Raw genomic sequence first — 493,010 nt, 5'->3', positions numbered from 1 at the left:
AAACATGTAAATACTTTAACAATTAAATGATATAACTATGAGCATGTAGAGATAATCAAATGTCTAAAACAAATAGATAAGCAATAATATCAACAATAAAGAGCCTTTGCAAGAATTGAAATAACAAGACCAGTGCCAAATAAGTAACTTGCAAAAGGTAAATGCTTAAAGAAGGAAAGTGGACTTGTAAAGTAAGAACATGAAATGTAAAATTGCACTTGAAATGTAAAGTGTCTTCACATGAAATATATTTGAAGGAAAAGTTGCACCAATGAAGTGAAAGATATTCCAAGATACTTAAACAAGCTCTAAGTACTTCAAGATAAATAATGTGAACATTAAAAAATGATCCAAGTACAAGAATATAGATGTTTGCAAAAGTAAATGCACAATACTTGCAAAATATGAAATGCTACTTGAAAGTAAATGATACTTGTAAATGAAACTTGATCTTCAAGATAGCATGAACATGAATGTATTGCAAGGAAAGTAAAATAATGTAGAGATGCTCTTGGTTTATTTTGTTGGACCTACTCTAGCCTATTCTAAGGTGAGACTTCCTCTTTAAGCCTTTACCCTTGTAAGGATAGGGATGGTAGTAAGGGGCTTCAAGTGGAGAAGCTTAGCTTCATTAATGAGTATCCACCTAGTCCCTCAAATCTACCCACGTGCCGACACTCCAACGCTGGACAAGTCGAACCTGAACTGCTCGATCACATGTTTACCTTTCTCACAAACTTGGGAAAAGAGTATTGAGGAAGGGGTCCTAGTCTCTATACAATCAACTTATGTTGGAGGTAAATTTTAGTGAGCAAAATGACATTTGCAATTGCTTGAGATTGTGAAGTAAAGTTGCTAATTGCAAATGAAACAAGTTGAGTGAATATGTAAGCAAATCTAAACCAAATGCAAATTGGAAATTAGATTCTTTACTGCATGTAAGTGAAACTGCACAAGCATATAAGAGACGATTGCATGGAAATTAAATTAGATTGTTGTAGCAAGTGAATGAAACTAACAAACTAGATGACACTAAACTAAATTGCAAGAGGACATTTGCGCGGAAATAAAGTTAAATTTAACATACAAAGTGAGCAACTAGCAAATAGTGATAGCTAAAAGAAATGAAGTACAAGATGACCACTTAGCTCAAAACTAATGAAATGAGCATGAGATTAGAAATTGCATGTAAGGAGCAACTTGCATGGGAATGGAGTGAAACTAGATGCTAAATGAGATGAAGCATAAAATGGACAATTAACTCAAGATATGTAAATGAAGAAGTAACGTACAATGATAGCCAAAATCAAATATCTCAAAAGGAAATGCACATTAGTAAATTTAGAGCATGACAATTAGCATGAAATCAAAGGAAATGAAAACTAAACTAACGCAAGAAATGAAAGGGATGAGATCACAACAATCACACAAATATTTCCTTCTCTCAAAGAGAGAAGGATGGGATGCCAAGGGGAAATCCCCAAGCTCCCAAAGAAAAATGGGCTCTTTTATTATTAGCTAATGATGTGATGGCCCTCTTATAGAGATGAAGGTTTTTCTTGGGAAGAGCCTACAATATTCTTGATGTTCAAGGATACTCTTTCCCAAAAGAAGTTACAAATGAGAAGATGAAGAAATCTATGTGAGAAATTATTACAAAGAAAAGGCTTGAAAGCCTTGATTGAATCATGAGAGACAAGAGCTCAATTCCTCAAGTATGAGGCTTTAAAAGAAGATAAGAAATAGTAAGAAGAGGGTATAGGTCTTGGAAGTTTCAAATGTGGGAAGGACTCCCAAGTTGTGCAATTTGTCTCTATCCTTCTTCAATTTGAATTGTCTTCAAAACCACCTATAAAACAACAAGAAGGCAAGTTAGTTTGAAAGAGAAGTGAAGCTGAAAATGTACAAGAGGAATCAAGTGCATAATATGGGAAGAATTTATGGTTTAGATGCTAATCAAAATCTACTTATAATACAATGAATTCCTCACTAGAACAAATCATTGAAGCCGCTCTAATGAGTGAAAGTTGGGGATTAAACCCAACATTTAGCCTTCAATGCTAGATTAAAACAATACTAGCACAATTAAAAGTAACTAATTGAATTTGAGTTTCAGATTTGATGGAAGGAAGAACATAAAGCTTACAGAAACCTCCTTATCAATTGTCAAATGATGTCTTTGGAAAATGCTAGCTTGGGTGACTGGTGAGATCCTTGAGGTCTTTAGAGATGGATGGTCCAACCACAGACGTCCCCACTCTTCAAATGGACTTGGTAGCATGCCTTTGAACACAAGGAATGCTTGCAAAACCAATTGTTAGTGCAAAAGGAGTCTTGTCATATGAAGTTCAAGTTGAATTTGTTGTTCAACTGAGAATAACAAATTACAACAAGAGCTTAGGATATGGCAATCTTAAAGGAGATTGCAAATAGTTACAAACCTCCCCTCTCTACACAATAATGCCCTTAGGAAATGAACAAATCAAGTATCTTAAGCAAGATAAATTCAATGGAAAGTAATCATAGCATGAAGAACAACATCAATGGAACATTTTACTTCATCCTCAAGCAATAGCATCATAAGACCAAGTAGTATCCCCCAAAGACTTTACTTTATAAGTTCAATAGAAATTCCAACATAGTAATAATAAGCATCTAGCTTCCAACCATGGGAAAATGGGAGGTCTCATGGTGGATTTATACAAAAATGTGAAAAGATTCCAATGGAGAAACCCAATGACAAGTGGAGCAAGTGTGACAATCTCAATGCCAAGTCGAATTGCATGAGAGAGAGCCAATGCCGAGTGTGGTTCAAAATTTGGTAGGTGTCTTCCATCTAGTTGTGTGTATTTCCTTGTCAAACTAGTGCAAGTTTCCTTGGCTACCATGTGTAGATGAGAGTAGGTGATAGAGAGGCAAACTCCCATCGAATTCTCCACCAACAAGCCATGAATTCTTGTGATAGCCTTCAATTTATAGAAAGAGAGGGGTGGAGATCTTAAGAAATTGATGATCCCAATGAGAGGGATGAGCTCCCAAGTATCAAGAGTGAGAATCCTAAGGCAACTTGAGCTGATCCAAGTTTGGCAGCATATCTATCCAAGTGTGGTAGCACAACATAGAGACGAGGCTGTGTATGAGAGTGAGTTGCCAAGGGTGTGAGTCCAAGGGACAAGTGCAAGTGGCCTTGCCACATGCCACCCTTGACCAGTCCTTCATTTCGACCTCAACCTAAGTTTTAAATCAGTTGCCAAATTTGTGAGCATAAATGAGGAAGAGCTTGACCTCCACGTGGACAACAAACTCAACCTTGTGGGCCAGCTAACTCAACCATTGAACTCGGCCTCATAACTTGAAGGAACTCCACCCTTAACTCACTCTTCTTGCCTAGTCACTCCACTTCAAGTGGTTGTAACCCCCTCAATTGACTGAAAACACGCTTTTAATATGTTACTAGTTATTAAATAACTGATTTTTTTTGTCTTTTTTTTCTCACTTTTTGAGTAAAAGTAATTTTGCATGAGGAAAAATTGATATTTTGTGCTCTTAAGGATGAAAATCAAGTAATTACATGCCACACAACATTTCCTAGTGCCACTTTTTTATCTGTTACATCAAATTTAATTAAAAATTCTCGTCCTATGGGAAATTTTTTAACTATTAAAAATTCCTAGAAAAACCCAATTCAATTTTGTGAGACTTTGGATAATGCCGAGCATGGTAATATACATTGACCCTAGACTTTGAAAGCACAATCAAGGCTCGGTTACTAATTGCACTCCAACTTTGGAGGATGTCAGTGAAAAAAACTCAATTAGTTATTTACTGCTAAGAAGCGAAAATAGTTAATTAAGTAAAAAAACGCTCTAGAGTGACATTCTTACTAACTAGGTCCTAAGGGTCTAATTCTGTGACATAAGTTCACCACGCTAGTTTCATTTTATACAATTTCCCCATGGGGGTACGAATTTTGCATGGAGAAAGAAGATAGAAGAAAAGAGAGAGAAGAAGGGGCAAATTTTGCGCTGTTGGACTTGTGAGCTTTGAAAATTTTGATAGGTGCCTTGTATAGTGGGCCATGGCGTCTTCATTCTTGCTAGGTACAACTTAACAGGTAATAGTTTCCACCACCAAGTCTGATCCACTCTCATTCTTTCAGAAATCAAATGGAGATATCCTATTTTGGGTGTATAATCACCAAACGAAGAGTGATTTCAAACCAATTCATCATCCCTCTCTGTTAAGTGACTATGAGAATGACGAAGAGCCGCAATGTTAGGCCCTCTAGACCTTAGCAAATTCGTCATTTATTCCTATCTATTTACTTGACAACCATCCCTGGGCCCAAATATCTGTGGTTGCCTGATCCGCTACTAGATTAAGAGTGGTATATCCATTTCTATTTAGGGAATCCACCAACCCTTAAGGGAGTTTGTAATTAACCCCACAACTGAACCAAGGGTCAGTTCCAATTCTGACTTTTTGACCATTGCCAATTCTCCAAGATAGTCCATCTTTGAACAGAGGGAAGGAGACTAGTGCTGCTTTCCAAATAACATACATATTAGAATATCATCTAGTCAGATTTCTGACCCATTTGTCAATTGTCCCGGGATAGATGTACTTCAGGTGTACCACCATGGTCCACAAGCTCTTTGTAGAGACAACCCTCCCACCAACTTTAACTGCGAGGGATTTGGCGAAATGAGGAAGTTTCTTTAGGCCCTAACCCTCCCATGCTTTTGAGTTGCTATTTGATCCCATTTAACCCTTGGCATAACGAATCGATCTCGAGAGCCGACCCACACAAATCTTAGGAAAACTTTACCCAATTTCTCCAAGATTCCTTTGAGAATCCATGATAGTGCCATCTGGAAACTGGAATGTGTTTGTCCGGGAGAGGCATCTCACACTCCAGATTTGAAGATGTTTTTCCAATTTTGCAATAAGCCAGAACCAATCCTCTTTCTCATAGGAGTTTGGTTTTAAATGGAAACCTAGGTATTTTAGTCCTTCATCAACATGAATGGGATTGAGAGGAAAGACAACCTGCACATGAAAAACCCCCATGCTTTACAATAAGTGAATAAAAGAGTCAATTTTGAGGAATTGATCTACATACCCATTGCTTTTCGAAAAAGAGATAGAGTTTGTTGAAGGAAATCAATATCTCTTCGAGTCCCATCACAGAAGAGGATGATGTCATCGACCAAAAGTAGATGCGTTTAATTTAGGTTCTCAGCCATTGCCACATGCCTAAACAACCCTCTTTGTTTCCCATTAGCCAATATCTTGCTAAGCCCTTTTGCCACTGTTAAAATTGGCAACTAGGGCGAAATTCCACCTTGGGACACGCATTTGATGGAAATGATGATTGCATTAAATTCCTCTTTTTGAGAGGACCAAAATTGATATAAAGATCAACACATTTGGACAAGCAGAAGTATGATTTTGAATTTATGCCCACACGTGCAAATTGTTCAGATCAACCACATCAAAATGTAGGCTCAAAAAGCCTAATGGATGTGTCCCTTCACCCTTAGTGAATTGTATAAATACAAGTGACCTCACGCCTCATTTGGCATCATCATCACTCACACATTCTTCTCTCTCCTTCTCTCTTTGGTTTGCACAACTATGGGGAAGCTTCTCTCTCTCACACGTGTGGCAAGAACGACGAGTTTTTTGGGCTGAATTGCAGGACCGAAATTTCAAGTAGCAGACCAAGTTTCACCAATGTTGACCAAGGGTTTGTTGACCAACTTTGACTGCGATTTTTGGAGGATATTTTCTGTCTCTTTAGGCCGCATTTTTGGGCACATAAATTGAGGGAATCTAGGCAGTTTGATCATTGACTTCAGGGTTGATTGCAGTTTGACCACAAAAAATTACAACTTTTTTCTCTCTCCTTTGACCGAGCTGTTTTGGGCCGGCTTTGACCTCTTGATTAGGCCGAGTTTGACTGGGGAAGGCCAAGTTATTTTGAGGGTGATTTATTGCTAATTTGACTAGTGTTGACTTTCTGGTTAGGCCTAAAGTTTGACTGCAGAAATTGACAAGACTGTTTTGACTTTGAATTGGGCAAGTCAATTTGACTTTTGTACTCTCTCTCTCTGCTGGACTTTTGATATAATAATAAGAAGAATTGGTCAAAGGGTTTCCCCACATTGGGGTTTTTCCCTAGCCTCCACCAAATATGGTGTCCTCTTGGCTTGGCTTGTCTTTTGCATATTGTTTGATGTTCTATCTACTTTTACTGCCAATGTGATTAATGGTTAGTGCGATTGCTATTGGAAATCTAAATTGAAATTGCTAATGGGCCGCTTAAGGAACGTTGAAGTAATTGTGCTAACCATAAAACATACTATTGTTAACTAAAATTAACATGGTATTAGAGCCCAGGTAAAGACAAAGCCCAAGCAAGAGAGAAAAGCAATCACCAAGGAAGATTTATTAGACAAGTTTCAATGGATTCTTCATCTTACTTCATCACTGAGGACAAGCTCATTGACAAATTTGACTATCATGCATGGAAGATGACTTTGGACTCGAATTTGGAGGAGCATGAAGTATTGGACTATGTGCAAGGAAAAGTAGTGGAACCTGCTTCAAATGCACCTGCTGCTACAAAGAGAAAATACAAGAAAGGTGAGGTCAAAGCTAAAAGAATTATCATTGATTCCAGTCAAAAGCATTTGGTTGCCTATATTTCTGATTTGGAAACATCTAAGGTGATGTATGATAAGCTGGTTGAGAATTGTTGCTTGGAGACAATGCCACCTACCCTGTGAAAGGGATATGTATTGTCACTCTTCACTTAAATCTAGGTCAAACCCTTCATCTACAAGAAGTATTGTATGTACCCAATTTGAAGAAGAACCTAGTGCCTATTTTTGCGATGAAAGATAAAGGCTTCAAGGTAGCATTCATTGTACGTATTTGGCAAAGAAACTCTAAAGATGCATTTACACTTGGATTTAGGGTTGATGGTCTCTATCAAGTTGGAGGAAGCCCCTTGGGAGCCTTGACTTGTGATACTTCTCTTCAATTTGAATTACGACACCGGAGATTTGCGCACCTTCATTACAAAGCCTTACTTGGGGTAAGGAAGATGGTCACAGGTATGCTCGAGTTCAACATGAATCATGAAGGAGTTTGTCAGGGTTGTGTAGCTGCGAAACTTACAAGGGGAGCATTGCCTTCTAGTGAAAGTCAAACTACCGACATTCTTCAATTGGTCCATTCTGACCTATCTGGTATGTTGCCCGTAACATCATTGGGAGGATACTTATACTATGCAATTTTTGTGGATGATTTATCTTGCAAAACATGGATCTATTTCTTGAAGAAGAAGGATGAAGTGTTCAGATGGTTTTGCCCTTTCAAAACCTTGGTGGAGAATCAAAGAGGGAAGAAGATCAAAATATTGAGGACCGACAATGGAACTGGATATGAATCAAATGAATTCAATGACTTTTGCAAAGAGGCTCGTATTAAGAGGGAGACCACCACTCCATACACTCCGGAGCCTAATGGAGTTGCCGAAAGGAAGAATCGAACAATCATAGAAGCCACCCGTGCCATGCTTCATGACCAAGGTCTACTGAAGTTCTTATGGGGAGAAGCTGCCAACACTGCCGTATATGTTCAAAATAGGAGCCCACATCAAGCATTGGATTTCAAGACACTCGAAGAAGTTTTCACTGGTAAGAAACCTGATGTTTCTCATTTTAGAATATTTGGATGTCCCGTGTATTTTCATGTGCCTAAAGAGAAAATAAACAAGTTAGAAGCATCTGGGAAGAAAGGAACATTTGTGGGCTACAATGAAAATTTGAAGGCATATAGAATCTATGTGACTGGTCGAAGAGAAGTGGAAATAACTTATAAGCCATGATGTCACTTTCGATGAAGATTTTGTCCTTTGGAAAGCCAGAGATCTCCCTATCCCAAGGAAGGACAATGATGATGTTGCAGGAAAATAGGATGAGTCTCCGACAGATGAATCCATGCCCGTTGAGGGACTGATGGATCCCATTGATCCACCTCCTGGTGATTCCTCTACGTCAAGGAAAAGGCCTTTGTGGCTCAAAGACACTCTCGAAGATGCTGAAAGACATATTGCTCCAAGAGGGACATTTCGTGAAAGTAAGAAGCCGAACAAGTATCAAGGGTACTTAGCTGCTATGAGTACTATTGTTCAATATGAGCCATGTACGTTCGAAGAGGCCATGAAACACCAAGTATGGAAGGATGCGATGAATGAGGAGTACAAATCAATCATGAAGAATGATGTTTGGGATGTGGTTCTTAGACCCAATGACAAGTCTGTGGTCAACAAAATCAAACATGGAGATGATGGGAGTGATGAAAAATACAAGGCCAGGTTCATTGCTTGAGGCTTCTCTCAAAAGGGAGTGGACTATGATGAGATATTTGCACCAATTGCCCGATATACCAATATTTGATCTATTATTGCTCTCGTTGCCTCTCAAGGATGGAGCCTACACCAAATGGATGTTAAGGCTGCTTTTTGGCATGACTCACTTAAGGAGGAAGTCTACATAGAACAACTTGAGGGGTTCAAAGTACAAGATCGAAGGACACATGTGTGCAGGTTGAAGAAAGCCTTCTATGGGTTGAAGCATGCCCGCAAGGCTTGGTATGAGAGGATTGATAGCTATCTTATGAAGTTGGGATTTACAAGGAACGAAGTTGACCCTAACCTATGTTCCAAGGTTGAAAAAGACATGCCTCTCATTTTGGTTTGTTATGTGGATGATCTCTTTCTGACAGGTGCAAACCCTCTCATTTATCAATACAAGAGGGAGTTGGCTTCCGAGTTCGAGATGAAGGACCTAGGTTTGATGCACTATTTCTTAGGCCTGGAGGTCTGGTAAAAGCCAAGTGAAATTTTCCTTTCTCAAGGAAAATACATTATGACGCTGCTTGAGAGATGTGGGATGGTGCATTGCAAGTCTGTGTCTACTCCGATGGAACTCAACTTCAAGAAACTATGTGGTAGTGCTGCTGGGCACGCATTGGCAAACCCTTCTGAATATAGACAACTTGTATGGGCCTTGATGTTCTTGGTAAAATCCCGTCCAGACATATGCTTCGCTATGAATACGTTGAGTCAATTTATGGTCAAGCCTCATCACATACATTAGATTGCTGCTAAGAATCTCCTGAGATATTTTCGTGGCACAATCAACGATGGACTGAGATACACTACTAGAAATTTGAGGCTACGTGGATATTCTGATGCTGACTGGGCTGACAGTGTGCTGGATCGAAAGAGCACATTAGGATGTTGCTTCTCATTGGGGTCTGCTTCAATTTCATGGATGAGCAGGAAGCAAAAATCAATTGCTTTAAGCACCACTGATGCTGAATACATTGCAACTAGTATGGCTTGTTGTGAAGCTGTTTGTTTGAGAAAGCTCTTTAGTGAGCTATTTGAGCATGTGCTAGATACCACTGTGATCTTCTGTGACAACCAGAGTGGGATTCGCCTTTCATCCGTGTTCCATGACCGCTCCAAGCACATTAATATCAGGTACCACTTTATCTGGGAGCAATAAGGCTCCAACGCATCAGGAGTCAGGACTGATGAGTAGGTCGTAGACATCCTCACGAAGCCCTTAGGGAAGGTCAAATTCTTAGCCTTCCGAGAGAGTCTTGGAGTCGTGGAAAGACCCTCCAATGAGGGTCCCGCTTGAGTTGGACATTGAGCTCTGGGAGCTCCTGGGGGCTTGGGGTACTTCTTGGAGCTATGACCGACCATAGGGTGGTGCGCTATGTACTGGGTGAGTGGTTCACCTTCCCTTGTGATACCCCATGATGGTTGACATGTGTGTAGGGTGAGTGGTTCACCTTCCCCTACGGTTGATGACTCATGTGTGTAGGGTGAGTGGTTCGCCTTCTCCTACGATTGACATATGCATAGGATGAGTGGTCCACCTTCTCCTATGGCATATGAGCAAGATGAGTGGTTCACCTTCTCTTGCTGATGTATCCTACCCATGTAGTCCGAGACTCATGGGAAGTACCTCTCATCTGGCCAATGAATTGGGAAAAGTGGATAGGGACCATAACATTACAGATGGACGCATCGTGTACTGTCGTACTCCCTATGTCTAGGATGCATGGTGTTCAACAACTTGATTTGGGATTAAGTCTGATTGAGGTTCTACCTCTGGACTGACTTTTGTCAGTGGAGAGTGGTAAGGTCTTGTGACTCACTCTTGATCTATTCTTCTTCATTATTACATCATGGTTCAACAGAGCAGAGATGAGATGACAGATGTTTCATGACGACAGGATGGCATGATGATCGATGACGACAAATGGATTGGCAAGTGGAATTCTCCCTAGTTGAGAGGGAGTGTTAAAATTGGCAACTAGGGCCAAATTCCACCTTGGGACAACTCATTTGATGGAGATGATGATTGCATTAAATTCCTCTTTTCGAGAGGACCAAAATTGATATAAAGATCATCTCATTTGGACAAGCGGAAGTGTGATTTTGAATTTATGCCCACACATGTGCAAATTGTTTAGGTCGGCCACATCAACATGTAGGCTCAAGAAGCCCAATGGATGTGTCTCTTCACCCACAACGAATTGTATAAATACAAGTGACCTCACACCTCATTTGGCATCATCATCACTCACACATTCTTCTCTCTCCTTCTCTCATTGGTTTGTACAGCTATTGGGCAACTTCTCTCTCTCACACGTGTGGCAAGAAGAATTTAGTTTTTTGGGTTGAATTGCAGGACCAAAATTTCAAGCAGCAGACCAAGTTTGACCAACGTCGGCAAAGGGGCTGTTTACTAGATTTGATTGCTATTTTTGGAGGATCTTTTCCGTCTTTTTAGGCCGCATTTCTAGGCACATAAATTGAGGGAATCTAGGTAGTTTGACCAACGTTGACTGCAGTTTGACCGCAAAAAATACAACAATTTTTCTCTCTCCTTTGACCGAGCTGTTTTGGGCTGACTTTGACCCCCTGATCAAGCTGAGTTTGACTGGGGAAGACCGAGCTGTTTTGAGGATGATTTATTGCTAATTTGACCAGTGTTGACTTTTTGGTTAGGACTGAAGTTTGACTGTAGAAATTGACAAGATTGTTTTGATTTTGAATTTGGCAAGTCAATTTGACTTTTGTACTCTCTCTTTGTTGAACTTTTGATATAATAATAAGAAGAATTGATCAAAGGGTTTTCCCCACACTGGGGTTTTTCCCTGGCATCTGCCAAATTTGGTGTCCTCTTGTCTTGGCTTGTCTTCTGCATATTGTTTGATGTTCTATCTACTTTTACTGTCAATGTGATTAATGGTTAATGTGATTGCTACTGGAAATCTAAATTGGAATTGCTTTTGGGTTGCTTAAGGAAAATTGAAGTAATTGTGCTAAGCATAGAACATACCATTGTTAACTAAATTTAACAACAACCAAAAGGAACATAAGAGGCAAAAGGGAGTGTTGAGAATTCAATAGGGCAAAGTATATAACAATTCTCTTTACTTGATAACTGTTTGTGTTACCTTTTTACTTATTATTTTTGATCTTTATTATTCCAATGTGCAATACATCAAACATCTACCAAAACAGAAAGAACAATGACACAATATATAGGCTGCAAGCCAGGGCCAAAACCTGTCCTCTTGAGGGTAAAACTCATAAATCTCTTCTTATCTTTTAGATCTTTCAATTGACGAATACTGTGACCTAGACTCAAACAAATACCTTCCAAGATCAAGTCTTCCTTGGCCTTCTGTTGCAATACTTCGACCTCCCAGTAAATCTGAAATTCTGCTGCCCAGCAACTGCTGCTTCTTCTCAAGGAGATTTTGATCTCCCTCTAACTGCTCTCCCCTTGCCTTTGCTTGCCTTGCTATGGATCCTAGGGCTAGTATGAAACCTTAAGAGACCTTCACTTGCCTTCCAACACTTCTTGCTTCCAAAATCGAACCTCTAGCCTTCCCTAGTGCAGAAACCCTAACTGCGCAATCCCAGAAGAATAGAGAGAGACCCAAACACTTCGACTTCCCTTCTTTGCACTTCCTTCTTTGACCTTCTGTTGCTCCCTTCTTCACATAAGAGATGAGTGAATGAATGATCCAAATGGAGCACAAGTTCCTCTTATATATAGGCTCCTTTAAGGGTGGACATTGCTCTTCATGCAGGCCGACTTGACAACTTTTTAGGCTGACTTGATCTTGGAGGTATTTTGACACTATAAAGACAAAATAATTTTCCCTTTACAATATAACATGTGCCCATAGGGTCTTCCATATATGACAATGACTCTTACACCTAGGACAAACCTTAGAAGCACTCAATGGGTGCTTGACCTATAAAATAAAATAACTTGAGCATGAAACCCATGCTTCAAAAATAAAAATAATTTCTTTTTCATTTTACATTTACAAGAATACATTTCATACTAATGAAGACCGAACCTAGTTACACATTTTTCAACATTTCCTCTTAACTAGGGAGGTATTCATAAGAGGTACATGGTAATTCTTAATTTGAAGAGATCTCATAAGAAGAGTCATATTGGTAACCCATCTGTCTAGCATCATAATAACCAACATTGTCATATAGCAAGGCCTTGACTAACAACTCTCTCTCTCCACAAGATCAGAGCACAATGCTAGCGAGACTAATGATGTATAGACACCATCATCATTGTCTCTCCAAGGTACATATCCCACCCGGGTGTTCACAGTGTATGACCTCCCATTGGACTATTCCTATCTTGGGTAGCTAATCCTCAAAGAATATCGGTCCACGACTACTATTGTCTTGAATGCCCTACCACATTCTCGAAGAGTATCAAATGCTAGATGTCCACCCAATCCTCCCTTCTTTCTTCCCAAGTGAAGACAAGAGTGTTGTGTGACTATGTCTATTTCTCCCTCTCAATTAGGGAGGACAATTCCACCAAACCAAGCTTGTCCTTTAAGTATACAAGCTTCTTGTTTGGAAGTGATTTCGTCAATATGTCAGCTACCTGCTCATCAGTGGAGATATACCGTAGCTACACCACATCATTTTGAACGAGCCCTCGTATATAGCGATACTTTTTGTTGATATGCTTTGTCTTCCCATGAAACACTGGGTCCTCAGACAAATGAATACAACTAGTGTTATCACAATGTATCACTATAGGGTTCATCAGTCCTTCAAACAAGTCAGATAGCAGCTTCCTTAACCAAACTGCTTCCCTGCTGACTTCACATGCTGCAACATACTCAACTTCAACACTACTTAATGCAACAATGTCTTGTTTTTTGCTTATCCATGAGACCATAGAGGATCCTAAGCTGAAACATCCTCTTGTAGTGCTTCTCCCATCTTGTTCACTGCCTCCCCAGTCGGAATCTGTATAACCAGTTAGTTGAACATCATTCCTTCTATCATACTTCAAGCAGTAGTTGATGGTTCCTCGTAGATATCTCAGAATATGTTTTGTTGCTATCCAATGGTCATGCTTTGGCTCCACTTGGAACTGACTGAGTACATTTACTGCAAAACATATGTCCAGTCTAGTATTCACTAAGTACATTAGTGAGCCAATGAGTTGTCTGTATCTGGAAGGATCCACAGGGCTTGATTCAGAACTTCTTAGTTTCTTCAAGTTAGTGATCATTGGAGTGGTCATTTATTTACAGTCCATCATGTCGAACTTCTTCAATATCTCGATCACATACTTTCCTTGACCTAAATAGACTTCATTAGGTTCTTGCCAAACTTCCAGTCCCAAATAGTAATGCATCAGCCCAAGGTCCTTCATGTCAAATTCTGCTGCCAATTGCTTCTTACATTCTTCAATTCGACCTTCTACACCTGTCAAGAGAAGATCATCTACATACAGAAGAATGATTACAGGTTCATTGTTTACAACCTTGATGTAGAGGTTTGAGTTAGCAGAGCTTTTTGTGAAGCCTAATCTTTGTAGGTATGCATCCATCCTAACATACCATGCCCTTGGTGCTTGCTTGAGGCCATATAGTGCCTTCTTCAATCTGCAAACATATGCCTTCCTGTCCTTTGCTTCAAATCCCAAGGGTTGTTCTATATAGACTTCTTCATCTATTGTGCCATTCAGAAATGCAGTCTTGACATCCATTTGGTGGATGTTCCATCCCATTGATGCTGCCAGAGAGACTAATGATCGAATTGTAGTATATCTTGCTGTTGGAGCAAATGTTTCTTCATAGTCGATGCCTTCGAGTTGAGAGAAACCTCTGGCCACAAATCTTGCTTTATATTTATGTATATTTCCATCAGCGACATGCTTGATCTTATAGATCCGTTTAGAAGTAACCACAAATTTGTCTTCGATCTCCCAGACTCCATTCTTCATTATAGATTGGTTTTCTTCATTCATGGCATCTTTCCATTCTCATGTTGTATAGCCTCCTCAAATGTTGATGGTTCTGCTTCTATTATCTTTGTCATGTATGCACCATACCCAAAATATCTCTTGGGTCTTTTACTTTCTCTAAATGATCCTTGAGCTGCCCCATGACCTTCTACATCAATTAGTGTAAACTTCAACTAGTTAGGTCATTTCCTTGTTCCTTGAACAACCACAAGTTGAACAGGTTCACTAGGTCCTTCCTCCTCATGGTGGGATCCTTCTTCTTCCTTGTCAGCGTCTTCCTCAAAGATGGGAAGTTCTTCGTCATCAGAATCTATAGAAAAGTCTTTTGATTTCTTGAATGCTATACTTTCATTAAATATGACATCACGACTAACTTCAACGTGATGCCTATCTTTCATGTAGATTTTATAGGCTTTAGATGAGTTACTATATTCGACAAATGCACCTTTCACACCGGAAGGGTCCAACTTCTTTCTTTTGTCTTTAGGTATATGTATGTACACATGACACCCAAAGATTCGGAGATGATTCACGGATGGTTTCTTCCCAGTGAACACTTCTTCTAGAGTCTTGTTGTTTAAAGATCTGTGAGGGCATCAATTTTGTATGTAGACTGCTATCATTGTTGCCTCTGCCCACAGAAACTTCAGTAGATCTTGATCGTGTATTAATGCTTTTACACTTTCTTCAATGGATCAGTTCTTTCGTTTTGCAACTCCATTTTGTTCGGGATTATATTGAATTATCAGCTCCCAGATTCCTTTCAGAATGCTATGATCTCTTTGGATGTATAATCTCCTCCATTGTCAGATCTTAGTATCTTGATTCTTCTTTCTGTAAGGTTTTCTACTTCTGCTTTGAATTCTTGAAATTTAATAAATACTTCATCCTTGGTCTTCATTAAGTAAACCCAGGTCTTTCTTGAATGATCTTTTATGAATGTGACATAATAAATATGACCTCCAAGTGATTTGGGAGACATAGGGCCACATACTTCAGAGTGAATGAGATCCAAGATTTCTTTTGATCGCGAAGCACTGCTTACAAATGGTTTCTTGGTATTCTTGCCTAGTGCACATCCTTTGCAGACACCTTCATAATCCTCCTTTAGATTTGGTATTCCATCTACTATGGAATTTAGAGTTGGTAGAATCTTGAAATGTAAATGACCGAACCTTTGGTGCCAAAGTTCACATGGACTAATCTCAATTTGGACTAGGGCATGATTCACTCGAGACATTAATCTGTAGAGCCTTCCTTCTCAGATGCCAATTACTTTTGCTTGATCTATACTTGTGCCTTCACCCATACAACTACTTTCCCATCAATGAAAGCTACCCTATCTCCTTTATCTTCTAAGCTTGAAATAGAAAGAAGATTTTTGTGCAAATCTGGAATGAATAGAATGTTGTTGAGGTGGATGTTGCTTTGCTTCCATCTTCAAGCTTTATTGATGATGATCCAATGGCTTTCACTAGATAGCTTTTGTTGTCTCCATGTTCCATAGAGTATGCAAATTTTCCTTTTGACAAGGTCTTCAATTGGTGGGAATGACTAATCATGTGCCTTGATGCATCGCTATCGATCACCCAAATGTCTTCGTCTTGGAATGTCCCAGAGAGAGTCGAGAAGAGTCCTTCGTCCTTTTCTTTGAGTGTTACCTTCTCTGAAGAGAATACGAGGCTCCATACTTCTTTGATGCCTTTCTTGAGATGGCTTGCAATCCTTTTGATGTCCTTCTTCATTGTAGAGGAGATCTTCATGATGCCCTTAGAGAACCAAAGCTTTGAAACCATGTTGAGAATTCAATAGGGCAAAGTATATAACAATTCTCTTTACTTGATAACTGTTTGTGTTACCTTTTTACTTATTAGCTTTGATTTTTATTATTCCAATGTGTGCAATACATCAAACAGCTAGCAGAACAGAAAGAACAATGACACAATATATAGGCTGCAATCCAGGGCCAAAACCCGTCCTCTTGAGGGGAAAACCTTGAAATCTCTTCTTATCTTTCAGATCTTTCAATTGACGAATACCATGACCTAGACTCAGACAAATACCTTCCAAGATCAAGTCTTCCTCGGCCTCCTGTTGCAATACTTCGACCTCCCAGTAAATCTGAAATTTTGTTGCTCAACAACTGCTTCTTCTTCTTAAGGAGACTTTGATCTCCCTCTAATTGCTCTCCCCTTGACTTCACTTGCCTTGCTATGGATCCCTAGGGCTAGTAGGAAACCCTAAGAGACATTCGCTTGCCTTCCTACACTTCTTGCTTCCAAAATCGAACCTTTAGCCTTCCCCAGTGCAGAAACCCTAATTGCGCAATCCCAGAAGAATAGAGAGAGACCCAAACACTTCGACTTCCCTTCTTTGCACTTCCTACTTTGACCTTCTGCTGCTCCCTTCTTCGCATAAGAGATGAGTGAATGAATGATCCAAATGGAGGACGAGTTCCTCTTATATATAGGCTCCTTCAAGGGTGGACGTTGCTCTTCATGTAGGCCGACTTGATCTTGGAGGTATTTTGACACTTTAAAGACAAAATATTTTTTTCTTAACAATATACAATGTGCCCATAGGGTCTTACATATATGACAATGACCCTTACACAAACTGTAGAAGCACTCAATGGGTGCTTGACCTACAAAATAAAATAACTTGAGCATGAAACCCATGCTTCAATAATAAAAATAATTTCATTTTCATTTTACATTTACAAGAATACATTTCATACTAATGAAGACCGAACCTAGTTACACATTTTTCAACCGGGAACAACCCTGCTTGAGTTCCCTTTGAGCATGGAAAAAAGGGGATGTAGATCCATTAATTAGCACCGCAAAGGAGACCGAGGTGAGGCAGATAATTCAAGGGATGAATTGTAACACCCACAATGTCAACCCTTGTTTTTTTAATGTTAAATGATGACTGTGTAATGCCAACATGGTGACCATGGTTGGTTGAGATATGATATGCAATCATAAAATAATTAAATATGAAATGCTGGCCTAAGGAGGGGGGGGGACACATGGACTAGATTTTGAGGGGGAGTGGAGAAGTGGAAGAATGGTGTTTGCTAACATAATAGAAAGCACCACCACCTAATAGCTGGAAAGGAACGACTGGGCAGAGGAAATGCCCATGTTTTTCTTGTTTCCACGACATGAGTGAATGGACGCTGGGCAGTCTTGTACGAGACAAGGGTGCCTTAAGGGAAAAGGGTGAATTCCTTGAGTAAGCATCCCCTTAGACTTTGGATCTAGCTCGAAGGCGGGGGGTGGGGGTGGGGGGGGTTTAGCTACAAGAAAGATTGTGGTGTAGTTGGCCTATGGTTGGGTGAAGAGTTGAAGCCCCTACCGTAGTTGAGTGATTCACGTTAATCCTATAAGTGTATTTACTTTACAAATATTTGTACCATGTATTTATGAATAATGTCTTTTATGTGTTATGAAAATGTATGGATTGATTCAGCCTGTGAAATGTTGAGATCTCTGTAATATGTATGTTGAATACTTTGTTTTATCTGCTATCACAACTATATTGAAGCTTATAGATCTTTGTGTTTGTTGTTCATATTATGAGTTACAAAGCTAAATACATGAATAATCTTGGTTGCCTAAATGTGTTCAGTTATACTATTATAATGTGTGATTTCAATGAGTTCATGGAGGTAGCATAGTATGTGCATGCCTTGTGAGAATATGGCTGTTGGAGCCATTTCTCAAGCTTTAATTAACATCTGATATATGGCAATGCCTCGCTGATGTTAGGTCTTGTTCCTGTTGATGTCTTTGTACATAGGTCCTTGATCCCGTCGCCAATTATCGTTCACCAATAGCAGCCTCTTAATTGGGCCTTCATACAATAAGTGTTGAGAATTGCAATTTTGGGCAGTTGCCCCTTGTTCATTTGTTGATAAGGAATGCAACTTGCTATGACTTACAGTCTGCAACTTCGAGCTCTCAAGGTTAAGTTCAAAGGGCACATAGTCGAAATGAGATAGGAACAGGTTGGCATAAGCGTGGATGGGACCTCGCTAGGATGACATATGCATGGGAAGGACCCACTAGGTTCCTTTCCCCGTGGTTGGTTGTATGAGCTTTAACTAAGGTTAAGTGTGGGATTAGCCTAATCCCTGACAGTGCTTGAGAGTTAAGTATTAGGGATTAGTCTTAATCCTTGGCTGCATGACCCCGAGCTTGCATAAAGTTCAATTGCTAGAATGGGTTGAGGATATGGCATTGATGACTTGGAACTGATGATGTGGCACAAGTGACGTGGCCGAGTTGATGGCGCGGCGCATTGTCTGTGGGACACGTAGCATGCAGAATCGACCTTTTGGGTGGCCAAGTGGCTTGTTTTTGGATGATTTGTGGCTCCAACAAAGGACACCATGTGGCAGGCTGACATCACCATGATGACAAAATGACATCAAAAAGATGTGGTGGAGGAAAGATGATGTGGTAGAGGCTGATTGGTTGATAATGATGAGAGCTAAGATGGCTTAGTGACATGGCACTATCTTGTTGGTCAAACTTTAATTGGGCATAACTTTCAATTTGAGAGTCAGATTGAGTTAAATTTTATATCACTAGAAATCTCTCGACGAGCTAAACACAATGGTGGCTTTTATGTTGAGTTTTGACAATGTTGGAAAAAATAGGATCTTTGTAAACCTCACCTTCATAATAGACCTTGGAGGTTGGGTTAAGTCAATGAGTAACACCTCCCGTAGCTTGATATATTATAAGGGGGTGGGAGGAAGTGTTACATGGAGGGCACCTCAAAACCAAGACGTGTCAGGAGGAGGTGGAGATAAAGCCAACTTACCCAATCATAAGCTTTTGAGAGCTCAATCTTCAGAACCATCCCTTTCAATTTCTTGAATTTTAGGCTGTGTAATCCTTCCCGCACTACACCAATAGCCTCATGGATTTGGCGACCTTCTAGGAAGCCAAACTGTTCCTTAGAGATTGCCTTGAAGAGGAAAGGTTTGAGTTAGCGGGCAATCACCTTGACAATTATTTTGTAAATACAATTATAGTGAGAGATCAGCCTGAAATCATTCAAAGTGAGAGGATTATTTGTCTTAGGTATCAATGCAATGGAGTTGGTATTGAAAGAGGCCAATACTCAACCCTCCAATCTTGATTACTCCACTACTCTCAGGATATCACTTCCAAGAGTTTCATAAAGGAACTAATCATAATTTGTGTTGATCATCCTTCAAATTAATTATTTTCCTTCTTTTTACTCCTTTTTCCTAGACGTCTAGGGTCAACGACTAGGGTTTCATGTAGAAAATTGCATAAAAGTGAATTTGAATTTGATGTGCATGGCTCATAAAGTAGGAGTTGCACCAATAAATTACATAAAACAAAATCTAAAATTATTTCCTGTTAAAACCCTCCTATCTAGGGCTGATATCATCCTTAGTTCATTGTTTATGCATGTTTTCAGCCATAAAATTCCTTTAATAAACCCCAATCCTTGGTGTCTATTGGAGGGCCTTACTCCCTGATTATCCCTTCAAAGGCCTCTTCTTTGGTTGCTATATGACATCATGTACCCCATCATTGCAAAACGACAAAACCCTAACTTATAGGAGCCATCCTTTTGGTTTAGGAAGAGTACTTAAAACTTGTCATAGAACATTTATGCCTTCTAGGCTCCACCGGTACTTTATCCCACCTTATAGACATCATATCTATCACCTTGAGCCTTAGTATTTGAATATCCTTTAGGTGACTCACGAAAGTCTCCTTTGTGGTCAGATATCATCATATCACTAAAGAGTAGGAGAAGGTTGCTGAGGTGACAGTGGCAACCCTTTTTCTTGTTGCCAAAAGGTCATGTTCTGCCTAGCAGGGTTTTGCACTAGGCTTGCATGATTTTGTGCTAATAGGAACATTTGCTCTAAATAGGCTCTTAAGCATTAGAGTGGGATTTTTTTCGGGAATGTTGTTTATGTGTTGCTTTGGAGATTGTGCCCTTTTCCAAGTGCAGTGCTCACACTACCTTGGAGTCTCTAGTGTTGGAAATGTTAAAATTTGGGTACCAGAGGACAAGTGGTTCCCTAAGGCTTTGATCTTTGGCCTAGGGAAAAGTGTCCAAATTTATTTTTTACTTTTCTCCTAAAGTGACTTTATAAGTGGTAAAGTCAATTTAATTTAAAAGTGACTTTATAAGTGGTAAAGTTACATTCTAATTTAAAAGTGACTTTATAAGTGGTAAAGTTACATTCTACTTTAAAGGTGACTTTATTAAAGTGAATGAAGAATTAGAAAGTGAAAAAGTGACTATGGAAATAAAAGGCTAAGTGGGTGAGTTAAAAAATAGAAAGTGAGAATTAAATGCACATTTATTCTCATCCCTAGATCTAAATGAATCTCAGCCATTAGATCTTAGGGTAACCCAAAAGGTCATTTAGAGAATAAAAGGAGAAGAGAAGAGGAAAAGATCAATTCATTCTTTCATGAGCATTTGAGAGAAAGAGAAGAGAGAGCAAGGAGAGAATTTTTGAGCAGTGAGGAAGTGAAGGAGAGCAACAAGAAGACATTTTAGCAAATCTGGGCAGCAACATTTATTGGCACGCATCCCAAGGAAAAACCGTACAACACGAGAAAGGCACCGAAATCTTGGGGTAGCCAAACAGGTGGAGGAGTATGACAATGTGGCATTGTTAGCAAGAGGCAAGAAGGGCAGAGCAAAGAAGCAAGCTCCCAACAGTGAAGGCAAAAGCAAAGGTAAAGGCAAGCAACAGAACAAGGAGAAGGACTATTCCAAAGTCAAATGTTGGAATTGTCAAAACTTGGGACACTATGCTGTTGTGTGTCCGGAGAAGAAGAACAAGAAAGGGAAAGACAAACCCATGGCAGCTTCTGCAGAGATAGAGAGCTTCTTAAAGAGATTTGATTAGGAGTTTGGGTTCATAGCTTGTGAGGCCACTAGTGCAAGATCACCTGCCATACAGGTTCAGAGGGAGTGTGCCTTCCCCGCTACTAGCATAGCATCTTCTAGCATTTGGTATGTTGATAGTGGCGCTTATCGCCACATGACAGGAGTCAAAGAGTACTTCTCAGAGCTTTCAGAGGGTGATACTGATATGGAGGTAGTACTTGGTGATGACAGCATTGTTAGAGCAGTCGGTGTGGGGACATTGACATTTGATAGGGGACCCAAACCTCCCTTGAAAGTGTCAGATGTTCTATATGTGCCTGGAATGAAGAAGAACCTGATATCCGTCTCAGCACTTGAGGATAGAGGGTATGATGTGTTGTTTAGGAGAGGGCAGGTGCTTATATATCCTAGGGGAACTCCAGCTTCTTCAGCTAGAGAGATTGGTGTGCGCCATGCCAAGGTGTACAAGTTCTCATTCCAGCCCTTGATGGCATTGAGTAGTAGCACCCGAGACAGGACCGACAACAGATCTAGCAGTTCAGAGTTGTGTGAGATTTGGCACCGCAGGATGGGGCACATGTATCATGGGGCCTTGAGTACATTGCGGGAGATCACCACTGGTGTGCCAGATTTCAGTTCTGATCACCTTGATGTATGCAGAGGATGTGCTATGGGGAAGTTTGCCAGATCCCCTTTTCCCAGCAGTGTCAGTAGAGCGACAGGGATCCTTGACTTGATACGTATCGATGTGAGTGGTTGGATGTCTCATGTATCATTGAGTGGCTATGAGTACTATGTTTTATTCATTGATGACCACTCCAGGAAGACCTGGATTTATTTCTTGAAGACCAAGAGTGAGGTCTTCAAGCGGTTTCAAGAGTTCAAAGCTCTTGTGGAGACCTAGACAGGTAGGAAGATCAAGGTCCTCATGTCGGACAATGGAGGGGAGTATAACCTTGGTGAGTTTGTTGATTTTTGTGCTGAGGCAGGCATTAGGAGGGAGTTCACAGTTCCTTACTACCCCCAACAGAATGGGGTTGTAGAGAGGAAGAACAGATCCATTGCAGGGGCTGCCAAAGCCATGCTTCATGATCAGGGGTTACCTTTATTTTTGTGGGCAGAGGCCTGCAACACTACTGTGTACTTGCAAAACAGGAGTCCACATCATGCCTTGGGGAATGTGACTCCAGAGGAGGCTTTTTTTGGGAAGAAGCCTGATGTTGGGCACTTTTGTATCTTTGGGTGCCTTATATATTCCTATGTCCCCAAGGAGAACAGGACCAAGCTAGAGCCCACTGTAGACAAGGGCATCTTTGTGGGTTATAGCGAGACCTCGAAAGCTTATCGGATTTATATTCCTGCGCAAAGGAAAGTGGTTGTCAGGCGAGATGTGAAGTTTGAGGAGGAGAGAGCTTTCAGGAGGTCACAAGAGTTAGAGTATCCAGAGTCACCATACCCTCAGGAGTAGTTGAGTCAGTCACAGGGATCCAGTGGTCAGGGATCAGAAAATACGTCGATTACAGTGTCAGGTCCATCAGTGAGCAGTGGCTCTTAGAGTCAGGTGGGTGGTTTTTCGGGCAGCATGCAGGGCAGTCCGCAGAGCAGTTCACAGGGTAGTCCACTAATGGACAATTCGCACGGTACTTCAACATCTACAAGCACAGGTTTAGGCATGAGGTCAGTTGACAGGCCTTCAGGAGTTTAGGCTTCTGATGATGATGAGGATTCTTTCACTTTGGTGGGAGAAGTATGCTTAGGGAAGAGGAAGCCCAAGTGTCTTCAAGAGACCTTGTGCGAGGCCACATCAGTTGCTGGGCCAAAGAGACATTTTAGAGAGAGTAAACCACCTGAGCAGTTCTGTAGTTACATGGCATTGGTAACAAGCATTGTTGACTCCGAGCTTTCTAGTTATGAGGAGGCAGCCAGCTAGCAGGTCTGGAGAGAGGCCATGATGGAGGAGTATTCTTCTATTATGAAGAACGATGTTTGGGAGGTAGTGCTGAGGCTTGAAGGTAAATCAGTTGTTACTTCCAGATGGCTCTACAAGATAAAGCATGCTGCAAATGGCAGCATCGAGAAGTTCAAGGCTCGATTTGTGGCGAGAGGGTTCTCACAGGTAGAGGGAGTTGACTATGAGGAGACCTTCGCTCCCGTAGCTCGGTATACATCTATTCGCTCCATTATATCGATTGCAGCAGAGATGGATTGGAAGATCCACCAGATGGATGTGAAGACCGCATTTCTCAATGGCTTCATTTAGGAGGAGGTTTATATTGAGCAGCCGCAGGGCTTTGAGGTGAATGGGAAGGAGTCCCATGTATGCAGATTGAAAAAGGCACTCTATGGCCTGAAGTAAGCTCCTAGAGCTTGGTACTCGAGGATTGATACATACTTGCAGCAGTTGGGTTTCACAAAGAGTGAGGCTGATCTGAACCTATACTTCATTGTGGTGGGTGAGGAGCCTCTCATTCTGGTGTTGTATGTTGATGACTTGATCATCACTGGTGCAGAGAGACTCATTGAGGGCTGTAAGAGAGATTTTGCTTCAGAGTTGAGATGAAGGATATCGGCTCAATGCATTATTTTCTGGGATTGGAGGTGTGACAGGAGGAGGGGCATTTATTCCTAGGACAAGGGAATTACATTGTGGATATTCTTAGCAAATTTCACATAGAGGACTGCAAACCCATGTCTACACCTATGATCACTAACTGGAAGAAGCTTCACGCTTCTGATTCTGAGTTGGTGGATCCTACTCTATACAAATAGTTGATTGGTTGTTTGATGTATTTGGTCAACACTCGACCAGATATATGTTTTGTAGTTAACACTATGAGTCAGTTCATGTGTGAGCCCAGGAGAGTGCACTGGGTGGCTACAAAACACATTCTTCATTACTTGCAGGGGACAATGGATTTTGGTCTGGATTATAGATAGGGTGATGGAGTGAGACTGGCAGGGTACACGGATTCAGATTGGGCAGGTTGTGCTTCAGATAGGAAGAGTACTTCCGGTTGTTGTTTTGGGTTGGGTTCGGCAGTTGTGTCGTGGATCAGTCGGAAACAATAGTCAGTTGCATTGAGTTCAGCTGAGGCAGAGTATATGGCTGCTAGTTTGGCTAGTTGTGAGGCCACATGGCTTCGTAAGATGTTGTTTGGTCTATTTGGTCAGGCATTGAGACCTTCAATAATTCACTGTGATAATTAGAGTTGCAGAAAACTCACGGAGAATCCAGTTTTTCATGACAGGTCAAAGCATATTGAGATCAAGTATCACTTCATTAGAGACTATGTCCAAAAGGGAGCTGTCAAGCTTGAGTACATTTCCACAAATGAGTAGGTAGCGGACATTTTCACCAAAGCCTTACCACGGAGCAAGCATGTATACTTCAGAGACAAGATGGGAGTGGTGAGGAACACTTTCCTCGGTAAGAGGGAGTGTTAAAATTTGGGTACCAGAGGACAAGTGGTTCCCTAAGGCTTTGATCTTTGGCCTAGGGAAAAGTGTCCAAATTTATTTTTTTACTTTTCTCCTAAAGTGACTTTATAAGTGGTAAAGTCAATTTAATTTAAAAGTGACTTTATAAGTGGTAAAGTTACATTGTAATTTAAAAGTGACTTTATAAGTGGTAAAGTTGCATTCTACTTTAAAGGTGACTTTATTAAAGTGAATGAAGAATTAGAAAGTGAAAAAGTGACTATGGAAATAAAAGGCTAAGTGGGTGAGTTAAAAAATAGAAAGTGAGAATTAAATGCACATTTATTCTCATCCCTAGATCTAAATGAATCTCAACCATTAGATCTTAGGGTAACCCAAAAGATCATTTAGAGAATAAAAGGAGAAGAGAAGATGAAAATATCAATTCATTCTTTCATGAGCATTTGAGAGAAAGATAAGAGAGAGCAAGGAGAGAATTTCTGAGCAGTGAGGAAGTGAAGGAGAGCAACAAGAAGACATTTTAGCAAATTTGGGCAGCAACATTTATTGACATGCATCCCAAGGAAAAACCGTACAGCAGGAGAAAGGCACAGAAATCGAGGAAGAGGGAGAACAAGTTTTGGGCACATTTTTTGAGGCTGGCCGTACATCATTTAATGTTGTTTTATTGCTGTAACAAATTTCTGTTTTGGCTGTTTGCTAATTGGCACGATTTTCGAGGTGGAGTTCAAGCATGGAAATCAAGATAAGTTGTAATTTGTGATTGCTGGAATTTTTACTGTGTATTTCATTTTCTCTGTAAAGTCATTTTCAGAAATAAAGAGGAGCTCTCAAACTGGTTTTCCCCAAGAGTTGTAGGGGGTTTTTCCAGGGTCACATTGAGCAAAATCACTGTGTTATTTTCTGTTTGTGGCTGTCATAATTTTTCTGTGTTTTATTTCTGCAATTTCAGCAGTTGTGAAGTCTCTAAATTTGTGTTTTCAGAAAAATATTATCATTTCCAGATTTTAGAATTTTTATCATGCTTGGATTTAAAACTAAATGCATGGAGTGATAAGGAAAACTGATAACCTGAGTGGGGGTTGAAATTTCTTCGGAAAAGGGTACCAGGGAGGCGTTTCCTAGTGTTATTTGCCTAAGCCTAGGAACACAAAGTGAACCCACCTATTTAGTGTGACTTTATGTGGTTATTAAAGTCATGTGACTTTTTAGTCACTTTATGAGGTACTAAAGGTACATTGTACTTTATAATATTAAAATGAATTTATATTTTTAAAGTGACTTTATGAGAAAAAGTTACATGGTACAAAAAGTTAATAAAGTGACTAGGGAGGCTCATTAATGAATGGGGAGACATAAGAGGGGGTCAATGGGAGATTAGATCTCCACCCTTGATCAAGAGAAGCTGAGATCTAATCTCAGCCCTTGATGCTAGGGATAAGGCTTCTTAACATTATGGAGACGAAAAAGGGGAAAAAGGCAAAGAGATCATTTATTCTTCAAGTGAAGTGTTGGAGAAGAGAAGTAGAGAGGAAGAGAAGGAGAAGGAGGCTGAGTAGGGTAAACAGCAACTGGAGAAGGGAACAACAGCGCATTTCCCAAGGAGAACAGAGGCATGAATTTCAAGGTATCAGTCCAACAGCTGGCACACATACTCAGCATGCTTTTTTAAGGGCAGTGCTGCTACAGCAGCTTGAATGCCAAGGAGACTCTGACCTGGAAATCTGAGTAAACTGTGTCCGATTTTCAAGGAAAGTGTCAGTGCATTTATTGCAAGGAGACTGACATGAAAATCAAGAATCCTGTGTGAATTTCGAGGCAGTTTGGCATGTTTTCCAAGGGAGGTGGGCACGGTTTTCTAAAGGCTGTCTGTACATGAAATCCGAGGCAGAGGTGGTCTGGACAGTGGCACAGAGTCAAGATCCAAGGTCTGAACAGTGCCAAAGGTTTCAAGGACAGTGGCATGGAATTCTAGGAGGCTTGTCCAAATTCCAAGGGGAGAGAGAAGTACCACTGTGTTGTATTAAATGCTGTATTTTCTATGAGAAGCAAAATAAAAAGCCTCCTTCAAACTGGTTTTCCCTTCCAGGGTCTGTGATTGACCAAATATCAGTGTCCAAAATTTATGTGTATGCTTGTGTGATTTTTTATCGGCAGAAAGTGAAAGTCAAAAAGTAGTGGTAGCATCTAGTGTTTTATTTGAAGATATATTCAAGTTCAAATATCAGAAATTAACCATGGGATGTGGGCATTAAACTGAATGTGCAAAACAAATTAAAACCGGGTAGTGCTACAGGACACAATTTCTACATCGAGACCTTTGTTGGTGTCCATTCCTTCTCAGGGAAATCATTCCATGCTTTTGTTGTTTGGTTGAGGTTATTCTAAATGTCAAAGGATGATATGCTTTCCAGAGATTTAGCCAGATGGTTTTCAGTATTGCTTTACTTTTGTGATCTATTCAGATGTTGAATCTTGATTTTGATTGTGTTTTGCCTAGAATTGACATCATCTACTGGAAAATGAGCTTAGATAGATTAGTACCTGTCTATTGTCAAACTGTTGTTCTTTAACCAGCTATTACAGTTTTATAGATCTATTTAGATTGTTCAATTTTTTTGCTGTTTGTAAGTCTCTTATGATCTGTAACAGTTGGGTTCATAACATTAAGTTGACTCATAGGCTATGTATGTATTTAAAAAGTTTAAGGTCATGATTTTTTGAAGCTAGCTGTCTGTGTTTGTTCTATACAGGTATCTCTGAGTATAAACAGAGGCTTCCCCTTTTCAAATGAAAGTTAGGTGATGGATGCTGGGAATCAAACTTCCGTTCTGTTGAGTAGCTTATGTATACATTTAAATTGTCATCAATGAGATTATGACATTTTCCACACTTGTAAATATTGCTATATGTGCTCACCTATTTAAGTAATTATTTGTGTCCACACATACCCTGTTTCATGCTCATTACTTTAAAGTTGCAACCACTTGGTAAATTTATGGTCAACAGCCATCGACATTGAACCAAAGTCCTGGTATAACCTTCTTTACCATCTTCCCTTCTACTCAATGGCTTGCTAATTTATGATGATTCTCCTTGCATTCTGGTTTCTTTCCTTCCAATGTTTTGATATTCCATTTAGCACATTAGAGAGCAGATTCTCATTTTGAATATTGTGAATTTCCAGCACCCTTTATCTTTGTATATGCAACATGATTGTTCATGTGCACTTTTAATTATTTATATTTGGCAAGAGTTGTTAAATGATCTCATTTGCACAATTTGATTTACTGTTCAGGAGCTACGTAATTATATGATAGAATATGGAGGAGGATTTGAGAATTATTTTTCCAGAGATCGGGTTACACACATTATTTGTAGTAATCTTCCTGACAGCAAGATAAAAAATCTAAGGTAAGGTTAATGCTAGTATCTGCATACTGTCAAATTGCATATTGTAATCATAGGGAGCTTCTGGTACACATTGGTAAAATTTGGGTCATGTGTCCTTGCTAATTAATTATATTGAATTGCATTAGATTAAAGGTCTATGCAATAGGTCTCTAAGTAGCATTTTTAGAAGTATTGTCCAATATGCCATGGTTTTTAGGGTACTGATTGAATTTTTTATTGTGTACACAGGTCTTTCAGCAGGGGACTACCGGTTGTGAAACCACAATGGATAGTTGATAGTATTGCTGCCAACAAAATTTTACCTGGTAGGATGTGTAACTTCAATAATTTGTTTCCTTTTTTTCTTTAATTGCTTCTTTTGGAAGTTAAAGACAGATCAGAAGCAAGGTCAGAGTTCTTCAAACTCAGTGTTTCTCTGCAAAGTACATCCTAGCTTGCTATTGCATAGAATAGTTGTTAAACTTGGCAACTAGGGCCAAATTCCACCTTAGGACAGCTCATATGATGGAGATGTTTATTGCATTGGATTCCTCTTTCGGAGAGGTACAATTTTGATATAGAGATCATCTCATTTTGACAAGCAGAAATGGAATTATGAAATTATTTCTCATATGGACAAATTGTCAAGGTCAGCTCTAGTCAAATGTAGGCTCATGAAGCCCAATAGATGTGTCTCTTCACCTTCAACGAATTGTATAAATAAGAGAGACCTTTTCCTCATTTGGACATTATCTTATCACATATTCTTCTCTCTTTTGATTGGGTCATACAACATTGGAGGCATCTCTTCGTCTTTGCATGTGTGGCAGCTCCCTCTCTCTCTCTACTTCGCACGTGTGGCAGGAGGCCGAGTTTTTCTGGGTGAAACAGGTCGCAGATTTCAGGGCATTGACCAGTGTTGACTTTGGGTGATTTGACCAGCGTTGACCTCGATTTTTGTGCCAGAAGTTTGATTTTAGGAGGCCACATTTATTGGCACAGAAATCGAGGTGTTTGGGGACAGTTTGACTAGCGTTGACTTTAGGTTGTTTTCTGTTTTGACCGCAGAAAATTACAGCAGACTTTCTCTCTCCTTTGACTAGGTTTGACCAAAGAATTTGAGCTGATTTGAAGGCCGAATTGGACTGCTGTTTGGAGGATGTTTTGGGGCAGCTTTGACCACCATTGACTTTCTGGTTAGGGCTGATTTGACTGCTGATTTGGCAGATCTGTTTTGGGCTTGTATTTGTACTCTCTCTCTGCTGAACTATTGAAGAATAATAAGAAGATTTGATCAAAGGGTTTCCCCACATTGCGGTTTGTCCCTAGCATCCGCCACATCTTGTGTCCTCTTGTCTTGGCTTGTCTTATGCATATGATTTTATGTTCTATTTGCATTTATTGTCAATGTTTATAAGTTAATGTGATTGCTACTGGATATAATTGGAATTTGTCATTGGGCTGCTAAAGGAACATTGAAGTAAATTGTCTTAAGCATAGAACATACCATTGTTATTTAAAATTAACATGGTATCAGAGCTGAGGTGAAGACAAAGTCCAAGCAAAAGTGAAAGCAAAGCAATCACTAAAGGAAGTTGTTGGACAAGGACTTGGAATTAGTCCCAATGATGACTACATCTTTCTTCAAATCCAAGGACAAGCTTAAGGACAAGTTTGACTATCATGCATGGAAGATGACTTTGGATTTGACTTTGGAAGAAAATGATGCCATGGACTATGTCAAAGGAAGAATAACCAAGTCTCCTTCAAGTGTATCCGCTGCTGTTCAAACCAAGTACAAGAATGGTGAGGTAAAAACTAAGAAGATTATCATTGATTCTATTCATAAGCCTTTGGTTGCATATATTTCTGATTTGGAAACATCTAAGGAGAGGTATGAAAGGTTGGTTGAGATTTCAAACTCAAAGTAAACAATGCAAATCAAATTCTTTTTCTCAAGAACAAGTTGAAAGACATCAAGATGGATAGAAGAGAATCCATCCAATCTTACTTCATGAGGATCACCGAGATCAAGAATGATCTACTATCTATTGGAGAAGTCACTGGTGATCGTGAATTCTCTCTTATAGCACTTGGGGGCCTTACAAGAGATTGGGATGTGTTCAACACCACCATTCTCAACAATGACAGGATTCCGAGATTTGAGGAACTATTGGCCAGATGCACTCAAGAAGAAATAAGGATGATGGAGCGAGACAAGCCCTCAAATGGAAACAATCCTACTGCCTTCTCCGCTCATTCTAGAAGAAGGAACAATGCTGGTCCAAGGAATCAAGGACAAGGATTCAAGCCAAGATTCAAAGAAGGAAGAAAAGGAAGGTGTTTCAATTCTAACAAGTTTGACCACTTCGCTATAGCGTGTCCTCACAAGAAGGATACTCTAAGAGATGATGACAACAATAACAACAACAACTTCAAGGGCAATGGCAATGGAAGGAATAACAAGTTCAATAACAAAGGGAAGAGGAATGCTCCTGAAATTGAGGTGGTTGTCCTCCCAAGAAATCGAGAAACTCCAGGTATGATGAAGTTAATGTTGCAAAGCAAAATGAATTTTATCTTATTTCTGCCCTCAACACTGCCTCTGCTTCAGATACATTGGATCATTTGCTGATTGATAGTGGTGCCTCAAGGCACTTCCCTCAGTATAAAGAAGCTCTCTCAAACTTGGTTGAGAGAAAGACAAATATGGAGATCATACTTGGGGATAATGCCACTTATCCCGTGAAAGGAATTGGGACCGTTACTCTTCACTGAAATCAAGGTCAAACCCTTCACCTACAAGAAGTGCTATATGTACCTGACTTGAAAAAGAACTTGGTTTCTATTTCTGCGATGGAAGACAAAGGTTTTAAGGTGTCATTCATTGATGGGAAGGTTTATCTTTGGCAAAGTAATCCAAGAGATGCATTCATTCTAGGATTCAGGGTTGAAGGTCTTTATTAGGTTGGAGGTCCGTTGGGAGCAGTGATCTATGACACCTATCTTCAATCCAAATTATGGCATTGAAGATTTGCTCACCTTCATTTCAAAGCCTTACCTGATGTAAGGAAGATGGTCATAGGGATGCCCGAATTTAACTTGAATCATGAAGGTGTTTGTCAGGGATGTGAAGCTGGAAAACATACAAGGGGACCATTCCCCTCAAGTGAGACTCTAACCACTGATATACTTCAATTGGTCCATTCTGATCTATCAGGTATGATGCTCGTTACATCTTTGGGTGGATATTTGTATTATGCTATTTTTGTGGATGACTTCTCTCGCAAGACATGGATCTATTTCTTAAAGAAGAAGAACAAAGCATTCAAATGGTTTCTCTCCTTCAAAGCCTTGGTCGATTATCAAACATGGAAGAAAGGAACATTTGTGGGCTACAGTGAAACTTCGAAGGCATATGGAATCTATGTGCCTGGTCAAAGGGAAGTGGAATTAAGTCATGATGTCACTTTCGATGAAGATTTTGCACTTAGAAAGATTCAAGATCTTCCTATTCCAAGGAAGACCAATGATGATGCTGATGCAGAAAAGTAAGATGAATATCCGTCCGATGAACATGCCGATGTTGAAGGTCCGATGGATCCCATTGATCCGCCTCCTAGTGAGCCCTCTACTACAAGGAGGAAGCCTTTGTGGCTCAAAGATACTCTTGAAGATGCCGAGAAACACATTGCACCGAGGGGGACATTTCGTGAAAGTAGGAAGCCAAATAGGTACGAAGGGTACTTAGTTTTCATGAGTACCATTGTACAATCTGAGTCTTGTACATTCGAAGAAGCCGTGAAGCAATAGGTTTGGAAGGATGCGATGAACGAGGAGTATGAGTCGATCATGAAGAATGATGTATGGGATGTGGTTCCTAGACCCAAGGATAAGTCTGTGGTCACTTCGAAATGGCTCTACAAGATCAAACATGGAGCTGGTGGGAGTGCTGAGAAATTCACGGCCAGATTTGTAGCTTGGGGCTTCTCTCAAAAGGAAGGAGTAGGCTTTGATGAGATATTTGCACCAGTTGCTTGATATACCATGATCCGTTTGATCATAGCCCTTGTTGCCTCGCAAGGATGGAACCTTCATCAGATGGATGTCAAAATTGCCTTCTTGCATGGTTCGCTTAAGGAAGAAGTATATGCGAAACAACCCGAGGGGTTCGAAGTTCAAGATCGTGAGACACATGCATGCAGGTTGAAGAAAGCCCTTTATGGGTTGAAGCAAGCCCCTAGGACTTGGTATGAGAGGATTGATAACTATCTTATGAAGCTGGGATTTACAAGAAGGGATGTTGACCCGAACCTATACTTCAAGGTTGAGAAGGACATTCCTCTCATTCTAGGCCTTTATGTGGATGATCTCTTTTTGACAGGTGACGACCCTCTCATTCATCAATGCAAGTGGGTGTAGGCTTCTGAGTTCGAGATGAAGGACTCAAGACTGATGCATTATTTCCTAGGGTTGGAGGTCTGGCAAAAGCCAGGTGAGATTTTCCTTTCTTAGGAAAAATATATTGTGAAGCTACTTGAGAGATGTGGAATGGTGGATTGCAAGTCTGTGACTACTCGATGGAACTCAACTTTAAGAAGCTATGTGGAAGTGCTGCTGGGCCCAAATTGGCGAACTTTACGGAGTATCATCAACTTGTGGGAGCACTAATGTTCTTGGTCAATTCCCGTCCTAACATATGCTTTGCTGTGAACACGTTGATGTTGATTTGTGGTAGCATTGGATGTGCTCTAGCCATGAAAATTGGTGGAGAGGCTTAGGCACATAAGATCTCCAAGATCCATAAATGGTTTGGGGAAATTCCACCCGGTTGGAGAGACATTAAAATAATTAATATTTTTAATGGGGTTTCTAAGTCTAAATTTAGGAAAATTAAAATATTAATGGGTATTAATATAAAACTGGGTGAGAATGTTATAAATGACATGGATCAAGCCAAATCTAATCTTAGCCGTTGATTAGAGACTTAATCTCGGCTGTTGAAGACTCATCAGGAAAAGCATAAGAGGAGGCTTGAGGGTCAGTTGGAGATACACCAAGTTGATCAGTCAATTCAATTTTTTGGAGTGGGGTTTGTTGAGAAAATTCGAACTAGTGGTCTGTTGCAGCGAGGGGCAGTGAGTACATCGCAGAGAGGCAGGGATAATGCCAGAGGGTCAGCGCAAAGACCGAAGAGGTTGACGTAGAGGTAGCTAGAGCTACGCAGAGGCTGCGAGCTACGCAAAGGCAGTTGGGGACTGCGTAGAGGCTGAGGGGCCTATGTGGGTGACACAGAAGGCCAGAGAGCTGATGCGAGAGTCAGGAGGCTGACATAGAGGCTTCAGGAGCTATGCTGAAGCTAGCAGGACGTAGGGCCAAGAGGAAATGCTAGAAGGATTTTCGTGGGGCAGACTAGAGCTGAGAGGTTGAATATCTCTCTCCGTGAAGAGGTATTACTGCCATGTAACAATCTCTGTTGGGTGAGCCATTTCGGCACCTTAGTTGTACTCAAGAATCTGCGTAATAATAAAACCCTCAGAACTGCTGCAACGATTTTCCCACATTGGGTTTTTTCGCGAACGATTGTCCAAAAATAACTGTGTCCCTTGTGTGTTTGTTTCAGTATTTCAGTTGATGATATGTATATGAGTTAAGGATGCATTTGTGTTTATTTCAGTATTTATATTTATAAATAACTTGTTAATGGAATAGACAAGTAGGAGAAATAAACTAGATAATGCAGTAGGGGTTTCTAACATGTCAGAGTTAGAAATTTCAATAGTTGAGTCAATATATAGTCGAGCCTCATCACATTCATTGGATTGCTGCCAAGAATTTCTTGAGATATCTCCGGGGCACTATCCAATATGGACTGAGATACACTGCTAGGGATTTGAGGCTACATGGATATTCAAATGCTGACTGGGCTAGTAGTATGGTGGATCGTAAGAGCACGTCTGGGTGCTGCTTCTATATCTTAGATGAGCAGGAAGCAAAAATCGGTTGAACTAAACATCGCCGAGGTTGAATACATTGCTGCAAGCATGGCCTGTTGTGAAGCAGTCTAGTTGAGGAAGCTCTTCAGTGAGCTATTTGAGCATGGGATAGATACGACCGTGATCTTCTGCGACAACCAGAGTGGGATTCATTTATCAGAGAATCAGAGAAATTAGCATTAGTACTACTAATTTCATTGGTTAATGAAAAATATGTAATACAAAGCTTTACGGTATTGTAATGATTGGTGTTCTGCTTTCTATCATAACTACAACTTATATAAGTAATACAAAGATGTATGTAATATTGATAAGCATTGCTTACTTGTAATTGATGTTCCTATACATGATGCAATGGTAAAGTAAGTCCATTGCTCTGTTTAATTGTTTCTATTATTATAAACACACAGCTTATGTACACTTGTCATAGCTATCATATCTGCAACGTCTCATATTAGTGTAACCTTAAGCATCACAAGTATACCTTATCTCTATGACTAATTAGGCATCATTATACAACTCTAAGTGCATCCTTATTGTCAATGTACTGCCATTTCCATATGTTGAATACGGAGAATACATAAGTGTTTTATATAGAGAATTTGTTTACCTGTAAACACTAAGACCAGTATAGAGATACAAGTTCAATGAGCTAGTATGGGTAATGTAAGCACTATCACTCTGATACGCTCGTTCTCGTATGGAACCTCATCATGCTGTATTATTCAGTAACCTCCATGTCTATTCTATATATTGAATTACTACTATGTTTCTATTATAGCTAGTATGGGCTTCATGCTGATCATTGTCATGACGTATATATCAATGGTATTTACCTTCTTACTTATGTTATAGCTTGTTGTAAGCTATGGTTGATTATGAATACACGCGGTATCAACTTGATAAGAGTATATAGCTCGTCTCACCGAAGTAGGTATGTGATTCATTATGGTAATTACTATGTATCAAATCACGTAAGCTGATATCACTAGCTCTTCTAGTAATGGTTAAAGTATTGATTACTATGAATACGTACATATCTCTCCATGGTGTTATAACTAGGATCACTTAAAGCTTATTATATCCATACTCAACTCATGTCAAGTAGTACTATGATCCCCATATTAGCCAGTATGGTACCACATTGATATCAGGAACCACTTTATCCAGGATATGGTACAATGGGGAGAAGTTAGGCTCCAACACATTAGGACAGATGAGCAGGTTGTAGACATTTTCACGAAGCCTCTTGGGAAGGTTAAATTCTTAACCTTGCGAGAGAGACTTGGAGTCGTGGAACGACCCTCTTATGAGGGTCCTGTATGAGTTGGACACAGAGCTCTAGGAGTTCCTGGGGGCATGGGGTACTTCTTATTGCTAGCCATGAGTGACCACAGGGTGAGTGGTTCACCTTCTGCTAGTAGTGCGCTGGATATAGGGTGAGTGGTTCACCTTCCACCTTCTGCTAGTAATGTGCTGGATATAGGGTGAGTGGTTCACCTTCCCCTACCCGGACACATGCATGCAGGATGAGTGGGTCACCTTCCCCTACGGTTGACATATGCATAGGATGAGTGGTTCACCTTCTCCTATGGCATATGAACAGGATGAGTGGTTCACCTTCTCTTCCTGATGCCCTGACACACATCCTACCCATGGAGTCCGAGACTCATGGGAAGTATCTCTCATATGGCCAATGAGTTGGGAAAAGTTGGTTAGGGACCATAGCATTACCGATGGACGCATCATGTATTGCCGTACTCCCTATGACTAGGATGCATGGTGTTCAACAACTTGATCTGGGATCAGGGATCGACTTTAGTCAGTGGAGAGTGGTATGATACACTTTCGATCACTTCTTATTCATTATTTCTTTCAAGTTCAGCAGAGCAGAGCGGTGATGGCATGATGGTACAGGATGGCATGATGATGGATTGGTAGGTGGAATTCTCCTTAGTTGAGAGAGAGTTTTAAAATTGGCAACTAGGGCCAAATTCCACCTTAGGACAACTCATATGATGGAGATGATTATTGCATTAGATTCCTCTTTCAGAGAGGTACAATTTTGACATAAATATCATCTCATTTTGACAAGAAAAAATGGAATTATGAATTTATTTCTCTTATGGACAAATTATCAAGGTCGGCTCGAGTCAAATGTAGGCTCATGAAGCCCAATAGATGTGTCTCTTCACCCTCAACAAAGTGCATAAATAAGAGAGACCTTTTCCCCATTTGGACATCATCTCATCACATCTTCTTCTCTCTCTTAATCAAGTCGTACAACATTGGAGGCATCTCTTCTTCTTTGCACGTGTGGCAACTCCCTCTCTCTCTGCTTCGCATGTGTGGCAGGAGGCCGAGTTTTTCTGGGTGAAACAAGTTGTAGATTTCAGGGCATTGAGTAATGTTGACTTTGGGTGATTTGACCAACGTTGACCTCGATTTTTGTGACAAAAGTTCGATATTTGATTGCTAATTTGGCAGATCTGTTTTGGGCTTGTATTTGTGCTCTCTCTCTTTGCTGAACTATTGAAGAATAATAAGAAGATTTGATCAAAGGGTTTCCCCACATTGGGGTTTGTCCCTAGCACCCGCCACATCTTGTGTCCTCTTGTCTTATGCATATGATTTTATGTTATATCTGCATTTAGTGTCAATGTTTATAAGTTAATGTGATTGCTACTAGATATAATTGGAATTTGTCATTGGGCTACTAAAGGAACATTGAAGTAAATTGTCTTAATCATAGAACATACCATTGTTATCTAGTTAAGGCACTTTGTAAGGCTTTCAAATGTACAACTAGTTCGTGATGATCCAAACCAAGAGCATTAATATAAGATAATTTTATTAATGTCCAACAAATAACTACAAAATTAGGTCAATGGGATTGAAGAAGAGTACAATCAGTCTGAGTATGATGCGGGAGTGTGCTACTAGAAAATGCCGAAAGTACCACAAATAAAGAAAGAAACAAGCGATGGTGTTGGCATATACAGTCCATGTCAATAAACAAAAAATTTGTGTCTGCTCGAAAAAAAATGAGTGAGATAGGAAGATCAAGTGATGGAACTATGTTATGAAGAAAGTTCATAATAGCAGGTTAAACACTCTAAAAGACTTGGAATATGAAGATATCTGTTGAGGATACAATAATATATAAAATGTATTGAATAAGAATATGATATGATGAGAATGTTACAAATGAGGCCCGCTTATATATTTAGGTAGGTTCCTCTTCATGTATGGTCATGTCCCATTAGATATGCTTTTTCAGTACTAATTACTAATTAATGATCACTAATTAGTCATTACTATATTTACATTATTTTTTATATAAATTATATTCATAACATTGCTTTCCTCTTCAATGAGCTTTGTCCTCAAAGCTTATTACTAACAAGGTGTATCATCTGTTCTTTGTCTTTGTAATCTATTCATACCTTTGGAATTCTTCGAGTTGTCATCTTTGTTGATACAAGAGGATAAAGTCCTTTGAGTGATAAATAAATTGTCGAACTGAGAAATGATCTAACCATCCTAAATCAATCCTCTGTGGAACTTTGCAATTACTTGGTAGCTGGGATAAATTGTTATCGTCAGACTGGATTGTGCTTATATCATTATTCTTCGGAGCATAAGTTTGTTGTTTTTATTCTAAGTGATACAAATATGTAGATCGTTTGGAATATCTGTTCTTGTGATTTAGATGTAGATAAGGAGTTCTTCTGGTTTGAGTTTCCCTTATCGTGTGTGTGGCAATTTCTTGATTTTCTTCAAGTACTATTGTTGTTAGGTTGTCTATTGAATCATCACTTGGAATTTCTATCATTTGAACTGCAACATCTGAATATGTCTCCAGTTCCATTGGATTTGGATTTGTTTGAACTGTGAAATTAATGGAGTTTGTGTTTGTTCCATTTTCTTCTAGTTGGATTGCTCCATCCGAAGATTTTGACGCTTCTTTTGCGACAAGTTCTTCGAATTCACTCTTCAATGATTTCTTATCATCCTTAAGTTTCTTAATCTGATTAAGCAGATTTTGGTTATGATTTTTTAAACTTGAAAGTTCTTCGTTTTCTAGATTGTCGACTTTATTCTTAGTGTCCTTTTCATATTTTAATTTTTTGATTTGTTCTAATAACCATTGATTAAAGGTTTTTAAACGTAAATTTTCTTCCTCCTTTTCTGATAGATTATTGTTGAATTTCTTCTTGAGACATTCATTTTCTTCTAGTTTTTTCGTTGTATCTTTGGACTTTTTTAACCTTCTCAAATAATTTTTATTATGGTCCCATAGACACCAAATTTCTCTGTTACTTTTGGTTATATTTTATAAAATCGATCTTCGAGATCTTTATATTTTTTTTCGATGCTTCATTTTTTCGCTGAAGTTTTGCGAGTTCTTCCTTTAATCTTTTAATTTTTGTGTATGCGGATTACCTTGATATTCTTCCAAAGTAAACAATTTCGTACATGTTGGGCAAAGTATTGTGCAATTTTTAAAAATCCATGAATACTCATATTCTGTTCGACAAAACAGGTACCTGGGCCAAAACATAGAATTATGTATGGAATCCATAATTCCTTCATTCATCTTCAAATTAGATTCTATTTACATTTTTCAATAATTTTGTCAAACAATACTTTGTTTATGAAACTTATATATTCTTCGCGTGAGTGACCACTTCTTCAAAATATAATAAAGTCCCTTTTTTCTTTCGTAATATATATATAAAGTTAATGAATTAAAATTAATCTTTGACACTGTGTAGGGACACGACTATACTATTTGGCACACCACTGTTTGATCACCCAAGCGACGAATTTTATTATTATTATTTTTGCGTTTTCGAATCGCTGGATCGACTTAATCAGTTGTATGAGGGCGAGAATGGATTGTTGATAAGGAAAAATAGGGAGTGGTAACAACTGGCAGGTGCAAATCAACAATAATGACGGTTGCAGGTGTACAATGACAATGGTAGGGTGTATGGAGATGGGACGAGTATAGACGACACATTGGGCTATTGGCGGCTAATTGGACACAACGATGACGAGATGTGAAAAGGGAGAAGGTGACCGTCAAGCGATCGATTGGTAGGGAGCGAGGTGACCAACAATTTGGTATGCGGTAGCAGTGGCAACAACAAGTAGTGGCTATGTAAAATGCGGTGATGGTTGAAAACTGGAACTGCCGCTGAAAGTCCATGACAATGAGGACTTGTTGGAATGAAGGGCAGGTTGAAAAATTTGCTTGGCGGTTGATGGTTCGACGTTTGTGCAGTTTTGGTTGCACGACAACAACTGTATCTATGTGCAATGGTTGCACGCAACATGATGTATGCTATGTAGACACGACAAAGTAAGGTGGAGGCTTATGCGTGCTCTGGCGAGGATGATTCAGCTGCTCTAGACGACAGCCTGCTGGGCGGCGACGATGGTTGTAGAGATGGTCGCAGGCCAATTTATTTATTTATTTTTTTGACTTTTTATTTTATTTTATTTGCCTTTCATATATATATGTATGATTTTTTTTTTTTTTACTTTTGCTTTTTATATTTTTTCTGACCTTTATTTTTTTGTGACTTTTTATTTCGACTATATATAAAGATTTCTTTTTTAATAATATTTTTTTATATAATTTTTTTGAATATATATATATATATATATATATTTTCTTTTTTAATCTTGACCTCTTTTATTTTATATATATATATATATATATTTCTAATATATAATCTATATTTCTTTTCTTGTATTTTGATTTTTTTCCTTTTTAAAAAAGAAAATCTTTCCTCTTTCTATTTTTTTTTAATGGCCAAAGATATCTCCAAAATTGTGTAGCGAAACACTTTGATGACAAATTGATGGCCAAAGGCCGGATCACACTAGCTTTGTGTAGCGGTTGAGCAACCAGAGGATTGAATAACTCCGATACCAATGTTACGAACAAAGTCTGCAATAGCAGGTTAAACACTCCAAAAGACTTGGAATATGAAGATATCCATCGAGGATACAATAATATATAAAATGTATTGAATACGAATATGATATGATGAGAATGTTACAAATGAGGCCTGCTTATATATCTATGCAGGTGCCTCTTCATGGATGGTCATGTTCCATTAGACATGTTTCTTTAGTAATAATTACTAATTAATGATCACTAATTAATTATTACTATATTTACATTATTTTATATATAAATTATATTCGTAACAAGCTAAAAATGTTAAGGGCTCCTAAATCTGATGACTGATGGCAAGGGAGGTGAACAAGGCACTGGAAGTCACTGTTGAATTCAACCCTATGCCCTAGCCCTAGTGGCTTCTTGAAGGGCTGAAATTGAGTGAGAGAGGAAATAATGAAGTTTTAATAGTTTTTGACCATCTGTGTAGAAACCAGTGCCTACTACTTGTGTGATGGGGTCCACGGGAAATTTTTTATGGATATATCAAACCTTGGAAAGGAGTAAAGGGCGAAACCCCAAGTTTCCACTTTCAAGACCAAACCACATTAAGTGCGTGCCATATTTAAGTGAATTAACAAATCACTTAAGTGAACCGTACATCATTAAATAGACATAAAAATACAACCACTAATGTCATTGGATGCCACATGTGTGGTTCAACCCTCCATTGTGACAGAAATAAGCTTGGAAATGCATAAAGGAGGAGAGCGTTGAAGCATGTGACACGTGGCATCTGTGGGGGGCCCATGTGGATACAACTAGCCCATCTATCCCTTGGAGAGTGTGACCAATACTTGGAAACTAGGCTGCTTGGAAGTGAGAGTGGGGAGTGACAAATTTTAGAAGCTTTCAGGTTGGGAGCGAATTTTATGTAATATGTATTTTTATATATTTTGATGCATGTATGTCAACAAAAGCATGTAGAATGTTGAATTAGTTATAAAAGACATAAAAACATGGATTAAACTACATAACATCAATCATCTGGTAGACATGGGATCATCAACATAGGATCCCACTACATGGGATCATCAACATGAGCTACATAAACATCATCTGGATTAGAGTCTAAGGACTCCTCAGATTCCTCTGCAACCTCAGTAGTAGTAGTAGTGGCAACAAAACTAGACATCAAAACTACAAATCACTGATCAACATGATCACCCATGAAATTCATCATTGATTAAACACTACTAGAAATGGGATCATCAACAAGAGCTACTTAAACATTATTTAGCTGAAAGTCTTTATACTTGGATTGCTCAACCTAATAATATGGTAGAAACTGAAATTTTTTAACTTGCCTAACCAATGATTTTGGTTTGAGTGAAGAGTTCATCTCCTCAACCTTATAATATGGTAGAAAATGCTTAGCATGCCTAACCAATAATTTTCCTTTGCGTGAAGGAACATTTTAGTTAAGGCCACGGTAGAGGAGTTCAACAAGTAATACCACCATCAATGACACCGACATCAAGGTACTTAAAAGGCTTCATGCTCTTGACTAGAGAAAATGCCAATCTCATACCCTCACACATGACAAAATCAATTGGAAACATTGCATTCTCCTAAATCGTGAAATCCTGAAAACCATTAAGTCCGTTGGATTTTGAATGATATCTAAGGGTCTAGTTTCTCCATCTGGAATCCAATGAGGTCGAAACCACTCTCAAACATCTTGAGTCATTACATGGTAATGTTAAAAATTTAAGTAAAAGAATGAAAATGAAAGGTAAAGGAAATGCCACTTTTACTTTAAGAATTTAATGTATTAATTGCCAACGTTGTTAGGGTTGAGAATCTTAACCACCTGTGAAAGCGCTCTAGGGAGGGAGCGACTTTTTTTTGGCGGGAGTGACTAGGCAACGAATTTTTTTATTCACTCCCAAACAAGAGCGAATTGAGAGTGTGCTCCCGAGGTCGCTCCCCTAGCGCTTCTAAGTGGAGCACGCTTTAGAGCGGATTCGGGTGGGTGGGGATCACTACCCTCAACCTTGCTTGGATAAACACGATATGCCTCAAAAACTATGAGATTTCCTTGGGGAGTGTGAAATTAGATGAACATGAGTAGAATCGCTTCAAAGGGCTCACAACCAAAGTGTGAAAAATACATAAGAATAGAGAGGCTCCATATGGGAATAATAGGTGTGCTAAACCATAGGTGTGAAAATTATTACAAAGTGTAATCACCTTTTACATAGCAATAAAGTGAGTGATTAACTAGGGCTCTCGTAAATCGTGTGTCTTAGTAGATCCATCTGAAGATGCTCGAATACCTACCCAGGACTTAAATGCTCGACATGATGGGAATTACCACCACGACGAGATAGTTGGTTGGAGCAATAAACCCAATCACCTTGAGAATGGGGTCTAAAGGGCTTGCCATCACATTCCACCACAGGGGATCTAGGCTGCCAACTAGCTAATACTTGTACATCATGTCATCCCACACGACCATTTGCATAGAAATCGTCACACTTTGGGCTCATTAGCATGGTCACATTTTGTGAAAAAATGTAAGGTATACTACATGGATTTGAGGTGTAGTAGGTACGCTATCTCTTGAATTGCTAGCTTGTTTGGAACAAACTTAGTTACTAAATGTGGGCGTTTGGTAGTTCAAACATTCTTTTATATGTATTGCACACTATTACATACCATCCTTTGTAGTGCTTATTGCATGCATTGCTTCTTCTATCATGTTAGGGGTTGGTTTGCAAAAGATTATAATGTATAAGTATCCATCTGTGAGAACGGCGTGGATGAATAACTGACTAAAAGCAGGGCTCCTTGTAGCCATTTTTGGAAATATAACAAGCAAATAACACACTAAAAGCAAGAAAAATTGAAGTGTTGAATTTTTTTTTTTCCCAAGGCCATTGGTTCAGACTTGAAGTTGTGAGAATCAAAACATAATGGCACTGTAGGTTCGCCAATGGCAATAACTAGACGACTTATTGTGACCAATGTTGCAAGCACTGTTCCCCCGCCCTCGGTTCAAGAGACAGATTTGCATCACAGAGGAATTTGTGGGCGATCCTCGGGCGGAACCGTAGTTCTGAAAATAAGAAATGTGGTTCCTAGACTTTTGTAACCGTGACAGTTTTGAACTGCGGTTCCGCAAGCTTGAGCTGCAATTCCAATATGGTTATGCAATCTGAACCACAATTCTAACACAATTACGTAGGCTTAAACGATGGTTCCGCCATGGTTCCGAAAATTGCTCACACGGTTTCGCGGGGATTTTTTTTGGGGGGGGGGGTTTGAATAATTATGCAAGGAACTATGCTTACAAGACACTCCCAAGGTGCTCCCTAGATGCCCCCTAATGGTAATGTTTTCATCCTTTTACTTAAATTTTTAATATTACCATGAAATGACTCAAGATGTTTTAGAGTGGTTCCAATCGCATCATACTTCATATGGAGAAAATAGAATTTTATATCCAATTCAAAATTCAACAGACTAAACAGTTTTCAAGATTTCAGGATCAATGGAATTGTGGCATTTTATTAGATTATATCATGTATGAGGGTGTGTGATTGGCATTTAATTAACAACACCAAGCCCTACATGTACCCTAGTGTTGGTGGTGTTGATTTTTGAACTCCTTTGTCATGGCGTTAGCAAAAATGTACCTTCACTCAAGTCAAAATCATTGATCAGGCTATGATAAATTTTTTCTACCATTTTATAATTCTTGGATTAGGCCGTTTGATCAAATTTGGGCAATGTTGACTAATATCCCTAGAGAATCAAAGTAGAGGCAAATGCTAGACAAGAAGAGAGGAATCTAGATTCTAGATGGTTGATGCTTGAATAATTAATCATTAATGTACTATGGATGTGATTTCTATCTTGATTTGTGTAAAATATGCATGCTTTGATATATTCTACAACTAATTTGGCACTCTCGATGCATTTTTTGAATATGCAATGATATATATGCTGCTGGGATGCTTCGCTTTTGATAATAAAAAGTTGGTGCCAAAAGAAACTCGATAATAAGCTTAGGTGGATGCCTCACTATACAATCTCATACATAATTGGTCTTGGCAAGGTACAAAATATCAATGTTGCGAACATCGCGATCAGGATTAAATCCGCGAGGGGAAAAAATCGGAAAAATCAAGAAAAAATCGGGAAAAAATTGGCAAATACAAAAATATTCATTTTTTTTTCAATTTTTTTCATATCTAAAGCATCTTCAACATAAAATAAATACATTGACACATAAATATGATAAAAGAACTAATATATAAGATGTGTAATATCATTTCTAGTGCTACATAACACATAACAATGAATCACGTCCTGAATAGTAAGTCCTGACTCCTGAGTCCCAACTCAGCCTCAAAATATCAACAAAAATTATAATAATGTATCTCATATCATGAGTCATAATGTCATATACAATGAAATGAACCAAATAACTAATACTACTGATTTTCTCTGCCCCTCTTGCGAGAAAATGCAATAGCTTTCCCTCTAGATGTAGATGCCGGTGGAGTTGGCAGTGGACTTTGCTGTGCTCTAGAAGTTGAAGAACTAGGAGCTACAGGAGGTAGACCACGTCCTCTACTGGTGACAGGGGTAGCCTGGGTAGGTGGTGTCACCTCCTCCTCCTGTTGCTCCTCCTCCTCCCCCTCTACCCCCTCCACTACCTCCTGCTCTAACCAATCATCGACAGACTCCATGAGAGGCCTCTCGGCCTCAACCCTCCATGCAACAGTGGTGTCAATCCCATCCAATGAGATGGCCTTCTTATCAAGTGTCCTCTCAAGTTGCCTCACCCACAATCGAAGATTGTAGTAGACATAGACCATGTCATTAAGTTGTTGGGACTCCAACCTGTACAAAGGTCATAAAATAATAATTATAAAAAAATATTATTTGATGAATACAAAAAATTAATTGGAAATTTGCAATGTTTTAAGTTTTAACTTTAAACTATTGCGCTTCTTGGTGTTTATTTTTTCAAATACACTCCAGTTGCGCTCACATCTACAACAAAATTACAAATAAGATAAACACAAGAAGACAAATGAAATTTGAAAGTTGAAGCAAAGTATGAAGCTATGAACTTGAAGAGACATTGAAATTTGAAACAAACTAAAAAATAACTTGGCATTTTAGTCTTCTTATCAACCACAACCATTTCAAAGCTAAATGTGCCACTTTCCACCCTGTATATCTCCATTTCTTTGGAGGTTTTTGCACGTTCTGCTAGATATGGCACCATCCTCTGAACACAGGTGAAGAATCCATCCATGACCTCAGCATCAAATAAGAACCCACAGGGGTAAGCAAATGCGAGGTTCAGGCAGATCCCTGCAACATGAATGAGACGATGGAGTGTGTTGTTCCATCGTTCATCAATCACTGCCCATAGGAGGAGTTGTTTTTGAAACCCCTCATCTCCCTTATCATCATAGTAGGTCCGAATGGATTATTTGACCCTGTCTTGGCCTCATACAAGTAGCCCATTGCAGGCTTGTCACCATCAACTAATCGAAGAACCTTTACCAAAGGTTCAGTAACGTTGCACATCTCCTGCACTCCTACTCAGAAGCTTTCCTGGTATGAAACTAATCTGCATATGGCCTCTCCCTCTGGTTTGCAGCTAAATGCCAAAGCACGCCACTGATCTGAAAGAAACATTCTCTTCACATCCCACATAGAATTCAAGAGGGATTGAAGAGATATGAAATTGTTGGAAAACTGTGTAATGGCGCGGCGCACCAACTCCTTGTTGTTGAATGTTCTCATCAAATGAAGCACATATGCATGATTATATGTAAATTTTGTAATTTTTTTTGATGAGTCAACAATATCTTTGACAAAAAGAATTTTTCCTATGCCCTCCAACATCAAATCAATGCAATGTGAAGCACAAGGTGTCCAAAATAAAGTAGGACATAAGCATCTTGCCACCAACAACATAATTTGCAGCATCCATTATGACTTGGACAACATGTTCTGGACCCACCACCAAAATAAACACATCCAACAAATCACATAATAATTTTGCATTTTTGATATCTGCAAATGCATCAACAGATTTCATAAACATTGTCCCCTTGGAACAATTAACCAAGAAGTTTATAAAGCTTCTCCCTTTTGATCGGTCCAACCATCTGACATCACAGTGCATCCTGTGTGTGCCCATGATTCCCTAAACTCCTCCAATCTTTTGGTACAATCAACCTTTTAATATTGAAGAATGCTGCCTGTAAAGTCATCATAAGAAGGGACTTTGTACCCTGGGCCAACAATTGCAATAACATCAACAACAGGCTGGAAAAATGGATTATTCCTTGCAACGCTGAAAGGAATATCACTCCAAAGAAGAAACTTGCCCAACAACTTGTCAGTTTCTTCTTTCTCCCTTTTTTTTAAGTATTGAAAAGATAGATGGTTGTGAACCAGCCGTGGTTCTAGGAACAAAATATGATGAGGCAGCTACAGGGTTGGTTGTAGATATTGATGCTGAAGTAGAACCAGTGCCACTCTCATATTCACCTCCTAACACTCTATTCCCTGCTAGTTGACTCCTCAGAGTTGACTTGGGTTGTTTGGTTTGCTCTATTTCTTCCAGAGATCTAAGGGCTCTTCGGATGATTTCTGAATTTGTATTGGTGCAAGGCCCTACCTCATGTCCAAGGATTTGTGCAAGATGATACTTCAATCTATACACCCCCCCTGTCATGTGATGCCCACACAACTTGCAAGACAAGTTTGATGTGTCAAACACTCTATCAGGTTCAGCGAATTCCCACAGAGGGTCCAATTTCCTTGGCATGTTTGTAACTTGGTTGAACTCTTGAGTTTTAATGTAAGATGAAGTGTGAAGTTGAACCTAGGGCATAAGAAGAATTGCAAGTAAAAAAAATAAAGATAAAATTTACATAGAACACATTGAATTTTGACCAACAAAAATCCCTCAAATCAATGAAACAATAATAGGAAAAATGCACATTCAAACCCAAACAAAATGATGCAAAAAAATAGAGCTCAAGAAGTTTGATCTGTCAAACCTTCCATCAAGTTCACCAAATTCCCACAGAGGGTTCAATTTCCTTGGCATGTTTATAACTTGCTTGAGCTCTTGAGTTTTAATGTAAGATGAAGTTTGAAGTTGAACTTAGGGCATAAGAAGAATTGTAAGTTAAAAAAATAAAAATAAAATTTACATACAACACATTGAATTTTTGACGAAGAAAAAACCTCAAATCAATGCAACAATAATAGAAAAAATTCATTTTCAAACCCAAACAAAATGATGCAAAAAAATAGAGCATAAGAAGAAATTAAACTAATAAATCTAACAATCAAGTTTCTGTATTTTTGACCAAAATGAACCTTCTCCACTCTATGCAACAAGAATGGAAAAAAACACAATCAAATCTACTAAAAAATCATTGATAATCAATGGGTTATAGAAACCCAAGCAAAAACAAGAAAAAAAGAAGAAGCCAAATTTGGTGCCCATACCTGGAAACCATGCTATGCCGAAGAAATTTGGTCCAAACTCAAATTTGTCTTGCTTGGGATGCCAAAATCTTCCGTTTTTCTCCTCTGCCCTTGTAGTCGACTTCCTCTCCTCAACTCTCAAACAAGCCCGCTGTTTGAGAAAAATGACAAACAAAAACCCAAAAATCGCTTTAAAAATGCGTTGTTCGGAGCACCCGCAATTTTTTTGAAAAAATCGTGATTTTTTGAAAATAAAAAAATTGCCGAAAAAATTGGCGATTAAATCGTCCTGGTGAAAAAATCGCGATGTTCTCAACACTGCAAAATATATCAAAGGTGAGATGTAATGATTGAAACCTTGAAAAAAATTGCTATACGATTGATAAAAGAGATGAATATACGGGAACTGTTACCCACCAAAAGTGGGTGATCCCTAGGAATTTTTTTCTTCTATTCATCCCTTTAGTTGTCAGCCAACAACCCTTGAGAGTCAACCAACAACCCTTGAGAGGCACCTTGTAGCTGTTGAAATATGTAACTAGGTTCGGTCTTCATAATGATATGTGTAATTATGATATTATGTAATTTATGTAAAGAAGAAAAATAGAATTATTTTGTCATACTTGAGTCATGGGTTTCATGCTCAAGGAATTTTATTTTATAGATGAAGCGCGTATTGAGAGCTATTAGGATTGGTCATCGAGTCATAAAGTCTATTGAGTCAATGTCAAGTATTGAAGACCCATTTGAGCATGTTACACATTATAAAAGGAGAAGTTATTTGTGTCACAAACCCTCCAAGATCTTGTCACAAGCACCCCTCATGTTGGCCTTCAAAAGAGATGAAGATCATTTGGCCTTCAAAAGAGATGAAGATCATTCTAAACAAGCATGTCGACCTAGTCACAAGGTGAAGTCTTCTTATTTTGATGGACAATCCACTATATATAGTGAGGACTCGACCTCCATTAGTACACAATTTGATCAAGCATTTGAATTCGAAGAAGTGCGAGAATCACATAAGAGCCTCTCTCTAAGCGAAGAAGGAAAAACAAAAATCTGAATTGTTTTGGGTCTGTTTTAGGGCTAATATCTCTCACACGTGTGAGAAGTGGTATCATTTGCTGCAGAAGAAGCCAAAATTGTCACAGTCATCTTAGGAAGCCGAATTAAGGAAGAGAACAAGGCAATAATACAAGCCGAATTGAAGTGGAAAAAGTCTCCATCCAAGCGAAGGGAACAAGGGTACAAAAATTGGTGGTGATCCTTCTCGCGTGCTGCAACTAGGGTTTTTGAAGAGATCGAGAGTTGCAGGTTTGAACCAAGAAGCCGAAATCTAAAGGATAGCCGAGACAGAAGGGGAAGCAAGCAGTTTGACCATCGTTGACTCAAGGAAGAAGAAATCAAACGAAGAAGTCTTGTGACTTGGTCTTGGAGAGGTTGATATGTCAAGGGTCTTGGTCTTGGTATTCGTCAATTGAAGTTTCTATAAGAAGAAGAATTCGTTTGGGTTTTCCTCTCAAGTTGGAGAGGTTTTGGCCCTGGATGATCGCCTACATCTTGTGTCTCTTGTCTCATTATTGTTTATGGTTTGGTAACTATTTGACGAAGAAGAACACTATAGTAATCTAACTCAAAGAAGAACCTAATCTAAAGAAGTATTCATAAGCAGTTATCATCAAAGAGAAATCACCTATTTGTAGGAATTTACAGGGTAAGTTTCTTAGATAGAACACCAAGGGACACTGCGCACAAACAGATCACATATCAATACACCAATATTCTTGACGTTTTTAAAACCTTCAAAGAGGGAAACAGTCCACGGCCTGAGCCAACGCGGCCACTTAAGGCAATTTATTAATAAAAGAAAGAAAATTTACATAAGCTTCTCTCATGAAAGGTCACCCTACAAATGACCCTCCATGCTCTTTAAATAGAGATCATGGACCAATCGGGTGTTAAGCCACGGATCAAGTGTCTGTAATACCGAGGAGAGAATGAACCATTGGATCACTTAATGTCTACAACATATCGTGACTGTCGAATTGTAAGTTACAAAAGTACATAGTAAAGAAACACACTTTACCTAACTCGACACTAGACCAAGTTATACTTAACTATTTCCTATGTGTCGGAATATCCCAACATCCCTCCTTAAAAACAACTTGGGATAGGATTGAAGGATGTACAAATATGACACAATAGGAGAAGGAAGGAGGCATTAGAGCCTATCCCCCCTTAGTGACAACTTCCTAAACTCCAACCATAAATCAAAGTTTAGTAAACTTCGCCTTTGTGGGAGCCTTTGTAAAGATGTCTGCAACTTGATCATCGGTTGAACAATATTGCACTTCAAGAACATGGTCATGAATGAGCTTTCTGATGAAGTGCATGCGTAGTTCAATGTGTTTGCTATGTTGATGTTGGACTGGATCTTTGCATAGTTGAATGGCACTTTGATTATCACACCAAAGTGTAGTCGAATGTTGCTGCTGAAAGCCAAACTCTACTGGGATTTGACGAAGCTACAGGGCTTCCTTACTAGCTTCTACGACACCACGATACTTTGCTTCTGCTGAAGAAAGATAAATGTCACTTTGTTTCTTACAAGCCCATGTAATAGGTCCAAAACCAAGAGTGAACATATAACCCGCTGTAGACTTTCGATCATCAAGGTCACCAACCCAATCGGAGTGAAACCAACCAATAGAGGAGATGCTTCTGCACTGTAATGAATCCCAAACTGAATTGTACCTCGAACATAACGAAGTATTCTTTTCGCTGCTTCACAATGACTTTCATGTGAGTTTTGCATAAACCGAGCAGTAAGGCCAACAACAAAGGAAAGGTCAGGACGGGTATGGGTCAGATACAAAAGTTTTCCTACAAGTTGACGGTATAAGGTAGCATCAGCTTCAGGGGAGGTACAAGTGACTGAAAGTTTGACTCCAGACTGAAAGGGAGAAGGGGCCTGCTTACAGTCTTCCATGTGAAAGTGGCGTAGAAGATCACAGGCATACTTGGACTGGGAAAGGGAAATACCTTCCTTGGATTGCAAGACTTGAAGACCAAGAAAATAATGCAAGTGTCCTAAGTCTTTCATTTCAAACTGCTTTTTAAGGCTAGACTTCACATGGTTTATAAGGTTGGGATCACTACCAGTAAGGATAAGATCATCAACATAAAGAACAAGAATGATAAGAGACTTATCCACTTTCTTGGTGTAGACAATATTGTCAGAATAACACCTAGAAAAGCCCGTATCTAAAAGAAAGCTATCCATTTTGGCATACCAAGCCAGAGGGGCTTGCTTGAGACCATAAAGGGATTTCTTAAGCTGACATACAAGGCTGGAGTTTGTTTGTATAAAGCCAGGAGGTTGTTCCATATAGATTTCTTCATGCAAGTCCCCTTGCAAGAAGGCATATTTAACATCCATCTGATGGACTTCCTATTTCAAAGAGGCAGCAAGGGAAAGAACGAGACGGATAGAGTTCATTTTGGCAACAAGGGAGAAAGTTTTAGTATAGTCAATGCCTTCAACTTGTGAAAAACCCTTAGCAACAAGATGAGCTTTATGTTTATCAACTTTTCCATCTGGTACAAAGATCCCAGTATTATTTGCTATTAATGAACGATATTCTTCATTCATAGCCGCGTCCCAATTTGGATGGCCTGAAGCTTCTGCAAAGGTGTCAAGATCATAATTCGTTGAAGCTTGAGCCAGTAAGGAAGAGGCTTTATCGAACTGAGAATGTGTATGTCGCTGATTTGTAGGATTACTTGCAAGAGCACCAACTGCATCCCGAATAGCATAGACCCATTTTGGAAGTTGAGGAGCTGAAGGAGGATCTTGAGAAGGTGGGGGAGGATTGTCATCCTGGCTGTCATCATCTGAAGGAGAAATATTTTCAGAAGTAGAAGGGATAGAGAGAGGTGGCACATCCGCCGAAATTGGCTCGTAAGCTAATATATTTTCAACAAACTTTACATCCCTTCTAATAATAACATTTTTGGACTTAAGTGGAATAAGTCTATATCCTTTGACATCTTCAGAATATCCAACAAAAATACATTTTTCACTCTTAGGTTCTAAAGATTTATGTTTCTCATCTGGAATATGGGCCCATGTTTCACTTCCAAAATCACGAAAGTGACTTACATCTGGTTTAATTGAGCTTCATGCTTCTTCTGGAGTGATATTCTTTAAATCCTTAGTAGGGGTGCAGTTTACTATGTAATTTGCACAGTTAATTGCTTCTAGCCAAAAATTAAGACTAAGTCCTTTAGATTGAAGCATACAACTAGCCATTTCCTTTAAGGTGTGATTCTTCCTTTCAACTACACCATTTTGTTGTGGAGTATATGGAACAATATGTTGCTTTTGAATTCCATGCTCAGTGCAAAAGTTGTTGAATTTGTTGTTAACATATTCTCCGCCATTATTAGATCTTAGCTTAAGAATTTGATGTCCAGATTGTTTCTCAACAAAGGCCTTAAAGGCCAAGAACATCTTAAATACTTCACTCTTGAGTTTTAAGAAGTATACCCAAGTGTGTCTGGAGAAATCATCAATGAAAATTAAGAAATACTTGTAGCCGGAGAATGAAACAATTGGAAGTGGACCACATAAATCACTATGCACAAGTTGTAAAGGGGTTGAGGCATGCCAAGAGGCACGTTTTTCAAACTATCCCGATGTTGTTTTCCGAGTACACATCTGGAACAAACAACATCTCTGCAAGATACCATAGGAAGACTTGTCACCATATTTTATTTACATAGATTTCGAAGGGAGCGATAGTTTAAGTGACCAAATCTCTCATGCCAAAGTTTGCTCACTTCATCATTATGAGCAACAAATATCGAGGGAAGAGTTGATGACCCAAAGTTGTTAAATTTATACAACCTTGTGGAATCATCAGCAATGCCAGTAGCTAAAATCTATCTAGGGTCTCTTAGGTCCTTAATTACAACATCGTGAGGTGAAAACTCAATGGTTTTACCTTTATCTGAATGAGTTATCTGATATACAGAGAGAAGGTTGCAGGATAAGGTTGAAACACATAATACATCATTAAATTGACCATTGTCTAGATGAACAGTTCCAGTCCCTACAACATTGAGAGATCTATCATCACCAACATATATATTTTTGGTGTTACAATCATTTAAAGAAGAAAACATGGCTTTGTTTTTGGTCATGTGATAAGAAGCTCCAGAATCAATGAGCCACTTATGAGAATGAGAGGAAGAAGATACATTTAGTGCATAACCAGACCGGGATGCTGGACAACCACATGTAGAAAGTGCTATTCTTGAAGATGAAGTTGAAGTTGAAGAGTGCTCCAAATGGATGTTATGCTTCTTCATTGCTGCTTCCAAGGCTTCCATCTTCTTAAAGCATTTGGATTCTAAGTGGCCATCTCGATTACAAAAGTTGCAATGTCTATCAATCTTCTTCCTTTAGTTTTTATTTGCCTTACCATGATTTTTCATTTTGAGACTGAAATTGCTTAGGATCCTTGTTTGGTTTAGGACCATTCTTTTTAGGATACTGCTTCTTAGGGTTCTTTGTTAGAAGAGTTTCCAAGATTAAGAAGACTAAGATGTAAGAGTTTTTCTTGTTCTCTTATTAAATAATCACAAAAGGCATCAAAAGAGGGGGACTTGTAGTCTTGTCCTTGAGAAATAAAGGCTTCTCTAGTAGAATGGAAGGTGGAAACAAACACAGAGTAGGCTAGTCCCAACTTAGTAAGAATGTAATAGATAAGGCTACCATCTTCTTTCTTAACCTAAACACCTTCCAAGAGAAGAAATCTTCAATGGAAGAAAAATTATTTGGGTCCAACATAAGCAACTCATTTTCGAGTTGATGGGCTCTAATTTCATTTTTAATTCCAAAAATTTATTGAGCTATTTCATTGCTTCATTAGGGGTATCAAGTTTTGTGATATGGAATTTAAGGTTTGGAGAAATAGACATCCATATCAACCCACGTGATTGATCTTGCCTATTTCCCCATTTGGCCGCCTTATCTTCATCTTTAGGTTTAGTTTCTTGGCCTGAGACTATTCTGTAAAGACCTTTACTTCTAAGTAAATCCACAATGTAGGACCATCATTGGAAGTAGTTGGTACTGTCAAGAATAACTTGGCATGGACATTCCATTTTAACAGAAACTGAAGCTGTAGATGCTGAAAATAAGTGTTCCAATGGAAAGATCTCGAAAAATTAGGCCGATTAAAAAAAAACGGCTTCTAGATGAAGAAGTTATGGCTTTTTGAAGAAAAGTTATTGAAGATGTCGACGAAGTGCGTGAATGATAATGTTATATTTAAAAGAAAATCCATCCTCCCCCACCGCCCCCCCCCCCCCAAACGTAATCTAATTAGCTCAATTTTTTTTTTTTTTTAATAATGTGACCCACTTTTATAAATAAGTGAAAGTCACTTTTACAATGGTACTTTATGAGCAGCTACCCACTAAATTGCAACTTAAATAAAAAATAAAGAGACTTTAGAATTATAAGTGACTCACTTTTTATAATGGGTGAGAACACTTTTACATAAAGTAACTTTAAAACATAAGTTACATGTGCTCTCTGAAAAAGTAACTCAACAAAAAGAAAGACTTGAACTCAAGACCTCTATTCTTATAAAGTAACTTTGGACCAAGTTAGCTAGTTTAAAAGGTAATTTTTAGAAAAGAGGAATGTTTTTTTTTTTAATATTTTTATTTTTATTTTTATTTTTATTTTTATTTTTAATGTCACTGGAGCTTTGGGGTGCGTGTTTACTTGAAAAAGCCCTTTTTGCCTACAAAACAAAAAACCACACAACTCAACACAGACATACAAAAAAAAACAAACCTTATGGGTTGAAGTTAGTTTTCGTCGGAAACTAAATATTTTTCTTTATGTTTTTGATTTTCCGAGATCATATTAAAGCGCGACAATAAGAGCATACACATGAGAAAAATCTTTCCTTTCTATTTCTGATTTGCTTAGATCGCACAGAGTCGCGGGGCAAAGAGCATACACAGAAATGAAAGGTCTAGATCCGGTAATAAAAAAACAGACAGATAAATAAACTGAAATAAAGAGAGATAAATAACTAAAACTGCAAATAAAGACTATGTACCTCCAGATCTTAAAAATGACGTAGCTAGGGCTACCGGAAACCTTTTCGCGTGAAACGAAAGGTGTTCCTCACTGGAACAGATGCTCCTAACACAATAGAGCAGCCTTCTTGGATCGAAAGTGGTCAGAAACAGTAGATCTAGAAAACGACAGTCGGATGCAGTTGTACCGACTTCCGAATTGGATCACCAATGGATGTGGCCCTCAAATAGCTCAAATACCATGTAGGAATTTACAAGGTAAGTTCTTCAGATAGAACAACAAAGGATACTGCTCACAAACAGATCACAGATCAATACACTAGTATTCTTGACGTGGTTAAAACTCTCAAAGAGGGAAACAAACCATGGCTTGAGCCAACGCGGCCACTTCAGGTAATTTATTAATAAAAGAAAGAAAATATACATAAGCTTCTCTCATGAACGTCACCTTACAAAGGACCCTCCATGCGACCAATCGAGTGTTAAGCCACGGATCAAGTGTCGCTAATACCGAGGAGAGAATGAACCGTCGGATCACTTAATGTCTAGAACATATTGTGACCGTCGAATTGTAAGTTACAAAAGTACATAGTAAAGAAACACACTTTACCTAACTCTACACTAGACCAAGTTATACTTAACTATTTCCTATGTGTCGGAATATCCTAACACTATTCCCTATGCCCTAGATTTATCAATAGAAGCCAATGTGACGTTCCATTCATATCTCCGCCACCTACAACAGTCGTATAACTCTCTTCAGCCTAGCACCAAAAGCTTCTGGGAGTACCTCCCGAGCTACCCAATTTTATCAGAAATTTGTGGGGAGGAGAGGTCGCAGCCTTTTTCTCTGGCCAATGCCTGTGATGATATGGGACAGTTGACAGAAATAGGCCAATATCCTTGAAACCTTGGGAAGACCCAATGGCGGAAAAATAAAACTCTAGATAGCAGCTCCAAAAGGCCCAAAAAACAATAACAAAACCTCAAACTCAGTTGCTATAAACCCTAAATAACATGTTTAATGTGTGAAGCTCAAAATGTGTTGTAATAGTGCCTGGTATGAAGATTGCTGAGTAAAAGCCTTGCAATAAGCTGTTGTCATGGTGCCCTAGCTGTGTATGTGGATGCCCAAGATGTGTTGGTGGGTGCTGTTGATGTGTCAGTGTGTCGTCCTTTCAGTCTGTTTGTTGCTTGCATTGTTGAAGGAGAGAAATTCAAAGAAATGAGAGAAGATGCCAACAAATAACAGTAATATTCTGGATAAAACTCTATCTGGAGGTTTAGTCAGGATTTAACATGGTTACAGCTAACCTAAATGCTTTTAAATATGAAATCATGGTCTTGTATAATGGAGTCTTGATCAACGAACTATGCATTTTCTGGTTGCTTAGAACTTACGTGAATTTTGTTTCTCTACTTTTAACATATTTATGGCTTTAGGCAAAAGGTAGCTCCCTCCAAAACTATTCTTGCAAATCTCATTGGTTTGTTAAGGCATAATATATTAAGCAAGCACACTTACATGTCTGTCCTTCACCTCTATGTTCCTGTACAAGAAATTAATTGAATTGGATTTTGACTACATATGACAATCAAGAAGTTGATTTGAGACCATGCATGGCATTAGCTTGTCCTTAGATTCTGTCAGAGTCTCTATGGTGCAACACCCAACATTTTTTCGCTCATCATTGTAATATTTTGTTAGATTTTTTTTATAAACAATAGTATAAATTATGTGATTATGTCTGACTTGCATTTTTTTTGCAGTGGCAACCTACCAGCTTGAACGTCTTGCAAATGACTGTCCACAACAGCAAAGGCTTTCTGCCTTTTTTACTGTCAAGTCTAATCCTCTCCCTGATGGCGATATGGGGATTGAAAACATGTCTGCTTCCATATCCTGCAATCAAGGGTCCTCGTTGAATGGTCCTGAGGAAATGGTTGAAAGAAAAAAGAATTATGACTGCATGCCACAGGCACAGTTTTTTCAAGAAAACTCGAGTGCGTTATGTGGTGCACAAGAGATGCATGGTCGTGAAGAAAATTGCATTGAAGAAAGTTCCCAAATGTTAAATAGTGCACACCAAATGCCTAGTTCATTGAATTTGAAGGAAGAGTGCCATCTAACTGATCACAGGGATGTATGCAGTGAAAATGAGATTACAAGATGCCATATTTTGAAGCTCGCAAACACTGAGAGTACCAGTAATTCAGTGAACAAGGCCTGCAAGGAAATATCACAACCATGGCCCTCAAGAAGTATTCATACCTTACATTCAACGATGGGAGATGGCAATTTTGTTGAAAATTATTTCAAGGTGAGTTAAAGAAAAATGTATAAATATGCATCATTCTTTTGTTTCTGTGGTATTTGTTTGTTGTGTTGTTTCTCCAACGTTTGTATCTGTTTAACAATTTGTTTGTTGCGTTGTTTCTCAAATGTTTGTATCTATTTAACGAGGGATATATTACTACCTTCAGTTATCTTGTTATCACTTGCATTGAACATGTGTGCAACTGATTGATTGTCTGACTAGGTTATGTTCAGTTAGTCAATTAGCGTACACTTTCATAATTGATTACCCCTCATGCATAAGTTATATAATCAACACTGTATTCATTGTGACAGTTTGCAGTACGATCCATATTGCGTTGGATAATTAGAATGTCTACCACAACAAAAGCTCTTACCATTCATGGTGCAGGAGTTTATATATATATATGTAATTTTTTTGATGGGAAAAAAGTTTATATTTAATTTTTCAAAGATGAAATCAAAATATACATTTGTCTGCCCATTACAACCTTCTCTTGGTCTTCAGACTTTCTTTCCAAGCATTTGGAACTCTATCTCAGAATCATACTTGTCGGATATCTATGTATTGCAATCATTGAATGCCATACAAGGCCTTCCTTTTTTACACCAAAGTATGACAAATACAGATCAGAAAAACCTCTTTAGGCCAAAATGCCATTCTACTAAAACCTAAAAACCATGAACTGACAAAAGTCAACATTTTTGAGCATGCCAATACAAAGACTGAATGGAAGCTAAGAGCAGTTCACCATCTTTGAAATCTTGTTCAGAGAGTGTCCCCTCCTGCAAGATAGGAACTTAAGATAGACAGTGTGCTCAGACCAAAGATTATAAGTATGTGCAAAGGTAATTTCTGTGAATTTCTAATTTACATCAAATACCCTATTCATAATTGGAGCAAATAGCAAGCTTTCAATCCAAGCTGCTTATAAATTGGTAAAGCAGCTTGGAATCACCCAACACTGGTAAACTGTCAATGCCAAAGTGCTCTGAAATGTTCTGTCTTCAGGAGAGGCTGAGTTGACCAAGCTGAGGTTCTGTGTTGAGAGGAAGCTTGTTTGTATCTGCTGGAGAGGCTACTGAGTTATTGTTTTCTGTCTGAAGTGAAGGAGAGGCTGCTGAAATTTTGTATTGAGGAGGGCCAAATCCCTAGAGCAGGGCTGAAAGGCCACAGATCTGTGGGCAGATGATAATTTTTGAGTTAACATGTTCTTTGCTTAGGTCAGTTACTTCATAAATCCATTACTTCATTATTAATTCCATTAATCCAATAGCAATCACATTAACCATTATCATATAAGATATGACAGTAACTGATGAAAGAACATCAAAGATAAATGCAGAAGACAAGCCAAGACAAGAGGACACCATGATTTAGGCTTAAAGCCAGGGCAAAACCCCACAAAGGGGAAAACCCACAGATCTTTTCTTCTTGATAATATCAAATGTTCAGAGAGAGAGAAATCCATAAGTACAATGATACATTAGTCAAAGTCAATAGATTGACTTGCCATAGATGATCCCAATCCACTGTCCAAAAGTCAAAGTCACATCTGCAGAAGTCAACAGCAGTCAAAGCTGCCCTAACCAGTCAGCAGTCAACAGCCCAGTCAAATCATCCCAATCTATTTGGTCAAAGGAGAGAGAAATTCGCTCTCTCTAGGCAGTCAAAATGCAGTCAATGTGGGCTTCAAAAGTCTAATTAAAAATTGGTCAACAGTCTGCGGTCAAACCCGCCTCAGACCTGTGGTCAACACAGGGCAAACACCTCAGTTTGCCTCGGTTCCTGTGCCCACAAGTGCGGCCTGGCTGGCAAAGTAATAATCCATCAAAATCACAGCCAAACAGTTGGTCAAAGTGCCTGGTCAATGGTGGTCAACACTGCTCTGTGCACTGGAAATGGCAACTGCAGATACTGCAGAAAAATTGCAGAAAATCGCAGGAAATTCGTCCTCCAAAAATTTGCACGTGTGAGAGAGAGATAGCTGCCCAAAGAAAGTCGAATCCATCATGAGAGGAAAGAGAAAATCATGTGCGTTATGATGCCCAAATGGAGTGAACTCATCTTATATTTATACAAGTCAATGTGGGTCAAGTGTCATGTCCCTTGGGCTTCATGAGCCTACATGACTGTGGGGCTGACGTTGACCAAAACCAACATTGTGGGCTTGACTTCAAAAATACATTTCTGCTTGTCAGAATCCATTGTGCCTTAGGTCAAAATTGGTCCTCTTGAGAAGAGGAATTCAATGTGAGAATGATAAATGATGAATTTTAATTTTAAATCAATTTAGAATCTAGAATGATGAATGATGAATTTAATTTTTAAATCAATGTAGATTCGAGAATGGTGAATAATAAATACTGAATATGGATCAAAGTATTTCATTAATGAATCTCATGGTTTATGGATGAATCACATATGTATTAGTAAGGATGATGAGTATGGATCAATGTATTTCATTATTTAATTCAATTATGTATGCATCATTCTATTTATGCTTTCATTATTGAATATGAATTTGAAATATATATATATATTAAAAAGGAAAAAAAATTATATACCCTGACGTCCCCCTGTCCCCTCTAAATTTCCTTAAAATTTGAGGGTACTCCCAGACGTCCTCCTTGTGCGTCTCCTCACACCTGCGTCTCCCCGTCCCGGAGACTTGGTGGAACATTGGTTTCATATGTGAGCTAGAGTTTCCCATGAACCATCTAGGGTTCTTATTCAAATCAAACCCTCCATCCTTAAAAGAAATAAAAATAAATGCATTGCATGTACCTGGAGAGATACCATACCTCTGATTTTATGTTCATATAGGCTGCTACAAGGGTCTGCTCCAAAGTGCCTTGCACTTATTATATCTGCCAGACTTTCAAGGGTACTATAACCCTTATCCAAAGGTGCCAACATAAAGGAGTTGCATACTTTTCTTGGATGAACTTCCTTTGGTTCAATTGCTAGACAAAAATAGGATCACATGGAGGGCTGCCACTAAACCTTCTCAACAAAATCACATCAGCTACTAGATAATGAGCAACTTAGTCAACAATATGACATTATGGAGGTCTTTTACTATTCTTCAAAAATCATTTTCAAATTGATGTCTAAAGGGACCATCCTTTCTCATAATTGCTTCCTCTATTTTCATTGACTTTAGGGCACCTTATATGTGTTGATTTTGGGTAGCATCGGATGTGCTCTAGCCATGAAATTTTGTGGAGAGGCTAAGGCACATGAGATCTCCAAGACCCATAAATCGTTTGGAGAAATTCCACCCGGATGAAGAGATATTAAAACAATTAATATTTTTATTGGGTTCCTAAGTCCAAACTTAGGAAAATAAAATATTAATGTGTATTAATATAAAATGGGTGAGAAAGTTCTAAGTAACGAGGATCAATCCAATTCTAATCTTAGCCGTTTATTAGGGACTTAATCTGAACCGTTGAATCGTCAATAGGAAAAGTATAAGAGGAGGCTTGAGGGTCAGTTGGAGACACATCGGAGAGAGATCAAGAATTCAATTTTCTGGGGCTGGGTTTGCGGAGGAAATCGAGTTAGAGATTAGTTGCAGTGAGGGGTAATTTAGCAAGGGATTTCGATCCAAGGCTGAAGAATACATATCAGAGAGGCAACAAAGAGCTGGAAGAGGTAGCGTAGAGCCTAGGAGGGCTGATGCAGAGGTTAAGGAAGCCAGCGCAGAGGATGCAGAAGCCGTAGAGGTAAAGACAGAGGACGCAAAGGTTGACGCAAAATTCGCAGAGGCTGATGTAGACAATGCAGAGGACTGTAGAGGTTGACGCTGGGTTGAAGAGGCTGCGCTGAGGAGGTTTTGTGGGGCAGACTGAGAGCAGATCAACTGGGAGAGGGTGACACAGTTCCAGAGGAGTGCTTGGAACAACTTTCGCTGTCCAACACAAGGAACAGTTGGAGTGATTGTGGGGTTGATCATCCGATTGCTGATTTGCTGGAATATCTGTCTCTAGATAGAAGTATTACTGTCGAGGATATTCTCTGAAGGGTGAGCCATTTCTGGCACCCTAGTTGTATTCAGAAATCTACTTAATAATAAAACCCTCATATGTGCTGCACCGGTTTTCCCAAATTGGGTTTTGCCGGGGACGATTGTCCAAAAATAACAGTGTCCCTTGTGTTGTCTTAGTTTATTTCAGCTGTTGATCTGTATATTTGTGAAGGCTGCAATTATGTTTACTTCAATGTTTATGTTATTAAATAACTTGTTAATGTAAAGAACAAGTAGGAGATAGTAAACCAAATATTGCAGTAGGGGTTTATGATGTGTTAGATTCAGAAATTTTCACAATATGACGGCTTCAATGACATGAATATATATTCCTTATTGATTTGCAAGTTGGCTTCAATGGAACTGGCTTATAACCTAAGAAACCAGATTCGTCCAAAACCCTTGACGAATCGCGAATCGCTCGAATCCGACACTATTCTCTGCGGATTCGTGTCAAGATTTCAGGGCACGTCGTGTCCTCTTGTGACACGTCATGTCCAGTAACGGGTCGCGAATTTCCAATCGTGTCTCGAATTTTATGATGAGTCTTGGTTTGCAAATTCGTTTCGAGGGCTCGGAACTGCTGCTAGGTTAAAGGGGGGCGTGTATCTCTCAGTTGACGGCTCATTCAGTCATTCTGCAAGTCAGTTGGCAATTGCAAAGGATTGCTTTGTTGCAGCGAGGAGCGGACCGCTCAACGTCCACAGTCCAGTTTAAACTTCAAGTTCTGACTCTCTGAGGTAAGTAGTCCACGGTCCACCAGATTGAGATCTCAGATAACGCATTTCTTTGTATCAGGCTATCAGCGGTGCCGGTTATAAAATTATAATTTATGATGAAATTTGAGTGCGTTGAACGGTTGAAACTTGAACCACATTTATGTTACAGTTTACAACTTACAAAGTTACATACGATCTTGCTATCTAAAGAATCCAAAGTCCATCGCACAGGGATCTTCTTTTACATAGATAACAATCCAAAGTCCAGGCACAAGCATTGTTATGAGACAGAATACCAGGCATCGTTATGAGACCGAGTACCAGAAGTGAAAGGAAACTTATGCCAAGTATAGAGAAATCTGAAATAGAGATTCTCATTACTGTTAAAAAAATATCTCAAACCCCTCACAAATGCTAAACCGTAAACGCTTTGGCATGGCAAAAATAGTTGGCTCTTGTCAGTAATGTAGCTTTAGAACCCTCTCTATTTAATTCTCCAGAATTTTACTAAAAACATCTGTAGACTCAGCTGTCGTACTTGCTATAGCCTATCACTCATTATTATTAATAATAACTTCTGTTACCTGTATTTACTATTAATATGAATTCTGGGTTAAATTGATTGTTGACATAGTCACAATTTCTGTGATATCAATCTCAACATTGTCTGTGTATAGAGCTTATCTCACAGTATATCGATCTACCTCCTTGCTATATTAATAATTTAAAAATTAATATGTATATTAATATCATTGATATGAATATCACAAGTTACAACAGGTCTCAGTATATATACATGTTTGTGTGTAATTAATAAGTGATATTGTTAGGCCCCTATACTACTAGTGTAACCCCTTATTGTTATTAGTACAACCCACTTATTATATTGATGTACCCATGTAGTGCCCATATTGTTACTATTGTGCCACATAGAAGCCCACTATTGTTACTGTTGTGCCCTAGAATATTATTGTTATGTAGGCTTTGATTGTATTGGGACCACTTAGACTCCTATATATAGAAAGGAGGTATTTTCATTTGTATCATCCAAGAATTGTTCATTTATGTAATGTAAAGGAGGTTGCCCCCTCGAAGAGGCTGAATTCTAAGGCGTTGATATATCTTCTATATCTTTTCTTGAGCTGGTTTCATAACATTTGGTATCGGAGCTTTGGATTCTAGGGTTTCGCTGCTCCAAACAGGCCATCGTGGAATTTTCGCTATAACTTTTTTTCTGTGACGTTTCAGAAGTCGCAAACAAAACCCATTTGAGAAGAATTGACGCTGAACCTTGGGTCCGAATTTCAGAGATTTTTACGCGATATTTTCGGAGATATGATCTGAGGAAGTTGGTCTTTTGGCAGACTCCTGAATTACACTCAAAACAGGTGACTTGGGGAAAATCGTCATAACTTTCTTTCTGAGCATCGGATTGAAATTTCGTAACAAGGTACAGAAAGAGGACGGACTGTAGTTTCTGTTTATATATTTTTTAGAGTCAAAGGTTGAAACAGTGACATGTGGCACTTCATACAAGTTTGCTCTACTGAACTAGTCTATAATCAGGTCACTGCGGGAGATTGTGCATAACTCTTTCTTGGAGAATCCAATTTGGATCAGAATTGTGGCATTGGAAAGAGGACACAGAGGGATACTACAGGTTACAATTTCAGAACTTAAAGATCCGAAAGTACAGAGTTACAGTCGTTTCAAGGTAGAGCTCCTAAAATCAAGAAAAAGCAAGATGAGGAAGTTTGATGGCAAGGATCCGGTAAATTGGATACTTCAGATGGAGCAATATTTTGATATACATGGTGTACAATTGTTACAAAAGGTATGTATTGCATCTTCATATTTAGAACTAGATCAATTTTTATGGTACAAAGGGCTTTGTTCTCGTAAAAAACTTGTTACGTGGTCAATTTTCACGGAGGAAATGATAGCACATTATGAGGATATAAAGAGCAACACCTTCTTTAGAGCAACACCACAACAATTGGAAAGAGCAAAAGGGCTTTGTGACATAATGGAAAGCAAAATTATGGAAACCAGGAAGAATACCCCTCACAACTATAAAGATGGAAGTGTTGTTTCTCCCAGCCTTCCACAACCTACAAGGGTTACACCACAACAATTGGAAGAAAAAAGAGAAAAAGGGCTTTGTTACAATTGTGATAGCAAATGCACTAAAGGTCATAGGTGTGCTGAGAAGAAATTATTTTACATAGAATATGAAGAGGAGGAAGAAAAGGATCAAGAAACATCAAAAGAAGAGGATATACGTCAGGACACCACCCCAGAGAAAGAAGAAATGAATCAAACCATATCTTGTAAAGCATTGGCAAGAATAACCACTCCTCGAACTCTCAAGATAGAAGGACATATCAAGAAGAAAAAGGTGCAAGAAGTGAAATATCACATTGAGAAAGAGGAAATGAATCCAACCATATCTTGTAATTCAATGGATGAAATTACCACTCCTCAAACTATCAAGATAGAAGGACACATCAAGAAGAAAAATGTTCAAGAAGTGAAAGATCATATCGAGCGTCAAGAAATGAATCCGACCATATCTTGTAAAGGATTGGAAGAAATTACCACTCCTCAAACTCTAAAGATAGAAGGACATATGAAGAAGAAAAATGTTCAAGCAGTGAAAGATCACATCGAGCATCAACAACAAGTTCTCCAACTTTTAAAGGATAACACCACTTCAGTGCAAAATCAAATGAAACAACAGGTAGATCAACATCATAATGGAAAATGTTTTGATGTAGGCGATTGGGTATTTTTACGGCTACATCTAAAGCAAGCTATTTATGAGAAGGAAATTTTGGCAATACTACATGCACTTAAAAAATGGCGACCTTACCGAATGGGAAGACTCTTCAAGGATGAGGATGTGGAAGCATTGTTTTGTGCTATTTCTATTATCCATCCAGATTGGATAAACAAAGCAAGGGATGAATGGAAGAAGGACGAAGAAGTATGGCCATTTATTCAAAAGTTGCAAAAGGTCCCAATTCAAACAATATTGCCAGAAATTGAAGAAGAAGGAAAAATCATATTGGAACTTGGAGCAGTCATAGAAACAAGAACCCAACAGCTACGAAATCGATCAATTTCAGAGTATCTCATCAAGTACAAGAACTTAACCGCTGAAGATTCCACATGGAAGGACAAGAATCTTATACAGAAGCATCAAGAACTACTCAAGCGTTGAGGACAACGCTTTTTGAAGGAGAGGGGCATGTTAGGCCCCTATACTACTAGTGTAACCCCTTATTGTTATTAGTACAACCCACTTATTATATTGATGTACCCATGTAGTGCCCATATTGTTACTATTGTGCCACATAGAAGCCCACTATAGTTACTGTTGTGCCCTAGAATATTATTGTTATGTAGGCTTTGATTGTATTGGGACCACTTAGACTCCTATATATAGAAAGGAGGTATTTTCATTTGTATCATCCAAGAATTGTTCATTTATGTAATGTAAAGGAGGTTGCCCCCTCGAAGAGGCTGAATTCTAAGGCGTTGATCTATCTTCTATATCTTTTCTTGAGCTGGTTTCATAACAGATATTAATATATATTAGTGCCGTGGTCATCTCTGAGTTTACTTGAGAAGCAAAATTGCAATTTTATTGAATGGCAGATGTTTGTACAAGCCATAAGTTCACCTGCTTGAAAATTATAAAATCTATTAAAATAACTTATAAATATTAAATATTAAACACACTGCTGTAGCCTGTAGGTGCTCTTTCCTCAGTTGCACATAATCTATGCAATAAATTGGTAATGGTAACAAATTACAATTCAAATTAGTGTTGATTCTTGTTCATTTCTTTTGCATTTTTAAATTTTTACAGCAGTTTGTTCATTTTTTTTACAGGTTGAGGTAACATGGCTCAATCAAAGGCAGCAAGGAAGGGCAAGAATGTCATGGGTAGAGATGCCCTTCCTCCCCCAATATCATCAGAGTCTGCTGCAAGTAATGTTGAGGGAAGAGGACTTAAAGACAATGATAAATATCCATTGTGTAAATATGTCACAAGAGAGGATGGGCCAAACAACAAGGGAAAGGGAGGAGGCAATGTGCAATGGAAATGCAACTTTTGTAACATTTCTTTCAAAAGCACATATTACCGTGTGAAATCACATTTGTTGGCTATACCTGGTTGTGGGATTGGATCTTGTAAAGCTATTACTTCGCAAAAGAGAAAAGAATTGGAAAAGGAGGCCAATGTTGGTATGGAACATGTGGCACTGGCTTCAAAATCAAAAGCACCCAAGGGCAAGAATGAAGACCCCCTTCCATTTTTGAGGAAAGCCACCACCAAATTTCCATTTGAGAGTTCTACTTCTACTGAGGGACAAGCATTAAAAAGAAGATCACTTGGTCCAATGGACAGGATTTTCCAAAAAGAGAGACGGGAAGAGCTTGATCTCACCATTGCCTTCTTCTTCTATCAAAACTTCATATCATTTAATGTTGCACGTTCACCTTTATTTGTTGAGATGTGCTGAGCTCTAACTCAAGGGGCTCCAACAGGGTATGTGCCTCCTGGGTCAGAGAAGCTGAGAACCACATTGTTGACGAAGGCAAAAAAAGAGGTGCAAAAAATGCTCGAGCCTATTATGGCATCCTGGCCAACATATGGGGTTAGCATTGTTTCTGATGGATGGACAGATCCAGCACGACACCCAATCATCAACTTCATGGTGTCTTCCTTGAATGGTCCAGTTTTCCTGAAAGCAGTGGATACACTTGGCGAATACAAGGATGCACAATTTATGGGTGAGTTATTTATTAGAGTTGTTGAAGAGGTAGGTGTTGATTCTTGTGTGCAAATCATTACAGATAATGCACCTGTTTGCAAGGCGGCTAGCATGATTGTGGAAGCTAAATATGCACAAGTGTTTTGGACACCTTGCATTGTCCATTCATTGAACTTAGCACTGAAATCCATTGCTTTTGATGTGCTTTGGATTGGAAGCATTATTGAGGATGCAAGACATATCCGTAACTTTGTGCAAAATCATACAAATGCCCTCACTATCTACAAGGAGTACAACAATCTATCATTGTTGAAGATTGCTGATACACGATTTGCATCTTCATTCATGATGTTGAAGAGGTTGAGGGAGGTCAAGACTGCTCTTGGGTCCATGGTTATTTCTGAGTTTTGGTATTTTTGGAGAAAGACAGATCAGGCAGCCTCTAAAAGAGTGAAGGACACGGTACTAGATGATGCTTGGTGGGAGAGGGTAGATCTAATTATTCGGATCATGGACCCTATCATCTCTTTGCTTCGAGTTGCAGATACAGACAAACCCATCCTAGGAGAGGTTTATGAGGGATGGGATTCCATGATTGAGTCTGTGAGGAGCATTATTCTACAGAGTGAGTGCCCCCAGTATGAGACATCACTAGAGGCCTTCTGCGATACCATACATGATATTCTTGTCCGCAGATGGGACAAGAATTGTACACCTTTACATTGTTTGGCTCACTCATTGAACCCCAAATACTACAGCCATGAGTGGCTGAATGGTGGACCTTCCCGCAGATTCCCTCCTCACATGGATGGTGAAATCTCACAGGGGAGGAAAGAGGCATTGAGGCAGATTTATCAGGATAGTGCATTGCTTGCTGAGGTGGAGGACGCCTTTGCAGAGTTTTCCACTGGCACTGGTCGATTTGGAGGTTATGATGTGATTAGAGACAGGGGGCTTAAGAAGCCCTACTCTTGGTGGGCAAATCATGGGGCAACAAACCCTCCTCTTCAGCAGTTAGCCATGAGGCTCCTCTCTCAGGTGACTTCATCCTCTTGTTGCGAGAGGAATTGGAGCACATATGGGAATTTGCATACTTTGAAGAAGAGCAGGCTTGAGCAGTCCAGGGTAGAGACAATGGTGTATGTGCACACCAACCTTCGTCTTATTTACAGGCAGAGGGAAGAGTGGTTGAGGGGAAAGACAAAGATGTGGGATGTCTTTCCTGATGATATGGGTCTGGACACCACTGTTGAGTTGGCATTGGCCAACATGGATCTCGGTGATCCAGTGCTAGACCCTATTAGTTTTGATGACTTAGGTTTTGTTTGGTTTCAGTTGAATGGTTTGACCACTGTATTGATTGATTTTGATTTCATGTTTTGACTTGGTTTGATTGGGAAAATTATGATTTTTAGAGGCCGAGTTGTCTGGCACAAAGATCAAGGCAATCTAGGTTGTTTGACTTGCGTTGACTGCATATTTTGGCCAAAGTTGACTTGCCTATTACAGTGCAGGCAAAAATGGCAGTGTTGTTTATAACACTAGTCACCGTTTTTATTTGGAGCTTTGTTGTACAAAATCAAAACCACGACCCTTTTTCTTCACGGAAAAGATCTAGATATTTGACTGGTTTATCAAACGTAATTTTTTTGTTTTGATAGTTTCATTACCCAACGAAGCCACGTTACAAAGATGTTTATATTGTTCATAACTCGTTCATGCCATGGAATTGATACCTACAATGAATTTCTTTTTGCAATGAGTCTTTATTAAATGATTTTTTACAATGTTTTTCTTTTCAATAGTATAGTTTAAAAAAAAAAAAAAATCAAAATTGTAGAAGAAATTGTTTTATAATCATACGACTGTATCATTGAGGAAGCTGCTAGAGGTCAATGGTGGTAAAAACGTCAGAATTTTTTTTTCTAACTCTGTTGTTTTTTTTGGTTAACTCTTTTTTTCTTCTTTTTATAATAGTGGCCAAAGGCCTTATATACATACATATATATGTTTTATTTATTTTTTCAATGGCCAAAGGCCATGTTGACCACACTTTGTTAACAATCCAAGAAAGCACAAGTGGAGAAATTTTTTCAAAGATCAAAGCCATCAGCTAACACAAATTTCATCATTGTAAACCCAAGTTTTGCAATGTCTGTCGTAAATGATGCTAGTATAACCATTTATGTAACAACACCTAGGTAGGCCTCCGATTTTGGCAAAGGATTTCATCCTAGGAAGTTTTTTTAACCTCCCCGAATTATGTGTGTTTGTAAACATGCATAATCAGTAGAGTTTTCTTCCAGCTTAAACCGTAAAGCTAGGGTGGAATCCATTTATTGAGTCTGATGTAAAAGTATGTTTATGAATAATTTTAGTGCATTGTCCCTCATAATTAGAACACCATGGCTAAATTATTTTATTATAAACATACTTGGTATCATACTAGATCATATTGTGTCACAAAATTGGGTAATATCTTGATGGTTTATGTCTAACGAGAGCTAATTATTTTATTTTGTAAATATTGTAAATATTTGTAAATTAAATCTAACCCTTGTTTTAATTTTGTAGCACTTTAAATTTTTAAATTTTTTGTATATGGGGGACACCACTAGCTCTCATTCTAGTGGTGGACAAAAGTGAGTGATGAATAAATAAAAATTAAAACAAAACATTACCTATTCCTTCTTTGAAAAAAAATCCCTCTTTTATGATTTTCCTCTTATAATTAATTCGCAACATTTTAGCGTAATTATCAGAAGTATGGTATTGGCAAAATATCGGTGAGGGTCCTGAAAACATCTTATCGGCAATATCAGGGAAAACATCGGCAAAATATCGGAAAAAACCGTCAATCATAAAAATTCAATTTTTTATTTTTATTATTTTATTTTCATTTTATTTTTGTTTTTATTTTTATTTTTTATTTTTTATCTTTTATTTATTATTTATTTATTTATTTATTTTTTTTCAGATTTTTAAACATATAAAGCAATAATGATATTTAGCCAATATTTTGCCGAGATTTTCAAAATATTGTGATATATTAATAACAAAAAAATTATTTTACTTTCCATATTATATATATATATTTATTTATTTATTTATAGTAACCATATTTTGTATATATTGGGGTTTTGGGAAATTTTTCATTCATTTGTGTAGGTGAATCCTTAAGCCATCAAGAGGAATCAATTTTTTCTATAGAAGCTAGCCTTAGGGCTAGGGTTTGAAGGGTTTATCTCATTCAAGCAAGACATCTAGCCCTTTTTTGAGCAAATCGTTGGGGTTTTTGAGGCTGATCTGGGCTTGAAGGGAAGATCAATATTCTAGCCTTCATCCCAGCTCAACGTTTAGCCAAGAAAGGAAGACGCTGGCCCTACAAAGTGATATTTTTGACATTTGTGGCTAATTTTTGTGATTGCAGGGTTCCGATTTTTTTTAAAGGCCTCTAAGACCTAGCCGCTGCCCTTTCCAGCCTTGCTGTGGTCTCCTTTGCCCTCTTCAATGAGCCGCTAGCCCTATTTTCCCTTGCTGCAGGCCTAGAAGGGCCTTAACCTTGGACGATGACCCTTATAGGGCCTCCTCCTAGCCCTCGCTGACCTTATTGGGCCTCTTTTGTCCCTGCCTCAGGCCATTAGGCCTCTTTTCCTTAGGCTGCTGGCTTATCTCTCCTTGTCGTGGCCTTGAAAGTCCTCTAACCCTTGACAACAGGGCTCTCTTTTGCCTAGCTGCAGCTTCGTTAAAACTTGAAGCCCTAGCTGTGACCCTAATCTACCCTCTTTCCCTTCATTGCTTGCCTTTCTAGCTTTATCATTCCCGTTTCCTAGCCTTCAAGCCTCGTCGTTGGCCTTATTAGCCCTTCTCTAGCCCTCATCTCTGTCATCTCTTTGTTGGCATTGATATTTGTCTCTAATAATTGGTTTTGCAGGTGTTTCAAGTATTTTTGGGGAGCTAACTTTGTTTTTGCAGGAAGGCATTCTCATTGGAAACCTAGTCACTCACCTACAAGGTCATTTGGCCACTTGGTTTGCCTCTCTATCCCTCACTCTCATCACTGTTTTCATATATAATTCTGAAGCATGCTATTACAGTGGTAGGTTAATGACATAAACACATCTCAAATAATCCTAAATTCATCAATCTTTCACTTAAGGCTATAAACATTGGTCTTGTGGTTCATTGGTTGCATATAAGTGAAATTTTGGAAGACTACAGTGAAAATTCAAGCCTAATATAATCACCTACAGCCATCATAAGTCACCCACAGCAGTGACAAAAGCACATAATAGTGGCATAAAAATTAACTTGCAATCATGTTTCATCATTGGTAAATCATTGGCATTGGTTGGGCTTGCATTTCTTGGCTTTTTTTGCATTTTTGGAGGACTATCACATGCATCATAAGGTCTGATCATAAGCATAACAGTGGTGAAAAAATTAATCAACCATCATCCCATCTCATTGATAAGGCATTTGCATTGTTGGGTTAGTTCATTCCTTTGTGTATCTTGTGTTTTGAAGAGGTGTGTTGTGATCTCTTCTTGGCTGCCATCTCTTGCATCCGTTTCACTTTGCACTCATACATTCACTGTTTGCATCTTCATCTAACTAAGAACATAAGTGCTCTAAAGGATAATTGGCAATTGTTGGTTGCTATTAACAAGCACTCTTCATGTGTCATTGATTAGCAAATTGGTAAATTATATGCTCTCTTTCTTTCATTGATAGCTAGTATTATTGTGACATTGGTTTTCAAAGAAATTCTTTCTTGTCATTGCTATCACATTGTTAAAGAAGTGGACTATTGGATAATTGGTTACATTGTCTCTTGTGGACATATTGGAATAAGCACTTCATGTGGATTTACTTTGATATACTAACTTCTTGTTTCTTGCAAGTGAGCTTCACATCCAAGTTTATAATCTTGCTAATCAAGTCACTCTTAAAGCACCTAATTGACTACCATATTGTGATAAGAGTAATTTTGGCATCTAAGTAATCTCAAGAAATTGCTAATTGTGTTCATTGTCTAATTGGCACTCTAGCATTGTTGAAAGAAGCATTGGACTTGTGTATTTATTGTCATTTCATGAGCAATTGTCCATTGTGATATTGGTAATCTTGATAACATTTTTTGGCGCCATCTATTTGGTTCATTGAGCACTTTCTTTTGGTGAAGATTGTCATTGTAAATTGTTAAGTATTTCTCTTCATTGCTCTAAATTGAGTCTACTTAAAACATTTAACAACTTCACCTAAAGATAATCATTCATCTTGTACTTACATTTCAGGATTAGCTCTGCATTAATTAACTTACCTCCAAGCATAATATTGGTTGAAAGACTCTAAGAACACCTTTTTCATCTAGCTTGCAGAATCGAGACACTCTTTTGTGGTTAACATAGTGACCTTGCAGTCATCAGAGCCACAATCTCTACAATGCCAGAGGCATCTGGTGGTTAGAATTCCATGGGAGGTATCATTAATATAGCCTTTGCTATCTTTCCCTGGGCTTCTCACCACAACCTACACTAGAGACTAGTTTCAAAATAACTGAGAGGAAGGACTCACATAGGTAGGGATTTAACTTAAAATTAACCATGATCTTGCACTTCACTTAGATCTAAGTGTTGTATTTCATATAGGATAGTGTGCATCCTAATCAACAACTATTCATTCGGTAGCTCGGTAACCAATCTATAGTAAGCAAGTAATTTTGACTCCTTAAGGCATTGGTCTTTCAAGTAATTTAATCTATTTGTGCTAATAATTAATCTTGCTAAAACATCATTTACAAGGGTTCTAGGCCATTCGGTTGTGTCTCTTGGACTAGTTGGTTCCCGACAAGTCTTTCATCCACACATTCCATAGGGACTAACCCCCCTTAGCCTGCTGTTGGGAGACAACTAGAAAGGAGAGAGCAAGGATCCGAGTGACAGCTCCTGCCCTAAGTTGTTGCATTCACCTATATAATTTGGGAGACAACAGGCCAAAATGGAGAACCTCCAAATACTTGTGTAGCGAAAAGCTTCGATCACAACATCAACGAAGTTGACAAAGAGTTGATGACTAACTCTATGTAGCGGTTGAGTGGCTAGAGGATTGAAGTGACCAAACAACTCTGATATCAAATGTTACGAACAAAGTTTGTTTATGCTCTGATACCAATTGTTACAAAGTTCATATACGAAACAAAATATTTAGAATATCTGAAATATAAGAATGCCCATCATGGGACGAGTAATATATTTATATAAGAATGCTTGAATACAAGTGATATGGCGAGATGGTTACAAATAAGAGCCTGCTTATATACCTAGGCAGGTGCCCTTTCATGAATGCTCATGTCCTTGGAGAAATACCTCTTAAACAACTAATTATTATTTAATTAATTATTATTATGATTATTTGTTGGAAAAAATATTATTGTGCTAGGATATTTCGACACATAGGAAATAATTAAGTATAACTTGGTCTAGTGTATAGTTAGGTAAAGTGTATTTCTTTAGTATGTACTTTTTGTAACTTACAATCCGACGGTCACGATATGTTCTAAACATGAAGTGATCTGACGATTCATTCTCTTGTCGGTATTACCGATACTTGATCCGTGGCTTAACACCCGATTGGTCCATGATGTCTATTTAAAGAGCATGGAGAGTCATTTGTCTGTAACCATTTATGAGAGAAGCTTATGTAAATTTTCTTTCTTTTCCATTAATATTATTGCCTAAAGTGATCGTGTTGGCTCAGGCCGTGGACTGTTTCCATTTTTGAGGTTTTTAACCACGTCAAGAATACTAGTGTATTGATCTGTGATCTATTTGTGAGCGGTGTCTTTTAGTGTTCAATCTAAGGAACTTACCTTGTAAATTCCTACATAGTATCAGAGCCATTCGAGGGCCGCATCCGTTGGTGATCCAAATTCGAAACCGGTACAACTGCATCCTATTGTCGTTTCCCAGATCTACTGTTTCTGACCGCTTTGAAGCTGAGCATTTGTTCCAATGAGCAACCCCTTTCGTTTCACGCGAAAAGGTTTTCGGTAGCCCTAGCTACGTCATTTTTTAGATCTGGAGGTATATAGTCTTTATTTGCAGTTATAGTTATTTATCTCTCTGTTTATTTCGATTTATAATCATCTATAATTTTTTTATTATCGGATCTGTACTTTTCATTTCTGCGTATGCTCTTTGCCCCGCGACTCTATGCGATTTGGGCAAACAAGAAACAAAAAGAAAGGATTTTTCTCATGTGTATGCTCTTTTCCGTTGCGCCTTAGTGTGATCTCGGAAAATTAAAAACATTGAGGAAAATATCTAGTTTCTGGGGGACTAACCCTAAATCTAACTTTAAGCCATAAGGCTTGCATACTTTTGCTTGTTTGTTTGGTTTGTGTGGTTGTTTTTTTGTTTTTGTAGGCAAAAGGAGTTTTTCAAGCAAGTAGGCATCTCAAAGCTCTGGCGACCAAAAAAAAAAACCCTGATCCTTTCCAACAATTATTAAATCTTTTAACTAGTTCACTTGGTCAAAAGTTATTTTATGAGAATAGAGGTCTTGGGTTCAAGTCTTTCCTTTTGTTGAGTTACTTTTCAAAAAGCACATGTAACTTAGGTTTTAAAGTTACTTTATGTAAAAGTGTTCTCACCCATTAAAAAAAGTGAGTCTTATAATTTTAACGTCACTTTATTTTTTATTCAAGTTACAATTTAGTGGATAGTTCATAAAGTAACATTGTAAAAGTGACTTTCACTTATTTATAAAAGTGAGTCACATAACATATTTTTTTTTTAAAGTGAGCTATTGGATTAGAGCTGTTTTTTTGAATCGGCCTAATTTTTCGAGATATTTTCATTGGAACACTTAGTTCCAACATCTACAACTTCAGTTTATTTTAGAATCGAAAGTCCATGCTTAGTTATTCTTAACAGCACCAACTACTTCCAATGGTGGTCCTACATGGTGGATTTACTTAGAAGTAAAAATCTTTATAGAATAGCCTCAGCCCAAGAGTCTAAACCTAAAGATGAAAATAAGCTAGCCAAATGGGAAAATAAGCAAGATCAAGCACGTGGGTTGATAGGGATGTCTATTTCTTCAAACTTTAGATTCCATATCGCAGAAATTGATACCCCCGTTGAAGCAACAAAAAAGCTCAGTACTGTTTTTGGAATTAAAAATGAAATTAGAGCCCATCAACTCGAAAATGAGTTGCTTACTTTGGACCCCAACGATTTTTCTTCGAAGATTTTTCGTCCAAGTTCAAGACCCTTAGTCTTCTCTTGGAAGGTGTTGAGGTTAAGAAGGAAGATGGTAGTCTTATTTATTCCATTCTTACTAAGTTAGGACCAACCTACTCTGTGCTTGTTTCCACCTTCCATTCCACTAGAGAAGCCTTTATTTCTCACGAAAAAGACTACAAGTCTCCTTCTTTTGATGCTTTTTATGATTCTTTAATAAGAGAACAAGAAAAACTCTTACATCTTGGTCTTCTTAATATTGGAAACTCTTCTAAGAAAGCCTTAGCAGCCCAACAACAACCAAGTTCAAAGAATCTTAAGAAGCAACATCTTAAAAAAAAATGGTCCTAAACCAAACAAGGGTCCTAAGCAATTTCAGTTTCAAAATGAAAAATCAACTCAACCAAACAATAAGACAAATAAAAACAAAGGGAAGAAGACTGATAGACATTGCAACTTTTGTAATTGTGATGGCCACTTAGAATCCAAATGCTTTAAGAAGATGGAAGCATTGGAAGCATCAATGAAGAAACATAAGATCCATTTGGAGCGCTCTTAAACTTCAACTTCATCTTTATGAATAACACTTTTTTCTGTGGTGGTCAAGCATCTCGGTCTGGTTATGCACTAAATGTATCTTCTTCTTCTCATTCTCATGAGTGGCTCATTGATTCTAGAGCTTCTTATCACATGGCAAAAAACAAAGCCATGTTTTCTTCTTTAAATGATTGTAACACCAAAAATATATATGTTGGTGATGATAGATCTCTTAGTGTTGTAGAGTCTGGAACTATTCATCTAGACAATGGTCAATTTAATGATGTATTATGTGTTCCTACCTTATCTTGCAACCTTCTATCTGTATATCAGATAATTCATTTGGGTGAAGGTAAAATCGTTGAATTTTCACCTCATGATGTTGTAATTAAGAACCTAAGAGATCTTAGACAAATTTTAGCTACTGACATTACTGATGATTGTACAAAGTTGTATAAGTTTGACAACTTTGGATCATCAACTCTTCCCTCGGTATTTGTTGCTAATAATGATGAAGTAAGCAAACTTTGGCATGAGCGATTTGGTCACTTAATAAACTATCACTCCCTTCAAAATCTTTGTAAAGAAAATATGGTGACAGGCCTTCCTATGGTATCTTGCAGAGATGGTGTTTGTTCTGGATGTGTACTTAGAAAACATCATTGGGATAGTTTTGAAAAACGCGCCTCTTGGCACGCCTCAGCCCCTTTACAACTTGTGCATAGTGATTCATGTGGTCGACTTCCGGTTGTTTCATTCTTTGGTTACAAGTATTTCTTAACTTTCATTGATGATTTCTCTAGACGCACTCAGGTATACTTCTTAAAACTCAAGAGTGAAGTCTTTAACATGTTCTTGGCCTTTAAGGCCTTTGTTGAGAATCAGTTTGGACATCAAATTCTTAAGCTAAGAGCTAATAATGGCGGAGAGTATGTTAACAACAAATTCATCAACTTTTGCACCAAGCATGGAATTCAATTGCAACATACTATTCCATATACTCCACAGCAAAATGGTGTAGCTGAAAGGAAGAATCACACGAAATGGTTAATTGTATGCTTCAATTTAAAGGACTTAGTCTTAATTTTTGGGCAAAAACAATTAATTGTGCAAATCACATAGTAAATCACACTCCTACTAAGGTTTTAAAGAATCTCACTCCAGAAGAAGCATGAAGCTCAGTTAAACTAGATGTAAGTCACTTTCGTGTTTTTGGAAGTGAAGCAAGGGCCCATATTCTAGATGAGAAACATAAAGCCTTAGAACCTAAGAGTGAAAAATGTATTTTTGTTGGATATTCTGAAGATGTCAAAGGATATAGACTTCTTCAACCTAACTCAAAAAATATAATCATTAGAAGAGATGTAAAGTTTGATGAAAATATATCGGCCTACGAGCCTAGTTTGACGGATGTGCCACCTATCTCTGTTTCTTCTACTTCTGAAAATATTCCTTCTTCAGATGATGACAACGAGGATGACAATCCTCCCCCACCTTCTCGGGATCTTCCTTCAACTCCTCAGCTTCCAAAATGGGTCCGCGCTACCTGGGATGCAACAGGTGCTCTTGCAGGTGATGTACAAATCCACGTCGTGCACGTTCTCAATTCGATAGAGCCTCTTCTTTACTGGCTCAAGTTTCAACGAATTATGATCCTAACACCTTTGCAGAAGCTTCATGCCATCCAGATTGGGATGCAGCTATGAATGAAGAATATCGTCATTATTGGCAAATGATACATGGAACTTTGTTCCTCTTCCAAAAGGACGAAAACTTGTTAGATGCAAATGGGTTTACAGAACGAAGTTTGGACCAGATGATAAAGTTGATAAACATAAAGCTCGTCTTGTTGCTAAGGGTTTTTCACAAGTTGAAGGCATTGACTATACTGAAGCCTTCTCCCCTGTTGCAAAAATGAACTCTATTTGCCTTGTTCTTTCCCTTGCTGCCTCTTTCAAATGGGAAATCCATCAGATGGATGTTAAATCCGCCTTTTTGCATGGGGAATTGCATGAATAAATCTATATGGAACAACCTTCTGGCTTTATACAAAAAGACTCAAGCCTTGTATGTCGCCTTAAGAAATCCCTTTATGGTCTCAAGCAATCCTCTCGGGCTTGGTATGCCAAAATGGATAGCTTTCTTTTAGATGCTGAGTTTTCTAGGTGTCATTCTGAGAATACTGTCTACACGAAGAAAGTGGGTAAGTCCTTAATCATTCTTTTTCTTTACGTTGATCATCTTATCCTTACTAGTAGTGATCCTAACCTTATAAACCATGTGAAGCCTAGCCCTAAAAAGAAGTTTGAAATGACAGACTTAGGACACTTGCATTATTTTCTTGGTCTTCAAGTCTTGTAATCCAAAGAAGGTATTTCCCTTTCTCAGTCCAAGTATGCCTGTGATCTTCTACACCACTTTCACATGGAATACTATAAGCCAACCCCTTCTCCCTTTCACGCTGGAGTCAAACTTTCAGTCACTTGTACTTCCCCTGAAGTTGATGGTACCTTATACCGTCAACTTGTTGGAAAAATTTTGTATCTGACCCATACTGGTGGTAACCTTTCCTTTGTTGTTGGCCTTGTTGCTCGGTTTATGCACAAACCACATGAAAGTCATTGGAAAGTAGCTAAAAGAATACTTTGTTATGTTCGAGGTACAATTCAATTTGGGATTCATTACAGTGCAGGAGCATCTCCTCTATTGGTTGGTTTCAATGATTTTGATTGCGCTGATGACCCTGATTTTCGGAAGTCTATTGCAGGCTATGTCTTCACTCTTGGTTCTGGACCTATTACACGGGCTTGCAAGAAACACAGTGCCATTTCTCCTTTTTTTTTCAATAGAAGCAAAGTATCGTGGCACCGTTGAAGCTAGTAAGGAAGCCCTGTGGCTTCGTCAGATCTTGTCAGAGTTTGGTTTTCAACAGTAGCATTCGACTACACTTTGGTGTGATAATCAAAGTTCCATTGAACTATGCAAAGATCCAGTGTAACATCAACGCAACAAACACATTGAACTACACATGCACTTTATCAAAAAGCTCATTCATGACCATGTTCTTGGAGTGCAATATTGTTCAACTGATGATCAAGTTGCAGAGATCTTTACAAAGGCTCTCACGGAGGTGAAGTTTACTAAACTTCGATTTATGGTTGGAGTTCAGGAAGTTGTCATTATGGGGGATAGGCTCTAATGCTTCCTTCCTTCTCCTATTGTGTCATCTTTGTAGATCCTTCAATCCTATCCCAAGTTGTTCTTAAGAGGGGATGTTAGGATATTCCGACACATAGGAAATAATGAAGTATAACTTGGTCTAGTGTATAGTTAGGTAAAGTGTGTTATTATTTATTTATATTATTTTTATATATTTTATTCGTAACACCCTCTCACTATTTCCAACATAGGTTTGGTAAGTTTTAAATTATTCTTTATTCTTTATATTTATTAGATAGATAGGTTAATATTTTATATTATAATGTTATAAAGTATTTTGTATATTATATGCTGTAAAGTATTATATATAATGTTATAAGCATTTTGTATATGATATGTTCTAAAGTATTATATATAATATATATTTGATATACAAGATTATATAAATATTTTAAATGTTATTTATGATCTATAAATTAGAAATATATAACATATTATAAAATATTTATATTTAGAAAATATATAAAGGACGAATTTAATGGCGAACCTTATTCCAATTTCATTGAAAATTCCAATTCTAATTGAATTTTATCCTTGTCAAATTCGAACTCGAGCCCTAAAGATGTAACATAGGTTATTGCATGAGATTGGCAGATATTGAATGGATTCACATGCTTCTTGTTTCCTTTTTATTTGAGCTGACAGTTTTATTTTTTAATTTTATCACAAATAATAGAAAATCCACTTTTACTTGCAGCTAATAATCATTTTTTTTAATAGAGTGCTAACAGTTGTACTTGATGGTTGTATACTTCATTTTTAACTGGTTTAATATTTTTAATTCTATGAATACAGAATTCAAGGTTGCACTTCATAGGGACCTGGAAGAATCGGTATCGTAAGAGATTTGCAGGAAAACCATTTGGGGACATACCCCAATGTTCTGGAGTTGATACCATGTTTGTTTCTGGTAGTCGTGTTATTGTTCACATTGATATGGTAATTATCATTCTTTTATAGAATTTGAAGACTATATAGCTCTGCTGTGGTTTGTTCTGAATACGGCTAATTAGATCTATCAGCATATGTGAAAATTCATATAATGGAATTATTATTGGCTTGGTTCTCTTGAAGGATAACTGACAAGCTATTTTATGTTATTTCATATGGATTAATATTTCAATTTCTAGCTTTTCCTTAAGACTTTTCTTGAGCCATTGTCTTCTGTTCCCAGGATTGCTTCTTTGTATCAGTTGTGACCAAGAATCGTCCGGAACTAGATGGGAAACCTGTAGCTGTATGCCACTCTGATAATCCTGAAGGAACTGCTGAAATCTCTTCTGCAAACTATCCTGCTCGAGGCTATGGTTTGATCACTTCGCCTGTATATTAGTTCAAGATAAATAGTTTCTGCATTGCTATTTTTCTCACATTCAAGGATAAGAGTTTCAGTTTCTTTACATCAACATAATTGGACTTTTCTGCACATACAGGCATCAGGGCAGGAATGTTCGTTAGGGATGCAAAGGCTTTGTGCCCACATCTTGTTATTCTTCCTTACGATTTTGGAGCATATGAAGAGGTAATTTATCATCTGATATCTTTAGTTTCGTCTCCATAGGGTGTTTAATAGGTAGGTTTCATTGATCAGTTTTCCATTCATGTATCAAACAAAGTAGATACAGAACTGAGTCTAGCATTGTAGTTCTTCTTGAGAGTGGTGTTCCCTTTGAATAGTGCAATTCTCTATCACATCAAATGTTATCTATTTCTGTCTTTGCAGGTTGCTGATCAATTCTATGACATTCTGCACAAGCACTGTAACAAAATACAAGTACGTGTTTGGTTGTCGGTCCCTACCGGCTTTAATCCTACTTTTCATGGCTTGACATTTACAGTTGCATAGAATAAGCAAAGGTAATAATGAAGTGCAGGTATTAAGCTGTGACGAGGCATATTTAGATATGACTGGTTCAGGTGATCCTGATCACACTGTATCAGCTATCAGAAGCGAGGTATTTGATGTGACAAAATGCACTGCAAGTGCTGGGATTGCTGGAAATTTACTGATGGCTCGAATGGCTACGAAGAAAGCTAAGCCCAATGGTCAATATCATATTCATTCCAACGAGGTAAATGTTGATAATTCAAATTTCCAGCAATTTGATGCTTTCATTCATGTGCTATGGACTCTAAAAGGTGTACTGGCACTTTGTTATGCTTGCATTATGGAGAAATATTCTTTGAAGGCAAACAATTGTGCATTGTTATTTGCCAGTTCATATCTGAAAGATCACACGCTGAGACTGATACATGTACTCCACCTTTCATCATTCATGTTGTCAAACTTTCTAATCTTACTCTTTTGTACACATGATGGTTGATGAAGTGAAACAAAGTTCCTTCTCTAAATTAATTACTCCAAAAGACTTGGAATGTCAAGATATCCATGAGGATACAAATAATATATATTAAATATGAAAATGAATGAATGAATTACAAATGAGAACGGAAGGCTTGCTTATATACCAAGCAAGTGTCTCTTCATGAAGAGTAATGTCCTATTAGACATGCCACTTCAACCTAATTACTAGCTTAACTAACTATTATTTATGATTATTATCTTTTACATTATATTTATATTATTTATATATTTTATTCGTTACATTGCCTTCTTCCTCAAACAACTTTGTCCTCAAAGCTTGTCGATGAAAAAGGCTTGATCTCTTTTTCTGCTTCGATAGTATTTCTGTCTCAGAATAGTCATCCTTGTCGATACAAGTTGATAAGATCTTCTTAGTGACAAACAAAATTGTCGTACTGAGAAGGGATCAGACCATCCTAGATTAATCTTTTGTATAGTATTCTGATCACTGGAATTTTGTAACGACTTGTTAGCATAACACTGGACTGATGTTACATCACTATTCTCTGGAACATCAATTTGTTGTTTCTGGTTTGAATGGTACCGATACGTAGCATGGTTGATTGGTCTACTCTCGTGATTGAGATGTCGATATGGAGTTTTTATATTTTCTTCTGGTGAAGATGTTGTTGAATTGGTTATGGAACATTCACTTGGGATGTCCATTGTCTGAACTGCAACATCTAAGTGTGTCGTTTCTTCAACTGACTTGTCTTCTTGAGTTGTCATATTCAATGGATTGGTATTTGTTCCCTTATTTTCAACTTGAACTGTTGTGACTAGAGATTTCGATACTTCTTCTTGAGTGACGTGTTCCAACTTATCTTTTAATGCTTTCTTATCCTCCTTAAGTTTCTTAATTTGATTGAGCAGACTTTGATTATGGTTTCTCAGACGTAAAAGTTCATTGGTTTTTGATTCATCAACCTTATTTTCAGTGTTTTGAATTTTAAGTTTTTCATTTTTTAGATCTTCGATTTGTTCTAATAAATTTTTATTAAGGTTCTTTAAACACAAAGTTTCCTCTTCTTGTTCTGATAAATGCTGCTTGAGTTCTTTCTTTGAGATTTTAGTCTTCTTCACTTGTGCCAGTAATTTTTCGACGTGGTCCTTGAGACGAGAAATTTCTTCGTCCTTTTCCATTATTTCTTTGTAATGTATATCCACAAGATTTTTATGTTCGCATTCTAACACTTCCTTGCTTTGTTGAATTTTGGCTATTTTGTCATTCTCTTGATCTTTTAGCTGCACTTTCTCGATAAACTGGATAACATCATTCTGTGGAAGTGATGATGGATATAGAGAATCGAAGAAGGAATCCATTCTCTTTCTCTCCTCAGCCCGTCGCTCCATTCTTGTAATTAATTGTTTTATATCTCTTGCGATTGATTGTCTTTGTTCCTTACTCATGGATTCCATATTTTTTCTTTTTCTTCACTTCTTTTATCTTCCTTTTTTTTCAACAATTTTTTTTTTTTTTTATATGATATATTCTCTCTCCTTTTTTTTAACTCTCTTTTTATATAATTTTTTTTTAATATATATATTCTTTCAATCTATAAAATATATTTCCACTTCTCTCTTATAAAAATCTAATATATATATATATATTTCAAATATTCTCTTCTTCTTCTTCTTTTTTTTTTCACTCTTTTAATAAATTTTTTATATAATAATAATTTTTTTTAATATATATATATTTATAAATTATATATATTATATAATTTTAATTTATATATATTATAAAATTATAATTATATAAAATTTATATATACTTTTTTGAGACCCGCTTTTCCTTTTATATGTAACTATATAAGGCTTATATAGTATCCCTTTTTTTTTAATTATAATAATATTTTTTTTCTCAGAAAATTTGGATGAGACGTAACTCTTGGTACGGTCACAATCTTTAGATTTGAACGATTAAAATTATTTAGATCACACCTTTTTTCTCCAATGTTATCAAAATATCTTTTGCTTTTAAAATACCATGGGCAATTACCATGGGTTGTTTCTAAAACCTCGGTTAACGTTCTCCACATAAAATGTAAAACTTACCACTGGCTTCTAAAACCACGGGCAATTACCATTGGTTTCTAAAACCACGGGCTTCTCCACGTAATTTTTTTTTAAATATACTTGAAAAGGTTCCCGCTTATCTTTATTATGCACTTTTATCAATAATGTAAAATCTTTTTATATATATATATATATATATATTTTTTTTTTTTTTTTCACTTTTTTGTTTGTTTGTTCAGAATATATTATTTCCTTTCCTCTTTTTTTTTTTTTATATACCCTTCTTCTTTATTCTTTATTAATCTTTTTTTTAAATAATGGCCAAAGACCTAAAAAATGGAGAATCTCCCAATATGTAGTGAAACGCTTCAATTATGACAGCAACGAGGTTGATGATAGGTTGATAGCTAAAGGCCTGGTGATCAGCCAACGTGGCTCCGATACCAAATGAAGTGAAACAAAGTTCCTTTTGTAAATTAATTACTCCAAAAGACTTGGAATGTCAAGATATCCATGAGGATACAAATAATATATATTAAATATGAAAATGAATGAATGAATTACAAATGAGAACGAAAGGCTTGCTTATATACCAAGCAGGTGTCTCTTCATGAAGAGTCATGTCCTATTAGACATGCCTCTTCAACCTAATTACTAGCTTAACTAATATTATTTATGATTATTATCTTTTACATTATATTTATATTATTTATATATTTTATTCGTTACAGTTGATGAAGACCATTTCACTCACTTATGAAAATTCAGTTTTTCATCTTAATAGACTGTTGGAGGCTATCGTTTGTCGATCTAATGCTAGGTCCTTCAATATGTACAAAATCTCCATTCAGCGACTGCTTTACTGTTACCGACCAAAATGGGTAACCCCATAGGATAATTTTTTTCTCCTACATTGACAGCCATCTAGCAGGAAGCCAGCCAGCTGCCAGCTTCCTCTAATATTTACTTCTTGATGATGATATTGTAATGTCTCTTTCTTGGAATCTTCGGGATGCAATTCTGAATTAGGGTTTCAATGAACATATGACAGAATTGTGTTGCATAATAGTGTAATCATATCCATCAAGATGGTAAGACAATAATGATCTTTAATTAAATGCACAAATAGCATAATAAGATACTCAAACAACCATAATCAATCACTCTAATTTAGGGCTAATTTGATCAATAAACAACAGATCCATTATGCAGCAAAAAGTTCTACAGATTCCCCAATAGGGATATCACATCAATTAGTTTCTGTGATTACAAATGAAACTATCCACGGTTCTGTTACTCAACAACTGGTCACACAAAGTTCCCTAATTTTTGGGTCAACTGATACTGTTCAGATTTGCTGTTGGACTGTGTTATATGCCTAATGCACCATTTCCATACCTCTGAATGACCTTGGCTGCCTCAGCTTCAATCAGCTGCACCTTTGAAACCCTGAACGTGGCCCTCATAGACCACCCGCTGCCCAGAACTCAACCTTATGCTGTACAGGAGACACAAAAACATGTTCTTATGTGGCCTCAGTCCAGCCGCTACCCCTCTGCTGCTTCAGATAATGGTCCGCTGCCTTGAGGGGGTTGATTCCAGCCCATGCTGCCACAAACAATTAAAATACCAATTTTTGCTCGCGTCAAAGATAGTTCACTGCCACTGAGGTGTTAGTCCAACTGTTGCTGCCTCAATTGCTAAGTTCGCAGCTTTTGCTTGCCTCAGAAAATGACTTGCTGCTTCAGAATGATCAGTCCAACCCTTGTTGCCTCAGAAATGAAGATTCCAGCCTTGGCTTTGCCTTGGAAAGATGATCCTCCAATCAGAATTTGGCCCTGTAAACAGAAAGGTAGAAGGATTGGCTAGGATGGAATCTTTCACCACCGAAACCAATCAGAAAAAGGGGTCTTAAAAACCCTTCAAGAGCCTTAGGTCAAAAATTATAAATAGCGAAAATCCATGATGATCATAATGAATCTCCTCTCTCCTTTTTATAGATTCTCTTTGGGGTTTTCAATTTCGAGTGTCTAACAAGTTTCCCTCCATTTGCCCCAAATTTGACTTTTATTGCAAGTTTCTGTCCATTTGCCCCAAATTAAGTATTTGATCTAATGTTACGCAAGTAACATTAAATAATGGTTTCCCTCTTTTTAATTAACTATAGCCTACAGGGTTAAATAGGCTACTACATCTCCCCTTGGACAATTTAATTTGAAGAGGACCTTACAGATTTGTTATGTGCCTCCGCGATTTGTATCAGCCACATACACCTCACCATCCAACATTTCCTCTTGGATGAACGTGGGCTACTATTCAAAAGGTACTTTGATCATTTTGTAATCGGGTGCTTATACTTGTTTGTTTAGGCATTTAGTATGGATAAAGGGGTCATCTGGAAGATTGACCAATCTTGGTTTGTTTTCTTACCTTACTAAGGTAGTTGATCATTAGACCTAGTCCAGTGGGACCTCCCTTAAGGCCTTAGGGTTATAGGAAAGGCGCTACTTAGAAAATTTGGATTGAGATGGCATGTTCATTATCCGCTATATCATACTTGATGCTTTCCATCACACATTACAAGCCCTATATACCACATCCATTCTTTGGGTCTATCTTGTCATTGGTTCATTGTTATTTGACACCCATATGTCCACACTCCTTGAGTAGGGCTGGAAAACATTGCCTTGGAGGTTGATGTTGCTAAAACAATGAAAAGCATATCATGGCTACAACAAAAGAAAAAGAAGAAAATCAAAATGCAAAAGATTGCTGGGACATAAGTTAGCATGTGGGTAAAAGCCTAGCATGAGCTCTACCCTCGTCATTAGCCATCATTCAGTTCTTGAGCACATGATGCCCCTTAGGGCCTTAACATAAAAAATCATGTCCTAATCTTGGTGAGCGATGAACTGTCTCTCTTTAATGGGTAACACAAAATGCTACCATCATGAAGAGCAAGGTCTAACCCTTGAGCTATGCATTGTAATACAAAACATTATCAAGAAGTAGAAGGCGCCCTAGAGGTGTGGAAAAAGAAGGCATGAGCAGGGAATGCATGCCTCCACGATTCTTCCCTACTTTACATTCATACACTCAGGAGTTAGGATGTGGACTCCCCATTAGTTGGGCCCTTTTGGCTATGGCACTTGGCCATAAAGCTTTTTCCCCTCCATTTTCACACATTTACCTTAACACCTATTGATTGAGTGGTTGACCTTAGAAATGCCACCTCCCCTTGTTGGCAGTACCTAATAGGGTTGACCATTAGCCACCTCTATCAAGGTAGGGAACACCTTTATGGGACTTGGTCTAGTTAGATATCAGAAGGTGATCCTTGTTTAAAGTATTAATATACCCTTAGTATTCAATTTTGGTCCACTTAGATGCATATATGGTCTTAGTTTCTGATGGTTGATTGTTTTCACTTGAGTTCATGTTGCTTTTGTCAGGTGGTTTACAGTAGCCTAGGCCTTGAGGGTACACACTCCACAGGTACCCAAGCCTCTTCAAAGATATAGATGGCTTAGCAAATGCAATGTTGAGAGATTTCAGCCTCCTGATGACTTGAGCAAATGTTGCATGTTCTAGAGCACCCTCATGGCCTAGGACATTGGTCTACTTTGACCTAGCATAGAGGTTTCTCTATGATGACACCACTGGACCCAACATGCCCCCAGGTTGGCCTTGACACAACCTGATGGGCAGGACTTGATTCAGAGCTTAGATGAGGATGGTCTCCCATTGAGGTACTTGGGAGGGCTTGTTGCACTTGGAGAAGCCCTAACACTAGAGATGAGATCCATTGTTTTAATAATTGGAGACCTATCGAGATGACATGATAACACCCCAACTGTACTTGGGATCCCAAAGAAGGATTTGAGGGACTTTCCCCAAATCTTGGATGATTTTAGTATCATGGCACTTTTTCACATCTCATAACACCATGACATGGCATTTGGAGATGTAAAAGGGCACAATGGCAACTTTTCTAGAGGCTATGACTCACACATGTGGGCATTTATGGCTTATTTTGTCACTTAGCTAATGGGTTGGCTTGTAACCTACAATTATTTTATGTCATACTTGTTTTTGGAGCTTCATTAGTTAAGAATTAGTTGAGGTGACCCTCATATACATAGAGGTCACTTCACTTGTCTTTTCATCATCACTTGTGGATTAACTTGTCCTCTTTGAGGGATTTCAACCTAGTTGGAATACTCTTGTATTTTTGTGGAGATGTGATCTTTTGAGGAAATTTTGCTTTTGGAGACATTCTCTTGTTGTGGAGACATCATTTTGCCATTTTGGGATAATAAAGGATTGGTTCATGCATTTCTTGTAAGTATTCAATATTGTTGAATTCTTTTTTATGGCTATTGCATGGAATGGTTATTGTTAGGGTTTCTACGTTCTAGTTTTATTGAATAATTTTTGTATCAAATCCCGACAAATTATTGTATGCATTACGCTTAAGAATGTGTGGCAATCCCTTGAATGAATCTTCATGTTAACTTCTCTTCAAGGATTTTATCTCCTCATAAAATGATCACTAGGGTTTCGAAACTAAGGTTTTTCTTACCCTTACTCCATACTAAGGTTTGATTCTTCCATGAGTAGTTCTCCCTCTAGACTCCATCACAAAAGATCAAGCATTGGCCTTTCCACATAGATGGTCAAAAATAAAAAAATAACTTCAAAAGATCTCTTCTTTTTCTTCTCCTCCTAAGATTTTGCCCCTGAAATTTTCAGCGCCTACAATTTCGGGCCCCAAATTTTTGATCCTCCAAGGCAAGCCGCCAGAGTTAGGTTTTTAACCATAATTCAAATAGGGCTTGGACATTGAGCTAATTTGAAGTCGTTTCACCTTGTCGAGCTTTAAAACATCAAAATCTAGCAATTTGCATCATTGAAATTGCTTCGCTTGGGTTGATGTCATCAACTCTAGGCAATTTTAGGGCTAGAAAAACCCTAATTTTGCACTAAGGCTTCAACTTGGGGTCACTTGAAGGTTTTTGGCTCCTTTTGTTGATCATACCAATTTTCATAATCCTTTTCTTGGTCTTATGTGCCTTTGTAAGCCATTATCATTGCTTATCCCTTAAACACTAGGGCATAAGTACTTTTGATAGGTCCCTTGGAAAGCATGTTATTCCTTGCTTCATTGGATTGGGCCTTGTTCTTTGTTGGAGTGCTCTCCTTGAGCCTTTTGTAGGTTGCTCCTAAGGTATGCTATTCCTTTTCTAGTAAGATTACGCCTTGTCATTGGTTTGAGTATCTCGCGTACGCCTATACAAATTTCCTTTATAGGTTCCTTTGAGGGTATGCTTCTTATTACACAGAATTGAACCTTGTTCTTAGTCCGAGTACCCCATCTAAGCCTATTCAATTGTCACCTTTGAACCCTGCACCAAGAATATTCTCTAGGTTGTTGAAAATTTAACTAGTTTTGGTCTTCATAATTGTCATTTGACATATGTCTCTATGTATTTCTTATGTATCTATCAAAACAAGAAAGAAAATTATGTAAAAGAAATTTATTTAAAGCACGAGTTTCATGCTTAAGTTATTTATCATTAGATCAAGCATCCATTGAATGCTCCTAGGGCTTCCACAAGTCAAAAGAGTCATTGTCAAATTTGCAAGAGTCCCATTCGGGAATTTGTGTCAAAAGAAGAAAATTATTTTGTAATTAAAAGAGTCTAATGAACTCCCAAGACCAAGTCGGCCAACCCAAGATGAGTCCGCCTAAAGAGGCTTATTCAAGCCATTGGAAAAGCTATTAATAAGAGGAACTTTGACCTCCATTTGAAGATACACACTTCAGGATTCGATCTACAGTTAAAGAAATATGCGAGAATCTTAGAAGAGAAGGAGAAGACTAGCGAAGAAGGGAAGAAGCCTAAAAAAAGTTTGAAGATTTGAAATTTGTCTTTATAGCCCACACATGCAAGTACCTTAGGGTTTCTAGGGTTACTAAAGGTTCAAAATTGTTGAAGAAGGAGCATTCTGTTCTAGCAGGGCCGAAAGGCTAGAAGAGCCTTATTTTGAAGATGATGATGTCTCGTTATCCTTGAAGATCTTGTCTTGCATTGAAGAAGAAATTTTTAGGTGGCTGGCTTCGTGCTTGGTGGAGGTTTTGATTTTGGTCTAGGGTCTTGGAAGTCTCACTTGAATTGATTCTATAAAAAAAAAGTTCTTTTGGTTTTCCCTTGGCTCGAAGTCTATATCTTGTGTTCATTTTTGTGTGGCTGTGATCCTCATGTTTTGGCATTTATTTGATGATACAAACATAATCAATAAAAGGAGGAACAAAATATCACAAATAAATGTCAAGTAAGAGAAATCAAATGAAAAGATGCCCTAATGCTACCTTAATGGATTTCTTAGCATAGGTGACCTAAACCGGCAAGCCTCCCTTGTGGAGGAAATCCACTAAAGAGTAGGAGGTGGTGTGTTGTGGTGACAGTGGGCCTTTACCTCATTGTTATACCTTGGTCTAGTCCTTGTCTTGTGAGCTCCCTTGACAAGACTTGCTAGATTTTGAGTCAACAGGTACTTAATAGAGAATTTGTCAACATGAATACCTAATTTGCATGTCATATGCCTAAAAATTTTCCATTTGTTTTCTAAGTTCTTCATTCATTTTTTAGTGAAATGTTTGTACTGCTTAATATACTTTTCCTTCTAATCATCAATTAAGAGGAACATGGTGTTGAGAAATCTAGGGGCAACTAAATAGATGATTTCTCTTACTTTTGATAATTGCTTGTGATGTATTTTTACTTAACTTGATTATTATTAGTGCTCTCTATCATCAAACAACTACCAAACAATGAAAATCAATGAGACAAGGAGACACAAAATGTAGGCTGCCAGCCAGGGCCTGTTAGGATATTCCGACACATAGGAAATAGTTAAGTTCAACTTGGTCTAGTATAGAGTTAGGTATAGAGTTAGGTAAAGTGTGTTTCTTTACCGTTGTACATTTTGTAACTTACAATCCGACGGTTCACTCTCTCCTCGGTATTACCGACACTTGATCCGTGGCTTGACACCCGATTGGTCCATGAGTTCTATTTAAAGCGCATGGAGGGTCATTGTTCGGGTAATCCGTGCATGAGAGAAGCTTATGTAAATTTTCATTCTTTGATTAATAAATTGCCTGTAGTAGCCACGTTGGCGCAGGCCGTGGACTGTTTCCCTCTTTGAGGGTTTTAACCACGTCAAAAATACTGGTGTATTGATCTGTGATCTGGTTGTGAGCGGTGTCCTTTTGGTGTTCTTTCTGAGGAACTTACCCTGTAAATTCCTACATGGTATCAGAGCTATTTGAGGGCCGCGTCCGTTGGTGATCCAAATCTGAAGCCGGTAGAACTGCATCTGACTACCGTTTCCTAGATCTGCTATTTCTGACTGCTTTCGGGCCGAGAGGACTACTCTGTTGTGTTCAAAGCATCTGTTCCAGTGAGGAACCCTTTTCGTTTCACGCGAAAAGGTTTCCGGTAGCCCTAGCTGCGTCATTTTTAAGATCTGGAGGTATACAGTCTTTATTTGCAGTTTACTGTTATTTTCTCTCTGCTTATTTCGGTTTCGGTTTATTTAGCTTTTTTTAAACTGGATCTATACCTTTCATTTCTGCGTATGCTCTTTGCCCTGCGACTCTGTGCGATCTGGGCAAATCAGAAACAAAAAGGAAGGATTTTTCTCATGCGTATGCTCTTTTCCCTGAACCTTAGTGTGATCTCGGAAAATCAGAAACATTGAGAAAAATATTTAGTTTTTCGGCTAAAGCTAACTTTGAGCCGCAAGGTTCATTTTTGAAAATATCTAGTTTTTTGGCTAAAGCTAACTTCGAGCCATAAGGTTCGTTTTCTTTGCATGTCCGTGTTGGGTTTTGTGTTTTGTAGGGAAAAAGAGCTTTCTCAAGGCAAGCACGCAAACCAAGGCCCCCCCTCTCTCTCTCTCTCTCTCAAATTTTTTGTATAGATCAATTGGTTCAAAGCTATTTTAAGAGAGTAGAGGTCTTGGGTTCAAGTCTCCATTTTGTGGGGGCGGATTTTTTCATTCCCGCACATTCGCGCACTTTGCCGGCAACTTCAACAATTTTTTTTCAAAAAGCCATAACTTCTTCATCCGGAAGCCTTTTTCAGAGCCGTTTTTTTTAAAACAGCCTAATTTTTCGAGATCTATCCATTGGAACACTTACTTTCAGCATCTTCAGCTTCAGTTTTTTTTTAAAATGGAAAGTCCATGCCAAGTCATTCTTGACAGCACTAACTACTTCCAATGGATATCCTACATGGAAGATTTACTTAGAAGTAAAGGTCTCTACAGAATAGCCACAGGCCAAGAGAAGAAACCAAAAGATGAAGACAAGGCTGCAAAATGGGAAAATAGACAAGATCAAGCACGTGGTTTGATAGGGATGTCTATTTCTCCTGATCTTAGATTCCATATTGCAGAACTTGAAACTCCTCATGAAGCATTGGAACAAATCACTAAAGTTTTTGGGATTAAAAATGAAATTAGAGCCCATCAACTTGAAAATGAGTTGCTTACATTGGATCCTAATAATTTTTCTTGCATTGAAGATTTCTTGTCCAAATTCAAGACCCTTAGATATCTCTTGGAAGGTGTTAAGGTTAAGAAAGAAGATAGTAACCTTATTTATTCCATCCTTACTAAGTTGGGACCAGCCTACTCTGTATTTGTTTCCACCTTCCATTCTACAAGGGAAGCTTTCATTTGTCAAGGAAAAGACTACAAGGCCCCTTCCTTTGACTCTTTTTGTGATTCTTTAATAAGAGAACAAGAAAAACTCTTACACCTTGGTCTTCTTAATCTTGGAAACTCTTCCAAGAAAGCGTTAGCCGCCCAGCAGCAACCAAATTCAAAGAATCCTAAGAAGTCATATCCTAAAAAGAATGGTCCTAAACCAAACAAGGGTCCTAAGCAAACTCAGCCTCAAAATGAAAGATCATTTCAGCAAAATGATAAGACCAATAAAAACAAATGGAAGAAGACTGATAGACATTGTAACTTTTGTAATCGAGATGGCCACTTAGAATCTAAATGCTTTAAGAAGATGGAAGCCTTGGAAGCCGCAATGAAGAAACATAACATCCATGTGGAGCATTCTTCAACTTCAACTTCAACTTCAACTTCATCTTCAGGAATGGCACTTTCTGCATGTCGTTGTCAATCATCTCAGTCTGGTTATGCATTAAATGTATCTTCTTCTTCTCATTCTCATGAGTGGCTCATTGATTCTGGAGCCTCTTATCACATGGCCAAAAACCAAGCCATGTTTTCTTCTTTAAATGATTGTAACACCAAAAATATATATGTTGGTGATGATAGATCTCTTAATGTTGTAGGGACTGGAACTGTTCATCTAGACAATGGTCAGTTTAATGATGTATTATGTGTTCCAACCTTATCCTGCAACCTTCTATCTGTATATCAGATAACTCATTCAGGTGAAGGTAAAATTGTTGAATTTTCACCTCATGATGTTGTAATCAAGGATCTAAGAGATCCTAAACAGATTCTAGCTACTGGTATTGCTGATGATTCCACAAGGTTGTATAAGTTTCACAACTTTGGGTCATCAAATCTTCCCTCAGTATTTGTTGCTCATAATGATGAAGTGAGCAAACTTTGGCATGAGCGATTTGGTCACTTAAACTATCGCTCCCTTCAGCATCTATGTAAAAAAAATATGGTGACAGGTCTTCCTATGGTATCTTGCAGAGATGGTGTTTGTTCCGGATGTGTACTCGGAAAACATCATCGGGACAGTTTTGAAAAACGTGCCTCTTGGCACGCCTCAGCCCCTTTACAGCTTGTGCACAGTGATTTATGTGGTCCACTTCCTGTTGCTTCATTCTCTGGCTGCAAGTATTTCTTAACTTTCATTGATGATTTCTCCAGACGCACTTGGGTATACTTCTTAAAACTCAAGAGCGAAGTATTTAACACATTTTTGGCCTTCAAAGCCTTTGTTGAAAAACAATCTGGACATCAAATTCTTAAGCTAAGAACTGATAATGGTGGAGAATATGTTAAAAACACATTCATCAACTTTTGCACCGAAAATGGAATTCAAATGCAACATACTGTTCCATACACTCCACAACAAAATGGTGTAGCTGAAAGGAAAAATCGCACCTTAAAGGAAATGGCTAATTGTATGCTGCAATCTAAAGGACTCAGTCTTAGTTTTTGGGCCGAAGCAATTAATTGTGCAAATTATATAATCAATCGCACTCCTACTAAGGTTCTAAAGAATATCACTCCAGAAGAAGCTTGGAGTTCCATTAAACCAGATGTAAGTCACTTTCGTGTTTTTGGAAGTGAAGCATGGGCCCATATTCCAGATGAAAAGCATAAAGCTTTAGAACCTAAGAGTGAGAAATGTACTTTTGTTGGATATTCTGAAGATGTAAAAGGTTATAGACTTATTCCATTTAAGTCCAAAAATGTTATCATTAGAAGAGATGTAAAATTTGATGAAAATAAATCGGCCTGCGAGCCTAGTCCGGCGGATGTGCCACCTCTTCCTATCTCTTCTACTTTTGAAAACATTTCTTCTTCAGATGATGAAAGTGAGGATGACAATCCTCCCCCACCTTCTCAGGATCCTCAACTTCCAAGATGGGTCTGTGCTACTCGGGATGCAGCAGGTGATCTTGCCGGTGATCCTACAGATCAGCGACGTACACGTTCTCAGTTTGAAAGAGCCTCTTCTTTACTGGCTCAAGCTCCAGTAAATCATGATCCTGACACTTTTGCAGAAGCTTCAGGCCATCCACATTGGGAAGCAGCTATGAATGAAGAATATCATTCATTGTTGGCAAATGATACATGGGATCTTGTTCCTCTACCAAAGGGACGCAAACTTGTTAGATGTAAATGGGTTTACAGAACCAAGTATGGACCAGATGGGAAAGTTGATAAACATAAAGCTCGTCTTGTTGCTAAGGGCTTTTCACAGGTTGAAGGCATTGACTACACTGAAACCTTCTCCCCTGTTGCCAAAATGAACTCTATCCGCCTTGTTCTTTCCCTTGCTGCCTCTTTAAAATGGGAAGTCCATCAGATGGATGTTAAATCTGCCTTCTTGCATGGGGACTTGCATGAAGAAATCTATATGGAACAACCCATTGGCTTCATCCAAACAGACTCCAGCCTTGTATGTCGACTTAAGAAATCTCTTTATGGTCTCAAGCAAGCTCCTCGGGCTTGGTATGCCAAAATGGATAGCTTTCTTTTAGAATCTGGCTTTTCTAGGTGTTATTCTGACAATACTGTCTACACCAAGAAAGTGGGCAACTCTCTTATCATCCTTGTTCTTTATGTTGATGATCTTATTCTTACTGGTAGTGATCCCAACCTTATAAACCATGTGAAGTCCAGCCTTAAAAAGAAATTTGAAATGACAGACTTAGGACACTTACACTATTTTCTCGGTCTTCAAGTCTTGCAATCCAAGGAGGGTATTTCCCTTTCCCAGTCCAAGTATGCTTGTGATATTCTTCGTCATTTTCACATGGAAGACTGTAAGCCAGCCCCTTCTCCCTTTCAGTCTGGAGTCAAACTTTCAGTCTCTTGTACTTCTCCTGAAGTTGATGCTACCTTATACCGTCAACTTGTAGGAAAACTCTTGTATTTAACCCATACTCGTCCTGACCTTTCCTTTGCTGTTGGCCTTGTTGCTCGTTTTATGCAAAACCCCCGTGAAAGTCATTGGAAAGCAGCCAAAAGAATACTTCGTTATGTTCGAGGTACAGTACAGTTTGGGATTCATTACAGTGCCAAAGCAGCTCCTCTATTAGTTGGTTTCACTGATTCTGATTGGGCTAGTGACCCTGATGATCGGAAGTCTACTGCCGGTTATGTCTTCACTCTTGGTTCAGGACCTATTACATGGGCTTGTAAGAAACAGGCTGCCATTTCTCTTTCGTCAGCAGAAGCAGAGTATCGTGGTGCCGTGGAAGCTAGTAAGGAAGCCTTGTGGCTTCGTCAGATCCTATCAGAGTTTGGCTTTGAGCAGCAGCATCCAACCACACTTTGGTGTGATAATCAAAGTGCCATTCAGCTATGCAAAGATCCAGTCCAGCATCAGCGCAACAAACACATTGAACTACACATGCACTTCATCAGAAAGCTCATTCATGACCATGTTCTTGAAGTGCAATATTGTTCAACAGATGATCAGGTTGCAGACATCTTCACAAAGGCTCTCACAGAGGCGAAGTTCACTAAACTTCGATATATGCTTGGAGTTCAGGAAGTTGTCACTAAGGGGGGATAGGCTCTAGTGCCTCCTTCCTTCTCCTATTGTGTCATATTTGTAAATCCTTCAATCCTATCCCAAGTTGTTCTTAAGGGGGGATGTTAGGATATTCCGACACATAGGAAATAGTTAAGTTCAACTTGGTCTAGTATAGAGTTAGGTAAAGTGTGTTTCTTTACCGTTGTACATTTTGTAACTTACAATCCGACGGTCACGATATGTAGTGATCCGACGGTTCACTCTCTCGGTATTACCGACACTTGATCCGTGGCTTGACACCCGATTGGTCCATGAGTTCTATTTAAAGCGCATGGAGGGTCATTGTTCGGGTAATCCGTGCATGAGAGAAGCTTATGTAAATTTTCATTCTTTGATTAATAAATTGCCTGTAGTAGCCACGTTGGCGCAGGCCGTGGACTGTTTCCCTCTTTGAGGGTTTTAACCACGTCAAAAATACTGGTGTATTGATCTGTGATCTGGTTGTGAGCGGTGTCCTTTTGGTGTTCTTTCTGAGGAACTTACCCTGTAAATTCCTACAGGGCCAAAACCTCTCTTCTTGAGAGGAAAACCCACAAGAACTCTTCTCTTCTTATAGAACTTCAATTGACGAGTTCCAAGACCTATGATACTTGACCAAGACCAAGTCAAACCTCCTTCTGATGAGTTCCAAAACCTCTCCTCTTGAGAGGAAAACCCACAAGAACTCTTCTCTTCTTATAGAACTTCAAATGACGAATTCAAAGACCAATGACACTTGACTAAGACCAAGTCAAACCTCCTTCTGATGAGTTTTCCTTGTCAAAGTCAATGTTAATCAAACTTGCTTCACTTCTTCAAATTTCAGCTTCTCTTCAAAATCTCGGCCTCTATTGCAGGTCTACAATTCTCGGCCTACCTGTAATTTTTGCGGTTTCACACATGTGGATAGTTTACGGCAAATTTGCAAGTCTTCTCTTCCTTGCTTGGGTTAATCCTTCTTCCTTGAGTAAATCGACTTTGTAAACTGATCCTTTGACACCTTGTTTTAGCCTCTTGATGTGATTGCAATTCTTGATCTTGCTGCAACAAAAAGTTGCCCTAGATTCTCTCGCACATGTGGAGGAAAGTAGCCCCAAAACAAATCGTAATTAACTCAGTTTCTTCTGTTGAAATTGCTGGCCCAATATACGTCTTTCTCCTCCTTTTTCGCACTTCTTGGATGATAGATGAATGATCTCAAGTGTGATTGACTTCCTTGTATATATAGGCTTCATGTCACTGCTTGAAGGCCGACTTGTCACTTTATGTAGGCCGACTTGTTTGATTGTAGGCCGACTTGTATTGGAGGGGGTCTTTGACTCTATTTTGACTCAAATAAATATCTTTGACTTGATACATGATGTCCAAGAGGGTCTTCCATACATGACAATGACTCAATTGACTTGTTGACTCAATGACAAGCCCTCGAAGCACTCAATGGTTGATTGACCTAAATCAAAGAACCTTGATTATGAAACCCATGCATCAAGAATGATAATCGTGAAAATTTCCAAACTGAAATTCTACTGCAGCAACTGATTTATTTCTCCTACTTATTATTCACAATAAGTTATTTACGAAATCTCTTCGACAAATATTAAAATAAATTCTACTGTAGTTATCACACAATTACCCAGAGAAAAATACATGCACAAGAACCAATCACATCAACATAGTTGTTTTTGGACAATTGTCCTCGGAAAAACCCAGCGCGGGAAAATCGGTGCAGCTAATGAGGGCTTTATTAATCTTTAGTAGCAATTGCTTTTACAAGGAATGATTTTACAGAGAAAATGAAAGAAAACACCTGAGACTTTCCCTTTGAGACTTTCTGACACTTTGGAGACCTTGCTCCCACTCCTGCGTCACCTTTGCGTCACTCTGCGTGCCTCAACGTGGCTTTGAGTGGCTCTGCGTCCCTCTGCGTCAGCCTATGTGAGGGCCACATCTCTCCTCTAGATTGTGTCTCTCTCTGCACTGTCTCCCACTATCCCTGCGTCACCTCCTCCTTAGTCACTGCCTTCTGCTGATGCCATCCTCTTGCTCCACCTTGCAACTCTCCCTCTGAAATTGATCTCCTTTACTTGAGAATCGATTTTCCTAGAAATACTGAGTATCTGCCGGTGTGTCTCCAAATGATCCTCAAGTCTTCTCTTATACTTTTCCTGTTGATGAATCAACGACCGAGATTAATTCTCTAATCAATGGTTAAGATTAAAACAGACTTGATCCTTGTCTCTTAGAAGTGTCTCACCTTATCTTTATTAATACCCATTAATATTTGTATTTTCCTAAGTTTAGACTTAGGAACCCATTAAATATATTAATTATTTTAATAACTCCTCATCTGGGTCGAATTTCTCAAAACGATTACTGGGTCTTGGAGATCTCATGTGCCTTAGCCTCTCCTCCAAATTTCAAGGCTAGAGTACATCCGATGCTACCAAAAATCAACAATAATAAATTTCATTTCTTTTTAATATCTATTGAAGGAAGTGTAACTAGGTTCAGTCTTCATAAATGTACTTTTGATATTTGTACTTATTCAAGAAAAGGAATATTATTTTTATAATATAGTTCAATGAGTTTCTTGCTCATTGAAATAGGTCTAGCACATGTCAAAGTGCTATATGTGAGTCAAATAGTCAAAAGAAAATGTTGAAGGCCTTAAGGGCATGTTACACCATGTATAAATATATATTTATGTCAAAGGGATAACCTCCAAGCAAAGAGTGTACTCCTATAAAATGGCATCATCAAAAGCTCCTTCAAGCATGCTACACCACCATGGAAACTATCCGAAGTCTGCTCAACAAATCAGCCTCCAAAACAACCCTCAAAGTCGGCCTACAAACAAGGTGACTAGTCGGCCTAAATGGAGGGACAATCCTCTATTTATAGAGGCTGTCCACTCCAAATACAATGCACCAATTTAGCTTTGAAATCCGCAAGAGAAAGAGGACAAGAAGAACGAAGGAAGCCGAGGTAAAGGGTCTACTAGGGCAATGAAGTAAAGGAGGAAGAACAACGAAGATTGAGGGATTGTTTTCTAGGGTATACACAGTCACACGTGCAAGGAAATGAAGGATAGTCTACGACTATATCAACAGTGAGATCACAGTTATATATTCTTCCTTGTTTGGGCTAATGACTTAGGCCTATTAGGCCCCATACTCAAGCGAAGAAGAGGGTCTCTCCAGCGAAGGAAAAAGGAGCTAAAAGCTTAAAGGAAACCTCCCACACGTACGAGAAGGTAGGGCTACAGTACCATTATATCAAGTCTGCACTAAACATCAAGAAGAAGCTCGATTGGGTCAAGAGAAAGAAGGTATACTCTTGGTGAAGGATCTCACCAAGGATCAAAGATTAGAGTCTCTTCCAGAACTAGTATAAGAGAGCCTACTACCAAGGAGTAGAAGAACAAAGTGTTGGAAGGAGGAGGACAAAGTGTCGGAAGAAGTGCCAGGGTATATGGTGCAAAAAGGATTGAAGACTTGACTTGTGCTTGGAGGATCACTTTGTTAGGGCTCTAGGGCTTGGCATTGATCAATAGAAGCTTCAATAAGAGAAATTCACTAAAGGGTTTTCCTCTCAAGAGAAGAGAGGTTTTGGCCCTGACAGAGAGCCAATATCTTGTGTTCTTGTTTTTATGTTTTGGTAGTAGTTTGATGAAGTACACACGTATGCACTAATAATAATAAGAAGAAGAATAAGCTAATAAGGAAAAGTAAAGATACTCCACAAATTGTTATCAAGTAACGAGGAATCACACTACACTACTTTGCCCTAGATTCTTCAACAATATCAAATACATAAAATCATGATTACTTATGTCATTATGAAAACCAAATATAGTTACATATTTCAACACATGGGAGGGCTGACACCACCTTGTAATCCCTCAACGTTGGCGCAAGGACTGGAACTATGGCTATTTCGAGACCCATGAGACCACCTTTGTTGCCCTAGGATGATTTTTGGGGTCCATATAGGGATATTGACAAAAGTCTGAGGGCTAACCGTTAGAGGGTGATTTTAGATAGATTTTACACCAAGTTTGGCACCCAGAAGCACCAACACATCCCCTACAATGGCTAACGCATGGATGACGTCAACAATTATTGCCCTATGACTCAAGTGTCTTGGCAAATTCTTATGTTTTTGTCTAAGCGAGTAGGTCAACTTGTGACCTAACGCATAATTGTGACATAATTTATTATTTTAGAGGCTTTAAGGCTAAAAAGGACATTGGTTCTCCTCATATAAATAGAGGAGAGGAATCATTTCTTTCTCATTACCCCTTAGACTTGAGTATTGCGACCTCTTGAGGATTTCAACCTTTCTCTTGTGGAGGACATTGGATCTATGAATGCATTTTAATATTTGGAGTTAATTTGCTCGTCCTTGGAGTTATTGTCTTGGATCAATGGATGTAATTTCATGCAAGTTATGTTGTAGGTGAGCATTTTGTTGGATGAATATTCTCTTTATGTTTAATGTATGGAATAAATTGAATCAATGATTTCTTATAGTGCCCTAATCTATTGAAAATCTACTGGATGGAATCTACATATCATTATTGCATGACTCATGAATAACATGTGAATGATAATCCTATTGGTTAACTTTGATTAGCTCTCCCATAAAACTCCTTGATCTGTTACATAGGTATTCACTAGGGTTTTTGATGCTAGGGCAACAATTATCCTTCCTCCATAGCAACTTTTAGCCATCAATAAGTGGGCCATTGTCCCTGGTACGGGAGCCCACAATATTTTGCAGAAATTTACTCATTGTATGTGGGTCATTAGCCCTGGTACAGGAGCCCACATAATTGTCAAACTCATTATTATTTTCAGCGAGGTTGGGTGGTGCTAGGCAGGTGGTTGAAGTCACCTTCAGGTGGTAGGGTGGTGCTAGGGCAAGTTGGAGTTTGTTAGGGCGTTGGAGCGTCCTTCCAGTTGGAGCTGGAAATTGAATGCTTTTCTAGAATACTAGGGATTTGGGGCTTCCCTTTTCAGTTGGAGGTGAAGCATTTGATGTACTCACAAAATTATTAGAAAAGCATTTGGTGGTTTTTTGTCCCGGAGGGGGTTTTCCACCTAAAATTTCTTGTGTCTACTGTCTATTGCTTTTTTAATATTTATGCTGTAAGTTGATGCTGAAGATTAATCAATGCTCTAAAAAGATCAATTAGTTACTAATTGCTAAGAAACACTGATTCACTCCCCCTCTCAGTATTTCCAACAGACTTGTACCTTGTGGATTATAGCTTTTATCATTAAGTAGAATTTGAGCAGTAATGGGTTAATCAAAGAGCTCATTGATGTTGAAGATTTAATGATTAGTTTTTGATTGTTGATGTACTCAACATTTTGTAGTTGACTTTGTTCTACCATAATAACATAATGGTACACTAAGGATCTTTTGATTTTTATGATAGTTTCTTCCGTTTTACTCTGAGTCTGCTTTTAATATCCTATATGGAAACTACTAAGCCACAATTTCTGCACTTTGATAACAAAGCATGGTAGTACCTTTGGGAATATGGTATTATAATATTTGATCATGTCCACTGTAGGTAATGGGAATTTTAAAATTTATATATTGTCAGCGTTCCTTTATTGAATCAGTATAATATCCCATGTTGTGGATATTCTCTATATTGGCAACTTGGTTATTCCCTTATTAAATCAGCATAATATTCAATCATATGGGAGTTCTTTATATTGGTTATATTCCTTTGTGGAATATTCTGTCTTGGAAATTCAGCATGGATATTACAGTGCCCCTTTGCCTTTTGAGCAGTGAGTTTTTCATTGAACGTGTTGTCTTGCTTTTTCATCAGTCTCTGTGTTCATGGTCTAGGGAACATATATCAACTAACTCTTTTTACAGATTGTTTAGGTTCGATAAACAAAAGTTATGGTCTTGAAGGTATTAGTATATGCCATATGGTAATATTTATCTCATTCTATCATGTCAAAATCTTTCTTTAATGGGGACAAAGAGAATATTTCGTAATGCTTTAGTATGCCTATGTAGTGATGGTTGTTTGCTATCTCTGTTTTAGTTTTATTATATTTTGTGTTTTCATTTCTTTGATTTTAATACTACATTATTCAGAATAAGTGGCTTGATAGTTTGCTAACTCTCTGATGTCTCCTTTGTGTCTTCAGGTAGATCAATTTTTAGATGACCTTCCAATTGGTGAATTACCGGGAGTGGGATATTCACTGCAAGAGAAACTGAACTGTCAAAATATTTACAATTGCAACCAGCTGCGGAGCATTTCAAAGGTAGGTAAGTGATATTGAACAGCAATGCTAAGATGTGATGAATGACCCTGGGCTTATTTACAAATTGAACATATGTTCATGTTGAATCCTTAATGGAATTTGTTATATATCTTAAATGAACATCTTATATGAGCTTGCTCATCATAAAGAGATATAATGCTCTGTTTCATTAATCTACTCTCTTGCCTAAGAAAAATATATAAATTTCAGCTAAAAATCTAATTTCAGCTAAAAATCTGAACTATAAAACTAAAATGAATATCCATCCCTCATTGGTACATGGGTATTATACTGTTATTCACAACTTAGGTTAGTGCAAGCTTTCATATAATTGTACTGAACCTGGAGATGGTGAAGACATGATAAAATTTGATTTTACATTTTCATTTGCCTTCACAAAGTGCTGGAGGTATGACAAAATATTATCTGAGACGGTAGCGCATGTTTTGTTGATGTTTAGAGCAGGTGTGCATGAGATTTGACACACAACAAGAGAAAGAAGACAATTGCACCAAAAATCAAGAAATTCTTAATTGTCAATGCCATTAATTTACTATAATTTGCTGTCAATTTGGTTGTTAAGGATAAAGATATATAGTCAACTCAATACTTTCGGCCAAAATGATCTGTCTTACTTAAAATTCGTTTTTAGTTTCTTCCATAAGCACTCTATAAATTTTAAAGCCTTATACCATCGTTTTGTCAAAATATTGTACCTATCTAAAATTGGATTTACTGATGTTAATGCTTCTACCAGCGAGCATTTTATTTTCTCTTACAATAAGCATCTCCCCGAATTTTTGAAACTTGTATTCCATTAACATGCCTTCATGAAGGTGTTTGAAACAGATCTCTAGTCCTTAGTGCAGAAAAAGCCTGGTCCCCTAGGGTTTTCTTCATGGAAATGTGTCTGGCATAGGAAATGGGTATGAAATTCCTGTCAAATGTCCATAAATTTTTTATGTATGATTGTTGTATGGGAAGTGTTTCTCGGATGTTTTGTGGGCCTTTCTTATGAAAAATGCATGGAAAACTAGGAAATCTCTGGGAATTTCAGTTGGAAAAAAATGATGGAATGGGATGGAAGGTAGGATGAGCATTCACTCTGGTGTTTCTGGGTTCAATGTTGAATGAAGTATGGATTTTCTGACTTTTTGGGCTCAATACTCTTCTAGTTTGTCTTCCATTGATCAAATTTTTGTCTGGAATTACGTATGACTTTGTTGATTGGTTGTAGGTAATGGATTTTGTCAGTGAGGGAGGTCAGTGAGCTAACACAGAGCTCCTGAGTTTCTTCTCTAGGTGACAACACATTAATAGAAGTTAGAACACATTTTATAATGTCCACATGTGTCCTTCAAGGTGTTTTTTAGCATTTGGTTTATCATGTATTTTTCAAGGCAAGCATTGAATGATTGGTTCACGTTATAACAAAATATCAGAACTAGTGCAAATCCTCACTAGGTGACGTAGACAATGTGAAACACACAGTTGCCACTGTCACCTTAGCGATTACTATCTTCTCTTTAGTGAAGGTCACAACATGTCACAGGGGAGGCTTCTGTTGAAAAGTGTAACTAGGTTCGGTCTTCATAATGACATGTAATTATGATTTTATGTAATGTGATGTAAAGAAGAAAAATAAATTTATTGTATTGCTTGCTTCATGGGTTTCATGAGCAAGAAATTTTACTTTTGAGTTAAGACTCCCATTGAGAGTCTTTAGGAATTATTTGTCATCTAGTCATAAAATGATAGAGTCATTGTCATGTAATGAAGTCATGGTACACTTTGTAAAAGGTCAATCTTGTCTATGTAAAGTATTCTCCAAGACCTTGTCACTTATCCTCTTCAAGTCAGCCTACAACAATGGAAGAACATGCTACAAGAAGTCGGCCTCACTACTTGTCATCATATCAGCCTAAGGGTCATGAGTTGATGTGTATAAGTAGCCTCACTTGTCCTCACTTGAAGGTAAGAAACTCGACAAGCATTCGGTGAAAAAGTGCAAAGAAGAAGGCTACAAAGAGAAGTGCGAAGAAGCGATAAGGAGAGATTTTTCTGGGTAAGCGAAGGAGGATTCTTCTGGGTCAAGGAAGAAGAGATTCTTCTGGGTCAGCGAAGGAGAGATTCTTTTGGGCCAGCAAAGGAGAGAATCTTTTGGGACAACGAAGGAGAATTACTTTTGGGGATTTCGAAGGAAGGTTTCTTTTAGGGTCAACGAAGGAAGGTTTCTTTTAGGGTCAACGAAGGAAGGGTTCTTCTCAGGTACTTGTTCTGGGTGACCGAGATAGAGATATAGAGGCCGAGTTTCTTTAGAGGAAGACGAGAAGAAGCAGTGTGAAGGATAGAGATTGAGTTTCTCTAGGAGGAGCCGAGGAGAGCAGTTCGAGTTCAAGAAGAAAGTCGTGAAAGCAAAGAGGCAAAGCATCAAGGTTAGCGACAAGGTTCTTGAGAGGATACTAGAGTCAAGGGTCTCTGTCATGGTCTTGGTACTCATCAATTGAAGTGATCTGAAAATGAAGATCTTAGATTAATTTTAAGGTATTACATACTCATGTGCATGGATTTGCCTATATTACTTAGTGCAATGGATCGATAAAATTGTGAATAACATAGATAAGGAAGCAGTTAAAGAACCATAATAAACAAACACACATAAACACAACAAGTTTAATATGGAGTTCACGCAAAACTCTTGGGCTACGTCTCCTGGTCCAGCCTTCAATGGTGACCTCTCTATTATGTCTTCAAGAGCAGAGTTTTACAGAAATGAGCTCAAATTGAGTCTCAACACACAGATACAAAACAACAGGAGTTTTGCTTGAATCCCTAAAGCCCCTCTAAGTACACAGAGTTTTTCTCTCACTCTCTGTCTCTGTCTTTGCTCTGTCTCAGCACTGCTTGTCTCTGTCTTCTGTCAGTCTTTGGCTTTAAAGCCAATCGGCGTTGTCTATTCGTTTCCCCTTCTCGGGCTCTCTGGCTCCCGGCCTCTGTCCGCTCGAATCCCCTTCTGAGCGTTAGCAATCATGGCATAACGTCTTCAGGGAAGGTGGCCACCTGTTCTGCAACAGAAGGGACCATCGGGCCTTTGAAATCCCCAAAAATAGCGTTCTTTGTTTACACAGAGAAATACACTAAAAACACAGGGAAATTCGCCAAATTGCCGTTTATCGGACTTCAAATATCCTTAAATCCGCTCTATATTCCTATCGAGTCCGCCTGTATATCGCTATCGCATATCCACCATTGATTCGAGTGATCTTGATCCAACGGTTGAGATCCATTTCGGGCAGCTCATGCGTATGGGGGGTCAACTGCCCGAAAAGGGTGGTTTTCTCTCTCCGGCGCTTGGTCACGTGGCAACCAGTGTATGGGCTCAGGCGGAGCCCGGCCAAAACCACTTACCGCCTATGGCTTGCCTGAAATCCCGCTCGTTTCGTGGTTTCCCTTTGTATTTGAAAAATACATTAAAACATTGAAAATCTCGCAAAATGGCTTTATGGCGGACTTGAAATGTTATACATGTGCATTCATAAACCCTTTCGGATCCGGTTTCATCGCATCGGGAACATTTCCTTTGCAATTCATTTATTTGGCGGAAATGCAAAATACAAAGGAAAATGCCATTTTACGGATTTCAAAATATATAAAATATCGCCTATAACCCTATTGGGTCCGGTTGTCGCAAGCCATATTTGTATCGGTCCCGCTCCTTTGTGTAGCTTCGATGCAATATTGCGATGTGATTGATCACAATCGCATATCGCATAGACCCCTGGGCCATTTGCAAGCGCTCCTTTGTAATCGTTGATTGCGATATCGTGAGTTAACCTGGGCCATCGATCTGCGTGCTTGATCGACGGTCCTCGTTGACCCGCGTTGATCGCGATTGCAATTGTCATATGATAGGCTCCGATATCCTCCACCTGCCTTCGCCGATTACGATATGCCGCTCGGATATGGACCGTTGATCCACTAGATCCGACGGCTCTTGTGCATCACTGTCCAAGCCTCCGATAGGCTCTATTTCCACTGTTTCCTTGTGTTTTTTTTCTCCCGATAGTGTAATCCGCCTTTTTTAAAGGTTCTTCTTATGTGATAGTTTTGGATGTTTGACGACTTAGAGGGTGTTTAGGATCCATTTTGGATCACGCCTTCCCACTGAAAAAGCTTTTGGAGCACAAAAAGTTGGTTTTTAATCATCAATCAAGTGAGGATACAGCTTCCTCACTTGTCCAATATCTATCCATCTTGCACTGCTTGGTTTTGAACCTTGAGTCCGATTCTGAGGTACTCAACATCCCTTTTGCGCGTAGTTCTCACCTTCCTGTCCAGAACTTTGTCTTCCTGCAACTCATTGAGATATTTAAGCAACAGATCATCAATAGAAGGCAAATGACTTTGCTCTTCGGGATCTTCAAGCAATGAAGGTTCATATAGTCTCAAGTTCTCTGCATTAATGACTTTTTAGATATGCATATAACTTGGCAAATCAAGGCGAAAAGCGTTTTCACCAATTTTCTCAAGTATCTTGAAAGGTCCATACCTTATTGGCTTCAGCTTCTTACCTTCACCTTGCATTCTGTCTTTGTTGATGTACAGCCAGACTTGATCACCAACTTGGAAGCTATGCTCGATTCGATGCTTATCATGCCTTGCCTTGTACTTGGCCTGGCTTCTCTCCAACTGTTCCTGCACTGCCTGATGAATTTCTTGGATCTATTCAATGAACTTGGTTGCTTTGTCCACATCACTGCATCCATCAACTGCTATGTCTTTACTAAAGACAAAATCCAAGGGAGACTTTGGTGTAAAACCAAAACAAGTTTCAAAAGGAGATCTCTGTGTAGAAGAGTGCTTAGCACGGTCGTAAGCATGTTGCACATAACATAAATGTTCATCCCAAAGCTTGGGATGCTTGCTGCAATAGCCCCTGAGTAGCTGGATCACTGTCCTGTTGACCAGCTCTGTTTGGCCATCTATTTGTGGATGAAATGTTGTGCTCTTCTTCAATCTGGTGTCCATCAACTTGCATAGACTTGACCAAAACTTCCCAACAAATCGGGAATCTTGATCATATACAATAGAAGTGGGTAACCCAAAATGAACCCATACATGCTGAAAGAACAACTTTGCTGTTTGTTCATCTGTAATCTGCTTGTTACAAGGTATTAAAATACACATATTGCTGAACCTGTCCACAATAACATATAAATAATCATGACCTTTTCTAGATTTTGGCAATCCCCCAACAAAGTCCATGGAAACACTTTCCCAAGGACAAGAAGGCACTGGAAGTGGAGTGTACAAGCCGAGTTTTCTATTGATGGGCTTGCTTTTAGCACACATGGTACACCCTTTAATATATCTAGAAACGGTTTCATGCATTCATTGCAAATAACAGAACCTTTGCAACTGTGCAGCTGTTTTACTTACACCAAAATGACCTGATATTAGAGAAGTATGTGCTTCTCGGATTATGTTAACTCTTTCAGTTTGAGGAATGCATAACTTTCCCAAATGATACAAGAGTTGGTCCTTAACATGATAATCCAATTCTTCTACTTGTTTGCCATGACTTAAAGTTGCATATACATCTTTAAAATCTACATCTTGAGCATATTGTTTAGTATAGCTTTCATGCAATACTGAGTTATGCTTAAGTATAGTAGATGCATTTATGATTGGTCTGGATAACATATCTGCAACCTTATTGTGTATGCCTTTCTTATATCTGATGACAAGATGAAACTGTTGTAGAAACCCCATCCACCTATAGTGTCTTGATTGCTGCAATTTAGTTTGTGAGTGAAAATATTGAAGTGGTTGATGATCTGTATGTATAATTGTTTCTTTTCCCAATAGGTAATGTTTCCACTTTTTCACACTCTGCACTAATGCATACAATTCTTTATCATATGTGGGATAATTAACTACTGCAGAATTAAATGTCTCAGAATGATAACATATGGGTTTACCGTGTTGCATCAACACTGCTCCCATGGCATAGTCACTGGCATCTGTTTCAATCTCAAATGGTCTTTGAAGATCTGGCAATGCTAGTACTGGTGCTGTACTAATTTTTTCTTTCAAGGTGTCGAAGGCTTTCTACTATTTGCCTCCCCACTGAAACACCTTGTTCAATCCTGTTAAATCATGTAAGGGAGCTGCAATCAAGGAAAAGTTAGCAATAAACTTTCTCCAATATTGTGCTGCTCCTAGGAAGCTTCTAACTTCTGTAGCAGATTTGGGTTTAGGCCAGTTCACAATGACTTCAACCTTAGAGGGATCTATCTTCAATTCACCACCCCCTACAATATGACCCAAATAATTTAAAGATGTTTTGCCAAATTCACATTTTGATAACTTAACATAGAGATTTTCTCTTTTCAAAACATCTAGAGTCTGCTTTACATGCTTCAAATGTTCTTCCCATGTTTTACTGAAAACAAGAATGTCATCTAAATATACAATTACAAAATCATCAATAAAAGGTCGGAGTACATCATTCATAACTCTCATGAAAGTGGCAGGAGCATTAGTTAAGCCAAAAGGCATAACCAACCATTCATACAGCCCTTGCTTTGTCTTGAAAGCAGTGTTCCATGCATCTTGTTTTGCTACTTTGACCTAATGATAGCCACTACGCAAGTCCAACTTGGAAAAGTAAACTGCTTCTTTCAACTGATCTAATAGATCATCAATGCGAGGAAGAGGATAACGATTCTTGATCATTATTTTATTCAGTGCTCTGTAATCAACGCACATCCTCCACGAACCATCTTTCTTTCTCACCAACACGATTGGAGATGCACATGGTGATGTGCTTGGTCTTATGAACCCTTTTTCGAGCAGCTCCTGTTCCTGCTTCTTGATCTCTGCATTCTCTAAAGCGGATAACCTTTTATACCTGTGGCTGTGACTGTTGTTTCATCACCTGAGTCTGACCCCAAATCTTTTTGAATAGCAGCAACAGTCTTCTTCTTCTTGCCATCAAACTTCTTGGGTTTCAACTCCGGATGCAAAGACCAACAATGTGCATCATCATGTCCATCCTTCTTGCAGTGAGTGCATGAAGGTTTGTCTTTTTGTACAACGTTTGCCTCCCTCTCTTTCCATTTCTGCTTCTTCTTTTCCTTGTTCTTTCTTGTAGTGGGTTTTGATGGTCCCCCAATCTTTGGGTTCACATTCTTGCCTCTAGCCTCTAGATGTGTAGCCTGAACTGACACCTCATCTATGCTAGTAGGGTTAAACATGAGAATGGTGTGCCTCAAATAGCTATCCAGATCACCTATATACTTCAACAAAGTTTCAGGTGAGTCTAAAGAAATGCCTAGAATTAAAGCTCTTTTTCTAAATTCCTGGGTATAGCTTTGAAAACTTTGCCCCTTTAATTGGCGAAGAGTTTGCCAACTCATCATTGCTTGCTGCATATAAGCTAGTGGATAGAATTGTTTTTTAATGGCAAAAACAAATTCACTCTAGGTAGAAAGAATTTTACCATGCTTCTTCAAATCAGCTTGTGTCTTGGCTTCCCAGCACACTAGGGCAGTTCCTCCAAGGCGAAGGCTAGCCAGCTAAATCTTTCTCCTTTCTGAATTGTTGTTTTGCACCCTGCTATATTCATCAATCTGCCTAATCCAGTTATCTAGCTTTTCTGCATTTAATTCTCCATCATATATTGGCAAATCAAATTCTACATCTAATTTAATCAAAGATGTTTTCTTCTTTTTATTTTCAGGGCTAGAAGGAGGTGTTGATGGAGGAGGCTCTTCCCCTTTGCCTTTGCCTTCTTAATGACCATCTAGAAGAGGTTCCTTTGTTCCTTTGTCTTGTTTGGAGGTTGAAGTACTTTCACCTCGACCTTTCTTAAATTCTCGATACGTCTCTTCCACCATGGCTCTCATGGTGATGAAACTGTCCATGAACTGAGTCTAATTTCGATGAGGTTTGTTCTGCGATCCTCCTCCTAAGATAGACTCTTCCAATTTCTGGATTAGCCTCAACAAGTTCTCCTTCTCCTATTTTGAGCTTTGACCTAGTTAGCATTCAACAATCCAGCACAAGCTTGTCTAACCTTAGCAAACCTAAAGCTCTGATACCACTTGATCTGAAAATGAAGATCTTAGATTAATTTTAAGGTATTATAGACTCATGTGCATGGATTTGTCTATATTACTTAGTGCAATGGATCGATAAGATTGCGAATAACATAGACGAGGAAGCAGTGAAAGAAACATAATAGACAAACACACATAAACACAGCAAGTATAATATGGAGTTCACCCAAAACTCTTGGGCTACGTCTCCTAGTCCAACCTTCAGTGGTGACCTCTCTATTATGTCTTCAAGAGCAGAGTTTTACAAAAATGAGCTCAAATTGAGTCTCAACACACAGATACAAAACAACAGGAGTTTTGCTTGAATCCCTCAAGCCCCTTTGAGTACATAGACTCGTTCTCTCACTCTCTGTCTCTGTCTTTGCTCCGTCTTAGCACTGCTTGTCGCTGTCTTCTGTTAGTCTTTGGCTTTAAAACCAAACGATGCTGTTTGTTCATTTCGCCTTCTCGGGCTCTGTGGCTCTCAACCTTTGTCCGCTTGAATCCCCTTTTGAGCGTTAGCAATCATGGCATAATGTCTTCAGGGAAGGTGGCCACCTGTTCTGCAACGTAAGGGACCAGCGGGCCTTTGAAATCCCCAAAAATAGCGTTCTCTGTTTACACAGAGAAATACACTAAAAACACAGGAAAATTTGCCAAACTGCCGTTTATTGGACTTCAAATATCCTTAAATCCGCTCTATACTCCTATCGGGTCTGCCTGTATATCGCTATCGCATATCCACCGTTGATCTGAGTGATCTTGATCCAACGGTTGAGATCCATTTCAGGTGGCTCATGCGTACGGGGGTTAACCGCCCGAAAAGGGCGGTTTTCTCTCTCCGGTGTCTGGCCACGTGGCAGCCAGTGTATGGGCGCGGTTCGCCCGAAATCTCGCTCGTTTCGTGGTTTCCCTTTGTATTTAAAAAATACATTAAAACATTGAAAATCTCGCAAAATGGCTTTATGGCGGACTTGAAATGTTATACATGTGCATTCATAAACCCTTTCGGGTCCGGTTTCATCGCATCGGGCACATTTCCTTTGCAATTCATTTATTTGGCGGAAATGCGAAATACAAAGGAAAATGCCATTTTCCGGATTTCAAAATATATAAAATATCGCCTATAACCCTATCAGGTCCGGTTGTCGCAAGCCATATTTGTATCGGCCCCGCTCCTTTGTGTAGCTCCAATGCGATATTGCGATGCGATTGATCGCAATCGCATATCGCATAGACCCTCGGGCCGTTTGCAAGCACTCCTCTGTAATCGCCGATTGCGATATCGCGAGTTAACCTAGGCCGTTGATTTGCGCGCTTGATCGATGGTCCTCGTTGACCCGCGCTGATCGCGATTGCAATTGTCATATGATAGGCTCCGATATCCTCCGCCTGCCACCGCCGATTGCGATATGCCGATCGGATCTGGACTGTTGATCGGCTAGATCCGACGGCTCCTGTGCATCACTGTCCAAGCCTCTGATAGGCTCTATTTCCGCTGTTTCCTTGTGTTTTTCTCTACCGATAGTGTAATCCGCCTTTTTTAAAGGTTCTTCTTATGCAATAGTTTTGGATGTTGAAGACTTAGAGGGTGTTTAGGATCCATTTTGGATCATGAAGATCTAGAAGAAGAATTTTGATCAGGTTTTCCTCTCAAGAGGTGAGAGGTTTTGGCCCTGGCTGACAAGCCCTATATATTGTGTCACTTGTCTTTTATTGTGCATATTGGTAATTGTTTTGATGAAAAGAACACAGTAATAACATAACGAAGAAAAGACTAAGTTAAGAAGTAAAAGTATATCACAAGCAATTATCAAGTAGAGAAATCTTTTAACTATTCATGCCCTAGATTTCTCAACATGGTATCAGAGCTAAGGTGCTGAAGTCAAGAAGGGGCATTCAAGCAAGTAGACTGACGAGAATCGAGCTTCAAAGAAAGATCAAAGCAAGTCAAAGAACACTAAGCAAGAAATCAAGATCTACCAAAACCCTAGATCGAAGAAATATACTCTAGCAAGAGTCTTGAAATTTTCTTCAAGAAGGAAGCAAGAAGAAACATCGAAACCCTAGAAGCACTTTAGAGATCATCACTCATAAATCACCAAAGTGTTGATTTTGGGTAGCATCGGATGTGATCTAACTCCAAAATTTTGTGGACGGGCTAGAATTCATGAGATCTCCAAGACCCAGAAATCATTTGGAAAAATTTCACTCGGATGATGAGTTATTAAAATAATTAATATTTTTAATGGGTTCCTAAGTCTAAACTTAGGAAAATAAAAATATTAATGGGTATTAATAAAGATATAGGTGAGAAGCTTCTAAGAGACGAGGATCAAGTCTGTTTTAATGTTAGTCGTTGATTAGGGACTTAATCTCGACCGTTGATTCATCAACAGGAAAAGTATAAGAGAAGACTTGAGAGTCATTTGGAGACACACCGGGCAAATACTCAGTAACCTGAGGGAAATCGATTCTCAAGGAGAAAGATTTTGATTTCAGAGGGAGAGTTGCAGGGTGAAGGAAGAGGAGGGTTTCAACATCAGTGAAAGACCGAGGAGGAGGTGACGCAGTGCCTCAGAGAGACAGTGCAGAGGGAGAGCTTTGAGAGACAGTGCAGGCAAGGACGAGTTCTCACGTAGATGACACAGTCCTCATGCAGATGATGCAGGGGTGATGCAGTGAAGGCTAAAGGGTCTCTGGGGTGTCAGAATTTCTCCTAGCTGAGGAGGAAAATTATCTTAGGTGTTTCCTTGAAGATTTCTCTATGTACTACAAAATCATTACTTGTAAAGAGATTTTTGCTAAAGAATAATAAATAAACCCTCATCTGCTGCACCGATTTTCCCGCATTGGGGTTTTCCAGGGACAATTGTCCAAAAATCACTGTGTTGATGTGATTGATTCTTGTGCTTATATATCACTGTTATTTTTCTCTATGCTATTATGTGATAACTGCAATAGAATTTATTTTAATGTTTACTGAAGGGTTTTGTAAACAACTTATCGTGGGAAATAAATCAGTTACTGCAGTAGAATTTCGTGATAGAAATTCTAACATGGTATCAAAGCAGAGATTTGGGAACATGATTAAAGAATTTGCTATAAGTCAGGAGCATGATGTCGGGGCATCAACTCAAAAGGACTCACGCAGATCTCTAGAGGAAGAAGAGAGCACGAGGGGCATGGATCATGATTATTCTATGTTAACTTCCAGACTAGAAGAAGAAGTTGCTTGCTTAGCAAGTTCTGCCTCCTCTGAGGTTTGGTATATAGATGGTGGAGCTTCCTGGTACATGACAAGAATACGAGAATGTTTTTCGAATTATCAGGAAGAAAGGATGAACGTCCAGATCAACATGGGAAATAAGTCAAAATGTACCCCCGTAGCAAGAGGTACTATAGTCTTTCAAACAGAAGAAGTGGATTGACTTCGAGCAACCAATGCGCTGCATGTGCCGGGATTGGGGATGAACTTACTCTCTTTATCTCAGCTTCAAAACAAGGGCTATGATGTTTTCTTCATTAAGGAGAAAGTATATGTCAAACACCTGAGTTGGAAAAAGAAGGCCCAGATTGGAGTCAGAAGTAACAGGTTGTATAGTTTACAGCTAGAATCTCCAATGGCACTGATAGGTAGCAGTGGGGAAAAAGATTTGAATGAACTATGGCACAAAAGGATGGGACACTTACACCATGGGGCTCTAAGAATTCCCGGGATAACAATATCAGGAGTACCAGAGTTAAGTATGGGAAACAGTATGGGAAACAAAAAAAATCTTTGGAATAAATTCTATTGATTACAAAGAATAAGAGATCTTGGAAACCTCATTGAAATCTCAAGTGATACTTATAGAAAGAAGTAGAGGTCATCATCGACTGGAATCGTCATACAATAGTTAATAAGGAAACATCTGCCGGGTGAGGATATGAAAGATCCTCAAGTTTCTCTGATGGAATCCTCATCAAAGGATTCATCGATCTACAAGGAAAGCAAGTGTTTCATCAGGAATTCCAACTTGTTGGACCTAAGGGATGATGGTATGATGACATAACAATGAAGCAGGTCTAAATGATAAAACTCTTTTGTTCAAAGGAAGCTGTTGTAGGAAGTCTGGATGACCCAAAGGAAAGATGAGGTATGTATGCTAACATAGATTATTATGAAAGACATGTCATATGGTTGCAGATAATATGGATCACTATTTCCATCTTGGGAAACATGATCAAAGAAAAGGGGGATCTCCTCCTCTAAAAGATTGTAGAAAATCATAAGTCACACTAGATGAAATCAACATAATATGTTCTCATATGAATCATAAAGGAGCAAACTACAATTAAGGAACTTTGATTGGAAGCTCCTGAAATGAAGTGTGTAAAAAGAAAGGAAGAGATCGTGAAAATATGCAACAAAGGTAGAAGGCATTTAACATCTGAGACCAAGAATAGTTGACTAGAATATCTCCCAGAAAGATATGAAGACTCTGATAGGAGTTGGAAAAAGATGCAGACACTTGACAATGAATATCTTTAGGAGACGTGTCAACATGCATGCATGATGCTGATGTCTACAGGAAGATGTCATGAGGAAAGACGATCACAAAGGTAATTTTTGATATAAGTGTTCATTTCTTATTTTTGAACTAATATTTGGATGGGCTTATGCAGGACTGCCAAAGGGAAGATCTGTGGATGACTTCCAGGAAGACCATAGGGATGTAAGAGCCTTTCGGAAAATATGGCATAAAGAAAGCAGCATGACATGAAGCAAAACCAAGATGGAAAACTGATGGATCACTTTCTGATGAAATGAGGACATGACTAACTCATGACAAAAGAAATTTATGACATCAAAGAAAAGAGGAGTTCTTCAAGCAGCTAGTTGTCCCATCATCTCCATTTGAGAAGCTGTTGTAGGTCCCTAAGAGGGAGCCTGGAAAGTTTCTTACTTGGAAGAAACTTGGAAATTCCTAAGCCAAGAGGGAGCTTAGGTACATTCCTTTTGTAGGAATGAGTACATTCCTTTATTGGAATATGTCCTCCCTATTTTAGAGGGAGATATAGACACGCCATTCTGGTCTTCACCTGGGAAGATAGAATGGAGGATTGGGTAATCATTTGGCATTCGATACTCTTTGAGGATGAGATAGGGCATCCAATAGGAGAGTGGTCGTGGAGGGCCGATATTCTTTGAGCACTGGAGAGTCCAAGATAAGAATAGTCCTCATGGAACACACCCTGAGTACTCGGGTAGGGGATGTTCCGAGAGAGATAATGATGAGAGTGTCTATAAATCATTGGTCTCGCCAGCATTGAGCTCAAATCTTGTGGAGAGATGGAGTTGTTAGTCAAGGCCTTGCTATGTAACAGTGTTGCTGGAACCGTCCACTCCCCCAAGGATCCGGAGGCAGATCCGTGTCCCTATGGATTTGCCACCGATCCTTCGGCGGAACAGCAGATCGGAAAATCGGATCCACGATTCTGCCTTTTTTTGGCGATTCCTGGAAAATTGGATACACGGGGGCCCTATCCACGGATCCGAAAGGGATCGAGTGCAGATCTGTGGAGGTTTGGGCATGTATCCACTGCGGATCGTGAGTGGATCCGAGAGACGGTTGACGGTTCCGCGTGGCTTTTATTGTTTTTTGTTTTTGGAATTTTCGAACTATTATGTGAGGAACTACACTTTCCGAATACTCCCAAGGTGCCCCTTGATGCTCCCTAATGGTAATGTTAAATTTTTAAAGTAAAAGTGACATTCTCCTTTATCTTTCATTTCCATCCTTCTACTTAAATTTTTAACATTACCATGAAATGAATCAAGATGTTTGAGAGTGGTTCCAACCTCATCAGACTTCATTTGGAGAAAATAGAATTTCATATCCCATTCAAAATTCAACAGACTTAATTGTTTTTAGGATCAATGGGTTTGTGGCCTTTCATTGGATTATATCATGTATGAGGGCATGTGATTGACATTTAATCAAGAGCACCAAGCCCTATATGTACCCCAGTGTTGGTGTTATTGATTGTTGAACTCCTTTGTTGTGGCCTTAGCAATTATGTGCCCTTCACTCAAGTCAAAATCATTGATCAGGCATGTTAAGCTTTCTCTACCATATTATAAGGCTTGAATTAAGCTGTTCGATCAAAATTAGGCAATGTTGACTAAAATCCCTATAGAATTGAAGTAGAGGCAAAGGCTAGACAAGAGAAGAGGAATCTAGATTGTAGACGGTTGATGTTGGAATAATTAATCATTGATGTACAATGGATGCCATATCTATCTTGATTTATGTAAAAATATGCCTGTTTTCTTGTCTTCTACAACTAATTTGGCATTTATTTAATTTATTTTTGTTGTTGTTGTTTTTGGTTATTTGTTTTGTTAAATTTAAATGCAAAATAATATATATATAGCAAACGCTTCCGAGATCCTTCGCTTCCTAGATTTTTGGAAATGACGCTTCCGCGTCCGCGCTTAGTGCAACGTTGCTATGTAACAATGCTGGTTGATATGATGCTATACAAATGAGTTACCAATCCAAAATCTTCTTATGAGAAATTATTCAGACTGAGAAAGTTCAAGTACTGTTATGAATACCTCCGTAGTTAAGAGGAAGTGTTGAAAAGTGTAACTAGGTTCGGTCTTCATAATGACATGTAATTATGATTTTATGTAATGTGATGTAAAGAAGAAAAATAAATTTATTGTATTGCTTGCTTCATGGGTTTCATGAGCAAGAGATTTTATTTTTGAGTCAAGACTCCCATTGAGAGTCTTTAGGAATTATTTGTCATCTAGTCATAAAATGATAGAGTCATTGTCATGTAATGAAGTCATGTTACACTTTGTAAAAGGTCAATCTTGTCTATGTAAAGTATCCTCCAAGACCTTGTCACTTATCCTCTTCAAGTCAACCTACAACGATGGAAGAACATGCTAGAAGAAGTCGGCCTCACTACTTGTCATCATGTCGGCCTAAGGGTCATGAGTTGATGTGTATAAGTAGCCTCACTTGGCCTCACTTGAAGGCAAGAAACTCGACAAGCATTCGGTGAAGAAGTGCGAAGAAAAAGGCTACAAAGATAAGTGTGAGGAAGTGATAAGACGAGGATTTTTTGGGCAAGCGAAGGAGGATTCTTCTGGGTCAATGAAGAAGAGATTCTTGTGGGTCAACGAAGGAGAGATTCTTCTGGGTTAGCGAAGGAGAGAATCTTTTGGGACAATGAAGGAGAATTACTTCTGGGGATTGTGAAGGAAGGTTTCTTATGGGGTCAACAAAGGAAGGGTTCTTCTGGGGTACTTGTTTTGGGTGACTGAGATAGAGATCTAAAGACCGAGTTGCTCTAGGAGGAGTCGAGGAGAGCAATTCAAGATCAAGAAGAAAGTCGAGTAAGGAAAGAGGCAGAGCATCAAGGTTAGTGACAAGGTTCTTGAGAGGATACTAGAGTCAAGGATCTTTGTCATGGTCTTGGTACTCATCAATTGAAGATATAGAAGAAGAATTTTGGTCGGGTTTTCCTCTCAAGAGGTGAGAGGTTTTTGCCTTGGCTGACAAGCATACATATTGTGTCACTTGTCTTTTATTGTGCGTATTGGTAATTGCCTTGATGAAAAGAACACAATAATAACATAACGAAGAAAAGACTATAAGCTAAGAAGTAAAAGTATATCACAAGCAGTTATCAAGCAGAGAAATATTTTAACTATTCATGCCCTAGATTTCTCAACAACTTCCCTATTAAGGCTTAGGGATCAAGTAACCGAAGGATCTCAAGCTAAATGCCCTTGAAGGATCCTACAATATAAAGTCACTAGATAAAGATATGACAAATTAGGGTTTGCATGGATAAAGGTCTAAGTTCAAGATTAGGGTTCAAAGTTCCTCTAGGTGAATCTAAAAGCTAGCCAAAGGAGTCTCAAAAGGGTCACCCAAACACACCAAAGCAAGAAAGTCAAAACTATTATAAACCAGGGATTTAGGCCAGCAAAATATCAGCAAAACAATAGTTTATAACAATAGTAAATTTAGTGGTTAAAATTATACGTAATGAACGTTAAATTTAAGAGTAAACTAAGGAAAAATTTACAATAAGTTTTTACAGTTTATAAAGAATACAACAACAAATAAAGTATGAAGTGAGCCCTAGAAAATGGCTGAGAATTGCATGAAAAACATTGGATTAGCTTCGTTCATGCACCTTTGAGCAAAACCTAACCCTAGGGCATGTATCATCAGGTTACTAAATGGTAAAACAAAAGATTTTGTTTTAATTTAGCCCTAATATGCCATAAACCAAAAGGAAAAACGATTTTAGGGTTTTAAAGGAATGCCACAAATGATAAAGACTAGTGCCTTGTCAATCTAGGGCAAATGGAGTCTAGGATACAAACTATTCTAGGGTTTCTTTTAGAGTGATTTTAAATTGTAACGAACAAAGTTTGTACTTGAGCTAAATACTCAAGAAGACTTGGAATATGAAGATATCCATTAAGGATACAATAATATATAAAATGTATTGAATAAGAATATGATATGATTCAATTACAATTGAGGGTCTCGAATATATACTTAAACAAGTACCCTTTCATGAATGGTCATGTCCTTGGAGACATGCCTATTCATTAACTAATTACTAGTTAATTAATTATTAATTATGATTATTATTGCTTACATTAATTTTATTATTTCTATATATATTTTATTGATAACATAACCTTCCTCTTCAAAAAGCTTTGTCCTCAAAGCTTATTGTTGACAAAACATATCATTTGTTCTTTGTCTTTGTAATTTATTCACATCTTTTGAAATTCTTCGATCTGTCATCTTTGTTGATACAAGATGATAAGATCCTTGGAGTGATAAATTAAATTGTCGAACTAAGAAAGGATTTGACCATCCCAAATCAATCTTTTGTGGAACTTTGCAATTACTTTATACCTGAGATAATTTGTTATCGTCAGTGTGGATTCTTCCAACATCATTATTCTTCATAACATGAGTTTGTTGTTTATGTTTTGAGTGATACAGATACATAGACTGATTGGGATGTCTGCTCTTGTGGTTTGAATGTCGATAAGGAATATTGGTGATTTGATTTTCCCTTATCACGTGTTTGGCAATTTCCTGATTTACTTTAGGTGCTGATGTTGTTGAGTTGGTTATAGAACCTTTATTTGGAATGTTAATTGTCTGAATTGCAACATCTGAGTGTGTCTTTTCTTCAATTGGCTTGTCTTCTTCTTGAGTTGTGATATTCACTAGATTGGTATTACCGTATTTATTCCTTTCTCTTCAACTTGAATTTCTACATTTGACGATTTCGATGGTTCCTTCTCAATAAGGTGTTGTACCTTGTTTTCTAACGACTTCTTGTCCTTCTTAAGGTTCTTAATTTGAGTTAGTAATTTTTCATTATGGTCTTTAAGACGAGAAATTCCTTCATTCTTGTTAGCGGTGATTTTGTCAACTTTTCTTTGCATATTTTGTAGTACTTTTTTACCTTCTTGAAAAATTACTTTTGAAATATCTTTTATGTCTTCTGGTGTCACTGAGTTTGGCTTCAATGCAATGTTGCACGGGTATAGCTCCTGGTCGTTGGAGAGCAAGTACCCCAAGCTCGGGCGCTCCTGGGAGCTTAGGAGTTGGTACGAAATGCTCCAAAATAGGCGGAAACTTTGGTTGGAGCGTTGGAGCTTTCTGGGAGCTTGTATTTGCAAAAATCGTGGTTTTCGGAATGGGTTTCAAGTGGGAGCTTGGATCGGGAGCCTGTAGGAGCTCCGATCCACGTGTACCCAAAAAGCCCGGGAAAATATGGGCGCGATTTCTTTGCGGAAAACTTACTTAAATTTGGCGAAAAAATTGACTCAACATTTCTATATAATTTTATCCCTCATGAACACTGAATTTATCAACGATTCAACTCTGTTTACCTGCCGTGAGGAGTAAGCAGTTGTGTTCGCGTGGTGATTTTATTTCGGTTTGTGTTCACTGGTGAGGAGTAAGCAACTTAGAACTGTGTTCGGCTGCTGTGCTTTCCCATCCATCTCCCATCTGCCGTGCTTTCCCATACATCTTTTTCACCTGCCTGTAAGTGTTTGTTTGCATTCTAATTTCTGTTTGTTAAATGTTTGCATTCTAATTTCATTCTCAATTGACTTTTACCTCAGATTAAAAAATTACGGTTCAATTCCGCCTATTCAACACAGCTATTCACGGTTTTAACTTTTAAGTGATATTTCTACACGATCTCTACCTCTAATTTGAATCTTTAGTCATGACATAGGTTTCTTTCTCGTTCACGAATGACTTTTACCTCAATTAATGATGTTGGTAGTCTCATTAAATTTTTAACGACCTTGCCTATATTTGTAGATTCGATGCAATTGCCAAATCTCAGATTATGCTATGGATTTTTTTCTTTAATTTATTCACTGTCCAGCGATTCAGTGATTATTCTCCTAAGAATCTGCCCAAACCCTTTTTGGGTATTGGATATCTCATGTGCCCCAACCTCTCCACCAAATTTCGTGGCTAGAGCACATCTGATGCTACCGCAAATCAACATTCATCTAACATTTCATTAATAAAGGGTATTGGAAATATCTTTTTAATCATTATTTTGTTTAATCCTCTATAATCAGTGCATAGCCTGAATTATCTGTCCTTCTTCCTTACCAATACCACTGGAGCAGCATACAGACTCTTACCTTTTGAGATGATCCCACATTTTAAAAGGTCTTGGATTAATCTCTAAATTTCAGTGTTTTGGTGATGTGGATATTGATACGCCTTGATGTTGACGGGGTCTGATCTTGCTTTGACTTCTATTGTATGCTTGATTTCCCTGTTAGGAGGCATTTTCATGGGCAGGTCTTGGAATACTTTTTCATGCCTCTGAATTAGCTCTTGTACTTCTGGTGACTCTTTGTTGATCATTTTTGCAGATAACATTTTTAATTGGTGACATTGTACTACATAAGCTAGTGCTCCTTTTCGAATCATCTTCATCATTTGGGATGACGACACGATTTGATTCTCTGGTGCTTGGAATCCATATAATTTGTACCTCTTCCCTTCCCAGTTAAAGCTTATGAACTGCTCTTGATGGTTGGCAGAATAAGTGCCTAGGGTTCGTAGCCAATGGATACCTAAGACCACATCTACTCCTGCTAATAATCCAGTGAAGAACAAGGATTCTAAATTAAAGTCTTGAATCTGCAATTTGACCTTATGGCATTTCCCTACCTTTTCAATCTTCTTACCGCCGACTACCATCAACTTCATGTTGGGCAAGGGGAATGTGAAAATGTTGAGTCTCTTTGCCATGGTTGCATCTAAAAAATTATGGGTGCTACTGGAGTCGATGAGAACCACTACGTTGTTCTTCTTTATATGTCCTTTTAATTTTAAAGTCTGGGGTTGTGATATACCTGTCATAGCTGATAGTGACACTTGCGAAATACTTCCGTCATCTAATTCTGGAGAGAATGCTAGGGCATCTTCTATTCCTTCTATGTCTGATTCATCGTTGTTTGAATCATTAGTTGGTTCACAGTTATATAGGTTCTTTGATTCTTTTTCTTTAGCACACCTATGTTTAGGGTCCCACTTCTCGCCACAGCATTTGCATTTTCCTTCTTTTATCATTTAAATTTCCATGTTAGATTTTTCGCCTTCATGAAGATGTAGTGGAACATATCTTGTATTATCCGTATTCAGAGACTGGGGCATTCTTCGTCTCGAATATACTTTTTCCGGTTTTGACCACAGTATTTGTTCAAATTTCTTTTCAACAACTTTTGCTTTTTGTCTTGCTACTTCTATTGACGTAATGCCATGAAGCTCAAGTTGTACTCGTAGATGAGTTTTAAGTCCGAAGATGTATGATTGAATTAGACGAGATTTTGATGACCCAGGTACTCGTGTTGCTAAGGTCTCCCATTCTCAAGTGTATTCATCCACATTTCCTTTTTGTCGCAATCTGATGAGTGTTGAAAAGAACTCTTCTTCCTTTACACCTTGGAATCTTTTAAAGAATGCATCCTTAAATTTTCTCCAACTGATAGCGAGTGTCGTCTTCTTCCACCACATATACCAATTATATGCTTTGCCTTCCATTTTCATGGAATCGTGTCTAATCTCTTCATCAATATTGTCAATATCGTAAATCTCAAAATATTCTTCTACTTTATTCAACCATGCGACACTGCATTTTTCGTTACCATCGAATTTGGGTAGCTTGATTTTTGCTCTTCGTTGATACGTTGCTAACGGTGGAGCGAAAACAGGGCATTGATTGGTGAATGTATTCCAGAGCTGCATATTTGAAAAAGTCGCGTTACTATTTCCTAGATGGTGCGTTGATTTTTTTGGAGACTCCATTTTTTCATGAGAATTTGCTGAATTTGTTGAATCTGATGAATTGTGTTGTTGATTACCTCCATCATCTTGGAGTAGTTGTTCGGGTGTAACCTTCATCCTGTCACACAAAATGCTCAGCAATGACATTGTTTGATTATGATTCATTTCGGATTTGATATGGTTCTGCCCGAGCTGTTGTTCTATTCGATTTGTCGTATCCTGTAGCTTCTTGATATCGTCAGAATGTCTGATAACCTTACTCTCGAGATCGACTAATTTTTGGTTGAAATCATCAGAGTGGCTAGTAATCCTATTCTCAAGATCAATCAGTGTTTTGCTGAAATCAGTCATTGTCATTGATGACATTGAACGGGTTTGTGGAGGTGTATATTTGTTCGCCAGCTTTAAAGTTTTTTCCTTCATTTAATTATTTATTTATTTATTAAATTAAAAAAATCTATTAATATATAACTATATGAAAATACTTAGTATATATTTAATATATGAACTTTATATATTTAATAATATCAACTTTATATAAAGACTCGTGGTTCAAAAAGGCACGGGTTTTCTTCGAACCAGCACGAGTTTTGGGTGCTCATGGTCTTAACACAACTCATATCGAGGGTCAACGGGAAGGAATGATGACAGTGGATGTGGTATGTCGGACGTGGTGTACAGGTCGAGGAGATGACGGTGGGGTGGACAAATTTGTTTGATGGGAGGTGGAGTCAAAGCTGTATGGCGGTGTCGAGGTGGCTACGGGATGGAGGTGTTTGGATGGTGGAACAGACGAGCGGATGGTGGGACAAATGAGTGGTAAGTGTTGGACGTCAGATAGGAACAACAGAAGCAGTGGGGCTGTCGAACAGTGTGGGGATGGGTAGATGACAAGGAAGTCAAACAACAACAACGAAACTGTGACCAAAATCAAACCGGAATGTGTAGTTCCAGATCAAGAACGAACTGCTTTGATACCAGATGGCACAAACAACTTGTGGGAGGCCCCTGGCTTTACACTGCCCTTGGTGCCTCTTGGTCAAAGATCATGCCCTTTGCCTAATAACTACTTAACTAACTAATTTTTATATAACATTTCTTTTGTTATATTTCATTCTAAATTACACATATATATATTAGAAAAATATCGAACCTAAAGTCGAACCTCATCCAAACCTTATCAGAAAATTTTAACCCGAATTGAACTTAATCGTTGCCGAACCTAAACTCAAACCCGAACCATGCGACTTAGCTTATACCTAGCATACCTATTCTAGGTGATCAAAATCATACCAAGACTCCTCCTGTTGGTGAAAATCCAGAAAGAGACAGTGACATTCGCTGTGTGGTGACAGTGGGCCATTGTCCGATTGTTATTATTTATTCCAGTGTTGATAATATCGCCGAGATATCGGCGATATTCGGAAATATCGCGTTATTTTCGGCGAGCCGATATAGCGCCGACAAAATATCGCGATATTTTCAGCTTTTGAAAATATCGCGCGATTTCCGAAATATCGCCGATATTTCGGAAAATATCGCGCGACAATCGAAAATATCGCCCGGTGACTGTAAATTGTTTTTGCACGGCCTATAAAAATCCGATTTTGGTTTTTTTCAGATCATTTTCGTTTATGATTGCTGGAGAAGGAAGGGGAGAGCTATGTGGTTGTTGCCAAGAAGGGTTTGAGCATTCTAGGCCCTAGTATTGATATGCTATTCATGGTAATGTTAAATTCTTAAAGTAAAAGTGACATTCTCCTTAATCTTCATTTTCATCCTTTTACTTAAATTTTTAACATTACCATGAAATGACTCAGGATGTTTGAGAGTGGTTCCGGCCTCACTGGATTTCATATGGAGAAAGTAGAATTTTAGATTTCATTCAAAATGCAGCAGACTTATCAGTTTTTTAGGATTTCAGGATTGGGAGATTGTAATGTTTCCAGGTGACACCACTTGCCCGGGCTACCCCTGCCACCAGTAGAGGACGTGGTCTACCTCCTATAGCTCCTACTTTTAGTTCTTCAGCTTCTAGAGCATAGCAAACTCCACTGCCAACTCCACCAGCACCAACATCTACATCGAGAGGGAAAGGGAAAGATGTGGCATTTTCTCGCAAGAGGGGCAGAGGAAATCAATAGGATTAGACTTTAGTTATTTTCTTATGTGCTTGTAAGTTGTACATGAACAATGAACATTGAATATTCAAGAATCAAGACCAAGCATATCACATTCTAATTTCTAAATAGTAAATTTTGATTCTATTTATTTTTTTAAAGTGAACTATGAACTTTGAGAAGTAATTATATTTTAATTTGATTAGATAAGCTGCAACCTGCAATTTAATATGGATAAAAAACTATATTTTCGTATATATATATATATATATATATATATATATATATAAAACGTGTCCCCCGTGTCTTGTTTCCAGGTCGTTGTGTTTCGTATTGAATACTCGTATTTACGTGTCCTCGTGTCATGTGACTTAGCTTAGACAATATTGATGTATTGTCTCCGTGGAGGGTGGAGTCTGAGGAACCCCTCTTGGAGGAGTCACCTTCATGGTTAGAGCCAGTGGCAGATGATCCATTAGAGCAGGGGCAGCAAGAGGAGGACTCAGAGTCAGAGGAGGAGCAGCACTCAGAGGAGGAGGAGGAGGAGGAGGAGGAGGAGACTGCGGGAGCATCAGCATCAATACCATCTACTATAGATATAGGAGAGCACAACCCCATACCTAGCACTCATTATTTGCCATTAGGTGCAGAGGCAGGGTCAGGGCCTCCTACTACTAGGGTCAGGCCTGGCAAACAGCCCATCATGTTTTCCCGTAAAAGGGGGAGAGGGCAGTGATTTCAGATAGATAGCTGCTAGTTTTATTTGTTGTGCTACATATAACTCATGATGATGAGATACTTCTATATATGTGATGTTATTTTGTATTGGTTCTCCACATTTGAGTCCTTGAATGGACAATTATCAGGGATCAGCAGGATTTGGTATCGCCTTTGATGTATCATTTCTATTTGACATCATATATATCAGTGTTTTCTTCATATTTATGTGCCAATGTGTTTATTTCATGTTGTTATTGCTTTATATGTTTAAAAATCTGAAAAAAATGAATATATTATGCATTTTTTATGCTTGCCGATATTTGCCGATATTTTGCCGATATTTTCGCCGATATTGCCGATAAGATATTTTCTGGACCCTCGCCGATATTTTCCCGATACCGATATTATCAACACTGATTTATTCTGTTGACACCTAATCATAGGGATTGGGTGAACCACTGTAATTAATGTAAAAAAATAATAGAGAAGATAGAGAGTCATCGGGAGATGAATCGAACAGTCACTCCCTCTTGTATATAATAATGAACAACCTAAATGAATAATGTAGAGTTCTGATTTGAGGAGTTACCTCCTGGTCTGACATGGTATCAGAGCCAGTGCCATTTTTGTCTTCCCTCTTTAATTTGTAACTCCTATTCTACCTATTCTGCCTATGTTCTAAATCCTATGACATCTCTCTCACTATTATTCTGCTGATTTTGGCCAGCCTGGCAGCTCTGACGCTTCCTCCTCCCACGCTGCGCTGCTCTGAACGTGATTAGCTTACTCCATATATTTAAACGTTGCTGCATGCATGCCTTGTGGAATCCAACGCTACCTCCCGAGGATTGTCGGTTGATCTTTGACAGTTCTATCTTGTATATTGAAGAAAGGCCTAATATGTATACTAGCAAGTTTCTGCAAGATATAAAGCATTGCATCATCGCGAAATTTCACTTTTCCTAAACGCAGACGTGGTTAGTTCGAACGCAGAGATGATGGTATCAAAGGGCTGCTCTCTGTTGAAAGATTCAGAATGCTGCCTTCTACAACACAATGTTGCTCTCTGTTGAAAGATTCTTGAACGACCACAACGTTGCCTTGAATGCCGCTCCTCGCTGGTACAACACCCTCGGCCATACCCCATCTCACACCCCCCTCCACAGTGAACGCTCCCATCATTGCGGCTGCGTTCCTTGATGATCTCTTGGCATTCAATATCTTCATTTCAACAGAGGTCGCGAGTTCGATTTGCGGCTAAACACACCCTCCTCCCACGCTGCGCTGCTCCACATTGAACTTTGGTGCCATAGCTACATAGAAATTCGTCCATATAAATAAATCTGATTTTTTTTACCTCCGCTCTATGCATATCATATTGTAATTGTTTTACCACCAGAAGTACAATATTTTTTTAATTGGTAGCAGAAGTATTTTTACAACACTCAGATTTTGCAATGCATTCAATCATATCTATTGTGGGAGTAGTTCTCACTGGCAAAGAGAACTATCCTGAGTGGTCTCGGAAGATAAAACACACCCTCATTTTCAATGAGTTGTGGAAAGGAGTGTGTGTTGGAGACGGAGACAAAGAGCCAGAACAGCCTACCTCAGACAAGGAGTTCGCCATTTGGGAAAATAAGAACAGCAAGGCTTATGCATTAATTGCAGCATCAGTAAATGAAGAGGTGAGTCGCCATTTTTCGCCATTTTCAAATGCTTTCGAAGCCTTACAAAAACTAAAGGAACTCTATGACTCACACTCTGCCCTTGAAGTTGTTCAACTCATGATTAAAATCTTCACCCTTGAATTAAAAAATAATGATCCTCTTGCTTTTGCATCGGAAGTAAAATATATAATGCATGATATCAAAGTCACTAATGTTGAACTGGATATTCCTCCAAAATCTATAATGCATGATATCAAAGTCACTAATGTTGAACTGGATATTCCTTTGATAGCTTTTCTCAAGGCACTTTATCCCACTTACTCAAACTATCTTGAGTCATTGCAAGCAAATGGAAATCTCAAAGATATTACCTTTGACTCCCTTGTGAAAAAATATGCTGAAAGAGAGAAAGCTTTTGGGAAGAAGACAACTCCTGAGTCTTCTGAAGAGGGTGTGTGCCTCGCTGATAGAGAAAAGAATCTCGCTCAAGATTCTTCCAGAGGAAGAGGTGGTCGAAGAGGAAGAGGAAGAAATTTCAGAGATAGGGGGGGCAAACACTCTCAAGGAGAAAAGTCAGATTTGCACTACATACGTTGCAAAAGAGATGGATCACATGATGCATCCACATGCAAGCTGCCTTGGGACATAATTGAGCAGGAGAAAAACCAACCTAAAGGTAAGACTAATGACAGAGAGAAAGGTGAAGCACCTGAATCCGCTCACTATGTTGTGGCACACTGTAATATTGGAGTAAATGAATACTTATTTAATGCTTCACTTGCTTCTTGGAAAAATTATTGGCTGCTTGATTCGGGAGCAACTTGCCACATGACTTTTAGAAAAGATTTTTTTGAAGAATTTACTGACAATGTTGTTGGAGCAGTATACTTTGCAGACAAATCAAAACTCAAGCCATCAGGGCTTGGCACAATCAGGCTTAAAATGCCTGGTCTTCCAGACTTTCTTCTGCATCATGTTCTATATCTACCATAGCTGAGGAGAAACTTGCTATCCTTGGTCCACATCCGCCAGCAAGGACACTCCATTCATATGTTTGATGGCAAGCTTGAGGTGAGAAAAGCATCAGACCACTCACTTGTCATGACGGGGATAGAAGAAGAAAGGTTTCTCAAGCTGTAGGGTACCTCTGCTCGTGCACAAAATTTCTCATACAATTCTCACTATGAAGATGGTACATTTCCATCACGTTTATTATGGCATGCTAGATTTGGAGACTTGAACTATGACAACCTTTGCTTGTTGAAGAAAAATGGTGTTACTGGTTTGCCTACAATTCCTAGGAAACTTAAGCAATGTGATGCTTGCATTCTAGGAAAGCATAGCAAACAACCTTTTCATGATTCACATTCAAGAGCACATAAAAAACTTGAACTCATTCATTCAGATTTATATGGTCCAATGCCTATTTCTTCTGCAAATGGAAATAAATATATGATGAAATTTATTGATGACTACACCAGAATGTGTTGGGTTTATTTATTGAAGAACAAATCTGATGCTTTTCAAACATTCAAGAAATTTCATACATGGATTGAAAATGATGCACAATCTCTTAGCTCTATTCACATTGATAATGGAAAAGAATACACTTCAAATGAATTTGAAAACTATCTTCGCCAACATGGGATCAAACATCAAACAACTGTGGCAAATAATCCCCAACAGAATGGAGTCGCTGAACGAATGAAGAGGACAATCTTAAATATGGTATGCTCCATGATGTTTTTCAAAAATGTAAAATTGATGTTTTGGGCTGATGCAGTTCTATGTGCTGTATATGTAAAGAATAGATGTCCATCTAATGCTGTTAGAAACAAGACTCCTTATGAAATGTGGTATGGGCACATTGCTTCGGTAAAGCATCTTAGGGTCTTTGGTTCCACATGTTATGCCTTGATACCAAAGGTACATAGAAACAAACTTGGTGCAAGAAGTCGTAAGTGTATCTTTCTGGGGTATTCAAACACCTCCAAAGCATACTGTCTCTATGATGAAGTGAATAAAAAGTTTGTTGTATCTAGAGATGTAGTCTTTCTTGAATCATCCAAAACTAACAATGTTGTTGAGCGACAACTTGATCGCTTGGATAGATTCACAAATGCAAAATCATTTCAAGAATTTGATAATTAGATTCCACATTTTGAAGGGGGGATTCCTATACTAGATCAACTTGTGGAATCTTCATCTGAAGCACTCTCTCCCACGCATGAAACTCCAACAACAGATGATACTTTAAGCGATGTGATTGATAGAATTGGGAGACTCAATCTTGATTCAGTCCCAACTCAATCAACGGAGCAGGCTGGATCATCTGAGAAAGGTCCCCCAAGGTGGCTGACAAAGACACTTGAAAGTGTTCATCCTGATGAGGTTGGAAAGACAGGAACTAGAAATTGAAACCGACAAAATGGAGGTGATGTAGATGACTCTGATTCACCTGTCGATATGGATGTTTCTTATGATTGTGAATTGAATTTGTTTATAGATTTTGAACCAACTTCCTTCAAAGAAGCTGCTTCTCATGATGAATGGAAAGAAGCAATGCAAAAGGAGTATGATGCCTTGATAAAGAATGGCACTTGGAAGCTGGTTGATCCTCCATTAGGAACCAAACCAATTGACTGCAAGTGGGTCTACAAGAACAAGTATAAAGTTGATGGCTCACTTGACAAGCACAAAGCCAGGCTTGTGGCAAAAGATTTTGCATAGAAGGAAGGGGTCAATTATGAGGAGACTTTTGCCCCCACAGCAAAATGGGCTACCATCCGGACACTCTTTGCCCTAGCAGCTCAGAACGGTTGGAAAGTCCATCAAATGGATGTAAAAACTGCTTTTTTGAATGGAGATTTAAAAGAGAATGTTTTTATGTCCCAGCCTGAAGGATTTGCTGTGAAAGGACATGAACATAAAGTATGCAAACTTGTGAAATCCTTATATGGCCTCAATCAAGCACCGCGAGCCTGGTATGAAAAACTAACTGAGCATCTTCTGAAACTCAATTTCAAACATTATGATCTTGATGATGCAACTTTGTTTGTCAAGAAGGTTGACAAAATAGTGGTATATCTTGTTGTATATGTAGATGATCTTTTGATAATAGGGAACAATGAAAACTACATTGCATCCATAAAGAAGGAATTGAAAAAAGGTTTTGAAATGACTGATTTGGGCTATGTTCATTACTATCTTGGTATTGAAGTAACTCAACATCCGAAGTCCATATTCCTTTCTCAAAAGAAGTATATTGGAGATCTGTTGAACAAGTTTGGCATGACAGAATGCAATCCTATGACTACTCCATCGGAAAAGAATTTGAGGATGCAACAAAGTATAAACAACTTGTAGGAAGTCTCAACTACCTAACTACTACTAGACCAGACATTTCGTTTGTTGTTGGAATCCTCTCCATATTTATGCAAAAGCCTTGTGAGGGACATTGGTCTGCTGCAAAAAGAGTTCTAAAGTACTTGAAGGGAACTCAACACTTTGGAATCAAGTATACAAAGGTGGGCGACTTCAGCTTGATTGGATACTCTGATTCAGACTTCGATGGAGACAAGGAAACTTGGGTATCTACTTCAGGTTATGCTATGAGTCTTGGATCAAGAGAGATCTCTTGGAGATCACGCAAACAATCAGTTCCAGTAGATTCCACAACAGAAGCAGAATATGTGGCAGCAGCGGAGGCAACAAAAGAAATTTTGTGGCTCGGGAAAATTTTTGAAGATTTGCAAGTAAAACAAATGCAATTGACTCCACTCATGATTGATAATACCTCTGCAATAAAGTTGGCCAAGAACCCAAAGTTCCATGATCGAACAAAGCACATCAATACTAAATATCATCTGATTCGACATCATGTTGAGGCCAAAACAATCCATCTCCGCCATTGTTCCACTAATGAGCAAATTGCAGACATCTTCACCAAAACACTTGGAAGAGAAAAGCTTGAAAGATTCAGAACGATGCTTGGACTCACCAACATCCCTTCAGATTAAGGGGGGGAATGTTGACACCTAATCATAGGGATTGGGTGAACAACTGTAATTAATGTAAATAAATAATAGAGAAGATAGAGAGTCATCGGGAGATGAACTGAACAGTCACTCCCTATTGTATATAATAATGAACAACCTGAATGAGTAATATAGAGTTCTGATTTGAGGAGTTACCTCTTGGTCTGACATATTCTAGCTTCTTGTCCTATAGGTTTTCCCTCCTTAGGGCCTGCTAGATTGTGTGGTAACACAGTCCATTGCAAATTTTTGTTACTGGTCATCTTCAAATTCCATCTTAATCCAACTTTATTTGCTATCTACATAGTTTTCTTTTATTCTCAGCTTAGAGCTTATTAGAAATTTTTGTTACCTGTGATCTTCAAAATTCTATATTAAACTAGCTTTCTTTGTGATCGACATAGTTTTCTTTTATGTGAGGTTTGTAGTTATTTGCTAGATGGTTCATCTCTAAGGCATGAAAAGTGGAAACTGGTACAATTTCAGGGATGAGGATTAAATGAAAGCATGACACTGAAAATCTTAGGAGACATGTAAGCGACAAAAATATAAAAATTAAAAACAATCGATACTTCTGAAAAAATAGCAAATGGAGAAGATAGCCAACGTATTAATATAACATTACTTATATATTAAATCTTATCTAGCACGAGATTATGCATTGCCGAAAGGTACACTTATAGATTAGGCTATATATGCCAAAATGTAGAGAAGCTATACAAATTTGCTTATCCCTCGAGTTAAAGACAACAAACTTGTGGGTATAATCATTAGGAGTTTCCTGCAACTTAAGGTTTAAATCTACTGAAAATACGACAAAGTCCTTGCAGCGCACTTTCTTTATTTTAGCAATATTTTTTATAGGTTATAGGGGTTGTGTGTGTTCAGATGGACTAATCAGGTGTAAGAGGCTGGATTTGCTCCTTCTTCAGGCCAGAAATGACTAGGAAGTGTTTCAAAGATGAGAAATGACCAGAATATGTCTTTGAAACATTTCCGGGAGTTCTTGATCCACTCCAAAGTGTTTCAGTTTCGGAAACGTTTTGGGGAGTAGTAGATTCTGAAGATGCTGAAGAGAATATAGCTGTCAATTTTATTTTTTGTTTACATAGAAGTGTGTTATAGCTTCTTGCTATTGTTGCAAGCTGTTGCCACAATTCATTTCGTCTGGAAACTGCATTGCCGGTACTCATGAATGCAATTATGACAAGTGTGAAATGTATTTCCATTCTCTCTCCAAACTGTGTAATGACTGTAAATTTTGATTGTAATGTCCACTTTAGGAAGCTCTGCAAAGAGATTTTGGTTTCAAGACGGGCAATATGTTATGGCATTACAGCAGAGGGATCGACAATCGGCAGGTTCAAACTGCTCAGGTACAGAACAGTCTGCTTGATTAAATTTTTGTAATTTATTTAAGAATTAAGATTTGGACAGACAGAGCAAAGTGAGAATACTGTGACTTAATGGTGAATTCAGAAGGTTTTGAATCTGTTGTTCTTTTCTAACTAGAACATCATCTACTTTTGGATTTGACAATGAAAGCACTTCAAAAAGTTAGGCCAAAGTGAAATCATAAATGTTTGTCGGGTGTAAATGAGATCCATACCAAAGGAATAGTTGTTCTATAAAACATTGCATTTGTATATAAATTGCATCAAATAGTCAGTTATCTAATGGTTTATAGAGGGATTCTATTCGTATGATGAAACAGTCTTATGCTTTATTGCCAACAAGTACTGTTGCACCCTGTTTGAAACTTTCTTTGTGCTTAATGTTTGTTGAAGACTATAATGATGAAGCTTCGATTTTTACCGTGTAAATTATATTCTGTTTTCCGTCTTCTGGACATAAGTGACACTGAAGTAGTTCAGAGTATTTATTTTTGAACTCTAAACATGGTAAGTTTAACTCTTGTGCAAGTGTTATTCATGGTAACAATAGCGCATTTGCTCTTGCATAGGATCAAAAGCAACATACAGTTTCACTTAAGTGGCTAGATTGAAGAGCAAGATGAGTTGTTTTCATACCAAAGACAGTAGTTGAAAGCTCATAGAGGCCATTGCCCTAATGGCAGAATCATTCAAAAGAGATAGGATGCACTAGCTAGAAAAATGGGAAATGCTACTATAGTTTGTTTACACAGCAGTAGCGATAAGTGCAGGCTGTAAGCATTCTTTGTAATCAAATTTTTAATGTCAATATGGAGTTTTATTCACCAAAAGGGTTTCTCTAGTTAAAAGCCTTTGTATAGTCTACTTTAAATGTGTGTGTGTTGCTAGTTTTTTATTGAATTAGCGCGAGGATTGCATTTACAGGAAGAATCGTTTAATGAAAGTTGTTTAAGGAATTCATAACATTGTGAGATTTTGTTTACTTATCAGAATCATGGGCTATTTTTCAGCTCATTTGATGGATTATGATAATTGGAAATGGAGGAAAGGAGTATGCTACAAATAGAGTTAGTGAGCCCAGAGAGAATAACTTACAAGTGTTAAGTTTTGTGGCTATGGTTGGTCTTCATAATTAATCTTTTTAGCCCTTAAAAATATTAAATATAAGATATGTTCTTCATGTCATTTTCAAAAGAGAAACAGTTTTGACTTTTAAATTTGAATTTTTGGCTCCAAGATGATTAAGTTGTTAGTTTGTGTAGCTCAGACAGGTGTTCTAGTCTCAGGTGGTGTTTATGAGGGTAGAAACTCAGATGTATTAATTATCTCCAATACCCTGAAAATTTTTCTAAGGAAAATTGTCTTAATTATATTTAATTAGCCAGTTTAATTATTCTCGTAAGTCTAATCTAGGAAAAATGGTTAATTCATTAGGATTAATTGAGACAATTGATTTTTTCCTAGTGACTTGTAGAAAAGTGATTGAATGAAGTCAAGATGATTTTAGCCATCGTTTATGATTAAATCATGGTTGTTTATTGCTCAACAAGAGATTATAAGAGGAGATCGATGTGGCTTTTGGAGACACAATGAACTGTAATGAGAGCAAGCGCGCAGTGATAGCGTGGTGGACACCAATAGTTGAGTTCAATCGTGATTGAATATCAAGTTGCTAGAGAGAGATTTCTTCACAGCGATTTTCAGATTCTCAGTGACAAAAGGAGATCGATTTTATCTGCAGAGACCAAATTTCCCAATGTTGAATTTTGTAGTTATGGTCTATCTTCGTAATTAATATTTTAGCCCTTGATGTATTTATAATGATAAATATAAAGCATGTTCTTCATGCTATTGTCAAAAGAGAAAATATGTGACATGTTTTTCATGTCGGTTTTTAAAAGATAAATTTTGAATTTATAATATTGAATTTCTTGGCCCAAAAACTTAAAGTCAGCCCTCCCAGAAATCAGGTTGGCCTGCCCCTTTGGTCACACTCATTCGGCCTCTCAAACACTATATATACACACCATTTTGTCCTCCTCCAAGAGAAGGTAACTCAGTCTTTCTGAGGCAAGCAAAGAAGACGAATCTAAGGCAAAGAAGAAGTCGGATCTGAGGCAGAGAAGAAATCAAATATGAGGCAAGCAAAGAAGATGTATCTGAGGCAGATAAATGACGATTCTGTGGCAGATTTTCTGGGTTTACCTGAGGAAGAGGGAGGTTGAAGTTCAGTCCTTCCAGAGTAGACTAGGTTGAGATTGTTGAGCAGTAGATTGACTTGTCTTGTGGGTAGTTTGAGCATGTGTGACCAAGGCTGTCATTTTGAGTGTATGTTTGACTTAGATGTATATCGGTTGACTTGAATAATTTCTCAAAGGAAAAGGTTGCTGGGATTTCCCCCAAGTGGGTTTTCCTAGGGTAAAAATATTTTGTTCTTGTTTCGCTATCTCTTTATGATCCTACTCACATTTTGTTTTATTGTTGACATCCTCTGTGTAATTAGTTTATGATGAATATGAATACAAGAAAATATTAACTTAAGAGAAATCATAAGAAGTAATTATCAGTTTAGAGGATGCTTGAAAAATCAACACCAATTAGTGGTGCGAATTTGACAAAAGAGTCTGAGTTGCCAGAGGAAGAATGAAATTCCCAGAGAAAGTAGATTTGCAGGCGAGAATTTGATTTTGCCCGTAGAGCTCGATTTTCCAGAGGAGGTTGAGTTATTTGCCAGGGCTGTATGTGTGGATCGATTAAGGGTTCCAGAGGAGGGCCAAATTGATTTTGAGAGGCCAAATAGCTTCTAGGAGGTCAAATCATCTAGCGAAAGTTAGGAAAAATAATTTTCCGTAGGTTTGCTAATTTTACAACAAATAGTTCATGCAATTTGAATTACAGAATTGCTGAAGAATAATAAAATACTCATCTACAGAAATGGTTTTACCCAAATTGTGGTTTTTCCAGGGACAGTTTGTCCAAAAATATCAGTGTCTATTATTTTGTGTGTGATATTTTCTCTGTTCATATGATTTAATTTTGGTGAAGTTGTAGTAGCGTTTTATTCAGTATTTGCCGTATATAATTTACAGAAGACAAATAATCTTTTGAAGGTATGTGAATAATAACTAGATTAGTTGCAACAATTTTAAAAATTTCACACAAGGCGACCCTTTGGTAGTTTGACGTATTGTGATATTCTAGGGGATACACATTCCAAGTTGGATCAAACTGTAGGGAGTGGGTACTTCGTGGGGTATAGTGAGACCTAAAAGGCATATGAGATATTTATTCTAGGGACTAGGAGGATTTTTTTTTTGGACCATGGTGAATCGGTAACTCGTTGGAGTAATTTGGGCAAGGCCCAAGATCAAACCTTTTGATTGTGACTATAACACCAAGAGTATATTGAACTGTCTGCAAGCCAAATATACCAAGAATATATGACTTAGTAAGAACCGAGATGTCCTATATTGACCACGAACAAGTTAAACTCCCTAGGGCCGCCTATTCCTCTAGCCTCATCACAACAGGCTTCACATGTCATTTCAGGGAATCGAACCTAGGTGGTGAGGGAGTTAACAACTCACCTCAACCACTTGGTCTACCCTTAATTGAGATGACTAGGAGGATTATTGTCAAGTGTGATGTCAAGTTCATGGAGGACAAGGCATACAAGAGATATAAAGATTTTCCAGCGGATGATCATGGTGAACAACTAGCAGAAGCTTAAAGGATTGAGCAACAAGATTAAGGAAAGCAAAGCACGAGTACAATTACCAGTACGAGCACATGCTCAAGTGCAGGAGTTCCTGAGAGTTTGTAGAGTATCTAGCAGTAGATTCAACACATCTGAGAGATGCATCAAGAGGACATGGAGGTTGACATTCCATCCTCTACAATTGGCAGAAGGAGCGGTGAGGTTCAACAAACACTTAGGGATGCTCAGGAGTTTGTTGGAGCTCCTAGGACAGGCATTAGACAATGGGGACAACCAAACAGGTACACTAGCTATATGACATTGGTCAGTCTGTTGGTAGATAGTGAACCTTCTAGTTATCAAGAGGCCGCACAGTAGCAAGTGTGGTGAGATGTGAAGGTTGAGGAGTATACCTCAATCATGCAGAATGATATGTTAGAGGTTGCACCGAGACCAACAGATATGGCGGTGGTTGGATCATGCTGGATCTTTTAGATCAAGCACAGTGTAAATGGTAGCAACGAGAAACACAAGGCAAGGTTCGTGGCCAAGGGGTTATTTTAAAAGGAGGGAATAGACTATGAGGAGACATTCACTCCTGTGGCTAGGTATGCTACTATACGAGCTGTGATAGCACTCGCACCACAGATGGGATGACAGATCCATCAGATGCATGTAAAGATATTCCTTAATGGTGAGTTGGAAGAGGAGGTATACATAGAACAACCAGAGGGCTTTGTAGCACACAATAGTGAGACCTACATGTGCAAATTGAAGAGAGCTTTGTATGGGCTCAAGTAGGCTCCCAACGCGTGGTATGAATGCATTGATAAATACTTGAAGGGAATGGGCTTTGCAAAGAGTGAGGCAGATGCAAACCTTTACTACTTGGTGTTTTGGGGTGAGATTCTCTTTCTTGATCTATATGTGGATGACTTGTTTCTAACAGGTTCATTGGGCCCATAGAGGACTACAAGAGCGACCTTGCAGCTGAGTTCGAGATGAAGGGTTTGGGGCTTATGCACTATTTTCTAGGGATGATGTTGTCACAAACAGATGGAGAGATTTTCCTTGGGTAATGGAAATACTGCATCAAGATGTTGAGGAAGTTTGGGATGTAGGATTGTAGAACCATGTCTACACCCATGATCACAAATTGGAGGCAAATAGACGCATCTAGGGAGAAGGATGTAGACCCCACCTTAAGGCTTATACAAGCAGTTGATTGGCTCTCTCATGTATTTGGTCAACAACAGGCTAGATATATCCTTTGCAGTAATCTCTCTTAGCGAGTTCATGGTTGAGTTGAGGGAAGTGCAGTGGACAACATGAAAGCATGTGTTGCGGTATTTGCATGATACAATCAAGTATGGGATCATATATGTTCGAGCTGATGGTATTAAATTGGTGGGCTATATTGATGCAGGCTGGGAAGATAGTACAATGGACAGGAAAAGCACTTCAGGGTGTTGGTTCAACATGAGATCGAGAATTGTCTCTTGGTATAGTAGGAAGCAGAAGTCCGTGGCACTGAGCTCCGAGGAAGCATAGTATGTAGCAGCTAGGATGGTGACATGCGAGGCCATCTGGCTTCGGAAGTTGCTGGTAATCTTGTTTGGTCAAAGGGTTGATACGACAATGATACAATACGATAATAAGAGTTGCATCAGATTATTTGAGAATCCAATGTTTCATGACATGTCCAAGCATATAAACATAAACATCGGGTATCACTTCATTAGGGATTGCGTGCAATACATGATAGTTCAACTATAGTATATACCTATAGATCAATGGGTAGTAGACATACTGACGAGGCCTTGGAGAAGGCGAGATTCATCTTCTTTAGAAATAAGTTGGGTGTTAGGCAGAACACCTTTCTCACTAAGAGGGAGTGTTGGTTTGTGTAGGTCAGATAGGTGTTTTAGTTTTAGGTGGTGTCTATGATGCTAGAAAAACAAATGGATTAATTATCTCCAATACGTAGAAAATGGTTCTAATGAAATTGTCTTAATCAAATTTAATTAGCCAATTTAATTATTTTCCTAAGTGTAACTTAGAAAAAGTGGTTAATTAATCGAGATTAATTGAGACAAATCGATTTTTCTATGGTGACTTCTAGAAAAGTGATTGAATGAAGTCAATATGATCTTAGCCATTGATTATGATTAGATCATGATTGTTGATTGCTCAACGAGAGATTATAAGAGGAGATCAATGGAGCTTTTGGAGACAATGAATTGCAATAAGAGCAAAGGCACAATGATAGCGTGGAGGACACCAACAATTGAGTTGAGTATTGATTGAAGATCAAGTTGTCGGAGAGAGATTTCTTCACCACAATTTTCAGATTCTCAGTGACAAAGAGAGATCGATTTTATCTTCAAAGTTTGAATTTCCTTACAGTGGTGTGAATTGACTGAAGAGGCTAAGATGGTGGAGGAAGAACAAAATTCCCAGAGAAAGTTTATTTGTAGGAAAGGATTTGATTTTTCCATTAGAGTTTGATTTTTTAGAAGAGGTTGTGATATTCTTCTAGGAAGTGCGAGTTGCCAGAGGAGGCCTAGTTATCTGTTAGGGCTGCACGTGTGGATCGATTCAGGGTTCCAAAGGGGGGCCAAATTGATTTTGAGAGTCTGAATAGCTTCCAAGAGGTCAGATCATCTGGCAAAAGTGAAGAAAATAGTTTGTTGAAGGTTTGCTAATTTTAAGGCAAACAATGTATGAAATTTCAATTACAAAATTGATGAAGAATAATAAAATACTCATCTAGAAAATTGGTTTTCCCCACACTAGGGTTTTTTCTAGGGACTTTTTGTCGAAAAATATCGATGTCTATTGTTTTGTGTGTGATATTTTCTCAGTTCTTGTGATTTAATTTTGGTGAAGTTGCTGTAGTGTTTTATTCAGTATTTGCCGTATATAATTTACAGAAGAAAAATAATCTTTTGAAGATAGGTGAATAATAACTCGATTAACTACAACAATTTTAAACATTTCAAACAAGTCGACCTTTTTTCAAGTGAAGTCGGCCCAACTTTTAGAGGCACCCATTCGACCTCTTGGAACACTATATATACACCACTTGATCTTCTCCACAAGACACAATTTGGATCTCACAAGACAAAATATCTTCTGTTCATCTAACTGAAGGAGACAAGATGCAAAATGTCGAGTTTCTGAGGCAGACACAAAAAGCCGAGTTTTTGAAGCAGATACAAAAGGACGAATTTTTGGGTAGACCGAAATTCTAGGCTGGTAATTTGACTAGGTTTTACCTGGGTTTTGCTATTGGTCAATGTTGAAGTTTCTAAGTCTAACAGTTAGAAACCCTCCACGTACTTTCTGATTTATTCCTTCTTACTTGTTCTGATTAATTAACAAGTTATTTACGATGTAAATACTGAAAATAAACACAAGTACATGCTTAACACATTACAAATCATCAACTAAAGGAAACAAAAACAAGCATACAAATGACACCGTTATTTTTGGACTAATGTCCCCGGAAAAACCTAATGCAGGAAAACTGGTGTAGCTATCTGAGGGTTTCATTTATTAAGCAGAGTCAAAATACAATCTGGGTGCCAAATCCGGCTCACCCAACAGAGAAAAATCTCGGCAGTATTACCTCTTCTTCAGAGACAGATGCTTTAGTTGAAATCTCGGATAAACACTCCGACAGCTCCTCAGCTCCAATCCACCCCACGAAAAACCCCAGTGTCAGCCTCTTCTGCCCTCTGCGTCAGCTTTCTCGGTAGTTCCAGCTTCTACCCTCTGCGTCAGCTTTCCCTGCAGTTCTGACTGTTCCCGACAGTTCCGGCTTCTGCCCTCTGCGTCAACTTTCCCGGCTGTTGCGCTGATCCTCCTGGCACTATCTCTGCCTCTCTGCTTCTGTATTCACTGCCCCTCAGCTGCAACTCTAGATCACTCTCTCAACTTTCTCAGCAAACCCAGCCCCAGAAAGTCGAAATCTTGATCTCTTGGTGTGTTCTCCAAGTGACCCTCAAGCCTCCTCTTATACTTTTCTCGTTGACAAATCAACGACCGAGATTAAGTCCCTAATCAATGACTAAGATTAGATTTGGCTTGATCCATGACTTTTGGACCATTCTAACACAATTTTATATTAATTCACATTAATATTTTAATTTCCCTAAGTTTAGACTTAGTGATTCCATTAAAAATATTAGTTATTTTAATATCTCCTAGACTGTTTAGAATCTGCCCAAACCCTTTTTGGGTGTTGGAGATCTCAAGTGCCTTAGACTCTCCACCAAATTTCGTGGCTAGAGCACATCCGATGCTACCCCAAATCAACAGTCAGGTTGAGTATATTTTGACTTTAAGGATTAGATTGTATCTCTTGTTGAAGTGAATAATTATGTACGGAAAAGGTTGTTGGGGTTTTCCCCCAAGTGGGTAAATCTTGTGTTGTTCTTGTGCATCATTGTCTTTTTGTGATCTCTACCGAACTGCTACTTTTTATGGTTAAATTTATGAGGTTTAATGCTTATTGATTAACTAGAAGTGCTAAAGATAATCTCTACATCATTGGAAGTAATTATCAATTTTCAAAAATTAGTGCTTGTACTTATTGCACTTGAAAAATCAACATGGTATGAAAGCCTTGGTGAAGGGAAGAGGACATTAAGATCACTTTTGAAATTATCTACTTCAACAAATCTAATTTTTGGATAAAGATCTATGACTGCGGGTTCCTATACTAAGACAAAAAACAAGTTTGAAGGTGCTACAAATTTGAAGGCATGGAAAACAAGGATTGACTTCATTCTTGCAAAGAATGATGTTTTGGATCTTGTGAAGGGAAAGGTTACTAAACCTACAGATAATGGAGGGAAAGCAAAATACAAGAATGATAATATCACAACCATGAGTGTTATTGTGGAGTCTATAAGAGATCATTTGATTCCATATGTCTCAAATCTTGGCACTTCAAAAAAGATGTATGATGCCTTGGTTGGATTATATACCATCAACAACATTGCTCAAGTAGTGAGTTTGAAGAATGAGCTTCATCATGTGAAGATGACAAGAGTTGATACTGTGGCCTCACATTTCATGAGGATCTCTCAACTAAGAGATCAACTTCAAGCAATTAATGAAATTATTTCTGATAAAGAACTTTTGATTACAACACTTAATGGTTTGCGTGACTCATGGGACTTGTTTGCATCTAGTATTTGTGGCAAAGAAAAGATTCCAAGTTTTGAGGATCTATGGACCTCATGTACTCAAGAAGAATCTAGACTTGTCTAAAAGGGGAAGATTCCAAGACCTCAAGATGATGACTCTCAAGCATTGACACCCCACCCTAAAAATGGCAGAGTAAGGAGAAATTTTGGAAAATTTCAAAAGAATGTAGGTATAAGGCCAACTCCTCAAGACAAGAAGGATATTTTATGTTTTTGTTGACACAAGTTTGGTCAATTATAAAAATCAATGCACTGAAGGGAAGAAAGATAAGAAGAGGAAGAGCAATGATGATGATGAGCATCCACATCAGAAGAAATCCAAGAATGACATTACAAAAGCATTAACAACTAATGATAAGGACGCATTTTACTAGATTGATAAAATTGCAAATATATTTTAACAATTCCACAAATAGTCTAGGAGAAAGAGGCAGTGGACGATTTTGCAAATTGCCTAAGAGCAAGAGGGTGTTGATAGTTACTTACAATCCTCAAAAAGATAAGAACCTTATATATGTCTTCCTTGATTATTATTGTTTTATTATTAGTTAGGCTCTTGTATTTGTCTCTTTTGCTAAGTCATAATCGTTTCTTCCATGACGTCCAAGTGAGGGTTGTAGGTACATCATAAGGGCTGCCAAGATTCTGGTAGTAGATGAAAGGGCCGAGAAGAACAAAGTAAAGTTTGTGACAAGAGGATTCTCCTAGGATGGAGCTTACACTCAACTGGAGTGATTTGTGTTCAACCCCAAAACCCTTGATCTTGTTTGATTCGCTAGGGCTTCTTTGTGGTCCCACAACCTTGTAACTCCAACTTCACAAGGATTGCTTAGAAACCCTATTCTTCTAGGTCTCTTTGGTTTAGGGCACCTCTTATCAAGACATACCTCTCGAGTCTCAACCCTAGACCTAGGTATCCTCCTAGCCCTTCTTAGAGAGCCATACATCTTGCTTCTAAAGCAAGTAAGCTTATCATTTGAGCCTCTCTTGTGAATAGGCTTTGGAATCATTTTATATCATATCATTGTATTTGTCTTTTTTGCTAATTCATAATCATTTCTTCCATGAACTCTAAGTGAGGGTTGTAGGTACATCATAAGGGCTGCCAAGAAACCCTTGATCTTGTTTGATCCGCTAGGGCTTCTTTGTGGTCCCACAACCTTGTAACTCCAACTTCACAAGGATTGCTTAGAAACCCTATTCTTCTAGGTCTCTTTGGTTTTGGGCACCTCTTATCAAGACATACCTCTCGAGTCTCAACCCTAGACCTCGGTATCCTCCTAGCCCTTCTTAGAGAGCCATACATCTTGCTTCTAAAGCAAGTAAGCTTATCATTTGAGCCTCTCTTGTGAATAGGCTTTGGAATCACTTTATATCCTATCATTGATCTATCTTTCCTAGTGATTCTTCTCATACCGGGTATCCTCCCATCGATGAAAGTCCGTAAAGAGCAGGGAGGTTTAGCTAAAGTGATAGTGGGCTATTGCTCCATTGTTGGCACTTGACCTAGTGGTTGCTCTATAGGAACCCCTCCTAGGACCCTTGCTAGTTTGAGTGGTAATAGTCCCGTTTCCCGACACTACATACATCACTCCCCTCCGCTCATTATAACCCCTTTTTCACATATTTCCCATCTGGGTACACATTTGTCCATTGGGTCCACAAGGAGTTAGCCTTCTTTTTCCCTTGCCCACACTTTGGGTCAGGCTTGGACCCATGAGGATGTTTTTGTGCCCCCCCACAACCACTTGGGAGCACCACAGGTCATTTGCTTGGAGATCAAGGGGACATCCCCTTCATCACTATTTTTGGAGCCCTTCCATTCATTTTGGCACATGAGGGACTCCACCTGGCCTTTCAATGGCCCTCCTAGCCACTCATCTATCATTTCGGTCCTATTGAGAGGTTTTTTTTCATATTATGGAGCTATTTGGTTGGCTTGTCACCAAAGGATGTTATTTTGTACATTATGTTATTAGTAGGGCATCATTAGGAAAATTGAATCTCTTAGAGGATCATATGTATTGATGAGAGGATCATTTCATTCCTCATCATCACTTGGATTTGGAACTTGTCTCGAAAAGAGAACTCGAACCTGCAATTTGGACGAATTTGGAGCTTGTAAATGAATTTTGATGTATGGATTAACTTCACACTTCTTCTTGGAGCTTCTTTTTGCATGTTGGATGGATGGATATACTCTCTCTTTGTTTTGTAAGTGCTTTATGATGCTAACTTTTGCTATAATAAATGTCTAACGCATGGAATTTTGTCTAACACATGGAATTTTCTCTTGTTGTAATTGCATACGCCCTAATTAATACAAAGCACTTGGAGCATTGAAAATGGTTGGGATTTTTGCATGGGTTACTCATTCAACAAAGATAGAGTGAATGTTCCTAGGGGAATAATTGTATGATTAAGTCCTTAAAACTCCATTTTGACATTGTGTTGGAAGTATAAAATTCATGAGGGTTTTCCTTTGCCTTCTTCTTCTTGGATAGAGAAGTCCTTCAAGGTCTTCTTGAAGCATCGAAGTTGGTTTAGTCAAGATAATTTGACTCCATTTCTCCCAAAAGGATAGGCAATGGTCCATAATCCATTGTTGATCATCCCAGAGACTTTCTTCTCTTACCTTTTCTTTGAATTCTACCCTAGCTTTGGTAAGTTTCCTAGGACATCAAGCCAATTGCTTTGTAGCCATCCAATTTTGGAGTGAGTTGGCAACTATCTGCATTGGTGTATCCTCTAGGGGTCCTCTAAATTTGAGGTCATTCCCATGGTCGGGTTGGGAGATACAACAAGCCCTAGCCATAAGACCATACTTGTCTAGGTTCCTCCTAGTTTAGGGTAGATTCCAAGGGCCTCGTTATTAGAAAACTCAAAGGAACTTCATCATTCCCAAGGTTCTTCTCATCCTCCTTGTTTGCCCTTGTATGACCATTGAAAGCAAGATAAAAATTATAAACTCTAGGTCAAACTTGGACCTTCGCAAGGCTCCTTTGTGGTCTTGTATCTTTATCATTCTTTATCTCACAAGGCCGCGTAGAAGCCTTCTTCCTTTAGGAATCTTAGGTCTAGGGCATCCCTCATTAAGGAATACCTTTACTCCCTAGGTCTAAGCCTCCTTTGAGCCTTTCTTAGAGAGGCCCACGCCTTGCATCTAAAGCAAGCAAACCCTATCATCTGAGTCTCTCTTGTGAATAGGCTCTAGAAATGACTACTTATCTTATCATTGACTTATCATTCCTAGTGATTTCCTCATGCAGGGACTCCTCCCATTAGTGAAAGTCTGTAAAGAGCAGGGGGCATCGACTGAGGTGACAGTGGGAACTTGTCCTGTTGTTGCCACTTGATTTAGTAGTAGTCCCTTTGGAACCCCTCCTAAGACCCCTGCTAAATTGAGCGGTAACAAGAACCACTTGGTGATGGCAACAACCAAACCTAAATTTTCGTTTGGTGTGCCAATGTGATGTAACCAAAATGCTCTCCACATCATTGTAGATCTAGAGATTAAAGCATGTTCAATGTGATGTGGTGTGTCTTTCTGGGATTCAGATCTAGACCACCGATGCAACACCTTAAGCACAATTTACATTTGCTATAAATGTCCACCCTAGAATCTTCATGCAAGGTGTCAATTAAGAAGTTGAATTGAACTGTGTAAGAATTGACACGCTAAATCAGAAAACCTTGCTTGGCTATCGCATTGTACTTCCTGTAGTTGACAATGATCTCCTCAAAAGTTAAATCCAAGTAGCAAACCTGGTTATATGTAAAAGAAGGGTTTCATAATGTTTCCCTACAACATTTAAAGATTGTAAGATGAACCATGACTTTAAGAGTAATCTTGATTAAAGACAAGCATTGCAGTGCTTGCCAAGTTCCATGCAAAACAACTAGCCATAGTTGTCTCTGAAACGAACAAAGTTCGTACTTCCCGTTAAATACTCCAGAAGACTTGGAATATGAAAATATCCATTGAGGATAGAAATATTATTATATATAAATTGTGTGAAGAATAATGATACATTGAGAACGAGGGTCCTGTATATATAGCCAGGTAAGTACTCTTTCACGAATACTACAGACATGCCTCTTTTTTAACTAATTATTTAATTACATATTATTATGATTATTATTTATTATCTATTTTTATTATTTTTACATAAATTATGTTCATAACAGTCTCCAATTTCCATTTCTAAGGCCTAAATTGACTATTGGATGGTGACTCTTTTGTCCATGAGTTTATTCATAACAGAGTATGCAATAACACCAAAGAAATCGAGATTTTGTAATGTTACCACCACAAAAGTATTTTCAATACTCCAAAAACTAGAAGTAGTATAAAAAACATGGTATCCCCAATTCCTTGGGACATTTCCCCTTAAAGATGAAATCTGTACAACCAAACTCTAACGTTTCTCCTGCTCCAGGCAAAATTGAGTTCTTGTACTATAAAAAGGAACTAGATGTAATGCATTAGATATTCATTGGACTAATTTGTTGATTACTAGCTTATAGTCAACACTGTTACTGTTTGAGGTGCATTTGTCTATGCAAAATGTTGGACTATTATATATCCTCTGTTCAAAGGCCAATCCTCTATCAGGATTTTGCTTTACAACCACTGCTTCCTATGACTGAGAAAATTTGGGCCTCAATTTGTCTATGGTCTTTATTTAATTTCAACCCCTCAATTTTGGTCCCGTGCTGGAGTTTTCTTTAAAAAGATCTTTGACATTTGACCTTGCAGGGTTTAGCTCCAACAGAGCAGATTAACATGTTTACTATTTCCATAGAAAATTGGATGAACACCATTGAGAGAAGTCAATATATTAAACATGTGTCTACTGCTTCTGAGGTTAGTAACATGATTGATCCATTAATGAAAAATGTATTATAGACTTTATGTGAAGTTTGCTTATGTTACTTAGTGCAATGGATCGAAAAGATTGCAAATAACATAAACACATAAGCAAATTGAAACATAAACATACGCATCAACACAACGACAATTTGATAACGGAGTTCACTAGACTTCTTGGCTACCTCTCCGGGTCCTTAGCTTCCAGTGTGACTGCTTTATTAGTCTTCAAAATGCTTTTACAGACATGAGCTCAAAAATAGAGACTCAAATGAGAAAAAGGATCTCACCATTGCGTTCAGCTTGAAATTTCGAGTCAAACGAGTATAAACTTGCCCATATTTGGCCACTGTGACCTCCAGACCCCCTGGAGAAATCCAAAACCGCCTCTGTCCCTGCAAAACCACTTCTGTTAGCACAATACAGCCTCGATCTGCGCGTTAAGGCGTTGGTATATAATGTTTTGGTGGGTCAGAGGTTCGAAACCCCCACCCAACCTTCTGCCGTTGGTTATGTTAATACAATGTATATGATATGTTTGGCGGTGATATATGATAAGGTTTCAGGACTATATAATAACTGATATATCAAAGGTCTGGCTGTCGTGGGGTTGACCCCGACCGTCCAACCTTTTTCCGGCCACCTTCCCCCATAACCTTAAATACAATATCATCCACAATCTTAACAAGACTCACCATAGCCCATCCGGTGCGGCCCTTCCGGCGAACACTTAGCCTTTCAGGAGGTTAGGGGTTCGATCCTCCCTGATCCCCAAAATTTTGGAAATATGGCCGCATTGGGCAAAATCCAATTTGCCACGTGTCAGCACCGGATTGGCCCATATTAACCAATCATACTGTGACACGTCATCAACTTGCTGGCATCATCCTAGACAAGTGGTGTATTCCCGGGACGACACATGTCTTGCTGACATCATCCTATTGACCGTTGACCTTTGACTTTTGCCCTAATTTTCCCAAAAACTTTCTGGCTCTAACTTCTTCATCTGGACTTGGATTTACGCACCTTTCTTACCGTTGGAATCGTATCAACGAGCACTTCGACTTGATCCTACTTTCATCTGCATTTGAAGACTTTGATATGGAGGCAAGACTGGATCCATTTTGGATCAATGATAGTTGTTAATGATAATGTCACCAAAATATTTGGATAAAAGCCTATGTCAGAGAAGCTTCTTGCAATGGCTAGGCAAAAGGAAGTGACTTATCAAAGGAGGATTGATAAAGATCGAAGTAATGCACAGTGAAATATTCCCAAAGTGTTAACTCCTCCTACATCAAACTTGAAACTTGATTTAGTTGATTGGATCAACAATGCAAGGGTTTCAGTTCTAGTTCCAGTATCAGAACTTTAAAAGATCCCATCTCAAAGATCAAAGTTATTAAATGCCATTGAAGTCTATCAAGAAGGGATCAATGAAAACAGGCCAAAATATGTACCAGAGGATGCTCCTGTTATTTTACATAATATAGATAGATATATGGAAAATAAAGAGCATCAACCATTCGTCATCACTTCGTTGATAAATGACCTCCTCCCGCATAACTTCATGTTAGACTCCTGTGCATCATCAAATGTTATGACTAAGAATGTCATGGACCAAATGAATCTGAGAGTATCTAGGCCTTATCACAACATGTAAGCCATGGACTCTAAAAGGATTGAAGTGTGTAGGTTTATTAACGATCTTCAAGTTCACATAGCAACACATTCGGGTATCATGATCACCATGGACATTATTGTTATTGATGTGCCTCATGCATGGGGTGTGCTTTTATCTCTGAAGTGGGCAGTAGATTTGGGTGGTAGCACCATGGACATTATTGTTATTGATGTGCCTCATGCATGGGGTGTGCTTTTATCTATGAAGTGGGCAGTAGATTTGGGTGGTAGCATTCAGATGGACTTATCATTTGCCACCATTCCTAGCGTTGATAACACGATGGTTAGGCTTGATATAGAATTGGAAAAGAGATATCATGCACATTATTTTAATGTTTTAGGGGCTAATAGGATAAAATAGGAACTCAACCTCCTCATATAAATAGAGGAGGAGTCATTTGTATTATTCATCATCACACACTTGGGATTTTTGGCCTCCTTAGCTGAATTCAACTTTCTTTCTTATGGAGGATTTGGAATCTATGAATGCATTTTGATATTTGGAGCTGATTTGCTTATCTTTGGAGGTATCCTTTGGATCTATGGATGGAATCTTTGCACGTTATCTTGAAACCCTATGTCTTGAGCCTCATCAAATAGGCTTCTATCAAGAAAGTGAATTGCTTCCTTTTGGAGCCTTAAACCTAAATTGTGACTTTCTTGTAGAAAGCCCCATTGTGTCAGCTTGTACCCTACCTTAGAACACCAATTAGGTGACCTTCTCACATACCAAGACTCCTCCCGTTGGTGAAAATTCATAAATAGCAGGGGTTTTGGTTATGGTGGCAGTGGACCACTAGCTATTATAGTCACTTGGTCTAGTTTTGGCCTTGTAGGGTACCCCTCTCAAAGGCTTGCTAGATTTTGCGGCAACATGCCTATCCCAATTTCACCATGAAGCTCATGAGAAGTTGCCCTTATTTTAATAATGCTCATTTTCTTCTTAACATTAATCAAGATAGAGAGATACCTTTGATTTTCGGGATTGGGGTTGATCACCTCTTTATAATATGTTTGTTTCCTTTTTTCCTCGAACTCTTTATCACCCCACAATTTCTCCTTAAACTTTGAAATGATAATATGTTTAATATTATCCTTACTTTGCAAAATGATCTTCTCCTTTGCCCCCCAATGTTTAAGCCAAGGTTGGGCATCCTTATGAACTTTCCTGATTGAGCCTAAGGTGGGGGTTTTGGTTAGAGTTGAAGCAATTTTAGGAACCTTTTTGGATTCCATGTTGTTTAATTTTTTCTTATACTCATAGCCTTGCTTTCAATCGGGGAAAGGCTTGCTTAAATCAAGAGGATAGGATAGGGAGTATTTCCTTTAATCTTGAGATTGTAGGTTATGAACTACTTTTGGATTTGTTCTATCTTCCTCAATGACTCTCAGAAGAAACTGCAACCCGAACATCGCATGCACATAAAATAACACGAGTGACGAGAGTATCAAAGAGGAGTTTCATTTTATCCCATATCCAAAGTGATCCAAAATGGATCCAGTTTTGCCTCCAGATCAAAGTCTTCAAATGCAGATGAAAGTAGGATCAAGTTGAAGTGCTTGTTGATATGATTCCAACGGTGCGAACGACGCGTAAATCCGAGTTCGGATGAAGAAGTTAAAGCCAGTCAAAGTTTTTGGAAAATTAGGGCAAAAAGTCAAAAAGTCAAAGGTCAACAGTCAACGGTCAATGGTCAACAGGATGATGTCAGCAGGACACGTGTTGTCCCGGGAATACACCACTTGTTCTAGATGATGTCAGCAAAGGATGTGACGTGTCGCGGTGTGATTGGTTGATATGCACCCCAATCTGGTGTTGACACGTGGCAACCCTGATTTTGCCCAATGTGGCCTTATTTCCAAAATTTTGGGGATCAGGGAGGATCGAACCCCTGACCTCCTGGAATGGCTAAGTCTTCGCCGGAACTAGCTCACCAGATGAGCTACCGCAGGTCTTGTTAAGATTTGGGATTGTGTTGTATTTATGGTGTATCGGGTTAGTGGTTGCAAAGAGGTCGGACGGTCAGGGTCAACCCCACAACCGCTGGACCTTTGGATGTATTCATATCATATAGTCTGAACCATAGTCATATATCACCACCGAACATATAATATATACCATATACAATGTTACCATAATCAACAGCGAACGGTTGGGTGGGGGTTTGGAACCTCCGACCCACCTAAACACTATATAACAAATGCCTTCACACGCATCCGATAACCAATATGCCAAGGGCGAGGCTTGGTAAACCAAGCGCCCATAATTTTATTTAAAATTTATGCAGGTGTCGAACAACCAAACCACCAGCACGCAGACCGAGGCAGTTTTGTGCAGGCAGAGGCGGTTTTGTGCAGACCCCGATCCTAAGAGGGCACAAAACCTGTCGTGGGGTTGACCCCGATCCTAAGAGGGCAACTACTAGGTTAGGGGAAATAATGGAGTGATAGCCCACTATCACCTCAGCTAAGGCTCCCTGCTTTTTATGGACTTTCACCGATGGGAGGAGACCCAATATAAGGAGAATCACTAGATGAATGAGTCAATAGAAGGACAAGGAGTGATTCTTAAGGCCTATTCACAAGAGAGACTCAATTGTATGGTTTACTTGCTCGAGAAGTAAGGTGTAAGCCTCTCTAAGAAGGACCAAGGAGATTTCAAGGGCTTGGGTTTGTGAATAAGACTTGTAATGGAGATACCTAGCCCTAGAAATCCTTGTGAAAACTTGGTTTCCAAGTGGTCTTTGAGAAATTAACTTCAATAAGTTGTGGGACCACACAGGATCAAGTGGACCCAAAATTAGGTCAAGGGGGTAGAGTTGATCAATCAAGGGTGTTCTTGACCTAATTGAGGGGGGGAAGGGATCAAAGGGGAAATTTTCACTAATTTGATGTAATAATCCCAATGAGGTCACTAGCCAAGGGAAACCAAGGGCAAGAATCGAGCTCGGAGCTAGGGCTTGGAATATCTCAAAATCCCACTGTCAGAAATGCTTCAAATTTGGAGGGCCTCTAGAAGACACCCCAGTGCAGTAGAGAGCAAGAGATTGAACTTTTTGGATGGTTGAATTGTGAGGAAAATTGATGCCTTAGGTCACCTATGGAGGTTAGGTCAAGAAAGAAAGAGAGAAATGTGAGAAAATATGATTTTAGGTGATCACCTATGGAAGATCAGTGCCTAATCCTTTGGCAGAAATAGAGTCAAGGATATTTCAATACTTGGAATGGGATTCACTTAGTCAAGGAGGCCTCTAGAAGAATTTCGCATGGCAATTATCGCATGTGAGCAATTGCTTCAAGGTCTCTACACTTCAATTTGCAATATATGATGACTTATCAACATAAAATTTCGGCAAGATATCTTTAGGAATATCCAATCATTCACACATGATCCATGACAAGATGCAATGCTATAAAAAGACAAATTTCCACAATTTCGCATAAGAAAAGCAGTAAATTTCTGCCTAGTATAGCGAAAATCTCCAACAACATGCATGTGACATAAGAAAATAGCATTAAAAGGGTACTTCATGTAAGAAAAAGTATATCCAGTCATCATTATATGCCAATAGTGAAGCTCCAAGACAAAAATGAAGAGATCCAAGCATCAAAATTCACCCATTCACCCAACTTTGTGCTCCAAGAAGGATAGCAAAACTCTCATAAGAGAGAAAGATCCAATGCAAGTCATGATGATCAGAATGATTCATCACACTTGTATTTATATATTTCCTAATGAATTTGATTTAGCTAATTAGGCCTAATTTAGCCCCTAAAATAAAATAATGTGCATAATAACAAAACTTTTGGTGACAAGCCCACCATATAGCTCAATAATGTAAAGATAAGCCTTTCAAGAGGGTCGAATGATCAATAAAGTGAGTCACTGGGCCTTTGAGGATGCTTGATGAAGTCCAAGGGGTGCCATGATGAAGAAATGGACTCCAAACATAGTGAACAAGGTGTTGGCCCCTTGTTATCCGATGAAGAACCTGTGGTGTTGCCAAGTGGGTGTGGGGGCACAAGGACATCCTTGTGGGTCTCCAAATGGTTCAAATATGGCTGGAGTAATCACATAAGCCCTCCCTCAGTAGCGGGAGGCATCCTGGAACATCTGCCAAGTTTATGGTGCAACTGTGGAGCTGGTTGGGCATGGTGGACCAGGTGCATCATCCTCATCCAAAAGGTGGAACATGAGCAATCAATGAACGGTGCTGGGGATCCATGAAGTAATATCTGCTATGGTGGAGGCCCATGGCTCTCAACACTCACCCTACAAGTGCCAATGTGGTGCTCTGGAGGGCTAGGACCCCGTATAGGGAGACCAAACCCCAAATGAAGACCCACCTGCAATCCTGCATAAGATCCAATGCGTCCCCTTGCTGTCCAATACAACAAAATTATTAGAATAATCAAGTAATAACGCTTAGAAGTCATGAGATCAATGGGGCACTTCATGGTGGCATTCCCTTCCATAGTGGGCTTTGGCTTGTACAAGTGTCTCCCAGCTCAATAAGGGGTTAACTAAGCACCCTATTAAGTTGTTTCAACCTCTAAAGGGGGTGGCATGTCCATGTTACATCCTTTAAGAGGTAGGTGGCAAATGATATAATAATGGAATGGTGGGGATCAGGGGAATCATCCAGACCAGATGTCAAGGTGCAAGGGTAGTTATAATAAGGGAAGCCCACACCTGGGTATATAAGCGTAAGAGGGAGCAAATCATGGTACATGAGTACTCCGACCTTTGTTTTTCCACCTTTCTTCATATGCCTTTTACCTTTGATTGATTTTTCTATATAACTGCTCGAGGCTCCAGGGGATGGAGAGCATGATGTGTAATATGTAGTAGTGGAGACCCCTTTAAGGTGAGGTAGTTCATCACCCACTAGGGATTGGGACAATCATGGGTTCCTTGATGATGGAGGGCGCTCATCTATGACCCATAGGAACGAGGGTGATGGCCGTAGATAAGGGATAGAGCTCATGTTTGGCTTTGCCCCACATTCTAAATTTGTATGTCCCAACCATTTTTTGCATTTTGTGGTACATTTCCTGTTGATAATGGCCAACCTACACTTTTTATTTTCTTTCTAGCTTCATCAACCTCCGGGGCATGGTTTCAGGCCTGACCCAAGGTGTGGACAAGGGGAGGGGGAGGGGGAGGTTTACCCTATATGGACCCAGTGCACACATGTGGACCCGAATGGGAAAAGAAATGAATGTGGATCAAATGAGTGGAAAGGGAGTAATGTAGGTGGTGTTGGGAAGCGGGACCACGCAACCAAAATCGAGATTTCCCATGTAGTGCCAACCCTAAAGCTAATGGCCAATAAAGGAGATTCCACGAGACTAGGATACAAGGGTAGCCACGAAATCGGGCAGTGGAGACATGAATACAAACCTAACCCACTCTTTCTTCCAAATTCCTTCCACCAATTCACGCCCAAAAGTGCCGATGACAAGTAAGGAAAACTACTCATCTATACCAATGAAAAGCCATACCTTTGGGTTAGGCGGTCCACCTTCAAACATACATTCATAACAGATTGGCGAGGGACCACATGGCTGGCTCAAGCGGTGGAGAAATTGGCACATTGAGCTATCTGGGGGCTGCAAGGGGTTGTTGGTTGAGCACCATCTAGGAGATTTTTTCTCCCATAATATACTACCCACAGATGGTGGGTAACAATACCCATCTTGGAGGATTCTTAATTGCTTGCCAAAAGAACAGTATCTTTAGCATAAAGGAGAAGAGTTATGACAATATTGGAGATTGTGGAGCTGACACAACTTTCATCTTCCAAACACTCTTCTAGCTTATCAATGTATATGCCAGAAAGGGTAGGGGATACCAAACACCCTTGTTTGACTCCGATATTGCATTTAATTTCTTTTGACCAACCCTGGTCCTTTAATTGTGCTAAACTTGGCAATAACATTCTCGTACAAGCTCGTCACAACAACCCTCAACTTGTGAGGAACCGTTATCTCTTCTAGTCTCTTTTGCAGACTTATGCTAGGAATGGTTTCAAAAGCTTTTCTAATGAGACTACAAAAGAGATCCGTTTTATTATTTCGACATTTATTTACAGTGTTCTTGAGATTAAGAGAGTCCATAGTTGAATGATATATCCTAAACTTAGCTTGCCCTTTAGATATTTTACCTTGGTTTTTTAGCGATAGGTTGATCGTCTTTTCCAAAGTAATTCCATATAACGTCACTAAAGTATCACTAATCATATTGGTCCTATAATGAAAGGGAATACTTTTATCCCCAGTTCTAAAGACAAGCACAATGAGGCTTTACATCAAAGGCTTAGGGAAGCCTTGTTTCACTGCAAAAGTAAAGAGCTTTTGTATGTGAGGGATGAGTATAGTTGTGTTGGTGTTGACTAATGTTAAGAAGAAAATGAACATTGCTAAATAAGAACAACTTGTTGTGAGCTTGATAGTGAGACAGGGCATTTCTCAATTTCCAAATAACCATGGGATGAAAGAGTTTGTCACATTTGCGACAATAATAGTGTTGAAGATGAAAACCACTTTATCTTAGATTTGTTGAGAAATCAATGCTAGTAGGATTAGGGTTAGATTTCTCTTTGTTGATAATTACTTGTGAATTATGTTGGCTTCATTTACTTATTTGTTATATTATCTTTCATTAAGCAATTACCAAATTAATGTGTGCATCAGTGTTTTACGACTCCGACCAGGCCGAGGATCGACTCCGACCAGGACTCCGATTCGGTAATGACTCGGCCTAGTCGATTTCAATGACTCGGTCGTTGTAAAAAATACATTAAATTTTTTTTATTTTTTTTATAAAAAAACATAATTTTAAATATTTTAAACATAATTTCAAAGATTTTCATTCATGTTTCCAAACACATAGCATTATAATATAGATGGAAGACAACATATGATCAAAGTAGGCTCATGAACCAATCCATTATATCAAAATGGTACCCAATGGCTACATAGTCAACTGTCATACATGATCAAAGTGAAAGACTCAAAACAAAATACAAAATTACAAATAACCAAGGAGGCTAGAAATGGCCTCTACAACAAAAGTAAACTGTGATGCTGACCAGACTCCAATACTAGTACTACTGGCTACTGCCAGAGGAGCCAAGATCATATCGACCAATCTCTGGATCAGACTCATCATCATCATCAGAGTCAGACAAGGGGCCCCATGCCTCCTCATCATCATCGTCTCCAACTGCAACTGTAGAAGTGGTGCCAGTACTACTAGCAGATGCAAGCTGAGATAGAGTAGATATGCGGCTGTGCTTCTGTCGTGGCTGAGCAGAGGAAGCACCTACAACTGGAGTCCTACTCCTCGGAGTCCTTGCTGGCTGTGAGACTGAGGCTGGTGGATCGGGATCTGCATTCAACTGAACAGGCTGAAGTTGATGTTCCAGACCCAGGCCAAGTTCATCAAGATCCTCATCAGGATCAAACTCTGGTGCACGACTCTCCACTACCCAATCTGATGTTGGATCAATGTCTTCCAACACAATGGGATCTGAATCAGGTCTTTTGTTCAGCAATTGGTTCCGTCTGAGCCGAAGGTTGTATTGGACAAAAACTAGATCATTCAACCGTTTTTGCTCCAAACGGTTTCTCTTATTTGTGTGAATCCTCTCAAAGACAGACCAATTGCGCTCACACCCAGATGCACTGCAAGTTTGACTCAAAATACGAATTGCAAACTTTTGCAATTGAGGGCACTGGCCACCAAAGGCCTCCCACCATTGTGCTGCAAAAAACATAGGAGTGTAATGAATTATGAGTTAGATGAAGGCTGAAGCTCAACAAAATTACAAATTATATCTAACTTTCAAATTATAAATGATTTAACAAACTTTAGTCTTTAATAAAAAATGTAAAACTGTAAAACCGTTAAGAAATTGAAAATTGAAATTTTTGTTTACCTGGCTGATCTGCTTCTCTTGCAATCTTTGCTAGGTTCTTCCCAAAGGTACCTGTTGCATTGCTGAAGGATGTGACCTGTTGATGTATCTGCAGCTGATCAGACTCCGATGGGATCATGCGTTCAATGCAATCAACCCATCTCTGACCTCCCCGCTCAAAGCTCCTGACTCCTTAGCTCTATAATGATACCGTGGGTTCAAAAAATACCCAGCTGCATGTATAGGGCGATGGAGTTGATTGTTCCATCTTTCATCAATGATTGCCCAAATGGGCCCATACTTTGCCACTCTATCCTTGTATGCTGTCTTTATTTGCTCCTTTGCTTGATCCATAGCCTCATAAATGAAGCCCATAGCCAACCTTTCCCCATCCACCAACCGCAACACCTTAACTAGTGGCTCAGCAAGCTTCACAATCTCTGCTGCCTTTCTCCAAAAAGTTTCATCATGGACTTTCCTTTTCAATTCTCTGCCTTCTGGTTTGTTAGACCAATTGGTTTGATTCCATTCATCACTGGAAAACATCTTTTGCAAGTTTCTATGTTGGGAAAGCATAGATTGCAATGTCAAAAAATGTGTAGCAAATCTAGTGATGGCAGGCCTAATAATATCCTTGCCTCCAGTGTGTTTCCTCATGAGACTCAAAACCAGTGTATGATTGTAGATAAATTTTGTTATGCTTTTGGCATTATCTACAGTGTTTCTGACCCAATCTAATTCTCCAATATCCTCAAGCATGAGGTCTATGCAATGTGCAGCGCATGGGGTCCAAAAGATGGTCTTGTGTTTTTCCTCTAACAGTTTACCAGCAAGAACATAGTTAGAGGCATTGTCAGTGATGATTTGAACAACATTAGCCACCCCCACATCCTCAATAACCTCATCCAATAGCTGAAACAACAAGTGGCCATCTTTTACCTTATCAGATGCATCAACTGATTTTAAAAACATGGTTCCCTGTGGGCAGAAGACAAGAAAGTTTATGATGGTACGGTTTCTTTGATCAGTCCATCCATCTGACATGATGGTACACCCTGTTCTTGCCCATGAGTCTTTGAACTCTTGCAAATACTCATTAATGGATTGAATTTCTTTCTGCAAACGAACCCCCCTTAGCTCTTGCATAGTAGGGCCTTTGAAGCCTTTTCCAGCAGCATGTATGGCATCAAACATAGGCTCATAATATGGTGAACGAGCAGCATTAAAGGGGATATCAGCATCATACCACCATCTAGCTATGTAGTCACAAGCAGTCTCCCTCAATTCTTTCTTCCAATGGTCATCTAAAGTGGGCGGAATTTGACCTTTACTAACTTCAGGACCATGTGCATCTGATGGAGAGGAGGGAGTGAAATAACTTTTGATAGTCACATTACCCTTCATTCTACCCTTTCCCTTATCTTGAACTGAACCAAAAGAGGGAGGAACATAACGGAAAGGGTTGGATGCCTCAGTTTGAGGGATAGAGGAAGAACCCTCAAAATCATAGTGGGGGTTGGTAGCCATCATTCTTTGTATCTCCCTCCTCCTCCCAATCTCAGCCTGTATCTCTTGTTGCCTAGCCTTATCTTCTTTAAATTTTTCAAAGCTGGCCAACAAATTCTTTCTAATCTCCTCAATTTCATCAGAGGGACATGGGGTAATTTGGCCTTTAATCCCTGCCAAGTGTTGTTTCAGCCTATTAATCCCCCCAGGACCTGCCTTAATTTTCTTATGGCAAAATTTGCATTGCATTTGACTATCAACCATTTCAACATATGCCCAAGTAGGATCTTTTGCTCTAGGTGCCATTTTTTGACTAGGAAAACAATCTGAAAATGAAAAAAAAAAAAAAATTTGATTCAATGTTCATTTATTTGACAAAAAACACTCTCTAAGCTTTCTTGATATGCACCTAAAATTTACTAAGCAAAAACAGATTTGTAAGGGTGGAAAAAAATACCTCCAGGCACAAACTGCCTCCTCAAGCTTGCTCCAAGAATCAGCTCCTCAATGCTGCTCCAAATGGCTGCCCAAGAAGCTCCTCACTCCAGCTACAATGCTCCTCCAAGACTCCTCACTGCTGCTCCAAAACAAGCTCAAGAACTGCTCACGAACTCTCAAAGAAGACTCTCACTCAAATGCATAAGACTGCTGTGAGTGAAATGAGAGCATTTGGCTGTCTTAAATAGAGTTTGGGAGGGGGAAATGGACCCCAAAAGCATTTAACAATTTACCATTACCCTTTGGAATCCACAAACCCTATTAACTTTACCAAAAAACACCAAAAAAGTGAAAAAAAAAACATGTTTAACGCTGCCCAGCCGCTTTTTATTGACCCGGCCTGGTCAATACGGACTCGGCCTGGTTGACCGAGTCAGCTATGACTCGGCCAACCTAGCCGGTTACTTGGCCTGGTCGCAATTTTTTTTTTGTATGACCAGGCCGTTTCCGAGTCAACTCGGCCTGGTTGTAAAACACTGGTGTGCATGAAGATCACAAAAACACAAGACACAAGATGTTGGCACTTTTCCAGTGGAAAAACCCCTATCTAGTGGAAAACCTTGTCAAAATCTCTTCCTTCAATAGTTTTCCTTAAGACTCTTCAACCTAGACAAAGACCTCCTCCACACCAAGCCAACCTCTCCTTCAATCCAACCTTTGACCTAGTAGCAACAACACTTCGACCCTAGCAACTTCGACTTGTTAGCTTCCGGCATCAGCAACAGCTTCGCCTTGGCAGCTTCCGACATCAGCAACAACTTCGACTTTGACAAGGAGATTTCGATCTCCTAAACTAGCCCAGACGAGAGAGAGATATACCAAAATTTCAATTTTGTCCTTCCCTTCCTCCCTGACCAAACTCACACTCCTTTTAGCCTCCTTCTTTACCCTAGCACTTTTCCCAGCTTCCAATTTCCAGCTTCAGATATCGAACTATGTGAGAGAGAGTGAGATACTCCAAATGAAGTCGAACTGCCTTGTAAATATAACTTTCCAATGAGGTCGAATTGCCTTCCTTGAGGCCGACTTGGTGTGGAGGTTACACAATTCATTTTTAACTCAAAAATAATTCTTTTTACATCATTTGAAAGCGCAACAAGGGTCTCATAAAATATACAATGACTCTAATGGCTCTTTATTAATCCTAGGAGTCCACAATGGGGACTTTGATTAATAAAATGATAACCCAAGCATGAAATCGTGCTTTAATAAGTCATTGTAACAATAATAAAAATTCTTTTGACACATACATTTTATGAAGACCAAATGTAGTAACATTTTTCGACACTGCCTCTTAACTAGGGAGGTATTGATACAAAATATCTCAAACTATATGAACTATGAAGAGTTTAGGCACCGCAATGCCATGGACTAGATTCCTAACCATGACAATCTATCCAAGGTCTCTCAACACTTTTGGCACTGCAATGCCATGGACTAGATTCTTGACTAGGGCAATCTATCCAAGTGGGACTAAGACGGACTAAAGCTTTCAACCTCTCTAGGTACCATTAGGCTTACTTACTAACCATCAACCCATGGATCTAGGTTCGTATTCAAGGTCAAAGCTCTATGACCAATGCCACCCTCCCTACTTCGGGAACTAGACATCAACACATACTGCTGACCAAATGTCCTTCCAGGCAATGTCTCACACAGCCTCAACTTCCCGATTATTCTAATTGGTAACAAATCCTCCCCGATCAAATAGTTCGACAACAAATGTCTCCCAATCAAACTGATCGACAACTACAAGAATATAGAACATGCTATCAAAACTTTAAGAGATTTACCTGTACAAACACAACCCCAATCAGTAACAAACTTTCAAGTGTATGTAAATAGATACAAACCTCCGGGGTCTTCTAGAGAACTTGATGTTGCTTCTCAACTTTTCATAATAGGAGTTAGAGCTTTCCCAATGAATCTTGATAGAAGATTCCTCAACGATGCAACTTCCTTTCCTACTTCTCATGCAACAACATATTCTACAAATAGATCCGACTCTTCTTATCTCAACAACCCCTCAAAATATATTCTCCATTTTTCTTCTCTCACTCATGGCCTTCACTAAGACCTACGACTGCTAGTCCTGGTCAGTGAATGACACATGAAGTAGATAACTAGATCCATCACTCCCTCTTAATCAGGAAGGATCTAATCATTCCTATACGAGGAATATACCCCCGGTCCCTCTTAACCTAGGGAGATCAACTTTCATCCAATCTCCCTCTCAACGTAGGGAGTTCCATTTCTTTTCTATGACATTGGAGAATCCTTATAGCTTCCATCTTTCTTATCAGAGTTATCATGACCATCATCATTCACATCATACTTATCATATCAACAAACATCTTCACCATCTTAAAGATTATGTACCTGCACAACTTAGATAACAAGTACAACCAAATCTATAGAAGCATGAAGTTAACCATAACAAAATCACGGAAGCATTCAACTTTTGATATCAAAATGCTCAAACTTAGAAACACATACACTTTAACTTCTTGCTAGGATTTTTGTCATAAACCCTAGACTACTTCATCAAGACTTTGAGCATTTCATAACAACCTTCATTACATCTAGGGCTTCAATGTTTCTTCCAGAGGTATGACATACCCTATTATAACAAATTGCAAGCCCTAGAAATAATTCAAACAAATTTAGATCTACAATGTATCTAACAACTTTAGAATTCATATGTTAGATTTCCTACTAGGATTCCCTACAAACCCTAGATTTCATACATGAGATTTAATAATCAAAACCAATCACAGCTCAATCAACAACATGACTAGCTTCCACTAGGGTTTGTTGTAAATCCTAGATTTTACTACTTCTCAATAAACATTAATCATAGCTAGAATTCAGATTTCAACAATCTTACACAAATCTTCAAATTATCACATTGTCATCATATATCAGAGATTTGAACTTTTACTAAGGTTTAATTACAAAAACCTTAGAATTCACAAATACTATCATCTTAGAGAATCAAACTTCGACTAGGGCTTAGTTCCAAATCCTAGGACTCATTACTATCAACAATTAGGTCAACTCATATATCTATCATGGACAAGCATATCATAACATGTGTTAGTCAAACCCAAAGACACAAATATCAATAAAAGTTAGACATACAACAAACTTGATCAGACAAACACACACATGCCAAGGATTTTATTTCTAGGACATTATAAGGGTCTTGCTTATACACCCTACCAAACCCTAATGATCTACGATTTCAATACAAAACATAGGAAACCCTAAATTGCCAGTACTTCAAAGGTTCGGGATTTCAGACATTACCATTCAACCTTAACAAATTAGGGTTTCTCTACCCATACCAAAACCCCAAACATGACATTGTGAATGCATCAAACAATTTTCATTTGACATCAACAATAACCCTAAATAGTTTAGAGTTTCACACATCAACATACCCTTAAGTTAGGGTTTTTCACAAAGAACCTTTCTAGGGTTCCACAAGAGTAATCAAAGATATGAGGAGGGTAGATTTATCTAATGGTGAATCACCTAAACAAGAATCTTTAAGATTCAAGAAGGCTAGACACAATGATGTAATATTTTATCAAGAATAAGTATGAAGAGAGCAAAAACTTATAGTTTAAGACATACCTTTGTTTCTTAACAAACCATGTAATTCCAATGCTTTGTCTTGTGAAGCCTTCTTCCATGTTCCTTGAGTATTCAACAAGTCTTTTTAAACATTAATATGACTAGAAGTGTGATTAGTATTTAATATAAACATACTTAGATAAGTAAGGGAAACCAAATATAAAAGACAATACAAGGAGTAAAATACTTATCTTTGGAAGTTGGTAAGGGCTCTTTCCATGCTTGAGGACTAGTAGAAGGATATGCAAGGGATTGAGTCCCTAAGACTTCCTAGCAAATAGGTCTTTGATTTCGGGTCCTTCCATCATGTCCTTCTTTGGTGAAACTTCTTTGGCAAAGTTTGCTTGATGCCTGTCCCTTATTTCTTGGCCCTTTAGACTTCTTGATTTCTTTGTAGACTTCACTTTTCCTTTTACTAGATCCAAGATTTTATTCTTTTCGGGAATGATATCTATCCTCTTCTTCCAAGCATTGTAATTGAATGATTCGTCTAATTTGTTCGCTTCCTTTATTGTGTTAGACATTTTCCTTGAAGATAATAAGCTTCTTTCCTTATAAGGTCTCCTTATATGACTCTTTAATCAACTTCTTGATGTTCCATAGATTAATTTCATTAGATCCTTAAACTGTCTTTTTCCTCCTTCTTCAACTTAGCTCCATTCTCCAGCTTTAATGATGTTGATCCTAGGCCTCTAATAGCTTTTGTTATCTCCTAATTCCACTGTATGAGAAGATGATTCCTTTGAAAGAGTGTGAGGTTGTTTACTCTTTCTTGTCATATGCCTAGATGCTTCACTGTCAATAATCCATGCATTATCATTATTAAGTGAACCTGTAAGTGCAACCAAGAACCATTGACTTTTGACTTTGTTGAATAAGTAGTAGAAGATCTTTTTGATACAACTTCCTTCAGTATTGAATCCTATTCTTATCATAGAGGGAGTAATCTTTTCCTTCAAGCCGACGATGTGATCTTCAATCTTCTTTGACCTTAGCTCTGATACCATGTTGAGAAGTCAATGCTAGTAGGATTAGGGTTAGATTTCTCTTTCTTGATAATTACTTATGAATTATGTTGGCTTCTTTTACTTATTTTCTAAGTAACCTGACACAGTGATTCGTAGGATACGGGGATTCGAGTGTCGGATTTGGACACGTTGACTTCACGAAACATGACACATAGGATTCGTTATATATATATATATATAGATATATCTATATTAAAAATTAGATATTTCTTACACAAATTCTCATTAATGATACAAATTCATTGATTTCAAACATAGCTCTTCATCTAGATGTTAGTTTCACTGTTTACAAAGCAAGTTAGTAACATTATAGCATCCTTGAATTTATAGGTTCCCTTTCGGCGGATTCGAAATGGTTTTAGAATTTAGAATTTATGATTCATTGATTTATGCCAGTTGGGTGTGACACCGATGATTATCAAAGAAGGATTTATTACCAGCATATCAATCAAAATACCTTGGAAAGCATCGACAGCTGAAAAGTGTGAGATTAATGTGTAGGACTTTGAGCTGGTTCTTGTTCCACGAACTGAGTTCAAAACCTCTAGTAGTTCTGAAGAATGTTCTACTTCAGAAGTGTACCCCAGTGCGTCTCCTTCTCAGTGGAATTCAGAGCAGGTAGAGGGCTGTGGTATCCATGTAAATGGGGGTTCCACCTATCTTGGTGTTCAAGATGGGGTTAAGATGATTGTCAAGATAGTGGAAAGGCTGCTGCTTGGTCTCCATGTTAAAATAATAAATCTTATTGTTGCATTTGAGCAGGCAACAGAGACTTGTAGTACAAACTTGGGGATTGAAAGCAGCTGTCAGTCTCAAAGCATTCTTATCCTTCGAGTGCTCCAAACAGAATTATGGAACAGATGTGTCTGGAGATGCTTGTGAAACTGCTGGCCTTCATCCAGATGTTATAACAAGATTTGTTATGTTGTAATATCCTGTTTCAGGGATATTCTCCAAAACCCTAGTAAACTCCAAACAAATACGTACAAATGATATAATAACCGGGAAGCTCAAAATGGTAAAAATAATAGTGGTGCAGCATATAATAATATAAACATGAAATATAAGCAGAAACTCGAGAAATACAGAGAGCAATGCTAAGCCATTTATTATACTGAGTAATGGAATGAGTACAGGAGGTGATCAGAAAGATGGCACCTCGACTTGCACCAGGCAAGTGAAGAAATACACTCAGAATAGCAAAGAAATGGCCCCTCTCTGATTTGCGTGGATGTTGCTGGAGAACTGCCGTGCTGCTGCTATTGCTGGAAATCAAATGAGGATTCGGGGCTATTCCCCTCCTCAAAAAATGCTGAAACTCTGGAATCAGCCTCTACTCAGAAAACCCAGAAAAATCCAGAAAGATTTCCTGGAATAGCCAACCCCCGAAAATCACCCCCTTGGGGTTTTGCGCAGTCCTCAATGCTCTGCACTGCTACTGAATGAAACCCTCCAGAAATCTGCCTGAAACCTCTGCCAAAACTCTCCAATATGCAAGGGCTGATCCCCTGCTCAATCTCCCAGCACAAATCCTACTGCAAACCCTCAACCCAGAACTCCTGCCAGAAAGAACTGCGTCATCCCTCTCAGTGCTGCGCAGTCCTCCAAAATGCTGATGAAACTACTGCTGAAATGCTGATGAAACTATTGCTGAAATGCTAATGGAAATACCTTGCCCGAGCAGGCACTCGAAGTCCCCCGGGGCTAAGGGTGAGATCTCCGAACGGAGACACTCAATGCACTAAACAGTGCTGCAGACTAGCTAAACAGCCAGCGTGCTCTAAGTCGAAGTGACTATCTCAAATGCTCATAACTGAATGCCAAAATGAGGAAGCTCTTCTTTCCTTTATAGCCTTTGCCTCTCTCAATCCCAAGGCCCACCTTCTCCAGCGTAATTCCTCTCTTGCCACGTGTTTCTTCCCTTCTGCGCAGTCCCTCCAAGTGTCTGCGTGGGTTCCATCTCTGCGTCCCCCTTTGGCCCCCTTGGCTCCCCTTTAAGTCACAACGTTGTGCTACTAGGAAGTGACTTTTATTCTAAAGGTGAGTCATGTCCCCTTTTCCTCACCTTTTTATTCATAAATAACTATAGAAGGCAAAAATAAGCAAAATCGAATATTCCAACTAGCCATGGCTAATTAGGAATATTACATATGTTGACAAAAGTTATAAAATTTAATGGTGTAAGCGTTGATCTCTATGATGTGATAGGCAAGGACGCAAAACTTTGATAATCACCTGTGTTATAGCCAACTTGAATTTATAGGTTCCTTTTCGCCGGATTCGAATCTGGTTTTTTCGGACACGTTGTGTCCTAATGAGACATGACCCAGATTCTAACGGACACGACGTGTCCCAAATTTAGGATTCGAATTAGGTCGAATCGTGTCCGATTCGTAGGATTCAGACACTTGAGGAAAATCCAATGAATCTGGTTTCATAGCTTATTTGTTATATTATCTTTCATCAAGCAATTACCAAATTATGTGTGCACGAAGATCACAAAAACTCAAGACACAAGATGCTGGCACTCTGCCAGGAAAAGACCCCTATCTAAGGGAAGCCCCAGTCAAAATTTCTTTCTTCAATAGTTTTCCTTGAGACTCTTCAACCTAGACAAAGACCTCCTCCACACCAAGCCAACCTCTCCTTCTTCGATCCAACCTTCAACCTAGTAGCAACAACACTTCGACCGTAGCAGCTTCGACTTGGCAGCTTTTGACATCAGTAGGAGCTTCGACTTGGCAGCTTCCGGCATCAGCAACAACTTCGACTTGGCAGAGTCCGACATCAGCAACAGCTTCGACTTTGGGAAGGACACTTCGATCTCCTAAACTAGCCCACACGAGAGAGAGAGAGAGATACCAAAATTTCGATTTGTCCTTCCCTTCCTTCTTGACCAAACTCACACTCCTTTTATCCTCCTTCACCTTCGCAGTTTTCCCCGCTTCCAGCTTCAGATATTGAACTATGTGAGGGAGAGTGAGATACTCCAAATGAAGTCGAACTGTATTGTATATATAGCCTTCCAATGAGGTTAAATCAGTGTTGCAGGAAACGTCCCTCCCACGGATCAAAAGCCCGATCTGCGATCCGTACGGGTCCGTTGGTGATTTGCCCTTCGAAACATGTTTCGGAAAAACCAAAACGTGGATTGGGCTGAAAATGCGGTTCCTGCCATTTCGGGACCCTACGGCCCGATCCGTGTTTCGGTTTTTTCCGAAATGCGTTTCGTACGGAGATAATTGAGCAACTATATGCTTGGCATTGGTCCATTTGGGAGCATGCATGCAATTAGCGATTCCAAGATGATGATGATCGAATTGAGATGCCACCCCCATCTAGCCCCTTGATTCCTAGGTTCCATGGTTCAACACCAACAACAGGGGGTTCGTCTTCATCAGTTTCAGTGCCACAGCTCCCACAGGCACGATCTTCTTCATTGCCACCACATGGAGTCCCGCCGCCACGTTCTCTTCGTGGTGGAAGGAGGAGAGATTAGTAGATATATTCACAATTTACTACTTTTGTCATAGATTAATCATTAGACTTGTGGGCTTGTGAATTTGAACCTTTTTGTCTTGGCAGTGACTAAGCGACCTATTTTGTAAACTTTATTATTTGAATTTTGGACATGACAAATGTTGATAATTGCTCGCATGCTAGATAAATCATAATATGCTCTATGTTTTATGTTTTATAACATGCTTAAATGTTTTATGTTTTATAATATGCTTAAAAATTTGATGTATGTTTGTAATTGTTAGAATATAGATGGTTGATGCTCAAATAATTAATCATCGATGTACATACTAGTAACTACAATGGAATCATGGATGCCATATCTGTCAGGCCAGGGTAACTCCAGAAATTAATGAGCGCAAGAAAGAACTGATTATTTTATTCATTAGCCAACTATTATTTATACATACATAAAACAGATCAGTTCATCTTCTAGATGACTGTCCAGTTCACCCATCCGTTTCGGATTAGGTGTCAACATTCCCCCCCTTAATCTGAAGGGATGTTGGTGAGTCCAAGCATCGTTCTGAATCTTTCAAGCTTTTTTCTTCCAAGCGCTTTGGTGAAGATGTTTGCAATTTGCTCGTTTGTGGAACAATGACGGAGATGGATTGTTTTGGCCTCAACATGATGTCGGATCAGATGATATTTAGTATTGATGTGCTTAGTACGATCATGGAACTTTGGGTTCTTGGCCAACTTTATTGCAGAGGTGTTATCAATCATGAGTGGAGTTGATTGTATTTGTTTTACCTGCAAATCTTCAAGAATTTTCCTGAGCCACACAATTTCTTTCGTTGCTTCAGCTGCTGCCACATATTCTGCTTCTGTTGTGGAATCTGCTGGTACTGATTGTTTGCGTGATCTCCAGGAGACAGCTCCTGATCCAAGACTCATAGCATATCCTGAAGTAGATACCCCAGTTTCTTTGTCTCCATCGAAGTCTGAATCAGAGTATCCAATCAAGTTGAAGTCGTCCACCTGTGTATACTTGATTCCAAGGTCTTGAGTTCCCTTCAAGTACCTTAGAACTCTTTTTGCAGCAGACCAATGTCCCTCACAAGGCTTTTGCATAAACCTGGAGAGGATTCCAACATCAAATGAAATGTCTGGTCTGGTAGTAGTGAGGTAGATGAGACTTTCTACAAGCTGTCTATACTTTGTTGCATCCTCAAATTCCTTTCCTTCAATAGATGTGAGCTTCAAGTTTTGTTCCATTGGAGTACAAAGGGGATTGCACTCTGTCATGCCAAATCTGTTTAACAAATCTCCAATGTATTTCTTTTGAGAAAGAAATATGGACTTTGGATGTTGGGTTACTTCAATGCCAAGAGAGTAATGAACATAGCCCAAATCAGTCATTTCAAAATTTTTTCCTAATTCTTTCTTTATGGATGCAATATAGCTTTCATTGTTCCCTGTCATTAAAAGATCATCTACATATACCACAAGATATACAACTGTTTTGCCAACTTTCTTGACAAATAAAGTTGCATCATCAAGATCAAAATGATTGAAGTTGAGTTTCAGAAGATGCTCAGTTAGTTTTTCATACCAGGCTCGTGGTGCTTGTTTGAGGCCATACAAGGACTTCACAAGTTTGCATACTTTGTGTTCATGTCCTTTCACAGCAAATCCTTCAGGCTGGGACATAAAAACATTCTCTTTTAGATCTCCATTCAAGAATGCAGTTTTTACATCCATTTGATGGACTTTCCAACCGTTCTGAGCAGCTAGTGCAAAGAGTGTCCGGATGGTGGCCGATTTTGCTGTGGGAGCAAAAGTTTCCTCATAATCGACCCCTTCCTTCTGTGCAAAACCTTTTGCCACAAGCCTAGCTTTGTGCTTGTCAAGTGAGCCATCAGCTTTGTACTTGTTCTTGTAGACCCACTTGCAGCCAATTGGTTTGGTTCCAAATGGAGGATCAACCAGCTTCCAAGTGCCATTCTTTATGAGGGCATCATACTCCTTCTGCATCGCTTCTTTCCATTCATCATGAGAAGCAGCTTCTTTGAAGGAAGTTGGTTCAAAATCTGTAGACAAGTTCAATTCACAATCATAAGTAACATCCATATCAACAGGTGAATTAGAGTTATCTACATCACCTCCATCTTGTCGGTTTGTATTTCTGGTTCCTGTTTTTCCAATTTCATCAGGATGAACACTTTCAAGTGTCTTTGTCAGCCACTTTGGGGGACCTTTCTGAGATGGTCCAGGCTGTTCTGTTGATTGAGTTGGGACTGAATCAAGATTAAGTCTCCCAATTCTATCAATTACATCACTTAAAGCATCATCCGTTGTTGGAGTGTCATGCAGGGGAGATTGTTCTTCAGAAGGAGATTCCACATGTTGATCTAGTATAGGAATCCCCCCTTCAAGATGTGGAATCTCATTATCAAACTCTTGGAATGATTTCGGTTTTGTGAATCTATCCAAGCGATCAAGTTGCCGCTCAACAACACTGTCAGATTTGGATGATTCAAGAAAAATGACATCTCTAGATAAAACAAACTTTTTATTTACTTCATCATAAAGGCGGTATGCTTTAGATGTGTTTGAATACCCCAGGAAGATACACTTACGACTTCTAGCACCAAGTTTGTTTCTATGTACCTTTGGTATTAAAGCATAACAGGTGGAACCAAATATCTTGAGATGTTTTACCGAAGGAACATGTCCATACCACAATTCATAAGGAGTCTTGTTTCTTATAGCACTAGATGGACATCTATTCTTTATATATGCAGCACATAGAACAGCATCAGCCCAAAACATTGTCTTTACATTTTTGAAGAAAAGCATGGATCGTACCATATTCAAAATTGTTCTGTTCATTCTTTCAGCTACACCATTCTGTTGAGGATTATAAGGCACAGTTGTTTGATGTTTAATCCCATGTTGGCGAAGATAGTGTTCAAATTCATTTGATGTATATTCTTTTCCATTATCAGTGCGAATAGACCCAATATGAGATTGTGCATCATTTTCAATCCATTTATGAAAATTCTTGAATGTTTGAAAAGCATCAGATTTGTTCTTCAAAAAATAAACCCAACACATTCTGGTGTAATCATCAATAAATGTCATGATATATTTATTTCCATTTGCAGAAGGAACAGGCATTGGACCACATAAATCTGAATGAATAAGTTCAAGCTTCCTATGTGCTCTTGAATGTGAATCATGAAAAGACTGTTTGCTATGCTTTCCTAGAATGCAAGCATCACATTGTTTATGTTTTCTAGGAATTGTAGGCAAACCAGCAACACCATTTTTCTTCAACAAGCGGAGACTATCATAGTTTAAATGTCCAAATCTAGCATGCCATAATAAACTTGATGGAAGTGCATCTTCTTCATGATGAGAAATATATGAGAAATGTTGTGCATGAGCAGAGGTTCCTTGCAGTTTAAGAAGTCTTTCTTCTTCTATACCCCTCATGACAAGTGAGTGGTCAGATGCCTTTCTTACCTCAAGCTTGCCATCAAACATGTGAATGGAGTGACCTTGCTGGCGGATGTGGACCAGGGACAACAAGTTTCTCTTGAGCTGTGGGAGATATAGAACATGATCCAGAAGAAAGTCTGGAAGACCAGGCAGTTTAAGCCTGATTGTGCCAAGCCCTGATGGCTTGATTTTTGACTGATCTGCAAAGTATACTGCTCCATCAACATTGTCAGTGAAATCTTCAAAGAAATCTTTCCTATGAGTCATATGACAAGTTGCTCCTGAATCAAGCAACCAGTCATTTTTCGAAGAAGCATGTGAAGCATTAAACAAATCTTCATTTACTCCAATGTTACATTGTGCCTCAATATAGTGAGCGGATTCAGGTGCTTTACCTTTGTCTGTGTCATCAGTTTTACCTTTCTGCTGGTTTCTTCTCAGCTCAACCTTGTCCCATGGTAGCTTGCATGTAGAAGCATCATGTGATCCATTTCGTTTGCAGCGAATGCAATGCAGATCTGCCTTTTCTGCTTGAGAATGTCTGCCCCCCCTGCCTCTGAAGTATCTTCCTCTTCCTCTTCGTCCACCTCTTCCTCTTGTAGAATCTTGAGCAGGATGCTTTTCTTTATGAGCAAGGCAAACAGTCTCTTCAGAAGATTCAGGGACTGTTTTCTTTCCAAAGGCTTTCTCTCTTTCAGCAAACTTTTTCACAAGAGACTCAAAGGTTATGTCTTTAAGATTTCCATTTGCTTGTAAAGACTCAAGATAATTAGAGTAGGTAGGATAGAGTGCTTTGAGAAAGGCAATAAGAGAGATATCCAGCTGAACCTTAGTGGATTTAATATCATGCATTATAGACTTTATTTCAGATGCAAGAGCAAGGGGGTCATTATTTTTCAGTTCAAGAGTGAAGAGTTTAATCATGAGCTGAACAACTTCAAGTGCAGAGTGTGAATCATAGAGTTCTTTCAGCTTTTGTAAAGCTTCAAAGGCAGTGGAATAGGATGAAATATGACGACTTACTTCTTCATTTACAGATGCTGCGATCAATGCATAGGCTTTGCTGTTCTTGTTTTCCCAGATGACAAGTTCTTTATCTGATGTAGGTTGCACAGGGTCTTTGTCTTCTTCTCCGACACACACTCCTTTCCACAGCTCATTGTAGATGAGGGTGTGTTTTACCATCCGAGACCATTCTGAATAGTTCTCCTTGCCAGTGAGAACTATTCCTACCATAGAAATGATTGAATGCATTTTGTAAAAAAAAAGTTCTGCTGATAAAAAAATATTCTGCTGATATACAGTGAAACTGTACTGAAAAGGGCATTCTTAAAAATTTCAAATCTCTTCCAATAAATGCCTCAATACTTCAAGCTTCAACATATTTTCTCCAAATTTATTTCTTTAAATCCCTCCAAAAGCATCCAGTATTACAAATATTAAGTATTACTTCAAAATGTAGTAAATGCCCATAAAATATTACATATTACATCAACCTTTTAAATGCACTACAAGTCAGATTAACAAACTATGTAGGAGCTTGATGTCAATGCTCTCACAGAAAAATCGAAACATGAATTCTTTCACCTTCGAACGCAGAATATGGAAACATGTTCACCATCTCTCCTTTTCACCACCCAACTGTCGTACTTTGCAACCCCCAAGGTAGCCGCTTCTTGTCCTCCAACGAGAACAATGTTATAAACCAGTGGAAGTGCTGGCTCTTCGACTTCACACGATAACCTACAGCGCACCTGGGCAACGAATTCTCCTTTTGCAGAAGGAGAATAGACAGTTTATCTCAAACGCAAAAATCTCAAAATCTCAAACGCACCAACGGACAGCAAAATCTCAAACGCACCATACAGGCCACGGACAGCAAAATCTCAAACGCACCATACATAGTCTTTGAAGTCACATACAGTTCAAACACATGTAGCAGTTTAAAATGCACTAGGTCACGACCTTAAAAGACATTCAACGCATAACATATAACACAACACAATCTCCCCTGGCAGACGCACCAAATGAGATGGCGGCTTTAAAATGGTGTAAAATATAAATTTCAATATCGCTTGTTCAGGTCTCACCCCAACCGTTACTGTCTCGAGCACCCGTTTGGTAAGCGAGCTCCACAGCTCTTATGCAGTCCTCTTCTGCAATGCGAGTCCTTCTCCATTGCAGCCCCTCTCAATCTCGGTCTTCCACAGGTCTTGCAGCAACACTCAATTGAGATTTGAAAAAAAAAAACGGTGGTGGGTATTTTAGAGACCGCAGACATGGCTGCCATGACCGAATACGAAGTCCAGGCAAAGCGTCCTCAAGGAGCGTTAGGATGGGTGAACTATTGTGTAATCAAAGCGAAAAGAGAGAAGACTGAAGATGGAGGTGATGTAGGAATTCTAATGACTGTAAGCGCCGACGACAGAAACAAAATTCCTCCGCAGACTCACGGTTTCAAAAGGGACACATTACGCTTTCTTCGCCCTTAGTAGACAAAACAGCAGCAAGACCTGGGCGTATGGAAAAAACGGAATTTCACACAGTCAGGATGCGCAGAGAATGAAACGTTCAGGCATGGCCAGGCATTGATTCTTTCTGCGCCAGGCAGAGGCAGAGCAGCGCAGGACAGACAGGACAAAGTGGCGCAGGACAAAGCAGCACAGTGCTCAGGGCAGGAGTTACAACCTATTTTGGGACCTGTGCTCTGATACCATGTCAGGCCAGGGTAACTCCAGAAATTAATGAGCGCAAGAAAGAACTGATTATTTTATTCATTAGCCAACTATTATTTATACATACATAAAACGGATCAGTTCATCTTCTAGATGACTGTCCAGTTCACCCATCCGTTTCGGATTAGGTGTCAACAATATCTATCTTGATTAATGCAAAAATATGCATGTTTTCATGTCTTCTACAACTAATTTGGTATTTGTGATGTTTATTTTGAATATAAATGCAAAAAAAATATAATATATATATATATATATATATATATATATATATATATATATAACAGACGCTTCGCTTCCTAGATTTTTGGAAAATGATGCTTCCGTGTCCCCGTTTCGTCCCTGCTTCATGCAACATTGGGTCAAATTGCCTTCCTTGAGGCCGATTTGATTTTCTTGAGGCCGACTTGGTGTGGAGGTTACATAATTCATTTTTGACTCAAAAATAATTCTTTTTACATCGTTCGAAAGCCCAATAAGGGTCTAATAAAATATAAAATAACTCTAATGACTCTTTATTAATCCTAGGAGTCCACAATGGGGACTTTGACTAATAAAATGATGGCCCAAGCATGAAACCCATGCTTTTAATAAGTCATTGTAACAATAATAAAAATTCATTTGACACATACATTTTATGAAGATCGAACCTAGTTACATTTTTCAACAAGATTGTCCATCTTATACTCATGTTTGATCTATTTTTTGAAATATTTTTAACACTACCAGCCATCTTGACTTTTTAAGTTAGTGTAATTATGGTGATCTTGGAACACTTCTTTTAATGCCTTTTGAGAAATAAAATGCTAAAGAATTCCAAGTAATTTCTTACCTTTTCAAGGCCTGATAGGCCATTTCGGTCTTAGTGGTGGTTTATCCCTTCTTCCTTCCTCCTATCCAAGTTATTTTTTTCATTCAATTTCCAAAGAAAACAATACCTATTTTCTAGCCAATATTGTCATATTAATGGTGTAGAAGACCTAGACTGCTATCTGAAGTCAATAAATATTAAAAAGGCTAACAATAACATTTATTTTCTGTGCATGTTACAAAGCTCAGAGTTTATGAGAGGGGCACTAAATAAGCAAAGTTTTCAATATCGACAATTATGTCAATTTTATAACTTTTTGAATACTTGTATATTAATCATGAGTAATTATGCAGGAGCTAAAGTCCATAGGCGCTGAAGTGAATTGGGGTGTACGGTTCAACAATATTGCAGAAGTAAGTTTCTGTATGAATTAATAGCTACTTGACTGTAATTTTTTGCTCATGAACATGGTTCAATTCGACCCAAGAGTACTGCTTATTATGTTTTTTCCTCTTTAATAGGTTCATCACTTTCTTATGAATTTGAGCCGAGAAGTTTCATTGCGTTTGCGAGATGTTTCTATGCAAGGCCGTACATTCACGCTTAAGGTATTGTACTTTCTATTTAACTATATAACATGACTATTATAAGAGATTTGTTTTTCATATTATTGTGGTAAAAGATGCTCAGGTTATGCTAGCTTAATAAGCATATATTAATTTCTTTTTCCATAGAGATAACCGGGATAAACATTGACAGAATCAACTGTTTACTTATCCCAGAGAAGCAGAGCCCAATGTGCTCTTTTTGTAGAAGGTCTTTATGATTAAAGTTTCTAGATTTAGTTACCAAGGCTTGCTTCCACTATTCTGCTTACAGCCTTAAACTTTGATTTATAACTTTTCATTTTTTAAAACTTTCTACCCGTTGGAAGCCACTTATCCAGTATTTGTACTCAGGTGAAGAAAAGAAAGAAAGGTGCAGGTGAGCCTGCCAAATTTATGGGCTGTGGAAGTTGTGACAATCTAAGCCATTCTGTGACGGTAGTATCTTCAGCTGAATGTTCTTACAAATTTTCTGGCAGCATTTCGTAATATAACTAGACATCATATCTAAAGATCACTAAGTTGTTTCACAGTTGCTAATTGCAGGTGCCTTCTGCTACAGATAATATGGATATACTTTTGAGGATTAGTAGACAGATTTTTGCATCATTTAACCTCGGTAATAAAGCATCCTTAGCTTCTAGCTATTTGCAATATATGTTTTAGGAAGGAAATAATTATATTGTGGGCTGTATCAATTATGTTTCCGGAGCAGGTGTTTTGGTGTTACTTGATGCACATGTCTGATATTTAGTGAAAGATACTATCTATTAATAGAGATGATAATGTCCAATCATTGAAAGTACTCTTGAGGTTTTAATCCTACCCTTATTTCAACCCTTTACATGGGACACCTTAACTTGTCCCATTGGCTTATTGGAGCCCCTATGTTATGAGATGTTGTCTAGTGGATGTGTTCAGACATGTATTATATTTATACATCAGTAACCGTATCTTCTGTGCTTTAGTACCCTTGTTTTTTGTCCTTTTTGGGTGTATTTGTCCTAAATTATCAATCACTTTATTTTGTTTTGTTGGAGACATTCTTACATTTTTCAATTTTGTAATCACACACACACACACACACATATATATACTATGAAACTGGATTTGCTGGAAATAGCCTGCGTGTCCGAATCCCACAAATCGGACACGATTCATTGGGGATTCGAATCCCAGAATGGGACACGTTGTGTCCTAACGGGACACGTACGAATCCCGTACGTGTCCCGATTTTGGGATTCGAATCCCAAAAAAATGAAACCCGCGGGCATAAAAAGGCGCTGTTCTTTCAGTCTTTTACCATTTCTCTCTTTCAGTTTTGCATACATTGAGCTGTGGGCAAGGAGCTAAGGGTTTGGAGCAAGGAGCTAAGGGTGTGGAGCGTTCGGCAAGGAGATTCAAGCACCAGGTAAATGCATTTAATGTATATTTTTTTTACATTTCTATTACAGCGGTTTGTATGTGAATTTTTTTTATAAATTTGTGCGTGTTTTGTTTATTTTTTTTATAGTATTCATGGCTCAATCAAGGGCAGCAGTTAGGGGGCAAAGGAAGGAGAAGAATGTCTCCATTGGAGATGCCCCTCCTCCCCCAATATCATCAGAGTCTGCTGCAAGTAATGTTGAGGGAAGAGGAGGACCTAAAGACAACATTGATAAATATCCCTTGTGGAAATATGTCACAAGAGAGGATGGGACAAGCACCAAGGGGAAGGGAGGAGGCAATGTGCAATGGAGATGCAACTTTTACCACATTTATTAACACATATTACCATGTGAAAGGCCATTTGTTGGCTTTACCTAGGTTGTGGAATTAGAGCTTGTAAAACTGCTCTTTTACAAAAGAGGAAAGAAATGGAAAAGGAGTTCACTATTGGTATGGAAAATGTGGCTGCAAAATCAAGAAAAACCAAGAATCAAGACCCCCTTCCATTTTTGAAGAAAGACACCACCAAATTTCCATTTGAGAGTTCTATTGGGGGACAAGCAACAAAAAGAAGAGCAATTACACTTGGTCCAATGGACAAGATTTTTCAAAAAGAGAAACGGGAAGAACTTGATCTCACCATTGTCTTCTTTTTCTATCAAAACTTCATACTATTTAATGCCTTGAAAATATTACAAAATAAATTTAATTATTCCCGAAGGGGGTGAAATTGAGTCAATTCTCCTGAGAAAGGCCACAATTTCACTTTTAAAATGGTTTTTGTTGGTCAAAAGGCAAAATAGTAACAACATCCTTCCAATACTTAGCTTGTTTGGTCAACATTCCCACTCAACTTGCCCATGATGGATTGCTAGAGTAGCTTGTTTTGGTCCCTTGGAGGAAAAAATTGTTATAGCAGCAATGTTCTTGGTCCATTACATAATTTCCTTGTCCATGGTAGGTATAATGGCTAGAGAAGTCCTCTCCAATGGCTATTTTAACTCCCAACGACTAGTTCAACTTGGCATTGGCATTCTCTCTTGACAATTCAACTTGGGCCCTTAATGTTGGATCTCTAATGTTCTTGCCCTTAATTCCCTCTTGATTTGTATTGGGTAGGTCCCAAATTTTCCCAATCATCTAGGGCGTTACCACCTCATCACCTTGTTTCACACATCATCTTGCCCTTGTGCCGAATCTCTAATGCCATGGATGATGTCAAAATTCCGACACTTGTGTATTCTTTTTTGTTGTTGTGATGATCACTTTTGACGTAATGCATGCAAGATTTTGCCCAAATGATCAATCCAAGCAATAAACAGCTTCACACACTGACTGCATCCTACTTTTGCTGAGTTATGTCATCCAAGCTTGTCACCAATTTTGGAATGGGTGGATATTGGTGAGATAAAAATTTTTGCATGGAAGAAACTTGTGCCAAAAAAGTGCACACCAAGTGTTTTTCTTTAGCAACCTCCAAACACAAATTAATTCTACAATTTGTCTAAGTCCTACCTATTATCGCTCAATCTAGCAAGGGTCCTAGGAGGGGTTCCAAAGGGGCAAGTACTAGACCAAGTAGAAACAATGGGACAAGGACCCATTGTCACCTTAGTCGATGTCCCCTGCTCTTTACATACTTTCACCGATGGGAGGAGTCCCGGTATAGGGAAATCACTAAGAATGATTAGTCAATGATAAGATAGGTAGTGGTTCCTAGATCTCATTCACATGAAAGACTCAAATGATAGGGTTTACTTTCTCTAGAAGCAAAGTGTGGGGCTCTCCAAGAAAGGCTCAAACAAGGCCTAGACCTAGGGATTAGAGATATTCCTCGATGAGGAATGCGCTAGACCGAAGATTCCTAAGAGAAGAGGGTTTCTGAGTGAATTTGTGAGACAAAGAATGATGAACATACAAGACCACAAAGAAGCCCATGGGGACCCAAGCAAACCCTACAGTTTCAGATGAATCTGGAAACAAAAGGTTTAGAGTCTAGACCATGTAAGGGAGAAGAAAGGATCAAAACATATGAACTTCCTTTGAGTTTTCTAGTAAGATTGATCCCTTGGAAGGCTGCAAACCTAGGACCAAGGGCTTAATGATTTGGGAGCCAGGGCTTTGTGTATCTCACAAATCGACCGTGGGATTGACTTAAAACTTGGAGGGCATGTGTAGGGCACCCTAACACAACTCCTCACTAACTCTCTGGGCAAACTAGTGGCTCGATTGGAAATCGTTGGAAGCCCTAGGTAGGTCTTCTAGGGTTAGGTAGAGAAATAAGAAAAAGGGGAAAGATAAATGGTTTTAGGGTTGAACATAAAGGATTTAGGACCGGTGCCTAACTATTGGGAAGATTGGAGTCAAAATGATCAAGACATGGGAACCTCACTCTTTTCAAGGAGGCTAAAGAAGCAACTTCACTACTAATGGATGAAACTACACAACAACTTTAGACTTTTATACTTTGATATGCAAGATTTGATGGAATTTCAAGGTAAAAGGTGCACAACCTACCCCTAGGAAAATTTGTTCTTACCCCTAGGAAAATTCGTTCTTCTTCCCAAGATGAATAACATATGCAACGAGCCAAGATTACAAGTGTTTCATAAATTCAAATTAATTTTAGGGCAAAAGCTAAATCAAAGCATAACAATCCATACATTAGACAAATTATCAAGAAATTCACATGAAAAGAGCACTTACATGACAAGAGAGTATATCCATCCATCACATTTGCAAAATAGAAGTTCCAAGAGAGATAACGAAAATATTCCACACATCAAAATGTATTTAATCATCCAAATCATTCCACAAATCGCAGGTCCGAAATCTTTAGAAAGATATATCCCAAATCCAAGTGATGATAAGGAATGGAAGGAACCCTTCATCAATTTATATGGTCCTCCAAGGGATTCAAATTGCCTAATTAGGCCTAAAGATGCCCCTAATAATAAAATAATGTACAAATAACAAGCTTTTGGTGGAAAGCCCACCAAATAGGTCCATAATATGAAAAATAAGCCTCTCAAGAGGGCCGAGATGTTAATACAATAGCTAGATGTGCCAAAATGAATGGAAGGGCTCTAAAAATAGTGATGAAGGGGTTGGCCCCTTCATTTCCAAGCAAATGACCTGTGGTGCTCCCAAGTGGCTTTAGGGGGCAGAAAAGCATCCTCATTGGTCTCCAACTGAATCAAACAAGCATGTATCTCATCTACAAGGGTTGGAACAATGATGCAAGCCCTTCCTTTGTCTCCCATGGTAAGACACAACCCCATCTCGACCCTAGATCAACTGCCAAGTGTGTAGTCGGCTGGGCGAGGTGGTCCATGTGCATCACCATTATTAAACAAGTGGGACACGAGCGAGCGATGAATTGTGCTGAAGGATCACATGGCAGGGCTATTTTCTCACTACTATAGTGAAGGCCCATGGCTCTCAACGCACACAATATGAATGCCAATATGACCCTCTGGGGAGACCAAACCCTAACATGAGGACCCACTTGCAATCCTGTATAAGATCCAATGCGTCTCCTCACCTTCCAATACAATGATTCACTAGTGCAATCGAGTAAATGAGCTTACAAATCATGGAACTAAGTGCACACTTCATAGTGGCATGCCCTTCCATAATGGGCTTTAGAATGTACTGGTGTCTCCAAGACCAAGAAAGCGGTTAGTCGAGGATCCTATTAGGTGGTTTGAACCTTTAAGGGAATAACAAGTCCATTTTACATCCATCACATGGTTGGTGCCATGTGAAATAATGATGGAACAAAGTGGGGCATCAAGGGAAGGCTCCAAGCCACATGCCATGGTACAACGGTAGCTATGATGAGGGAGGCCTACACTTGGGTGTATAGATGTAGGAGGGAGTAATCGTGGTACATTAGTTACCCCGACCTTTTTTTTCCACTCTTCTTCATATGCCTTTTTCCTTTTATTGAATTTTCTTTTTATAATTGCTTCAGGCTGGAAGGAATGAGAGCATGATGTGTAAGGTATAGCAATGACTACCCCCTTAAGGTTGGGGAGTTCATCGCCCACCAGTGGTTTGGGACAATCATGTGTTCCTTAATGATGCAGGCGACCAATATAGGGGCCCTAGGAATTAGGGAGATGGCCATAATGATAGGGGGTAAAGCTCATGATGGCTTTTGCCCATGTGCTAAATTTGTATGTCCTTGCGATCTTTTGCATTTTATGGTACATTTCTTGTTGAGAGTGGCCAAATTATGCTTTTTACTTTCTTTTTAGCTACATCAACCTCCAGGGCATCATTCTAGGTCCAACCCAAAGTGTGGACAAGGGGAGGGGAGGCTAACTCCTTGTGGACCCAATGGACAAATGTGGACTCAGATGGGAAATATGTTAAAAGGGATTATAATGAGTAGAGGGGAGTGATTTATGTGATGTCGAGAAGTGGGACCACGCAACCAGAAACAAGATTTCCCATGTAGTGTCACTCCTAAAGCTAGTAGCCAATAAAGGAGATCCTACGAGACTAGGACACAAGGTTAACCACCAAGTTGGACAAAGGGACAAGAGTATTGTTATAAAAAGAATTAATCAAGTCTGTAATTATTAATCAATTAGGCAAAGGGCATCACTTCTATAGAAGTAGCAAGACAAAAGGAAAAAGTTGCTAAAAAAAAGCACGAAAAGATGTAGTGGCCAAAAGTTGAAAGAGTATATTTGAGACGAAGATTTCCCTAAATTGCAAACACGGATAACACAAAATATGTTTTGCCACATCTTCATGAAGGAGAAAAAACTAACTTGGAAATGCAAAGAATGAAAGAGGGCAAGTGTAAACGTTGTGGCGAAAAATGGGACCCTAAACATAGATGTGCTAAAGGAAAAGAAACCAAGAACCTATATAAATGTGAAGCAACTAATGATTCAGACAATGAAGAATCAAACGTAGAAGAAATTGAAGATTCTTCAGAATTTTCTCCAAAACCAAATAACAAGACTATTTCGCAAGTGTCATTATCGGCCATGACAGGTATATCTCAGCCCCAAACATTAAAGTTAAAAGGACACATCAAAAAGAGCAACGTAATGGTTTTGATCAATATCAGAAGCACCCACAACTTTTTGGACTCAACTATGGCAAAAAGACTCAACATTTTCACGTTTCCCATGCTCAACATGAAGGTTATGGTAGCTGACGGTAAGAAAATTGAAAAAGTAGGGAAATGCCATAAAGTCAAATCCCAGATTCAAGACTATAATCTAGAATCTGCATTCTACACTGTACGATTAGGAGTGGATGTGGTCCTAGGTTTCCAATGGCTTCAAACCCTAGGCACTTACTTTGCCAACAATTATAAACAATTTATAAAATTTAAATGGGAAGGGCAGAAATACAAGTTATATGGGTTCCAGCGCCTGAGAATCAAATTGTGTCATCTTCTAAGATGAGGAAAATGATCTAGAAGGGAGTAACAACTTATTTAGTGCAGTGTCATCAATTAGAAATGCTAACTTCAATTATGATTAACGAAGAATCACTTGAAGTTCAATAACTAATTCAAAAGAACGAAAAGGTGTTCCAAAACCTTCTAATGAAGTTGCCTGCTAAAAGAGAAATCGAGCATGCAGTCAAAGTCAAATCAGGATCAAATCCCGTCAACATCCAAACTGTATCGATATATCCACATCATCAAAAAACCGAAATTGGAAGATTAGTCCAGGATCTTTTAAAATGTGGCATTATCACAAAAAGTAGAAGTCCGTATGCTACTCCAGTTGTATTAGTTCAAAAGAAATATGGTTCAAATCACATCATAATTCATTTGTTGACATGTTTTGAACCAACAAGTGTGGTTCATCGTTAGGACAAGTTGAAGAACCAGATGGTAGCAACTTAAATAGAGAGAGCAAATCATCAACGACTATATTTGACCAGGAAACGACTATATTTGACCATGAAACGACTATATTTGACTAGGAAGCTGTATTGGACCGAGGGATAGGGAAATTAATTCAAAAGTTAGTTTTGTTAAATTTATTACCATAATTTATTAAATTTCACTATTTGTATTTAATGAGAATAAACTAATAATTTAAATCTATTATTAGTTTATTCTCATTAAATACAAACAGTTAAATTTAATCAATTATGGTAATAAATTTAACGAAACTAAATTTTGAATTAATTTCCCTACCCCTATCCCTATCCCTCAGTCTAATACAACTTCCTGGTCAAATATAGCCGTCTCATGGTCAAATATAGCCGTTTCCTGGTCAAATATAGCTGTTGATGATCTGCTCTCTCTATTTAAAACTGCTGCCATGGTTTGGTTCTTCAAGTTGTCCTGACAATGAACCACATTTGTTGGTTCGAAATGCATCGACAAATGAATTATGATGTGATTTACGTCGAAAAATCTTCTCAATACTTGAAATGGATCATAGAAGCCTAAATTCAACAAGAAATATGGTTCGTTCAAATTATGCATCGATTATCGAGGATTAAACAAAATAACAACTAAAAACAAGTTTCCAATCCCTTTTATGGATGAAATGTTGGATGAACTACATGGAGATAAATACTTCTCAAAATTGGACTTAGGGTCAGGGTATTACCTAATCAGAATAAGGTTAGAAGACATAGCAAAAACTGCTTTCCAAACACGTGAAGGTCATTACTAGTTTAAAGTAATGCCTTTTGGTTTAACCAATGCACCAATAACTTTCCAAACTACTATGAACGAACTATTCCGTCCATATCTAAGGAAGTTTGCATTAGTGTTCTTTGATGACATTCTAAACTAGTTAGAAGAAAACCAAAAAGTCGTCCAAGCTCTAAAAGAAAATCTAAATGATGCAGAAATCATATGAAGCAGCAAGTTGACCGAAATAGAACGAAGAGAGAATTTGTAGTTGGAGAATGGGTATTTGTTAAACTTCAACTTTACAAGCAATTGTCCTTAAAACAGAAGGGAAAAAATAAATTGGCACCAAGGTTTTATGGACTGTACCAGATTAACAAAAAGATAAGCCAAGTAGCATACAATTTAAGCCTTTTGATAAAAGTTGTGTTCATAATGTTTTCCATGTATCTTACCTTAAAAAGGCAATTAACGAACATCAATCAACACAAACAACACTTCCAACTTTAGGTGACGAAGGAAGGGTCATTCTAGAACTATAAGGTATTATCTCCATTAGGGAAAAAAAGTTGCGATCACGAGTAATCAAAGAATACCTAATCAAGTGGAAGGACTTACCATGATCTTTTAAAATGTGGCATTATCACAAAAAGTAGAAGTCTGTATGTTGCTCCAGTGGTATTAGTTCGAAAGAAATATGGTTCGTTCAAATTATGCGTCGATTATCGAGGATTAAACAAAATAACAATTAAAACCAAGTTTCCAATCCTTTTTATCGATGAAATGTTGGATGAACTACATGGAGCTAAATATTTCTCAAAATTGGACTTAAGGTCAAGGTGTTACCTAATCAGAATAAGGTTGGAAGACATAGCAAAAACTGCGTTCCAAACATGTGAAGGTCATTACTAGTTTAAAGTAATGCCTTTTGGTTTAACCAATGCACCAACAACATTCCAAGCTACTATGAACGAACTATTCCGTCCATATCTAAGGAAGTTTGTTTTAGTGTTCTCTGATGACATTCTAATTTATTGTAAAACATGGAAGGAGAACCTACAACATTTGGAGCAAGTTCTTACTGTATTAGAAGATCATTAGTTTTATGCCAAGAAGTCCAAATGCACTTTTGGGAAAGAAGAAGTAGAGTATCCCGGACATATAATATCCAAGGAATGAGAAAAAGTAGATCCTATTAAGATCAAGGCTAAAAGGAATGGCCCAAACCAGTTAATATCTCCAAGCTAAAAGGATTCTTGGGATTGATCGGGTATTATAGAAGATTTATTAAAAACTATGCCCATTTAACCACACCCCTAACGAACCTTCTAAAGAAGAACTCATTTCGATGGAATGATGAGGCAGAAAAGTGTTTTGAGGTCTTGAAGGAAGTTATGTCTAATGCCCCTATATTGGCGACTCCAGACTTCTCAAAACCATTTGTAATTGAGTGTGATGCTTCAGGTTTTGGCATAGGAGTAGTACTAATGCAGGATGGTCACCCAATCGCATTTGAAAGTAGGAAGCTCAATAAGCAAGAACGTCTCAAGTCTACATACAACAAGGAAATGCTTGCTATTATGCATTCGCTAGCCAAGTGGAGACAATATTTCTTGGGAAGTAAGTTCTTAATATGAGCAGATCATAATAGTCTTTAACATCTCCTCCAACAGATAACACTATCTGTAGAACAACAAAAATGGATTGAAAAAATCGTTGCCTTCTACATGGATATATTACATAAGAAAGGGAAAGATAACGTAGTAGCGGATGCTCTGTCTAGGAAAGACGAAGAACCGTCATTACTTGCAGTTTCAATGGTTGTTCTTGAATGGCTGAATGAGATTCGAAGTGAATATGCAAAAGATCCAGAAACAAGTTCTATAATCAATAACTTTCCTCAAAATTCAAAATTTGAATGGAAAAATGATATTCTATGGTACAAGGGAAGAATTTATCTGAGTTCAAATTCCAAATTTAAAGGCAAGATTCTCAATGAGTCGCATGATTCACTGTCAACCGAACATGGAGGATTCTTTAAAACCTACTATAATGCACGCCAGTCATTTTTTTGGAAGGGAATGAAAAATGATAGTAAAAAATATGTAGCAGGATGCGATAAATGCAGAGGAATAAAAATGAAAATATTATGACACCTGAACTACTTCACCCTTTAAATATCCCGAATTAGAAATGGGAGGAAATATCAATGGACTTTATCGAAGGTTTACCTGTGTTTGATGGTAAGGATAAAATTCTTGTAGTAGCTGACAGACTCACCAAGTATGCTCACTTTATTGGAATGATGAAATTAGACTCAACAGAACAAATCGCTGAGATATTTTGCAAAAATGTTTACAAATTACATGGATTTCCTAAGGTCATTGTGAGCGATAGAGATGCCAAATTCAAGGGTAATTTTTGGAAGGAATTTTTCAAACATATAGAAACCTACCTCAACATGAGTTCAACCTACTATCCTCAAACAAATGGCCAAACAGAGGTTGTTAATAAATGTTTACAAACCTACCTACGTTGTGATCCTCAAACAAATGGCCAAAGAAAGGTTGTCAATAAATGTTTAGAAACCTACCTACGTTGTTATGCCACAGACAAACAAAATAAGTAGGCTCAGTGGTTACATCTTGCTGAATGGTGGTACAAATATACTTACCACACATCAGCGAAAATGACTCCATTTCAAGCTCTGCATTGTTATGAATCTCCGAAATGGAAGACTTTGCTATCATCAAGACGAAACTTCCAGCTGTTAAAGACCAGTTAGAAGAAACCCAAAAAGTCGTCCAAGCTCTAAAAGAAAATCTAAATAATGCAAGAAATCGTATGAAGCAGCAAGCTGATCGTAACAGAACGAAGAGAGAATTTGTAGTTGGAGAATGGGTATTTGTTAAACTTCAGCCTTACAAGCAATTGTCCTTAAAACATAAGGGAAAAAATAAATTGGCACCAAGGTTTTATGGACCGCACCAGATTAACAAAAAGATAAGCTAAGTAGCATACAGTTTAAGCCTTTTTGATGAAAGTCGTGTTCATAATGTTTTCCATGTATCTTACCTTAAAAAGACAATTAGTGAACATCAATCAACACAAACAACACTTCCAACTTTAGATGATGAAGGAAGGGTCATTCTAGAACCAGAAGGTATTATCTCCATCAGGGAAAAAGAGTTGCGATCACGAGTAATCATAAAATACCTAATCAAGTGGAAGGACTTACCAGAAGAAGAAGCTTCGTGGGAGACAAGCATTTCATCAACAACACTCATCGTTACGTACGCTTTGAGGACAAAGCAACTTTTCAAGAGGAAGGCAATGTTATATAAAAAATCAATAAAGTCTGTAATTATTAATTAATTAGGCAAAGGGTATGATCAAAGATCATGCCCATTCACCAAGAGGCACCCAAAGAAGTATTCAAGCCAGGGGTCTCCCTCGTTTGTAATCATCATTTAGTTATATATATATATATCTGTTCTTATTGAGTATATGTTCTCCAAGTACAAAACCAAACCCATTCTTTCTGCCAAATCCCTCTGTTGATCACTACGTGTCAACTTCCCATAGCAATACACCCCCTTTTATTCGCAAAAGGGATAGTGCTTGATTGACGTGTCTGTGCCATTCGACAGTCATCGTCGACTTGATGAATTTATGTTGTAAACCCAGTCTGCATGTGTGAATTGTAAATAATCTTAGCAGAGTTGAGTCATGTATGTAAATTGCCTAGGTGGACCTAATTTTCTAGTGATAATCTACGTTCTGGAAGGTTTTTTGTCTCACCGATCCATGATCGGCAGAGTTTTCTTTCAGCCTAACCCCAAAGCCGGAATGCATTTTGTCATTAGAATCTTAGAGGAATCCTAGTGTGTTGATCTGCTAGATTATATTTGGTCGCAGCACTGGGTGGTCTATGAGGGTCTATGTCAAATGGGTTTTCCCCTTTCAGATGTAAAATTGTAAAAGTCATGATGTAAAGTGTCTTGAGGGTTAGAAAATGTTTTAATCCCCTCATTAGTCCTAAGTCCTAGGTCCTAGGTGATTAAAAGGAACCTTTTGATTTTTTATATTTTTTTTTAATAAATGAAACAAAAATGAACAAAGAAAAATAGGACTCCACTTATTTCATCTCTTGATTTTCTTGAGCAGAGATCTCTTTCTATCACCCATTTGGTCGCTCATTATTCATCATGGATTATGTGTTTAAACCATGTCATTTTACTGATGATCTCCATGATATTCTGGAAGTGGCCATTTCTAAATTACCTTTGTTCTCAAGTGGTGATTCAGTCGTTGTTAAAAGACATCTAGGCTTGTTTACTCGTATAATGATCATATATTGTAGACCCCCTCAGTATAATCATGAAGATGTCAAAATGCGTCTTTTTGTCTTTTCTTTAGAGGGTGATGCTTTGAATTGGTTTAACAATTGTCCTAAGGATTCTTTCACTTCTTTACAAGACATTGTCAATGCTTTTAAAGATAGATATGGTAATCCAGATAGCTTGCCTTGTGCCCCTAAAATTGTGCAAAAGAATGAAAGTAATCTTATAAAAGGTCCAACTCGCGACGAAAGATTTCAAGACAATTCTTCATATCAGAATGTGCCATCCACCTGTACCATTGCAGATCAAATCCATGATAGTGGAAAAGCAGGGACAAATGACAATGAAAAGGAAAATCAAAAGCAAATCGTACAAGAACTAATGCTGCTGGTAAAAAATATGGAGATCAATCAAACTAATTATGCCAATGATGTGAGAACTTTATGCACCCACCTGGAAAAACGTAATAGGGAGATGGAGATCATGCAAAATCAGCATACTAAGGAAATTGAGGCCATGAAGATTAATCATGACACAAAAATTAGTTTTATGCAAAGCAAGATGTCAAGCTTAGAGGAAAATATGACGACCATAAAAGCTAATCATGATAAGGAAATTAATTCTATGCAAAACAAGTTATTAACTATGGATGAAGAAATGACTATCATGACATTCGATCATAATAATCAGTTAGCTACCATGCAAGCAAATCATAAGGAAGAGATAAACTCTATGCAACATTGCTTGATGACCATAAAGGAAAAAGACGATAAAGTAATAAAAGATATGGAAGCTAATCAGATGTCTTAGAAAAAGTTATTGACCATGGAAGAAGATCATGCCAGGGAAATCAGTGCTATAAAGGTTGAACACTCTAGTCAGATAGATTCCATTAAAATACAGGTTCAGAAATTTCAACAATGGTCAGAGGATAAAGGAAACCAGGGAACGTCAATAGATCAGGAGCCTCCTTATCTGTTGCAACAAGCTCCATCTTATTATGAGGTCTTTTGTTCCACTGAAAAGTGGATAATTGAAGGTGACCTGGATAAAAGGGAAATTAATAATCAGGTTGATGCTCACACAGTTAATCCACCAGTGATTGAAGATCAAGTTATAACTCGTGGCACCTGTGAGATTGGTCCATCCTCCTTGACAAGACAGATGCAGAATGAAGAAAGTCATGTCACGCATATCTTACATACTTCATCTGAGAGCTTTGAAGCAGAAAGTTCCACGTCATCAGTGATACAACCTGCCAGGAAGAAAAAGCGCAAGAGGAAGAAAATGAGAAGAAGATTTGATGCATCAGACGGCCACGAGCAGCTTGATTTTCGGATAGGAAAGAGTCCTACCATATGCAGAATTGGACATGGCACATCCGACAAGCAGCCAACAGATTTGCCTGAAAGCAGGCAAATGCTCAGTATACACTATATTGAACACATCTGATGCCATGGGGCATCCTCTGTATTTCTAACCTTACTCCTTGTTTTTTTAGCATTTTCATTTCTGTTTTAGGATTAGATTTACTTTTCTAGATAGTTAATAAATGAAGAGCTTATATCTTTCATGTGCTTAATGTTATATGATGATTTTTTGGATGGACACTACTTATATTTTGTTGTGTGTTGCATGGATGCAGATTCTGGATTCTCACATTCCTACAGTGCAGCAACGTGTCCCCAAGTGGAGCCAGATGTTGACCACTATGTGTCAACTTCCCATAGAAGTACACCCCTTTTCTTCGCAAAAGGGATAGCGCTTGATTGACATGTCCGTGCCATTCGACAATCATCGTCGACTTGATCAATTTATGTTGTAAACCCAATCTGCATGTGTGAATTGTAAATAATCTTAGCAGAGTTGAGTCATGTATGTAAATTGCCTAGGTGGACCTAATTTTCTAGTGATAATCTACGTTTCGGAAGGTTTTTTGTCTCAGCGATCCATGATCGGCAGAGTTTTCCTTCAGCCTAACCCCAAAGCCGGAATGAATTTTGTCATTAGAATCTTAGAGGAATCCTAGTGTGTTGATCTGCTAGATTATATTTGGTCGCAGCGCTGGGTGGTCTATGAGGGTCTATGTCAAATGGGTTTTCCCTTTTTAGATGTAAAATTGTAAAAGTCATGATGTAAAGTGTCTTGAGGGTTAGAAAATGTTTGAATCCCCTCATAAGTCTTAAGTCGTAGGTCCTAGGTGATTTTTCCAAAGGCTAAGTTCGAGGATCCAAAAATAAAAATTAAAAAATTAAAAAAAATAATTAATTAAAAATAGATAAAAATAATAATAAAATTTAAAAATTTAAAAAATAATTAAAAAAATAAAAAAAAATAAAAAAATAATAATAAGTCAAATTTTTGAATAAATAAATGCAGTATTTTAATTTCTTAATATATTAAAATGCATTTAAAAATTCGACGGATGAGATTAAAAGAAATCTTGATCCTCATCGACGATCGAGATCATTTTTACATGGATCACTTGAACTAGCCGTTTGGAAATTTTCCTTTAAATAGGGTGCTAGGGGTCATTTGAGATCAGATTTGATCTGAGAGTCTGGTGCTAAAGAAAGCTCTCTTGTAGTCATTTTTTGTGCAATAAAGAAAGACTTTGGGGTTGAAAATCTTGCTGGTGTTACTCTTCTGGAAATGCTGTAAGATGATTTATTTTTCTGCATAATTTTATTTTCAGCCATTGTTAATAGCTTGATGAAGATTGATTTAGGCACAGGTATCTTGTCTGATCTCTGGGGTTTGAATGATAGTGTAGATTCTGAAATATAGTGGCAGGTATCTCCATTTGATCTGGATTTCACTATTGTTTTCTCCCTCTATGTTAATGGTTGATTTTAAGCTGTGCAGGAAATCCTTTTTTTTTTAGATTACTGGGTGTTAGGGGAAGTTCTCGGCTGAACCAACCAACTCCCGGATTGTGTTTTCTGAAAGAGCCCAGCCAGTTCTTGATCCTGGGCTTATCATTTGAATTTTTTTTTTATGAATGCATGCAGGGTTTTCTGAAGCACCTCACATTAAGTTTGAAATTCTGAAAATATAACTGTGGATTATTGACAAATCTGGCTGCTAAAGAGCCTTAGATCTGTAAATACTGTAAATTCGTAGCTGGTTTGTAGGGTTTTATTTTTAATCCTTGCATATATTTTCTGGGTTTTTGTTTTCCATTTGCAGGTTGCAGGTCTGAGAAGAAATTTTTTGTGTGTGAAGCCAGATCTGGCCCCAGAAAATAGCCTTTGCAGGTGCATCTTTTTTGCAATCCAGGGTTTTAAATTTTTTATCTGGAGAAAAGTCTGCAAGGATTTCATAAATAAATCTGAGACAATTTAATTTGGAGAATTTGGAGGGTTTTTTGGTCCCTTTTTCTGCTGCTGCTTGGAGTCTCAAATTTTCGGAGAAATTTCGAAATTTTTTAGAGGGTTTTCACTGTCCAAACCCTCACCCTCACGCAGCTGCACGTTGTTTTCATTTCTCTGCGCTGCCTCCTCATTCCTTGCATACGAAACCCATTATCTACTCATCCCCTGCGTCCTCTGCTCCCATGGCTCCATCTGCTGCTCGTTCCTCCTCCTTCATGCAGCTTCATCGTTGTCTCTTCTCCTCTCACCGCAGCAGCCTCCTCCACGTCCAGCCTGCAAAAAACATAAAAATAAAATCAAAAAACTGAAACCCTCAGTTCACCCGCAGCCCCATCTCTAAGCTGCCATCTCCTTTCCGCCTGCATAACCCTCAGCAAATCCACGCTGCCAGAAATTTGTAACCGTCTCTCTCTGCCTGCACGCTGGTTGCTCCATACTTCTGCCACAAAACATTGCCACAGCTCCCTGCGTGCATTTCTCTTTCACGTGCTGCTCACCTTCGAATGCCAGAGCTCCATTTTGCTGCTGTCGAAGACCTGCGTTCCTCCTGTACACACACACAATACGATCACCATTTTTTTATGCGTGGGTAAAAGTTAGTATAGATTAGAACGTATCTGAGATTTTAATTTAGCGTACTTTCTTTGTTCAGATTAGATTTTAATTTTTTAGTTAGATTTTAGTTTTATTTTATTTTGATTTTAATTTCAGAACTTTACAATTTCATAAAAAATAATAATAATAATAATAAAAAATTAATAAACCATAAAAATCGATTTTCATTTTTTGTTATATTTTTTGCGTTTTATTTAGTTTAGATTTCGTATAGTTAAGGTTTAGATTAGATTTTAGGTTTTTTTATTTAGATTTTAAATTTTAGTTTTAGATTGGTTTAGTTTTGTTCAAATTTTGACTTTAAAAATAACAAAATAAATAAATATATTCAAAAAAAAAAATCATAATTTTTTTTTATAGAAAGTCCCAAAAAATTATAAAAGTTTTAATCATTAGTTTTGTTTTAGAGTTTTGTATAGTTACGTTTACATTTAGTTTTGATTTTTTTTTTTTTAATAAAAAATCATAAAAACTAAAAAAAATATAAAAAAATAAAAATCATAAATGTTTGAAAAAATAAAAAGATTTTTGATTTGTTCTTTTTTTCAGTTTGACTTTTGAATTTTTTAAGTTTTATTTAGTTTAGGACTTAGTTTTTTTTAGAGTTAGATATTTTTCTTTGTTCATTTTTTGTTTCATTTAGAAAAAAAAATAAAAAAAATATAAAAAATCAAAAGGTTCCTTTTAAAATTTTAGATTAGATATTAGATTTAATTTAGTTTTATTGCATTTTTAGTTTTAAAAAAAAATTTATTTTTTTTTTGAAAAAGCTTAATAAAAAATTGAAAATTTCATTTTTGGCGATTTTTGCAGTGTTTATGTTCCATTTCTCTATAGCTAAATGCACTTAAATGTTTAGTTAAAGTTAGCTATGTGAGAGTGGTAACTGATCAACATTTAAATTTTATGATCATTTAAAGCATTTAATTTTTCTTTAAGTTTAATTGCTGGATCACCGTTAAAGCATTGTGAATTTACTGGATATCTTGCATCGCTCGGGTTATTTGATGATAAATGATTGCTCTACATGGTTTATATTTCTGCAACATTTAGTAAATAATCATTTAATCATTAACTCCATAAGGCACTGGTCTATTAACTTAATAAAATCAAATAAGTGCTTGTTTTCCCTCGTGTCTCCCAACCCAACTGGTCCCCAGTTGGTCATTCATTTATCCCATAGGGTCTACCCCCCTTAGCCGCGGGAGATAGGCTTAAACGGAGAGATCGGGGATTAGGGTGACAACCCCTGGTCTGAGTGTTGTCGTGACAATCTGTGCGACAACACCCCCCACTAATCCATGCCGAAAAGTGTCCATGATAAGTAAGCAAAAATACCCGACTACATAATGAAAGCCATACCTTTGGGGTTGGAAGGCCCACCTTCAAACATATGATCATAATTGATGGGTGAGAGAGTATTGTGGTTGGCTTAGGTAGCGGAGATGATGGCACATCGAGCTATTTGGTGGCTACAAGGCACTGCACACTGTCTCGGAGGACCATCTAGGAGAAAAAGTTCTCCTATGGGTGTCACTCATAGGCGGTGGGTAACACTACCATGAGAGGACACCTTTTACCACATTTACGTCTTTGACAATTCCTAGGACAAAATATATTTCCAATATCCCCAAGTTAGAGATAGGTGAAAAATGATGGATAATTTTTGAAAATGGGAAGTTTCATGTAATGACCATCAAAGTGGTATGCGATGATATATATATATATATATATATATATAAGCCAATCTCCCTCTTAAAGGCTCACATAGTATATATATACTATGTGAGCGTTTAAGCTGGAGCTTGGCTTAGAGTTACATCCACCATGTTATATTTATTTTTCCTTTGATTTGGTTTATCAAGTGCCTTTTCTTTAGATATATATAAACAAAAAATGGACATAGTGGTGCAATCCTTTTTAATGAGGTGGCATATTTCTAACTTTGTTATTTTTTTTTATTTTTTCTTGCTCTTTACCTCTAATTTTTTTGGCTTTTCCTTGATTTAAGCTTACATCATTTTTCATTTCCTTTCAATTAGACCTTGCTGGATGACATTTTATGAGTCATACATGAGTAGGGAAATCTCTTATTTTATGAACAGAATAGAACTTAGAAAAGGAAGTTGGAATTTGTTTAGTATGACTAGGCAATGAGGTACGCTTAATTAACTAGGTTGCTATTGCTACAATTTAACCAAGTTTTTGATGACACTTATTAGGATATTATCATCCATTGTACTTTGAAGCAAAAAGCAAAAGCAGGTGTTTATGAAGTGTTATTATTGTTGGAGTATGTAACTCCTACTTGTCTTAGGCGAGTCTATTCCTTGTTTCTAGGAGGTGGCTAGATCTAGTTGGTTTGAGATAAATTCTCCACCTGGTTAGCTTCCTAGATTAGTGTGTGGTTGAGATACTCTCTCAACTGAGTAATCATGTGTCCAAGATAGTTTGTCTCTCTTTAGACAATGGTTCTTGTATTTATATGTATCATTACATCAATTAAGTAGAGCGCTTAGCACAATTTTGGTGTGTAATAATAATATCTACTCACCAGGTTTGTAACATACAAACATTTAAATCACACCTTTACGTTACCACATTCATGAAGAGCATAGAGGTTATAGTGCCACACCTAAGTATCAAATGCATGCAAATGAAAACATGACCATGAGTAAAGAAAGCATAATGCATTTGTCAACTGAGGCATGAGGCTGGAGAAAGTTGTTATAAGATGGCTGGGGCATCTGAAGGCTCTGCCATTGAAAGCAAGGAGAATATGTGTATCTGAATGACATGAGCGAGGGATCTCATGTAGGCAGGAACATACAACACCGGATGATTGGGTGGCTATGACAGTGCTTACATCATTCATTGGAGAGGTTCCCTGTTAGGGGATTCTGGACAACTGGTGCTATGTCTGCTTTACATGCAGTTTCAAGAATGAGAGTAAGTGCACTTTTGATAATTATGATTGCCATATTTCCTCTTTCTTGAGTATGTGGAGTGAACAGGTACATTCTTAGTTACTAGCCAAAGGTTTTCTTCTCATTAAAGATACAAAGAATGTGGAATTATTTGCTTACTGATTTCTTGTCTCAGTGCTTCTAGCGCTTAGAAAGCTGTATAGATTTTTCTCTTTTCATATGTTTCTTTGTTAATATAAGAAATAAATGAAAAAAGACGAAGGAAAAAAATATTATCATCTAATTATGGATCCTTGAGCCTTATTGTTGGTAATAATGATTAGACTGAGATGTTGTTAACTAATGGTAATTATGATTATAGGCACTGCCCAGTGGCACATTTGGTCCATTGCTTTACTGTAGGCAAATAACTTTACATATAACCAAATACTTCCGCATGTAGACATATATCCCCTACTGATCGAAATTTTTAGGTTGTTATCTAGATGTAATGTTATTTAGTCCTTCTTGCTTTATTAGATGGATAGGTTTTTTTATGAATGGAATGCAATATCTTTTCGTAGTAATTTTATTCTATCCACTGTATATTATTCTCTTTTGACCTAATTATAAATGGCACATGAAATGAATATTGTAGTTCCATTGTGCATTCTATTGTTTGAGCAGTGTAGATATTCATTTGTGACAGATGTCCGAGAGGTAAGGGGTATTGGTCTACAGGTCTCAAGACTACAAGCTGCGGAATTACATAATCAAGGTAATCAAAGAACTGGAGCTCCAGTGATTTATATGCATTTTTCTTTATTCAGTGTTATCACTATTTCCCTATTTTTTTGTGAATTGATGCTCTCTGGACGTCTTGAAGCTTATCTTGAATCTGGCGTCAAGTCTTCTATGTATCATACATATTAAATTTAGTTTGTGCAGTGGAGTGGTCTGCTCAGGAGAAAGTGCACGAAGAGAAATAAGTGATTGATAAGAACATGCTATGAATGATGATATGATCCTTGTTAGAGTGGATTATCATTAGATTTACATTTCTTCACATCATTCCTTTTAACTAAATAGTTATGTTCTTTGACTGATACGTTTTGGCTCCTAAGTGAACGTGACAGACCCTAACTAATTATCCCAGCAAGATATATACATTGTGTAACTGAAATGTTGGAAAGTTATAGTAGTTCAAAACATGTGGAGGTTATCACTGTACTTGTCTAGCTAAGGCATGCAAAACTTTTGTAAGTGAACAAAGTTTATCAGTATATTTTCTATTATTGTCCAATTGTCCACTTCCCTATGGTGTGTACCTACTAATAAATGCTGTGTATCTTGTTTCTTCCTGCTTTATGCTTTCAGAGCAGGCTAGGGCACACTTACAGATTGATATCAATGGTTTGTAAAATTATTACCTGCCTTTGGTCGTTTGTTGGACATTAAATAATTATGTTATGTTGTCTTATCTAGTAGCACATTTAGACAGCTACATATTGCCTTCTAAGTAAATAGTGTTGAGAGGGGAATTGATACCAGATCTTGGATCCTGGTGGCCATTACCAGTATTTATTTTCACTGATTTATAATTTTGCAAGCTGAAGGGTGTTTAATTTAGTGATATGAAAACATTTTCAAGGACAGTATTGTATAATTGTTCATGTTATCATATTGTTGGCTGGATCTTATATTTTACTTTATATATAGATATATATATCTTCTAACTTTTATAAAATGCAACATTTTGTGGACAAGGAACATAATAAGAAAACAGAAAAATGGGTTCTGGGCAGTTACAATGATAGGGTCATTAAAAGGGATTGTAAACAAAATCCCCCTTGAAGGCTTGAACAACTAAAACTGCAAGAGGTCATTAACTGCGGATAATTACCTGATTCATGTAGTTGGCATGTGGCTCACAGAATATTACATCTTGCAAAAATTAAAGCTTGAAATAAATAGTCCAAAGGGCATGCGAACAGCAATTTTGATATACATAAATATTTAGGCACTGGCACAGATTTAGTGGCAAAGGGCGGAGGATCTTTATCATTGTGGTTAGTGGGCTATGTTGGAGGTGCAAGAGGTTCACCTAACAGCAATAGTGTTAAAAGTAAATTATGGAGAATATATAAAGAGATAAGAGATGGACAATGAGGCAGAATTATATCATGATGCGTAGTAGTGGTCCACCTTATCACTTGAAATATAACATAAACTTAAATGTCATATCTCGATATTATCTATATCTTATTTCTCATTTTATTGTATTACATTATATTTTTGATTGTATATATGGCACAAATATCAAGGTCCTTGGCTAAAGTAAATGTTAGAATGTCCAATTGTTGAATTTGTCGCTTTGGAAGGTCTTCTGCATAGGCTTGTGTCTAGGATGTAGGGGAATAAGTCCTCTTTAGGTGGTTGCTTGAGATGAGCAACCAATATGATCTCCATCCTAGGTTTTAACTTAGGAAAAAGTACATTGATTAATTATTTAATTAATATTGACTGTGGGCTAATGTTTTTCTAAGGTTAAATAATTAATTATTTAAGTGACTTAGATCTAATCTCCATTGTTAATCAAACAAAGTTAGGATTTAATCCTACTCGTCAATCACATTGGAGATAAGGGATTGGTCCTTGGAGAAGTCACAGAGAGAACCTATGGGAGAGGATGAAGACACATTGCATTGTTATTATTGAGAGCATTTTTTCAAGGAGTGAGAGACTCCATGATTGAAGAGAAGAGAAAAGGATTGCAGCAAGGGAATTCTTGAGAAAATTTTAGGGAGATTGTCTCTAGGAGAGAGAGGCCAAATTAGTAAAGAGGCGGACCAACATTTGGAGGAAGGTCGAATTATCCAAGGGTTGATTTTTCTCTAGTGCGTGTTACTCACTTTTTTCTCCTAGATTTGTCTTCATCTAGCAGCCCTTGATAGCCACTAGTGTAGCCGATGTGCTAGATGTCTTCGCTTCCTGAGCCAGTCATATGTCCCGTTTCCCATCTGTCCAGATCATATGTTTGGAGGTGGGTCAACCAATCCTAAAGTTATGTCTTTCATTGTGCAACAGGTTGTTAATATTATTTTTTTTCTAGGGCACTCTTGGGTATGGACTATTGGGTGACTTGGAAGAAGGAAGGGTTTTAACTGTAGTCTTGTTCCCTTATCTTTACTTGGGGAGGGGGTTTAATCCTCAACCCTAGTTGCATGGGATCACCCCTACAGGCTTATAGCTTTAGGATGGGTAATACTTGAGAACCCCGATTTTGGTAGTGTCGTCCCATTTTCCCGTTCCACTTTTTTCATTCCCCTCTGCACATTACATGTAGTATTTCATGATCTTCCCTCTCTAGGTCCACAAGGGGCTCTGGTACCCCCTCCCCTTGTCGACATGTCTGGGTCAGGCCTGGAATGATGCTCCAGAGGTTGATGTAGCTTAATAAAGGTTAAAAGCATAACATGGCCACATACAAAAGGTGTAAATTTTAGGCAACAATGGTGTGTTCTATGCTTTAGAGCAATTTTACTTCAATTTCTCTATGAGCCCAATTGAGTTTAGCTATCACATAAACATGTAAGTAAAATGTTGATAGAACATAAACATAAACAGTAGAAGAGAAGCCAAGACAAGATGTGGCACCTGCCAGGGACAAACCCCAATGTGGGGAAACCCTTGATCAAATCTTCTTTACTCTTCAATAGTTCAACAAAGAGAGATATTACAATTTACAAATTCTGATAATTTATGACAGCAGCAAAAGAGATTTAACTAGAAAAGTCAACGCTGGTCAACAGGGCAGATTTAACCCTCAAACATTCAGTCAACTTCAGTTAACTTTGGCCTCCAAGAAGCAAAATGAAACATCCCTCAAAATAGTTGAATTATGCCCAGTCAAATTCTGGTCGAACAGTCAACCTGCGGTCAGCCCTAACCACAGTCAATGCTGGTCAAACAATACAGATTGCCTCAATTTCTGTGCCTAGAAATGCGGCCTACCCAAACCGAATTTTCCCCAACAAAAATGCAGTCAAACAAGTCAACACTGGTCAAACCCTTTCTGAATTTCAGTCAACGCTGGTCAACGTACAAAACAGAAAATGGCTGTCTTTTCCTACACACGTGTGGAGAGAGAAGCTGCCCAGAAATCCATACCCAATCAGATGAGGAGAGAGAGATGTGTGAGAAGTGAAGTGTGTCCAAATGAGGATGAGGCATCATGTATTTATAGGCTAACATTGAGGATGAATAGACGTGACTATTGGGCTTCTGACCCTACATGAGTTTGCTGGCCGACCTTGACAATTTGTCCATAATCAAAATAAATTCGTAACTTCATTTATGCATGTCAGAATTGGATGATCTTTAGATCAATCCTACACCTCTCCGAGAGAGGAATCTAATAAAAATATCAATTGTCATAAATAAGATGACCCATGTGGAGTTTGGCCCTAGTTGCCAATTTTAACACTCCCTCTCAACTAAGGAGAACTCCACCTCCTAATTTATTTTTCAATCTGTACTATCTCTGCGATCTATGCACCACTCTACACTGCTTTGCTCTGCTGAACTATGAAGAAGAAGAAGTGATCGAGAATGTATCATACCATTTTCTACTGACCTGAAGTTAGTCTGAATCAAAAGAGAGTGTCTCATACCACTCTTGCTGATCCGAAGTCAATTCCAATCGAAAGAGAGTGTCTCATACCACTCTTACTGGCCTGAAATCAGTTCCAATTCCTTTTAAACTGAAGAAATTAAACAAATTATGATGATTTTCCCAAAACAGAGCTTAGAAGATGTATTATGCTTATAACACCTTGAAAATCAAACATATTTAGAATGAAATGGATCATGAAAGGTACAAAACATTCACACACATGTAACTAAAGAAGAAACAACATCAAAATAGCATGCCACAGGAATCCCACCAAAATAGCTGCAACTCATCCAATATATTCCATGCCAAAGTCTGAAACACTATTACAACATCCATTGGAGTCCAACTTGTAGAATGACTGAGAAATTATATAATATAGGGCTCAAACCAACTCATCCTAGCCTCAGGGGTTGAATCCATGAGAGGAGGAGCAGTTGCCACAAACACTGAATTGATAGCTAGAGTGTAGGGTGGCCAAAGTGAGTCATCCCTAACTTAAGCAATCTGATTCATTACAAGTCATGTAGGCCATTTACCTAATGTATTTACCCTGGGTAACAGTAAAAACATAATAATTACATCATCCTTATCAATTACATCTGTAAAGCACTAATTTCCCATAGGTAAAAATGAAATTAGAGAGCAACAGTGAAAATATGGGCTGACTGTCAAACGCGCAGTGCCATCTTCAAGTTGACTGTTACTTGCCTTCCTGATGTCCAAATCTAGCCTAGGATAGCTCATTGGAAAGCTTATCCTATCTAGTTTCCAAAGCTGCCCTTGGTTTTCAAAATGGGCTTGATTTGCCCCTCCAAAATTCCTTTCTCCGAAGACTACTCAAACGCGTAGCGCCTGGTCCAGAAATGTGGCAAAAACATGATTTTTAGGTGGTTTTTTGCCCTTTTCACTCACCAGTTTTGCTTTCCAAGGTTGGAAACATGGTTTTCCTTAATGTCTTGCGCGTTTTGAATCCAATGGTGGTGGCCATTCCTCCAGAAAGTAGGCGCTACGCGTTTGACCAAACTGCTGATATAAAAATTGCCTTAAAAGACAAGAAAAGCAAGATGACAAAAATTGAGTCAAGGGTCTTCAAAATTGTTCAAGAAGCTGATGTCTGAGGTGGCTAGGCATGGAGTGAAGCCTATGCAAGTATATCAAGCTTCTTCTTCTCCTCATGGTGAGTTAGGGCTTCAATTCTTGCCCTAGCAGCTTTGAGCTTTGCCCTTGCTATTTGGTGTCTTCGGAAATAATACTTTGCCATCTTTCTCTGAATGTCAGTGTCTCTTTTGGCCTTGTCTAAGAGGCTTTCAAGATGGGTGTTCACCCTCTCAAGCCAATTCTCCCGGTTCTCATTTACCATTTTGGCAAATTGCTCATTTAGGGTGAGCTCATTAGCTAGTTCAACCTCCTTTTGTTTTTCTAGCTCCAAAGCTCTCTTTAGGCCTCTAGTCCTTGGCCTTTTTCTTGGCACCTGTTCCTCCAGCTGGTCACTATATTCTCCATATGCTTCATCAAGTAAGGCCTTAGCCTTTTCAACCTCCCTCTTTGCCTTGATGAGCTGAATCTCCATGAGCTCATGTTTGGTCTCAAACTACTTGTTTTCTTGCTCATAGTATGAAATGATGTATTTTTCCCTTTACAAATTGACTTGGAGCTCTCCTATGAGTGCATTCTTCTCTTTGATGACAATGGTTGTGCTTTCACTGTCATCATTTTCACTTAGGTCAACTAAGTGAAAATCTTGCTCTGTCTCATGGAGGTCCTCCTCTTGCTGGATCTCTGCCTCTGTCACCTTTTCCTTGCTGAAAAAGGCAAGGCCCCTCCCACAATCTGTGGGGCAAACACTTGCCTATGCCCTCTCTGATAGGTATGTGCCAAAGTACCCAAACCAACCCTTTTAGGCTTGCTGACCTCACCATGTTCAATGTGCTCTTGCTCTCTGCCTTCATCTTTGCTAGGTGACTGAATAGGCTCATGAAATGGTGATGATGGAGGTGATGGTGAGGCTGACTCATCAGATGAGGATGAATGATGTATGGGCTGAGATGGAGGAATGGAGGTGGATGGATGAGATGATGAAGGGATGCTTTGAATATTTTGAGTAGATGCATGAGTGAATATGGGATTAGCTATGAAGGTACTCCATGCAATGTTGAGTTCCTTGAGATGGTAAAGGACTATGATTTTAATGAGGGAATGATGAAATAAGCTCTTCATTTGATCTTTGTACTCCCTCTTTTGGGCAATGTAGGCCATCTTCTCAACACTCCGGAAAAGATAGTAGGGTATATTGAGCATTTTTACCCTAGTGAAATGCATTAAGAGCCGGATATGATAAGAATAGACCCTGGAGAATCTACCTTCACATGAAAAATATTTCATAATAATCTTCATCATTGGGGCATATTTGTCAAGGAGGTGTGAAAAAGGAAAATAGCCCCTTCTTTCATTTCGGTACCTTGGTTTCATGTAAGGCTCATAATAATGCCTCTCCAAATCACCTTGTTTAAACCATTTTTCCCCAACATTTGGAATCCTGGTGGCAGCTGATATATTGGTAGTAGATAAAGTGAAAGTTATACCTACAAGAGTGACTTGGTTGTCTTGGAGTTTAGAAATGAAGAGCCTAGTCAACTTCGGATGATGTTGGATTGCTTGCACTTGCTCACAGAAATCTTAACAGCCTAGCCATTTGAAGGATGTCACAGTCATAGGGGTGCTAAGAGTTCCCTGAGATCTGTGGGCTCAAACTTGTGTATCTGGCCTCGTTTGTGTGGCCTCTTCTGTTCCCTGCCTTCTTCTCTGTCTGTTTCCTCTTCCTCACTATGTGGTCTGTATTCCTCCTTTGCCATGGTCTTTAGTATCAAACCCTAGGGAGGTGTAAGGTAGGGGGAATGCAGTTTTTAGGGAATAGTAAATGGGGAAGGGAAAATATGAAGATGATGGATGAAGGGATATTTGTAGTGGAGAGGGATAAAGGGTAGTAGTATGATAGTTTGGGGATGGGGGAAATTTGTTTGCAATATAGGGGTTTGGGAGCCTCGGTAGTTGTATAACCTAGGACTTAGGGTTTTGGGACAAAGGGTTAGAGGATATCTGGGATAAAAAGATTTAGGGAAAGGGAAGGAAGGTGGAGGGTATTGTGCAAAAGGGAATGAGAGTGGAAGGTAGTTTTTGGGGAAGATCTAGGGTTTAGATATAACAATTAAACCAATTTTTCAATGAAACCTTTCAAACACTTAGGAATAGACTTGAGGAGGGGGAAATGCACATCCCTTAGTTGCTACTTGTATTGAGGTTGAAAGTGTTTTGGAGGAGCTGAGGAGGTGACTAGAGCATTGCTGGACAAATGCGTAGTGTCAATGTAGATTGCGCAACGCCTTAAGGAAACGCGCAACGCCAGAAGAGAACGCGCAAAACCAGAGGGAAACGCTCAATGCCTGCCCTATTTTTGTTGATTTCACCTAGAACTGTGAAAGGGCTCTCTTGGGGTTTGCTTAATGAGTGATAGGAGGCAAATGAAGCTAAGTTTTAAGCCAAGAAGTCCTTTATAGGTGAGTGAATTTGATCTTTTGCTTTTCAAACCCACTTTCTAATGTTTCATTTGACCCCTTTTTTAACCTCTTTGATAATTTTCTTTTTGACTTTTTTCTTTGCAGGTGGATGATGCTAAAGGTTTGGCAATGTTCACTTTTGACTTTTGTTTGGATGATATTGGCAATGGAGTTTGAGTAAACAACTAAAAATAGTGACTTATTACATATGATAAACATAAAATTACATAAATAAATAAAAATTATTACATCTCTCTTTTGAAATAAAAATTACAAACTGGAATGAATTTCTTGCTTAAAATCAAAATTGGAATTTTAGCAACCATGGTTACATGCTTGTAAACCCTTATTTAACTAAAAAGGGGATATTATTTGCTTATCTCTCATACTTTGTTGGCCTTATGTAGTGAAATGGTGTTTTATTGGACCTTGGAAAATGAAACCTAGTGACCTAATGGGACCTTGAATCACTGAACTCCAGGTGGACTTGACTGACACAAAACACGATGAAATGAGATTTTATAGTCAATGTATGTTCAGCAAGACACATGAAGGTGGGCCAACAAATATAAATTTTTGAGAGGGGATGGAGTTTCAATTTGGGCTACCATCAGTGAGTAAATTTTTACATGATGACCTAGGTGGAATGATAAAAATTTCAACATGAGACACTAATATGATATAAAAGAGGAGTTTTGATCACTGATGGCAGTATGCAAATATTGACTCTAACACTCTAGAGAATCTCTTTTTATGAAATCAATGTCATTTTAGTTCGTTGACAGATTCCTAGGTCGATGGCCTTTGCCTGGACAATGCAATCAACTTGGAGAATGGTGGATAATGGGAACCACTTTGAAACTTCTTGAAATAATCACTCGTAAAGCTAAAAATTCAAGTAAAAGGAAAGATAAAAGAGAATATGAACTTTTGCTTTTAAGAATTTAATATTAGCAGTAATTACTAGGTTATGAAGCGTTATTGGTGTTGAGAGGGAATTATTTTCCTTTGACTTATGAGATATACTTAAAAATAATTGTGATTGTTTCATTAGAATGAAACATCATGATATTTTGTGTCGATAATATCTGCTTGGTGAGAATTCTATGATATACTGGGATACTGGCGATATATGTAAAACAGATAATAACAACAACAACAACAATAACAACAACAAATAATAAAGATAATTAATTACCAAATTTTTTAACCTTTGACTCTCGTGACTCTTGGAAACACTGGGAGGGGTGTGTATCAATGTTTCTTTCAATTGTTATATTATGCCAGTTAAGATTTTTATCACAAGTTAAAGCTAAGTTATTGGAAATGGCTAGATAATTTGCCTGAAATGTTGTTCCCCTTGTCCTAAATAGAAACCGTACGATCTATGCACGATTTGCCTTGAAACGAAAACAAAACGTATCTGAGCTGTATCAACATTTTCGAAACCCCAGATCCAATTTTGGAAACGTTATTGAAGGATGTCATTTTTTTTGAAATGGATCCACCAAAAAAAATGCAAAATGTCGAGAACAGAGTGCCTATTTTTTCACTGGAGAAATCAAGAAAGGTTTGCTTTGAAGGCCGGACCCCCTCTAACCTATGTAACCCTAAATTCCATTCGATTCATGCCTTTTTTGTTGGAGACCATAGACCCTTCCTGTTGCATGGAGACTTGGAGTTGGAGGAAACGCTGTTGGAGGCCACCCGTGACCTGTCGCTGCTTGGAGTTGGAGGCGGCCCAGGCATATGTCCAACAGTCATATAAAAAATAACTAAACAACTAAGCTACTATAATAACCATCACAGATAAAAATTAAAACAAAAGAAAGAATCGATAATCATATATTTGGTAGGTGTTATTTAGGATATGTAAAAGTATATTAAATATAAAAAATTATATTTTTTAATAATTTATTTAAATCCCTTATTTTGCTAGAGTAAAAGTGTAATCTAGCCTTCTAGGGCTACGTAATGGAAAGAAGAAATAATTTAATTTAAAATAATTTTATTTCTTTAATTTATTAATTAATGATTTAATGTTTTATGGTTTTTAATTTTAATTTATATGTTTATGTTGTTATTACCTTCATTATAATTTTATATTGGAAGGCTTTGTAATCTATCATTGATTAGTAAGCGTTTTGCATCATTTGAATTACTGCTTACTTACTGTCCTAATTAATTTAAGCCTTAAGGTATTTTTTTTTTTGTAAGCTTAGGTGGGACCTTCTCATTTTCGAGTTTTTACATGTCCGTTATTCACCCCATTTCCAGGGAGGGTAGCACAAGAATCGAACCCAAGATCTCCGGTTCGGTGAGACTTCATTTCCACGGCCATTGCCACTTGAGCTACCCCATGCGGACATTTAAGCCTTAAGGTATTAGCTTCTAATGTAAAGAGGTTTTTTTTTTTTTTTAATGTTTAATATACAATAACTTTATTATCTATATTCTAAGTCACTTGTGTTTGGTGACTTTGAATTTCCACGAGCCAAAACAAAACACTAAATCACTAAGAGGATTAAATAAAATATAATTTTATCTATTACTTAGCATCATTAACAATATCGATGAATCATTCAAAAACTGAAATAGGCCAAAGTAAAGATGTCAGATCCATTAAACCATTCTTGAGTGGATTCTGGAACAATCATAGAGCATTAATTACAACTGCAGAGCATATCCATGGTTGTCTCGCTAAAGAAAAGTGTAAAAATCTGTCTACGCTTAGCTTTATTTATATATTGTTCAGTGTTAACGTAGACAATTCATAGATAGCAAAGACACAATTATGATAAGAGGCAACTCCTCCATCAATGGCAGCGTGCAGAAAAATTTGGGATAAACTATAAATTGAAAACGTGAACTCTTTGGGATAAACTATAAATTGAAAACGAGAACTCTAATTTACGTATATATTAATACATTCATTGAAAATTCAATGGCAACATGCACCACAAATGTAAGCACTAAGTAAGAAAGACTCTGGGATTAAATTATGCCTCCCAAACCTAAAATCTAATCTTTAGCATTGCATATCTACACAAGAAATGGAAGAAGACATTGTTATCTAATATTTATGGAAGAGACATGCGTCTGGGTTTGAATTTGGTTGGATATAGCAGTGACAACACATTGAGATCAGATGGATGTCGACTGCAATGGTTCTATCGAATCAGTATACGCTCCTCTACGAATATAGCATCACCTATATCATCTTTGCAACTTGCATTTGCCGTCACTATGGCTGTCAGGATGCAGCGGTCGACACGTGGGAAATTGGAATGTGCTGTACACTGTAGCTAGCCGCAACTGTGAGGTTGAAGAGGTAGAACAAGATTGGGAGCCTATGGTGTAGATTTACAGTTATAGTTTTTAAATAAAAATTAATTATTAACCGACGAAAATTACCCAAACACAAGATGAATTTCATCGATTTTAATGTGACTTTTGTAATTTTGTTCGCGTTTGAGTTCGAGTTCATATTTAATTCAAGTTTGGGTTTGTGTTCGCCTTGACGTTTGGCGAATCTAATCGAATAAATTCGGCAGGTTGTCAAGTTTGGCGAACTTCGAATTTTAAGGATTTTGTTCGCCAAACACAGTGACTTAGTCTATAGCATAAGGAAATGTGCTTATTTACTATTTTTATAAGAGGTTCATCCACTTCATACTACAGAGGTTAAAATTAGTAATAATCGGGAAATGAGGAAAAATATATTGGCGAAATCAACAATGTTTTTGCTGAATTGATAGTGATGATTATGTATTTTTAGATATGCAATCCAGATTTTAAAAGATGAATGGTAATATACACACACACACACACACACACACTGTTTCCTTGCCGTATTGTATCCAGATTTTTGAGAAATTGCCGTATCCGTTTCAAACCCCATATCTGTTTAGTGCAACTTTGAGTTAAACCATAACACAAGAAATCGAACAAAAGATAATTTTATAAATGAAGATAGTGAGGACTTCAATCCTCCTTTACAAAAATTCAAGCTCCAACCTGGACAACAAAATCTTTGGCTTCTTGAAGGTTCCAACCTTGAATGAGGAACCCAATCCTCAAATATAAATCCAGGCTCCAGCCGGGTTTCTCACAAGACTCCACCCTTGAACGAGGACTCCAATCCTCTATTACAAAAATCAGGCTGCAACCTGTACAATTTTTCAGCAATGCTCCAACCTTTAACTGCTTCAAAGACTTAAAGAACTTTATCAAAATACTGCTTCAATGTGGCTCTAAGAGATTTCTCCAAAAAGTGCTTCAAAGATACTGTAAAGGTTGCTCCAATTGGTCTTCAAGCTCTGATCCAAAAACTTGCTTCAAGATGCTTTTAAGTCTGCTCCACAGCGCATTCAAAAACTTCCTCTACGATTCCTTCAAAACTGCTTCTAGGTGTCTTCAAGGATGCTACTACAGAAATGTCTTTTAAGTCAGCTCAAAGAGTGACTTCAAATATGCTATAGGAAAGTCTTCAAGTCTGCTACAAAGGTGACCTCAAGAATGCCTCAACAAGTATTCCAACAATCTGCTTTAAGTCTGCTTAAGGAATATCTTGAAGTCTGCTTCAGCAACCCTGCGTCAAGGCTCTTCAAGTCTGTTCAAAGTCTGATCAGAAAACTGAGCAAATTCTGCTTTTAAAAGTGATTCAAGGTCTGCTTCAAAAGGGATCAAAGTTTGCTCCAGTAATGTTCAAAACACAAGTCTGAAAACTCTTTCTTGCCTTTGTCTTAGGAGACTGAATCTCTTGCCTCAGGCCGAGATACCACAAGCCACAATGGAGGTCCGAAATTCTGGCCTTGGCTGAATTGCACAGGGCCTGTTACAGGCCGAATTTCAGGCCTTCCACAGGCCGAATTTCAGTGCTTTTTACAGGTCTGAACCTAATTTATACAGGGCCGAGGTCTGTCTTTATAAGGCTGAGTCTAGTCCTCAAGCAGAGTCAGAGATCAGGCTGTCTGTGAGGTCGAAGTCTGCACCAGAGGTAGACACAAAATTCTCCAAGAATTGCTCAAGAAATTTCCAATAACCATAACCCAAAACCAAAGAACCAGAACCAGAAATTGCCTCCTTAATTTGCCTTGGGGTTCATGAGGTATGAACCACTGTTCTTCTCTTCTAGACCCGAGATTTTTCTTATCTTCTCTTCACAGAGCTGATCTGGCAGAATTGGGTAGGAGTATGGTCTTTATTTATACTAATTCAATCACCTACTGAACTGACATGTCTGTTGGGATGGAGTGCCAACTTGTTCTTAAGTAGGCTGACTTGACAAGGGAGGCAAAATCTGGTTTTTTTACTTGAAAAGTTCATTTCTCCTCAATGGAGAGGAGTTAGGAGGCATGTAATTACTCATTGAAAAGGGCTTAAAGAGATCTTTAAGCCTATGCTAATCTCCTCTTCAGCTGGATATCCCTTTGACATCAATAACGATTAATTCTTCCAACAGTCAGTAGTGAATGATATGCATGTCATGAGAGGTCTTGTAAAGGAATCACTTACATTATTAACACTACCATATATGTTATCTAAGTTGCAGGAAACGTGGGCAGGGGGTCCGTTTCCCCAGGGGAAACGAAATGAAACTCGTTTCCCCGTACCGTACGGCCTGGAAACGCGTTTCCGGCCGTACGGCCACGTTTCCCGAAACGGAAACTTGGCCGTACGTGCCACGTTTCCCCCAAAAAAACACTTGTTTTTTAATTTTATTTTTTTTTTTAATTTGTTTTTAATTTTTTTTAGGGTTTCCAGGTAGGGTTTCCAGGTAGTAAATGTGATGTAAATTTAATCTTAATGTTTAAATGTTTATGTAAGTAAATGTATCATTCATGCTTTATGATTGCACATATATATAATAATAATTTTTAAATATTTTTAATATATATATATATATATATATATATATATTATTATATATATTCGCGTTTCCCCGTTTCCAAAATTTGGGGAGGTCGCGTTTCGTTTCGCTTCCCCGTTTCGTTTCGCTTCCGCGTTTCCCCGTTTCGTGCAACTTAGTATGTTATATATTCTCTATGGAGTTCTTTCCCCTCTCCTATGTGGATTGGTCGTTTTATCATTAGCAAGCACATTGTTCATAACAGCAATTTTTAATTTCTTGTCTTAATTGATATTGTTGACTGCATATAAAAGCTTTGTGCTGCTTTCTCTCTGTGAAATTTGTGGTATGAGTTGTATGACATGGTCAGTCTAACTTTCTTATGCTTTCTTGTTGAAGGTGCTGGGAAGAATGCCCTGAAGTCATGGCTTGCGTCGACATCAAAGATGACATTGAAGCAATCAGTCCTGATGTCAAATGAAGGTAATGGCTGATATATATATATTACCGATAGTTAGAGTATTAAATTTTCTATGGCTCCTTATTTGGTGTATTTACATTCATGTTGAATTGCATGCTATATCCTCGAGAGAAATACTTCCTTGATAAATCATATGTCATATATTTTAAGTACGTTAATGTTTTATCATTCTTGGTCTGTTTTATTCAACGTTAAACAGAAGGATTCTCCACTGGACAAGACAATGTTGAAGAAACTCATGCTCTGAGAAAGGAATTTAGAAGTGCTGAATGTTATTATGATAAACTTAAGGGTAAAGGGAAAATTCATGAAAGCAATCCTTTTCTGCCACATATATCTCGACTTGACCCAGAAGTTCTTGCAAGTCTTCCTCGTGAAATACTTTCAGAAATCAGTGATGTCTACAATATCGAGGTCATTGATTACTCTTTAGGTAAGCACCGAGTCTCTGACAGATATGATATTGCAAATACCGATGCAATAGAAAAGTTTAATGCGGGAACATGCAGTAAAAGACAGGAAAAATTTCCCATACTGGAAGGGTGCAGCAGCAAAGTTGTTAGAAGTGACTGCAAAAATATTGATTGCGACGACCATCACACGATTTTAAAGAGAGAAGAGGAAGAACAACATCAAAAATCTGCTGCTAACATGTTCTGTTCAGTTGATTTACCAGCATCATCAGAGGTGTGTAACTTCATTCCAGTTTTGCATGGTTTGTTTTTCTACAGTTTATTTATTAATGTCTTTTATTGGACAAATGCTCATTTAAGGTATTAGTTTTCTTTTATTGTGGCAAATACTTTATATTAAGCGGGCACATACATGCAAAATCTAATATTCGACTCTTGAAAATTTTAAATGTCTTTACATGCCTATAGTGGTCTTTGTGTTTTCATTGCTTGTCGGTAATCTATGTATATTCATTGTGTTGGTAAACAGTAAATACCTGAAGTAGATGCAACTCTGTGCGTGGCATAGATGGTCTTATATTAAATATTTTCATAATAAAAGTTACAATTTGCATGTATCTTGAATTGAATAATTACTATGAATGAATGAATGAATGAGATTATTACAATGCCACTCGTGACGGTGTACTATATAGCATTGGCTAGTTGTTGATTTGGGGTAGGATTGGATGTGCTCTAGCTTCAAAACTTGGTGGAGAGGCTAAGACACATGAGATCTCCAATACCCAGAAATGGTTTGGGCAGAATCTAAACAGTTTGAGAGATATTAAAATTTTTAATATTTTTAATGGAGTTCGTAAGTCTAAACTTAGGGAATATAAAATATTAATGTGTATTCATATAAAACTGTGTTAGAATGGTCCAAAAGTCATGGATCAAGCCAAAATTAATCTTAGCCGTTGATTAGGGACTTAATCTTGGCTGTTGATTTGTCAATGAGAAAAGTATAAAAGGAGGCTTGAGGGTCACTTGGAGAACACACCAAGTTGATCAAGAATTTGATTTTCTGGGGTTGGGCTTGCTGAGGAAATCGAAGGAGTGATCAGAGTTGCAGTTGAGGGGCAGTGAATACAGAAGCAGAGAGGCAGAGATAGTATCGGGAGGATCAGTGCAGAAGCCGGGAGAGAGGGACGCAGAGCCAGCAAGAGGTTCACGCAGAGCTAGCCAAAGCTCACGCAGAGGCAACAAGGAGCTGCGCAGTGTCTCACAGAGCCAACGTGGGTGACGCAGAGGCTCTAAGGGCTGATGCAATGCCTCCAAAGGCTGACGCAGGACGAGCTAGGGTGACGTTGGGTAGACGCTAGGCTAGAAAGGGCTGACGCAGTGCCTAGAGGCAAACGCTGGGCTAGAAAGGGTTGACGCAATGCCTAGAGGTTGACGTTGGGGTTTTCGTGGGGTAGATTGGAACTGGGAGTTGTCAGAGTGTTTATCCGGGGTTTCAGCCGGAATATATGTTTCCGAAGGAGAGGTACTACTGTCGAGATTATTCTTTGTTGGGTGAGCCGGTTTTGGCACCCAGATTGTGTTCTGAAACTATTTAATAATACAAACCCTCAGATAGCTGCACCTATTTTCCGCATTGGGTTTTTCCGGGGACGTTGTTCCAAAAACAACGGTGTCACTTGTCTGCTTCTTTTGTTTCCTTCAGTTGATGATTTGTAATGTGTTGAGCATGTACTTGTATTTATTTTAAGTATTTACATGGTAAATAACTTGTTAATTAATCAGAGCAAGTAGGCAGAAATAAATCAGAAAAGTAAATGAAGGGTTTCTAACAGTTAGGCTTCGAAATTCCAACACTAGTCACAAGTGAAGGGTTTGCACACTTTGATAATTATTTATTATTGTTATTGTTATTATTATTATTATTTATGTTTATAACGTTGCCGTCGCCTTAAAAAGTGCTTTGTCCTCAAAGCAAGGGTATTGAGGGGTACTGTTGGTGAAATTTTTCTGTTTCCCATAATGAATCTTCATCTAGAAGGTTTTTCCATTTGATAACATCTTCTTTGATGGTTCTTGACCGTAATACCTTTTGTTTAGTGGAAAGAATACATTCTGATTCTAAAATAATTCTTCATTTGTCGTTGAAATTGAGAATTTTTGTTTGAATAGGCTAGTCTTGTCCCAACGTCCTCTTGAGGCATGACACATGGAAGACACTATGGATGCGATAGTTGTGTAGTAACTCCAACCCATAAACTACTTCACTAATTTTTTTGTTGATTGGGAAAGACCAATAGATTTTTGGAGCCAATTTGTTCTTTCCTTGTTGCTTAAGGGATCCCTGTTTGTAAGGTTGGAGTCTTACATACACCCAATCGCCTTTTTGAAACTCTCTTTTTGAGATATGTTGGTCTGTTTGCTGTTTCATTTTATTACAAATTGTTGCTAAATTTTCTTTTAATATTTTGATGTTCTCTGCTCTTCATCTAGTTGATTCCTTACTGCTTGGACTTTAGTGTCAATTAGCGTAAACTCCTTCCATTTTGGGGATTCATAATCATATAAGGCTTGAAATGAGTCATTTTAGCTGATGTGTGATACATAGAATTATATCACCATTCGGCATAATGTAACCCTTGGTACCAATTATTTTAATTATCTGTCAGAAAACAACAGAGGTAAGTTTCCAAGCATTTATTTAGAATTTCTGCTTGACCATCTATTTGCAGACGGTAGGTTGAGCTCATATTAAAGGATATTTCAGTTTCTTTGCAAAATTCTCTCCAAAGTTTCCCTTAATTTTTTGCATCCCTATCGTTGACAGTGACCTTCGGAAAACCATCCAATTTATAGATGTTCTTATAGAAGACATTGGCCATTTGTTGTTGAGATTATATGGGAAGTGCAGTAGAATACAATTTTGTGCTCTAATAATTACTTCCTAATGATTTTCAACCAGTATTTTTAATGCCAGAAATATTAGTTATACAAAAAAAATATAATTAGTAAATGCAGCGGAAACAATAAAGATAATAGAAAGATAACCATGCACAATAGACACAATGTTTTAGCCCGGGAAACCCAATTTTGGAGAAAACCCAACAATCTTTTCTTGAGGAGAAATTGTCTTTCAGCAAGATTTACAAATAAAAAATGTAAAAATTTTCTGTTTTCCCACCCCGGTTTTCAGTTTCACCTTATTTCTCCCATGTAGTTAAATGCCCATTCCCATAGCCATACATTTAACAGACTGAAAAAATAAATATTGCTGAAAACACAAATTCTGGAAATTTTTCAGAGTGCTGGAAATTGCAGATATAAAAAATCAGCAATTAAAACAGCCATTAAAACACATTTAAACTCAGTGATTTTTGGTCAACTTGACCCTGGAAAAACCCCCTACAACTCTTGGGGAAAACCAGTTTGAGAGCTCTTCTTTATTTCTGGAAAATGCCTTTTTACAGAGAAAATTTTCAGCAAATAAATTTCAGCAAAAACAGAAATTTCTAGCAAGCAAAACTTATCTGTTTTCAGCCCAAACGACAATCTGAAAAAAAGCTGTAAGAGCTGTACGGACCGTACGGATGTACGGACTGTACGGACGTACGGATGTACGGACCGTACAGACTGTACGGACTGTACGGACGACCGTACGGACTTGTACGGACAGCCCTCGGAAAAAGTGCAGAAAATCGCCGCCTCGATATTCGTGCTGAAAATTAATTTTTCCACTATTTTGCTCACAAAAACTGCCTTTTTCTGCTTGTTCTTTATGCTGTTCGGATTTGCTGAAGTGCTGCCTTGGTGTGTGTGCCAAACTGCTGCCTCTTTCTCCTCCTTGTCCAGAAATCTCCCTTGCTCTCTTGCTCTCCTTCTCCCAATCTTCTCATGAAAGAATGAATGATCTTTTTCTCCTTTTCCTCCCTTAACCCAACCCTAAATGACTTTTGGGTGATCCCTAAATCCAATGGCTGAAATAGATTTAGATCAATGGCTGAGATTAAATGCTCATTTAAATCTCACTTTCTATTTTTTAATTCACCCCACTTTAATAAAGACCCACTTAGTCATTTATTTCCAAAGTCACTTTTCCTTTCTAATTTTTCATTGACTTTATAAAGTCACTTTAAAATTAGACTTAGTAACTTTATCACTTAAAGTCACTTTCAAATTAGATTTAACTTTATAAAAATTATAAAGTTACTTTAGGAGAAAAATTAAATTCTTTTGGACACTTTTCCCTAGGCCAAAGATCAAAGCCTTAGGGAACCACCTGTCCTCCGGTACCAAATTTCAACACTCCCTCTTACCGAGGAAGGTGTTCCTCACCACACCCATCTTGTCTCTGAAGTAGACATGCTTGCCTCGTGGTAAGGCTTTGGTAAGAATATCTGCAACCTGCTCATCAGTGGAAATATACTCAAGCTTCACAGCTCCCTTCTGAACATAGTCTCTGATGAAATGATATCTGATCCCGATATGCTTTGACCTGTCATGAAATACTGGATTCTCCGTGAGTTTAATGCAACTCTGATTATCACAGTAAATCACTGAAGGTCTCAAAGGCTGACCAAATAAGCCAAACAACATCTTGCGAAGCCAGATGGCCTCACAACTAGCTAGACTGGCTGCCATATACTCTGCTTCCGCTGAACTCAGTGCTACTGACTGCTGCTTCCGGCTGAACCATGACACTACTGCTGAACCCAACCCAAAACAACACCCTGAAGTGCTCTTCCTATCAGAAGCACAACCTGCCCAATCAGAATCAGTGTATCCTGCCAATCTCACTCCATCTCCCTGCCTGTAGTCCAGACCATAATCCACTGTCCCCTGCAAGTACCGCAAAATGTGTTTTGCAGCCACCCAGTGAACCTTCCTAGGCTCACACATAAACTGACTCATCGTGTTGACTGCAAAACAGATATCTGGTCTGGTGTTGACCAAATACATCAAGGAACCAATCAGCTGCCTGTACAATGTGGGATCCACCAACTCGGAATCCGAAGCATGAAGCTTCTTCCAGTTGGTGATCATCGGTGTCGACATGGGTCTACAATCCTCCATATGGAATCTGCTAAGGATGTCCACAATATACTTCCCCTGCCCCAGGAAGAAATGCCCCTCCTCCTGCCACACCTCCAAACCCAAAAAGTAATGCATCAAGCCGATGTCCTTCATCTCAAACTCCGCCGCAAGATCTCTCTTGCAGTGCTCTATGAGTCTCTCTGCACCTGTAATGATCAAGTCATCCACATATAGCACCAGAATGAGTGGCTCCTCACCAATCACAATAAAGTAAAGGTTCGGATCTGCCTCACTCTTTGTGAAACCCATCCTCTGCATGTATGCATCTATCCTGGAGTACCAAGCTCTGGGAGCTTGCTTCAGGCCATAAAGGGCCTTCTTCAATCTGCACACATGGGACTCCTTCCCATGCACCTCAAAGCCCTGTGGCTGCTCAATGTACACCTCCTCCTGTATGAAGCCATTGAGAAATGCGGTCTTCACATCCATATGGTGGATCTTCCAACCCATCTCTGCTGCTATCGATATAATGGAGCGGATCGAAGTATATCGAGCCACGGGAGCGAAGGTCTCCTCATAATCAACTCCCTCTACCTGGGAGAACCCTCTAGCCACAAACCTTGCTTTGAATTTCTCAATGCTGCCATCTGCAGCATGCTTTACCTTGTAAAGCCATCTGGAAGTAACCACGGATTTGCCCTCAGGCCTCGGCACCACCTCCCAAACATCATTCTTCATGATAGAAGAATACTCCTCCTGCATGGCCTCTCTCCAGACCTGCTGGCTAGCTGCCTCCTCATAGCTAGAAGGCTCAGAGTCAAGGATGCTGGTAACCATCGCCATATAGCTACAAAATCTCTCAGGTGGTCTACTCTCTCTGACCGGCCTCTTCGGCTCAGCAACAGATGTGGCATCTCTCAAGGTGTCCTGAAGCCACTTGGGCTTCCTCTTCCCTGAGCATGCTTCTCCCATAGGAGAATGAAACTCCTCCTCCTCATCCCCATCAGTAGCCTGAACTCCTGACTGTCTGTCTGCTGTCCTCCTGCCTGCACCTGAACCTGTAGAAGCTGAGGTACCGTGTGAACTGTCCATCAGTGGACTCCCTAGTGAACTGCTCTGTGAACTGCTCTGCATGCTGCCCGGAGCACCACCCCTCTGGCTCGGCGAGCCACTGCTCACTGATGGACCTGACATCCTCATAGATGTACCTCCGGATCCTCCTGATCCCTGCCCACTGGATCCCTGCGACTGACTCAACTGCTGCTGAGGGTCTGGCTGATCCAGATACTCTAACTCCCGTGACCTCCTAAAGGCCCTGTCCTCCTCGAACTTCACATCCCGTCTGACAACAACTCTCCTCTGTGCAGGAATGTAAATCCAAAAGGCCTTTGAGGTCTCACTGTAGCCCACAAAGATACCCTTCTCTGCGGTGGGCTCTAGTTTGGTCCTCTCCTCCTTGGGTATATAGGAGTATGTAATGCATCCAAAGATATGAAGATGACCAAGATCAGTGTTCTTCCCAGAGAAAGCCTCCTCAGGAGTCATGTGCCCCAAGGCACGATGCGGACTCCTGTTCTGCAAGTAAACAGCTGTGTTGCAGGCCTCTGCCCACAAGAACAATGGCAACCCCTGATCATGTAACATGGCTTTAGCAGCCCCTATGATGGATCTGTTCTTCCTCTCTGCAACCCCGTTCTGCTGGGGGTTGTAAGGAACAGTGAACTCCCTCCTAATGCCTGCCTCCGCACAATAGTCAACAAACTCTCCAAGGGTGTACTCTCCTCCATTGTCCGACCTCAGGGACTTGATCTTCCGACCTGTCTGTGTCTCCACAAGAGCTCTGAACTCCTGAAACCGCTTGAAGACCTCACTCTTGGTCTTCAAGAAATAAATCCAGGTCCTCCTGGAGTGATCATCAATGAATAACACATAATACTCATATCCACTCAAGGAAACATGAGACATCCGACCGCTCACATCGGAATGAATCAAATCAAGTATCCCCGTCGCTCTGCTGTCACTGCTGGGAAAAGGGGATTTGGCAAACTTGCCCATCGCACAACCTCTGCAAGTATCATGGTGATCAGTACTGAAATCTGGCACACCTGTAGTGATCTCCCGCAATGTCCTCAAGGCTCCATGAGACATGTGCCCCATCCTGCGGTGCCAAATCTCACACAGCTCAGAACTGCTAGCTCTGCTGTCGGTACTACAGCTCAATGCCAAAGGGGGCTGGAATGCAAACTTGTACACCTTTGCATGGCGTACACCTATCACTCTAGCTGAATCAGCTGGAGAGCCCCTGTGATACATCAACACCTGTCCTTCCCTGAACAGTACCTCATATCCTCTGTCCTCCAAAGCTGAGACGGATATGAGGTTCTTCCTCATCCCTGGCACATAAAGAACCTCTGACACCTTCAAGGGAGGTTTGGACTCCCTCTGAAATGTCACTGTCCCCACCCCGACTGCTCTAACAACTCTGTCATCACCGAGTACTACCTCAATATCAGTGCCACTCTCTGAAAGCTCTGAGAAGTACTCCCGGACTCCTGTCATGTGACGTGAAGCCCCACTGTCCACATACCAGATACCTGTAGATGCTCCGCTAATCGAGGGAAAAGCATGCTCCCTCTGAACCTGTGTGGCAGGTGATCCTGCACTAGAGGACTCACATGTAGTGAACGCAAACTCCCGGTCAAAACGACCTGCAAAGTCCTCAATCTCAGCTGACGCTGCCACATCCTGGGTCTTCCCCTTCTTCTTCTTCTTCTCCGGACACACAACTGCATAGTGTCCCATCTTCTGACAATTCCAACACTTCACTTTGGAATAGTCCTTTTGTGAGTTACCCTGTTTACCTTTACCTTTGCCTTTGCCTCCACCACCGCTTGTGGAAGCCTGCTTCTTCCCTTTGCCTTTCTTGCCTCCTGCCACCAGTGCTACGTCCTCATCCTGCTCAACTGGCTTGGCTGCCCCAAGCTGTCCTTTTCTGATCTCTGTCTGAATACAATCATCCCAAAACCTCTCCCATGTGGGAAGGGTCTCACGTGCACAAACCCCATCAGCAAAGTTCAACCATGAACGGGGGAGGCCATTCACTGCAATACGCACCAACTCAGTGGATGGAATGGCCTCTCCAATCGCTGCCAACTCATCTCTCACATTGGTAATCTTTGTGAGATATCCAGCTGCACTATCATTCCCCATCTTAATGTTCTTCAGCTTCTCCTTCAGGACCATCTTCCGGTTCTCATTGGTACTCTGGTAGAGATTGGACAATGCTGTCCACATCTCATGGGCATTGCTCTTTCCTCTCACATGAGGAATGCAATGGTCTTTGATTCCGTCTAGAATCAGCCTCTTACCCTTGTTGTTCTTTCTATTATAAGCTGCTAACTGAGTAGCATCAGTAGGCACAACAACAGGGTGCTGTGTTGTATGCACCATGATATCCCAGACTTCTGCCTCCTCAAAGATACTCTGCATTCTCTCCTTCCAAACGCTGTAATTTGTATGCCCATCCAACCTATCCTCCACCCTCAATCCCAATGACATCTTGCTGTCCTAAAACTGAAAAATAGCACTGCTGTGGTAAAGATAAACCTGCTGTTTATGAAAAATCAGCTTGCTGGAATTTTCTGAGTGAAAAAATCAGCAGCTGTATTTTTTCTCTTTTGCTGCCCCAAACTGCCCTTCAGCACTCAACCTCTGATACCATGTAAAAATTTTCTGTTTTCCCACCCCAGTTTTCAGTTTCACCTTATTTCTCCCATGTAGTTAAATGCCCATTCCCATAGCCATACATTTAACAGACTGAAAAAATAAATATTGCTGAAAACACAAATTCTGGAAATTTTTCAGAGTGCTGGAAATTGCAGATATAAAAAATCAGCAATTAAAACAGCCATTAAAACACATTTAAACTCAGTGATTTTTGGTCAACTTGACCCTGGAAAAACCCCCTACAACTCTTGGGGAAAACCAGTTTGAGAGCTCTTCTTTATTTCTGGAAAATGCCTTTTTACAGAGAAAATTTTCAGCAAATAAATTTCAGCAAAAACAGAAATTTCCAGCAAGCAAAACTTATCTGTTTTCAGCCCAAACGACAATCTGAAAAAAAGCTGTAAGAGCTGTACGGACAGCCCTCGGAAAAAGTGCAAAAAATCGCCTCCTCGATATTCGTGCTGAAAATTAATTTTTCCACTATTTTGCTCACAAAAACTGCCTTTTTCTGCTTGTTCTTTATGCTGTTCGGATTTGCTGAAGTGCTGCCTTGGTGTGTGTGCCAAACTGCTGCCTCTTTCTCCTCCTTGTCCAGAAATCTCCCTTGCTCTCTTGCTCTCCTTCTCCCAATCTTCTCATGAAAGAATGAATGATCTTTTTCTCCTTTTCCTCCCTTAACCCAACCCTAAATGACTTTTGGGTGATCCCTAAATCCAATGGCTGAAATAGATTTAGATCAATGGCTGAGATTAAATGCTCATTTAAATCTCACTTTCTATTTTTTAATTCACCCCACTTTAATAAAGACCCACTTAGTCATTTATTTCCAAAGTCACTTTTCCTTTCTAATTTTTCATTGACTTTATAAAGTCACTTTAAAATTAGACTTAGTAACTTTATCACTTAAAGTCACTTTCAAATTAGATTTAACTTTATAAAAATTATAAAGTTACTTTAGGAGAAAAATTAAATTCTTTTGGACACTTTTCCCTAGGCCAAAGATCAAAGCCTTAGGGAACCACCTGTCCTCCGGTACCAAATTTCAACAAAAAATTTGTCTAGAAATCTATGCCAATAATACAAGTCAAATGCTAGTCGAACTTGTTCAAACATTTGCTAGTCAATGCTGGTGAAACTAGTCAAATCCACTCAGTCAACATTCTGTAGAAAAATTCAGAGTGCTGTAGCCCACCTAGTTTCAAGTTTTTGCATGGATTAATGCCAAAACCCATCATAAACATATGATTGATATGAAATTAATTTTGCATTTATCTTGAAACAAAGACTACTCTACGTCTCTGATTTTGCACAGTTGATAAGAGAGAAAATATGCAAGCACAACCATGGAAAATTACACAGTTGTTGTTGGTCTAAAGGCACTGGAAAAACCCACAAGGGGAAAACTAATTCTAAGGGAGGATTTTATTTTGCTTCTTAAATAAATTTGCACATAGAAAAATCAACTTATCTCTTCCCTTTAGGAGTGCCTCTAAAGTCCTCTTTCAACTGAGTTTTGGACTGATGTTTCTTCTCACACATTCAGTGCTCCTCAAGCAAGGAATTTAGGCTTCATTTCTACTCTTTATGCACAGGAATTTAGGTCACAGCACAATCATTACTCTTCCTGGAAACACGGGTTTTCTGAGTTGAAAATACGCCCTCAACACTAACCCAAAACACCTTGATTTCAGTGCTGATAGTGTTGAAGTTTCAAAGTCTAATAGCTAGAAACCTGCCATGTACTTTTTGATTTATTCCTTCCTACTTATTGTGATTAATTAACAAGTTATTTACCATGTAAATACTGAAAATAAACACAAATACATGCTCAACACATTATAGATCATCAACTGAAGATGTTAATTTTAGGTATGTTCTATGCTTAGAGCAATTTATTTCAATTTTCAAAGTTAGCTCAATATCTTTTCCAGATTAGCAATCACATCAGCATTAAAGTAAACTGCAGATAGAACATAGACATAAATTGTAGAAGACAAGCCAAGACAAGAGGACACAAGATGTGGCGTTAGCCAGGGACAAACCCCAATGTGGGGAAACCCTTGATCAATTCTTCTTATATGTTCTTCAATAGTTCAGCAGAGAGAGAGAGAGAGAGATAGTACGTTTACAACAGAAGTCAACTCTTTGACTTATCTAGATAAGATCATAGATCATCTCTAAGAAGATAATACATGAGATCAGTTGAAGACATGCTACTTCAACTAATTCTCCAAGGTGACTCCACCTATCGTTGTGCTGCATTTCGTCATCATGCTGCACCTCACCACGCTGCACCATGCTGCACCCATCATCACTACGCTGCATCTTATCACGCTTCATTAATCATGACTGTACCCATCACTGTACTGCATTATGTGCCATTGCTGCACCATGTTGCCATTTTGACCTATGTGTTGGCTGCACCTTGCTCACTTGTTGTCCCTTGCTTGCTTGTTGTCCTTAGCATGCTTGTTGTTGCATGCTAGTTGTCCCTTGCATGCTAGCTGTAACATTGCATGCTTGGTGTATTTGCTACTAAGTACCATACAACTGTCCCAATGTTAGTCAGTTGTCCCTTGCATGCTGCTCCCCTTCGAAGACAGATGCTCCGGCTGTTTCGGCAGTTCCCAGCAGTTTTGGCAATTCCGGCTGTTCCCGGTGTTCCGGCAGTTTCGGTTGTTCCCGACGGTTCCGACAGTCTCGACTTTTTCTGTAGTTTCGATAGTTCCGACATTTCCGAAATTTCCGACTTTTCCGGCCTTTCCTGCAGTCTTGCCTTTTCCAGCTTTTTCTGCAGTGTCGACTTTTTCGGCTTTTCCGGCAATTTCGACTTTTCCGGCTCTTTTGGCTTTTCTAGCTCTTTTGGCTTTTCCAGTAGTTCTGGCTTTTCCAACTATTTCGGTTTTTCTGGCTTTTCCCGCAGTGCCGGCTTATTTGGCTTTTCTGGCAGTTTCGACTTTTTCGGCATTTCCAGGTTTTCCGTCAGTTCCGGCTTTTCTGGCAGTTCCTACTTTTCCAGAAAGCCGACACTGCCGGAAAAGCCAAAATTGCCGAAAAAGCCGGAACTGCCAGAAAAGTCGGAACTGCCAGAAAAGCCAGAACTGCCAGAAAAGTCAGAAAAGCCGGAAATGCCAGAAATGCCAGAACTGCCTGGACTGTCGGAAATGTCGGGACTACCGGGAACAATCGGAACAGCCGGAATTGCCGGGAACAGCCGGAACTGTCGAAACAACTGGAGCATCTGTCTCCGAAGGAGAGCAACATGCAAGAGACAACTAACTAACATTGGGATAGTTGTATGGTACTTAGCAGCAAATACACCAAGCATGCAATGTTATAGCTAGCATGCAAGGGACAACTAGCATGCAACAAGCATACTAAGGACAACAAACAGGCTAGGGACAACAAGCAAGCAAGGTGCAACCAACACATAGGTCAGGATGACAACATGGTGCAACAATGGCACATAATGCAGTACAGTGATGGGTACAGTCATGATTAATGAAGCATGATGAGATGCAGCATAGTGATGATGGGTGCAACATGGTGCAGCACAGTGAGGTGTAGCATGATGACGAAATGCAACACAACGATAGGTGAAGGGGTCACCTTGGAGAATCAGTTGAAGTAGCATGTCTTCAACTGATCTCATGTATCATCTTCTTAGAGATGATCTATGCTCTTATCTAGATAAGTCAAATTGTTGACTTCATTTGTAAACGTACTATGTCTCTCTCCCTCTGCTGAATTATTGAAGAACATATAAGAAGAATTGATCAAGGGTTTCCCCACATTGGGGTTTGTCCCTGGCTAGCGCCACATCTTGTGTCCTCTTTTCTTGGCTTGTCTTCTGCGATTTATGTTTATGTTTTATCTGTAGTTTACTTTAATGCTGATGTGATTGCTAATCTGGAAAAATATTGAACTAACTTTGAAAATTGAAATAAATTGCTCTAAGCATAGAACATAGCTAAAATTTAACATGGTATCAAATCTGAGGTGAAGACAATGCCCAAGCAAGCGTGAAAGAGCAATCACCGAAGACAGTTGGGAAAGGACAAAAGGATCAGTGGATTCTTCATCCCTCTTCAAATTCACCAAGGGTGAAGTTGAAGCAGAGAATATTATCAGAATGGCGCAACTGAATATGGCCTACCTAAAGATCACTTCATTGGAAGACCGGATCTCAGGGTGGAAGGAAAGGCAGATAACTAGTTCGGCCATTATGCGAAGGAGTGTCCGAATGGTAGGGACACATCACTTGATGATGATAATAATCATTCCAGGGACATCTTCAATGATCAAAGGAATGATAGGTAATGCAGGTCATCAAGGAAATGGCCGATTCTTCATAGAAAGCAAGGAACCCCAGGTATGAAGAATCAAATGTTGTTTCTGATAAGATAAAGAAGCATTATCTTGTATTGGCCCTCTCCTTCAGATTCTTTGGGAATCTGGCTTATAGATTGTAGTGCTTCAAGGCACTTCATCGGATAGATGGGTGCACTCTCTAATTTGGTAGAGATGGAAACAATCGTGGGATTGTACTTGGAGCCAATGCCACCTATCCCAGAAAGGGTGTAGGGAATGTTAACTCTCAATTGAATAAGGATAACTCGATTCATTTACAGAATCTATTTTATGTAGCTGATCGCAAGAAGAACCTAGTGTCCATCTCGGAAATGGAAGTCAAAGGTTTCATGGTGGCATTCATCGATGGAAAGGTATGTGTTAAAAAATATAATTTCAAAGATGCTTTTTCTCATGGGTTCAAGGTTGGCAATTCGTATCAAGTTGCAGGATTGTCCATTGGGAATCATGTCAATTGACATATCGCATCTATAACATTGGAGGTCTACCTATGGGGCCCTACTTGATGTGAGTCAAATGGTGATAGGGATGTTTGAATTCAAGTAGAGCATGAAGGTACATGTCTGAGATGTACCGAAGGAAAATCTTATAAGGGGACCATTCCCTTCATGAAGCAGGTCCACAGGTTTGGAACAACTCGAGGAGTTTGAGATTCATGATTGGGAATCTCATGTATACAGGTGGAAGAAAGCCCTCTATGGCTTGAAGCAAAACACCTCGGGCGTAGTATGAGAGGATTGATAGCTGTCTGATGAAGCTGAGATTCACTAGGAGTGAAACCAATCCAAACCATTACCCGAAGGTTGTGGATGATAGACCTCTCATACCGACACCTTATGAGGACGACCTATTTCTGACAGGTGCAGACCCTCTCATTTGCAGAAGTAAGAGGGAGTTGGATTCCGGATGTGGAATGATAAACTGCAAGCCTGTGACTACCTCGAGGATTTTAACTTTCAGAAGTTATATGGTAGTGATGTCGGACCAGATTTGGGAAATGCCTCTGAGTTTCATAAACTCATTCGCGTTGATGTTCTTGGTGAACTTCCGTTTGGACATATGTTTTGCAGTTAGCATGGTGAGCTCATATTTGGTTGAGCCTCACTAGGTTGGTGCCAAGAATCTTCTGAGATATCTTTAGGGCACAATCTCTCATAGATTGAGATACACTGCTGGAAATATGAAATTGCATGATTATGCGAATGCGAACTGGGCAGGCAGTGTGGAGGATGACTAGAGCACTTCTCAGTGCTGGTTCTCTTTGGATTCTGCTTCGATATCATGGATGAGCAGGAAGTAGAAGTCGGTTGCTATAAGCACTGTCGAGACCGAATACATAGCTACGAGTATGATCTTGTGTGAAGCTGCATGGTTGCAAAAGCTCTTAAGTGAGCTGCTTGTACACATGATGAATACCACTGTGATTCTCTGTGAGAACCAGAGGGGGGATTCGATTATTGAGGAATCTTGTATTCAATGATTGCTCCAGTAGATAGACATCAGATACTGCCTTATCTGCGATATGGTAAGTCGATGAGCGAGGAGGCTCCATCGCATTGAGACTGATGTACAAGCCGCAGACGTTTTGTCAAAGCCCCGAGGAAAGGTGATATCTGTGACTTTCCTGAACTACTTGGAGTCGTTGAGAGGCCTTCTTATAAGCGTCTTGCATGTTGCATGCATTGAGGTCTAGGAGCTCTGGGGGGCTTGGGGTACTTTCTAGAGCTTTATACGACCACAGGGTGACTCACCCTCCCCTAGTGGTGTGCTATGAATGGGATGATTAGTTCTTCTGTGGGCTGGGATGATTAGTTCTCCCATGGCAACTGTGGAAGATGATGATTAGTTCTCCTGTGGGCCGGGATGACTAGTTCTCTTGTGGCAACTTTGGAACAGGATGATTAGTTCTCCTGTGGGCTAGGATGATTTGTTCATTGTGGTGACTATGGAACAGGATGATCAGTTCTCCTGTGGGCTAGGATGATTTGTTCTCCGTGGCGACTGTGGAACAGGATGATTAGTTCTCCTGTAGGCCAGGATGATTAGTTCTCCGTGGCATCCACTGACAGGATGATTTGTTCTCCTATGGACAGGATGATTAGTTCTCCTGTCGGGGCATCATACCCATGCAACCTGGGACTCATGGGAAGTACCTCTCATCTGATAAATGAGCAGGGAAATGAGGATAGGGACCATATTAGTACTATCGATGGACGCATTGCTGTGTCTACCATACTCCCTATGCTAGGATGACCTCCATTGATCTGGGATCAGTATGAGTGGTTTGAGACACTCTCTTGTGACATTGATTTGGGATCAATGAAACTGATCTGGGATCAGTGTGAGTGGTTTGAGACACTCTTGTGATATTGATCCAGGATCAATAAAATTAACTTCGGGTCAGTAAGAGTTATGTGACACACTCTCTTCAGATGAAACTGACTTCGGGTCAGTAGAGAATGGTATGAGACATTTTCGATCAATTCTTATTCTTCATGGTTCAGCAGAGCAGAGCAAATCTCAACAGATCAAAGCAGAGCAGAGTAGAGCTCAACAGGGTAGAGCTCAACAGATCAAAGTTGAGTAGAGCAGTGGAGGGCACTGATGGTATAGATAGTACAGTTGGACATATGGATCAACAGATGGAGTTCTCCCTAGTTGAGAGGGAGTGTTAAAATTGGCAACTAGGGCCAAATTCCATGTGGGTCATCTTATTTATGGCAGCTGATATTTTTCATGAATTCCTCTCATCGAGAGGCGTAGGATTGATCTAAAGATCATCCGATTCCGATAAGTATTCATGGAATTGTGAATTTATTTGCGTTATAAGACAATTTGTCGAGGTCGGCCAACAACCAAATGAACCCCACATGTGCTCAATGTTTTAGTATAAATAGAGGTGGCCTTCAAGTCATTTCAACACACTTGGGATCTCTTCCTCTCTCTACTTGTGTTTGGGTTTAGTAGGAGGAGAGATCCTAAGGAATAACGTTGCCTTGATCCAAAAGCTAGAAAGCCAGAACTGCTGGAAAAGCCGGAACTGTCGGAAACGCCGGAACTGCCGGAAAATCCGAAACTGCCAGAACTGCTGGAAAAGCCGGAACTGCCGGAAAAGCCGGAAAAGACGGAATTGCTAGAAAAGCCAGAAAAGCCGGAACTGCCGGAAATGCCGGAAAAGTCGGAACTGCCGGAAAAGCCGGAAAATTCGGAACTGCTAGAAAAGCCGGATAAGCCGGAAAAGCCAAAAATGCTGGAACTGTCAGAAAAGCCAGAACTGCCGGGAACAACTGGAACTGCCGGAATTGCAAGGAATAGCCGGAACTGCCAGAACTGCCGAAATAGCCGGAGCATTTGTCTCCGAAGGCGAGCAACATGCAAGGGACAACTAACTAACATTGGGACAGTTGTATGGTACTTAGCAACAAATACACCAAGCATGCAATGTTACAGCTAGCATGCAAGGGACAACTGGCATGCAACAACAAGCATGCTAAGGACAACAAGCATGGTACGGACAACAAGCAAGCAAGGGACAACAAGCAAGCAAGGTGCAGCCAACACATAGGTCAGGATGGCAACATGGTGCAACAATGGCACATAATGCAGTACAGTGATGGGTACAAACATGATTAATGAAGCATGATGAGATGCAGCATAGTGATGATGGGTGCAACATGGTGCAACACGGTGAGGTGCCGCATGATGACAAAATGCAACACAATGATAGGTGAAGGAGTCACTTTGGAGAATCTTTTGAAGCAACATGTCTTCAACTGATCTCATTTATCATCTTCTTAGAGATGATCTATGCTCTTATTTAGATAAGTCAAAATGTTGACTTCTATTGTAAACGTACTATCTCTCTCTCTTTGTTGAACTATTGAAGAACATATAAGAAGAATTGATCAAGGGTTTCCCCACATTGGGGTTTGTCTCTGGCTAGCGCCACATCTTGTGTCCTCTTGTCTTGGCTTGTCTTCTGCGATTTATGTTTATGTTCTATCTGTAGTTTACTTTAATGCTGATGTGATTGCTAATCTGGAAAAGATATTGAGCTAACTTTGAAAATTGAAATAAATTGCTCTAAGCATAGAACATACCTAAAATTTAACAGAAATGGAGACAAAGATGACATGAAATAGTCAAAATGACAATCTACAATTAGTGTACAAGAACTAGATCAAAACATGCAAGTAGAACTCCATACTTGTCTAGTTAAAACAATGCTCTAGGTAGCAAATAAAGTCTTTGAAAGCACACAATATTGATCAAGAAAAATATTTAATTTAAATTTATGTGATCTTAATAAGCTAGAGGAAAGGGAACGCCCTCTCAAAATCGTTTGATAAGATCCTTGAGGCAAACGGATTGGGTACTTCTATTCTTGATCTTGGGAGTTAGTTTGTCTATTGAAGAGCTATCCCATGCCCAAGCAGATCCTTCAACCAAATCTAAAGATCTCTACACACTTGGAAAAATATGTCAGCAATCATAAGGGATTAGATTATACAATGGAGGAGAAGACTAGATTTTTCACCAAAAATCTTCTAGTGCTCCTCTTCCTAGAGTATTTCTCTAAGCCAAAAACCATGCAAGATAACTTGCATATGTTAATGCAAACAAGTGGCAAAATGATAACTAGCATAATCCAACATACATGTAGAATGTAAAGCACAAAAATTGAAATAACATCACCTCAAGAAATGGAAGGAGAACACCAACACAATAGTACCCTAAGTCACCTGACACGGGGATTCGGGATTCGTAGGATTCAGGATTCGTAGTATCGGATTCAGACATGTTGATCCCTCGAAACAGGACGTGTAGGATTCGTTATATATTATTTTATTATATATATATAGATATATATTAAAAATTAGATATTTCTTACACAAATTTTAATTAATGATACAGATTTATTGATTTCAAACATAGATCTTCATCTATAGCATGCATAGTACATACAAAATTCAAATACATGTCACTGGTTAGTGGTCACATAAATCATAATTCATAATTCATAACTGAAAGACAACTTACAACTACAAGATAGTAAGATAAACACGCTGACAACTGTAGTTTTCTCATTAAGTCATCAAATCAAAATGTGTTACATAGGTAGTGCTGGTGCAATGCTAATGGCAAATAGAAATAGAAAATATAAAACAACTACAGGTATACAAGCCTCAAGGCATCAATCCTCATCATTAGCATCAGAATCAACATCAATGTCCTCATCATCATGGTCCCCCTTGCTCTCCTTTGCATCTTGCTGCTCCCCTATATCCATAGTCGCCTCTGCATCTGCTGCTATGGAGGATGACCCCTCTAAGTCATCAAATCTAACAGGCTCTAGCATTGGATGATTGAGATCCATGTTGGCGAATGCCAACTCAACACTGGTGTCCAGACCCATATCATCAGGAAAGACATCCCACATCTTTGTCTTTCCCCTCAACCACTCTTCCCTCTGCCTGTAAATAAGATGAAGGTTGGTGTGCACATACACCATTGTCTCTGCCCTGGACTGCTCAAGCCTGCTCTTCTTCACACTATACAAATTCCCACATGTGCTCCAATTTCTCTCGCAACAAGAGGATGAAGTCACCTGAGAGAGGAGCCTCATGGCTAACAGCTGAAGAGGAGGGCTTGTTGCCCCATGATTTGCCCACCAAGAATAGGGCTTCTTAGCCCCCCTGTCTCTAATCACATCATAACCTCCAAATCGACCACTGCCAGTGGAAAACTCTGGATTCGTTTAGGATTCGATTTTTGGGCAAATCGTACCGGACACTCAGGATTCTGGTTCGCCAGGCTATATGGACGAATCCGGTTACTTAGATAGTACCCCAAAGTCTCTTTTATTATATGAAAGATGAATACAAAATCCAGCAGAGTCTCCGTAAGCCCAACAGCTCGTTCTAAAGATGCAATATGAGAGGCAAAGGCTCATTTAAATAGAGTTATGAGAGATGATCCCAAGGAAAGATGAAATGACAAGTGTAGCAATGGAGATAATCCCAATGATAAACTGAGTTTCCAAGTGGCTACATGACCGAGATCCCAATGGAAATTCGAATTTGCTTAGTGGCTGTGATGTTTGACCAAGTGCCAATGAATCTTTGAGTGTAGTAATGATCAAACAAGTGGCTGATATGACTGCTGTGCATATCTCCTTAGCTGGGCAGCGTATATCCTTTCCTGACTGTGCATATTTATTAACTGTTGATGAGTGTGAGAGATGCTTGCCAAGTACATATGTAATTGAAGTAAATTTGACACAAACTCCCACACAAATATCCAACTAAAACCTGTGATTTCACACATCTGCAACCAAATACTAATGCTGCCAATCAAATCTGTGTATAGCTGCCAGCGTAGAGGTTGAGCTATTGTCCATGGATCGTGAAGTAGCTGGGCAGTGTAACTGTAACATGTGTAAAATGTGGAGGCAAACTCTACAATATTCACAATCAAATCTGAACTTATTCCTTCATTCCATACGTTGATTTCTTTGACACCTGTGTTGATTTCCTTGCTGGCAGCGTTGACCATTTATTTCTGCTGCGTGGAGTTTCCCTTTAGCATGTGCGTATTTGTTTTGATTTTCCTCCTACGTAGACAAGGAATGTGAGTGGGGTCCATTGCCCGCTCATTTCATTAAGGCTTAACTTTATATGCCTTGCACTTTAATTACATACATTTGATTTAATATTAATTCAAAACTTTAACTTTAACAATTCGATGTGCCAAATAAATTCAACGTGGAACCTTTGACTTGCATTTGGAACGTTGACTTGAGTTGCGGCTTGCTTGGTGGGCCCCACATGATTGCCACATCACCCTTAACTCTCCACATAATTTCCATGTCAAAATTTGACTTATTTTGACTTTGGAAAAAGTTATAAATTTTTCCAATTATTCATTTTTTTGATTTTTTTCCTCATTTTTGCCACTAACATTAGAAAAATTGGCTTTTGAGGGACTATAAGTCGTTTTTTGACCCTCAAAGTGGGTTCTAGGATAATGTTGAGTCTCTAAGGATGAATTTTGAGTAGTCACACGCCCTAGACATTTCCTAAGGCCATTTATTTACATCATTACATAGAAAATAATTAAAAAATTCCGTTTGGCGGGAAAATTTTAATTATTAAAAAATCCTTCTTAGACGTAGCCAAATTCCACGATTTCTTTTGTGTGATCTAGTATGGTAATATACATTGACTCTAGACACTAAGATGTGTTAGTGGCTCAACCTTCAAACCGTCACCCTAGCTTTGGGGTAAAAAATGAGTGAAAAAACGCAGAAAATTATCCGCCTCTGAAAAAGAAGGGATAATTAACCAGAGAAAAAAAACATTCCAAAGTGTACTCATTTGCTGATCGAGTCCCAACATCCTAGGCCTATTACAGACTCAGAAACTCATCATTACTAATATCACTTATTACAATTCTTCACAGGGTGTAGAATTTGGGTATAAGAAAGATAATGAGAAGATAAAAGTAGAGTTAAAAAACTCTGTTGACTGATGATATCTAATGGTACACATGTCCTCTGGATCATCCTTGGGCATAGAGTCTTGATATAATCATCTGGTGCCACTCCAGTGGTCAACATGTCCCATTAAAAAAAATTATTTTTTCAATAAAACTGTCTCTAGGTGGAATTTCCCAAAATGATTTATGGTTATTGGAGAATGCATGTGTGTAAGCCTCGCTACAAAATTTGAGACTTAGAGCACATCTGATGCTACCATAAATCAACATATATATATATATATTATCATTTGTTTAAAAAAAGGTAATAGAAAAAAAATGGAGTCCACAAGGAAGAATATTAACTCTGACATGTTGAAGTCAAACCAAAGATGAGCAACATGCATAACCAGAGAGAATCATTTTCATTATTATTTGAGGACAAAGCACCTTTTAAGGGGGTGGCAATGTTATGAATAACAATATTCTTAAAATATTAATTAAGTAAATAATAAAAAACATATAATAATAAATAATTAAAAATAAATAAACAAATAAACAATTAATTATTTAGTTATGAATGGTTAAAAGGTCAAATGACATGACCATTCACATTTGTGGCTTTCGTCTTGCTTTTCCGTTGGCTTTCCCTTGCTGGCTGTCTTACTATCAGATCGGGGAGTCCAGGGAGGAGTGAAACACTTCAATTGCGATGACAACAAATTTGATGAAGAGTTGATGGCCAATGGTCGGATTAGATTGGTTTTGTGCAACGGTTGAGCGGCCAGAGGATCAAACAAGTCTGATACCAATGTTATGAACAAAGTTCATATATGCAACAACATAATACTCAAAAGATCTGAAATATATAAATATCCATTATAGGACAATAATGTATTATATAAGAAATGTACAAAAGATATGGGATGATGATGATAACGAGAATGTTACAAATGAGGGCCCACTTATATACCTTGGTAGGTGCCCCTTCATGAATGGTAATGTCCTTAGGGACATGCTTCTTCATTAACTAATATATTATTATGATTATTTTTTTTAATTTATATTTATATTGTTTTTATAAAAGTTATATTCATAACAGGTTGGCTCTCCTACGGCTCAAGGGGGGTGCCCATAATAGGATTATTAAGGGTTAAACATTGAAGGACAAGGTGATACCAATGTTAGCTTCAATAAAATGAGGCTTTGGATTTTTTTTTTAAGGATTTTTGAAATATATGATGGAGGGACATGAATATCAATGCCAATATTGAATTTGGGCGACGGAGTGAAAAGGAATCAAATGGCAAGATGATATCAAGAAAAAAGCTTTCTTAAGGTCAGTTATCTGATGTTTGCCAACTATATAGTCCCTGATATGAAATCTGCATAGCCATTTCTGATAAGATCCATTGTATTTTGAAGAATCACTTTGAGCAAGAAATAAAGTGAACCAGGAAGTGACATAGCTGGTTACATTTCGTAAAATTGTGATACAACAAGAAAGAATGATAGCTTTTGAGGCATTATATGGATATCCACCACCATTGAAAAATAAATGTCATTACCAATTCTAAAATGCCTACTATGAAAAGTCACATAACCACTTCTAATAAGTTCCTTTGTATTTTGAAGAATCAACTTGGGAAGGAAAAGAATCGCCTCAACAACATCATTATTTGAAGAGAACAAATTATGGATTTGGAGTAGGGTATTGGGTGTTTGTTTGTCTACATCCTTGCAACAATGATTTGTCGGAAACCATGAGAATCATAAGCTTGGTCAAAAGTTTAAATTGTCATACCAAATCTATATGTGAGTAGGTCATGTAGAGTGTGTTTTCATATTCCAAATGAAGGTAGGTTGCGTGATGTCTTTCATGTTTTGTTGTTATGTAAAAATTAGTTAGTTATAGATTATTAGGCAAAAGGGCATGATCAAAGATCTTGCCCGTTCACCAAGAGGCACCTAAGGCGGTATATAGCCAGGGCCTCTCACAAAATGTAATCATCATATATTCAATTATTAATAAAATATTTTATCATGGCTGTCAATAGCTAATTTTTGTGCTTCATCTGGTATCAGAGCGAGATCGGTCTTCGGAGCGCGTCCTTGTTGCACAACCCTGTTCCATTGTTCCCTTGCATCGTTCCGTTGTTTCCGCTCCTCATCCACCCATTCACCACGCCTTCTGCCCATCGACCCGTCCGCTTCTTCCGCCCTTCGTCAGCTACCCCTGTCACCATTTCATTGTTGCGTCATTCCGCTATTCCTACAATCGTTTCATTCCTCTGCTGTCTGCTGTGGCCGACAATCGTGCATTCCTCCGCGTGGTGACACCTCTTGCTCGCTACTCTTTTTTCGACACCTCCAATTTGCTGCTTCGTCTTCTGTCCAGACACCGTGGTGCTGTCTCACTGCCTGCCGCAATCCCTAACGCATTTGTCTTTTACTTAGTCGAAACAGAGTCAACCACAAACGGTTCATTGAGTTACGACAGTTCATTGGTTTGTAATTAGTCGTAATTATCCACGGAGATTAAAGCTATATATATATCTATATATATACATATAGTATATACGATATAATTGATTTATATATAAATATTATATAGTTTAAAACTATGTATTAAAAAAAGAAAAACTATATGTTATATAATTAAATTAAATTAATTTAATTATTTAAATAAAAAAACATTATTTAAGCTGGCGGACAAATGTACACCCCCACAAATTTGTTCAATGTCGTCAATGTCAATGGTCGGTTTCAGTAAAAAATTGATTGACTTGGAGAATAAGATTACTAGCCACTCTGATGATTTCAACAAAAAATTACTTGATCTCGAAAGTAAATTTATCGGGCATTCCGATGATATCAAGAAGCTTCAGGATATGACAAATCGGATAGAATTACAGCTTGGGCAGAGCCTGATCCAATCCGAAATGAATCATAATCAGACATTAGAATTGCTAAACACCTTGTGTGGAAAGACACTTGAACAACTATTCCAAGATGATGGTGGTAATCAAGAGCACAATTCATCAGATTCAAAAAAGTCAGCAGATTCTCACGAAAAATCAGAATCTCCAAAAAAATCAGCCACGCCCCATCAAGGGAAATAGTAATGCAGTTTTTTCAAATAAGCAACTTTGGGATGCATTCAACAATCAACACCCTCTTTTCATTCCACCATTAGCAACATATCATCGAAAGGCAAAAGTCGAGATGCACAAATTCGATGGGAACGAAAAATGCAGCGTTGTGTGGTTGTATAAAGTAGAAGAATACTTTGAGATTTATGACATTGACAATGATGACGAAAAAATTAGGCACACTCCATGAAAATGGAAGGAGAGCATATTATTGGTATATGTGGTGGAAGAAGACGACAATTGCCATCAGTCGGAGAAAATTTAAAGATGCATTCTTTAAAAGATTCCATGGTGTTAAGGGAAGAAGAGTTCTTTTCAACACTCATCAAATTACGACAGAAAGGAAGTGTGGATGAGTATACTCAAGAATGGGAGACCTTAGTAACACGAGTACTTGGGTTATCAAAATATCCTCTAATTCAATCATACATCTCTGGACTTAAAACTCATCTATGGGTAGAACTTGACCTTCATGACATTATGTCAATAGAAGTAGCAAGACGAAAAGAAAAAACTGCTGAAAAGAAATTTGAACAAATACTGTAGTCAAATAAACATGCCCCAGTCTGTGGATTCAAATAAACATGTTCCACCACATCATCATGAAGGTGAAAAATCTAATGTGGAAATACAAAGGATAAAAGAAGGCAAATGCAAACGTTGTGGCGAGAAGTGGGACCCTAAACATAGGTGTGCTAAAGGAAAAGAATCAAAGAACCTATATAACTGTGAAGCAACTAACGACTCAAACAGTGAGGATTTTGACATAGAAGAAACAGAAGATTCCCCAGAATTCTCTCCAGAATTAGATGATGGAAGTATTTCGCAAATGTCATTATCAACTATGACAGGTATATCACAACCTCAGACTCTAAAATTGGAAGGACATATGAAGAAGAACAACGTAGTGGTTCTCATCGACTCTGGTAGCACCCACAATTTTTTAGATGCAACTGTGGCAAAGAGACTCAACATTTTCTCATTTCCCTTACCAAACATGAAGGTAATGGTAGCTGACGGTAAGAAGATTGAAAAGGTAGGGAAATGCCATAAGGTCAAATTGCAGATTCAAGACTTTAATTTAGAATCTCCGTTCTTCATTGTACCAGTAGGTGGAGTAGATGTGGTCCTAGGTATCCAATGGCTACGAACTCTAGGCACTTACATTGCCAACCATCAAGTACAGTTCATAAGATTTAACTGGGGAGGCAGAGGTACAAATTACACGGATTCCAAGCACCAGAGATTCAAATTGTATCATCATCTTAGATGATGAAGATGATTCGAAGAGGAGCACCCGCTTACATAGTACAATGTCACCAATTAGAAATGTTATTTGCAAATATAATTAGTGAAGAGTCACTAGAGGTACAAGACCTATTTCAGAAGCATGAAAAGGTATTTCAAGTCCTGCCTATGAAAATGCCTCCTAACAGAGAAATTGAGCATACAATAGAAGTCAAAGCAGGGTTGGACCTCGTCAACATCAAGCCGTATCGATATCCACATCACCAAAAGACGAAAATTGAGAGATTAATCCAAGACCTTTTAAAGTGTGGGATCATCTCGAAAAGTAAAAGTCTGTATGCTGTTCTAGTGGTATTGGTAAGGACGAAAGATGGTTCATTCAGGCTATGCATTAACTATAGAGGATTAAACAAAATAACGATTAAAAACAAATTCCCAATCCCCTTTATCGACGAAATGTTGGATGAGCTACATGGCGCAAAATAATTTTCAAAATTGGACTTAAGGTTAGGGTATTACCAAATCAGAATTAGGTTGGAAGACATACCAGAAACGACATTTCGAACGCACAAAGGTCACTATGAATTTAAAGTAATGCCGTTTGGGTTAACCAATGCACCAACAATGTTTCAATCCACTATGAACGAATTATTTCGTCCATATCCTAGGAAGTTTGTATTAGTATTTTTTGACGATATTTTAATTTACAATAAACTTGGAAGGAGCACTTACAACATCTAGATAAAGTTCTTACACTAACTAAAAGAGCATCAGTTCTACGCAAAAAAATCCAAATGCAACTTTGGAAAGAAAGAAGTAGAATACCTAGGGCACATTATATCCCAGGAAGGTGTAAAAGTGGATCCTAATAAAATCAAAGCTATAAGGGAATGGACCAAACCGGTTAATGTATCTAAGCTAAGAGGGTTCTTAGGATTGACTGGATATTACCGAAGATTTAATAAAAACTATGCACATATAACGACAACTCTGACAAACCTTTTAAAGAAGAAGTCATTTCAATGGGATGGGGAAGTAGGAAGGTGTTTTAAATAATTAAAGGAGGTTATGTCTAGTACCCCAGTATTGGCAACTCCAGATTTCTCTAAACCATTTATCATCAAGTGTGACGCTTTCGAATTCGGTATTGGTGCAATGTTAATGAAAGAAGGGCATCCAATAGCTTTTGAAAGCAGGAAGCTCAATAAAAGAGAACGTTTCAAGTTCACATACAACAAGGAAATGCTTGCTATTATGCACGCATTGGCTAAGTGGAGGCAATATCTTTTGGGAAGTTGGTTCTCCATTGGAACAAACCATAACAGTCTCCAGCACCTCCTTCAACAAATAACACTTTCCGAAGAACAACAAAAATGGATTGAAAAATTGTCGCCTTTGACATGGAAATACTACATAAAAGGGGAAAAGACAATGTTTTGGCATTATGATGTATGTGTTGTACTTGATGGGAACCCACTTGTAGCAGAACAACTCACTTGTATATGGTAACTAGATGAATCTACAAAAGAAATATCAGATGTGACAGAATGCATGACAGTAGTGTTTACAGATGTGATGAAATGCAAGGCAACTTCAAGGAATCAGTTCAGAAGGCAACTCACTCAGATGAAAGTATAGCAGGTAAACAACAAAGAATTACAAATCAGTCTTCACAGAATGAAGAAAAAGAGGTATACGCAGGTTCACCATTGACCAAGCTGCGTATACACGCAGGTTCACTGTATACAAGCTGCGTATACGTACACACACACTTTCACAGAAGGAAAAGCGCGTATACCTTGGAAAACTAAATTTTTGGTCCAAAATATTTGGTCCATGGTATTGGTCCAAGGTATCGGGTCCGAGGTATTGACCCTAGGTATTTCGTCCAAGGTATTGGTCGTAAGTGGTTTTGGTCCATGGTATTGAGCAATGTCTAAGACTATAAAAGGAGGAGAAGATCATTAGGCCAAAGGGTGCAAGTATCGAATATATGATGAAGTGTGAGATCTAATATGTAGGTTATTGGCTTATGGTGCTGTGCTTGATCTGAACCAATGATGAGCCTTAGCGTTTGATGAAGGATAAGATCTAATGATGTATCAGGATCTTAAGGCTTGAAGTGAATTATCTTTATGTGGTTTGATCATTTATCTAAATAACTGTCACATGTTGTAGTCTGTAAATATGATGATCTGGGTATCAGTGAAGTCTGGAATAGTTGTAATGTTTAAATCATCATTTACAGATCTGTACACAGGTTCACTTCAGAAAAAGATTGTATACACGCTGGTTCTGCATATCAAAGCAGTGTATATATCATAAATTTGATTTGCAGATCTGTACGCTTGTTTGCCTTGAGGAAAGTGCGTATGCACGTAGGTTCGACACATGCAAGTAGTGTATACCTTATAAAAATGTTTTAGCTGCTTCTGTTTGCTGTTGTAGTGTTCTAGGTTCTGGTTACTGTATTCTGGTGACAACATTCTGAATAATCAGATTGATGGAGTGATTGATTGATTCAGTTGTGGTACAAAGGGAGATTGGTTGATGCAGATATATTTGAAGATTGATGTTTTTAATGGATCCATTCTGAAAATTTATGAAACGTGGCCCCTAGAAGAAAAGAGAAGGTTGTAGCCTTCTGTAGGCCGGCACTTACATACTAGTAAACTTATCAGCTAGTACAAGAGCTAGGGGGTTGTAGCTCTCTTACAGTAGAAGCTGGAGAACGAAAGAAGGTTGTAGCCTTCTGCAGGTAGAAGCCTGCGTACTGGTATAAGACTACACTAGTACAAAAATTGTAAACGGAATTCTCTTATTATTAAAAGAAGACACAAACGATTGCAACAGGTGGTTTTCACCCACATTGGGTTTCCACCTTATATCTTGGTGTTCATGTGTGTTTCTTATGTGTGATGGCCTGTTTTGTTTTTACTGCACCTAGTTACTGTTTATATGGTTAATGAAGTTCTGATGTACTGATTAAAGATCAACATATGATGAATTAACTGAATCATAAGTTTGTTCGATATAAGCTAGTTGCTTTAAACACAGTTGCGTGTACACGCGAGTTCCATTAACTAAAGTAGCGTATATAAATTTGTTTATGGAAATGAAAAATTATTGACTTGCTAATACTGATCCACCCCCCCCCCCCCCCCCCTCTCAGTATTATTTCCAACAATTGGCATCAGAGCAAGTCTTTCAGAAGAAGCTTGATCGCTTGAAGGAAGATCCATCATCATGAGTAATCAAGAAAGCGGGGTATCCATCAGACCGCCAATCTTTGATGGAAGCAACTTTGTTTATTGGAAGGTAAGAACCACAACCTATCTTCAATCTCTTGGAACAGATGTCTAGGAAATCGTGAAAGGAGGATATACATTTCCATCAACAATTCTTACAGGTACAGCAGTAAAAAGCAATATGAAGCCAATGCCAAGGCTGTCAATACATTATTGGGAAGTCTGTCATAATCAGAGTTTGTCAAAGTTATGCAGCTCAAATCAGCCAAAGAAATTTGGGACAAAATCGTTCTAAGCTACAAAGGAGACTCTTTGGTAAAACGTGCTAAACTGCAAACTCTCAGAATTCAATATTAAACCCTCAAGATGCACAATGATGAAAGTATAGCTAGTTACTTCTTATGTATAGATGAGATTGTTAATTGCATGAAGAATCTGGGTGAAGAGATAAAGGAAGTTACCTTAGTTGAAAAAGTTTTAAGATCCTTATCTGCTAAATTTGAATCAAAAGTATCTGCCATAGAAAAAAAGCAGGATCTACAGACTATTACTATGGAACAGCTTCACGGAATCTTAACTGCCTTTGAGATGAGAAAAGGAGGTCCATCAGATATGAGAGAAGCCGCATTTAAAGCTTCAGCAAAAGGAAAAGAAGAACTCAATGAATGAGGACATATTTCAGAAGATGAAGAGGAAGCAAACTTTGTCAAGAAGCTTCAACGGGGTTCCGGAAGATTCAGAGATAAACTACGTTTCAAATGTTTTGCCTGTGGTAGAGTCGATCATTATGCTGCCAAATGTCCTCATAAAGATAAATATGATAAAAGGAAAGAATCTGCAAAATGGAATGGAAAACAAAGTGTAAGTAAAAATTTGCTACTATACTCATGAAGATAGCGTTGGTTTATCAAATAGTGATGAAGATGAAAATAGTAATGACTATAGACTTCTGATGGCTTATGAAGATGATGATTTTTTGGATGCTTTAGATGAATATGATCTTTATGAAGAAATCTCTAAACTCAAAATTTGTTTAGAAGAAAAGAATATGATTATAGATACCTTGACATACCAAGTTGCTGAAAGAGAAAAACACAATGAAAAGCTAGAATGTGAAATTGTGGGTCTAAGAAAGGATCTTGAGAAAACAAAAGCTCTCAATGTTAGATTTGCTAAAGGATCAGGAACCTTAAATGAAATTATCAAAGTGCAACGCTCTCTTCTGATAAAGACAGGTCTTGGATATACTGAAGAAACATCTCAATCACAGAAGCCGTCAACCTCCACTAAGAGCTATCTTGATGCAGCAAAGAGCAATGAACAGTTTGACAATCGTCACCAAAGGAATAAAGCAGAATCAGGCTCAATTTACTTCAAGGATGAACAAAAGCCACAATCAACCTCAGGTAAATCGTACTCAATTTGCTTCAAAGACAAATATTAATAGAAACTACAATCAACAGGTCAGTAGATTCGACAATCGCAAGAACTTCAATGGTCAATGTTTCTCATGTCATAATTTTAGACACAACGCTGCTCAATGTGTTGCTTACAAAACTATCATGACTAGAGAAGCACGAAATCAAAGGAATGTGACAGGGATCAAGAAAAGTTCCTATAATAACTTTTCTCGTCTTGAAAATGAAATAGAATGCTCAATCTGTAACAACTTTGGCCATGAAGAATCTGAATGCAGGAGTAAATTTTGGCAAATAGCTCAAAGGGAGCAAACTCCATTAAATCCCAAAATATGGAGAAAGAAAGAACTGCAAACAAAAAGATGTGGTATAGCCTTGAATGTAGAAGGACAAGAAAACCAGTGGTACATCAATAGTGGATGCTCAAAACACATGACAGGTGACAAAGAAAAACTACACTCATATAATGCCTTAGTAAATGAAAAGAGTGTCTCATTTGGAAAACGACACTCCTGATGTCATAAAAGGTAAAGGTTCTGTTTTCTTGAAAGAAAAAGTTAAAGCTGGGAATGTATGTATGTTGATGGCTTAAAACATAACCTATTGAGTGTGAGTGAAGTGTGTGATGAAGGAAATGAAGTAGTGATTCGATCAAATGAATGTGTTGTTCGTAAGCTTGATACAGGAGAAACCGTGATCAAAGGGACAAGAACTCCAAACAACCTATACATACTCAAGGGAGGACAACAACAATGCTATCTAAGCAAAAATGATGAAAATTGGCTATGGCACAGAAGATTGGGACATCTAAGCTTTTCTCAAATAAGAAAAGCATGTAGATTCCAGGCTGTTCGTGATCTTCCAGATATCAACATTCCTGAAAATACTATATGCAAATCATGTCAATTCAGTAAGCAAACCAGATCTCACTTCATCGAAAAGGAAGGGTCAGCTAGTAAGCCTCTTGAACTTGTTCATACTGATTTATGTGGACCATCAAGGAAAAAGTCACCTCGTGGAGAAGAATACTTTATATTATTCATTGATGATTTTTCCGGAATGTGTTGGATAGGTCTTCTAAAGCATAAAGATGAAGCATTTGAAAAGTTCAAAGCCTTCAAAGCTTTTCTTGAAAATGAATCAGATCGCAAAATCAAATGCCTCAGATCTGATCGAGGAGGGGAATTTACCTCAGATGAATTCTTTGACTTTTGTGAACAACATGGAATAAAAAGGCAGTTCTCCACCGCAAGGACTCCTCAACAAAATGGAGTGGTAGAAAGGATGAAACTGCTCAACAAATGGCTCGTGTTATGTTAGATGAATCTGGAACTCCTGCAACCTTCTGGGGTGAAGTTGCATTCGCCGCTGTCACTATTCTCAACCAAGCAAATGTTTGGGTAAATAGCACTCAAACTCCACATGAACTTTGGTATGGTAAGACTCCTATTGTCAAATACTTCAAAGTTTTTGGAAGCAAATGTTACATAAAAAGGACTGATGAAAAACTTGGTAAGTTTGAACGTAGAGCAGATGAAGGTATTCTTCTTGGCTACTCTTCTCGAAGTAAAGGATATAAATGTTACAATAAAAGACTTGGGAAAATATTGAAAGTATTGATGTTGTGGTTGATGAAGCATGCAAAAATGCAAAACAGATAAAAACCAGAGATTATGGCAATGAAGAAGATGAGGGTCATTTTCCCACATCAAATCACACTGATTCTGAAGAAGAAACCAATGAAGCACCAGAAGAAGAGATAACGATAGAAGAAAAGACTCCGTCCAGATATGTTCAGAAAAATTTTAGGGGAAAAAGGGGCAGGTGTGCAGACTAGAAGAACCATTGCTGAAGCTTCAAGCTACCTAGCATTACTATCTTCCATTGAACCTCAAAATATAAATGAAGCATGCAGAGATGAATGTTGGGTCAAGGCCATGAATGAAGAACTTGAGCAAATCGAAAGAATAATACTTGGGAACTAGTTCCTAGACCTCATGATAAGAATATCTTAGGAACTAAATGAATATTCAAAAACAAGCTGAACGAAAATGGAGAAGTTATTAGAAACAAGGCTAGACTTGTTTGTAAAGGATATGCTCAACAAGAAGGTATAGATTTTGAAGAAACTTTTGCACCTGTTGCTAGACTTGAAGCCATAAGAATGTTTCTTACTCTTTCTAGTTTTCAGAAATTCAAAGTATACCAAATGGATGTAAAATCTGCCTTTCTTAATGGAGACTTAGAAGAAGAAGTCTATATTGAACAACCAGAAGGATTCATTCTTGGAAATGATGCAAAACTTGTATGCAAACTCAGAAAAGCTCTCTATGGTCTAAAACAGGCTCCAAGGGCATGGTATTACCGTCTTGATAAATATCTTCACCAACAGGGTTTTTCAAAGGGGTTAGTAGATAGCAATCTATATACAAAGATGGACACTGGTAAATTGCTAATAATTGTTGTGTATGTTGATAATATCATTTTTGGTAGCAATGAAGAATCCATGAGTTAGAATTTTGTTTCAGTAATGCAACAAGAATTTGAAATGTCCTTGCTTGGTGAGCTTACCTATTTTCTTGGTCTACAAGTTCAACAAAATAAAGATGGTATTTTTCTCTCACAAACCAAATATCTCAAACAGATCCTGAAAAAGTATGGCATGGAAGATTTTAAACTAGTATGTACTCCAATGGTAACAAGATGCAGTGTTAGTTCAAATGATGAATCCGCAGCAGTACATCAACCAACTTAGAGATCCATGATTGGTAGTCTACTTTATCTAACAGGTACCCTACCGGACATCGTGCATGCAGTGGGAATAGTTGGAAGATTCCAAGCAAATCCAAAGGAATCACACCTTCAGGCAGTCAAAAGAATTTTCAAATATTTTCAAGGAACACAGATCTTTGGCATATGGTATCCTAGAGATACAGAGCTTACACTTCATGCATATACAGATGCAGATTGGGCAGGAAGTGTTGATGACAGAAAAAGCAATAGTGGTGGTGCATTCTATGTGGGTTCTAGGTTGGTGTCTTGGTTCAGCATGAAACAAAGTTCAATTGCATTATCTGCGGCTGAAGCAGAATACATGGCTGCTGCATTTTGCTGCACACAACTACTTTGGATCAGTGTTGCACGAAGCGCCCCCCCCGGTTCCAAGCCCCGAAGCGCGTCCCGTACGGAAGCGCCTAGGAAGCTTGGCCGGAAGCGCGCTTCCGAAATTTTTAGACGCTTCCTGGAAATTTGGAAGCGTTTGCGCTTCCGAAGCGCCGAAGCGCGCTTCGTACGGCGCTTCCTAGACGCTTCCCAGGCGCTTCCAGGACGCTTCCAGAAAAGCATTTAGAAAATCGTTTTTTTTCAATTTTTTTTTTAAATTTTAGGTGAGTTTGCTTGTTGGGGGTGGGTCCACCTTGGGTTAGGGTGACAAATGAAAGCAAAAAAAAATATAAATATAGCAGATGCTCCCTCATGGTAATGTTAAATTCTTAAAGTAAAAGTGACATTCTCCTTTATTTTTCATTTTCATCCTTTTACTTAAATTTTTAACATTACCAAGAAATGACTCAGAATGTTTGAGAGTGGTTCCAGCCTCATTGGACTTCATATGGAGAAAATAGAATTTCATATCCTATTCAAAATTCAGCAGACTTAACAGTTTTCTGGTATTCAGGATCAATGGGATTGTGGCATTTCATTAGATTATATCAAGTATGAAGGTATGCGATTAGCATTTAATCAAGAGCACTAAGCCCTATATGTACCCTGGTGTTGGTGGTGTTAATTGTTGAACTCCTTTGTCACGCGGCACACCCTTAGCAAAAAATTACCTTTCAATCAAGTCAAAATCATCGATCAAACATGTTAAGCTTTTTCTACCATATTTTAAGTCTTGAATTAGGTAGTTTGATCAAAATTGGGCAATGTTGACTAATATCCCTAGACAATCGAGGTAGAGGCAAAGGCTAGACAAGAGGAGAAGAATCTAGATTCTAGATCATTAATGTACAATGGATGTTATATCTATCTTGATTTATGCAAAAATATGCATGTTTTCATGTCTTCTACAATTAATTTGGTATTTGGAATGTTTGTTTTGAGTATAAATGCAAAAAAATATAAATATATATATATATATATATATATATATAGCAGACGCTTCCGCGGACGCTTCGCTTCCTAGTTTTTTGGAAAATGACGCTTCCACGCTTGCGCTTCCGCTTCCGCGCTTCCGCTTCGCTCCCGCTTCGTGCAACATTGCTTTGGATGATGCAAACCTTGCAAGACATTCAGACCACATGTACTCCACCCATCTCCATTCTATGTGATAATACAAGTGCCATCAGTATTTCAAAGAATCCAGTCATGCACTCCAAGACCAAGCACATACCCATCAAATATCATTTCCTATGTGAACAAGTGCTTGAACAAAAGGTCAAATTGGAGTATGTTCCCTCCAAAGAACAGGTTGTTGATATATTCACTAAACCACTGCCCAGAGAGACATTTGAATATCTCAGACAAAAGCTGGGAGTAGTTTCTGCATCATCCTGCTGTTAAATCCTACTTTTCAGAGAAAGGTGGTTATATGCGAGTTTCATAAAGCGTAGTCGCATACATACACGAGTTTCTGTGGGCACAGTTGCGTATATGTTGGTTTAAAGAAGAGTAGTAGGCCAGACTCGGGAAAAAGGGGAATGCTATGGTTCTGTCAATTATCTACTCTATTTGATGATGGTTTCAATCTGCTGATAACATGTGGAAATATATTGGTCCTCATAAAGTTGTTGATAACTTGATGTATATCTGATTGATGATGATGGTTTGATATCTCTTACTGACATATGCAATGATCAGATCTGACAGTGAATAGGTGGAACAGGTTTAGGGGGAGAACATGGTTGATGATGTTTTAAGGATGGACATGTACAAGTTGCCGGTCTGGATGTTGTTGACAGAAGCTGCTGATGGTGCAGATCATATGATAGTCGCTGATGACTATCATGGTCTTGTTTAAGATATTTGGTCTCTGTTATATATGTCATGTATATCTTTTAATGTAACGGTCATGAAAAGACCTAATTTGTAACCCCACTATGCATGGGATGGATGATGTAATGTTTCTTGTTTTTGACATGTATAAACAATTGATATATCCCCACTTGGTTGGGTGGATGAGTCAAATTTGGCATATCCCCACTTGGTTGGGTGGATGAGTCAAATTTGGCATATCCCCACTTGATTGGGAGATGGATGAATGTATGAGTCATTGGTGATAGGAAGGTCATTTGTGAGCTATGTATAAAGTCATGTTCTTCTTTTAGAACATCTTTTTGTAGACTTTGCTTATGCTCAGGGGGAGCTCAATCAACACACTTCAGCATATCAGAGAATTCAGCATGCACTTAGGGGGAGCATGACCCTTTGCCCTTGATGTCAAAGGGGGAGAGTAACTTGGTGTGGTTGTTGCCATCAAGTCCAAAAGGGGAGATTGTTGGCATTATGATGTATGTGTTGTACTTGATGGCAACCCACTTGTAGTAGGACAACTCACCTGTATATGGTAACTAGATGAATCTATAGAAGAGATATTAGATGTGACAGAATGCATGACAGTAGTGTTTACAGATGTGATGAAACGCAGGGCAGCTTCAAGGAATCAGTTCAGAAGGCAACTCACTTAGATGAAAGTATAGCAGGTAAACAACAAAGAATTACAGATCAATCTTCACAGAATGAAGAAAAAAAGGTATACACAGGTTCACCATTGACCAAGCTATGTATACACGCAGGTTCACTATATACAAGCCGTGTATATGTACACACACACTTTCACAGAAGGAAAAGCGCGTATACCTTGGAAAACTAAATTTTTGGTCCAAAATATTTGGTCCATGGTATTTTGATCCATGGTATTGGTCCAAGGTATCGGGTTCGAGGTATTGACCCTAGGTATTTGGTCCAAGGTATTGGTCCTAAGTGGTTTTGGTCCATGGTATTGAGAAAGGCCTATGACTATAAAAGGAGGAGAAGATCATTAGGCCAAAGGGTGCAAGTATCGAATATCTGATGAAGTGTGAGATCTAATATGTAGGTTATTGGCTTATGGTGCTGTGCTTGATCTGAACCAAGGATGAGCCATAGTGTTTGATGAAGGATAATATCTAATGATGTATCAAGATCTCAAGGCTTGAAGTGAATTATCTTTATGTGGTTTGATCATTTATCTGAATAACTGGCGCATGTTGTTGTCTGTAAATAAGATGATCTGGGTATGACTAAAGTCTGGAATAGTTGAAATGTTTAAATCATCATTTACAGATCTGTACGCAGGTTCACTTCAAAAAAAGAGCGTATACACGCTGTTCTGCATATCAAAGCAACGTATATATCATGAATTTTATTTGCAGATCTGTACACTGGTTCGCCTTGAGGAAAGTGCGTATGCACGCAGGTTCGACACATGCAAGTAACGTATACCTTATAAAAATGTTTTAGTTGCTTCTGTTTGTTGTTGCAGTGTTCTGGGTTCTGGTTTGGGTTCTGGTTACTGTATTCTGGTGACAGCATTCTGAATAATCAGATTGATGGAGTGATTGATTGATTCGGTTGTGGTACAAAGGGAGATTGGTTGATGCAGATATATTTGAAGATTGATGTTGTTGATGGATCCAGTCTGAAGATTTATGAAACGTGGCCCCTAGAAGAAAAGAGAAGGTTGTAGCCTTCTGTAGGCTGGCACCGACGTACTAGTAAACATATCAGCTAGTACAAGAGCTAGGGGGTTGTAGCTCCCTTCCAGTAGAAGTTGGAGAACGAGAGAAGGTTGTAGCCTTCTGCAGGTAGAAGCCTGCATACTGGTATAAGACTGCACCAATACAAAAATTGTAAACATAATTCTCTTATTATTAAAAGAAGACAGAGATGATTGCAACAGGTGGTTTTCACCCACATTGGGTTTCCACCTTATATCTTGGTGTTCATGTGTGTTTCTTATGTGTGATGGTCTGTTCTGTTTTTACTGCACTTGGTTACTGTTTATATGGTTAATGAAGTTCTGATGCACTGATTAAAGATCAACATATGATGAATTAACTGAATCATAAGTTTGTTGGATATACGCTAGTTGCCTTAAACACAGTTGCGTGTACACGCGAGTTCCATTAACTAAAGTAGCGTATATAAATCTGATTATGGAAATGAAAAATTATTGACGTGCTAATACTGATTCACCCCCCCTCCCCTCAGTATTATTTCCAACACAATGTAGTAGTAGATGCCTTGTTTAGGCAAGACGAAGAACCAACACTACTTACAGTCTCGGTTGTTGTGCCTGAATGGCTTAATGAGATTCGAAGTGAGTATGCCAAGGATCCAAAAATAACTGCGATAATCAATAACCTTCCAAACAACTCAAAATTTGAATGGAAGAATGATATTCTATGGTATAAAGGAAGAATCTATCTGAATGCAAATTCCAAGTTTAAATCCAAGAAACTCAAAGAGTCACATGATTCACCGTCAGCTGGACATGTAGGATTCTTTAAGACTTACTACAATGCATGTCAATCATTCTTTTGGAAAGGGATGAGTTGCGATATTCAGAAGTATGTAGCAAAGTGTGACACATGTCAAGGAAATAAAAGTGAAAATATTATGACACCTGGATTACTTCACCCCTTAAACATTCCGAATCAGAAATGGGAAGAAATATCGATGGACTTTATTGAGGGATTACGTATATCTGAAGGCAAGGACAAGATTTTCATAGTGGTCGACATACTCACCAAAGATGCTCACTTTATAGCAATAAAGAAATCGGACTCAGCTAAACAAATCGCTGAAATATTTTGCAAAAATATATATAAATTACACGGTTTTCCGAAAGTCATTGTGAGTGATAGAGATGCCAAATTCAAGGGTAATTTCTGGAGGAATTGTTCAACCACATATGGACCTACCTAAATATGAGTTCCGCTTATCACCCTCAAACAGATGGACAAACAGAGGTTGTCAATAAATGTTTGGAGGCCTACCTACGTTGCTACGCTACAGAAAAACAAAATAAGTGGGCTCAATGGTTGCATCTCGTTGAGTGGTGGTATAATTCTACTTATCACACGTTAGCAAAAATGACGCCATTCCAAGCTTTGTATGGATATGAACCCCCAAAATGGAAGGATCTAGCTACCATCCAGACAAATCTACCTGCTGTTAAAAACCAACTAGAAGAGACCTAAAAAATTGTCCAAACCCTAAAAGAAAACTTGAATAATGCAAGGAACCATATGAAGCAACAAGCAGACCGAAATAGAACCGAAAGAGAATTTGAAATCAGAGAATGGGTATTTGTCAAGCCCCAGCCATACAAACAATTGTCCTTAAAACAAAAAGGAAAAAATAAATTGGTGCCGAAGTTCTATGGACCATATCAGATCAATAAGGAGATCAGCCAAGTTGCATATAGTTTAAGCCTTCCAGAGAAAAGTCATATTCACAACGTCTTCCATGTCTCCTGCCTTAAAAGGGCACTGGGCGACCATCAATCAATGCAAACAACGCTTCCATCTCTAGATGATGAAGGAAGGGTCATTCTAGAACCAGAAGGTATCTTATCTACTAGAGAAAGGAAGCTTCGATCTCGTACAATCAAGGAATACTTGATCAAGTGGAAAGACTTACCAGAAGAAGAAGCTTCATGGGAGACTGAAGCCTTTCTTCAGCAACATCCGTCGTTATGTATGCTTTGAGGACAAAGCATTCTTTTGAGAGGAAGGCAATGTTATGTAAAAATTAGTTAGTTATAGATTATTAGGCAAAAGGGCATGATCAAAGATCATGCCTGTTCACCAAGAGGCACCTAAGGCGGTATATAGCCAGGGCCTCTCACAAAATGTAATCATCATATATTCAATTATTAATAAAATATTTTATCATCGCTGTCAATAGCTAATTTTTGTGCTTCATTTGTGCCCATAGAAAGAGTTGGTTTTCATATCATTAGGTAAGATAGAGTTAACTCTCTTGGATGAAGGAGAGAGATTAGTACTTGATTGAGAATGTATTTTGAACGTTAGACTAAATCCCTAAGTTCAAGAGATGTTAGTGAATATCTTATCGAATGGTTAAAGTTACTTAAAGAAGAAGCTACTTGGAAAAACAAAGAGTTTCATTGTAAGCATTTGTCTTCTCAATGTTTCGATGTTGAAGCATTTTAGGAGATGGCTTTTAGTATGCCTCCTAATATATAGTCTATATTAGAGAATATAGGCGAAGTGAAAATGGAAGATCATAATAGCTAGTCAGCTAATATTTGTTGCTGCTTTTCCTCAAGAATGGAAGGGGATCATCATTCTTGTTTTTTTAGATGTTGCAGCCACCTTTGCCATACCAACATTGGCCTTTTTTTCCATTTCTTTCCTCTTAGCTAAAGGCACTTGTGTACACGCTGCAATTCCACAACCTGGTAAAGCCAACAAAAGAGATTTCACATGGTAATATGTACTCATGAAATGATTGTCGCAATAGTTGCATTTCCAAGCAACATTGCCTCCTTCCTTCAACTTGCTGCCTGACCCTTGCTCTCTTGTGACATATTTCCACAAGGGATTGTCTTCCCTCAACATTTGACGCTGCTGTTGCAGCTCCATTTCCAATAGAGGGAACACTTGCAGACCCTGATGAAATTGGAACAGGAGGGGCATCTCCAATAGGGACATTCTTGCCCTTCCTTTACCCCTTCCCTGCTGCCCTTGATTGAGCCATGAATGCTGTAAAAAAATAAAGAAAAAATGCACATGCAAACTGCTATAATAAAAATGCAAAAAAAATAGAGACAAAATGCACGCACTTGTTGCTTGAATCGCCTCCAAAATGCTCCCAAACCCTTTTCTATTCTCTCCCACACATCCACAACAAGAGAGAAAGTGAGAAGTGATTGTGAAATGGGCCAAAACCGCCATTTATGGGCCACGTGGCATGCCAAACAAGGGGATTCATGTCTCAGGATCGGGACACAATGGAGTCTGGCCGGACGATTGTGTCCCCTCCGGACACGATCAGACACGATCGAGAGGACACATGTCCCACCGAATCGTGTCCGATTCGCTCGATTCGGGACACGACAAGGGTTAGGGTCGAATCCGGTTTCATGGGATTTATCGAATGGATTTTATACATGCATATTTACATGTATATTTGATACTCTTCAATATATGAATAAACAATCTCATAGTAGTTTGACTTGGAATGGATTGATCCTTCTACAATGCACCAATGCAGGTTGGAGCTTCATCAATCTTTTCATCTCCTTTCTCCATGTACTTTGAGGATGAGTCTTTCCTAGATAGGAGGGCATGTAATATACCTGAAGTATATTAATATTTATAATATAAGGTAATATCCTATAGTAGAGCTGTGTCTCTTAGACACTATATGGATGACAGTTCTTGACAGCAAATATTTGTCTTTTTTAATTTTTTTTATGTCCTTTAGACAAAATTAGTTTGTATCTTTTCTTATGAATAACTTTGGCATTCCATGACTAGTGTAGGGTACATGACATCCTCACCATGCCACCTATCCTAATTGTGTTTATCATAGGTCTGGTGTGATCATAGATGCAACAAGCTCTCACCTCACAAATCCATTCTTCATTTGGACATTTTTTCAGACCTGAAATGGAACATGCTTTGCCAATGTGCTGACATAAAGATTTACGAAATTACTCCACTGCCTCTCATCCTCACCCTATCATTTTCAATGATTATCAGAATGGGTTTACCTGATTAAGGTTAGACAAAGGCTTAGGAGGACCTTACGGAGAAGTACAGATTGACCTGTTTCATGATGACACTATGATATTTCTAATCTTGAGAGACAGACATTTTAGCTAACATAATACAAGGGAATGCTTTTCAAGCAACTTAAGTGTACTAGTGTACTTGACCAAATATGGTTGAGATCAGCAAAGTGCAGAATATTTGGACTTTTGGGTTTCTTATTTTGTAACATCTAAGTGGATTGATAGATGTGACTGTTTTTAATTCGTTTTCTCAGCTGTTTACTTCTTTAAATTACATCGAGATAATTTTTTCAAAATCAGCATTTCTTGAGCATATAGTCTATTAGATTCCCGGCTCTGTTTATTAACAAAAAGCCTGTAGTTTCAGTACAATTTTAACTTATATTGCAGAAAATATTTTAAGAATTGATGGTAGATGAGATATCACTCAATTCACTGTATGTATCACAGGGACTATCTCGCTAGTTTTTACAAAGGGAATGAAAATCTTACAACTTGCGATGTATATATTTTTGTAACTTGTTTAACATAGTTTATATGATTTGTGTGTTGGTATGAAATATATTATGATCTATTTGGATTATTATGGTAAAGGCTTCCTGGATATTGTTGTATGACATGCAGTTGGATCCTTCTGTACTTTCTGCCCTTCCACTATCTTTGCGTCTTGAAATTGAGCAGCAATATAGAAACAACAGTTCTTTAGAAAAGAAGAATGCTCCAGTTAGTCTCAGTAGAGAAGAGATGGGTAACCAACCTCAGTTTCTTACATCCAATCCAGGAAAGGTATCTGATGTAATATTTGTTGTCCAGTTTTTGGTGCAACTGTTTCTATATGTTTTGCAACGTTCTTATTAGAATATGGGCTTATGTTACAGAACATTCCGAAGATGTTTGTTGAAAATTCAAGGGCACTGACATCATACACCTCTGATTCAAGGAATATGTCCATTGGTAAGGTTGGAAGACAGGCAAGTAGAGACGAATCAGTTTCAGTGTCTATGAGCCAATTAGATATGACTGTCTTGCAGGAGTTACCAGCAGATATGCAGCGTGACATTCTTGATTCTATTCTAGCTCAGCCACCGTCAGAGGCATCACATGAAGAAGCTATGCTATGTAAGAGGGAAAATTCTTCTCATACCATCAATGGATATGATGAGGTGGAACAGAAAGTTTCCTGTGTAGAAGGTGATGAACTCTTTGAGAAACGCCTTTGGAAGGGAAATCCCCCGGAGTGGATTAAACAATTCAAGTTGAGCAACTGCATACTGCTTAAGCTAATTGCAGAATGCTACAATAAGGCAGGCTCAACTCAATCTCTATCCTCTGTATTGCTGTATCTGGTTTCCTCTCTCCCACAAGAATTTCTTTCCTGGTCTGATTTACAGGAAGAATCTGTCAGAATCTGTTCAGATCTTTTCAAGCAGTATATTGAAGACAGAGTAGAAAGCGATATTGAGGAGATTTACATTTGTTTTCGCATTCTTAGAAGGTATGTAGTGTGTAGTCTTCTGATTTTTCATACAGAGTTTCATCTTCTCCTACTTTATTCATCATCCAAACAGTTTCTAATGTCAAAAAACTTGCTTTAGGAAGTAACGAATGATACTCCTTAAACATGGAAAGCTACTTATTAGTTTATTCCTGTTGACGTATTTGTGATATGGCTGAAGGATGGTTATGTCATAATTTTGTGTAGAACTTATGGGAATGATAAAAAAAAATGTTTTCCTTTTGGTTGTAAAACCAGGGCCTCTAATTCTGTTGAGAACACACAACCTGTGCAAGATATGGCTATGATCCTACTCTTTTCAATGGAAAATGTGGGTGAAAGAAGGAAGTAATGCGGGTCTATTTTTTCTTAACTGCCTGTCCTGAGACTTCTCCTTGTGGCTAAGAGGAATCCCTCTCCAGGGGGTTCAATTTCTTGGTGTAAAAGTGTACAATTTAAAGGTCAGGTCTTATTCCAACGAGAACAACGGAGTCTCACGAGGGTTTCAATTGATCAACTGATTCCTTGTCATTCAAAAAACCTCTGTTACCTTTTTGAGTGGGGGACAGTTTTGGCATTCTGTCCTTCAACCTCCCCTTAAAAACACTGGCCATGCTTTTTTGGTTGCTGTGCAGAAAAATGATATGTTGTTATAGTTACCAAATCAACCTCCCCTGTTTTATTAGTACACTGCTTTATATGATTCAGTTTAATGAGAATTATCAAGGGAAAAAGTTATTGATTGGTACTCTTCTCTTTCTCCTGCCTCTTTTCCCGTGTGCAAACTGTTTATATAGTAGTCAGTTCCTTGACTCCTGGCAGGCAATGTTTTCTCCTACTGGCTATATCATATGCAAAGAGGTGATGGATTTGCACCATAAAGTTTTCAGCATTTTTGTTTCAGTTACAAGGAGCAAGAGGAAGTTTCCTGTCCTGATGTCATTGGTTTCAGATACTATTCTGTACATTGCTGTGATTCGACATTCTAGGGATGTGTTATGTGGTCCCAACCATCAACTGGTAGGGAATATTGTTAGACACAACCATGGCAAAGACGGGATGTGAAAGATAAAACAGTGAATTACATTTTCTATTAACATTGATGTACATTTATAATACATTCTTGTGACTGTTGGAATCATCTTCCAACGTCTCTTGGACTCATTTGATCGTTCAACTTCCACACCAACCCTTAGAGGATTAGGTGTTCAACAAAAATAAATCTACATAGTGGATTTTCCCATAAATATAATTTCTAAAGAAAGAAATAGAAATGAGTCATTTTCTTAGAAGATACCATTTTGATGAACTTGTTAGTGTTTACTATATTTTGAAGAAATTGAAAACGTTTCAGTGTATATTTTCTCTTTCAGATTTTTTTTCTTGGTTTTTAATGTACAATATTTGTTGTTCGATACTATGAATAATCATATCCTTTTTATGTTTTATTGTTGTAGGTTTTCTCACAAAGACACACACTCACCCCTGCACGCCCAATATAAGCATAAACAAATACACACATTCCAACTGTTGATTTTTTTGTAGCCACTGGAGGTATTCCCCAGCTACACAACTCGGTTCATGGAAGAAAATTAAAATAAAGAAAAAAAGAAATTAAATTTAAATTAATTTTCTTTGAGGTGGCTCCAAAAATTCAAGTCGACCCAACAAGGAGATGTGACCCTTGGGCACCACAAGAACACTGTAAAAGGACATTTGATCTTCTCATTTCAACATTCACATCATAGCAATCTTTCCTTGTGAAGAACTACTAGCCCAAGTGAACCGCAGATCACCAAGAGAGGCTGAGTTGAAGTATAACTGGTTCAAGAAGGATGAATAGCATCCAAGAGGCTGGACAAGTGGAAGAGGCAAGCCATGAAGCATTTTTCTGTCTATTGAAAAATAATAAGGATTCTGTTATGGATTAAAGGAGGCCGCAACCCTAGAAGAGGGTTGAAACCCCAGTCACGTGACAAATGTTGGAAACACTGAGGGGGGGGGGGGTGAATCAATATTTCTTTTCAATTGTTACTTTTACCAGTTAGATCACTTATATTTAGAACACAAAATGAACAATAAGAATAAATGCTTTTATTAATATAATCTTTACAATGAATCAAGTACAATTTATATAGGGCTCCAACCCTAGATGAAGACACCGATCTTCAATCTTCCAGGCTCCAACCTGTTGCCAAGCACCAACTTGGACTTTCCAAGGCACCGACCTTGTCAATTCTGAGGCACCGACCCCAAGGACTCCAATCCTATATCTGCTTCAGGCACCGACCTAGTTTCTTGAGGACTCCGATCCTCTAGGGCTCCAACCCTATTCTCCAAGGCACCGACCTTGTTGTTCGAGGCTCCAACCTCCGGGCACCAACCCTCTAGGCTCCAATCCTCTGGGCTCCAACCCACTCTCGTACTTTGTCTAGATGTGTTTGATAGTATCTCACGGCTCCCAAAATCTTCTTCACCGAGCCCTGTCAATCTTCAGCTTCACTGTAGTCTTCACGTCACATCATCAATGACTACCTTGTTCTTCACAAGAAGGTGTCACCACTGCTCTTCATGTCACCCAAACAAAATTCTCCAAGGTTATTCCATGAGGTCTTCAATCATGCATCAAGGTCTTCACTAATGCCTCCAAGTCAGCTTCTAGATATCTTCACAAGGTCTTCAATATGTTTCCCCAAGAACTGAAGCCTTCTCCACGGTGTGCTCCAAATCTTCAAGAATGCTAAACAAAAGTCCAAGAGATAGACTCCAAGGATGTCTTTCACAAAGCTTCAACAATGATGGCTTCAGATTAAGGAAAGTCCCACAAATTTCTTCAAGGCATCTTTCAAGATGTTATGTTAATGTTGCTTTAACAAGACTTCTTAAAGATACTTCAAAGTGTCACAAAGGATGCTCAATAAATTGTCCAATAATTTCCAAATACAATGATGAACAAGTTATGTCACAACCTTGCAGCTTGCCGATCTTCAATGAACTTCCCCAACACAGAAATTCAGCCCAAACAGTATCCACAATAGGTCCTTTATAGTCTGCTCCAACAAGAGATCAAAAATGTCTTCAACAGTGGTTCACAACTTCAAAGGTGGTCTTCAAGGAGGTGATAACAGATCCCTGTCTTGCTTGCTGTTCTTTGGGCTAATAACCAGCCCCAACACCACCTAAACACAGCTCTGTTTTAGGACAGAGTAAGGCCTGCGGTCTACTTTCCTTCTCTACCTGGACTGCAGCTAATATGCAGGAGATAACCCTCTCCTAAACCACACAAAAATCTTCCTTCTTTCTGCTCAGAACTGTGGCTGCTACTCAGAAATCAGATTACAGGAGGAGAAAAACATCCTTAAGACAACGACTGTCCACCTGTACTAATGGGGCCTTCTTATGGATGTAAACTTGCCCTTAAAAATAGACCCAATCACCTTCATCCTTCTTCTAATGAGCGCAGTTTTCTTTCTGAATTTATCTATTCTTTCTGAAATCCTGTGATTGTTTTCACTGAAAATTTTGTGCTAGAATGATGAATTCTGCTTATATTTATACTGATTTGCGTTTGAAATGAAGGGACACGTCTTTTTGGAGGGAGGCCGACATGAGTGACAATGTAGATCGGCTAGCCTGCAAATATATATATCTTTTTACCTTAAAAATTCAATATCTCATCAACCGCTGGGAGTTTCGGGGCAAGTAAGGGCTCATTGGAAAGAGGAAAAAATCCTCTTTAAAATGGTCTAGGTCCCATTGAGAAAAGATGCCTCTAGATTGGAAAAAAATATTTTTCTTTGTGACTGTCCTTAAATTTTATGCATAAAAAGTTTAGGACAGCATGAGTGATGTTTGGGAGAACGAGTTCTTCATTGTTTTCAATGTATGAGTGTGTCATCATATAGGAGTGCTGCATTTATGTCATCATGAGTGTATGCAATAATGAGTGTATCATCTCGTGTCATCATATAATGGTGCAGTGATATGTTGTAGGTAGTATCATTAGGAAAGTCTCTTCAATCATGAATCACGTCATCACTTAGTCTTCCAACCCTCATCAAGTACCATCATTAAGTGTGGACATATAAGAGTATAACATCATCACATGTATGCCTTCATTAAGTGTAGTTCTTCAAATCAAGGGTTTGTACCTAGGGACTAGATCACCAATCAGACACTTGGCAACTTCTTAGTGCAAGACATCATCATCTGGAACCAGGCTTGTCAAGAGTATTGACACCTCCATCAATGCCATATTGAGATCAATGACAACCTAGATTAACCACAAATAGAGGACCGAAAGGCCTCAAGACTGTGAACAAAAAAACAGGAGAAAGCGGCAGCCTGTTCTGAGCTAGGCCACAGCCAAAGAAGGGGGTTGAGAGGCCCCAGACCCTTGGGAAGCAAGGTTGAGGTGCCTCAGGGTTGAGAGGAGGCCATTCGAGACCTTAAGGATGCTTGCTGACGTTAAAAAGGAAGGGACGAGCTGCTTTGTGACTAAGCTTGAACAACAAGGGTGGATAAGGCTGAGGATAGGCCTGGAAGGAAGGGCCCGAAGGCTAGTAGTGGGCTTGTCTAGCCCAAGGAGCTCCAAGTTTAACTTGTAAAACTCAGATTGTACTGATGTTGAATTGAACAATTTGTGCTAAAAAGGATTGTTGGGTTTTCTCCCGAGTTTGGGTTTTCGAGGGCAAAATTTTGGTGTCTACTGTTTTTTGCTCTCAAATTGTCAAAGTTCCAAGGAAGCCGAAGTACCAAATTTTTCGACAGGATCGGATCACCTATCAGCGGCCCATGTGTGATGGTCAACCCATTTTGCAAGTTATATGATGTAAATGATCTTAGTAAGACATTGGGTATATGTAACTACCTAGGTAAGCCTATAATATTGATGACTAATTCTATCCTAGGAGTTTTTTTAACCTCACTGATTACTTGTGTTTCTAGACTACTAATCAGAAGAGTTTTTTCCCTCTAGTTTAAACCCCAAAGCTATGGTGAAATTTATTGTCGAAATCTTAGGTGAGTCCTAGTGTTTTTAGTCGAGTTTGATGTAAAAGTGATTTGGGAATAATTTAAGCTAGTTGACTTAATTATTTTATGAAAAATTACTTGGTTTACTAGATCATATTGTGTCGCAGATGGGTTATGTCTTGAGGGTCTAAGCCAAATGTGTACTCCCCCTTTGAGGGTTGTAAATGTAAAATCTTATGTATTAGAGGGTGAAAAATTAATTAAATCCCTTCATGTATAATTTAATTAATTTTTCTGGCAAAATAAAATTAAATCCTAAGCAAAAAAATTAATTAATTAGAGTCAAAATCAAATTGTTTTAGTAAAAATAATTCTTCTAGAGGAAAAACTCGTGGGTCGTAAATGAATCAATTTTTAAAGGTCCTCCACCAAGGGAATATTGTATATTTTAAGAAAATTTGGACCCTTGGACCTTGGTGGTTAAGTCAAAGTCAAAATTTTGAGGAAATTAGCTCAAAATAATTAATCTTGAGCTAATAAAAATGGAATTAAATTATAAATTCGAAAATTCCTCAAAAATAAAAAATCAGGGGCCAAGATTAAAAGATCTTGAAGTGTTTATCAACGACCAAGATTATTTTGACAAGGATCAAAGAAACTAGCCATTATTTTCCACTTGGAGGATATATCTACAAATTAGAGAGTCATTTGAGTCTCTAGCATTTGATCTCTAGCTAGAAAATTTATGCTAAAACAACTTTGTAACTATTGTTGCGTTGGGAACTATTTTTTCAATTATAATAAAAATTTTGGGGTGCAATTCAAAGTGTTCTTGCTTATTGATTTGTAGTATGTGCTGACTACGGGCATCTCTATGTTGTGCTAAATATTGGTAAGATTTGTTTTTTCAATAGATGGCGATAGAACCATACTATTGATAGTTTTGGGCTAAGGTTAGGTGGTTTGATTCGCCATGTTATCTAACAAATTATTTTGAGACAAATTCATAGTGCTTGGAAGTACTTCAGTCCTTGGTCTCCAAGTTCACAATATTGAGAATAATTGTTGCGAATACTACAGTCCTTAGCCTTGGTAAGATTATTTTGAGAATCATTGTTTCTGGGATTCCAAATATTTATATGGTGGATTAAATCTTCACTAAGGCTATAGTATACATTGGGGTTTCTAAATTATTTTTAGCGATTCGTCCAAGGGAAATCTCCATAAATTTTTTTTTCTCGAAAGTTGAAATTTTTTTAACACCCTTAGATATTTGTAGATCTTGTGGATAGTTTTGTAGATCTAACTTGTAAATTATTTTTTCTAACTTGGGTTTTGGGGATTTTTAATATTTTTGTATATATTTGGGGTTTTGAATATTTGTACAATATTTTGGTTTTGGGGTTTTTAAATTTAAACATTTTATATTGGTTATTTCTATTCTAAATTTGTTTCAGGATTGAGGAAGAAATTGGCATTGGAGACCTCGTAAACCCTAGACGTCTAGGGCTTTTAGGCTATTTTTGCAGGTTGCTTATTTTCAAATCGGGGAAAATACCCATTTTCTGAAGGCTCTAGCCCTTACCCAACCTAAAAGGCTAGTTTTTGGGATCTATTTTGCAAGCATTAAGAAGGCCACAAGCCCTACAAGGGCTAGATCTCATTGCAAACAAGGGTTTCTTCAAAAGGATTGACATTTTATCTCTAACAATTTTTTTTGCAACAATTTTGGTTCAAATGTTGTTTTTTCAGGTGCCAAGTACATTGGAGAAATTTTGGCAAATTTGGGCAAGTAATCATTAAGGACTTGGGCCTAGGGATTGACTTTTAAACCCTAGTTTTATCTTTGATTTATTTCAATAGTCAAATCAGTTAAGCCCTAAAATCACATGCTACATGGTCAAAATTGTTTAAAATTGCAAAATCTTCATTTTCATAAATTTTGGCCAAAATCTCCGAAAGGGACATGACACACACACACACATATATATATTTAGACATTTGACTCAAGATAAAATTATTTTGACTCTAGCATGAAGAACATGCTTGACAAATATATATATATATATCTTGTGAAGGCTGAACCTAGTTACATCTCCAAAACATGCTTCTCGTAATTCACACAATTGGCGAAAATTGTCCCTCTGCAAAATAATTTGGCCCTTGTAGAATATCCCTTTGAAACTTAGAATTTGGAAGACTCTCGAATGAGGAAAATTCTCCAGAAAATTTCTTGTCGCTCAATTACTATTGAAACACTTGATGGGGTCATACTGACACTACCATTGCGCCTCAAGTCAATGTGTCTGCAAGATGCCCATCAATTTCCCTCTTATAATCTTTGGTTGAGAAATCAACAACCGAGATCTATTCTCGATCGATGGCTAAGATCATCTTGACTGTATCAAGTCCTTTCTCTAGAAGTCACTAGAGATAAATTGATCTATCTCAGTTAATATTTATTAATTAACCCATTTTCCTAAGTTAAATTAGGAAAATGATTAAAAAATGGTTAATAATCTAATTAAGACATTTTCCCTTAGAAAAATATACTTGGGGATGGAGATATTGAATTTGCTTGTGCTCTTAGCCTCCTTAACACCTCTTGAGACTTGAACACTTGTTTGAGGTACAAAATCTAACTGGTTTGACTAAAACAACGATGATTTGAACTGAGTCTCTCACGAAATTGTCATCTCTTGGCTAGTGTTGCCACATTACCAGCTGTTGTACCACGTCATCTGCCACTTATGCTAGTTTCATAACACCTTGAGGAGTCTTGAGAATCTGACCATGGGTATTGTTATTTTCGTTCCATTGATAATGTTAGATGTAATGCATGCATCATTCAACCCAATGTTTCCCTTATTCTGCCACTTAGAAACCTATTTGACCTATTGACCAAGTTTGACCAAGTTGTAACTAGCCACTCCCACCTTTTATCGAAAAATTCAACTTGGCATGGAATCCTCTCATCAAGTTGAACAATTTGTTACAAAGTTGACTGATTGTCCATCAACTACACTTTGCATTAGAAACCATGCATTGCTTCGAGAAATATGAAAGTTGTGAATATGAGAATGCCATGCATGAGAAGTATCTGAGGTATATTGCACCAAATGCAAGGTTTCCTATAGAATCTGTAGACCATTGCCATGTTGTAGGACATAGGTGCTTCTTGACGTGTGTTAGACTGATCTATACATTGATGATCACCCCTAGAAATGCATGCTCACATAAAACCATGACTCCTTGAGAAATCTCACCTAGTGTCGTCTGATTCTGTAGAGGACGAAATGAATTCGAAATAAACTTTAAGGGAGCGGTCACGATTCGACCAAAACAACAAGATATAGGCTCAAGATAAAGACATAAGCACATGATACCTAATACAATGCTTTGCATGGTTGTTACAATGCTTTTGACTTTTGACCTTGGGCTTACAATCGTGGTGATATATATTACGATTTTTTCGATGTAACAAGCAGGGTAATAGTACCTGATTGATGTGCACATTGAAGATGGCTACTCAGTAGTTGCTTCATCTTAGTTGAGTGCTTGCATATATATCTTCCTTGGTGAGTTGGAGAGGTGACATTCTACATATTGTCCATATTGAGGGGGTTGTTTGGTAAGTGGAACACCGAATATTGGAGGAAGACTGTGTGGCATCCTTGAGGAGGGTATTAGGCCCTTGATAGCACTGGGTACTTTAGATGCTTGAATGGAGGCCTAGAGTTGACTTGGGAACCTAGTTGTGACAATGTTCATGTAGTGGGAATGACCAAATGGAGTATATGGCATGGGCGGTTCATTAGTGTTTTTGGAGGCTTGTAGGAGGAAAATTAGACATGCCTTGTGGAAGGCCCTAACATCTGGAACATTGCTTGTAGAAGACATCACCTTGGAGCTTGACATGTGTGGCCTTGGCATTTAGTGCTTCATATATGTCAGCATATGTGCCTTTGTAGGTTGCTGGAAATGGCATAGGCCCATATGCGTGTTGTTGGTTCCCTTACCTCTTTATATATATATACAATGAGAGAGAGAGAGAGAGAGAGAGAGTTCTTTAACATTCTTATTTTTATCACTTGTGGTAGAGATTTACCTAGAGGAGTGCAGTAGCCTCTCTCTTTCTTAGGTCCTCATCTTCATACTTTCTCTTGTTGATTTTGGGTAGCATTGGACGTGCTCTAGCTTTGAAATTTTGTGGAGGGGCTAGAATACATGAGACCTCCAGAACCCAGAAATCGTTTGGAGAAATTCCACCCGGATGAGGAGTTATTAAAATAATTAATATTGTTAATGGGTTCCTAAGTCAAAACTTAGGAAAATAAAAATATTAATGGGTATTAATAAGAATATGGGTGAGAAACTTCTAAGTGACGAGGATCAAGTTTGTTTTAATCTTAGCTGTTGATTCATCAACAAGAAAAGTATAAGAGGAGGCTGGAGGGTCATTTGGAGAGACACGTGAGAGATCAAAGAGTTTGATTTTTCTGGGGCGTGGTATGCTGAGAAAATTGAACAAGTGATCTGTTGCAGCAGAGAGGCAGGGATAGTTGAGGTCGGAGGATCTTCTCCGGGACCTCGAATACACTATAGAGAGAGGCAGAGAGATGCTAGAGGGGTCAGCGCAAACCCGGTGAGGCTGATGCTGGGCCAGGAAGGGCCCACGCATTTCGAACGAAAGTGAAGAGCCACCCTTGTGCAGAAATATGAATTCAGCTTGGAGAGCAGCAGAATCAGCTGGAAAGGTTGACGTCAGAGCTTCAGGAAGCAGAGGAGGCAATGCAGTGTTGACATAGTGTCCTAGTGTGCTCCATGCAGGCCCACGCAGCTACTGCGTAGGGGCAGCGTAGTTGTAGCCAGGGACGATCAGTGTAGTTGCCGAAATAGAGAAATTTTTGCTTGCTTGTGAAGTAATATCACTTAGGTTTCTGCCAATATATTTTTATCTCTGTAACTGGATAGCCGAGAGGGCATCCAGAGTGTATTCAAGACTACTGCTTAATAATAAAACCCTTAGAGCTGCTGGACTAGTTTTCCTGCATTGGGTTTTTTCGGGGATGATTGCCCAAAAATAACAATGTCCCTTGTGTGATTTTCTCATTTTGTTTCAGTTCATGATCTGTATGTATGTGTAGTATGCAATAGTGTTTTCATCGCTCTTTAAATATTTAAATAAACTGTTGAATGTAAGGAACAAGTAGGAGATGATAAACCAGTGATTGCATTAGGATTTCTGATGTGTAGATTCATAAATTCTCACATCTCTCTCTTGCCTTGTTGGTCATTGGGGTCTTGGAGATTTTGGTGTGCCTTGGATATGAGGGTTAGGGTATCACCCCTTGGATTTATGATTAAACCCCAAGTTGTACTTGTTGAAGTGAATAAGAGGAGGAGACATCTTGCCAATGAGGCTTACTAGTGTTGATACAACACATTTTAACTTTGGTGCAACTAGGGTTTTCTTGGTGTTCCCTAGTTAGGGTTTTGCAGAGCTAGAGGTGTTAATTTTTCTTAGGGCTAAATTGTTCTTTGCTTTGATGATTGCATTTCTTCATTTACACATTAAATTTACCCCATAACATCATAACATTATTCAGATTTACATCATTATTCAACAACATATGCAACTCTGTAGAAATTACAATATCATCATCATTATCAATGCAATGGAACATAAAGGAACAATAGAAGAAAAACATTCACACATAGAGACACCAGGATTGGTCGGAGACCAGGGAAAAACCTATTATGGGAACTGCTTTTCAAATTCTTCTTCTTATTAGATTTTCATTGAATGATTCAGCAAAAGAGAGTACAATGATCCATATCTTCATCCATACAACTATCTAGCAAAAACAACTACAACATTTATGAAAGGAACCCAACAATGCTTATGCTGAAGACCCTGATTCAGAAGCCTGTGATGAACTGTCACTGTTTGCAGTCAACTCCTGAACCTTGCGGTCGTCGAGCGAAAACTTCAAACAACTAAAAATAAGAACATTTAGGTCCCATTCGCATGGAGGAGACATGCGTGCGACTGGGAGGTTCTAGTCGCTCCCTTGAGCCTGCAAGCCATCGACTACTGTCAACATCAACCTTGGAAAGGTTGTGACTGTGTCTCAAAAACTCTAGATGCCAGTTGCATGGAGGAAATGTTGTGCGTGCGACTGAGGTCCAAAACCCTAAAACAGAGATGCGAGCTTCAAACCTTGCAACATAACCTTTGTGCGAACCTATTCCTCCACGGATCTGCCTCAAACCTGTGGGAGCCAAAAATAAGAAAGAGAATAGAAGAATGATCCATGATGATATCCAAATGAGGTAGAGGTCACTTGTATTTATAGCCTTCAGTGGCACGGATGAGCCAGCTAGCAAGCGACTGTAGTCGAGATTTCTCTGTGGTGTGCCTCCAACTAAGGTCCAAAACACTAAAACAAAGATGCGAGCTTTAAACCTTCCAATTTCACCTTTGTGTGAACCTATTCCTCCGCGGATCTGCCTCAGTCTTGTGCGAGCCAAAAATAAGAAAGAGAATAGAAGAATGATCCATGATGATATCCAAATGAGGTAGAGGTCACTTGTATTTATAGCCTTCCAAGGGTGTCCAATTTGCTTTAGGGCTGACCTGATCAAATATGCACATGTGGGCTCATAATTCAAAAATATACTTTCCCTTGTTCAAATTAGATGATCTTTATGTCGATTTCAGTCCTTTCGAAAAGAGGAATTCAATGCAATCGTCATCTCCATCAAATGAGTTGTCCAAAATGGAATTTGACCATGGTTGCCTATTTTAACACTCCCTCTCAACTAGGGTGAATTCCACCTTTCAATATCTGACCATCGATCAACATGTCATCATATCATATCCAATCTCAAGAATCTCTTCGTCACATATCGTCATTGTTCATCTCGGTTCATCTCGATTCATCTCTTTCTTATTCCTGCTTATCTCTTGATTGTCCCTGCTCATATGTTGAACATTCTCGAATCTAAAAGAGGAAGAATTTGACATTGGAGGGGAGCCTAAGCTACCACCATCTATTCATCAGGGAGCCACTGCTCCCACTCAAAATCTCTACCAGTGGGGAGGCCAGTGCTACCACCTAGGAAACATCAACGGGGAGCCAATTCTATGACCTGCATCATCATCAGAGAGCATATCATTAGGCAACACATCTCAACCCGGAATCTCATGCGGGAGCTAAACATCTATGACCCAATATTGAGCAATAGATGATATAGGGGAGCACATGTCAACCCATCTGATTGCCCACCGATCTTCTCGATAATTACCCTCAAGAGTCATGTGGTAGAACACCTGCATCATAATCCAAGCTTGGGCGAGATACCCGACTTACCAAAAGCATCACATGCCCCCAAGCCTCCTCATCCCATTGGCCAAACGGGGAGGGACAATCCCAACGAGCTCGACTTGTGTCTATGATGCCAACTGGGATATAATATGAAAAGACCGAGATAGGGGAGCAGCATTTCCAACCCTGTGGGAAACAGATAAGGGTGATACCCTATTGTCCAAAGATCCCTCAACCCTAGGAGCCCTCCATCTCAATTCCACACCCTGGGAGCTCAAACAGGGGGAAAGAGCTGGCTCAGTGTCCTCGATCAACGGTGCTCTCTCTAGATCATAAACTGTTAAAATTAGAAACTAGGGCCAAATTCCAACTTAGGACAAGTCATATGATGGAGATGATTATTGCACTGGATTCCTCTTTTCGAGAGGTCCAGTTTTGATATAAAGATCATCTCGTTCTGACAAGCAAAAGTGGAATTTTGAATTTATTCTCTCATGCCAAATTGTCAAGGTAGGCCCCATTGAAATGTAGGCTCAAGAAGCCTAATGGATGTTCCTCTTCACCCTCAACGAATTGTATAAATAGGAGTGACCTCTCTCCTCATTTGGACATCACTCATCACATCATTCATTTCTCTCTCTTCTCTTGATTGGTTCGTACAACTTGGGCAACCTCTCTCTCTTCTTCGTACGTGTTGCAGGAGGCTGAAAATTTCAAGGTTAAGTGCAGGCCGAATTTCAGTGAAACAGACCAGCATTGACTAGGGCTCATTTGAACTATTTCAACTTCTTTAATTTTTAGGGCGAGTTGCTGGGCACAGAAACCGAGGTGTTTTGGGCAGTTTGACCAATGTTGACTTCAGATTTGATTGCAGAAAATTACAACAGTGTTTCTCTCTCTTTTGACCGAGTTTGACCGAGTTGTTTTGCGCTGACTTTGACCACCCTTCAGGCCGAGTTTGATTTTGGTTCACTGAGCGGTATTTAGGACATGTTGCTGCCATTTTGACTAGCGCTAACTTTCTGGTTAGGGCTGAAGTTTGACTGCAGATTTGTTAGGGTTGTTTTGGGCAAGTAAATTTGATATTTGTACTCTCTCTCCATGCTAAACTATTGAATAATAATAAGGAGATTTGATCAAAAAGTTTTCCTCACATTGGGGTTTTCTCTGGCATCCGCCAAATCTTGTGTCCTCTTGTCTTGGCTTGTTTTTTGCACATGATTTTATGTTCTATTTGCATTCACTGTTAATGTGATTGCTACTGGAAATAATTGGAAATTGTCATTGTGTTGATAAGCAACGTTGAAGTAAATTGTGCTAAAGCATAGAACATACCATTGTTATCTAAAATTAACATGGAATCAGAGCTTAGGTGAAGACAAAGCCCAAGCAAGAGTGAGAAAAAATAATCACCAAGGAAAGCTGTTGGACAAGAACTTAGAACTTGTCCTAATGACGACTACATCTTACTTCAAATCCGAGGACAAGCTTAAGGACAAATCCAACTATCATGCATGGAAGATGTCTCTAGATTTGACTTTGGAAGAAAATGATGCCATGGACTATGTCAAAGGAAGGGTAGTGGAACCTCCTTCAAATGCATCCACAACTGCACAAACAAAGTACACGAAAGGTAAGGTTAAAGCTAAGAAAATTATTGTTGATTCTATTCACAAGCCTTTGGTTGCCTATATTTTTGATTTGGAAACATCTAAGGAGATGTATGACACGCTGATTGGGATGCTCAAAGTAAATAATGAAAATCTAGTTCTCTTTCTCAAGAACAAGTTGAAAGACATCAAGATGGATAGAGGAGAATCCATTCAATCCTACTTCATGAGGATTACTGAAAGCAACCTATCTATTGGAGAAGCCATTGGTGAAAGGGAGCTCACTCTTATTGCACTTGGAGGCCTTACAAGAGAATGGGACATGTTTAACACCACCATCCTCAACAATGACAGGATTCCGGGATTTGATGAATTATTTGCTAGATGCACTCAAGAAGAAATAAGGATGATGGAAAGACACAAGCCCTCAAATGGAAACAATCCTACTGCCTTTAGTCCAACAAGACAAGGTCAAGGGTTCAAGCCAAGATTCAAATAAGGAAGAAAAGGGAGATGCTTCAATTGCAACAAGTTTGGTCACTTCGCTAGAGAGTGTCCTCACAAGAAGGATACTCCAAGAGATGATGACAACAATAACAACAACTATAAAGGCAATGGCAATCAAAGGAACCACAGGTTCAACAACAAAGGAAAGAAGAATGCTCTTGTTGCTCGGAATGGAAATGGTTGTCCTCCCAAGAAGTCGAGAAACTCCAGGTATGAAGAAGTTAATGTTGTAGAAAAGAAAAAAGAATTTTATCTTATTTCTACCCTCACTACCGCCTCGCCTCCGGATACATTGGATCATTGGTTGATTAATAGTGGTGCCTCAAGGCACTTCACTGGGTACAAAGAGGCTCTCTCAAACTTGATTGAAAAGAAGACAAATATGGAGATTATACTTAGGGATAATGCTACTTATCCCGTGAAAGGAATTGGGACTGTTACTCTTCAATTAATTCAAGGTCAAACCTTTCATTTACAAGAAATGTTGTATGCACCTGATTTGAAAAAGAACCTGGTCTCTATTTCTGCAATGGAAGATAAAGGTTTCAAGGTAACATTCATTGATGGGAAGGTTCTTCTTTGGCAAAAGAACCCAAGAGATGCATTCACTCTTGGATTCAGGGTTGGAGGTCTCTATCAAGTTGTAGGAAGTTCGTTGGGAGTAATGATTTGTGACACCTCTCATCAATCCGAATTATGGCCCCGAAGATTTGCTCACTTTCATTACAAAGCCTTACCTGATGTAAGGAAGATGGTCACAGGTATGCCTGAATTCAACTTAGATCATGAATGTGTTTGTCAAGGTTGTGCAATTGGAAAACATATAAGGGTACCATTCCCCTCAAGTGAAAGTCAAACTACTGATATTATTCAATTGGTCCATTCTGATCTATTAGCTATGTTGCCCATGACATCTTTGGGTGGATATTTGTACCAGGCAATTTTTGTGGATGACTTCTCTCCCAAAACATGGATCTATTTCTTGAAGAATAAGGACGTAGTGTTCAAATGGTTCTGCTCTTTTAAAGCCTTGGTCGAGAATCAAACAGGGAAGAAGAAAAAAAGATTGAGGACCGATAATGGCACCAAATATGAGTCAAATGAATTTATTGACTATTGTAGAGAAGCTGGGATCAAGAGGGTGACCATTACTACATATACTCCTGAGCAAAATGGAGTTGCCGAAAGGAAGAATCGAACTATCATAGAAGCCACTCATTCCATGCTTCTTATGGGGAGAAGCTGCCAACATCGCTGTGTATGTTCAAAATAGATGTCCACATCAAGCATTGAAATTCAAGGCACTCGAAGAAGTTTTCACCTGTAAGAAACCTGATGTTTCTCATTTTAGAGTTTTTTGTTGTCTCGTAAAACTTCATGTACCAAACGAGAAGAAAAACAAGCTAGATGCATTTGAGATGAAAGGAACGTTTGTGGGCTACAGTGAAACTTCAATGGCATATAGAATCTATGTGCCTGGTCATAGAGAAGTGGAAATAAGTCATGTTCTCACTTTCAATGAAGATTCTGCCCTTAGGAAAGTCTGAGATCTTCCTATCCTTAGGAAGGACAATAATGATGATGATGGTGGAAAGCAGAATGAACCTCCGTCTGATGATCCGATGCCCGATGTTAAAGGTTCGATGGATCCCATTGATCCACTTCCTAGTGAACCCTCAACTTCAAGAAAAAGACCTTTGTGGCTCAAAGATACTATTGAAGACGCTGAGATACATTTGCACCAAGGGGAACATTTCGTGAAAGCAAGAAGTCGAACAGGTACCAAGGGTACTTAGCTTCCACGAGTACCATTTTACAATCTGAGCCATGTACATTCGAAGAAGCCGTGAAACACCAAGTTTGGAAGGATGCCATGAATGAGGAGTATGAGTCGATCATGAAGAATGATGTCTGGGAGGTGGGTCCAGGACTCAAGAACAAGTCAGTGGTCACTTCAAAATGGCTCTACAATATCAAACATGGAGCTGATGGGAGTGTTGAAAAGTTCAAAGCCAGATTCGTTGCTCGAGGCTTCTCTCAAAAAGGAAGGAGTAGACTATGATGAGATATTTGCGCCAGTTTCTCGATATACCATCATCTGTTCGATCATAGATCTTGCTGCCTCGCAAGGTTGGAACCTACACTAGATGGATGTCAAAACTGCTTTCATATTGACTTGATCTCCGTCTTCTTCTAGAATTTTCACCCACAATTTAGATTAATACCCTTTAATTATTTTAATTTCCTAAGTTTGGACTTAGGAACCCACTAAAAATAATCAATTGTTTTAATAAGACTATGTCCGGGTGGAATTTCCCAAAACGATTTCTAGGTATTGGAGAACGCATGTGTCTAAGCCTCCCTGCAAAATTTGAGACTTAGAGAGCATCCGCTGCTAACAGAAATCAACAGATCTTATACTAAGGCTACAACCAAATGTGCTTATCTCATCAACAATGATCCCAAATAGCATCAATATGTCCATGCAGTCACATATCACAGGAAGAATGTCTTAGACCAAAAATTGATCGTCCCATGCAAATATCTCAAATGCCGCTTGGTGGCAACTCGACGGGTATGAAGCAGCTTAATCATGAATTCACTCAGGTTATATGCACAACATATATGCATACGGACATGTGTCCACATGGAACATTAATGTTTCATTTCATTGTTAGTTGCTAAGTCACGTTCAACAATTTCTCTTCATAAGTTCTTGAAATTTGATCGGAGTGTCCAAGGATTTGCATTTTTACTTTTCAAAAAATTTTCAATAGCTTTGCAATATGGGTTTTCTTTTCCAAAATTCAAAAATCAATTCATCATGCCATGATTCATTACTTCGAGCTTCAGAAGCCAACTCCCTCTTGCTTTGTTAATTTTAGGTATGTTCTATGCTTAGAGAAATTTGTTTCAATTTTCACAGTTAGCTCCATATGCTTTCCAGATTAGCAATCACATCAGCATTAAAGTAAACCGCAGATAGAACATAAACATAAATCGCAGAAGACAAGCCAAAACAAGAGGACACAAGGTGTGGCGCTAGCCAGGGACAAACCCCAATGTGGGGAAACCCTTGATCAATTCTTCTTATATGTTCTTCAATAGTTCAGTAGAGAGAGAGATAGTACCAATGTGGAAAAAGTCAAAGTCGGGATTAATTCGACAAGGGTCCAAAAGTTGAAAAACTCGGCAAAGTCGGGAGTTTTTTGAAAAAGTCGGCAAAATTGAAAAAACACAAAATTATTCATTTTTTTTATTTATTTTTTAACATCTAGAGTATGCACAACATCAAATAAATGCGTTTCCACATAAACATGTAAAGAAAGCTAATATATAATATATATATGAAGTCTAGTGCTACATCACATATCAAAATAGTGAATCAACTCCTGAATTTTGAGTTCTGTTTGAGTTTCAACTCTCAAGAGTCAAAATATTAACAAAAAATATAATAAATGTATATCACGAGTCATCAAGTAATCAGTCATTGAGATCCTCTTCCCCTTTTACGGGAATAGGGAACAACTTTGCCTTTTCCTCTAGAGGAAGAAGACCCTGCCCCTGGGGATACAAATGGACTCAGTCGTCCTCTAGAAGCCGTTGGAAGAGGTGGCCTCTGTCTTATGCTGCTGCTGCCCATCCTAGATGGTGTCACCTCCTCCTCATCATCCTCATCCAGCTCTGCCAGTGCCTCTTGACTCTGATGTTGCTCCTCCTCCTCTACCTTTGGCTCTCCCTCCCCTGCAACTGCTACATCCTCTAGATCCACACCTAACCAATTCAAGATCGAGTACATGATCGGCCTTTCTGTCTCGACTCTCCACGAAGAGGTGGCATCAATATTGTCCAATGAGATGGCTTCCACATCAGTAAGTTTCTGAATATGTCTCACCCACAATCGAAGATTGTAGTAGACGTAGACCATGTCATTGAGGTGTTGGGACTCCAATCTGTGTTAGGGTCATAGATTGTAAATTAGTACTTAGAAAATTCAAATATTAAAATTAATCAAATGAATTCAAAAAATTTAATTTGAAATCTTTTTACCTATTGCGCTTTTTGCTGTGTATTTTGTCAAATACACGCCAGTTGCGCTCACACCCAGAGGAACCGGATGTTTGGCTGAGCACTCGAATGACAAGCTTTTGGAGATGGAGTACTCTGGCACCATAGCTTGTCCGCCAAGCATCTACAAGTTAAAAGAAAAATGAGAAACATAAAAGAAAACATTGAAATTCTAAACTTGAAAGTTTGAAACAAACTGAAGCTTACCTGGCATTTTGGTCGTCCTATTTTTAATAGCCATGTTAAAACCAAATGTTCCACCTCCCATTCTATAGACCTCCATTTCTTTTGAAATATCTTCACGTTCTTGCTCAGATGACACCATCCTCTCGACGCAAGTGAAGAATCCATCCATCACCTCGGCATCGAATCTGAAACCACAGGCGTAAGAAAATGCAGGGTTGAGGTAGATGCCTGTAGCATGAATGGGGCGATGGAGGGTATTGTTTCATCGTTGATCAATCACTCTCCATATGACCTGTTGTTTCTCTAACCCCTCGTCTCCCTTATCTTCATAATAAGCACGAATGGCTTCTTTGGCCCTATCCATGGCCTCATACAAGTAGCCCATTGTGGGCTTTTCTCCATCAACCAACTGAAGAACCCTTACCAAGGGTTATGAAATGGCACACACCTCCTCTACTCCTGCCCAAAAGCTCTGATCATATGAAACTAGTCTGCATATGCCCTCTCCCTCTGGTTTGCGGCTAATAGATAAAGAACGCCAATTCGTTGAAAGAAACATGCTCTTCACATCCCACATAGAATTCAACAGAAATTGAAGAGATATGAAAGTAGTGGCAAATCGTGTAATGGCAGGATGCACCAACTCTTTGTTTTTGGTGTATTTTCTCATCAAGCTAAGCACAAATGCATGATTATATATAAATTTTGTTATGCTCTTGGATGATTCAACAATATCCTTCACAATAGGAATCTTACCTTTATCCTCCAACATTAAGTCAATGCAATGAGCAGCACAAGGTGTCCAAAAAAAATTAGGATACTTCTCCATAAGCAACTTGTCAGCTGCAACATAATTTGCAGCGTTGTCTGTTATGACTTGGACAACATTGCTTGGGCCTACTTCTTGAATGAAGATGTCCAACAACTCACATAATGTACGTGCATCTTTAATGTGTGCAGATGCATCGACAAATTTCATAAACATTGTCCCCTTGGGACAACTAACCAAGAAGTTAAGAAGGGTCCTACCTTTCTGATCAGTTCAACCGTCTGACATGACTGTGCATCCAGTGTGTTCCCATGATGCCCTAACTCCGCCAATCTAGCAGTGCAATCAATCTTTTCATTTTGAAGAAGAGGCTGTTGAAATTTGGTACTGGAGGATAGGTGGTTCCCTAAGGCTTTGATCTTTGGCCTAGGGAAAAGTGTCCAAAAGAATTTAATTTTTCTCCTAAAGTGACTTTATAATTTTTATAAAGTCAAATCTAATTTAAAAGTGACTTTAAGTGATAAAGTTTCTAAAGTCTAATTTTAAAGTGACTTTAATAAAGTCAATGTAAAATTAGAAAGGAAAAGTGACTTTGGAAATAAATGACTAAGTGGGTCTTTATTAAAGTGGGATGAATTAAAAAATAGAAAGTGAGATTTAAATCAGCATTTAATCTCAGCCCTAGATCTCAATCTATTTCAGCCATTGGATTTAGGGATTCTCCAAAAGTCACTTAGGGTTAGATTAAAGGAGGGAAAGGAGGAAAAGGTCATTCATTTCTTTTATGAGCAGATTGAGAGAAGGAGAGCAAGAGAGCAAGGGAGATTTCTAGACAGTGAGGAGGAGGCAACAGCTTGGCACACATTCCAAGGCAGCGTTTCAGCAAGTCCGTATAGCTGAGTTAGCACACAGTGAAAGGCAGGTTTTGGGCACGATTTTCTAGAAAGGTCGTACAACAATTTTGGTTCAGATTCCAAGGAGGCCATACAACAAGTTAGCACAGAAATCGAGGAGCAGAAAATCTGAAGTTTGCTGGCACATTTTTCAAGGGAGGCCATACAACAAGTGGCTGTACCTTGGCACGCTTTTCTAGGCAGAAATCCGTACAGTCGTACTGCTGTTTTCTGCACAGAAATAGAGGAAAACTGTACAGCAGCATTTATGGCAGCATGCACGCTTTTCTAGGCAGTCCGTACAGCAGCATTTAAGGCTGAAATTTGGGCACAAAAATCGAGGAGGCCGTATAGCATTTATTGCTGTTCTGTTTTGCTGTTTGCAAGATTTTACATTTGGCTGAGGCACGAAAAACGAGATAAGTTGTAAAAGTTTGGTTGCTGATTTTTGTTGAATATTTCTCTTACTGTAAAAGCATTTTCCAGAAATAAGGAGCTTTCGAACTGGTTTTCCCCAAGAGTTGTAGGGGGTTTTTCCAGGGTCACCTTGACAAAAAATCACTGTGTTTAAATGTGTTAAATCGCTGTTTGTATGTGTTGATATTTATTTCTGCATTTTCCAGCATTCTGTTATATTTCCAGAATTTGTGTTTTCAGCAAAATTTATTTTCCAGTTGTTGAATGTATGGATATGGGAAAGGGCATTTAACTATTTTGGAGAAATAAGGTGAAACTGAAAACCGGGGTGGGAAATGAAAAATTTCTACAGAAGCCCTCTCAATTCTGCAAAGGTGGGGGCTTTGTACCCCGAGCCAACGACAACAACAACATCAAACATACGCTGGTAGAATGGGTTTGTCTTGGCAATGTTGAAAGGAACATCACTCCATAGAAGACACTTATTGACCAACCTGTCAGCGTCTGCCTTTTCCTTTTTTTTCATTGCTGATTTGATCCCAGGTTGTGCACCAGCTGTGGTTCTAGGAACAAAAAAAGATGAGATAGATGAGGGGTTGGGACCTATGGGTGAGGAAGGTGATGTTGAAGAAGCACTTCCACTCTCAATTCCCCCCACTCTTGAGGCCCCTACAAGTTGGATTTTTAATGCTGCCCTGGTGTCCTTTTCGTCCTCTTTATCCATCAATGATTGAATGGCTCGTCGGATGATTTCTTGAGTTGTATTTAGGCAAAGAGCAACATTTTACCCGGAAATTTGCCCCAAATGGAATTTTAATCTATTGATACCTCCTGACATATGCTTGCCACACAACTTGCAAGTCAAATACATTCTATTGATCCCCCTAGTTTCGTGTGTAGTATCAGGTTCACCAAATTCCCACATAGCGTCCAAAATCCTTGGCATTTTGTTTTAAACTTTGAACTTGAATTTTAACCTGGGCACAAAAAAAAAATTGAAACAAATTAAATTGCTTCAGCTTTAAACTCAGTAAGATATAATTTGTATTGCGCTTAGAAACAAATTACAATACATAGTAGCTATTTTGAAGTTTATTGAATATTCAAGTAGAATTGGACATTCATAAGGATGAACTTGCAGTTGAAAATGACGAGCAGTCTGAAGTTGAGAAAGAAAGTGTGCACAATGTGGACTTTGAAGGCTGAGCAGTTATTACACTAAAGACTGCAACTATCATCACATGAACACTGCCATTATCAAGTCAATATACAATCATTATAAGGTCACTGTTTTATGATTATGTCACTGTTTCAAGTTAAGGTCATGTCACTGTTTTGCTGTAACAATAGGACAGTCTTGTAGGTGATTTTCAAGGATGAATATCATACAATAAAGGCTCATAACAAGAGTCTTGTCATCAACGTTCATCACAGCAACATCACCACAATATTTACCTAAAAAAATATACAAAGGAAGCTTCCAGATTTTCAAACATAAGTTATGTCAATGTCTTATATCTAATAGTCAATTGTCACAAATCACAAGTCCAACTGTTTAGTCACTGTTGCATTTTTCTTTTTCCTGCAACAAGGCTGTTATAGAGGCATCATCAAATCACTGTTGAGTTTATAGTCTTTAGGTCTTAGGAAAACAAATGTTAAAGTTTTTCTCTACTTGAGTATCTATAGTTAATGTCTTAGTTCAGGGTTCTGCCATAATCTCATAGTAGGTTGCCTAATCAGAAGATGGAGTTGTTTCCAGTGGCATAGCCGCATAGCCATATATATATATTACAATCAACTTGTCTATCTCTTAAATTTAGTTAGCAACACTAAATAATAAGTATAACAGGTATCTCACATTATAGTTATTAGGAACATACCTTAATAGAGCGGGCTCCAGCAATAAAAAGACCTCAGAAATCTACAACAGATTGTTGAATCGTTGAGCGGTTGATCAATGTATATGGCAGCTGGCTGTAGGTGGTTGTTGGTTGTTACAACTTAACGCTATTATTCTCCTCTTAACACAATAGCAAACCCTTGTATCTCCAAAGTGTCGAATGGGAAAATACACAGCGAAAATAATGAGAAATTACGTTTGCGGGTTTTTTATCCACGACTTGGAAAGAGAGGTCGACTCTTTGGGTCAACTCCCGATTAAATCGGGAGTAATACAAAAAAATCGCGATTTTTTCGTTTGCCAAAATTTGCCAAAAAGTCGCCAAAAGATCGTGTGATTTAATCGTTTTGGCCAAAAAATCGGATTTTTAGGATTAAATCGCCACTTTTTCGGGACTTTTCCCACATTGGATAGTACGTTTACAACAGAAGTCAACACTTTGACTTATCTAGATGAGAGCATAGATCATCTCTAAGAAGATGATACATGAGATCAGTTGAAGACATGTTGCTTCAACTGATTCTCCAAGGTGACTCCTTCACCTATCATTGTGCTGCATTTCATCATCATGCTGCACCTCACCGTGCTACACCATGCTGCGTCTCATCACGCTTCATTAATCATGAATGTACCCATCACTGTACTGCATTATGTTCCATTGCTGCACCATGTTGCCATCCTAACCTATGTGTTGGTTGCACCTTGCTTGCTTGTTGTCCCAGCATGCTTGTTGTTGCATGCTAGTTGTCCCTTGCATGCTAGCTGTAACATTGAATGCTTGGTGTATTTGCTGCTAAGTACCATACAACTGTCCCAATGTTAGTTAGCTGTCCCTTGCATGCTGCTCTCCTTCGGAGACAAATGCTCCGGCTGTTTCGGCAGTTCCCGATAGTTCTGACCGTTCTGGCTTTTCTGACAGTTTCGGCTTTTTGGGCAGTTCCGACATTTTCGGCGTTTCCGACAGTTCTGACTTTTCCAGCATTTCCGGCTTTTTCGACAGTTCTGTCTTTTTCGGCAGTTCTGGCAGTTTCGGCTGTTCCAGCAGTTCCGGCTGTTCCGGCAGTTTCGACTTTTCTGGCTTTTCTGGCAGTTCTAGCTTTTCCTGTAGTTCCGACTTTTCCAGCTTTTCTGGCAGTTCTGGCTTCTCCAGCATTTCTGGCTTTTCCAGCAATTCTTGCTTTTCCAGCAGTTCCGACTTTTCCAGCTTTTCCAGCTTTTCTGGCAGTTCCGGCAGTTCCGACTTTTCCGGCTTTTCTGGCAGTTCTGGCTTTCTGCGCTGTAGATCAAGGCAATGTTATTCCTTAGGATCTATCCTCCTACTAAAACCCAAAGACAAGTAGAGAGAGGAAGAGATCCGAAGTGTGTTGAAATGACTTGAAGGCCACCTTTATTTACACTAAAACATTGAGCACAAGTGGGTTTTATTTGGTTGTTGGCCGACCTTGACGAATTGTCCCATAACACAAATAAATTCATATCTCCATTAATACTTATCAGAATCGGATGGTCTTTAGATTAATCCTACACCTCTCGATGAGAGGGATCTAAGAAAAATATCATCTTCCATTAATAAGATGACCCACATGGAGTTTGGCCCTAGTTGCCACTTTTAACACTCCCTCTCAACTAGGGAGAACTCCATCCGCTGATCCATATGTTCGACTGTACTATCTCTGCCATCAGTGCCCTGCACTGCTCTGCTCTGCTAAACCATGAAGAAGAAGAATTGATCGAGAATGTCTCATACCATTCTCTACTGACCCTAAGTTAGTTTTATCTGAAGAGAGTGTGTCACATCACTCTTATTGGCCCGAAGTCAGTTTTATTGATCCCAGATCAATATCACAAGAGAGTGTCTCAAATCACTCATACTGATCCCAGATCAGTTTCATTGATCCCAAATCAATGTCACAAGAGAGTGTCTCAAACCACTCATACTGATCCCAGATCAATGTCACAAGGGAGTGTCTCAAACCACTTATATTGATCCTAGATCAATGTGACAAGAGAGTGTCTCAAACCACTCATATTGATCTATATCAGTTTCATTGATCCCAGATCAATGTGACAAGAGAGTGTCTCAAACCACTCATACTGATCCCAGATCAGTTTCATTGATCCCAGATCAATGGAGGTCATTCTAGCATAGGGAGTACGGTAGATACAACGATGCATCCATCGATAGTACTACTATGGTCCCTATCCTCATTTCCCTGCTCATTGATCAGATGAGAGGTACTTCCCATGAGTCCCAGAATGGATGGGTAGGATGCCTCGACAAGAGAACTAATCATCCTGTCCACAAGAGAATGAATCATCGTGTCAGTTGATGCCACAGAGAACTAATCAAACAGTCGCCACGAAGAACTAATCATCCTGTTCCACAGTCGCCACGGAGAACAAATCATCCTGGCCCACAGGAGAAGTAATCATCCTGTTCCATAGTCGCCACGTAAAACAAATCATCCTGGCCCATAGGATAACTAATCATCCTGTTCCACAGTTGCCACGGGAGAACTAATCATCCCGGCCCACAGAAGAACTAATCAGCCTGTTCATAGCGCACCACCAGGGTAGGTTGAGTCGCCATATGGTCGTATGTTGCTTCAGTAAGTACCCCAAGCCCCCAAGAGCTCCCAGAGCTCAATGCATGCAACATGCAGGACCCTTATAAGAAGGTCTCTCAATGACTCCATGTCGTTCTGGAAAGTCACAAATTTGACCTTTGCCCGAGGCTTTGACAAAATGTTTGCGACCTGTAGATCAGTCTCAATGCGATGGAGCCTCCTCACTCATCGACTTACCATATCGCAGATAAGGCAGTATTTGATGTCTATCTGTTGGAGCAATCATCAAATACAGGATTCCTCAATAATCGAATCCCCCCTCTGGTTGTCACAAAGAATCACAGTGGTATTCATCATGTGTACAAGCAGCTCACTTAAGATCTTCTGCAACCATGCAGCTTCACACGAGATCATATTCGTATCTATGTATTCGGTTTCGGCAGTGCTTATAGCAACCGACTTCTGCTTCTTGCTCATCAATGATATTGAAGCAGAATCCAAAGAGAACCAACACTGAGAAGTGCTCTAGTGATCCTCCACACTGCCTGGCCAGTAAGCATTTGAATAATGATGCAGTTCCATATTTCGGTAGTGTATCTCAATCCATGAGAGATTGTGCCCCGAAGATATCTCAGAAGATTCTTGGCACCAATCCAGTGAGCCTCAACCAAATTTGAGCTCACCATGCTAATTGCAAAACATATCTCCGGACGAAAGTTCACTAAGAACATCAACGCGAATGACTTTATGAAACTCAGAGGCATTTCCCAAATCTGGTCCATCATCACTACCATATAACTTCTGAAAGTTAAGATCCTCGAGGTAGTCACAGGCTTGCAGTTTATTATTCCATATCTAGAATCCAACTACCTCTTACTTCTGCAAATGAGAGGGTCTGCACCTGTCAGAAATAGGTCGTCCTCATAAGGTGCCGGTATGAGAGGTCTATCATCCACAACCTTCGGGTAATGGTTTGGATTGGTTTCACTCCTAGTGAATCTCAACTTCATCAGACAGCTATCAATCCTCTCATACTACGCCTGGGGTGTTTTGCTTCAAGCCATATAGGGCTTTCTTCCACCTGTATACATGAGATTCCTGATCATGAATCTCAAACTCCTCGTGTTGTTCCAAACCTGTGGACTTGCTGCATGAGGGGAATGGTCCCCTTATAAGATTTTCCTTCGGTACATCTCAGACATGTACCTTCATGCTCTACTTGAATTCAGACATCCCTATCACCATTTGACTCACATCAGGTAGGGCCCCATAGGTAGACCTCCGGTGTTATAGATGTGATATGTCAATTGACATGATCCCCAATGGACCATCCTGCAACTTGATACAAATTGCCAACCTTGAACCAATGAGAGAAAGCATCTTTGAAAATTATATTTTTTAACACGTACCTTTCCATCGATGAATGCCACCCTGAAACCTTTGACTTCCATTTCCGAGATGGACACCAGGTTCTTCTTGCGATCAGGTACATAAAAGAGATTCTATAAATGAATCGAGTTACCCTTATTCAATTGAGAGTTAACATTCCCTACACCCTTTCCGGGATAGGTGGCATCGGCTCCAAGTATAATCCCACGATTGTTTCCATCTCTACCAAATTAGAGAGTGCACCCATCTATCCGATGAAGTGCCTTGAAGCACTACAATCTATAAGCCAGATTCACAAAGAATCTGAAGGAGAGGGCCAATACAAGATAACGCTTCTTTATCTTATTAGAAACAACATTTGATTCTTCATACATGGGGTTCCTTGCTTTCTATGAAGAATCGACCATTTCCTTGATGACTTGCATTACCTGTCATTCCTTTGATCATTGAAGATGTCCTTGGAATGATTGTTATCATCATCAAGTGATGTGTCCCTGCCATTCAGACACTCCTTCGCATAATGGTCGAACTAGTTATCTACCTTTCTTTCCACCCTGAGATCCGGTCTTCCAATGAAGTGATCTTTAGGTAGGCCATATTCCGATGCGCTATTCTAATAATATCCTCTGCTTCAACTTCACCCTCGGTGAATTTGAAGAGGGATGAGGAATCCACTGATCCTTTTGTCCTTTCCCAACTGTCTTTGGTGATTGCTCTTTGACTCTTGCTTGGGCATTGTCTTCACCTTAGCTCTAATACCATGTTAATTTTAGGTATGTTCTATTCTGAGAGCAATTTATTTCAATTTTCAAAGTTAGCTCCATATCTTTTCCAGATTAGCAATCACATCAGCGTTAAAGTAAAATGCAGATAGAACATAAACATAAATTGTAGAAGACAAGCCAAGACGGGAGGACACAAGATGTGGCGCTAGCCAGGGACAAACCCCAATGTGGGGAACCCTTGATCAATTCTTCTTATATGTTCTTCAATAGTTCAGCAGAGAGAGAGAGATAGTACATTTACAACAGAAGCCAACACTTTGACTTATCTAGATAAGAGCATAGATCATCTTTAAGAAGATGATACATGAGATCAGTTGAAGACATGCTGCTTCAATTGATTCTCCAAGGTGACTCCTTCACCTATCGTTGTGCTACATTTCGTCGTCATGCTGCACCTCACCGCGTTGCACCATGCTGCACCCATCATCACTATGCTGCATCTCATCACGCTTCATTAATCATGACTGTACCCATCATTGTACTGCATTATGTGCCATTGCTGCACCATGTTGCCATCCTGACCTATGTGTTGGCTGCACCTTGTTTCCTTGTCGTCCCTTGCTTGCTTGTTGTCCATAGCATGCTTGTTGTCCTTAGCATGCTTGTTGTTGCATGCTAGTTGTCCCTTGCATGCTAGCTGTACCATTGCATGCTTGGTGTATTTGCTGCTAAGTACCATACAACTGTCCCAATGTTAGTTAACTGTCCCTTGCATGCTGCTCTCCTTCGGAGACAGATGCTCTGGCTGTTTCGGCGGTTCCTGACAGTTCTGGCTGTTCCCGACAGTTCCGAATTTTCTAGCAGTTTCGGCTTTTCCGGCAGTTCCGACAGTTTCAGCTTTTCCAGCTTTTCTGGCTTTTTTGGCAGTTCCGGTTTTTCTGGCTTTTCCGGCAGTTCCGACTTTTTCGACTTTTCCAGCTTGTCCGACAGTTCTGTCTTTTCCGGCAGTTTCGGCTTTTGCGGCAGTTTCGGGTATTCCGGCTTTTCCAGCTTTTCTGGCAATTCCAACTTTTCCGGCAGTTCCGGCTTTTTCGGATTTTCCGGCTTTTTCGGCTTTTTCGGTAGTTCCGACTTTTCCGGCTTTTTCGGCAGTTCCGGCTTTTCTGGCAGTTCCGACATTCTGCCCTCTGGATCAGGGCAACGTTATTCCTTAGGATCTCTCCTCCTACTAAAACCCAAAGACAAGTAGAGAGGAAGAGAGCCCAAGTGTGTTGAAATGACTTGAAGGCCACCTCTATTTATACTAAAACATTGAGCACAAGTTGGGTTTGTTTGGTTGTTGTCCGACCTTGACGAATTGTCCCATAACACAAATAAATTCATATCTCCATGAATACTTATCGGAATCGGATGATCTTTAGATCAATCCTACACCTCTCGATGAGAGGGATCCAAGAAAAATTCATCTTCCATTAATAAGATGACCCACATGGAATTTGGCCCTAGTTGCCACTTTTAACATACTTTGATCATCAGAGGCTCATTACCCCAAGAGTAGACCATTAGTGTATAAAACCAAAATCAAAGACATACCTTGAACTCCTTTAGAAGTTTAGGTTTGGATCGGCACATCTTCTTGGCTTCACCAAGTAACTGTCAATACTGACATACCCCGCTTGGGGAGATTGCTTCATACAATGCTTTTTGCAAACATAACACTTTAGTAAACCAATATGCTCAGCCTTACATAAGTCAATATTGTGCAATCAAATCAATTGTAACGAACAATGTTCGCATGCTTAGAGGAATGCTCTGGTACCAATGTAACGAACAAAATTTGTATACACAACGGAAATGTTTAAAATACTTCAAAGACGTAAATGTCCATTGTAAGACATGTAATTGTATATTGAATTGATGTAAGATAAAAGATGATTACAAATGAGAATGAGGGCCTGCTTCTATACCCTAGGCAGGTGCCTTTTCATGAATTATCATGTCTCTAAGACATGCCTCTTCATTACTATCTAACTAACCATTAGTTATTAATTATTATTATTTATATATATATATATATATATATATATATATATATTTATATGAATTATATTCATAACATTGCCTCTTTCTTCAAGAAGCTTTTTCCTCAAAGCTGACTGAAAATATCTTCTTGTCTCTGAAGTTTTATCTTCGTTTATACAAGATGATATGATGCTCTGAGTGATAGACAAAATTGTCGTACTGAGAAAAGATCAGACCGTCCTAGATTAATCCTTTGTGGAATCTTCTAATATCTGGAGATTTGTGATGAATATTTATTGTAGGATTGGGTATGAATATTTATCTTCAAAAATGGATTGCTTTTGTGTTCGTCGATGAGCTTAGGGTTTAATGATAACCCTGTTTTCTTTAGTGAATTTGAAGAACTTTATGGATTCTAAAAAAAATAATTTCCCTATTTTTTTCTTAAACTCGTTTTTTTTTTAAGTTTCTTTTTCTTTTTTAACTTTATTTTGTTTTATTTTTATTTTTATTTGTTATTTCTGTTCATATTTATAATCACTTTTTGTTTTCTTTTAAAAAAGTTACAACCCTAGTGAAACGTGGCTATTCACATGTTTGTGGTATAATATAAAATATATGTCTAATTATGTGCCTTTGACTTGGTTAATTTTGTCCATGTAAAAAATAAAATTTACCATTCGCATGAAGAGATTTTGTATTCCTTTTGTTCTTTTACCATGGGCAATTACTATGGGTTGCTAAAACCACGAGGTTGTAAACCACTAAATGAAGAATCAAGATAATCTTATCTACTCTTCCTTTTCTTACGTATAGTCTTAAAGATATTTGAAAATATTCCCTTTTGACTTTATCATGCACTTTTTATCAATAATGTAGAGCCTTTTTATATATATGAATGTTCTTCTTCAAAATTTATGTTGGACTATTTTTTTTACTAGAATCATTGAAATGTCAATGGCCAAAGGCCTTATTATTATTATTATTTTTGAACTCTTTTATTTAATAATCTTTTTTCCAATTCCTTTTTTTCAACACCTTTTTTAAGTGGCAAATGGCCTGACCGAAAATGGAGAAATTTCAAGTCATGTAGCGAAACAGTTTAGCTGCGACAATAAGTTGATGGCCAAAGGCCAAGATCTGGCAACGTGGCTCTGATACCAATGTAACGAACAAAGTTTGTATGGTCAAAGGAATGCTTTGATACCAATGTAACAAACAAAGTGTTGAGAAATCTAGGGCATTAGAATTAGGTGATTTCTCTTCTATTAGTGACTGCTTGTGAATGCTTTTTACTTCTTTAGATTAGTATCTTCTTCATGTTAGATTATTAGTGTTCTTCTTCATCAAACAGTAACCAATGCATGAACATAAATAGATAAGAGACACAACATGTAGGCTATGAGCCAAGGTCAAAACCTCTCACTCTTTGAGAGGAAAACCTGCACAAATTCTTTCGATAGAGATTCTAATTGACGAATACAAAGACCAGGAGCCTTGACCTATTTGCCACTCCAAGGCCAAGACACATATCCTCTGGACAACCAACCTCCTTGATTCTTCTTCGATTTCGTCTTTCATGGTATCATCAAGATACTGTCGTCCTTCTTGCTATCATATTATTTGGACATTACTTCTATGATGGCACCGACCCATTTCTCTTAAGATAGTTCTGATATCCTTCTTCTTAAGATAGCACCAAAACTTATACTGAGAACCCACAAAATTACTGTGATATGCAACTCCTTCATAGCATTGAGCAGTGGTCTTTGTTATGGTACCATCCTGTGCTTATATATATCATTATACGAAATGCTGTCTTGCTGACATGACACTAAACTATACCAAGATCTGAGTGCATCACTGTAGTCAACTATTTGATATCAAAACTTGTCACTGTGCTTTTGGTTACCCGAATTTCAGAGGGATCTCGACTGTAGTGACATCCGAATTCTTCACTGTAAATGTACACCCGAATTTCAAAGACATCCGAACTTGTCTTCCTGTGGAGATCCGAACCTTTTAACTTTCACTTCTCACCGAAACTTCAGAGAGATATCTGAATTCTTCTTTGTTCTGCCCATCCGAAAAACTCAGAGAGGTATGCTAAAAATCTTTGACTGTGGAATAGGCTGAGGTGGATATATATAGTAGTCTGTCCGTCAATATAAGCCAACATTAGTTGATGGACCTGTGTGCCACCAACGTGAGCCAACATGCTTTAATATTTAATCTTGCAGGCCGACATAGGAAGAGGAGGACTGTGCTTGTCTTCAGAGGGCTATTTGCTAGAACACAATTGACATGACATTGACCTTTTGACAAATCCTAAGGCTCTCAATGGGAGCCATCTAAAAATAAATTTCTTGCTCATGAAACCCATGAAGCAAGGCATTACAAAATAATTTTATTTTATTGTTTGCATCATTTACAAAATCACAATGCGATTATGAAGACCGAACCTAGTTACATTTTACAACACAAAGTTCGTATACGCAGTGGAAATTTTCAGAATACTTCGAAGAGAAAGACATCCATTGTAGGATAAGTAATTGTATATGAGAATTGATATGGGATAAGAGGAGATTACAAATGAGAATGAGGGTTTTCTTATATACCCTAGGCATGTGCTTTTTCATGAATGGTCATGTCTCTATGACATGCCTCTTCGTTACTAACTAACTAACCATTAGTTAATTAATTATTATTATATTTATATTATATTTATTATTTTTATGTGAATTATATTCATAACATCAACTAGGTCAACTTATCAAAGTTTAGATACCAAATCAGAACTAATATCAAACTCATCAATATCACTGTAGCAAATTCTTTGGACCAAGTGATCAATAGAGCTCATATCCAAATATCAAGTTATGACTCTATCTATTATTATGCCAACAAGTTGTCATCTACCAAGCAATATCAATGCAAACTTCATGAATTCAGCCTCATGATCATAATATAGGTCACTAGATGCAAATACATGCACCAAGAATAAGTCATGCAGGTTCCATCCATTTATTGTTAGATTACTTCAAACTGAATTATAACTGTCAATACTTCAACCATTCTGTCAAAGGTATTGATGTCAACACAGAATACTAATATAAGTCACAATGTCCATATAACATTATTATTAAGGCAAATCACTAGTCGTCAAATCAAATCATTAGTCATCAAGTCAAATCCCAAATTTGCTATCATAGTGAGATCTATAGCCCAAAACATATCTTAATCATCAAGTGAAAGCTCTAAATCATTATCAAGCATCATGTCAAAGCTCTTATCTATATCAATCAACAAAATCTAATGAAACCCTTGCAACTGTTAACAAATATTGTCATACAACAGCCTCAATGGTTAAATCATAATGACATATTGACATGCATATCCTGGTCCCCTGCAAACACAAGTTTAGTATACATATTCACATTATAGTAAGTCAAATATTCAAACTCCCCTACTCATAGAACTTGTTGTTTGCTCCATGTTTGTAGGACTGACATCCTTCAAGTGAACTTCTGATTTCATGCACAAAGTTTCACTTTTATGTCCTACAGGCATAGTCACACCCATAGGCCTTCCTCCGTGCGGTTGGGAGGCTACAATTGCACCCTTGAGCTTACTTCCGTGCGACAGAGGCTATAGTCGCACTCATAGGCTTGCTTCCATGTGACTGAGGCTTAGAGTAAGCTAAAACCCTCTGTTCTCAGACCAGAACTTTGCTGCAAACCAACAATATCAAATATTTTTCTATTCATGCCCATATATCATACTTCAATAGTAAAGAATCTTCTATACATATAATGCAAATGATAATAGGAGTATATTTCAAGAATCATGATCACAACATTACTTCTTTGTCACATAACTCAATCCATCAGGTTAGGGCATTCAATTTTAACATATGCCATAATTACTAAGCACATCGAAACATAACCATGGTCAACAAGAGATCCTGAATATCAATCTCATTTTTATACTTCTATGATCATGGTTACCATGCTTTTCACAAATAATATCAATAGTATTAAGTGACCATCTACTAGAATCAAGGTGCTAACCTTCTTTATGGGATCAAGATATCCAAAATGATAGATATTAGCCAAATATCAAGTATACCGGTTTAACAAAAATCAATGTTTTTAAGTGGCTTTATCATGACTTAATAGAATGTAAGATACTTGTCTAATACCAAGTGCACCATCTCATCATAAGTACCATGAATCAAACTTACTTTCATATACATGAGACATTTGTGAAGGGGACATTCTCATCAAACCTTAGGGCTTACCTTGCCATCAATATTGTAGCTGAAACATAATATTGAAACGATATACCATGCATACCTTCTAGTATTGAAATACCTGTGCACCTTGTTATTTTGCATAGGCAGCTTGAAGCACTTTGTAACCTTTACTAACTCCTCTCTTCCTGCATTAGCCATGATCCTCAAGAAGGATCCACTTATCATGACTCATTAGGAGGTTAGAAGCATCCAAATACTCAAATATACATGTAGGAAGTATAGGTAATAATCAAAACAATAATCAGATCTATGAGTTTAAACAAAAGTAAAGACACAAAGGAGCACCATAAATTGGAAAAATACTTATCTTGAATGAGAGGTAATCGTCTCCTTCTTGAATCAGCCTTCAAGAGCCATCACTGCGCATTGTCCACTTGCTGCCTTTTGATATATATTCATCAACTTCATTAGCAATCAGACATAATAGAAACTATCCCATCTAGGGCTTCATCAAATTTGTCATGTTGACCATGCTAGGGTTTCTAGATTTCATATCTCACATCTTTGCCATAAACCAGAGTTTCTCTCAAACCCTAACCTCATAATATCCATCAAACCCTAATACACAAATTGCTTAGGGTTTCCCTTAAACCCTAGAATTCTTTTAGGTCTCCTCCATCCTCTCTTGCTTCCATCAATGGTGTAATCATAAGGGTGATCTACATGACTTTCTTTCAGCCCAACGCTAATACAATGTTAATTTCTCTTGGGGCTATATTGTTCTTTGCTTTGATAATTACATTTCTTCATTTACACATTAAATTCACCCCATAACATCATAACATTATTCAAATTTACATCATTATTCAACAACATATGCAAATATGTAGAAAGAACAATATCATTATCATCAATGCAGCGTAACATAAAGGAACAATAGAAGAAAAGAATTGACACATTGAGACACCAGGGTTAGTCAGAGACCAGACCAAAATCCACTATGGGTAAAACCCTTTCAAATTCTTCTTCTTATTGGATTGTCATTGAATGATTTAGCAAAAGAAAAGACAATGATCCATATCTTCATCCATACAACTATCCAGCAAAAACAACTACAACATCTATGAAAGGAACCCAACAATGCTTATACTCAAGACCTTGATTCAAGCTTGTAATGAACTGTCACTGTCTGCGATCGACAAGTGAAAACTTCGGACAAAAAAAACAACATTTAGGTCCCAGTCGCATGGAGGAGTCATGCGTGTGACTTGGAGGTTCCAGTCGCTCCCTTCAGCTTGTATGCTAGCGACTGCAGTCAAAATCAGCCTTTGGAAAGCCTGCAATTGTGACTCAAAAACCCTAGATGCCAGTTGCATGGAGGACATGCTATGCATTGAAAGACTTCAGTTGCACGGATGAGTGTAGCCGAGATTTCTCTGTGCTATGGCTGCGACTGATGTCCAAAACCCTAAAACATTGATGCGAGCTTCGAACCCTGCAATTTCACCTTTGTGCGAGCCTATTCCTCTGTGGATTTGCCTCAAATCTGTGCGAGCCAAAAATAAGAAAGAGAACAGAAGAATGATCCATGATGATGTCCAAATGAGGTAGAGGTCACTTGTATTTATAGCCTTCCAAGGGTGTCCAATTTGCTTTAGGACTGACCTGATCAAATATGCACATGTGGGCTCATAATTCAAAAATATACTTTCCCTGGTTCAAACTAGATGACTTTTAGGTTGATTTTGGTCCTCTCGATAAGAGGAATTCAATGCAATCATCATTTCCATAAAATGAGCTGTCCAAAGTGGAATTTGACCATAGTTGCCTATTTTAACAAGAGGATTGTACTAGCCTTGGATGAGGCTTTGGTATGTACACGAACTTCATCTTTATACATATACATGAAGTTTTCAGGTGCCCAAGATCTTCTCTATTGCAGATTTGATTTTCAAGTATCTTCATGGTTTGGTAATTTCCATCACTAGCATGTCTTGTTGATTTTACATAGTTAAAGGTTAAATTGTGAAGTAATTTAGCGCTAATACTGAAAGTGGTATGAAGGATTTGCTGCTGTATTTACAGTAGTAAAGTGAATTTCAGATCTATTTTTGCATGATAAGATTGCCCTGAAAAGCAGAAACTTGTTGGCACACTTTGATATCATTTCTTTTTGATTGCCTAGTTGATTGGGGTTGTTAGGTGGTGAAATATTGTTCATTGTAGCTGCTATTTTATTTGTATTTCATAACACTCCTAAGGCAGAAAATTCTTAGGGTTAAGATCTGTGAAGCCTCTTCGAAAGAGGTGAAATTTTTTTAGTTGCATTAATTTCTTCATGCATAAGATTTATACGTGGTGAGGGGTAATTTGTGATTGGGTTGTGGAAGATTTCAAGTGAGCTTGGATTGGTTTTATGGGCCTGGGGATGCATTTTCTTCTATAGAAAACATGGACCTTGGATGTATCGATAGACTGTTGGGTATGACAATTTGCACATATATTCTACTATCTTGTTAGGAGGACATGACAAACTCCTCTGTCCTTTCTGTTTAAGCCTAATTCCTCATATCTTTATTTGTCATACTTTAGGGTTCATGGGGAGAATTATAGGGTTGCATGGTGGGGTGCTGCCTTATATTAGGTGATGAAGCTTATGAGGGGATGTGGTAGATTGATGGCTTGCGGAAGAAAGAAAGTTTCCAATGTTTTTGGAAGAGGATCTTATTGCTTTAGGAGGAAGCAACCCCTTTGGAATTAATAATGTGTGAGGCAGAATACATTGGTAGAGGTGCCACAGTTCATGTTAAACTTTAGTGACAGAAATACACAAGAAGAAATAATCAAAATTCTACATATTCTAAAGCTAAAAAGATTGTTCTAAATTATGTTTCCGTGCCAACTGAGCCCAAGTCAATTGTCCCTTTACGGTTTTGGCTTGTCTCAATGTCAATTTCCTTGTTAATCGATGCTTTCTTGCTACAAGTCGTGTATGTTGCTCATTGCCTTATTAGTCACTACTGCTTGGCCATAATTGCTCGTTGGTGATCATTTGACTAAGCCTTGAATTTTAATATCTTAGGACATTTTACATTATTAAATAATTTTTGCAGTAGGATTCAAATTTTGTTCTCTAGGATAATGGTTAAATACCTTTGTTTTCTTTTGAAATCATAATGCTTTTTGGGTTATGGTTTTGTTTTGATTTTAGTGGTTTATTGCTTAAGCAGGTTGCTTCCCAAATCAAACTTTTGGACTACTGTATACAACACGATTTTCCCATTTTTGCAGGTAAGACCTCTTTTTGACATTGAGTGTTGGAGATGCAATTATGTTCCTCTTTTGGTCATTTTTGTCATGTAATTTGGTCTTGCTTATCACTTTTTAAGTTTTTAGTTTGTTGCGTTATTTTCCCTTGTATTTTCTTTGTATTCAAATTGATAGATTGCACTTCCATGAAACTACGTATGTTTTACATGTTTTAATCACAAGGCTTCATATTTTTATAGGTTCATTGTCTTCCAATGTTATAGAATGTTGTAGTTACTATATGTTAATAAATTTGATTATTTTGTTATTTTAGGTGAGCAACTAATTCAAGCATTAAATATTTGTTCCCTTTTTGCAAGTTCTTCCATACATAGATGACATGACAAAAGAATCAAGTACCATATGACCATGTGTGAAATAGGTAGGCCTTCAAATGGATATATTTTAGTGTAAACTATCCATTGTATTGTGTGTACTTTCAAGTCTAGCAATTGAAATTATTTGAGCTTGTTGAGAACCCTTTGGTGTTTAGTATTTTTGTCTAGGTTACATGATGAATGTGTTAAGCCACAAAGCACTTGCAAAGTTGAAGGATAGTAATATGTAAAGGTAGAATGTTGTTCTATGCCCTATTGCTATGCTCAGCATGCTTTACATAAACTTAAGAATTACTATAGGGCAATTTCCTCGCATGGCGTATCTTACTATTTTCTTTCTTGATTCTTTTCGAATGTGACCCTCTTCCTTCAATGTGTTAGATGCAACATTATCAGGATTTGTTGAGTTACAATATTTTTTTTGGAAAAATCGGTTGAGTTGGATGTTGAGTTGTCAAGAGGCCTAGTTTTTAATTAAGTCTTGTTTTCTTCGTTGAGTCAACACAAAAATTGTTACTCAACCGAGTTAGACATAACGAGGCTAAGTTTGCAATAGCAAAAATGTTTTTACCTTGATGGCAGGGCCCACCCTTGAAAATGTAAAAGGATAAAGAATAATGTTTTTCCTAAGTGTTCCTTATGAGGTCCCTCACTTACACTCTTTCCTTTTTCCACTCTTATTTGGACCGTTTGGATTGTCTGGAATTGGAAAGTGCCTATCCTAACAATGTGTTCTTAGAGCCTATTTAGAGTTGTTTTGGTAATGATGTGGCATGGATTTTGGAGGGGATGTATAGTTATAAAAGCAATGATAAGGAGAGGAGAATGACACTCCATACAATGTCACTAGGAGAGGGATTTTGTTAGGTGAGGAATGTGATAGTCTAGTGTGCTGGATCCGAGGAAGTGCAAAATTGCAGCATTGGAGATCTAGATCAGCCAAGGAGATCGAGGACATATGTATGGCCTAGTCTGTTGGACCAGATCCAGGGCATATTGTAACTGTAATTTTCTTAGTTGGGCCAAGGGCAAGAATTCAATTAAGTTCATATTTAATGAAGAACTATTGATTGAGAAGAATTTGTTTGTGTCACTTGTGATTGCGATTGGTTGTGTAATTTTGCTTCCGCTAAATGTGCTGCTAACTTAGTCATGCATTTATTTATTCCTCCAGTTCTAAGTTCAGATAAATTTAACATGCTATTTGAGCTTGAAGCTTTGAAAAACAATCTTTGAATCACATAGGAGGCTAGGTTCATATAGGGATTATCAGAGCCAGGTTTGATCATGATTGTGCAAGGTGCAAAATTAATTTTTTTTAAAGCTATGGAGGGCTGAATGCATAGAGGAATGTCGATTGTAGGGTCAATTTTGAATTTAGAAAAAAAAGAAGATTAAGAAAATTGTGACTATGGGTGTGGCTGACAAGATTGGTTAGCTGACAACCGAAAGGGGTTGGTGCAATAGAGACAATATCCATTAGGCATGATGAAGCAGAGGTCAGGGCAATGTTGGGTAGGAAATACACTGGATGACCCCATGGTCAAGGCAAATAAAACCACTTTCGTAAACAATACACAAGAGTGACAACACAATCCACAAGCACGAAAGGAATGGTAGATCACATGAAAAAGGGTAGCCGAATGATCATTCTACAGATGGGACTGAGTGGAGTGGACATGTTGCCACAAAATCTAGTAGGACTTGGAAAGGGGAACCCTGCAAGACAAGATCTAGACAAAGTGCTAACAATGGGGGAGAGGTCCATTGTCACGTCAGCCAGAACTCCCTGTTCTTTACGAAATTTCACCGATGAGAAGAGTCTTGGTAGGAAGATCACTTAAAATGGATATGTTAATGATAAGGTACAAAGTGACCCTATTAAAGTTCATTCAAAGAAAGACAAACTAAAGGTAGAAGGCTTCAAAGAAGCAAAATGTTCTCAATGAAAAGCCGTAGAAATCAAGGTTCGAGACCTGGGATTTTGAGATTTTTGGTGGTAATAGGTTTCTAGAAGGTCAAGACCAAAGAGAAAGGTTTCTTGCAAAGATAATTAGATATTCCAAGGCTCATGAAACCCTCAAGGAAGTTCTCAAGTTTAGGGAGAAGAAACTAGGGTTTCCCTCTTAGGGCAACACCTGAGGCAAGATATTTTATGGATGAATTTTTAGTGGATGCCCACCAAAATGATAAGTCATGTAGCTAAGACCTACCTCTTGATGTTTAGGCTCTCAAACCACCAAAAAGTTGTCTCGCTAAAATTTCGTTCCAAGCCCTAGTTTTCCTTTCTAGCCTTAAAAGGACCGAATCTAAGGAGAAAAATTTATGGGGAAAATTTTGAGATGATCACCAAAGACTTGGACTACTACCTTGTCCTTTGGCAATATGGAGTCAAGGATGATCTAGATGGAGAGTTATTAATAATTCCTCTACTAGGAACATTGATTACATGTTATATAATGAGTAACATATGCAATTCTCAACTAGATAGTCATTAAAATTTATCTTCAACAAAGTTAGGGCACAAATAAGCATAATCTAGAATTAGCAATTCCATACATTAGATGATTTAAAAAATAAAAATATTCAACGATGGGCACTTACAAGATAACATGTATTATATCCATCAATTCACCAAAGAAATGGCTCCAAAGACAATCCATAATAGCTTCCAAACATCAAAATGCTTTCCAAGAATCTTCAATAGCTAAAAATAAGCGAGTGAAAATCCCTTTAAGATGTCTGAATTGTCCAAGTGATGATTGTTATTGCTCAAACTAGTAGGGGACCTAAAGGGCAAATGCTAGAGCAAGGGCAACAAATGGAGACTTGGCCCACTGCCACGTCAACTAAGGCTCCCTTCTATTTATGGACTTTCACTAATGGGAGGAGACCCGATATGTTATGGAGTGGCAAATAAAGGATTAGTCAATGAATGGATATGAGTGACCCAAATAATCCCTTTCCCATAAGAGCTTGAAGGATGGGGCTTGCTTGCTTTCTAAGCAAGGTACAATGTATTCTAGGGAAAGGAAGGTAGGATTTGAGGGTTAGATTTAGGGGATATGACTTGTGAAGGAATTTCCCAATCCCTAAAATCCTTGTTGAAATTGGTATCCCAGATGGTTCTTGAAGAATTGTCTTTTCAAAGAAACAGGACCACACGGGACCACGCAAACCCAGTCTAGGGTTGGGTGAAAGTATATGGCAACCAATGATGTCCTTACCCTAGACAAGGTGGGGGAAAGAATCAAAGAATGAATTTTCACTTGAAGGTGTTGAATTGATCCTATCATGTACTAGCCTTGGGGATGCTAGGGCAGAGTTTGATCTCAGAGGTAGGGCTTGGATTTTCTCCCAACTCTATTGTCAGAATGGCTTCAAAATTGAAGGTCTTGAGGAGACATCAACATAGGAGACCCTGGGAGACAAACTTTTTGGGGGATAGTTTGTTGGGAAAATGATGCCCTAGGTGACCCAACTTGGCTAGACTTGTGAAAAGGTGAAAAAGATGTGAATTTAGGTGACCACCTCTTAGTAGATCAGTGCCTTAGTCTTGGGAGAATGGAGTCTTTGATGAATATGAGTGAGGGCCTATGGTTCTTGGTTAAGGGGGCCTTAAGGCTACTTCACTAGCCTTCTACGTTAAAGAGAAACAATCTTGCATCTTTTATACTTCGATGGACAAAGGAGATGGCTTATCAAGGTCAATTCGCTGTTAGAATCACCCCTAGGAGATTTCGTTCACATTACATGGTCCTTACATTGAGAGATGCTATAATAGAGACAAAATTCCACAATTTAAAGCAGTAAATGCATGAAACAATTAGCCCTAAAAATAGCGAAAATCCCAGTCCCATGTATATGACAAAGTAAAACAAGAATAACATTAAAAGCATGTACTTACATGTAACAAAATATATCAAACCATCCACAATTGGAAAAAGAGAAGCTCCAAGAGAAGATAGACCGATATCCACACATCAAAATTCATCCATAAAGCTCCAATTCATCTTCTAGAAAAAGTGTGAAATTCTCAAGAGAGAGAAAAGATCTAATCCGAAGTGATGATGAACAAATGAGATCATCTCACTTGTATTTATACACTAAAGAGGAGTTCGAATTAGTCTCCTTGGCCTACATAAGTCCCAAAAATAAAATAATGTGTTAATAATCTAACTTTTGGTGACAAGCCCACCATACTAGCTCACAAATGAAAGAAGAAGCCTCTTAAGTGGTCAAATGATGAATAAGACATGTCGTAGGGTCCTCCAAGAGGCTTGATGAGGTCCATAGGTGCCATAATGAAGAATAGGACCCTCGAAAATGATAGACAAGGGGTTGGCCCCTTGTTCTCCAAACAATAAACTTGTGGTGCTCCTAGTGGGTGTGGGGGCACAATAATAATTTCATGGGTCTCCAAATGAGTCAAAGATGCTTGTAGATTACCTGCAAGGGCTCTGATGATGGTGTAGGTGATGCCACATCATCCTACAAGTCTTGGGTCAGCTGCCAAGTGTATGATACATTTGTGGGGCTCGCTGAGCAAAGGTGAACCAGGTGTATCTTCCTTGTCCAATAGGTGAATCTCGAGCAATCTTTGAAATCCTTGGGGATCTAGGGAGTACTGTCTATTGCTGTGGAGGCCCATGGCTCTCAACACACACCCTACTTGTGCCAATGTAGCCCTCTGGAGGATTAGGATCCCTGATAGGGAGACCATCTGCAATCCTGCATAAGATCCAATGCGACTCCTAGCCTTCCAATACAACAAGTCATTAGAGAAATTGAGTAAATGAACTTACCAACATGGACCACAGGTGGGGACTTCATAATGGCCTGCCCTTCGATAATGGGCTTTGGAATGTGCCAATGTCTCGTAAACTTCAAATGGGGTTAACCAAGTATCCTATTAGGTGGTTTCTACTTCTAAAGTGGATAATATGTTTAAGGTACATCCTTCAAAGATGGTGGCATGTGACAGATAAGGCAATGAAGTAGAGGATGAGAAGGGGTAGCACTGGGCCACATGCTGGGGTGCAAGGGTAGCTAATAAAAGGGAAGCCCATAGTTGGGTTTATAATGTATAAAAGGGAGCAATCATGGTACATGAGGTGCCCCGACCTTGATTTTTCCAGCCTTCTTTACATGCCTTTTTCCTTCTAATGATTTTCTTTGATTAACTGCTCGGGGGTCAAGGGGTAAGAGCATGATGCATAAGATACAACAATGAATACGCCCTTTTAAGGTAGGGAAGTTCATTGCCCACTAGGGGTTGGGACAATCATGGTTGTTTATATGATGAAGGAGGCTCATAGAACCTGTAGGAACCAGGGTGATGGCCTTGACGATGGGGTGGAGCTCATGTATTGTCTTTTGCCCACGTGCTAAATGTGTTTGTCCCAACCATCTTTTGCATGTTGTGGTACATTTTCTTGTTGAATGTGGCCAAATATGATTTTATCTTTCTTTTTAGCTGTATGAACCTCTGGGGCATCATTCCAGGCCTGACCCAAGATGTGGGCAAGGGGAAGGGGTGAGCTAACCTTATGCGGACCCAGTGGAGGAATGTGGACCCAGGTGGGTGAAATGATGAATGGGGTAATAATGAGTGGAAATGTGGTAATATATACGGATAAGGGTGTTAATCTAGTTGTCATTGATGTCAATATATTGAAGAAGGCAAGGACATCATGGCAATCAATGAAGAAACCAAACGATGAAGAAGCCCAACACTCAAAGACACTTTTCCCTGCCTCCATTTCGGGACTATTAAATGATCAGTCACATGAAATGACATTTTTTCTATCTTAGAAAAGTAATTTCATCATGAGACCTAGACCATCTGAAAGGGCATAATTTTACCTTTCTAATGAGCTATTATATGTCCCAAAATTCCAAATAACAAGAGAGAAATTGATTTTTAAAGATTAAATTAACTCTGTGCCTATTGAGCCTACCTGTATTAGGACAAGTCATGTTGGCTTGACCTAGAAGACGTGACTGTTCATTGTGAGGACGCAAAACGTGTATAAATAAGAGGTTAGACCTCTGTTTCAAGGACAAGAATTTGGTGAAGAAATACATAGAACATGAAGCGAAGTTCACATCTCGTGAAATAAAGTGGGAAAGAATACTGTAAGGCATATTGTTTTTAGGTTAATTGAATTATAGTCAGCTTGAAAATCTCGGAGTTAAAGCAGTGAAACAGTGGAGGACATGAAGACAAACCTGTGGATGCATTCTACCTCGGACCTGTAGTATTCTTTCCTCGGATCTGTAGTATTCTACTCTCAGAACTGTTGGATACACCCTTCCAAGCCTTGGATTTGTGTTATATAACTCAAACATTGCTTGACAACCACTGTGGAAGCTCAGACAATCCTTGATAGCCATTGTGGAAGCTCAGACTAGTAACAAACTTGTGAAGGACTCACTTCAGAGACTCGAACTTGTTACCAGAAGTTGGATAGGGCTCAATTTCACCTGTAATGGACAGACCCTGAATTGGCATGGACCTGTGTTGAAGAAGCCGAACCTGTGATAAAATTCTTGGAACTACAGTCCTGTGGGAGATCAGACTTCGGAACAGTCACTTGGAGGCTCGGTTGAAGGCTTAGAATAGTGGAACAGTCAGACTAGTAACTGCCACCTGTGGAGCCACGGACATACATCTATGGAGGATTGGTAATACACAGAATTTGTGTAAGGCTCGGTGGTAATACATCTGTGGAAGGATCGAAGGCTCAATCTCCTTTATTTTTCCGGATTGTGGCTCTAGAGCATTGATTGACATATCTCTCAGATCAAGACATGATGATAAGTGTACAATGAAGTAAAGATGGTGAAATTCTAGTCAAGCTAAAAGGTGAAGACAATGAAGCATTTCAAGTAAGTTATATTTACATTCTCTATTAAAAACAACAGGATTGGTGTCCTTGGAGTTGGTGCTCCTAAACACAAGGTAGGTGCCTTGGATGAGATAGGGTCGAAGCCCTAGAGGTCGGAGCCTCATCAAAAACCAAGTTGGTGCTTGGGAATAATTATCATACATTGTATTTATTCTTTTATACTCAATAAAATTATTCTTATATGTTTCTCTGATTAAATTGTGAAGAATCTAATTGGTAATAATAACATTTGAAAGAAAATACTGATTCACCCCCCTCTTAGTATTTCCAATAATTGGTATGAGAGGCAGCTTCTTCATAACTAGCCTAACAGCTGGAAGAAGGATTCTTAGTCACAATGAAAAATCAAGAAGTGTCAGGAAGGCTTCCTTTGTTTGATGGCACAAATTTTGGTTTTTGGAAAAAAAGAATGTCCTACTACTTAATGTCCCTTGGACCTGAAGTTTGGCATTCGATTTTGAATGGGTACATTGCTCCCACTTTTCCAATTGATCAAGACAAAAGGAAAGCTTACATTGCAAATGCAAAAGCCTTGAATTCCATCACTAGTGGAATCACTAATTCTGAATTTACAGAAGTCATGAATTGTGACTCGGCCAAAGAAATATGGGATACGTTGGTTAGCTTATACGACGGGGACTCCAAAGTTAAGAAGGCAAAGCTTCAAACCCATAGAAGGCAATTCGAAAGTCTAAAAATGGATGATGAAGAAGATATTGCATCATACTTTCTCCGAGTAGCTGAAGTGGTCAACTCTCCTAAAGGATTGGGAGAAAAGATTGAAGAAAGAACTGTTGTTCAAAAGGTCTTAAGATCTCTCCCTGACAGATTTGACTCCAAAGTAAGTACTATAGAAGAAATGAAGGACCTAGGTACTCTCAAGATGGATGAATTTCATGGAATCCTCATTGCCTATGAGATGAGAAAAGGAATCCCAAGTTCCAAAGATGCAGCATTTAAGGCCTCAAAATCAAAAAAGTGGAAAGGATGGAGTACCAGCAGTGATGACACCGATGTTGAATCTGAATTGGCGCAATTTGCACGAAGACTAAAGAAAGGATCCAAGCTAAAAGGTAAGTACCCTCTTATTTGTTTCAGATGTAGAAGAATAGGTCATTATGCTGCAAAATGTCCTCATAAGCATGATAGTGATGATGAGGAGGATTCTAAAAGGATGGTATACAAAAAGAAAGGGTTTAATAAGAAGAATTTCTTCTCTAAGCAAGATGAGTCTGATGAAGATGAATTTGTAGTCATCAAAAAGAAATCAACTAATCATCTCCCTCATCGCAAAGGAGGTAATGATGAATCAGATGAAGAAAATGACTATGCTGAAAGCCAAGAATTATTATTCATGGCATTTACAAATGATGATGATTCAAGACTAGAAGGAAATGTAGATGAATTGTTAATGAGTGCCATTGAAGAAAATGAGAAATTACGAAATAAAATCATTTCTCTCAAGGTAGAAAAGGAGGAAACAAAAAGAAGAGAAGACTTCTTGAAAAATAAGCTAAAAGAAAAGAAAGAAATTTGTGAAAATCGTGAAGCTGAAATAATATCTTTGAGGAAGGAATTGGAGCAAGTCAAAAAGAGTTGGAAAAGCTCTCAAACACTTGACATTATCCTAACTGTTCAAAAATCTCAACATGACAAATTTGGGATAGGTTTTAAAGGAGAAGCATCAAGTACTAAGGATAATGCGAAAAGTTGTGCCGACATACTTTCCAACAACCCAAAAGAAGAAAAATCATTTCATCAAAGGCCCATCTCAAATCCAAAGAATGAAGAAAGAGTAACTCCAAGGAAGAATGTTGATTCAAATCATGGCTATTACAACAGGTACCAAACTATCTTTTTTGGGCATTTTTATTATTGTAAAAATTTTGATCATCAAGCTAAACATTGCATGGCTCGTAAGAATGAAACACCAAAATTGAAGGATCAAACAAACAAACCATATGGTCTCAAAGGGCAAGGACAAATCAATCCTACAACTCTTTTGATCCTTTGGTCAAATTTGATCCAATTTGCTCATTATGTAATGATAATGGACAAAATGAACAAAATTCCCCCTCAAAAGATGAGAAGCAAAAGATGAGAATCCCAATACAAATAAATGTGGCCTAGCTCTATGTGCTCATAGCGATGAAAATCATTGGTTTGTGGATAGTGGTTGCTCCAGACGTATGACAGGTGACAAAAGGAAGTTTGTCTCATTGAACAAAAAGGAAGGAAATGTATCCTTTGGAAGTGGATCTGCCAAAATTGCTGGAAAAGGAACTGTTACCCTTATTAATGGAAAAGGAAAGGCTCAAAATGCTTTGCTGGTAGACGGGCTCAAACATAATCTCTTGAGTGTTAGCCAAATCTGTGATCAAGGACATAATGTTGTCTTTAGCACTAAAGATTGTGAAATAAGGAACTCTTCCTCAGGAGAAATTGTGGCGAAAGGAGTTAGAACATCAGATAACGTCTACATTTTGAACAAAATTCAAGAAGATAAATGTTATCTAAGTCAAACAGATGAAAGTTGGCTGTGGCATAAGCGACTAGGACATACAAGTTTCGATAACTTGATCAATATCAGCAAGATCAATGCAGTACAAGACATCCCAAAGTTATTCAGGCCAAATCAAGGTGTATGTAATCCATGTCAACATGGAAAGCAAATTAGATTTAGCCACAAGACCAAGGAGTTCTCTACATCAAAACCTTTGGAGATCATTCATGTTGATTTATGTGGACCAGCTAGAACTTCGACGCTCCAAGTAGAAAGGTACTTTGCTTTATTTGTTGATGACTATACTAGAATGATGTGGGTATATTTCATAAAATATAAATCCGAAGCATTTGAATGTTTTAAGAATCTTAAAGCTCTTGTAGAAAATGAAAAGGATTCTAAGATTAAATGTCTTAGAACGGATAGAGGGGGAGAATTCACATCAAAAGAATTTGATGAATTCTGTAAAGTACATGGAATCGAAAGAGAACTCTCTGCTGCTAGAACACCCAAGCAAAATGGGGTAGTTGAAAGAAGAAACCGAACTGTTCAAGAAATGGCAAGAACAATGTTACTAGCAGTTGACTTGCAACCAAAATTTTGGAGAGAAGCAGTCAGGACAACAATTTATACCTTGAATCGAACTCAACTAAGACAAAATAATGAGAAGACTCCTTATGAATTATGGAAAGGAAGGCCTGCTTCAGTAAAATACTTCAAGATTTTTTGAAGCAAATGCTTCATAAAATTCAATGATGACTCACTGGGAAAATTTGATTCTTGGGTTGATGAAGGAATATTCCTTGGATATTCTACTAGGAGCAAAGCCTACAAATTCTACAATAATCGACTACGGAAAATAGTGGAAAGCATTGATGTGAAGATTGATGAAGATCTTCTAGAAAAGGAAATTGAAGATCATGAAGTTGACCCTCTCATTGAAGAAAATGAAGAAGAACCTGAAAAAGAGGAAAAAGATCAAGAAAAACAAAAGGAAAAAGAACCATCTCAAACCCCTTCAAAGGTGAAATTCCTCCAAAAACATCACCCAGAAGAGCAGATTATTGGCAATGTAGATGAGGGGATACAAACCCGAAGAAGGATGACAAGTACACCAAGGAAAAATGATGTTTCTCTCCTATCTATGATAGAACCATAAACTTTTACTCAAGCAAGGATCCTCATTGGGTGGAAGGCATGGAAGAAGGAATGTCTCCAATCGAGAAGAATGAGACATGGGAGGTAGTACCTCGTCCGAAAGATAAAAATATAATTGGAACCAAGTGGGTGTTCAAAAACAAAATGAATGAAGATGGACAAATCATCAGAAATAAGGCAAGGCTTGTTTGTAAAGGTTATTCACAAATTGAAGGAATCGACTTTGAAGAAACCTTTGCACCAGTAGCTCGTATGGAAGCTATAAGGATGTTCTTGGCATTTTCTTGCTCAAAAGGATTCAAGGTCTATCAAATGGACGTAAAATCAACATTTTTGAATGGGGAACTCAAGGAAGAAGTCTACATGGAGCAACCAGAAGGGTTTAATCTAGCAGAAGGAAAAGACTTTGTTTGTAAGTTGAAAAAGGCATTATATGGGTTGAAACAAGCTCCTAGAGCTTGGTACGCAAGATTGGATCACTATCTACAACAACAAGGCTTCAAGAAGGGGGTGGCAGGAAGTAATCTCTACATGAAGATGGATGAGGATAAGTTACTAGTCACTCTTGTTTATGTTGATGATCTGAAATTTGTTAGCAATAATGATGAGATGAGCCATGAGTTTGCTCAAAATATGTGAAAAGAGTTCGAAATGTCGATGATAGTAGAGTTATCTTACTTCCTTGGACTACAAGTATCTCAAATCACAACTAGCATGTTCATATCTCAAGCAAAATATCTTAAAGGGATGCTTAAAAGGTATGGAATGGAAGACTGTGCACCCATGGGCACATCTATGACCACAGATTGCAAGTTAAGAAAAGATGATGACTCTCCTCTGGTAGATGCAACTCATTACAGGTCAATAATTGGAGCCCTCTTATACTTAACTGTTACGAGACTTGACATTATGCAAGTAGTAGGAATGGTGGGAAGATTTCAATCAGCTCCTAAACAATGCCATTTGTTGGTTGTAGAAAGAATTCTCAGATACTTGGAAGGAACTCTTGATTTTGGTCTTTGGTACCCTAAGAGCTCAACTCTTACTGTCATTGCATACACCAACGTTGATTGGGCCGAAAGTGTCGGTGATCGAAAAAGTACTAGTGGAAATGCATTCTTCCTGGGAGATTGTCTAGTATCTTGGCTCAGCAAAAACAAACATCCATATCACTATCTACAGCTGGAGTTGAGTATATAGTTGCTGCAGATTGTTGTACTTAAATATTATGGATGAAGGAAGCTCTGAAGGATGTCAACATAGATACCAACCAACCAATCACCATCTATTGTGATAACACAAGTGCTATTAGTCTCATAAAAAATCCAGTGATGCCCTCAAAGACCAAACAGATACCAATCAGGTATCATTTCCTTTGTGAACAAGTAGCTGAACAAAACATTAGATTGGAATATATCAATACAAAAGAGCAGATTGCAAACATTTTCACTAAACCCCTTCCTCAAGAAGTGTTTGAACATCTTCGCCAAAAGATGGGGGTTATTGCTCTAACATCACACTAAGCAGATTCTTAAGATTCCACATGACAGGGGGAGCAGTTCAACAGGGGGAGTCCTTGTGCACTCCTTTGCCATTGATGTCAAAGGGGGAGAGAAGAAAAATATTGCCATCCAATGACAAAGGGGGAGATTGTTAATCTAGTTGTCATTGATGTCAATATATTGAAGAAGGCAGGGACATGGTGGCAATCAATGAAGAAACCAAATGATGAAGAAGCCCAACACTCAAAGACACTTTGCCCTGCCTCCATTTCTGCACTATTAAATGATCAGTCACATGAAATAATATTTTTTTTTCTATCTTAGAAAAGGAATTTCATCATGAGACTTGGACCATCTGAAAGGCATAATTTTACCTTTCTAATGAGCTATTATGTGTCCCGAAATTCCAAATAACAAGAGAGAAATTGATTTTTAAAGATTAAATTAATTCTCTGCCTATTGAGCCGACCTATATTAAGACAAGTCATGTTGGCTTGACCTAGAAGACATGACTGTTCATTGTGAGGATGCAAAACGTGAACAAATAAGAGGTTAGACCTCTATTTCAAGGATAGGAATTCGGTGAAGAAATACATGGAACATGAAGCGAAGTTCACATCTTGTGAACTAAAGTGGGAAAAAATACTGTAAGGCATATTGTTTTTGGGTCAATCGAATTATAATCAGCTTGAAAATCTCGGAGTTAAAGCAGTGAAACAACGGAGGACGTGAAAAGAAACTTGTGGATGCATTTTACCTCGGACCTGTAGTATTCTTTCCTCGGATCTGTAGTATTCTACTCTCAGAATTGTTTGAGCTTCCACAGTGGTTGTCAAGGATCGTCTGAGTTATATAATACAGATCCAAGGCTTGGAAGGGTGTATCCAACAAAAAATACTGTAAGGCATATTGTTTTTGGGTCAATCGAATTATAATCAGCTTGAAAATCTCGGAGTTAAAGCAGTGAAACAACGGAGGACGTGAAAAGAAACTTGTGGATGCATTTTACCTCGGACCTGTAGTATTCTTTCCTCGGATCTGTAGTATTCTACTCTCAGAATTGTTGGATACACCCTTCCAAGCCTTGGATCTGTATTATATAACTCAGACGATCCTTGACAACCACTGTGGAAGCTCAAACAATCCTTGATAGCCATTGTGGAAGTTTACACTCACTTTAGAGACTCGAACTTGTTACCAGAACTTGGATAGGGCTCTATTTCACCTGTAATGGACAGACCCTGAATTGGAACGGACATGTGATAAAATTCTCGGAACTACAATCCCGTGGGAGATCAGACTTTGAAATAATCACTTGGAGAAGGCTTAGAACAATGGAACAGTCAGACTAGTAACTGCCCCCTGTGGAGCCACGGACATACATCTATGGAGGATTGGTAATACATAGAATTTGTGTAAGGCTCGGTGGTAATACATTTGTGGAAGGATCAAAGGCTCAGTCTCCTTTATTTTTCTAGACTGTGGCTCTAGAGCATTGATTGACATATCTCTTAGATCAGGACATGATGACAAGTGTACAATGAAGTAAAGACGGTGGAAATTCCAGTCAAGCTAAAAGGTGAAGACAATGAAGCATTTCAAGTAAGTTATATTTACATTCTCTATTAAAAACAACAGGATTGGTGTCCTTGGAGTTGGTGCTCCTAAACACGAGGTAGGTGCCTTGGAGAGGGATTTTGTTAGGTGAGGAATGTGATAATCTAGTGTGCTGGATCCAAGGAAGTGAAAAAGTGCAGCATTGGAGATCTAGATCAGCCAAGGAGATCGAGGACATATGTATGGCCTAGTCTGTTGGATAAGATCCAGGGCATATTGTAACTGTAATTTTCTTAGTTGGGCCAAGGGCAAGAGTTTAAGTATTTAAATGGATAAAGGCTAGAGTTTATAATTGAAATGGAAATGTGGCTAGAGTTGGGTTTTATAACAAACAAAGGGATAATGGAATAAATCTATGAGGCGGTGATTATGTGGGTCCCGGCTAGAGTTATAAATCATATGGCATATTCATAATGGGGAAAAGATTTTTCACAGAGGATAGATGGACATATAATTTAAACTGTAGCAGAAATAATTCCTAGGACTTTATCTACCTTTGAAGTTCAACTTCGTTCTGGCCTATCTTTCAATCCAGGAATTGGATTTGAGCGTGCAGGATATATCGTTGGAAAGCTACTTCTGAGCACTCTCTGATGAAAACACCCGCAGTCTGATATAACCCAAACATTGTCATGCAAAAATCTCCTTAAATCTTAATACTTGGTGTCTCTTTGGAAATAATTTGCAGGATGAAATATTATTAACAACATATCAAACATAATAATGATCAACTATAATCAAACGATCCTATAAAAACTTATAGGACCCTAACAGGGAGAAAAAACCAATAATCCTTTACTTATAAAGTCAATTCAACAAGAGACATCAAAGTCAAGATCATAGGAAATTGACTAGCATCGATGGCCCGCTCAACCTTTCACCAAGAAACTGTTATGAATAAAATAATCCATAAAATATTTGATTAAATTAATAATAATAATAATAATAATAATAATAATAATAATAATAATTAACATCAATTATTAGTTGTGAAGGGTTAAAGGGTCAAATGACATGACTATTCACCTTCATGGCATGTCAATGCCTATGTAGGCAACTGTCACGAAGGCAATGTAAACATCATTCATTCATTCTCAATAATAAAAAAAATTGTTTACATACACTTACTTACAAGTATTTTTCATACTGGATTTTCTCTATTAGTGGTACCAGAGCAATCGATCTTCTCTCCTGACTGCACAACTGCCTCTTGTGCTGCCTGTGATTCCATTCAACCGTCATTTCCTTTGTTCCTCGCTACCTCCACTAACCCTAAATCCTTGCCAGGCCATTCCTTTCCATCTGATAACCATGCCACATCCGACCACTGTCTTCCTGCACTTGTAATGCCTGCTTCCGCGACCTTCGTTTTTGCTTATCTCCCTGTTGCATATCGTAATGTGTTTCCCACCACGTCTTACTCCCGATCGTGTCTAGTTCCAATGTTCACCGCCACCAGTTGTAGGTAGTGCAACTGCCATTCATTTCGATTTGATCTGCCGTCCACTTGTGTCATCTCTGCCTCGCCATTATTCATTCCACTAATCGATTCTTTCCTTCGATCGCCACGACCCACACTCTTGTCCCTCGATCGATTCTTAATAACTTTAATTGGTTCAACCTTATTAATGACTATACAATTTGATTATATGTGTATTATATAATTTAATTATTGTTGGAAAATGTAAGTATGTTCAGTCTTCATAATTGCCATTGTACTTATGTCATTATACTTTTTATGTAAAATGCAAAAGAAGAAAAGGAGATATTATTTTTCAAGCAAGGTTTTTGTGCTCAAGAATTATTATTTTATTTAGATAAGCATGTTCTTCATGCTTCTAGGTTTTCTTGAGTCCAAGGCTCAAAGCCCTATTTGGATCTTGTTGACTCTGCTGCCTACACCTACCTACAAGTCAGTGAGAAAGGCCTTCAACCCCACAAGGTCTGGTTGGTGGCAGGGAACTAAGGGAAGGGACTGTCACACTAAATCCCCTCTCTCTCCATTTAAGCTATTTCCTAGGTTCGCTATGGGGGTGGTCCCTAATATGGAAAACTAAGATAAAAGAAATGTCAGGTTCTAGGAATGATGTTAAAGTGAAAGTGGATTACTTTTATGAATTATGAGCAAAATATGATATGAGCAATAAAAGTCATTAACATAATAAAACCATAAAACGAGTGCCTTAGATAAGTTGCTCAACAGGAATGAAAGATACATTTGCTCAAAACAAAAATAGAATGCTTCCGATAATGAAAACAAAACAATCCTGAAGTGGAGACAAAGATGTTAGCACGATAATCGATACAAGATATAAACTGATTTCAAAATATAATCAATGCCTAAATCAAAGCATATAGAGATATATTGGAAAACGAAAAGCAATTAGTGTTCTACTTGCAAAAAGAAAATGAAAGAATGCTTGCCAATAATATTCAATAATGACAAGTAAAATGAACAATTGCAAGTGAAATCATAAGATGTATTAGCATGAGATGCACCTATACTAGATTTGAATGCAATTAGTCTTGGTTATTTTTAATCTAAAATACCTAATCTAAATGAGAAGTTCTCCTCTTGAGCTCTGACCAAAAGGTGAAACTTGGGGTGATTATAATAAAGAGGGGGCGAGGGCACAAATGTGTCATTGACGATACCCATCCCCCGAGTCTTACAAGTCAGCATGTGCCTTTGTTGCTACAAGGGGACAAGCCACTTTCATAACTGCAGGGTCACAACGCTTTTACCTTACTTCGTATCAGATGGAAGAACTTTCCAAAAAAGCCTTTTTCTCTATACTTTCTATTAACCAAGCTTATGCTTGGAGGTTAATTGAGTTAAAATGCAAACTGTGCTAGAATTTGTAAATGATATGCAGGTAAGTTTTCTCAAGGAGATTTGCAATGCTTCAAAATAATGAAAATGAGATAATGCTCAAAGTAAATTGCAAATGTAACTTAAATTGGAAAAAGGAAATTAACTTGTAAGTGAATTAAAGTGATGCAAGTAAGTTTTCTTTGCAAAAAAGAGGAAATTGCCTCCAGTAGATGAAAATGCTCACAATGATGTAACTTGAAAAATTTCTCTCAAAGTTGTACAAGACATGTAAACATAAGCTTCATAAATAAATGGAATTGTAAATTGCTCCAAGTAAATGGGACAAACCATAAACTTATAGCAATTGAAAATGAGATGAAGCTAAAAAGTGAATGTTTGCTGGTAATGTATGCTTTGAAAGTAAATGAGCAAAACCACAAATGAGCCTATAGTAAAGCAAATTGTAAAGAGAGCAAATGTTAGACAACTAAATTAAACTTGCTACACAAATTGAGATACTTGCATGTAAGAAATGAGTTGCTCTAAAGAAAAATATCAACTTATACATCAAAGAAAAAGGAATGAAAGACAAAGCATCAAATGAAGCTTGTAGCAAAATTTAACTTAGAAATTGAAATGCGATGGTTAGGTTGTGTTAATTTTAGAGCATGCAAAATGAGCTAAAAATGAAAGTTAGAAAATATGAGATGCCAAAATTAATCCATCTAGACAAAATCCTCCTTGTAAATAAGGAGAAAGGATGCCTTGGGTAAATCCAAGCACCCACAAGAAAAAAAGTAGATATTTTATTAAGATATTACACTGGTGTAAAATCCTCTTGAAGGGTTGCCCAAAAGATGAAGAAGATTTGTACAAGACGAGAGCTAGAAATAACTAGAATATCCCTCCAAACTATAGTAACCACAATGGACAATGAAATCAATGTTGCACGAAGCGGGGACGAAACGAGGACGTTTTTTGGAAGCGGGGACGCGGAAGCGTCATTTTCCAAAAATCTAGGAAGCGAAGCGTCTGTTATATATATATATATTTATTTATATTTTTTTGCATTTATACTCAAAACAAACATCCCAAATACCAAATTAGTTGTAGAAGACATGAAAACATGCATATTTTTGCTTAAATCAAGATAGGTATAGCATTCATTGTACATTAATGATTAATTATTCGAGCATCAACCATTTAGATGCATCAACCATCTAGAATCTAGATTCTTCTCCTCTTGTCTAGCCTTTGCCTCTACCTCGATTGTTTAGGGATATTAGTCAACATTTCCCAATTTTGATCAAACTACCTAATCCAAGACTTAAAATATGGTAGAAAAAGCTTAACATGCTTGATCGATGATTTTGACTTGATTGAAAGGTAATTTTTTGTTAAGGGTGTGAGAAAGGAGTTCAACAATTAACACCACCAAGACTAGGGTACATATAGGGCTTGGTGATTTTGATTAAATGCTAATCACATACCTTCATACTTTGATATAATCTAATGAAATGCCACAATCCCATTGATCCTGAATTCCTGAAAACTGTTAAGTCTGCTGAATTTTGAAATTCTCTTTTCTCCATATGAAGTCCAATGAGGCTGGAACCAGTCTCAAACATCCTGAGTCATTTCATGGTAATGTTAAAAATTTAAGTAAAATGATGAAAATGAAAAATAAAAGAGAATGTTACTTTTACTTTAAGAATTTAACATTACCATGAGGGAGGATCTGCTATATTTATATTTTTTTTGCCTTCATTCTTCAACCTAACCCAAGGTGGACCCACCCCCAACAAGCAAACTGACCAAAAAATAAAAAAAAAAAAAGATTTTTTTTTGGTCGTGTGACGCAGTTTTCCGAAGCATGTACGGAATCGTATGGGAACCGTACGATTCGGCGTCCGAAGCGCCGTGCTTTGTATGGCCGAAGTGTTGTGCGAAATGCGCTTCTGAGATTCCGAAACGTGTTTCAGAGGGGTGCTTCTAGAATCTCCAGGAAGCGTCATTATCAGTCCGAAATGCGTTTCGGAATTTCGTAAGCACGTTTCGGGAGGCGCTTCCTGGACGCTTCCGTATGGACCGCGGGGTTTAGATCCGGGGGGGAGGGGGTGTTTCCTGCAACATTGAATGAAGTGCTTACAAGCTCCCAAATGCCCACGGTCTCCTTAGAATTGGTCTTGGGTGCTTGAGAGGTCCTACAAGAAAGATAAAGTTTTCAATGGCCTTTCCTCAAGGCACTTGTTGTCAAAACTCCAACTATGGGCTGCAAAACCAAAACAAAATTAGTGTAGAACACATATAAAATGAACAAATATGATACAAAATAACGTACAAAACCAAATCAAGTGATGGGAGTGAAGTTTGAACCCCATCACTTGCCTAGCTTGGAAAATACTCTTAAATAGCTAAATAAATCATTGAAAGCACAATTTTTTTTTAAAAATTTAAATTTAGATGTATTTGCTTGTACACAAACTATGTCCAAGAAAATATCTGCAAAAAACCACTTTATAAGATAAAACTATGGAAATTCAAAGACCCAATGAGAGCTCTTTGGAGAATGTTTCAAGAGTGGATTGGTGTCTCCAAAGACTTCCCCTCACGCTTGATATTTGAATCCCAACAAGATTTTCCTCTACAAAACTTCAATCAAATATTAGTCCCATATAGATCAATGATAAAAAAACTCTAGAAATTTATTGGAAAATAACTAGAGATTTCCACACCTAGAGCATACTCCTAAATCAATTGCTTGTGCAAGATAACTTTACATTAACAAATCTACAAGAGCATATGGAAATAAAATAAATCAAAGGATGAGCAAAGGAAATTATACCAATAGTGAGCCAATCATCATACTACGAAAGAGGAACAACTCATGAATGAACCCTAAAGTCTTTTATTGCAATTGAGAACAATCGTACATAAGAGCAAAGCTTTCCCAAGCACAATAGCTCATAACATCATACAATATGAGAGTCCATGGCTCTATTATATAGAGAGTTGGTAGCAAATCCCAATGTAGAGTGATTAAACAAGTGGCATGAGGTGGCAATCCGAAAGAGAAATTCGAATTTGTTGAATGGAGCTCCGATGCCAAGTGTAAAAATCGAATTTTGGCAAGTGGAAATCATTTCCTTCTTTCCTTATGTGCCAAATTCGAATTTTATGATGGAATGACTAATGTAGATGGGTGGTACTGGTAACCCATGTGGGGACACTTTCTCACAAAAATCTTCACCAAATATTCTCCCAAATCCTCCCAAATGTGCATTAACTTCACAAATTCGAATTTCAAAGCAAGAAACTTTATCATTTAATGTTTGAAATTCGATTTTATATGAGCACGTGCTTCCTTTGTTTTAGGAGTCCACATCTCCATGAGGTCTGCTCCTAGACTCACCGAGATCATGACCGTCTCACCATAGCTGTGCCTTCATTGAAATCATAACTGCACTCTTACTGAGGTTATCACCATATCAACAAGGTCTTTACCTTATCTTCGTCATGATGTTGATTACATGTGTTCATCAATGCACCGAGATCTGCATCATGACCTTATCTTTACTAGGATTATAACTGAGATCTTCATCTTCATTAGGGTCTTGATTGATATCATGATTACAGTGATGACTGTATCTATGATGTATAATTCATCGAGATCCTTCCTTGTGAATGCTGAGACTATTACTATGACCCCATAACTAGGCCGAGACAACAGAGTAATATGCGAGATTCTGTCCTGCACCCATCCGAGATTTTAGAGACTTGTCCGAGATTCTGTTCTTATTTTTTTGTGCAGACCCTATTGGGGTATATGTTGATTTTGGGTAGCATCGGATGTGCTCTAGCTCCGAAATTTTGTGGAGGGGCTAGAACACATGAGATCTCCAAGACACAGAAATCGTTTAGAGAAATTTCACTCGAATGAGGAGTTATTAAAATAATTAATATTTTTAATGGGTTCCTGAGTCCAAACTTAAGAAAATAAAAATATTAATGGGTATTAATAAAGATATGGGTGAGAAGCTTCTAAGAGACAAGGATCAAGTCTGTTTTAATCTTGGCCATTGATTAGAGACTTAATCTTGACAGTTGATTCATCAATAGGAAAAGTATAAGAGAAGACTTGAGAGTCATTTGGGGACAGATCAGGCAAATACTCAGTAATCCGAGGGAAATCGATTCTCAAGGAGGAGGAGTTCGATTTCAGAGGGAGAGTGGCAGGGTGAAGGAAGAGGAGGGCATCAGCAACAACCAGAGACTGAGGAGGAGGTGAGGCAGGGCATTTGAGAGATAGCGCAGAGGGAAGAGAAGGGAGACATCACCAGTGGAAACCTAGTTCTCATGCAGGCTGACGCAGAAGTGATGCAGAAGTGGGTGAAGGGTCTTTGGGGTGTCAGAACTTCTCCAGGAGGAGGAGAAACTTTGTCCCAGGTATTTCTCTCAGAAGGGCCTCAGTTTTTCAATAGAATCATTCCTTGTAAAGCGGTTGTTGCTAAAGATTAATAAATAAACTCTCATCCGTTGCACCGGTTTTCCCACATTGGGTTTTTCCGGGGACAGTTGTCCAAAAACAACTGTGTTGATGTGATTGATTCTTGTGCTTGTATATCACTGTTATTTTCTCTATGTAATTATGTGATAACTGCAGTAGAATTTATTTTAATGTTTACTAAAGGGTTTCGTAAATAACTTATTGTGAGAGATAAGTAGGTGAAATAAATCAGTTACTGCAGTAGAATTTCGTGTTAGAAATTTTCACATGGTATCGGAGCAGAGATCAGGCAACAGGATTGAAGAATCTGCTATGAGTCAGGAGCATGATGCCAGGGCATCAACTCAGAGGGACTCACGTAGATCTCTAGAGAAAGAAGAGTGCACGAAGAACATGGATCACGATTATTCTATGTTAGCTTCCAGAATAGAAGAGAAGTCGCTTGCCGAGCAAGTTTTGCCTCCTCTGAGGTTTGGTATATTGATAGTGGAGTTTCCTAGCATATGACAGAGATATGAGAATGTTTTTCGAATTATCAGGAAGAAAGGATGAATTTTCAGATTACCATGGGAAATAAGGCAAAGGGTACCCCTGTGGGAAGAGGTATTGTAGTCTTTCAAACAAAAGCAGGGGGTCGGCTTCGAGCAACCAATGTGTTTCATGTGCCAGGGTTGGGGATGAACTTACACTCTGTATCTTAGCTTCAAAACAAGGGCTATGATGTTTTCTTCATTAAGGAGAAAGTATATGTCAAATACCCGAGTTGGAAAAAGAAGGGCCGAATTGGAAACAAAAGTAACAGGTTGTATAGATTTCAACTAGAATCTCCAATGGCATTGATAGGCAGTAATGCAGAAAAAGATTTGAATGAACTATGGCACAGGAGGATGGGATACTTACACCATGGGGCTCTAAGAATTCTCGGGAAAATAGTATCAGGAGTTCCAGAATTAAGTAATGAACGAGATGATGTATGCAGAGGATGCGCACTAGGCAAGTACTCGAAGGCGACATTTTCTAGAAGCAACAATAGGGCTAAGAGTGTTATGGGATTGATGCACTCAGATTTCGGTGGACCCATGTCCACAAAAGCCCTTAGTGGTGCCGAATATTTTGTCACCTTCATTGATGATTGTTCCAGAAAGATTTGGATCTACTTTCTAAAAACCTAGGATGAAGTTTTTGGTCGATTCAAAGAGTTCAAAGCTCTAGTTGAGAATCTGACAAGAAAGAAGATAAAGATATTGCGCTCAGACAATGGTGGAGAATACATCGACAAGGACTTCACTGATTTTTGCGCAAGGGAAGGCATCAGAAGAGAGTGGACAACCCCCTATAATCCGGAGCAGAATGGAGTAGCAGAAAGGAAGAACCAAACTATTGTTAAAGTAGCCAGGGCAATGTTGTATGATCAAGATATGTCCATGTTTCTATGGGCAGAAGCATGCAACACGACAGTGTATATCTAGAACATGACTCCTCACGGGGCATTAGGTAAGGTTACTCCAAAGAGTGTCTTCACCAATAAGAGGAAGAAATTGGATCAGACTACGAAGAAAGGATATCTTGTTGGATATGGCGAGAATGCTAAGGCATATAGAGTCTATCTTCCAGGGAACAGGAAGATCATAATTTGACGGGATGTATAGTTCATGGAGGACAAATCTTTCAGAAAATCCCGAGAAATTCCTTTCAAAGAGCAGTCAAAGGATGATCTGTTGGTCCAACCACTTCGACCAACAAAAACTAGTGCTAGTATTTCTCCTAGAGACGAAACTCCAGAGGTGGAGCCTCGGGAAGAGGAGGAGCAGATAGATATACCCACTACAGGTGGTAGAATGAGCCAGAAAATTCAGCAGATATTATGAGATGTAGAGGATTTTGTCGAGGCGCCCAGGAACGAGAAAAGGGAGTGTAGACAACCAGATAGATACCAAGCCTTGGTGGCTTAGGTTGGAGAATCCTCTAGTTTTCAGGAGGCCATTCAGCATCAAGTATGGGTAGATGCTATGGTGGAGGAATATAGTTCCATAATGGTCACTGATGTCTGGGAAGTGGTACCTAGGCCTCAGGACAGGTCAGTTGTAGGGTCGAGATTGCACTACAAAGTCAAATACACTGCAGATGGCAGTGTAGAAAAATATAAAGCGAGGTTTGTTGCTAAGGGGTTTGCTCAAAAAGGAAGGGATAGACTACGAAGAAACCTTCGCCCCAGTAGCTAGGTATACTTCTATTAGATTTGTGATATCCCTTGCAGCTCAGATGGGGTGGGAGATTCACTAGATGGATGTCAAGACGATGTTCTTGAACGGGGTGATAGAAGAAGAAGTATACATTGAACAACCAGAGGGTTTTGAGACACATGAGAAGGAATCTCATGTATGCAGATTGAAGAAAGCTCGGTATAGGCTTAAACAGGCACCTAGAGCATGGTACAATTGAATTGATGGCTAGTTGTAGAACATGGGATTCGTCAAGAGTGACGCAAATCCTAACCTCGACTATTTGGTTGTAGAGAATGAGCTTCTAATCCTAGTTTTATATGTGGATGATCTCTTTCTGACAGGATCATCCAGGCTCATCAAATATTGCAAGGAGAACCTAGCCACAAAATTTGAAATGAAAGATTTGGGACAGATGCATTATTTCTTGGGGTTGGAAGTTTGGCAGTAGAAGGGTGAAATTTTCCTTGGGCAAGGGAGATATGCTACAAAGATTTTGAAAAGATTCAGAATGCAGCACTGTAGACCTATGGCTACTCCAATGATCTCCAACTAGAAGAAGATTGATGCATCTGAAGATAAAGAAGTCGATCCACCTTATACAAGCAGCTCATAGGGTCCTTGATGTATCTGGTCAATACGATGCCGAATATTTGTTACGCTGTCAACACCCTCAGTCAGTTCATGGTAGAACCAAAGAAGGCGCACTAGGTAGCAGCCAAGCATGTTCTCAGATATATACGAGGAATAGTCAAGCATGGACTAATGTACACCCAAGGCAATGACATCAGGTTGAGTGGATTCACTGACGCAGATTGGGATGGAAGTTCAGTAGATCGGAAAAATACCACTGGGTACTGTTTCAATATTAGATCAGGAATGACCTCCTGGTGTAGTAGGAAACAAAAATCCATGGCTTTGAGCTTAGCTGAAGCTGAATATATGGCAACTAGCACAGCTTCGTGCGAGGCCATATGGCTTAGGAAATTTCTTGTGAATCTATTCAGGAAGTGATCCGTATTTTGTTTGATAATCAGAGTTGCATCAAGCTCTCTGAGAATCCGGTTTTTCATGATCAGTCGAAACACATTGATATCAGGTGTCGCTTTATCAGAGACTGTGTCCAACGAGGGGCAGTACAGTTGAGGTACACCCCAACAGGGGAACAGGTGGCAGACATTCTCACCAAGGCCCTAGGAAGAACAAAGTTTGTTTACATCAGGGAGAGGATGGGGATGGTGAAGAATCCGTTTCAGTAGCAGAAGCAGATAGTATAAGGAGTTGTAGTGCAACAGTTAGCAGTGGCAGTGGTATGGGAAACATGATGCAACATATTGAGAGGGAGCTGCAGTACAGATGTAGCAGTGATAGTGACAGTGTCATGGGCAGCAATACAAGTTGCAACAACGCATTGGATGAGGGACAATTGACTGAGCATCAATAATGCAGAGGATTGATACCATGGATCAGTGTGATGCTTTTGTTGGGAAGTATTGCTAGTGCACATTCCTCGCTAAGAGGGAGTATTGATTTTGGGTAGCATCGGATGTGCTCTAACTCTGAAAATTTTGTGGAGGGGCTAGAACACATGAGATCTCCAAGAACTAGAAATCGTTTGGAGAAATTCCACTTGGATGAGGAATTATTAAAATAATTAATATTTTTAATGGGTTCCTAAGTCTAAACTTAAGAAAATAAAAATATTAATGGGTATTAATAAAGATATGGGTGAGAAGCTTCTAAGAGATGAGGATCAAGTCTGTTTTAATCTTAGCCGTTGATTCGAGACTTAATCTCAGTCGTTGATTCGTTAACAAGAAAATAATAAGAGAAGACTTGAGAGTGATTTGGAGACACCCCGGGCAAATATTCAATAACCCAAGGGAAATTGATTCTCAAGGAGGAGTTTGATTTCAGAGGGGGAGTGGCAAGGTGAGGGAAGAGGAGGGCATCAGCAGCATTCAGAGACTGAGGAGGAGGTGATGCAGGGCATTCAAGAGACAACGCAGAGGGAAGAGCAAGGAGACAGCACCAGTGGAGACATGGTCCTCACGCAGGCTGACGCAGAATGACGCAGAACTGGGTGAAGGGTCTCCAGGGTGTCAAAACTTCTCCAGGAAGAGGAGAAAGTTTGTCTTAGGTGTTTCTCTCAGAAGTGTCTCAGTTTTTTTGTAGAATCATTCTTGGTAAAACGATTGTTGCTGAAGATTAATAAATAAACCCTCATTTGGTGCACTGGTTTTCCCACATTGGGTTTTTCCTGTGACAATTGTCCAAAAACAACTATGTTGATGTGATTGATTCTTGTGCTTGTATATCACTGTTATTTTCTCTATGTAATTATGTGATAACTGCAGTAGAATTTATTTTAATGTTTTCTAAAGGGTTTCTTAAATAACTTATTGTGAGAGATAAGTAGGTGAAATAAATTAGTTACTGCAGTAGAATTTTGTGTTAGAAATTTTCACAGTATATATAGTAATTCCCTCTCCATAATTAAGCCAACATGTCACAGCGAAAGGATTTGTCTATTGTTTGAGCCGACTTGTCATTAATATATATTTTGAGGCCGACGTAGCTGCTCTTCTTCATCGTTTTGTTTGTAGACTTCTTGTGCTTGTCTTGGAGGGTTGTTTAGACTTTTCATTACACATGACATTGACTCTTTGACATCCTAAGGCTCTCAATGGGAGCCACTAAATAAATAAATCTCTTGCTCTTGTAACCCATGCAACAAGGAATAATAAATTCATTTCACAAAAATCATAATTACAATGTCACGAAGACCGAACCTAGTTACGCTTTCTTCAACACTTCCTCTTAACTAGGGAGGTATTCATGATAGTACTTGGTCATTCTCAATCTGAAGAATTTCTCATAAGAAGAATCGAATTGGTAACCCATCTGTATAGCATCATAGTAGACCGGAGGAGAGTTTTCTAGATCCAGAGAGTGCAAGGCACAGACGGCATAGAGAGGTTCAGAGAGGCAGCGCAAAGCTTCAGAGGGAGTCTGAAATTTTGCTGGGAGAGTCGAGATCTAGTGCCAGAAGCCAGGGTGTGAGACCAGAGGGTCGAAATTCTAGTCAGCAAGAGATCAGAGGAGGAGGTGATGCAAAGCTTAGAGGCTGTGACGCAGCTCTGGGTAGGTTGACGCAGAGGCAACGTGGGGTTAGCCATCCAGAGCCTAGATCAGATTTGGATCGCTAGTGATAGTGTGAGATTTTTCTCACTACCTCTTTGCCATTTTATTCTCTGTATTAGATTGCCAGTTTGGGCATCTCGAGATTTGTACTCAGAAACTACTGCATAATAATAAAACCCTTAGCTGCTTCATCAATTTGCCCAAGTTGTGCTTACCCGGCGACATTTTCCAAAAACAATGGTGTCAAATATGTGTGTGCTATTTCCTTCTTGCTCAATACTTGTTTCTGCAGTGTTTTTTATGTTGTCAAGGTTGCAGTAGATTTACTTCAATGTTTACTATGTAGCACTATAAATAACTTGATTAAAAAATTAACAAGTAGAAGAAATCTAATTAGTAGCTACTGTAGGGAATCAGGTAATCGATTTTTCACAGTTGCTCTATAGGATCCCCTCATAGGAACCTTGCTGGTTTGAGCGGTAACAAGACCTGCAGTTGTTGGATGAATTTGGATGATTGGATCCATTTTGACATTTGGAAAAATTTCACTGTCTTTCTTGGAGCTTCTATTTGGTGTTTTTGTGGATGGAAATATTCTTCATTGTCTTGTCAGTGTCTTTTAGTGCTATATTTCTGCCCTAATGAATGTCTAATGTGTGGAATATTGTTTCATGATCTTTAATGTGCCATAATTAAACGAAATTTTGTTAGAAAATTTAAGCTATTGGAATTTTTTTTTTCATGCATTATTCATGGATAATGATGAATGAATGTTACTAGAGGATATTTTATGCATTACATCCTTGAAACTCTATCAATTATTGCCAACAAAGTGTCAATTCCTTGAGTAGCCATGTCGTCGTCTCCACTAGGGCTAGCAAAGCTGCCTCTAGGTGTCCTTGGAGAGCGAAATTGTTAAATGAAGGTAGCTATGATGAAGCAAGATGAGACATTGGGTGTATAGATGTAGGAGGGAGCAATCATGGTACATGAGTTACCTTGACCTTTGTTTTTCCAACCTTGTTCATATGCCTTTTGCGTTTTATTGATTTTTTTTCTTTTACTGCTTGGCGTTGCGGGGGATTAGAGCATGATATGTATGTTGTAGCAATGATTCCCCCCCTTTAAGGTTGGACACTTCATCGCCCACTATGGGTTGGGACCATCATGGGTTCCTTATTGATGAAGCATCGGTCATAGGGGCCCTAAGAACTAGGGTGATAGCCATAGTGATAGGGGGTAGAACTCATGTTTTCCTTTTGCCCACACAGTGAATTTTTAATGTCTCAAACATCTTTTGCATTTTGTGGTACATCTCGTGTTGTAGGTGGCCAAATTTTGTTTTTAACTTTCTTTTTAGTTGCATCAACCTCAAGGGCATCGTTCTAGGCTTGACCCAAGGTGTGGACAAGGGGAGGGGGAGGCTAATACCTTGTAGACCCAATGGACAAATGTGGATCTAGATGGGAAAATGTGAAAACGATTATAATGAGCGGAGGGGAGTGAGATATGTGGTGTCGGGAATTAGGAGCACACAACCAAAATTAGGATTTCTCTTGTAGTGCCACTCTTAAAGCTAGTAGCCCATAAAGGAGATCCCATGGAACTAGGGACACGACTATGTTGAGGCTAGGGAACAGGAGTACAATCCAAGCCCATTCTTTTTGCCGAATCCCCCTACTAATTCATGTCCAAATGTGCATGTTGTCACTGAAATTATACAGGCAAGATGCGACAACAACTCAAGGCGGGATCTGTCACTCTGATACCTGTCCTCCTTGTTATAACTGTCTCCCAATAATAGGCTATGGGGGGTAGTACCTTTGAAATGTGAAGATGCAAGGCTCGTTGACAACTGACAAGTCGGGGAGACACAACTGAATGACCTAGCAACTTGGTTAATTTAGTAAGCTTAGTGATTTGATTAGACAAACTTGAAAGACCAATGCCTTGAATGGAGTCAAAATACCTGCTTTACTTTAATTATCTACCAAGCCATCGGATGAACAACTGGTGCTTTAGGATGCTTCACTATCCTATATGAAATGCAACACCTAAAACTAAGTGAAATGCAAGGTCTTGGTTTATTTTAAATTAGATGTCTAACTAGGTGAATCCTTTCCCTTAGCTATTTTGAAACTAGTCTCTAGAGTAGGTTGTGGAGTGAAGCCGAGGGAAAGATAGAAATGGCTATATTAATGATACCTCCTTTGGGAATCTAACCACCCGATGCCTCCGACGCTGTAGAGACTGTGGCTCTGACGACTTAACCACAAGAGAGGGTCTAGACTTCGCAAGCTAGATGAGAAAGGTGGCCTAAAAGTCTTTCAACCAAGCTTATGCTTGGAGGTAAATTAATTAGTGCAAGGCTAATCCTAGGATGCAAATTTGATTTGAGAGATTACTTTTAAGTGAGATTGTTAAATGTCTCAAGTACTTAGAGACAAATTACAATGATATTCAAATTAGAACCATGAAGTACTTAACAATGTATAATGACAATCTTAGCCAAAAGAAAAGTGCTCAATGAAACAAGATATAAGGCACCAAGAACATCAATAGACAATTTCTCATGAAATAAACAAATTCAATTCTTCTTTTAACAATGCTAGAATGCCAATTATCAATAGAATGCCAATCTGTGAATACAAAAAAGAGCTTAAGCACAATTAGCAATTCTTTTGATTACCTCAAGATTACTCTTATCAAGATTATGATAATCGATTAAATGCTTTTTAAGATTGTCTTGATTAGCAAGAATGTAAAGTTAGATATGAAGCTCACTTGCAATACACAATATTAGTTACACTTGTCACAAAAGAAGTTTCCACAAGAAAGGTTACGACCGCATGAAACAATGTAACCAATTGTCCAATTCTTCAACAATGTGTTAAGCAATGACAAGTAAGAATTTTCTTCAAAGACCATTGTCACAATAATGCTCGTTGTCAATGAGAAAAAGAGAGAATTCACCAACAAAATTATTCTTTAGAGCAGTGTGGAAAAAGTCGCAGTAAAGTCGTGATAAAATTGGCAAAGTCCTATTTTATCGACAAACTTTTTGGCGATTTTTTCCCAATTGAAAAAGTTGGGATTAAATCAAAAAAGTTTGGATTAAATTAGGAGCTTTTCGAGAAAATCGTGAGTGAGGTAATTTCTTTAACGATTTTTTTTTTTTTTTTTTTAGATCAGGATTTTATTGAAAAAGTCTAGATAAAATCGGGAGTTTTTCCAAAAAATCGCGAGTGATAGATTTTTTAACAACTTTTAAAAAAAATTAAAAAATGAATATTTTTGTATTTTTTTAATTTTGCCGACTTTTTCAAAAACCTCCCGACTTTAACGACTTTTTGAATTTCTAGACCCTTGCCGATTTAATCCCGACTTCCACTTTTTGCACATTGCTTTAGAGAAATAAGCCATTAGCGGGAAAACCAACAGGCCAAATGGCCTAATAGATGACTAAAGATTCTTCTAATGTACTTGACCACCTACCACCAAGCTAGAGGCAAATTCACTGCAAAACCATATGTTAGAGATAACATGGTAATGATAAATAACTCAATGATTGAGGAATGGTTGAATGAGGGCAAAGGGGAGTGTCTAAAGGCTAGGAGAGGGCAACACAAGGCCTAGAAAGGCTAACGCTAGAGCTAGGAAGGGCCACGAAGGGGGAGGAAGGCCTAATTAGGACACGATGAGGGAAAAGAAGGCCAATAAGGCCTGCAACCAAGGGAAAGGAGGCAAATGGAGGGGGTTGAGAAAGTTAGAGGCCCTAGGGCCACGACAGGGCAGAAATGGCTTGCTGCTAGGGGAAAGGCCCTAAAAAGGGTAGCCATGAGGGTTAGAGGCCCCTCTAAGGCCACGACAAGCCCAAAAAGGACTACGGCTAAGGAAGCATTTGGAAGAACGAAGGAAATTATGTGGCAAAAGGAATGTCCCAGGAGTGATTTGTGTTCAAGAGAGAGAAATTGTATGGATATCTAGAAGGGCTTCTAGTTCTGAGGGAGCAGGTAGTCCACAAATTTGAAGGATGTCATTATACCGAGATTTGAGGAAAGTCAGTGATGACTTCAAGATGGATTCACAAGATCAAACATTTGTTCGCAACAGAGAAAAGTACAAAGCGCAGACTTTCCCAAGAAGAGGGAGAGGACTATGAGGAGACATTTGTTCTAGTTATTAGAAGGACTCATGTGTCAGAGGGAGCAATAAGATTCCAATGTACTTTTTTGGTTTAGCAGGTTGCTAACATTCTCAAATTGAAGCTTGTATACTTCATGGACAAGCTTCGAGTTGTTTAGAATGCTTCCCTTGGTTAAAAATGGAATATTAATTTTGTAGCATCTAGGGCTAACAATCTTCCTTAGGTCATGGGTATTGACTATGAAACCATGTAATATGTTTTGGGAGATTGGCCTAGTCAGCATCGAGGTTTTTGAGTTCTCTCCTGGTCAGTGGGTTTTGACCATATTTCCATGGGGTTTGGTTAGTTGGTTGAGTGAGTGCCTTATAGCATCAGGCAAGTATTTTTGTCATTCATTGACATGTGACGACATGTCGGAATGGTAAATGGGTCCCGAATTTCATCATGGGTGAGGTGGTGTTCCTGACATGACTCCAACTGACGACTTGGTATATTGGTGATCCTAGGGTTTCACCATGTGTCAGGTGGGGTACCTGAAAGGACTCCATGTGATGACTTGGTAGATTGGTGACTCTAGGACTAGTGGGTGTCTAGTTCCTCTGTTTGATGTTGATGCAGGGACGCTTTCACCATGGGTCAGGTGGGGTACCTGACATGACTCCAACTAATGATTTGGTAGATTGGTGACCCTAGGACTAGTGGGTGACTAGTTCCTCTATTTGATGTTGATGCAGGATGCTTTCAACGTATGGTGGATGGATTCATCAACATAATTGAGCTCATTCAACCTTTTCTTGGATAGAGATATTTTTCGAAAAGAGGACATTTGAAGAATTCAAAGAGAATACCTCCTTGGGTAGGAGGGAGTGTTGAATTTTGGTAGCTGTGGTTGGTATTCACAAATTATATTTTCCCACAAAATAAAAGAAAATTTAAATTTGGTTTCAAGCTGGCTCCAAATAAAAGGAGAAAAATTTAAAATTTTGAATTTTGAAATTGCCTCCAAAAGTCAAGTCGGCCCCAAAAGTATAAGTCAGCTCAGCCCAAGAGTCACACCTTTTGGGGCATCCTTAAAACATTATAAATTGGCATTCAACCTCTCCATTTAGGCAACCAGTTCAGATCACTTCTTAATCCTCTAGTCACATGTGGGAGTTCTCTGAGGCAGTAGACCGAAGGTTTGGGCAGAAGGCCGAAATTCTAGGAGGCCGAAATTTCAGGAGGATGATTTTATCTTTGTTTGACCAGGTTTGACTTGGGTTTGGTTACTGATAAGTTTGGCTTGATCACTTTTTAATCTTCTGTTCACATGTGGGAGTTCTCTGCTGCAATAGACTGAAGTTTTGGGCAGAATGCCAGAATTCTAGGAGGCCAAAATTTCAAGAGAATGAATTTTTCTCTGTTTGACCAGGTTTGACCTGGGTTTGGTTATTGATAAGTTTGACTTGATTTGACTGGAAAATTCAGATTGTATTACTTGTTGAATTGGACAAATTTCTCTAAGAAAATGTTGCTGGGTTTTTCCCCTGGTTTGAGGTTTTCCCAGGATTCCTAACGCGAATCTCCTAAGTGATCAATTGCTAGGATTAAATCCTAATCCTCACTTGAGATCAATGGTTGAGATTATATATAAGTCACTTAATTTTTTTTATCATTTATCTTTAGAACTTTGGCCCAATAGACCACAATAATTAAGTAGATTAATTATTTTACATTTGTCATGTTAACCTTAGGAGACAAATCATAATGTTGCTTACTCCACCAAGCAAGAACTTGAAGAAAAGAAATTATCTTCTACATGCTAAGACACCAAGCCTCTGTAGAAGACCTTGCAGAGTTACAAAACCTTCAAAATCCCCTTCGAAAAGGGGTGCTTTTGGGCATTCCCCACTAGAAATTGATGCTTCTGTATATCCTCCTATGTAAGGGGGACTTTTGGGCTTCCCCGCCAAGTTTTTGCCTATGAAGGCTTTCACTTTCAATTTTTCTTTTTTTCCAGTTTCACTCCTTGATGTTCATTTTATTTTAAATGTTCATTGTCCATTGTTAATTTTTAGTTTAAATTTTGAGTCTTGACTCTAGATATTGATGACCTCAGGCTGAGTGTTTGACTTGCCAGTCTTTACTATTTTTGAGTGAGTTATTTCGATTTACTATTTCAGACTTTAGTATCTTCTATTTTTCTTAATATTAATTAGATGGTAGAAAGCTGAATTTAAATCAATGTATCATTAGTTTTACTATTATGTTTCATTTATGAGTTATAAATCAATGTACTTCATTATGGAATCTCAATCTGAATCATGTTTATATCATTTAAAAATTTGAACTATTTATTTTTTACTGTTTAGTATTTACTTCGCACAATGATAAATTTTCAAGGGATGAATTGTTATTGTTGAGATTTTATCATTATTATTTTTATTTTTACATATTTAGAGACAGGTACACTATGCTAGGTATCCAGTGTCCCTGCATCTGCCTTGAATTTCCCGTTAATCTGGATGTGCTTCCACACGTCCCCCATGTGCATCTCCCAATTCTGCACTCCCCCGTCACAAAAATTTGGTGGAACATTGAAGTAAATATCATGAATGAAATGTCATTTGCAAAACATTGAAGTAAATATCATGCATGAAATATCATTTGTGAGTGCATAGAACATTTGAGGTGGGCTTATATGACATGGTAGAGTCATCTAATGAAGTTCATGAGGCATAGATTGGCATATATCTGTTGGCAAAATTGGAGGAACAGGCCTGAATGGGAAGAAATGAGCAGGAGGGCTCATCCGAACAGCAACATCACAGTTGAATGAATGTGCCTCTATAATTTGTTGTGCTGAAGGGGGAACAAGAGGCTTTAGAGAGAATGGATATTTCACAAGGTACATCCCTCTTGAATGCCAAAGAAGAGTGATTGACGGTTATTATGATCATTTAATCAAAATGATCTTTGAGTACTGGACATTTGTAGAGTGGACACGATACATTTATATAAAGTCCTCAAACAATGCTGTAATGTCACTGTGACTATTGATCATTTCCCCCATATGGAACAGTAGTTGTCGCTGTGTCGGCACTGATCCTTGATTGGTTTTATTCATCTCCTGGGTATTCTTTTCAACATTGGGTAAGGCTTTTATTGAAAATATATTTTGACATTATTGAAAATTTACTATAATTTTCTGAAACTTGAAAGACAGAAAGCTTTCATGTTCCTTCTGCTAATCACCAATCCACAGTATTATTCTTCTGTGTTGCTATCGTTGAAAAACAGTAAATGCTCACATACTAGTCCTTATACGTCCATTTATTTGATTATGGAGGTGGTTTACTAATTTGTTGTTTCTTGTTTAACTTATAACATCTAACGACTTATTAAAATATAGTGATATTACTTATTTTGATAATTTTAACTGAAGTTTGCGTTTTCTCTTAGCTAACCACAACATTATAGTACTGAGATGTGTACATTCTGTGGTCATTTTTATCTTATCAATCCTTATTCCTGTGTATGGGTAATCTCATGTTTATGTGATACTCATGTTTACTGTGGATCTTGATGATTTGTAACTGTATAGCTGTAAGTTCATCTTTGAGTCTTGACTAGTCAAGGTTTTAGGTAGGTGCTTGTATTTTGTCCATGGCATTCATTTTTAGATTACGTGATACAGTTGTGTAGTCTATCTATGTTCTTATGTCATTACAAGTGATTGTAAAGTTGATTAAAACTTCAGGTATTGACATTCTCTATGTTTATGCTTGCATATGGATTTTGATTCTTTACGTGTTACAAATCATTTGCTATTATGAGAAGGGTCCAAGGTATTCACCCCTATTTAAGATCACATCATCACCCCTATGTTGGATCACACCTATTATTGTCATTTAATCGATTTCCGGTGTATCTTGTTTTGGAGCTTTTTGTAATAAGCTTTCAACATGATGAGCTGGCTAGCAGTTGCTGTTTTGGGAATGTCCAAAGTTTGTTCATGTGGTTCTGTCAATATTTGGTGATCTATCATCTTATTACTATATAATGATGCATAGGGATGGATGCATCCTATTTAGTGATGGCTGGATGTTGTATAATATTGTTGTCTTTTGTGCTTGATACTATTATAATTGTGTTATAAGAAAGAGTGACATGAGTATATGCTTTGTGAATGGTATTGGTTTTGAGGCAACAAAATTTCAAGAAATGGGGAACCAACATGCATCCACCTCCCAATGTATCATCTAATCTGGTATGAATGTTATTATATTATAAATATACTATGTAACGACCACTAGTCGGATACGGAGCGGAAATATTAAAATACTTCGTAGACAAATACATCCATTGTAGGACAATAGGTGTAAATTGTATATTATATAAAGAACTGACGTAGGATGATACAAATGAGAATGAGGGTCTTGTATATATAGCCAGGAAAGTAACCTTTCACTAATGGTTATGTCTTTAGGGACATACCTTTTCATTAATTGCTAACTAATTAATGATTAATCCTATTTGTTGTCTTTTACGTTATTTGTGTTTATTTTTATATAAATTTAGTTTGTTACATTGCCCTCTTCTTGAAAAATCTTTGTCCTCAAAGCTTACTGATGAAGGATTGGTTCTTTTCTGTTGATCAACATATCTTCTTATTTTTGAGCTTCCATCTTTGTTGATAGAAGACGATATGATGTTCAGAGTGAGAGACGGAATTGTCTTACTGAAAATGGGTAAGACCATCCTAGATTAATCTTCTGAGAAATCTTCTTACTGTTGGAGCTGTGTGGTGAATAGTTATCGTATGACTAGTTTGAGCTCACTTCAGAATTCTTTAGAACATAAGTTTGTTGTTTATAGATTTGTAGATATATTAAGGCGTCTCCTCTTGTGATTTAGATGTAGATAAGGAATTTTTCATGTTTGATCTTCCTTAAACGTTTTTATGGTAGTTTCCTGATTTCCATTAGGCATTGTTGTTGTTGACTTAACTACTGAATCTTTATTTGTGATGTCCTCTGTTTGAACGACAAACTCTGAGTACGTTTTTACTTCAATAGGTTTTGGATTTGCCTGAACTTCGAGATTAGTGGTCTTGATGTTTGTTTCTTCAGTTTGGACTACTGTATCTGGAGATATTGATGCTTCCTTTGCGACAAGTTCTTTGAACCTATTCGTTAATGATTTCTTTTCGTCCTTAAGTTTTTTAATCTGTTTGAGCATATTTTGATTATGATTTTTGAGACGTAAGCCTTCCTCATTCTCTGAGTTAGCTTTATTTTGGCCTTCACGCTTCTCGTCTTTTAAACACTTGATTTGTTCTACTAATGTTTGGTTAAGGCTCTTTAAACGTAATTTTTCTTCTTCTTGTTGTAACAAATGCTCCTTAATTTCCTTCTTTGATGCTTTAGCTTTCTTGACTTGGTCAAGTAATGTCTTGGTGATCTTTGAGACGTGGAATTTCTTTGTCTTTGCTGCAGATTGTTGATTTGGGGTAGCATCGAATGTGCTCTAGCTATGAAAATTGGTGGAGAGGCTAAAGCACATGAGATCTCTAAGACCCAAAAATGGTTTGGGTAGATTCTAATCAGTTTGGGAGATATTAAAATAATTAATATATTTAATGGAGTTCCTAATTCTAAACTTAGGAAAAATAAAATATTAATGGGTATTAATATAAAACTGGGTTAGAAGGTTCCAAAAGTCATGGATCAAGCCAAATCTAATCTTAGCCGTTCATTAGAGATTTAATCTCGGCCGTTGAAGGACCAACAAGAAAAGTATAAGAAGAGGCTTGAGGGTCAGTTGGAGAACGCACTAAGGGAGACCAGTTAGTTCGATTTCTAGAGCGAGCTTAGCTGAGAAATTCGAACTAGTGGTTTGGAGAGTAGCAAGAGGCAACGTTTACGGAACAGAGAGTCGGGAAGAACACCAGAAGACCAACGTAGAGGTTGGAGAGGTAGACGCAAAGGCAATAGATTGCACAGTCACCGGAGGGCCTGTGTGGGTGACACAGAGAGGCCCAGTGCTAACATAGAGAGGAAGGAGCTGACGCAGAGAGTTTTGGAGCTACACAGAGGCAAGCAAGCCTGACGCTCAGACTGGAAGAAGTGTTGGAGAATTTTTCTTTGTTGGGTAAGCCAGTTTGGCACCCAGTTGTACTGAAGAATTGCTGAATAATAAAATCCTCCTTTGCCACACCGGTTTTCCCACATTGGGTTTTTCCGGGGACAATTGCCCAAAATATTTGTGTTGATGTGTTGATTCTTGTGCATGTGTTTGTTATTGTATTATGGTGTGAAATCTGCATCAATTTTTTTTTTTAATGTTTACTGAAGGGTTTTCATAAATAACTTATTGGAAAAATAAGTAGGTAAAATAAATCAGTTGTTGCAGTGATAGAATTTTCACATGGTATCAGAGCAAGTAATCAGAGACAGGAAGGGAAAATCAATTATGAGTCGAGACCATGATGTAGAGGTGTCTACGTCAGGAGACTTGCACAAATTTTCAGAAAATTGCACAGGAGACAGTAACTTCGATTTCTCTATGTTGGCTTCCAGGCTAGAAGAAGAAGTGGCTTGTGTGACTAGCTCTACATCATCAAAGGTATGGTATATAGGTAGTGGAGCTTCTTGGTATATGATGGGAATCTGGGAATGTTTCTCAGATTATCAGGAGGAGAGGATGAACTTTCAGATCACCATGGGGAACAAGGCAAAGTGTACTCCAGTAAGGAGGGTACCATAGTTTTTCAACATAAACGGGAGAGAGGTTTCGTGCTACCAATGTGCTGCATTTACCAGGATTTGGGATGAACTTACTTTCTGTGTCGCAACTTCAAGGCAAAGGCTATGACGTTTTCTTCATCAAGGAGAAAGTATACGTCAAACACCCAAGCTGGAAAAAGAAAGTGCAAATTCAGATCAAAAGTAACAAGTTGTACAAACTACAACTAGAATCACTAATGGCACTAATAGGCAGTCATGGAGACATGGATTTGCACAAACTAATGCATAGAAGAATGGGACATTTGCACCATGGGGCTCTGAGAATTCTCAGAAACATTGTAACAGGAGTTCCGGATCTTAGTACGGATCAAGATGATGTATGCAGAGGATGTGCTATGGGAAAGTATGCTAAAGCAGCATTTCCTAGAAGTAAATACAGGGCCAAGATTAAAGAAAGACAAAATTGCGACTATGTAATCCCAAGATTGCGACTATGTGTGGCAGTGGCCGATGGTTGCTCAAGGCGTATGGTGGTAGCGATAGTCGACCAACGTTGCAGGGAAAAATTGTGGGTGAAAAGAAGGTTGCAGGAGGGTACGGGGGCAAGGGTGTATGGAAAATGGCAACAATGGAACCCGAGCGGAACTCCGAGTGGTAACAGGGAAGTTGTCAACACAGGTTAAAAAGCTGTGGCCGTGGCGGATCAAAAGGAACAATGAAAACTTGTAGTTGGGCATGCAAAACGCGACAGAGTTTGTACGATTCTTTTTTTCTGCTGAGTCTATATGAAATCGTTTATACAATTTGTTTTTTCAGTTGAGTCTATATGAAATCGTTTGTACGATTCTTTTTTTTTTTTACTTTTTTCCTTTTAATTATATGTATACTTTTAAATTTTTTTTTAACCCTGATGTATTTTTTGAATTTTGAGTAAATTTTCTTTTTAGCGCTTTTTCAGTAATCTATCTTTTTCTTGGATATATATAACTTACATAGGCAAATACAAATACATCCATTGTAGGATAATAAGTGTAAATTGTATATTATATAAAGAATTGATGTAAGATGATACAAATGAGAATGAGGGTCCTGTATATATAGCCAGGTAAGTACCCTTTCACTAACGGTTATGTCCTTAGGGACATACCTTTTCATTAATTGCTAACTAATTAATCATTAATCTTATTTGTTGTCTTTTACATTATTTGTGTTTATTTTTATATAAATTTAGTTTGTTACAAGGATATACTTTTTCATTAATTGCTAACTAATTAATCATTAATCTTATTTGTTGTCTTTTACATTATTTGTGTTTATTTTTATATAAATTTAGTTTGTTACAACCCCTATGTTGGATCGCACCTATTATTTTCATTAATCGATTTCCGGTGTATCTTGTTTTGGAGCTTTCTGTAATATGTACTAAGCTCTCAACATGATGAGCTGGCTGGCGGCTGCTGTTTTGGGAATGTCCAAAGTTTGTTTATGTGTTTCTGTCAATATTTGGTGATCTATCATCTTATTAGTATATAATGATGCATAGGGATGGATGCATCCTATTTAGTGATGGCTGGATGTTGTATAATATTGTTGTCTTTTGTGCGTTATATTATTATAATTGTATTATAATAAAGAGTGATATGAGTATATTCTTTGTCAATGGTATGGGTTTTGAGGCAACAAAATTTCCAGAAATAGGGAATCAACATGCACCCACCTCCCAATGTATCATCTAATCTGATATGAATATTATTATATTATAAATATGCTATTTTTACAGTGGGATGCTACTAATTGTACAATGTCAATACAGTATTTATATTAATATTATTTATTGTTAGCTAATGCATATCTTTAATACATTGTCAGGGTGCTTTGAGATCTCTAGTTTTGATATTTTAAATGTTATTATAATTTTTTTCATCAATTTTAGATGTTTCAGTTGTATGCTATCATTGGCCACTGGATTGTACTAATTACAAATTTTAAACTTGTCTTTTCCAGGCTAGTGTTGGAGAAATTTACGGAGGAGATTTAAAGCTTTAATAGAAGAAAGTATGCTATAATAGAGAGGCTGTATTGCATTTTCGCATATTCTATTACAGGGTATGTAGTTCCTTCTTTTCTGACTAAGTTTGGTGTTTGTTTAGGTTTTTATATTGGTATGCAGTGCGACTATGTGTGCATTGCAGAATTTGAGATAAATTATTAAATTCTTTCTCATGTATTTTTTCTTTTTTCTGTGCCAGGAATAGAGGAAGCTGTGTGCTGCCTTGACATTAGATGCAGGGCACACATTGTGGCCAAATTAAAGAAGTGGTTTTGTGGTTTTTTAGATATTTATGAGGTCAAACATTTCTTCACATGTATTTTAAGGAGCTCTTAATGTGATTTTTGCTTGTCTTTCTCTCGAGTTTCAAATAATCTTTTTGCTAGCTTGAATGTGATTTTTCCTTTTCTTTCTCCCTAGTTTCAAAAATTCTTTTTGTTAGCTTGGAAGTTGGTTAATTTGGGTAGGAAATGTTTCTAGCCTTCTAGCATACATAAAGTTGTGGTTACACATATATTGCTAGATAGTATTTGTATTTTTACATTTTGGTGCATTTTAGTGATGTTTATTGTCTTTTTATTGATTTTAGGATTATAGAATTTATTTATTTTCTGGATGTCTTGAAAACCCCAATCTCAAGCAGCTAGTTATAAAAATGAATAATTTCGGAAATAATGACATCTAAAAAGCACATGAAGGAACCTCCATAATACAAAGCGAAAATTCCATCCTAAAAAGGCATGCATGAGGAAATGATATATCACCATCCATTGATAAAAAAGAAAGTGGAGTCCTATGTTTAGGTGGTGTGAAGAAAAGAGATGGTTCTCCTACTTGTCAAATGTGAAGAAAAAATGCAGGTGATAATCAGTGAGGAGGGTCTTAGATGGAGCATGGAGTTCAAGCTCATGGTAGAAGGGTTGGCTTCATGTTCAACCCTTTCGGTTCCCGTGGTCATGGGTCAATGCTTCCTCTATGATATCCTTGATATGAGGGACACTATCCTTGAACATGTTAGGATTGTTAAGGTTGTGGTGTTGGTGCTAACTTAAGACTTTTTTTTGGTGCAAGAGCTTATGGATAAAAAAGGTGGCTCACCTCCCTCCAACACAAGATCTTACTTTTTTCCATTCTCCACACATCTTAGTGAGTGGAGCTAAAACCTTTAGGGCCTCACCCGTTTTCCATGTGACAACTCCACTCGGGTAGGAGTTTTGTCTATTACAAAATAACAATGAGCCTTGTTGACCACTCATGTGTCAACTATCCCTTGAGCAGAGTACAATGTTTTTTTTTTCAGATTTCATCATCATCATACAACTTTTGGTTATCATAAGGTAATCCAAATTCTGCTTCCCTATGTGCCTTGATGTAAAAAATGATTCTAGTATGTTTATAAAGCCATGTAAAACATCTAGGCAAGCCTATGATTTTTACCAAGAGTTTCACTCTAGGGACTTTTTTTCCTCCGCTAGTTATTTGTGTTTTAAAACATTTATTAGTGGTAGAGTTTTTCTCCCATGCATGCCCCAAAGCTAGGGTGGGGCTTGATGGTAAGGTCTTAGGTGTTGAGAAATCTAGGGCATAGCAATTAAGTGATTTCTCTTCTATTTATAACTGCTTGTGAGTGCTTTTTACTTAGATTAGGATCTTCTTTTACTTATATTATTATAGTGTTATTCTTCATCAAACAATGACCAATGCATAAACCATAAAGAGACAAGAGACACAGAATATAGGCTATCAACCAGGGCCAAAACCTCTCCCACTTGAGAGGAAAACCCGAACGAACTCTTCTTGTTATAGAGACTTCAATTGATAAATACAAAGACCAAGACCCTTGACCTATTTGCCACTCCAAGACCAAGACACAAAGGTTCCTTGATGAGGTCCTTCTTCCTTGAGTCAACGATAGTCAACCCTCTTGCTTCTTCCTTCTTCTTGGCTACCCTTCAGAATTTTGGTCCCTTGGTTCAATACTGTACTTCTTGTCTCTATTCAGAAACCCTAGCACATGAGTTTGACCAACTTTGACCCTTTGTCTTCCTCGCTCTAGAAGGAGACTTCTTCTTGACACTTCGGCTTGAGATCTTTCTTGATCTTCACCCAAAATCTTCTCTCACTATGACTATAATATTTCGGCCTTCTTCTTGCAATCTACAGGTCTGCAATCTCGCACGGTCTGCAATCTCGCACGTGTGGAGGTAATCTGACTGGAAAATAGTCCTGAAACAAAGCTAAAGACCTCGCTGCTTCTTCACTTCTCCTCACTGGTTATAGGGCTTCTATTTGATGACCTCTGCACTTCTTGATTTCAGACTTGCTTCACCAAAATTGTTTCTACTGAAATGAGGCCAAGCTACCTACTTATAGTCATTGGAGCCTCCATAATGAGATGACATGAAATGAGGGTGAGAAGAGGTATCCTTTTGAAAGATTTTATTATTCTTTTGAAGTCGACTTTGAAGGAGGTGACTTTCATTGGTCTTGGAGGGCTATTTGACACTTTCATTGACTTATATACAAATGTAACATGCCCAAGAAGGGTCCTTCATACATGACATTGACTCTCTTTGACTTTATGACCAATCGTAAGGGCTCACAATGGGAGCCATTACTAAAAATAAAATTTTTTGCTCATGAAACCCATGAGACAAGCATTACAATAATAATTATATTTTTCTTCTTTACATCAATTACATAAAATCACAATTATACTTGTCATTATGAAGACCGAACCTAGTTACACTTTTCAACACTCCCTCTTAGCGAGGAGGGTATTCATAATGGTACTCGGTCATTCTCAATTTGAAGAATTTCTCATATGAAGAGTCAGATTGGTAACCCATCTGTATAGCATCGTATCAACCAACATTGCCACATAGCAAGGCCTTGACTAACAACTCTATCTCTCCACGAGATCTGAGCACAATGCTGGCAAGGCTAATGATGTATAGACACCCTCATCATTGTCTCTCTCGGAACACACCCCACCTGGGTTCTCAGGGTGCGTTCCAACAGGGCTTTTCTTATCTTGGATTCCCAGTCCTCAAAGAATATCGATCCTCTACAACTACTCTTATCGTGGATGCCCTAACTCATCCTCAGAGTATTGGATGCTAGATGTTTACGCAATCCTCCATTCTGTCTTCCCAAGTGAAGACAAGAATGAGGTGTCTATCTCTCCCTCTTGATTAGGGAGGACATATCTATTCTAATAAAGGAATGTACTCATTCCTATAGAAGGAATGTACCTAAGCTCCTTCTTGGCTTAGGAATTTTGCTTCCAAGTTTCTACCAAGTAAGAAACTTGTTTCCAGGCTCCCTCTTAATTAGGGACCTACAACAGTTCCTCAGGAGGAGATGATGGGACAACCAACTGCTTGAAGAAATCCTCCTCATGATGTCATGAACTTCTTTTTGTCATTTAGGAGTCTTCATGTTTGGGACTTCTTCATTGGGCACAAACCATCCATCACTTTCATCCATGAGTCAATCATGTCATCATCGGAAAGTGATCCATCAGTTCATATCAAGCCTTTGTTCATGCCACATTGCCTTCTTCATGCCATGTTTCCTTAAGGATATTTTATCCTACTACATGGACATGGGTGGTGGAAGACACTCATAGATCTTCCCTTGGAAACCCTGCATAAGCCCATCCAGATATTTGTTCAAGAATAAAGGAATGAACATTAAAAAGAAAGTTACCTTTGTGATGGTCTTTTCTCATGACATCATCTAATTTGTATCAGCATCATGCATACATATCGAGACACCTCCCAAAGATATATATTGAAGGGTCTCTTTCTTTTTCAGACTCCATTAGAGTCTTCATATCTTTCATGGAGATATCCTAGTCAAATCTTCTTGGTCTTTGGATGTTGATTGCCCTTTTCCATGGTTGCATATCCCACAGTCTCTTCCATGAATCCTTCCTTTCTTCACATATTTCATTCCTAGGAATTTCCAATCAGAATTACTCCAATTGTTGTTAACCACCTCATATTACATATGAGGACATATTATGTTGATTTCATCTAGACAATGTGTGACTCATGCCTTCTTGCATCCTTTCAGGGGAGGAGATCCTTTTTCTTTTGATCATGCTCTCAAGATAGAGTATTGATCCATGTTACTTGCAGCCATATGACATGCCTTTTCAATATTGAATATAAGCATACATACCTCATTTTTCTTTGGGTCATCCAGACTTCCCGCAACAACTTCCTTTGATTGAAAGAACTTCAATCCCTTGATTTGCTTCACCTTTTGAGTCAACATACCATCATCCCATGAATTCCACAAGTTTGGAATTCTTGATGAAACACTTGCTTCCTTTCACGATCGGTGAACCTTTCAATGAAGATTCCATCTAGAGAATCTTGACGATCTAGATTATCCCCATCTAACAGATGTTTCCTTTTGATAGATGTATGATGAGCCGTGTGCTAGATGACCTTTTTGTTTCTTTTCCATAAGTGCCACTTATGTTACAAATGAGGTTTACAAGAGCTATATCTTTCCATAGTTGACTGCCATGCTTCAACCATCTTTCATGCTTCTCTATGATGAAGTCACGAGATCTTTCTTTCAATGCTTCTATGATGCCATGGTGCATATCATCATTTTCTTAGTAAATCATAATAGCCATATCTTTTAACAGAAGATTTAGGAACTTGAAAAGAACTTATATGCGGAAGACTATCTCAATGATAATAGAGATCTCTTACTTCCTCTTTCTTGGACTTCTTTTCAACTTCCTCTACTTCTTCAGTGATATGGGCTTCTTCTCTTCCTCTTTTTCTGTTGTCCTTTTTGATCTTAGGATAATCTCTTTTGTAGTGCCCATATTCTTGATACCCATAGCATTGAATCTTAGTCATGTCCCTCTTCTTTTTCCGAGAACCAGACTTTCCAAATTTTCCCTTTCTTCTTGTCATTGTAGCATAAGCTTGATTTTGCTCACCCGTTCCCACATTAGATTTGGTCTTTAGTCTAGATTCTTCAATCTTGCATAGTGACAATAGATCTTGGAATGGGGTAGCTTCTTTCATTCCATAAATACTTGAAGTAAAGTTACGCCACTCCTCCGGTAGTGCATTTAATACAACTGTAGTCATTTCTCTATCAGACATGACTTCTCCCAGATCTTGTAGTTGATCCCGGATTTTAGATATCCTCATAAAGTATGAAGCTATTCCATCTTTCCTTGACATCTTCAGCTTGTAGAGTTCTTGCCTTAATGAGATGACTTCTCCAACGGTGCTTACAGAATACAACTCTACTAGTTTGTCTTAGATTTCTTTTGAAGTTTTGAGTTTGGATACATATGGGATAAGGGGATCCTTGATGGTTTTTTTGAGAATCGTTTAACGCTTACTTCCCCTTTCATATACTTTGCAAGAGCTTGAGCATCTTCCTTTCTTGGTTTAGTGATAGATACTTTGATATGTTCCATAACCTCATTTTCAATGAGATTCAGATTTGTCCTTTTCTTCCATGCAAGATAGTTTGAAGCCCCAACCAATTTGTTACTTTCCTTGCAAAAAGACATTTTGACAGATTCATGTGGTCATAAATATACTGACTTGATAGGATGCTCCTTCTCCTTGCTGCTTCCTTGATGTTGATCTCACAGAGTGAGAGATCTCTTAGGATACTTTGATGGTGAAGTCTTGTTGATGAAGATCAATGATGACTTCAATGGTAGGATTATTGTTTCAACGAGAGAGAGATCGCCTTAGAGTCTTGATGACAACGCCTTTTGATCTAGCTTCCTTTGGATGAATAATCTTCAAAACACTTCAACTTTAAGGTGATTGAGAGTGGATCCCAAGAATGCTTCTTTGATTGATGATAATGTGATCTTGATCTTGAAGTTCTTTTCTTGGATGAATAAACTTCAAGCTTACCTTGATTTGTAGATCTCTTCAACTTGAGTAGATGTAGGGTTATGATGCTTCCTTTGTAGATCTTGACTTTTGTTGAAGAATCTAGGGCAATCAGGTATAGTAGGATTCTTCATTACTTGATAAGAATTTGTGGAGTCTTTTTACTTTTTCTTGTTATCTTAATCTTCTTCTTCTTATTATTAATGCATGTGTGTGTACTTCATCAAACTACTACCAAAACGTAAGAACAAGAACACAAGATGTTGGATCTCTGTCAGGGCCAAAACCTCTCTTCTCTTGAGAGGAATACCCTTCAGTAAGTTTTCTCTTATTGAAGCTTCTGTCTTGATCAATGCCAAACCCTAGACCTTGACTAGAAGAACCTCCAAGTACAAGTCAAGTCCTTCCTTTTCTCTACACTATGTTTCCACGACACTTTGTCTACATCCTTCCGGCACTTCGTTCCCCGACACTTCATCCTTCTTCCGACACTTCTTTCTTCACTGTAAGTAGATCTTCTAGAAGAGATACTTTTCCTTAGTGATATCCTTCACCTAAGGATACTCATTCCTTCTCTTGATCATCCGAGTTCCTTCTTGGTGTATGGTGGAAGGCTTAATGTGACAACACTGCAACCCTAATTCTCGCACATGTGGGAGGTACCCTAGAGAATTAGGGTCCTTTTTCCTTTGCTAGAGAGATAGGCTTCTTTGCTTGACTTGGGAGGCCTTGTAGGCCTAATTTCAAACCCAACCAACACTAATTCATGAATTGTTTGATCCTGCTGTTATACCCGTAGACTTACCCACCTCTTCTTCGCACGTGTGACTATTTCTGGCCTAGAAACAATCCTCTTCACTTCGGCATTCTTCCTCCCTTCACTTGTCTTGTAGACCCTTTCTTCGTCCTTCTTGACCCTTTTTCTCAGCTACCTTTACTGATTTCAGAGAGATGGATGTTGTTGAGAGGGAGTGGTCAACCTCCATATATAGAGGATTGTCCCTCCTTTAGGATGACTTGAGGCCGACTAGCTGTCCTTAGGCCGACTTGACTATTTCTGTGTTATTTTCTTTGTTTTTCTTCTTGAGGAGGATGTTGTTGCATGGAGAGGACTTGTACTTATCTTGGAGGTATTCCTTTGACATCTATATTATTTTATACATATTGTAACATGCCCTCAAAGGGTCTTACATAAATACATTGACTCTTGACTTCCTAGAAGCACTTAAACATGTGCTTGACCTAATTCAATGAGCAAGAAACTCATTGACAAATATCATAAAATAATTTCTCTTTTCTTGAATAAATACAAAAGTCAAACTTATATTTTTGAAGACTGAACCTAGTTACACTTTCTTCAACGCTCCCTCTTAACTAGGGAGGTATTCATACAACATTATAAGTTGTTTGGCTATGCTTCAATCTTTGAAGAATTCACATAAGAGAAACCAAATTTGCAATCCATCTGTTATATCATCATATCCATCAACATTGTCACAGTGGAAGGCCTTGATTAACAACTCCATCTCCATAAGATCATGAGCTACAATGCTAGCGAGACCAATGATTTATAGACAACTTCATCATTGTCTCTCAAGGTACATACCCACCTAGGTGTTCTCTAAGTTTGACCTTTTAGGGCTATTCTTATCTTGGGTTCCCAGCCCTCAAAGAATATTGGTCATCTTGCCTACTCTTGTCTTGGATGCCCTACAAATTCTCAAAGTATCAGATGCCAGATGATTACCTAATCCTGCCATTATTTCTTCCGAGTGAAGAAAAGAATGTTATGTCTCTCACGTGTCTACATTTCCATTCATGGCCTTCATCTAGACTTATGACTGTTAGTCCTGGTCTAGTGCATGACCGATGAGATGGAAAACACAAATGTCACTCCTTTGTAATAAGGGGTGATCCAAAACTCCCTCTTGATCAGGGACTTGTTAGAGCTCCCTCTTAACTAGGGACTCTTTCATTCATCAACAACTTCTTCTTCGTGGGTCCTTCAGCTGCTTGATCTCCTTTCTTGCTTGATGTCATGAAGTCTTTGTTCGAACTTCTTCTTGGTAGGGCACCATCTATTGATCACTTCCCTTGTTTGTCATGTCCTTGCTTCCTTCGTGGAAACTGTCTTTCTTGCCATACATCAGGTTTTCTTGTCATCTGGTTAGTCCTTTGTCATTGTCCATGCTTCGGTATACTCTTCTCATGGATGCTTCATTGTACTTGCTTGTTTACATGCTTCAACCTAGTAGCCATCATGACTTCATCCAGATATTGCTTCAACCTTGCTTTTTCTTTTGTTGGATGGCTTCTTCATCACAACATCTTTGTAGAGTAGAATCAATTATCTGCATCTTTCATATCTCCAAGGCCTTCATAGGTGTCAAGGGTCCTTCCTTCCTTTTTCAGAGTTGTCCTTCCTTCTTTCGGGAGATATCTTCAGAGTATATTGTCAGATAGTTATTCTCAGTGATCATGGTGTTCTTCACATGCTTGATCTCTTTCTTCATTTGCTTCTTCTTGGATAGATTGGTCAACCACCTTATGCTCCTTGTGAGAGCACTTCTTCATTTCTTTCTTCCTAAACTAGTCAACATTTCTTCATGCTTCTTAGTCATCAATCTTATACTCCTTATGTGAGCATATCCTTTTGTTGACCTTCATTGCATTGTAGTGCATGCCTTCGAGCATCTCCTTGTTGAAAGAGATTCTTTCATACTTGATCATGTTATAGAACTATTCCCATGACTCAATAATATACAAATGATAACATGACTAAACTTTGATGCATACATACATCATCTTGGTTCTCCTTTGATCATCTTAGCTTCATTTGGTTGTCCTTGGTGTGGCCCTTCTTGCTTCATCTTAGCGTGCTTGCATATCATCCTTTTCTTGAATCCCATGAATGGGATTCCCAATGAGACATCTGCTTTGGTTTATGAACCTTCTTTTGAAGATTCCATCATAGGGTCTTAAAGACCCTTACCATGCAAATGTTTCTTTTATTTTGATGATGGAGGTCTTCTAAGATTCTTTTTCATGATCAATTTTCTTTCATAGTGGATGAGGTCCTATTCTAGGTATGCTTCTAATTCATGAATATCTTGAGCTATGTTCATGATGCTCTTATATTCTAGAAGATATTTCTACCCATGCATTTTTATTCTCATTATAAATGCTACATCTTCATGAGTATCTAGAACTCTTTGTACTTCATGATTCTAGATTCTAGAAGATGTTTCTAGCCATGCAATTTATTTTATTCGTACATGCTCCTATCCTACTCAAAACTTGAAAGAAGACTTGAAGTAAAGAGTTTGACCTAGTCATAGTAGAGATCTTGAGGATCTTCCTTCTTTTGCTTCTTTTCTTCTTCTTTCATCTCTTGAGTAATGTGAGCTTCTTCCGTCTTTCTTTTGTTATTGTTGTCTTTTTTAAGCGTAGGACAATTCCTTTTGTAGTGTCCATGTTCTTGGCATCCAAAACATTGGATTTTGGACATGTCTTTGTTGTTTGTTCTTCGTGGACCAAATTTGCCAAATTTTCCCTCTCTTGGCCATGGTAGCAAATGCTTGCTCCTTTGATCCCACCTCTTCCTTTGCTTTAAGTCTGGTTTCCTTTGTCTTGCATAGAGACCACATTTCACTGAGTGTGGTTGCTTCCTTCTTGGCATATATGCTTGACGTGAAGTTGCCCCAATCTTCAGGTAGAGCATTGAGTACTACAATTGTCATCTCTTTGTCAAACATGACTTCCCCAAGCTCTTGAAGTTGATCACTCATTTAAGAGATTTTCATGAAGTAGGGAGCCTCATCTCCTCTTGCTACAGATCAACCCACACACGTTCCTAATTTGGCAGTTTTTCTCTGCCCAGGATACTCTGGACAAAAACTTGCCAATCTTCAAAAACGTTGTTCAACGCTAATCATACAAACTCTGTAGGTTGGGGCGTTGATCCTACTGAAGCCGGCTGATCCAGGACATCCTGAAGCCTAGTAAGGAAGGGGTCTACATGCTCCCCATTCTACGTCATCGTGCATCTCAGCTTCTCAGGATACATCTTCCGCTGCTTGGAAGATCCTTCGTATAGCGTAGCTAGTGCCTCCCACATCTGCTGGGCAGTGTTTCAACTAGCTATGTGAGATACCACATGATCTCGAACCCCATCAAGAGTAAACCTCTTAGCTCTCGCCATCTCCTTCTTGTACTTCTTGAGCGGATCTGCATTGACGGGTACAACTACCACACTATCGACATAAGTTTTGAGATCATGCTCATTTAGAAGGCAGGAAATTCTAGCCTTCTAGATCACATAGTTGGAGGCTCCGTCCAACCGATCTTGATCTCTCAATCCAGTTAATGACATTTCTCTAAAAAATATGTCGAACTCCTCTTCTCCTCTATGCAGCTGCTACCCATCTATTCACACTCCCTTCTGGAGTGAGAAATCTTGCACACAACTACTATTGCTCTGCTGGGAAAATTTGAACTTCTTGGCTAGAAGTCCCCTGAGGAAAGAATTCCCTCAGTGTGTGCTCTCCTCTCCTTCTGATGCTATTCTGCCAGCAATTGCTGCAAAATGACTGTGTCTCAACTGAAGATCTGCTCTGCATGAAAATTGCTGCGCTGTGTTGATTTCTGGTAGCATCAGATGTGTTCTAAGCCTCAAAATTTACAGGGAGGTTTGTACACATGTATTCCAGAATACCCAGAAACCGTTTTGAGAAATTCCACTCAGAGATGGTTTTATTAAAATAATTAATTATTTTTAATGGATGCCTAAGTCTAAACTCAGGAAATTAAAATAATTAAAGGGTATTAATTAAACTGGGGTGAAGCTTCTAGAAGAAGACAAGGATCAAGCCAAAATGATTTGATCCATTGATTAGAATCTTATTTGGGCCGTTGGTTCTCAACGAGAAGATTATAAGAAGAGGCTTGATGGGCATTTGGAAGACACACTGAGTAAGAGATCAAGAGATCGATTTCTGAAGATAGTAGCGTAGCAGTTGCCAGAGAAGTGATCGAGGTGATTTCTTTAAATGAGGGGCCGAGATAGTTTCCGATTGGAGAGTTTCCTGATCTGGAGATACATCACAGAGGAGGCAAAGAGAGATCCAGAAGAGGCAACGCAACATAGAGCCACGTTGAGGCAGCACAGAGGCTGAGAGGATATTCAAAATTTGTTGGAGGGTCGAGTTCTGGAGCCAGGATCATGGGTGTGAGACCGGGAAGGCAGAAAGTCAAAGTTCCAAAGGCAAGTCGATCAACCAAAGGAGTGGCGTAGATCCCAGAAGCTGTGATGCAGAGCAATGTAGTGATTGCGCATAAACTGCATAGAGTCAGCTAGGGTCTAGCCATTCTTTGGTTGGATAAGAGTTGGATCGCCAGTGATAGTGTGAGGTATATCTCACTCATGTCTCTGTCAGTCAGATTCTCTGCATTGGATAGCCAATAAGGCATCCAACAATTGTATTTAGAAATTACTGCTTAATAATGCAAACGCTCAGCTACTACACCGATATTCCCACATTGGGTTTTTTCGAGGACATTGGTCCAAAAACAACAGTGTTTCTTGTTTGTGTTATTTCCTTCTTGCTCAGATTCTTGTTTCCACATTCTATTTAAAGTTTTCAAGGCTACAGTTGTATTTACTTCGATATTTATAGTAGAACACAGTAAACAACTTGCATGGATTAACAAGTAGGAGATGCAAGATAAGTTTGCTGCAGTAGTGATTCAGGGATTCTCGATTTTTCACATGGTATTAGAGCACAGGTGAAGTAGGATAGCAGATTAGAAGAGCCGAGTGCTGAAGAGGAGGAGATCAATGTGCTGCGTAGGCAGCAGATCGAATCCCTAGAGGGATTGCGTAGTCCAATCCAGGAGGGAAAGATTCTCAATGAAGATCTCTCTTTTAGTGAGTCGACAGAGAGGTGAGATTTCTAGATTGAGATTTGTCAGTGACAGAGGGAGCAGCGTAGTAGAAGCCTCAACGCAGAGCAGTTTCTAGTGAGACGCAATTTTCTGCAGTAGTTGCTGGGGTAGAAAAACGTCAGAAGAGGGAACGAGACACTATTGAGGGAATTTTCTCCTCGGAGACTTCCTAGCCAGAGAATTCGATTTCTCATTTGCTGAGCAACAGTAGAGAGGAGTAGATTTACTAACTCCAGTAGTGAGTGCATAGGCAGCCCAATAGCAGCGCAAAGGAGAGAGGAGGCAATTCGACATTTTGTTGGCAGAGATGGAAGCTAACAGGATGAGAGATCAAGATCAGTTGGATGGAGCATCCAACTATGTGATCTGGAAGGCTAGGTTCTCATGCCTTATGGATGAGCGTGATCTCAAGATGTACGTCGATAGTGTGGTAGTTGTATTCGGTGATACAGATCCGCTCAAAAAGTACAAGGCCGAGATGGCGAAGGCCAAGCGGTTGATCCTCGATGGAGTGAGGAATCACGTTGTATGTCATATTGCTGGTAAAGGGACAACCAAAGAAATGTGGGATGCCTTGGCTACATTATATCAAGGATCTTCCGAGCAGCGGAAGATGTACTTGTAGGAGAAGTTAAGATCAACAAGGATGGAGAAAGGCGAATGCATTGATCCGTTCCTGTCAAAGCTTCAGGAAGTCCGAGATAAGTTGGCAGTTGTAGGATCAACAACTCAGCCTACAGAGATGGTGAGGTTGGTGTTGAATTCAGTTTTAGAAGAATGGCAAGTGTTTGTCTAGAGTGTCCTAAGTAGAGAGAAATTACCGGATTGGGAAGGAATGTGGGCCGATCTTCAGCGGGAAGAGATGAAGTGAGACTTACTCAAGTGCAAACTTGATGGCAGCGGCAATAGTGCGATGAAGCCTGAGGAAGAGAATGCATCCCTTGCGTCGAAGGGGTAGTAGGAGCAACGAAAGAAGAAGAAAGATGTTCAAAGATCAAATGTTTCCGGTGTGGTGAATTTGATCACTACACTGCGCAATGTCCTCTCTAGAAGAAGGACAATGACGAGAAACATGATCCGTAGGCTGCTACCGCAAAGATCGAGGAAGAGGAATTCGCTATGATTGCCTAGATACCTCCAAGGGAGAGGTGAGGTGATCTAGTATTGTAGTTCGAAAGAACTGTAGATGGGCAAGATCCTTGAGGATTCCACCTCTTGGATCAATACCTTGCTACGGGAGCCCATATCAGAAGTAGCAGGATGGACCAGGATCAGTTGGTGCAGAGGAGTGTCAGAGTGAGAGTTGTAGTGGCTAGGAGCGCCAAAATCTGAGCAACACAAAGCTAGTGTTGGTAGTAGTGTAGTTGGCACAGAGCATAGTCAACAACAACTCAGTGTCTTCAGTGACAGTGCAAAGACTAGCAACAATCAAAACTGCAGTGGAAGATGCATCATGCTGAACACCTTTGGTTTAGTATTTTGGATGCTTTTCCATTGTTGTTGCGGCAACAACAATAGTAAGAGAGGGTTGCAATGCAGATGCAGTATTGGCAGTGGGAGGGTCAGCAGCGGCACAGATGCAACATTTGTGTTGTAGTTGGTGGGCTGTGATGTCAGACATCGACAACGCAAAGGGAGATGTTACAAAAAAGGGTGATGCTTCAGCAGGTTGCAGGTTGCATTACTAGAGCACATTCCTCGCTAAGAGGGAGTGTTGATTTCTAGTAGCATTGGATGTGTTCTAAGCCTCAAAATTTGCGGGGAGGCTTGGACACATGTTTTCCAGAATACCCAAAAGTCGTTGTGGGAAATTCCACCCAGAGAAGGTTTTATTAAAATAATTAATTATTTTTAATGTATGCCCAAGTCTAAATTTAGGAAATTAAAATAACTAAAGGGTATTAATTAAACTATCGGTGAAACTTCTAGAAGAAGACAAGGATCAATCCAAAATGATCTGAGCCATTGATTAGAATCTAATCTGGGCTGTTTGTTCTCAACGAGAAGATTATAAGAAGAGGCTTGATGGGCATTTAGAAGACACATTAAGAGATCAAGAGATCGATTTCTAAAGAGAGCAGCGCAACAGTTGTCAGAGAAGTGATCGAGGTCATTTCTTGCAGTGAGGGGCGGAGATAGTTTTCGGTTGGAGAGTTTCCTGATCTGGGGATATAGCGCAGAGGAGGCAGAGAGATATCCAGAAGAGGTAGTGCGACGTAGAGCGATGCTGAGGCAGCGTAGAGGCTGAGAGGAGATTCAAAATTTGCTTGAGGGTCGAGTTCTAGAGCCAGGATCTGGGTTGCGAGACCGGGAAGGCAGAAAGTCGAAGTTCCAGAGGCAAATCAATCAGCCAAGGTAGTGCCACAGAGCAGTAGTGATTGCGTAGAAACTGTGCAGAGGCATCTAAGGGCTAGCCATTCAGTGGTTGGATCAGTATTGGATCGCCAGTGATAGTGTGAGGTATATCTCACTCATCTCTCTGTTAGTCAGATTCTCTGCATTGGATACCCAGTAAGGCATCCAATGATTGTATTCATAAATTACTGCTTAATAATACAAACCTTCAACTGCTGTACCGATTTTCCCACATTGGGTTTTTCTGGGGACATTAGGCCAAAAACAACGGTGTCACTTGTGTGTGTTATTTCCTTTTTGCTTAGATTCTTGTTTCTGCATTTTATTTAAAGTTGTGAAGGCTGCAGTTGTATTTTCTTTGATATTTACAGTAGAACACAATGAATAACTTGCATGGATTAACAAGTAGGAGAAGTAATATCAGTTTGTTGCAGTAGTGATTTGAGGATTCTCGAATTTTCACACGTTGCTCCTTCTGCCTCTCCGAATCTTTGATCCGGAAAATTTACTCCGTAAACTCACTCAGAGAAGTAATTTTCCACGAAAATTAGCCCTCCTGGCCAATTTACTGTGCTACCACTCTGGGGTTTTGAAATGCTACCTGCACAATGTTTTCAAACTCCCTCTTCTGCCTGCAACTGAGCTCTTCTGCTTACGATCGGTGCTCTGATACCATGTGAAAAATTGGTGACCCGATTCCTACTGCAACAAACTGATGATATTTCTCCTATTTGTCAAATTACTTTAAACAAATTACTTGCAGTTTCTACAACGAATATCAAAATATATACACTGCAGCCTACACAAAACAAAATACTGCGGAAATTAAATATTGCACAGGAGAGAAATAAACACAAACACACATATACATCGTTTGTTTTGGACAAACGTCCCCGGAAAAGCCAAACTTGTGAAAACCGGTGCAACGATTAAGGGTTTTTATTATTATGCAATAGTTTCTGAGCACAAATCTCTAGATGCCCAAACTGACAATCTGATACAGAGAATAAACTGGCAGAGAGGTAGTGTGAAAAATTTCACACTGTCATTGGCAATCTGAATCTGATCTAGGCTCTGGATGGCTAGCCCTACACTGCCTCTGCGTCATCCTACGCAGATCTGCATCACAGCCTTTAGGCTCTGAACCACCCTTCGTGCTGGTCATTTTGCCTCTGGAACTTGGATTCTCTGGCCCTGTGGTCTCACACCCCAACTTCTGGCACTAGATCTCGACTCCCCAACAAAATTTTAGACTCCCTCTAAAGCTTTGCTCTACCTCTTTGAACCTCTGTATGCCTTCTTTGCCTTGCACTCTCTGGATTTGGAAAACTCTCCACCGGTCTACTATCCCTACCCCCTAATGCAAGAAGATCACTCGATCTCTCTTTGGCAACTCAACACTGCTACCCTTGAGAAATTCGATTTCTTGATCTCACTATTTCAATTTGTTTTTCTTATAATCTCTCGTTGGAGCACCAATGACCAAGATTAAAACATAATCAAAGGCTAAGATTAATTGGGAGTTGATCCTCGTCTTCTTCTAGAAGATTCACACCAGATTTAATTAATATCCTTTAATTAATCACATTTCCTAAGTTTAGACTTAGGAATGCATTAAAAAATGATTAATTATTTTAATTAGACCATATCTAGGTGGAATTTTCCCAAACGATTTCTGGGTATTGGAGAATGCATGTGTCTTAGCCTCTTTGCAAAATCTTGAGGCTAGAGCACATCTGTTGCTACATAAATCAACATTGACTAAAGAGTCAACCTTAGAAGTTCTACTTTCCCTTGGGTGGTGGAAGCACCTAATAGGGTTGACTACTTAGCCAGCCCTACAAAGGTAGGGAACACCTTTATGGGATTTGGTATAGTTATATATTTTAAGGTGATCTCATTTTGAAGGTACTAATATGCCCTTAACACTTAAATATGGTCCACAGATGCGTTTATGATCTCAGTCTCCAATGAATGGTTTCTTTCACTTGAGTTTGAGTTGATTTTTGTAGATGGTCCAGAACAATAGAGGCTTTGAGGATGCCCAATTGCAGATGATGCCTGTTACCGCTCAAACTAGCAGGGGACTTGAGGGGGATCCTTAAAGGGAAAATGCTAGGCCAAGGGCAACAAATGGAGACTTAACCCATTGTCACCTTAGCTAAGGCACCCTTCTATTTACAAACTTTCACTGATGGGAGGAGATCTTATATGTATGTAGTCTCTAATGAATGATAAGTCAATGGATATAAGTGACCCAAACTCTTTTCTAGAAAGTTTGAAGGATAAAGCTTGCTTGCTTTCTAAGCAAGGTACTATGTGTTTCTAGGGAAAGGAAGAGAGGATTTTGAGGGCTAAGTTTATGGGAATAGGCTTGTGAAGGAGTTCCCCAATCCCTAAAATCCTTGTTAGAATTGGTATCTCGGATGGTTCTTAAAGAATAGTCTTTTGAAGGAATGTGACCACACGGGGCCAAGTGGACCCTGTCTAGGATATGAGGAAGGTATGAAGCAACCAATGATATTCTTACCCTAGACAAGGTGGGGAAAGGATCAAGAGAAGAATTTCACTTGAAGATGTTGTCTTGACCCTATGAGGTACTAGCCTTGGGGATGGCAAGGCAAGTTTTGATCTTGAAGCTAAGGCTTGACTTTTCTTCCAACTCCACCTTTAGAATGACTTCAAAATTGGAGGAGGGCAAGAGGAAAGGCCAAAGCAGGAGACCCTCAGAGATCGATTTTTTTTTTTTTTATGGCTAGCTTGCCGGGAAATTGATGCCCTAGTCACCCCAATGTGGCTAGTCTCGACAAAATGTGAGAAAATGTAGATTTTAGTGACCACCCTTGGTAGATTAGTGCCTTAATGTTTGGGAGAATCGAGTCTATGTTGAGTAAGAGTAGGATTTCATGGCTTCTAGTCAAGGAGGCCTGAAGATGACTCTTCATTTGCCTTCTAGGTTAAGAAGAAGCAACCCTGTAACTTTTATACTTCGATGTGCAAGAGAAATGGCTTGTCGAGGTCAAATTTCACCCCTAGGAGATTTCGCTCCTATTACATTGAAGGAAATTCTATAATAGAGACAAATTCTACAATATTAAGTAGTAAATGCGTGCAACAATTATGCCCTAGAACAAGGAAAATCCTAGCCCAACATATATGACAAAAGAAAACAAGAATAACATCAAAAACACGTACTTACATGAAATAGAATATAGCCAGCCATTCACAATTAACAATAAAGAAGCTCCAAGAGAAGATAGACCAATATCCATACATCAAAACTCATCCATAAATCTCCAATTCATCCTTAGAAAAAGTGTGAAAATCTCAAGAGAGATAAGAGATCCAAACCAAAGTGATCATGAGAAATGAACTCATCTCACTTCTATTTATACACAAATTAGGAGATCAAATTAGCCTCCTTGGCCTACATAAGCCCCAAAAATAAAATAATGTTCTAATAATACAACTTTTGGTGACAAACCCACCAAACTAGCTCATAAATGACAAAGTAAGCCTTCTAAGAGGTCAAATAATAATCTATGTATGTTGTAGGGCTCTCTGAAAGGCCTAATGAGGTCCGTGGGTGCCACAATGAAGAATAGGACCCTCAAAAGCAGTGGACAAGGGGTTGGCCCCTTGTAATAACCTGTGGTGCTCCAAATGCCATGTGGGGTTACACAAGTGTACTCATGGGTCTCTAAACAAATCGAAGATGCTTGTAGATCACCTGCAAGGGCTAGGATGATGGTGTAGGTGATGCCACATCATCGTGCAAGTCTTGGATCATTTGCCAAGTCTATGGTGTAGATCTGGTGCCAGCTGGGCATGATGGATCAAGTGCATCCTCCTCGTCCGATAAGTGAACCACGAGCAATCTCTGAATGGCTGTGGGGATCCATGGAGTGCAATTTGCTGCTATGGAAGCCCATGGCTCTCAATGCTCACCCTATATGTGCCAATGTAGCCCTCTGGAGGATGAGGACCCTGTATAGGGAGACCAAACCCCAAATGGAAACCGTCTTCAATCTTGCATAAGATCTAATGTGTCCCCTAGCCTTCCAGTACAACAAGTCATTATAGAAATAGAGTAAATGAGCTTCTCATGGACCACAAGTGGGGACTTCATAATGGCCCGCCCTTCCATGATGGGCTTCAGGATGTGCCAATGCCTCCTAAACTCCAAATGGGGTTAACTAAGCACCCTATTAGGTAGTTTCTATTGCTAAAGGAGACAATATTTAAGGTACATCCTTCAAAAGGTGGTGGGATGTGATAGATATGGTGAATGAAGTAGGGGATGAGAAGGGGCAGTCCTGGGTCACATGCTGGGGTATAAGGGTAATTATAAGAGGGGAGCCCACACTTGGGTTTATAATGTGTAGGAGGGAGCAATCGTGGCACATGAGGTGCCTTGACCTTGATTTTTCCACCCTTCTTTTTCGCCTTTTGCCCTTTTTTATGATTTTCTTTGATTAACTGCTCGAGGCTCAAGGGGTTAGAGGATGATGTATAAGATATAGCAGTGAATTCCCCCCTTTAAGGTGGGGTGGTGCATCGCCCACTAGGGGTTGGGACAATCATGTGTTCCTATATGATGAAGAAGGCTCATAGAACCTGTAGGAACTAGGGTGATGGCCATGATGATGGGGTAGAGCTCATGTATTGGCTTTTTCCCATGTGCTAAATGTGTTCGTCCCAACCATCTTTTGCATTTTGTGGTACATTCCCTATTGAATATGGCCATATATGCTTTTAACTTATTTTTCGGCTGCATCAACCTTCGGGCTTCATTACAGGTCATGACCCGAGGTGTGGGCAAGGGGAAGGGGCAAGCTAACCCTATGTGGACCCAATGGAGGAATGTTGACCTAGGTAGGAGAAATGATGGATGGGTTAATAACTTAATAATGAATGGAAAGGGGGTAATTTAGCCCCATGGGGGTAGGTGAGTTAGTAATCACAATGCGGTGAAGTTCGTTAGAAAGGCGGGCTCTGTACTGAAGGTCACAAGTTCAAATCCCCGGGACTTACCCTGGAGCTGTATAGAGGGGCGGACACAGCTCCTAGTGGTTATAGAGGTAGTGGTCAGAATCGACCCCCTGTAACGTGAGTCGCGAGGCTGCCCCTGTTGCCAATTCCACTGTAATAAAAAAAAAGAATGTAAAGGAGGTAATATAAGTGGATAAGGGAGCGGGAGCACGCAATCAAAATCGGGGTTTCCTGTGAAATAACATCCTTGGAACCAAGTGGTCAGTAAAAGAGATCTCACGAGACTAGAATGCAAGGTTAATTCCTAGAAGGGGTCTAGGGGATAGAAGCACAGACCTAGCCCATTCTTTTTATCGAATCCCCCCCATTAATCCATGCCCAAAAGTGTGCATGATAAGCAAGCTACAATCCTCAATTTCCAAATGAAAAGACATACCTTTAGATTCGGGAGGCTCACCTTCAAACATACGATCATGACAGATGGGAGGGACCACATGGCTGGCTCAAGTGGCGGAGAAAATGGCACAATGAGCTAGCTGGTGGCTATAAGAGGCTGTTGGCTACTGACTGAGGACCATCTTGGAGAAAAAATTTCTCCTAGGGATATTACCCACAAAATAGTGGGTAACAATGCCCAAGCCATACATCATATTCCGGAGAGCATGACAACTTAATAAATGTAATGTTGTCGACTTTTGGTAGAGTGTTGGACCATTTGATGAATTGAGTAGTTGATATACATCCCAAAGCACCTCGAAAACCTAGGACATTAAGCTTTTCTTGCCGGGTGTTGACCACTACTGGTCAACTTCCCATGCGGTACACCCTCTTTTCTTGGCAGAAAGAGATAGCACCTGAACGACGTGTTCGTGCCAGCCTACAACCATCAGCAGCTTGATCATTTCAATTGGAAACCCAGTCTGCATGTATGAATTGTAAATAATCTAAGCAGATCAGAGTCATGTATGTAAAATTGCCTAGGTGGACCTGATTTTCTATGATAATCTATGTCCCGGAAGGTTTTTTGTCTCACCGATCCATGGATCGGCAGAGTTTTCCTTCAAACCTGACCCCAAAGCCGGGATGGATTTTGTCATTAGAACTTTAGGAGAATCCTAGTGTGTTAATCTGCTGGATTATAGTTGTGTCGCAGAACTGGGTGATTTATGAGGGTCTGTATTAAGTGGGTTTGTCCCCTTGAGATGTAAATTGTAAAAAGTCATCATGAAATGTGTCTTGAGGGTTGAAAATGTTTTAAATCCCCTCGTGAGTCCTAAGTCCTAGGTCCTAGGTGATGTTCCCAAAGGCTTAGTTCGGTGATCCATTAAAAAATAAAATAAAATAATAAAATAAATAAAAATTAAGAAATTTAAAAAATAAAATAAATAATAAAAAATTTAAAAATTTAATAAAAAATAATAAAAAAATTTAAAAATTTAAAAATTTAAAAAATGAAATAAATAAAAAAATAATTAATTTTTTTTAAAAAATTAAAAAATTTCAAAAATAATAATAAAATAATAAATAATAAGAAATTTTAAAAATTTAAAAAATAATTGAATAAATCGACGGATGAGATCAAGAGATGTCTTGATCTTCATCAACGGTCGAGATCATTTCTACATGGATCATTCGAACTAGCCGTTGGGATCATTTCCTTTATATAGGGTGCTAGGAGTCATTTCAGATTCATTGGATCTGTGAGTCTAAGACTGAAAAAGCTCTCTTGTAATCTGATTTCTGGTTAATAAAAGAAGACTTTGGGGTCCATATCTTGCTGGTGTTACTCTCTTAAAATGCTGTGAGATTGTTTCATTTTCTGCATATGTTATTTTCAGCCGTTAATAATAGCTTTTCGTAGAGTATTGTGAGCACAGGTATCTTGTTCACTTGCTGGGGTTTGGGTGCTGTTAGGGTTTCTGAAGTAATGGCAGGTATCTCCATTACTTCCTGAGATCTAGCAGCATTTTGCCCTCTTTATTGACAGTTGTTTTGAGCTGTGCAGAAAACATCATTGAAGGAAATTTTGTGGGCGTTCGGGGAAGTTCTCGGCTGAACCAGCCAACTCCCGCAAGCATTTTGTGTTGAGCCCAGTTGGATTTGATCCTGGGTCTATCATTCGGTTTATTTTTTCTAATTTGCATGGGAGATTTTCTGAAGTTCTTCACAGTGACAATCTGAAATTTCAGTTCTTTAAATATTTTCGGTGCTTATTGCCAGATCTGGCTATTAAAGAGCTAAAATCTGTAAATTATCAGTTGTCTTAGGGTTTCAAAATTTTCTGTCTTAGGGTTTCAAAATTTTGTTTATATACAGATTTTTAATTAAGGTTTTCAGTGAATTTGTCTTTTTCAGGTTGCCAGAAACAATGACATAAACTTGTGATCAGCAATCCAAGAAACCTCTGGACTGCATGCCTTTCGATACTGCGCAGTCACCTAGGCATTTTCCAGTAAGCCGTTACCAAGTGAACCAATTCGTGCCCCAAGCCGTACACCTGCAGCATCAAATCCATTAGTTGGATCAGCATTTCTGTATGACGACAGTAGACATTTGGTTTAAAAAAAAAATCTGCTGCTGCAATTTCGTTTTATTAATATCAACTGAGCAGTAAAGCAGTCTTGCTTTCCCCTCTCGATCATCACCTGCACACAAGCGAATTTCAGATTAGCAATCTGCGGGTTTTCATCAATTCCTCCATGCCTACGTTGAGTTTCTTTGCCACCGTCGACTGTGGGAAGTATGGATTTCTGAGCACCAAATAAAGCATCGGATCAGAACTCGTGCGTAGGTGATCTGCAAATCGGGATCCTCAGCTACCCTGCATCCGTTCAAACAAACAAGCAGAAAATCGTTGAAATCTCTAGAAGGCACGATCAGATGCTTCACGTGAGTAAATTGAGGTGGGTTATGCGTTAAAGCGTTTTCTGCGCAGTTTTCAGGGTATCCGCAGACAGATTTGTTTCAGGTAAGCCTCAAATCGATTTCGGTTTCTTTCCCTGCCGCCGTCGACTGTGTCTGAAGCCCGATCATATGCCTGAGTTTTGAGTTTCGGTAAGATCAATTTTGTTTTATTATTGTTTCATTTTTGTTTATTTGCCAGCCGTTAGCATAGTGTTAGTATAGTTAGCGTAGCAATAGTTGCGATTTTCATTTCTTTTAGATTTTAATGGTATTTTAATTAAGTTTTTCATTTTAGATTTTAAGTTAATAAAAAACTCATAAAAAGGGTTAAAAATAAAAAGAAAAAGGGTTAGCTTAAGGGGCTTTTAGCTTTAGGTTTTAACTTAGATTTAAATTCATTTTTTTGATTTATTTTTATTTTTGGGCTTAGTTTAAATTTTTATTAATAGTTTAGTTTATATTTATTTTGTTAGTTTTTAATATTTTAGCCTTAGTTTTATTTCTTATTTTAAAGAGTTTAGATTTAGGTTCTTTTAGATTTAGATTTTATAAAAAAAAAAAAAATAAAAAAATAAATAAAAGATTTATTTAGATTTAGTTTTATTTTTTTAAAATAGTTTAGTTTTAGACTAATTTTTTTTAGATTTCATTTTTTTTTAGTTTTGTTTTAAAAAAAAAAAAAAATGTGGATTTTTTTTTCTTTGTCAGATCCAGTTACTTCTTCGGGAATTATTATTTTTCACGCTGAGATCTGAATTTTCAAGTCGAGATGCGAATTTGACATATGATTGTTGTTCATGGTTCATGTTTCTATATCATTTAACAAGTAATCGTTTTTATAATCATCTCTTAAGGCACTGGTCTGCTCAATTGATCAAATCCATCGAGTGCTTTTTTATATCGTATCTCGTGTCTCCCAACCAACTGGTCGATAGTTGGTCTTCATCATCCCACAGGGACTACCCCCCTTAGCCGCGGGAGACAGGCTTAAACGGAGGGATCGGGGATCAGAGTGACAGCCCCCGGTCTGAGCGTTGTCGTGCCAATTTGCACGACAACACCGGGCATGGAGGATTCTTCATTATGTACAAGTGGACCCAACATGTCCCTATGTTGGTCTTGACACCACCTTGATGGGCAAGCAATGCCATGATCGAGGACCCAAATGAGGATGGTCATTCTTAGGATGGTTGAGGAGGGCTTGTCACACCTGATGGAACCCTAATGTTGGAGAGAGGAGGCACCACGTTGCTCGCTTGACCCACGTGTAGATGATGTATGGTACCAACAGTTGGATTGTGGACCTTGGGAGCTGCTTTGATACATGTTTTGGAGATTTTCTCAAATGGAGGATGACCATGATGCTTGGAGACATTTTTAACCTTCTTTGCCTTGATGGAACATTTGAAGCCCTAAAAGAGCATGACATGATCACATTTTTTAGGTCTACAACTCACACGTTTGTGCTAATCTTGGCATATTATGTAGTAAAGTTAGTGGGTTGGCTTGTAACCCTATTTTTTATTTTGTTCATGTTACCCACCAAAAGTGGGTGACCCCATAGGAGAAATATTTTCTCCCACACTTCCCATCCAGCCAGCTAGCCAACAACCACCACTAGCTGACGACATGCCACTCTTCATTTCCACCACCTACATCAGTCATATTGTTGAAAAATTGGGGCAGCTATGTGATGAATTTCCCCTACCCCAAATGAATCCCTTCTTGCAAGGAAAATTCAATTATTATTAATGAGGCACAAATGAACGTGGGCGTACGATTATTAAGGCTCATGGAAAATTATGTTTTATATTGTTATTAGCAAATTCGAATTGGTAATTCTACTTCCAAATATTTCAAGCCAACCATCCAAATTAGCATGTCGGCTTGGTCAAGGGTCGTGACCCTTCATAGGCAGCATCAACTATAAAGTGGCATGTGTCCTCCTTCATTTGGACATGGATCTTGGATATCTGAGGGAGCTTGTCTATTCTCCATGGCTTGATTCACATTTGTTCTCTGGCATGGTTCAAATCAGTTCTATGGCTCGCTATTTCAGAGGCTCGCATATTCTTTGTGTAACTCACATTGTTACATCTCAATGGTGTGCATTAAATCCTCTGTGATTTGCACTATTTTTGTGAATTACATTTCTGTATCTTGGGTAGCTCGCATCATACTTAATGTGGCTCATAGTTGCATCTTATTAGGTCGCACTATCTTCTATGGTTCGTATTTAATATCAATGGCTCACTTCTATAATAGTTTCTCGATACATAATCGCATATGACTTGCATTCTATCTTTTATAAGTTTTTCTATGGCTTGCCTCTATCACAATGGTTCGTTACATAACCGTGTGACTCATATAAAAATTCTATGGCTCGCATTTTTCAGAAAGATTCATATTTTATAAACAGAGGATTCATATTCTATATAGTAGCTCGCACTTTACACAGAGGATTCATATTCTATACAGTAGCTCGCACTTTATACAGAGGCTCGTATTCCATAGAGTAGCTCGTATTGTAGCTCACATCATTCTTTTTATATCTTTGTGACATCTCGTTTGGTTACCTCAGTATTTTCTGCGCACCTTTTATGGCAGTAATATAAATGACAACATTCTCATGACTATAATATAGTATTGGAAGATAGTGACTCTTGTATGTATGCTTATCCTCATAATAGTGATACCTTCGCTTTTGTGATCTTTTATATAGAAAAGTAACCATGTTCTATGGTCATAATGTACCGATGTATGATAGAAATTGTGAATAATGATCTAGATATATGACAATAACAATGACTTGGATCTATATGATGAAGCAACAAATACACAAATGTATTTGTAAATAATATTTTATTAATAAGATGAATGTACAAGAAGGTTGAATGTTATAATGGGGGCCTGTTTATATACCTAGGCAAGTGTCCCTTTAATGACTGGGCATGTCCCTTAGAACATGCCTCTTCATTAACTAATCAATTAATTAACTCTAATTATGTTTACTATATATTCATTTATATTTTATATAATTTATATGCGTAAAATTGCCCTTTTCTTCAAAAAGCTGTCCTCAAAGCTTTAATGTTGACAATTTTCTTCACCTTGTGTTTGTCATCTTGATAGGTATAATTCGTCAATCGTCTCAGCATGCATAGCTCGTTAGTAATATTCCTTGGAATTAGGGTTTTTTCCTCCTCTTTTTTTTTTTTAATATATATATATATATATATATAATTTTAAACCATTAAATTAAGTTAATTATATAATAAAATTAATTTATAATATATAGTATTATGTAACTATATAATATATATATGATTATTGCTTATTTTGAATCGACGAGAGTACACCATTTGATTGAGAGTTGCACTGCTTGACTGCGGTGAAAACAAACGGTGGATGGAACTTGTTGTCGAGAGTGTGTCAGTCCATCGGCCAAAAACTAAAAGTAAGCAGAATCTGGATGAAGGGTGACGGTGGGGGCACAAGGGCACGACTAACAAGTTGCTGTGTCGGGAAGGTGGACGTTGGATGGAACTGGGAGCTGCTGGACAGGGGATGACGACAAAATTGTGAGACGAGTCGATCAAGTTGTTATATATATTCATAATACCATTAATAACATGGTCATTATTATTATTATTATTACCGTTGCATTCACCGCTGTCACTTGATGGGTCCTCATCATCATGATGATTAGCATTAATGTATCTCTGGTAGGCGTCATCCAGGTAGCTATAGAGCACGTCCAGCGCAATGGCGTTGATGTTTTGAGCGAGATGCAAATGCCAACATAGCAGGAAATTGTATTATGTTTTGAATATCACAGAAAAGGGATTCGGGTCACCTGTGATTGTTCGAGTCTGGTCATCGTTTTGCCTGTTGCAGTTCTAGTTATCGCATTGAGTTTTAGAAGGAGGTGCCATCTTCTTGGGGATGGATTTTGATATTATTTTTTTATCCCTTTTATTGGCAACACTTCCATGATAGATTCCATATCGTAGCATTTTTTTATTTGTAGTCTCTTTATAGATTCAACCATGACTCTTTCTAAGAATTGCCTCCTACCAAAGCCTAAAAATGGGTAGCCTGAAATTTTCTTCTTAAATTGATTTCCAACTCTGTGATCATCCCTTGCAGCAAACATTGAATCATCGCTTGCATTGCTTGCACTAGATGGGGAAGAAGCTATGTTGCAGGAAATGTGGGGTAGGAGGGCGTTTCTGTACGGAAACGAGTACGAAACGCTGAAACGCGTTTGGTACGGCCCTGAAACGCGTTTCAGGCCGTACTGCCACGTTTCACGAAACTGAAACGTGGCCAGTACGGCCTGAAACGCGTTTCAGGGTCGTACGACCCACGTTTCAGCATTTACTTGTGTTTTTTTTATTTTTTATTTTTTAAATATGTTTTGTAATCTATTCTTACGTTAGCCTAGTTACTTCTAGTTGCTTCCAGATGCCTGTCTAAAGTTATAAAAGTGAACTTTTGCCCTAGTGTTGATATGCAGTTCATGGTAATGTTAAATTCTTAAAGTAAAAGGATGAAAATGAAAAATAAAGGAGAATATCACTCAATTTTACTTAAATTTTTAACATTACCATGAAATGACTCAGGATGTTTGAGAGTGGTTTCGCCCTCATTGGATTTCATATGGAGAAAGTAGAATTTTAGATCTCACTCAAAATCCAGTAGACTTATCTGTTTTTCAGGATTTCAGGATTAAGGGGATTGCAATGTTTCCATTGGATTTTATCATGTACTAGGGTATGGAACTTGTATTTAATTGAGAGAACAAAGCCCTCTATGCAGAGGAGACTCCCAATAATCAAGAGAATGTAGGGTACTAGGGTATGAAACTTGTATTTAATCAAGAGCACTAAGGTCATTCGACTATGTAGGAGGAGACTCCCAATCAAGCACGAGACAAAAAATTAGAAATTTCTCGTGGCTAATTTTGGATATTTCTATTTTCATTATGTGATTATTAATGAGTAAATGTGATGTAAATTTAGATACTTATAGTTTATGCATTGACAATTGACAATTTTATCATAATGTAATAAATTAGAATGTATCATATATGCTTTATGATTGCACATATTTCTTAAATGTCGTAATATATATATATATATATATATATTCGCGTTTCCCCGTTTCCAAAATTTGGGGAGGTCGCGTTCGCTTCCCGTTTCGGAAACTCGTATCCGTTTCCCCGTTTCGTGCAACCTTGGGAAGAAGACACCATGCAAGGTGACCTTTTGCTATCTAGAATACCTTTTTGTGAAGAGAATATCCTAGCCAAATTTTTCATATATCGCACTTTCTTAAAGGGTGGAGACTTCTTATAGACATGCTTCAACCTTGGAATGATTCTCTGCTCTTTGGCTTCCATCTCTTCCATCAGTTTTGAGAAATTTATTTCTTTATTTTCCTTCTCAAGATATTGGGTTTCAGAAAATCTTTCAATATCTTTCTCATTGTTGTGTTGAACCTTCTCCATTTCAGATGGCAAATCCCAAGGTTGTTTCGGTTCATATTTTAAGTTCTTCAGTCAGATGTATTGAACAACTGATGATTCAAATTAATGTCTGGCACCTCATGGATATTAATAGGAAGACCTGTAACAGCTCTGGCTTTAACACAAGTATCTTTCAGGACAGTTTCTTCCATTGTTGTGTTTGTGAACCCCGAGTCTGTCCTTTCATGAAGCAATTTATTCTCAAGGGATCTCGATTGTATTCAAAAGTTTTCCTCTATTTTTGATGATTGTTTTGTTACTAGCATAAAGCTTTCCTTTACTATCTCATTACAAGGGCTTCGGGTGGCAATGTGATCATCGTCAATTTTTATTTTCTCCCCTTCTGTATTATCTGTGGATTCATTTCTTCCCTTGGAACTCTTTGCATCCGCATCTTCCTCTCCATTATCAGCATCAACTACTTTCCCTTTCTGTTCATCATCAAAATCAATAATCTTGACATCTTCATCATCTACAACTGTATTTACATCCTCAGTTGTCATATACCCACTTTGATTGTCATTCATGTCACCCTGAGAAGATCCCAATTCAACATGTTCAACATCATTTTCTTGATTAAAACATTCTTTAATGTTAGTTCCTTTCATGTCAATGTTTTCTTCCTTTAGACATGCTGAATATTCTGCAAATGATTTTTTTAATTGCTGAAACGATTCTCGAATTTCACTTAACTGCTCAATGATTTCAGGACATAAACTTAATGGCATATTGTGCAGCGGATAACGTCCAAAGGCTCGCATGGCTCTAATACCACTGAAGCAACAAAACTTAAGAGTGTTTGTGCTTTTAATATAAAATACACAAATGTATTTGTAAATAATGTTTTATTAATAAGATGAATGTACAAGTATGTTGAATGTTACAATGAGGGCCTGCTGATATACCTAGGCAGGTGTCCTTCTAATGACTGGTCATGTCTGCCTCTTCATTAACTAATCAATTAATTAACTCTATGTTTACTATATATTCATTTTTTTTTATATAATTTATATTCATAACATATGACTATGGCATTTCCCTTGATCTTCATGACAATATGTGACAATGATGTTAATGACAATGCTCTATCTGACTGTGCCTTTGGCATGTGATAGTAATCTTCATGACATTGCCTTGGATATATGGCAAAGATCTATTTGTATATGACAATGATCTTAAGATGAGAAATAACCTTTGATATGACTGCGAACTTGGCAGTGACCTCATATAGTTGTTACCCTTCACTATGACAGTGACCTGGTTGCATAACAATGATGAATGACAGTAGCAGGGACTTTAATATGGGAGTGACACTTTGATAATGGCAGCATATATGCGATGAATGAAATTGCAGTAATGTATGGACAGTGACCTTGGGCAGTGATCTATAGGACAATGAGATAGTGATATGTCACTGTCATGATTTACGTGACAGTGACATGTGACAGTCATTCCTATGAGAGTAATAAATGGTAGCAATGATTATTGATGATAATGTGACAATGATATATGGCTAATCTCTATGATGACGATATGATAGCGATGGCAGAATCTTTATGACAACTACAACGAAGTATGTGATGTTCTATGACAGAGTGATGTGTTTGCTACTAGATTGTCCTAATAAGACTAATGTATTGGATAGTGAAAGACATATGTCTCATGATATTTTGTACATTGTATCTCAGTTGAACATTTGATGAGTATCTAATAGAAGAAGAATCTGGTTGGTCTTTGACCTAAATCTTGGTGTCTTCATTGTGCATGCTTTTCTTTTGTTGTTCTTTACTGTTCCATTGCATTGTTGATGTTTATTGTTCTGTCTACATAATTGCTAATGATGATATGATGTTATGGGGTGAATGTAATGTGAAAAAATTAAAAAGTTTAAAAGTGCATTTATCGAGATTCTATAGTAGAGAACAATCTCACCCAAAAATTTAACTCATATGCCTTTCACCCCTTTCGCAAGAGCACATGAATGAAGGTGGGCTTCCAATCAAAAGGTACTTTATTCATTTTGCAATCAGGCACTTATGCTTGTTTGTACTTCGGGATTTTGATATGGATTATGAGGTGACCTGGAAGGAGTGGTTTTGACCATGATCTTATTACCTCGCCTTAAATGGGGGGTTAATCTTCAACCCTAGTATAGTGGGACCTCCCCTAATGGCACTGTTACCGCTCAATCTAGCAAGGGTCCTAGGAGGGGTTCCTATAGAGAAACTACTAGGTCAAGTGGCAACAATGGAGCAATAACCCACTATCATCTCAGATAAGGCTCCCTGTCCTTTACGGACTTTCATCAATGGGAGGAGTCCTGGTATTAAAGAAATCACTAAGAATAATGTATCAATGGTGTAGAGTAGGTAGTGATTTCAATCACCTATTCAAAGGAGAGACTCTATTGATGGGGTTTAGTTGCTTAAGAAGCAAGATGAATGGCCTCCAAGAAGGGCTAGAAGGAGACCTAGACCTAGGGTCGAGGAGTATTTCTCGATTTGAAGTGCCCTTGACCTAAGAAGTCTAGGAGAATAGGGTTTTTCAAGTAATCCTTATGAAATTGGGATGACAAGGTTGTGGGACCACAAAGAAACCTTACTGGACCCAATTGAGGTCAAGGGCTTAGGGTAAAAATTCAAACAAAGGGTCTTGAACAAGTGAGGGAGAAGAAAATGATCAAAGAGATAGGATTTGACTTGAATTTTCGATGTGATGATCCTTAATGAAGCCACTAACCAAAGGAAACCTAGGGACAAATGGTCTTCGAGCTTGGGCTTGGTAAAACTTGATATTCAACCATCGGAATGACTTCAAAATTGGAGGACCTCTCACAGACACACCAACACAATTCTAGACCAAATTTCATAAATTTTGGATGGCTACAATTGATTTCATGTAATGCCCTAGGAAGCCTACTAGGGTTAGGACTTAGAAAAAGGAGAGAGGTGAAAAGGATTTTCATTTGGTGATCACCATGGAGTAGACCAGTGCCTAGCCTATTAGGGAGAATGGAGTCAATGAGATTTCAATGTTTAGAGTTTCTTTTACCCAATGAAGGAGTTCCACAACAACTTCGCATAGCCCTAAAAGTAGCAACTAGGTTACCAAGGAATTTTACACTTCTTGATGTTGCAGTTGATGACTTATCAAGGTAATTGTGAAGATCATGTACCACTAGGACATTCATCCACTATACCATACATGAAACATATGACAAAACCCTCACAAAGACAAGATTCAATAAATTCACATTTCCATTAGGGCAGCAACTCCAGGTTCATGACAAAAAAATTTCATACATCAAACATGTTGCATAAATAAAGAAATATATCATGAAAAAGGCACTTACAAGTATAGCGAAATTATCCAATCATCAAGAGGGACAAAAATCAAAGCTCCAAGACCAAGATAAGATGTCCAAACATCAAAATGTATCAAAGATATCCAATTCGTTCTCCAATAACTATAGCAAAATTCTCAAAAAGAGAAGGATCCAAATCCAAGTGCGATCAAATGAAATGATCATCACATCAATATGTATCGTCCTCTAAGGGGTTCGATTTGACTAATTAGGCCCAATGATGCCCTAACTAATAAAATAATGTGCAAAAATAACATTACTTGGTGGCAAGCCCACCAAGATGACTTCATAATATAAAAATAAGCCTCTAAAGAGGGGAAAGTGATAGAAATAATAGTTCAAAAGGCCATTGAAGAGGCCTAGTGAAGTCCAACGTGTGCCAAATGAATGAATGGGCTCCAAATATGGTGATAAAGGGTTTGGCCCCTTGATGTCCAAGCAAATGACTTGTGGTGCCTTGAAGTGGTTGTGGGGGCACAAAACATCCTCATGGGTCTCCAAATGGATCGAAGAAGCTTGTATCCCATTTGTAAGGGCTAGAAGAATGATGCAAGTCCTCCCTCTGTCTACCATGGTGAGACACATCCTCATCTGGGCCCTAGATCAGTTGCCAAGTGTGTGGTGCAAGAGTGTGGCCGATTGAGCAAGGTGGTCTAGATGCATTATCATCGTCAAATAAATGGAACACGATCAAGAAATGAGTGGAACTGAAAGATCCCATGATGTGGCAATCTGTTCTCTATTATAGTGGAAGCCCATGGTTCTCAACGATCACCCTACAAATGCTAATATGACCCTCTGGAGGGCTTGGATCCCATATAGGGAGACCAAACCCAAGATGAAGACCCACTTGCAATCATGTATAAGCTCCAATGCGTCCCCTCACCTTCCAATACAACAAATCATTAGTGCAATTGAGTAAATGAGCTTACAAATCATTGAACTAAGTGGACACTTCATAGTGGCATGCCCTTCCATAATGGGCTTTAGAATGTACAAGTGTCTCCAAGTTCAAGAAGAAGGTTAACCAAGGACCCTATTAGGTGGTTTCAGCCTTTAAGGAGAGTGACATGTCCATGGTACATCCATCAAATGACAGGTGGCATGTGATATAATGATGGAATGGAGTGGGGCATCAAGGGAAGGCTCCAAGCCACATGCCACAATACAAGGGTAGCTATAATAAGGGAAACCCACACTTGGGTATATGAATGTAGGAGGGAGCAATCGTGGTACATGAGTTACCCCAACCTTTGTTTTTCCAACCTTCTTCATATGCCTTTTGCCTTTTATTGTTTTTTCTTCTATAATTGCTTGGGGCTTCAGGGGATGAGAGCATGATGTGTAAGATATAACAGTGAATACCCCCTTAAGGTGGGGCAGTTCATCGCCCACCAGGGATTGGAACAATGATGGGTTCTTTAATGATGCAAGGGGCCAATATAAGGAGCCCTAGGAACCATGGTGATGGCTTTACCCACTTGCTAAATTTGTTTGTCCTGACTATCTTTTGCATTTTGTGGTACATTTCTTGTTGAGAGTGGCCAAATTATGCTTTTTCTTTTCTTTTCAGCTGCATCAACCTTTGGGGCATCGTTCCAGGCCTGACCCAAGGTGTGGACAAAGGGAGGGGGAAGCTATCTTCTTTTGGACCCAATGGAAAAATGTGGATCTGGATGGGAAATATGGTGAAAGGGGTTATAATAATAACAGGGGAGTGATGTATCTGGTGTTGGGAAGCGAGACCATGCAACCAAAATAAGGGTTTCTCGTGTAGTGCCACTCCAAAAGATAGATGCCAATAACGAAGATCCCATAGAACTAGGATACAAGGTCAACCATCAAATTGGACAGAGACAAGAGAATAAATGAAGTCAACTCTTTCCGCTAAATCTCCCCACTAATCCATGCCCAAAAGTGTCCATGATAAGTAAACAAAAATACCCAACTACACAATTAAAAGCCATACCTTCGGGATTGGAAGGCCCACCTTCCAGCATACGATCATAACAGATGGGTGAGGGAGCATATGGCTGGCTTAGGTGGCAGAGATCAATGTCACATGGTCCGCGTTCGAGTTAGGGTTCGACAATGATTAGGTTCAGTTTGAGTTTGAATTTTTTGATGAGGTTCGCCATTCGGTTCATATATATATATATATATATAATGAATTATAGGATAAAATAGTAAGAAATCAACATCAATAAACATCAAAAAAGTTATCACAGACATGGAAACTGCAAGGATAAATTACAAGCTCGAGTTGTGACATGAGGTTATGAGTTTTGATCTATGAACTTGGTCAATGGCTATGAGGTTCGGTTAGGTTTGTTGAACCTGAAATTTTTTTTAAGGTTCGCCAAAATTCGAACCTCAAGGTTAAAGTTCGACGAACCTTGTGACATAGGCAGAGATAGTGGTACATCGAGCTATCTAGTGGGGTTGTTGGTTGCCATCTAAGGACCATCTAGGAGAAAGTTTTTTTCCTATGGATATCACCCATAGGTGGTGGGTAACAGACCCAATGGGTATAAGACCTCCCCTAATTGCTCAGGAAGAATGAAATTTTGTAGTCTAAATGCCAAGGGAAGAGTAGTTGCCACAAAATTATTCTCCTTTGGTAGGCATTCACTTCAATTTCATCCATAATTCTGTTTTCCCTAGTGTAAACCATAGTTTGGTTTTATCTTCAACTTGGGGGCTTATTGAGGGTTTCATGTGCGTCATCCTTGTTGGAATACATCATAGGAAATCCTTTCTTGGCATTGTGACCTTTGGATATCCCAATTTTCAACCTACTAACAAAACCTTAGTTCTTGTATTGCCCTAACTTGGTATTTCCAAGGAAGACGAATTGTCGCCTCTAGGAGCCTTGTGCTTAAAATTGTGTCTTTCCGCCAGAGATCTCTTTGTTTCACCTCATACCTCAAACCTAGAATACCGATTAGGTAACCTATACACATACCAAGACTCCTCCCATCGCTGAAAGTCCATTAAGTGGCATGGGGTTTTGGCTATGGTGACAGTGGGCCACTATTCCATTGTTGTCACTTGGTCTAGTAATAGCCTTGTAGGGTACCCCTCTCCAAGGCCTACTAGATTTTGCGGCAACAATCTTCTTAAAAATCCAACTTGTGTAGGGGTTTTTATTTAGAGATTAGAAGAGGTAGACCTCATATAAATAGAGGTTCACCTCTTTCATTATGATCATTATCATGTGTGTGGAATTCAACTTGTCTTAGAGAACTCCTTGTTGTTGTACTTTGATACTTTGTGGAGATGTGATCTTATTTGGGTTTTGGCTATTGGAGACTAATTCTTGTTGGGGAGACGTCATTTGGGGATTGAAAGAATGCATGTTCTTGGGTACATTGTGAGTACTTTTTGTTGAATATCATTTATGTTTATTACATGCAATGAATATTGCTAGGGCTTCTATTTTCCATGTCTAAATGCTTATATTTATGAAATGCCTGTTAAATTTTGCATGCTTTATTATTTTATCCTTGGACTCCCTAGAGAACTTCCTAATGAGCTTCTCTGTAGTGAATTTCTCCCCTCATAAAGTGATAGATAAGGTTAGCAAATGAAAGCCTAGGGTTTCCCCCCTTACTCCCCCCCTTAAGGGTTTTTATATCTCGATGGTCAAAATCCCTAAGACTCCATCACCCAAGTAGAGAGAAGGCATTGACATCCATATTGGTGATCAAAATTTATAAAATTTCATCTTTTTCTATCTCTCCTAAAATTTTCACCCTTCAAGGCAAGCCACTAGGGTTAGGGTTTCCGGATGAATTGAACTATTTCTTGAGAATTGAGCTAGTTTGAAGTTGTTCCTCCTTTCTGAGCCTTAAAACATCAAAATCTAGCAATTTGCATGGTTGAAACTTGAAAGTGCTTCCCTAGGGCTGATGCCATCAACCCTAGGCAATTCCAGGGCTTGAAATTTCCTAATTCTACTTAAGGCTTCAAGTTAGGGTCATTTGAAGGTTTGTTGCTCCTATTGTTTATCATACGTTTCAAGAAACTCGTTTCCTTCTTGTATGCGTAATTGTGTCATTGTGGAATCATACATTGAAAACCCTAGTCAACAAGTCTCTTTTTATAGGCCTCTTCATAGGTACACTATTTCCTATCACAAAGAGTTGAGCCTTGTTCCTAGTCTAAGTACACCTTGATTAAGCCTATTGAAGTGTCACCTTTGATCCTTCGACCTAGAATACCATTTAGGTGACCTATACTATGAAGCCTCTCATATGGTGAAATCCCACTAAAGAGCAGGAGGTGGAGTGATGAGGTGATAGTGGCATCCACCTCATTGTTGTTTCTTAGTCTGGCTTTTGTCTCATGAGGCATCTCATGAGATCTGCTAAATTTTAAGGCAGTATGTCTATCAAACCATCCTCACATTGGTGTAATACCAATTGCTGCCATTGTTTCAGAGTTTACTGTAATATAACTTGGTGGTTAGGTTGGTGATGTGATCATTCATATAGAGATGCTAAAAGGCAGGCTTGTTCTACCTCTGTCAAATAAAAAGGATCTTGACCCTATATTGCTAACTCTAATTCAGAAAAGGAGTATCTCAAAAAGGATGACACAATTTCCTTTCTTTGTCAACTATTTGCTAGATATGTTTTAACCATTGCCCAATGAGTGATATTGCCCTTTAGCTCAATGAACGGTATTGCCCTTTAATTGTCTACACTTCTTTTAATTCTCTGCAGAATCTCTAGTTTTTGTATTCCTCATCCATTTTAGCAAGGAAGAAAGAAGTCTCTCCTTTTATTTTTTCTTGTTTTGCAAAAGGAATTTAAAGTTGATTTATTTTACCTTCTTAAAATAACTTATCCTTAAAAAGGTTCTTTATTTATCTATGGTAAATCTTCAAAGTTTATAAAAATGAATTGACCAAATTTGGATTTTTATTTGGTAATCTGAATGTTTGTTAATATTCTCGATAAAGATAGCAAGCATTATAGCAGCAAATTGAATGAAATAATAAGTGGAATTAACTTGCGTGGAATTGAATGTGCAGGTTGAAGTGGGCAGTAGGGGCATTGAGAATTTGTGAATATAGCACTAGGTGTAAAAATTCTATGGCCAGTGTATTTGGAGGGAAAATGGTGGAGCAGAATCTTGCAAAAGAATTAGAGTTCAAAAGAACTCAATTAAATGCTTTAGTGTCATACATTTCATGGTGGATCCCATATCTGGAACAAAACAGCAGACAACAGAAAAGTAATTCTGGAATAAAATATTAGAGAAGCAGAAAAGTAATTCTCCAAGATGTTTTTTCCGAAACTAGAAATGGGTCTTTTTATTTTTAATAGGCTCCTTTGTATAAATTTCCCAGTTAGTAGATAGTACAGAGTAGGACCAGACCAAAAGTTTCTTCCACAAGAAAGGTTGGATTAGAATAAAATATTACTTGCTATTACCAAAAACAAGGTTGGTCAGTGGAATGATATTGAAGCCCTAGTATTGCCACCTACGATTGTGGAAGGAAGAAAGGAATCAAAGTCAGGAGGTTTTGAAGGCAAGAATGATATCATATTGGAAGCAGAAAGATGTGATATGTTGAAGTAATAGTGAAACAAGGTTTCACGCAGCAAAAGAAAGGTATGTTACTTTGTTAGACAGCAGTGAATAGTTGGTACATCATAATCTGTGGGGCGAAGACTGGAACTTGGGAATCTAGCCAAAACACTGAGCATTGTTGTCATTAGCAGTTTGAAACAGAGTTTGACCCAAAAAGTGCTCAACAAGAAGGGTTGGGCTGTGCTGATCGAATGCTATTGTTGTGAAAGAGATAAAGAAAATATAGAGAATTTACTGCTACTGTCATGTCTGTGTGTGCTGAGTAACTTTTGAAAAGTGCTTGGGCAACAAGAAATTGACCCCTTTCATGGAGAAAGCGATTTCAGCTAATAAACTAGAGTCTTTGACTTTCAAGGTATAAGAAAGTTTTCTGCCAAAAAAGAACAAAAGAACAAACTTGGACATGGCCTTTTGCAGGTATTAAGAATGTTTTCTGGGAAAAGAGAACAGAAGAACAAACTTGGTCAGGGTCTTTTGCAGGCATGAACATAATTGTTAAAACAGAGTAAGGTGTCATATCAGAATTTGATGCAGGTGATCCAGGATTGTAAAGGGATGGAAATCTTAAAGTTGGTGGGGGACTTGGAGAATGGAACTAGAGTCTCACATCAAAGGAGAGACATGAAGATTCTGTCACAGATCCAAGCTAGTTTGAAACTGTCCAAATCGAGAACAGGGAAGCAATACTTTGAGAGTGCTTCTAAAAGCGATCAGGCTGAAAATGCAAAATTTGTTCTGTGACGGATCAGGCTTGGCAGCTGACAACCGGCTACAGCTGGAAGGATTAATTGAAGGTGCCCAAATTTGTACAAATGAAGGTTTAGAAAACATTGGTGCGATTTAAAATTGACCATAAGACTGATGAGATGAAATAAGTGTAAGGTGGAAATCAGTCGTAGGATTGGACCATTCAAGGCATTCATAGTGCAGTCATACAATGAACAGGTGGGATCTTTTACATGATCAAGAGAAATACAAGGAGCCAAATAAAAGCGAGAGGGGGAGGACAAGGCTGGATACTCAAAGAACTAATGTCGATGAGTTAGTGGAGGTGCTGAAGAAAAATAAAGGATGGCAAGGGAGAAGAACACATGGAGCAATGAACATAAAAGATAAATGCGCTTGGTCAAGGAGGCAGGATCTGCATAAAACGTATGAATATTTTTATTGGTTCAGTTGGGGATTTGCTTGAAGGATTAGTGGCTGAACTGTATGAGATGAAATCAGAAGCCAAGCGGCTGCAAATTTGAAAAAAATTCCACAAACCTGTTGCAGAGAATTTAAAAGTTTTCCATCCATTGTGGTGGATATTGTCAGGGAGACTGTTCGAAGACTAATATGGACTAAGATCCGTGTAGGAACTCTATGGAGTATCTAAAGGAAGAGATTGCACGAGTCGAAGGCTGACCCGTGCGGCCCTAGAAGTTGCCAAAGCAGCCAACAAGGGGATTTATCAGAACAGACTGCCACCAAAGCCCCCATGGGCCATCAATAAATAATTTTTTGGAATAGTTCTGATACCATATGTAAAAATCTAGAATTTGAAATATACAACTAATTACGTAGATTAATAGCCAACACGCAAAACATTTAACACAAAATGTGGGGGAAAAACTATTTATAATAATTAATCATAAAAACAGTAGCCCAAAGGTCCAATAGAGTTGAAACCTAAGTTATGATATTTTATGTAACAATCCAAAATTCAACATGCAATTAATTATTTTATAATAATTAATCATAAAACAGTAGCCGAAATGTCCAATAGAGTTGAAACCAAAGTTATGATATCTTATGTAACAATCCAAAATTTAACATGCAATTAATATATCGCTTTATGTGATTAATAATCAACACAAACAATTAAACTAAATGGCATAGAATTTTTGGGAACCACGTGCAAGAAAACTTATTTGTTGATGATTATACCTTGTGATTTCAGAGTTGTAGTGTTACTCGGATCTTGTTGACTTCAACAAAATTTTAGGGATGACTCTCCATCCAACCGCATTCTCAACTGCACAATCTTTTTACAACTAGGCACCCCCAAGCCTTCAATCAACCACTATTGCCAGAAAATCATTTGTTTCACAACACTGTCCTCCAAAAAAATGAATGAACAATGTTGTCATCCCTCTTTTCGTCCATTAAATAAAACAAATAGTTTCACAAATGGAAAGAGATTTGCATGCATACAATTCATGTGTCAACATGCGAGCTTTTATTTCTTTATTTTATGTTTTACATTATTCAACAATTTTTTTTCTTAATTTAACTCTTGCTTTTTTTTTTTTTTTCTTTTTTTAATTTTGCTATCTTTCTCTCTCTATATATAAATATAACTTTAATTTTAATTATTTATTTGCTATTCTTATATTATTTTATTATTTATTGCTTTAGTAGTTATGATTATTATTATTATTATTATTAGGGGCAAGAGATGTCACATAATGTTACATTTAAAAATAATAAAATAATACTCATTCACAAATTTTAAAATATTAATAAAACAATGAATGTCATGTAAAAATAATACTCACATTATCATATTAAAGAATGTTAAAATCAATATCTCCTCTAAATAAACTACTTTAATTTCCACCTTAGTTTTACATCGCTTGAGCCAAATGACACTACAACTCTCAATAAGATTGCATTTAGAGGGGCTCTACAATGCAGTACAAGGGAGATGGAGATGTTTTGTAAAGTTACATTTAAATATAATAAATTAATACTTACATTAACAAATTAAAAATACTAAAAATCAATGATGTTCATAAAGAGTGATATGTCAATTTGAATCTTAATTTTATGTCAATTTTATATACAACATAGGTAATTGAAAGTAAACAAAATGTATTTAGCTAATTTGCTTACTAAATATTGAGTTGGCTATGAAAAATAATATGTAAACATTACATTATTGATATTATATGATGTTTAATTCATTCTATATTTTGTTGACATGTAATATTTAAAACAAAAATATATATAGTTTATAGAGAAGGTTTTCGGCAATAATCACATCGAAATTCATTTGTTGATGCAAGTGTGGTTCATCGTCGGGACAAGATCATGGCAACAAGTAAATAGAGAGATCTATCATTCAACAGCTAGATAGAAATGACTACATTTGACTTGGTCAAGAGATAGGGAAAATAATATTAATTAGTTAGTTTGTTAAATTTATTTATTATTATTTTTATTTGTAACTAAATGAATCTTATTTTTAACTAATTTTTATGGACTTAAATTAAGAACTTGAATCTTATCCCTTGTGGCTGGTTCTGCACTCCCTTCATCCATAGGTTGTCTGTTCAAATGATTCTCCTCTTTATTATTTTAAAAATAAATAAACTATATAAAGACTTGTATTATTATAGGAAAGAATAAATACTTAGTTAATTAGTTAACTTGTTTATTCATTAAGCAATATGAAACTAAATCTATAACATGTTCTTGTTAACATATAAATTTGTTTTTAATTAAGTGGTTATTTTGATTATTAGATTTAATTATTTTCATTAACTAAAGGAATCATCATATATTGGGGATTAAACATAAATGTTTATCAATTAATCAACCAATTAGTTAATTTATATGTATATGTTTTATATAAAATTATTTGTTTATTTATATATCAAGAATAATAAAAACTAGGGTAATTTAATTTTTTTAGAATTTAAACTAAGAAAAATATCCTAATGAATAAAACATGGGAAGCTTTGCTAACATCTTATTTTTAATTAAGGAAAAAAAAATTAGCAAAGGGAATAAAGGGGGAAACAAACAATCCAAAAGATGAGGGAGTAAAAACTAGAGAATAAAGAAAAAAAGAGCGAAACAGGGGGCGCGGGGGGAGGGGGGGGAGACGGGGAAAGGAGGCTCGGAGGAAAGGGCAGGGATCCAACGTCTGCTAATCTTCCAACCGTCATCCTTGTTGAGATTGCTCAGACTTCTTTCAATTTCAGTGACTTCGCTAAACTTTCGGTGATGAAAAGGAGAAATCTTAGCAATAACCTGTGCCTCCTCAATACATATATGATGCTTAGTTTTCTCTGCGTGTTCTGCCAGGGCAGAAGATCGGGTCCTCCCATGTTTGATGTCGATTGCGTGCTCATGAATCCTCTGATTAATAGAGCACCCAGTTTCACCAACATAGGGGCTCCCACAAGAACAAGGAATAACATAAGCACCTTTCATGGCCTTGGGGTCAACAGGTTTTTAACAGATCTTAGGGAGCTACGAATGGTGTTAAGGGGTCTAAAGGTTGAGGGACCATTATGCTTCATAAGGATTTTCGCAATCTTGTCAGTGGTCCCTTGGACCTTTGCCATGATCTGGTTCTTCATCTTGTCTTGACGATGAACCACACTTGTTGGTTCGAAATGTGTCGACAAATGAATTTTGATGTGATTATCGTCGAAAACCTTCTCTATAAACTTGATATGGATCACAAAAGCCTAAATTCAATAAAAAATATATCTATAACAAAAAAATTGTGGATCATAAATCAAATATTTCAATGTACATCTTTAGTAAAAATATTTAACATCGCACATTGTAAAAAAATTGATATTAAAATAATTTAATGTGTATAGAGAGATATTATAGCTTATGGATAGATGTTTTGTACTTCCAAATGTAAGGAATTCACATTTTAATAGGGAAAATGTGAATAATAAATAAAATATTTTAATGTTAACTATGTATATATTATATAAAACGAGAGAAAATAAAAAAATATTGTAGTTAAAAGATTTTGTTAGTGTTTTGCTCAAAGACAACACAAATCCATAACTTTATATCTACCAAGAACTAAGAAATCAAATCTCTCGAGGTCCTTGAGTTTTGCACTTAAAAATATGTTTGTGCCTAAAGAGATTTGATCCCTTTTAGCCGTAGGTTCAGAGTTAGGATGGATCTATGTTTTTGATACTACATTAATGTGTAATTTATTTTATGTTCAATTGACATATAACATTTAAAAGTATATCAACAAAACTTTCATAATACATATAACTATATACATATGGGCTAGACATTTTTCATTGAAATATTTTATATTTTTTTTTCAATTCAAATTTTTAATGCTATATGCATACTATAGATTATATGCACCTATAGAGAGAGATCATCATAAATATTAATTTGTTTTATGGTTATTAGCTAAATTTAAACATGAAATTTAGAAATACGATTGTTACGAATATGAATATGTATATTGTGAATTTTTCTCTGAAGAAATTGTCTAATTTTATTAATAAAAAAAGTTGCAATATAACAAATTGAATTCAATTAACTTATTATTTTTACTATTTTTTTTTGCTTAAGCAAGAGACGGTCCTTCTATTGACTTAAAAAAGAAAATAAATTACATAGGTTACAACAAGCGCTCAAAAGCGCAAACCCCCACAAGGAAGAGGGAGAAATAAATAATGTGCCCTAAAACCAGATAGTCCATAAACAAAACGCGCAGAGCAGTGGCCCACGAAAACCCCCTAAACTGCTCGACCAATTATGGCCGTCGATCTTCCCCTTCTAATTCGACGACTGGTATACATATCGCACAACTTAGAAGCAAGATGTATACCGCGCGATGAGGGCGGTATTCTTTCCTCGGTCCCCACCATGTGTCGTGCTCTGAAAGGCATCACTAGCTTTTCCTTAAAACCACCAATGGGTTTAAGGGCGCCCGATAAAGGTGGTAAACCGTTAGTTGTTTTGACTTTTCGGTCCCACAAAATTGCACAAGCATTTGTGGTCATTGATCTTCCCCCTCCTGATCTTATGGCCCCAAGCAATATCGCACATCTCATATGCACGAGGAATACCGCACGATGAGGGCGGTATACATTCTTCGTCCTCGGCCACACGTCGATTGCTGAGTGGCATCACATGTAATCTGTGAAAACCGTTTCTTGGTCAAAGGGCGCCCGATGCAGGTTGTAAATCCCAAGCAGTTTATGACTCTAGTTCGCTATTCTCCTGGTCGCCAAAGTTCTGCCCGAGGAAGTCATGCCCTGAAGGGTCACCTTTTGTCGATCTTCATGGTAGCCTATTTTTTGGGAGCTTTTCCTTTTGCGCAGAGAGCTTCTGGCCCTATGACTTCCTCCGTCCAGACTCCCAATAGCACCCAGGCTAATGTAGACTGAGCTGAAATCCTGAGCAATCCTAAAGTGCTCCTCCATTGAGAATCTGTCTAAAGTGAACTTATTCCTCATTTGCATAAAGTGAAATGGTGTCTCTCGATCTGTTCTAATAGTGTTGTTTGTCTATGAGTGCTCGAGATGAGCATTCATCTCTCACTTTGTCATCTGTTACCTCCTCCCACCAGCAACACCTGTCAGTAAGCTTGCTTCGAACCCCTTCATTGGCTAGCTAGTCTGCCACTTTATGGGCTTCCTTGTGAACATGCACAAACCTGACAGTTTTTAGAATTCTTAGATGTGATTGAATTCTTTGGTAGACTTGCAGAAGCCGCCAGTGACCTGAGATTTTCTCTGGAGTTGCTCTAGCGCTAATCCGTTTGATCGAATTAATTACTAATTCCGAGTTTGCGTCAATGATGACATTATGAATGTTGTGCTTAAACAATATTTCTAAGCAAAGCTCCATTGCCATGAGCTCAGCCATATTGTTGGTTGCCTTCCCTAGATAACTGTTTAAAATGACCTGTATGTTTCCCTCATCTCTCAAGACCCGTCCATAGCCTGCTTCCCTAGGATTTCCTTTAGAGGCTCCATCTATGTTAAATTTTAAAAAACCTTGAGAAGGGGGCTGCCAGAGAGCCCTTCCTTCTGAGGTATTCCTATTGATCTGCAAAGGACGCTGAGGGGGATGAACCTGAAGCTCCAACTTTTCCAAGATTCTGGCCTCTCTGTGTCTTATGGGTTTTCCTGAAGAAACATCCCCCTGGATGTGAACAGTCTCCTTGATTTGCTTAAGGATTGGCTTAAGGATGCCGCTCACCGGGCTCGTCTTATATTTGAAAATCCTATTATTGTGCTCTTTCCAAACATTCTAGATTACGAACCCTGGGGTCAATGCCTAGGTAAAGTTTATTGTCTCATTATCCGAGAGATTTTTCCGCTAGTTCTTTAGTGTAACAATGATGTCATTTACATGTCTGTCTGTCTGCTTGAAGACATCTCCAACCCAGTTCCAAAGTGTTGTAGTGAATGAGCATCTATTCAGGAGATGATTAGTGGTTTCTTCTTGTTGACCACATAGATGACATTTTGAGGGGCCAACAAAGCCTCTTTTCCTTAGGTTGTCCCATGTCAAAATCTTGTCCTGTTGCACTAGCCACTTGAACAGTTTGACTTTCATCAAATGAGGATTATCCCATAGTTCTTTCCATGTCTTATCAGTGTTTGGAAAGTTGAGCCCTGTGTCTATTCTTTTGGCTTCCTTAAGGGTGAAGAGTCTTGCCTTATTCTTTCCCCATCTTAATTGATCATCTAAGGTTGAGGTTAAGATTTGTCTCTTTTCCAAAAGACCGTTAAGGGCTATAGCTTGAGTCTTCATCATGCCCATTTCACTGTAATCTGGAAGTTTCCATATTCGCCATTTCCGGTTGTTACTTGATTGATCCCAATAATCACTTACCCTTCTTAATCCTTTGGTGATGGTATCTGTGTGAATGGCTGCTAATTCTTCACTACGGAGATTATCCTCCTGCTGCCAATTATCCTCCCAGAACCAGGCCAGATTTCCATTTCTGATCTCCCAGAAACTATGTTTTTGGACTAGGGCCTTGTTCTCCCATGCTCTATTCCAAATTGGTGAACCCTTTACTTGTCCTGTCATTCTTATGAGGTTCTTCTCCTGCCAATCGCTTGCATACTTTTGCTTCCATAGTTTAGCCCAGGGGGTTTGTATTTCCTTTAGCCATCTCCACCAGACTTTGGCTCCTAGAACTCTGTTAAGAATTCCTGGGTCATGAAGCCCTAAGCCTCCATGGGATTTTGGTTTGCAAACCCTATCCCATGCCACTAGGGCCCATTTCTTCTTTTCTTCACCTTTCCCCCAGAGGGAATCTCTCTGAGTGTTTCTTATTTTAGTAATTGCTCCAGTTGGTGTTGGAATAGTTGATAGCATATAGATAGGGGTGGTTTGGAGGATAGCCTTAGTTAGAATCAACCTCCTTGTTAGATTTGGGCCTCTATTTGCCCATTTGTTGATCTTATCTTTTAGCTTATTTAGAACAGGCTCTCAGATTTCCTTGTGTAATGGTTTGGCAGTGAGGGGAACTCCCAGGTATTTCGAGGGCAATGACTCTCTTTGAAAGCCCAAAATTCTGGAAAGATTTCTTTGAATCGAAATATCAATGTTGAAAAAGAAAATCTTTGATTTAGTAAGACTACCTCTGTGCCCGCTGCCATGACGAACTCACTTAGAATCTTCTTACATGCTCTGGCTTCCTTGACTGTGGGTGTGCCTTGAAACATAGTATCATCCACAAATTGTTGTTGTGTTACCAAGTCCCCACCTTGAGTGAGTCGCAGACCCTGAATTCTCCCTTTCTCCTTAGTAGCTCTGATTGCTCTCCCTAACCCTTCCATCATTAGAATGAAAAGGAAAGGAGAAAGAGGATCACCTTGTCTGAGACCTCTAGCAGGCTTGAAGGTTTTGGAGGGAGAGCCATTGAGAAGAATTGAACAACTGGCAGTAGTAACTAGTGCCATGACCCACTTAATCTAATTGTAATCGAAGCCATATGCTTTGAGAACTGCTCTTATATATGACCAACTAAGTTTATCATAGGCCTTTGCTATGTCCAGCTGAATTATCATCCCTGCCTGTTTATTAGTGTTAAGTGAATGAACCACTTCATGAGCTTGAATTATGTTGTTAAGAATTTGTCTTCCTTCCACATAGCTCGTTTGCTCCTCTAACACAAGGGAAGGGAGGAGTGGTTTGAGATGGTTGGCCATTACTTTGGATATTATTTTGTACACCACATTGCATAATGCTATAGGTTTAAATCTGTCTGTAGAGGTGGCCTTTTCCTATTTGGAGATTAAGGCTATAAAAGATTCATTGAGAGCCTTCAAGGCTGTTTTAAATGTTCGAGAGTCTTCCACTACCTCCAGAATATCATGTTTTACTATCCTCCAACAAGTTTTGAAAAAGTCCACATTGAAGCCATCCGTGCCTAGTGCTTTCCCATTGTGAATCTTTGTAATAACTTCATCAATCTCTTCCTCTGTGACTGCTTTGTTGAGATTGTGATTGTCTTCTTTGGATACCAATTTAGGAATGTACTGAGTGAACCTTTTCGTAGACTGATGTCTATCCATCGTGGTTTCCTCAACAATTCTCTTAAAACGCTGAACTAGGACCTCTTTCATCTCTTCATGAGTGTTTCTTTCTATTCCATGCTGATATGTAAGTTTCACAATCCTGTTATTGTTTCTATGAGCTATGGTGGATCTGTGAAAGAATTTGGTGTTTCTCTCCCCTTCCTTAATACATTGTACTCTGGATTTTTGTCTCCAGAATATTTCCTCTTGTAGACCTCTGTTTTCCCATTCACGCTGAAGTGACTCTGCCATCTCTTTCCTTTCATTTGTATAGCCTTTTGTGATAAGAATTTGGTTTAATTCCTTTAGTTTCTTTTCCACTTCTCCTTTAGCTTTGAAGATATTGCCAAATTCCTTTTTATTCCACTCTTTGAGTCTATCTTTAATGTGTTTGAGCCTGTAGTGTAGAAGGAACATCTTTGTACCTTGGAGGTGTAGCTCTTCCTTCCACCATTTTTCAATGTTTGTAAGGAAATCTGAATGTGTGAGCCAAGCGTTTTCAAACCTGAAGGGGTTGTTCCTCGGTTTGCCAAAAAGAGAAGCTTCCAATTGAATGGGCCAGTGGTCTGAACCTCCAAAAGGTAGGATGAGTGCAGTTAAGCTACTTCCCATGAGAAATAGTTCCTCTGAGATAATAAATCTCTCTAACTTTCAGGCTACTTGGGAAGAGCCCCCCCTTTTATTATTCCAAGTGGAGATTCCACTGCTGGTTTCCATATCTACCAGTTTCATATTGGTGAGGAAGTGCTGGAAGGCAACTGAATCCCTACCAAGTGTTCTAGTTCCTCCTTTCTTCTCCGTGAGTGATTTTAGCATGTTAAAATCGCCTCCTAGAATCCAGGGTATAGCTGGGTGTCTCTTCTTCATATCCTCCAGTGTTGTGAGGAGTCGAAGTTTGTCCTCCACTGGCTGAGGACCATAGACATTGGTGACCATGTAACATTGCCTGTTACCCACCGTTGGATAATCAAGGAAAGGTGGTGTTTAGACGCCTCCGCATCAATCACACCAAATTTCTGTGGATCCCATAGAGTTAGAATTCCTCTAGAAGATTTATTTGCCTTAACCTCAAGGTATTCATATCTGTTTAACCATTTGCTATGTTTTTCTCTGATCTTCTCCACTGAGCATTTTGTTTCCTGAATGAATACTATGTCAAATTTTTCCTCTCTGATCCTATTACCTAGATTCCTTTGTTTTCTTCCACTCTCTAGTCCTCTAATGTTCTAGGTTATGATTTTCATTGGGGTGGGGTTTTGAAGGAGTAACTGGAAAGGTCTTTCATCCTTCCTGAGTCAATCATGAGTTTGCCACACTCCAGCAACAATTCTTTCTGTCTTTTCCTTCGCCTCTTCTTGCCTGGATTTTTTTATTAATTTTCTTGTTAATAATCCTATAGAGGAAGTCCCTTTATTTTCATGGTTTTCATGACCTCTTCTGACTCCTGCAGCTGTTTGATGTGACTTGTTAAGGAATAACTGTTTGATATGACTTTTCCAATTCTAGGTTCTCCCTTTCCAGGATCTCCTGTAAGTCTTGGTCCTCTGTGCCACTTTCACTTGGAGTCATGTCATGGTATTTTTCCATGTCCATGGTACTCAAAGGGTCCATCGTGTGTTCATTCTGTCCCTATGTGAACTCCATGCTGGTCTCTTTTTCTTTCCCTCTTGTTGCTTGATTCTCTGTGCACTTATGATCATCTCCATCTACTTCTTTTTCTCCTGAGATCTCGAAACTATTGTGACTTCTTGTTTTGTTCTCATTTTCAGTAGGGTACTTTTGTGACTTCTTTCCCCCTCCTTTTCCTTTTCCTCCTACTTTGGTGAAACTTATCTGATCTTTCCCTTTGTTGGTGTTTAGGTGTTTCTCCCTTTTATTAAGAGACCAATCTCTAGATAGGTGCCCATGCTCATGACATTTGTGACATCTGAACGAGATATGCTCATAGTCAACTGTTTGTACCCATTCTTTTTCATAGACTTCTAGAATGACCTCATCTGGAAGGGCTTCTGATAGGTCCATCTCCACACATATATGGGCATAAGAGGTATATTTTCCTTGTAGGGTTGCCCCAAAAATCTTTAAGAAATTACCTAATTTATTGCCTATAGATTTTAAAGACTCTGGCAACCAGTAATCTAAGGGTAAGGAGTAGAGTCTAATCCATACCAGTATCGAAGTGAAGGTTTCTCGTTCTGGCATAAAGTTCATCATCCAAGGCTGCATATAGAGGCCAGTAGCTGCAAAGAAGTATGGTCCTCCTTCAAAAATTCTGTCTTTGTCCTCCATGCTCGTGAACACCACTGTAAAAAAGCCTTTGGATCTTAGATGTATCTTTAACTCTCCCTTTGGTTTCCAGTTGTAGTTTATCCAAGTGTACAAGGCTTTCTCTGATGGCCAGATTCCCATAAACTTGCATATAATGGCATAGTTAGCCATGTGATCCCTGTGCTCTTGCAGAGCTGGATCATTCAATAAAACCCATAGTTTAGTTATGGTCTTGGGTTTACAGGGCCCCATTTTGGTTCTATTCTTTATTCCCCGACCTTTTTCTTTCGCTTTCTCCTCCTGTCGATCTTCCTTGTGGGTCCCTTGTTCCGCATGGGTTTTGCTGCCTTCTGCCTTTTGATTCTCAGTGTTTTTTGTCTTGTCCTCCAAGGAATGTGGAGGCTTGTTCTTATTCCCTGCTTTTCTTCTGTTTGAAACCACATTGTTGTAGGAGGAGTGTAGCTCCCTCCTCCTTGTGCCTCCATGGTTACTTGTTACCCCCTGTCGCGTTGTTTGTTGAACCCCAGAACTTCAGTCGCCTCTCTGAGTCTCTCCGCTTACTTTTTTCATTTTTATTTGTTTTGACCTTATCACCACCACTATCATTATTATTATTTAACACTTCATTGCAAGACCTCTTCCATAATGGAATCAACATTATTATTAGTACTTGTAGACTAGCCATCAATTTGCAGTTTGATTGCTATTAGTTTAGCTTTGACTTATGCAAAATCTAATTTTAAACTTTAGAAATAAATTAAGTATTTTTACTATAATTAAAAAAATTAATTTGTAAACACTCAATTGGACAAAATTTTTGATGCCTTATTTAAGCTTTAACATCATTTGTCTTAGTTGCTGGAAATATTAAAAGGGGGGCGAATCAAAATTTCTCTTCAATTAGTTAATTTAGAAATTTATAGAGCATTAATTATCATCATCATCAAATAAACGAAAACCATCATCAACACCATTCAACAATGCACAATATCAAGATAATAGATAGAGGAAATTTTAGGTGGAAACCCTTCTAGGAGAAACCCACTGAATACTTCTTAATATTTGTCTTCAATAATTTACATCAAGATTCTTAGCTCCAGTTGAATAGGGTTCCACTCCCCTAATTTGAAACCTCCAATGTGAAAAGGACACCCTGCGCCTTGGTTTTTCAGAACCAACTGGAAGGACGTTCCAATGCCCTAGTTTACATGCTTGACATGAAGGATGCTCTAACTCCCTATTTACCAGCTCCAACTAGAAGGATGCTCCATTGCCTTATGTAGACTCTAACCTACCCTAACACCATCATGCCAACCTAATCAACTAGTGGACTACGTTTCATATATTTTAGATTGGACCACCCTATGTTTAGTAAAATAAATAACATCAAAATAATTTGTTGGCTTTTGTTGATCTATAATATTGATACAAAGTTGTTAGCAACAACCACAACTTATATTCAAATGAACAAACCCTAGATGTCGATATCAACCATCATTACCAATTCTTCCTCTGCTCAATCCTTGCTCAAACGCTACCTGAAGCATACTCATTACATTAAGTATTCAAGCTATCGGTCAGATAAATCGTTCTTGCGAACAAGACCAATCTCCCTAGTATCAACTGATATCTAGCGACAAGCAGAACAAGCAAATCTACCTTTCTCTAAATATTGCGATTTATAAATAAAAAACCAAGAGGTGTTTTAGACCCTACCTTAAGTCCAACGCTAGTTTGTGGCAGCCATGCTTCGACCGTCCGAATGAGCTTCCTTTTAAGAACCTGCAAACACAAACAAGCACACATCAAATAACACCTACATAGCCAATATAATAAATCATATTCATCATGGTGATCAAGGAATCCATGAAATAAACCATAAGAGACAGCTTATTGAGAAAAATAAACTTGATTGTATTAACTTTAAACAAAGAAGAACTTTACAACCTTGGTGCCTTGATGTTGTACAAGCTCCTCCCAAGGTCCAAGCAAGAATCTCCTCTACTTTGACAAGCTTCACACTCTTCCCAATGAGATCAAAAGGTATGTAATCTCTCCTCTCAAGCTCAATTAGGAAGTCTAAATTCCAACAGCATTTACCCTAAAAAATATTCAGCTTTCAACCTCCTTAGTAACCAGCCCAATGCCTCATTTTATAGTGCAGAGGAAGGAAGTTACAGGTCCACCTATGAAGGGATAGAGTCCTCCTTCAAAGGGATAAGCTCCTCACATCAAGGGGTTAGCTCCTTTAGTTATGGGATGCATGAACATCAAAGGAGCGAACTTGCCACCTCAAGATTCCCTCTAGAAGCTTCCAGAAATAACCCAAAGTGAGTTTTTAAGAATGTACTTGCGCCTTTTTTTATTTTTATAGGGGTCCGCACCCATTACACAGAAACAGAGCGAGTAGGTCCGCATGGGACATGACCAAGGGGTGCGGGACCGCAAGTAATGCTAAGAGAAAGTGCAGAACCAAAGTTTTAGAGATTTTTAAGGACTTTCTTTCATTTTTCAAGGCTTGACATGAAGAGCTGAGGTTTAAGACTTGCATAGGAGGAAAGTATGAGTGGTGATAGACTTACACTGACTGCAGAATGTCATGGTGACAATATTTTGTGCAACACAAGCTTCAAAAAACATCCTCTATTGCATACAAGTCCTAGCTAGACAATTACCACTTGGCTATATATTCTCTCTCTGGCAAACCTTTGCTTAGGATGTTCCTTTTCAAACCCTAGTATCTTTTGTTCAGGTTTAGGTGGAAGCCCTAACAATCTTGTTATGCTTTATTGCTCAACCTATTCATCAAACCTTACCTTTAACATCAACATATAAACCTAGTTAAAGTAGGCACTTAACATTCATTAGTTGTCCTTATTATTAAGAATATTGTTCTTCCCTTAGTCAAGTGCCCTGTCACAAAAGCTCTGTTTAAATGAAATTGAAAAGATCTTTGCTCAACCTTAGGCCACAAGAATCAACATCATACTCTTTTAATCCTGGCTTCACATGGCAAAATTTACAATACATGTTAAAATAGCATTCTCATTGTCCTCCTTTCTCACCCAGGTACAACACTTGTGGGAGCAGTATCAATTCCTCAACAATATACATATACAGTCATCAAATAAAGTCCTTACATAAAATTGACAATACCGTTATGATGAGATAATCCTACACAGTTGTAGCATTATTCTAAGTACCTTTCTTCAGAGGTATATAAGCATGACTCATTAACAAAACCATGGGAATATATAACAACATTATTCAAGGTCTATTCTTCATAGTACATGTCTGCATTTGTAATGAAATACCAACTGTATATATTATAAGTTCCGTCGGCCTTAACTTTGTCTAGCCCTTTTATGTACTTAGATCATAATTTGGTCATATTATCAAATTATTTACTTTGGGTTTCAAGATTGATTTTGTAGATGGTTGTAGGGATTATTTAAATCTCAACATTCAACTCAAGTGCACCTAACGGATATATAGATACCTTAATTGAGTTTGTCACTTCTCTGGGTTTTTGGTCTGCATTGATGCTTCTTAGGATTTTAATAATTTACTTCAGTGAATAAAGGCACACAATCAATGATAAATTAAAATTCACTTCAAAACTTCGTTGAGAGATTGTTGGAACATGAGCCTTAGATCAGAGTAAAGGAATGACATTTCCACACAGCTTAGGGCTTGAGATCAGTTGTGTCACTAGTGATAAAGTCCTTAGATCGTCCTTAGTGAACAAATGTCAAAGTAAAGTTAGTTGCCTTCCCAAATCATAGTGATTTTCTTCAACATCCCATAGATAAAAAAATATGATTTCATTGTATCAGAAGTTTTGTTTGATCATAGTTAGAAAGTGTTTGTGGTCACCCAATACAAGTATTTGTAGTGGGTCTGAATGGAATTGGAAGTCCAACACAGTTGATGGATAAGGTTTTATACCATGGGTTACGAAATGCACAAAGATTACGTAACAATCTAAGTTTGTTTTTGCATAGAGAATGAATGCCCAAAATTGTGATGAAAGTGTTTAGCTTTCAACAGACGATAGATCACTTACACAACAAGGTCGTAGAGCATAAGAGTTACAAGAAACTCAGAGAAGGGGACCTAGGATCAGTGCCATAATGAAACCCTTTGAAGCCCTTAGTGAAAACCCTTATGAGGATAAACCCACACTGTTTCAAACAAAGAGATCTCAAAGGAATCAGAACTTTTTATGGTCTTCAAATTATCTTGGATCATATCAAAGGTATGTTAAGAACACCTCAAACTTGCTTGGATGGTTGCTTCAATAATTTGATATCCCATTGAATCTATGTAGCTTCAGAATAAGGTCAATCCAAGGTTTAGAGCGTTGTGAATAGGTTTATGCGTTAATGAGTCGAAACTTCAAACAAGCCTTCAATAGAGATCACACCTCATGTGTTTCAGTGCTTAGAAATGCAATGAAGACCATAGCCCATAAACTGAAAAAATAAACAAATTAACCATTCATGCCTTGAAATTTGATCACTTATTATTTGTGTGATTGGTCCTAGCCACAGAGGAAATTTCAGAAAGAGCGAGTTACTTCATCGAAATAACTTCACGCCTTTGTGGATAGATGTATGTCATTTTTATAGATCATAAAAGAGAGTCGACTTGTAGAAAGGAGGGAAAACTAAATTTGAATTTAAAATTTCGTTTTTTAATTTGGAGCCAAAATACTCACTAACTTTAGGGCCACTCAATTTTAGACTTTGATAAATTATTTTGACTTGACCAGGATAGGATAGGCACATTAATTTAATTTTCTTAGACAATAAAATTTGCTTGTGGCATCTTCCTTAGGGCATCTTGACCATAAATGGGGCTTCAAACTTTAAAAGGGTATATATCCCAAACCTCGAGGAGCCTCGTAACGTGCCATATACCGTTGGAATAGAATTGGCGAGGACTATCAGATGATGATGGTCATGAGCCCAGGAGTCATGGTTTTCTTTGCCATTTTGGTAAAGGAAAGTGGAGATTCTAGAGCTTCTTGTCATTTGGAGCTTCTAATTGATGTATATTAGACGAATATTAAGAGATTTCAAGGACCAACATTAGTATCAATGTCAAAACCTTTCAACAATCTGTCCCTTTGTCATTGATGACGACACATACTCCCCCTACGATCACTGCTCCCCCTTACTCTATGCCTATGATAATTTTTTCTTGATTTCTCTCCCCCTTTGACATCAATAGACTGCCTTTCTCCCCATTATATGCTATGCCTTTCACAAATTTCCATAACTGAGACCTTATGCAATTTTGCTCTGCAAACCTGTTATTTCTCAACACTGACCAATCTACACACACTGTTGACGACTTCTGCAAATTTTCCCTTTGCCAACCTATCAAGGAAAGATCTTGAAAAGTGCAACCACTCCCACATAGTGTAACACCCTCCTCCCACATCAAGTAACTGACCAACCGGGAAAACATGTGATGAGAGGCTACTATGATTGGATTCCAGCTCCTATGTGATCTTAAGGAAGTGGAATCGACGGAAACACAACATACATACCTTCCACATCAGCTACAGGACTACCAGGAACTATCCCAACCACTCAGGTAGCTATCCCCTAGGTCCCACTGAGGTTTTAGACCACTTGACCTCTGGATGCCCCCATATTATGGGCTTCACAGTGTCCAGGAGGCTTTGGGAACTCTCATGACAAGGCATGTCAGTGTCCAGGGACTATTTTTCTCTGTGCTGTGCCAGCGTCCCTGGGATTTGAGCCACTTTTTCAGATCGAGATCCTAGGTCACTGCCTAGAATTGAATGACACCTTCAGAACAGAAAGATAAGAAGGAAACAATGATGCAAATGCAAATGAAAATACTTGAACAAGCCCTTAACCAGACCTCTACTAGCCATGACAAGCATTTCGTCAAACATATCATGAATATGTAATCTACAGGTGTAAGCAACAGGATATAAGCATAGGGATCTCATACTTATATGAGAATCGATAAGAGACATTGTTCCCTTATATCATTTGTTGCATTATCATCTATTAGGTCATAGATACATTGTTCATTCATTTAAGAGTAAAAACATGATGAGATCCATACATAGCCATTATCATAAAACATATACATAACCAACATAATAGCAACAAAAATACCAAGGAAATCACAGCGATATGATCCACATATAGACCAGTCTAATACTCATAGAAAGACAAGGAGAAATAACTTCATATTGATGATGTAAAATCTAAACTCGGGATGAGACTACCATGTTCCACTCGACCATAGAATGGCTTAGCCAAATATCTCTTCAACCATTCACCCCCATGCCAAATTCAAAGCATGAATGTGGGACTCAAACCAAAAGAACCAGCTAGGGCATCCCAAGGCTAAACCACCTCAGCCTCATCAATAGAAACCAAGGTTTACCGTAATCTATCCTGGATCACTAGACCAACACAATAAACATGTAATAACATGCTTTACCGTGATCTCCGCTTGATCATTAGGCCAAACAAGCATGGATGCCACCAAATTTCTCCACCTACACCGTGAGGAATTTTCCTATCTCCTAGTCGCTCAGGCTTTACCTTAATCCACACCAGATCACTAGGCCCTAAACCGAGACCCACTCTCCAGGCTTTATTGCATATCCCAACCCAAGATTACTAGACCCAACGAAGAGCAATCCACCTCTTGGATTTACTATATATCTTGCCAATCACGGGTAAGGATTCCTAGGCGCACCGAGGCAACACAAAATTCGGCTTTACCACAACCCACAGTTTGTTTTAGGGGTTACTAGGTCATGTGTTCTATCATTCAGAGATCCACCTCACTTAGCTTCAAATCCATTCAGCCATCTGGCTCAACCAAAACATGAGAACCCCATAACACCATGGTTATCCAGAAATGGCAAGGCTAGGCTAAAAGAACTATCACAACTGACAAAACCCATGCCATAACAACAAAATAACCACATGGAATACCATCCATGCCAATTCTATCAAGGAAAATACACATGCAAATCGATACCTGCAAAGAATACTAATGTAGTTGCTTGATCCTACTCTTCCTTGCTTGCTCTTTCCTTCCTCTTGCCTTCTTTTCCTTTCTTGATTTAATGCCAAAGTGCTCCGCGAAAATTCTAAATGTCTGAGAGAGAGAGAGAGAAAGAATAATGAGAGAGCTCCAAAATTGAACTAACAAAAGTCTATGAACTGATCCTCGGGAACCTTTTTATGAATGAGGTCTTTATTTTCTTCACTTTCCATCATTTTCTTTCAATTTCCTCCTCACATGCAACCTGTGACCTTCCACCTTCCTTTTCTCCTAATTCTCATTATTTTCATAAATAAATGTGTCAAACTGCCATTTTTCCTTTCCAAAGCCTTTGTCAATTTCCTTTAGCCATAATAACCAAAATGAGCACCCATAAGGATGTTTTTCCAACCATTTAGCTTGGAATAAGTTTCCTATCAACCGTGGTTATTATTTTTTCCTGTATTAACTTTATTACATGGAATTTTCACCAACGCTATTACAGAACCTGTCCTCGGTCTTCAACCACACTTATACCTCAGCAAAACTGCTGAGAAAAAAACATACTGCCCATGGAGCTTTATAACATAGCTCGATGCAATATTTACAATGATCACCCTACTGAAAAGAAAACCAACATGACAACATAACAACTACAATGACATGACACTCATACCGCTTACTGAAGCTTTATAACACAACTCATGGTGTTATTTACATCCATATACATATTTACATATACCAAAACATCATCAAACATGTACCAAAACATATACCAAAGACATATACCAAAACACCATGCCAAATTTCTTTGCTTGAACCGACAAACAATGAAGGATACATAGCCCGCATCTGATCCGCCTTCTCCCATGTAGCTTCATCGGGCCCAAAGTGCTTCCGCTGCACTTTAACTTACTCAGTTCCTGAGCATGAACACCTTTTTTGCAATATACACTGAGGCTTCGACTGCAATTCTCCATCTGGTTCCACCTGCAAGACAAATATGTAAATCACATGATCAACTTCTTTAACATACTTCTTAAGCCATGACACATGGAAAACATCACAAACTTTCACTGTTGGAGGCAGTGCAAGTCGATGGGTTACTGGTCCAATCCTCTAAAAAATACTGAAGGGTTCACAAAACCGTGGTGCCAGCTTGGCACGTGATCCAATCCATAAGGAGCTCTTCTTTGGTTTGATGCGCAAGTACACATGTTCCCCAACCTAGAACTCCTTGAACAACCTGTTTCGATCTGGATAACTCTTTTGCCTATCTTGTGCTACCTTTAGATTCTTCTTTATAACCTGTATTTCTTGTTCCATGTCCACCAACATGTCCAGTCCAATAAACACCTTTTTAAATAGATCGCTCCAATTGATGAGAGTATTGCAACTTTGCGCATACAATGCCTCAAACAAACTTAGCTTCAAAGATTCATGATACCCATTGTCGTAAGCGAACTCTCCCAGTGGAAGATACTCTTCCCACTTTCGCTATTGATGCATCACGTACATCGTCAACATGTCCTCCAATATCGTGTTGACCCTCTCAGTCTGTCCATTTTTCTATGAATTATATGTTGTACTGAAACCCAACTCTGTGCCCAAACTTGCAAATAACTATTTCCAAAACTTGCAAGTGAACTTTACATCCCTGTCTGACACAATTTTATTTGGAACTCGCAGCAGTCTCACCACATATCTAATGAATAGTTGTGCTACATCACTAGCTGAGAATGTAGACTTCACTGGAATGAAGTGCGCTACCTTTGTAAACCTGTCAACTTGTCAACCACTACCATGATGGAATCATGATGTCTCATTGTACTCGACAACCCTACGATAAAATCCATGGAAATGACCACCCATTTCCATTCTAGAATCACAATCGGCTGTAGCAGTCCACCTGGATGCTTACACTCTATCTTCACCTACTGATAATCAAAATACCTAGCCACAAACTCTACTACATCCTTCTTCAAACTCGGCCAATAATAAAAGTTCTTCACTGCAGTCAATGTCTTCTGATAGCCTGGGTGACTCGAATATGGTTTTGCATGAAACTCCCTCAAGATCACTTTCTTTAGCTCACTATTGTCTGGCACATATATCCTGTCCTTAAATCTAACCAATCCATCTACTGTAAGACAATAGTCAACATCCTGTGCACCTACAACTGTACCTGTACCACTACTTGTACCTGTACTGCTACCTGTACCTATACTATATTGCAACCTATGCAAAATTTCCATATACCTAACATCCTGCTAACCTACCTGCAAGATTCTATCCTGTAAGTCTGTCCCATAGGAGCTCATAGCTGCGAAGTGATTTACCTGTACTCGTTTGCTAAGAACATTTGCCACCTTATTCTCCTTTTGTTTGATGTCCCTAATCTCAAAGTCAAACTCACTTATCGTAGCCAACCATCTAGCCTGTCGGGCGTTCATATTTGATTGGTCAAACAAATACCTCAACCCAATGTGATCACTCATCAGTACAAACCTTCTGCCAGGAAGATAGTGCCTCCACATATTCAATGCATATATGATCGCTGCTAACTCAAGATCATGTGTCAGGTAGTTATGCTCGTGCTTGTTTAGTTTCTGTGACTCATAGCATACCACATGTCCATCCTGCATAAGGACTACACCAAGTGCTCCCTTGAAAGAATTTGTACATACTACAAACTCCTTGTTCGGATTTGCAATCTATAACACTGGTGCATGTGTCAACAATTGCTTAAGCTGCTCAAAACTGACCTCACACTCCTTTTTCCATTCAAACTTCTTACCTTTCCTCTGTAATGATGTAATAGGATAAGAAATCTGTGAGAAGTTCCTGATGAACCTCATGTAATAACCTGCCAATCCCATGAAAGATCTCACCTCATCTACATTTCTGGGAGCTACCCACTCCATGCTGGCTCTTATATTTTAGAGATCCATTGCTATGCCCTCCTCGGAAACAACATGTCCCGAGTAGTGTACCTCAGTCTGAAAGAAACTGCACTTGCTGAGCTTAGCATACAACTGATTCTCTCTCAACAACCTCAACATTGTTGCTAAATGCTTGGAATGCTCTTTTTCATTTTTAGAATATACCAATATGTCATCAATGAACACAATAACAAACTTATCCAAATATGGACGCAACACAATTTTCATCAAGCAAATAAATGTAGCTGGAGGATTATTCAAACCGAATGGAACTACAACAAACTCATAATGCCCATACCTCATTTGGAACGTTGTCTTGTAAATATCCTCCTCTTTGATGCGTACCTGGTGGTATCCATATCTAAGATCAATCTTCGAGAAAACTGTTTTTCCCTTCAACCGATCGAACAAGTCATATCCTCGATAATGGATACCTGTTCTTGATGGTCACTTTGTTCAACTTCATGTAGTCAATGCATAATCTGAGAGTACCATCTTTCTTCTTCACAAACAATACCGGTGCGCTCCATGATGATATGCTTGGCCTAATGTATCCTTTGTCCAACATTTACTTCAACTGCAAATTCAACTCTATTTAATTCGGGAAACACGTTCTAAAACTAATGTAGAACTGGGTACCTGCGCAAAACATCTACATCCTCAACTTCCTTACCTTTGTCACTAGAAATATGTAAGGAAAATAACAGACAGCGTTTCTTGCGACTACAATTTGCTTGCATAGATGTCACCATCCCCACTGATGTGGCTTTCTTCTTTCCCTGTAAGGCTCTTGGTTCCCCATTTTCATCCACCTTGGTTCTATGAAGGTACAACCAATCCATTCCCAACAACATATTGTATGATCCCAACGGTAATACATTCAAATGCGTTGCAGTAGGCATACCATTCAAATAAAATGCACAAGCTCTTATCCAATGATGAAATCGCTTCTTTGTATGTGTAGCCAACTGCACTAACCAATATTTTTAATGCACTTCTTTATTCAAACCAAACTTATCCACCAAGTCTGTACTAATATAACTATAATTAGATCCAAGGTCAATCAAAATAGAAATAACTTAATCACAAAGATTATTGTCCATCTAAATGATAGATTTTTGATGGTATGCCTGTTTGTTATCCAATGCTGCATAAATTCAACAAATGCTCTTACCATCATCCCCGACAATCTATGCCTCTTGTGCACTATATATTTGAGGCCTACCACCTTGATTCTGTGGACAATCTCTCTTAAGATGCTCCTTACTGCATGTCCAACACTCAAACCGACCAAACCCTCACATATATGCTACAGTTGTGATCCATGTCCCTATCTAGCTTCGTTGAGCCTCTTTTGTGATGCCACATTTTCTTTCTCGTCTACATTCTGAGGCCTTGCTCTTTTGGATACCATTTACCTTTGCCTTTGTCTTTCCCTTTCCATCCTTGTTGAGATTCATCTTACGCTTTGATTGTTCATAGCAATTCTTCAATTTCCCAATAACTTCCTGAAGTGACCGAGGCTCATCATACTCAATCTAATCTCTATATGCTAATGGAAATCCACTGACAAATCGTTGAACTTTAGCCTTCTAATATTTAAGATATGATACATGCCTCAATAGCTCCAGGAACTTAGTCCTGCACTTTTCATCTGTCATTGATCCCATCTTTAGCTCATAAAATTCTTTGGCCTTACTGTTGTAGTATCGTTATGAGAAGTACTTCTTCCTAAAAAGCTTCTTGAACTCGTGCCAAGTCAAGTCATCTGTCCTGATGTCTCTACCCGCTTCACATCTTCCCACCAGATGTCTGCTTTACCTCTTAAGCTGAAGATAGTTATTCCGGACTTCATATTATTTGTGTACTCATGCAACTCAAATAACTTCTTCATCCAAAATATCGAAGCCTCTACATCTTCTGCTTCACATTTCCATCAAAAGTAGGTGGCTTTGCTTTCTTAAAGTCATATGGTAAGTATCCCATATCACTCCTCATGTAAGGATGATAACGATGACGATCATGATACCTATTAGAACTAGAATTAGAATAGTACCTATATCCATCACCTCTCCTATCCGAAGTATCCAACAGTCTACCATCTCTAACCGTGTCATCTCTATCTGACTTGTGACCACCATGAGACCTACTACCACATTCCCCATTAGTTATGTCCTCCTATCCATGGTTGATCCGAAGTGACCCTTGTCATTGCAATTCTGACAAACTTTGAAGGAGTATAGCATTAACCTCTACTTGTTTCTCTTGTGCCTGTATGATTTTGTCATTGTCCGCCTTACAACTCATTTATTCCTTCAAGATTCTCAATGTTTTTGCTAAGTCAGAGGAGTTCCCCACACCACGCTGCTCATTTGATTCATAGGGAGAGTCTTTGTAGTCAATCATCTTGCTAGTCATCTTGATCTCTTTCCTCCAAGGCATACTATGTCAGCCAAATCAAATCACAATAAACCAATGTACCCTTGTTGGAAATACTGAGGGGGGGTGAGCCAATATCTCTTTTCCATTGTTATTTTTACCAGTTAAGATTACTTATAATTAGAATACAAAATGAACAATATAGAATAACGGATTTTATTAATCAGATATAACGAGGACTTCAATCCTCTTCTTTACAATGAGCCAAGTACAATAATAGTTTGGGGCTCCAACCCTACGTGAAGACACCAATCTTCAATATTCCAAGCTCCAACCTGCATTTTTCCAAGCACCAACTTGGACTTCATGAGGCTCCAACCTCTAGGTTTCCAACCCTAGCTTCCCAAGGCTCCAAACCTGTCACTTTGAGGCACCAACCCCTAGGGCTCAACCGTATCTCTTGTACAGGCTCCAACCTAGTCTTCTTGAGGACTCCTATCCTCTAGGGATCCAACCCTATGCTTCAATTCGTTAAGATAAGTTTATTAGTTCTTCAAGACTCCCAATATCTTTTGCAACTAGCCTTGACAATATTTTCACCTTCAACATTGCCTTCTTTTTAGTCTCCAAATCACTTCATCAATGACAACTTTGTCTTCTTAGAAGGTGTCACCACTGCTCTTCATGATACCCACACAAGTTTCTTAATATTACATCATGAGGGCCTTCAATAGTGCATCATGGTGTCTTCAATTTTGCCTCCAAAAGGCTTCAATTCAACTACTACAAGGTCTTCAAGAGGTTGTTGAGGGTTGTGCTTCGATCAACCTTCTCTGCTCCAAAACTGCCCTTCAAAAGGTAAGGTCAACAAGGCCAACATGTCTGCTTCAACAAGGATTCTTCAAGAGCACTTCAAAATTGTCTTCAATGGTATTCTAACAAGGCTACTCCAAGCTTCAACAATGCTCCACTAGATCTTCCCAAAAGGAGTCTTCAATTGTGCTTTAAGATTTCCTTAACAAGGTTGTTGTAGACTTCAACAAAGCTTCACAAATGCTTCAACAATGTTCCAATTCCCTTCAATAGGATGCTTCAACAATGAATTCTAAAGATGTTTCAAAGTGTCACAAGGGAAACTCAATACAAAAAGTCATCATTGTCCTTTGGCAATGACTACAAACACTTGGTGTCACTACATAACTGTCATGTCATAATATGTGCACTAGATTTCATTCTTTATTTACTTCCAAGTACAATGATAAACAAGTTATGTCAATTATTCCACATGACTTTTCTTTGGTCTTCCACAGGCAGTTGTCCAACTTTAGGTCTGAGGTACTGTGTCTTATTACCACAGGTTTGAGTCTCTTCACAGTTCAACAATTTCTTGATGGTAAGCTATATGTTCGAGATAGATAGGTCTAAAATCCTTCTACAATTCTGAGGTGTGGTATGTCTTAGTTTTCATTCAAGGTCTGAGCTGTGATTGTTCACAGATACCCACAGTCTGCAATCTGAGTCTGAGATTAGGCCTTCTCCACAGGTCAAAGTCTGCAGTCATGAGGTGGTTTCCCACAGGGACGAAATTGCAAGCCTGAGATGCTGTTTGAAATTGCTGGCTATAGCAAGAATGTAATTTGAGTAGAAGAAGTGAAGTTCTCCATGAATTTTTGTCCAAACCTAAGACTTTCCACTAGTCTTTAATATGGTAAGAGATAAGTATGTTGAGCCCTCAACAATATGAATTTAATGTCACAAGTCTATTGGAGCTTCAGAAGTTTGTTTCTTGAGATATAAATGATAACCCAATCACAGAAAATTATCCTAAACATAAATCATAATGTCCTCCTTGGATTCCTATCTTATCTCTGTGCTTCTTCATCAAATAACAGTCTTCTAATTCTCTTAAATGATCACCAAAATTGTGCTCAATGAAAAGACGTGATGGTTGGAGAATAGGTCAACATGATAACCGACATGAATGAAATTTGACCTACAATATATTATATTCATTTTATAGTGGTTTGTAGCTGGGTTTTAATACTTATAACATGGTTTTTATCTCGAGGTTGACTCCATATGGAAAGGGGGATATATATCACGTAGTGGATGTATTTCCTCATATTCTTAATATATTTTAAAACAACCATATCCATAACTTAATTCACGTAGATTCCCCCTTATGGTTTCTGGGTTTGGTCTTCATGTTATGGTTTATTATGATATGATTTAGGGAATAAATGATTAGGGCATAGGATGCTATTTAGGAATTTGTTTCCAAGGACAAGGTTAGGGATTCATTTATGTAAAGACTGTGGATGTGAAGGTCATCTTTATATGCAAGACATAGGTCAGGGTATGGCTATGGTTAGGTTTCTAGGAGGGTGTCATGGAAAATGCTTCTTCATTCATCATAATGCATTATTAGATCATGCATCATCATATGCATCATTAGGTCATGCATCATTAGATCATGCATTATTAGATCAAGATAGGGATATAAATGTAGCTAGGAATATATGCATCATGTGACTTGATTATGCATCATCTTCATGCTTAGGGTTTTCTAGGGTTTGCATGAGGAGGTTAGGGTTATTTATATATCACACTAATATTTTCCATATCCAACAATCCCATATTGAAATCAATGACAACTTTGAAAAACAATCTCCCCCTTTTCATTGATGGAAATGTTCTTTCGATTTCAACAATTCCCCCCCCCTTGATATCAATGGCAAATGGAGTGCCCAAGTACTCCCCCTATCAAGCTGTTGCTTCATCGTATTTTCTTCATCATTGATAGTTTTGCATGATAGATATTTTTCTCCCCTTGTCATGGCGCTCTTCTTTAATGAACTTGCTCCCCCTAATCCTTTGCATGCTTTCATGGAAATGGATGAGGTAGATGATTAACCAACTCCCCCTGTCTGCATAAAATCTTCTAGCTCTTCCTTTTGCTTAAGATAATAAAGATAGTTTCCTTGTGATTAGGTGGAAGACATCTTCAATAAGGGTCCATCGAGAGATATTCCTCATAGCATGATTGTTCATGTGTGACTCAACAAGGTTTTCTTCACAGATAACCTCTGCAAGAATGGTCAAGAATCACAAGCTCCCCCTAAGAGTATGCATGGTCTTTTTCTTGGTAGAAATTCATCATCAAAACGTGGAATATCATATCTACCAAAGATGCATTCATCAAATCAAAAACATGTGTTGTTGGCTTGACTATTCAAGAGAATTTCAGATCTATTGATAGGGCGAGTTTTCACTATGCCAACAAGGGGAACTAACCCGATTGCATACCCCAATTAGATCTGCTTTTGTTTGGAATGGCTAGTTTCAATGGGTTTTAAAGGATCCCATAAACTGTTATAGGTGTTGTAAGATTGATTCTCGGAGGAAGACTTCTATTAAATCAATAAAAGAAACAACTAACCTATATGTATCAATGCCTATATACACTAATTTTAACTACTTATGCTAATCCTAACTATTTTAATCTATCCTATAAGAACATAACAAAAGAGATTAAACATCATATATAGATTCCAAGTCCAAATGAATCAATTACTGGTTCACAGATGAACAAGGTTGTATTAAATCTTTATTGCAATCTAATTACTTATACAAGAATACACATTCCTTTCCATACAAATAACACTTGCAACTGATGTTTAACAAGGTTTCGAATCAACAACTGCTCATGAATTAACCATGGTAACAAATCACATTTGAATAACCAAGACTAGTCATGAACTGTCTGTTATCAATATGCACAAAAACAAAACACATTTATATTTATGCTAGCAACAACAGTCTGATTCTAAACACATGAAAGAAAGAAGATAGATCTAAAAAAGAGGCTCTTTCTCAACCAAACAGTCTTCTTTATTCACAATAAATAAAAAACCGTTCTGCCCAAAAAAATTCCTCCTCTCCTCTCTGGAGGTAATACTTATGCTGAAGGAAAATGACCCTTGGTCTTCCCCTCCCTAACTTTTCCCCTCCCCGACTTTTCCTCCTCCTACTCTTTTCCATACACATTAGAATATACAGACGTAGAGTCGATCGGTGAAATGACCGACACATAGAGGGCATATTTGTTGTAGTGCTTCATTTCCTAGGGAAGTAAATAGATGTTGATTAAAAGAGGATGACTGCGTGTCATCCCTTCGCACCTGTATTGAGTGGGTGTTACTCCCTATCATTTCCTGAAGGAAACTAAAGACACCGCGCTTATCATCCCACATCTGGCATGATTGAAAGTGTGTTTGGAGGTAATAACATCTTGATGTATCAGTACTGTGCTTCCTCTTGACATGGAGCGTGCCTTCATTATGCACTATGGCATTTCATATCCCTTTCTACAGAATATGCTTTTCAATATTGACACTAGTGGTGCAGAGGTGTCATCTTGTTATAAATCGCCTTTATCTACTACCGGGCCCACTCGAACTCGCCTGCAGAAATAATTCACATTAGTTATGATTATGAGGAATCTAACAAACATGCTCACAAACAAACCTTGCATTCAGCCATAACTTCTATTTATTCTTGCAACGCAGAGCAACTACGATTATCAAACCACCGAACCTGCTGTGACACGTATTTGCATTGCCCATAATATTCATTTTTACTCAAGGATTTCTTTAACCATGCTTCACAAGCAGACCATTCACTTTACAGGATTTTCTTGTGAAAACCCTGACCCCAACATTTTATCGAAATTCATGGGTATACATAGGAAAACCCGTGGCCGACCCATAAAGCCAAACTTCAAATAATATATATCCAGGAGTATAATTCTCATCAGGTCCGCTTAATCACATCATGCCTTATGTTTAAATGCTGAACTCTGCCGATTGCGATAAGCGATTGGGGGGGGCAGACCCAAAATATATATATGCAGAGGTTAATAGTTCTGGTGGGTCCGCCATATGGGATTTTCCTTTGAAAACCCGGACCACAACCTTTTATCGCAATACAGAGGAAAACATGGGATAGACCTGTAGCCGGCCATAAGGTCGGACTTCAAACATTATGCACTCGGGCCTATGGTTATCGTCAGGTCCATCCATCGCCCCTTCACATATCGCATATTGCTTTACTGTTGTCGACTACTGATTGCGATTTGTGATTGGGCTCTGGACCCGAAATAGATATGTGTTACGATTTAATAAGGCCGGTGGGTCTGGTGTATCGTGGTGTGCATTGTGTATAAGCCCCGGGCTCCGCCGATTACGACTTGCGATTGGGGGAAGTGGACCCGAAATATGTATATTATGGTTAATGATCCCGACGGGTCCGATAGATCGCGGTGTGTCTCATATACAAGCCTCGGACTTCGCCGATTGTAATATGCGATGGGCTCCGGACCCAAAATAAATATGTATTACGGTTAATAATGCCGTCGGGTCTAGTGTATCGTGGGGCGGGTTGTGTATCAGTGTTGATTGTGATAAGCGAAGAGGGCAAGTTATGCATGTTGTAGAGTATTTCTATTATCAGAGCATTGATATAGAAATAAGGATGCGATGGGAGGTTTTGAGGGTTGAAAAAGTCCCGATGAAGGATATGAATGAAGGGCTAGAAAGGGTTATAGATGAATCATGAAGTAGAGATTTATTAAAAGGGTATTAACCATTAGGAATTGGAGATTTGACTCGGCCAAGAGTTAAAAACCCTGGGATAAAACAGATCATTCGGAGAGGTGAAAGATGAAACTTCTAGGGGACCCATTCAAAATTGCTACCAGGGCAGGTTTTAATAGGGTGGTGGTTGTGGCCACAACAAATGGCGAACCAGTTATCTCTGTTTCCAAATAGACCTTGGATCAATAGAACATCAGGGTGTTAAGATAAAATTGAAATGCAAACTGTATAGATGGACAGGGATGGGTTCCACTTCAACATTAATTGCTTCAGGTGGGGTAAAGTCAAATAACTTCTACTTACTAATAGGGTTTTGACAGGCATTCTCCAATGGTAGTATTATGGGATTTATTGACCCTCTACCTGTTTTCTACTTTTAAAAATCCTTTTTTGGCCATCATTGGTCTATCCATACCTATTTAGGTGTGTACGTCAGCTCTTTATTGCTCGTTAAACTTGATGTAGATATGCTTATCTACACTTTATATAAGAATTTCAGTGCTATATTTTCATATGATTGATGGGGCATTGTCTTGGATCATGCCATATTTTTAAACCGCTTATGCAAGGTTGGGCTTGCTGTGTCAACCGGTACTCTGAGCCTAGCAACAGTCCCTACTCCAACCAGCTTCCCAAACAACATGTCCTTCCAAATTGGCACAAGGACTCGACATTTCATTTTCTTTTAAATAAGTCCTTCCAGTTTCAGGCACAAGGACTAGAGCACAATTGGATTTGCCACAGGGTATATGACAGTGAGCTTAGCCCATGAAAGGAGGTTTACTTGTAGATGACAGGTATTGGAAAACTTAGTGTGGTGGATGGGACTAATGGAGAATAACTGCAAACCTTTCAAGCAAGTATAGGCTAGGTTTGAGTGGGATTTTAAAATGCAGCGTTCCACCATGCCAGTCCAGCTGTGGTCACACATATTTAGTTTTATAAAGATTCCCCTACATGCTCCAGGTATCCAGGTTATCAACAGATCTTACCTAGTTCCCAACAAATGCTAATGAGTGGCTTCGATTTGAATTCCACAGCTGATTTTCAAGTTCTCATAGGCTCATTGAAAGTTTGTTTGATTTGCAAGGTAACGATAAATTTAGGATCGGTATACTCATCAGAAGGTTAATGAGGGAGGCAAGAGCTAAAGGTGGTGAATGAGGACAATCTGAAGAGAGTTATAAAAGGTGAAAACGGGACTGGAGGACCGAAATCAGTTGGCTGAAAAGGACTAAAATTCAAAACAAAAGGAAAATAAACTTTGCGGAACTTCGATTTGAATTCCACAGCTAATTTTCAAGTTCTCTTAGGCTCATTGAAAGTTTTTTTGATTTGCAAGGTAACGATAAATGTAGGATTGGTATAATCATCAGCAGGTTAATGAGGGAGGCAAGAGCTGAAGGTGGTGAATGAGGGCAATCTGAAGAGAGTTATAAAAGGTGAAAACGAGACTGGAGGACTGAAATCAATTGGCTGAAAAGGATTGAAATTCAAAACAGAAGGAAAATAAACTTTGCAGAAACAACAAGAACGGAAGGGACGAAAATATAACTAAGCTAACAGCAAAAAAATGAATCCTAACCTACTCAAGAGGTAACCACCATGTGGTGGCTACTAGAAATATCTCTTAAGATGTTGGCCATTAACAGGGAGTTTTTCAGTTTCTCCCTGTAAAGTTTTCAATCTGTAAGTTCCCTGACCAATTTTCTCCTCAACTTGGAACAGGCCCAACCATAAGTGTTGGAATTTCGTGTGTTTACCTTTTGGCTCATTCAACTTGTCCCATCTTAGGACTAGCTCTCCTATTTGGTAATATTTATCTCCTACCAGATGGCGATCAAACCATCTCTTTACAATCATTTGGTGATTTCTAAATTTATTTCTGGCTTTATCTCTCAATTCCTCCAACCTCACTAATTGGTTGATCCTTTCTTGAAGTAAGGATGAAGGGGTCCCTCTTGAGGCTTGGGAGAGCTGTAAAGAGGGAAGGGTAATGTTGGGAGGTAGGATGTCTTCCTGTCCATAGATGAGGAAGTATGGGGAGTTTCCTAATGCTACTTTTGGGGTGACCCTATCGGCCCAAAGGGCATTGGTTAGAGCATTGTGTCGGCTCCTCTGGTTGTCGGTGACAGATTTACGGATTATGCGGATGAGGTTTTTATTTGAGGACTCTGCAACTCCATTTCCCTGGGGGTTATAGTTTGATGCATACCTTATGTGAATTTATTTATCAATATCAAATTCAGTCAATTTTAGTGATGAAAAGTAAGAAGCAATGTCAAATATGAGAGCGTTAGGGATGCTAAACCTGTTGATAATAAATTTCTCAAAAAATGATATTACCTCATCTTCGTTTACCTTCCGAAGCAGGATGGCTTCGGTCCATCTGGTGAAGTATTCGGTCACCATGAGTATATACTTATGTTGATGTGAAGAGTTTGGAGTGATATCGCCTATGACGGGCGATAAGTCATTACGAGCCTCAGGGGAACAACTGGATTTCTTTCTCGTCCTGCAGCAGTTTGACATACCTTGCATTTCCGAGCGTAGGCATGCGAGTCTCTGAACACTGTGGGCCAATAATATCCAGCTCTTAATATTTTGTGAGCAGTGGTCTCTCTGCCATAGTGACCACCTACTGGGCCGTCATGCATTTCTTTCAAGACATGATCGACATCATCCTTTTCCAAACACCTCAGCCAGATTCCATCATAATTTTTTCTGTATAATGTGTCATTGGCCAAGTGATACTGATTAGATTTCAATCTAAGCACTCTCCTTTGTGATGCATCCATGTGTTCAGGACATAACCCCCATGTGAGATAAAAGCGTATGTCATAATACCACGACTCAGGATCCAAAAGGGCTTTCGACATTTTGCGCTCACACATCAGCGTCTCATTAATCCATAGGGGCTCCTCCCTGAATTCTACTTGTGCATTTTGCATGCTCTACACTTCTGGTTCTTCGGACGCCCCTTCTTTATCCACCAAGGCTTCTGTCGCGAGCTCACACAATCCTTGGCCTCAAACTATCTTTGCCGGCTTAATCTCGATGTTGTATTCTTGAAGGGCGGTTATCCAATTCCTTCTTCGTTCACCCATTTTTTTCTGCATGAAGAAGGCTCCTACAACAGGATGGGGAACGATCACTTTAGTCCTGGCCTTTAATAAATAAGGGCGGAAATGTTTTATTTAAAAACCGCAAAGCCTTGTTTCTCCATGTCTGGGTAGTTCAGTTCTGCTCCCTGGAGATTAGAGCTCATATAAGAAATAGGGACTTCATTGCCATCGTCATTTTTTCGGGTGAGGATTGCGACATATGAAACATCAGAAGCGAAAGTGTACAAGAGGAATTCCTTGTCGAAATCGGGACTGACCAATGCAGGGGCTTCTGTGATGGCCTCTTTAATTCGTTGAAATGATTTCTTGGCTTCATCACTCCACTTATACACAACGTCTTTCTTCATCATTAGCTGCATGGGGCACACTATTTCTGCAAAACCTGAGACAAATTTCCTAACGAAATTGATCTTCCCGAAGAAAGATTGCATTGCCCTTTTATTTGCAGGGGGCTGTATTCTCATGATGATCTCTATTCTTTCAGGATCAATAACAATCCCTTCTTTAGAAAGGATATGACCCAGTAGTTTCCCTTTTGTAACTGCGAAAACGCTCTTCTTGGGATTCAACGATATTCCATACCTTCGACATCTTTCGAAAATCTGTTTTAGGTGATAGATATGATCCCTTTTGTGATACGAATACACAGTAATGTCATCCATGTACACTACTATTGATCTGTTAATCAATCCTCAAAAAGCTATGTCCATAGCTCTCTGGAATGTGGTGCCTGCATTAATAAGTCCAAAAGGCATTTTACGAGATGCATAAGTGCCCCATTTAGTGTTGAAGGTTGTCTTAAGCTGATCCCCATTAGATACCAACACTTGATTCTATCCTGAAAACCCATCTAATAGGGACAACATTTCAGACCCAGAAACACACTGAAGAATGTGTTCCATAGAAGGGACAAGATAGTTATCTTTCTGCGATGCTTTGTTCAGGTTTTTGAAATCAATACATAGCCTGATATATCCATTTTTCTTTCTTACTGGAACGAGATTGGCTACCCAGCGGGTGTGTCTGACAGGATAAATGATTTTAGCATCCAACATTTTTTTTTAATTCTTTCTCCACAATGGTTCTAGGCTTGGATGTATCTTGCGAAGCTTTTGTTGGTAGGGCTTAGCCTCCTTTTCCAGAGGAATTGCATGCTGATAACGCTGGTATCAAAGGTTTTTAAGTTGCCATATGTCCATGAAAAAACGTCCTTGTACTCTTTAAACAACTTAACAAATGCAACCTTCTCTTGTGGAGAGCACCCCAAGCCCAAATTAACAATTTTAGGGTCTTCTTTGGTTCCAAGGTTGACTGATTCATACTTCATGGATGAGCTATGTATTTTGCAGTTAGTCGGCTTCTTGAATTTATCATGCAGGTCATACAAGTGCTCCATATTGACAACTGACTTAAGAATCATATTGGACTGATCCTTTTCCTCATCTTTCCTCTCATTCATAAGCCTGTCATGCTCTTTTTTATCAATGAATCAATTCTTGAATGTCTTCTCACAATGCAAGAACTCAAGGATTTGCTCATCATCTTCGAACACCTGCCAATTTGAGATGTTATCAGGCACGGATGGTTTGAAAATCAATTCAACATAACATTTATTCTTCTTTAATCTAAAATCAGGCAAAAGTTTTGCAGCCATACCAGCCATTAGATCAGCATCTTGGTTTTTCCTTCGAGGTACATATGTGATATTAAAAGAATCAAAACTCTCAATTAAGCTCCATACCTCATGTTGGTACCTTAACAGGTGTGGCGAATCGCAGTGTATCCTTTTCCTTACCTGGTCCACAATTATCTGTGAGTCACCAAAAACTTAAATTTTTTTTACCTTCATATCAATGGCATTTTTAGGCCCTACAACAAGCCTTCATGTTCTGTCGTGTTGTTGGTGCATGCGAACTCCAACCGGCTAGCCATCAAATGTTGGTTCCCTTGCGGGTCAATGAGATTGCTCCCAACACCTACACCTTCAAGGCAGTTAGAGCCATCAAAATAGAGTATCCAAAATATAGAGTCTAATGTTACATAAATTGAATTGCTTCCTACGAAATTAGTTCTATCATCTATTATATTACAAGGTAGTTCATCAGTTGGACAACATGGGAGAGCTTCCAACTCTGTGTTTATTGCAGTTTCTTCAATTGTTTCTGCATGCAATTCTCTAAAACAGGTTTTCGTGGCACAAACATTGAAACTATAATTCCCAAGGATAGAGTTGGTAAACATTACAAGTTCATTGGGGCCGTTTAATTCTGTCACCACATACTTCATGTATCTTTCTTGATCGACTCTCAGCATATCAACCTTCCCCTTCTGAGGTAGCAAAATATGGGACCAATCAGTTGAGAAATATCCATTGAGTTTTGCTAACCAGTCCTTACTAAGCAGCATTCCATAAGCCTCAGGTATGTCAACTACTTCTATGTCAATGACTTGTGAGTACTGTGGTTTGGTAGCCATCCGAATCAACACATCTTTCAATTCCCAATTACCTTCACATTCGTTCTGTCCAATTGCATAATTCGAGTTCCAGTTTTCTCGGGTATCACATGAAGTCTTTTAGCAACAACCTAAGGCATAACAGTGGACGAGGCACCGGAATCTACCAAGAAATTGTGTACGTTCATGTTGAATATTTCAAATGTGATAAGGAAAGGTGGAGTCATGGATTTTGATTTCCTTCCTATCATGGCCGCACTGACCTCTTGGGGGTTTGATTCATTTTTGACAGAGTGGCTTCCATAGCTGATGGTGTTTGGGTTGTACTGGAGTACTGACAGGTCTGGACACTGGCTTCTTGGTTTGGCTGCTCGGGATGGTGAGAGTTTTGCAGTTCCGCTCATTCATAGCTTTCAGGAGAAAATCTCTTTGCTGTGTTAATTTTAGCAAATCAAAGTATGTGATATTAGTCCTATATTTCTTAAGATCATCCACAATGTTGTAATCAATGTTATAAACAAGGTAGGGCAAAGTAAACATACCGGTTTTTCTGTTTTTAGGTGGGAGTTTACCATTTTGAGTTGCCTTCGTTGCAGTCGGAGATGTATTCTCTTTCTCTGGATAGTTTGCAACTGGAGTGTTCTTGGACTCACCACTAGGTCTACCCTTCTCAACAGGAACTTTGGGAGTGGATGCCTTCAAAGGGTGAACATCTTTCTTTGTCTGGTCTACAGGCTTCATCACGCCCGCAAGTGGCCCTTTACTTCGTGTGTGGATTTCATTAGTGTGGATTTCTACCGTACTATCTTCTTCGTCGTCATCATTCTCATTTGTATAGAAATCCCACAATACATTGATTTGAGATTCTTCGTCCAAGGGTTCTTCTACTTGGTATTCTTCCTCATTTTCTTGTTCTAGCTCCAGCTCCACTATAGGTTCTTCTTTGTTAAGGAGCGATCCGATAAGAGCCAATTCTTCGTATTTAAATTCCCTTCATTGGGTGGAGCAGGCAACGCAAATTGACCATGACCACCTTTTGTCTTCTTACGATAGAAAGGTTTGAAACACTTTCTGTTGTTATAATCTCCTCCATTCCCACTTGTACTCTCTCTAGAATTCCTTTTCATATCAATGATTGTGTTTGTCAATATGATCCGATGCAAACCTTCCACATCTGTGGTGTCCCTTTCTTTGCCCTCAGCCACTTTGTTATCACTCCCATTATTCTTCTTGGATGACTGAGAGGCTTTCTTTCCTTCGGTTGTATGATGACATGCTATGAGACTGATCATTTCATTCTCGACTTTTACCGCTTCATCAATAGCACCTTGTAAGGTTTGTGTGTTACTCCTCTTGACCCACATCGCAGTAGGGACAACAAGAGCAATGACGTAGAATTCCATGAGCACCTCCTCGGTAGGTCTAGCATTAGCCAGGATTCTGTTGAACAAAGTGTTGAACCGGATTTTAAAATCCTTGGCCGCAGGTGTTTTTTCATTGCCAAACTTGTCTAAAAAGGCCTCTTGAAAAGCGACCCATGAGGTGATCGATCATATTCTCAAGCTAAAGTACCATGTGGAGGCCGCTCCAATCAGGGTAAAAGGGAACAAGCGACATACCACCTCTTCATCGACTACCCCCAACATGCACACGTCCACAAAGAAAGTGTGAATATGGTTATCAAAAGTGTCTCCCCGCTCAGGGTTGAATTTAGGCAATACTCTTTCTGCATTCTTGGGTAAGGGATGTTGCTGCCCAGGTACCGCTACAACATCTTGAGTGAGCTAGGGAGGGAGTGCTCCCGGGGGAGGTGGGAGTTGGTTCCCACTCAGTTGACACTGATTCCCACCTGGAAGAGGAAAGTTAGCCATATTATGGATAGGGAGGTTCTGGTCGAGGGTGTCTTTAAGGCGTTCTTTATTAGGATTTCCCAAATCGGGCCAGGGATTACCTTCAGAGAGTGGATCCTCGGGAATTTCTTCCCAAGGAGTGTCGATACTTTGCAAGGATTCTAGCACAATATCTTCAAGAGAAGGGGCTGCAGATGTCTCTTCGTTTATGGAACAGATCCTTGGCTTTCTTTTAGTTGTCGGAGGTAAAGAGTGAAAGATGGGGAGCTGAGAGAGGGAACGAGCATAAGCCTGAGTAAGTACTCTGACTAGTTGTTCTTGAGTGATAGGATACTCCCACAGTGTCTCTTCTTCGGGTGACCCAAGCACGGGACTTAGAGGGATCTTTGTTTCTTCGAAATGAGGCTTTTCCAAATGGGAGGAAGGATCTTTTCGACCTTTACGATCCATGCATTAATCTTTTCAAGTCCATGCGCGACATTTATAGATGGAATCATAAAAATCTATGGATGGCGGTTCAGGCCCTCCTTCTAGCGCCAATTTGTTGACAGGGCGAGTTTTCGCTATGCCAACAAGGGGAACTAACCCGATTATAGACCCTAATTAGATCTGCTTTCGTTTGGAATGGCTAGTTCCAATGGGTTTTAAAGGATCCCGTAAACTGTTAGAGGTGTTGAAAGATCGCTTCTCAGAGGAAAACTTCCATTAAATCAACAAAAGAAACAGCTATATGTATCAATTCCTATCTACACTAATTTTAACTACTTATGCTAATCCTAACTATTCTAATATATCCTGTAGGAGCATAACAAAAGAGATTAAACATCATATATAGAATTCATGTCCAAATGAATCAATTATTGGTTCACAGTGGTGGGCTCCAGTATTGTAGCAATAATGCTACAACTCCTGGGGCTTCCTATCTCTAATTTTATCAACCCGGTAGTTCGTACAAACTTGGAAGCGACGGTGTTGTATGCACAAGTACTAGCTCTTGTCGCAGCTGTCACTTGGTCAGCTGGCACAAGTCCACTAGGGCTCAAGCCAACTTCTATATGTTCTCAGAAGAAGCTTTCTAAATGATGGACGAAGGCTATCTCAAAGGAAATTAATCTACTTTGCAAAAATGAACTGAAAGCCAACCAAAACATGGAAACCCTAGTAAACCCTAATCTGACTAGTTTAATCCTCTATGATGCAATAGTGAGAGTGCAAATGTCTAAAAATGATGCCATTACTTCTAGTGATGTGAAATGCATGAAGCTTTCTCGATCTCTGATTCTGATCTCTTCTCTTCATCAAGTGCAGCCCATGGTTCTTTGATCTCTTCTTTTGAATCTTCTTTTGCTGGATGTGATCCTTCATTGCTTTCAAGATGATCTCCTTTTTGCAATGCTTTTCCTGAGCTATGGTGAAGATCATTGAGCTCAAGAGGAGTCACTTGGATATGTTGTGCCTCAGCTTTGCAATTGGGTTGAGCTGCTCCATGGTATGGCTTTGGAAATGGTACGGGTAGTTGAGTGGAGGTGTGAAATTGAGATGGAGATGGATGGGGTTGTGGTTGAGCAGGCATTTGGGGTTGCCTTGGTGGAGCAGGAGGCGATGGTTGTGGATGAGCAGGTGGTGGAGGAAAATGAGCGGGATGAGAGTTGTACTGGGGCCTCCACCCCTGATGATGTGCATTCCACTGAGGCTGTGGCTGAGCATAAGAGTGAAATGAATGGGCAACTGGTTGGGCATAATATGGATCTGTGAAGGAACAAGGGGGATATGACCAAGGAGGAGGTGTAGACCAGGAAGGATGAGCAGGGGGATCCCAAGAAGGCATGAAAGTGGCTTGATAGGGGTCATAATAGGTCTCGGGTGTCCCTTGCAGTTCTTGTTGGTAAGATCTAGGTCCATATGGCCAACTTTGGTTCATGTAATAGAGTGATTCAGTGGCTCCTTTGGCTCTCTGATATGCAGCTTTGAATCTGGGTAAGGAAGGGCACTGATCTGTAGGATGGTATTCTTCACAGACAAAACACACTTCTATGGAGTACAATGGACATTCGTTCCTAGGATGCTTTCTAGTGCACCTAGGACAAAAAATGACCAAAGCCCTCTTGGCTTCCTCTTACTTCTGTTGGATCCGCAAGGTATCCAGTTGCATGGCAAGAAACTGCCTCATATCACTCTTGAAATCTTTGATCTGATTTTCAAATTCATCTTTGGACAAGATGTTGCTCCCAACATTTCTGCTTGTAGCCATTTGCTCCAGAGGAATGTTTTCTTCTTCTTCTCCCCTAGAGGTTCTTTAAATATGCCTTGATGTCCACCCAGGGGTTCTTCAATCACAGCCATCGAAGAAGAGAGAATCTTGGTTGTGTGAAGCAGTGGGGGTGTTGTGCAATCATTTTTCTAACTTATCTCTACTCCTACAAGACATGAAATGAAATCTTTTTGGTTGATTTTTTTCTTTTTTCTACTTCTACATGCAAAACTGAAATAGATTGAATTGCAACTAACTATCTTGCTAAAATGAAAATGTGGAATTGAAATGAAAGCAGGAAAGGACTAATCTATTTTTCTCAAATGAAATTGCAGGAATGAAATTCTAGGCTACGCTTGCGGAATTGAAATGCTAATCTACGCTTGCAGAATTGAAATGCTAATCTACGCTTGCAGAATTGAAATTACGGAATTGAAATGCTAATCTATGAAAGCGGGAAATGCTAATCTATGAAAGCAGGAAATGTCTATGCTACTTTTGCAGAATGGAAATGAAATAAACTACTTAGCAGAAGGCAAGAGTAAGAAAATAGAAGAAAAGCAACAATTACTAATACTCTGACGCTTCCCCGGCAACAGCGCCAAAAAGATGGTGGGCTCCAGTATTGTAGCAATAATGCTACAACTCCTGGGGCTTCCTATCTCTAATTTTATCAACCTGGTAGTTCGTACAAACTTGGAAGCGACGGTGCTGTATGCACAAGTACTAGCTCTTGTCGCAGCTGTCACTTGGTCAGCTGGCACAAGTCCGCTAGGGCTCAAGCCAACTTCTATATGTTCTCAGAAGAAGCTTTCTAAATGATGGACGAAGGCTATCTCAAAGGAAATTAATCTACTTTGCAAAAATGAACTGAAAGCCAACCAAAACATGGAAACCCTAGTAAACCCTAATCTGACTAGTTTAATCCTCTATGATGCAATAGTGAGAGTGCAAATGTCTAAAAATGATGCCATTACTTTTAGTGATGTGAAATGCATGAACTCAAACTACTTCCATTAAAAAGAACATTGTTTTTGTATTTTTGCTTAAGTGGTTGAAATTATCATGCATGTGCTTCTAACTAGTTCTCCACTGTGCAGGGATGGATCAAGGGATGAAATGCTTTGGGAAAGGTTGGGATGGTACAAAGAGGGTCTAAGGAATCCCTAACATTCTTTCTGAGAGTTTCACAAAGTCTGGATGACATGCAACCGTGTTTATGAACTTCTACAGGAAGTCTGCAGGGGTTTCTACAGGATGTTCTGCAATTCTTCTACAGGATGTTTCAAAATGGGATGTTTGAGGGTGGATGGTTGATGGAGGATGCATGGATGGTTATGGAGGTAGGATGGGGGTCTGAAGTGACCCAGGAACTGATGGATGGAGTGGTGAGATGATGTGGAAGGTTGACTTGCATCAACGAAGGTGTAGGCAATGGAAAAGAAAGAAGGTAGGGTTTCGTGGAAAAAGAGCAGATGGGAGATGAGGAAACAGACTTGGTGATGGAGGAGCTGATCTGGACGAGGCTCAGATGAACGAGGAGGTGATGAAGGTGATAGAGATGCCCTGCACAATGCTCATTCAAACGAATCAATGAATCCTTGCAAACAAACCAAGTCCTAGCTAACTTAATCCAACTGTCAATGAAATGAATAAACAACAGCTTTGTTTGGAAAGAGAACCATGTACATCACGTGAGTAAGAACATTAAAAAAAGATCTAAATGCATGAAAAACTCCTACCAATCGATTCTAACCATAAAAAGCTACTTTAACCATCACGAACAACCAAAATAACAAAGCAAGATCTAAGAGCAGATTTCATTTCAAGAACGCAGCAAACACATAAAGATAAACAAGGGAGGTACTGAGCGCTTGAGATGGGCCCAACCCCAAGAGCTATAGCCTCCCAAGAGAGATTTAGAGCTGGTGCAAAGCTGGATTCATCTTTATTAATCAAGAATGAAGAGTTACATCAAAACTGTCCACAAGGAGAACTTGAAAATGAGCTGACAACAAAACTAATCCATGGCCTAAAAATCGAACTACAAAATGACTACAACAAGACTATGAAATGACTAACTATTGGCTACAAAAATTACTAACCACTAGCTAACCAAAATGAGGCCCTAAGCCTTCTTATTTATACAATTTGAGGACCCAACAGTCCTCCTAAAATTTAGGGACTTGGCTGCCCAAGACTTGTAGTTAACCGCAGTCCTACTTGACTTGCTTGGCTGCCCTTGTGCTCATTGATTTTGTGGCCTTTGAACTCCGAGCTGATGGTGGAGAATTCGAGGTAAGGGCCCATAAATGAGGGGGACACCTTCCTACAAATCCTCTAGCTTGTTCTCCCACGAATTTGGCTGCCAAGTGCTCATTAAGACCTTCAATTTTGTCTCCAAGTTGACCAAAAAGGCTACACAAAGCACCCATTAGACTTGTTGGCATAATGACTAACCAAATTCACTCTATTAACATAAAAATAATCAAAAACATGCAATAAACCAATGAGAATGGTGGATTAAGTCAAATTAGAAGGTTGAATGAGCCCAAATAATTTTCCATTTTTGGGGCTCATCATCACCCCCCTACTGAAAGTGTTGCTCATCCTCTGAGCAACCAATCTCTCTCCTCATCTTTGATGGCCCTTGTGGCTTCTTTGGCTAACATATCGGCTGATTTCTCCTTTGGCTTTCCTCTTTTCAAACTTCCTGTAGAAACAGTTCTCTGTCTTCCTGTAGAAACAGTCAGCACCACTGTATCCTGTAGAAACAGTCTGCTAACTTCCTCTGATTTGGCTTTCTTGGCTGGGGCGCCTTCTCCTTGACCTGTGTTGTGGTTGCCTTGGGTGTGTCCCTACTTGTTTAGCCTTTTTCAATATTTTCTGCTCTCTTCTACAATCCTTTTCCAAGGTGTTGGTGCCATTGTTCCTCCCACAGTTTTAGGCTTAGCAATTTGGCCCATTTCTCCTTTTCCTCTCTGTTTCTTCCTTCTTTTTCTTTCTTTCTTGTCATCTTGCTTTCCTTGTGGCTTCTTTGTCATGCCAAGCTTCTGGAGTGATGTCCTCTTTTCTGTCATGAAACCATGCTTCTTTGCTTCTTCCCACTGCATGTTCCTTTTCCTAGTGAATTCTCAGCCTTGGTATGATTGTGCAAGCATATTCAATCTGATGGCGGAAATGGTGGTGAAAGGATATGAAACCAGTGGAGGATGGAAGAAAAGAGTGGTTGCATGCCTCCTCAACAGACTTGAAGCTTCCAATCCCTCTCCATAATTGATTCTGGCCTGCCCAAAGGCTTCTACAGGATGTTTCTGTTAAAAATACAGAACTTCCTGTAGAAAGTCCTGTAGCTTCCTGTAGAACTGTCTTAGCTTCCTGTAGACTGTCTTTGAGTCCATCATCTTGATTTGCTCTCTCTAGGTGAAGGTTTTTAGCTTCCTCATTCACAGATGATGGATCTCTTTGAAGGAGACTCTTCCTTTTGTTTAGCTGTGGTGTCCTCAATTGTAATTGGCTCCTCTGACTCTGGCTAGGGTCTGCCAGCTTTTATCCACATGCTCCTTCTTGCCTTAAAGTACATGGAAGGCTCCTTTTTTGCTTCCCTTTTTGCTTTGTAGATGTGCTTAGGGAATCTAGCACTGCTACCGCCTCCCTGGCAAAAATCTCAGGCGATTTCTCCCTTTGCTGCTCCGTTTCCAGACTTCCTGTAGAAAGTCCTGTAGTGGCCGCTTTCTGGCTTCCTGTAGAAATTGTTTCGGTCTACTGTCACTGATCTCTCATGGTGTGTCTTGTCCTCCTTTTTTCCTCTTCTTTGGTCTTTTCTGCCTCTGTTAGCTTGCTTCCTCATGCTCTGTTTTGGCTTTCTTCTCATCTTGTTTAGCTTCTGCCTTCTCTACTGTAGCCTTTTTTCTCTGTTCTGCCTTTGTTTTGCCCTCTGCTTGAATGATTTGTGCTCCCTCATCATTGGCTTTTTTGTTCACCTTCTTCAATGTGTTCTCCCATTATGAATCCTCATGGAATGGTGGGGGTGCTTTTTTTATGTTTTAATTAGAAAAGAAAATGCTCAGGAAAACAATAATCAATCACTAAAATAGAAGACAACTGAATTTGGTGTTTTCTGAACCCAGGTAGGAGTTTCTCTTGTGTTCCTCAGAATATCAGATAGCAATAAGTATGTTGTTTCTATCACCCAGAATTCAACTGTCGGTTTATTGAGAGTACAATATTGTTTTTGCATAACTGAGCATAAGGGCACAAATTCTCTTCTCAACACATAGATACATATGTGAATTCAAGTTTTCGTGCATAGAGGGCGGCCTCTACTACAACATATATCTTCTTTTCTTTTAAAGATGACGAGGAGATTTCAGAGTGCAGAGAAAGAACTTGGTAAAATATAGTGAAACATGCAGGCAATCTTTCATGTTTAGTTGAATACACAAGTAGAATGTTACTATCATTTTTTCAATTTGATGCCATGTTCCATTCAGCATTTTGTACCAACAAATCATGCACAATGAAGTTTCCCTGATCCTACCTCATTTGGAGCTTGAAATTCGCCGAAAATCCCACATTTTCTTTCTGCATGGTTGTTTTCTGCGTTTCCTGTAGAAGACTTCCTGTAGAAATGCCTGTAGGATGTCTCTGCGCCTCTAAACAATATGATATGCGGGATAATTTTGAAAACAGGTAGAAAAACTTAGTGGAGGACGATAGGTTAACCGATTGTGCACACTTCAGTTGAAAATGTTGCAAGTGCAAGTTGGCAACCATCTGTGAGTTTCAGCTGAGCGTTGATTAATTGTTGCGTGATTTGTGGTGAAGGAGTGCAGTGGCCAAGCGTACGTGGCCACATGCAGACGGCAGTGTTGTGAAGCTGCATGTCCTCTTCCCGTTAATCAACTGCACTGGAGTTAAACTCTCTATCACTGTTTTTTCTTTTAATTTTTTTTAATTTTTACGTGAGTCCACTGTCCACGTGCACTGCGTGACTGCCGGCTGAGTTCTAAAGAAGACAATCAGCTTAACCTTGATAATTCGTGGCTTAATCCCACCATTCCATCAATTCATGCAGTTTTCAAATTAAATTTATGCAATAGAAGAATGAGTTTGTCACATACCTCGAAGTTGAATGGCTGCCGTGAGCTGCTGTGGCCTGTCATTGCTGCATGCATTGGTTTTTCTGATTGCATGTGGCTTGGCTGCTAATATTTGATTGCTTTTCCTTGTGCAGGTGTCCTCTGGCCGGATCTGAGCTGCATGCCATTGTTTCCACGTTCAGATCTGCACCTTCAAGCTGCTGCTGCTGCATGGTCACAAAACCAGAACTTGTTTTCGCCATTTCTCCCAAACGGCAAAGCGGATCGATCTGAAACTTGCTGAGCATGTTTCTATCATCATTATGCATCTCCCATAGCAAAATCGTGATCAATGGATGCACGAATTTCGAGAAAAATGGAAAATGGCTGAAGATTCCAGAGCACGATTTCTCAGAAACCGTGCATCAGAATCGGCTGAAACTGTTTGGGTGGGTTACCATCACTCATATTCATATCCCCATGAAACAGGTTTTGAAACGGATGCACGGTTATGGAGAAAATGCACAAATGGCTGATGGTGATGGAGGTTGATTCCTTGGAAACCGTGCACCGGAATTGCATGAAACTGCTCAGGCATGTTGTCATCAACCTTGTACAATTCCCCATAAAACGGTTTGTCAAATGGATGCATGGTTTTCAAGTTATGGCAAAAACAAATTTTGTTCTATGGATTTTTGCCTCAAGGCTTTTTGCATGTGCTTGCATGGAAGGGAAAACTGAGCTTGGGCTGTGATGCAGGTATGGAGATGATGGAGGAGGAGTTGGAAGATTGCATGAGGGCTTCTGAACCCTTGAGGATGATGGAGAAAGACAAGGGACGGGCACACGAGTGCTTGTAGGCCTAATCAACAGATTCCCACCATTAGATTCACTTTTGAAATTGTATTTGGCTCGTCCAAAGGTTCTACAGGATGTTTCCTGTAGAAATACAGAGCTTCCTGTAGAAGGCACAAGAAAAGTTACTTTGACCTTGATTTGAGTGCTCCTCCTGTCATGAAACGTCCTTCTTGCAACCTGCAATTTCATTGCTGCAACATGAAATTATTCAATGGAGATTAGCTTTATTTTTCTTTTTCTTTTTCTCTTTTTTTTTGAAAAACAACTAGGGCGCCTCATGGAGGTTTTCACCCTAATTTCCTGCCTTGGGTGCCTCCAAGAGAGGTTTTCACCCAAAGATCTTATTCTCTTTTCTCTTTTTTCCAACCCATTGACCGCCTCATGGAGGTTTTCAATCAATGAGCCAATCTAAGGCGCCTCCGATGAGGTTTTCACCTTAGATTTCTATTTTCCTCTTTTTTCATTTTTTTTTTCTTTTTCTTTTTTCTCTCTTTTTTTTTTTTTCTACCCTACCCTACTTGAAAAACAAAATCGTTCTCAAGTATAAGAATACTTCCAATGGAGCCATGTGCACATCGAGATTAGAGACAAAATGATGTGAAGGCTCAAAATGCATGCTTTGACAGGTATCCAGATCTCAGAGACCAAATGATCCGGCTTTGAAGGGATCAAACAAAGCTGAGGAAGGAAGTACCGTTGCAACTTAGTGACCTTCTTAAACCATATCTCAATATAGCTTTGATATCCTTGGTTCTTTTGTTGATCTGGATCATGTTTCATGTCACCTTCTAACATGACTTTCTCATCTTCCTCTTTTTGCTGATCTTTCTCTTGAATACATGGAAGATTTGATGGTAACCATGATGAAGCTTTCTCGATCTCTGATTCTGATCTCTTCTCTTCATCAAGTGCAGCCCATGGTTCTTTGATCTCTTCTTTTGAATCTTCTTTTGCTGGATGTGATCCTTCAATGCTTTCAAGATGATCTCTTTTTTGCAATGCTTTTCCTGAGCTATGGTGAAGATCATTGAGCTCAAGAGGAGTCATTTGGATATGTTGTGCCTCAGCTTTGCAATTGGGTTGAGCTGCTCCATGGTATGGCTTTGGAAATGGTACGGGTAGTTGAGTGGAGGTGTGAAATTGAGATGGAGATGGATGGGGTTGTGGTTGAGCAGGCATTTGGGGTTGCCTTGGTGGAGCAGGAGGCGATGGTTGTGGATGAACAGGTGGTGGAGGAAAATGAGCGGGATGAGAGTTGTACTGGGGCCTCCACCCCTGATGATGTGCATTCCACTAAGGCCGTGGCTGAGCATAAGAGTGAAATGAATGAGCAACTGGTTGGGCATAATATGGATCTGTGAAGGAACAAGGGGGATATGACCAAGGAGGAGGTGTAGACCAGGAAGGATGAGCAGGGGGATCCCAAGAAGGCATGAAAGTGGCTTGATAGGGGTCATAATAGGTCTCGGGTGTCCCTTGCAGTTCTTGTTGGTAAGATCTAGGTCCATATGGCCAACTTTGGTTCATGTAATAGAGTGATTCAGTGGCTCCTTTGGCTCTCTGATATGCAGCTTTGAATCTGGGTAAGGAAGGGCACTGATCTGTAGGATGGTATTCTTCACAGACAAAACACACTTCTATGGAGTACAATGGACATTCGTTCCTAGGATGCTTTCTAGTGCACCTAGGACAAAAAATGACCAAATCCCTCTTGGCTTCCTCTTGCTTCTGTTGGATCCGCAAGGTATCCAGTTGCATGGCAAGAAACTGCCTCATATCACTCTTGAAATCTTTGATCTGATTTTCAAATTCATCTTTGGACAAGATGTTGCTCCCAACATTTCTGCTTGTAGCCATTTGCTCCAGAGGAATGTTTCCTTCTTCTTCTCCCCTAGAGGTTCTTTAAATATGCCTTGATGTCCACCCAGGGGTTCTTCAATCACAGCCATCGAAGAAGAGAGAATCTTGGCTATGTGAAGCAGTGGGGGTGTTGTGCAATCATTTTTCTAACTTATCTCTACTCCTACAAGACATGAAATGAAATCTTTTTGGTTGATTTTTTTTTTTCTACTTCTACATGCAAAACTGAAATAGATTGAACTGCAACTAACTATCTTTCTAAAATGAAAATGCGGAATTGAAATGAAAGCAGGAAAGGACTAATCTATTTTGCTCAAATGAAATTGCAGTAATGAAATTCTAGGCTACGCTTGCGGAATTGAAATGCTAATCTACGCTTGTAGAATTGAAATGCTAATCTATGCTTGCAGAATTGAAATTGCGGAATTGAAATGCTAATCTATGAAAGCGGGAAATGCTAATCTATGAAAGCAGGAAATGCTAATCTATGAAAGCAGGAAATGCTAATCTATGAAAGCAGGAAATGTCTATGCTACTTTTGCAGAATGGAAATGAAATAAACTACTTAGCAGAAGGCAAGAGTAAGAAAATAGAAGAAAAGCAACAATTACTAATACTCTGACGCTTCCTCGGCAACGGCGCCAAAAAGATGGTGGGCTCCAGTATTGTAGTAATAATGCTACAACTCCTGGGGCTTCCTATCTCTAATTTTATCAACCCGGTAGTTCGTACAAACTTGGAAGCGACGGTGCTGTATGCACAAGTACTAGCTCTTGTCGCAGCTGTCACTTGGTCAGCTGGCACAAGTCCGCTAGGGCTCAAGCCAACTTCTATATGTTCTCAGAAGAAGCTTTCTAAATGATGGACGAAGACTATCTTAAAGGAAATTAATCTACTTTGCAAAAATGAACTGAAAGCCAACCAAAACATGGAAACCCTAGTAAACCCTAATCTGACTAGTTTAATCCTCTATGATGCAATAGTGAGAGTGCAAATGTCTAAAAATGATGCCATTACTTCTAGTGATGTGAAATGCATGAACTCAAACTACTTCCATTAAAAAGAACATTGTTTTTGTATTTTTGCTTAAGTGGTTGAAATTATCATGCATGTGTTTCTAACTAGTTCTCCACTGTGCAGGGATGGATCAAGGGATGAAATGCTTTGGGAAAGGTTGGGATGGTACAAAGAGGGTCTAAGGGATCCCTAACATTCTTTCTGAGAGTTTCACAAAGTATGGATGACATGCAACCATGTTTATGAACTTCTAAAGGAAGTCTGCAAGGGTTTCTACAGGATGTTCTGCAATTCTTCTATAGGATGTTTCAAAATGGGATGTTTGAGGGTGGATGGTTGATGGAGGATGCATGGATGGTTATGGAGGTAGGATGGGGGTCTGAAGTGACCCAGGAACTGATGGATGGAGTGGTGAGATGATGTGGAAGGCTGACTTGCATCAACGAAGGTGTAGGCAATGGAAAAGCAAGAAGGTAGGGTTTCGTGGCAAAAGAGCAGATGGGAGATGAGGAAACAGATTTGGTGATGGAGGAGTTGATCTGGACGAGGCTCATATGAACGAGGAGGTGATGAAGGTGATAGAGATTCCCTGCACAATGCTCATTCAAACGAATCAATGAATCCTTGCAAACAGACCAAGTCCTAGCTAACTTAATCCAACTGTCAATGAAATGAATAAACAACAACTTTGTTTGGAAAGAGAACCATGTACATCACATGAGTAAGAACATTAAAAAAATATCTAAATGCATGACAAACTCCTACCAATCGATTCTAACCATAAAAAGCTACTTTAACCATCACAAACAACCAAAATAACAAAGCAAGATCTAAGAGCAGATTTCATTTCAAGAACGCAGCAAACACATAAAGATAAACAAGGGAGGTACTGAGCGCTTGAGATGGGCCCAACCCCAAGAGCTACAACCTCCCAAGAGAGATTTAGAGCTGGTGCAAAGCTGGATTCATCTTTATTAATCAAGCATGAAGAGTTACATCAAAACTGTCCACAAGGAGAACTTGAAAATGAGCTGACAGCAAAACTAATCCATGGCCTAAAAATCGAACTACAAAATGACTACAACAAGACTATGAAATGACTAACTATTGGCTACAAAAATTAGTAACCACTAGCTAACCAAAATGAGGCCCTAAGCCTTCTTATTTATACAATTTGAGGACCCAACAGTCCTCCTAAAATTTAGGGACTTGGTTGCCCAAGACTTGTAGTTAACATCAGTCCTACTTGACTTGCTTGGCTGCCCTTGTGCTCATTGATTTGGTGGCCTTTTAACTCCGAGCTGATGGTGGAGAATTCGAGGTAAGGGCCCATAAATGAGGGGGACACCTTCCTACAAATCCTCTAGCTTGTTCTCCCACGAATTTGGCTGCCAAGTGCTCATTAAGACCTTCAATTTTGTCTCCAAGTTGACCAAAAAGGCTACACAAAGCACCCATTAGACTTTTTGGCATAATGACTAACCAAATTCACTCTATTAACATAAAAATAATCAAAAACATGCAATAAACCAATGAGAATGGTGGATTAAGTCAAATTAGAAGGTTGAATGAGCCCAAATAATTGTCCATTTCTGGGGCTCATCACACAGATGAACAAGGTTGTATTAAATCTTTATTGCAATCTAATTACTTATATAGGAATACACATTCCTTTCCATGCAAATAACACTTGCAACTTATGTTTAACAAGGTTTCGAATCAGTAACCGCTCATGAATTAACCATGGTAACAAATCACATTTGAATAACTAAGACTAGTCACGAACTGTCTATTATCAATATGCACAAAAACAAAACACATTTATATTTATGCCAACAACAACACTTCTAAACACATGAAAGAAATAAGATAGATCTAAAAAAAGGTTCGTTCTCAACCAAACAATCTTCTTTATTCACAATAAATCAAAAACCGTTCTTCCCAAAAAAAGTCCTCCTCTCCTCTCTGGAGGTAATACTTATGCCGAAGGAAAATGACCCTTGGTCTTCCCCTCCACGACTTTTCGTCCTCCTGCTCTTTTCCATACACATTAGAATATATAAACATAAATTCAATCGGTGAAACGACCAACACGTAGAGGGCATATCTGCTGCAGTGCTTCATTTCCTGGGGAAGTGAATAGATGTTGATTAAAAGAGGATGACTGCATGTCATCCCTTCACACCTGTATTGAGTGGACGTTACTCCCTATCATTTCCTGAAGGAAACTGAAGACACCATGCTTATCATCCCACATTTGGCATGATTGAAAGTGTGTTTGGAGGCAATAACATCTTGATGTATCAGCACTGTGCTTCCTCTTGACATGGAGCATGCCTTCATTATGCACTATGGTGGTTCATATCCCTTTCTGCAGAATATGCCTTTGCAATATTGACACCAGTGGTGCAGAGGTGTCATCTTGATATAATCGCCTTTATCTGCTACCGGGTCCACTCGAACTTGCCTACAGAAATAATTCACATTAGTTATGATTATGAGAAGTTTGACAAACATGCTCACTAACAAACCATGCATTCATGCATAACTTCTGTTTAATCTTGCGACGCAAAGCAACTATGATTATCAATTCACTAAACTTGCTGTGACACGTATTTGTGTTGCCCATAATATTCATTTTTACTCAAGGATTGCTTTAACCATGCTTCACAAGTAGACCATTCACTTTACGAGATTTTCTTGTGAAAACCCCGGCCCAAACATTTTATCGAAATACATGGGAATATACGGGAAAACCCACAGCTGACCCATAAGGCCGGACTTCAAATAATATATATCCGGGCGTATAATTATCAGCGGGTCCGCTTAATCGCATCGCGACTTATGTTTAAACTCTAAACCTTGTTGATTGCGATAAGCGATTGGGGGGCGGACCCGAAATATATATGTGTGGAGGTTAATAGTTCCGGCGGGTCCGCCATATGGGATTTTCCTTTGAAAACCCGGACCACAACCTTTTATCGCAATACACAGGAAAACACGGGATAAACCCGCGGCTGACCATAAGGCCGGACTTCAAACATTATGCACTCAGGCCTATAGTTATCGTCGGGTCCGCCCATCGCCCATTTGCATATCGCATATCGCTTTACTGTTGCCGACTGTCGATTGAAATTTTCGATTGGGATCCAAACTCGAAATAGATATGTGTTATGATTTAATAAGGCCAACAGGTCCAGTGTATCGTGGTGCACATTGTGTATAAGCCTCAGGCTCCGCCGATTACGACTTGCGATTGTGGGAAGCGGACCTGAAATTATGTATATTATGGTTAATGATCCCGGCGGGTCCGACAGATCGTGGTGTGCCTCATATACAAGCCTCAGACTTTGCCGATTGTGATATGCGATGGGATACGGACCTGAAATAAATATGTATTACGGTTAATAATGCATTGGGTCTGGTGTATTGTGGGGTGGGTTGTGTATTAGTGTTGATTGCGATAAGCGAAGAGGGAAAGTTATGCATGTTGTAGAGTATTTCTATTATTAGAGCATTGATATAGAAATAAGGATGCGATGGGAGGTTTTGAGGGTTGAAAAAGTCCTGATGAAGGATATGAATGAAGGGCTAGAAAGGGTTATAGATGAATCATGCGGTAGATATTTATTAGAAGGCGCTTAACCATTAGGAATTGAAGATTTGACTCAGCCAAGAGTTAAAATCCCTTGGATAAAACAGATCATTCGGAGAGGTGAAAGATCAAACTTCTAGGGGATCCATTCAAAATTGCAACTAGGGCAGGTTTTAATAGGGTGGTGGTTGTGGCCACAACAAGATCCAATTTTCTTCCTTCTCCATACTTGTGTAACTTTATTTTCTTGCTTGGTAGACATGTTTTTAGCTTGTTTAAGGACCCAAGTCAAGTTACAATCACAAGGCAAATGTCCAATGTTATGACAATTGAAGCACTCCATCTTGTTCAAGAATGAGGAATCACGGCTTCTTCTTGCAAAGTTGCTTCTAGGGAGCTTATGTGAACCATTATATTTGTCCTTGTGGTATGCCCTACAATCCTTTTCTGTGTGCCCAAAATTTGTACAAGAATAGAAATAACCAAAAAATATACTTTGGTACTTGGAGGATGGATATTTCCTTGATGTACTTCTAAAATCATTCTACCTTGGGATCCTTTGATGATATCCATTTCTGCTTGCATCCTTGACACCATCTGCATATATTCTTGGAGTAGGGTTTCTTCCAATGTCATATTGACTCTTCTCCTTGTTTTTTCTATAACTGAGGGCAACAATATTTCGTCCAAGCTTCTCCACATCCTTGTTGTTTGAAGCATTAGGGTTTGCATCATTACTATTTGAGGGTTCACATGCATAACCAAGAACTGATTTATCAAGAGGATATCTTTGATGACTTAATATGTCATCTAAGGTTGGAGAGCTCTTTAGACTCTTGTTTAGATGATCAAATTCTTTCCTTAGGAGATCAATTTCTTCTTTCATCATCTTGCATTCTTCATCCTTCTTTGCTAGATGGTTCTCCATTTCTTCGTTCATCTTGGTTGCTTCACATGATTGGACCTTAAGTGAGGTGATTTCTTATTTTAATTTGGTGACGTCTTCATCCTTTTCTTCTAGTTGGCATATCATGGAATTTCTTTCCTTTTCAGCTTCATCGACTTGCCCTTCTAGGAGGGTCAAAACTTCCATCATCTTTTCAGCTCGTGCTTATTTCTTTGCTTCTTCTAGTTGAGATTTAAGGGAGGAGACATCTTCCTTGTATTGACCAATTTTTCTTTCAAGTTTGTTCAAGTATTCATGTCTTCGTTCAAGATGGCTTGACAAATTTTCTTCCCTTTTCTTTGCTTTATCCAATTGATTCGTCATGGAAATGACTTCCTCATGATGTCTTTTCTTGTTTTGATGAAATTCCTCCTTAAGCTTGGTGAGCTCCTTATCCTTTTATTGTACTTGAAACTTGAAAAGATCAAATTCCTTCCTTGTCTTTTCTAAGGCATAGTCACCATCTTGTGATTTCTTCTTGATCTCCTCATTTTCCCCTTTTAAACTGCTTATCTCTTCTAGGGCAGCTACATGTTTTTCCTTGAGTCCTTCTTTGAGATCTTCTTCATTTTCTTCATCTTCTAGGTCCTCCTTGGTCTTTATGTCTTCATTCTTGTTTTAAACTTCCTATATGGATTCTAGATTTCCTTCTTGCTCTCCACCATATTCTTGATTAGAGATCACAGTCAATTCTCCTTTTGAGTGAAGATCTTGAAGTTTGTCCCACATACCTTTTGCTAATGAGCATTTTTCCACTTTGGCCTGTATAGGATCTGGTAGCCCACTCAAGATTGATTTTATTTCTCTTGCATTGTACTCCTTGGATTCTTCTTCCATCATGATTTCAATAATCAGTGATTCCCAGACTTCAAAATTTGGAGCCATTAAGAAATTCTTCATTCTTGCCTTCCATATATCAAAACTTCAATTTAACAATGGAGTTTCTCGATCTGATTATCTTCTTCTTTCATGGTTGAAGAAGAGACATATTTAGAAGGATTGGAGGCTTTCTTCGTTCGCTTTTCCATTTGTGTTCTAAGGATATACCTTCAAGATGTTAGGCTTATGAGTGAAGGTAATGGCTCTGATACCAATTGCTAGAAATACTGAGAGGGGGGTGAATCAATATTTCTTTTCAATTGTTATTTTCACCAGTTAATATCACTTATAATTAGAACACAAAATGAAAAATATAGAATAATGAATTTTATTAATCAGATATAACAAGGACTTCAATCCTCTTCTTTACAATGAGCCAAGTACAATAATAGTTTAGGGATCCAACCCTAGATGAAGACACCAATCTTCAATATTCCAGGCTCCAACCTATATTTTTCCAAGCACCAACTTCGACTTCACGAGGCTCCAACCTCTAGGGTTCCAACCCTATCTTCCCAAGGATCCAACCTTTTCACTTTGAGGCACCAAACCCTAGGGCTCCAACCCTATCTCTGGTACATGCTCGAACCTGGTCTTCTTGAGGACTCCTATCCTCTTGGGCTCCAACCCTATGCTTCAATTCATCTAGATAAGTTTATTAGTTCTTCAAGACTCCCAATATCTTTTGCAACCAGCCTTGACAATATTTTCACCTTCAACATTGCCCTCTCTTAGTCTCCAAATCACTTCATCAATGACAACTTTGTCTTCTTAGAAGGCGTCACCACTGCTCTTCATGATACCAACACAATTTGCTTAAGATTACATCATGAGGGCCTTCAATAGTGCATCATGGTGTCTTCAATAATGTCTGCAAGAGGCTTCAATTCAACTGCTACAGGGTCTTTAAGAGGCTGTTGAGGGCCGCTCTTCAATCAACCTTCTCTGCTCCAAAACTGCCCTTCAAAAGGTAAGGTCAACAAGGCCAACAAGTCTACTTCAACAAGGCTTCTTCAAGAGAACTTCAAAATTGTCTTCAATGGTATTCTAACAAGGCTGCTCCAAGCTTCAATAATGCTCCACTAGATATTCCCAAAAGGAGTCTTCAAATGTTCTTTAAGATTTCCTTAACAAGTTGTTGTAGACTTCAACAAATCTTCACAAATGTTTCGACAATGTTCCAATGCCCTTCAACTTGATGCTTCAACAATGACTTCTTAAGATACTTCAAAGTGTCACAAGGGAAACTCATTACAAAAGGCCAGTCACTGTCCTTTAGCAATGGCCACAGATCAAATCCACTTGGTGTCACTACAGAAATGTCATGTGATAATATGTGCACCAAATTTCATTCTTTATTTACTTCCAAGTACAATGATAAACAAGTTATGTCAATTCTTCCATAGGACTGTTCTTCAGTCTTCCACAGGTAATTGTCCAACTTCAGGTCCGAGGTACTATGTCTTATTACCACAGGTTTGAGTCTCTTCATAGTTCAAAAATTTCTTGATGGTAAGCTATATGTTCGAGATACATAGGTCTGCAATCCTTCTACAATTCCAAGGTGTGGTTTGTCTCAGATGTCATTCGAGGTATGAGCTGTGACTGTTCACAGATACCCATAGTCTGCAATCCAAGCCTGAGACTAGGCATTCTCCACAGGTCAAAGTCTACAGTCATGAGGTGGCTTCCCACAAGGACGTAATTGCAGGCTATTATAGGACTATAAACCGAGTTGCAGAGGTGATGTCCTCCATGAATTGTTGTCCAAACCTAAGACTATCCACTAGTCTTTAATATGGTCAAAGATAAGTATGTTGAGCCTTCAACAATCTGAATTTAATGTCACAAGTCTGTTGGAGCTTCTTGAAGTCTGTTTCTTAAGATTTAAATGATAACCCAATCACATAAATTAGCCTAAACATAAATCACAATGTCCTCCTCGGCTTCCTGTCTTATCTTTGTGCTTCTTCACCGAATTACAATCCTCTAATTCTCTAAAATGATCACCAAAATAATTGACTGAAACGAATGAGCTTAGGTTTATATTTATTGTGGTTTGTCCTCAATGGAAATATGGGATAGTTGGAGAATATGCCGACATGAGAGATGGCATGAATGAAAATTGACCTGCAATATATTATATTCATTTTACTCTTGTTTTGTAGCTAGGTTTTAATACTTATAACATGCTTTTTATCTCAAGGCTGACTCCATATTGCATCGGGGGTATATATCACGTAGTGGATGTATCTCCTCGTATTCTTAATATATTTTTAAACAATCATAGCCATAACTTAATTCACCTAGATCCCCACTAATGGTTTCTAGATTTGGTCTTCATGTTATGGTTTATTATGATATGATTTCAAGAATAGATGATTAGGGCATAGGATTCTATTTAGGAATTTGTTTCCAAGGACAAGGTTAGGGATTCATTTATGCAAAGTTTGTGGATTCAGGTCATCATTATATGCAAGACATAGGTTAGGGTATGGCTAGGGTTAGGTGCCTAGGAGGATTTCATGGAAAAGGCTCCTTCATTCATCATAATGCATTATTAGATAATGCATCATCATATGCATCATTAGATCATGCATTATTAGATCAAGATAGGGATATAAATGTAGCTAGGAATATATGCATCATGCGACTTGAATATGCATCATCTTCATGCTTAGGGTTTTCTAGGGTTTGCTTGAGGAGGTTAAATCATTCATGTATCACAAGAATATTTTCCATCTCCAACAATCCCATATTGACATCAATGAGAACATTCACCAACAACCTTAGCATAATTCGGGGAGGATATCTCATTTGAAAGAACAACCAATCAACATACTAAATGTTGAATATAATCATAGCAACCTATATTCATATAATACATAAGCACATAACCATGTAACCATTAGTCTAGCTAGAGTCCAGTCATCAATGCATGACCATATCAACTACACGTACCATGACCTCATGCATGACAACACAACCATACCAATGTACACTGGAAATACACAAACATAAAAAATATGTAACCAATCATACACTCATGATGACATACTTCATAATAACCACATCCTCTTTCACATGGCGACATCACTACAACCATGACTGATGCCATGGATATGCAATAAGCACATAGACCACAAGAATGATTAACACACGTGAAAACGACATGAATGCATGACCAACACACTTCCCATCCTTTCCAAGGGGTGAACCATGCTCTGATACCATGCGATAGCACCCTCGTCCCACATCTACCCAAGTAACCGACTAACTGGGGTAAACATGGGATAAGAGGCTACTATGATTGGATTCAACCTCCTATGTGACCTTAAGGAAGTGGAATTCATGGAAACACAACATAGAGAACTTCCACATCAGTGACAAGACTCCCAAGAACCATACCAACCACTTAGGTAGCTAGTGCCTGGATCCGCCTAAGGTTTTAGACCACTTGACCTCCGGATGCTCCCATGCTATGGGCCTGATAGCTTCCAAGAGGCTCTAGACACTCTCATGACAAGGCATGTCAGGGTCCAGGGACTATTTTGCTCAGTGCTATGCCAGCGTCCCTGGGATTTGAGCCACTTTTTAAGGCTCAGAACCCAAGTTGCTTCCTAGAATCGAATGAAAACTTCAGAACATAAAAATAAGAATGAAACAATGATACACATGCAAATACTTGAACAAGCCCTTAACCAGACCCCTACTAGCCATGACAGTTATTTCGTCAAAGATATCATGAATATGTAATCTATAGGTGTAAACAACATATTTAAGCATAGGGATCTCATTCTTATCTGAGAATCACTAAGAAACATTGTTCCCTTATATCATTTGTTGCATTATCATCTATTAGGTCATAGATACATTTTTCATTCATTTACAAGTAAAAACATGATGAGATCCATACATAGCCACTGTCATAAAACATATACATAACCAACATAATAGCAACATAAATATCAAGGAAATCGAAACCATATGATCCACAGATAAACCAATATAATACTCATCGAAATACAAGGATAAATAACCTCATATTGATGATGCAAAATCCAAACCTAGGATGGGACTACCACATTCCACCTGACCATAGAATGGTTGAGCCAAATCTTTCTTCAGACATTCACCCTCATGCCATATTCAAAGCATGAATGTGGGGTTCAAACCAAAAGAACCAACCAGGGCATCCCAAGGCTAAACCACCTCACCATCATCAAAAGAAACCAAGCTTTACTGTAATCCATCCCGAATCACTATGCTAACACAATAAACATGTAATAACAGGCTTTTCCATGATCTCCACCCAATCACTAGGCCAAACAAGCATGGATGCCACTAGATTTCTCCACCTACACCGTGAGGAATTTTCCTATCTCTTAGTCTCTCAGGATTTACCACAATCCACACTGGATCACGAGGCCCTAAACCGAGACCCAATCTCCAGGCTTTACTGCATAGCCCAACCCACGATTACTAGGCCCAATGGAGAGAAATCCACCTCTTGGATTTACCATATATCCTGCCAATTACCAGCAAGGATTCCTAGGCCCACCGAGTTAAAACAAAATCCGGCTTTACCACAACCCACAGTCTAGTTCAGGGTTTACTAGGCCATGTGTTCTATCATTCAGAGATCCATCCGGAAATCCATGTCAACCAAAACATGAGAACCCCATCACACCATGGCTATCTAGAAATGGCAAGGCTAGGCTGAAAGCGCTATTACACCTGGAAAAAACCATGCCATAACAAGAAAAGAACCACATGCAATACCATGCATGCCGAATCTAGTAAGGAAAATACATATGCAAATCGATACCTGCAAAGAATACTGATGTAGCTGCTTGATCCTGCTTTTCCTTTCTTGCTCCTTACTTCCTCTTGCCTTCTTTGCCTTTCTTGATCCAATGCCAAAGTGCTCCAAGAAAAATCTATGTCCAAGAGTGAGAGAGAGAGAGAATAATGAGAGAGCTCCAAAATTGAACTGACAAAAGTCTATGAACTGATCCTCATGAACCTTTTTATCAATGAGGCCTCTATTTTCTTCATTTTCCATTATTTTCCTTCAATTTCCTCATCACATGTAGTCTACCACCTTTCACCTTCCTTTTCTCCTAATTTCCATTATTTTCACAAATAAATGTGCCAAAATGCCATTTTTCCTTTCCAAAGCCTTTGTCGTTTCCTTTGCCAATTTCATTTGGCCATAATAACCGAAATGAACACCCACTAGGATGTTTTTTCCACCACCATTGTAGTCAGGTGTTGAGGAGTGCAATGCAGTGTTGATAGTAGTGCAAAGTGACACAATGTAGAGTTAACAACAACACAAAGTCTTCGGTGGACAGTGAAATATCTAGTAGCAGTCAGGACTCGGGAGACAAATTCATCATATTGAAGACAATTGATTCAGTATTTTGGATGATTCTTAGTTGCAGTAGTTGAAGTTGTAGCAACAACAGATGAGAGGGAGCTGTAGTGCAGATGCAGAGTTGGAAACAATTTAGTAGTGTCAGAAACATCATAGATGCTGCCTCAGAGTTGAGCAGTGGTTGGTGGGTAGTGGCTAGACATCAACGACGTGATAGAGGGTGGTAAAAAAACAGGGTGATGTGGCAGTATGTGCAGCACTAGTGAGAACACCTTCCTCTTTAAGAGAGAGCGTTAGTTTTTGTAGCATCAGAGGTGGTGTAGTCTCAAAACTTTGTGGAGAGGTTAAAACATATGGGATCTCGATAACCCATAAATCATTTCTCGAAATTCCACCCAGAAGTGTCTCAATTAGATTATTAATTTATTTTAAACTATTTCCTAAGTTTAAACTTAGGAAAATGGGTTAATTAATCAGAATTAAAAGAGATAAAGTGAGAATTATCTAAAACCTCACATGGATTGACTCTGATATGATCTTGGCCCTTGATTAAGTTTCAATATTGGTCATTGGAGCTCCAACAGAGGATTATAAGAAGAAGTCAATGGGTAGGTGGAAAATACACTTATGGAGTTCGATTTTATAGAGGCAGTAACCGAAAGATTTCGAGCTTTAGAAGGAAGTAGAGACAGAGAGGGGCAGGTACAATGAATTTGAAGGAATATTTACAGACCCAATGAGTGCATTTGTAGAGAGGCTAGAATTTCTCCATGGAGTTGCGCAAAAGCTTCATTGGGCAATTCAATTTGCAGGAGAAGGAATATTTTTTCAGTTCCAGAGGCCGATCAGAGGTCCCATAGGGTCGGAGAAGCGTTTTCCCAGCCAGAAGCAGGCATGATGTCTTGATATTCAGTTGTCCCGGGGTGAGCGTGAAGCAAACTATGCCAAAGTGACATAAAATTTGCGCATAGCTAGGTGGACGATTTGATTTTTAGTGGCAGTCGAGTGCTAGGATTGCTCGGAGTGAGGGTAAGTTCCCTCAAGATCTTTTTGCCAATATTTTCTCTGGAGGATAGCCAATATTCAGAATCTAGATTATACTCAGCTAAATTCACTATTTCTTAATAAATCCCTTAGTTGTTGCACCAGTTTTTCCCAAGTTGGGTTTTTCCGGGGACATTTGTCCAAAAATATCTGTGTTAATTTTTATGTCTGTGCTAGCATTTCTTAGTTTCCAGCGCTATTTTCTTCCGCAGTTTATTTGTGAAGGTTGTAGTGTGAATTATTTGGTATTTTCCGTAGCATATAAATTGTTAAATTAATTAAGAATTAGAAAAATAATTTCCAGTTGTTATAATAGGATTTTAGTGGTGAAATTTTCACAACTTTCCCTAGCACCAACCTGTAATGCTAATCATCCGACGGACCACATTTCATATATTTTCATACCAAATCCCCTTGTGTTTAATTAAACAAATAACATCAAAATAATCTATTGGATTTTGTCGATATGTAATACTAGCATAAAGTTGTCAAGATAAACCACAACTTTTTATGTTCAAACGATCAAATCCTCGTTGTCAATATCAACCATCATAAACAACTCTACCCCCGTTCAAACCCTAGCTCAAATAAACTCATCACATTAAGTATTCAAGCTTCAACAAACATCCTTTGCTGCATAAAAGTCCTAGCTAGACAATTACCACTTGGCTACATATTCTCTCTCTGACAAACCTTTGCTTATGATGTTCGTTTTCAAACCCTGTTATCTTCTATTTAGGAAAAACCCCTAACAATATTGTTCTTTTTTATTGCTCTACCTATTCATCAAACCCTAGCTTTGACATTAGCACATAAACCTAGTTCAAGCAAGCACTTAACATTCATTAGCTTCTCTTACTAATATCAATACTTTTGTTCTTCCCTTAGTCAGATGCCCTGTCACAAAAGATCTGTTCAAGTGAAATTAAAAAGACCTCTACTCAACCTTAGGCCACATCCAATCTCACTTATAATGATTAACAACTTTTCATAACCTCAAGCAACATCATACTCTTTCAATCCTTGCTTCACATGGAACAATTTATAAGACATCTGAAACTAGCATTCTCATTGTTTTCCTTTCTCACCCAAGTAAAACACTTGTAGGAGCATCACCAATTACTCAACAATATACATATATAGTCATCAAATAAGGTCCCCACATATAACTGACAATGCCCTCATCATGAGATAATCCTACACAAGTGTAGGATTATTCAAGGTACCTTTCATCAGAGGTATATAACCATGACTCATGAACACAACACTTGGAATATATAGTAGCGTCAGTAAAGGTATGTTCTTCATAGTACATGTATGCATTTGTAATGAAATACCAACAATATAGAATATAATTTTTTCCAGTTGTATCCATTTCTTGTCCTTATATGTATTCAAATCATAATTTGGTCATATTGTTGAATTGTTTACTTTAGGCTTCAAGATTTAATTTGTATACAGTGGTAGGGATTATTCAAATCTCAACATTCAACTCAATTATACCTAACTGATATATACATACCTTAATTGATTTTGACACTTCTTTGGGCTTTAGCTCCTTATTGATGATGCTTAAGGTTTCAACAATTTTCTTCAGTTAAGAGAGGATCAAAATCAATGATAATAAAACTTCACTTCAAAACTATGTGGAGAGATTGTTGGAGCATGACCCTTAGATCAATGTATAGGAGCGAGACTTGCACACAACTTAGGGCTTCAAGTCAGTTGTGTGACTAGTGATAAAGTCCTTGGATCAACCTTAGTGAATAGACATCAAAACATAGTTATTTGTCTCCTCAAATCACAGTGAATTTCTTGAAAAATCCACATATCAACAATATGATTTCAATGTATCAGAAATTATGTTTGATCAGAGTTAGAAAGTACCTATGGTCACCCAAGGCAAGTATTCTTAGTGGGTTTGAATGGCCTTGGAAATACAACGTATTTGATGGATGAGGTTTTATATTTTGTGGAGACACAAAAATAAAGAGAATTAAATGAAAATAAATAAAATATCAGAGAGACAAAAGCTTGGCGGAAAAGGAATTTAACCTAAATGTATTGTATTCACAAATAATGATACTAATACAATATAAATACATCAATATTATGTCTTAATATAGTTCATCTATCTTGGACACATGATCTTATTTTGTTGAGTGAATATCTCAACCACACACCAATATAGGATACTAACTAGTTGAAGAGAATCTCTCAACCAACTCCCAACTAATAAGAATAGACTCATTCTAGAATTAATGACAAGTATAATTATTCCAAGTTTAATAATTTATCATTTTGTTCTTATTGATTGTTTTATGTGAGTATGAGGCTAACATTCCCCCCCTCAATAATAAGTCCAAATTAAGAACCTGGTACCATCCGTAAGTCTTCATGCTGAAATTGTTGAGCTGATCCTCAATGAAGAACTGTCTGAAAATCCGCCAAAAACTGGATACCGAAAAACTCCAATATGAAGAGAGCACACCAAGAGAAGTGAATCAGTTGCAAGTTTGATACAACTCTGAAAATGCTTGACAACTCAATCAAATGCCAAGATGAAATGCAAAAGGATCCATCTATCCTTTGCTTGGTCCAATGACCATCCAAGTGAACAAAAGAATGTCCACAAATGCTCTCAATCAACATCCCAATCACTTTCCCATTGGAAAATTTCAATGCCCACTGGAAAACTTTGTTGTTGTCGAAAAATTTCAGTATGACAACCATCAATTCCCCCTTTTTCAGCTGAAAGGAGAGACCATAACCATTTGCATTTTTTTTGAACTAACCGCCCCCCGCCCCCCTTCAGATGTAGGAGAGTTTCATTGTTGTGCCCCCCTTTTAGTTGCATGAGAGTACCATCTTCATTTGACTTTTGGTTGCAATATCTGAGATTTAATTCTGTGATAAAATATATACAATCGTTTAACTGTAGATGACCACTCCCAAGGATCAATCCATGCATAATTGATCTTCAATTTATCTAGTTGGTTTTTTCTACAACATCTTTCTGATGACTGTTTTTTCTTACCACAATGGTGACAAGGATAGAGATCAAAACAATGATCTTCCATATGACTGGTTCTTTGACAATGTTGGCATTTTTGTTTTTCTTCAACTTTCCCATTGCTTTCTGATGTTACTTGATCAATAAATCCTCCACTGATGAACTTGATTGGTTTTGAATAACATTGAATATGCATATTGTTGTCATCTTTGTTATATCCTAAACCATGCCGATTTTTTTACATTCGATTTCCTCCCATGGTTTGATTATTGGTTTGGAACAAGAGGGTTGAACATGATCATGTACAACTTCGACACTTGAAGTTGTGTTGTTGATTGGCTTAGGATCATCATCTTCTACATTTGAAATTGTGTTGTTGAATGGTTTAGAAACATGACTCTTCTGCTACAACTTATTGCATTGTAGATGTGATTTAAGTTGCAGAAACTCAACAGTCTCATGTCCCTGATGTAGATTCCTTTTAATGTCAGCAAGGACTTTGCTGATTTTCCCAATGTCTTCAGCAGTGGGTAGTATCAGATTGTTTAGAAACTCTGACAATTGAATGTTTTTCTCCATTTGAACTTGCGCGCTTGAACTCATGCTTGCCTGCTTTTAACACTTGGTTGATTTTTCGAACTCACTCACTTGAACTTGTTTGCTTAAACTTGCTTTCTGGAATTTCACACTCAGTTGATCTTAGAGTTGTGTTTTGCTTTGCTTCACTCACTTGATTTAACAATTTTAGGGTGTCGTCTACTACCGAAAATGCACCCAAGTTAATGATTTCACAATGTAATGAATTCTACCAAATATGACTTTTATGATTCAAGGCTTGGGTGTCGGGTTCAATCGAGAATGCACTCGATACAACTCAAATTAACTTACAAAGAAAATGATGATTTGCAAGTTACAATACAATTCAATTTCAATTTGATTTGAATATTACAAAAATTGATTGCAAGTGCATTGTTTAAAACTCGATGTTGAATTGATGCAAATGTTGTTGATGTAGATTTGTCTTGGAATGTTGATGATTGCTTGAGTTTGTTCTTTATAGCTTCTTAATTGTGAGTGCTTGAACATGTGCTTTGCTTGTTTGTCCTTAGTTGTAGATACTTGATTACGGATGCTTAAACTTCTTGAGTGTATTGTTATATCATGAAAAATTACAATTATAGTGTCAAAACTAGACACAAAATACCATAAGTTTCCAAACACAAAATCACCATCACATGCCAACAAAGTGTACCTAAGATCCCCTAAATCATATTTCAAGCGTATCTCAGACAGTTTAACACCACAAAAAAAATATGTTTTTATTAAATATTGGAGTACATAAGCTATCAACTTCACCCTTATCACTCCAAATTACAAAAAAATACTACTTATCACTCCAATGTTGCATAAATCTCTATTCCACACCATACCATGATACATTCTCCTCCCATTTCCATAAAAATATTAAAGCATAAATTTCAAGGACTTCTCATTTTTGTCTAATTTGGTTAATATAGTTCATTTGTTTTACCATGCTTTCAAAGCTTTGAAGGTTCACACATACTTTTTATAAAAACTAAGTCGTCTTTGTTGGCCTCCTCTCCTCCCACTTGAACACTTGGTTGCTCAGAATTATCTCCAACCAAATAGATCAATTGCCAAATTTTTCTGGCTTTCAGATTCTCATTGTATCATCTTCCTCTTCTAGATCACTAAAAGAACATCTTCACTTGAAAATTCTATTGCATTAAGAATTGCACGGAAAGAATCCTCACTGAAAGAACATCTTCACTTGAAAATTCTATTGTAGTAAGAATCCCACGGTAAGAATCCTCACTGAAAGAACATCCTCTTGGAGATCATTGTTGGATCCCACGGTAAAAATCCACAACGGGCTGGTTTTGTACAGTGGATTTGTTCCTGTTGTTGGACACTAAAAGGAGACAAACACGTCGGTTCAAATTACTCTACACAACATTAGATATTTTTTTTCTTTTTCACAACTCCACCAATCAGTAGACCTCATTGTTTGAGCAAGCATAACAACAACATCTTCTCTTTTGGTGACCTCATTCGCTTAGCAAGCGTACCATATTATAATACTTGAAAATGTGTACAACATGCCAAAAATTTGCCAACAATCTTGTAGATATGCTCCTTTAATTCTCAAACCAGAGTTGCTTCTTTTTCACACCATCCCTTGTTTCATATGTGAGGAGTCCCTTTTTCACAAATCAATTTTCCTCTTCCATGCAGGGTGCTAATTTTTTTTATATGGCAACTCACTCATAAATTCATGACTTGGCATTTGATGACACAAATCCAACATTTATCATATAAATCATTACAACTTTATCTCGATAACATCGTCGAATATTAAAATAATGATTAAACAACAATCTCTACAAACAACTCTTTTATTCTTAATGAAGGCCAACTGCAAATAGATACTTCAGATCATTCACAAGTAGTTACGCATTCATCATATGGCATAAATGCTTCACTAGATGGCAATGTCCTCCAACAGAAAGGCTTGGGCAGTGCTGTCTCACCCAACAATCTATGCAAGCCACTCTCTGTGGAGACTTGGTAAATCCAGCAGCCACAACATTTTACACATCACATTTCACGCCTCTCGCATCACAACTCTCCATGCATCTTCAATCATGAAAATCACCATTTAACAAGACATGATCTAATCGACTTCATGTACCTAGCAACATTTAACTTCCTTGACAATGATGGGCATCACACTCGCCCCTCAAGCATATGTGTCGTTCCTCAATTCATGCAATGCTCTTGGCGGTAACTCGATATGGCTCAGATCTCCACGTACTAGCAGGGATAAAATCACACTATCTCAGGATCCCTGGAGACTGACTCGATCATTGGTTGCAGGTTCTAGCTTCCCTTTCGCTTCCTCTTTCAGCGGACATTTAGTGGGCTCGAAATTAATAGAGAAAGACATGAATTCAATGTCTTAACAACAAGAAGGTCAACACAGTGTTAACTCCAACTCTGGCCCTAACACTAAACACAATACGCACGGAGCGTCACCACCGTTGGAAATAAACATCATTGTTTTAACCCGCGGCTTTGAACCAATTAAAGAGAATTTAATGAAAATAAATAAAATATTAGAGACACAGAAGCTTGGCCCGAAAAGCATTAAGGCTAAATGTATTGTATTCACAAATAATGATAATGGTACAATATTAATACATCAAGTTTCAACATAGTTCGTCTATCTTGGATACACAATTTTTTTGGTTGAGTGAATATCTTAATCACACATCAATCCAGGGCCAGTTAGGGCCAAACTCCATGTGGGTCATCTTATTTATGGCACCTGATATTTTTCTTGGATTCCTCTCGTCGAGAGGTGTAGGATTCTCTAACGATCATCCGATTCCGACATGTATTCATGGAGATATGAATTTATTTGTATTTCTTGACAATTTTCCAAGGTCGGCCAACAAGTTAAGCTGTGTTGCACACCCCTAGCTAACCTCAACGTTGCATATAAAAGAAGGAGACATTGTGTCTCATTTTACTCACTCTCATCCTCACATCTCTTGTCTCTCCTTGTCTCTTGGGTATACGAAGGAGAAATAAGACTCTCTCACACGTGGGAAAAGAGGACGCAGTTAGGGAATCATTGTGAGGATGCTGTTAGGGAAGCGAGGACACAGGAAGGTACAACCATCTTGTTTGGGGTGATTTAGGCCTACTTTGACCAACATTTTACCTTCTTTGACTGCAGCCTTGTATGGGCAGCCTCTCCTAGGCTAGACAAAGTGTTGGACAACCTGTGTTGACTTTTGGAGAGATGATTTGGGACAATGTTGACTCGTTATGGCTCACTGCAGTTTGTTGTATGAATTCTGTCTTGACCATCTTTCTTTAACTATTTTGGGCTGCACATATTCGTTGTTGGAAGCTGAGTTCTCCTAGGATATCTTAAGGTCATTGGTGAGTTGTTTGACCAGTTTTGACCTTGCTGATTTGAATTATACTGTTGTTGTTGTAAATCACAGATTTGTGATATTGTACTATCTCTCTCTCTCTCTCTCTGCTGAATTATTGAAAAATATAGAAGAATTGATCAAAGGGTTTCCCCACATTAGGGTTTGTCCCTGGATAGCCACCACATCTTGTGTTTCTTGTCTGGCTTGTCTTCTATTGATTTCATTTATGTTCTATCAACATTTTACTTGTATGTTAATGCAATTGCTCTATTGAGAATTGTCATTGGGCTAATAAGAAGAATTGAAGTAAATTTCTCTAAGCATAGAACATAACATAATTTAATAATATTAGAGAGTTTAGCTTACCATAAAATATAGGTCGCTTAGATAGCAAGGGTGCATAAGATAAGAGTCACAGGAAACTCAAAGAAGGAGACCTAGGATCAGTGTCATAATGAAACCCTTCAAAGCCTTTAGTGAAATCCCTTATTAGGAAGATAATCCCACGTTGTTTCAAACAAAGAGATCTCAAAGGACTCAAACTTTTTAGAGTCTTCAAATTGTCTTAGATCCGATCAGAAGTATGTTAGTAACACCTCGAACTTGCTTGGATGGTTGCTTCAACATTTTGATGTCCCACTGAATCTGTGTAGCTTTAGGATAGGGTCGATCCAAGGTTTATAACATTTTTAATAGGTCTATGCCCTAAGGGGCCAAAAATTCAAACATGACTTCAATAGAGATCACACCCCATGTGTTCCAGTGCTCAGAAATGTAGTGAAGACCATATCCCAGAAACCCGTTAAAAATAACCATTCATGACCTGAAATTTGATCACTTCAAATTTGTATGATCGCTCCTGGCAAAGGAAATTTCAAAAAGAAAGCTAGTTACTTCATCCGAGTTACTTCATGCCTTTGTGGAGAGATGCATGTCCTTTTTATAGATCATAAATTGGTGCCATTGAGAGAGCCGACTTGTAGAAAGGAGGGAAAAATTTAAAAGGGTATATATAATGGTCATGAGCCTAAGAGTCATTATTTTTTATCATTTTGGTCAACCAAAATGGGGCTTTTAGAGCTTCTTGTCATTTGGGGCTTCCCATCGATATAAACTAGATGAATATTAAGAGCGTTCAAGGATCAACGTTGGCGTCAATAAGAACACCATTCTGTTGAAAATAGCAACAAGAAATGCTAAATATAGAAGTGCTAAATTTAGTACTGCTATAAATAGCATTTCGTGATACCTTCCTATTTTAGTTAGTCCCTGAACTAAAATAGAGAAGTAAAAATTCGAATTTGATCTTAGCAGTTGTTTGTAAAATAATTAATTAATACACCATGAGTTAATTAGTTGTAGAAAATCAAACATGAGGTTTATGTGGGGACATGCAACAGTTTCTCCATTAATTGAGGAATTTATCCATCAGTTAAAGAGATAAGGATGAGTTGTAATTAGTTGGCTCAGTTCACTGAGTCAAGTCCAGTTAGATTAATTCAAATAGTTTGTTGAATTAATTGTGAGTTCAGTGAGTTAATGCATGCATGCATGTAGCTGTTGCACTTCAAATAACTGAATATTCTCTCATAAATAACTCATGCATGTCAATTTAGACAGAGACCTAGTTGAGATCAGATGGAGGGACACCGTACTATCAGTGGCAGGAATATTCCATTGTGAATATCTCTTGCATGCAGAAGGAATTCTTTCCTTGAGGATTGCACAATTACTTCTTCAGTTTTTGTGAGTGTGATGAGGCCAATTCACACATGTGGCATCACTGGACCCCAAGAAAAATTGCGCAAGGAAATAGGAGGCTTGGAGGGCTGAGGGAAGGCATATCTAGTGTCTACTCAGTCTGTGAGTTGTATTGTTTTGATTGCAGAGAGAGCAGGATAGCTTGAGAGCTGATTCTTTTTGTAACTTGAACATATTTCCACTTGTATGATAATACAGAGATTGGGGTTTTAGGCTGAGGCTTTCCTCGAGTTATTTCTTCTGTGTTATCTGTGATTGATTTCTCATTCTCAGTTATATGTGTTTTCATTGATCTTGCTCATATTCAATTAAGCTTTCGCAAAGTTTTTTGTAGAAGTAGATCTTGTATTTTTCTTTAGTATATTACATAATCTATTGATCTATAGTGGGAATTTCTACATGGTATCAGATCCAAGTTGATCAAAGTGAAGAACAATATACAAAAAGTTCGAAGTTCAAAGTTTGAATTTCCTAAATATAGAAATCGAGTTCTTATCACATCTCAATTTCACCAATGGCATTCAACGATTTAAGACTCGAGTATGCCCTTGATGGTAGCTCAAATTATATAGCATGGAAGGATCGCATGGAAGCAATATTAGAGGATAACGGTCTAAAGGAATTCATTGATCAAGAAGTCCCCAAGTCCACTGATGCTACAAAATTGGCGGAATGGAAGAAATGTGTGGCTAGAGCAAGGAGAATCCTCTTGGAGGGAGTTTGAGACCACATTGTCTCGAGCCTCCATGGGAAGGAGACAACGTTTTCGATGTGGAAAACATTGAAAGATCTATATTAGAACAACAACGATCAGAGGAGGCTAGCGCTAAAAGATAAGCTTCAGAAAATCATGTGTGAAAAGGGCGACACGATCTCTACATATCTGAACAAGTTCACCACCTGTAGGGATAAGCTTGGAAGTGTAGGGATCATGACCGTTGATGATGGCATGGTGAGTCTTGCACTCCTCGGTCTTCCTAAGAGCTGGCATAGCTACCAAGACTTGAATAATGGAAGAGAAAAACTACCAGATTGGGAACGAATTTGGTCGGATCTGATGTAGGAGGAAATAAGAAGAAGCACCAGAGATGGATCCTCATCGAAGCAAGATGATGAGGAAAATCTAGCCTTAGCTAGTAAGGAGAGGAAAGGGAAAGGGAAGGCGTACCATTCCAAATCCAGTTCTTCCCATGGTGGGAAGAATTTTGACAAATCGAAAGTGCGATGCTTTCATTGTCATGAAGTTGGCCATTATTCTACGAATTGTCCACAAAAGAAATCCAAGAAGGGTTCCTCGAAGGGATCTGATGGTGAGGCACTAGCCTCACAGTTTGAGTTGGATTTATCACTTGTCACATGCATGGTTTCAGCCATGGTGGGATGTGTGTGGTACTTGGAAAGTGGATCTTCATTCCACATGTGAGGTGACGAGAATATTTTTAGTACCTTGGAGGAGAAGGATTTCTAGATGCGGATTGAGATGGGCGATGATGGAAAGTACCGTGTTTCAGGTGAAGGTACGGTTGTGTTTTAGAGGGAGCATGGAGCTCCCCTCACCCTGACTGATGTAAAGTATGTACTAGGTTTGAAGAAGAATCTTGTGTATGTCGCTATGCTAGAAGATAAAGGCTATGATGTAGTCTTTAGTAAAGGAAAGGTATTCCTGAGGCATATCGGTACTAGACAGACAAAGCGAATTGGGATTCAAGTAAAGAATCTCTACAAGCTAGAGGTAGATGACTGTGCTGCATTGAGTTCCAAAGTTGAGATGGTGCAGAGCCAAGATGTTGGTGAGCTATGGCATAGAAGACTGGGCCACTTGCAGCATGGAACCCTGAAGAACATGCAACAAATTTCTATCGGACTACCCAAGGGAAAACTGGAGCAGACGAATACATGCAAAGGTTGTACCTTGGGTAAGTACGCGAAATATTCCTTTGCGGATCGAGACAGTAGAGCTGGAGCAATCCTGGAGCAAGTTCACTCAGATGTTTGTGGACCATTCTCTACAGCCTCCATCACTAAACAAAGGTACTATGTTATTTTTATTGATGATTTTCTCGTAGATGCTGGATCTACTTTATGCAAAAGAAGGATTAGACCTTCTTGAGGTTTTGTGAGTTTAAAGCCTTGGCAGAGAAAGAATCTAGAAGGAAAATAGAAGCCTTGCGTAGCGACAATGGTGGAGAGCATATCTCCCAACAGTTTAAAGACTTCTGCACTGCAGAAGGAATTAAACGAGAATTGACGGCACCCCATAACGCACAACAAAATGGGGTGGTCAAAAGGAAGAACAGATCTATTGTGGGAGCAACTCGAGCGATGTTTCATGACCAAAGCCTACCATTGCATTTGTGGGCTAAGGCATGCAATACAACAGTATACTTGCGGAACAAAAGCTCGCATCGTATACTGGGAATGAATACACCTATGGAGGCCTTTTTCGGGAAGCGACCAGATGTGAGTCGCTTCCGAATCTTTGGATCATTGGTTTACTGTCATGTGACCAAAGATGCCCGAAAGAAGCTAGATCCAACAACTGAGTTGGGAATACTTTTGGGGTACACGGATACACCCCACAACTATCGGGTGTACCTGCCTACTAGTCAAAGGATAGTGATACGCAGGGATCTAAAGTTCAACGAGAAGAAAGCCATGCGATTATCACTTGAGAGGGAGCTCAAGTTGCATGCAGAGGAGGAACTTTTAGTTCCTAAGGAGGAGGAGCCTCAGATTGATGCGGAGAAGCTGCATGTAGAGGATCCAGGAGTGGAGACATCCACTCATGCTGAGACTTCCAGAGATGGACAAAAACGCTCAAGGGAAGCTAACAGGATGATGTTGGATGCACGGGAGAATGTGGGACAATCATCTTCTCAGCATAGACAGAGGAGGTCGCCTGAGCGATACACTGGATACATGGCCCTGGTTGGGGACTGCATAAATACTGAACCTTCTTAATTCGAGGAGGTAGGGCAACAACCAGTCTGGGTTGATGCAATGGTATAGAAGTACGATTCTATCATTCAGAACAGTGTGTGGGATGTTATCCCAAGACCTAAGGGCAAGTTAGTGGTGAGTTCCAGATGGCTTTACAAAGTAAAGCAGGCCGCTGATGGCAGTGTTCAGAAACATAAGGCAAGGTTTGTTGCCCGAGGTTTCTCACAGGTCGAGGAGATCGACTATGATGAGACCTTTGCTCCTATAGCAAGGTACTCATATATCATATCAATGTTGGCACTATCAGCTCAGATGGGTTGGAAGATCCATTAGATGGACGTGAAGACAACATTCCTCAATGGGAAGATTGAGGAGGAGGTGTACATTGAGCAGCCAAAGGGTTTCGAGACCTTCAATCGTGAGTCGCATGTGTGTCGACTCAAGAGGGCTTTGTATGGGCTGAAGCAAGCACCCCGTGCTTGGTACATCAGGATCGACAGCTATTTCACCGGGTTGGGCTTCACCAAGAGTGAAGCAGATGCGAACCTTTACCATATCATGGTAGAAGGTAAACCATTGATCATTGTTCTTTATGTCGATGATCTGATTTTGACAGGTGATGATCAACTAATCCAGTCTTTCAAGGAGGACCCTGCAAGAGAGTTTGAAATGAAAGACATGGGTCTTATGCACTACTTTCTAGGCATGGAGGTGTGGCAGAAAGATGGTGAAGTATTTGTGTCTTAAGGCAAGTATGCCAATAAGATACTCAGGTGCTTTCACATGGAGAAGTGCAAGTCCATGCAGACTCCTCTAGCTGGGAACTGGAGGAAGGAGGATGCTACTTTAGGTGAGGTAGTAGCTGCTACTATTTATCGGCATTTGGTGGGTTCACTTATGTATCTAGTGAACACACGACCTGACTTATGCTTTGCAGTGAACCAGCTAAGTCAAGCTATGGTTCAACCTACCAAGCTGTTTCAGAAGGCAGTGAAGCATGTGCTGAGATACCCCCGAGGCACATCTCAGTTTTGATGTGGTACAGATGGACTGAGGGAGTGAAGCTTTAGGGCTTCACAGATGCGGATTGTGTAAGGAGTCCATTAGACCGAAAGAGCACTTTTGGAGGAATCTTCAACCTTGGTTCAACTGCAGTTTCTTGGTACAACAGGAAACAAAGGTCAATTGCACTTAGCTCAGCAGAGGCTGAATACATGGCTGCTAGTCAGGCTGCATGTGAGGCCATTTGGATGTGGAAGATTCTAGTGGGATTATTTCGTCAGAGGATGGATCCAACCGTGATCTACTACAATAATCAGAGTTGTATCCAACTCTCTTAGAATCCAATTTTTCATGACAGGTCCAAGAATATTGATATCCGATATCACCATCTTCGAGACTGTGTGGTCAAGAGGATCATGTTGTTGTTGTATGTTTCGACCGAGGAACAAGATGCAGATATTTTGACGAAGGCATTGTCAAAATGCAAGTTCGAGTTCCACAGAGACAGGATTGGGGTTACTAATAATCCCTTTCTTGTTGAGAGAGAGTGTTGAAAATAGCAACAAGAAATGATAAATATATAAGTGCTAAATTTAGTACTGCTATAAATAGCATTTCAAGATACCTTTCTATTTTAGTTAGTCCCTGAACTAAAATAGAGAAGTAAAAATTCAAATTTGATCTTAGTAGTTGTTTGTAAAATAATTAATTAATTCACCATGAGTTAATTAGTTGTAGAAAATCAAACATGAAGTCTATGTGGGGACATGCAACAGTTTCTCCATTAATTGAGGAATTTATCCATCAGTTAAAGAAATAAGGATGAGTTGTAATATTGAGTTGTAATTAGTTGTCTCAATTAACTGAGTCAAGTCCAGTTAGATTAATTCAAACAGTTTTTTGAATTAATTGTGAGTTCAGTTAGTTAATGCATACATGCATATAACTGCTGCACTTCAGATAACTGAATATTCTCTCATCAATAACTCATGCATGTCAGTTCAGACAGAGACCTAGTTGAGATCAGATAGAGGGACACTGTACTGTTAGTTGCAGGAATATTCCATTGTGAATATCTCTTGCATGCAGAAGGAATTCTTTCCTTGAGGATTGCACAATTACTTCTTCAGTTTTTGTGAGTGTGATATGGCCAATTCACACATGTGGCATCACTGGACCCCAAGAAAAACTGCGCAAGGAAATAGGAGGCTTGGAGGGCTGAGGGAAGGCATATCTAGTGTCTACTCAGTTTGTGAGTTGTATTGTTTTGATTGGAGAGAGAGCAGGATAGCTTGAGAGCTGATTCTTTTTGTAACTTGAACATATTTCCACTTGTATGATAATATAGAGATTGGGGTTTTAGGCTGAGGCTTTCCTTGAGTTATTTCTTCTGTGTTATGTGTGATTGATTTCTCATTCTCAGTTATATGTGTTTTCATTGATCTTGCTCATATTCAATTAAGCTTCTGCAAAGTTTGTTGTAGAAGTAGATCTTGTATTTTGCTTTAGTATATTGCATAGTCTATTGATCTATAGTGGGAATTTCTACACATTCAACGTCAGTCTCATCAATAAATTGTCCTAAGTTTAAGTGTTTGACGATATTCACTGCAAAACCACTTCATGATACCATAGTAAGTTACATGAGGCTGAGTTGGTTGTCTGATATGGAAGAAGTTAGATAATGAAAAGAACATTGAATATGTTTGGAAAATAATTATCTCATCATTTCATTCACTTAACCATCATTATTGTTTGTCCAGATAAGGTGTTCGATTTGACCAATAAATGCAGAGGCTCTTGCAGTGACTCTCTGCAGTCAAATGTTTTCCCATTCTATTGTTCATACTCAGTGACTCTCTATAGTCGGAAGTTTTCCCATTATATTTTTTATACTTGAGATATCAGGTAAGTGTTATATATATAATGATACTCATGTTAAGGTACTCTTTTGTTTGCAGGTTGAATTACTGTGGGGAGAAGCATGGTTGAAAAAACCCTCAAAAACTATATCATATCTCACCTACATTCATTGAAATGGCCAAACTCTTGGCGCCGATAATAACTCCAATATATTTAGTTGGAGCGAAAAGCATGTAGGAACCAAATTCTTTTGGCTAAGGTTAAATTACGCAGCAACATCAACTCCTAGTCTTAATTATATTGGATTTTGCACACATTATCCTTGCACTCTATAACAATTTGTCTTGTGAAACACTTTTGGCTAAGGTTAAATTATGCACCAACATCAACTCCTAGTCTTAATGATATTGGATTTTGGACACATTATCCTTGCACTCTATAAAAATTCGTCTTATGAAACACTTTTTTTTTTAACAGATGAACTATATACTTAGAGACAACCCACTAAACATGTCATACATCAAACCTACTTGGAGTCTCTAAATTTCATGTCGTTTCACACATTAATTTTCATATTTACAAATTTTCTATAAACGAATTATGTCCACATGTCCACATGATAAACGTCACATCACATATATTTCAGTTTCTTTGCAATCTAGACATCACAACACGTCCACTTAATTACAACAACTTCAAAAACAATGTTTCACTCAATTACATAAACTTCAAATAGATATAGTGTAAATATAATGTTGATCCATGCCATTCAACTCCATTATTTATAGTATCCACATTAATGCAAATTTTGAAATAATGAAACCAAAATTTGAATGTTGCTAACATGCTCTTTCTAATGGATGCTTTTTCATATGCAACATTTTAAATTTTTTATTATTATGTTAAATATCATGTATATATTGATGTTTTAAAATACTATTATTGTTAATTTAGTACGAAGAATTTTAAAATATGTTTGATTAAATTTTTCCTATATGGAATCTTATAAAAGAAGTTGAAAGTTAGATTGTTTATTTACACAATTTATTAGTATCAAATTTATATCTGGAATTATGTATACCAAAGAAAAACTAAACTTATATTCTTCCCTTACCAAAACCGTATAAAAGCTCAAAGCTATGTTGTTTATTTACACTATCTATTATTGGTAACCTTTATTTATTTATTTTTTTTAAAGATTTTTCTGTTTATTTACACTATTTATTATGATATCTATTATGAGTAAGCTTATTATTAGTAAACATAGGTTTTTTTTTTCCAATATTTTCTTTAAAATAATATGTTTATTTAATTGAAAGCAATTAAAGCATTCATTTTTATGAGTTTATTCGCAATATCAGTGATATAAAAAATGAGGTTACAAATTTCTACGTGATAGTAGAAAAACCTAGTATTAAGAACCTTGTATTAAGAGTATCAAATTGTGCTTTGTAAAACAATTTCATGGAATAATAATAAGAAAAATATATATTAATCTTCTCCATGCTATATTAATAGATATTTCATAGTATGCTTTATATGTATCATGTTAGCAACTTCTATATATAAATTTTGTAACAACATAATCCTTAATTCAAATGACACCAACTAAGGTCTTTCAACACTTTTTTTAAGTTTATTATAAAATCTAACATCTCACTGATTTAACTTTTTACAACATCTCTCCCATATTGAAATACTTCTCAGCTCAATTATATTTTCATATTAAAATAATAATGAAAACAATAATTAAAATTTACAAATATTTTCATATTAAAATAATACTAAAAACCTTAATTAAAATTTATTTTCATCTATCTAAATAATATATGTAAAATTTAATTTTAAAAAGCCGTTAATATTTTACGTATGTATTCTGTTTTCTATTTTATAAATATTTTATAGATATTAAAATTTTATTATTTTATTAAATATGTTTGTATAATTATCTAAAAATTAGCAAAAATTTTATTTTAAATATTTTAATATATTTTGAAATTAATAATTCTTAATATTAAAAACAAAATTTAATATATTAAGGCTGTAAAGTTTCATTTTATATGAAATAATATTTAAATAATATCATTATTTAGATACATTATAAGGTAAAATATTTTATCATTTTTCAATATAATATTGTTATTCCAAATTCGTTGAGGCCTTAGATGATGCATTCCTAAAGCATTGGGGATAAGAAGGATCTCCTTTACTACCACACGGAGTTTGGGAACTTACAGAGGGAAAATGGTGAGCTGTTGTCTAATTTTAATAAGAGATTTAACCATATGTACAACAAGATACCAGCTGAAGTGAAACCCACCACTACCTCTGCTAGACTCATCTATGCCTATGCCTTTGATTCCGACTTCAATTTACTGTTGAGGGAGAGGCGATGTGCTTCTTTGACTGATATGCAAGATGCAGTCCTGGAAGTAGAATCAAACATCGTGGCTGCAAAAAAGCTCAAAGGTAATGCTGATTGAAGGAGACAGAGGGGCGAGCCTTTGTCATCTTCAGATCCCAAGATTGATAAAATAACCAAGATGATAGAGACATTAGCCTCTGAAGTTTCTAAATGAAAGGTTGAGCAGCATTCTGGGAAAGGAAGGGTTCCTAATACCTTTGCTCCTCCAAATCCAAATCCATATAGAAGACCTAATGAGCAGTTGCAGGTTTTGCAAAGAAACAAAGAGGCCAATGAAGACCAAAGGGTGAAGCCCCCTTTTTAGAACACAATCATGGAAGAAGAACAGATGGAATACGATGATGAGATCCATGGTACGGAAGACAAAGGTAGTGCCACCTTTTTAACCAAAGTTGCCTATGAGAAGTCATTATTCAATGACCAGATAAACCAAGAATGGGATGGTGAAGTTGTTCTACAAACTGAAGATCAACACCAATATAATCTGAGGTCGATGATGGATAATGACAAGGAAACTAATGTTCATAAAGCGGTTGTCCCTGCAGAACAACAAGCTAATAAGTAGAAGAAACCAGTAGTTGATCCTATCATCCTTAAAGCTCCAGCCATAGAGGTAAGAGGCCTTGACAAGTCCCCTTATTATTTTAGTTTTCAATCAGAAACTCAGAAGCCAAGAATACCTATGCCTATGATTGAACCAATAAAGAATGAGTCCTTCAAGAAATCTATCCTTAAGGCTCTTGAGCCTAAGGCCATCCAAGCTTCCACTGACTATGTAAATCTGCAAGATCACCAACCAGCTGTTATTCTCATCCCAATGATTGAAAATTGTGAAGACAACTCCCCATCATTCTATGTCTCTCTATCTATTCATGATAAAATCCTTCATAATTGCCTTCTGGACACTGGAGCCAGTCATAATCCCATGCCCAAGGCTGTCATGGGTAAGCTCGGTCTTGACATTACCAAGCCTTATCAGTTGGCCTCTACGCAGCTTAGAAAACCATTTTTCCAGATCACAGAGGAAGAAGGCCCACAGATTTGGGACATGTTATTTGATGGGGCTTGCTCTAAGGAAGCTGCAGGAACAAGTGAAGTCCTTGTGTCCCCCACAGAGGAATACATTGGTTCATCTTTTATATTAACATTTCAGGTCACAAATGATACAGCAGAGTATAAAGCAGACCTTATTATTCAGCAGGTGTACAAAACCTTCCAAGCAAAACATCCAAGGCTGAGAGCATACAGAGATGAGGTGAAATATAGTCCATCTTTGCCTGATAATGAAAAATGCTGGAAAGTTTTTGCAATAGGTGATCAAATCAATAGGATTTTGCAAGTCTTTGATGAATTGGTTGATATACACATTGACCAAGAGAAAGAAACCTCTCATAGAAAGGTAAAAAAGGGTCAATTTTCAATTTGGTGACTGTTTTCTCAAAAGGAATGCATCAAAGGAAGGAGGAGATGTTTTTGATGGCCCATTAAATGGGTTGTTATTTGAACTTTATTTTAGTTAAGGCTTTCAAGCCTTGGTATTGTAAATATGTTGTTTTCAATTTTTTATTTCATGCTAAATAGACTCCATGCCCAATGCAACACTAGGAGGAATATTTGATCTTGTTTTTTATAGGAAAGGCATTGATCTGTAGTTCTTGAAACCTCATAGGGAGGCTTTCATCCCCAGAAGTAGCCAGTGTTAGCTTGGAATTTGGCCCAAAAGTGGATCCAAAATACTCCCAAAGTGTCCAAAGTTTGCTTAAAATCAAGCAAAGGGATCCAAAAATGCTCTTGAAATCTTCAAATCCTCTTAAGGATCATTCAAAGTCAAACAAGCGAGGGAGGAGAGCCCTCGGAAGGGCAAAAGTGCACTATTGGGAGGCTAAAACACTTCAAAAACCATGAAAATCCATTATCACAGGATTAAAACCCAAGAATGAACAACAACCATTAGATCTGGCCAATCAACGACCCAGATCTAATGGAAAATCACAAATCGACAACAGAAAGGACTTCAGGCAGTGGAAATCGGCACTGGACATCGCCGATCAGCGATCGCCGATGATCGGATCGATAGGTCGCAATTAGCGAAGGCGAGTCGGCGTTATCGGCACAGACCAGTGGGAAGTTGCGACTGCGATCGACAATTAAATGTGGACTATCGATCGTGCGTGCGGATCGACGGCCCATGTTACATTGTCGGATCGCTATCGGCGGAAACCAAAGGGGCAGGGCCTTTACATATACATATGTGCGACCCAATTTTGCAGACCCGACGACATTATAAATGTTTTCTTATAAAATTTCAGGTCTGCGCCAAAGCCTTGTTTTAATGCTTTTTTGTGTATTTCGTTATACAACGAAATACAAGGGATCCTTTGGGCAGTGCGATTGCGATGAAGCCTAGACCCGAAAGGGTCCAGGAAGTAGAATATATACATTTTTAAGTCCGCAAAAGGCTGGTTTTTATGCATTTTTTGCATATTTTCGTTATATAATGAAATATGAAGGAAGCCTGAGGCAGTGCGGTAGCGATGGAACCTGGACCCGATGGGTTTCCGGAATGAAAATATATCATATTTGAAATCTGTGTAAAGCCCATTTTCAATGTTTTTCACAGTTTTTATGTATTTACAAAATACAAAGGGAATCATAGAACAGGCCGAGAGCGACTTGCGATAACCCCAAGGGCAGACCCGATAGATAATTAAACCATACTTGAGGACTTTTGAAGTCCAAAACACACAGAGAAGGCGGGATTTATCATTGATTGCAACGTTTTTCTGTGTAAATACAGGAAATAGTCAAAGGAAACCTTTAAAGGGTTACAGAGGCCCGAAGACCCGTTCCACTACATGGCAGAGTCCGGGAGTCAGGCTGCCGGAAAACAGAGACTAGAAAGGGAAAGAGAAGGGCCACAACATGCTGAAGCCCAAAACAGAAAGATGAGGGAGCACAGACAACGCAACAACCACATCAACAACTGATCATGGAGCATCGACAGTCCTGCCAGTGCACCTAAAATATCCCAAAATATCTGAAAGTTGTTATTCCTCTGTCAGAAGGAGGAAAAACCTCCAAGCCATGCTTTCCTTTAGGGAATTAAATCAGTTAACAATGCAAATTAGATAGATTAAGACTCCGAGCCTCTTAGAGCTCAGGAGAATTGTAAACAGGCAATAAATAGCTGAAAGCTAAATGTAATAGAAAAAAAACTCTTGGAGACTGTAGAGACTTTGCTACTCAAGCATCTCATCTTCATTCATTAGTAATACAAGCTTCTTTTGCTGTTATATGTTCAATATTCCATTTTCTCTTCTGTTCTAAGCTTGCACTTGAATAGTTTGTTCATGTTTTCTTTTATGTCTAAGGCCATATAACTGTCATCTTATCTTTGCTTTGATAAATCATATTTGCAAGCTTCTTTGCTACTTGTAGCTAGTCATTCATATGTGGTCATATATGCATCTGCCGGTACAGTCAGTAGCTTCTTTGCTACTTGTAGCTAGCCATTCATTTATCTTTATGTATGCATCTGCCGGTATGGTCAGTATTCTCCATCTCTTCATTAAATCTACAAACTATTGAGCATTAATGGTCTAAAGCCTTGTAAAGCTGAGGGTGTTCATGCATGTCTTGAGTAAAAACAGAGTTGAAATGGTTATCTGGCTTGATCCAAACCATTATTCATTCTGATAGTTCCGAGAACAATATCGAAGATTATATGTTACAAGGGTATGATGTATGGAAATCTATAATGAATGGCTACAAAGAACCCTTGAATCATCAATCAAATGATGCAGTTAAGAAGATTTATGATATTAATGTTGAAGCCATGAGTTCTATTTTGAATGGTCTAATAAAGTCAGTATTTGTAAAAGTAATGCATTGAAAATCGACAAAATATATTTTGGGTAAGCTCCAAAATATATATGAAGGGGACAAGAAGATAAAGGAGGTCAAGCTTCAGACTTCAAGGAAAAATTTGAACAACAGAAAATGAATGAAGATGAAAATATTGCAGCTTATTTTCTCCAGGTTGATGAAGTAGTAAACACCATACAAGGATTGGGAGAACCAATGGAAAACAAGGTAATTATCTAAAAAATATTGAGATCACTTCCAATGAGATTTGATGCTAAAGTATTAGTGCTAGAAGAAAGACTAGACTTAGAAAATGTCAACATGGATGAGCTACATGGAATACTTACATCCTATGAAATGAGAATGAAGCAGGAGAACCTGTCCAAAATAGAAGCAACATTTATGACATCCAAGAAGGAAAGGAAAATCAAGAAACAATCTAAGCCAAGCCCCAGTTGCAATTAAAGTAAGATTTTAGATGAAGAGATAACCAAATTTATGAGGAATCTAGAAGGAGGAACAAGAAAGCACAAATATAATTATGATGAAGAGGAAGCTCTAAGGAAAGTGAAGAAGAAACAAGAAGCACGGTAAAAATAAATTCTTCAAGAAAATTTTCTACTCAAAGGAGGATAACGCTTCATTTGAAGAAGAGAGTGATAGTGACAGTGAAAATTATATAGGTCGGGTGTTGCTAATGGAAACAGATTACAAGAAGAAATCCCCTGAAGAACGAGAAGATGATGAAGAATAAGAAGGTGAGGTAGATCTTGAGAGAGAACTTATCAATGCCTTAAAGGATCTAAAAGTAGAAAGAAGGAATGTTGAGACATTGGAAGCCGAATTAAGTGAACTAAAGAAGAACTTTAAATGCCTCAACAAAAAGATGGAAGAATAAAAAATATTATCATCAATATCAAAGTGCAGTTGGAAGAGGAAAATAAAATCGAAGAATCACTCAAGAAGGAGTTGGAAGATAACATCAAGTCAAAGGAGAGTCTTGAAGCAGAAATTATCTCCCTACAAAAGGAGGCACAAGAACATGAAACAAAAAGTTGTAAATAGCACCAATGTTTTGGACGAAATTATCAGTAGTTAAAGATCATGCATTGAAAAGGCTGTATTAGGATACAAACCCACATTCCTCAAAGGCTCTAGCTCCATGATGATAGAAAAGGAAGCTCAAAAGTTTACATATGCTAACACAGTTAATGATTCCAAGGAGGAAAGCATCCCTATCAAAGAAAAGGATTAAGGTCAACCAATGTGAAATCAGAAACCAACAATGAAGAGGTCACAAGAGGAAGGTCACTAGAAAACTGTACGACAAAGAAGATTTTCTCCCAGGTATCAAACTATCTTTCTTGGTGTATGTTATTCTTGCAACAATTTTGGACATAAGGTTGTAAACTATAAAGCTTATGATAGGGATAAAATCTACTCTAGGAATGATTATTGTAAAATATCTTAGGAAGATTACAAACAAAGTTATAAAAAGTTTGAACACTTTTGCAATGAAGTAGAGTGTTACAAATACAACAACTTTGGACACTTGGCTAAACATGACATGTTAACCACTCCTTCAAGGGAACCAAAGCATGTTGTAGATGCTCCTCCAAAGGTTTGGAAAAGGAAAAAAAGTTGTGCCATCATCTTAAGGGAGAAAATTAATAAAAATGTGTGGTATGTAACTAGTGGCTACTCAACACATATGACAGGGGATAAGAAAAAAATTGTATCTCTGTAGGAAGATAGTGATGGAATAGTCTCATTTGGAAATGATGGCTTTGAAAAGGTGATAGGAAAGGGTACAATTAAGATCAGAAGAAAGAAAGCCACAACAAAATATGTATTACTCATTGAAAACTTGAACCACAATCTGTTAAGTGTGATTCAAATGTGTGATCAAGGACACACACTATTTTTTTGACTCAAAGAAATGTGAACTAAGAAGGGATAAACCAGGTAGGTTTGTGGCGACAACAACAAGATCACCAAATTTTATATACACCTTGGATGAGATTGGAAATGAAGGTTGTTTATTGGCTAAAGAGGATGAATATTAGCTCTAACACATAAGTATGGGACACATGAACTTTGACAACCTAGTCAGAATTAGTAAAAAGGAAGATGTGAGAGAAATTCTAGAAATTTCGAAACCAACTAGCACTTCATGTAAGCACTGTAAGCATGGAAAACAAACAAGGGTTGAGTTCAATATCATGGAACATTCCACTTCGAAACCACTAGAGTTGGTGCATGCTGACTATGTGGACCGATGAGAACCATATTTTTAGATGGTGAACAATACATCATGCTCATGATTGATGATTATACTAGGATGACAACAATCAATTTTCTGAACAAAAAGTCTAAAGCCTTTGAATTCTTTAGAATATACAAGGAGATGGTTGAGAATGAAACATATATGAGAATCAAATTTCAGAGATATGGTAATGAAGTGGAATTCACTTCCAAGGAATTATAACACTTATGTGAGGAATAGGGAATAAAGAGACAATTCTTAGCAGCTAGGACACCACAGCAAAATGGAGTCACCAAGAGAATGAATAAAATAGTGGAAGAAATGGCTAAGACCATGCTGAATGATTCCAAATTAAGTGATGCGTTTTGGGTCTAGGTAGTGGAAAAAACAATGCACATTCTAAATAGAAGAATGCTTAGAAGAAAAAATGACAAGACCCAGTACAAACTTTGGAAGGGAAGACCAAAAAATTTCAACCACTTCAGAATCTTTGGAAGGAAATGCTACATTAAGAGGGAAGATAAGAAGATATGGAAATTGGACTCTCAAGTAGATGAAGGAATATTTGTTGGGTACTCACAAAGGAGCAAAGCATATATATGCTATAATTTGAGACTCAATAGCATAGGTGAAAGCATCAATGTATCATTTGATGAAGTTCATAGACAAACATACATGAAAGGAGGCCCATATTCAAAGAAAAAGGAAACAAAAGAACCATAGCAAGAAGGAAAAGTAAAGAAAGAAGAAGCAAAATAACAAGAGGAGTCAACTACCAATCATGAAAATAGTCAACAGGCACCATCTGAAGCTCTTAAACATTGGTACTAGAAGAATCATCCATCAAATCAGATTATTGGTGATGAAAATGTAGGAATAAGAACTAGAGGAAGTAGGTTAGAGAAAATTCATCTCAATTTAATATCCACGTTTGAGCCTAGTAACTTTGAAGAAGCTAGCCATGATGAACATTGGATCAATACCACGGAAGAAAAATTAGATCAAATTGAAAAGAATGACACATGGGAATTGGTTCCAAGGGTGAGGGACGAAAATCTTATTAGCTTGAAATAGGTTTTCAAGAACAATCTGAATGAAGATGAACAAGTAACCAAGAACAAAAGCAAGATTAGTTTGTAAAGGATATGCACAAGTTGAAGGAATATACTTCGAAGAGACACTTGCACTAGAGTTAAGGATGGAAGCCATTAGGATGTTCTTAGCCTATGCTTGTTAAAGAAAAATTAAGGTGTATTAGATGGATGTTAAATCAACTTTACCAAATGCAGAATTGGAGGAATAAGTTTATACAAAGTAGCTCAAAGAATTTCTACTCACAAACAATAAATACTATGTTTGTAGGTTGAAGAAAGCTCTCTATGGTCTCAAGAAAGCTCCTAGAGCTTGGTATGAATGTTTCAACAGGTATCTGCAGAAATACGTATTCAAGAGAGGAAATGCCAATATCAATCTATATATTAGTATTGAGCAAAAAAACTTGAATCTCATTAAAATGTATGTGGATGATATTATCTTTGGAAGCGAAGAGTGACAATTTGAGTAAGGAGTTTTCAAATGATATGCAAAATTAATTTGAGATGTCCTTACTTGGTGAGTTTAATTTCTTCTTAGGACTCCAGATATATCAGGAAGATGATGGAATCTTCATTTTTCAAACCAATTACATCAAAGAAATGTTGAGGAGGTTCCAAATGGAACATTGCAAAAGGATGATATATCCAAGGAATCAGATCAAAGTCTATATAGATCAATTATTGGCATCCTACTATATGTGACAACTTCGAGACCGTATGTGATGCACACAGTCATAAAGGTAGCATATTTCCAAGAAAAACCAAAAGAATCTGATGTTGTAGTAAAATGGATCTTCAGATATCTTAATAGGATAGTGGATTCTGGACTATTGTATCTGAAGGGAAATAAATTGACCATAACAACTTATGTAGATGCAAATTTGGAAGACAATATTGATGATTGAAAAGCACCAGTGGAGTAGCCTCTTATTTGGGTGATTGTCTTGTTTCATGGTTGAGCAAGAAGAAATGTTAAATCTCATTTTCCTCAACAGAAGCATAATATTTCATAGCAACAACATGTTGTACTTAGGTTCTCTTGATGAAGTAAACTATGTAGGATATCCAAGTGAAGTTTCATGAACCAATTCTATTATTTTGGGACACACCAGTGCCATAAGTCTCTCAAAGAATCCTATAATTCATTCAAAGATAAAACACATTCTTTCCAAATACCACTTTCTTCAGGAGCGAGTTGCGAAGAAGAATATCAAAGTAGATTACATTCAGACAAAGGAATATCAAAGGAATGAAGTTAAGGAGAGCAGAGATCAAAAGGGGAATGCATGTGTTGTCATCAATGAAAAAGGGAGAGATTGTTCAAAATTGGTTGTCATTGATGTCAACCCAAGCAGTGCAAGAAGAAGCCCCAATTTTGTTGAAAATTTTTACAAGGAAGGTAATATTTATTGAGCTCAAAACCATCATCATTTGATGCTCCTCGTTGTTTCGATTCCAACAGTATATGACATGTATCATGGTTCATCTTGGTTAGGGAGATATGGTCAATCAAATATTGAAGCCTCTTTTTTGTGGTCAAAGTCCATAAAATGAGGTGATGTGGTAGCTATTCATTGGTTAGATACTCTTTCAACTCATGGGCCTAGAAATAATTTGGGAGGTATTAGTTAATTATTATTGGAGTGTTTTTCTTATTGGAGGGATGTTCACATTTTAATTTTTTGTCCCAAACATTTTGTCTCCAGAATGAAATTTCACAATTCAAATTTAAAATTTCTTTCCCTCTAAGTCTACTCCTAGAATATTGTATCACCATTATAAAAATGATTTGCCTTACCTCAAATTGTCACATAAATCCATGTTCATTCTCTCTGACCTTTACGATCTAGAGTAGTTACTCAAAACTTCAATAGAAGGCCAATTTTTAAAATATTGGTTTGGTATCTTTCCTAACTTGGGTTATGGATTTTGATATTTCTGAGTTCATATGAAGCTTTGTTTTGTGGATTTTACAAGGCCTAACTAGATACTTTGAGGGTTTCTAGGCTAGGAGTAACTCCAAATGAATTTGTTGCTATTGCATTAAGATAGAACATAGATATATACATGGAGAGGGAGACTATTGGGTTTCATCTCCCAATGTCTCTTCATCTTCCAATTCCATTTATTTAGATATTTACAATATTTACATAGGATTCCTAATCGAAAAGATTAGGTGTTCAACATTCCCCCCCTTCATCTGAAGGGATGTTGGTGAGTCCAAGCATCATTTTGAATATTTCAAACTTTTTCCTTCCAAACGCGTTGGTGAAGCTGTTTGCAATATTCTCATTTGTGGAACAAAATCATAGTTGAATTGTATTCTCCTCAACACGATGTTGAATCAAATGGTATTTTGTATTGATATGCTTCATTCAATCATGGAACTTTAGGTTCTTGGCCAAGTTTATTAAATAAGTGTTTTCAATCAAAAGAGGAGTCGAATGTACTTGTTTCTCCTGCAAATCTTCCAAAATTTTCTTGAGCCACACAATATCCTTCATTGCTTCAGCTACTACCACATATTATGCCTCAGTTGTGGAATTTTCTGGAACTGATTTTTTGTGTGACCTCTAGGAGACATCTTCTGATCTAAGACTCATAAGATAACCTGAAGTAGATATTCCAGTTTCTTTACCTCCATCAAAATATGAATCGAATTATCCAATCAAGTTGAAGTCACCCACTTGTGTATACTTAAGTCTAAAGTCTTGAGTTCCCTTCAATTACTTTAGAACTCTTTTTACAGTAGACCAATGACCCTCACAAGGTTTTTGTATAAACTTGTCAAGGATTCCAACAACAAACGAAGTGTCTGGTTTGGTAGTAGTGAGGTATTTGAGACTTCCTATGAGTTTTCTATACTTCGTTGCATCTTCAAATTCTTTTCCTTTAGTGGATGTGAGCTTTAAGTTATGTTCCATTGAAGTGGTCAAAGGATTTCACTCATCCATGCCAAACTTGTTCAATAGATCTCTAATGTAATTCTTCTAAGAGATGAAGGAAATTTTTTTACGCTGGGTTACTTCAATACCAATATAGTAGTGAACACAGCCCAAATATGTCATTTCAAAACCTCTCCTCAGTTATTTCTTTATGGATACAATGTAGCTCACATTTTTCCCTGTCATCAAAAGATCATCTACATACACCACAAGATTTTTCTAACTTTCTTGACAAACAAAGTTGTATCATCAAGATCATAATGTTTGAAATTGAGCTTTAGAAGATTCTTAAACAACTTCTCATGCTAGGACCACGATGCTTGCTTGAGGACATACACTTATTTTACAAGCTTGCATACTGTATGTTCCTGAGCTTTCACAACAAATCCTTCTGGTTGGGACATGAAAGCATTCTCTTTCAGATCTTCATTCAAGAAAGTGGTTTTTACATCCATTTGATGGAATTTCCAACCATTCTGAAATGCCAAGGAAAAGAGTGTCTGGATGGTAGCCCACTTTTTTATGGGGGAAAAAGTCTCCCCATAATCGATCCCTTCCTTCTCTGCAAAACCTATTTCCACAAGCCTAGATTTGTGCTTGTCAAATGATTCATCTTATTTATACTTGTTTTTGAAGACTCACTTGTAGCCTATTGGTTTGGTTCCTAATGGAGGATCAACCAGCTTCTAGGTGCCATTCTGTATCAAAGCATCATATTCTTAGTAATTTCTTTCCATTCATCATGAGAAGATAATTCTTTGAAGGAAGTTGGTTCAAAATCTATAGACAAATTCATTTCACAATCATAAGAAACATCCATATCAACCGACGAATTAGGATTGTCTACATCGCCTCCATTCTGACTGATTGAGCTTCTTGTTTTTGTCTTCCCAACCTCATCAGGACAAACACTTTCAAGTGTCTTTGTCAGACATTTTGGATGACCTTTATGAGATGGACCAGGCTGCTTAGTTGACTGAATTGGGGCTGAATCAATATTTAGTCTCCCAATTCTATCAATCACGTCATCAGTGGCTGGAGCTTCGTGTGGGGGAGAGAGTGCTTAAGAATAAGATTCCATTGATTGATCTAGTATAGGAATCCCCTCTTCAAGATGTGGAATCTCATTATCAAACTCTTGAAAATATTTTGCATGTCTTAATCTATCCAAGCAATCAAGTTTCCATTTAACAAGATTTTCAACCTTGGAAGATTCAAGAAAGATCACAACTCTAGATATTATAAAAATTTTATTGACCTCATCATAGGGACAATGATTTGTAGGTATTTTAGTAACCCAATAATATACTTTTGTGACTCATTTCACTGAGCTTTTTTCTCTTTTCCTTGGGTATCAAGGCATAAAAGGTGGAACCAAAAACCCTGAGATGCCTCAACGAAGGCATGTGGCCATACCACATTTCATAGGGAGTCTTGTTTTTGATAACATTATATGGACACCTATTCTTTATATACAGAACACATAGAATTGCATCAACCCAAAACATCAACTTAACATTCTTGAAAGACATCATGGAACGTACCATATTTAAGATTGTCCAATTCATTCTTTCAGCTACTCCATTTTGTTGGGGATTATAAGGCACAATTGTTTGATTTTTTATCCCATGTTGGTGAAGATAGTTTTCAAATTCATTTGATGTATACTCTTTTCCATTATCAGTGAAAATAGATCCAATATGATATTGTGCATCATTTTTAATCCATGCATGAAATTTCTTGAATGTTTCAAAAGCTTCAGATTTTTTCTTCAATAACTAAACCCAACACATTCTCATGTAGTCATCAATAAATGTCATCATATATTTATTACCATTTTCATAAGTAACATGCATTGGGCCACACAAATTAGAAAGAATGAGTTCAATTTTTCTATGTGCTTTGGAATGAGAATCATGAAAAGACTATTTGTTGTGCTTTCCTAAGATACAAGCATCACATTGCTTAAGCTTCCTAGGAATAATAGGCAAACCAATAACACCATTTTTATTCAACAAACAGAGGTTGTCATATTTCAAGTGTCCAGATATAGCATGCAATAAAAGACTTGATGGCAATGTACCTTCATTATAATGAGAATTGTATGAAATGTTCTTTGCATGAGCGGAGGTTCTTTGCAGCTTCATAAGTATTTCTTCTTCTATCTCCTTCATGACAAGTGAGTCATCTGATGCTTTTTTGACCTCAAGCTTTCCATGAAATATATGAATGGAGTGTCCTTGCTGGCTAATGTGGACCAAAGACAACAAGTTTCTCCTCATCTTTGGGAGGTATAGAACATCATGTAGAATAAAATACGGAAGACAAGGAAGTTTGAGCCTGATAGTGCCAAGACATGATGGCTTGAGTTTTGACTTGTTTGAAAAGTATAGTACTCCATCAACATTATCAATGAATTCTTCAAAAAATATCTCCTGAAATTCATGTGGAAAGTTTCTCTTGAATCAAGCAACAAATAATATTTCCATAAAGTAGGTGAAGCATTGAATAAGTCTTCATTTACTCCAATGTTGCAATGTCCCACAACATAATGAGCAGACCTGAGTTCTTTTCCTTTCCCTTTGTCAGGTGTTTTACTTTTTCCTTCATTTATTTCCTACTCAATTATGTCCCAAGGCTTCTTACAAATGGAAGCATCATGTCCATTTCTATTGCATCGTATGTAATGAAGGTCAAACCATTCTTGGAAATGGCTGCCCCCATGCTTCTAAAATTCTTCCTTCCTCTTCCTCTTTGGCCACCTCTTCCTCTAGAAGAACCTTGTGCATGATTATTCTCTTTTTGTGCATGGCACGCAACTTCTTCAATAGACTGAGAAGTTGTCTTCTTCCCAAAAGCCTTCTCTCTTTCAGCAAAATTATTCTCAAGGGAGTCAAAGGTAATTTCCTTATGGTTTCCACTTGCTTGCAATGACTCAAGGTAATGTGAATAGGTGGGATATAGTGCCTTGATGTAAGCTATGGGAGGAATATCTATTTCAACACCAATGGATTTTATGTCATGCATAATTGATCTTACTTCTGGTGCTAAGGAAAGAGGGTCATCATTTTTCAACTCAATACTGAATAATTTAATCATCAATTGAACAACTTCAAGTTCAAAGTGTGAGTCATACAATTCCTTCAAATTATTTAAGGCTTCAAAGGAATTTGAAAATGGATAAATATGATGACTCACCGCTTCATTTACTGATGTTGCAATCAAGGCATAGGCCTTTACGTTCTTGTTTTCCCAAATTGCAAGTTCCTTGTTTGAAGTGAGAATTTTAGGTGCATTGTCTCCTTCTCCTTAACAAAACCCTTTCCACAGCTCATTGAAAATGAGGGTGTGTTTTATCTTCTGGGACTGCTCAAGATAGTTCTCATTGCTAGTGAGAACGACTTCCACTATAAATATGAGTGAATGGATCATAAAAAATACTTTATTCACAACCTTACTTGGTATCTTCTATTTAAGTAACAAGTTAATTTAATATGTAAATGACATATCTTCACTCTTTATTATGAAAATAATCACATCATATAATATGTCACACTATATAAATGGGAGGCCAACATATAATATAAGTATTTAATATTATAAAGCTTCACTTATGAACCCTTAAACATTCGACCACTCATAATCCTCCAACATGAACAATACTCATATCATAAACATCCAAACATAATACCATCATGCTCATATTACTCCATTAAAACTTCACATTCTTGAAAAGAACACAAATCATATATACTCACTTATAACATCAACACGCTTCATATATGTGTCAACCAAAAACAATTCAACGAATTTTAAAGGATACCATTTGGCATTTTTAAATTATTCAACACTTTTTTTTAAGAATGGTAACTTCACACCTGGGCTCAGTCTTCAAGAATTTTCAACGGAGATCCAACGTTGCATTCACCATAACCATTCAACATATTTAAAAAAAATTACTCGAGGCTACATACCTCAATCCATGTCATCTCACAACGCATTCAGTGCCTAGTCATGCACCATCTTTGTTTAGCATTCAATTCAATGTAGTTAGTGTTCACCACGGTTCTCTGTCAGCGTTCAATGCAACATACAAATGAATCAATGATCCATACAAAAAAAAATTCGGTTTCTTTGTCTCCAATACAACATACACACAAGAGCGACCAACATGATTTCATCATCTAGCTTAACTTCCTTCAAAATGATTTAGCTCCTTCAATCTCAGTGAATATTAAGAGCCCACAACTTTTTTCTATCTACCTATGATGAGCCTCCATCACTGTATTGATTGTTGCCTTGTAATATTGCTTTTGTGACTATCAACAATCCTTAACACAAAGGTTATTCAAAGAATAATGATGGGATAGAGGAAACGTATGTAGCAGTACTTAGTGAAATGACCATAGGGACAATATATAGGAGAGAGTTGCAGGAGTTACAACAGAGAGAGACTAATTTTGGGCCTATGCTCTGATACCATGTCAGGCCAGGAGTAACTCCAAATGAATTCGTTACTATTGCATTAAGATAAAAACATATACATACATACATACATACATACATACATACATACATACATATAGATATATATATATATATATATATATATATATATATATATATATATATATATATATATATATATATATATTCATGGAATGGGAAACTATTGGGTTTCATCTCCCAATGTGTCTTTGTCTTCCAATTCCGTTTATTTAGCTATTTACAATATTTACATAGGATTCCTAAACCCAAAGATTAAGTGTTCAACAAGGGTTTAATGTTCAATTTGTTATGGTGATTTGTTGGGGTTTTCGAAGGCTATTTGTCTCTCTTTCAATGGCATACATGTGCATATATATTCAGACCTCCTCTTGATTCTAATTCAAGGTATTTATTGAGGTATTTTGTGCAAGCAATTGAATCTTTGAAGCCTGGTCTACTCATCCTTAGAAGAGGAGTCTTCAATTTGTTCAGATCATTTCAATTGTCATATTTGAATCAATTCTATGAGGTAGCATTGAGCTTATGAGGTTGTCCTAAAGCATGGTATTTCAGCCCTCTTTGGGCACATATCTGTGGAAACTTTATGGAATCATTCAACCTTCTTGGAGATAGATCTAAAATCCTCCATTCCACTCCCACAATTCACATCTCAATAGAAGAGGAAGTTACCATAACAATAATATAACCAATCATCAACCTTTGAAGCAACTTTATGGACTACATTATGACATCTTTTATATCCGTGAAATTGATTGGATCCGTAGCACCTTTCATTCATCAAACTTGGAGAAACATGTGGAGCATAAATCTATGAAAATATTCATTGGCATCATATGCCTTTTGTCCTAGTTTTTGTAGCACATATATGATCTAAAGTTTAGAACATAATGTCTTGAATCACTTCAATTTTCATCTTGAAACATAAATTTGTGCCCTAATTAGTGAGAGAAATTGTAGTGGAGTACTTGCATCATATTTTGAGGAAACAATAATCTAAATTTTGATCCAAATCATTAAGGAAGCTCGACATTTTGGTAAGGCCCATCTAACTCTACTTTGTGGGGTTTTGTGAACTGAAGTACTATAGTCCTATTCTAAAGCCATTGTTGAGGGTTACTATGCACACTTCAGGTTCTTATTTAATCAAAATTTTTATTTATATCAAGTTTTCATGGTTCAGCAGTAAAGGGAATATTTGAAGCTTCTTGCAGAATATGGTTGCTTTGAACCTTGATGATTATTTAGGCTATAGAAAAGGGTATTCTGACATCAATTTCTAAAGTATAGTCCTAACTCTTAATATGACATTGAAGGTTCTCGATTATTCTTCATCTCATCTTGTGGAATAAATCAGAAGGATTTCTCAAGTTCCAACATTTGGCTACAATAGTTAAAATACTTTCATCTACAACTATAAGAGACATCAAGTATATATTAGTCATAGAGACATCTTGAGTGATTCTTTGAATTAGAAGCTGAAGGATCATTGCATCAGAGAGGTATTTGAATTGTTCATATTGACATTTTTATTGCTCAATTACGTTCTAACATCTTTTGGAAGTTGTAGCTAAAGTTTTCAAGAAGGATGGTGTTCATTTTATTAGCATAAAGGGTTCTATTACATATCTTTGTAAGTGGGCCATTGTCTTTGGTATGAGAGCCCACCATTCATTTTCATCTTTTTATTATTTTTAGGGTGGTTGTGTGGTGCAAGTCCAGAGAGTGAAGTATCCTTTAGGTCGTAGCCTGAAAATACTGCAGGGTGGCAGAGGGGTGCTAGGGAAAGTTGAAGCATTCAAGGTATTGAAGCATACTATCTATTGTAGTTGATAAAACTAGGGCATTAGAGTGTCCTTCTAGTTAGCTGGTAAAACCAGGGTGTAAGAGAATCCTTCAGGAGTTGGAGATAGTTGATAAACTTGAATACTTTTCTAGAGTATTAGGGAGTTGTGGCTTCTATTTCAGTTGGAGTTGAAGCATTACCATACTCACAAAATATTAGAAAATCATTTGGTGGTTTTTCGTTTGAAAGGGTTTCCACCTAATTTTTTTTTGCGTACTACTCTTGTGATGTGTTTTTTATTTTTGTTCTATTGTTCATGCTCTAAAATTTTAAAATTAACCAAAACAATAGAACCCCATCATGCCATGGCTATGTGGAAATGGAAAGACAAGGCTGAAGAACATTTTCACACCTGGAAAAACCCATGCCAACGAAAACAAGAGAACAAAAAACACACATGAATGTACCATGCATGCCAAAACTAGAAAGGAAATCATACATACAATTGGATACCTGCAAGTAGTCCTGCTGTAGTCGCTTGACACTGCTTTTCCTTGTTTGATATTGTGTTTCCTCTTGCTTTCTTGTCCCTCCTTTGCCTTCTTTCCTCCAATGCTAGAGTGATCCAATAATTATCCGTGTCCAAGAGTAAGAGAGAGAGAGAGAGAGAGAGAGAGAGAGAGAGAGAGTGAGTGAGCTCTAAAAATAAACTGAAAAAAGGTTGTGAATTGATCCTCATAATCCTTTTTATTAATGAGGTCTCTATTTCTTCAATTTTCCATTATCTTCCTTCATTTTCCTCCTCACATGAAACATGTGACCGTTCATCTTAATTTTCGCCTATTTCCATTATTTTCATAAATAAAATTCCAATTAATGTCACTTTGCATTTCCAAATCCTTTTCCATTTCCTTTGCTAATTTCCTTATCCATTATAAACCAAATGAACACCCACACTAGGATGTTTTTCTCAACATTCAACTTGGAATGAGTGTCCCATGACCTTGGTTATTATTTTACCTTTATTAACTTTATTACATGGATTTTTGACTAGGGCTATATAGAACCCTCCCCCTTGGGGGAACATTGTCCTAGGTGTTCAATGACACCTACCACAACCAGGACCGTTGAAAATCAAAGCATACTTCACATGGATCTTTATAACTTAGCTTGATACAATATTTACAATGATCATCTTGCTAAAAAGTAAACCATCATGAAAACATAATAACATGACACTCATATTATTTATTGGAGCTTTATAACACAACTCATGGTGTTATTCACATATATCTACATATATACATATACCAAAACATCACACCAAAACATATGCCAAAACAAATTTCTCAACCAATGAATAGATAAGGATACATAGCCCACATCTGATAAGCCATCTTCCATGTAGCTTCATCGGGCCCCAAGTGCTTCCCTGCACTTTAACTTGTCCGATTTCTCGGTTCTAGAGCATGAGCATCTTTCTCTGCAAAATACATTGAGGTTCCAGCTGGAATTCTCCATTTGGATTCACCTATAATATAGACCAGTCAATCACATGATTAACATCTTTAACATACTTTTTAAGCAAGGACACATGGAAAACATCATGGACTTTCACTGTCGGAGGCAGTGCAAGTTGATAGGCTACTGGTCCAATCCTTTCAGGAATCTTGAAAGGTCCACTAAACTAAGGTTCGATCATGGCACATGTTCCAATCCTCAAGGAGATCTTCTCAGGCTTGATGTGCAAGTACACATGTTCCCCAACTTGAAACTCCTTAAACATCTTGTTCCAATATGCATAAATTTTCTACATATCCTGTGTTTCCTTTAGATTCTTCTTGATTACCTTCATTTCCTATTCCATCTCTTCCAACATGTTTGGTCCTATCAACACCCTGTTTACTGGATCACTCCAACTGATGGGAGTATTACAAATCTACCCATACAGTGCCTCGAACGAACTCATCTTCAATGACTCCTGATATCGATTGTTGTAAGAAAAATCAACGAACAGAAGGTACTCCTCCCATCTCCTATGCTGATGTATCACATGCATCCTTAGAAAATCCTCCAATATCCTGTAGACCCTCTTTGTCTGTCCATTTGTCCACGGATCATAAGTTGTGTTGAATGCCAATTCTATCCCCAAACAAATCCTTCCAAAACTTGGAAGTGAACTTAGCATCCCCGTCTGACACAATATTCCTTGGTACACCATGCAACCTCACTACATCTTTGATTAAGACTTGTGCTATATAATTTGTTGAATAATTAGACTTCACTGGAATGAAGTATACTACCTCCATCAATCTGCCAATCACAACCATGATGGAATCATGTTGTCTAGATGACCTCAAAAAACCTGTGATGAAATCAATGGAAATGACCTTCCATTTCCATTCTCGACTCATAATCAACTGTAGTAATCCACCTAGGTGCTTGAATTCTGCCATTACCTATTTACAATCCAAGAATGCATCCACAAACTCTGCCACTTCCTTCTTCAAATTCAACCAATAGTAGGACTTCTTCATTGCTGTTAGTGCCTTCTGATATATTGGGTAAAATGAATATGTATTAGCATAAAGTTTCCTCAAGATAATATTCTTGAGCTCACTGCCATTCAATACATATATATGGCCTAAATCTAACCAAAGGATTCTCTATAATATGATAGTCCACATCTTGACCACCCGTGCATAAAATCCATGTACTTGTCATCATGTTGTCCTTCCTGTAAAATATGATCCTATAAATTTGTCCCATAGGAGCTCATAGTTGCTATATGATTTACATTTATCCTCCTGCTAAGAGCATCTACAACCATGTTCTCTTTCCCATTTATGTACTTGATCTCAAGGTCAAACTCACTGATTGTGGCCAACCATCTAGCTTTTGTAGCATTCATATTTGGTTGGTCAAATAGAAACCTCAATCCACTTTGATCACTCATTAGTACAAACCTCCTACCAAGAAGATAGTGTCTCCACATCTTCAATGCATGGATGATTGCTGCCAACTCAAGATCATGTGTCCGATAATTATGATCATGCTCATTCAGTTTACTTGATTCATAACATATTACTATCCTTCCTGCATCAGGACTCCACCAAGTCCTTTCTTGCAAGAATTTTTACATACCACAAACTCTTTGTTCAGATTTACAATCTTTAAAAGTGGAGCATTGGTCGATAACTGCTTCAACTAGTCAAAATTGGCTACACATTCCTCTGTCCATTCAAATTTATTACCTTTCCTCTGAAATGATATAATGGGATAGGAAATTTGAGAGAAGTTCCTGATGAACCTTCTATAATAACCTACTAACCCCATGAATTATCTCTCCTCATCCACCTTTCTAGGAGCTTCCCATTACATGATATATGTTATCTTTTATGGATCCACCACTATGCCTTCCTTGGAAAAAGCATGTCCCAAGTAGTGTACCTCTATCTGAAAGAAACTACATTTGCTAAGTTTGGCATACAACTGATGCTCCCTCAACAATCTCAACGCTGCTGCTAAGTGTTCGGCATGCTCTTCCTCATTCTTAGAATATACCAATGTATCATAAATTAATACAATAACAAACTTGTCTAGATAAGGACACAAAACACTATTCATCAAACACATAAAAGTAGTTGGAGCATTATTCAAACCAAATGGAACTAAAAAAAACTCATAATTCCCATACCTGGTCCAGAAAGTCATCTTGTAGATTTCTTCTTCCTTAATGCATACCTAATGGTATCTTGATCTTAGATCAATCTTAGAGAACATTGTTGCTTTGTTCAATTGGTCAAACAAATAATCAATCCTCGGAAATGTATATCTATTCTTGATTGTCAGCTTGTTGAACTGTCTATAATCAATGAATAACCCGAGAATACCATCCTTCTTCTTCACAAACAAAATTTGAGCACCCCAAGGCAATACACTGATTTCATCTTCCCACCATCCAATCCAAATATCTTGTTCTTTGGGTCTTATAATAATGTTCTAAATCCTTTTGAAACATTTCATGCAACTATAATTCTTCAAGTGGGATGCATTCATGATGTGCCAAGCTTTAGGCATATGCAATTTATCTACACCCCATGGGAAGTAAATATGATGAGAAGAATGTGGATTCTCCAAATACTTATATAGGTCAATCTCCTTCATAATTAAAAATTAAGGCATTTTATTTAGATAACATGGCCTTGTCAAGCCTTTTGAAGACTCTTTGACTACCCTTATGAAAGATGGACTAGGTAAACTATATTCAAGCAACTCATTTCATCTAAATTTATTGGGATTATACAAGATGATGTAACTGTGAGGTCATTCCAAGGATTTTTCTCACCATAAAGGATTCTAACTACAACATGACACCAAGTTGATCATTTTTGGTGTAAAATCTAATTTGATATTGACGATGACTTGTCCATCCATTTATATTAGAAACTGCTCTATATTTTTGTTAAAATTTATTCTTTCTATTTCCATTTAGTCCAAGGCACAAATTACTACACTCTTATCATCAAGAACTTCCAAAATACAAGAGTAATCAAAGTGTTATGGCATGTATATGGATACTATTACGGCACAACATGTGAATGAAATCACCAGCTCAAGTTGATTTATGAGTGTTCTCATGTATGCATCATGTGGAATATGAACCTCTAATTTAGAAATATTGTTGACCAAGCTATTATAATGACCATATGATTAAATGGCACATTCATTGTCAAACAATTATATTTCCTTCTATATTGAATGTGAGCTAGACCATCTTCATCAACATACGTACATGACCAAAACCTTTGTGGAATTTAGTAGGAAACTTAAGTACATTAAGTTGACTTTAAGAGATGTGTATTAGCTTCCATAATAATTAAACCAATAACGGTACTCTAATGATATGGATGAGAAGTGAAGACCCTAGAAGCTTACAATGTTGGAGTTGTCCTAGCATTGAAAAAATCATAAATCTTATGAAATGCCCATGTATCATGATTTTAAGGCTTTAAATGTAATGATTATGTGAAGGTAAGGTTCAAGTAGCAATACTTGAGGATGGTTGGTTGTTTATAATGAAAATTTTGTGTTACCACTCATATAGAAATGCACATTACAATTTTGAAGCTCTAAATCTTGGTAAGTTAAGGAAATCAATTAATGTCACAAAGCATAACAAACATATCAAGAACTAAGTCAACACAAGTGCATGAACTTAAAAGACATACCATTGATAGTTGTTTATGAGATAACCTAATTAAATTGATATGAAATTGTAATATTGTAATTTTATTCATTACTAATAATTAATATTTATTGTGATACATGCAAGTGGATGGGTAATGCATAATATGTTAACACCTTTATACACATTTATCAAGCACTAATATTGTGGAGGTGTGAGTCGGAGAAAATAATATGGCTAATATTTATCATTTGGTTATTTATTTATATTTATTTACAAAAAAAATTACACAATTAGATTATCTTGTGATAAAATTGTTAATGTTTGCTATAAAATACATAAAATATTTAAAATAAATAAATAAATTATTGAAGTCTCATCAAATATTTGCATTTTAGATAGAAACTACTAATGTTTCTACACTTCAAAGAAAGTACGAATCTTTAAAATTTTCCCTGGTGAAAATTGAAATTTTGTTCATAAAATCTCACAATGTTGTGCATGGATAAAATTTGATGATATATTGAGAATGTTAAACTTTTTGCCACTTAGCCTCTAGGGTTGCATCTTGTTGGCCAACGAATGTACTACTAATGTGTTTGTGCCACTATGCAGGTCATAAGTTCAAACCTCGTCTTACTTGTGTGTTGTGCTTGGGGGCGATGCAGTTGCACCTAGAGGTTATAGTGGCAGTCATCGGTGATTGACCCCATGTCATGTGAGTATGAGAGATGATGCATTACCAATTCCACCAATCACAAAAAAAAGAAACTTTTGGACACTCACATTATATTGGTGAATTTCAAGAGGAAGCACACACACACACACAAATTATTACATTTATTATAGGAAGCAAGACACATCCCCAAGGCCTGCATCTTTTGTACCTCGTGTGTCAGACACTGGACATGCTAGGATGTGTTAGAAATGCATGACACATGTCCTATAATAGGACATGGGTCAAACATGTGTTTGACATGTGCCCTAACATACCTTCTGCCAAGCATCAATGCATGGGGAACATATGCGAATCTGCACATTTTAAAGAATATTAGGCTTGGGCACTCAATAAAAAAGACAATTGCGTAGTGCCCTCTAACCTTACCCACCAAAATTGGTAACCTCATAGCATGAAAAATTTCTCCTACATTTTACAACTAGTAAGTCAACCAACCAGCTAATGACCCCTACTAGCGACCATTTGATGATGATATGCCATGTGCCTCCACCATTTTCAGTATCCATGTGCCTCTCACCATCTGAAATTTACACTTGGATGAAGGTGGGATATTATTCAAAAGGTACTTTGATCATTTTGCAGTCGAGTGCTTATACTTGTTTGTCTTGGGCATTTAGTATGGATAATGGGGTGATCTGGAAGATTGAAAAACCTTGACTATAATTTTGTTCTCTCACCTTACCGGGGAGTTAACCTTTGATCTAGTCTAGTGATATCTCCCTTATGGCCCTTTTGGTTTTAGGAGGGGCACTACTTGGAAATCCATGATTGAGATAGTGTGTTTCATTCTCCTTATACCATACATAACATTTTCCATGCCACATTACAAGTCCCATATCTCACCTCCATTATTTGAGCACAACATTCCATTAGTCTTTGGGGTGTTGGCACTCATATGTTCACATACCTTGAGTAGGGCTTGGAAACTTTGCCTTGGGAGGTTGATGTAGCTAAAAATTAAAAAAATGCATATCATGCCCATAATGAAACAAAATAAAGAGAATCAAAATGAAAAATATGGCTAGGACATAAACATTAGTACATGGGTAAAAGCCTAGCATGAGCTTTAGCTCCCTCATATGGCCATCACTATGTTCCTAATCACATGGTGCTTGATTACATCAAAGAGGAATCCTTGCATGTTCCAACCCCGCTAAGTAATAATATGAGTCATCTTAAGGGGTGATGAAATTGATACTTCATAAAAAGCAATCTCTAACCCTTGATATATGAGTGGTAATACAAGGAATAATCAAGAAGAACTAAAAGGTGCAAAAGAGGGGGGGAAAATCATGTTGAGATTGTAACTTTTCATCCATAAATTCTCCCTCCTAAAATCTATACATTCTAGATGTGGACACCCCCATTAGTTGGTCCCTTTGATCATGGAACTTGACCATGAAGTTTTCTCCCATCCTTTACCACATCATTATACATCAACACCTATCAATTGAAACGTGGATCAAGAAAATTTCACTTCCCCTTGGGGGTTAGAAGAACCTAATAGGGTTGACCATTAACCACCCCTACCAAGGGATGAAACACATTTGTGAGGACTTGGGTCCTAATTTTAGATGGGGATCTTTGTTTTAAGTATTAATATGCCCTTGACATTCAAGTTTGGTTCACATAGATGCATTATTGATCTTAGTTTTTGATGGATTATTTCCTTCACTAGAATCCATATTGTTTTTTTGAAGTGGGTCATTTTCGCCTATGCCTTGGGCACCCACTCCACAGGTACTCAGGCTCTCCAGAAAAGTACATGGCCTAAGAAGGTACAATGTTGAGGTATTTGAGCCACTTAACAAAAATAGCAGATGACACGTCCCATAGTACCTTCGAGAGCTAGGAGGTCAGTCAAATTTGACCTGGTTTTTAGGATTCTTCATGATCACACCATTGGATCCAGTATGCACCTAGGTTGGTCTTGACATAATCTAATGAGCTGGAGCTGATTTAGAGCCAAGATGATGATGGTCCCCAATTGAGAGAAAGGGATGGCTTGTTGCACTATAATCAGCCCTAACACTAGAGAGTAGGCTTTATTTGACACTTGGAGACCCATGGAGGCCACTTGATGGTGCCCTAGTTGTCCTTGGGACTCCAAAAGAGATGATGAGGTGGATTTTAGGGATATACCTAAAATTTTGGATTATCTAGGCATCTAAACATAGTTTTACATCTCAACACAGTTTGGCATGGCATTTGGATCATTAATTATGGATGATGTCAACATCTTGAGAGGATACAACTCACATGTGTGGGTTATTATGTCTAATTTGTCATTAGCAAACGGGCTGGCTTATAATCAAATTTCACTTAAGGATAAAAATTATTTTTAGGGGATTCATTAGGCTAAATTAGTAGATATAAAACTCATATAAATTAAATTTAACCTCATTTCATTTTCATCATCACTTGTGATCTAATTCGGCCCTCTCAGCGATTTAAGCCTAATTGAATTTGATCTTGTATCTTGTAAAGATGTGATCTATTGTGGATTTTTTCTTATGGAGTTATTATTTGGTATTGGAGATGTCATTTTGGAGCAATAAAGGATTTATTCATGCATTCTATCTTATACATGTACCTTGTATTTCATAAATCTTTCAAATTTGTTGCTATTGGATGTAATGATTAATTATCTAAGGTTTCAATGTGCTAGTTATTGTTGAAAAGTATTCTACGACATATTACTAATATTATTGCATTCATTACCCACTTGTAGAATTGATATTAAAATATTATGGGTGAATATTTCAACTATCTCTCCCCATTGACTTTGCTCCATCATAAAAATGATCGTTAGGGTTTGAAACCAAAGGTTTCATATTTCCATTACTCCTTGATAGAGTTCAGCTTTTTTATCCTAAGTAAATTATCCCATACACTCAATCACACAAAACCAAGGCATTTCCCTTGGTCAAATTATTGATCACCTTAAAAACTCACATTAAACTCCACTTTTCTTCCCCAACCTAGAATTTCGACCTCTTAAGGAAAGCCACTAGATAGGGTTAGGGCATCCATTTCAAATAGGTTTGCAATGCTCCTTAGTGGAGGGATTCAACACTTGTGAGATATTTGCACCAAAATCAACCTATTTTGGTGGTTCATTCTTCTATTTTAGGGCAAACATCTTTTTCCTTAAGTAAAGTTTGTCTCAGAAAATCCCTAGTTTTCCCTAGGTTCCAACTTGAGGCTTATTGAAGGCTTCTTGTGCCATAAATTAAGAGTATAAATATATTATTAGCCTTTTTTTGGCCTTGTGTTCCTATATAATATTATTAACCTTGTTTATTCTCAAACCTTAGGTGACTTTGTGCCCTAACTAGGTCTATTGGAGATTGTGTATCACGTTAATTGTGCTAGTTGAGCCTTGTTCCTTGGATTAGAATTTCTCATTGGCCTAATTTGCCACCTTTATCCCTTGAAATGGACATATCATTTAGGTGATCTAATATAGGGAAGCCTCCCATGTGGTGAAAGCCCACTAAATACGAGGAGGAAATGGTTATGGTGATAATGGTCTACACCTCATATTGTTGTCCCTTGGTCTAGCTCTTGCCTTGTGAGCTCCCCTCACAAGACCCTATAGATTTTGAGGCAACACCTCCCTTTTATTTGCATGATCATAAACAAGTGGTTGAAAGGAAAAACACAAATGTTAGATGCATTTCCAGATGATATGAGTTTGGATAACAATGTTGAGTTAGCATTAGCCAACATGGATCCTAATGAACTAGCACTAGAGCTAATCACTTTTAATGTTGGTAATCCTCCACACCAGCAAATGAAAATCTTGGATTGGCTATACAGTAGAAATAGGAGGATGGAGGAGAAGGTGGTGGTAGTCGTGGTGATCTTAATGATATTAATATGGAGGAGAAAGACCGGTGAACTATGAGATTCTTCCATCTATGGTTCTAGTATCTACCCTGTTTTGTATTTTCCATTGGAATTTCCACCTATAGTGTTATAGATCTGATCTGAAAATATAATATAATACAAATAAACCCAAGAAATAAGAAGACAGAAATAGATAGAAATGCTTCTTTAGTGATCAAACCCTTAAGGTAGGGCAACACCATACATTCACTCCTTAAGGAAGGTGAACACTCCACAAGCCATATGCCTGTTCATACAATATTCCTTTATACCTCTTAATGTGGAGTCTCTAGCCTCTATATAAGCCTCAAACATACAATACCATGGGTCCCTCAATACCATCTATCTAATACCAAGGGATTATTACATTATTGCTAACTACTTGTGGTCCCTTACATGATATGGGTTAACCACCTTACTTATTACTATTTCCCATCCATTATTACATTATTCCATTGGGTACCTCCCTTTGTACCCCATATTATCCCCCCTAGGTATACTACATTCCACCCCCCTTTACATGTTTTGTCCTCGAAACATGCGAAGAACACAAATAATAAGATCTACTCAAAAGAGTAGTCCACTGGTACCATGCACATGCATCTAGCCATCCCAGAGATAGGTGAACCCTCAATCCAGCTGGTGCCTCACTCGCTTGAGATGGAAGTTGACCCTGGCGGCTCTTCTGTGTTGATGTGTAGTAGGTGGATCATCGCTCCTCTCTATCTGTCATGCGGGGGTTGTTGTCCTTGTGGCTAATTCGTTGCCATCTTGTTGGTTGTTTTCTTGCGGGGTGATGTGGGTGGTGATATGCTAAAGTTTTAACCAACAGTGTATCTTTCTTTAATTCACCACCTAATGGAGCCTGATTGGTATCTGGTACATGTTGTGGTGCCTGCTATTGTTTCTTATCTTCCAATATTACTTCCACCACTGAGTCCTCATCCGATGTAACATTTTCTTCTTCAGCCTCCTTGGACTCTACTTGTTTTTCTGGTACCTGGTTTGATGTTTGTGTTTGGTTGTCTACCATCAATGGCACATCATCTGATATGTCAGTCCCTGGAACATATTCTGCTTCTACCTCCTTGGACTCTACCTATTTATTGATGGAAATATCTCATAATGTAATTTTCTTCTTTTTATACTAGAGCTTCAGGAATTTCTTCTGCACATTAATATTGATAGTACCCACAGATTCCATCTAAGGATATCCCAAAACAACATCCATGTTATCCATATCTGAAGTATAAAAGTCACCATGCAACACATATTTATCCATAGAAAGCTTCAAATCCTTATAAACTTGAACATCCTCATCATCAACCTGTGTTTTAAATGTGTTTTGATGGAACTTGCATTTTTTTTACCAAATTAACATTGATAAAATTATGCTTGCAACTAGGATTATAGACATAATGATCTTCTCCTTCTGAATACATCCATGAACCTGCAATAAGGAGATACCAGAAGAAAGTAACCCTTTAGGTTTCTTGGTTTCCTTCTTTCCTGTAAAAATAAAATCTTTGCTAGGTTGTGTGCCTATCCGTCTGAGCTTAGTAAGAGGTCCCAAAAAGTAAGATTTAGGGTTAAAGTGGTCACAAATGGATTTTGCGAACATTTGCCAAGTAATTGTCCTTGGATAGCATTTAGAATACCCCTGCCACCATTGCCATGTTTCTTGGTTCAAGTAAAGGTTTCCCAAACTTAGTTTAGTTCCATCATCTACGATGCGCTCCAGAGAGAAATATTATTCCATTAGTGCTACCCATATTTCTGGATTAGAGCCATCAAATTTGTATATCTTCCTCAAATTCTGATCTAGGCCCACCATCACAAAAAAATTTGGCGAAAATTTGAAATTGTCACAATTTAGTAAATATTGTTCAGGATATTTATTATGACCTATTTTTGGAAATGGAATGGCCATTCCGCATCTTTCCAAGTGGTAGAAATACCGATCTAGGCATTGGAATTGCAGATCCGCGCTGCAATTGTCCCGTCGTCACAAAAAAATGCGAAAAAAAGCTGATTTTAAATCAACGATCTCTCCCTCATCCGGACTCCAATTCAACTGATTTTTTTTTGAACTTGGGTATTTTTTCACAAAAAATCCAAATCTACAATTAGATTCTGTAGATTTTTCACTAGAACATACAGATTTGTGCCACAAAATCGTCGCCTCGAAAAAAATGTCTGCAAACCAACTGATTTTTAAATCAGCAATATCTCCCTCATCTGGACTCCAATTCGACTGATTTTTTTTTTTTTGAACTTGGGTATTTTTTCACAAATAATCTAGATCTGTAATTAGATTTTGTAGATTTTGCACAAAAACGTACATATCTGAACTGCAAACTCGTCGCCTAAAATAATCCTGCAAAAACTTAAAAAAAAATAAAAATTCTCCGCTTTGCCCAAGAATGTGCTCTGATTCCACTTGTTATAGATCTGATCTGAAAATATAAGACAATACAAATGAATCCAAGAAATAAGAATATAGAAATAGATAGAAATGCTTCTTTATTGATCAAACCCTTAAGGTAGGGCAACACCATACTTTCACTCTTTAAGGAAGGAGAACACTCCACTAGCCATATGCTTGTTCATACAATATTCCTTTACACCTCTCAATGTGGAGTCTTTATTCTCTATATAGGACTCATACATACAATACCATGGGTCATTACCATGGTTCCCTCAATACTATTTATCTAATACGATGGGCTTATTACATTATTGCTAACTACTTGTGGTCCCTTACATGATACATGTTAACCACCGTGTTAGCGCTTGAAATTTCACCTAGGCTGAGATAGACAAATCTCAAGGCTACATCAAACCATTCAGCCTCGTAGCTAGCCCTACGAGGCAGGAGAAGGCTCTCTCCGGTCAAACTCGGTAGATCTTTCAATAGGATGAGCTGACCCAATTAGGAACACTGATATTAGGCTAGTAAACTGATAAGGAGGGTTGATTTAAAGTTTTTTGGGGTTTTTGGTGGCAATTGGAGGGAGTGCAATTCAGGGTGCGGGGATTGAGCTCAGTTTTTTGCAGGTGGGTCTTTGGGGCAAGGTAGGAGTTTGTGCTGATGCCTTTAGCTGAGATGGATGATCAAGGAGGAAAGAAGAGAAGCTAAAGAGGGCAAACAATGACTTTGAATCCTCTTTAGACAGTGGAAAACATAAACATTAAACAAATTTGAAAGCTGAGCATGACATGCATGAATTCAAACTTTATCACTTCATTTGTTTAATTAGCAGCAGTAAAGAAAGGGATGGAACACATAAACACACTTACAATTACAATAAGAGAACACACCATCAACACAAGATTCCACAAGAATCCCAATGATGTCTGCAAAAACCCTGGTCTTCCTTTTCCTCAAATTGCAGAGATACAAGTAAAATATACAATAGGAGCTTCTCCCTCAAGAGTCCAACCATGAAAATGAGAAAGAGAAGGCATAATATAGATGATCTAACTCCTTTCCCCACCTCTAGGGGTCGATCTCAGCTTCCTAGGAGCTGTTTCAACTAATTCTAAACTGAGCACTAGATAATAGGCAGTCAAAACAACTTGCCTCTAAAACTTAGGAAACCTATCCATGCATTAAATATTTACCATTTACATCAAAGAATCTTCTAGAAGTGATGAAGGAGAGTAAAAGTATCTAAGTGCCATGAAAATTACACAAAAATCCATCATTTACATGCCTCAAAAGTCAACCAAGATGAAAACAGTGTTTTGCTGGCCGAACTGGTCAAAACAGGCAAATTTCCCTGACAGGTCGTGCACATCACTCTGACAGGTCGCGCACATTCACAGCTCTGTTTGAAGGCCTTCCCGGTGTCCAAATCAGGTGCAAGATAGCTCGTTGAAAAGGTCTGCGAGTCTACTTTCCAAACCCACCGTAATTTTTGAATTTGGAGTTGATTTGACCCCTCAAAAGTCATTTCTCCCAAGACAGCTTTCTGCAACTCAAAATAGGGGCAGAAAGTCAAAATTTGCATGTATTTTGAGCTTTTGGAAGCCCAAATCTCCATAAAATCTGAAACCCATCCATAGGAAAGTGTATTTTTGCATGAAAATTCCAAAAATGCAAAGTTTTCCCCGTTCTGAGTTGCCCCCATGTAGGGTCGCGCGCGGGGTGAGACCCGTCAAATGGCCAAAACCTGTAAAATTCCCAAAAATGCCAAAAATGCTTCAAAACTCTCAAAATTTCTTGGGTTTGCTGCTAGGAGGATGCTAATGAGTATCATGGTGAGTGAGAGAGGCCTCGGCCAAGATACGGAGTGGATCGGGCCTCTTTCTCCTTTTTTGTGCCTTGGCCAACCGCCTTGGATCCGGCGATTGTAATTTTGACATTTCTCTAAAACCATGACACCTGTGCAAAACGTGAAGGAGGTTTTTCTTCTTTGGCATTTTTTGGACAAAAACCTCTCTCAGTTTTCCAAAATTCATCTTTTATTGCTCTGGAACATCATTTGAGTGCGACTTGTCCCGATGTGTGAAACAAGGAATTTTGTCGAAATGGAGCGAAATGAAGGGGATAGGGGGCTTCTAAATTCTTGGGGAAATTTTTGGGAGTGGGGAGGGATGTTAGGAAGCAGGGGAAAGTGGAATCGTGGAGATTGAGTGAGGGAAAGGGGTCCAAAAGGGAAAAACACAGGCCCAACCTAGAAAATTGCCAGATTGTAGCTAGAAACTAGGGTTTGTGCAAAAATGAGGAATTTGGCGGATCTAAGGGATGGGAAGTGTTTGATAAGGTACTTTAAGGATAGGGGAAGGTGTATGAACATCAGGAAACAAATTTTGCTGGTGATTTGGCCGCCCAAGAGAAATTGTCTTCAAAACCCTAGGAGAGGGAAATGAACTTGCCTAGGCACAACTGAAGCATGAATAAGGTGTAAAATGACTCGTTCGACACTGACATGATAATGAAAACCCTCTGAATGATGATAGGCTCAGCTGAATGATGACATGGACTGACATTTGGGCAAACCCTAGACCTAATGCCTAGTGACCAAATTTTGCTTGAAGACTCACTGAAATGACAAAATTTGACCTTGACACTTCAAAATCACTTTGTAAGAGCGCGTTTGATCACTGGAGGAAGGCTGGAAAGACTGAAACTAACACACCGTATTTATTACTATTGCTCATCCATTATTACATTATTCCATTGGGTACCTCCCTTTGTACCCCATATTATCCCCCCCTAGGTATACTACATATAGTATCAACAATTCATTATCCTTGTAATATGTTTGATTTTAATGATATCAAGTAACTCTAAGAGAAATTTCTAGTTTATGGTTCTAAGCTTATATTTCATGTGCATTGAATGTTCTAATTTCTTGTGTGTTTGATTATCATTTGACATGGACATGAATGTAGTAAATAATACCAATATTTTGTAAATTTTCTAATTTCTAAAAATTAAATCCTTATGTATATTTCATTTTTTTATTCATAGTTTGCAATTATATCTATTTATTTATCTATCTACACCTAACATGTTCCTTGTGTCTTATTTTTTGAATTAACGTGTTCCATATTTGATACTCATATATGAATGTCATACGTGTCCCCATGTCTCAATGTCATATCATATTTCCCTAGTGTTTTGAGATGAGATTCATTGTATGGTATGAAGAAATTAGGGATGGAGCACAATGGAGTACTACAATCATACGGTATCGCTATTAAATTACTAATACATGAAATGGAGAAAGCTTTAGAATATTAGTGTTATTTGTGAAGCAATATGATTATCTGAAGTCTTTAGTTGATCTAGCAACTTAAGTTAAAAGGAAGCAAGACTTAAGTTTAGGTTATGGTTACTCTATGGTGTAAAGGGTTCACCACAATCCAAAAAAATGATAAGTCAACAATGATTTTGTGTATGAAAGAACCAACAATTCTATCATTGATTCATCAACCTTAGAAGGTTGAAGGACAAGATTTTCCAGGGTTAATAAGTTTTAACATCAATAGAAAGGGAAAGGTTGGGTATCCAAGTTTACATATTTTATTCCAATCATTAGGAGGTACCATAATCACTTCAATATGACAAGAGGTAAGAAATGTATTTCTCATTATTGTTCAAATAGGGTGGTGATTCTGTTAGAAAATCGAAAAGGCATAAATAATTTCTTATGTTGATAATTACCTGTGATATTCTTTTAGTTTTATTATGTTCTCTTATGTTCTTTTACTCAGTTTCATCAAGAAATCATCAAAATAAAGCATGAATATAAATGACACCAGATGTACGCACTCAACCAAGGCTAAAGCCCCTCTATATGGGAAAACCTAGTAAAACTCTTCCACTAGTAAATCAAATTGAGATAGACCAAGACCTTAGACCTAAAATGCCTTCCTCCTCCACCAAGTCAACCTTCCAATATGAATTCAGTAGTCCCTTATTGTTTATCAACAACCCATAATTTCAACCCCAAGAAACTTCAAAATTTCGGCCCAGCTATAATCCAGAATTTCAACCCTAGTAACTTCAGAATTTTAGCCCATCTACAATCCAGAAACTTTGCACGTGTGTGAGATAGATTTCCCAAGAACTTGAATTTGGTTTTCGAGCTTTTTCAATCCTTCTCTAGAATCTTCGTTATCTTTTTCTGGATCTAGCAATTGCAAATCGAACTTGTTGAATAAGTGTGCTATAAATGAGTCAATTGTTGCCTTTATATAGTGTTTGTGTGAGGTTTAATTCCATTGATGAGGTGGACTTGAACTTCTTGAGGCTGACTTGCTGGAGGTGGCCTAATTGACCTATTGTACTTTAGAATAAATTTATTTCTTAAAAAATGAAGTCCAAGAATGGTCTATTACATTATGATATGGACAAGGATACTTGACACAAACCCTAGAAGCCTACAATGGAGGATTTGACCTATAAAAAATTGACATAAGCATGAAACTCATGCTTTAATAAGTCAATTTTTATAATAATATTTTTTTTTCTTTCTTTTGATAAATACATTACATCATGACTCAAATATAATTATGAAGACGAACACTAGTTACATTCTTCAACAACTCCTCTTAACTAGGGAGTTATTCTTATATATATATATATATATATATATATATATATATATATATATATATATATAAGGGTACATAGACGATCTCAAATGATATACTTTATAAAGAGTCACAACACACATCGTGCTATAGATTAGATACCTGACCAGGGTACTCTAATCTAGTGGGACTAAGGTGGACTCAAGCTTTAGCCACTATAGGTACTATCAAGCTTTTAAGCTCTACCACCAACATATGGATCTACATGTGTATCCAAGGTTAGAGCTCCATGACCACCGCCACCCTCCCTACTTTGGGATCTAAGCATCAACACATAGGCTGACCGTATGTCCTCCCAAGAATATTTCCATAATATGCTTCATCTATCCTAATCAACTAAATTTGATATATCCACCAATCCAAGAATGCTTCAAACGTTCACCCTTTTATGGAGAGATACTGCACAATCAAAACATTATGGATGAGGTTCATTGTTTGGTTTGAAGACATTATGGACGTGGTTCAATGGAGTACGATAGTCATACAATATCAACTATTAAATTACTAATATGTGAAATGTAGCAAGCTTTAGAAGCTTTAGAATAAGTGAAATGTAGCAAGCTTTAGAATATGTGAAATGGAGGAAGAAGCGAGCGGATTCATCATTTTTGATCTATCAAAGTTTTCTTCCCATCATTCAATTTGATATTAATATTTAAAACGAAGCTTCTATGAAACTTCCATTTTAACCTTATCAATCACTTATTTCTTTGAACTCCTCTAGAAATCATGATCCATTCTTGGTTGCATGTGAACTATAAATCTAGGACTAGCAGGTTGTGGCTAAATGCAACCTAAGAAAAGGATAATTTTTATTTTTATTTTCCACTTCTACACAAACACATAGGTTATTTAGAGGATCATGGATGTGATGAAGAAAAACAATCATCGTCTTTTGATTCAACTCAACTAGATTATTATCTTGTTTGGACTGACAATATTCAGGTGGTTTGTATGAAACAAGATATATAGATTGTTCAACCTTTGCCCCAATTGGGTCTCTTTTAGTCAAATTTTCTCAAGAATTTGTAAGAAATATATTTGAACCTCTTAAATGTGTTTTTCATTTGTCACAAGAAGGGGCATAAGTTTTAGGAATGTCCTCTTACAAAGAAACAATCAAGTCACAACAACAAGATGAAAGAACAGATCGGTGTTGAAGTCTAAAATCAATCACGATACAGATAGACCCATGAATCCACGAAGAAAGGTGGCAACTATTACTCAACCCCATAGACAAAAACTCAAAACAGTGGGAATCTAGACAATGGTCCATAGCTTCAACCACTAAAAAATGTCGCTTACAGAGGAATAATTTCCTTTCCTTACTCAATAATATAGCTTCATATTTTGAAATTGTGGTGATTTTTTTTTAATAGTTTAGCTTTAGTTGAAAATAGTATAACCCAACAATAATAAAAATCTAGATGCGAAGAGTGTTACCCCTTAATTTCACTTCAATTACACCTCAATTTCTTCATCATATATGTTCCAACATATGAGAATATCATGTTATCACCAAAATAGGACCCTGATAGGCTGCTAATCAGACTACTTCAATGTAACTATGTCAAACCAATCTTTTAGCTGAGGCTTAGCCTCCTTAGCCTGAGAGGGCTCTCTCAAAGGTTAATGATATTGATTGATGATAATATATATGGCTAACTCTATCTTGGTTTTGTGTGTTTGTAGGTTGAAAAGATGAAGGCTTGCTACCATTGGGCTATGGAGTCAACAAGTCAATAAATTTAGTGGCAAGGTTCCTTGACATGAAAGCTGAGGAAAATGGGGTTTTCAAACAAAGATAATTCACTCAAGAAAATAGGTCATCATAGTAATTCCATCACTAAATGAAGTTAGAGCATAGGGTTATGAATTTTAAGTAATAGTAATGAAACTTACTGCTAGTAGTTCAAAGATAGTTTACTAACAAAATGTAGAAGACACAGTCATCTCTTTTCTAAAGGAAGTCAGAGCACATGGTTGTGAATTCTGAGTAATAGTAATGAGATATACTGCTAAACACAACAATTCCATTACTAAAGGAAGTCAGAGCATAGGGTTATGAATTCTGAGTAATGGTAATGAAACTTACTGCTAGTAGTTCAAAGATTGTTTACTCACAAACTGCAGAAAGACACAGTCATCTCATTTCTAAAAGAAGTCAGACGACATGGTTGTGAATTCTGAGTAATAGCAATGAGATCTACTGCAAATGATTCAAATTAACATATAAATCAAGACAAAATTAACCCCATGAGAACTCAGATCTATTCAGGAAAACCTCTCTACATTACTAATTATAGTTCATAACATAAAGCAACAGCTAGGCCAAAAAGTCTTCAACCCTTTGCTAATTAAACCTCTTGCTTCATATATAGCATTTACAACATAGATTCCCTAATCCTTCATCAAGAGAATTCGAATTTTCCATGAGTGAAACCTATTCCAACCATAAAACAAACCTTTAAATGCATTTGACAACTAACTAACAATCCTAGAGTCCTAATAGAATTAGGAGTACAACTCCTCGTTATGACTAAACCACCTTCAATAAACATTTAATGCATTTTTTGACAGCTGAAACCTCATGAGGTCGAATTTGATGAAGCCTCCCACGTTGTTACCTTACTGCTGATGATAAACCCTAGAAATTAGGGAACATGTTTACCTGTTTTTAGGTTTAGGATCCTTGAAAATTAGCACGTGGGACAGAGCCTTTATTTTATCATCCATGACATATTTTACGAAACTGAAGGATGTTTTTTTATTCCATGCTATCTAGAACAAAAACTTCTCTTGGTTTTTAAAAACACTTCTCCAGCTGTCCAGAATCTGTCCTTGAAAAACACGTGTAAAACAGGAAAAATCTATTCTCTGAAATTAGGGTTTCAAAGAAAGCTTAGTATCTCCCAACTGATAACACTTATGAAGAAAGTGAGATAGGTTATTGTATATAGAGAGTTTATGAAGAGAAACCTCCTTCATAATTCCAAAATACCTTTTCCTGTGACCAGAAACGGATCTTGAAAAAGACTGCTAAAACCAGAAGACAAAGCTTGACTTTCAGCAGTTTTGTAGCGCACGTTGAACCATAAATTTCTCCCACCTCATAACGAATTTGAGGAAAATGAAAGAGGATTTTGTAGTTTAGTATGCTAGGAAGGAAAGCCTCTTTTAGTTTTCAAAATTGGGTTCTCCGTTGCTCAGGAACCCTTATGGAAGTTGACTAGTAAAAGCAGAAAATAGAACCTTTTATGCTGAAACAGGATTTTTCAGTGATTTCGTAGCATGCTACGAAAACTCCTAGTTCAGTGATTTAGTAGCAAAAAACAGGATTTTTACACTTTCTACACTAAGAAAACATGGATTTGTAGCTAATTTCAAAATTTCTTCAAAATGATATGAGATATGACTTCTAAAAACATGGTGAGGCTTCTAGGACATGAAATGAGGCTGTCAAACTTTATTTGGCAAAGAGAATGACACTATTGAGATGAGATGACTCAAAACCTATTATAAGACTATGACTAGAAACAAGGCAAACATTCCAAAGTTTAGAAACAAAAAATTTAGGGTGATAACATATCCTATGCTTCTTATTGTCCTTTCAGGGTAATTACCTGCAAAGACACACTCAGTTGGGTGTGATGTTGCTGCATTGATGATATTCATGTTCCATATTCTCAGATACAGGTTTGCTTCTCTACCACATTCCATCATACACTTGTGCAACTCATAATGATCCTATAGTGGTATATTAGCTCTTGTGCCCTACACATTTCATTAGTAGATATTATTCCATGATAAGGTTCTTTTACTGGTATGATTCAATGCATTATTTCCTAGCTTAGAAGTGGTGTTAAAGGTTTCTGAATTATTTGTGTATGTGCTAGACATTAGATATGAAATTTTAAAATTTACAACTATTGATGTTACCTTTTTACGTAATTTAACCATGAGGGGGCATAATTGTCCTTGGATAAGTGTGTCTTAACCTAGGCCAAGAGGTATCATTAAGAATCAAAGTAGATAATTGTGATAGCCGAACTTGGATTATAGTTAAATAATCTAAAAAAATTAGAATATAAAGTAATCCATTCAGGATAAACTATAATATATTGAATAAATGTATGAATGAATTAATATAATGCTATAAATGAGGGCCCAGTATAAATACTAGGCATGATGCCTTTCCATAAATAGTCATGTCCCAACTAACAAACATATCCTTTCATAATAATTAGTTATACTTAATTATTATTTTATTATTATGATTATTATTTATTGACAAATTTTTGTTTATAATATTGCCTACCAGTTTAGAAATACTTGTCCTCAAAGCTTATTAATAAAAGGGCTTGATATCTTTTTTGTCTTGTAATGTCTTCATATCTTTCACAATCCTTGTAACTATCATCTCTGATGATAGAAGATGATATGACTTTTGAGTGTACAGCAAAATTGTACACTGAAAAATGATCTAACAATCTCAATTAGATCCTTTGTGGACCCATGCACTTACTCAATATCATAAATTAATTATTATCATAAAATTTAATTATGCTAACATCAATATTCTTTGGAACATAGGTTGGTCATTTTCATCGTGAGTGGTCTCGATAGGATCGCTGGTTGAGGTGTCTACTCTTAAGATTTGGGTGGCGATAAGGAGTTTGTGTGTGCTAATTTTGTCTTATGATGTTTGTTGTGATTTATTGGTTTTATTCGAGTATATGATTACCTTCATACACAGATGTTGCTTGGTAGATCAAAGAATATTCACTTGGCATTTTTGTCCTTTATACTGCAACATCCAAGTATGTCTTCATTTTTATTGGATGCAAATCCTTCTAAATTGTGATATTATCTAGATTGATATTTCTTCCCTTTTTTTCATTTTGAACTTTTTTACCGGACACTTCTGTCTGGATAAGTTGTTCTACTCTATTTTCTAGTGATTACTTATCAGTATGAGGCTTCTTAAATTGAGTGAATAGATTTTAGTTATGATGTTAGAGTGGAGATCATAAAGAAATTCCAGAAGGACATTGTGAACCATTGGATACTATGGTTATTCCAAAAGCTATAAAAATAGTAGGTTGATTCCTCTGTATCCTGTAGGCTTCCTATATCTTTTCCTGTAGGTTCCTATAGGCTTCATGCGTTGAAGATGTTGACTCTCTCCTATAGGTGCTGCTTCAGAAGGCGGAGAGAAACCTCTTTGTTCGATGAATTCTCAAAATTTCTAATGCTCTCTCTGTATGGGAATCAATGTTTTATTTCCATATATTGATGATCCTGTGGGGTGGTGTGCTAGCTGTCTAGGTACAAGCACCTCTTTTTGGACCATTGGTCCCACTATCAGCCCATCATTCCACCTTACCTCATAATCATCTCCCACTGCTTTCCTCCGTAACTTAAACATTTTTGGCTTTATTCCCTTTTTATGCTGATTTGACTTTTGCCACGTGTGGAGTGGTCTAACTGTTTTCTTCTCTTTGACTAGCCAAAGGTGGCCGAGTTAACTGGCCACCTTTACTTATAAAATGAACTCTCACATAATCCTACAATTTTGATCATATCATATTAATGAGAGAGAATGATTAAGATGACATACCTATAGGTAAGATGCTTTGATGATGATGCATGCTAGAGAGCGAGGCCTCTTTGTTGTGTTTTTGTTGCATATTTTTCTATGTATTTGCCTCTTTTGATGCTTGTTTCTTTTGATGTGTAGGTGCTGGAGAGTGATGATGGTGATATTTCTACTGTTTCTGAGATTGGGAGGAGCTTCTCCATCCTTGGAATCCTTGTGCTGAAGATTGCTACAAACTGTGAGGTTTCCTTTATGGGATAGGCTGCTATAGGATTTCCTACAGGAAACATAGAGGGTGTCCTGTAGTTGCCTCTCCCTTAAAGTTTCATACTTTTTCTCAACTCTAGAGCATAAGGGATGTTGAAATGAGTGGATAAGGGTGATAGGTAATGGTAGGTGAGAGATGTTGTCTCTAGGTATTGCTCCTCTTTCCTTCTTCTCCCTCCTATTTTTTTGTTTTGTTTTTTTTTGTAAACTATTTTTTTTGAATTGATTTCTTTGATGGATGCAAGGGTGACATGGTGTTTAAAGGCAAGGATATTATGTGGTTGAGTGAATGGATTTTTTTAGATGCAGGATTGTCATCCCCTTTCTCTCAGAGTACCTTTCTTAGGATTTTCATGACCACTATAATTCCTACAAGAAACTCCTGTAGAAAACACAGAGCTTGTGTAAGATGAGCTGGAGGAGTTCATAAATGGAATAATAGGTGAATAATGAAAGATATGAGATGGGTGGATTGAAACATGGACCCTCTCTTGTTGTGCTTATCCTCCTCTTGTTGACCTATAGAACAAAATTTCCATTTTTTTTTTCCTTTTGTAAAACAACTAGTCTACCTCCAAGGAGGTTTTCATCCTAGTTGCCTGCACTGGGTGCCTCAAAATAGGTTTTCACCTAGAGATATTTTTATTTTCTTCTCTTTTTTTCTTTTTTTTTTAAAACACCCATGGGCCGCCTCAAGAGGCTTTCAACCCAACAGTGGGACTCAGGTGCCTCATGGAAGTTTTCACCTGAGTCTCTTTATTTTATTTTATTTTCTTTATTTTTTTTCCAGGGACTTGGTGGGGTGGAAGCTAAGACTTGCTCCACCACCATGACTATATTTCTAATTCTATTGATGAACTCTTCCTTTGACAAGGGCTTCTTGTAGATATTTAATCTATACCCATTGACAAGTAAATGGATAGCCTTTGCATCAATGGTTCTTATTTGTACAACACCATTATCATGACATTTTTCTATGACTTAAGGCCCCAACCATATAGTCCTTAACTTACCTTTAAAATCCTTGTACTGAGAATCATACAACAAAGCCCAATCACCTTCTTGAAACTGTTTGTTCCTTATATTCTTGTCATGCCAAACTTTCCTTTGAACTTGAGTCACCTCTGTGTGCAGGAGGGCCTGCATCCTAAATTAATCTAACCCATTCAGTTGGAGTAATCTTTCTTATTGTGCCTTGATGAGACCTAGATCTAGTTGTGCTACCATCCTTAAGGTATTGTATTAAAATTCAATGGACAGTAGGGCTTTCTTCCCATAGACTAGCTCATAAGGAGTGAACCCACTGGCGGTCTTCTAGGTGGTATTGTAGGCCCAAGTGGCCTCAACTAATATATCTACCCAATCCTTTCTTCTGCTACTAATCACTTTGGTCAGAATGCCTTCCAATACTCTGTTGGTTACCTCCACTTGCCCATTAGCTTGTGGGTGGTAAGGAGTGTATGTTCTGTGCTTGATCTTCTGCTTGCTTATCAAATTCTCAATCACGTGAGATGTAAATTGACTTCCTTGATGAGTGACCAATTCTCTAGGGTACCCAAACTTATAAAACACATTTTCCCTTAAGAATTTATCCACCTTTTCTTCTGTTGTTGCTTTGATGGCCTTAGCTTCAACCCAATTGGTTAAATAGTCAGTGCACAGAATGATGTATTGCTTTTGTCTGCATGGAGGGTCAATGGGCCCAATGAAATCCATGCTCCACTTCTCAAATGGCTTGAAAGTCACTTGAGGTTGCAGAGGAATTTCATCCCTTGGGGTAGATTTCCCCATCCTTTGGCACTGATCACACTGACTGATATACATCCTCACGTCTTGGTCAAGAGTGGGCTTGTAATAACCAGCTTGTAGTACCTTGAATGTTGTTCTTTGGGCTACAAAATGACCTCCACAAGGCCAATCATGACAGGTCAAAAGGATGTCAAAGACTTCCTCCTCCTTGACATGTTTTCTAAAAATTCGATCCGGGCCTATCTTGAAGAGATTGACCCCAATCCAATTGAATGGGGTGCTCTTCCTTACAATACTTCTCTTTTCCTTGGAGGGAAAATTTGGTGGAAACTGTGCAGACGCCAAGTAATTTTCTATGTCAGCAAACCATGGAGAAAGAACTGAAATGGCGAATAAGTGTTCATTTGGTAAATGATCATCAACCATTCCTTCCTCCTCTGTAGGAAAATTCAATCTGGATAAAAAAATTCTGCAACAACATTCTCCTTGCCAAGCTTATTAATAAAAGTTAAATCAAATTGTTGCAATAAAAGTAACCATCTAATAATCCCGGCATTTACATTAAGATTATTCATCAAGTATTTAGTTGCAGCATGGTCAGGATGTACAAATGTTTGGTAACCAGTAATGTAATGCATGAATTTATTCAATGAATGCACAATAACTAGGAGCTCACTTTTAGTCACTGTGTAGTTCAACTTGGCTTTTCACAAATTCTTACTAATGAAGTAAATGGCATAAGGTAGTTTTTCATATATCTGGCTTAGAACTACTCCTATGGATTTTTGATAGGCATCGACATGTATTTGGAAATGAAGAACTCAATTTGGGCCTCAGAGACTAGGTGCAGTAGTCAACTTGTCCTTTAGGGTGTCCAAGGCTTCTTCATAGCTTTCTGACCATAAAAATTCAGAGTCTTTGGCCAATAACCCAAATAAAGGAGAAGCTAACTTGCTGAAGTCTTTTATAAATATCCTATACTATCTGGATAAACCTAGAAAAATTCTGACATCCCTCTTCTTTTGCGAAGATAGTGTTAGTGTCAGTCTTTCCAGCCTTCCTACAGTGATCAAATATGCTCTTACAAAGTGGTCTCAGAGTGTCAAGGTCAAATTTTGTCATTTCAGTGAGTCTTCAAACAAAATTTGGTCACTAGGCATTAGGTCTAGGGTTTGCCCAAATGTCAGTCCATGTCATCATTCAGCTGAGCCTATCATCATTCAGAGGGTTTTCATTATCATGTCAGTGTCGAATGAGTCATTTCACACCTTGTTCATGCTTCAGTTGTGCCTAGGCAAGGTCATTTCCCTCTCCTAGGGTTTTGAAAGCCAATTTCTCTTGGATGGTCAAATAACTGGCAAAACTTGTTTCCTGATGTTCATACACCTTCCCCTATCCTTAAAGTACCTTAAAAAACAGTTCCCATCCCTTAGATCTGCCAAATTCCTCATTTTTGCACAAACCCTAGTTTCTAGCTACAACTTGGCAATTTTCTAGGTTGGGCCTGTGTTTTGCCCTTTTGGACCCCTTCCCCTCACTCAATCACTGAGATTCCATTTTCCCCTGCTTCCTAACATCCCTCCCCACTCCCACAAATTTCCCCAAGAATTTAGAAGCCCCCTATCCCCTTCATTTCGCTCCATTTCGAATAAATTCCTTGTTTCACACATCGGGACAAGTGACACTCAAAAGCTGTTTCTGAGCAATCAAAGATGAATTTTTCAAAACTGAGAGAGGTTTTTGTCCACAACATGCCAAGGAAGAAAAACCTCCTTCACTTTTTACACAGGTGTCATGGTTTGAGAGAAATGTCAAAAATTCCGGCGAGAACGAAGGTGCTCCAAGGACGGTTGGCCAAAGCACAAAAACAAAGGAAAACGCCCGATCCACTCCAAATTTTGGCCAAAGCCTCTTTGACTGAGCATGGTACTTGATTGGGGTCTCCCAGCCCAAATTTCAAGAAATTTGGAGAAAATTTTGTCATTTGTGAATTTTTTGGGAAATTGATAGGGTTTGGCCTTTTGACATGCAGCGCCCCGTGTGCTACGCTACATGGGGACAACTCAGAACGGAAAAAACTCAGCATTTTTGGAATTTTCATGCAAAGTTACACCTACCTATGGATGGAATTCAGTTTTTATGGAGATTTGGGCTTCCAAAAGCTCAAAATACATGCAAATTTTGACTTTCTGCCCTTATTTTGAGTTGCAGAAAGCTGTCTTGGGAGAATTGAGTTTTGAGGGGTCAAATGAACTCCAAATTCAAACATTCCGGTGGGGTTGGAAAGAAGACTCGCAGACCTTTCCAATGAGCTAGCTTTCACCTGATTTTGACACCAGGAAGGCCCTCAAACAGGCCTCTCAATGTGCGCTACGCGTCAGGCACATGTGCGCTGCATGTCAGGGAATTTTGCCTATTTTGACCAGTTCGGCCAGAAAAGTACTGTTTTCACTTGGGTTATCTTTTTGGGCATGTAAATCATGGATTTTTATGTAACTTTCATGGCTCTAAGATACTTTTACTCTCCTTGATCACTTCTAGAAGATTCTTGAATGTAAATGGTAAATATTTAATGCATGGATAGGTTTCCTAAGTTTTAGAGGCAAGTTGTTTTGACTGCCTATTATCTAGTGCTTAGTTTGGAATTAGTTGAAACAGCTCCTAGAAGGATGAGCTCGACCCCTAGAGGCAAGGGAAGAGGTTGGCTTGCCTATATTATGTATTTTCTCAATCATTTTCATGGTTGGAGAGGTTGGACTCTTGAGGGAGAAGCTCCTATTGTATATTTTACTTGTATCTCTGCAATTTAAGGAAAGGGAAGACCAGGGTTTTGTAGACATCATTGGGATTCTTGTGGACTCTTGTGTTGATGGTGTGTTCTCTTATTGTAATTGTAAGTGTGTTTATGTGTTCCATCTCTTTCTTTACTGCATCTTATTAAACAAATGAAGTGATTATTTTGAATTCATGCTTGCCATGCTCAGCTTTCAAATTTGTTTAATGTTTATGTTTTCCACTGTCTAGAGAGGATTCAAAGTCATTGTTTGCCCTCTTTAGCTTCTCTTTTTCTTCCTTTATCATTCATCTCAGCTAAAGGCATCATCACAAACTCCTACCTTGCCCCAAAGACCCACCTGCAAAAGCTGAGCTCAATCCCCGCACCCTGAATTGCACTCCCTCCAATTGCCACCAAAAACACCAAAAACTTTAAATCAACCCCCCTTATCAGTTTACTAGCCTAATATCAGTGTTCCTAATTGGGTCAGCTCATCCTATTGAAAGATCTACCGAGTTTGACCGGAGAGAGCCTTCTCATACCCCGTAGGGCTAGCTACGAGGTGAAATGGTTTGATGTAGCCTTGAAGGTTTACCTTCCTCAGCCTAGGGTGAAATCTCAAGCGCTAACATAGTGGCGACCATACTTGGGAGAACAAACTTGTTTGTGGGTTGATGTGTTTGTTTCATAAGTCTTAGACGGAGCCTGAAGATACGCCAGGTAGCCTTCGAAAACGCTCTTGTTTTACATCAGCGTTAGTAGATAAACGCTGCTTCAGTCAATCTCCGTGAGCTTGTGAATACAACACTTCATTTGTTAATTACCCCAGTATATATATCAAGTTCAGATCTGATTGTTGATGGTGGACAACGATCAGACACTTGCAAGGATGAAATCATTCACTTGGCGACTCTAAATCAGTTTTGAGATCAGATCCAAAGACTCCACTGGAGGATGATCCCGACCAGCAGAAACATGAAAGGAGAAAATGGCAAGATCAGGTATTCAAGTTGGAATTTCATCCAAGATATTTTGTTCTTTGTCATAAATTATTTCTTCTCTTTTCCCAAGAATGTCAAGAAGGCTTTGCAAAGTATATTGTATTTGAGAAGAGATCCTCGACCTACAGTTAATTCTTTTCCTCTGAAGATTGTGAATACCAAAGATTTGCATGCCTTTGAGCTTGATCAAGATCCTTTTTCCGAATTTTCTGATGACCATCTTCAAATTGATGAGCCCCAAGAGACCAAGACCGATTCTATACCTGCTGTACATACCCCTACACCTTGTAAAATTCCAGATCGGTATAAATCGCTTGTTTTACCTTCTGTTCTCCATGCTTTCCCCAAAAATTATGATCTATACTTGCCGAGGTTTGATGGCGAAAGTAAGAATGTCAACGCTGAACAACATGTCCAGAATTTTGAGAATTTTCTAGATCTTTTTGAAGTTGATGATGAAGATGTTAGTATGAGGCTTTTTGCTCTTTCTTTGCAAGCCAAAGTGAAGAGTTGGTTCAAAGCCCTGCCTGATGCGAGCATTTCAGATTTCCAGTAGTTTGTCAAAGTTTTTCTCGACAGGTGGATGATCGGGCAGAACCTTCTCTTGATTGTAGAAGAGTATAATCAGCTGAAAAGATTGCCAGGGGAGACAGTACAACAGTTTTCAGCGAGATTTAACCATGTTTATTATTCGATCCCAGTTGATATAAGGCCTACTCTTAGATCTGCTCTCTTGCACTATCTGGGTGCCTTTGATCCGGAGATGGAGTTTCAGCTGAGAGAAAGGAATATTGCAACACTTCACGAAATGCAAAACAGTGCAGTAAATGTAGATGCGCATCTGCTGATCCGAAGGGCAAGGTTGAAGGAAGAAGAGATGAAAAACATAGATCCGGAAAAGTCGACATCTTTAGAGGTAAAGCTTGACATTTTGGTAAGTGCAGTGGAAAAGATGATGGACAAGATCAACGTAAGGAATGCTTATGATGTTCAAGATCATGGCGCACTGATTGAAGAAGAACAAGTTGCTGATTCAAAATATTTTATTTCTGATCCCAGTTGTCATAGTGATTGTTTTATAGATCATTGTGAAGAAGAGAGAGCTGTTGGTATGACGTGTATGTTTGATGATGATTTGCCTCAGTTTGATGAGTATGATGATGATTATGTTCTCTAAACCGAAGCTAATCTTGCAGACAAATCAGCAGCTAGTTGGTGGGAGGAAAAAGTTCATTTTCAGTAGTTTGAAAATAATGTTCAGCCACCACATATCAGCTATGACAGTGATGAGGAAAGTGCAGCAAATTTTGAAGTAAGTGAAGGATCTTTGCCTTTTTGCTTTGATTCGTTTCAGTTCATCAGAGATAACTACCATGCAATCAGAAATCAGTTTTCAACAAGTCTTGATTTAGACCATCTTGAGAGCAAAGAAAATTTTGTTCAAGACTGTTCATATTCAGATTTGCAACCCCCGAAAGCCATTGATTGTCAAGTTGCAGCTGAAGACTTGGAAGTGGACACACATAATTTAATGATTCAAGGTGACTCTGTACCATTTTGTTTTGAATCAATTCAGTTTTTGAAGGGTAGATTGCATAGTAAATCATTTAATGCTGAGAATGAGACAGATAACAAAATTCTTGAGCAGCCTGTAGCATCAGATTTGCAGCCACCAAATGAAATTGAAGGGCAGATTATAGATGAAGGTGTGGCAGCCGAAATACATGATTTGATGATGCAGGAAGATTCTATACCCTTTTGTTTCGAAGCATTTTAGTTTATAAGGCAGAATTCTCAAGAACAAGATGAGCAGCATGTAGGCAATCATGTAATCACAATGGAACCAATAGAAATGGGATTGCAGCAGTCTTTTCACATTTTTCATGATCCAATAGCTGATGTTTTGGATGAGGTTTGCAGTCAAAGTCTTTCTCCATTGATCACATGTGAGCTTGAAACATGTGTTGATATGAATTTGATCCGGCAGCCGGTTTCTTTGTCATTTTCAGCAGAGGTCTCATCACAAGGCTCAGATCAAAGTTTGCATTCATGGTATGAGGAAAAGAGAAGTAATCCATTGGATGAGCTAGGTTCCAGTGTGCTTGAATTTCAAGATCCTTATGCAGTGTTTTTGGAGGTGGATAGAGAATTCATATCATTCAACGGATCTGTTCCCAAGTTGTCACGGGAGTTGCCTTTCAGTTGTTCTCTCTTGTTGGTCATAAGCGAGAACTTGTGGAGAATTCGAACAGCGGAAGGGATACTTACTTGGTTGCATTGGTTGTTTCATTTCACTTGATCAGGAGAATCAATCAAGAAGGCATCTACTTGATTGGTTACATTGGCATTATGATATAGTTTGATGTATATAGTCTTGTAAGAAACACCTGTGGTTGTCATCATGATTTCACATCTTGATGGACTGCTGCCCTTCTCTTGTTTTAGTTAAGTCAGTCATGAGTCATTTGTGTTTGGTCTATTGAGTGAGTTTTTCAAATTATTTCAGTTTGCCATCGAGTCGGTTTGAGTCAAGCTTCAATTAAGTTTCAGTCAAGTTTTCATTCAATAAATGTGTCAAAGTTTTGGGTCACATGTGTAAATAATGACTCCATTGCCCAATGATTGTAAGGCACTGGTCTGCTCTCCCAGAGGTCTAAGGTTCTTGGCACCTCCAAGGAGCTACCATCCCCATTGGAGCCAATGTTAGTGTCAGTCTTTCCAGCCTTCCTACAGTGATCAAATATGCTCTTACAAAGTGGTCTCAGAGTGTCAAGGTCAAATTTTGTCATTTCATTGAGTCTTCAAACAAAATTTAGTCACTAGGCATTAGGTCTAGGGTTTGCCCAAATGTCAGTCCATGTCATCATTCAGCTGAGCCTATCATCATTCAGAGGGTTTTCATTATCATGTCAGTGTCGAATGAGTCATTTCACACCTTGTTCATGCTTCAGTTGTGTCTTGGCAAGGTCATTTCCCTCTCCTAGGGTTTTGAAAGCCAATTTCTCTTGGATGGTCAAATAACCGGAAAAACTTGTTTCCTGATGTTCATACACCTTCCCCTATCCTTAAAGTACCTTACCAAACACTTCCCATCCCTTAGATCCGCCAAATTCCTCATTTTTGCACAAACCCTATTTTCTAGCTACAACCTGGCAATTTTCTAGGTTGGGCCTGTGTTTTGCCCTTTTGGACCCCTTCCCCTCACTCAATCACTGAGATTCCATTTTCCCCTGCTTCCTAACATCCCTCCCCACTCCCACAAATTTCCCCAAGAATTTAGAAGCCCCCTATCCCCTTCATTTCGCTCCATTTTGACAAAATTCCTTGTTTCACACATCGGGACAAGTGACACTCAAAAGCTGTTTCTGAGCAATCAAAGATGATTTTTTCAAACATGAGAGAGGTTTTTGTCCACAACATGCCAAGGAAGAAAAACCTCTTTTACTTTTTACACAGGTGTCATGGTTTGAGAGAAATGTCAAAAATTCCGGCGAGAACGAAGGTGCTCCAAGGACGGTTGGCCAAAGCACAAAAACGAAGGAAAACGCCCGATCCACTCCAAATTTTGGCCAAAGCCTCTTTGACTGAGCATGGTACTTGATTGGGGTCTCCCAGCCCAAATTTCAAGAAATTTGGAGAAAATTTTGTCATTTGTGAATTTTTTGGGAAATTGACAGGGTTTGGCCTTTTGACATGCAGCGCCCCGTGCGCTACGCTACATGGGGACAACTCAGAACGGAAAAAACTCAGCATTTTTGGACTTTTCATGCAAAGTTACACCTACCTATGGATGGACTTCAGTTTTTATGGAGATTTGGTCTTCCAAAAGCTCAAAATACATGCAAATTTTGACTTTCTGCCCTTATTTTGAGTTGCAGAAAGCTGTCTTGGGCGAATTGAGTTTTGAGGGGTCAAATGAACTCCAAATTCAAAAATTCCGGTGGGGTTGGAAAGAAGACTCGCAGACCTTTCCAATGAGCTAGATTTCACCTGATTTGGACACCGGGAAGGCCCTCAAACAGGCATCTCAATGTGCGCTACGCGTCAGGCACATGTGCGCTGCATGTCAGGGAATTTTGCCTATTTTGACCAGTTCGGCCAGAAAAGTACTGTTTTCACTTGGGTTATCTTTTTGGGCATGTAAATCATGGATTTTGATGTAATTTTCATGGCTCTAAGATACTTTTACTCTCCTTGATCACTTCTAGAAGATTCTTGAATGTAAATGGTAAATATTTAATGCATGGATAGGTTTCCTAAGTTTTAGAGGCAAGTTGTTTTGACTGCCTATTATCTAGTGCTTAGTTTGGAATTAGTTGAAACAGCTCCTAGAAGGATGAGCTCGACCCCTAGAGGCAAGGGAAGAGGTTGGCTTGCCTATATTATGTATTTTCTCAATCATTTTCATGGTTGGAGAGGTTGGACTCTTGAGGGAGAAGCTCCTATTGTATATTTTACTTGTATCTCTGCAATTTAAGGAAAGGGAAGACCAGGGTTTTGCAGACATCATTGGGATTCTTGTGGACTCTTGTGTTGATGGTGTGTTCTCTTATTGTAATTGTAAGTGTGTTTATGTGTTCCATCTCTTTCTTTACTGCATCTTATTAAACAAATGAAGTGATAAAGTTTGAATTCATGCTTGCCATGCTCAGCTTTCAAATTTGTTTAATGTTTATGTTTTCCACTGTCTAGAGAGGATTCAAAGTCATTGTTTGCCCTCTTTAGCTTCTCTTTTTCTTCCTTGATCATTCATCTCAGCTAAAGGCATCAGCACAAACTCCTACCTTGCCCCAAAGACCCACCTGCAAAAGCTGAGCTCAATCCCCGCACCCTGAATTGCACTCCCTCCAATTGCCACCAAAAACACCAAAAACTTTAAATCAACCCCCCTTATCGGTTTACTAGCCTAATATCAGTGTTCCTAATTGGGTCAGCTCATCCTATTGAAAGATCTACCGAGTTTGACCGGAGAGAGCCTTCTCATACCCCGTAGGGCTAACTACGAGGTGAAATGGTTTGATGTAGCCTTGAAGGTTTACCTTCCTCAGCCTAGGGTGAAATCTCAAGCGCTAACAGATAGGACCCTTTGGATGATGGCTATCTTATTTGGGTATACCTGCAGCCCTTTCTAGGATATTCAGTGACCTAGAACAGTCCCTGCAGTCATCAAGAACTCACATTTTTCGGGACTAAGGGATAAGTTCATTCTAATACATTTTTTTAGTACCTTACCCAAGTTGGAGAGAGCCTCCTAGAAATCACACCCATAGGATGTAAAGTCATCCATATAAATTTCTATTGCATCATGGACTAGCTCGGAAAAGATACTCAAGACTTCCCTCTGGAAAGTGGTGTTGGGTAAAATTAATTGCTTAATAAATAAATAAAACAACTAATCACCTAGACATTAATTATCAACTTGGGGAGCGTCTTTTTATTTCAAGCCAATCAGAAAAATATATGCATAACAATACCAACAGCTAACACTAGTTCTATATGATTGTGTTCTATACCATCAAGCTCATTTAACAAGAAATAAAATGTAAGACTTGAATAATAAAACTAAAATTAAAAAGAAGAAAGTAAATGATAGGAAAAACAATTATGCTAATCACACAAATTAAATTGTTTCTAAATTAAATCACACCTTGCTGAATTGGAAATTTAAGCTATTTCATTCAACATAATTCAATTTTAATCTAGAGCAACAAATTAAATGAAATCTGGAAATAGCAGGAAACGTCAAATTTGAAAAATGCAGAAAACAACAAATTAGTTAAAAGAAAGGAAATCTACTTTAAGGAATGACAATTGAAATTCAAATAAACAAACACATAACTACACTAATTTACATGTTCAAGACAACACATCGTCCAAGGTAGTGGGCCAGACTGCCCAAGACTCAGTTCTGCCTTGAGAAATAACTCAGATCAGATTACAAATAATGGATATAGAACTCAATGGATAACTTCCTTCATTAAAACATATGAGATAAATAATTATAACATAATAAAGCTCTTATCTTTGCCTCAAATTTAACAATTGTTCGTCCTCTCATTTCCCATTTCTTATCTCTTCTCCTACATCCTATCTAACTGTTGTCAATCTCCTATCTCCTAATTATCCTTCCATTATTCCCTCAATTATCCTCTAATTCTCCCCTCCTATCTCCTCCTCTCTTTGATTTTGTTGGGTGTGGAGCCTGATTATCTTCTATATTCAAAGGTATCGCCACATAGGACCCCAGTTCGAAATGGGGGCGGCAACGCCGCCCGTAAAATATTCGCTGCAGGGGGGGTCCAGGGGGGGGCGGCTGCGACCTTTGGGAGCACCCCCCTGGTGGGGGGTTTCAAGGGCAGCGCCCCCGAAGCTAAAAACAGTTGTAAAATTGCCTTGTAAAAGTATAGTAATTTCTAGTCAATCTGGGCCGTTCATTAGGCGGATGATCTGACGGTAGAACTTATGTTTAGTTTAGGGTTTTTTGCCCTAGAAGGCAACCCCTCTCTTTGTATGAGGGTATTGTATTTGAGGCTGTGAGATAGATGTGTATTCTGTGAGCGAGAAACAGAGAGGTGAGACTGTGAGAGAAAACAGAGGATATTACAACGGATTTGCTTTAGGTTGTGTCTCTTCATTTTGCTGGATAATAAAAAGGAAGGACTGGCTTTTCGGGGTGGACGTAGCCCAAACTGGGTGAACCACGTATATCTGTGTCTCTCTTGTTTTGTGTGTTTTCTGTGTTTATATTTCTGCATAATTTTATGTGTTCCATTGCTCCGTAATATATAATTTTCTAACAGATTTCTGTTTTCATTTAAATACACAGAGAGAAAAGGAAAGTTACAACAAAGCTGACTACAAACTGATTTCCATTACAAATTTGGATTGTAAAAAAAAAGTGATCAGAAAGATCTTTCTATCAACATTAAGCAGGAACAAGTCGAATTTGGTATTTCAACTGGAAGAATTTGGAAAATGGCCGCAACAACAAATCTGAGAAAATCGTCTTCAAAGAACCTTCTGTTTCTCTTAATACTGATCGAATTTTGGAAAATGGCTCATTCCAAAACTAATTCGGTCCATTTTAAACAAAATCCATGTTTCAGATTTTCTAGATTCTCCTTCATTTGTCCGGAACGTCCAATGCAAAACGGTCACTTATTATTCCAGCGAATTTCTAAGTTGGAATATTTAATTATGAGCTGGAGATCAAATTTGCAATCTAGAAAAGGTCTTGGAGGCTAAAACCATGAGTAATGTTACAAAAAATTCATTAATAAACCATCATTGGTAAAATCATGCATAATAATCATCAATTTATTAAAAATAAAATAGAAAAATAATATTTACCCATAAGAGCATAAATAATTATAAAATGGAATTATATGATAAATGACATGATAAAGAATGGTAGAAATGGATGAAATAGACGTTAAAAAGTGATATTAATAATGACAAATTAGTGGCCCAACATACCCCCAAACTCAATATGTTGCATGTCCTCATGCAACCCAAAGCCTTTGTATTAACTAAGCTATGATACAAAAATGTTCATCCCAACTCATGAAATTGATGGAACAAATGAGTTCTTCTTCAAATAATGAATATTTAATTTTAGCAATGTTGATGAAGGCGTAACAATTTTCACATTGACTTTCAACTATATGTATATGAAGTTGCAGCAAAATATGACATAAGTAACAACGAACTTCATTAACCATTTTCTGAAAAAACTCCAAATCAAGTCATTTTGATGCACGGATCATGAGATATAAGCAAAATCGATGTAGGTGACAGTGCATGATTTCTGAAATTTTACAAACTAATTTAACTTGAAATTTTTTGGGTTTTTGCATTTTAATGATACCTCTTTGTTGTCCAAATATCACAAGAATTCAATTCATAGTTTTAAAGATACACGCAAATCAATCTCTTCACTGTATAAAAATGAAATTGTATGCCTTAAATGAGAAAAAAAGTAGAAAATATCCATCATGTTTAGCAATTCCTCCCCCAAACTGGAGAATTAGCATGCCCTCATGCAATACTAGAAAACAAATTGAGGTGGTTGCTACAATTGTGGTTGAAATCTATGCTTGGTGTAAAACAACATGGAATAAGAGAGGTTTTGAGAATGAATAAGGAGATCGATGGATGATGGCATAGGCCAAAAGGAAGGACCTTATAAGCAAAAGTACCCCAAGGATAGGTGAAGGTAGTTATATACTGGCCCTCTAGGCTAATCTGGATTTGATTCTACCCATTGAACCCATATAAGAAAGAGAAAAACTTTTTCCTTACCATGCCATCTAACACTTGGTCAATGAAAGTGTTATCTCAAAATCAAGCCCTGGAAGGCTGCAACCCAGGAAGACTTCAAGCAACTATTTCACACCAATCTTTTGACTAAGGCTTAGCCTCCTTAGCCTGAGAGGGCTCTCTCAAAGGTTATTGATTTTGACTAATGATTAGATGGCTAACTCTTGTGATATAACATGAACAAGTATGCTGGCTGGACAAACATTAAACTAATTCCCATTGGGCTTATGGAGTCAAACATACTACAACAAACAATGATATTGCCTCTACATAGAAGTCAGGGCATGTGACATTTAAATGTTCAAAACACAACTCTTATAAAACCACAGTTCATAGATGAGTACAGGAAGTCAGAGCAACATAAGTGAATTCTGAGTGATTACTCCTCTAAGCAACTGAAAAAAGACATGAAGGACAAAGTAAAATAACAAATCTTGAACATGGAAATGCTGTATGAATCC

General features: G+C 38.4%; 1 protein-coding gene across 4 annotated transcripts; it reads left to right on the top strand.

The window, feature by feature from the left end:
- The first annotated feature begins 27,545 nt into the window (after window positions 1-27,545).
- On the top strand, window positions 27,546-364,053 carry LOC149197446 (translesion synthesis protein REV1-like). Of its 4 annotated transcripts, none has more exons than XM_089405835.1 (24): window positions 27,546-27,780; window positions 28,045-28,160; window positions 28,389-28,465; window positions 56,478-57,028; window positions 79,359-79,502; window positions 79,738-79,870; window positions 79,997-80,085; window positions 80,287-80,337; window positions 80,438-80,635; window positions 101,446-101,565; window positions 131,866-131,958; window positions 172,901-172,960; window positions 173,069-173,155; window positions 173,507-173,590; window positions 173,699-173,771; window positions 193,153-193,221; window positions 206,923-207,006; window positions 207,204-207,691; window positions 248,522-248,683; window positions 248,776-249,392; window positions 286,239-286,299; window positions 325,914-326,015; window positions 326,159-326,256; window positions 361,980-364,053. In XM_089405835.1, exons 2-22 carry the CDS (start codon window positions 28,060-28,062, stop codon window positions 325,953-325,955), a joined length of 3,384 nt encoding a protein of 1,127 aa, XP_089261961.1. In that variant the 5' UTR covers window positions 27,546-27,780; window positions 28,045-28,059; the 3' UTR covers window positions 325,956-326,015; window positions 326,159-326,256; window positions 361,980-364,053. The 4 variants fall into 4 exon arrangements, with proteins under 4 accessions (XP_089261961.1, XP_089261960.1, XP_089261962.1 ...); XM_089405834.1 differs by lacking the exon at window positions 361,980-364,053 and adding an exon at window positions 354,287-355,072; XM_089405836.1 differs by lacking the exon at window positions 326,159-326,256.
- The last annotated feature ends 128,957 nt before the right edge of the window (window positions 364,054-493,010 follow it).

The sequence above is a fragment of the Pinus tabuliformis genome, chromosome 2_2 (assembly GCF_031772625.1).
Source record: "Pinus tabuliformis cultivar Carrire ecotype Pingquan chromosome 2_2, CPIR1, whole genome shotgun sequence".
Taxonomy (NCBI): domain Eukaryota; kingdom Viridiplantae; phylum Streptophyta; class Pinopsida; order Pinales; family Pinaceae; genus Pinus; species Pinus tabuliformis.
The sequence above is the reverse complement of the archived record's forward strand: the minus strand, read 5'-3'. Positions and strand labels throughout refer to the sequence as shown.

What these genes read in the sequence shown, in the direction of transcription:
- LOC149197446 (XM_089405836.1), top strand. Translation starts at nt 28,060, where the DNA reads ATGATAGAATATGGAGGAGGATTTGAGAATTATTTTTCCAGAGATCGG. An exon ending in GGCAGGTTCAAACTGCTCAG is followed by an intron (nt 131,959 to 172,900) that starts GTACAGAACAGT and finishes GTAATTATGCAG; the next exon opens with GAGCTAAAGTCCATAGGCGC. An exon ending in ATTTACCAGCATCATCAGAG is followed by an intron (nt 207,692 to 248,521) that starts GTGTGTAACTTC and finishes TATGACATGCAG; the next exon opens with TTGGATCCTTCTGTACTTTC.